This window comes from Prinia subflava, chromosome Z (assembly GCF_021018805.1).
Source record: "Prinia subflava isolate CZ2003 ecotype Zambia chromosome Z, Cam_Psub_1.2, whole genome shotgun sequence".
NCBI classification, from domain to species: Eukaryota; Metazoa; Chordata; class Aves; order Passeriformes; family Cisticolidae; genus Prinia; species Prinia subflava.
The window spans coordinates 41,532,354-42,109,069 of record NC_086283.1 but is presented as its reverse complement, the minus strand read 5'-3'; the positions used below and the strand labels follow the sequence as shown (position 1 = coordinate 42,109,069).

General features: G+C 37.5%; 2 protein-coding genes across 2 annotated transcripts in view; both read right to left on the bottom strand.

Annotated features, from left to right (window-relative positions):
• The window catches only part of EFNA5 (ephrin A5), a 206,367-nt gene extending 29,084 nt beyond the window's left edge, over positions 1–177,283 (bottom strand). The window contains exons 1-2 of the mRNA XM_063421505.1: positions 177,150–177,283; positions 7,700–7,992 (exon numbers count right to left, since the gene is read on the bottom strand). Coding sequence (XP_063277575.1) covers positions 7,700–7,992; positions 177,150–177,274 — 418 coding nt within the window. The 5' untranslated portion in view covers positions 177,275–177,283. The remainder of the gene's footprint in view (positions 1–7,699; positions 7,993–177,149) is intronic.
• A 62,107-nt stretch (positions 177,284–239,390) lies between these two features.
• Positions 239,391–527,744, bottom strand: FBXL17 (F-box and leucine rich repeat protein 17). The gene is made up of 9 exons (XM_063422110.1): positions 526,879–527,744; positions 513,255–513,377; positions 509,787–510,044; positions 508,927–509,058; positions 435,230–435,337; positions 426,651–426,781; positions 339,383–339,459; positions 254,253–254,395; positions 239,391–241,256 (listed from the first exon to the last, which is right to left on the bottom strand). The coding sequence occupies exons 1-9, from the start codon at positions 527,608–527,610 to the stop codon at positions 241,119–241,121; spliced, it is 1,842 nt and encodes a 613-aa protein (XP_063278180.1). The 5' UTR covers positions 527,611–527,744; the 3' UTR covers positions 239,391–241,118.
• Between the last annotated feature and the right edge of the window lie 48,972 nt (positions 527,745–576,716).

The window sequence follows — 576,716 nt, the reverse complement described above, 5'->3', positions numbered from 1 at the left end:
AAAATATTTTATCCAAGGTCTAACCAATCTATCTTTTTAATGCTTGTGATTAGATGAACAGATGATCAGATAACATTCAATACATGCTTTATTTTTCTACAAAGTGAACTGGCCTTTGTCAAGCAGGTTAGATGAGAAAGCAAAAAAGGCAGAGAAAAGAAAACCCTGTTGTTTTCTGTGGTCACTCCTCCACCCTTTCTAATAATCAAAATCAGTACTTCAGTATAAAGTATCACATCACTGATGTTCAATTTTTGAAGCATGTGAATCTAAATGTTCTTTTATAAACTTGCTGTCTGAAAGGTATTAATTCCCTTTAAAAAACTCAGGCAATAGAGACCAGTGCTTCCATGGGTTCTCTCTTCATTTTCTTGTATGGATTTCTCCCAAGTCCCAAATTATTCAAGAGCTTTTAATGTTACCTTTGAGGATTCTAAGAACACAACCAACGTCAAAATCTATTAGACACTAGTGATTATTTCTGCTTTCTTTTAAGCAGGACCACTACTTAATCTTTTTCTGATGCTTTCTAAAAGAAACTGGTCCTTTAATCTACACACTAGGCTAAGCATGAATCCCTTTTAAAGGTCACCTTCCTTGTCTGTCTAATGTTATCACAGAAAATATTTTTTAAGTACACATTTATCAAACCCTTTCAATTGCTTTGATTTAATTCAGAACATCTCAAGTGATTCTAGCAAACCAGCTATCAAAGCAGGAGTTGTAGTAGAGTGGCAGGTCTGATCCCACTGCTGTCAAAGCAGAATCAGTGTTTATGTTGATCGGGTCTCGAATGAAAGGTTAATGGGGAACCTGGCAATAAACAATGTTTATCTAAAAGAGAAGTGCAATTAACATGCTAAAAATGTTTGTGATTCCCTCAGCATCCTTTAATAATGTTCTTTAGTTAACCTTCATTTTTCAGTTTTTGGTGCAAACCAGGATATCCAAAGAGAGAGATACAAAAGCAATCTTCATGTTTTCAAAAACCAGTGAGGAAAAGTAAGCACCAGCAGTACCTGAATTAACTAACACCTGTTGAAGTGAAGAGAGGCTGCATTTTTTCACTTGTTAAAAGACAGATCCCAGCTTCTCTCTCAAAGCAAATTATATGCTATTTAGGTCAACCGTTTGACAACTAGAAACAATTTTTAATAGAAGTTTAGCCTATGAGTAAACAAAGTGACTTCACTGTCCCCAGTATAAGCTAAGTATGGTTTGACAAGATTTACCATCAATCTGCCCTACTCATCCCTCTAAAGCTCACACAGCTCTCTAAAGCTAAACTTTGTCCAAAGTCAAATCTTTGATTTTGAGTCCCATATTTACAGATTCAAGACAGAAAAATATCCAAACTAGGCCTTTCAGAGCATGTAAGTCATCAATATGAGAGGGAAAAAACACCCAAAGAGAGGTTTTGTGAAAATTTTTTTTGTACGACTACTAAGTGAAAAGATGACTGCTCATTAAGAAAGCATATATTCTAAGTGCTAGATGATTTTTTTAAAAAAAGTAATTTCTAGAGTAATACCAATTAAATATTACTGTGCTATCCCAGCTGGGATATGACAACAAAAGCACTGACTGACTTCCTCTAAAAAAGCAAGTATTCTAAGTAATCTAACCAAACTGTTAGCCAAACTGCCTATAGTAAGCTTTGATTGATTCTCATACTCTTTAGGTCGCACACAGAAAGTCCTACTATTTTCTTTAAATTATCTCCTTTTCCAGCAGGAATTTTGTCAGTTAAGTCAGGCTCAAAATCTGAGAGTGTTTGTATGCCCTCAGACAGCACTTCCTACCAACAGACCTACAGCCAGCAGCATAAACTGCTGTGCTGATGACAACAACGGTCCTCATAAAGCAAGATTTCCAGTTTTATAGCAGGATGATTAAAAGAGCAAGAAGTGTAGTTTTTTGGGGGTACTCACATTTACATTTTCTGATAAGACAAAATTACAGTTCACCGTCTTTCTGTTCTTGCTCCCGCTACATCAAACTAAACCTCTAGCAAACATGGAGATCCCTAAATCAAATAACCATCTTACAGCGAGTCGTGCCTATTCATGCAAAACATTGATATCCACTAATATTGCAAAAGCAATGAGATCTATGCAGTTGTTTAATATCATTCTCTTTTGAGCACAAGAAAAACACCTGTTATAGCAACTGCTACAATCAATTACAGTGAAGATTTCTCAGTAGTTTTCTCCTATATAGGATCACAGGCTATTCAACCTTGCCTCTGCAAAGTCACCTTTCTTAATTCTTGCTATACGGAACCCAATCCTAAAACAATAGCCAAGCTGGAATCTGGAAGTTTCCAGGGTCTTAGTCATGTTGTCAGGTCTGTGTTAATTTCCATGAAAAGTGAACACTACACTTCCTATGCTTACTGCTTATTTATAGAGGCATATGTACATTTCTTCCCCGTGAGTTAAGATTTCTAAATTATGCCAATAATTCTTCATTAAAAATAAAAAAATCATAAAGGACCAGCAGCAGCAAGCAGTGGTAGTTTCAAGTCCTGTCCCATCCCCAGCAATTCAGTGGCTAAGACACTTGGAGAGGGCATTTCAGTACAGAGTCTACCACAGACATTTCAGTTGGAAAGTAGTGAACAGGCACAGGGCAAGTCAATGATAACAGTACGATTTATGCTTACATATTGAGATAAAAAGACAGTAACTCTACCAAAAATCAGCCTGATCACAAAACGTGGGATTGCACAGGACAGAAAAATTGATAGAGAATTGTAGCAGAGACTAAAGAAAAATAATAGCACAAACAAACACTCAGCTCTTAACCACACAAAACATAGTAGAAGGGGTAAAGAAGTTTAGCTTCTGTCATCAGGGACTGCTACTGCCTCAGCAAGAGCTCAGTTAGAGACCTTATTAATACAACAAGCTAACTACCTAATTAATAGGCAGAAGTAAGAGGTGTAGGTATTAAAACACTTTTTACATTTTTTTCCTTAAAATCCTTAGAGTCAGAGAAGCCTCCAGATGTGTGCAGAATGATTGCCCAACTATCTGGCAGCTATTAGAGAAAAATGACAGCAAGATTCAAACAGTTCCACAGTCTTTGGAATGTGGTGAGAACAACTTCCAGAAACAGAGGTGGAACCAGATAACAGAAGACACAATTTTTGTATAAGAAATAATGCAAATCACATGTTTTTGTATAAAAGCAAAAGCTAAGATCATCAGGATTGAGTATCATTTGAATAAAAAAACTCTCAGAATCAGAAATTACAGGAAAAGAAGGAATTAAGTCAGAGAAACAAGGGTAATGGGGAACAAACACAAACACAAAAAATTAGCAAGGGAATGGGTAACAGCAGGTTCCTTGGGAATATATTCTATGAGAAAAATGAGAATAGGATGGCTATATGTTATTAGAAGCATATGTACAACTGAAACAACAACTTCTTTTTGAAACTGCTTCTTAATTTAGCCATAAACACATGAACTATTTAAAATATTATTTATAACCATAATGAAAATAAAATCATAACAGCACACTATCCTGATATGGTCACAAGTAATACAATTTCACCAAAGCTTTCTCAATTGGCAATCAGAAGCTTCATGCAAATAAATGGTGGTAACAAAGGCATGGTGAGAGTAACACATTAAAGGTGAGACAAAAAACAGCATAAGCATTTTGAAATAAATTTAGAAAGACACACACGAGAGATAAAACTAGAAAGAAACAGCAGCAAAAAAAAAAAGTTATACAAATAAATCACAGGTTTTTAACTTTTTGAAAGAATTTTTAAAAGATGAAAAGGGCTCTTTTGCCAAGAAGAATGGAGAAAAGCCCCCACAAGCAATGTCTAGATATATAAAAAGTAAAGCCTGCTTACTGATAGCAAAAATCATCAGAATCTTGTGGAGAACAGAAGAGAAGCAAGAGAACTTTGAAAAAGAGCAAACCTACTTTGTCATTTGAGGAAAAAGTAATATATAGGCATATATAAATTAAAATTCAGAGTGATCAAATGACTAAATAAACAATATACATAAAATCTTGGAGGATATGATAAAAATACCATAGAGATTTTATCTGTAGATAAGGACAAATTATTGAGTTCTTCTCTGAAATAACTGGACTGATGACTCAGGAAAAAGCATGTATCACACCCTAATATTAGTATAACTTTCAAAACTACACTGGTGCTTTCAAGAAAAGAACAGCTTTTAAGTTCTATCTTAAATCAACAAAACAGCTTGGTTTGGTAACTGAGGTCAGGATTCTGCAGAAATCCGTACCAGCCTGCTTCTAGACACATCTTCCATCTTTTTATTTCAGTAGCCCTGATACATACTTGCCAAATTGTCAATTTTACTTAACAAATGAATAAATTATCTGCAATTAAGTTAAAACAATTGAAATAATATGATCATCTTGAAATATATAATTATGTAACATTATACATTTTAGGATTTTTTCCCTTCCTAGCTTTTGAGTTCATCTCACCTTGCACAGCACCTCACATTAACCTGAACACCAAAACTTATGTTCCCTTCCAAAGGACATTAAAATCACTGTCATGACACTACTTTGTTTCTGCTTTCTCTATATTTTATTTGTCTCTATGTCAGTAGTAATACTATTTTGTTTGTTTTCAGGCTGGCATACTTTAATCTGAGATGAACACCTGATAAGAACTAAGTACAAATTGAGACTTCAGGTCATGATCTATTATTTGCTTTCCCCAGCCCCACACTGTGCACACCCTAACTAAATAAAACTTAATTTCTCTGTAAATATTTAATAACCTTTTCTTCTTTCAAAAGCAAACTCAATCAGTACTTTTGATTGCATGACTGTAATGTTAAATTCACTTGCTCAATGTAAATTTGATATAAAATTGATAAGATTTTCCCCTTGTGTTATCCTAGAAAGAACATGCAAAGAATGGAGATCTAAGTTCATCTGAGCAATATCTGAAGGCAATGGCATATCAAAGAATGGTGGTATTTTCCAAATGAACAGTTGAGACAAAGAAAAAGTGATTGTTCACAAATTATTTCATTTTCTGAAAATAACAGTTGCAAGAGAAGCAGCCACATCCTTAAAAGGTAAACTGTGAAGATTTTTGACAAAGCACCAGACAGTAATTAAGCTAACCAGCCACTTAATATCTCTGTCTTTTCAGAGGTCTAGACTACACAGCATATTTTGTAACCCTTTAATAGAACATGCCAGACTGATCCTATATAGTCAGTTTTCCCTCTCTTCTGCAGAGAGGGCAAAGGTTTCAGATCTGCTGAGAATAGGAAACTTTCATGGCAAAGCAGTAATTTCTTTAACATGCAGATGCAGAAAGTAACAGAAGTGGTCTCCACAGCCTGAACTAGCACCTGCTTAAATTTTGATGAGGAAACAAGGAACAACATTTCACCATCTTCTTTCTTCAACACAGACTAAGAGAAAAACATTCCAGAATGAGCAACTGTGCCCTGGGAAGGTCTGCATATTTCTGTTAACTTATTGTACAGTGCTTCTCCAAAATTTCTGCAACATCAATGCCCTTGTTAATGCCCTCAGCAAAGCAAAGGATGAAGAAAAAAATACTTAAACTACAGAAAAAAAAGGAAAAATGCTTTTGTGTCACTAAAACATGACTAAAAATTCAATTTCAACTAAGATTAGCTTAAACTAATACTTTACATATCTTTGCTATTTTTTTGCTATTTTACCTTTCATTTTAAAAAATTATTCCATATGAATGCACTTGAATATTATAAAGCTCTTCAAATTTTGACGTTCTTCAGAACAATTATTTTGAAGGGAGCCCTTGACAGCTAAATGAATGTTATAGAATTTTAAATGAAAGTTATATGATTTTTAGTGACATACTGAATTTGAGCACAAATGAGGAAAATCAGGCATAAGCAACCTGGATGTATTTAAATTACAGTATCTTGCTTGAGAGTTCAACAGATTTTTTATGTTCTAACAATGAAGCTATTAGACAGCCCAAGCTGAGATTTCTCTTTTTTTCCCCCTTCACTTTCATCTTTGGTTTTCATCTTTATTAAACATTTATCTTTTTTTCTTTTAAAAAATTTAGAAAACCATTTTTTTTCAGGCTTGCAGCTACTTATGCCATCCCAGTGCTACATTTTACTGTATCTTCTGATGATAGACTGTATTCTTTAACTTAAATTCCTGCTTATTTGACTGCTGATACTCTAGAACTGAATTAAAAAAAATAAACTAACAAAACAAAACAAAACTCCACAAAAAATTTGCACAGTTCCAAGGGAGCCTGATAGCAGAATTTTGAATTATACAGAACTCTTGCTGAAGTGACACAAACAGGACTAGGCCTACACAACACAGATTTGTTGATCCCTGAACATTATCTACTTAACTACGATATCTTTATACTATTTCTCTTATCGAACCTCAGTTTTAAATAACGTTAATTTTAAATATTATTTTAGTATTATTTTTGTTATTGTGTTTCAGCACAAGAACAAGGCACAGTTTTTCTGATGAAAAAGCACTACTCACTAAAGGTTTTTGCTTCATGGAAGAAAAATAAATTAATGGAAAACTATCCACTAAGACTGTTATTTCCCTGTAGATTATGGAAGGGAAAACAAAAATCTCAATGTTGAAGAAATGAGGCTGAAAACAGGGATCATATGTACTCAGTTTCTCTGGTGAAATGAGGTGGAATGACTGTTTCACAGTAGAAAGGCCAGCTACACATATGAAAGCAGTATTTATTGGGATCTGCAGTCTATCTCAAGCTTTCAACTCAACGAAAAACCAGAAAAAAAATAAAGCTGGAGCAATCAAAATTTGTTAGGAGTTAAAGCTACAGGTACAAAATGAGTTGATGGAATAAGATCTTTGTTGGGAGTATTAAACACATGAGATAGTTGAAATGATATGACATGCACCATGGAGTCAGGGAATCAGTTTGTTTAACCCACTGAGTTTTAACCTCCTGGTGTTTTCACTTCCTTAGACCCACGTGATGTCTCCTGCATCTTGTCTGGGTGCCTGGAGCAGACCTCCTCACCTGCTTGCCTCCTGCTCCCAGAGCACTCCCATTGCTATGCTCACCCATGCTATGCTCACAGAAACAGCTCACCCATGAAAATGCTGTGGGGGAAAGGAAGGTAAAAGAAAAAAGCCACTTGGCTAAATACTAGGATTATTTAGCCTGAGAAATTACAGCTTTAAATACCACTGGGCAACTGACATCAGAAGCATATTATCACTTAAGAACTACACAGACTTCACTTTCCTTGGATGACAAATACTACAGAGGCAAGTGTATTTCATCTAAACAAGTAAGAAAATTGAGGTATTCCACATATGAAGGATTAATTATTTTTCCTCGTATTTGGGGACAATATCTATCCTCCTCTTCTTGCCCCACCTCAGAGTGCTGAAATAAATGTAATGGTGCATTTTGCTTTAAAAGTCAGCTGTAGTTTGGTGAACAAGCTGGCATGTCATTTCATGTGAGAGAAGAAGATATGATTTAATGTCATTTTCACTAGCTAGATTCCCAGCTAATGTATCTGGGGATAGTTTAAGCCTGTGTTCACTGTGTTCACAACAGCAACAACTGTTTGCCCCTCTGTATTTTCACAGAGTATAGGTTAAATACTAGCTGTGCTTCTTATACCTGCTGTGCAACAATGGTAAATCCCTCTATACTCACAGATGTAGAAATACTCCCGGCCTGGCCTGAACTCAAATCCCAGTGAGAAGGGCGTAAAGAGCTGGAACTTTTCCGAGAACTTCAATGGTCCATTTGGGGAATGCGGCCGGTTACACTCCCACCTCTTGAACCCTTTGGAGGTGTGATCACAGGAGCTGTAGCCATCAAAGTTCACCATGTACAGAACATAGCGTTCGGTCTTATCTTCTGGCACTGAGTCTTCATAGTGAGGGCAGAACACATCCAGGTAGTCATTGATGCAGACATCGATGTGGTAGTCACCTCGCTGGAATCTGAAATCACAGGAAGAGTTCAAACGTAAGCACAGTTGTCTCAGGATGACCTTGTTGTAGGGTGACATTCTCATATGAAAGGGCATCACTAATGGCACTTCATTTCACTCCAGCATATTCACTCTCAAAAATGACTCTTATAACTCACCACAGCTATCAGAGACTTATTATGCAGAAATATGATCATACAACCTTTTGGATAAAGGTTTTGCTCCATTCTTTTCAAAAATAAATCTGTTTCTGTCACCCACCCAGTTATAGCCTATCTTTCCCTATGGTTTATTCAATAATAAACAAAGAAAGCATCTGTCTTATTTGGTTGGGTTTTTTTTTTCCTGAAGAAAGAAACAAGAAGCAAAAGAGACACCAAAACTGTATCAGCCTTACCAAATCAGTGTCTGTAGAAACATCTGCATATACATGCAAATAAATGACCCAAACATATCATTTTCTCTGAATCACGCAGTAATCACCCCTGTGTTGAAAGCTGATTTGACTGTGAGTACTTACAGTTACTACAAGAATACAAACAGGTTACTCTTTCGTCATAATAAGCAACAGTTTGTCAAGATGCAAAAAAGGTCTATATTGCTTTTTAAAGAGATTTGAGAAGCAGTGCTTCCTTTGCCAACAGTACACATTAAAGATGTTGCTCTTTTCAGATAAAAGGATTTGAGATACAAATTATCAGCACTCAGCCTAATGTAACAGATCTGAATGAGTGCCAGCTGAGAAATGCAGTGCAAGGCACCGGCCGAGATGCATTTTATTATTGCTGTTATTATTACTGACGACTCCTTAGAGATGTGGGATTCTTATTTGTTGGGGGTGGGATGGATTTCCTTGTTTCTCCTCTGCATGTTTCTCTAACATTACTTTTCTAATGCCTGTCATAGTGTCTGGAAGAAACTGGGGACAAATTCACTGCCTTCATGGGAGTTTACACCATGATAGATTTAATGATTCCATAAACCAGGCCTGTGCGTTCATTAAACTCCCTGGGGCAGCCAAAGAAACCAACCACTGACCTACTCCACTTCAGGCTGACTGGGCTACTTGTAGCTTCTCTCTTTCACAGCTGCAGTTGTCAAGTGTACCACAGAGCAATAAAAAGGCCATGACAGATTTAACTATAATACTTCTTTTTAGCTGAGGGGCATATTTTAAACACCTGATGGGCTTGAAATCTGCCATCTGGATCCTTCTATCTAATTTCAGAGGAAAAGCAATGATTTGCTGGCCCTCCAAGGATAAATTCAGAGCAAACTACACCTTTTCATATCCCTACAATAATTTAACTTCAATAAAATAGCTCTTTAAAGGGGAAAAACTGAATACCCATCAAAGCATGATAGATCTGTATAATTTCAGCCAGTGCACAGCCTCACAGTTCTACTCGGTAACATGGAAAAGCCTTTTTGAACCACAGTTCTTCCAGGAGAATTTACATCTATCAAAGTTGTTGGTCAAGATACATATTATTGTACTCTAGTGCCTTCAAAATCTGTCACCTATCTGTAAGATAATGTCTTAACACATTTGCAAAAATGTATTGTTTTCAAACTGGCATCTGTTCTCTGAATCAGTTAACAGTATGCTTTTCTTGCAGGTAATGAAAAAGAGTATAAGATGCAAACAGAAAAAATGCATTCAGGCAAAAATATCTCTATTTATTTTTTCAATTACAGTTTTAGTAAGTAAAAATTGATACACACTTATATATAAGTGTGTTTGTATGTGGACAGCTTTGGTGTTTTTTTAACCATATAGGTGATAAACAATTCCGTTTTCTCAAGGGATTCTCAAGGTTACGTCTTTTATCAGCCTGTGCATTCACCATGATTCCCAATACAGTTCTGTGACACAAACTATATGCTTCCAGAATTATACTTATGTAATACATTCAAGATCAGACTGACCCTCTCTACCAGACTTTTACAACACAAATAACCTTATGTGAACTGCTTTTCTACATTGTTTTAAAAGTCAGTGGAGAGCAATAGGAACTTCTGATGATTCTGATTCATCCAGCCTTTTTAGTACTTTGTAATGAGATGGATCACACTTCTAGAAGCAGCTGATTCTCTCTTTTAACCAAAAGGAGAGTCTAGAGAGTCACTTTCCAGACAGTGTCTGTCCTGTAAATAGCTGGATTTAAAGGGAAGAATTCAACTGCACAGCCCATGATAATGGAGATGGTAAGTACAAAGAGACAGAGAGCTAAATGTGTGATCACACCTCAATTCCAATTTAGCAATGAAATCAAACTTGTAATCTGCACCAGTGAGATGGTGCAGAAGAAGAAAAATTAAACCTCATATGACTCCCTTTTGGCAACATTTCCCTCTGTATTCTTATCAAATAAATAAAACTACAACGTAACCATCCTCTTTGATCTCTGGTATTTTAGTAGATTCCTTCTTATTTCTTCTTTCGTAAATGTTGAAACAGTTGTCTTGATTCATTCCAGCACACCCCAGACTCTGAAGTGCTGCCTGCAAAGCAGGTCTGAGTATGAAGCACACAACCAAGACCTTTTTATCCCATTGTCTTTTCCTCCCTGTCCCCCTGTTTTCTCAACAGTTTCACTCATCAGTCATCTGCCATAGGTAGGAAGTGTTTACAGTTATGAGTCTAAAAAGTGAAGGAGATTGTGCATATTTTAAGTGATCTAAACTGGCCTTTAGCCAATATTGCTGGCACAGGAATTTCCCTCCAGGGAAAATATGTACCAATGTATTTTACCATGCAGCTCTGAGTGAAGTCTCTTTACTCCAGGTTATTAACCAACTATGAATCAGAGAGCAGGTATTTATTTCCTGTCTTGCAATATCCTAAAGAAGTCATCGGGTATGTTAAATAGATGCAGAACTAATTTTGTTCCCAAAAGAGACTACAACATCTCCAATGTTTCTATTAGAACGAACTGAGACCGTTCCTATTTCTCCAGTTACAAGCAGCATGTTGTATTTACCTCCTCAAAGAGGAAAGGTAAAATCTTCTCATCAGAACAGAAAAGGAAGGGATGGCCACAAGTAACACAAAAATTTATCAGCTCAGTCCTCAAAGCTATTAAAGGAAACACTTCACAAACACACTTCCAAGAATTTAAAACCACATTTGAGTGGAAAACACTTAACACAAGCTGAAAACCTCATACTTAATTATGTCAGATATTAGAGTGAAACAAAAGTTCCATTTCAAATTAAATTACATCAACATTTAGCCATCAACATACAGTGAGGAGTGAAACATATAAGGGAAGATGGACTCCATTAACAGACATATTTGCAGATACAACAGGGATAGCAGATGTCCTGTCCCTTTTACCAGTCCCATTCCAAACAGAAAACTTGCTGCTATGTTACTGCTATAGTTTCTCTTTTTCCAGTTAGGTCTTCATCCTGTTTTGGCATGTCCTCACCCAGACTCCTTTTGGAACTATGTGGTTAACAGGATCTTTAATCTAGAAAGAAGCCATCTCTATCTAGATTTTGCATAACAGAACATGGTGTTGTGGTAGAAACAAACAAAAAGGCTTCTCCAAAATCTGACAGAGTTTACACACCTTTTTGCAAGTAATGTCACTTGCCTCCATGCACTCTAGCTTACACACAGCAAAACACTGCTATTCTTCAAACATAATTAACCTTTGGTTTTTGTCTGGTAGCATTCAAAGAGTGTTTTGAGAAGTTGCATACTACAAAGCCAGGTATTAGGCAGTAGTATTACAAAAGCCATTTTGAAGACAGAGACAGAGACAGATAGTTAAGTAGTTTCCACACATAAATATTTCCATAACCAACGAACTACACAAAACTTAAACACTACTTGCTACACAAAACTTGAACACTGCTTCCAGAAAAGCCAGTCAGAGGAATATCTCTGTGCTAAAGTGCCACTGTGAAATATCCAGGTACTCAAGACGCAGACAGAGAACTTCATGGCTATTTTAACCACAGAAAAACAAGACTAGCAAAACATTTTGTAAATAATGTATTCTGTTTATCCATTAACAAAGGGAAAGTACATGGTCTGTGTGCATGCTTTCCTTCATAATTTTAAGTTCCGATGCCTAAGTGACTCATCTTGACAATAATTTTGCTGGTCACTGAAAAAAGTACAATTTATTTAAACTGATATTTATAACACAATAGCAATTTTTGTTTGGTTTCTCTCTATCTTTCTTTCTTGGAATAAACACTAAAAAATCCAGTTTAAGAACAGCACAAATAACACTAATTGTCCATTTAGATAGATAAAAAATTTCAATAGCTTCTGCTTGTTACTTCCCCTACAAATCCTGTTAGTTATATTCTATTGCCCTTCCTAAAATCAATGCATCGGATGCTCTATTTCAAGATAAGCGTACTGGAAAATTTGCCTTTTAGTGTGTCAACCTTTCTTTATTTGGAATCTGTTCTGTCAAATGCATGAAGCAAGGCTTCACCCTGAACCAGAAAAGACTCCAAAGAACTGTTCTGACAACAGATTATGAAATTCTGGTCTTCAGTCAGGTATTGGAAACGATCAGATGCAAATGACCCCTATTCTGCTGCCTGAAGCCTGCACAGCCTGTTAACACCAACGTGCAGAGGACACTGCCACTGCCAAATGCCTCACCCCATCACTTTTTTCTCAAATGATTTTTCTGAAATGTAAAAAAACATCAACAAAATTCACCCAACTGATTTATTCTTGGGATAAATACAAACTACAGTTACTCTCAATTCTTCAGACCAGCTTGTTCTGTTTCCTAAGGGAAAAAGGCTTCTGTGAGCAGCACATGCATATCCCTACGAATGCTGGTCACTCAACTCCTCCTTTTTTACTTTCATGGAGGCTAAGCCACTTTTTAATTAAATTTAATAGAGACAGTGAGGTTTTGGAGAAAAGTCCATTCCTATAAATACCATGGAAAAAGCAGGCCAGGTGAGAAGATTCCATAGGTATCCAAACAAAGGCTGGATCTCCAGTAGGTTAAATGTTATTAGACAACAGAAACATCTCTTACAAATGATCTAGGAACAGGAAAAGCTTGAACTGGAAAAATATAGAAATAGATTGAAAAATTTTTGTCAACTGGTTATGAAAGTATTTACTTAAGTTATTATTAATAGAGATACAGATATTAGTAGTTATTTGCACACACAATACACAAACTCCAAACATTTTCTGGAAACTGTTAGCATCATTTGAAAGGACAACATTATAGTTGCTCTCAGGATGTCATGATGTAGTTATTCACCATTCCATGGCACTGAGCTTGCCCATAGCTTTTGTCTGTGTTTAGAAGGCAAGGGGAGTGCATTAGTACTATTCCAAGCTCTACCCACATGCTGTGACTGGAACATAGTGCCTTGTTATTTTTTTACACACTTCATGCCCCCTCATTTCAACCAACTTAACAGCTTTAAGTGTGATAGGGGAAATCTTGTGGTTGTTAATTATCTGAGGGATTGTGGGATTACATGTACCATTTTACTGAAGATAATTTTAAACATGCTATTTCTGTGCTATGGAAAAATAACCTCTTTAATGCTTTTCTGCTCTTTTTACTGGCTTTTGTCACAATGTTTCATAAACTCTGTTCCCATAGCTCTGCTGACATCAACAATGATTCTGATGCACAAACAATGAAGCAATCAAAGAGCTATTTTAATTTTGGCCCTATTCAAACCAAAAGAAAATTCAACATTTTCCAGATGCTAAGAGAAGTGTGTTTGCTAACAGTAGCAAGCTATTGACATTTTAGATCTCTAGCAGGATATTGCTACCCTGAGCAAGCAAACAAAAAAAACCCCTCTAATAAAAAGAAGCAGTCCATGACCTTTCAGTCCTCAGGTTACAGTTTCACAAGTTAGAACAAGTTCAAGACACCATGAAAAAACACCATGTAGGACACAAAATCAAGGCTGTTATTCAATAAAACAGTACTCAAAATTATGCCTAGAAAAGACTGCAAGCTAAATACACAATGCAGAAAGAAACTTATTCTCTTGTCATTAAGTTCTCTATTCAATTAGCATTTATTGGAGTAATTAAATACTGGGAAAGGATGCCAGGCTAATTGTTAGATTATGATAATTACACAGCTTTGCTGTGCTACAGCTGATCAAAATAATACGTGGTCACATGCACTCAGCTAAAGCTTCTCAGCAATCATCAGGCTTCCATGGGAAACTTATTACTATATTAAGGCCCCTTATTACTTGTTCATTATCAATCAGGCATAGGAATTTATTGTTTGTACCCTTCCTTCTACTCTCCCGTCCACTCTGCTGGAACAAGCCTCCCAAAACGTTGCGCCCAGGTCTCTGCCTTCGTCTGGCTCCCTTCCATCTTAATTACACAGCTGAGCAGAATCAGGCTCCTGCACTTGAAAGAGTTCATCAGACTTCAGATTACTGGTTCACAACTGGCTGCAAGCATCTATCACATTTCTTGAAAGAGACAAGTGATCTCCCTGCATTTCACTTCACAGGCATCTGAGGAAATCCACCTTCCCCCTTTAATCTTGCCATGTCCTTGCATCTAGGAGATTTTTCACATTACTTGGGTAGGTCCAAAAGCAAAAATTCAGAAAGGAGGGAGCTGCATTAAGATGGACTTCATGAGAAAAAACTATCACATTTATGTGGCTTGTCTCTGTACTGAATCTCCTGCCTTTATCCCTTCTTACCAGCTGACAGTACAAGAGAGACATTGTTCCTTCCTGACATAAGGCTGGGGTTTTTTCTTGCTAAAGAACTCATCATCAGCTACCATTGTACCTGGCACTTCAGGCTGCCTATTTAGTGGAGAAAAACAAGTGATTTGCTATAGGGACTATAACATGGGAAAAAACATTAAAAAAATCTGTTTGCCCTAGCATTCAGGTTTTTAAAGAAAAGAACTTGTTCAGCACTGAGTAACTCAGAAGAGTCATAGAATGTTCGGCCAGAACTAAAGAAATGTTACCAAAAAATACTAAATTCACAAAAATTATTTTTATTCTGTGCTGACTAAAAAACTAGACCTTTCAAAATGTCAGAAGCACCTAATTCCACATCAGCAATTGATCTGAAATCTTCTTAGATAAGCTAGGCCAAGGTTTACAACACTGGTAAAATAACTGATCAAGCTTCACTTTCTCAAACTTCATTTTTCACTTCCCATTGAAGTTTATGGCTATGCTGCAGGTGACCACTTACAAACGTTTCATTCTCTTAATTTCCAGAACGAAGAAACCTTCTCAAAACCAGTAGGATAAAAGTCTTTAGCCTTCTGGATGGAAAAAATATTAAATTTTCTGTTCTATTTAATAAGGCCTGATTGTTGAAAACTTCCTGAAGTGCCTTAGCTGAAAAATTTTGCTTGCAAAACAAAGAAAGCCTACATCCAGGAGTCTTCTATTAGAATCTTGGCAACAAAAGATTGCAAAACACAGGAGGAAAGGAGTAGGTTTTAATGAGAAAGGGAAATGTCCTATTTAAAATGTAAAAGTTCTTTGCAAGACATATCTTGTGTAAATTTCATTAACCTGAGAGACCTGAAATACCTTTTTTTCTGATTCTATTGGTTAATGAAAATTTCAGTTGCATCATAATGGTTAACAGAGACAATTAATTTAGAGCAGAGAAACATATTTTATTTATTTTCATGATTTAAGAGCTCTTTAAGAAATAAATTCTACAGAAACATGTTTACTCCACTTATGGTTAATAATTTCCCCTTTCCCTCATAACTATGTTTGTTTGTAGAGTTGGGTCCTGTATTGACTTTTTTATAGTTAGCACTGCAGAAAGATATATGTTCAATGATAACACAAACATTAAAAAAGATAAACTAATTGCTCTTCCAAGAGTGGGTATGAGAAAGAGAATTAACAAATCAACATTTATTTTCCACCTATAAATCTGAGTACTCCAGAGATTCTCAAGTACTGCAGCAGCCTCACCCACTTCACATCATTCTGCATCTCCTAATTGAAGAGCTGGACATTCTTCATGCGGTTTATTAAAACTGTTTCCTCAGACTCTGCTTAAGTAAAATTCCTTCAAAGCTGGCACACAAGACTGTCACCTCAACAACAACAGAGCAACAACAGTCACATTGTTGATGATAAGGGTTGTAATGGGGTGCAACTTGTCACAGCACTGTTCTCAATGAGGTCAAACTCTCATTTCCCAGCTGTCCCAACTCTGATAACTTTAAAACCCCTGCCTACGGTCTCTATCTGACTATTTACTTTCCATTGCTCTGGGTGTTTATCTTGCAGAGATGGATGAAGAGAGAAAGGAGGCAAAGGTAAAAGAACAGCTACTGTTCTGTCAAAGGCATCACTCAGATTTACAGGACAAACTTCAGTGTTCAAGTCTAGTAACATTAGCTGAAAGGTACCACATCCAAGAAGAGACTAAAGGCGGGCTGAGATTTGTGTTGGGAGTCACTAACCACACCCTGAATCCAAAATATCTGGCTTGAAGCCAATCTTTGTTAAATTGATGTATGGACACAAGGTCATTACTTGTGGTCACTTCAGTACTACTCGAGTTCACCTGCAACATTTATCCCACTTTATCTGAGGTGGAATGAGCATATCTGGTAATTACTGCTCACATATTTTCAAATGTGGTCATCAATATCCTGTACGCATGACTCTACAATTGTCTGCTTTAGGCATTAACAACATACAAGATATCAGCTTCATCTTTTATTCCATGATTTTGCTTGAAAATACAAAACCTGTCTCAGCCATCTCTTGCCTATACCAGAAAAATGGCAGTTTGCTGGTACATTTGTTTACATACCTTTCTTAAAAAAGCAAACGAGTTTTATCTGAGCTCTGCTGTGCTGACACATACTCTACTATTGGTCACATTTGAGAGAAAACAACATTTTAAGAGTTTACATTCTTAAACAAAATAAAATTAATAAAATAAAACCCTGCCTGGTAGGAATACTACTGAATTCTCTGAAGTGGACTCTAGCAACATGTGCTGACCATGTGTCTAACCCAGAAGACAGAGTCTATCAGGCTTGATGGAATGTGATTCTGTGAGTGGTATTTGCTAACCCTGCCTGAGGCATGTGCTGACATCTGTTAATGGATATGGAGAACAATGCCCTATCTGCAGAAAGGTCTTGCTTCTCACACTCACAAAATGAAAGAGAAGAACATTTGCCCAACAAGCATGTTGACCTGCACACTGAATAATTGAGATAAACGGCAGTCAGCTTCCACAAGGAAGTATATGTACTGCAAATCAGCAGTACAAATTTTCTTTCTCACTAATATATAATAAGCAGAGTGGTGCTTAACTTGTATAAAATGAAATCTCCATCTTTCATACTCCTAAGAGAAAAAAACCTGTCAATTTCCACCAGTCAATATATATTTGAGAAGAAACGCACATTCTGATAAAACTGTTCGTCTGTTCTACATACTTACCCTTGTCGTATCACAGAAATGCTCTTCTCTGACCTTAAGCTATAGCTTTTCTATTATAAATCTTGCAATCAATATTTTAAAATTAATTTTAAAATATTTTGTGATCAAATGAGAATTTGGTGACTTAGACACCCTAATAACTTGCAACTTGTAAAATCTACAATTTAATTTCCCAGTATGCAAGTGTGTAAAATTAAACTAACCCTTGAGATGTTTCACAGTATTTTTATGTTTAATAAACTGTGTATATTTTAACAAGCTCTGTCATAATCCCCATCCTCCAGCTAAAGTGAATGCATCCAGATATAATATAAAATAGCGTGAGCAAAATATAGAGGTGAAAAAAGCCCCTGAAACAGCACAGATCTCCACAAACAGACCAAGAAACATAAGAAATTTCAGTACGAAACCACAGCTTGCTCTTAACATGAATGAACTATACATTCAAATACATTATCAAAAGTAATTTGAACTTACTAACGTAAAACTCAAGTTAGAATAGCTAATGAGTACATAAATTTATTAGCAGACAATTTGCCATCCAGAAAGTGGCTTCAATCAATGAACTTTTTTTTTGCTGTATAATTGTCTTGTGTCTATTTAAGAGACTCATAGGACAAGTATAGTCTTTCCTGACATGGAAATGGCATTTTAGAGGAAGTTCTACAGAGAAATATGGTAATTTAACCTTGTTTCTTTTACCCTTCCATATTAGTCTTTCTCTTGTGCTGGGCAAACTAACAAGGAGCAACTGGAGTTTGAAATTACAGACTGAAGGAGCACTGAGTAGTACAACTATTGTTAATGGTGGGGTTTTTTTTCTTTTCTTTTCTACAATTTCTTCTAAAGACAGCAACATGGACTATAGAATTTTCCATCCAGCTTACTCTGGATACATATTGACTCTGAACAATAGGACTTAAAACAATTTTTCACCTATTTATCTTTGTATATCATATGGACAAGATAGGTCCTGATCTAAATCAGTTTTTCTGTTTACAAATACGATCCAAAAAGGTTTGCACTATACAATGCCACCTGGTCTTTTAAAGCACCCAAGAAATTAAAAATATTTTGATCTGATGTGCAACCATTTTTTTTTTTAACTGAGTAAGACTGACAAACCATGGTATTCAATGCAGACTTCATATTATTCCTCCCATCTCTTTTCAAAGTATGACGCTCCCATAACATGTTCCTATCATGAGTTTTGGAATTCTTACTCCTTCAAGAGTGACAGAAACAGTCTTTCAATATTGCATAACTAAAGACTGAATTGATAAAATGTGCAAAACCTGCTCATTTACTTTTTTATATATGTGTAAGTTACTAACACAGGAGAAAAAAGAAAAAATCCAGTCTCAGATCAATCAGACATTTCAGAGAGGTAAAACTGAAGCTATTCTCTTAATTTCCCTGTTGCATTGTTCTTAAAATGTTTCCAAATTAATCTTAAATGAATTCTAATCTTCAACCTGGAGTGAAATCCTCTCATTTACACCTGAATTATGATCTTGTCTGCCGGAAATATTGTAACTATTTTTCAAAGCACAGACAGGATTAGGATAAAAAGCAGAGAGTATCACATAAAAATTAAACTAAACGTTTCTCTCCTGCACTCCCCTTCTTCATCCTATTTATTATAAGGATACCAGAAAGCAGGTATGAAGAAGGGAGTGCACAGGTATGGCAAAACCCATTCCTGTCTACTGGGAAGTCTTTACATTATTCCTTAGATGTTCAAAATTAATTACTGAGCATACAATTACTGAGCACATTTCTTCCTTTCTTACTCTCAAATACTAGTTCAGCATCAAAGAAACAAAACAAACCCTAAAACTCAAGAATTAACTCTTCATATCTCCATCTGATAGTTGGGGCATGAACACATAATCTGATGCTAAACAGCACCAGATAGAACTTAGACCACTATGGGCAAAATCCCAGTTAGAGCACATCCCACTCCCACTTAAGAGTGTGAAAAGCTACAGAGCAGCTATGTTGGGCCAGAGAAACTCACATCAAGATCAACAGAAGATACCAAGACTATATTAAATAAATCATAATGTCCTTAGCATAGTCTCACAATAGTCTTCTTTTGCATAGTCAGAGGTTTGGGCTCTTCGTGCTTAACCAGAATGATGGAATTTTTTCCATCAGTTGGTCTAGTTATCAGTAAACTACAGTCTGAGAATACTTGACAAGTACAACTTGGTTGTCAAACAGAAAAGTAACTGTTTCTGTGCATTCCTGGGCCTGAGACCTGACAATTTCTACCAGACATTCAAATTGTACCATAATTATAATAGTAAAGAAAGTAATCTATAATCTGTGATGGTGCACTGTTGAAGAACAAGTGATAATCATTGTTCAAATTATTAATATTTGAACATTTTCACCTTTTCTATCTGCAACAGAGGCATGAGTTTTCCTCCTGAACCCCACAGAGAAAATATTCCTTTTGAAGAGATATTTAATCATTAGAGAAAATCCTGTTTTCTGTTATCCCAAACCATCTAGATCACATTTTTAATAAACAGCTTATGCAAAAGAATATCTTAAAATCTCTGTTCAAATGCATCTCACCAGTTCTCCAGGGAGTCTTCCACATAAAAAAAATACCTAGACAACTGAAGTAGTTTTCTACTATCTGCAATATAAGATGCTAAGGATTGACTGAAACTGAATTCAGACGTCAAGATTTGTCCTTTCTTCTAGTACATTCTGACTCAAAACAAAAAAAAATTCAACTGAAAAATCCTGTGCCACATTTCAAAGATATCTTAGATTTTTATAATGTCCAACTTGTCTTGTGCTTTTAAGGATGCACACTTCATAATCCATTTCTTTAGGAACACTCTTCTTTTGTTTAAGATTGTTGAGAGGTTATCTATGCCCAAAGATGAATTGCAAGAATGTTTACTGTGAAGCAAACATAACCAAACTTGGTTTACACCTGCTTTTTCCACCGCATGGCACGACACATGTGTAAGAACCCCAATTCGTTCCCTCTAATAAAAAAACCTTCTAAATTATGCCTTCCACGATCCCAGGAGCCAAAGGCAATTGAAACCTTTGGAGTTCAGCAACCTTGCAAACAACATGCTGAAATGAGGATTATGGATGCTGACAATTGGTCTGAATTTAGGCTTCAGGGTCTGCCAGGGTCTGTGTAAAAGACAGGCGAGCAACTTTCTCATTCTGGCCTGGCAAAATCTTAAGGAAGAAACCAAAACAATCTTTGGAAGTGAAAAACCATCAGCAGGTGGTGTTTTTCCAAGATGTTTACTGGAAAAGGTGTTTACAAAAAGGGTGTAGACTCTAAAGACCAATCATATGAATTCTGCTGAAGTACTCTATAAAGACAATGTAGAAGAATAAAGATTGCTCTCATTTTATCATCATATCGAGAGTTGTGTCGTTATTTCTATGCCATCTGAAAACTATAATGACAGGGTCATTTGCTTTTCCCTTCCTAGATTAAGTGAGGGGAAAAAATCATAATTATTTTGTACATTAGAGATGTCAAATGAAATAAAAATCACTACTTTGAATACATTATAAATAAGTTTTAAATTATTAAGACTCTAACTTAAGTATAATAATTCATCTATCTGCATTAGCTTTTACAGCAAAGAAACAAAGCAGCCTGAACCTTTGAAATCCTTTAAGAAAAGGTTAACTGTTCCTTGAACTACAAAAAGAAATAAGCGAAGAAAAAAATGACTGCCTTTTGGTAAACTACTATATTGTTTTTGATGAGTTGTTGAAACAAGTTGTTTAAATGGGTTTTTTGCAATTTCATTTGAGTCACTTTGCCTTTATTTATAAACTGTTAATGATCAAGTATTCTGAGCTTTTTACCACACTTTCCCCCTTATTCACATCTTGCCATTTTTAACTCTGGCACTTGAATGCCGTTAAATATATGCTAAGAGATCTTTTGTTAGGTTACAGAATGGTCTGAGTAACAACGCATTAAAATTTATTCTTCATTTAAATCATGGCTATGACTGATGGAAAAAATACATCCTGACACAGTAGCTCCAAAGTTCCTAAAAGGTTACAGACATGACTATTAAGGCCCTCTATTCTAATAAGCAGCTCTGTTCAAGACAGCAATTAAGCCAATGCTTTAGAATTAAGCACACACAAAGCCAAAGGATTTAGGTAAATGGTTAAATACTTTCCTGAAATGAGGCCTAACTGTACAGAAGGCACTCAACCAAACAGTGAATCTGCATGGACTAAATGTAAAATTATCCATTATTGTGCGGAAGTCAGAGGAAAACTGCGCCAGCCAAAAAAGAATGTGTGAACACAGCATTTTATGATATGAAACATGATAATGAAGAACTTCATACTGAGAATCATTTATTACCAATAATATTACAGTAATTCCTTTCATTTAATTACTCTGTCTCCGGGAAACTGAACTACAGATATCTTAGTGGTCAATACTTGACTCTTAATCGACAGAGGGAAAGGGTTAAAAAGCTTTTACTTTAATGAGTGGGCACACTTTATAGCACAAAAAAAAAGTTCTTACTGGGATTACCATTTTAAATATGGTTCTTCGGTCCATTAGAAGGTCAAGACATTACCACCACTATCTCAACACTAAGCAAGATAACAAATGACCTGAGACTTTATCAATATCATTGATCTTTACCAGTAATCTGAATGTAGGTGGCAGTACATTATTCCTGTGTGTTCAAACATTAAAGCTTAATTCACTTCAGCAATGTAATATTCTTGCTTTTATATGCTGAGACGATGCCCTTGATTAAATACTCAGGCTGCAAAGGACTGAAAACAGTACTGGCTCCACTGGTTAGTATCAGCTGTGTATGTGTGTGCTGTGTAGAAACACAGTCTGTTCCAAGAAGTGTGCTGGTAACACATAGGGTATGGCATATCCTCTCTCGTTAACGCACTACAAATGAATAGATTTGTGTAAAGGCTACTTGAAACCTGTTCTTTCAAAATCAATTATTTTAAGCTTCTCAACCTGAGACAGAGATCATTTTCCAGTGCAGCACAAAAGAGATGACTTCTTAATATGTTGGGGATGATTAGCTAAACATTGTTTTCTCATTTCTATAGTCTAAAATTTAGATTTTTTTATCTGCTGAAAGTTGTTTTTTAAATTCTTCAAAATTTATAAAACTCCAGAATCTTCATTCTGCTAACACTAAAAAACCAGCCACTGTTTCCAAAATTTTATTACATTGCAGCGATAGCAATTTCACTTAGCTACAAAACAGCCACTTAGTAAGCTGAGGTCTTCCATCAACAAGTACAGAAGAAGAATCATCTTGACATGACTAATTACTTTTAAAAATAGATTAAATATGGTGTAAAACTCCCAGACTGTCTCAAGAATGAATTCTTATTTTCATTAATAATGGAAAAGATCTGCATTCTGAAATAAAAAAATAAATCTCAAATCCTTGTTGTTACTCCATACTATTTTTTATGGTACAGAAATATTAAGAAATTTACATTACTAGTAATAATTTAGACATCAAATAGACCACTTGGGCAGACAAACTCCAGCTAAGCAGAACAGCATCAGCTGTGCGCAGAAATAATACAGGAAAACAAGAATTAATGACTGAAGCAGACTGCAGCTAGAACAAGCATATTGCCATTTACAAACACAAAGGCTCACCCCATGACACCCTCAAGTTGTATATTTGATTACATAGCTGACTGTTTAAATATATGTGTTTATGTATGGAAATAAATGTTACTGATAGAAATACAGAATTAGGTACACATTCACAACACATGCATAGTATACCAAAATAATGTCTACAATTTCATGCTACACGCTAGGAACTAAAATTCTATTTATCATCTAGGCTGGTAAGCTTTCTCTCTTGAACAACAGTTCATACCTTCTGGAATCAGAGAAATATAAATAAGCATGAACACAAACTAGCACTTCAATAGAAGAACAGAGGGTCTTAATGACAACAGGTGGAGCAAAACATGTATTAGTCAAATACTTATTGATAGGATTCAAGAGTGCCTCAAGGCCATCTGATGCTTAGGGCCACAGGAGAAACCAGCAGAGACCTAACCTGTCTAATTGTCTGCCTTGATTGTGATGGTTCTGATTAGAAGAATAATCAGCTCTCAGCAGCCCTTAGGCAAAAATGCCAACTGAGGTCTTTTTTTTTTCCCTGTCTGATGATGGTGCACTGCAGAATGAATGCCAGATCACATCATTAAACCACTCTTCCAAATATTAAAGAGGTTCCTATATGAACAAAACTAATGATAACTGTTGAAATTAGCTTGAATACTCCCCTTCTGTCATGTTGAGACTGTATTCATACAGGCTAAAAAAATGCTGACCTCCAGTTTTTCTTGGATATGGAGAACCAGTCACACTTTATGACTGAAAAAGAAGAGCTGTATTATTTCAGCAGTCCTGGGCCAGCAAAAGGCTATCTAAGGCTTAATTAAATTATTAAGAGTTGGCTGCATATGACACAAAAAATAATTTGAATTCTTTTTTACTGTTCCTTTGTGTAATTTTATCTAAATATGTCCACCCATCATAGAACACCCACTTTCTCTAATTGACTACATCATCTCTACCATTTTTTCAGTACATGATTTACATTCCAAGTCATTGGGAAAACTTAAAGCCAGATATATTCAAAACAGATTTCATACTATGTTTTCTCAATACTGCTCTCTTCTATATTATGGGACTTTTGGTTTCTAACTACAACAATTTTACCCTTCCATTAGTTGCTGCTGTAAAAAAAATGTGAGTATTCATTTGAATGCAAAGTAATATGTATTGACAATTACATTCACAGGCTAGTAATTTTAAGAAGCACATTTTGCCACTATTTTTGCACCCTGGTACATTAGCTGATTTAATAACTTCTAAAACAGTTAAGCATATCACACACAAAGAGCTTAAAAGCAAAGGAACAAAGGCGCTCAAAACAGCTTTTCATAATGATCTAGCTATAACACACACAGATGGAAAGCCTTAAGAGCACCTTTCAGTGCTTCAGTTATGCAAGAAGATCTCAGCTCCTCCATAGAGATGACTGAAAAAGTGGACCAAAAACATGCCTGCAACACAATTATCTACAATGTGATACCAGCCATTTTAAAAGGGAAAGCAAAGTCTGAAACAACTGATCTTTCATGTCCTCTCTTCAAGAATGTCCACATTAATAAAATGAAATACCTCATTGACAACAAGTCATAAATGTCTGAACAGCAAAAAAAATTAAAATCAGCAGTCAGTAAGTACATTTGACACCGGAAGGTAATTACATATATGGGAATCCTGACAGGAGCTATTTCTCCTGTTCCCATTTTGAGCTATCTGTCTTCTGGAAAGTTCACCGAAAGAATGTGTCAAACTGTCTATTAAAAGGACAACCAAAATATGCAATAAACACATCCATATTTTAGCCTCTGACCCTTGAAAGCCAGCACATTTTTTACATTCTTCTAGTCAGGATAAACAAGAATCAGCTAGCTGTGCGTATCTGTGCCCAGACCAGCTCACACAGCTCACAGGTCTGGTCCAGGGGGAGATGTGCAGAGCCCTTACATTTACAGCTGTCAAGTGTGCTGCTGGAAATTATTTAACCAAAGAAGGAACGGGCAAATGTGTGAAAGAGCTTACTGCAGGCCTAGTTTATAGATCCTGGATGTGTCAGGAGACCGTATGTCTTTGCCAAATAGAAGCTTTCTTGAAACGGCAACTGTCCCCAGCTCTCAGAATTTTGTGCAAGCACCAAAAGAGAAAACAGGTTTTCTTCCCAACCCCAACTCCCTCCAGCTGTCTCTCTTCAACATTATAGTTGGGGCTCAAAGTATTCTAGAAACAAAAACTTTTTCAGATGGCTCAGTGTGAGCTGCTCATTTCACCAAGATTTCTAATGAACTGTAAAACCAACATTTTGGTTCTGTTAACAATGGCATCCCAGTTCCCAGGATATATGACAACCCTGACTTACTGAAGCAGAACCTCTGGCCTTGACTCTTCAGTGTGTAGGTTTCACCTGCATAATTTTGTTTTGCTAGCAGGATTTTTAGTCCATGTTTAATGCATATATACACACACGCACCTCCTACACCCTACCTTGGGGTAATGCAATTACTTGGAGTAATATATATGAATACATATATTTATATATATTATTCCAAGTACTCTTCTGAGATGAAATCCAGTAAGCCACGCAACAATATTGTAATTAGAACTAATAGATAATTAAATCAAGTTTTGTTTGCATTTTTTTTCACTTATTAACCCTGTTGATGCCTGCAGGTTTACACTGATGTGATTGATCCAGAAGTCAAGGGACATTGTCTGTGCTCGTATAAAGCCTGGCCACTGCCAGAATCTAAGCCAGCCTGACTGACTCAGATCTTGCTCCTCTGTTTATCACCACGTTTCCAGTCTCCAGAGAGGTACTGGTGGACCTGTTACGCAAAACTGTTTGTAGCCCTCTCTTCAACTCTCCCTCTCCTCTCCAAAAATTGGTTCTCTGGGCTAAACGCTTTTTCCTGCTCCTAAAAGCAGTGTGCACAAAAGAAGGAGTGCACAAGAACACTACAGACAACAGAAAAGCAAGCTGCTCTCAAAACTGCCATATTTCCAGGCAAGGTTTGCCTGAACAAGTAGAGCATGAAGCTGAACTACTTTCAAGGCTTGTAGCACTCAATGTCTGTTTCAGCTGAAAGACACATCCCAGACCTTTCAGTACCCATTAAGACTGCAGAAAATTTAAACATTCTCTTGGTACAAATAGTCAAAGTCCCACTGTAAACAAATGTTCCTATGAGCTTAACCAAACCACTGATGACCCATAAGTAATCTCATACAAGGGTCAGTGCAGAGGAGTTTCCTTACTCACTGACTTACTACATATTCAGGAAACAACTGAGGTTTTTGCACTCTAAATCCCCCTTGTCAGTAAGGCTAAGATTTACATCACCAATAAACGTTCAGCAGGGACAATTTGGATTGAGCTGGCTGGGTTATATCCAGTATCTACAAAACTCTCACATTTTTGTTTACAGCCTGCCCTGATGGATTTTGCAGATCAACATCAAACATATTCATTGACAGTGGAATAACTGTGCTGAGTTCTGCTGATTCACTGTTTGTAGTGAGACACCATGTTCCTAATCTTAGGATAGAGACAATAGTTCTACACTCTTGTCTGTTTTGGTCTAAAGTTCTGACAAATCAAGGCTGTTATTTTCCAACAGATGACATTCTCCAGAGCAAGGCTCTTTTGACTTAAACACAGCTCCCACAGCAGGAAAGGTAAGCAACAGCAGACAGCTTTTAAGGCATCACCCCTTTAACTTCCCAACTGGGAAAGTGAACAGAACCTTTCCCCACACCTACAGATTTCTCAGCAGGATCTTGAATACCCAGAGGATTGCACCTCTCAGCTGCTTAGTACCTGACTAGGTATTATTCTGAGACCCATTAGATGATGAGCACCAAGTGTCATAGTACAATGATGAGATTGCTAGCACGGGCTCCCTGTAGCCCTGTTTTGTCCTGCAAAAAACCCCTAATTTCTGCACAATAGTGGCATAAAGAAGTTCATCAAGGCTTTTTGAGACACCGGAAAAGAAGAATGCATTAATAAATACATGAAGTTAGACCCTTCTTTGATTATGCACCTTATTTCCTTGTCTGTTATGATTGATGACAAAAAGGCAGGTAGGCAGGTAGACAGCTTCCATGAGAGAAGACAAAACACCAAGTGGTAGAGAAGGGACCTGAACAAACACCGTCCAGGGTTGGCCACATAACAAACTTCCAGTGTGCAGCCCTACCTCAGGTTTTCTCTGGTAAAAACAGAAGTATACCACTGCTGTGGGAAAATAACCTCAGATGATTTGAATACTATGAGGACACATAAATATCTAATTAGGAAGGTGAGAAGAGCAGTACAGCCAACTTTCAGATTTTTCTGCTATTCCAACAATTTCAACATTCAGTTTTGTTTTCTGCAATGCAATTTGAACAGCTGCACTGACAGGAGAGTTGCCAGCATCAGGAGTAGTTTCTGCCACCTGAACTTCACCCAAATCTCTTCACGCAGTCATAAGATAAAGAGATTCTCACATAAGACTATTTCCTTGCTGAAGCAGTCACCACAGGCATCAGCTGTAAAGAGCTAGCTGTAGCATGTAGAATGAATAAAGATGTAAGCAATATTGTTGTGCAAGTAATTTCTGGGCTTGAACAAGAGAATCATTTAACTCTTAGAATTTAATTAGTATTTTCTAACATTTAGATTTCCTTTTTATATGTTGAAATAACTGTTTCACCTTTTGCAACTGTTTTCCGTAAAAGCATTCAATGAACTGAACACAACCTTACGGATACCTTCACTCCACCTGAGTTTTAATTATGATTTTCATGCAAAGAAAAATAGCTGAAAAATAGGACTCTGAAACAATTTGATTTTCTTCCTCTCTCAATAAAAAGATGTTTCACGAGCAATCAGAAGTCAAGTCCTTTTGCACAAGGCAGTAGTCCCCTCATGCAAATGGTCAATGAGGGAGAATACAAGAAACAACAAACAAGTGTTTGGCATGCATACTGATGTGTGAACATAATATATAAAAGAAGCATAAGATTATGTTAACAAAGGACTAGAATTTGCTGTCACAGAGATCAGTTTCAGCTGGGCAAGGGCTCAGAGGTCAAAAGGAGTCCAAAGCATCCTCCTCCTCCTCCTCTTTCTCCACACCTGCTTTTGCAATGTTTCACTCCAGAAGTAATTCCTGGGGCTTACCTCTGCCCCAGCTGCCCTCCTGCTTCACGGCTAGGGATCCCTCCAGAGGGCAGCAGCCCTCTCTTCCATGTCTCTCTTCTATTCCTGCCATATCCCCGGCTGTGGTTTTAGCTTAATGTCTGGGATCCAGCCAGCAGAACAGCACTGCTTGGTGGAGAGGATGAAAGACAGGGGAATCCTTGCTGCCTCCTTGCACATTGCATCAGGTCTCAAGGACATGCTTGCCAAATGCATGTCAACAGGCATATGCAGCATCTGGCAGCTCTCCCTAGAAACCTGACTGGAAGAGTTTCTTCCCCCTTTAACCTATTTTATTACTATTACTTTATTTTGTTTTTAATAACTGCATAATGTTTTGTTTAGGTGCTTTACAGCCCTCCTGCCACACTGTAAAGTCTCAAGTGTGCACAGTGATGAAATGCCTCAGGGAGCTAGTTTGCAGTACATGAAGTACATGAAGTAACATCAGCTTTGTAATTTAATTCACAGTGCATTTCGCACATTTAAGAGTTAGAAATAAAATCAAACAAAGTTTCAGAGAGCAAGGTTCATCAAATTGTGAGGAAAAAAAAAAAAAGGGACAGCGAAGTCCATGCCAGAGAAGAAATTCATCAGAGGTGAGTGACAACTGTCAGTGAAGGTATATACTGGAATTTGCCCTCAGTGGATACATGCTGATAGCATCAGCTGCCAGAGGTCAATGAGTGCACCTGTGTACCTTACAAGGCAAGCAAATGGGACAAGGCAGAGAAGAACAGTAACTGCCCTGCATCCAACAGCACTGACATAATTGAAGTCATTCTGACATCCTTTTCTGATTGATTTCATATCCTGATCTTTTAAGTTGCCATCTTAGTTCCAACTTGTGAAAAAATGTTCCATTTAGGAAACAAAGATGGAAATTAAGAATGTGAAACTATCACAGAGCATGCATTCCCCAATTCTTAAACATATATAATATACCAGCAACACCTTCTAGTTTCCTCTCTGTATTCACTAGGCTTGTAACAACACACTGTTACTTCATTCATGCCATAAACTGCATCTCAGCAATACAAGAAATACAATAGAGCCACGGGTCTGGCAAGACTGGCTTGCCAAGTCAATGGCTTTGAACAATTACATCCAATAAGCAATTACAGCTAGGCATGGCCATTTTCTGCCAATCAGTCAGAGACTCTCCTACCCTCATTTAACTTTTTGCCTGTTACAAAGCAAAAGGAGTGATTTATAAAGAACTTGGATTATATCTGCATGCTGACTTAGCACCTGCTTTGTGCATATTGACGAGACAAGGAAAAACCTGAAAGTGGATCAAAGAAGGCCCCCATCACAAAGAAAGAAGTTGTGAACTCCATCCATTTTTTTGCCATGCCTTCTACTGCTGCAAGCTGGCTATTTTTGCTTAAAAGAATATGCAAACTACCCCTAATTGCAAAATGGATACAGCACAAATAGATTTGGTAACATCACACAGACATGTTGTATGAATAATTAGGTTCTTTTGCAGCCTGTCACACAGAAAGCATACCAGCATAACTGATTTCTTGAAAAGTTGACTGAGTAAGATACAATCCAGCAAAGGAAAAATACAAAAGAGAACATCTATGCTTGATATAACATTCCTCTGCATTTTTAATACATTATTTGCCAGGGAAAACAGTAATTGAAGTTACATTGAATCATATTCGTCTTACAATTAACTCTGATCACACCAAATTAAAAATGGGGAGCATCTTGCTCCCCTAATCTTTGTTACCAGCTAAGTCCAAGTACTTCTAAAAAGAGATTGTTGGTACAAAACACTCCAGAAAAAGCAGCATATACACCTGAATATCTTCAGATTTTAAATTTCCAGTTGTCTAGATCCTCCACAGCTATTTTGAAACTCAGACAAGTCAGACAAGTCATTACTCAAAATGAAAATGGTAAGCAATTGTATCATTCTGAACAATACACAGCCTATGCGCAATGGACATCAATTTATTCTCAGTCAAGAATGTAGTCCTTATACATAGTCATGGGTAGTATTTTCCTCTGACTGGCCATTCAAGTTGTTCAGTAGAATTGGGTGACTGCTGTCATCCCTGAATTACCTAGGGTAAGAGGCAAGCAAATACTATGAGTAATAGAAAAGTCTGAGTAACGTACCACTGGATATTTTACTTCAATATATTCACTCGAGTTCATAAAGTCCTGCTAGATATGTATTAGCACAGCTCTGTCAGCCCCACAATTGCTCCAGAGGCACACAGCAGACACTGTATCAGCCTCTCAGGTCTTAGACACATTAGATAAGCTTGAAGGCAGGACAAGTGTCTTTTTTCTAGCTTTTAGCCCTTTGGTAGTTCACGGGTTTTAAGACTGCCTAGCCTTTCTCCCTCTCCACCCCAGAAGAAAATGATCCTTATCAGCCTCCCTGCCCTGCAGCCTGGCACAGATCTCCCACTGCCCTGTGCAGCTCATGGTCTGGCACTAGGTAGCTGATGACTGTGACCCTCCAGCTTCAACACCAGGAGATCTGCTTTCCTCTTCACCTCCTGTACCTCTCAGAGCTTCCCAGAAAGGAGGGAACACCCCAGGTCCACAACAGCTGCTTGTGGCTATGCCTGCCTCTGGGCAGTCCCACACTGACCCCTTGCTCATCATGCAGCTGAAAAGTGTAGTGACAATAGAATCCAGGCTGCCTTCTTAGGCAGCAGACAACAGTGACAATCAATTTGAAGCACAACAGATATTAAACAAGTACAGCAATAAGCTGATTTAATCAAGCTGATTTATAAAAAAAGTCAATTATCTAATACAGGCAATACCTTTAAATAACCATCTAACTTATTCAATAGCTCCTGCAATATTGCATAATGGAAAATTAAACTGATTTCTGATTTTCTCACTAAATATTCAGAGGTTTGAAAAATGCCTAGAAATTGAGACGGAATTTTTTGCTTCAGGCAGCACAAATTTCCTGTGTGTCCTACGTGCCATAACTTCTTGATCAACTATTTCCTGTAATTATTTCCTTTCCAAAACATTCTTTTTTACGTTTGCCTTAATGTACCTTGGGTATATCAGGTGATCAATGAAACCAAGGTAATTGTAGTTCATGCTGAAGTTCTTAACTGCATGCAGTTATTTGACAAGACAAAGAAGCATTTTAGGTTTACATAATAAGCTTTTGGCCGAAGCATCAAGTCTTGCACTGAAGAATGTATCAAATAAACAGAAAACAAAACATCTGCTCCACTGACGAGCTGGTGTTGTACTGTAAACTCAACTGCAAACTTTGTTCCAAGTATGCCACCCACAATGCTTTATAAGAAACAATTTAATACAGAAATCTCTTCCATTAATATCACTGGGAATTCTATCACTATCTTAAACTAGATTTCACAAAACTTCTTGCTTCTCGGCTGCAGATTTAGAAACAAAAGAATTTTTTTAAAAAATCAGCACCCGAGTAGCTTTTCTTTCAGCTGTGATTTTTCTGATGAGCCTCACATGTGCTTTTAAAACCTCTCTTTTTTTTCAGGCTTAGATTAGTCTCTGGTCACCTTACAAAACAGAAAACCTTCTGTTTACAACAGAAAACTTCTGTTTCTACTATGACAGCTTCAAGAAAAGGAAAACAGAAAGCCAATATAACTTAAGAAGTTTATTCAAAACAGCTGAATACTGACACTGTGCCTGAAAAAAACCACGGTATTCTTAAACAAATACAGGGAAGTATTAACATTGAATTGCTTCCCTTAAGGAGTGGTCCCCTATCTGTATGTTTGAGACTTAATGTTGCTTTTAACTGTATGACCTTTCTCTGAACAATCCCAAAAGCCTCTTCCTAGCCAAAAATTTCAGAAATGGATAGAATACCTCTTAAATCACTACATGGCAAGGAAATAGATTAAGCTAAAATATGTTTTCTAAAAAAGCATTCAGAAGTAAAATCACTGGGGCTTAATACTGCAATGGAATTACTAGATCTAGAGAATACTGAGAAAACTCCTGCCAGAACTGATCTACAAGTGATGTAGGTGGATAGGTTTCCCCACACAACAGCTGAATATATGCTTTACATAGTTTTATATAAACTCACAAACCTCTCCCCATCCCATTTTCTCCTTTCTTTTGAGGAAGGGAGAAGGAAGCAACAAGGAGAGAAAAAGGGAGTAAAAGACTCTAATCTAAAGATGCTACAATTGTGCAGAACTCGTGATCTGTTTTAAAGATGTAGTTATTAACCTGTATATCTGGGAATGAAGTGTTTATCTGGCAAACTTCTTCTAAGCACAGCAGTCATTTTCTTATGCAAGATTCACTTTCAGTAAAGCCTCAAAGCAGGAGGGGATTTAATTGTAAAGGGAAGTTACTCAAAGCAATACATAACATTCAAAGAGCACTGAAGAACTTTAAGTATGAAAAGCTTTTAAGATACAGTAGATGCAATTACTCCTGATACAGCATCAGGAGGAAATTTATTACATGCAATTTCACTGAGAGACAAATGAGGCACTCTTGCTCTGAAACAAGTTACTGCAAAGTATTTTGGCCCTGCCCTTGCCAATAAAATGCTGCAGCTTTCCATTCCCTGCCTGGTATGTAATTTCACTTCTTGACTGAGATAATAGAGTGATACAATTCAGGTTTCCACCACACTCAAAACTGGTCTAAATTTGGAAAGGGAAGTTGCTGCAGGTTGCATCTCCTCAACCAAACTGAAACAAACTTCAGCTGAAATAAACTTGTCTCAATATCTCAATTATTACTTCCTTCAACAGAACCTGGGATTAAATAAAATACTCTATATGGCAAGGAGTTGTCTCATACACAAAAGAAATGTACATCAAAGAGATAAACATCTGGAGAACAGTTTACTGCTTCTCATTCCAAGTACTTTTGTTTAAGGGATGAGTGGCATTTCATGGCCACCTGTGTCCCCATAAGTCATGTGTTCTCGTGCTCATTTGTAAAACTCTTTTGTTCCATCTTTGATGCCAGTTAATGAAGTTGTGGGCAAAACTGCACCAAAAGGTTTTTTGCACCTGTGACCGAAACATAACTAACCCATGTTTTTTCTTCAGTGACCATTTTGAAATACATGTTTTTGCTTTTTCCACCAGCTGGTATTTTCACATGACAAGCAGGTGACTACATATATCCTGTCGTAAATGAAGGAATGTTGTTGAATCTGTTGATTTTTAAAAACACAACTACTTTTTTTTCTTGCATTCCTTCTGTTGTTTAGCATGGTCTTACACTGACTTAAGAAGTACTCAGAAATGAAGTGGTACTTCTTTCTATCCTGCTTCCTATTTCCTTGCAAACCTCTTCAGCTTCTTTCTTGTCTTTAAAAAGAGAGAATGAAATGCAACAGATTTAAGATTCTCTTACAGTAGCTATTTTGAAAACAAAATTGAAAACAAAAACTTAGGCAAAGAAAATTAATTGATATATTCTTTCTGCAAACATGCTTTAAAATGTGTTGGCCAAGCCCAGACTGTTCTCATGCCATAGTAACTACAGAGAGAATTCAGACGTCTCCAGCTGAACACATATGAGGCAGATAATCAAAATACTTATTACAATTTGCTCCTAAGTAAATTCATCATAGGTTCAGAAAAAATTCACTGAATGCTTAATCATGTAGAGCTCCCATCAATTTTTATGTCTGTTTTTCTAAGGGGACTTCCACTTAACGAAATTATGTTGTCCAAACACATCAGCCTCACTGCGTGGGGACAGAAAAGAATGTAGAGAAAAACCAGAGCAAGGTCATGGCAAAACAGTCCTCCCAGATTCCAGGGAAGGGAATGCATAGCCATGCTCTTTACACTCCCTACCTCCTACATGGTGTGCAGGACAAAGTGGCACAGACCATATAATGTATCTTGTGGCTACAATAACAGTTGTAAAACTGCAACTGAAGCCCAGACAGAGAAGTTGAAAGATGAATGAAGGAGCACCCACATGTATCGGCATACATGCTATAGTAGGGAATCCAATACTTTCACTGCTGTTTAAGGGTGCGTAGATATCTAGTCAGGGCCTTTGAACAAATCTAAGTATAGCCAAATTAAAACTCAAAATCCCACTTGGATGTGTTGATCCAAATAAGGAAAGCCAAAATGTGTTCGCACTGATAATTCCTTTTGAACGTTTCTTAGCAGGGATTATGTATCCTTTTTGTCCATTAGGATATATTGCACTCACACCCACATACACAGATGCACAAACAGGACATTCTTCTAGGACTTGCTGTGATAATCACCTGAGCAATTGTGAAGCAAGCACAAATTACAGTTTGCACGGATATTGGAAGAGAATGTTTCAGCAGATGCAACAGTACAGCACAAATCATAGTAAATCAGGAAAAAAAAAATGAATGCTTGTTTTACAGGTACAGATTTTTTTCCAGACAGCAGAGTAGACAAGCACTTACTAAAGCTGGAAAAATGTATGGTGCTCATTACTTAAATTCTCATTTTATCTTTCACATGGTTAGCATCTACTTCTCAGCTTTTCATATCTATATTCTGTAAAAAATAGGTTTCCTAGGTTGTTGGTATGGGATTATTTGAGTTGCCTGGCTTTTAGATGAGAAGGATGTGTTTCACTATTTCTCTTCTCGTCTCTGCAGAATTGCAGTTGTATTTGCCTTGAAACAGAAAACTAATATGCATGTCAGGTGCACAGCTAGCATAAATTAGAAGGAACAAATATATATATATACATAAAATCTGTCTTGAATGATATTTAAAGGAACATTAAAACACAGATGCTTATTTATTTAAGTAGGAGAACTCTTGAAAATGCTTCTTCCCAAAGCCTGAAAGTTGAAAACAAAAATCAGTTAATCACCGAATAAAATGGGATTATAGCAAAGATTTAAATAGGCAAGATATATATGAAAAAAAAATTAAAACAATCTTCCTTAGGTAGAGAAGGAAAAAGCTGCTTTTAATGACAGTATTTTTAGCATATACTTCATGAACTTTTAAGAAAATGAGGGGAGATGTTTTTGAGAAAACAGACTAATGGTTGTATTACAAGGAGAACAGAAGGAAATGAATTCTATAGTTTCTTACTTGTCAGTAAATTACTTTGTAGGATTTCAGCTCACGCTAGAAGCGATCCTTTCACAGACATTCCAGAATCATAATCACGCCAATCAACATTATTTAGAGTAGTGGGCTCACGTTCCAAAGGTGTTTTTGAAATATTCCAGTATTCAACTATCACACTCCTACTTTTAAAGGAGTTCCCTGGGGTCCTACAAAAAAAGCCCTCCTCCACCTCCTCCTTCCTTTTGCACACATAGGTATTTTGTTTTTTGGAATCAACATTGAATCAGCAGTTCTGACAGATCCAAGAACTGAAGTAATATGTTAAAAGCCAAAATTAACCATTTGTACTCCAACAAAACAAAACACAGATGTGGTGTGCTTTAGGGATTTAGTGAAAATGGACCTAAAGGATATCATTGAAATAAAAGTAAATACTAGTATGCACTGTATTACAGAACATTGGCTCTAGACAACTAGTGGACAAAACCTTTCTTGTATATGATGTTAATATCTTCACAATACAATGTCCATTAATTTCCAGCTGACAATGGAACAAAGTGAATAGAAGCAAGGAAGACAAGGATGGTTCTCCCCTCTCCGTTTTTCCTTTTTCTTTCTTCTGCCTTGTCCTGGAAAGCTCTGCTCCGTTTGCAGTTTCCCCATCTCAGACAGTTATGGGAGAACCTCCTAGTGAAGGAAATAAGAACCTGCACAATAGAATGGCACTCTTTTCAAGGAACCTCTTGAACTAACAGGGTAAGGCAACTTGAAGCAGAAGGAAAGAGCTTTTCCAGTCAAGAAATCCCCTCTGTCCTTCTTTCCAGTTACCTTTCCAGCCTCCCTAAGGCCCTTTGTCAGACTGGACAGAAAGACTCAAATTTTATTTTTGATAAATTTTCTTGTGAAATAGCCAATAGAAGAGGGAAACACCAATGAGTTGTCACACATTTGTACTTGCTACTAGTTTGGCACAAAACTTCCACCTTAGCTGGTCCAAACAACAGCAATGCACTGTCCACAGACTGGCACAAAAGCATAGGGAATATGCTGCTCCACTGTCTATTCACAAACACTTCTTTAACACTTAGGTAGTGTTAAACGTGTGTTGCTTTGCTGTTCCCCTACTTAGACTTAGAGACATTTTCTTCTTTTGCTCAGTCTCACCAGACACAATGGCACTTGAACCATCTTCATGGTGGTTGCTAAGGTTGATGAGATGGTCTTACTGCTTTTAACTGTTTTAATGACAGAAGATACTAATCCTTCAGTCCTTCCAATGCAAGAATTTGATTGCCTTGATAAAGTGAAGAGATCATTGTTGTGACTACTCTTTCGTTCTACAATATATCTGAATGCATAAATGTTGGTGCTTAGTGGATAGTCTAAAACAGACTACGGGTTGTTTATTTTCATAAAGAGCTTGAGTTTGGTATAAAGGACCAAGGTGCAATCAAGGAATCTGGAATAGGAACACTGCAGATCACAACTGTCAGCTTGACCTTTCCCTTGTGTAATTTTTCTATCCTTACTAATATGTCTTCAAGCACAAGAGAGAATGCACAAATGAGACAAAGCCACATCCCTTCTCTTCCAGTGAACACCATTACATATTTCCATACAATGAACAATTTTGTCTGTGCATTTTAGCCTCTAAAACAAGTTTGACTAACCACAATACAGTAGAAACAAATTTCAACAAGAAAAAGAAGTATATATCTAAATTATACCTTCCCAGCAAAAGATGTTATATGTAGTTTTTCCCTTTTACAGTGATTCCAAATGCTATTTCAATGTAAGACCATTCTCTAGTGATGAAATATGAAGAGATGATGATTTCCTCAAATTAGGAGGACATTAACAATTAAGTGTTAATGTGAATATTGTTACATTAAGGCAATTATAACTGTATTCCATGAAGAGCAATAGGAAATAATTACTCTTATTCTCAAGTGATAGATCTCAGAGAATGAGATTCCCAATCTTTAATTCATTAGATGGGCAGTTCTCATCTCAAGTGTAAGAAAGAATCAACCTTTCTTTATTGGAAACGTATGTCCTATCTTTCATTACTGAAGTGTGCATGCACCTTCACTTCTGTTTGATAATCTCCAACAGCAAGCTGAAGATATTTTCAGGATATCCAGCCATCTCCAAGTGCAATATCCTTCTAATCAATACTGTTCACATCTTCCAGATTCCTTTAAATGCAAAGTTCACCCAGAATCAAGGAGCAGCCATGCTCATATAGCACAGGAGATTTCCCATGTGTATGCAAATATTACCCAATTGATGGTTGTCTGACCCAGTCTGAGAAAAAACCTTAAGTGAGAAGAGGTGCATAACATAGCACATTCATCACTTAAAATCAGCTGTACAAAGAAGTTGGCCAATATTAACTTGCATGCTAATGCTTGATGGTCAATGATCTTTTCAATCTAGATCTTCCAAGAAACAAAGAATGTCACAGTCCTTTCCATGGGATAATGAAGCTTTGATAAATTACGGGGGGGAGAAAATTGCAGAAAATCTTATAATCCTATTTCTGACTTTAAACAGCAAAAAAGCAAGCCTAAGTGCATTGTTGGTGCCAAGCAAAACAATACAGAAAAAGAACGAAATTGGGCATAATGGCATGATCAATGCCTCTAACCACCAAACAGATACTGAAACCTTTTCATCCTCATAAGCTTGCACTCTTTGCTGAATTTTATACGCTATCACTCTACACTCTCCATATTAAACACAGAGGTACTGGTTGGCTGTAATAATTAGCAAAGCTTGCCAAGAAGATGTTAGTACAAGAAATGCATCAGGTGACACACCACTGCCTCCAAGGACCCTGGGACCTGTCAACCTCTGTAACTATATCCTCCTGGCCTGTCACAGTAGAGTTAATTAGAAACATCTGTAGTATAGAGATCAAGCAGAGACAGTGGAGGCAGCTTATTTGCACAAGAAAGGTACAACTCATGTGGGAGGTAAAGAACGTGGAATCACAAACAGATACAGATCAGTTACACGAAACTGATCGGTTATCTGAGATATATGCACTTCTGAAATTAAACTACCCAAGTAATGCAAATGCAAGACTGATGAAAAGCCTTAACTGCAACACTGGCAAACTGACTTACTGGAATCTTTACACTGAAGTCTCCATCGACATGCAAAGCACCATTTATCTATTCAGCCATTATGTGTCTGCTCCAGATGTTCCTATGAAAAATGAACTACATTACCTTCACCTTATATTTTTGCTAAGGACATTATGAAAAGCTAAAAATGGCAGTTTGCTTAATTAGAGTTCATGCCGCATTTTACGGTAAGCAAGTTCCTTTAACCATGATTCTCGCCTTCTCCCAAAATGAGATGTACTTTGGAAAAATTCTGTTAAAGGTGAAACTATAATTTTATAGTTTTCCCATTGCCCATGCACAGATCTTTCTGTTTATCATAATGTACCACAATTTGGGTCTGTATGAATAGATATTATACAGCAAACAGATTTCAAGAAATTCAAGTGGTAAAAAAACCCTTATGGCTGGAAAAGAACATGGCAGAGTTGTGCACGTGCACAAATACCTCTCAGAGAACTCTGCATTCCCGTAACTCCATCCTCCTACTTCCCCATTAGAAATCAAGAGCTTTTGATAAATTAATACAGCATCACTGCAGATGTTTAGGCTGATCCCTCCTCAACTAGAGTTTTTTTGCATGCCTGAGCACATCAAAACATGTCAGAGAAAACAAAGTGAAAAACAAAAAAATCATCAATTTTGTTTAATCTGTAGGACACATAATTCAAGAAAAAGCCGGGGGAGAATCCTCAATATCTATATAAGGATCTGCAAAAGCAAACCACATGATCAAAATATAAATCTGTAAACAATTTTTGGCAGGCATCTCCTGAAGCAATTGTGCTCTCCTTACTTTTTATTCAATATTGTGATGAGCCTTGGGCCCCCAGCAGACTGTCCCTAAGCAAACATTTGTAGTTGTTCATGCTATTGTAGCTCCAGAATGCCTCACCCTCACAAACTGCCTGCCACAGTGCAAGTGATGGCACATGGAAAAACCTCCCTATAAACCAAAGCTCCACACTTAGGGCATCGGGCAGATCTCAGGGGCAGCCTAATGAAGTCAGCACTGGACACCCTCTGCTGCACCAGGGCTGGCAGAAATGTGTGACAACCAGCACTGCACAGCAACATGTCAAATCCTCAAAGCTACATTTGTTGAAGGTGATTTGTTAGAAATACTGATTTCCGAGAAATTTGGTGGAAAGATGATAGACCCTGAAGTTCCAGAGAAATGTTTTGTTGCTGACTGTAGACCTCCTCACTCCCTCGTGTCCAGCAGTCCCACTTCAGAGTCTTTTGTTTCAAAGCTAAGTTCCAGGTCTTCTTAAATCCATTTGTACTTTTTTTCTTTCGATCCCAATTTCTTGTGTTCAACTACTGAGAAATTCAGAAGGTTTGTATTACCACATTCCCAAGGAACTATTTATAGTAACAGTACTTAAAAGGCTAACTCTCTGATTCTGACATGTATATGCTTTAAAAAGGGAGCTATTTTTCTTGTTTGCTTTGTTTTTAGTAATAGAAAGGCTCTCTACATTTAAGAGTAATATACAGAGCTGCATGAAATAACAGCTGGAAGCAGCCTGGTCAGTGCTTGGTAAAGCTGGGGAGCAAAGAACTCAGAACTGCAAAGGTTTACCTGCTTCAGTTACTGACAAGTCCAAGTGTGAGTGTTATTCAGCTCTGTAGCACAGCCTGCAGCAACACAAAACTGCAGAGTGGTTGAACAGGATGCAAAGATTATAACTTCCAGTGTGTCATTTTCATCCAAAAAATGGCATCAGCAGTTTCCTATGGGTAAAATCTCACTAGTTTATTTACTCTTGGGAGTCTGTGGGCCTAAAATCTCTGTCAGGAAGTTAGCTAAAAAGGACCTTAGTATTCAGACATTTATTTTATATTCTATTACAGGCCAGGTACATCATGGAAAGAATCCAACAGCATGTGCTGAAATATCATAAAGCTTTCTTTTTTCAGATCATTTTTTCTGATCTGAAATGTCTGTATCATATAACACTGCAGACAGACTTAAACCAGCAAGGATATCACTGTGTGACTTAATCTAAGGGTATCTAAACAAGACTGTTGCTGATACATAGGCTACTGTAAGCAAAGATATGGAAAAGAAGCAACAGATTTTTAAGGGGTTTGCTGTTTTGTGCTTTTGTTTGTGTTTGTAGTTTTCTGGAGGAAGGGCTAGGAAGGTTCCTTTTGTCAAAAAACATGTTCTCTATGGAAGGAAAATCTCTTTTCTCTCATACGACCTTAGACTGCTGCATGCTTCGACTTCTTTCAAAACATGTGTCTGTGGAATTATCACTGAAAAAAAAAGAGCTACCATTTATGTGTCTCTTCTTTAACAGTGATTAGAAAATAGGCATATATAACATTTTCAAAACATGCAATATAGGATGCCTTCCTGACCAAAAGAGGAAATTTTGACCAAAATTAAAATTTTGTCATGTGTTCAATTACACACATTTCTAATTGAAAAAAAAAAAAAATCTAGATATAGCCATGGTGCCTAAACATTTCCAAATCCATTCTCTTGATGTCAAGTTATGGCTTTGTCCACATAGTGCAGACTGAGATCCCTGTGGCTTCCTAACTCAGTTTAACAAGCCATCAATTAAAGGCGGCTATTTAGAGGAAGCAAAAGTGATTGGTTGCAGAGGGATTTCTGGACATTTTAACTGATACCCACTGAAAATACATGAGAAGGACTTCAAACGCAGAAAAAACTGACTGCCAAAAGCCTGACAGTTATATAATGCCATGACAGAAATACTACACATTATGTCATATCTAATAATCTACTTGCACCACATTACACAGCTGGTTTTGTTACACTGCAGTGCCAAATATAGTCTCTCCCTCCTTTCTTCTTCCTCACTTCAAATTACCAAAGAACAAAATTAAACTAGCAGTTTTGTGGACACTACCTCTATGCAGAACACAATTTTTACCCTAAACTGGAGTTACAAAGATTAAGTAAGTAATATTCTTGAGAGGGAACTAAATTTTTAGTTGCTTTTCCAAAGCCATTAATAAAGGCCCCCCAGAGGTTTACCCAGAATAATTAGCAGCAACAAACACTGGTATGGTTTCAGTGTGCATGCCAGCCTTGGAGATTAACCAAAAAGGTTTTGTAAATTTCAGAACATATCTACACAGATGAATGGAAAACAATAAAAAGTATTATGATCATGATTATTATTAATAATAATAATAATAATAATAATAATGACTATATAATGGATGAAGCCAGAACCATCAAGCAGTTTAAAATTTCTGAGGATCCCACAACAAATACATTTTGTGGAAAGAATCATGGAAGTCAGATAGCAAGAAAAAATATATAGCACAAAAATTGCAAACTTTTAGACAGCTTGTAAAACAGTGGTAATGCAAGAGGGAAGTGGTAAACACACTAACAAGGGTTCATCAGTCTTAATAAATAGGACAGGGTCACATGGGTTTACTTCTAGAACCCATAAAGGTCCCTGAGTATCTAATTATATCTGAAAAAAAGCCTGAGGTTTTATTCCCTTCTATTCCTCAGTAGATTAGCTCATTCTTTACCAGATACCATTTTAAACTGAAATATATTCCTTTTAAGAAGCTACGGTTTGTTTCTTATTGACATGATAGAATACTATGTACCATATGTTCTTCCAAGGGAGTATTACTAAGCAATATTAAACACTTTATCCTAAGGAAGGAACACAAAATGTGTTTCTTAGAAGTACACAACAAAATCATTCATGGCATTGGGCCTTATAGTAGCTCCAGATTTTGAAGAAAATGTCAGATTAAGACCAAGAGCTTTCACTCCTGTATTCCTTCTTTATTACCAACTATATATACATCTTTTCTATCACGTTTCCAGGGATAAGATGGGGTTATATTGTCACCTTTACAGGGAAGCAATTATGCTCCTCACTAGGCAGATATTTAGTTCATTGAGTCTAACATAAAACTGATAAGTGTTTCTTTTTCATGTTTTTGTAAACAATGATTTGATAACATTTCTCAGGTTGGCAACTTCAGAAATCATAGGTAACAAAAGGTATCTTTGTGACCAACAAAAACAAATAATGTATAATGCATCTGTAACTGCAGGGTATATACGTAAGGATATGCAATGTAGTGGGTAATAAAAATAGCACTTTGTTCTGACTGTGGTGCTAATTAGAATCTGATTTGGCTATTTAAAAGCCATAATTGAGTAGAACCCATGCTATCAAGATTCCCAGGCTTGTTTTACTTTTTGGGAACTAATGTACTGACCCAAACAGCTGAAAAATAAAGGAGCGAGTAGGAATAAGAGGTCTGAAACATAAACCTGCCCCTGCCCTCTGCTGCTTTGCCAAGATGTGAATTGTATTCAAGTGACATGCTTCTTTGCTGCAGATGCCACTGCAGAACTTGCTAGGTACCTGCCAAACAGGACATTACCAGGGAGCTTTAGAAAGTAGGACATGACACAGTAATTGATTTAGAGAGTATCTCCCTCCTCCCTTCCTTTCCCTGGTTCCTTTTTCTTCCCTTCCAAACCCATCAAAATGTTTTTCTAACAAACCCCTGTTCCATTGAAGCATATTTAAGAAATTCAAACTCAAGCACATCATGCAATTGCCACCTACGACATAACATTTGTAAGAAGATTTTTACTCATGGAAAACATTACCAAAAAAAAAAAAAAAAAAAAAAAAAAAAAAAAAAAAAAGCTAGTTAGACAAGACTTCTTTTCATAAGTAACAATGTAAACATGAACAGCTTCCAAATTCTGCACCGGTTACAATAGAGTGTCACAAGTGCTCCATGGAACACAAAAATCATTACAAAACCCACAGGAAAAAGTCATCTCCTCCTCTCTTCATCTTCAGATGATGAAGCCTCATCTAAATGATGTATCCACTACATCCTTATTATGTTATCTCTGCTATATATTCAATGCCCCCCAGTTATTACTTAAAAGCCCTTGGGCTATTGTCTAAATTGAAATGGTCACTGTCCTCCATATTTCAGTACTATTAAAAATACAACATAGAATCGCAATGGGATTTCTCCCTCCTCATTTTCTCTAAGCAAAACTATTCTTATACTTGTGCAGGCACCCCCAAGAATTACTCTCTGACATTTGCATCTGATAGGACAGTTTATGTAGAGTTCCATATGGTCATATTCCAGACAATCCTACATTCCTCAAAAAAGAGGAATCTATATTGCTGTATTTCTGTAGGGTGGCAAACTCCTGGGTAGTGTGCTCGGTATCAAGAAGTATCTTCTTACAAACATGACAGTAATGGACATCTCTGAATAGGTGTTTAGGTATGGTGCACAACAAAAAAGGTTTAACAAACTAAATATGAAATCTTGTGTTACACTGATCAAATTATAATGATAAATAATCACATTTATTAAAACTACAACCTTCCTAGTATAAAGCCACTTCAGCACATAGACAAATGTGTGTTCTAAAGTGTATCTGGAACACTTGCATGATCTGGCCTGTTATCCCACTCATGTGTAAACTGACAAAGAGAGAAATGTAGAGCTGCTGAAACACTTTCCATGCCTAACACCTGTCACTGCTATTCCCCTGTCCAGCCAACTTCCCACCAGGCACAGAATCACAGCCCATGCAGTGTTCCTGTTTGCCTGCCTCGCCCCAGTCACCCTGATACTGGCTGAACTAATTAGCAACTTGTTAGCTTGCTTGTGAATAGGTTAGCACAGAACTGAGCACAGGGCAACAACAGAAATCCCTCTGGGTCTTCTCACGACATCATTTCGGCAGTGGGGCCTAGGATAGCAGTAAATGAAGCTGGTATTTATACACGGCATTAGAAGGGGGCCCTCCCATATCAGGCTTAAGATGACAAAATGTCAGCTTCAATCATCTGACAGGCTTTGGTCTCTCTCTGTAACCTCTTCCTTTTTGGCTGCTATAATATACACATATGACACGAACAGAAAAATAAATTGAAAAGAGCACTGAGGCAGGGTGTATTTCACGCACTGGTGCCAGCGTTTCATATCTCATGAACCTCGGGAAAACAATTCATTGAACTAATTAGTTTACAGTATTTAAGCAGCTTGTTTCCCATCCTTAATCTTCTTTATGTAATACTGTGAACAAAGCCATATTATCTTCTGGCTTTTTTTCTTATATAGTTTAACAAATATGATCTTTTTTTCCCCTAGAGATTACATTATTTAGACCTTAAACTACATTACCCTCCTTTACTTACTTTTGTTTTTGGACAGAACAACAGCACCTATTGTTTTTCATAAACCTTCAAGATTATGCTATCTATATATTTGTTGGGTTTTTTTTTAATCTTATCCAGTTCTAACTTTATGTTATTTAACTTCTAATTTTTATCTACTCCTCAGAAAACAGCTGTGTTTCCCTTCCTGTGAAAATCAGATGACTGCTCTTCTCCCACACAGGTCCAAGTAATCATAGTGTCCATAACTTACAATCTTTGTACACTTTGTTTTAAAAGGTACTGGATAATAATTAATTAAAAATAAACTAAGCAAACTTTCAAATCTGAAACAGGTCCATCTTTTACTTTCATCAACAGTGATTCATTTGAATTAGAAGAAAACATACAATTAAATAAATAACCCCTATTCATTAGCCTGGAAGCATGTCTGTGTCCTAGTCCTTAAAAGTGTCTTTGCTGACGTCCAGTACTGTGTGTTTGAAGCCAAATTAGAACACAGTAGTGTGGACTATCACTCTCCCTATTTCCCTCTGGGGCTCAAAAAACGTGAGCAAGTCCTTTGGAATGTCTGACCCAGTAGGGAAACATTATGAAACATACAGGAGGACAGGACACCACTGTCCCCAACTGGTGATTCTTCTTTTTGTCATTATCAGCAAAAAAAAGCCAGATGCTGTTTTGAACTGTATCTGCATCAAGCCTGTGATGCTAACTTCAACCAATACTGAAGCTGGGTTAAGTAAATCCATACCAAAAGTTTAGATTTCACTAGACAGCTAGTTATATTTTCATGTACGTTCAAGTCAAAGAACATGCTAAAATGTTTTAATGGACAGCTTGGGACAGCAGCTTTTTAAATTACTTCTACCAAGGACATGGGAGGATTGGCTTTTATGTCCAACATATATAGACAGGATTTGATTTTTTGCAACAAACAGTCATACCCACTGTCTTTTTAAAATATGAAAAGGGAGGCTGGGTACATGCCTTTTATCCAGTAGTTTAAAGGCATGTTCTACTACATAGTAACAAACACATTACTGGAATAATTTCTCTGGTATTATTTCTGGTTTTATACTGTAGTAGTTTCATGTTCGCCAATTTTGACCTTTCTTGGTCAACACATAAAATTTGTGATAATTTTTGTGTTTGTTCTTTTGTGGGCTATGACTAGGAGAAAATTAAAAGCACAACAGGCCTAAACTTTAAAAGTTACAAAGCTAGTTTATTTACACACACCAGAGAATGAAGAAAAAAAAGGAAAAAAAATTGAAATTAAAAAGAGAAAATGGAACCCTTCAAAACCCTTCTCCCTTCCCCACAAACTGTTCACTTTCCCACAACCAACATGGAGAGACAAAACTATGATTTTCAGTCAGTTTCACCATTTAAACATGATCTTTTATCACTTTGGGAGAGGAGTCTCTCTTGATGTCTCATGAATCCCACTGACAACTTAAAACAGTTTTCTTGTGGGTTTTAACTGCCACAAAAAACCAGCTGCCCAGTAAAAAACCTTGCTTCCGTGACCCCTCCCATCAGCAGTTTCCCAAGCTGCTTATAGGTCATGGGTCTAGACTTTTGCATATTAGCGTGTCATCTTTTAAAGATGGACAACTCCAAGGAACAAAGGATCCTTCATTTCAGAGAAGAGAGGTATCTTCTCACTTCTTCACTAGCACAAAGGACTCATCTCTATCTCTGTTCAAGCATCTCATAAGAATAGTATCACTCAGTCCTTAACACACACCTTTGTTCAAAATCCACACACAAATTTGAACATCTCCCTAAATGTGTATCTTTCCCATGATTTGAAGGGATTATGGTAGTCCAGTTTCCATGGTTTACATTCAGAGAAGTCTAGTCAGAAATGTCTTCCTCAATCCCATCTTCCAATAATTTTTATCAGTTCTTTTGCTGACTCTGTATCATGCTGTCTCTCTACATGTTCCTTCCTCTCTCTCTTAGGGAAACTGTTGGAATTCTGAAAGCTTCATCTTGCCCAAGTCCTCTCTGCCTTCGCTGCAGCTTATGGTGTCAGAATTCAAAGCCAAGCAGAGCTCCTAGCAGCCGGGCAGTCAGGAATCATAAATGCTTATAAATGCCTCCTGCCCACCCCTCATGGTCTCATGGGGTAGGGCCCAGCCTGGGCTTGGGGCTGCTCCCAAGGGAAAGGGACCTGACAGCTGGACTCCCCCGCTAGCTGTGGCTCCTGGCTCGGCTGGCTCTGGGGCTGCCGGGAGCCGATGGAGCCTAGCTCCAAGGCCCAGCTCGATGTTACCTGTTCAACTGGCTGCAAGAGAAAGGGAGTTCCTCAGGATCTCCCGATACTTAATGCTGTAGGTCCACGCAGACGTATCTGTCCGTAATGGGTTCTTTTCTGGAACTTCCTGAAAACTTGCTTCCTGGTCAAAACCACCACATATACAAAGGCATTTAAAATGCACAAGCAATTCTGGAAACAAGAAACAGATACTTCAGCCATAAGGCAAGGGAGAAAATATATTCTTCCATACTTTTAAGCTTTTATCTCTAAGCAATATGTCAGATACTTGTGTGTTTATTTGATAAGTGCCTAAGCCTTTTCTTTGATATTGCTCTCTCACAAGGAGGTGTCATTTGTGAGTGATCAAATCCTCTCCTTGGACATTTATTCCATGCAAATGGCTGAAGTCCACGTGGTCAGCATTGTTTTCCTTTCTGGTTTTCACTTATTTTAGATCTGCTGTCCTCCCATGGTTATCCACAATCAAGTTGATTCATGATATCTTTAGCTGTCAGATTCCCAGCAACTCTTAATTAGAACAGAGAGGTGACATTGCTGCAGCTTCATGAGCACGTGAACACCATTGAGAGCTCTGTTCTGTCGTGCTCAAGGAACTTCTCCCTCAAGGTCAATGCCTGTGATTCCTGTGGGAGCTGGCAGCTTAACTGAAGATACCTGAAATCTCCCAGCTTCTCGGGGATTTAGTAGGGACTGCAGACCTTTCATTATTTCTGAATGCCTGAATGTTACAGGAGCAAACTTTCTAAATTAATGAAAAGCATGAAAAATACAAATGTTGCATTAACTTCCATTAACCTTCAATTTTGACCCTAAATTACTGGATTAAAACTTCATGGGTTGAAGTTTTGCTTTAAAAGTTCCCCTTTAAGAACCTGTGCAATTCCAAAACCGTCTAATGTTAACTATATGCAGACTTTTCCAATCAATACATACTGGGAGTAATGAAAGATGAAAAACTGCAAAGTTGCATTAAACACAGAAATCTTTAACCCTTTATTTACAGGAAGAGTTTGCTTCTTAATTTCTAGCCGATCTATTGTTATTCATAATTACTCATATTCATATCCATCAGGTATCCCAATATCCTCTAGAAAGTTTTAAGTGTTAGCTCAAGGACAGAAAAGAGTATTTTTCCCAGAAAAAAGTCTTTGTGACTCATGGAAGCTGATGAAACAGGCAAAATTTTGATGTTTGCAATACTACTTAAGAGAATTAACTGCATCAGCTAACACTGGAAAAAAACAGTTTGACATTTTTTTCTGGTCAGCAGGAAAACAATCTGTAGCAAAAAAGTCAATAAGGTCATCTTCACAGATGAGTCTTTAGGTTGTTTTTTCTGATCTTCTGCACCTATTATCATGATTCACAAAAGTCTGAGGCATAATATCAAACATACTCAAGAAGGAAATATTCTTATACAGCATTTCATGCTTTCTCATCTTCATCCCATCACATTGTTGATGAATTAAGAGTAAATAGCTACATGATTTACCATCGCTAGAAAACATCTATGCATACAGAAGAGTTCTTCCCCCTTTTCAGCTCAAGCCTAGAAGAGACTTCCTATTAAATGGCGCTGTGACAGAAGTCTACCAAACACTGTTCCTACTAAATACAACCCCTCAACCTATCTACTTGGTGATCAACCAAAAATACCATTTATTTAACTTATGGCTCACTCCATGGTTTTGTGGGGTTTTGGTTGGGGGTTTTGTTTGCTTTTTTAAAATTACTATCCAAAGTCTGGCTCGATTCTTTCTGTGTGATATCTCACTACCTTTCCTTGAAGTTGAAGGGGTTTTTCTCTTTAAATTCTTTTGCTCTGAGTTTTTGGTGTTGTTGGGGTTTTGTTTTGGTTTGTTTCTTTTTTGTTGTTGTTGGGGTTTGTTATGTCTTGGATTTGGGGTTTTTTGTTTGGTTTGTTTTGTTTTTTGGGGTTCTTTTTTGGTTTTTGGTTGGTTGGGTTTTTTGGTTTGGTTTGGTTTGGGTTTTTTGGTAGTTTTCATCAGCTGACATCTTGCTCTGACTGCACCTGCTCTCCTAGTTTCAATCAGAGTGAATGCACTGTACTTGGAACTCCCCCAGGCCAGCAATAGCCACTGCTAACACCTCTTCACGTGACTGACAGTGGTCTGCTTCAAGACTTATTCCAGTAAAACTGTAATTACTAAAAGACCTGCAAATACAGATTAACCCCAGAAATTGTATTCCGAAGTGAGTTGTTAGTATAAGAGATGTATCCAGCCACAGCTGTTGTATCTACTCTGATCCAACAACAAGTTAGAAAATGCAACATAAATTGAATGATGTGGAGCACACTTTACTGACAGAAAGGATTTCAGCCTGGATTACACTTGGAAAAAAAGCACAAGTTTTTCCCCTAAGAAATCCTTTATGCAGCTCTGCATTACAGATGTTGTGCTATAGCTTCTTTCCCAAAGGAATTCACACTTTCTTTTCACACTCATACACATACACATCTCTCTGCCTGAAAGGGCAAACACTACAAGCTCTGCTTGCCCTTCACTAGAGGAGATCTTCCTGCCAGCACTGCAGGACTCTTCCTGAGTGTTCTGCTGCCAATTTCAGCTCTGAATGGTTTCCTACATTACTCAAGTCCTATGCACACATCAGTAAATCCCTGGTCACTAGTGGCAAGGGCAACTGAATGGAGCTTCTCAGGTGTATTATTAAAAAAAAAAAAAAGAAACCAACAGAGATATAAAAAACATAATTGAGAAATAATTGAGAAAGACTGCAAGGAACTGTTACTTGTCCTCTCCTGATGCAGCTTTATCACAGAGCAACACCACTGGGGTTTGCACTCTGTGTTTGTGAGGATCAGATTGTTAATTACTAATCAGGCTGGTTCACAACTATTAGTCAAAGGTTCTTGTTGAACACCAATAAAAATCTCACACTCATAATTATCTTTAGCTTATTATAGTTTTACCAACAAGAAAAAATAGATGCTATGTACCTTTCCCAAAGGATTATGGAATCAAAAAGTGTTGCAAGATGTACTAAAAAAAATCTTACTTAATTTGAACACACAAAATTCCCACCTACTGCTGTTCTTTACCTATCTGTACAGCTTCATTTCAGCTTTGCACTTTGTATCCAAAAATTATTTGTTTTTTACAATAATTATACAGTAAGTTTTGCTTCTCAAAGCTATATTTTATCTTTAGAAACATTATGAAATCCACCAATAATACACTACCTTCACTTTTCCATAAAGTCCCTCTATTGAAAACCATTATCACAGAGAAAAAGACCAGGACTTACTCACACATGAACAGCTCCTCTTCAAAACTGAGAGCCCAAAAGATAACAAATTAAATCAAAGTTGTGGCTGTGAATTCTGTTTCTGGTTGAGCTGATGCTCTGAGTTTTTTCAAACTATTCCAAAAAAATGATGGCTGGTATTTTTCCTACCTTGGTGAAAACTGTCAGGTTATAGTATCAGTGGTGGCTAGTGTAGGATTTATTGCATGAACCTGACTACTTTTACCAGCTCATGTAGTAATTACTGTAGGTAAAAAGAGATTGTAGGTCTCAGGCATAAAGAGATCATAAGCTAAAAACATTGAGACATAAAGAAAGTTTATCTAAAACAAACCCATTAAGCATTTATGTGTCAAACACCTTATGTTTCTTTATATGATTATGAATGAGAATAGTTTTAAAAAATATTTTAAAACTGAAAGAAAGGGAACAAACAATAATTAGGCATTTTCTTTACTTGAAATGCTTGACAGCATAAATGTAGTGAGTCTACTGCAGTACAAATATGACATAATTCCTTTTTGTGGCAATCCACAACCCACAAGAATAACTGTATTTCTACTAGCCCTTACCTGTGGCTTCAGTCAATCATAGCAATGTTCAAAAATAGTATTTTTACCCTAACAACCAATGAAATATAACATAATAATCCAATATATATTTAGATATGTATGCACTTTTAGTGTTTGATTGTAATAACTCTCATTTCATTGTTTAAAAAAAGTAAAACCTATTTTTTGAGTCTAATTAGATTACTGCAACCTGTTTAAAGATAGCAGACACCCTGTGAGTTGCTACTTCCGTGTATAAATATTGGATCAGAAAAAATTCTGGAGTAGTAATTCTGCAAATTTATTTTGTTTTCTATTGACTGTATTAACTATAGAATTTGGTTTCATATTTTCCCCTTCTAGAGAACATTTTAAAAAAAACCCCAAAAAAACCCAAAAAACCCACAAAAAGGACTAGTTATATGAACATGTTGTTTCCCAGTTGCTATAGTTCCTTTTGATTTAATGAAATATTCTAATCTTTCACCTTCTTTACATCACAACACAAATTGAAGTCAGTTTGACTCCAATACTATGTCTCCTGGTATTTCATATGATTGAATCTGAATCGTATCTATTGCACATGATAGACAGCTGAAAAAGAATTTCATCTTTTGAAAATACCAAATAAACATGTACCACTTAGAATAGGTTAGAACATTTACAAGGCAATTTAATTTCCAAGTTACTTCTTGAATTATCTGGACCATCTCACTCCAAGGATATTCTAATGATAGAGAAAAAGTATTTGGCCTAGTATGTGAGTCAGCTCTAAGATAACTATTCAAAAATTACTATTTTGTCTTTTATGCATTTCAAAGTCTTTCAGAGAAAGCCCGAGCAGCATGCTAGCTAAGCAGGTTCTTCTGCCAGAGGCCAGCCCTGTATTTAGAAAGGGAGAGTTGATTCTTATACCACAGCCAACATCAGTAGTTGGAAACAATAGGTTGGATGGAAACTTAGCCATAGAAGCATATGTGTGTTTTTACTGTCAATACACAGGTGACAGCACAAAACCAGTTGTGAAATAAATTTTGAAATCTTACTACCTTTGATCAATGACAGAAAATAATTCAGCTCTTCTCTGGTCCTGCCTGTGTTTTCAAAAGTAAAGGTTGGGACATCAGATGCACTTATGTGGAATGCAATACCAAAGATGTGCTTTTCTTTCTAACTGCAGCTGCACAACTTCTAAAACTTCAGAAGGAGGCAACAAGAAAGACAAAAAAAAAAAAAAAAAAAAAAAAAAAAAAAAAAGGTAAAGAAGCAGCCATCACATCACATCCAAAACAGCAGGTGAAAAGAGCCAGCACTTATGAATCTGTACTCTTTCTAGAATTTAACTATTCCAACAGCTCTGCAAAACAACAAAAAAATCTCAACCCCTCATGAGAGGTACAGTGTTCTCTATGTGGTAAATTAATAAATTACCTAACTACTTGTAATTACATCCTTCCCCACTCTTCATCACAAGTATCCCTGCATTATCACAAGCACCATCTCATCATGTGTAAAAGGAAGATTACATGATCACTATAATCATTATTTTCCAACAACAATGGCAAAAAATGCCAGGTAAGAATGCTTATTTGAAGCCATCAACATGCAGAGAATCATAAATAATCTTTATGTAGTACTGCAATTTCTCCTCAACTACGTAAGCATTGTCATAATTGCAGGTCCAAAACAGGAACCTCTTGGCTTTGCTTAATGATGCTCTCCTGTGCTGTTCTCCCAAGACAAAGCACTGATCTGAGGACAGAGTTGGGGAAAAAATTAAGTTAATACAAATGAGAGCAAGACCAAGGTAGGTACTAAGGTCTCACCATGGGACAGGAAAAACTGGTTAATCTGAAGTAGCTCTTTATTGGGCTGCTAGAAATTAAGACAAGCCCAGTGACAGGAGCAAAGCGTGGACAGGTCCAGAGACTAAGGAACAGACACTTCAGTCTGTATTTGCTCTCACTTGTGACTTTTGTTTAATTAGTACAAACAGATTACTTTGGGGTTTTTTAAAAGATGGTTTACAGTAAAACATTCTTTAGAGTAAGCTGCCATAGGCCAATTAAACTTCTCTTTCTCCTCCATCCCTCTCCTTGAAGATCAACTTTATCTACAGAATACTTATCTTAAGTGAATAACTGATAAGAAAAATTAAAGGGCTCAGCAGCACCATGTGTTAGGCTGGATCCCAGCTCCCACACCTCTTCGTCTCTTAGCTAAATCTCCTGTCTCTCAGCTAAACCAACCCACTCAGAATATCAATCACAGTTGAGGCTGCAAATCACTGCTGGACAAAAGAAATAACAGTAATAAAATTTTAAAAACCAAAAAAAACCCACCAAAAAACCACCAACAAAAAAAACCCCTAAGCCAGCTGCTACACCATATATGCAAGGGCATAATTTTCTTGTAATTCACTGTTTTGTTCCTTCATAGGTTTATCAAAACCTTCTGATACACAGTAGTTCCTCCACAAAACTCAAATTTACTTCGTGCCAACTCAGAGGTAAGTACATAAAGGCAACTTCTTAAAAAAGCATCTCTCTGTGAAGAAAGCCACTGTTATAAAAGGAGTTATTTATCCAGAAAGAACACTACATTCATATCTATCTGAGGATACGAAATCATGCCACTGCAACAGAATAACGAAAGAACTACAGCTATACCACAAGAAATCCCTGTAAAAAGAGCTTCAGAACAGCATTAATATTTTGGGAGTTGTTTTTTTGGTGTGGCTTGTGTTGCCTCCAGGACAACATGAACAGAGAAATTAAATTAATCTGTTTTATTCTATTATTTTTAATCTGTAGTAAGATTGTACATCAGTGAACCAAAACCCAGTAGACATTCTCACAGCTGAGCCAACAAAACGGAAAGTGTGACTTCTCCTCCTGCATAGTCAGCTAAGTTTTCTTGAATGGCCTTAATTTGGTACATATCAGTAAAATTCCTTGCACAAACAAAATCTAGCAATGTCTTTCCCTATATATGTAACACTGATATGCTTTCTGAATAAGATGGGTTTATCTCATGACTACTCAGAATCCTCCACAACACTTCTTCAGTTAAAACTTTGTATCAGGTGTCTAAGAGACTATAAAAAATGCAAAGAGAACCAACTGTTAAACTGATAATATTTGGCAGTACTGATGTGACACATATTTAATTTTACAACAACCATAATCAAGTTTCCGCATTTTCACAGGTACAAACCAGACCTGAAAGCTACTCCATAACCTTTAGTTAAAATTCTCACTGAATTTTTGTGTTCAAGAACTGTGTGTATCTCACCTGTTATAGCTGGATAATGCAATGGTTTGCTCTCACAATTAAGGGATGAATATTATGTGTATTAAGAGAAGTTTTATTGATATATAGTTAAGTTATTGTGGTATGTTCTCCCCACAGCCCTCTTTCCCCTCCCGCTTGTATTGTTGTCCCTGGATGGCCTTGGAAGTCGGGGCATTTGAGGGGAGGGCAGGCTTGTTCCCAGGAGGCACAGCATGGAAACACCTGCCCTCCAGTCCAGTTACAGGAAGGGGATCTCCACCCCTGGGTGACTGACAACACTTGGGGAGGGGGCCAGGGTTAGAAAAGGCAGAGCATCCATTTTGTAGACCAGCACGTGGGTGAGGGTCACAAAGCTCCCAGCGCTGTCATTTTTCCTTATTCAGTCTTTTGCATTTTGTTACGGTTTAATAAACCTTTAAAATTTTAAAAGTGAGCATCGTGTCTCACATCACCCCTCCCAGTTTTTTAAATGAGGGACATATCAGTGGAGAGAGAAGAACCCCCTGGTTCATAAAAAGCTGTGTTTCAGATGATTACATTTGGAGCTTATGAGGAGTGGTCTAGTCTGTACCTGGATCAATACTTGTAAAGTGTCTGTCCTGTATGAAGAATTCTGAAATCAAAGAATTATCTTCCTAATTGCATGGGTAAACTGAGCAGCTGCTTCTATCCTCCTTGAGTCCTGTCTACATAGAAAAATTATTCCCAAATATGACAGGCTATGAATTTGGAGTGCAATAGCTGTTCTAAAACAGCTACTCATGGACACAATTATTGCAGTCTAAGAGCATTCCACATTCAAAAAGGCTTTAAACGACAAGATTATTCATGTCTGAGTGCCCCAGTGAGAAGCCTCAGAGGGGGTTAGCCTTTTGAGACTTTCTGAAGTCCAGGACTACTCATATAGTAATCAATTGTTACAAGGTAAAGTAGCCAATGGAAGACATTTCCAAATATATGCCGAAATGACAGCATGGGAACTAAAATAACATTTCCAGTTTCAGCATCACAGAACAGATTTAGAAACAGTGGCAGTTACAATAGTAATACATTACTTTTCTAATGGCATATTCTTTCTCCCTCTATTCTTCAAGATGCTCTGTTTGGAGGAGAAAAAGCTTTATTTTTTTTCTGCTGGCATATGTGGACTAAGTTACCACTGTGAAAGTCATACATAACAGAACTAATGTTCAGGCTTGCCAGTTGCTCCACAAAAAAACGTAACAGCCATTCTAGTTTTGTAACACATTTTCTCAAGGTTACAACTTCAGCCTGCAGGCTCTTTAGCAGCAGTCTACCTACTGGATCTACATTAAATAAATAACTGTACATTTTATAATTCAGAATATCTGCTGCCCCAACTCAGTATACAGCACTTCCCTAAATCCCATGACAAAAATCACATGCTGTTAGCACTGAAGAATTCTGTTTCTCACTCACCATCTACTATTTACTTATAGGGCCAAGCACAATGTTATTAAGGATCATTCAACAGTAACCAAGGTAATTCATATTAAAAAAAAAAAAGTAATATATATGAAATGAGAAGTTTATATACAGCGAGAAACATAATCCTCTTTGCTTATTGTCTATCAGCACTTGTTGGTTGTACTTTCCTTTTCTGAGGCATTTTCTTCACATGTTTGTATCACCCATGCATTAGGTCTGTTGTGGGGTAAAATTCCTGACATATTTTCACCCTGAAGCAGTGATCATCATCTTTTGAAACTAACAGGCATAGGGAATGGCAAAAAAGACCATAAACCCTTACACTTCAAATAAATGCCTGGCAAAAACTTTAGCTCAGATTTATGCTAAATATAGAGGTATCAATTAATGACTACATCAGGAAAATTAGGGGGTTTTCTGCTTTTAATTAAAGGTTCCATGATGGGGAGTTTATTTCTTCCATACTCACTCTTTCTCTCTCAGTGTAAGCCATTTTTTTGTAATGATTTATTTCAACACTGGAGAAAAGATATGAATGCCCTAAGGGTTCAAGTATTACCAACACAGATGGATCAATCTTCAAGCACAGAATGACACACAGATCGCAAAATAAGTAAACCACAAAAAATACCTGGAGAAAGCTAAATAAACAAAAACAGGTCAGTGAGTCAGTTCTGTGTTGCTCCACTGCCATTCTGGTAAAGATAATTTGCCTGGTGAACTCATCCTGATCAATAGCTCCAAGACAGCTGTGAGTTGGCTCTGTGACAGTCTATTGACTAGAGCATTTTCTCCTTTCTTAATTCAAATGCCATACTTCTGCAACATGACCCAGGCTGCAAGGTCCCATCAGCAGATGTTGACATTATCTCCTCCTGATTGTAACAGCTTATCATAAAGAAGTAGTCTGCTTTTTGAGCTGTTTTTGTTTGGGTTCTTTGGAAAAAAGGCTACATAGGGGAATAGTAGGAAGAAAGAAAGACTATGATTTATAACTTGGTACAGAATCCTTGTTGACTTTTCTATCATGTGTTTCCATTATGGTGAAGAAATCAGGACACCATTAATCTGTATTTTCCAATCTCACCAAATGCCCTTACATTTTATTGTATGCTACCATTTCATTCAACAGACCCTCTTAAAAATGTACAAAAAATGGGTTTGTGCTGCTGTTATCCCCTTATATTTCTAAAGTATCTATCTTTTCTCCTCCATATCATACTGCCAGGTGTAAAAGCTGAACTCAAATATGCTAGACCTTTACTCCTGTTTAAGGTCAATGACACATGCATTGATTGTTTACTGTTTTACACTGTCTTAACAGTTGAGAATTTGGGGGGCAGTTCTGTGCTACATCCATGATCTTTAAAAATGTCAAAGTAAGTGCCATGCTGCACCATGCAACCTTGACACTACTGTGTCAGAAATGAAGACTGAACTGCAGCTCTCTACCACCAAATGAGACCAGAAGAACAAAGTACTACTGAACATCTCTCTCAAACAGCAAGCTGCCATGACCTGGAAAAAAAAAATCCTTTTGATTTGTTAAGAGACATTTCAAGCATGGCCAGGCACACAGATTTATTCAGATGTCTTTATGATTTAGGTTATTGCCTACAGAGACCTTATAGGAAGCTAGCGAGCACCATTTCATAAGGATCATTAGCTAGAACTGACCTCAAATACCACAGTTAAATCTACAAAGAGCTCGACCAGCTCCATTCAAAAATCAGACAATTTTTATGTTGACATCCATGAAAGCAAAGTGGGATTAGTGGGGACATACAAACTGAAGAGTCACATCCTCAAATGCCTTGTTTTGGAGTCAATGAGTACAACCAAAGTCTAACCCCCAAAAGGAGTAAGATTAACTCTTACAGAGATTATTTCTCTATCTGCTTGATGTGCAACCTGATAGCTAAGGCAAATAATCTACCAAATGAGCTTCCAGATTCAGTGTAGTCATTTCTTTTCAAATCCCAGTTTGATCAGTAACATGCTCTATGAACCTCGATGATATGCTCTGTTTTCCTCACCCCATGTGTTGTGTCTCTCCTGCACATTGGCCAGCTCTCACTTGAGTGCTGCACACTAGCCACAGTTTAATCCAGTTTATGGTAGCAAAGAATACTGTTAAACAAATAATTCCTAATATTGTGTCCTACCACAATGCTATGTCCTAAAATTTGTGAGGATAGAGGTTCTGTTTTTTTTTTTTTTTTTTTAAATATTGGCTGTCATAACTATATGTAAGATTTTATTTCATTAAGAAAAATGAAAAAAATGAATTAAAAAAACCCACCAGCTCCAACCAACACATTTAACTCACTTCCTCTGTGGACACTATACACTTAAGCAGTTTCTGCATGGAATTACACCTTGTATAGTGCTGTTGTGTCAGCAATTGTGTTCATTTACTGGACTAAGGCAGTCATCACTGAAGATTAAATCTTGCATTTTTTAAATTCCAGCATTAGAAACAGAACTGTCTTGGCCTAATCAGAAACACCAAGTACTTTCACTTCTTTCTACCTTCAAGAAGAGAAAATACTCAATACTGAGCTACTGACAGGTGATACTGAATACAGATCAGCAAACTTTACTTTGTAGTCACCCATTTTATATTAAATACGCAGTCATCAAATTTTTGTCATAAACCTAAATTGAAAACACATTCATTAATTGTATGACATCAGGAACTTCTGGTAGCAGCATAAGAATTAGTGACTCTCATCACTTACATTTTCATAAAATAAGGATACCTAGCTCTTAAAGTATGCAGTGGGCATGGTACAGAAGGGTTTTGATGGATGTATAATTCCTTCCTTGTCTATTTCTCCTGCCTTTCCTGGTTCACAAAAGCTGAGAGCTAATAGAAGTGACCAGACTACATGGTTCATCTACAGAAACTGTGGATCAAGTGGAGCTGCCACAGCACACACTGCTATCTGTGCAGAACTGGTAAATGCTCCTTCCACCCTTGCTGACTCACAAAGGGATTGAAATGAAGCTGCTAACCCTAATGAGCAGCACACTGCTGGTTGTCTGAAGTGAGCTGTACACCACTTACAATCAAACTGTAAACTAGTCATTTCGCTTCACTGATCTTGTTCGGGCTTCCTAGAGTTTAACAGACAGCCCATTATCTAGTCTATCACACTGCCTGTCCACCTCTCTCCTCCAATTGTTTCAAGACACGGGATGAAGCAAGTTATGCTATCTTAGACAACCTATTTTCCAAATCTCCCTGCTCACAGAAGGCTGCTGCTCACAGTGGTCTGAAGAAACCTCTAAACAAAACCAAAAAAATCCAACAAAACGGGAAACTTAGAGCACCTCAGCAGTGTTATCAAAAACAAGCAGTAACAAATTCTCCAGCATGTCAAGAACATATTTCCTAAACATTATCTCCTAAAATGGTGTATTTCTTCTGGCATTTTAAGTAAATTAACTACCAGGAACCTCAATATTAAAGATTGACTTAACATAACCGTGACACTTTGGGGTTTACTTATTTTGTTATAAAAAGCAGCTGTATCCTCTTATTTGTGATGGGAGACACTTGACAGCTCACTGCTGCAAAGTACACACATGGCCTTGTGCGATTTGCGATTTGCGTAACAGCGCAGAAGAATCAGGCCTTTTATCCTGTTCATATACAAAACTGTGCCTTCAGAACTCTTGTCTCTCTCAGACCCAGAAGAAAGATGTGATGAATGGGCCCCAAGAGAGCACTTCTCCTTGCCTTCGGCTCCAATGGCTTGCAGGCATATGACACTCCATCAATACCGAGAGCTGGCAGCTTGAAAGGCGGGAAGGATGTTCACTGATAGCATGCATCTGCTTAGTAACAGCATTGGTGCTCCACTCCTTTTCCCATTCATTGCCTGCAGGAATGACTCCATTGAGAGACTCACCACCAACAGATGGTACCAGGCTAAGGTGTAATCAACAGCAGCTTGCTAAATTTACCCCAAACAAATAGAATTACAGGCTTTTGTGGAATCTGAAATTATTTGGGAACTTGGGTGGTACAGAGGGTGTTAATGTGAGTACATCCCAAAACGATGATCTCAAGTTGTCAGTGAAAATCAGCTCTGCCCTGAAGTTGCATATTTATACTCATGCTGCTTAGTGCCTCAGTTTATACAATAGAAGCTTATTTTGAGAGAATTTTTAGCTGCATCCTAAGTCATTTACATCCTACAGTCTTTTTTCCCTCTCAGGATATACTCTGCTGAAAATGTTTTAATACAAAATCTACACTTGCAGCACCTTCAACTCCTGAGTATTTAATATGTCGACTTTTTACTCCATTAAGAAAATAAAAACTGCTATTAAAATTGAACAAGTCTTTACCATGCCAGAAAACTATGTCATAACAAAGAACTGGATGTGTACATGCCTTGAAAGCACTGTTACCTCTAAGTTACTTGTTTGGTTGAATGCAACATTTAAGTTTGGAATCATGCCCTCTTACAATCTACTAACAGCAATCCAAGCAGAAGCAAAGGGGGGAAAAAAGGCAACTTTCAAATGCAAGTTTTGTATCAAGATTCAGTATTTTAATTTACAGCTACTGTAGAGAAAACAGGTAATATGTTTTTAAACAAAAATTTATACAATTGGACCAGAGAAAAATCAAATATATTCCACAGACTGGCATAAAATAATACCTAGCTTGCTAGCAGGCTGCACTGTGGATCTAACCCCAGTGAAAGATTTCAAATGGTGAGTGCATGCAAACTAATGGACATTTGTTTGTCAGATTCTTGCTTAGCAAAACTGACTACAATCTTAGTCATCAGTTTGATCACTTTCTTGTCTAGGTGACAAAAAACTCAGCATATGAAAGTTAGGAGTGTCATTGCTGAAGATGACATACCAGTGCTGCTCCAAGGTTAAAAACTACACCTATGAAATGAAGCATTCATTTTATGTTATCCCTCCACCTTCAGATGGCAAAATACAACTGAACAGAGAAATCATAATAAAAGCTCACTTCTTCAAACTATCTTTGAAAAAACTAGGTACTTTTTTTTACTTTGTAAAATTTAGGCCATTTGTAAAATTAATGAAAACAACCCCCTGAGGCTGTAATTCTTCAGCAACACATGTCTTTCAGCACTTGTTTAACTAAAGGGATCCCTATATTTCTGACTCAGGGCAGTGTACTGCTCCTAATTGTACTAAAATAACTGTTTTGGGACTGTGAGATGGATCCTGACACATGTAGTGGTTTGGTTAAAGAAACACCAGGTGGCCCATAGCAGAGTTGGTTTTGACCTTGATCAGCCCCTTGATCCATTTCATAGTATCCAACCTGTCATCACAACAGAGAATGACAAATGCCTAACTACAGGGAGATCTCAGCAGTCAGCCAAGGAAGAAACTAGGACTAAAACCAGAAGATCTGCCAAAATCCTTCTCACCATGGAGCTGTGGTTTAAGGAAGAACTAGGCTGGGTCATACATCACAGCCTTGAAGTTCACATCACCATTTGTGCACCCTCCTGCTTAATCCCTTTTTTAGCACTAAGTGATTGCCATGAAAAGCTCCTTCTCAGTTACCATTTCTGCATGCAAAGCCTTAGGTCAGAGCTTCTGTCTCTATGGACTAGAAACTCCTGCTTAATTACAATCTACTACATGTAGTTGCTATACATGCCTGCACTGCAAATCACTACAAATATGGAATTTCTTTAAAGCAACCTACACAAGTTGTGTGGGGTTTTTTTCAATCTTTGCCAAGATCACAGCTACACTCTTCTTGAGTTTAGTTCTATAACAAATGTTGGTTTTGACCTAAATATTTCCCAATGTCAGAAATATTCTTAAAATCAAATCAGAAGAGGTACCTAGTACCAGACTTATTGTTATCTAGTAAGTTCTTTTTCAAAAACAAGTAGCTGCAGATATTTAAAAGCAGTTGAGATGTAAGTGCTATGATTTCACTGATAAAAAAGGTGTATCAGTTTAAAGTCTGGGAAATACTTACATACTGCAAGAGAAAAGATGAGTTGCATGCCAAATCCCTCACAGATACTGTGGTCCTTCATGAATACCAGAGGCACACCTGATACCTCCTAGTGAGCTAATGAAAAGGAGATGCTTCCAGAAGAAGTTTCCAGATGGGCAACTACTATTGTCCCCCACCCCACAGCCTCACATGTGGCCAAGATGGGTCACTGTGCATGTCCATTACAAAAAACTCGTGGTCCTATACAGTCGCAGCTTTGGGTAACACACCCCTCTGTGTAAAAACAAGAAGTTTTCTACGCATTTCAAAAAATGTATTGAGTTACTATGATGTTACCAGCCAGTGACAAAGACAGCCCTAGTGAATGAAAAGGAAACAGCAAAAAGACACTGTAGGAATGCTACGGTAATGTTTTTCAAAATAGTTCAGATATAATCTAGAATAATAGAAAATAAAGCTGAGAAGTACATCTTTCCTGAAAGACACATTTCAGATTTGCAACTATATTCATTATTGTATAAGATTTTCTACATCTACCATATGTATTTTTTAATTGGCATTAATGTTCTAGTTTTAGAGCAAAATTCATTTTATATGGACAAAACTCGTGAACACCTACATTTGGAGGAGACTCTGCAAGCTTATATCTGTCTGTAGCACCACCATTATCATATACACATAATGGAGCATAGCAAAAAGACCAAGCTCTAAATCTTACCACTTATTTGAAAAAAGGCAATAAAGTAATAACCTCACGACTGCACAGACAAGCCTGAGATGTATTGTGTATAAACTGCAGATCATGTATTAAATCCATCTAGAGAAAGCGTAATTTGTAAATGCAAAACCTAACATCCATCCTCCCAATTACAAAATCGAGATGATAAAGCTATTTCTTAAGTGACTCTTAGGTGGATTTTTCCATAACTTGTGTCATTTTTTGTTTGTTTGTTTCCAGGTCAAAAAAAGGAAATTAAAGTGTGCTTTGTGATATTTATTAAATTTGGCATTGAGTAATTTTCCCTCTTTCAACTTCGTAAATCTATAAGGGTTAGCAAGCATAGGTAACCATTAAAAAAAGTTTTTACTCTTTGACTAAAGCATGTGCCAATATACAGAAGCCAGAAAAATGGCATAAAGTGACTTATTGAAAAGCCTTCCATTTGAAGAAGTAATTAAACAAACTGACTCTTTCTCTGGGAAGTGTGTCTTGGCTTCATAGCCTTGGATAAGGAGACTACTTAACCTGAGACGCTTCACTGAGCATCTGGTAATAGAAAATCTTCCAATCTGAAGTAAAACAATTATCACCAGCCCTGTATTAAGCTCCTAGCAGGTGGGTCTGCCAGCAACACTACAGCCTCTGGCTAGTTCAAAAGGCCATTCCCATGCTAAGGGTGCAGAGGTTCCCCTTTGTCCCTTCTCAAGGCGTTAAGCCCGTTAGATAGCTGGCATTTAGGAAGATAAGGAATTGCCTAATGAGACACCAATCTTCTTTTGTTTCCTTAGCTGTGGGAAGCATTTCCTAGCAATGTCAGTCTCTCCCTATTTGCATTCCCTGACGTCTCACAGGTGACAGGACCCAAAAAAGCCGCAGCAGAATAGAGGCCCTTCTACTCCCCTCTCCCCCTCCAAGGCTGGCCCGCGTTCCCTTTCGTGGCGCAAACCCAAGCAGCTCCGTATCACAACGCGGCGTGCGGAGGGTCTCCGCGGGGCCTGGAGCACACCTCCGCCCGCGGGCGGGGCAGATCTCCCGCTCGGGCCGGCCTGAGGGAGCCGTGCCCGCCGGGGCCGCCCCTCCCGCACAGGGCCCCGCTCCGCCGCAGCGACAGCCCCGCGCTGCCAGCAGCAGGCACAGCCCTCACTTCTCGCTCTTTATTGTCCTGACGTCAATGTAAAATAAAGGTAATTTAGGCCCTTGTTATAAGCAATATAAAAACAGAAGGAGGAAGCTCACAGCAGCAGCCTGACTTCAGGCTTCAGAAGGCCTGTGAGAGCCTGCCAAAACACAATCTTAGCTGAAGGCATTAGCACTTCTGAGACACAACCCTCCCCGCCCCCCAACACCCCCTCCGCCCGTATGCCTAAAAACAAAAACACAGCAAAACCAAAAATGCTCTCCAGCAAAGCCACCGTCTCCATCTCGTGGTGGGTCGTGTGGGGAGGAAGCAGAGCCTACGCACGAGTTTTGGCTGATAACGTGGGAGAGAACAGTAACTACCACCCCAGATCAAACTAAGCATGACAAGATCAGCTTACAGCAAGTCTGTGCAGTCAACTTATAAATCCCTCAGACAGGGATTCTCATAATGAAAATGTGAACACTGTTTGAATAGATGGGCACCTTGACCTGACAGAAGTTTGGCCTCCGTTCCGCTGCCAAGGCAGCCTTGAGACGCAGAGACGAGCCGTCCCTCCCCAGGACGTGTGGGGAGGCAGGAGGGAGCTGATGGATGGTTTTGTGGACAAAGGAGAGAGGGATGAATTATAAATCACAAATTGATCTGTGCAGCCGAATAAAAGCAGGATGTGGCAAGGTACACCTAGGTCAGTGTCACACAGGTGCAGGCTCTGGAATTAGTTTCCTGAACATCTGCAGCAAACATAAAAAACAACTGCCAGTACCAAGGAGGGAGGAAAGAAAAGAACACATCTCACGTTGCATGGATGAAACCAATCGACCTAACAAGAAAAAAAAGAAAACAAGAGGGTTTTTTCTGTCAGTGGATGCTGTGTTCCTGATTTCCTAGTTTATGCTGTTACGTTTTGCCACATCATTAAAGAAAATAATAACAATCCTTCTGATTTCCCTGAAACTGTTTGAAAACATTCCCCTGTTAAGACCTTAACAGTCAGTATTACAGACCTAAACAAAGGAGTACCATTGCACAGGGCTTCTGGCATGTCTCTCTCCAGCCCCCACGCCGCCAAGTGTTTTAGACTAAATACAAACTGGAATCCCCTTCTAGGAATCCCCAAAGATCCATCTTAACAAAATGTCCATGTATGTGATAGGCAAGGAGTAATTTGTGTGGGTTATTTTACCTATGAGAACATCTGGAAGAAGAAGAAAGGGTTACTGTTTTGCCCATAATTATTTCTCCTCCCTCTTTTATCCTTTGCTGTTTCCAGGCTAAGCAGATGGAAGCATATACCAACACTGCAAACTGAATTAATTTACAAAGCTTTAATTTTTCATTTAGCTGTGTGCAAAGCAAAAGCACTGAGGAATGACCATTCACATGTGAAAACCTAAATTAATTTGCCTAAGAACATGAGTGCCTTCAGCACTTAGAGCAATAACACAAATGGTTCTCTTACCTTGACAGGAAGGCAAACACTTTGCTTTAAGAAATGAAACAAAAAGTTACGTATTCTAAAAATTCTTCAAGCCTGTTTATTGAACATGATGTATCCCAAGTGACTGACTGCCTGTTAATGTTGAGAACTTTTTTTTTAAGTACACTGGCTTAAAATTTTTACTTTCTGTTACTTTTCCCCTCATATGGCTGCTCCTGGCTTTTTTAACTATTTGTTTTAAATTTTACAAATTACCTCAGTTAGGAAAATCACAAAATTAACAAATAAGTATTAAAATTATGTATTTAAAAAAATCCATAAAGAGAGTGTTCTGACAAAATGAAAGGAATCTGACAAAAGAGTGTTTTAAAAACACAAATCTGGCTTAGCTGTCCAACAGAGGCTGGTAGAAAAATTTGTATAGAACAAAACAAACTGAAAACAATTGAAGGAAGTACTAGAGATAAAATATCTATGTTGTGGGAGGAGACTGAAAGCAAGAGTTGTTCAAATTACCTAGTGGTTTGGGGAGTTGATATAATTTTCTCCCTCGACATAAAGTCCTGGGCACTGAACAATTTGGAATAGCTCACAGCTGCTCTGAACATTAGTCTTTTTACAGAAAATGTCAGGGAAAGAGCATAAAAAATTAACAAATCCTGCTGCATATATGTCTCGATTGATAAACTCAAAGTAGCAAGGGCTACTGTTATCCTTCAGGCACATCTCCTCCACAAACAATAGCATGCTTTGAAGAGTCCATGTCCTCAGCTTGGTAAGAGTCTCCTCCCTACTGTCAGCCTGACTATAACTTTTAACTACAGCACCCTCAAAGCACACAGCAGGTGCTTCAAACAGCTCCCCTCTTCCTGCAGCAGCTGTAAGCTTGCACACATGCAAAAATATGTGTGGTGGAGGCAGCCACACACTAGCTAATTCGATATTTGCCCAGTTTGACCAGAGAGCACGTTGTCACTCTCACTTTCCTTTCTCAACTCAACTAAAGAGAAAACAAGGCAACACAGATTTCCTCATGCTGTAAGAAATCCAGCACTGCTAAGATACTGCAGTGACAACATGACACCACTACTACTGGTGGAAAAGTATCATACAGAGAAGCCTGCACTTTCCCAAATTGCAGCATGTCTGAGCAGACCAATCCAGGTGGACAAGGATCTCTCCTTTTCTGCAGCCAGAGCTGGCTCAAACATCTTACTGTATCCCAGAGACCAACCAAAGAGGGAAAAGAGGAAGGTCACTTTGGAAACAGAGGCAACATTTCTTCACACAAGCCTTGCCCTGTTGTGCCTCCCACTTCCCTTACAACATCCTGCCTTGCATAAAAGACATTTATTTATTAGCAGTAACAGAGCTGTGGGAAAAGGCTTTTTAAGTTCCAGAGTGGAGTAAGGGGTGAAGGAACACTGGAGACGGTGGGGGACTTCTGTGTCATACATCTTAGTAAATGAAGCCAGGGGACACTTCATGCTGAATTTAAGCCTGGGAAAGACTCATCTACAGCTAGATTGTCTTAAAGGCTTTTTTTTGTGGTTGGTTTTTGTTTGGGTTTTTTTTTTTGGAGAGAAGAGGTCTAGATGGGTGGTTTTATATAATAAAAAATGTAACAAACCAGAATGCAAAAAAAGTATACAATCTGGATAAAGGAATTTTTAATGAGGGCATTGCAAATGACATTTCCCCTCTACTTTAGAATGTTGCAAATAGCAAATTAGCATATCTCAGAGTGGAATTTCTGCTACCAGAGAGATGAAAGGTTAACTGTCTAAAGAGTAAAGAATATGTTTGACATCTATTTAGAAAAGCAAGAGTCTCCTAATAAAAGTAGAGGCCCCACTTGATGCTCCTAATTCTCCTTCAGTGTTTGCATACGCTTTCAAATAATTAGAGAAACTCACTCTAGAAAGCCCAACTGAAAAATAAGTAAAAAAAAAAAAAAACCAAAAAACGGTGCAGACTTCAATGCCTTGTTTGCTGGGCTTGTTAGAGGGCTGTGGAGGTCACAGTGATTGACAAGCCTTTGGTGCCTGTAGAAGAGCTGCTAATGCATACACATCACTGGAGAGGCAAGCTCTTAGTACTGACCATGCCTAATAAGAGGCAGCCAGTAGGTCGAACAATGTAACAGGCAAACCCTCATGAACTTAGGGCGGCTAAAAGACTGCAAATTACATTCTCCATCAATTAGTACCAATTAGAAAGCAGGACTGTAAGATATATCATGCAAATAAAGATCTCCCCCCACTTCCACGGCCCTTTCATAAAGCCAGCTTTGTTGCCAGTTCTTAGCATGCACCTTACTGCTGCACACACATGCCTGGGCTCCCACGTTGGAATTTGCTATTCCCACGTTACCAGAATAGCAATTCTTCTGTTACCAGAGCAATAAAGTTTTTGAGAAAAGCAAAAGGGTACAGAGTCTTGAGTTTCTAAATCCTTCCATAACCTAAGTGCTAAAATTGGGGTTTCATAAGGTGTGACAGAGACAGGAAACCATAGCCTAAAGCTAGACAAGGCTCCTTCCAAGCAGATCCCACCCTGTGCGCAACTGCACACAAACAGGCCCAGTGCATTGCTGGAAGATCAGCAGCTCTCAGTGGCTCCCCATTCAGTCCCACTTGGGCAGTGGGAAGGAGGAGAAACACAACTGGAGAAGCAGATGATTCTCCCTTCTTCTAGCTCTTTCTAAATCATGCCTTGTGGAGTCAGGGTTTCTTCTATGTACAGTTCAAGACACCAAACTGCTTCCCCAGGCATGCTTGTAACAGTGATTTATAATGTGATTCCATGGATTTGACCTCCTGTGTGTATGCCTGTCGACTTCTGCAGTTGTTTTGACTTCCCCTTGCAGTACTGAAGGCATGGTGTAACTCATTACACTACACCTCAAGTTGCATCTAAATTCAGCTAGCATTTTAAAGGCAGCCGTGTCTGTTTAGCAAAGGAAAAACAGCCCTATTCAGTGTTCCAATGTATACCTTCAACAAACAGAACTATTGACGAATAATATTGACTATACTTTTCAAGCCTTACTGAATCTGTACACAGGCTATAGGAATAATAATAATATAATGTGATTAAAGTTTCAAGAACAGTAGGTTGCAAGAAAAAAAGTATCAGTTTTTCCATTTAACGGAAATTACCTTAGGCACCAGACTTGTAATAAAAACAATATTTTGATCTCAACACTTTCACTAACACAACTCTAGAGTATTTTACAAAAGAAGTGGCATCACCATTTACATATAGGGTACCGTTATTGCTCAAGGAGGTCCTGTTTATTTCTTTTTTTCATGCAAGTTTCAAGTGAGAAATTGAGGGAAAAAAACAAACTACTAAAATCACAGGGTCTTGGCACATTTATCTTCCAGAGAACTACCTCATCTTTTTCCCATTCACCAACAGATGGCCTTTTCAGTCCAGAAATGATCTGGGGCTTGGTTCACTATTGGTGACAAGGGGAGCACTGCTGTTTTGTGACTGGACTCTGCAGGGTAAGACTTCATCTATTTAATTTCACCTACTGTTGTGAAAGACTTGTGTGGAGTTAGATGTGATACAGAAACAAGGCAAAGGAAACTTTAACAACAAAGTTCCACTAAAAAAAAAGCATGAGTTTCATATTGTGAGTAAGTTCATGTCCGAGACAGCAAAGTCAGGGGTTTTTTATATATTAATAGAAAAAGATATTGTCAGAAAACTTGATTATTTTTTGGTAAAACACAGGCATTTCTGGAAAAGGATGTAACATGGAAAAAAAAAAGAGAAATAAAATAGGAGTGTACCTCTTAAAAGTGAAATTAAGATCTTAAGTAAGTGCCACAGTTATTTTACAGACTTGCTGAAAATACTTGGGGTTAAAGAAAAACAGTGTCTTGCTTAAACAGAACCACTTGGATATTTTCTTTGAAAGAAAAAAGCAAACAAAAAAAAAGCCATGCCCATGCCTGAGAAGCAGTCTAATATTATAGCAGCTCTGGAACTGAAACCAAATGATACCAGAGTAAGGACTGGTTTGCTCCTTTGAACTCTGAAGTACTGCTCAGCTTGTGTCAGGTGTGATAAATTGAGTGCAACTGTGACAAAGAACAGTGACCCACCCAGTCTCTTCCTATTTCTCATTCATAGCTTGTTTTTTCCTTCTTTGAAAGAAAGAGGTGCCTTCCATTCATTTCCAACATGGTACAGAAGTATTTCAGGAGGCAGAGGGATAGGATGTCACCAGGACAACACAAGTAAGCACAAAAGACAGATACAAAGAACAGACTTCTTCAGTGGCACATTTGTCAGATATTCTATAAACCACAGTGTCACTGTATTACAACAGTAACTGCTCTCTTGGAACATACTCCGGGTTATCCCTCTCTGTATGGGCTAGTTGATATAGCTTGCAAATTCCACAGCTGGCTTGTCACTAACTACTATAAATGGAATAAAACAAGAGATTGTTCTTCAGCTCTTGATATGCACTGTTACAGACAGCTTTCACAGGCACAGACCACATGAGGTATTACCAGCCCTTGATTACTAGGTTCGAGATAATGGCTTAAATCACAAGACCTTTCCTCAAGAAAGTACAAAGGCCTGTTTCCTCTGTGTGCTCCACACCACACTGACTGCTGTGGACCTGCCAGGCGGCACTACCAGGAGCATTGCTTTTTACCATCTGTGCTAAACCAACACTGATTCTGTTACTTTTTAAGAGGTTTAAAGCACTTTTTTTCAACCTAATTTTACCCAATCTAGTTTGACACTGATAAACAATAGGTGATAGGGTTCATGATACTTCTCCTAAAAATTCATTTTTACTCCAGTTCCATTGCATGAGTAATGAACTACAGCAGGTTAGTTATACAAGCAATCATAATCCTTTAAGTTTCTGAGTGAGACTTTGGTTTCCCCTCCTACTAGCTCTCTGGCCTACACTGTAGCACACTTCACACTTCAAAATATTTAACTATATTTAGCTGGTAAGCTGGTTTAAAGGTTGTATTTTATATGGAAAACTTACCTAGACACATTGAGGGAGCACAAAAGAAGAACTGAGATAAAAAAGAAACCCTTTCCAACATCCTTCCCATGTTGCAGCAACAAATGACAAAGTTTTTTTGAGGCAAAGTCATTAAAAAAAAAAAACCAAAAACTTTCATCAATTTCTGAAAATTGCGTTTTTTAGTAAACTTTTTATTTCCACTATATACTTCTGTTGTTTTCCAAGTCTTGGTTGCTTATTTATATACATGGTGCTCATGTTGGTGCAGTTAATTGGATTTGCCATTCATTTCTGAGTACTTCATTTCTAGGCTGTCCATTAATCCCATCCCTTGTATCTTTACCTACATTTCAAGTCTTTGAGTAGCTTCAAATCACCACAGAAATTTGTCTTTATTTTGAACTACAAAATAACAAGAAAAAAAATCCATTCCACATTTTTTTAGTGTGAACCCAGCCTAACTTCATCATGCAAAAATAATAGATTTAATTGTTTAATTGATTTCTTGAAACCCTTTGCAGCTAGAAATTTCCATGGCACAGTAAAAATGTCACTTTCTAATCTCTGGATAATTTAGAGATAAGGGAGATTTTTTTATTATTATTTATTTCAGTTGTTACAAATCCAATTACAGTAAGCTCATGAGGAACCAGGAAAACCTCTAAAATTACATAAAATTTCTTTAATGTAACTAAAAACTACATGACTTTTCCCATTATTTGAAGCTTTCCCATAGCCACGTTATTCAGTTCTGATAGCAATGTGGCTGGCAGACGGGACAAAAATATTTACAGAATATATGTATACATAAGCATACCTGTTTAAATAAATAAGGGTACGTTAAATTATGCAAACTGAATTAGATATTAATGTCTCTTATTCCTATTGTCTTGCTCTTCTGACATTACCAAATGACTTCTGCCTTGATGTACGAAGTGGTTTTAAATATTGTTTCATCCTATTTCTACGCTTAGTAACATTTTCACATGTATTTTATTGGCTATTTAAAGCAGGTGGATTAGCTGAAATAGAATACAAACAGATCGTCTATGAAGATGACTTACCAGTGCTAATTTGAAAAAGAAAGACTGCAAAGACAGACAATCAGTTACAGAAATTTGCTCAGATCATTTAACAAATGTTGGTCTGAACCTAAAAATAACAGCAATAGACTGCAGCCATCACCATTTTCAAACGGAAAAAATACTCTTAACACAACAGGACATATACACATATAATTCTAGGGAACGTGTCAAATATCTAAATTAAGTTTGTAACAAGCCTAAGCTTGTGCAATGCACTTCTACTGAACATCTTTTTGTAAAACTCGTATCAGTACTTCCTTTTCATAGTTGCTTGGGCCAACTTATGTACCAACATGCTTAATATTACCTTCCATACTGCCATTACCCAAGCACATCTCCTCAGAAGAGTCATCCATTTTTCAAAAACAAGACACTAAATCCAGTTGCCCCCACACAAATCCAATATTGGGTATTTTTTTTCCATTCCACAGTAAGAACAAAAAGTTACCTTTTATATAGAGGAGCAGCAAAGAGAAGAAGCTTGCTATTTAAAATTTTTCTTGGAGTTTGAAATTTAGATTTTTAGAAATGTGTTCATTCTACCCCAACCATATGAGTGACAGTAAAGGCTCATTGCACAGGTCAGTTTGCAGCATGGCTGATTCTGACATGGTAGAGGAAGTGACTTGTATCAGCTGCAGTATTTCTGAGACTACTATGGAAAGTCAAAAAGGCAGTAGCATGAATTTCCCTTTTTCATAAGGGTGAACCTATCAGATGTTTTTATCAGTCACTTAAATTTGCCTGCCCCACAGAGAGCTTTGCAATGAAGAAATCCGCAAGTCCCAAAACGAGATGCAATATAAAAAAACCCCAAGTGCTTACATGTATATGCTTGAATGCAAAACATATGTGATGGATTACATCAATGGAAGCAACATACCCTTGTTTCCAAAGGTAACCAGAAGGAAATCTCAGTAGCACACCTGCAGACCAGGCTTTCTGCAAGGATCGACATTCCAGAAAAGCATGAAAGGAGACCACTGGCCAGGCCACATTTTATTTTCTCAGCAAGGCTCTATCAGTAACAAAGAAGGCAAAGCTTATCATGCTCAGTGCCCATATTCTGTAACTTTGCTGTAATGCTCCAAGGGCTTAAGTGCCCTTATCTGCCAACCCCCTGCTTCATTTCTCCATTGAAATAAATCCTTTGTAATAACAAATGAGAATTTTGCTACTTAGCCTGTATGCAGATGAGGAAGGACAGCGCTGCTTTTACATCTGGCTGGCAAATGACAATCTATACAGGTAGCATGGACTGTTTAGGGATTACAGACAAAATTAACTAAATGTATCTCCCTGCTTCTCCTCTTCCTTGACTAAGTTCTTTAACCCTTATTATAAGACAGTAATTCCAATGCACAGTCATTTAAAGTTACAACTTTCTACATAATTTTGGTGACTATAATTTTATTTTCATTAATTTGATTTTCAAGAACATATGCCTGGACTTAGAGTCAATGGAAACAAGGAATGAGGAGAGTGATTTCAGATTATTTAAATAGTGCCAATGCCTACAGTCCTGCCATAGGCTGTCAAAGGCGTAAGTCATTTACAGAGGTCAGGATACCCAGGAATGCTCTTTAAAATTGGCTCTGTAGGGGAGTACAGATGTTCACTGTAGCTATTAGAAATAAAAGGAAGAGGCAAAAGCTTAATATAGAAAAAGGGATTTCCTGAATATATCTACATATTCCTTAGATGACAATTCATAAATAATTTGGTTTTCAGTGAAGATAGAAATTATAAAGCAACAGAAAATGGGAATATTTTTAAAAATAGTTTTTAAGCTACAGAAATAGCCTGAGATTTCATTTGGCAAGGGCCCGGAGGCCTTGACTACATCTGTGATTTCTATCATGTGAGGCTTGAAGACAAGGAGGACATTCACATGTGTAAAGATAATAAAGACTTAGTTCCAAAGTGCTGAATTGTCCACTTTAAAACAAATTACACAAGTTTCATGTGCAATTTAAAAGCCCTAATGTTGTGCATACCAACAATACAAAATTAGTAATTCACTCTTGCATAGTGTATGCCTGCTCAGAATTAAGTAACTTCAAAAGCACAATAATAAAGAAAAGCACAAACCAACTTCAGAGATAAACATGGGGTCACTTTCCTTTTCTTGAGTATTTATTAAGTACTAATGTAAGTTTTATGCAGAACAACCCAAATTTGTGTTCTGTAATTTCTTTCCATTCCTTTCTTTTCCTACAACATCACTCTGACTTATTATCATATTTATGGGAAATAAAAACATAAGATTTTTAGTTTATTTTCCATGCTTTCTTAGTAGACTTCCTAAGCTGTCCTTCACTGCACTGCCTGGGTACCAACCTTACTCCCTACAGTTCATAAGCACTAAAAATATTTGAAGATTTTTTCTCTTGTCTCAGTTGGAAGAAACTTCACTTTCTATGTCATTTCAGGCTTTTTTATTTTTACTTGCAAGACTGTTGATTAACAGAAGTTGTGATTGCTGAGACAGATGCAAACACCTTATACCTTTGCAGTGAAAAATAGCACAGTTTCTGAAGAAAAACAATGGAGAGAAGAAACAAGGATGAAGGACTTATTTCCAAAGGAAAATGCTGTCCATCTTACATACACTATTATCTCTGAAACCAGGTTTTCACTATATACAAAAAGTAAACACTTTAATTCAGTTTGAAGATGATCTTTTCTGTATTCCCATGCAACATGTAAATAAAATAAATTTAATCCTTAAAACATCATACCATTATTTGTTTGTTAAGGGACTATGTTAAAAAAAAAAGGGGGGGATTCTCAGCTTAACATCAATCGTCTAAACATAAAAGATGCAAACTGGTTCAATAATGGGCCACAGTGTTCAAAAAGAGGCCACATTTCCTTTCAGTCAAAACAGCATATAAAATCTTATGAACACAATTCACAAATTAAAAAAAAAAAAGGCATAAACTAGCAGAGGAATTGTGTTGCTGAAACACCAGAGAGTTCTATACATTTCTTCTTACCTGTAAATCCTAATTAAAAGGATTGACTTTAAGAAGTAATATGACAGCCAAAAACTTTAATCCTGCCAACGTATGGTCTTCTTTCATATGACAAAACTAAAGCTGCCTAATTGTTCCACTAATATTGTTGTTGTGAATAGACCATGCGAATGATGAGTGTTGAAGCTAAGTCAGTCATTGAGTCCCTGCTTCCAGCTCTTCACCAGAGGAAAACTCCTTCAGCCTTCCAGCCTAAACCAGTATGCAGCCGCTCATTCCTCAGTATCACCTCAGTTAGTTCATACACTTAGTAGCATTTCTAAAAACAGAGAGATGCCGGTTGGAGTGTAGCCACACATTGCAGGAATGCCAACACCACAATTAGATGCAATAACCCCATTAACCTCATTCAGGTGCAGTTGGAACAGCATATCTAACCTACCTTCCATATATGCTATCTAGAGTTTAATGCATTAATGTGTTTCTTTCCCTTCATACACTTGTGATTCCTGATAAGAGTTCTGGTCAACCATATCTTATGTTCTCTCTTTTGATATCTGCACTTACAGATACAATTACACTGTTTGAATATGGAGCACATTCCATCTGGAAAAGGTTCAGAGAAATGCACTGGTGATCACTTCCCTCTGTGATCAAATATTATGACTTGATGAAAATGCTCATATGCATAATTATCTAACAGCCAGCACAGCTGAAAAACTTTGAAAAAAATGCAAACATTTTCCCTAGCATACTGATCATTATCAGAAATAAATTACAGGGGCTAGATGACTGTCATAATGCTCATGTCAGAAGTCACAGAATATGCAATTACTATGAAGTTGGCCTTGGCATCAGTATTTTACAGAAATATCCAACAGGTGCCTGTTTCTCTACATCAATTTCTTCATCTTTTAAGAAACATAGAAAACATTCTCTCTAGAATGAAATGGCTGATACTGCAAAAATATTCATAGCCATATCGACCAGAAAAGGACCGTTCCATTCCAGTAAAATTTATGTCTCTAAAATAAACCAAATATCAGATGAAATATCACTAACTCTGCTTCAAGAATTAATTTTGCTACCACTACTCAAATCAGATATTGAGGCATTGCATTTTTGCCTAATGATTTTTTAAATTAAATTGTTTACTTTTTCAGCATTTTCAATTGGTACGGTGATATCAAAGACACATTAGTGTGAATCACCCCAATTACAGTATTCTAATGCATAGATTTAGCAATGTGTGAAAATCTGACTCATTGTCTTCAATCAAACACAGACTATATAGAGAAGGTAAATTAAACCCATAGCCATTAGTTTAAAAGTAGCAGATAATTTTTTATACTAAAGAGTGCATTTCAAAAGGCTATTATATACTCCTAGACTGGAAACACCTCATTAGAATGTGATATTTGGGGCTGTCCTAGAATTTTAGTTTCTAAGAGCTTAGACATGAAAGCAATCAAGCCTGTGCTGCTATATAATAGATTTTCATTGTGAATATTAACAGACTATGAACGGTGACACAAATTGGTAACATGTATTTTAAATCTGAATTCTGATGAAATTTCTCAGTACAGCAAATGTTCTGAAGGATGGAAGGATGTAACTGAGCTGTAAAGCCACTGCATACTGAACTCCCAGCCTCCCAGCAGGGGTGGTGGAAGGACACAGGAATGCTTTTGCTCCACAGTGAATCAAGGAACATTTTCTGGCCCCCTGAAATATCACAAGCATCCTAACATTCCTCAAAGCTGCAAATGTAGTGCTTGGGAATCTCTTTTTCATATTAAAAGGCGAAAGTTCATAGTGTGTGCTGCAAGGACTGGGAAAAAATCTTCAGAATTGACAGGCTTGCCTCTCTAATAGTGACTCTTCTTCTACACAGCAGATCTTATAATTTAGTTCTATCATAACTGAGAGGAATGGGGCAATTCACAACCCAACTTCACCACCACATTGAGATTAATGCTCAGGCAAACCTTTTTCCACAGTCATAGGGGAAAATGTAAACATAGGCTGCCAGAAGCTGAGACCCTCAGAACCTCTGTGCTTTATCCCAGTTTAAAATAAACATCATAAAGTTACAAAATATATGTTAGCAGATATATTTTAAAAAGAATCTCAATGGATTCAACCCACTCTCCCCCACCACTAAAAGCCACAGAAGCAGAAATTTCCACAAGCTCAGTAAGTACTGGCAAAAACAATATTTATTCTGCACTTGGTGCTAGGGCTACAAATGGCAATAACCAGATCTTCTGTTTCTACAAACCTGGAGACATCTAAAATTCTTGGATCCATTTTTGCTCAGTTTGCCATCCTTTACCACACAAATAGCAAGTCTCAAATTCCCTGGATATTTTTCTGTTCTCCTCTAGCTGGCTGTGTTCTCAGAGATTGGAGCTTTTGTCACCTCCCTTTGTGGAATGCTGCTCTCAGCTATAGCATATTAAAGACTTCCCATTGCTTTTATTTCTTCCACAGTGTTGTCCTGTCCTGCATTTGATACAGAAGTTAAACTCTGAAGTTAGCACATGCAACTGGTTGGTCACATACATTGAACTGGAGCTCCCAAAAACAACACTTGTGTCATTAATCACTAAGCATGCCTTGCATGCAACAGATAACATAAACACTTATGAGATTTTCGATGAAATGGCTCATTTCTATCAACAAGAGTATCATCCTTCATAAAAAAGCAAAAATATTGCACCCCAGCAAGTGATCTCTGTTGTCATCAGAACAGTCTAGGCTTCACAGTCACTAGTGCAATTCTCTAAAATATACACAAAAGTTGAGACTGGTGACACCTTCAGAATAATTTCCTGAGTATTTTTTTCCCAATTTTTTCTTATTCCTACTCTATCAAAATTTGACTCCAGAGAACAGCCCGATGTCACAAATAAGCATGGACAGTCTTTTCCATTTAATTTTTTTTTTAATTGCCAAAAATGACAATCGAAATTCCAGATATGGCAAATGGAACATTATTTCTCATGAGAACAGAACTGAAAAGGGAAAGCATGAACAGAATAAAAATACTGGAATCAAAACAGGATTACTTGAAGTATTTATTAACCTGTGAAAGGTGTGTGTTTCCAAGGATCATGATCAGAGCTACTTTATTTTATTTTAGAAAATATTCTTATAAGCAAATAAAAATGGTTGACCTAAATCTGCTTGTATCACCCAGTATAATGTCAAATCATCTCTACAGGGAGACTGCTTTGAAAAAAGGATAACATGAGGACTCTCACAACAAAGTCCTGAATTTTAAATAGATCTTTCCTTGGTATAGGAAGCTACTGATAAACAACAGTAACAAAAAAACAAACAAAAAAAACCCACAACAAACAACAACAATAAAAAACCCAACACCAAACCACAGATAACTGCAGCATTCCATAAATTATAGGACTGTATTGAAGAGCATAGCAAAGCAAAGAATACTGACATGTCATAATTTTCATGCTATATGCTGCATGGAGCAAGTGTGCTCTGCAAGGTAAACAAAAAACTTTTTGATTTTGCACTGCAGTCATCATTAAGTGAATTTATCTGCAGCCTTTTTTAAGTGCACTTGCAGAAGAACACTGCACAAATGCCTCCAAAATGCTTAGCTCTAATAAAACTATAATAATGATTTTATTTTGCAGCTGAGCTAACGTAAGCTGGAATGCAGGCATATAAATCTAAATTGAATTTTTAAATACTTGTTCGTAGGATTCCTTTTGAGATTCACAATGAAAACTCAAGTCTGAATTCCCAATATGGAGATTTTATGCTTTTAATAGTCATAATTTTATTTGCTCTTCTGCCATAAATTTGGGGTTGCCAATATAAATAGGTCCTAATAATAGAAGAAGGATTACATTTAAATTTGTTCATTCTCTTTTTGAAAAATAAAATCTGTAATGTATATAGAAATCAGTAATAGTTCCCATGGTAATACATAAAAAAAGCTTAATATTTGCCACATGTATTATTACTAAAAGAAATACACTTTGTGCATGCTCATAATAGCACCCAAGACAGTATTACAATAATTTAAATTTACAGATATAATACTGACACGTAAAATCCTGGTTTCATACCTGGATTTATTATTTGCATGGTTCTTTATTTTCCAGATTACAATGCTGAGGTCCTTTTTTTTATGGGCAAACTCTTATTAAACTTAGTTATTAGAGTGGCACTGCAGAAGCAGATGCATGTTACCTGGAAAGCTGCATTGCACTCAGCTGAAAAATATACTCCAGTTCAGCTGAAAAAACAGGCCAAAACCACATACACAAATATCTCACTTTTACTACTCGTTTTTCATATTCCACTGAATCCACATGCTAAACTACAAGGAAAGATAGGTTTTACTGGATATCACGTTTTTCATGAGAAAATGCAGTGTAAGTATTGGTGTCTTTAGCACCATTTATCTCTTCATGATAAAATCATTGCAGGGGGTCTAGCGTCAGGACAAATTTAGCCTAAACCTTACTTTCTCCATGTATTTTTACAAGAGGAAGTGTTTAGATTTTACTAGCCGGGTCTGAGTTATCTGGTTAAGGGGTTTGGGATTAGTTGTGTCTCAGGGTAGGGTGCAGAGAGGAATGGAGGGATGTTTGTTTGTTTGTTGTTTGGGATTTTGTTCTAAATGAAGACATTTCAGAATTCAAAAGCTCTGACTCAGTACTGCAGAATACTGCTTACTGCTGTGGGAAAGGGGTGCTTTTTTTGCTGGGATTTATCTGTTCAGTAGTTTATATTTAAGATCATCTGGGTATTTGGATAGTTCCAGTCTCATATTCAGCATTCAATTACTACAACCATCGATAAACTGTCCCACCCAACTGGTGAGGGAAGGAATCAATTAGTGTAATTTCTATTTTACCAGGCAGAAAATTGAGAAACAGAAAAACAAGTGGCTTGTCTAAGCTTATGCACGAAGTCTGTTACTGAGTGCAAAGCAAAATAAATTATTTTCAACATTATTCTAGCCAAAGGACCCACAACACCATCCTTCTGCTCTCTTTTGAGTATAAACTGTTTTAAAAATGAGAGTGTAATATGCACCATGCATATCAAATGTACAAAACTGCATGCTGCAGCAAAAGAGACAGAGAATACAGTCAGCAAAAGAAGAATCACAAGAAGGTTGTCTTTTCAGAATGTGCTTTGACACAATCTCTGGACCTTAAAAGCATATCAGAGGCAAGAACTCCTAGAGTTCTGTGAGGTGTCAAACATCCACACATAACCTAGATTTGTTATGTTAGGATACTGTCTTTATTCACATTGTTTTTATTCTTTTTTAAGTATGTTGCCGCATTTGTATGTGGCAAGTAACAATGGTCAGTGAGGCTCCTCAAACTAAGGGACAGCTAAGAAATATAGGGATGGCAAACAAGCAGTCCTTAGGCATCCTTAGTATACCCTTGTTATGTCGAGTAGGCACAGGGGACATGGGGGTATGAAGTATGCAGACAGATTTGTTTTAGGGGTCCTGGATAAGAAAAAATATTGTAGAAAGGAGCACAAGTAATTTGCTGGTGTTTAGAAGGTAAACTTAAAAACTAAAGTAACAGAATGTGAACACTTACATGGGACAATTACTGGCAAGGACCCCTGTCTGAAACTGAGCAGCCTTGGGATATGTAGCACATTTGACAGGTAAAATCATTCTTGCCATTTGGGTAACAACCTCATTAACAGTCAAAAAACAGTGCTGAAAATTAATGACCTGCATCTGACTGCCCAATCAAAATCTACTCTTCATAACAATATTTACGTTTGAGAATGGATCTAGCAGGTGCCTGTTACTGTAGACTATTTGAGAATAACTAATCTTACCTAGAAAGCATTAAAGCAAAAGGAAGAAAAGATTACATTTTCTGCAACTCCATAATTTGTAACACAGAAGATGGAAGGATTTGACAGAAATGGAAGTGTAAAGTTCATTAAACCTCTTTTAGACTCAGCTCCTCAGTGCAGAACAGAGAAAACCACATATGACGTTCAGCTCTTCATACACTGACGCATACCAGCTAATTTGTAAAAAACGATCCGGAGGTCTTTACAGCACATCATTGATAAGAGTACAGAAAATTGGATGTTCTACATCAAAGTCTATCAAGAAGCATGAGGGAAAAAAACCCAATGAATAACAATTAACAGAAAAAAACACCACAACTTTTTGGCATTATGCTGACGTCAAACTATTTAAACTGAACCTTTAAGTTCAATGATACCATAGAATCATTACCTTAAAGGATGAGGAGATACAGAGATGTATTCTCACATCAGAAGTCTTCAGCTGTCTGCCAGGGAAATCTTTCTCCTGTGAGATCTTCATGAATTGATCTAACTATACTGGAGCATGGACTTATAAAAAATTCCACAAGATAAGGAATGTCAGGACAAAACTATGTTATTCGGCCTTCTGCCTGGACCTTGTGCAGTGCAAAAGGGCCATGGAGGGTGCCATTCCAAAAAATGAGCAGGGAAGGATTTCTGTGACCAACATCAGGAAACATTCATTTGATAGCCAATCTCTGTGTCATTTGTTTATGTACTTCACCAAAGATGACAGTGAAATTCCAGCTGTAAAAACTAGTAGGTGTAGCCACCACCTTCAGACACAAGTTGACTCCTGAACAGTCACTAGACTCTGTCATACTAATTATTCACAACTGCTCGAGGAGGATAAAGCTGTTTGTCAGTCTTCTTAAAGGAAACTGTTAGTTTCTTTAGCTACAAAAGAACTGAAGAGCTATCTATTCTGTTAAACAAACAAGCATGAGGATATTGTTACATGTATGTGAATGTATCTTTTCTTCCAAGAAAAAAAGTGCTACATCCAAGAGAAAGGTGGTTCACAGCAAAAAAGAGAAATTTAGCAAATGAGAGCATCTAGTATCTGAAAGATAGAGCTACTGAGATTTACCTCCAAGTATTAGGGGTGTAGAGTAATGGCAGTTGTATTGGATGGTGTATGGTCTGTAGATGGGGATTCATCTCAAATGAATTCTTTAACAGCTGATTTGACAGAGATGTCCATTACCCAAATAAACAGCACTCTCTATTGATCAATGCTCCACTTTGCAATCCTGTTTGTTATTCTTTTGTCTCTGCCCTCATCTACCCTAGATAAAAAGAAGGAATTAATCAGGCTTTAAAATAGTCAATTCATCTATTAGACAAAATAAGCAATTAAAGCACCTAAGGCACAGAACCTTTGGTGTACCTACCACTCTTCCATACAACATGCAGGCAGAACTGAGACGCAGTCTTGGTATGAAAGAGGAGATAATGAAATGCTACAGTCACCACAAACTCTATTTATGTGAAAGTTCCTTTCATAGCTTCTTTGTGAAATGTTTTTGTTTCTCTCAACACAGTGAGCAAAAAAAGCCAAAACCCCAATAAAGTATAAGTGACTACCTTACCTAATAAACCAGTGAATCACCTTGAGAGATGCAACTGCAATCTAATTAATTTAATTTCATTTATGCAGTTAGACTACAATCATACAGTATTCCAATACACACAGTATGTTTGTTACACAGTTCTCATATGAAAGGTTAGAGTAGGGACGAGAAAAGCAACAATGAAACAGATAATGTTCTCCTTCATAGTACACATAAGCATCCATGTCGTGGAGACAGAAGCTTCTTTTATTTCTTCACCAAGCCCAGTAACAGAAGTAATTAAAAATCTTCCAGACCTGAACTGCATAGTCATTAACAAATAGTCAATAACTTGAACTTCCAGTAGGGCTCAAACTGCACTTTGCCCAGGCTTTTCAACCCATTTCCATTCAGAAAGCCTTCCATACCTAGATTTCCCCTGAGAATTTTTTTATGATGCTAGAAAGACTGATAACCAGAGATGAGTGTTCCCTGGCACCTGAGACACAGACAGGACTATCAAATAACCCTTAATTGCTGGATGACACTGGGTGTCTGAGCTTGAATTCTGATCTCCAAATATTATCTATGCAACTGTCTGCAGAGATAAGACTGATGATAGCAGCAGATAAAACAAATTAAAATGGGGAACGGTGAACATATCAAGACTCTAACTTTTACCATAAAAACAGTTTATGAGAGAAGAAAGCAGAACACAACACACACAAGTGGCAAATGCAATGTGCTCTCTGCTGTACCAAGAACACAGCCTAGGATTTAACCTGCCTCTGCATTGGAAGGAGTCATGCACATGGCATAGCAAGGTTTGAATGAGGGAAAACAGTGCATACTCAGGACTAAACGCAGAAGCTATTAATAATTCTGTAAACTACTGGATTGCAAATGCTGATACCAGTAGCACACATAGGTTAATTTTAAATTTAGGAAGATGTCTGCAGCTTCAGCCACCAGCATGAATATTCCAACACAACTGCAGGGCATGTATTTTTCTTTCTGCCTTTCTGCTTTCCGTTCAGGCCATTTTGCTAGCATCTCTGCCTGGTACTGTTCATATCCTAATCTACTTCAGGATTTATCTCTTATTGTTGCTGCCAAAACCCCCTGATAAGGCTGCAAGCTTTAAATTTTTACACACTCAACAACTAAGAAATACAGCAAAGATGTTGTAAAAGGGACCATGAATAAGAATTTCTTAGTAAGCACATAAAATTTTGTTCATTTGGCAGAAAAAGGCAGATACACAGGAAGAGAGAAAAATGGGAGGGTTGATATAAAATCTAACTAATGGATCCCACAGGGCAAAACTGTAACTGACTGCTGGAAACTAGTGTTAATAAGGAGAATCTGGTTAAATGAATCATGGAGATCAAGAAATAAAAACTCAGCTTTAGCCAAAGAAAGACTGAAACCTACAAACATGCAACACAGTGCTGCTTAGAACATCTCCCCATTCCCACTCAGTTTCTCAAAATTCATTTAGATATTTGTAAGTCACTAGCAAAAGTACTCAGTAAACAGTAAAACAAATACTTTAAAATTCACCTATCCATTATTTTTGTGGTGTTACTAATCTGTGTTTAACTGTGAAAGCTCCATATAAAAGTGGACTACCTACCAGAATGTAAAGTAGAGATACCTGACTCCTATTTTCTGTTCTTTCTGATGATTTCCTTTTTTAAATGCTGCATTTCTTTGATGGTGATTTAACCATTTAATAATGTTACTTAAACCTTGTGAAGTGATTCTCCAAGTGACATCATTGTAGACCATCTTTAACCATGTTGTTTCAATTTCAGAATTAGAAAGCAAGAATATGCACTTTTGCTCCCCTTTCACACACACCCTTGCAAAACCTCAACTGAAATTAAACACTTCCCTCTCCACTTCCCCAAATGTACCTGTTTCCTATAACCAAAATTTCTTTTTGACCAAGCCGACCTAAATAGACATCCGCTACAGCACTCTTACTACATCTCCCTGTTACTCACTTTGTGAGCGTAACTCACCCAGAAAACAGAAACGGAGGCAAAAGAGGGGGAAAAAGGAGCATGTTATAACTGGCCTTAAATTTAAATGAGATGTTTCTAAAAACTGATGACATTGCTTAAAGATACTAGTCATCTCTTCTTACTTATTTTTAGCCTTCAAGAAAGCACTGTGCCTTTTCAATATCAGCATTTTCACTGAGCTCACAGAAGTGGAAACTCAGAATGAGAAATGAAGAAATGTCTAACAAAACTATAATTCTGTTATTCACAAATTTATGTCACATTTTAGCTGCAATTGTACTACATAATATAGTTGACTTAAAATGCTTTCAGGTACTTTTAGGCCATTTCTAAAAAAATCTGCTTTACCCTAAGCACCTCCTTTTGTCTTAATCGAAATAATAGCATTATTCCTGTCTTCAGGAATTCCTGAATCACCATGTTTTGTTTTCTAGTCTGTTTTGATCCTCTGGGATGCTTCATTTGAATCAGTGAAGTAATTTTTGGATCACTATCTCTTTCCTCAAAATATGGCAAGCAGAAAGTCTTAGTGGCCTATTTCTACTACTTACTACTAATTTTTCTTATTTAACCATAGTACTATGGCTGGTACTAAATATGCAGTGAAACTCTGTGAGCCACACAGTATTTCAGATATGTGCACAACCTCTTTTCAGCATTCCGCCATTGCTCAGCAACTTTTTGAGATCAATGGCTCACTCTTCTTTACCTCTTCTGAGAGAATTAAATATTCCCTTCAGAGTGAAATGGGTTTCAGGAATGAAGATAGTTCAGCTGCTAATGCTTCCATATTACTCTGTAATGGGGGGAACACTACTCAGTTTGTCAGTTTTACTCCTCTGTAACAATAATTGCAGGTTTTGCACCTTTAGTGGTCACATTTACTTTGAAGTTTCCTCCCTTCAGGCTTCTCCCCTTTCTGCCCTCTTCTCACTTGTTTTGATATGGCATGCACATTTCCTGCTATTACAATTAATAATGCACACACAGAAACAATAGCCACTGTCACAACACTCACAGCTTCAAAGCCCTCTCCAACTTGCAAGACATAATACACAGAGAGGACGCTAATGAAAAGGCTGAATTTAAAATCCCATTTATCCTGAAAAGGTCGTGCCACATTGAGAAGTCCTTGGGAGACTGCTGGGAGACACTGGGGTCTTTCAGTGTTGTGGTGATCATTTTCTCAGCAAGAGAATTATGCTTTACATGTCTGGACTGTTTAAAGTTGCACACATGCTAATTTAATTTATGTTTTTAAGAGAGCTGAAGACTTTACAGAGAAAATGCAAGGGGCTATAGGCTGCACTGCATGCATAAGGGATTATGCCTGTCTCTCAAGAGCTAATGGCAGAGCTGCAAGATGCAGCAGTGAACATCAGTTCAGTTTCTTGGTATTGTTCTTAATTCAAAATCACTGTCTTGCAAAGAAACTGTGCCATACACAAAAGCTATTTAAAAAAAAAATTCCCCTGGGGTTTATAAATATCTTGAAAAGGGTTGGACCATTTATACCCTAAACAGTCAGACTAACCCACACCAAGTAGAGGCATATTCCTACAGGCAATGGGTGTGCTACTAGTGTTTTGTCATTTGAACATCTCCATGCCGTCAGTGTTCAAAATAACCTTAAAAAAACCCTGGTCTGTTTAGTCAATTAGAGTACACTTACAGCAGGTAGCAGCCACAGCTATTACAAGGAATTTCAGACTAAAAGACTCATCAGCTATCTTAGGAGTGTGCCTAGTTGTTCCACATTACTTTAGGAAGGCTAGGAATTTCTGTGTGCTGAGGCAGATGGTCTCACAGACTGAGATGAAACAACAGAAACAAGGGAATTTCAAAGAACAATATAATTTTAGCCACATTTTATACTACAGATTATTGCCTATGATGAAACACAATTCCTGTGCATGTGGGTATAAGCAGAAGTGCAATCACACACTATCAAGGATCTACTCTGCAATTACAACCCCTGATTTCAGAGGTCTTGTAAACAGATTGCGATAATGGATCTCAAGACACAATAAATCTTTAAAAATATTTACTTGAGAGACTCCAGATCATCTTGAGGCTCTATTTATTTATTATTATTATTATATTGTTAAACTGGAAGAAAGCAGTGTTGTACGTCCCAGCTCAAGACTAAGTCTGAGCACTGTTATTTTAGGCCTACATTACATAAATCTCAGTACAATACTGGGCGTGTGAAGACTGGTGTAAATGATGTTCAGTAAAGATATTAAAGTGCAAGTTAATGTGATTTCAACATATTTCCACTTTTATTAACAATCCTTCTTGTGCTCCCCACATAGACATTTCTGTCAGTATCTTCACAAGTCTATGCCTCAACAACATATTAGTCAGAGGCCCTATACTACAACTCATCAAGAGAAAGGATGAAAGAAGAAACACGGTAAGAGAGTGTACTTTGTATTTCAGTTCTTCGATTTTCTTAATCATTTTCTTCTGAAAGAGTATTTTTGTCTATGTTTTTGTTTTGTGACTGGAAAACCTGTACGAAGCAAAAACAAAGGCTCTCGGGAAGTAAAAAATTCTTGGGCAAAATAATATCATGGTACTGACAAAAAAAACTGAGCATAAAATATTCTTTTTTATAGTTCTATAAGAACATCCTGGGCTTGCTGTGCAGATAATCAGAAGTCTTCATGTCCAAAGGGAGTGGGGGAAAAAAAAAAGGAAGATGCCTTTTACACGACCTGGCCAAGTGAAGTTAAGAAGGGTAAACTCAATGTATATCAAAAGCCTACACCTTGCAGTCAAATAAAAAAGATATATCTTCTCTACTAGTAACAAACAGCCTTCATGTGTCTTTGACTAAGAAAAGAATAATTCAAGCCTATGTTCTCTCAATTACCAGAGAGCATGTTTCAAAACCACTTAACATATTAATGCAGCAAGAATCAGAAATAGTGCAGCAGATTAGAAAATGCATAAGATACCTCAAATTCCAATAATGAAAAGGTATTTTTTGATGTACTTCAAGTAGGTATCATTTCCTTCTAGGAGAGGCAAGATAGCATTCTTTACTGTCAATATTTGGGACTGAAGACTTGAATTCAAACTGTCTTCCCTTCTATCCTCATTCTGTCTCCCTCAATCAGACCCCATCAACAAAAAGGTGAGTGTTTTGAGTTTGTTCATGTAACAAACTTCAATGAAACTCATTCAGAAAATATCAGTTAATCTCATGCATAGATTCCAGACTGACCAAGCATTAAGACAATTAGAAGGGATACCAAAAGGCAAATTCAATTTTTCATTTGTGTTCCCCATGCCAAATTCGAAAGAAGAAAAAAAAAAAAGGAAAAAAAAAAGAAAAAAGAAAACAAGAAAACAAAAAACCAAACAACCAAACAAACAAACAAAAAAAAACCACCACCCTAAAGCAAGCTGGCATCTGGCTGTTTCTTCTCAAGAGAGGTCCAAGATGAAAATAGCTGGGGTTTTTGAAGAGCAGAATCAGCGTGCACTTGCAAAGGTGTCTCTTCAACACAGGTGTTCTCTGTCTCTCACCTCCCTGAGTACAAAACTAACTTGCACATATAAAAATAGAAGACAGGAAAAAAAACCAATCACTCCTAATCTCCAATCTCTTGCAAGCAGCGTCAGCAACTTTATGATTTATTTTAATGTGTCCACATAGCATTATTCTCCACTTTATCTCTGCATCTAAATGATGGTGGGGAGGGGGAAGGAGGAGATTTTAACCAGCTATTTCATGGATTTTATTAGGAAAATAATAAATGGTCTTCAGGTATATTAATTGCTCTGGATTCTGTCTACTTTTTCAAATTTAGGACCAAAGACGTTTGAGCATGGTCTCCTCAAATAATTTTGCAGTAATTCAAACTGCAAAACAACAAGCCAAATAGCATGGGTGATCCATCTACTTCCATAATGGGAGGTCAGCTACTATTCTGCAAATGGGACCATGGTATCTGGGATTATCACTCATTTCTTTATTCATTTTTTCCTCATTATTACTACAATCCTTACACCAGGACTGAACAGTAACATATAGAACTAACTACTGCAACTGAGAAATACATCAGATCTTTCAGCAGAGACATTTACATTGAAAGTAACACTAAAGGCAACATCTACAAAAGTATTCCAGTATTCCAGTATTTCCTGATGTTGGGATCAGATAGGGATCGGAGACTAGAGAAATGAGGGTCCAGCCAACATGGTGCACATGTCCCTGCTTTTCCAGCCATGCATCCACAATTTCCCATCTACAAAACCCAATTTTTCATATCTTTCTTATTTGTCTAACTTCCCACAACTGGAACATTTCCATTGGAAGTTTTATTTAGGAAAAAATCTTGACATAGGACAGTACAGATGGGAAGGCAGAAGGAAGGATAGCAGAATCCATGCCCATTAGAAAATGCTTCACTTTGGAGCCTCGCATGGAGACTCCCAACTCCACCACTACCCTGCTGTCAGAAGACATCAAGGCCCATCAGCAAACCCTGCATAGTGTTACCATGCAAAAGATGGCAACTTACTGCTGTTACCATTTATTCACTTAGCCGAAATAGGAGACAATTATGGAGTGAACTACAAATGCCAGCATTTCCAGTCCCTGACACTTTGATTTGTTATAAAAGAAGATGTGTGTGAACACTTCAGAGGAGTGTTAAAAATATTTGTTGGATTGCAAAGTCAAACTTTCAAAGTCACAAAATGCTGAAGAGTTGCCATTTTACCTTGGTCTCAATCTGCATCTACTACAATACAGTCCATAACAATGGACTATTTGTTCTAGGGGACTCCTGCATCATTAACTCAGAATGGGGAGAGTCTTTTCAAAGAACAATTACAATTTTTTTTTTCAGGAGAAAGCATTTCAATTAATAGATCTGAGGGTTTTTTCCCATTCAAAAAAGTCTTGCAACAAAAAATGTCAGAAGCTTTGCACTGCCTCTTACTCAAGAATTTACTTACAAGAATTACCTTGCAAATATTGACAAACCTTACATTTAACACTTCTGTCAGCTGAAGGGTATTTTTAACTGTACGGTACAAAAATGGAATTGAAGCAGAAAAAGGTTAATGTAGGAGTGACCAACAATTTGGGCCTCCTGATTTGCAATGGTTAGGGGTGTTTAGCACTTTGTCACTCATATTCAAGACATAGTTCCCACTGACTACAATTGCACCTGTGAGAATTTCACTACTTTTGCAGATCAGACCCTGTAATTTCAACTCAAGCCACCCAGCAAATCAGGAACAAGCAGTTAGCAACCATGTGTACAACATCTAGGTTAAGCCATTTGCCTAAAACCACCACCAAAACTTTTGAAAGAGTTGACTTCACTCAGTAAATCATATTCTTCCTATGCTTACTGCATCCTGAGTATTGTTGAAAATTGAGGTTTGGGGATAATGTAGCCTATCACTGAACCAGTTTCTGTCCAAGAGGATGCTTCTGCAACTAATTCTACTTTCTAAAGGAAATTACTAAAATAATAAACCATTCAATAGCAAAATTTCTAACCAAAGCAGCATTTTTACTTTTAAAGAGAAGGAGCCAAGAATCCTTCAGATAACCCCAAGCACTTGGCTATGACCATTAATCTTTGTGAAAAGTCCTTAGATAGTAAAGTGAAGAAGAACAGTAAAAAAGGCGAACAACAGCTAAGATATATAGGCATAGCTAAGACATATGGGAAAGAACACAGAGAGAATTTGGTTAGATGACTAATTTCTCTTTACTAACTAACAAAATGTAAAGACAGTAAGAATTCCTATGAGCATATATATGGTACTTCACAGGTGTAAGCTACTTTTAAAAATTAATGAATTAATCCTCACAACCTCATATTCCCAGCTGATGCAGATAACTATCATAAACTTGCATTTTACAAGAGGAAATTAAGGCACAGAGATGAAAAGCTTCCTTTCCAAAATGTCCATAAATCCTTGGTGTCAGTCTGGAGTGGCCCACTTGAGATATTGAAATAGAAGACATAAGATATGCTGAGGACCCTCAACTCCTGAGAAAGCTAGCACCAATCATAAAGAAGGCATCTGAGAAAAATATCTGAGGTTTGGAAGTGTGGTAAAAACACAAAAACATTAGGAATTTAGAAACATTTTTTGAAAATATTGGTATTAATACACACAAGTTTGAGGCAGAGCTGGGCCTGATAATAATTTAAAATTGAATTTACTATACATTCATTAGGGCAGCTAAGCACTGAAACAACCTCTGAATGAAGCACATGTGCTAGGCAAATAAAACAATGTAAGGAACAGAGAAGGCAGTCCAGGGAGAAATGAAGAGGGCTAAGTCATGGCCAGTCAAGACAGTTCATCAAATGCACACTGAGTCTGGTATTTGTTGAGCTAGAAATGCAAGCAAGGGGGAAAATCTCAATGCTTGTACACAAAAGAAGCCTTTCTACCTCTATAGAGTACAGGAGTAAGGAATAAACAGGTCCTGAATTTAGCATCCACAGCAGCCTCCTGGAATCCCCACTATTAGTCAGACCAGAGATGATCTGCTTCTTCTGCAACCTGTGTGGATATCAAGCCACATCCAGCCCTCTCTACACATTAAAAGATCCACTCCTTAGATATTCTTATGATTACTTGCAGAATTCCAGGTTTTAAAACATGCAAAAGAAGTGTTTGGAAGAGAGAATATACTGGGGGATTTGTGAATTTCAAGAGTAATTTCTTTTAACCTTCTGAGAACTGGACTTCAGATGAAGACAGCACAAATAAACCTTTTTGAAGGAGTCTATTTTCCTATGGACAGACAAAATTCCTAAAAGCCACACCCAGAAAGTGAAAATCTTCTCCTGTTTTTTTTTAATGCTTGTGTAGCATCACACAAGCTTGTCTATGATATGTATCATTGCTAATGAATCCTCTCCAATACATGTGTAAAAAAGGCAGCTGACAGTGCGTAGCAACCTGAATGCCAGGCTTGGAACATATGTTCTTCCCTCTCCTCTAAACCCCTTCTACACCTTCCAGTAAATAAGGAAATAAGAACCATGCATTGAACCTGTCAAGTTTCTTGTTGCATCAAAAACACACCTTCCACAAGCATTACCCATCTGTCAAGGTATCAGGCCTTGGCATGCCAAACAATACATGCCTTTTGTGATCTCAGCTGCTAGCCATGTATACTTACATGTATGCTGTAAATATCTGTATATATCAGCTACAGTATCAAAAGCTTCATCTTTGTGTCTCTTCAGTAGAACATGAAATATAACTGTTATCAAAGAGGTTAAGCAGATCACCTTCCTTTTTGGCATAAAGAAGAAAACCATTATGGAAATAAAAGTTCCATGCAGCAGAAAATATTCAGGCTTGTATTAAGTGAACAATTATGTATGGGATTTCTGGTTTCTAAAGGAAAAACATACAACTTTTTCTAAGCACATTTCTTAATCCAGTCTTCTTGTAGAGCACTGAACACAGTGTGCTCCCTCATCTACCATTTTGACCAGGACATTTCACAACCACCCCTCTTACCCCCTCTCCCCCATCCATTTACAGAGCTTACAAAGAACTAAATTTCTGCTCTTAGCTCTCAATAAAAAAGAATGCCTGCTTTCAAACACTGTCATTTTTTGGAAGAAGGTCAGGTATTTTATCTCAGCAATTCTTACTGAGTGCTGCATCATTCCAAAGGTCGTTGTTAATTACTTAAGGCTGAGGTCAGAAACCTGTGGTTTGAAAGCCACGTCTTCAGGAGCATGTGTTTTACTCTTCAGTCCTCTGGCAGCAGCCCACAATTTTCAACAACCCGCAAGCACAAAAGGAGGCATTTTTGGCAAGAAAGGGCCTTAATAGCTGTGTAATCAACATAGCTCCAGAAGTTCTCTTCTGTATTGGCTAAGAACAAATCAGACTTTTCAAAGTCAATTTTGACAAGTAACGTTATCTCTAGCCTGCCATTAACTTTGCTGAAATATTGATATGTACACAAAACAAGCAATGAAGTAAATCATCACAGCATCAGCTTGATAAAACAGCAAGCTATCCTTCCTAAAGGATTATAATTCTGCATGGTAGGGATTTAGTTTTGTTAAAAAAAAATTACCAGCAATATTAAATGTTCCTTCACTGATGACATTATAGACTGGTTGCAATTCAGTACAGACTCAGTCTTTGTCATCTTTTTATCTTATACTGAATAGTGTTTCTCCAAATAAAAACAAACTTGCCTAAACACAAACACAGACACACAGACACACACACATACACACATACACACACAGGGAACCAGGTTTTTCTTTCCTCCTGTAACTTCCTGGAGGACAGATAATGACAGGAAATTAGTGGGAAATGGAGGGGCCAGAACAGGAGAGAGATATAGTTTGTTGTCTTAGGTTGCAATGCAAGATGTAACCAAAAGTGTAAATTCTATTACCATCTGTTAAAACCAGGTGGGGCAGTGTTCTTTATCTCTTCCACAACCCATCCTCCCTCCAGGGGATATCTTCTGTTAATGGGCCATTGAGTCTCATTGCATGACTGATAAAATTACATCATCCCATTGTGAGATGCTCCACCCAGGGGGAGGAGCCAACCATTCCCACCTGGATATAATCTGGGATTCAGAACATCAGGACAGCCTGTTTCTGCTGGATTCCCGGAGGAAGACCAGACCCATCTACACCACCACTGGACCCTCAGAGGAAAACTGCCTTCTTCTACAGGATGATTGCTTCAAAAAGACCACATCTGTCACCCCAGGAGGACTGCAGCCACCATTTAATTGGACTGCTAACAACATGCTGATCAACAGGGGGTCAAGTTGTATTCTGACTCTGTCAGTGGGGGGTTTTTTTGTACTACTGCATTTTTATTTTAATTTTCCTAGTAAAGAACTGTTATTCCTATCTCCATATCTTTTCCTGAAAGCCCCCTAATTTCACAATTATTATAATTCAAAGGGAGGGGGTTTACATTCTCCATTCCAAGGGAGACTCCTGCCTTCCTTGGCAAACACCTGTCTTTCCAAACCAGGGCGTTTGTAAAAGCTGCCCTCCAACATTGGCAATGCTGTTCAATTCATCCTTGTGATCAATTTGGTTGTCTCTGGAACATCTGCTTACAAGCTGACAAATGATGAATCCCATCTCAGAATCTATAAGCATAAAAACAGCAGTCTGATAAACAGCTAACAGAAGAAATATATGCACCTTTCATAACAAAGACAAATCACTCATTCTCACTAAGAGCTTCCAACAGGAACACTAATTCTGTATTTATTTGCAGAGCATATGTACTGTGTCCAAAGCAGTACATTAAAAAATATCTCCAGCAGCCAATTGGTTTGATTACATTACTCTTCCCCAGTGTAACAACAGCTCTGTAACAATAACAATATTAAAAGAGCCTTTATGAAACAAAAACACTTCAGCAGTAATTTTCTCATTCTTGCTGTGATTATTGTATTGAACACTTTTCTCCAATAAATATCCACAAAACATCAAGGTCACCCAACAAAGGTTTTCATGCACTTTTTCTTAAACACAGCAGTTATTTTAATTAATAACTCCAAGAATATAGTGCAGGATTCTTTTTGGTTTAGACATGGTCACATGATTTTCTTGACACCAGGGACACTAGGTAAATTGCAATACTCTTCCCAAGCCAAAGAATGGTCTTTTTTTAAAGCTAGGATATTGATAAATTGTTATTTGCCATGGCCTAAGCAAGCACAGAACACCATATCTATTCCTCCTTCTGTTCTCTTAGGAATGATAAATGGAAAAATGAAGTTAGAAGAGCTGGAGACCAGCCTGAGCTGAAAAATCTAGCAGATATAAGGAGGATTGCTTTAATCAAACTGTGGAAAAAAGCATTATTCTTCTAGTCCTGTCCTCTGATTGCAAACATAGAGCACAGGAAATATACCGCATTTCTCTGAAAATGATTAATACATTAAAAATTGAACAATCACCCCTCATAATCTGACACACACAAAAAAGGACTCTTTTAGCACAAGCAGTTTAAACTCTGATTTACAAGTTATGACATGCTTGTAAAGTCAACAAAGATGCTGTAGTGGACACAGATTCTTTAGGCTGCAAGTGCAAGGTAATATTTATCTCCCTTAGAGTAGCTGGATGACTTAGATCCCACCATCTATTGCCCATACCATACATTTTCCATACTGTAATATTTACTCAGGGATCATGGATAACAGAAAGTAATTATCAGATATGCAAGTTTTCATGATTTCAACAAGAATGTTTGTAAGATCCAATTAGCTGTTTCCCCCAAGATGGATTTCACAGGCCACTAAGAGTATGTACCCCTCTAATTCTAACATGGATTTGGATAGGCAAAGCTTAGAGGTGAGTTCATCATGCCACTAAGATGGACCTGGAGAATCTCGAGGAGTGGACCCGTGTGAACTGCGTGATAGGTCCCACACATGGGTCACGGCAACCTCTGGTATAAACACAGGCTGGAGGATGAAAAGATTGAGAGCAACCCTACACAGAAGTTCTTGGAGATGCTGGTGGATAGAAAACTGAACATGAGTCAACAATGTGTATCGGAAGCCCAGAAAGTCAACCTGGGCTGCATCACCAGCAGGTGGAAGGAGGTGATTCTGCACCTCTACTCTGCTTTGCTCTGCTCTGCCCTGGTGAGATTTCAGCTATGGTACAGAGTCCTTTGCTGGAACCCTCAGCACAGGAAAGATACAGACCTGATAAAGAAAGTTAAGAGGTGGATCCCAAAAAATCAGAAGGGTAAAGCCCCCCCAGCTGTGAAAAAACGCTGAGAGAATTGTGCTTGTTCAGTCTGGAGAGACCTTATTGCAACCTTTCAATATTTAAAGGGAGTTTATAAGAAAGATGTGCAAACACTTCTTAGTAGAGCCTGTAGTGATAGGACAATGGTTTTAAATTATGAAAAAAAGAAAAAACAAACAAAAAAGCCACCACATTCAGACTAGATATAGGAAGAAATTATTTACGAAGAGGGTGGTGAAACACTGGCAGAGATTGCCCAGAGCAAGGCTGTGGATGCCACATCCCTGGAAACATTCAAGGTCAGGTCAGATGGAGCTCTGACCAACCTGCTCTAGTTGAAATTGTCCCTGATCATTGCAGGGGACTTGGAACAGATGGCTTTGGAACGTTCCTTGCAATCCAAACCTCTCTGTGATACTCTGAGAGCACTCAAGAGAGACCACTGTTCAGCAGACTGGTGGTGCTGTTTAGCAGGCAGGAAGTCTCTGGAGGCAGTGATCTTGACACCTTGAGCCAGTGTCTCTGTTTCACAGAGGGTAAAATCCCGCAAGCACCAGTTTGTTCATGCTGCTGTGGTCAGAAATGCTTTCCAAGGTATGATCTTTCAAACACACACACCTAGCATGGAGGAGCAGAAGATGCAAATTTTGTGTCACCAGTATCAAGAACTATACTTCTTTTTGTGTCTTCAGTGAAGTCTGAAGTGACTATGGCATGAGCCCTGGTATTTCTTGAGACATGTGACTATGGAAAATTCAAACTTCTTAGCTGTTGTAGCAGTTAGAAGTGACACAGAAGTGGTTAGAAGCAACACAAAATTACATCCAGAAGTTATTTAAGCCCAGTGACAAAACATGTAAGGTCCCTCTAGTAAATACAAGAACTAAGTTGGTGGTCTTCATCCATGCAGACAGGTACCAATTCACAGAAGCTACCATTTCTTTTTAAATAATTCTAAGTACTGCTCATAGTTTTCTGTAAAGAAGTCAAGACATGAATAAACTTAACTACCACTTCCCTGATCCAAATAAGCACTTTAAAAGCCAGGCAAGAAAGCTGTTCAGTGAGCTGAAACTTTTGTTCCAGTATTTGGGATAAATGTAGTCTGTGAATATAAAGTAAAATTCAAAAACATCTCTTGCAGCTTCATCTAAACCCATCAACCCACTTCAGAGGTACTTCTAGAAACATGTCAACAGTTGGTTAACTTTTAACAAACTTGGCTGTACACACAATATATGCAGGCATGCAAATAGTAAACCAGTTATTCCTGTTGTGACAGAAGTCACAAATGCAAGTTGGGCATACAATTTTATATAATTCAGTTCCAAAATCCTAACAGAACTGGGGTTTAGATGGCAGAGCAGCTAGATGCATTTTAAAAGAGTGTAGCACACAAGGAAACCATTAAGTTGTTCACTCCGCCTGTATATTTTAGCATTGATTAGTGCCAACCACACAGTTCAGTGCTCTTCCATAGCAACTTGAACATGACTTATTGAAGTTAATTCAAAGTTATTAAAACAGATGTGTATAGTGCTGCGTAGTTACAGAGTTCTCTCTCATTTACAACTACAACTGAAATTTCCACCACTCAGATGATGCTATGCTAAGATGTTATTGTTACTGTGCTTGTCTTCCCTGACATCCTGTCTATTCTTAGTCCTCAAATAAAATAGTTTCAGGGTTATTTTGGTTTTTCCCTTGCACAAGGTTAATGTGGATCCTCCTCCAAGAACTCCCTGCACACTAATAAATTTCTTTAAAAAATTACTGTGAATGGAAAATAGGACTCCTACAGAACAATTCAGTAACAAAACATTTAAGAGTTCCTGGAAGATCATAAGCTGGTTTTGGTTATTTTCTAAAACAGGGAAGTTTATGGTTGATTTTGTTATTTTTGGGGAATTTAAGGAAAAACGACTCCCTTTAGTGAAGAACAACACCAGGACAATGCTGTTCTTTAGGCTTTGGCTTTAAACACAAACAGAAAGAAAAACAGACTTATTTTGCCTTTCTCCTACTTCACTACATTTGTTACCACATTTCACTATGGTGGGATTCTACTCCTGCGATCACTGTGCCACAAAGGCACCTGAAGTCATTACTCACTCTGTTAATCACTAATATGAATGGGGAAGATGGGCCAGAACCTTTTCACATTACAGTCTCATATTGCTCAAGGGGAAATAAATAATCCAAGTGTTAAAAGAGGATGAAATATAAAATGCCCTTTTTATAAACTCAACCTAAAGGTAAAGCTAAACCTTAGCTTTACCTTAAGTTAGGCTTCAAAACCTTAGCTACCCATGCAGACTACATTATCCATAGTCCATTGTACTTCCAGAACCATTGCTACTAACTATTTCCATAATTTTCAAGAGACTATAAAAAAGTATTTAAGTACAATTGCGTCAAATTTAAGAACTATGTTTTTCCCAAGTTTAGCATCATTGCTCACACAAGTCCAAGCAATAAAGTTTGACGGTAAGAAGCCAGTTCAGTTACAAGTACAGAATATGTCTATTTCCTACATGCTGCAGCAATGTAAAGAGTTTCTTCCTCTTTGTCTTCCACATAAACAAGCTAAAGGAAAATGCTGTAATGGTAAAAGCACGGAAGTAAAAATACTTGCACCTCCATTCCATACATTTACAGCCATTTTCTTGCCTCCTTTGTAGCCTAGTAGCTCTGTTTTCACCTGTTTTACTGGGCAGTGTAAAAACCACTGTGCAGTTCAATACCCCCGTTTCAGGTACAAAATTTTCACAGTTGTCCAGGACGTAAGAAATGACATTTCTTTTACTGTAAGGGAGATTAATATATTGCATCAATTTCATTCAGGGAGAATTGAAAATGGATCCACATCTTCCTGAAGGACAAGACCAAGACCCATGCCCACTACCTTTCAGAATAAACACACCAAACTAATCTATAAACCTTCCTCTTAAACCATGCTGCTCACCCATGGAGAGCCTCGAGTTCCTGGCACGCAATACAGCCACCCATTTTCACTACAACTCACAGAAACCCTTATTGTTACCAGTAATGTTTTCCTCTTTTTATTGTGTAGCCAAAAGTTGCTCCTTCAGTACAAATTAATAGCACGCTTGGGATAGGAAGGCCTTTGGGAGACCATTACAGGATTTCAACACCATTTATGTCATCGCCATGTGGTGCCTCCTTCACAAAAGGGTAGGGCAGCAGGTTGTGCCCGTGTGCTTGGATGACTGTAATGCTGCAGATTTTGTTTGTATACCCAGACAGAGGAAACGCTTGCCTTTACTGGCTTTAAAAAAGGTCAGTGTTTGATTTAATAAATACCCTGCCAAGAAAGCAGACTCCATTCTCAAAGGTTTAGCACTAGTACTCACTGGGTGGCTGGGTGTCTCAGAGCATTGCTAACAAGCTACAAAGACTAACATCTGTGGATTTCCCCAGTTTGAAACCAGCCCAATTCAGCCGTTTCCATACTTAGCAGTCTCTGTAAATACATGAGAGATGAGTTTGGCAAGCCTCTTTTACAGCTCTGCATTACAAACTCATCTCAGTGTCCTTTAAATACAGAGGTTAAAAACCCACCTATGGGGAAATGCACATTTTAAATTCAAGTTAATAAATCTGTTTTCCTGTCTCTATTAAACATACTGTAGTTCTGTTGCTTAATATCCAAACCTTTGCCTGTTCAAGCAGTCCTACTGACTTCAGAGAAACCACTCATATGGGTTCAGTCATACATGTGCTAAAACATTTGCATGATTAGGTTAAAGCAACTAAATGTGAAGCAGACTGTCAAAACAATAATTTAAAACTCAAGTGCATAACATTGCATGCAACTGTATATAGAGCTGAAAGGAAAGCCTTGCAATCTCAAAGAAAATTGATCTAATAAATACTACAGCAATAATAATACTAGGAACTACACAAATGCAGTACATTCTAATTTCAGAACATCACAGTAACAACAAATCATACTGGATCAGAGACAGCACCTATGTGTGGTAGGTATATGTTCCTAAGTCCTTTTAATGGAAGGGTTACAGTCTCAATTTTTTTCCAAGCATATTATGGCCCATACTCATGTATTTAAATTATGCACAGATGCTACCCTTTTGTCCCTGCCCTCATGAATCTTGGAAACAAATAACTAATAAATAATGTATTCATTACAGTAGCAGTGTTGTATTCACTCAGATCCATCTAAAAAAGCAACAAAACTCAGAACCAAATATATGTGTTGGTTTAACCTCCATAAATACTCTTTCCAAGTGTTATTTCCTTGGTAATACTTCATATCCCAAGGATGATTTATCCCCCTCTGATAGAAGTAAAAATCAAGATAGACTTTACCAATGAAAAACAATGACATTCTGCATGTGCTCAAACATCGTTGCACCGATGCAGTATTTTAACACTGCTCTCTGTGCCACATCTGCGACATGGCTCCTGGTTATCTGCCCTAACAGTCAGGCTGTCGCCAGCATGCAAGATGTGTGTGCTCCCTCTGTTGGCTACCTTGCTCTTCGGTAGCAAAAAATTCACATAAAAGGGAAAAAAAACCTTACCGGGGAAACACGATTTTAAGTTTTTGGCTAGGACATGAAAAAAACTATCTCGTATGAAATGGAGAATGAATTTAGAAAGAGAGAAAATGCACAAACAACTAGATGGCTGAACTTCACCCAGCATTTGACCAGATCTTACATTTTTCAGGCATAAATATCTGGTCTCAGAGTTTTCTCTATGTATTGAATGGGTGACAAGTATTACTGACACCATCGGGTTTACGCATGCAAAAAACTATTTAGATGTCAAAGTACTGGTATATCAAAGCAAAAAAACGCTATGAAAAATGATGCAGCTGCTTACTTGCTAGCAAATGGCAAAGTTAAACCACAAAAGCAGATTTGGAAAAAAAATGGGGTATCTATGCATATCTGTAGTACGTCATACCAAGAAATCTGAATCAAAGTTTCAAATTTTGTAACAAATACCCTTTTAAAAGGTTTTAAAATAATTCATACTTAATAGAAGTGAATGCCAAACAGATATTTCATTCAGCAACGCAAGAAATTATTCTGGCTTGGTAATTACAAAGACTCATAGTGGTGATATTGGTCATAGTACTGCCTCCACTTTCAAGACATGTAATTAACTTGTATGATGTCAGCAGTTCAGACCTCTTCTACCACGAACACTGTCAAACAAGCACACAAGAAATGCAGGCACATCTCCTGCCGAGACCTTACGGTCAGGAGCTTCTGAACACAGCAGAGCTCTCCGGCAGGGGGAAAATAATAAAACAGGGAAAGACTATAATGTAAACAGGGCTCTCCTGCAAGGCCACAAGTTGTTAAACAAAAATGTATTAGGTAAGGACAAGGCTTAGTGAGTCAGTGACTTATTAGTCAACACAGAGGTGTGTGGCTGGCTAGAATTCCCAAATCAGATTGTCTGCCAGAGAGTCAATTCCATTACGCTGCTCTGATAAAACCTGCAAAGCCTTCAGACAGCTATCCTCCTGCAACGCCTGGCAGGACATGCAGCAAGCAGATCTGTGTGGTCCCAGGAGCAGGGGTCTATTCTCTTTCAGCCTTCGAGCTGGTTTCATTGTGACTTCTTTGTTTCCCTCACCCCCACCAAACTGAAGGCCAGCCTGCAGAGTTGCGGTGGGTTACTAGTTGACATCCTTGACAGAAAAACAAAGGTGCCGCTTAGAATGTTATTGCAACATTGTATTTAAAGAATCAACAGCTTTAAGGCTTCTACATTATATTATCAGGCTCAGTCGTCATTAGATATTGTGATTGCAGTACAAAGTATTGCTTAAAATATAGGGAAACCAAGCTATGGTTTTTGCCTGCTGAGGAACTGGTGTGTACAGAGCATTACTGAGGAGTGGATATGAAATATGAATGTATTTCTGTCTTGACAGGAATGAAGTGAAGACATCTTGGTTTTGTATTGCACAAAAAAATGTTACTAGATCCCAGCTAAGACTAATGGTTAGAAAAGCTTGTCCTCACTCTGTAACCTGCAGAGGTGAAGATCATGCATGCCCTTGACGCTAATCAAGTTAAGGCATTCTCTCAAACTTTTTTTTTTTTTTCCTCCACCAGAAAGAAGGAAATAAAAGCACTCTATTCTGTTTTATCCCTATTATTGCTGCTTACGTGAATACACCTCTGCCTCCATCAGGACTCAGTAAATAATAGCTGCATAATTTTTGCTCTATGGAGGCCAAGCTTGGGTTGCTAGGGTAAAATCCTGAGATCTGTTCAACTCTTTCTTTACATACTAAATGGATGAGCATCCTCTTTAGCAGAACTTTCAGTCCACATTACTCTGGCAGAGGATATAACTGAAGGGCAATAGAAAGCATCTCTGTAACTTCTCTTTTAAAAGTGTTCTGCCTGTGGCACTGAGGAACCTCACAGGACTCTGGGCTGAGAACATGGAGTGGACATGTCTCTCTTGAAGAGATTTTGGGGAATAACAGCAGAAGACAAGGAAAACCCCAAACCCCAAAACTATGGGACTAAAGTAACAAATAGGTTGTAACTGCCACTATTTCTGTAACTGCCACTTCTCAGCTCTGATTTTCATATCTGCATGTTCCTTGAAGAAATATTAGCACAGCATTAAAATTAATGCTTAAGCACTTCAGAGAACAAACACAGAAAGTAAACACAGCCATCTAGGCATCCACTCATGCTATATACCATACGGAGCAGTTTTTAGATACAAAGACAGAAAAAGATCTCAAAGAGTTTGCCAGCTAAGAGAATAGTCCATCAAATATGCAGAAAAATAGCATACAAATAATACATACGACAGTCATTTTGACTCTGGAATTGAAATTATTACTATTCAAATTACATTAGCCAGTGAATAGCTCCCCTCCAACAATTCCTGTATTTTATTAAAGAACTGACATAATACAACAACTTTGCTTGCAAAAGGGAAGAGGATATGAGAAGGTCAAATGTAGCTGTGTGGGGGTTATGCTCCACAGAGTTGTAACGAGAAGCATCAATGTGTTTGTTTACAAAGATTTATGAAACCAAATGTGACTAGGTACTTACAACCATGGCCTAAGGCATATTTTAAAAGAAGAGTAGAAATATTGGCCCAGTGTCACCTGTACTTTTCAGAAAATACATATTCCATGAATTCTTAAGACTCCTTAGTCCAAAACCTAATAGTAATCTGTGGGACTGCTGATTTCTCTGTGACTAAATACAGAGTAACTGTCTCTCAAGGATTTCATCACTATGTACACTGAATTAAACAACTTAAGGAATAGAAAGAACATTTCCTCTCAAAGCAGGGCAAATAAATTATTGAAAATAAGGAGGTTTTTAAAAAAAATTCTTTGCTGAAGAAAGAAGTTTCTGTAGTGATCTCTGCAGTGTAATGAGTGTTATTACTGGGAGAGAATGTCAGTCATATTTTAGCTCAAACACAAACAGCAAAGATAGTTGCCGATACATCTGGAAAGACCATTATCCATTAGAAAAGAAACTTATTTAGATTTTGAACTTCAAAATACAAAAATCCAGAGTGCTTTACACTGAAATGCACATATATATAGCTTACCTCAACATGCATTTTGAAACTGACAGGATAAGTAGACCAGCTTTTGATATAATGTATTCAGATTGGTTCTAGTCACTAACCAATTAACGTGAAGTACTTAGAGATACAAAAAAGAGAAATCTGAAAGGTGTTATATAAAATTTACTTTGAATTCTACAGCTACCTGCCATTAAAGTTCCCTGACCTTAACTTTTAAAAAAAATTTGCTTACATTATGAAACAAATGACAGTACAAATCTGTCTATTCATAAGAAATCTATCGTGTCCTAAGAAATATTTGCATAATGGACAACAGGAGAGAATAGGGTACTCAGCTCACATACTGCATGAGTCCCGATGATACTGGCTAGCCTTTGTATGGCAGCACAGAGAAGTTTTACTGCTGAACAGCATTCCTCTGACTTTGAGAGCATACCTGTGCATATCTGTACTTTCTCAGGACCTAAAAAAGGCAAACACACTTTTGCAAATACTAGAATCATCAGCAGTTAATAAAAAATAATATATACAAATAAATATCACCCTACAAGTGCAAGTCATTGTAAAAGGGCATTTCAGTTTTAACTACGGTTAAAATAAAAATCAGGATCACAGAATAAGTCACACCTGAAGCTATAAAAAATTTGTCATCTGATAACTATCAAGTGATTATACATCTGATACATTTTTTCCTAACCATATTGAAAAAAATAAAGTCAAACAAAAACAAAACAACACAAAAAGCAACAACAACAACAAAAACTAAACAAACTGTCCTGGTTTGGAAAGACAGGTGTCTGCTAAGGAAGGCAGGAGTCTCCCTTGGAATGGAAAATGTAAAGCCCCTCCACCCAAATTATTATAATTTTGAAATTAAGGGGCTCTCAGACAAAGATGTGGGAATAGCAGTTCCTTACTAGGAAAATTAGAATAAAAAATGCAGTAGTACAAAAAACCAAACAAAGAAAACAGTGACAGAGTCAGAATACAACCTGAAACCCTGTTGTTCAGGGTGTTGGTAGCAGTTCAATCAAGTCCTCCTGGAGTGACAGATGTGGTTCTGTTGAAGCAATGATCCTGTAGAAAGGTATAGTTTACTCTGAAAGTCCAGTGGTGGTGTAGATGGGTCCAGTCTTCCTCTGTGAATCCAGTGGTAACAGGGTGCCTTGGTATTCTGACTCTCAGTTTCTATCCAGGTAGGAATGCTTGGCTCCTCCCCCTGGGTGGAGCATCTCACAATGGGATGATGTAATTTTATCAGTCATGCAGTGAGACTCAATGGCCCATTAACAGCAGATATTTCCCTGGAGAGTGGATGGGTCATGGAAGAGATAAAGAAATCTGCCCCACCTGGTTTAACAGCTGGTAATAGAACTCATATTTTGGTTATATCTTGCATTGCAACCTAAGACACAAGCCTTTCAGAACAAGTGAACCAAATTCTTATGTTTAAAGAAAGGGGTTTGAAATAGTAAACATTCTCCTTTGCTGCACTTGAGACCATGCTGGACTATTTCAGTAGCTTTTTATGCTTTTACTACAAAGAACACTTGGTTTATGAAATAGGTTCACAATCCCTTGAACTGGTATAGATCCACACTGCTGCAAACAGATGTTTCTGTTGACACAAAGAAGAGGTAATGAGAAGCGAGAAGATGGGAGAAGAGAAGATAGCCTTTTGCAGTAAGAACAAGGCTTTGCAGATGGAATTGGTATATCAGTTTTCCATAATTTATTAGTCTATCCAGGAAACAGGAATTACAGTTCATCAGTGATCAATATCAGTGCACCATCAGGGTTTCCACGTGGTTTTCTGAATCCTGGTTTCTCAGCAAGTGATAAGGAGACTAGTAAGAGCTTGTGATAATATAAGTGGTCCAAAATAATATATGGATAGAAAACAAGACACAGCTGTCAACAGCCTTAAGGATGAGTGCAATCAAGAACTTGTTCTGGTGACAGTTACCATACTACTAACTACATCTCAGTCAGTGACAAAATCAGCCTTCTCTACTTCAATTCCTGTATTTCTCCCTACAACAGTATTAGATTTGAATTTGGGATAAAAAAATTCTTTACCTACACAGGTGATGGTTCAGGGCATGGTTTCAGATAACTGTCTTTCGGTTAGTTCCGGAGTAACTACAAGGAATGATTCTCTAGCATTTTCAGCATTTCAGAAAATAGTGACGCTCACTGGTTGTACAGTACCATCCACAAGCTAATTGCAGACCAAGATAAAAAACAAAGATATACAGAAAAATATTCTAAATGACATCTGTGAGTAACAAAGCACCAAGTCTCTGCACTTCTTTTATCTACTTCCTCCTTTTTCATGACTTCCAAAAGGGTGCTTCTTGAATATCACATTATGAATATGATAGGGACAGCAAGTAATGTGAGACAGCCATTTGTTTAACAGGGCTAACCCCAAGCCACTAGTGCTTGCACAAGCTGTTAAGCTCTGTCATTATACCAGAGCTTTCCAGAGGCCAAGTGCAGAAGGGTCATCTCTCTGAGAAACTGTATACCCTTTACTTCATGTTTTGCTCTCAGGGGTTAGCTGTAATGTGACCTTCAGAGTGACTTAAGGCTCGAGGTTGGAAAAGTACAGATGCTGCAGCAGATCTGAAGGCAGCAGTGGTGTGAGAGGACTTCCAAGGCAAAGCCATGAAAAAGTCCATGATGCTGCAGGGCAGACGTGTGGCCCCCTCAGCCCCCACCTTACGCTGCAGACTCTGTGTGCTGACTATGCACAGAAAAGGAAAGAAGGAAGAAAAGTACATGTGATGCAAAAACCAAAGATTATGAGGATTTAAGAAAGAAAATAATACAAAGCCTGCAGCTCAAGGACTCAGGCTGCACACTAGAAATTACTCTCCTTTTAGCTAGGATGTTCTGGTGATCAGACAAAACCAGAAAAAAGTATGCACACTTGATGCTTTGTATTTATTATAATCTTTATGTAAATGTCATGGTATCTTTAATTTTCTTTACGAATACAATTTCTGGCTTTCCACAGTGAAGTCTATGTTTGTCAGAAGTACAATTTTTCCATTAGACAAGACTTTTTAGCATCTCAGGGTAAATGTTTAAACAAAAGATTAGGGAAAACATCATTCAATTGCAGTTTTTTGAAGAGGCAAACACCATGCTTTTCACACACCCTTTAAAATGTCTCTCAGCTACCATTTCAGTTTATGTTCACTGTTATCAGAAACTATAAATGCAAAAATCGTGTATGTTCTGGCTGGTTAGTATGTGTCTGCTTTCATGCATGCACCTAAATAGAAACTGCTTCTGCTCCAAAGAATGTGTACTCCAAGGATCCCAAGAAACAAAGAGACTCAAAAGTTCTCCATCTATCATCCCTTTATGTCCAAGAGTCTTGACAAAAATGGAGGAAAAGAACATCAATACCCTTCTCTTCAGACTCAGCATTACAAGCATGGCCCAAAGAAATATAGTAATTATTCTTGCCAGTATTCCCAGCCCAACTTTGTTGTGGGGTGGTTTGGGTTTTCTTTCTCCCTCCTAAATTATAAAAAGAGAATGTTTCAAAATTACATCAGTTTTCAGATAGGAAAAATTATTGAGAAAAAGAAAGACAATACCAGCATAATGTTGACCAATACATGGACAACTTTTAAGGAAATTTTATGCACAAATAGGTATGGAGAAAAAAAGTTAATTATAAATGACACAGTACAATTCCTATTTAAGAATCCTGAGATTTGCAAAAGAAAGATTATCCCAAAGTCTAAGAAAACATTATGCTTGAATGTCCCTTTCTCACACACCAAAGGGTACTGCTATTGTTCCCCAGCAAGGCAGACAGCTGGCACTGCACTCTGAGCGCCAGCACGCCTGTAGCCAGCAACACATTTACGACCCCAGCATCAGTCAGTCAAAGCAGATCATTTCGCAGAAAACCTCCCAGGCTGGTAGCCTTTCCATCCCTCACTCTCCCCACATGGCAGCAGACAGGTCCGGTCAGGCTGCACAATTCCTGGCCTTCAAAAGCCCAACATTTTTCATGTTCATTTGAGAGGTTCTTTCCCTCGGATTCAAAGTGCTTTCACAAACGTGTTAGAGGGTGAGAGCTTTCTATTCTCACGCTAGATGTGATTAATTTGTGGCATTCACGTGGCTAGTTCTGCACAGACAATGGGAATGGACTGGCTCACACCCCATTTACAAGCAATTTACGCCACAGAAGTTCAGACTTAAAGAAAAAATGCTCTGACAGTAGAAAGTTTCCTGCTTGTTATGGATGGTGCTGAGTGAAACATAATCAAGTATTTCTGCAAAAAAGAAAGAAGCTAGCTCTATTACCAACGGCACAATTATTATTAGAACAAACCTGATAGAGATAGAACAACCTTTTTCTCATTCCTGCACAGATGACAACAAAACACATTTAAAAAGCAACTCCTGATTCATAGATTTTGTTTGGCTCATCCAGCAAACACTACACACTAAGAAAGCAGGGACAGGAAACCTGAATAAAAATAGGTTTAACCCAGATATTCAGATATCTCTCTTCCATTTTACACTTACAGTTGGGCAGAAGGGCATAGTAAAATAGCAAGAGAAATATTTTTTGAATCCTTTTCTGTTGGTATATTATTCCAGCTAAAGCCCTCTACAGGGCTAAAGCCCTACGCAGTTCTGTAATCAACCTCAGGGCTTATTTTTGATGGACTAAGATAGTAAGAACTCACAAGCATTTGCAATTTATCTCTGTCAAGGAGTACTTGAGCTTTCTTTACTCCTGTTTACCTTCTGTACAGACAAGTGCTGAAGATCACCTCTCAGCCCTCCCAAAAAAGGTAACTTGTACCATACATCAGAAGGACAGCACAAACTCAAATTCATCCGTAGACATACAGATATGAGAGCACAGTGGGCTGAGATTTTATCTTCTAGATATACACACATTTGCTAGCCTATCAAAACACCTGGAGTACATTATCTAGGGTAAATGCACAGGATGCATAGGGTAAACATGCAGATTCTAACCTGCAGCAAAAAAAAAAGCAGCCCTCAGTGTTATTCATGAATTTCTAACATAAGCTAAGGACATTGCAGATAGCAGTCCCAGACCATGCTGCCTACCATTATTAGACGTATTTAATTGTTTGCTGCCTCTCTGGAAAGGTTTAAGAGAAAATTGAAAGGTACAAAACAAGAAAGCTTAAAATAGGCTTAATGGATGTCTACTTAACCATACACTGGCATGTGTTTAAAACTAAATGGCCCAAATAGCAAAGAAGGAGGTGGTGTATTTCAAAATGCAATATCAGTAAATGGAAGGTCCTCTTAATTTCTATCAATTAACCCAGTACCTTAAAGTCAGCAATTACATACGGAAGCATGCCCTGCAGTGGCCTTGAATATTTTTCATAGCCAATGCATGTAATTAGTCCTGATTAAAATCCTGCATTGCACATAACAGTATCAGCAAACCTCAATGATCTACACTGCTGCTGCCACAGGAAGCCTCAGTCGTCTGATCAGTGCCTTTATCAAAGCACTCTGCCCAAACGAGATTGAGGGCTGATTTGGCACCCACATTGCCTGATTTATTAAGAGAGAAACTGTGCTGCCTTCCATGTAATCATATTAATCCCTTGCATCAACTAATTAAAACACAAGGAAAGATTTTACTTATGTGTAGGCAATTACAACAAGTTCCTGGTTGACATCCAAATGGATTCATGACATTAATTTGTGAACAATAAGGCCTTGTGTATTAGGGAATTTTAACAGGTGAGTTTACATACAGTATGCACATTTTCATTAATTGTGAGCACATTAAAAAGCAATAGGTGTGAGCCTTACCTAAACTAAGGAGTATTCACAAGACTGTTTCTAAGGAAAAACAATTAAAGCAGAATAAATTTCCAAGGATATACATAAAAATTTACAACAAAAGCCTCTGCAAGAACAGTTAATTGTCTGAAGCATGTAATTTCCACTGCTTCGGTATAATGTGCATTTTGCTAACATTAACTTCTTGGATTAGATTTGTAGGTGAAAATGAGCGACTAATGGTAGAACTGGTAGCAGCTGTTGTTAGGGATCACTCCCAGTTAAAGTGGTCTGTGCAAAAAGCTTCATCAAAAGCTGTGCAACCTGCTGTGTGGCTTCTGTTTCTCTGGTTTGCCTCAATCAGAATGGGAAGTGCTCCAGCATGAGGGATGCAAATAATCTGACATGGGGGTAGCACACAAGAACCCACAGGGTCAGTCATTCAAGCCAAGACACTCAGAGATAAAGCAGCACACTGCAGTTACAAGCTTGAAGTGCTCCATCAGTGAATATTTCACTGTGCAGATGGTTTGTTGTCTGGGTATACCACAACACACCTAAAGCAAATAAAAGAGACTTTAAAAAAAAATTATTTAATTTCATTTCTTGTTTATTTATTGTTTTTAGTGTTACTAACATTTGGGGGGGGATGATGCTTAATTACACAACCCACCTTACAAACTGCCAATTAAAACGTAGCAGCAAACTAATGTATGTCAGCACTTTGCTTTCCAAGTAAAATCATACCACAATTGATAATCCACGTTCCCCTCCACACTACAAGAAAAAATGCAGTGGGATTCTCCTGCTGGAATTTCTAGCATGTTTCAAATGCAAGTCAATGATTCTCATACTGACAAGAGAGTGTACATACACCCCTGTGTGTGCAGAAATACACAGCAGAGGTACAAGCTTCCTTTACTCCCAAGAAATGAAAGGCTTGACATATTTTAGCAACTACATAAAATAACTTGGGAGTATTACTGTCTGAAAAGTAATGGTTGTTCCCTAAAGATGATATTTATTATTCATACACAGCAATTTCCCCACCAGCCAGCCAGCAAAATCTCTGTGAGAGCAGTACCACAGAAAACCTAGCTAAGGAAGTGCCTTTTGAACAGACATGGAGTACTAAATACTATAAATAAAGTAGACAATTCCCTGGCTTCAGTCAGGAGCATAGCAGGGTGTTTGGGGAGGGCAAGGAGCAGAGAGGATGCTGGAGTTGAGGTTGGGGCTGGGGAGGAGTGGAGGGATAAGAGGTGAGAAATGTGGAGAAAAAAATCTAAAACTACTTCAGTGCAGACTAATTTAGTGAAATGAGAGAAATCTAAGTGGATTGTGTGAACCCCTCTCTTCGCTGATTTGGTACCCTTCCCACATCTGTCTTTAATTGCCATGGGTACCTTCTGCTGTCTTCCTCAACACTGGCACTTTGCAAAGAAATCCTTAACCTGATCAGCTGTATCTGGATCAACTGTACTACTACAAGATCTTAGCACAAGATAGAAGAAAAGAAAATGGCTCAGTAAAATAACAGACTTTAAGCTGCAATACTGTTCCAGCCCCAGTACTCTGCAAAGTCAGTGCAACCCAAGCTAGCAGCAGCAAGTGGCTGCAGTACTATAGGAGAGCAGAGCCATAGCACTGAGAGAAATACATGTTTCCTTAAATGAAAATTATGAGCAAATGCTGGAATTATGTAGGCAAATATATATGAGGCAAGTCATAAAATAATTTTACATCCTGCTAGACAACTTTGGACCACATTATTTGGAGTTATTGTAATACAAAGAACTCTGAACATAAGAGTTTTGTATCCTACTGTCCCTTCCATCACACTCCTATTCTTTATTCCACCTTCACACTTAATTCAATCCTCCCTTTTCACATTGTTTTGTGACTGGGGTTTGACAAAGGTATTTTGTAGCAACAGTTTTGTGCAGCACCAGAGTGGGGCCCCTTTTATCAATGCCTCTGTACTATCTCAGGGTTTTGACAGAAAATCCTATGTAACACAGGCAGTGAGCTTGTCCGCCAGCACATTCCCACCATCATCAATTGGAAACGCTTTCTTAAGAAAATCTACCAATGTTCCACTTGGCTCTGCCCAGCCCGACAGCAATGCTGGTGCTGGAAACAAGCACCAGGCAACTTACTCTGAGAGCAAATGGGATTTACTTAGTCTGAGAGCTGCCACTGCCAGCCCTGCAAGCTTCCCCTCTCTTAACTACATTACTTCAAATGTGCCATACATACCGGGTAGCCAGGCCAGGGAGAAAGCCTCCCGACTATCCCCTGTGGGGGAACATGTCCCAGGGTAAGGAGGTACTTGGCTGCTCTGGGAACCTCTCCGCTGTGACTGCTCTCCCCCACAGAAAACGTCTCAAAGAGAAAGTGGCATCTACAAGTGAGTGGAGTCATAATGGCTAAAGCAAACAAGAAAACATAACAGCCATGAGTTTGTCTGTGCTTAGTTTATTGTTCTGCCTTAGGAAAGGTATTAATCATGTAGGGAGCAGGAAAGGAAAGAAGAAAGTAGCAGTGAAAGCAACTATGCTGTTCTCTTGCATACACTTACCTTTTGGCACAATATTCTGGATGCAAAGTTCCTGGCAATAAAACATTATGGTTTCCTTCTATTTGGCCATTATTCTCAGCATGCAGCATTAAAGTCTACATTCTGTAATAGCAAGTCTTTGAGGGTTTCACTGGTGAAATGTTCTAGACTATCAAAAGTTTTAAAACAGAGCTTATGGGGGGGGGGTTGGGTTGGTTTGTTTGTTTGTTTTTGTTGTTTTTTGTGGGCTTTGTTTCTTTGTTTGTTTGTTTGTTTTGTTTTTTGGGGGTTTTTTTAGGATGGGAGAAAAGCTATGAAAAAATTCTGAAAAAATAAAAATCAATACATATCAACTTTGGTAGCAGCAGCTGTTGGCAAGTGTACTTTCTTTGAATAAAGTTGTCAATATAGCTAAGAGCTTAAGGGCTATTTTCAAAGCAGTTACCTTCCTGGAATAAAAATTAATGATTATAAACATTCTTTGTTTCTGCCTCATCCCCACACTCTGTCTTCTCCTGTGGTAATGAGCAGAGCCAAGCTATTACTTCTGTGTGTATGTTGTGAGCACAAAGAAGGGGAATGTTATATGATGGCAAAACTACTCCCCCCAGCCTGCCTCCTTATCAAACAAACAAACAAAAAGCAACAGCAAACACCACACTAAATCCTTCTGATGAGGTGATGAGGGAGGAAAAGGAAACCTGAATTTGATCGACTGTGCTTAAGGCTGTGGAGGAGTCATCCACACATAACTACCACACCAGTTCCTGGCACGCATCCAGAAATTTGAAGTGTTAGAATTATATATGGTGGCATGTGTCAGGCTATTTCACTGCACCTAACAGTTGTCTCCAGCTTCATTTCAAACTAATTAGCTGCAAAAGTCACTTGAGAAAATTCTCCCCTTCATGGGGATTTCACATTAAGGGCTCTAAAAGACATCATTCCCTACTACAGAACAGAGGAATGTGGTAAGAAATGCAGCACTAAATTGAGATGATCAGTGTTTATCACAAATCAGTCAACACTATCAAGTACTAATAGGGCAGAATCAAAATTAAGGAAAAAAAAGGAAAAAAAAGAAGAAAGAAATCAATAAATTAGTCTGGCCAATGACAAACCTTGTGGGTTTAACTTGATATGCCATTAATATGAAAAGAATTTGACAGTTTACATAAGGGATGTGACCTGGTGCCAACAACCTCTGGCTTCTACATTTTCCAGATGGCAAGAGATTAGGCTAAAGTCTTTATTCTCATAAGAAGATTTTTTTCCTCCATGGAAAAACTATAAAGGACAATTCTGTTCCAAATTTCTAGTCTCCTTCACAAATGTCTACTCAATTCCATGCCTTAACTAATGTCTATCAAAAGAAGTCTTTGGGTCTGAAGCAGTGAAGAAGAAAAAGAACAAAGAATTAGGAAAAGAAAAGACTAAGGCAAACCTAAATTTAATGCTAGCCTTTAAAAGATATATTGACAAAAGCAGTGGGGGAAGAGTTTGGACTACCATTAACTTAAAGGAAAAGGTTGGCAATTTTCAATTGTGGATGTGAATGCCTACTTGAGTTTGATCTTGATGGACTTAAAACAGGAAAAAAGTTCAGCCTACTTACATATTAAAAAATGCAGTTTTGTTAAATTCACTATGCACCATTTTTTTTCACTTTGATTTATACCACCATTGACAAAGACTTTGAAGGGCATTCCTGTTTAATATGGTAAAGAGCCACAGCACAGGGCATTGTCTCTGCTTTGCAAACATTAATATGAAAAATCATCCCTTGACAAAGCATGACACTATTTTCCATTAATCCTTGAAATACAGCAAAGAGGGAAACTGGAGTCTTTCACTGCCTCTCGTCCAGGGGAAGACATGGATGATTCATCAAAGTGGTCCATAAGGTGAAAATATATTGTGTGAGATGTAACTTTTGCAGACAGAAATTCATAACCAATCAATTAGGTTAAACACTAAAAAAAATAATCAAAACTTATTCTTCAGTGCCCAGTGTATCAAAAAAGTCATCTGTGAGACTTGTTCACTTCTCCCTTCAACCATCAAAATGTATTACCTCATTTTTTGCTTTACTGGCATCACCATAGTAACTCTTCCCCTGCAAGAACAATTCCCCAAAGGCCACCACCCCCTCCAGCACATGCCTTTAAGACCTCGTATCTTTGTGCCTTATAAATTGACTCGGTCTCTGAAGACTCACAGTAAATTCAAGTGCTGAACACACACCAAACCTCAGCCATTAAAGGATCATCTCCAAATCTAAGCTTAACAAGTGCTCTACACAAACCAGATTTTTAAAGTGATCAACATTTTGGCTCAGTCCAAAATGTGGAGAAACAGAGCAGCTATTACCAAGACATTGTTTCCTCAACTAACCCCCTCTTGCCTCCCACCATTAGTAAAGTCATTTTACACATGATCATCTTTCATTTCCAAACATTTTGATTGGTAAAGATAAATTTATAGTACTTTCCACATTACAATTGTGTCATTCAGACTCACAGACTAGAAAAGCCCAGCAATCATATAACTTCAGAATGTTATTTAAGGAAGTGAGCTAAGAAGATTACATCATAGTACCAGGTTTTCCTCAGTGGTCTAGGAGGAAAAAAAGTGGATAATATATTCAGTAAGTCCTTTATAGGCTTCCTCTGAAGACATAAATGATACAGGTTTGTTTGTAAAGTATTTTGAGGAATGGTCAAATACTAGAATAAATATTAGGGCTCAGGGATGTAAAAATATCTGCCATAAAGTGTTCTCTTACAACAAGGGGTTTTTAGCCAAGTTATTTTACCATTTTGCACCAGTTCAGAAATCTTCTGTGATTATCCAATTAGCTAAATGAGGGGTTTGACACACTGCTAAATAATTTCTTTTCAGTCTCACACTTGGGCCGCCTCAGAATACACTGCGGCAGGAGGAGACGGTTAATCCTCCCAAAGACTTTTCCCCACATTCTCACAAGCAGAGAGCTGCTGTGCATCAAGTAACAGGAGTAAATCAAGTTTCAAGAGGATTCAGAAATAAACTTGTTCTTTGCCCATGCTGCTGCTTCAGATGAGAGCCACGCTGCTACTCTCGCTGCACCCATGACACCTCCTCTGCTTCCTCAATGCCGCCTGGTATCACCGTAGTAAGCCAGGGCAGGTTTGTACCCCTTTACTGGTAGCATTTTGTTCTAAACTCAGATTATGGGAACCAAAGATTATCACCAGCCTTGATCATTTGTTCTAAAAACTCATTCCCTGTACCTGTAGGCAGCAGAACCTTTAGTAAGTATATCAAAATACTGTTTTTGTTGCTTTTGAAAAGCAACTGGGAGATCAATCCCTGCAGCTTGATAAGCTTTAGCTAAAAACATAAGTATCATGAAGCTCTTGATATTTCTCAAATTCTCAGAGATGATTATACTCGGTCAACAAACAAGAAGAATTAAGAAGAAGGTTAATTCAGCACAGTAGAGGATGGAAGAAAGCATGAAGATCTAACTGTCTTTAATGTTCAACTTACTTATGTCAGCAGCTTCTTTTTCTGTTTTTAGTAATACATTATCTGCCCAATATTTCTGAATGTCCTTCAAAAAGACAAATTTCTTCAGATTCTTATGAAGACTTGGCTCCCTCTCTATAAATAGTGTGCTTTACTTAAGTTCTTCCCCTTTTCCTTCTCATGTACCCCTCAGCTTCTATATATGCACAGTTTTGGTTTATCTTTAGTTACACTGTACTGTATTTTCACTGTTCTCTAATTCATAACTGTTTATTTCACGTTTTCCAGACATACTCAGCAGAGAACTGCAAAACCAGAAGACAAGGAGTCTGAATTACTGTATGTCTGTTAGGAATTTTATAGGGAGAAAAGTTCTGGTATTTGACTACTATTGAAGGAGTACTAGATTCTAGAGATGAGTGGGACATCTGGAAATTCCTTACATATATTTTGCTCTTCAGCTGCAAAAAGCTAATCTCTTTTAGGATTAAATCAGAAGGTTCTATCTTGACTGTAGATTGGTTGGTAAAAACAAAACAAAACAAGAAACAAACAAACAAACTCCAAAAAAGCAGCAACAAAAAAAACCAAACCACAAACTAAAATTCTACAAAGAACCATGCTAGTACAGTCTAGTCTAGTCTAGTCTAGTACAGTATAACAAACAAACCTGATAACTCAGTTTATCAATGTGACTTCTAGTACTCTCTGTCACGCATGATTCAAACACAAGTCCTATCTAGCCAGCAGTGCACACATTATCAGTAACAACTAACTAAAAATAAGTAATATTAAAAGTAACAAACCTCAGTTTTTCTTTGGTAGCTAGTGGTGCCCCCTTTAATGAAAGCCAGTTTACAAGTATATAAACAAATTTCTGTTGGGTTTTTTTGGAGTGAGGGAGCTGAGGACCAGGCAAAGGCAAACATCTTTACAGTCCTGGTAACAAACTCTAATAGGAATATCATTAAATATATCATTGCAATTTTGTATCCAGCTATCTTAGCTGTGCAGTGTACCTTGCAGATGTAGAATTCTCATCCTTTAATCAAAATGAGACTGAACAGCTACAGGAGCAACAGAAAACCAGAAAGTATATTTGGACACCGTTCTTGATTTGTCTACTTTTTCTCTATGCCAGCAGATGACATTTTCCCCAGATGGCATGCTAAATTGTGCCCACAGATCAAAAAGACCACAGGCCAACCAAACAGGTTTTCACCTTTCCTTGCCAGCAATTCTTTTCAGGTCACAAAACCTAAGCCAAGATCCTCACTTTCAAAGCAGCAAGCAGCATTCTTGTTTCATGCCTCCTTCAAAGTTCATCTGAAGCTGTAATTCATATTTGGTTATTGTTTTCTTGAATAAATGAACTACAAATATATGAACAGTAAGTACACACCTGGAATTCTGGCAAAGGATCTATGTATTTGTACATAGATGCTGTTTACCAGTAGTGTTTTCAGTAAGGGGGAAAAAAGCAAGTCTGTCTCAAGGATAGTGACTCCTACCTATTAAAACCTCAAGAGATAACATTGACAGAACCAGAGCTGCAATTTGTTTAGTAGCATTTGGAAATTAGAGCAGCTCTTCACAACAGTGGGACTTTTCTACTAAAGTAGAAACATTCACCTAACATTCCAGATGGATTGCATCCAAATACACTTGTCCAACAGAACAAGAAAGAATATCATTACAAAATATAAAATGATATCAGCTTGGCCTCTCCCTTCTTGAAAGAAATCTGAGCACAGTCTTTTGCCACATTTTAGAAAGGTAAAGACAATTTTATTTCAAATGGCTGAACACCATAAAAAGCTGTTTTTGTAGATACCTAAAAGGAGACACTAGTTGTTTAAATGTTTAAAGGTGTCCCTCAGTAGCTTCAATCACAGAGCTCACCCTTCCTTTCTGAACAAAGCCATATACCTTGCCAAAAGTTAAATTATATCGTCGATGGAAATCACAGATCTTGTTTACCATCCAAAAGCTGAGAAAAATCTCAGCATGCTGGAATTTAAAATAACCCAAGGGCCTCATTTCGAACTTGATGGCTGTGCCTTTCATTTGGGATTTGGCTGCTGCAGAGGGTGGGAACACCATTTTCAAGTAGAAATTTTAGATACGCCTTTGGTTAGAGAAGCACTTTGTACATATAAACATTCTGGTTTTAAAGCAGAAAAAACATGAACAGCACTACTCCATCCTGTTTAGCAGACATCTGTACTAAATGTTTTGTAAAATTTTAGTCAGTTAAAAGACTATGTTCAAACTTAGAAGAGGCAAACAAATTGATTTTGCACAAGCCTGCACTGGAGTAGAGTGCTTAGTAGCCAGCTAATCCGACGGAAAGTTAAGGTTCGCACTTCAGTGGGTGAGCTGTCTGGCAGAAAGTAACATGCAGCCCTTCTACCTTCAGTGATAACCAAAGCAAAATGTTTTGTTCAAGGTCAGCTCATTTTCAAGCTTTCTCTGTGTTCAAATGGCTCAGCTGCTCCCATGCATATCTTTGAAAGATCCCTGCAGTGAGCTGCAAAAATCCTTCAAATCCTCACCAGACTAAAACTGGGAACTCAGGATGAGGGGGAATTGAAAAGGAGTAACAGCAAACCCCAGGAGGCTAAAGGAGCACCAGCCACACTCTACCTGTTTTAGGAGACATGGTTTCTGGTCTCCTGCTTCACAAGTAAGACTGTATTAAACTACAACCCTGTTGCTGCTTTGTTCAGTAATTTTATGTGATGGCTTGTTTCACTCTTTTCTGCTTATACCAACAGTAACTTGTGAGAAAGGAATGTTCTTTGTTAATAAATCTTTCATTTTTAAATGCTCAGAGATGCATTTAAAGCATATCATTGTCTAGATGGAACATATAAAACATCTTACATGCTCTGGCAAGGCATCCAGCAATATCTAAGTTCTGTCATAAAAATGACAAAATCACAGTTCAGAAGCCGCAAGAAAGTATTTAACACACTCAAAAGTTTCTGATACACACAGCAGCCAAAGCAACGCCTACTACAGAAGGACAGTGAATTTAAAAAGAAAAAAAAAAAAAACCCGAAAAAAAAAACCTTTTAATTGATAGCTGTTTTGATTCTAAAATCGCATTCATAAAAACATAATTTTCTGTATTTAATCTACTTCTACTACTTCTTTCTTCTCTACATTTTGAGTGGTGTAGAGATCTTTAGTTCCAGAAATTCCATTGTCATCAAAATATCAGTATCTGCTACTGATTTGCTTTAAGATGTCTTCATACAGTGTAGTGGTATTTTTGAGTTCAGAACGCACTTTGGTGAGGTAAACATATCCCCACTCCTAAAGAAAATATGTGAATTAATTTCCAAAGACTTTGCATATATTCAGCCAAGCACATTTTAAGTCTAGTCAAACATCTCACAAGAACCCTGGAAGTTTCTCCTCCTGTTGTTTTAATTCCTTACACCTAAGAGAATGATTTTGTAAAATACCAGTATTTAGAGAAATGAGAAAGTAGAGAAGAAACTTACTGTATGTTAAAAAATCAAAAGAAAGGTAAAATGCTTCCAAATCTTAGTCAACATTTTAACTGAATCTCTGCCTCAAGTATTTCCTTTTTTCTTAATCTAACTTGCCAATTGCTAAAAACCAGGCTAGCATATCAAGGAGGAACACAGATTTCTGTCTGCAACATTTTTCCAAACCTTCTTAGAAACCTTCAATATTGTTATTACCAGAATTAAAGATCTGATTCTGTGCCAGACAGAGCCAATACTGCTGCTCTTATTATCCAAGCTAATCTATGCACACCCAAAGTAAAAACAAAACAGAATAAAAAATTGATTCTTTGTGAAAGTATTGACAGCGTTTCTTCCATAGTTATAAACAGATGCTTAATGACTCCTGCCTTGCAAGTTTATGAAATTTGCAAAGCAATTGCAGTAATGCCAGGTGCATAAGTACAGAACAAAATTAGCAACAGAAGAGATCAAGCTGTTGTTACCAATTTTGCATAACACTAGAATAGCTAGAAAAGAACTAGGCTCTTTTGAGCTTCTTTCAAAGACCTCAGTGATATCAAGCAATTTGAAAATAACCCTTTCTGCACAATGTTTTTCTACCTTTACCAACAGTCATGCTCAGGACTTAAATTAGAAAACTTGTTCCCCAGCCCAGTTCAAAGACACTGTTTCCCATTGAATTGGAAATTTTATTGGTATGGTGCATGCACTCAATTCTAAAACAAAAGCAAGCTTAACTGCTTGAGAGATTCTGCTTTGGAAAAGTAAATTCTGTAAAAACATTGCTTCTTTGCTTCCATATTACAACAGAGAATTACACTGTTTGCTGCACTGAAACGTGTTAGAGAAACAAAACAAAAAAAAAGCTCATAAACAGCCATCCAGTGGTTTTAGAAAACAGGGATTTTTTTTAGAAAAGGCAAGTCTGGCTTTTAGGACAAACAGTTTAAGGACAAAAGTTTAATGAACTTACAGTCAGTATGCCTTTTATGGCTTCAAAGAATAAGTGGAGTTCCCAGGTTATATTTACCTTACTATAAGCAAGTAGTTGGGTACTTCCTGAGATGCAGGGTAATTAGTTGATATTTAATATAATCCTGAAATAATTTGGTGGAGAAAAGGAGATGCAGAAAGTATTTATCATGTTCTTTTCACAGCTCTTCATTATTTGGGTAAACATATTCACATCTTTAGAAAATAAAATGGAAACAACAGCTGAACCATAGCTTTTCAGCTTGCCAAGATCTACAGTGTGTGCCAGAGGATTAAAATAAAATAGGGTTAGTAAAATTAGAAGCTGATCCAAAATATTACAGCTGAAATGCACCATTTCTTAGTCTGCATTCATTGTTATAGGACGAGAGAAGTGAAAGAAATTTCTCTGGATGATTTACATTTGCAAAAAGGGTCAAAATGTAAACTGGGGGGACTGAAAGCCACTATTAAAAAGAACTGATCTTTCACAGAAATCTCTGTGAATTATGTGAATGCTGTTGGCTGAACCTGCTTAGAAAACACTGCCAATTAACATGCAGTTCCTCAGCAAAAAGAAGCCTTCTTCCAGAAATGTTTCACCCCAGGACAAGCTCCCTTTTCCATAAAGCCCTGGAGAACTTACGTACTAACAATCACTAGGAAATTGAATCTGGAAACACACTACTTTCAATAGGAAGGATGACATTAATCAGGTAATAAATCAATGTACCACCCCATTTAATATGAAACACATTTATGCCTATCCTATATTACACAGTTAAGGAGCAAGCTGATCCAGTAATATATTCTATGCTTTTCAATGAGCTGCTGCAAGTTGGCACAAACACATCATTACTTCAGAAATTCTACAGAAAGCTCTGCCTCTTGCTAATCTTTTGTTCCTGAAGGCAGAACCCCAGCTATCACTCCCAACATGGAAATCAGAATGAAATTTTTGTGGGTTTCTTTTTGTTCATAATTTCAAATGTGCAAGGCCTATATTGTTTATAAACTTCATTCTCAGATAATTTTAGAAGGCCATTTAAAAAAAATCACATCTGAGAGAGTACAAAGAATAAGTAGACTCTTTGTAAATGCCATGAAATAAGAATTCCAAGACATATTGTACCGTTTACTGTTTTCATAGATAAAGATTATTTGAAGGAGGAGAATATTCAGACTAATCAGAATATTCAGAATAATCACACTGTCTACTTAACAGAATAAAAGTTTTAACCAGCTTCACACATCAAACCTGCAGCAGAAACCCATTCAACCACACATCAAGCTCTGGGCTATCATCATATAGGTGAAAAGGGTAAGATAAAAGTTCGAGATGACATGAGCCACAGGCTGCTCAGTCAGGTTCTCAAGGGTAAATTTGCAATACATACAACTTTTTATCCAACTCACTGCTGCAAGCTGAGTCACAGCTCCTACGACCACACCTAAGAGACAAAAAGTTGCATTTGCAGCCCAAACACAGTATTCCCACAGAAAGGTTACAAGATAGACTCTGAAAAAAAAAAAAAAAAAAAGGTCTCTGCAGAAGCAGAGCTTATATCCTAAGCTTTAAAACTCTCTGATAATCCAACAGGTACAAATCTCTCAAAATATGTTACCACGTAAGGCTTTTTTTCTTTAAGATATACCCTCATAGATGTCCTCAGCCTGGTCATCAACCAACCATGCTTAAAAGACAAACCCCAAGCTGGTCAAAAACAGGACACCAAACAGAGCAGCACCTGGGAAGAGCACCAGGAGCAGAAACCTGTTAATTTGGACTTGCAGTCTTGCAGATATGGAGAGATAACAGCCAGTGCTGTGCTCTGCTCGACTGAACAGGAGGCCAGCTCTCCCTTCACTTTTGTCCTGTTGTGTTGCCCTACCATAAAAGCACAAAAGGCTCATGAGACAGGACAAGATTTTGGAACTAGGGAGAGAGAGAGAGAGGGAAATAATCCCATCCAGATTTTTCTTTTTTTCAGAAGTGACACTCAAGTTCTCCCTATATTCATACTTTCCATATCCTGTTTTCACTACACTGACACTAATCCGCCTTGAAATTGGCTGATTCTGCCCAAGCCATGTTTACACGGAAGCAAGTTTCATCTGGTTGTCCTCATTCAGTGACCAGTTTCTGCTCTGTGCAGGAGAGATTATTAAAAACCTTATATTACAAGCACATGCTTTAAAGTGACTCAGCTTGGAAAGATAACTGTATTATATCAGCCTTCCACACCCTAGGTCACAGAGAGGGAGAGGTAGCAGTAAAAATCTCAAATGGAAATTGCTTTCTAAATATATTATCCTCCATAAAAGCCATTTACCAACTGCTAGTACCCACAAGACAAAGGGAAGAGATAAAAAGTACACGTGACACAGCAGAGTAGGGAGCAGTGTGGAGGACTCATTTGTATTATCACACTGAACATTAACCACAAGAAGGAAAAAAAATAAATGCTCCCTGTTTTGCACAAACATCAATTACATCTAGTAATTTCACTGATCACTCCTGTGAAGCACTAATGCATACAGCATTCTGGCTTTTATGGCACAGGCAGTCTTTCATTGTCTGTCTCTGATTCAGAATTCCCTTTTGTTTGGGAGAGAAGAGGAAAACATTTTATTTTCTCCTATGATAAGTAACATCTGCAGCCTCATATGCGGCCTGAAGATCACACAACCTAAACCTGCTAGCTTATTTCATGGCAGAGAATAAGCATCATAGAATCATTAACATTGGAAAAGACGTCTAAGATTGAATTAAGCTATTAATCCAGCACCATCTCGTCCACCACAAAACCATATCTGCAGGTGGCACATCCACAGCATTTTTGAACTTTTCCAGAGACAGTGATTCCACCATATCCCTCAGCAGCCTGTTCAAACACCTAGACACGCCTTTCAGTGAAGAAATTATCCCTCATATCCAATCTAAATCTCCCTTGGTGCAATTTGAGGCCATTTATTCTCATCTTGTCACTTCTTACTTGTGAGAGGGGTCCAACCCCCTCCTCCCTATAACCTCTTTCGAGGAAGTTGTAAAGAGCAATAAGGTCCCCCCTGATCCTCCTTTTCTCCAGGCTGAACAACCAACCCCAGTTCCCTCAGCCACTCTTTCTCAGACTTCTGCTCCAGACCTTTCCCCAGCTCTATTCCCTTCTCGGGACACACTCCAGCCCCTCAATGTCCTTCCTGAATGGAGGGGCCCAGAGCTGGACACAGCACTCGAGGTGTGGCCTCACCAGTGCCCAGCACAGGGGGAGGTCACTGCCTGCCCCTGCTGCCCCACTGCTGCTGGCACAGCCCAGGTGTCCTTGGCCTTCTTGTTCACCTGGGCACAGCTGCCTCATGTTCAGCCGCTGTTGATCAGCACCCCCAGGTCCTTTTCCTCCAGGCAGCCCCAGCCTGTAGCACTGCAGGGGCTGTTGTGACCCAAGGGAAGGACCCAGCACTTGGCCTTGTTGAAACTCAGACCTCTGGCTTTGGACCATGGGTCCAAGCTGTCCACATCCCACTGCAGAGCCTTCCTGCCCTCCAGCAGATCAACATTCCCACCCAGCTTGCTGTCATTTGCAAACTGACTGAGGGTGCATTCAATCGCCTCATCCAAGATTTTGATAAAAAAATAATATAGGCTTGGCCCCAACACTGGGAGCGCCAGTGGTGACCAGCCACCAGCTGGATGTAACTCCATTCTCCACCACTCTCCGGGCTTGGAAACCAAGGCAGGTTTGTTACCCAGTGAACACTGGACCTGTCCAACCCATGAGCAGCCAGTTTCTCCAGGAGAATGCTGTGAGAAATGGTGTCAAGAGCTTTACTGAAGTGCAGACAGACAACACCATGGCCTTCCCCACATCCACCAAGCTTGTCACACTGTCACAGATGCAAACCAGGTTGGCCAAGCACCATCTGCCTTTCATAAATCTCTGCTGGCTGGGCCTGACTCCCTGGTTGTCCTGCATGTGCCACCTGATGGCACTTAAGATTATCTGCTCCATGGTGAGTTTTATGCAAGCACACTTCAGCGCAACAAAAACACACTTCTCTTCCTAGAGTACAGATAACACCTTCATGCTTCACAAGAACTCCAGTGGTAGGAAGGAGGGGCACTTCTTGCATTAGTTGTGCAAGGAAGTAAATCCTTTGCTGTTGTTTCCTCATTACAATTTTAAACATTCTAAAGTGACCAGCCTTTAAATCCTTGTTTATTCATTACTTCAGCACTGCTACTAATTGCCCTGAAAGCAGGATTTAATTCCAAATGCTAACAGTCACTATTTTGGGGGGTCATCCCCACCACACCTTTTACAGTAAGTAGACCAAAAATTACATTAGTTTTTCCATGCTGCTAATTACCAGTTTTACAGACCTGTGAGTTAAGTCAGGAAGAAAAAGTGTTACTGGTTTGCTTCCCATCCATTCATCTTACACTAAAAAAGGAAAGACACAAGTCACACAAGAGAGCAATATCAATGCCTTCTTGTATTTCACATTTCAAATTAGACCTAAATTGCTGTAATTTTCAATTACAAATAAGAGGTACCTAAAATTAAAAAAACTGTTTCTTTATTAATTCAACAGCTTTTCAGCCTTCTAAGCTATGGAGCTGATATTTCTATGAAAAAAAAAAAAAAAGCTGTAGTTGCTAGAGCAGAATCTTTAATTCAAAAATATAAACAAAGCCATCAGTTGACTACATACACATGCACCGTACTCCTGTCCAGGCAGACTTGCTCAGTTCAGTAAAACGGACAAATCCACATCAGAGTCTCATCAAATTCAAGAATAACAACCACAAACTAAAGATAGAAGACAATCCAAATCCTGAGCATAACTGCAGTTAAGATGATGTTGAGAGGTTGAGGCACTTTCTACTTACTCCACACCCCCCAAAGAGATATTTCTTAAAATTATCAAAATTTCAAGAGGTCATTAAAGACATCAAAAGACAATGGAGATAGGGATGAATGCAGCAACTTGGCAAAAGATCAGCAACAAGTACTTTTGACTAATCTGTAAATGGGAACCAAATATTCTCTATCCACTGAGACCTGATAGATAAAGAAAATGCACTGCTTAGTGTCAAATATCCACGTCCCAGGGCTCTCTTTGCAAGTGTGTATACAATTTATGCTACACCAACAAACCTACTGAGGAGATGCCTCAAGGCTCCTCTACCATAGGCAATGGACTCAAAAAAAAGCCTCTGTTACTAAAAGCTGAAATTAAATGTGGTCTCATTTTTAGCTCCCATAATAAATTGTTACTTTCAGAAATAGATGTCAGCATGTAAATTACACAGTCGTGCACACTTTCTCAGCTACATCAAGAGTTAATTAAATAGCAACACAGCTAAGATTATTCCTCCAGTACCTCAATATTTGAATGAACTGGCACATCAAGTATACAAATCAACTCAGTCTGCACTCCACAACACACACTTCTTACCAGTTTTAAGTAACAGACAGCGATGATGGGCATATTGCTGCCTGCCTCTGTCAAGGCAGCATGCTAGGGAACCAGCTGAGATGTAAGGTAGTGAGGAATAAGTGTACATCATTTTCAACTGCAAAAAGGGTATTAACAGTAATTAACAAGCATTTAACCCACTTTGCTCCAGAGCTCCCTGGCCATTATCAAATAACATGAAGCTAAAACCTCTGAAATAGATCCAAACAAGAACACAGACAGGGATTGAGCACTGTAATTCACCACTGCAGGCAGGCAAAAAATTACCACCTTGATAACAAAGGATTGAGGGTACTGACAGATGTCTCTGGCAAGCCATGCTGGGACAGCTGAATACCAGCTGCCAGCCAGCCCCTCCATTACTCAGCAACCTCTCAGCCATCTTCATACAGAATCTTCAGTGTACTCACTCTCCTCAGCAGCTCAGGCTAATGCACAGACTTGTGAAGGAAGAAGAGGCACATATTACCTTTTAGCACCTAGGTACAAAGCTGGTAACCTCTGGCACAGGGATAAGTGAATACACAATACTGAACAGGCAATAATTTTGAGTGAAGGGGTGAAGCAGGTTGCCTGGGGAAATAAGCTATTAACATCAACCAGAGACGAATTGCAACTCTCAGACCCCCAAATCTCTGATTTGCAGGAATTGCCTGATGCTTATGCCAAAAATCATCTGTCATGCTGCACATTCATTCCAATCAACCTAGAGCGAAGTATATTGCACAGGACTGCAAACTCTGAGGGGAAAAAAAAGCTGGGGCAGAAACAAAGACAACCACCCACTGGATGATGTGGGGAATCACGAGGCAAGACACTCAGCCAGCTCCTTAAAATAGAGTTTCAGACAGTGACCATATTATCTAGTGGAACAAACAGATATTCCAAAAAAGAAAGGGATTATGTCCAGCAAGCAATCTAGAGTTGTTCTTATTTTCTTTCTTCTAGCAAACATACTATCATTTAAAAGAAAACCACTGTAAGCCTAGATCAGAAGAAATGGATGACTGGCAAGCAGATGAAAGTAAGCCTTACCTTCAGACAGTTGCTATGGACTAAGTGAGAACACAGGGGAGAAAAGCAGAGAAAGGTATGTGCGTGTAGCGTGAGAGAGAAGGAAAATTTAACCTTGTGCCAAAGACTGCAATGTGATTATCTTGTAGCTGCAGGTCTTGTACCTGAAGTGACATGCACATAAAATCAGATCCCCAGTGCTCTTTGCCCTTCATGGGAATATAAATCATCACTCAATCCTCATATAGTATTCATCTTGGTCTATTCAGGCTTTCTTTTCAGATTTCTTGAGACAGAAGGCCAAGGCTGCCTGTTCATGCCAAATCCACTCTCAACTAAATACCGCCATATATTCTTAGGCATTTATAATATCAAGCAACAAGATTCTAAGCACTACAGATTTAGAAGAAGCCAGAATATTAAAAAGATTTTAATCCAGAAGCTATGGATATTTGAGCATTTTGTGTTTCAAAGCTCTAGTCTGTATGAGTTTTACTGAAATACAGACATACTTCTCTTGGCAGGATGGTATACTTCTTTCTGTAAGACAACAGAAAAACACTGGCAGGGCTTGCCCCACATGATCAGCTTGCCTATCACTGATGGCAAAACGTACACTGAATAAGGCATAATAGAGGAACTTGGCCTTAAAATTGTTGTTAGAGTTCTCTTATGAAGCTGGGTGATTTTATGAATATGGTAATAACTATAACCTTTAGAACTCAAGACAGGAACAGCAGATGGAACCTAATTAAGAGAGAAAAATTATTAATTCATCTTCATAAGAAATGGGAAAGGCAACAACTCTTTGCAAAGCGAGACATGTAATTTAATAAATGCCGAAGCAACCAAGTAGACCAGGGACTCACTGGGAAACAGCTACACCCCACACTGGGGGCCAAGATCTATTACTTACAGCTTAAGACACTGACTAGCCAAGAAACAAGACTAACAATGAACAGTGGCGGTTTCTTTCACCGTACATGGCTGCTGTGGTCTGACTGTATCCTCAGCTTTAGCTTACACAGAAAACATACGCAGAAAATTGTGTTTCTTTCAAGCTGCTTCAGTTACCTTCACTTCAACTTCATGAAAATCCCTGAAGAACTTGCACTACTCTGTTCTTCTTACAAATGATGCAATGCAGTAGACACATGTCCTTATGTCATCTCATACAGCTCAGGTACAAGACGGAGGAGGAGGCAGGAGAAGGCTTTTTAACGACTTGTGTAGAAGAAGGATTCTTGTTCTTTCTGCTGGAAGAAAGGACTGGGAATGGCACGAAATAGATGAGGGACACAAATACCATCTTAGAAAAATGTAAATAAGAGGGTCAAAGCAAAGATCCCAGCAAATGCTTGGTTCTCTTATTAAGCTCTGTCATGCCAAGAATGAAACTCGTACTACATTTTATTTGTAAAAATGTTAAGATAATTCAAAGTGGAGCACAGGGGTGAGGATAAGTAACAGAGCAAAAGATCTCATTCCCAACTAGGTATCTCACATTCATCTTCTCCAAAATCAGCCTGCATTATCTGTACTTCTTTTATTTTCTCACACTTTAGCACAGAAATTAGTAAATATGTATAGATACAGCTGATTTGTTTCTCTTATTCCCACAGTGCTGAATTCACTTCTAAGGCAACTGAAGAGAAAGTAATGATTCAGCTGAAGTAAAAGCATGTAGAAACAGGTGAGAGATGATAGCCTCTCAAGACCCTTCCTCCATTCCGGGCAACGTTTTTCTAATTGCTATTTCACCAAGCTAGCAGGGGGAGACTAAAAACAGTGAAGCTAAACACATACATACACACACACACACAAAACACACTTACCATGAAACTTGTACTTCTGTTTACTCAGTCCTTATCCAGACCCATTAAGCAGCATTAGCTGGAGATGAAAGGAATGTTTTGAAGGAGCCAGACATGTGTTACTATACCCAGTTGGGCAAATAGTGGTGCCAGAGATACAAATCCCATGAACTGTGCATTGTTGATACTTGTTTCAACACCTACTCCTGTGATAGTAGCATAAATATAAACCACCTCTTCACAGTGGCATAAATATACACAATTGTGTACACACGTTGTGTGTGCATGTGGTGCGTGTGCTGTTTTCTCACTCTGGTACAACATATTTGATTTTTTGTGCCTTCCTATTGCTACAGCTCCCAAGTCCAGCAAAGGACTCCTCCTTCCCAGCCCCCTCATGAATTCTGCCCGCCTCCCTCTCATTTATACTTCCTTTAGCTCATTAGCTTAAGTAGGGAAAATTACATATAGCTCACAACATAGCTTGTTTACTTAGACATAAATGTCCAACAGAAATCAGAGAATCACAGAATATCCTGAGCTGGAAGGGACCCACAAGGATCACTGAGGAAAACTGCCGGCCCTGCACTGAACAATCCCAAGAATCACATCATGTGCCTGGTTTGTTGCTGTACTTTACAAAAATCCCACTTCTTCGACCAAAGCAAATACTGAAACAGTTGCAAAACACTGTGAGGGCAGAGAGAAATTTGGGGTATTTTCACTTAGCCAGATGCCATCCTAACAGAAACACAGCAACTGCTACAAAATATGTTAGCTTTACCAGTCATGCCAAATAGAAAAAACACACAAACAAACAAATTCCTCTTTAAAAGTAGAATAAAATTTTAAAATTGGTACTGTTAACAGTGTACAGCATACAGATAAGACACCTGAACTATAGTTCAATACCTCAGCTGCCCTCACCTCAGAATACACCTGTATTTGCCCCTAATCTCAGCCTCCCACTAGCAACCCTGCAGCAGCCCTCACAGGCACAGATCCCTGTGTTTCTCTGACATTTCACTGGGCAGCCATGCAATTTCATTAAAAAAAAAAAAAAAAAAAAAAAAAAGAGGCACCTTATGCCACCTACAGGCTCTACTGCTTGCTTTCTCTCAAACTCTGTGTTTATTTAAGCTTCCACAGTCTGCTTGTTTTCAGCCCTCTGTGCAGAAATTTTCCCAGAGGTGTCCTGACCCCAAGCTTCCTCTAACCTGCCTTTTCCCTCTCACAAGAGCTGGCAGATCTCAGGGCCCATTTCTGCCATACATTGCTCTCCTCATTTTCAGAAGAACTAACTTTTCCTGGCAAACACTTCCAAGCCTCAGTATGTCAGTTTTCTAGAGCACTACTGTGAGGACTAGAGTTTATTCTACCCTTTAGGAGCCTAAGTCTCCCTTGGATGCCACTTTTCCCTGAAGCTGAGATGAAAACAACAGGACTATTTGCTTGAGAAAGAATTAGGTGTTCAGAGCCAACTGCATTATTCTTTATCAATGCAGAATTACTTCACTATTAGCCATTTCCACATAATAGAAATTGAAGAAAGTAAAAATTAAGACACACAGCTCACTTTCTTCCCATGTATCACTTTCTCTGAGAAATGGGAGAACCTGCATAATGCTGCATTAGGTCCTGAGAGCTCCATTACAAAAATATACCACACATCATTGTAGCAAGAATCATCTCTGTGAAAATCGTTCTTATAGAAACTGCGCAAGAGATGAGGGGGAAAAAATATCACAACATGTCACCAAAGCATAATAACAGGAAGGGTGTCTGTGTAGACGGAGCTCCAAATTTCAGTGGAAGCAGATCTTCAGTAATAGAATGATAGGTTTTTGCACAGCCATAGATAACTGGTGAGATAGGTTTTACTCTAATACATGAAGGCAGAGCCAATACTGACCTGCAGGCAACTAGCCACAAAGCCACTTATTTTGGAGACTTCTATACAAAGTGAATTATTTTGGCATCATTTCATGGTTTGGTTTGGGGTTTGGGGGGTTGTTTCTTTTTGTTTGTTTTTGGGTTTTTGTTTGGGTTTTTGTTGTTGTTGTTGTTGTTTTTGTTTGTGGTTTTTTTTTTTAGGAAATGCCACAGGAATCCTTTAGAGCTTTCCTAAACAGACTAGAGAAGTTTTCAAGTGACATGATAAATTAGTTTGTTGAGTCTTATAGGCAAGATAAATAATTTGTTCTTGGAAGAGAATAACCTAACTGGACAGGCAGGAGAAAGCTACTCTGACATGCTCTATACATCTCTAAGAGAAAAGTGCATTATCTACCCTGCTCCTAGACACTCCTTTACATAAAAGAAGATACATTCAGATACTTTGAAGGGGACCACATCTTAAAAAATCAGCAAACAAATACAGCATTACCATATTTGGCAGTTGCAACATTTGCATACTTCAACCAGTCTCTTTAGAAAGTGTGTTGTGACCTCACGAATTACTAATAAAGCGTTGTGATTTTTCATCTTAAGTCATGCACCCAATGTATTTTTAATCTTTTAAAAATCTTTTTGCGTGAAGAGGTTTGTACACACGTTAAAAAACACTAACGAGTATCCCAAAATTTATCTCCCTAACATACTATGACCACATTGTCTTAAACAGATTTGACTTGGATATACTTTTCTTATCCACACAGACATCTGGTTTCAGTACCATTTTCCTTTCTTACCTTCAAAATAATATGCCCTCTTCTTCCTGTTCAAGACACCTGAAAGCTGATGGTCCATTGACAGCTGTCTGAATTGGTTTATTCTTTGTTAACTGTTTACTTTGGATCAAATGAAAGCAAAAAGGAAATGGAAAACAGCCCCACTGGGAGAAGACTCATGTGGGACAAATTAGGAGCCACCATAAGATTTAAAAGTCTGGGGGAAAAACAGGACTAACTGGAGGCAGCTGTCAGGATGTGGTTTTTCTGTTTATATTCTTCTCCTTCCCTTCCTTAACCTCCTAAATTATGATAAAAAGTATGCATGTGTATGTGTGAATGCACAAGCAAGAGCAAGTGAACACTGATCTCTCCACACAGCAAACATAAGAATATAATGTAATCTGAGAAGAGAGGCAACTCGGTCATAGACATAAACACAACTGGTAGAGCAACTTATTCAAGAAAAGAATTAACTTTTTTCCTTATCCAAGTATCATACCATACTGTAAAGCAGCAATTTCAGAACATCAGTTTTAATTATTAAGTGAGCTACAAACTGGAACCGGAGGTCAAATGCTCCACAATCTTGTGGATATTAACTCTGTTGCTGGATCAAACTTTCCTTGTATTCCATCATCCCCTTTAAAGGCCAAAACAACATCTGTTAAAAAGGCACATCACCATGTACAAAACTGTTGCCTATATAGAAAAAAACCCAACAAACAAACAAAAATCTCCATGGTCCGAGATTTAAATTTAACATACAGTAAGTAAAGCATGTCTGGTCCTAAGAATCCAAAATTTAAAATAAAAAAAGGATTCATGTCCTGGAGGAATTCTTCCCTTTCACATCTTCTCATGACCACCTCCCAACTTATTACAGTAATACTCCACATAATGCACTCAAGGAGAACGAGTTCAACAGCTATTGTTAAGTAATAGATAAATTAGTACTCCTGGGCATAACAGCCCAGGAATCCCTTACCATCATCTTCACCTTCATGTCAAATCAGCTCGGGTCATTTTAGGATGGGATGAAAATCAAAGCCACAGATAATGGAAGAGGAAACAGAAGAAACCAGTGGATGGGACACAGCACAGGCTGATCCAAACCACTGAAAAGCTGACAATCTCCAGTTCCCCCAAGGACAGGTCTGCCTCTTCCCATTTATTATTCACCTCTTCTCTGCCTCTTGTGTCTCCCTCCATGCTTATTCCACCTAAGTAGCCATAACTCAAAAGGCAAATATCTGGACTTCAAACTTCAAGACAAATCAAAATTGCTTAGAAACCAAATTACAGAACAGCTGAACATTCCTCCTAAGAAGGAGTCTATGAGAAAAGTGAACCTTACTCCATAGATCACCAACACATTTAGAAACAGAACAGGATAAAAAGTTTTAAGTGTTAAAAAAAACAAAACAGAAGTTCCTGGTCAAACCAGAGAGATGCAATCAAGACTGATTTTCCTTTAACCATTCAAATGGCTTAACTTTCCCTGCTGGGACAATGAATCAGAGACAGCTTAGTAGCAGGCAGGTGCTTTTCAAACTCCAGCTTTTCTGTGTAATTACGTGCTTTGGTCCTAGTTTGACAGATTATTATTGCAATAAGTACCTCCACAGGTGATGCTAGCAAAAACAATACTGTAACAATATGCCTTTCTGCAGTCTAAAAGTCACACAGAAGTAGGTTCTCAGTTTGCTGTGAGTATGTTCACAGTCATATGCACCAAAAAAGCCCCTTGTCCTCCAGTGTCACTGGAAAAAAGTTCTAAATCCAATATCCACAACATCAAGGTACTTGGGACCCCAGTCAGAGGCTGCTCTACCCTGTCTGTTACTGTTTGTGATTAAATATCTCACCTCTTTAGAAAGAAATAATTGTGTCTTTCAGTTCAGTTCTTAAAAAGAGAATATTAATTTAAAAATCCTTGAAGACAAAAATTAAGAAAAAGGAAGGTTAGAATGATTTTTTAATTTAATGGTTTGCTTTTATGTTCTTTGTAATAAACACCAGAAAATATACCCATAGTTAAAGACTGCATTTTTTCACCTGACTTCTGATTTCTTCAGAAAGTTACCTCACTCTCAATCTCACTGTAACACCCTTAATGACTTTAGGCAGGAAAGGTATTTTTCCTTGCTAAGAACACACATAACAAAATAGACTGGTTTTTCCAGAAAATTACATATCCTTCTAGCAGTAGCGACCATTCTTGTTGTTATTATTTTTACGATGCAGGAGTAATTCTAAAACATCTAAATCTGGTTTTCGTATGACCACTCTAAGGTGACACCTAATAACCTCTGGGAAGAGACAGCAGCACTTGTCTACATACTCATACTGGAAAACATCATGCACTCTCAGTCTATTTTGGTACTATATACCATTCATATAATACTAGTATTACGTGAACCCATGCACCATCACACAGTATAATATTCAACAAAGCTCTCTGCCACAAATCTAATTAAGAATTGACTGAGTCCAGAAAAACAGGATGAAAGCTAAGCCACTGAGCTACCCCTATCACCCTCTAGGCAAAAAAAGTCCAACCCAAACACATAAAAGAAAGGAAGAAAACCCAACAAACCCTCACACAGCAAAAACAAAACAATAAAAACCCCATAGTTGTCATAGCATTGTTGGCACTTGTATTTATTCTCCCAGCTGTTCACAGGAGCAGAGGCTGTAGAGGCTGAAACTTGAAAATATTTTGTCTTGTGACAAAGCAAATTTAAATACTTCTAGATAGCTATGCCCATTAGTTGTTGTAACATTAAAACACCAATTATTCCTTGTACACATGAGATTAGTCAGAAAGAAAGAAGTATTACTTAGTGCCAGTTAAGGTGCAACAGGTGAGAAAACCAAGTATTTTTTATGTGTCTTTGAATGGCCTTTAATTGGCAGTATCTTAGAGCAGGTTTGACCTCCTAATATTTCTTGAACTGCTTTTGCTCCTGAAAATGACCAAAGCAGAGTGAGAGGGCTGTGAATTTCCCCAGTGCTTACTCCTGTATTCTTTCACTGCTTTGAAGGCAAGAGAGAAATGTAGGAACTGGGAATAGACAGGAATAAGACAAAAATCCATAAACACATAAGTTCAAAAACAGCACAGGAGAGAGCAGATAATGCAGACATTAGGACTGTCTTTCTTCATTGAACAAAATACCAGCATGTGGATGGCAAAGATGGCACATCTTTTTGTAAGTCGCATCTACGGTACGGGGTTAGTGGATCAGACACTTAAAATTTAACTGCTAACACTCTGGTTTTTATTACCTAAGTGTCATTCAGTAAATCTGTCCAGCTGGTCACCAAAAGCTAATCTGGCAAGAGTCCAAGTCTTAAGACTCAAAAATTACTGGCTCCATGCAGACTCTGTTGAAGCACATTTGCTCCCCCCAAGAACAGAATTCTCCTGTCAAGGAATATTTTCGTGCAGGCCTGGGTGCTGCACAGCATCAGGCTCTCCTCCCCGAGCATGCTCCTCCTGACACGTGATGCCCTTCAGTCCCAAGCTCTGAAATGTGACTCTCAACACCACTCTTTCCCATACAGACTCCCAACATGGTGCTGATGCTTAAATTCACATCTACATACTTAAACCAGAACACATTATTTAAAATCCATTTCTTTCCATAGTGATTTTTTGAGTCAACACATGGATACTGTATGGGAGAGAGCAGCACATCAATCCCTACACCAGACAAAAACTGTAAGGATGCATGTACTGGCTGCTTAGTATGAGTGGGAAGAAAAGGGGTGGGGGGAAAGAAGAGCTAACCCTGCTTGTAAGTGAAATAAAGCTGCAATGTTTTTCTTTACTGCCATGCTGTGGAAAATACAGTACAGCATCCCAGCCAGGCTTCTTTTTCCACAGCGTGGCAGTAAAGAGAAGCAGCACAACTGCAACCCACCTTGGGATGCAGAACAAATGGAGAAGGGCAAGGAAAGGATTACTTTTACTACTACCCAAACACCAAAGACACAATTTAAAAAAGAAACTGATCTTATCATTTACTGGAAAGAAGAGATTAGGCATGCTAAATAAAAGCAAGAATCCTCATCTTCTTCCAAAGGGTGCAGCTCTTCCTCCTTACTGTTCGTCTGTTTCTGATTTTGGCTCTGACCAAAATATTCATTCCACTGAAATGCAAACTTCAGACCTATGCTCAATAGCATCTGGCACAAATTACTGCAAAAACAAGTATATTTCTTTGTTTGGTGTTAATCTAAACCAGTTATTAAAACAGTTTTAGCTGAAATCCTTGCTTCTTCACAGCAAATATTCAAGTACACGGTACACACATTACAGGCAGGCCAGCCTCTTTGGTAGTTTCTGTGGGCTCAGCCCTGTGACAGCAACTCATCGTGTTCAGTGTGGCACCCACTGGTCTGAGTCCTGCTGTCCGCCTCTTGGGATGCCAGCAGCCCTGCTCACACTGTTTTCAGGACTGGGACAGGGCTCCAAGTCTTCATGCAAAAAACAATTGTTTTTAAACACTCAGGATTTATCACTGAAAGTACTTACTTAATTCACACAATTTCTATTACTAAAGCTCTCTTATAGATTAAAGAAATAACTATTGTAACAATTAAAATTAATTGCCTTTTGTGCCAATGAGGACTGCCCTACTTCCCCCTTCCTGGGGCTCTGACTCCTTTGATCTGTCCATCTCAGTTACAAACATGAGCTGCAGGAGTGGCAGGTTCAAGTAGGAATGAAGAAAATAATTCCTGAGTGGAAAGCAACTGAAACTGGCAAGCAGCCAAGATGCTAGCCTGACCAGTTAAGAAAAAAATAACAGTGATAACAAATAACAATTTTTGTAGTTACCACTCCATACAATGCCAAAGAAAAGGGTGGCTGGGAGATTCAGTTTGAGATTCTTGCTGAATCACTGGCAAAATGGCTTTCTGTCAGCATACAGTCATACACAGTAACAAGAAAAATCACAAGAAACATTCTTTGTAAAGAATAATGCAGGGGCATTTAAAAAATAATAAAAAATAAAGAATAATAAAAGGAGAGGTTATTTACTCCTTTGGCACACTACTTTCTATACAATAAAATATTTTCATATCAATCTAGTCTGTATACTACTTTTCCTTTTTTTCCACTCTAGCTAATTAAAAAAAAAGATGATCAAGTTGAACAACTCAGAAGATTACAGTAAAAAATACAATTTATTTTGACAAAAGACAAAAAAAGTTAAAAAAAAAAAAGAGAATCATTTTCAGTAAGGTCAATGAGAGTAAAGCACACCTAACACCCCAAATGTTGGCAACATCTAAGAAAACAACAAAATCTGTTCAAAACATAGGCTTCAGTTATACCCTCTCTTTTATTTCCAGGCTTAAATAGATTGATAAAGTATGAAACACCACACCAAACTGTAATATTTTTATAAAAGGAAACAACCTGCTTTGACAATTTTCATTTGGAGAAAAAAAGTGATAGCGATTTCTGCCAACTGTGCTGACTTACAGAGGGTTTTTTTTTGTTTCATTGCAATACTGTAGATTCTTCTGTTTCTGAACATACAAAGAAAATATAATGCAGAGAAAAATTCTACCGAGCATAATAATCTTAGGAAGTATGACACACTTTTTCTTTCAGGTTCAGAGGTTACAATACCCATTTCAGACAGACTAGTAAACACTGCATCATTGGTATTTCCATATTTTCCAATAGATCAGGCTTTGAAGACCTAAGCATTGCAGCAAATATGTGAACTGGCTTCACTGTTCAAAGAGTCTTTGTAATGAAGTCATACTAGCAAATCTAGAAAGCAAAACAACCCCGGCAGGGCGGAATTGGGGCGCGCAGTCTCCACTGCGCTCCCCCAAGAATTGCATGCCACACATGGCACAAGGAGCATGCACCAGGCAGTCAGGGGCTGCACACCAAGCCTACAACCCATTACCCACCCTGTCTCCAAACATTTCCATACCCACAGAGGCGTGAAAGAGGGGCAGTGACAGGCACGAAACACCAAAACCTTGCACGAAACACTTTGCAGAAGCTCCTAGCGGTATTCATTGGAAATTAACTCCTTACTGACTCATGTGATGTTCATACAAAGCCAAAAAGAAGGGAGAAGAAGAGGGGACTGTCAAAAGAGCCAAAAATCAGACCACTGTGGAATGAAAACACTGGAATTGAACTTCACAGAATAAAGGTGTAGGGAAAAAAATAACCTCTTCTTCAGTTATCCACTGAAATTACTTTCACTTGATGGCTCACTCATTCCAAGGCATGCCTTTGTTCAGGACACCACACCGCTACCACAAAATAAGAAGAAGCAAAACATCTGCTCAGTCAAGAAGTGCTTTTCTCAGTCCTCTGCACAAAGTGTTCTGTCTGTATTTTGGCTACAAGGAGAAGTAGAAGAAAATCAAAATAAAGAATATTAAACGGAGTGTGGTTTCAGCTCGTCTATGTTCTCTCTCTGATATGCTGCCACATAAGCAGTGAAATTAATGGTCATGTCTTAGAAATAATTTGTATATTTACAAATTACATTTATTTAAAGCCAGTGCTATTGCATTATTGGGAAAAAAAAGGGTTTTGCCTATTTTTTTAAAAAGAATATATACATATGCACATACATCTGAAGAGATGCAAACACATGCGCTCGTATAGACATATACACATCTCTACTTATATATACAATGTAGAGTATATACAAAACTTGACTAATCATGAAGTCAGAAAATAAGCTAGATAGAGGTTTATTTTAAAAACTAAAGAAAGTACATAATCTAATTAAAAACTCATGCAAATATTCTTTTACATATTCATGATTTTAGATTATTTAAATGTTACTAAGCTATTTTGTGTGCATTTTTGTTCTGCTCACCTTCACGTTGCCTTTTTCATTTGATATTTACTGAGATTTAAGTGTCACATGGTAAATAAAAGATAACAAACTCAAATTACAGTAGAACTAAAAAATTTGGGACAAAAAGCCACTGACGGAAAACTAGATGGTGTATAAAAGTAATGATTAAAATAAAATTTAAAAATTTTCTGCCACCACATAAGATAAAAACTGCCAACTGTACAGCAAAGCACAATGCTGTGCAGAACCTAAGTGACTGGGGCACCTTATGTGGAACTGAAATTCCTGATGTTTATGCTCATCATGGTATTAATAAAACAGGGTAACTGCCAAAGGAAAGGAGCTCCTAACAAAGTTTCTGTTTACTATCCTGTAAAATGTACACTGTGCTGCCAGAATCCTGTTAGAGAAAAAGCTGCTGAAGAAATGAACCTTCAAGCACACATCAGACAAAAGACAATGAGGAACCAAACAATCACCCAGATTAAACCACTAAAAAGATGCCTATTCCTTGTTCACAAGCTACAAAACAAGCCTCATTTTCTTCACCAAGTCATAAAAGAACATAAAACTGGTAAAGAAAATTTCCATGATGCCTAAGACTATATAACCCTAACAATTTTCTCCGCAGTATAAAAAATTAAATAGTAATAATGGAAAACCTTGGGAAATGTGGATATTTTATTAGTTTTATTAACTCAACAATATAACTTGAATTATCTCAGTTTGCTTATTTGCTAGTTACTCATTTCAAAGTGCCTCTCAGTGCTAATGAAAATAAAATCTCAAGTGCTTTATAAAAGAAATGGGGTTGGCTGAAACGACTAGAGATCTGTATTTTATTTATGTTAAGATGTTTTCTCTTCATTTAGTAACTAAATTGTTAATTTAAGAAGCAGTAGTTACATTTTAATATCTCCTATATCAGCAGTGTCATTGAAAAAATCAAAGCCAAACAAACAAAAAACCCCAAGTATTCAAGTAAATATTATTGGGCTGATTACTTTTTATTTATAGATATTTAATAATACCAGGAAGCTAGAAAAGGATATATTTAATTTTTCTGTCCCATTTCTTAGTTCTTTAACTGTATGGTATACTGTGAGTATGCTTAATCTCTTTTTTCCTTATCCATTTATTTGTTTTCCTGCCGGTTTGTGCTCCCAGCCTGAACTAAATTAAAAAACTATTTTCAACTGATTCAGAGCTATTTAAACTTACTGCTCCTTCAAGGGTGTTTTTACTTGAAGCACTTCAGGAGTTAAATTGCTAAGTTAAAATCAAAGTAATGACCCCAAGCAGAGATAAATGAGTTGCGGTGTAAATTCATATAAATAAAATTGGACAGAGAGGCATTTCCTGCTGAAAGATAGTGTCTCGATTTAATCTTGTACTGGCACAAAGCATGCCTCATGGTTCTAAACAGCCTATCACTTGCATCAAGACTATCACAAAGTGAATGGATACCAAACAAACCCAATCAGAACTTTGCCCTCACAGCTGTTAAAGCCTCCAATTTCCTAATATTTCCAGACCACTTGAGTGACTGGATCACAAAACATAGGGATAATTAAACTGACACAAAACAACTGCTCTGTTTAAATTCCAGGGGCAGTTTTTCTAACCTTCTGATCCCAGGGGAACCTACAGCCACTCAAACACCTGTCTATGGTCACATCCTTCAAAAAGTACTCTTCCCAGTATATGAGACTATCTTTCACATGCAGTAACATGGATCACGTTTTACTCTCATTTATGACAACCAGAAAATGAAAATCTTACATTTGCTTTACAAAATTGTACAACAGATTATTTTCTTACAGGTAGATGATGCTCCACCAGCATCATCTATCTGTAAGAAACTGAATGTTCTAACTGAGTCAAAACATTTGATATTTCTTGTGAAATGTCTGAAGGACAGAGAAAAAACCCCAACTCTAATACATGTACAAAGAGAATATACAAGTAATATTACTTTTCCCTTAATTAAAAAAAAAAAAAGGCCAAAATCAAACAAACCCAGCACCATTTCTCTTCCACACATTTTTTTTCTGAAAATAAAAATATTTACATTTGGACTATTCCACTGTCATAATCTCTAATTCCTTTCAAGTTAGGAACAAATAGAAAACACCTCCTTGGGAGTTTCTGTCATTATGAAAAAAAGACTAGTCCTCTAAAACCTTCTCATCTGAGAAATGTTCTGGCAAGACTATATTGTGTATCTTCCAAACACTGGTAACATTTGCACGTGGTCCTGTTATATTCTAAAAATCAGTTCTTTCACTTATAGGTGGTTTTCTGAAACTCTGAAATGACTTGGCAATCCCTGGAAGGATTTCAAATGGTCACTTGATTTTCCTCTCATGGGACATTCGCAATATTAACCGCACTTAGCATAACACCATCAGGGCCCAGTTTCATTATTTCTCTGTGTGATTCTGGGCTTCCATTTTCATCCTCAGAGTTCAATCACAGTTATTCACACACTGCTCCTGCCAAAGGACAGAACAGTTCTTACCTTTCCTACCTTTTTTTCCCCCTCCTTTTAAGCTATATATTCAGATGAATGTCAAGTGCTAACTGAGAACACATTCCATGATGATCCCTATTTTCAGTTAAAATGCGTATTTAGTTTTGGATTTAACTCCCTGCCTTTTCAGTCAGAGTTATTTAGGTGGATTCAATCAAGCATGTGATTAGAAATAATAACTCACAAGCAATGAATTCAGAAAGATTAGATCTTTGGCAAACTGTGCAAGTGTGGCAAACTGCTACCTCTACTCTCCCACTTCTAAAGAAGATACTAAAACCTTCCCCTCAACAGACCCAATTTTTGGACCCTAAACACTGCACTGTGACTTAAAATTCCCAATTCCATAAGGCAATTAATACGTGTGTGACTTCTTTTTACTGGATACCTCCTATTAAACAGTATTATTGAAGTAGCCATGGCCAGAAACAAAAAATGTGAGGAGACTTTCAGATATTTTTTTAAAGGTGAAACTACCCACAAGGCAGAAAATTTTTGGTTTTAAGGTAAAAATCTACCAGTAATGACGCAAAATAAAATAAATATGTATTAATGGCATTAATGATATCTTAGATATCTCCAGTCACCCTCTTTCAGAATGGACTGTTCATGGTAAAATGCAATTGCCAAAAATGGCAGAGCAGAACTTCAGAAAATTGCATCTCCAAGAAGGAAAAAATGCAGTTAATTTTTCTCCTTAGGTTCTCTCCCTACAAAACAGAAGGTCAAAAATTGGTCTTTCTTTCCACTTAAACAAATGAAAAGCTGAATTCCAGTGTCTAGTCAGCAAGATATTCTGGTATTACTCTGCTTGGTTTGTATCAACAGCCTCCAAAGAATTGTCAGCTGTTAGAAAAATCTACGACATTTGGATCAGCCTTAACAGGTCGCTGGTTTCCCCCATTTCCCTTACCAACTATTTCCCACTCTTTCACCAATACCAGAACACAAACGTGGATTTAAAAATCATTATTTGGCAGCAGTGCTCAAGAACTGTGAACAGCCATGCTTCGATGTCAGTTTTTACAGCTGAGATTCCTGCCTGAGAGAAGTTCAAGTGACTTGCAATAGTTTACTCAGCTATTCATCAGGACATCTGGAGGTGCTCACAGTTCAAAGGTGTTATTAACCTACCAGCAATCCTAATATAATGACCCACAAATACTTTTAAATATTGTCCTTTCTGTGGTTTCCTCAGGTGCATGTGAAGTGTCCTTTTCAGTTTCTAAAGAACACTTGCCATACAGCCCTGCTCCCCCTGCTATTCTGCGTCAGCAATAGCCATGCCTATTGTCCCAGGCTGACAGTCCAAGGAAGCAAATCTCAGACTTTGAAACACTGAAATCCGTCTGAAATACATCTCACACCTCAGTGTCAAAACTTAAGGTGAACACTGGATACAAGGATAGATTCGCCTTCACCCAGTAAAAAAAAAACAAAACAACACTTAAAAGGAAAAACTGCACCATTTTACTGTATTTCCCTTAAAAAGTGAAAATAAAATGCCACACAACTGCTCCGAAAAATTACAATTATCTTTTCAGAACTGTCCTTTAAATCAGAAATGGCACTGAAAAAACTCTAGATCAACTCAAAGTGGATGGATCATTATTGGAATACCTTTCCAATCAGGATTTTTATAGTAAATTGCATTACTTTTTCTTCCCTTAGGTTCTCCCCCTTTCTTGTGCAAAAAATAATAAGGAAGTCTATATTCTTGGTTAGCATATAATCTGTAAGGGCCTTAAAAATGTTTCTGAGGACAAGAGTCAGAAAATTCTTGAATATAATTATGAATATGTGTAAAGGTAACTAGTGTACTTTAATAATTCAATTTCTGTTCAAAGACTCCACTAAAAATTCTGTCACATACTCTATGTTCAGTGAAACATTTACCTCCCATACGATTTCTTTATAGGAGCTTTCCATCTGTTTGCAATTTTTACTGTCTTCACAGGAGGTATAGATAGGATCATAAGCATAAATTTAACTTATATCTAGAAATAGCACCACAATTTTAATATTCAGTCAATAAAAAAAAATGTTAACAGTTTTTCAGCTCTCACTTTTTATGAAATATAACATTTTCCCACAAATTCCTACTGTCCTACAAAAGGGATAGAAATATTTTTAAAAGTCCTCAACGGCACACTAGGCTGTTTTCAAAAGCACTTAACCACAGCAGTTTTCCCCCTCCTCAAAATCTCAGTCATTAAAAACTACAGAGCTATCACTTCTTTTTATAGAAAAATAATAAGCAACATTTTTTTAAAATGAACTTATTTAAAATATATGTAGGAAAGCAATTTATTACTCCACAAGTGGGCTGTTCATATACAGCACCATCAGTACCATATTTAGTTCTAATCTATTACCCTCAGCTTTTACATTTATTAAAGCAAGTGCAATAAAAGACTATTTTTAGGGGATGAAGGGAGGACAACATGACATGTTCAAGATAAAAAGTAATCTAAACAGCCAGATTTCTTTATCTAAACCTCAACTGAAATCCAAGAATATAAGAAGAACAATTCATCCTAGAGCTTGACAACTATTTTATACAAATTTGGAAAATAATCAGAAGAAAGGAAATGGAATTATTTCGTCTGCCCAAGCTGTCCCTTTTAGAGATTAAAAAAAATTGTTTCAGAAAGATTCGAACTGCTTTTGCTCCTCAGTTATATATATAAAGTAAATGACAATTTGGACCCCCAGAACCCATATGCATGTGAACATATTCCTTTCTCATTTAAAAAAGGATCAGTAAAGGCAAAGAATAATGGCTACTTGATTACACAAATTATTTTCATAGACTTTAATTAATCTTGCTTAGTTATGTTCTTATTTTAGAATAAATATTCAGTAATATTTGAGAATAAAGTATTATCTGACTTCCTTCTGTAAGTGAAGAGGTATTTTTATCTGATTTAATTACCATGTCATATTTTAATTCCCATATTCCCATTTGTTGTCTGTAAATTATTAAATATACACATACCTTTATGTTCAAGTCTTAAGAGAAATACAAAGAGAAAAAGAAATCACTGAAACACTATAAACAGTTAATCTTAATGCAGAAGTAAGAATCATCACGGATGGAGGTCGTATCTTGTCACACCATTTGTGTGCCTCCTGTTTGGGGACAGGTAGAGAAAGATTGATATTGAGTAAATCACGTGAAATGTATGTCAATGTACTCCTTTTACTAATCTTTATCAGTAATTTACAACTGTATGACATTTTTAAATTTAACGGCTCATCAAAGCATTTGAGTGGAGTCAGTCGTGAGTATTCATTAAGCAAAATTTTTCATAAAAAACTAAGCCTGCAACCAGCTACTGCTACAACAACTTATATTTGCAATCCTGCATTATTACTTTCAAAGACATTTTAAAAAATCTGTTGGCAGCTACAAAAAATACTTGGTTCCTGCTATATACAATTCTGGAAGAAAAATCTTATGTGTCCCTGAAGGATGCACTAATTCTTCCTTCTCCAGTGGAAAAAGATAAGCTAAATACAGAAATACACCACCTCTCTTTATCTGCAGCATAGTATTCCCTGCATGTTTTTCTCCCCAGCTATTTATGTTCTTTCCACAAGCACAAGTCATAAATAAGGCCACTAAGAATTCAGGTAAATGCCATGAAACTATCCGGACCATCCAGATACGAAATTCCCTAGAAACAGTCTACACAATTTAATAAACATGTCCACCTAAAGATATCTCTGTCTCCACAAAATCAAGCACAGAACTATATTGCGGGCCTGCAAAAAAGAAAAATAAAACTACCAAGAAAGTAAAAGAGAAAAACTACCTGTGAAGGTAACTATTCAAATGCACATCTTAGACACGAGTTTCGGAGTTACCTACTATAATTTTTAAAGCAGCCAAGAAGGCAACTGTCAGCTTTTTAAATTCAGCCTTTCACTAGAAATAACTGTCTCAAATTTATTACCCTTTTTTTTTTTTTTAATCTAGAAGGCACAAGAAGAAATTAAAAAGAAAAAAAAAAATAGTAACTTTTGCTATGAGGATGTCTTGAGATTTACACCTGAAAAGTGGATTGCACCAAACAGCATGGGAGATTGTGTATGAAAAATTCATAACAGAGATCTAAAACAACAAAACAACCCTAAGGATTAAAATTAAAAAGTATGTTTAGATTTACTTAATGAGACCAAAGTGGGTTTTTTTGAAGCCTCTACCTCCTGCACAGTGAACTGACTACCTGCAGGAATGGCATGGCAATTTCGGCTTAATTTCTTTTTTGAGTGCCAGCTTGGCCCTTGCTCTGCAGTGATAGCGTGCAGAGGGCAAGCCCTATGCTCACGAAAGGATTTGATGCTTCAGTGAGTCCCAGCAGCCGAAATGGCAGTCAGAAGGTGGAGACTCCATCTTAGAAGTAAAACCCTTGGTCCCTCCTGACTCACTGTGATAGATGAGTGGTTTGGACACCCTGCACAGATCCCTCTGGGCACAGCACTGTAAGGTCTTGTGGTTTATGTATGCTATGTGTTACTGTCTTGTGTCTTATCGCTCCAGATAGATGGAAGTGAGTTGAGCTGGAGGCCACAGAGACCATCATGGCTACAGCACATTCCCTGCACTAGACACCTCTGGAAGTCCCTTCCCAAGGGGACTGTCCTGAGATCCAGTGGGCAACTCTCACACTTTTGACAGACAGCTCATTAGCCATGTCCCAGGCTGTACTCCAACAAGCCACTCCAAAGCACACCTCTCTCACCAAACCAAAAATGACATATTTCAAAACATACCCCACTATTAACTCCACTTGTAAATACTGGCTACTATTCACCAAGCAGTAAACACGGTCCGTGTCCTGCCACTTAGACACACAAGTGGTGTGCGGCCAGATGGGATCCAGAAGGGTCCCTGGAAGCCATCACTGAGCCACTTCGCATCTTTTATCAGCAATCCTGGCAGGTAGGTCCCAGTTACCTGAGGCTAGCAAGTACAGCATCCATCAAAGAGGGACAGGATCCAGGGACCTGTGAGACTGTCAGTCTAATGTTGGTGCTGGGAAAGGTCACGGAGAAGATGGTCCACAGAGTCATCATGCAGCACAGACAGTGCAACCAGGGGATCAGGCCCAGCCAGCACAGATTTAGGAAAGATAGGTATTGCTCAGCTAAGCTGGCCTCCCTCTACAAAAAGGCGACCTGCTCAGTGGATGAAGACAGCTGTCAATGCTGCCTGGCTAAGCTTTACTGAAGCCTTTGACACCATTTCCCCCAGTATTCTGTTGGAGAAACTGGCTGTTCATGGCTTGGAAGGTGCAGTGTCACTGGGTGAAAAACTGGCTGGATGTCCACGCCCAGAGTGTGGTGGGGAATGGAGTTACATCCATTTGGTGGCTGGTCACCACTGGGGTTCTCCAGAACCCAGTGTTGAGGCCTGTTTTATATCTTTATGTCTTTGTCTATCCGCTATCTGGACAAGGGCATCAAGTATGCCCACAGTCAAACGGCACCAAATTGGACTGGACTGTACCTCTGCCCGAAGGTAAGAAGGTGCTCAGAGGGTTCTGAACAGGCTGGATCCATGGGCCAAGGAAAACAAAATGAGTTTCAACAAGGCCAAGTGCTGGGTCCTGCCCTTGGGTCACAACAGCCCCTGCAGTGCTACAGGCTGGGGCTGCCTGGAGGAAAAGGACCTGGGGGTGCTGATCAACAGCGGCTGAACATGAGGCAGCTGTGCCCAGGTGAACAAGAAGGCCAAGGACACCTGGGCTGTGCCAGCAGCAGTGGGGCAGCAGGGGCAGGCAGTGACCTCCCCCTGTGCTCACCTCGAGTGACCCATCTCAAGTGCCGTGTCCAGTTCTGGGCCCTTCAGTTCAGGAAGGACACTGAGGGGCTGGAGTTCATCCAGAGAAGGGAATAGAGCTGGGGAAGGGTCTGGAGCACAAGTCAGATAGGAAGCAGCTGAGGGAGCTTGTAGGAAAGCACCCCCCACATCTGAGTGGGCTGTTCTGTATAAGGAAAGAGGTTTCAGTTTACCTCTAGACATATTAGGAACTTTAGCTAGAACTTTCCTTGCTACTCTCAGGACAATTGGCTCAGGGCCAAGACAGAAGCACCTGTTGGACTTTCTAGATGCTCCTCAAAAGCTGTCCCTGTTACTATTGGCAGTATGCCAATTAAGCCCTCTTCAGTCATTAAGTAGATAAGTGAAAGAACAAAGGTACTCGAGGCATTTTCGGGACATTGTAACAGGGATATGGACTTTTGTTCCTTATACTGTGCTTGGCATTGGTACTTGTTTTTGTATTATTTTCATTCTTTTATTAAAACCTTTTTGCTTTCTCAAGACACACTCAATCATGCCATCTCGCTATTATTGAGCCATTTCTCCACAAGGCTGGACCATCAGAAATACTGGGTAGCCCCCAAAAGGGGCTGGGTTAGTTCAGCCTGGAGAAAAGGAGGCTTGGGGTGACTTTATTGCTCTCCACAACTGCCTGGAAGGAGGGTGTAGTGAGAAGGGGGTTAGGCTCTTCTCTCTCACAAGAAGTGACAGGATGATAGTAAATGATCTCAAGTTGCACCAGGGGAGGTTTAGGTTAGGTATTAAGAAAAATTTCTTCAATCAAAGGGTTGTCAAGCATTGGAACAGGCTGCCCAGTGAACTGACTGAGTCACCATTCCTGGAGGAATTGAAAAGACATGTAGATTCTATAACTCTATAATTAACAGTTTAATTTTGGATCAGTAAGTTATGTAGTTCTACAAGACAGATTCTTTATAACTTAATGCTAATTAACAATTACAGTGAAATATAAGAGGATCGGAGCCTTCTTCAGACTAACAAGGAACGTAAGTGGACCAATTTGATAATACAGAGGACATTTTTTTTTCTGGAGAAGTAGAAAGGAGACTCTTTAATTTCCCATGCATACATATTTATAGCTACTAAATATATAGCTATCTTAAAAACATACATTAGATATGTACAAATTTATTTTTAAAATAATATATAGATATGGTACAAAAAGTTTCTTAGAAATACAAAGTAACTCAAAAACAAGAAAATAAACCTTGAAGCCCTGTAAACAATATATTAAGAGACCCACACATATTAGTAGCATTCACAGGAAGATATTTCACAGATTGATATATCACATTTTAAAAACTTGTAACTGACTATCCAGCTTCTCAAATTGCAACTACTTACATTTGCTGATTCACTGACCAGCAAAAGTAACTGCACTATGAGTTAACAAAACAGACTACATATCTGGATTTTAAAGTGTTGGCACATGAGAACGTTCCTGGTACAGTCTTTAATACTGAGATTGTCACTATTGCTATTACACTCCTTCATCTGGGGTATGAATTTCTGCCACTGCTAAATCCTTAACTAAAGCCTTAACTAGAGGACCAAAACACAGGAAGATGTTTTGAATAACATTAAAGAATGGAAGCTAAGGAAAACTAGATCTCGATTCATACCACAAAGTCTTTTCTTCCAAAAAGTCTTTTGTTCCTTCATTTTCAAAGCCAAAGGTAGGTTGGAGTGTTGATTTAGAGACTAATATTCATATATTTGCAGTATAGAAAGAATATTTAAAAACTGAGTTTGTACAAACACATAATAATTTATCTATCCAGAAAGCGAAACATATAAACGGTATGTAATGATCTGAAAGCACTACTTTTATTCTGAGACACAAAAATAATTGCCAGTGGGAAGATAACTTCAATAAAATAAAATTCTTCAAAATATTTCCTAACTGAAAAAATATACATCTTACTATTGTGTCTTTACTGCTCTTGTTCAAAACAGTGTGAAGTAAAAACACTGTTTGAGGAGTTTTCTTCCTCGGTGTCTAATTATTTTTTGCTCTGCTTTTGCGTCCTTAATGTTATGGCACAAGAGTTTGCTACAGTCATTATTTTCAACAGGACACATGTTCCCTTCATTAAAGCATATTAGGGTATTTTATAGCACCATCATCAGAGAAGCTGCAAGGATTTGCATTGCTTCATTAAATGTTATGAGGCAGTGTTTCCTATATGAAATATAATTTTGTACATTTTTTGCTGTTTTTATTAAACAATCCTTAAAGCATTTCCTTTTTTTTCCGCCTTTCTATTTCTTGCTGTTTGTTTGTTTGTTTGGGCTTTTCTGGCAGAATTAATATAAGAAATATTAACGAGACAAGGTTATTAAAGCTTAGGGATGAATATATTTGAGATCTCTGCACAATTCTTAACAGCAAGTGGGGATGAAACATTTCTTTTCTCTACTTAGAAATAATATGAATTATTAGAGCCCTTATCACCTGAAGAATTGCCATAGAGTGACAACATTTCATTACATTACATCGCATTACATTAATGTACCAGCATTAGCACTACCCCTGTGTATCAGGGTAATACATGCTGAGGTTAAATAGTCGTCATTTTAAGCATGCACACAAGAAAGTATAAAATTCTACATAGCATAATAATACATAATCCATTCATGTGCATCCAGACACTGTGTTTATACCAGGGGCTCCAACTACTAGAAGTGCACCAACTTCTGTCAAAATATAAGCAAGGTGCACAAAAGTGTCATTATTCCAGACATGCATCCCCTGTCACAATATGTCCATTTCAGCTACACCAGTAGTGTTTACACAGGCTGCAGCCCTTGTTTTCACAAGATGGAAAGTCCTGCTCATTAGCACTATTCATTGCCATTACACAAGAGGTCTACTTGCAACTGTACCACATGGCTCAGCACTGCTGACCTCAAAGACAAACTGTTACAAAAAAAACCCAAACAGATACAGATAAATCAGTGTACCTAGACATCAATAATATAAACCAAAGCAACTTGCAACTAACATAGCAGCTAACTTTTTACTGCAACCATCTTGCTTCTTTCTGTAGTGGAATATTCTTTTTTATATCCTAATGATAATGACCAAGAAATGCTGAGGGATTTGGTGATTAAGACATTAATCTAAATGAATCAGCAACAGAACTCATGGTCTTCTGAAATAATCTGAACTTTTACAGATGTTATTAGATACAGACCAAAACCCAAACCAGCAATCATTATTGTTTAATATGCAGGTTATTTTTTAATAATCATTCTTCCTCTGTCACATCATGGTGCATTATTATACACTACATACATGTACTATGTTGAAGGATGAGAAAAATGGAAGTACTGACTTAATATTGAAAAAGCCCAACAAAGGGAGGGGAGGACAGAGAAGAACCTTTAAAATGAGTTCATATTTGTAAATCACATACATTCTTTTAGAAGTATTTCTGTATTTATTTTAAAAAAGAGATATTAAGTTGCTTTATAAATTAGCTGAAGTCTTTGGATATTATTTAATTGATTTCTTCAAATACTTGGGTGTATCCTGTAATGTACTGGCATCCACTATAGTCTTAGTATTACTAAAGTCATTACAAAACAGGGCAGTCTTTGGATCATTTTTGTCTGTGAGAGATTCCTGTGTATGCTTAAGTGGTCAGAATTTCCACAGATCTGCAGCCTTTATAAAATATACCTGGCTGTGGAACTGTCTGTTCTAGAATAAACTAGTACTAATCTGAACCAGAATGACTAGGGCAATACAGCCCTTTTGTGATCCACTGATACCTGGCCTCACACCACCCAAAATCACGCGGGATTCACAGTAAAGTCCTCCTTTTGGGGCATACAGAATTGTAATTCCTCTGAAAGACGTACAGACGTGATTTGTGACAAACTGCAAGAGCGTCATAGCCCTTGCTGTGTGATCACACAGTTCGACAAAGAAATCCTTTCCCCCTCAAATGCCAGCTCAAGCTCCTGATGTATTGCCTGGTCCAAGCCTGGTCCAAGCCTGTTCCCCTGCCTTCTCCAGGTGGCTGTGCAGGCGGCTCGGGCCAGGCAGCTGAGCCAGCTGGAGCTGCCTCGCTCAACTTTCGCATCACATTACTTCTGCTTTTCTAACTTTTCCACTACTGAGCACCATCAATTATGCACTAGAATAACAGAGCCTTGGCTCAGCAATGTAACATAAAGGCCGATTATGAGTGTAAATAATTTAAACACCTGCGTGCCATGTTTCTTTTAGCAATGATATGTGGCTGGTGGATGCGATGCATTCATAGGGAAGGCTGACTTTTAATGTACTGACAACATCATTCACATGATGGGGAGGGCCGTTTGCAGTGCTGCTGTTGGTCTAACAATAGAGCTAAAAAACAGAGGTTTTTAGCTAGGAAGAGAAACACTGAGAGTCACACATATGAGATGCAAGTTTCAAAGTCTACAGTCCAGAAAAACTGGCTAACTCTGTAGACCCCTTCCCTCTAACCCATTCACAGGAAAAGCAAAAAATGGGTTTTCAGATGGAGAATGCAATCTTAATGTTATAAAAGGATGCTATCAAACAGCTTTGGGCTACTTAAGAGAGAAAGAGAAACCTCCCTTTTTAAGTAACAGCAAGTTAGAAAAATCGTGTTTCTACTATAAACTATAAAAAGTTCATTTCCTCTGGTAGGCTATTCCGTGCACTGGTGGTGCCACCTGGACAACTGATACCAAATTTCAAAAATTCTGTTCCTGAGAGTTTAATTTTACTCCTAGTATGCAACTCAGAGTGATCTCACAGCAGCCAATACTTTCTTCAAAACGCATAAATAAAGGTCGAGAGGGACCACCTCAGATAAAAATGGCTAAGGAACAAGTTTGCAATATCTGGATTTAAGCATATTCCAAGTTTTCTATAATATCCTTAGCATGATTCAGCATTTCTGTCACCAGCCTTCAGAGTAATAAGATGTGGGACAGCTCTAACATATGCTATTTTAAAATAACCAAGGAACTGTTAAAAAAACCCCTGCAGTTGAGAGACATAGTTTTAGATTACTTTTTTTTTTTTTCTTTTTTTCTTTTCTTTGAAAATCTACTAGTACAATTTGACATTGTAATGGAAGATACATGAAATATTTCAGCTTGAAAAATATAGTTCACACTCCAGTTAAATAAGTTTCGAACCAACAGCACATATCTAATAACAGTTCATGGTTTTATATCAGAGTTGCAGACCATGCTACACAGAAAAGCTCCAAAAAAAAGGGGTAGGGATAGCCAAGGGGATAAAATTAAGAAATATGAGACTATTACATGTATAACTAAAATGCACAATCTCTTAAACTGTGGTTTGAAAGCTGCATTGGGATTTGACCACGACAATTGAAAGAAAGGGGTGAAGGGGGGCAGAGGGTGTTGTTGCTTAAAACAGCAAACTTTAATAGCATCCATATGATTTAGCAAATCAATGTAGCCAAAGTCAATAAATAATCATGCAGCTATTTTCTGAAACAATTTCATTACTTGCTTTGAGCTAACGACTGGTAATTCAGGAAAAGTGTTTTCATATTTCCTCCTATTGGATGCATCTTTGCTAAGTTCCTTTCAAATAAAGAGGTGGATTTGCACCTTTATTGTTGTATGAATATTTCAAAGCAAGTTCTTTGGAAGGTTACTGGGTTCTTGCTGCATATTTTTTTCCAGTATTGATCGATGGCAAATAGCCCTGTTTAACTCCTTTTGCACCACCTTCTCTAAGAGCCAGCACACTCATTTGTAACACACAAGAAAGGCTCACCAGACTGCAAAAGAACCGCTGAGTTCCTCTGCGGTGAATACTATATGCATGAAATTGTTGTTGTCTCACTGCCAGACAACTTGAAAATCTCCTTCATCAAAAAATGTGCAAGCAGTATCAAGTATAATGTCTATTTATTTACTGTTTACCCAGGAGTTTTATTTTACGCTGACTGGTTTGCAGCACACAATCTTCACAGAGCAGTTCTTTGCAGCCAGGCATTTTATGTGCCATAATGAGGGGCATTTTACAGAAACAGTAATTATCATGGATTTTAGGGCTTAGGTAGCTGACAGCCTCATAGTGGGAGACTTCCCTACACTTAAAACAAAGTTTCTCATTAAATAATATAGATACATTTCAGTTTGGTTTCCACACAGGCAGGCTGACAGATAAGGCCAAACTTGTAAAACCAGCCATCCATGGGATGGAAAGTCTCAGCAGTGAGCTGAGGTAATTTTAATAAAGGATTGCCATGGACAACATCCCTCTATAAGACAATTACCAGTTGTGTCGTATTATAGAGTATTAAGAACATTACTCAACACTTCAGAAATCCATCTCTGGCCACCTCTCTACATACATAATGACAGCATGCTGTTACATAACTTTTATGTATTTACAAAAACTGAGAAATAAAGATGCATGACACCCTTGACCCCTTGTACTTTAACCCCAGTACCCCAAAGTATTTTACTTTCCCAAGTAGGCTCTAGCATTTATCCATGTCTTTCCCAGCTGTAATTAATCTGTTCTATTGATGAAAACAAGAGCAGTACATCCACACCCTGTCATTTGCAGGAGCACGTCTTGCAGGTTCCACTGTTTCAGGAATGTTAGACTGGGAGAGTTTATTACAATTAGTGATGTTTATTGTGTTTATGAAGTAGTTTAAGAAGCCACAGTCAACAGAAGGATTAACAAGGACATTTTGATCCAGAGACATTTAGAAAAATATTTAAAGCAGCCATTCAAAACCATGTGGGTGGAGAGTCCCTGTGTGTGTGAGAGAAATACAGCCATGTACAAATCTCCTAAATTCAGGGACATTTAGATACCTCTAGCTCACTGAACTAAGTGAGATACCTCTAACTCACTGCTTCCCACTTCTGTGTGCATGCGAAAGTTTGCCTGCCCTGCTCATCTGTGAGATCGCAAACAGCCTTTAATATTTCATTCTGCCCAAAGCACAGAGCGTGCTCAAATTCAATACAAGGAAATGCTTTATCTCTTCCTTCACAGACTAATAATCCGACAAAACCAGAAGCACCAGGGAGTCATGGCAAGTTGTGAGGAAATGACGTGCAGACACTTCTGAACAATTTTATTCCTGTTTACTGTTTGAGACACTTGGAGTGAATAAACACCAATTAAGTGCATTTTGTTCACTGATGTGTAAAACCAGACCCAATATCAAGAACTCAACTGGTTATCAGAGTATTTTACTTGGAGTAGTTCTTTGAAGCGTTTTCCCCCCTACCTTTTTATGTGGCATTAAGAATTTCTTCCCTCATTTTTTACACGAGAAAAATGGGAAAAAATGCTAATTTAACAAATCCACACCAACAAACAGGAAACTATACCTATAAAATGCCTTTTAAAAGATTCCTATTAACTGCTGAATTTCACTGATTTTTAGGAATGCCTTAATTTTTCACATACTGCAACTAATACTATCAGCTCATTTCCTAATGACATCCAAAAAAAATATTGTCCATTTACAGTGTATCAGATTGTGTTGCAGTACAGCACTTTGAACAGCATGGTCTGGATGCGTTTACAGAGACATTTAGAAAGCAACAACCTTCACCCTTAACAGAAACCTAAAAACACAAACATCATTACGGACATGAGACAGAAGTCTAAAATTTTACATGTTCTGAAGAGAAATTATAAGAATTATTTAGAACTTCCTTAGTTGAAGGAAATATGTGTTAATAAAAAAATTTACATTTAAATGTTAAACTATTGCTTCCACTAGGAGGACATTCAAAATCATGGGTTAAGTATGTAAATAGTACCTACAAAATATGGGAATTGCCTATCAACAAATTTTTTGCTGGTTTTACTTTACCCAGCTAAACCAAAATAATTAGCAGTATTTTCACAATTATTTCTGCAGCTATTCAGGAATACAAAACACGCAGAAAGACAGTAAATGCTGACAAATAAAAAGAAAACTATTTTCTTTATACACCTGCCTTTATAATACCAGGATCTAGGAATTACTTCACAGTATATATTATTAACTAGAAAAATGCAAAGATTCTAATTAAGGGTTACATGTTTTTTAAAACAAAACCTGGAGAGAATCCATTCAGGGTCTAGGAGCCATTAGCAAAGTGCTCATGACATTTAGAAAAGCATTATAATGCTGTTCTGTGACTCCATCAGACCTGGCAGCAGTAGACACTGTCAGGTAAATTACTGCACATACATTGTCTACTGACACTAAAATAAAGAAAATGTGAAAAGGCAAAAATCCGACACATCATGCTGGAAGACAGAGAAAAGAGAGCAAAAGTATTCCAGTATATGTGCTTTTTATATGTTTCAAATAAGCTTTATTCTACGGTATCTGTTTTTCAGGTCCTATCTGGGAATGTATCTCTAGCAGGCTTTGCTATTAACTAAGAATCCTGATAGAAGACAGTGGGTGAGAAATTAACCTCTTAATGGCATTAAAAATTAGACCTATCCTAGAATTAGGGGTGTGGGGGGGAAGAGATGAAAAAAAAAATCTGGCAAAACCTTGAAGGTTGACAAGTAATCCAGATGTTGAACACCCTACATGCTGAGCATGATCTGAAGAACATGATCATATATCTTGTATAGGCACTATCACACAGAACCTTAAATGTCTATTTTGATCAATATTTGGATGTTGCAGCAATGCTCAGAAGAGATGAGATGCACGTGACACTTAAGAGAGACCAGAAATCCTCCTGAAAATACACCACTCCTGACATAAATCACACATAGCAGAAACTTCAAATATTTTGAACATCTCCAAAATTTTCGATTTATCAAAAATGGTAATTACACTAGGAGTCCATTAAGCAACTATAACATTACATTCACACACAGGAACACAGTACAATTATTGCAAATAATTCTGCATATCATTTCAGCCTGATTAATCGAAATAGTTTTAGCCTGATTCAGCATGACATTTAGTCCAGTCTTCTACTCATTCAATATTATGGCAACTGGTGAATCACACTGATGTCCTTGAACAGCACAATTTATACTATCTGTATGGTTGCACCTGCATCTATGATCAAAATAAGAGCTAGATGTTCCAGCATGAAACTACATATCCCACGACCATATGTACTGAAATGGAGCAGTACTTCCACTGGGTCTCTCAGAAGTGTCAGAACTTATACACCGAACTCCTTGAAGTACTGTTTACGCATACACAAGAAATCTTTGGCTGAGTTGTCCAGTCTCATCAATTCAAGCTGAACCTAAGAATCAAGTGTCAATGTTAAATAGACCTTTCTAATTTATAATGCTGTCTCTCACGCAGATTGAATTTGAGGACTGAAAAGATACTATGTAAAAAGTTATTTCTTAAATCGGCACAAATTTTACTCACCTTATCCACTTCCATGATTATCCCAGTTATTTCAATGAGCTGAAATGTCAGCCTGCATTACTATATCTGTTACAAATGACTTCTCAACTGCAGAGGTATCCCTCAACACAACTACTCTACTTGAGAAATCTTGAATATTGAGAGGAAGGAGGAAGAGTTCAGAGGCGTAAAAACAAACAGGAGGACCTGACTCTGTGCCCTAGGCATCGCTACACTTTCTAAGTAAGAAATTATCATTCTGCTTTAATTTCATGTAACTCTTTGAAACTAACAATTTATGAAGCTGAGTTGTTTGTATATACATTATCAGCAAAATTTTACTGCCAATTCATATCTATTATTTTTCTGAGATACCAGTCAAATACTGCTTTCAAAGTCTGATTTGCAGTTTCAGCCATTCTACAAATTAACTTGCTACAGCTTACTGGGATATGGGAGAAGAATCCTCAAGATCAATAACTACAGAATTAGTCGCATTCATCCAAACTATTCAGCCATAAGACAGTCGAGCTATATGCTTTTTATTTAAGACAATTTCTCTCTTTTATTGCATGCTACATTTTATTTTCTTATTAAATGTGATCTAAATGAATGAAGTATTCATTGAGTCAAAAGCAAATGGGCAGCAATTGAGCTCTGTATCACAAATATTAATCTTAATGTGAAGAGGCACAAATTGGTTTTTCTGACATCAGGGGGTCCAAAGATTAAAAAATTAATGTCTGTTCATCCAGACAGGGAACAGTTGTTCACCTAATAAGCCACATTTTCCACTTTTTGCACAGGACTGCAAGACCAAAAGATATGGCTGTACTGAAATTAGCTTTGCAAGTTCTGAAATCACTAAGGAGCTGTCCTTGCAAAAAAACAACGTCAAACATTCTCTCCTAAGCCATGCCCTTCCTGTATTTCAGTGGCTAAAATTTTATCCAAAGAAAAAGTCTTTTCAGTAATCCACCAATTAATTTCTATGTGCTTCATCTAGAAGCCATACCATACTGTAGGTAAAAGCAAACCTAAATGACCAATTCCTTTCAGTTAAATATTTGCCTTCTGTTAACCAGCTTTATTTTTCAGTCCCACACATCCACAGCTACCAACTAGTTCTGCCTGCAACTTTTGTCCTCTGCTTCCAATACTAAAATAAGAAGAGCTCTTGTTCTAGTCCTCTCCAGGTTATTTCTTCTTATGAAGGCAGCTAAGAAATAGCCTCATAATCAGGGGTATTGTATTTTTAAATTACAGAGAGCAGCTGCCTTACAGTGAATAGGGATATGTAACCTCAAATTGCAGTTCTTAAGAGGTCACAGTTTAAATCCAGTTATGTGTAAGAGGATGAGCAAACTTAGCTTTGATTAGCTGCAAAGTGATAGAACCTCCTTATTCACTTCCTTTTCTCCTTCTCCCCACCTCTCAACTTAGCCAAGAGAGAAAAGAAAGGGGGGGGGTGGGGGGACGGGGGGGGGGGAGGGAGACGGGGTGGGGAGCAGGAGGAAAAAAAGGGGGGGGGAAGAAAGGCCCACATGCTCTCTTTGCTCCACTGATCTGTTGTTCGGGGAAGGCTATCTGCCCATACACAGCCCCTTGGCCATCTGGGCCATGAAGAGCCCTCAATCCCAGCCCTGAATGGTAATTGTCTCAGAGAGCACCCTCACAGGCATTTCAGGCAGTGGGGCTTATTAAAATCCTGAAGGGCAGTAATCCCTGAATGCCACTAAAAAGATCTCCAGCTGCTGCCATTTATGAAGTGGGCTTGACAACAGAGAGAAAAGGAGAGGGAGCTGGGGGGAGGGAGAGAGGGAGGGAGGGGAAGGAAAAAAGAATTTAGAAGAGGCAAGCTATCCAAATAGGGCTCCCATCAGAAGAGTCACATCTTATCAAGCTTAGGCTTTCTTGCCTCAGTTCCCCAAGGTATCTCCATCTAAACCTACATTATGTCTTCCTTTTACTTGCTTCTGGCAGGGTTTGGGGGGAACACATCAAGAATGTACGCTTACAGAAGATCTAAAATGAGGTAGGAAAAAGAAGGAAGGCAGGCAGGCAGGTGAGGGAGCCAGAAGCAGAACTGTGGTCTGCCTTTTCCCAGCTGGTATGAAGAAAATGCCTAGATGTGAAAGCATTCAAAAATGGTTTTCTCGTATGTGTGTATCTCTCCCTCAGTAATTCTGAAAAGGTCTTTTCATCTCATTAGGTTAAGCTGATTAATAAAAATTCAGCAGTTTGCCCATTGCTTCTTCAGAAGTGGTGAAGCAAGTTGAAAGATGCTGGCGGAAGGTTTTTGTGTTTCAGACAATAAGTGGGGTGACTTCTTAAATCCTTCACTGTCATCCTCCATTAGAGATAAATAGATACCTTGGCTCAAATTCTTCAAACAAACACTACGTTGCTACACTTCTTTATTTTCTATTAACCTTCAGGAAAAGCTTTAACCCTTCCAAAGAGCAAGGATTTTTGTGTATGTGTTTTACAATTCACCAAGTAAGTGAAAGCTTTCTCTCATTTCAGCAATTATTTAGACAAGCTGTTGAAAAGGCATTCTTGAACACCTATGTCAAATACAGAGGCTGTGGGAAATGAAGAGAATGAGCTAGCCAAGTGCCATATTTTAGTGAGAAAATGCACTCAAAACTGAAGGTGAATGTGCAATTTGCATATCTTCAAAAACTGCTATAATTTAAATAGGGTTTTAAAAAATATTCTAGCGGCCAGAATTTTAAAATTCTGCATTAATAAAGTTGAAAGACTATGCATTAATGTAATTCATAATCTAAAGCCCCAGAGATAGAATGATACATCTGTTCACTAGCAGAAATTTATAAATTTTGCATTTTGAGGCATTATATTTGTAAAATCCATTTCTGAAAAGTATTTTTTCCAAGCATGTCAGAGGTTGACTGCTCAAATAAAAGATCAGGTTGAAAAATCAAACCATTTCTGCTTCCTGATTATTCATCACAGACCCCATTATAAAATTTAAACTATTTATTGCACAAGAATCAAAACATCTTAACAAATACATAGAAAATCACCCTTCAGAATTTCATGTTTTAAGACACTGCAATGCCACCATACTTTAGAGAGGTACCTGATCAGACAGGCACTTAAATGGCATGTTCAAAGTATTTAAACAGATACTGGACCAGAATTTCATGACATATTCTAAAAAATGAGACCAAGTAGACTAAATCTCATGCATAAGTGTACACATATATGCGTTTGCATCAATTTTTTTATTCTCCATTGAGGCAGAGTGATAGACCAGATATCATGGAACTTATCTACTGAAACTTGTACAGATCATTGCCAATTTTGATATTCTGTGAGGCAGAGTATCTGCAGCTTTTAGAGAGACTCCTCGTGTCAAATCAGCAAGTATCCTCTCTAGCACTTGCTTTTTAAGTATTATTTAGGCTTGTACCTAACATGCACAGAGATAAAGCAACAATTTTCATGTTCTGTTTACACAAATTACATAGAACTATATACTATTGAACTTTTAGTTCAGGTAAGAGATTACAAATTGCAATGGAGACCTACAGGACCCTGTTAGGTTCATACTTTATTATGCCCTTTTGGTAGAACTATTTTAATGCTTGACAAAAGGTTAAGTAATTATGCAAAAGAAAACACCCATGCTTGTTGTGGACTCCAGAAAAGCAAATTTTAAAGCTTCAAAAAGAACTTTCATTGATGCATCCTAAATTTTTCTGGCTGTAAAATCCAAATTAAAATATTAAAACCGTTACATTAAATGAGAAACAGGGTAGTAAGGGACACACAAAAATGTGAAGAATAAGGAAAAATAAAAAGAAAATTACTTATACATAACAACTTGGCAATAACTTTTATTTTATTATTATTTATTTTATATTATTGATTTAATAGCTTTTATTTAATTGATTTAATTAACAGAAATATGAAATATACATTCAGGATGTGTATCGATATCGCCAGTGTGGGCAAAGGAGCAATTTTAATTCCCTTCCCAAGAATAAGTTAAACGCATTACAATGAGAGTATACGCCTGTATATTGTCCAGAATTTGTGTCCTGAAATATAGCAGTGAAACTCAGTACTGGACTGTCAAGAAATAAAATTTTTTGCTCACTCTGAAGCTGTAACACAGGGGCAAAGACAGAGTAACTGTGTTCAGTTAAGAGGTTGTGTACATCCCCGACTCATCTGCGCAAAGCAAGGAACTGGCTGGGCACAAATCCTGTGCTCTGGGAGAACAGCATTTTACCATTTTTTGTGATTTCAGTGAATTCATTGAAAAGCCAAACTGCCATAGCAAACAAGCTACATCAATCAAAAAAAACGGGAAACTGTTTACGGTGAAGGTGACCTGCAAACTGGCACCTGCACAGATTATGAGCAGATTTCTTCCTTTGTTCTTAACAAAGATCTTTCTTGGTGCAAAAGATGTGAACTATTAGCAGAGCAGGAGGCAATGTAACTCATCCATTGCTTCAGTCCTCGTGGAGACGGAGACACTTTAAACAGGTCTTTGTACAAATTTCTGCTCTTTGCAAACTCCTACTGTAAAATAAAATACTCCTGAGAAGATTTTTGGAGAAATGGCACTCGCAGCCCTTACAGCATTTTAACTGAGACCCCTTCAAGAAAACCCTGATAGAATTAGATTTTTTAAATAATTAAATAAAAAGACTGCAATAAATTCATTCATTTTTGTAGTAACATATGTCCTTTATAAAATTTTGTTGTAACAAAACAGTTAAAGTAAAAGTAGAACCTCTAAGAGAAACAGTGGGCTTGACTGGTATATGAAAGAGAGTATTTTTGCATTTAAACCGTACAGTTATTGCAGTTATTTGAAACTCAGGTAAATGTTTACAGAATAATAGAATCAAAAATTTATGAAGAAAAACAAACGCAACTCAGTGTGCAATAGTAAATACCAATAGCTGTCTAGTTTTCTAAACTGACTTCTGCTAGGACGGGAAAACGGCTGGTTAGAAGTGTAGTGTGAAAAATAAAAGTTGCATTACGGAGCCGTGAGGCAAATACAGCATCACAGAAACAAAAAAAAAAAAAAAAAAGACTTGTAAGCTTTCTAGAAAAGTCACAGCTACAGTTGAAATTTCAGCTAGAGTAGTGAAGGAACACCATTTTGATTTTTTTTTTTAGCATGAGACTGAAAAAACATCACATGAGAACATTTGATTGGTCATTCTATTTTAGTACATGCCAGACAATTCACAAATTAATGTTACTGAGAATAGTAAATCTGGCAAGTACAAAGAAACCATATGTAGTTTTCAAAGTTTAACAAAAAAAACTTCCAAAACGCAGGCATTTTGCACTCTGTCATATACACAAAATTTAAGGTTAAAACAAAGATCTTACGGCTTATGGAACAGAGAATTGTTCTGATTGCTGAAGAAGAAGCAACTCAGAATTTTCCTGTCTGTAAAGTATCAATTATAGTGTAAAATTGTTGTGGTAGTTGAGGAAGAGAGGCATAAACCCAAATAGGAACAGTATTTTTAAAAAACACAAAAGGAAAGAAAAGCAGCCCAGACAAGGGCCTTACTTGTTTCCTTATACAGGCTGTATTGGAAGTCACTTTGCACTTGAGACATACACAAAAAATTCTTTTTAATGATGTTTAACTTTTTCAAGTTGGTGTTTGTGATGCAGTGTTTTTTATTAAAATCAGTTTTCCAGCTGTTGCTTTAAAATCTAAGGCAGAGCAAAACCTAAGAAATGGTTAAAACTGAAAAAGAAGATGCAAATTCGTTAAGTGTTTAAATACTCATTCAAAAGAACTCAGATTTACTGCAGAAAAAAAGAATCATAAACCTTCCTCTTTTATATATAACTACAAATGCCTTCAACCATGCATTTCTGCCTTTGAAGCAGATAAAGGATCTTGAACAGGATCTGACTATTGGTACATAATATTTACATAGGGTATTGCTTTTTAATAGGGGGAAAAAGGAGAAAAATGTTGATGGTGGGGTAACGATACAATACTTCAAGCAAACTGATTTTATACCTCCAAGCATTCTAGACACCAAATAAGACAATCTCTAATAAAGTTCTGGTAAACTAAAATTTCAGTAACATTGTTCCACAGCAGTTTACAATAATGTGTCACCTACCTATCAAAAGTCTTCTCACTTTGAAATAGTACTACTCTCTATCAACTTGAAAAATTATGCTTTTGCTAGCATTATAGCACTGAACTTCAAGTTGCTCCCCAACAGCATTTTTATATCTTAGGTAGTTCCGATTCTTGTCTCAACTTCTTCTGACCCACCCATGGAGCCTGAGTTTCTTCCTGTTACAGTGCTGCTAAAGGACGCAAGAAAAACACAGTGCAGACTCTGTTATTAGCACACTGTCAAGCACTTCTCCTTCTTAGATAAAGGACTAATGCAGTAACAAGGCAATCCTATTCCCATCTGAGGTGAAGTAAACAGAATTTTCTTTTATACGGATCCTTTCATATTCAAAATATCCCAATATGCTTTACAATAATGAGATAGATACACTGTCATTTCCGTAGTCTGAAACACAGAGGGCAAGGCTTTGTCTTGCAAGGTGGAATAAAAGGAGGTCATGGGTCCTTTGAAGTTTCCTTACATCATCTAGACTGAAAGACGGGATGGAACGGAGAACATAACTGAGACAAAATAGAAAGGGAGGAAGGCAGGTGACCAATATGAAATGTGTGAGACATCTCTTTCATCACATTTAAGGAGCACCGATCCAGAAGCAAAAATTAATCAGCAGGGAAAGATTTTTTTTTTAAGACTGGCAGCAGGTACAATGCTAATCCTATTTTTTCTTTGAAGACTTTTCTTGGGCAGGAAGGGAGGGAGGGAGTTAGGAAGCCTGGCGAGATGAATTCCACTTTCATCACAGTGAGTCAGGGATCCATATGCATACAGAGATTCAGTTCAGGTGAATGTAATGTAGTAGGCTGCACTACCCGCCCACTCAACATAAGTACTTATTTAATAATGAAGTGAAATATCCTGGCAAACAAGAATTTCAAAGGAACGTAGGAAAAAATGATTCCAAGGAAAACAGAAAGGGGACAGGAAAGTACAAACAGACCAGACAGATCCCCACTGCATCTTAAAGAAAGGTCCATCACCCACCTGGCAGTGGCTGGCAGAAGCTTCTCCAATGAGGATGGACTGGCCAAGGAAAGCACAACAATCTGCAGCCTGTGTTTATTGCCAAGCTGTGTTTCCAAATAAATTAATAATAAGTGGTAGCCTAATTATACTACATCCTCTGCATTTTGCCTTTTTTCTCTACAGCCGAGCAACGGCTTTGCGGAACAGAACAGCAGTGGTTAAACTCTCCCAAATACTTCATCCATCACTGCTTTGGTTAGAGTCTCAAACTGTGAGGCAGCAAGATCTGCCAAATAATCCACCTTTATTGCTTACTTGTTCACAAATGATTGCAGAATCTTTGGGAGGAGCCATCCCTTAAAGGAAAAAGTTTGTACCTCTTCTCCACATCCCACCTAAATGATATTAAAGCTATGTTCATCTAGCACCTCACAAGAAAGAGGATGGTTTTGGACACTCCACCTCTTCAAAGCTTTATGCAAGCCACATAAAGTCTTTGCCCCTTTTCTGCTGGAAGCTTCCCCTCCCTCAGCATTGAGCAGTTATGTCTTCAGCTGGGTTCACTGTTTAATTTCCCCCACTGCCTTTCTTCTTCTAACACTTGCATACTTTAGCCTTGGCTATGAAGTACTGACTAAGAAGGAACAATAGGTGTCTTTCAAGTCTTCAGAGTGAGCTTCGAGCAAGGCTCTGCTCAGGGATCCAATCAATATTTACTGCAGTTTCAAGCCACAGTTTCATGGCTCCTTCCAGGCAGAACACACTTGCTGGGAATCCCCAGTCCTTCCCTGGCTTTATTCTAACAAGGTGAAGTTAAAGGGATAAAGAGATTACAAACAAAAGTATTTTTTCTTGGAAATACTTGTGGTCACAGAACAAAAAGGAAAAAAGGAGAAGGGAAGGGGGACAAGAAAGATAAAAGAACACACTACAACAACTTATGTTTGAAGAGTCATCAGCCACTTATAATTAGGAAAGTAGTTCTTCCCCTAAAGCTGATTAGCAAACTTTGAAAATCACACATCAGGTAGTACTACATGCAAATCCATTTAAAGTGATGCAAATAAATGAAGTTTGCATTGAAAGCCCACTCAGTAGCAATCTAAAACACTCATTCTCTTTGCAACGCCTAGGCATGACCTCAAACCACAACATGACTGTAGATTATAGCAGTGCATCCTTTTCCACAGATACTGATCCTGAAGTTGAAAATTTGTATATAAGAAACACGTTTTCAGCTTATCAAATTAATGGAAACAAAGACAGAAAAAAAAAAAAAAACCTTAAGAACTGTCTTTTATCACTTTAAGGATGAAAGTTACATGCAAGATGCAAGCATTTGTATCCAAAAAAAAAACCTCGGATGCTTCATAAGTACTGATAGCACAATTAAATATTTTTAAATAAACATTTTTTTAATTAACATTTCTAAACTAAAGGATTATTTTTCTTTTTGTATTGCATTCACACTTCTGTAGAAGTATTCACCTGTTTCTACAAGCTTGCAGAAAAAAACCAACAAAGTCAAAAGACGTGCCATGGCGGAAAACTGAGGTTGCAATTTAGATCATCTCCCTTCCTCATTAGTATCTCCTCTTACTCCCCCCCAATAACAATCCACATGGTACAGAAAAAAACTACTCCCAAAAATCACATTTCTGGCAGTAAAATACAACTGGACTGACAATCATAATTTACCTGTTCAAACTGAAAGGCAGCTATATGATTTTTTTGTTTGGAGTGGTTGGAGTCCTGTCTCAACATGCTCTCTCATGTTAGATTCCACTGAAAGTTTTTAGTCGAGAATCTGACAAGCTACTGTTAAAGCAGGAAAAATTACAGCTTTAGCTTCAGATGTGTCAGGATCTTTTGAAAAAAAAAACATTTTATGTCAGCCCTGTGGTTAAAGGGCATCAACAGCAGAACAGATGCATCTTTCCACCTTGCATGTTCAATTTTCAAATGCATGAAGTTTTGATTGTTCAAGCTGCTTCATTGGAGAATGTTGCATTATCGTCATGGCATTTGTTTGATTTTAAAACCTTGCCAATATTTCCAGTCCTCTCACTTAAGGAAATACAGGAAAGCTTATAAGCATAAAAGTATAAAAACACAGTATAACTAAAGGAAATCACAAATACTCCTACAACAGATGTAGGAGTCCTGAGTATATAAGAAATCTTTCCTAATGAAATGGAGTTCAAAGTAATAAACTTATGAGGCTTCCAAGTCTCAAATAAACAGGGGCATTTTTATACTATGTTCAATTTGTAACAAATATCTCTTACCCATCTTTAAAATTACCTTCTACTAACCTCATATACAGGGTGAAAATTTTAATCAATATATGGATAAATAAGTTTTACAAAACAAATATGTAACCAAAATTGTAGTTTTAATGAGGAGTAAACATTCTGTAAACAACAACCAAAATAAGAGGTAATTTCAATGGGCTGTGCAGAAGTGGTAAATGAAAACACAGGGTAAAAATTTTTAGAGACATTTAATCATGTTCTATTTTACAAAACATCTTAGGATTACTAGTAATGTTTTTGAAATTTAGAGAGGAATAAAAAAAAGAGAATGAGGCATAGTGAAATACTGTCAATTGAACAGTGAATATTTACTTCACTCCCTTCTACTACTGCAACTTAAAAAAATAAAAGAACATTCAGTAAACTGAATGGGAATTTCATGCAAATATAGCACAGCATCTGCTCCGAGTATGTTACCATGCCGTTACTTTTACTCTACACTCCTTAGATAAATATGGCAGACTACTGCTTACGGTTCATTCCCAATCACTTATTCAGGGAACACTGCAGAACAAAAGATTAGTTATCCCATTTTATCATAAATCAGGATATGCTGTATTAAGGAGATAGTTTCTCAACTGGCAAGTAGTATTTATGCAAACAATGTTCTTTCCTCTGATACATCATTTAAATAAAAGCATTACTGCGCTGATGCCAACTACAGTATCTGGGAGTGCAGGAAACATTCTTCCTAAAACTAAATTATCGTGAGAAATCCTAAAATTATCATGAGACATTAGTATGTCTCTTCCTTCTTAAAGATGGGAGTGTTTCTCAGACCAAAACCAGTAACCAATCTACCCCCAGCAGGAATCACGGGCATACTAGTGTCTAGAACATTTAACTGAAAACCACAGAACCTTTTCACCTGGGCACATCACGTACTTTTAGGACCTAAGACACTACCAAGACTCATTTTGTCCCTGACATATCCATTATGTGGTGGAAAGCAGAAAACGTTTTGTCATAAGCATAGGACTGAATCTGAAAGAAAACTGTTAATTCAGGAAGACTGGATTAAACCAACCTGATACTAAGCCTAATCTAAAAATGATGTCTTGCATGCATCCACTACACTAGCATTATGAAGTAAATAAGCATGCAAACAGAAAGAAGAAGCAATCATTCCTCTGTCATCCATTAAAAAAACAAGTACAGAAATCCTAATTGGGCACTGCAATGATCTGATTCACTCAGATTACAAAGGCAAAATTGCTTTCATCAGTAACAATACATTACCTCCACACTCCACACCTAAAATTAAGTGCTTAGGAAAGTCTTCCAAATGCTTTGCTCTGAAGAAGGCCATTATATGAGCACTAAATCAAGACAGCTAGTATGGAAAATGGAAAACGGGATTTCTTTTAACAGTAAGCTATAAAATGTAGTTCAGTCAGAGAAAGGATCTGAGAAATAACAATAAAGTAATGCTGTAAATCACTAAAAAATCTTTTTTTAAAAATCTAACCATCGTGTTTTGGAGCAGAAGCACTGAATATGGAGATTCTCCTCATAAACTGTTTTTTGCAAGTAAGTTTTATATAATTGAGATACAGAGAAAGGGTTTGCTTGGAATTTGAATGCAGTGAATAGCCATGATATAATGAGATGCAAGTATGATCTACCTCTGTAATTAATTTTCCTTCTTCACCCACACTGTCACTTGTTATGATAATGTGAATCTTAACCTTAATGAGAAATTTCAAACCACCTTGATTAAAGATACTGCAAATAACAACGTTCTTTTTATTTTGGTTTTATTTCAATGAAGAATCTCTTTTACACTCTCAAAACCCTCAACCCTTCTGCTAATGAATTTCCCATCTACAATGGAAATTTTTAGAGACTGATTTATATGTCATGTTTTTAAGTGTATTAGTGTAAGTGTATTACACAGTATGCATATTACAAAATGATCGTGGTCTGCAGCAACTGTTCTTACTACTTTTTTTTTTGTTTTAAAGGTAGTTTCTCTGAAGACTTTTAATATGGAAGTTCCTCAATAAAATTGTGTATTGTGCACTCCTTTACAACATTTGTGAAGTAACACAAAAAGTTCACATTCACATGACACTTTTGAAATGCAATTTAAAAATCAACACATAGAATTTTCAAAGATTTCCAGAAACTTCAGAGGCAACTCCCTACAAATATGTGCCCATAGTATTAAATTGGGCCCAATGTCTTAAAATGGGATCTACCAACACAGAGACAACAAAACACCAAAAAATACATGAATGATGGATACAGTTTAACAACCTGTAAAATCCTAAAAATTAAAATTGGATTTTTTACAAGACTTTATTTTACAAAGTTTATTTCATCAATACATATCTTCTCAAATTTAACAAAGGCCATATTTCTTTCAAGATGTATCTTCTTGTTATGCTCTGTCTCACAGCTACTAGACAAGAGCAAGTCCTCTGGAAACCAAGAAAAATGTAATATTTGATACTCCATGAAATGAAAATGCGTAAGAATAATTGCCCTCTCAGCAATCCCAAATGACAGGAACATACCACACAACAGGAATAACTGCTCATCATTTTGGTAAACAGGTAATAAATTACAGGGTTTATATATTAAAGATTTTATATTTAAAGAAGAAGTAGCATTCACCAGGGAGTTCTCTTATTCTAGGAAGGCTATTATTCGAATTTCTAGAAAATAAAGACTTCTTTCCTGAATCCAGTGCTTTAGTTATTTCCGAGAGAAAATCATGCCATCCTATTTGGGCATTCACAAGATCCACTCGGTTTTTAAGGAGTATCTCATCAAGAAGACAACCATACATTGCATATACTGCTTTGGAAAACACAAAACACAAGTATCCCAATGGTGTACTACTATATCTGACTTATTTTACCTTCATGATCTAAATTTTTTTTGTCACATACCAAACCGTACTACACTAAATAGGGTAAACCTCAGAGTTTCACTAGAGTCTATCTTCTAATCACATGTAGTAAGGCAATTCTCACTTTTGAAATGGCTGACAGCAAAACTCTGCTTATTCAACCAGGTTTGCTTTTACCCTCTTCCGTTCCCAAAGGTGGAGATCCCAACTCTGCAAAGACTGCTCAAAAAATTTTAGCCTAAAACTTATATTAACTCCAACAGATAAAGACCCACAAGGTTCTACAGTCCCATGCTGCTGTGTTCCCTCACTAGATCCGATTCACACAGATTGTGCAGCCTCACAAAAATTGACAAGCCTAACTACTGAAACTCATATTCAGAACTACACCATAAAATCATCCATACAAGACCTAAATCAACTCCCATCCAAAGCAGTTCAAGAATTTTTTTGTGTTAACAAGTCAGATAAGAACACCTCCAAAAATACTGCAATAAAAATCCAACAATAGCTAGTGTATTTAAAAAAAAAATCACACCTTGCAGTGTCTGTCAAGACAGAGTGCAAAAAAAAAGACTTCCACTCCTCATTACTATCCATCAGCTTCTACTGACTTCTTCTACTTTAAAAAATGAGGGTACATATTTAAACAATTTTCCTTAATCAATTTTAATGAACCATTTTTTGGAAGGTATTTAAGAAACTACATGTGCAGAAAAGCTGAAATAAAATCTAGGACAGTTAGGCACCAAGTCGTCTTAAAAATCCCATATGGCTGCTGTCTACAACTCTTGGTACCTAAATATATTCCAAATTCTGATTTTGAGGATATATTCTTTTTAAATCAGTGGCCTAAAAAATGCTTAAATAAATTGCTCATTTTACACGCTAGAAAAAAAAGTAGTACATATTTTAGTACATTAGTACATAGGCACAACTTCACTCTTTTGAAGTCTTTAAGAACAGTGTTTAAGATAACTCACATTGCAATTATACATTTATGCTTACATATGGAAATATGTGTGCAAGGATAAATGGAACAAGTGCACATTTCGCTCAAGTCACTATTGCAGTACACCAAAATCTTAGCCCGATTTCACTTAAGATATGTTCTAGCACATGCTATCAGCTAGAAACAGAAAAAAACATGAACATCCAAACTAGCAGCTTTCATTCAGTTTTGGGGTTTTTTTCTAATCCAGGTTACTATGAAAGGCACAAGCAAAAGCATACAAAAGATGATTCCCACCCATTTAATAAATACAGACAAATACTGGCCTTGATCACAGTAATTTCACTGGAAAACTCGGTTCACCAGAAAGTGCACAAGACAGAGCGAGAAAAAGGCAAATGTGGCTCAAAAGCAAAGGAAAAAGTGTATGCAACTTAGGCATAAGTGAAGGGACAAATATAACCCTAGAATTAGAATCTTTGGAATAAAGAATAATAATCTTCCAAGTAAATATGACTTCAATAGCACCAAATTTCCCCAATTGGGCATTGTATATATATAATTTTATATATATATATAATTATTAGGCACATACTTCCCATGTTCTTTGCCCCAAAAGCAGAGCTGACAATGGTGACAGCAGAGTGTGTAATTAGTTTTTATTGTTCCCCTGACAGCCATAGCTCTGCAAGGACCCCTTGCCTTTTCCATTGTAAATGTTATGGAAAAATACACTAATGACAGGCATTTAATTATGGGCACAGCGACCATGATGGGAGCTATGCCAAAAGTGATTGGCAGCTTTGGATACCAGATATTCATAGCAATGGTTCTTTTTCTGTCATACCTTGTAATCCAGATTAGTGAAGATAAAAGTTTTTTAAAACATCTTTTCTAAGGCCTTGGTTGTTGTCTAGAGATATTAATTACCACAAACAGACAGAAACTGACAGGAAAAAAATCGACAAAATCTTTAATTTTTTTTATTAATAGCATGAAGTTTCTTGAAAGAAGTCTATGCACTGACAATGCCATCAACATAAAAGAATTCCCCACTGGCTCCAGCACATAGCTGACTCTTTTTTTTTTTTATTATACATAGTTACAAACAAAGAGATGCTATGCCCTCTTAACATATCTTTATTCAGTATTTACAATAAACTGTTCCACATTCAGCTGTAGTTGCTGAGGTGCTTTTTCGCCTGATTAATTAGCAATTGGGAGACACGCTTTTTGGCAGCTTTTCTATCCCTATTATTTCTTTTGGTTTGGCATAAAAACTGCCTTTTGGGAGCACCAGTATTTGTACTGTACCCCACTTAGTGATGGATCACTAATTTTTAATAAACTAAGTCCCAGGAGAACTCCAAAATTATGTAAAAGTGTATTGGAGCAATAACTGTAAACAAATAATAAATAAATAAGCACATGGGCCAGGGGTAAGAGCTGTTGCAGTACATAAAATATCAGGTCTTTTCCAGACTATACATGGAAAGCCTATCCAAGAGACCACACGTAATCTTCAGACATTGGTCTGAATTAGCTTTTAACTGCTTGATCCAAATCTCTGCCTTTACCTTTAAAAAGCTACTAGCTAATGTGGATGCACAATTTCCTTGAAGAATGCTGTATCTGAATGTTCCCTCACTGTTTCTCATCCCTCCCCCATGACCAGATGAATGAAATTACTCTGTGAAGCAGATTTCTGTGAAGAATGACCACACAATTCTGGACCAAAAGTTCTAAGTCTATGTAGCAGTCACAAATCCCTGGCTAAGCCGAACAAAGCAACATTATTCCAAAGTGGTAAGTTTGAGAATATAAAAGTGAAGCTGTCTGGCTGTAAAGTGGTAACTTACAAATAGCTGCAGAATCACTGTTGGCTGTCCATCCCCCATCCAGCTGGCTCTCATATCAGTGACTTCAAAAATGCAGTTTGCCATTATGGTGGCTTAAGGCACTTTGTGTGCCAGTGCAATGACCATGCTGTGTGTGTATGTCAGAAGGTCAATACTTTCAAATTCCAGAGTCTCTCTTTATTTCCTTCTTTTCTGGAAACAATAGGAAAGAGAGCAGGATTGATAGCTCCTACTTTGTTAACTTCTGCTCACCAAATGCCCTGCCTGTAAGAATACATAACTATTTTTTGAAAAATACGATTAGACATCAAATAAAGTGGGACGGGTTGCGTGGGGGAGAACCACAACCATCAAACAGAAACCCAATGCAGCTGTTTTTTCTGGTCATTAACAGCATTAATTGGTAAATTTTCTTGCAACAACTTTTAACAACTGCAGGAGACCCAACATCATTAAAACTCCTAGAAGTCCTTACCTAGTGCTGATGAATTAATATTGAAGACTGACAACTGTGCTACAAAGATCATCATCAAAATTAGCAGTAAGTAAAATAAAATACTTTGGGTTTTTGTCTCCTCACAAAAAAAAAATCTGTATTTTATTTATACACCACACAAAACCAACAAACTATTAGACATTAAGAGATTTGCAGGGGGGATGGTGTTTAGTTTTGATTAAAAAAGTTAGAATGTTTTCAGCTCCAGTTTTATAGATGCAGGCTGAGAAAAACACACAAATTTATTTACAAATTTGAAACAAATTCAAAGTAAAAATTTAAACGAAAAATCCTATGTACAGTAATAGCATTATAATAACAATACATTTCTTAGCAAGTCCTGTGAAACAAGATCATGTGATTTGAATGTCTGTAAAGAGAAGGATTTCTCCTGAACTGTAACATGAATATGAAAATACAACTTTGAAGTCCACAAAACAAAAAAGGTAGTGCTTTATTGCTACCCACCAGGGAACTGCTGCAGTGCTCAACTACTACTGATGAACAACTCACACCATGTGAACACTCATACCTGCTACTGCCAGCATCCACCCCCAAGCAAGAAAAACGAAGTCATTTCAGGGTGGAAATATTATATTATTTTAATGAATAAAGAAGGTCAATGCTCCACAGCAAACATTAATTATGGCACAAAATATATTCTGTCAAAACATGCTCCTTTTAAATGTCAAATTTTATCTTTCAGAGTGAAACAAATACATTTTAGCAGAGGGTGACCAGCATCAAAGTAAATGTATCTCACACTTTTTTTCTGCCTCGCCAGATGATTCATAAACAAATAATTTCTTCTCTACACTCTGCACCCTTTCATGACTGTAATCAAAACCTGAAGATGGTGCCTATCAAGTAAGATGATTCTCCAAAAGTCTGATGAAATAAAGTTACTCAGTGATAAACATAAAACAAGATTTTTTTACTGCAGATACTACTGTTGAACATTTTAATATGCTGACTTAATGACAGAAAAGAAAATTAACACGAAAAATAACTTATTTACAGATTTTGTGAGTCTAAGGTCCTTTTTCCATGCAATATGTCAGCATGGATAGGAAAATTCTTCCTAGAATTTTCTAGGAAGAATGAAGAACTAGATTACAATGCAAGTAACAATAAGAATTTTCAAGTAAATTTCAAGTAAAAATTGCAGAACCTGAAGAATTTGCTTTAACTACTATTAGCAGTTCAAGCAGATCTTGCTAATTAACAGGATGCTTGTGCATCTTCTTGTTAGCTGGTTTTTCTTTTTACAGCATTTTTACTGGTCATGCATTTAAACAGAAAAATGGCCATAAAGCACTTTGCATACCAGTTAACAGAATATGGACACCAAACGATGTCTCTACATTTTGCAGCAGTCTAAAATAAACTCATTTTCTTCATAAAACTAGGATCTATTTTTTTTATTAAACTATCAATAGCAGAATATGAAGGATGTTTCCCCAGATTAAATATATCTATATTGGGGTGCATTTTTCTTTTACTTTATTTTTCTGCCATTCTATGGTGGAGAAATATAATCTCAATTCTCACAGAACAGTGGGGGTTTTCCTACACACATATTTTCACACACTTCATTTTAACACAAACTGTTTTTTAAAATGTATAGGCATGGGAATTTGCACTTTTGCAATGAAACAATCTAGACTCACTTTCTTCAAAAAGAGGATTTCAGATATCTATCGGATACATGTTTGCACACTGTAAAAGAATATGCATAATTTTAAACGAGCTCAACCATAATCTGACTTGGAGAGACTACAATGAAAAGGGAGAGTGCAAAAATGCAAGGAAGACTCCCAATGCGTGAACGATTCTATTCGTCCATTCAGCTGTGCTGAAGTACCTTACAGTATGGCTTTCTCATAACAACTGTAATACCATCAGAATGCAATTTCAATAACTTGTCTGTTTATTTCAAACCAAACATTTTCATTTCATTATGCTGGTGTGCTGCTGACTGACTAAATTTTAAGCACAAGTGCAACAAAAACTTAAACAAAACAGGGCCTTGTATTGTCAACAGTGAATTAGACCATTCAGAAACATTGGAATGTTAGATTAATCATGAGACTAAAGATATTTTTTAAAAACAATACTCAGAACTGGGTAGCAGAGTCAAGAGTACTTAGTGGAAGAAAATCTCAGATCTAAAATACTTCTAACTGCATTGAAAAAAAATTGAAAACCAATAATGCAAAGCAGTGGAGGCATATCTCAAAGGCATGGACCAACTGATTTCACTAGGAAAGATTGTGTCTTTGTTAGCATCTTCTCTCAGCTGTTCCCAATGACCAAATTTCTTTATGTGTTTTCTTGGTAGTCTAGTATTTCAACAATGCTGCAGTCCTCCACCCAGCAACAGACCAGTGTTGGAAGAAGAAGTCACAAGGCACTCAAGCTAAGAGAGTTCTCAAAGCACATTCATGTAATTCTTCCCTGTTTCATTTTACATTGGTGTGCCCAAGTGCTCGCTTATCTACCTGCCCCCCTGATGACCCAAGAATTAACAGCGTGTGAAGAAACAGCAAACTGGGAAGATGGCCAAGAACTAAAACACAGAATCTACAAATAATTCTCTTATTACTGCTTTGAACTTTAACACAAAATACATTAGCTGGAAGATTAGACCTGGAAATTTGATGGAAATTCCATTCATTTTCTAAACACTAAAATTAAAAAAATTCATTTTGAGATTTTTTTCCCTCACACAATATTCATGATACACTGTACACCACGTCACCACCTAATGACACACTTCAATGCATACGTACACAGATATGTGTATATACATACAAACATTGAAATGCATACATATTCTCATTACATGTGCCATACACATTACACATGCCTGTGCATATGAATGCAACGACCATGACTCCTGAAGGATTAATTGCATTTATTCATTTTTTCAGCCCAGCATGGAGCTGGTATATTGCTGGGATCATAGCAACAGGGGAGATAAAGGAAGACTCATCTTTATCTATCCCTCTTAAAATGCATATAGGGCTAGAAGAAAGAATGCAACAAAATGTCCTGACTATGTGCACTTGGAAAAGATTTAATAGGAAGCATTTAATGAAGATCAGGTACCACTTTAACAAGGTGCCCTTCATACGAAAGTGGAGGCCAGTGAAACTATTGTTCTTTGTGCAGTTTTTCCATAGAAGGTTTCAAACTGTTTCAAACACCCACTTTTAAAATAAACACCAACGTTCTTTTGGAGACACAAGGTGTTAATGAAACTATTAAAAGCAGAGAAAGTAGGTGTAAAGAATTGATGGCTCTACTACTTATCTTTTAATTACAAGGAACCAGTCAGAGATTTCTTCAGCTCTCAGAGCAAGCTGCTGGATTAAAATGCTCTCAAAATGCAAGCTATGCTGTTTTGAAATAGGTTTATATACATAACATACATATATTATATATACAAGGATGTGTATGTATACCCCAAGTACTTAGGCTGCTATGCTTCCCTTTACATATGAAACTTTTATGTAATACCAACATCAAAGTGAACACCTTGACTTTACCCTTCTTCACCCACAACTTCTTAGTTTTCTTAACATGTGGAACAGCTTTCTTCCTGTTCCAGCCATTTCTGCATGACTTTCCTCAACTCTGTACATAGGCAGAGCTACATCTATATGGAAAAAAAAAAAAAAAAAAAAAAAAGACAAAGCAAACAAAAAAACAGCCACATGACTTCAGCACACACAAACAACATGCTATGGTGAAATCCACAAACACATAACAGATGGCAGAACACTCAGACATCCATCTAGCCCACGAGTGTGCTCCAGGAAGTGCCAGGTGTGCGTGAGCTGCCACGTCCAGAGCTTCTCAAAACTAAATCTGTGAATTTGGCTGGCCCAGGGAGGCACTTAAGCACACATCTATCCACCCACACAACTGCAGCAGAACTTAGGTGTGTAAGGATTGAGCTCAAAGATGTTAAATGCTTTTCTTAAACAGTGCCTAAATACTTAGCTACAAAATCCACCTGGGCTGAGAAATCCAGGCTGTGAAATTCTGGTCTATGCATAGAATTTCCAGAAGTATCCATTCACTTTTCTGTTTGTTGCCCCAAAATATCTATGTTAAAAAAAAAAAAACAAAAAAAAAAAAAAACAAAAAAAAAAAAACCTCTAGCAACACTGACCAAATTGTGGTATCCAGTTTAATTATGGGAAATCACCAGTTGAAGTTGAAATTACTTTTCAGTACCTAAATTCTCTAATTTCCATCTGATTTCTTGATTTTATCCACATAAATACACAAAAAGAAAACAAATCAGCATCCTAGGTCTTTATAATAATTCTTCTATGGATATGGTATATCATTTTCATGTATAAAATGCAGCCACTCCCATTATACTACTAATTTTTAAAAAAAATTGCTTTTGTGAGACTAGAAGCTACAGCCTCTATGTATGACCAGAAACTAGATTTGCAATTCAAGCATTTTTAGCCACCCTGAAACTAACTAATTTATGAAGCTACATAACCTGACACTGAAACAACTTACAGGGAAACATCTAAATAGAAACCACAATCTTAAAGCATAATCCTTGCAAGCAGAAAAACATAGCAATAATTACAACAAGTAGTTCAGCTTGAACAGTGACAAGATTAAAAACAGTAGCAGGCATGAAGCAGGTAGACTGCTTCAAAATTTGGCCCTGGTACACAATATTCAGTCTGAATTATAATTAAAAGAACACTACCAATCAAGATTAAATTAATATGCTGCATTCCATAACTGTGCACTGTATTCAGAATAATATTCCCTGATGATAATAGTTTGCAGTCCCATGTAAGAAGAGATATATGCAAGCAGTGTTGAAAGACTAATGGACTTTAAGGTAACAGTTACAATTTATGTACACTTAATTCTAGGCCTACATAAATAAACAAATAAAAGAAATCACATTTTTGAGCTTACTTGAGGATTCATTTCCAATCAAAAAAAAAAATTACTAAAAAAAGTTATTTTATTTATACTTCAAAATTTTAATATCTAAGCATATTCTCACCTGGAATTGGACTAAAGCATTTATGTGAGGTGTATGCTGATAATTAAATATGGGAGAAAAGTAAGGTACAGCAATACCTTAAACATTTCCAAGAAGTGACTCTGACTCTGTAAAAATACACAACTCTGCTACTGACAATAATGACCATACACTTTCTAACTGTTCTAGCAGAACTTTGGCAACTAACCAAGCAATGTAATATGAATTTTGCTATTAGACACTCATGATTTTTTATTTACCTAACACTGTTCACACCGGGAGCACTTATCAACTGGGCCACTCAACTTGTTAATGTGTCTTTCAATGAGAATGAAATCTTCACGTATTTCAGTAAGTTGCTGGAGACTAATACTAACAAAAAGTAAACCATCAAATCTGAAGGAAGGATATTCATTATAAAATTCTTCAAAGTTTAAACGAAACCTTAATTTAGAGTGCCTTTATCATTACGATGATCAATATTTCATTTTTTAAAGAATAAATTAGTTCTATGGCAGTTTGTCATTCTGAATAAATACAATAAAGAAGTAAGCTAAATCACAATGGTAGTATTTGTATTTATAGAATGACAATATATTTTGTCCTCTAATTTCAAACAGTTACCACCAAGTAAACATCTCTGCTTACTTCCACATGCATTCATCTGAGTCTGACTCCAGATGAAAATGAATCACTGCAAAGTTATTCCTGCAACATTGTTAAGTGCTCTAAAAATTTTGATAGCCAAAGACGATTTTGTCTTCAGCTCAGGTTCTGACAAAACGAATTCGAAAGAGAAGTGCTTTCTTTTCTTTGGGTCTCCTCCACCTACCAAAACAGGTGTTAGCCTGTTTTTCTGTAATGCTCGTGTTACTTGGAAAGCACACACGAACTGGCATGCTGTATAAAACAAAGGAGAGTTGCATCTGTACCCTGCTCTTTCTCATATTTTTAACTCACAAATACACATGACATGTCCAAATAGATATATCCATTGTGAGAGAGCAATATTTTAAGAGAAGAAATGTTTGTTTGTAAAACACAAGGTTTAGAAACATCTTAAAATTAACTGTTCCTCTACTGTTTGGAAGAATAACAAAACTAAGTTTTATGTGCAGTCTGCTAATGTTTGATGTTGGATTAATAAGAGATTCCATTAATAGAAGTAATAGATGATTTAATTTGCTCGAATCCTTGTAAGTTTAATTCAGTGTATAATGCCTGCCGACTAAGTAAGCATTGTTTGTACCTTCAACTGTCTTAACCTACATACAGCTAAGATCATCACACATAAGTCAACAGAAGTGAAAAATTTTGACTGTAAGGCTATTTTCAAAGTATTTTAACTGTTATGCCAGCAATATGTGCATTTAGTCAGACCTGTTTCTTTCAATGATTCTCCTTTTGCCCAGTGGGATTTGAGAATGTTACTTCCTTTTTTTTTTTTTTTCCTAGCAGTTACATTTAATTTTGCATAACAGAAATAAAGCTTCTGCTTTTTAAGGGCAAGCAATTTTGGGGGATGTATGCTCTTTGATGGGTGATGTGAGATGTAATTTTTCATTTTATTTAATCTGAGCAGGTTTTTTTTCAAGTAACACATGTAGAAAGAGCAAAATGTAAAGAGGGACATTTCATATCATAGATGCTCATCATAACTAACCATGATAATTTGTTTCTTTGTCTCAAGTTTTTTACGCAACTATTTCTTGCTGAGGTGTTGAGACCAGGAGCACAGTATTAAAGTGCTGGACAAAGTAGCTAACCCCTGGGCATTTGAAAATTCTGCCAGTTAACTTCTGTATCACCTATTTTAAACCTGCTCTGGAATACCAAGCAGTGGAGTTTTCTGCAGGCAACAGAGAGATGTATTAAAAAACATGACCTGTGACAAAAATCAATGTGCTAATCTCAAGACAAACAACAGTATCAGAAGCATAAAAAAGAGATAACCTAAGATAAAACGCCCCCAAATTTACTTAGACTAGACTGACAGGTTTGGAAAAAAAAAAAAAAAAAAAAAAAAAAAAACCAACAACAAAAAACACACCGAAGGGGGAAAAAAAAAAGATAAGCCTGACACGGGCACTCTGTCAAAGGCAAAAAATATTTAATACCCAGGTGACTTTTTACGTAAACACATGGATACCATTTGGAGGAGGACTGAAATTTTCTGATGATAAACATGAGGGAAAACTCCAGAAAACAAAAAAATTAAATGAAACCTCTCTTTCCAGTGCTAAACTGCACTCAGAGCCTGCTGCTAGGAACCCTCCGGCGCCAGGGGACCGGGTCGACTGCGCCAGCACCACTCGCCTCGACTGCGGGGATCCCGGCGATGCGCCGTCCTGCGTCCGGAGGCACCGGCAGACCCCGGCCCGGGACGGCGTACCTACCTCGCTTCCTCACCTCCAGCCCGCCCGGCAGAGGCCCCGCCGGGCGGGCAGCGCAGGGCAAGGCCGGGTAAAGCCGCCCCTGAACACCACCTCACCCGGGGTGCCGCGGAGGTCCCGCCGAGGGCGCACAGCCCTGCCCGGGGCCGACTCCCCGCTACCGGCGGGCACCAGGCCCGCCGAGGGAATCCTTCGGGGCACCACCGGGGGGCCGCTACCTATGCCCCTGATCCCTCCCGAGCTCCCAGAGCGGGGCTGGGAGCAACAAGGACTGCCCCGCGGCGAGAGGCGCCCATGCCCCCCGCCGGGAGCGCATCCATCCGGCTCCTGCAGGCCGGCGGCGGCCGATCCCAGCGAACTCTCGGAGGGAAGGCATAGAGGACAGGAGAAAATCACCCCCGCCACCCGCCCCAGCATCGCTGCCTGCAGCCCTGAACCTCCTTAAAAGAAAAGTTTTCCTCCCTATCTTGCAGCCGGTCTCTCGACGCGAGTCTCCGGCGCCGGAGCGCCGCTGCCCGCCCGCGCCCCCCGCCCGGAGCGCGCCCGCGGCCGCCCCGCGTACCTGGGGTTGGAGCTGTTCCAGTAGACGGCGTAGCGGTCGGCCACCGCCTTGGCGCCGGGCTCCTGCCCGCGCACGCACACCCACAGCGCCGCGGCCGCCAGCAGCAGCATCTCCACGTGCGGCATCGCGCCCGGCCGGCGGCGCGGCGAGGCGGGATGCGGGAAAAATAAAGAGAAGGAGGGGGTGGGGGGAAATTTAAAAGGAAAGGAAAAAAAAGGAGCGGGGAAGAAGGCAGGCGGAACGGAGCCGGGGCGCGGGATGAATTGTGGGGTGAATGAATAAAAAGCGAAGAGCGGAGGCGGTGGGCTCCGCGGCGTGCCGCGCCGCCGAGAGCGGAGGCCGCCCGGCTCTGCAGGCGGGCAGCAGGCGGGGAGGGCGATCCGCGCCCCTCAGGCAGCGTCACCCCGGCAAGGGCTGGTGGGGGCCGAGAGGGGTGGCGGCGGCGAGCGGCGGGCGGTGCTCATTCACCGGGAGTCCCGCACGGAGAGCACGGCACGGCATACACCGGCCCGCCGGCGCGGCGGGCGGGCGAGAGCAGCGCTGCCTGCGCGCCCTGCGAGCGGCCCCGGCGGCGCTGGCGGCCGGAGAGCGCCGGGATGGAAGGAGCGAACGAGCGGGAGACGGGGGAGAGGAGCGGGGAGGAGGAGGGGAAGGAGATCTTTCGCCTGGAAGCCCACGGGGGGTCCTGGCAATATATTAAAGGCCGCCGGCTGGGAGCGGGAGGAGAAGTACCCGCAGATCTCAAAGTACAAAGTTTGTGCCTTCCTTTCTGGCCCTCCGCTCACCGCAAATGAACAACAAACAAAAACAGGAAAAAAGACGGGGGTCTGGGAGGGAGGGGAAGAGGGGGGAAGAAGCAAAAGCCCTGAGGAGTTTGCTTGCTGCGCTGATGGAGTTGAGAAGCCTGTTCTGCAGCACGGAGTGTCTTGAAAGAGACTTTGTGGAGTGGTTTTCTTGTCCTTCCTGTTCTTCCTGGGCGGTGGATGCACCAAGGAATGAGCAACAGCAAAGGGGAAAAAAAAAAAAAAAAAAAAAAAAAAAAAAAAAAAAAAAAGGGGACGAGGGGGGCAGGAAAAAATGAACGCCCAATCCAAGAAATATAGCGGCGTGGAAACCAAGGAGATGAAAGTAAAAATAATTGTTTTATGAGAGGGCGTGGAGGAAAGCAAAATCTCGGAGAAGTGCAAAATCAAGCCTGCAAACTCCTCGGATGATGCTGGTCTTGGCTGGCCTCTCCTCCTTGGGGAATGGAGCGATACGGCGAGGTGCGGAAATCTCCTGATTCAGCCTCCCGGAGCCTCTTTGAGATAAAGCAGGGTCCAGTCCCGTGAATATCAACTTCTGCGGAAGGACAAAACAGTTTGAAGGAGCAGGGAGGAGGTGATAGCAAAATAATCCACCTCTCAAATGACTACATAAGGAGATCGAAAAAAACCCCAACCACCCCAGATCTTCTCGGTCTTGCCCAACAGCTGCTCCCCTTTTCCCTCTGAAGCAGCAGCAATAGCAGCAAGAAAAAATATAACACGCCAGCAGGCAAATAAATAAACTTGAATGCAGCGGCAGGCAGGGAGGGATCGTAAAGAGCGACGAGGATTGGAGAGGCAAAAGTCAGTTTTGAAAAAAAAAAAAAAAAGCTTTATGGGAGGAAAAAAAATCTTCAAACAGTCACGCCCCCTTTTGCAATGACCGGTCCCTTCACTGCGTGTAAATCCGACATCAGCAACCTGGAAAAGCTAGGAGCCTGGCGTACTGAGCTGTCTCTGTGCATGCGTGTGTGCGCCGGGCAGCCGCAGAGATGTGTGCGCGCTATGGCGAGGTACGCACGCACACACACACACACACACACGCACACACACAGAGCACGCATACATACATGCACACGCGGGACTCCGATCTGGCGCCGCTGTGCGTGAAAGATGAAGACGAGGAGGAGGTGCAGGCAACCAGCTCGAAGCACGGCCGCTGCTGCTTGATCATGTGGGATTTTTTCATGCAGTTTACTTTGGAAGGGGGGGATTTGCCGGCGCAGCCAGTCAGGACACAGCCTGCTGTTTGCTTACAGCTTCTCCTTCGCTTTTTTTTTTTTTTTTTTTTTTTTTTTTTTTTTTTTTTTTTTTTTTTTTACACCTCAACCTGATTGGCTTGCAACACGAGAAGGGAGGCGTCGTCCAGGGCTTCTCTTCCTCCATGCCAAAAAAATACCCAACCCCACCTTCTGGAAACCTGACTAATTGAATTACTAAGAACTCGGAGTGGTTCCTGTGCAGCCTTTCTGCTAAAGGTAACCATTTCGACGCCGGATACTGCGACAGGCATCGCGCGGGAGCCGCGTGCGGACGAGTTTCCGCCTGCCACGAAAAACAGTGTGCCGAGAAATTCCGTCGAAACAGCAAACTCCTTCCCCGCATTCCCCCCGCGCTGGGGCTCCGCACGCGCGCCTCGGGCGACAGCGCCGAGCCGCGGGACCCGGCGGGGCGCGGGCGGACCTTCCACAGCCGCGGAGGGGGCCCCGCTCCGCCACTCGCCGCCGCGGACACGCCGACATCGGCGGCGGGGCGCGGTGGGCGCGGGGCCGGCGTTCGGGCACCGAGTGCCCGCGGGTGCGCGGAGGGGGCGGCGCGGGCAGGTGAGCGGCTCCCGCGGGCGGGCCGGGCCCGGGGCCTCCCCCCGCCGCTCCCGCCCGCCCGAGTTGCCGGGGAGACGGCGGCCAGGACCGCGTCCCCCCCGTCCCGTCCCGCCCCGTCCCGGGCCCGTGCGGCCGCTCCCGCCGCAGGCGCGGCTCGTTCGGAAGCGCCCCGACGCCCCCCAGCGGCGCGGCGCGGCGGCCGCGTCCTGCGCGGGGCTCGGCTCTGCCGCGCCGCTCGCCGAGCTGCTGCTCGCTCCCCTGCGGTTTCCTGAGCGTGCAGCACGACGCTGCGGGTTAATCTTCACCCCTCGCATCATCCAGACTGCCCGCTACTCCTGCTCTTCGCCCTCCGCTCGGGAGTTACTGAAGCGACGGAGCATGGGCTGAAGTTAAAAAGCAGCAATCAAGCCCCTTGGGTTGGTTTTTTAAATTTTTGGGGGGTATGTTTTGAGTTTGAGGGGGGTTTGCTCGTTTGTTTGTTTTGTTTTTAGTGACGTATTTTACGGTTTTCAAAGCTTTACTATTAAAAGCTTAAAAACTTGTCTCCCCGTGGTCTTCTTCCAGCCGTGTTTACACTGTGTCGACATCTGCAGATTAGTGTTAGTAGCGTACAAAGTACATCAGCCAAGTAAATGACCTAAGTATAACAGGCACCATAAACCCAAACTATCTACATTTCCTTTTTCATTGTAAGAAGCCCAGCAGTTCCGATTTTTTGCCATCTTTGAACAAAGTTCTTTTAATAGCCATAGGGACATCTGATATTTTCTTAGTCTTTTTTCTTCACCACAGACAGACATGTGGAAATCACTGCGATTGTAGGAAGCAGAATAAATAACACTTTCTTTTCCCCCAAAGAATCTCCTCAGTCAAATTCGTAAGAAAAGCTCAATATTTTTTCATGTTTGTTCTCCATGTGAGAAGTATCACAGGGAAAGGGCAAGGGGTCAGTTTGTACAACTAAAAATACATTTTATAAGCAGAGTCAGAGCTTAATCTAGTATATAAATTGTTCTTCCAGGACTGCAGTGATTGGGTTTGGGGATTTTTTTTGGTGGGTTTTTGTTTGGTTGGTTATTGTTGTTTTTTTAACACATACAAAGCTGTGAAAAGAGGGCAAGCTGTTAATAACTGAAAAAATAATTTAAAAAAAAATACTAACAATAGCAGGTGTGTCCTTTCTCCCTGCTTTACTCAGCAGGCAAGTTGTAGGTGGCTGTATCCTAGTAGTTAATAAGCAATACAGAGACATAAATTATTTGGACTGAAGACGTAAATTAATTCCACGACTAAAACAAAATACCAGTTTAATAAAGAGAAAGTGAGAATATTTTTTACATCACAACCAGCTCGCAGAACTGATCAAAAGTGCAGTACCCAGAAACTTGCCAGCTTCAAGCTCATTCTCCATTTTCATGATTACATGATTACACAGTAATTGATAGCACAGCTGTAAAATGCTTCTGTGTACCAATGGCCCCTGGCATTCGCGTTCATTAGGCAGAGAGGTAAAGAGTGTTAACAAGTGATCCAGCACCGGTGAAACTGTTCTGAGTACAGTGTTTACAAGAACTAGTGAGTGTGCACAGTGGGTGTTTGGAACTGCCTCTGACAAGCTGCCCCTGGACCTTCAGCACAAAGGAACCTTTACCATCCTCTGTGGAGTCTGTACTTCCCCGGTGGCTGCACAGAATTCCTGAGGGTTGATGTGCTGTGCTGCAGTCACTACCTTAATTGATCACATAGCTCAAAATAATTAACCTAAGCACAGCCTAAGACTTCGTCTGAGGGAAAAGAGATGTATCTGAATATTTTCTTTCTTTGCTGATTGCCATGAACTGTGCTTGTTGTTTGTATCACTGCCCAGCAATTCTTGATATCTTGAACGGATACAAATGATTTATAGTGTTACAATGCAGGTAGAGTTGTTAAAATATAATTTAAGTATTTGTCTTTGCCATTCAAGGATACTTTGTCACTCATAAAACAGAAAATAGCAAATATATCTCTGCATCGTTCCTATAGCCTGTATGTATGATTTTTATCTTCTATAAAGGTAAGCAGTGCTTCAGAAGTAAAACTAACTGGTGGGACCCCATCCACCTTTTTTCTGACAATAACTCCAGTGACTTTAAAGATTTTCAACAGGCAAATATCATAGGCTTTTTCCTTTTGTCAAAACCCAAAGAACTAAGGAAAGTCCATTCCGGAAAAATTGATGCATACGGCAAATTAGTGAAATATATAAAAGCTGCATCTTAAAACTTTTTTTTTTCTAAATTTTGTGGAAAGGTGCATTATTAAATCATATGTTAACATTTCAGTAAAGTTTTATTAAACATAGCCCGGGGAATATATATATATGTATTTCTATGGTTGGTCTGTATTTAAATCATCTGCAATATTTTGTTAAAAGGCTGGACAAAATTTCAGCATATTTGTTTATCAGCGGTAACCCTGGAGCTGTATTTTTCAGGACCTGAAAGCATAATGCTTTCTTATCTTTTTAATCACTCTCTGACTGCATAAAAAATTATTTAGAAGCAATCTCAGCTTCAAGTTTTCAAATTGATAACTGAACAGAATGGTTAATCATCACAAATTCTCTCATGTTTTACAGTAATCCCTGATACTGTAAGTTGTCAAAGAATAATTCTGAACAAAATCTTAGACTGATTTTCATATGAGAGGAATAGGTACCATAGGCACAAACAATACTGTTAGAGAGAATTACTGAATACTTTATAGAGAAATGTGTTTCTGATTTGATTGCGAATATTCTCAACAGGACAAAAGCTTTCTTTCTCAGTGATTTCTCTAACTTAATGATATTTTTTCCTCTCAGACACATTTACCTGAGAGACTGTGTATGTACTCCCTATTTCTTTTGTCCTTCTTTTGTTTCCTCATAGGAAGAAGAAACAATCTTATGAAAAGAACGTAAGGAAATGGCTTCAGACAAACCTGAACCAGTATTTACTTGTGTGTGAGAGTATTTTCAGCTTGCTAGAACAGAGGAATTAAATAAGGATTCTTGATATTCTTTTTATTAAACTGTCTAGTGACTCCCTTGCTTCCCTAACCCTCATTTTCCAGTCCACCAACCAGAGATAGATTATATGTTTACTCTACTGTGGTGTACAGAGGCTCAATAACTTTATGGGTTTTGGATGTTCAAAGAAGTAAGTTCAAGACTCTTGTATTTAAAAAAAAAAAAAAGGTAGCACAAAATACAGTAATTGAATTTTAAACAACTTTTAGAGGGACAGGAGATATTTTCAGGCATGGAATCATGCATGTTCCTTTTTGCATATAGTTCTTAAAAATTTGCTTTTGTTTTTAATGAAAATCATCTAGTTATCAACTTTGCTTTCATTTCAGTTTGGATTTGAGCTCAAATCCTGTGTGTCTGGCTGAGCAGTCAAAAGATCTTTGGATCACAATTTGGACAAGATCTCTTCAGCACATAACTATTTGAATGTTAGTCTGGAAATTTACAAAGTTTAGTACATTGAGAAAACTTTGAGAAGGAACCAAAATATTTCCTAGCTTCATACAGCTATTTCATGATTTTTTTTTCCCTCCCAAAGCTTTCAAGGGAAAGAATAACAAGGCACAAAATTTTCAAAGACATAAATGGAAGCAGGTTATTTATCTATCCCTAGACATAGAAGTGTTGAAGTTAAATGTAATGTCTCCTCCATATATGTAGGTAATAACTAAGATATAATGTGTTGCCATTCGAGTTTGTTTGTCTTCATAAATACTTTTGTTCATGTTTGCTAAATATCTAATTATGAGGATTTTGTTTGTTGACACAGTTTAAAGAGCTCAAAATTTATGCCTTTGTGAAGTTAAAGTATTTTTAATACTATCAGTTTGAAAGGCCAAATAAAAGCATTTCTTTCTACCCACTCAAGACCCTGTGCAGGGTTTCTGGCTTTACAAAATGTAAAGCTCATTGCACCGATTTGTCATTAATATTGACTCAATAACTGAAATAGTTCATCAATAAAGTCAAAGCAAGAGAATCCATGGCCCTAGGACAAATATAGAGCTTTCCTTTTCCCATCCACTTCAATTCCTAAAGACATTAATTTAAAGATCTTTTTAAAGACTTTTGAAAGCAATTGCTCTATCTTAATTTATTACAGACCAGGATGATCTTGCAAAACTTCCAATTTTGATATTGTTGCTGTAGAAACAAGTATTTAAAGCTTGTAGGTGCAAGAAAGATTAAGCATTGTACGGTAAAAATAAAATATAATATGAAAAAAATTAAAAACAGAGAGAGTGGACATTATTAATGTAGTTATTGCAAAGATTGCTGTTAACTCCTGCAAAAAGCTCTGTACTGAGCAGATAGGCTATAAGGGTTATACAGATTATGTTACATGAGCAGGCTCTCATTTCAGCATCCATGCATCTCCTATGATGACAGGGCAGGACTTAAACCAGCTAAGGTAAATATTAATCTCGTTTGACCTTGTGATACTCCTAAATTATATTTTGTGTTGCTTGCTGTTCAAATGCACATGCTGAGACTGCATTTTTCCAGCCACCTCATGATGAAAGTTAGCTTTTCAGGATTCTTTCTCTGCACTGAGTAATTGCAGGTGGTGGTCTAGAACTTCAGTGTTTGTTTAGAAACTCTCTTTTCAAGCAATCTTCAAAAGGCAGAAAGGGATTTTAAAAATAACAGAGAAAACCCCCAAAACTTTAGAAGACTGAAAGAGGTGCACATTAATGTAAAACCAAACTCTGACTTCACAATAATATGACCAGAATCAGGTGTTTGCAGGTATATGTGGTTCTTGGGTTTGTGGATATACATCGACTAGTGGAGAAATCATTGATCTTGCTTATGGGCATGTTGTCCTTTGTTTGTTGTTGGTTTAAGCCTTATTGCACGGAATAGACAGCTAGGGTATCTTTTTGTCTGTGTACAGATAACTGAAGAAAAACAAGTTAGAAAATCAAGGCACAGGTTATCACCTGGAAACATGATGGAAATTCTGTACTTAATTGCCATAAAACCCTATGTAGTAAACATGAGAATTAATTTTTATTATTAATAGTACACTTTACAAGAATAAAAAATTCCCATGATACTCTTCAATAATTTTCAGAATTTAATCAACTTTCAGGATGATTTTCAATTTAAATTTGTGCAACTGCAACCATTCATTGCTGTTCCTTTTACATTTGAATCATAAGCTGTAAAATCGTAAACAGTTCCTATTGTTACAAAACCCTGTGCTTGCTTGAGCATATCTTTCAGTACATAGCACAGCCTTAGACTTTGACACTGTTCCCTCATCACACAGCACCACCCATTCACTAACATTACTCACCTTAGTGAAAATGAATCAACATTAAAAAACCCCAAGCAACAGAGCTGCAGAGTAGGTTACTACAGATCATGCCACAGTTCTGTGCTGAGTTAGCACTAGAATCTATCACTGCCCTGATATGTTGCGCAAGTAAGAGTTTTATAGTCTAAAGACAGCTCTAAGGAGCTTGCATGCAGAGGTAGCTGAATGCCTGGGACAGTCTCTCCATTCAGGAAACTTCCTTCACTAAGGCAGGTTCAGCACGTGTCCCACATTGGAGAGCTCTCTGCAGAGGAGATGCTTTCCTGATCAAGGGAGCAGACCTGATAGGGTGCTGGGTGCTGTGGGTGGCACATGGCCTGTGAAGGTGGTGGTCTCCAAGATGTCTGTCAGCAGGCACAAAAATTTACCACCCTTGTTTGGTGCAGATTCTTGCCCAACAGTGTTTGCTTTGTACAACAACAGTTCCACTGGTACAGCAACCATGGAACAAGGTCCTTTGTGCTGGGGAGAAAATCTAATCTGGTTAAAAGAGTAAACAGAAACAAGACAGATATGTATTATTGCAGTTAATTAGCAAGCAAATTCTGGAAAAGTCTGTGTGCAACTATGCACTTGGGAAGGTTTTACTGTAGGTGGGGTGGAAGACTTGCAGTGTTTTTAACTATACTGTTTGGACTTCAACATTGCTTTTAATTAATAAGCCTATTCTTACAGTCATGTAACTAAGTTTCCTCTAGAAACTACATTTCTGAACAGTTTGCAGAGTAGATTTTGAAGAGTGAGGCCTAAATATTTTTGAAATGTCACGTCACATTCATGCCTGGGTACCTGTTATTTGTAGTCCTGTACTTGTGTGAATTCCAACAGGAAATAGAAAGAGAAGGGCTATCAAAGACATTTATGAGCACAACAAACAACTTTCAAGACAGAGTCATGAGAGAAAGGACATTTTCTTAGCCTCTTTATTCCTAAATCAGAGAGGTCCACTAATATAGCACATTTGTTGTAGATTTTATGTGCAACCTTTTCCACTGCATGATATACCAAGTTTGGCTGACTCTTGAATTCCAGATTAGGCTCAACCAAACAAGAACAGAGTAGAATTAGCTACCTTGTGTGATCTATGCCAACAAACAGACATCAGCTTGACAAATGCCAGTCTGATAATCATCATGGAAATCCAGATGCAGGGTTAAAATTTTTTAGAACTGTTTAACAAGACTTTGGTTGTAGTCTCACTGTCAATGAAGGTGCTCTGGAGACAGTGGAGAATGGATTTATGAAAACATTGCAACAGATTGAATCTCATTGTCTGCTTTGTGCCAGTTCTAAGTGAATATTATTGTCCTTACCATCAGCTGTGCCATAGCCTTCTAGAGAACTGTACTGTCAGAGCAGAAAATATGAGAATTTTATTTTCTCAGACCATAATATCAAAAACTTAGATGAGAGAAAGTAGTCTTTTGGCACTCATGATCTCTCTTCCTTCCTTATTATTTTTTTTACAAGTTTCATCTCAGATGAGCTTTTCACAGACTTTTCTGCCTAATGAAAAGTATTCATTAAAATATTACTCTTTTAAATTGAACTTACAGGAGACTTGTACAGTTAAGAAATTAATTTCACAACTTTTTGGCAATCATTTGCTTTTACTGTCCTTCATTTTGGACCTTGGCCATAGGCACTCCAATGACATGCATCTTACCTTTGACAAAGGTGTTCTCAAAACTAATTTTTTCAACCTTCCATTTCAAAGGGAAGAAAACAGGAGATAGTAGAATCCAGCTAACAGATAACTGCAAAAAAGTTCTGAATTGTGGGGCTATCTTACAAGTGTTGAATAAAAATGCCACAATCAAGAATTGAAGGACTAGTGATAAATGCTCAAACGGGTAGAAATAAGATATTGGAAAGAATTCATAAGCAGACTTCTAAATCAGGAGGGATTGTTAATACCTTATAAACCCACTGTGTAGTCTTAGATTATTTAGCATTTCAGCATAAACAAAAGAAAACAAACAGTAATTGTCTTATAGTTCTGAAACCCTTTTTTCAACAGGCATATGGTAGAAACAGAGTGGAAAATCACATCATCTAAAGGCTGCCAATGAAATCAAGAGATCCGCTATCAATTAAAACAGTAAAAAGTTTTTCATTTTGAGTGGCAATTGATGTTTTCTGCTGTGCAAATGTTGCTGCATCTTCCCTGAGCCAAGAAATAGGAGTAATGATTAATTTTGTGTAACTATTAAACTTTACTTCAGAGGGGAAAAAAGGGAAGAGGGGAAAAGCCCTGGAGCAAATCAGAATGTGGCACTCAGAGGTCTGCAGTCAATTGCCAGAGTGAGATTTTTTTATTACTAAGTTACCTAGGAGTTGATAGGTTTGATCCTCTTTTGACATGTAATAGAATATCATAACTTTGTCAGAAGGAATTTGCCGTATGATATTACTGCCACATGTTCCCATTTAGCAGAACCTCGAGATTAAATTCTGAGTTTGTCTACATGACCTAGTTAGCTGCAGAGTGGATGTTCTTTGTTCAGTCAGAATGTACCACAGTGGTTGCAACTGCTGTATCACAGCACTCAGTAAAACATCCTGCTCCTGCAAGGTGCTGAGTGAGACTGTCCCACAGGGAGCATATCCATTTCTCCTTATCTTCGGTGCCGTAAAGGATGTTTAGAATTTTACAGGAATTAATCCAGCAGGATTAGACCTAGAGTGGCTAAATCTTCCATGTGTTTAAGTAAAAGAAAACTAGTGTGTTGTCATAAAACATGTTTGTGCCCAGAATCCTTGCAAATTGTCATGAAGAGTGACTTACAAGCCACTTACAAGAAAAGCTGTAGCAAGACACTTAACACAATCTTGCCAAAATCATGCAGATCTGACAGCACGGATTCTTTTGCATGATTTGTACCTGCAAGATCATGATCCACTGCATAGGTTTTAAGACTTAAGGGATTCTTATATCTGTAGTGTAAACTTACATACGTGATAGACACTAAATCAAGATTAATAAAATACATTATAAACTTTTGCTAGTAATGCAAAAGCTTACATGAAGAATCAAGGAATATTCAACTGAGTTGAAGTTTTACCTGCAAACTTATCCTTGCCAACAAAAATACTGTAGATGAAGAAAGTGTAGTACCTGCTATTTAGTGTGACTGGCAAAGCAGCAAAAAATATCATTATAGCTCAATAAATAGCACAGTAGTAAAAACCTGATGTGACTGTTTACATTGTCAGACTAAATATGGACCACTAAAGCTTTTTTGCAACAAAGTGCTTTATCTAGCTAGCTATCATTTATCATCTATCTATTTATTGTCTATTTACCTCTGTAAAAGAGCACCTTTTTTTTTTTTTTTTTTTTTTTTTTTTTTTTTTTTTTTTTTGGTGCTGAAAATCTTGAAAGGTTATAATAATGGTTTAAAATAAGTAACTCTCAATGTTTCTTTTGTGGTCATCAATTCCACTTCTCTAAAGAACCTCATAAACACAATGGGCCCAATGCCAAAACAAAAATTAAGTGCTCGTATGATACCCAAGGGAAGACATACTTTCAGTATGAAGTATTCTCACAAGGAGCCTTATAAACCCTACATGAAAGTGAACAATCTAGAGTTTATGGCATTAATGTTTGTTGCTTTGACAGCACTTTTTATCAAAATAACTATAATTTTCAAAGAAAGACTACTTAATTTTGACTATATTGCTTTTTTTGTTGGAAAGGAGCTATAAATAATAGCTCCTTTATAAAGTTTTGGGGGTAGTTTGCAGTTGATCTAGTTTGTTCCCCAGCAGTCAGTTAATCCCTCCAAAGTATCATCTATTCATCAATTCATTATTTTCTTTAAGCATCAATGGAATATATTACAGCTATATGGAAGCATTTAAAAAGAAAAGAGGTTGGAAAAGAACAGTACCCTGCATGTCAGGCCTTTAGAGAACTGAAAAAAACCAGATGCTTTGTTGTATTGTTTTCCAAAAATGCTTCTACCGTCCTTTCCCCTTTCCCTCATCTACTGTATTTATCTTTTTTTCTTACACTCATTTAAGAAACTGCATTTAAAAAGCAAGTCAGGTTACATTTGTCAGGTATAGCTGCACTCATATTACTCTGATATTCTCTAGCTGCTCTTTGCTTTTGTTACTTTTTGTTGATTTATAAGAGCTGGCTGTAATTTGGTAGCATGCATTTTAAAAGAAGTGGCAGTTTAACATCAAAAGACACAGAAGCAGTAAAGGTCTCAGACTTGCACAAAGTTTCCACACACACAATATACTATTGTTTGTACTGCATATGCATAACAATTGTTTGAAAGTATTCAGCCTTGCTTGCCAATAACTTCTCAGTCATGTGTATGGGCCTAGACCTTTTACATTTTAAGTTTTTTATTTGTTCTGCTTAGGAAGATAGAGGAAAAATTCATCATGGACTTCTGTGAGATCTGGATTTCACTCGTAGTGAGTAAGAAACACAACAACACCAAACAGAATATTTGTAATATGCAACGCTGTGGCATTAAATCTCAGAATATTGTGCCAGATCTCCGAGCATAATTTTACTGCTGGTTGTAAACAAGGGAAAAAGTTGAGGCCGTTTTTAGATACTCAGCACCTCAGTTTGTTATGCAAAGAGAGGTAGAGAAGAGTTTTGTCTTCTTTTTTACTGGAAGGCCTGAGGCATTTGAGTTCAGTGCTTCTTTAGAAGCATCTGCTTCGCATTTGTAGATGAGACTTTTCTGTTGGTTCCTGAATTTTTGGTCAGCTGTGTATTGAAGATCACCAGTAGCTCAGGTAGTTGTCCACAAATACAGCTCCATGACATTGCAGTTCTGAAAGCTATGGTTCCTTTTTGTATGCTTTCCTCAGCTGTTCTCGAATAGTCAATAAGACTTGCCTGACAGCATCATTGTTTTTGTAGGAGCCACCCTATGAAGAAAAACTAGAACTGTGGAATAATACCTTTTCTATCAGTACCCAAAATACTTTTCATTAGGAACTGCAGTGGGATTAAGACTGAAGTCTGGAAGAATTTTACTGCAGCTTACAGTGAAACAGAAGTTTGCTAAGTTAATGTAGCATAATCCAGGCCAGGATTTATGGACGCCCTGCATGCTGATACCAGGCAGCACCAAGCTGTATTTAATCAGATAGGGAGTGGAAACTCAAGCATGCTGTCTGTGGTGAGTAGTTTCAATGAACAGTGCCTTTTTACATCTTTATAAGTATCTTCCACCTTTATTTTAGACAAAGAAAAAGCACTGCACCCCCAACTTTATTAATATCATTAGTTAGTGTTGGTTTCATTAAATAAACTGTATCCTCTCGCTGCTATTTTTTTCAGTAACCTCCCAACTTCACTGATCAGCACTCCAATCCTTCACCTCCTCTGTTCAGATCTCTTTCTTTGCTGTTGCAAATACTTAGTTAACATCACCTGACTGCTAAGAAGTTAAAAGATCAACTTTTCTATCAAATTCGAAGTTCAGCTGCTCTATCCAGCATAAAACACAGTTGTTATAGTTATGAGTTCTCTCAACCTAGATTTTCCAGCAGTCCATTCCTGATATTTGTGTGTTCCACAACCTTTGACAAATCACTTAACTTTAGAGATTCACAGCTTAGATATCTGAAAAGCAGATCTACTAATATTTGCCCACTTTTCTGAAGTGTGGAGGGGATTAATTAATCAATGTTTGTAAAGCACTTAAAAGCCCTTGGATGACAGGTGCTAAATTAAAAAATATATATTTTGGCTCAGAATTTTAAATGCTAGAATTATTGTTATTATGGTTCATCTGATCTTAAATGTTGTAGTCCCTGTAAATTCACTTCATTTGATTCTGATTGCTGAAGCATCTTTCTCCTCAAATAATGCCCAGTCTTGAATTTAAAGAATATTTGAGGGATGGACAATCTGATATCGCTGGACAGCTGTAACCTGGTGATACTGTAAACCTAGTTTTTAAACAACTGGATCAAATTTGCCAAGCTACAGCTTTTATTCCTTTTTGGTTCTTCTAACCTTTGTCTGCTATGTATAAGTGCTCTGTTATACTGTGTCTTTTCTTTCAGTTGATGTTTATGTTTCCCTCTGACTGAAAAATCTGGCAACTGAGAGACTCTGGGAACTCAATAATAATCTGCTTTTCAGTGTTCCATTAATGCCTATAGTTCTTCACAGAATAACTTTATCATTTTCAGTATTTTTCTGTCGTAGATAATAAAACTGGATGCAAACGACTCAGCAAGCCACAAGGTGCTCTTGCTTCTCACAGATAAGTATTTCTCTACCTACACTTCTGAGCATTGTTAGCTATAGCTATGAGTAAATGTGAATCAAATAAATAAAGAGGCTTGTAAGCACTTGATTTTTCACCCTAAAGTGAAAAACAGTGGCTTTCAACACAGTATTTAACCTATAAGCCAAAATGACCAATTTTCTTTATTCCCTTGCTTGTACATTAAATAGAAGTACTATGAATAAACCTTTTGCTACATTTTAATCCATTCAAGCATCATATATAGGAATATCAGATTCTGTGTTCACAGGAATAACATGTAAAAATCTATGTGTTCCCCTGTCACAGGAATGCACATAAAGTTGTGAGTCTATCGTTATAAGTCAGAAACCTTTCTATGTGCCATATGTTTGTAGTTTCACATGCTTTAGAATTCCTGTGATCCCCAGGCAATAACAGCATCTTTCATGAATTTCTTTCACAGGATTTTTTTTTTTTAATCCCAATATTTTTTGCTTTGTTTCTTTCTTGCACAGAATCACAGAACATGCTGAGTTGGAAGGGACCTGTCAGGATCATGGAGTCCAACTCCTGGGACTGCACAGGACAGCCCAAGTCACACCATGTGCCAGAGCATTGTCCAAAGGCCTCTTGAGCTCTGTCAGGCTGGTGCTGTGACCACTGCCCTGGGGAGCCTGTTCAAGTGCCCAACCACCCTCTAGGTGAAGAAAATTTTCCTGATATCCAACCCAAACCTCCCCTGACACAACTTCAGGCCAGTCTTGTCACTGGGCACCACAGTGTCTGCCCCTCCTCTTCCCCAAATAGGGGTGCAATGAGGTCTCCGCTCAGTTTCATTTTCTCTTGCAAACTGTCTAGCACAATATTTAAAAACATTGTTTCCTTGCTTGCTTCCTCTGGGACCTCAGATTTTATTATTACCTCAACAATGGGTAAACTTTATTTTTATTAATTTTTTAAAAAATTCTGCAGTACTTAGTAAACTGTAGCCTGATTTTTTCCCATCTAAAAATATGTGGATTTCCCATTTAATAAAATAAAGTATATTCTTTCCTTTGTCCTGTTTTTAAGATACGGATAAAGACATGCGTGACAAGAAAACCAAAGACTCTGACTACAAGTAGAAAGAAGCAATATCATAAGCATGTACGGCACATATAAATTACATGTAGAAAACAGAAATGGACAGACTTTCTGTGGTTATCAGCCTCAGTGATCTTGCCAGTGAAGCTTCAACTGCCAAGAGATGAATCTTCACTTTATCTTCAGAAGCTATGCCATAATGTTGCAGATCTAAACATGAAGATGTTTATTCTGACTTTTAAACTATATTTGCTCACACTTTAATCTTAGGCCATCCTTGCTAAGTGTATCCATAAACAACTGCTCTTCCCTCATGGGAGTTATAATCTTGCAATGCAGGTGTTTGAAATTAACTCGAAGACATTTCAAATGAAAATGATCAAAACTAGTTTTGCTGTTGTCCTACTAGTTACTACTAGTGTCCTGGATGTTAGTGTCCAGTACTCTCAGAACAGGTTCACTCAGAAATTCCACATGTGGACAATTTTCATGTTTTAATACCAAATTTACTTACCCAAAGATATTTGATATTACAAGGGATTTTGATTCAGCAGAGAAATACAGCAGTATTGTGTAGAAAATGCAGCACAAGGACAATAAAGCAATTGCAGTACACAGTTGAATAAAAACAGAAATCTGATTCCCGTTCCAGGTGTGTCTATGCTTATCATCACTGGAAGGTCATACCTGTTATTTGAAGTTTGTTTCGTAGGTTCCTCAGTTTTTATATCCCTGTGTTGGGCTGAGTCACTTGTACATTTCTCCTGTGATGCTCTAGCTGTCTTTGAATGACACCCACACCTTTTTGATTAACTTTTGGAGGAACATTTACACAACTCGTTGATCCATTCAACTTTCAGAGCCATTGATTAAACCAAAAACCAACCTCATGCCCCCTTTGTGTTGGGGTAGTTCTGCTTTCTTTACAACAGCTGTGGTGTTGTGCTCTCTCCTGAGCCTCAGGAACACATCTTTGCCCATCTCCTCTGGGTCTTCCTCTATTGCAGGGGTTCATTGACCAGTTATAGTTGATGTGACCTGACCCTTAGTGATTTTGCAGTTATTTCTACAGACAGAGGAAAAAAATTATGTTAAGATAGATGTGCTGTAGCTAATGCACCGGTGAGGTCATCAGGAAGGAAAGTAGCAGGGATGGCACTGGCTGTCATACACATATCACACCATTCTGAAGAAGCAGGTAGCATGATAAAAAATCAGTTGAGATCTATACATTACACTAAGTACTTCTAGCAGAGGAATCAGAGTGCATTTGCCATCCAGGATGCTTTTTATGCTTCTCCTTTCCTGACACCTTTTTTTCCAAGTGTCTCTGACAACACTATCATGACAGGACACTGGACACGTGAAGCTCTTTGTCCAGCCTGGTGCAGCTGTTCTTACGTAATTAATGTAACAGGAACTTCACCAGGGTCACCAACTAGCATCAGTCAAACTTTATAATTGCTTTAATCCAAAAATCTTTTGAAATAAAAACATTCCTTAAATGGATAATGACCATTTTCTTAGATTACCTTAGACAGAAGAGATGAACAAACCAAGACTGATATACTTAAAACACAGCTGAGGTTTATTTTAATTCCTTTCAAGCAAAGATCTCAAAGTAAATGCTGATCTAAGACCACAGCATTTCCTCTGGGGAGTATGTTTGACTCTGAATTATTCTAATAGCTTTACAAATGCATAAATAGGCTAAATGAATTATTTCATTGAACTCTGACAGAATACTGTTATTACATTTGACTTGGAGACCTGAATAGACCACATACATGCAGTGCCTGAGTGAACCAGTGGCACAGAAACACAGCTTGGAACAGTTGCTATCACAGCAAGGTTATAAACTTGTTACCATCAGGTACATCAATATATGTATTTATGTGGTCTACATTTAAGTGAATAAATGCTAAAAATCTGTGTTCTTCAACACAGAATTTCTGCAATTTCTGTTGGATATGCAATCTATTGTCCCCAGGGAATATATATATATAAAGTAAACATTAGCCAGTAGACATTACTGGCTTTCTGAGACAGGTCCCTAATCAGAAAATGTATTACAGGAATTGGTAAACACCAATTACTTCCACTAAATTTTGTAAGATACCATTATTTTTAATGGTAGCCTAAAAGTTTTGTATATGTTTTGTTCATTTTAGCTATTTTTGTCAAACTATGTGCTCTTGGGAAACCTCTTACTAGAAATACGAGTTCTACATTATGAGTGACAGTTCTAGATTAACAGGTCAGCAGTTGTAAAAAGGTTGTTGGCAACTCCTCTGACAGATTGTTTTGAATTTTAAGAGCTTCCATGTACATCTGGCAGAAGGACTGGGCGCCACAAAAGATAAAACTTTCTAATAAATCTTCAGGAGACTGAAAAATCAAGTGGAACAGTTGAGTTAGTGGAATGAAGTGGAATAAGCCCGATCTTCATGGCACATTGCCACAGTGTTCCCAAATGGCCCTAAAATGAAACAAGGAGACAATGTGTGTTTATCATGGAGTTATATGCACAGCCAGAGAAAAGAATTAAAGGAAAAGATGAAATCAAATCAAAAGGGCTACATCCATATCACATCATCACTGGCTGCTAAGGGTTTAGCAGGATATTGGGTATGACAACTAGCTTTGAGAACAAGCAAACCACTTTTTTTTTTCCTGTAGATCTGTTGCCTCACTGCCTGCTGTGGCAGCTAGGTAATGGAGATTACTTCATGCCCAAGTGGGAATGAATAAGCTACTGTGTACAGGTCTGTTGGGAAGAAAAATATTTTGGCTATGTTCATCTCAGAACACAGTATTTTTGCAGAGATTTGAAAGCAGAGTCACTAGGTTGCAGGGAACAGGGCGATCGAGTAAATAAGAGAACAATAAATAGTTTGGATAACATTAAAAATAGTATTAAACTGAGTTATTTTTTAGTCCTTTAGAAAGCTCACATTTTACTGTTTCTTTTCCACCTGTGTCCAACCCATGGCAATCTCTGCTGCTTTGGGGTTAAATATAAAACACAGTATTTTTCTGGGGATAGATGTTGGTGCTGAGACCAAGATCATTTAGTGTTCTTCAGCTGGCAGCCTCTCACATTGTGAAGTTCCCACTTCACAAATGACATGACAATGCTCTGCCACAGAACAGTGAAAAACAAATCCCTACACTTCTGTTTCAGGACAGGTTAGACAGATATGACACTCCAAGTGTAAAGCACTAATGGGTTCCTTTGTCCCTGCAGCAGTGTCACACTAGGTCGGGAACTAGGCCTGGACAGTGAAAAATGGAAGAGCTTGAGAACAGAGGCTTGGCTAAAAGAGTGATGAAAACCAATTCAGCTGTAATCTGGCAGCTGTAAATTTAACTGTGATGGCAGAATATCTATAATTAGGAACAGGATAGGGAGGCAGACAGCACCAAAATAGCAAAAGAGCTAGCAAGATTTTGGTGGAGTTTTCTGACTATGATGGATTATTCTAAAACTGAAAGAAAATAATGAAGACAGGCCAATTATTTTTATAGTGTTTGATCAGGTACCAAAACTAGGTCAAGACAAAAATAACTCAGAGTTTTATCTCATTAAAAAAAAAAAAATTACAACAACTAGTTAGGCTAGCAAAGGTACTTTCCAAACCAGAAGATGGTAGCATTAAGTCAATATGGTGTACTTATAACTTTCAGATGAAACTGCTTGGTGATCAGTAAGTGCTCTTGTTGTGTGTGTGAAAGAAAAATCTGGCATGAACTTGCAAAAGTGCTCAGCAATAGGTATTAACAATTCTAATAATATAAAGTAAACTAAAACAAAGGAAAGAAGCCTTGGGATTTATCTGAGATTTTCCCATTAAGAGATGTGGCAGTATACACTTTGCTTAAGCCATCTGCACAAGTGAGGAACTCAGTCCAGTGCTCCAGGCACTGCTATATTAAATATTGATAGGAATTCACTGTATAGTAGATTTTTCCTTCTAAGGAACTGCTAAATAGTTAATGAGGTGTTAGGCAGCTGAGTCCATCCTGAATGGGTAATTCTTTCAGTAACAACAGTTTGTTTGCCCCTTGAGGGTTCATTTTTTCACTACCTCATACAACAAAATATAATTTGACTTAGGCTTATTATTTTGTAACCTAAACAGATATATATGAAATGATTACGGTATTCTATATTATCTAAACACCTTTGGAAATCTTTCCCTGCTCATAAATAAACAATGAACAAGTAGCTACTCAGCATCTGTCTGATGAATTACAGTGTTTGAAGCATCATAGTCAATGAGATCTAGTCAATAACAGACAGCAGCAAAAAAGATGCCGGCCTACAAGGCAGAAAAATGAGTCTTTCTGTTACTTTAGTAATTTCTTCCTAGCCACAGTGAATAAATATACCACTGCACATTCTAAACCTATGCTACTACCGTGTCAAGAGGCTCAGTGCACTGAGCCAGTTGTTTGCCAGCTGTGTGTTCATCAGCTGTCAGCTCACTGCTCCTTTGTTAAAAAATTAGAAAGGAGGGCGAAAAAACCCTGCTTTCTTTCCTGAGGATTTTGTGTTTAAAGATGGAGCCAACTGGAACTGAGATCCCTTAATGTATCTACAGAGGAATACAAAGGTAGGAAATATTTCCTCTACAGCAAATTACTCATATTCTTCAGTGAGGCAATGAAAGAAGAAAGTGATTCTATGGATAGTCAGGAACATCCACGTTCGGGAAATCGTATGTTGTTTCTTTTCTGAAACTGACCTCAGGTGAATTTTGCCTTGTAGCTTGCACTAGAATAGAGAGGGAAATGTTCACGGGCAATAGTCACCAGCTCAAATCAAATCCACGTAAGACTTCAGCCATGGAACATCAGCTGTTCTATTGCAGACACAAAGGTCTTGCTCCGGGTAGACAAGATAAAGACAAGTGCATGGAGACCACTGACAACCTGTGCAGGCTTTCTAACTCACCTGTTACAGGCATGCTCAGCTTTTCACTCTATCTGTACAGTAGCTGTTCCTGCTCAGTTCAGTGGATAAACATGGGTCATTGTGTTGTTGCTCTAATCTTTTTTAAAATCCAGTAAGCATTTTGTAAGTTCTTTAGGAGAAAACACAGTAAGGAGTTATAAGATTTTGTAGTTGTATGGAGGAGTGTTAGGACACAAAAATGTAGCAGGTTTTGTGTAAGTTATTTAAACATTTGCTAAAATGGGTAGGCACAATCAGTTCAGTGCAGAAAACAAAAAACACTGCTGACAATGCAACACAAGGTATGAGAGACTACCTTTTAGCAGATAAAGCAAATGTTTTTATAGTTGTGCCACTTTCACTCCATATTACCTTAAACAATCATAAAACCTGATCTACGCCATTGCACAAAAACTGCTTGGTATTTCTGCTATTAAAGGACATTCCTGAACATAGTGCAAAAGCCAGGCAGATTTTGCAATATGCCTTAGAGAGACATGAAGAGAAGGATTGTCAGAACATAAACATTTCATAAAGTATCAAATCAGTGTTACAGTAAACAAGAAAATCTGAGCATTGACAGACATCACTCAAGTTAGTGAGGGGAGAAACTGTTGGGCTTGCATTTTTACACTTTACAAGTTGTACTGTTTTCCCAACAAAATATGCCTGAATATTAAGGGAAATAATTTATCTGAGTACAATATACTATACCTCAAATATAGCCCTCTAGTCAGTTTGTCCCAAAGGATTACTACCACAGAATAAGACGGGATGCTGACTATTTAAACACAAGTGCAGAAAATACAAGAATGCATATTTCAAGCCTAACAGGCCTTCTCTCCCAGGGCAACTTATCTGAATGGAGAAAATTTGTGGGTTTTCCTAGCAGTCCACAGGAGTCTGGGTTGTCTGGGTTGTCACTATAGCTACTGATCATTCTGGCAGCACCCTTTTACCAAAAGATGCTGCTCTTTATCTCTTCCATCTATATAGTTCCATCTATATCTATGGATAGAAAAAAAAAATGCCATTTTCTGTCACTGCAGACACTCTCATCTGCTCTGCAGTTTTTCTCCTACTGTGGCCTTTGTCATATTTAATACAGGAGTACATTTGGCTTCTCATTCACACTTTTTTTTTTCCCTCACAGAGTCATGATTCTACAGAGAGCAACCTGATTACCTAGGAAACAGAGCACAACCCAGTAGGTTGCAAGCAGCTGCCCACAGTAAGACAGAGTGCATATAGCAGACAGGACCCTTGCATTGCCCTTTTAGGCTCTACTTTGAGTTATGATGGAAGGAACATAAGATGAAATTAACCCTACTGCATCAGACCAAACCATCTAGGACAGTGTCTTGTCTGTGTCAGGGAAGAAAAGTAGATGATAGGGGAAATTACATATAAACAGAGTGTAAGTCTGTAAGGCACAATTCCCATGTTGGTGCTCTGTTGTAGCAGTGTGTTTTAAATTAATTGGCTTGATCTGTGAGTCAGTGTTTTCTATAACACCCCTCATTCCTGTTATGTGAATGGTTTGTCCCTCGAATTGTACCCTCCCTCGAATTGTCCACCGTGTCTCACCCCACTCCCTTTTCCAGATCGTTCCCTATCAGTCTTCCCCAGGATCCAGCCCCTGGCTAAACCCCGCCCGGGAATTCTCCTCAAACCTCGATGTCCCATTGGTCCGTGTGACCTGCCCTGCTCCCCTCATCCTCCCCACTGCTCCCTGAGACCCATCAGTTCGTGTTGATCTCTTCCCATCCCTCTCCCTGACTGATTGTATCCGAGTTTTCACCCCCCGACCCTCCCCTATATTTAACCTGGTGCAAGCAGCTTGCTTTGCCGTTTCTGGCTCGTTCCTTCCAGAGTTTTTGCCTGGAGTAAACCTTTGGGTTATGCAAGCAGAAGAGCCTCCTCCTCCCCGTTCTTCCCCCCGAGCTGCGCCTGTTCCCGTCTGTGTGCCAGGCTCGTCCACAAGCCGCTGCTCCCATCGCCTGCTTGGGGGTCGTGTGCCCTGCTGATATCAGTGTCAGGGTGACAGAGCTCATCCATGGACATTGGCACAGTGTCACTCTGTGAGGCACCATGGAAAGTGACAGAAGCTGAAGCTTTCTTCTCAACTCAACGCAGAGGAATTGGTGCCAGAGGGAGGTGAGATTTGTGTACTTTTTTCAGAGTTCCCAATAAAAAGAAATAATTTATCTGAGTAACGCTGATGGAAATAAGGTGAGGAAGCTTCTGTGTTTACAGCTTCATGCAGTTCAGAGAGGAACATCAATAGCCTGTCAATAGCAGTTAAACCAGTCTGCAAGTTGCATCAGTGATGGCAACAGTTCTTAAAGAAACTCCTTCAAGGATCTGTGTGCTTGCATAAATGTACATGTTTCACCAAGTCTTCACCAGCCTTGCAATAGGTGCTCACCCTGGAATACAGGCCAACAACAGTTTAGTGAGGCAAACTGTCATGAAGACTAGCAGACCCTGAAAGCAGTGACATTTAGAGGTGATGTGGCTAAAAAGTGTATATTCTGAACAATTTGTCTAAGAAGGATGAATGCTTGTAGAGGTTGTCCTTTACAATGTGCTTAGTGTTTTGGGCTGAAGTGAATAAGGTAATAATTATAAAACAGTTCTTAGAGAGTCTTGTCTGAGACAGTGTAGTCTGGAGCAAACCTCACCCATCCAAGAAGATGTGCATAAACTGCAGGGCAACAGAGAAGCAATTATGAAGAGAATCCTGTTGTTACAGATTCATACTGGAATGAACCATTGTCAGCAGGACAGATAGCAAAAAGTGTAAAGGAGAGAAAAGAGGGATTCTGTTACATTTAGGAGAGGAATGACTTTGGCAAGCAAGTGTGCAAATAGGAGTGATGGAGCTGTAACTACAGTGAGTCCCATGGAGTATATGCTCAAGTACAGCAAATCACACAGCTCAGATAAAACCCATCCAAGGGTTCCAAAGAAAATCAGCCTTTGGAAACAATAGAAACAGCAACCAGGTAGCAGAATATAATGAATGTGGGGACACAGAGTAAAAGAGGAAGCAATTGCTTTGCATTCAGTGTACTCTATTTGCAGAATTCATTGTCAGAGTGGAGTCACAGAGAGACACCCAGAAACAAAGTAGGGCTGGTTCATGCTGCACCTGATGATAACTCTGTGGTTATCCAAATGATAGGCAGTCTGCTCTGAAGTTTTGGTGAAAAAAGGCTTAAGAGGGAGGGAAAGCAGCTTAGAAAAAGTGTCCTATGCCTCAGCCACCTGTATGTCTACATCATAAAGTTTGCCTTTTCTGTGGGATCAAGACAGGTCATTATCCAGAGACAATGACTATTTCAAAGGTCAAAATTGCTAAAAATGGATTGTTTCTCTTTACTACATTTCTCTACTAGGTTTCTGATGTTTAATCATCTTCTTGATTAGTTTTCTCACAACTAGTGTATTTCTGTGACAGAATCTGCCGACCAGTGAATCAAGATTTTGCTCAGAGGCAAAGGCATTCTGAGACCAGCCTGTGGTGCTTCTACATTGGTGTGTGTAGCAACAGAGTCAGGAGAAGAAGAAGAGTCAGGAGGGATTGCAAGGTCATGTCTGGTTTAGGACAACTGTGTGAGCACAGTCACAGAGACTGAGTGGCACAGCATGTGCACCAGGAGCACAGGCTTCTTTAGGGAGACAAGAAGAGTAGGGAGGATTGCATCCTATATAAAGAAGCTTCATGATGGGACAGCACTGAGATGAAATCTTTTGGTGGTCTTTGGATCCAGACTGATGAACCCTGGAGAAGTAACAGTGAAAACAGGTCAGAAAAAACATATCATATGCCTTCAGCCACCTATAGTGATTGAGTAAAATACAAGATTTTTTTTTCTAAAGTATTTAGAGAAAAGGCCAAAGGTCAGATGGAACTAAATCTAGGCCTAGACTTAGAGATTAATGTAACATTTGTAAGTGTGTCTGTAGGAGAAAGCAGCAGCCTGTTGCTGAATGAGAAATAAAAAGTAATAAAAAGTAGCTTGGTATCTAAATGGAAGCTAGGAGGAAATGGAGGTGAGTCCCATATGCTTCAATAATTTAATCAGTTACTTGAATGCTAAGAAAGTGATTTGTAAATGATAGTAAATATTTTGGGAAGAGATTATTAATCTGGAAGCTGAAACTTGTTTCCTAACATGAAATATGAAGATTAGTGAACAGTTCAAGAAGTCTAAATTCTGTACATGGGCTTAAGGGGTGAATTCATGCACAAAGGTAGGCTGAGACTGACTGGCAACCCTGATGTCAATGCCCGGGAGTGGCAGTGAATGTCAAGCAGAAAACGAGCCAGCATTGCAGACACACACAAATGAGGGAAAGTGCACACTGTCTATTTGGAGGAGCCTGGCCAGCAGAGGTCAAGGAGTGGAACTAGATACACTTTTCTGACCCTTGTGAGGCTGAACCTAAAATAATATAGCTAGTTTTGGATTCCAGATCGAGAGGGTAAGGGAAACAGTATCAACCCGGAGCTACCTAGAGAGGTAGGATCTTAGAGCACGTGACCTTCAAAGAAGTAGAGACAGTTTGGCTTGTTCAGCATAATGCAGAGGCCATCTGATAGCAGTTTACAGCTTCTGGAAGGAATTGATGATTTCCTGGTCCAAACTCTTCTCTTTACAAGAGAATAACCTCAGAAGGAAGAATGAACCCTTACTGTGGCTGGGACGTTCAGATCAAATGTTTGGAAAAGTTCCTAGAAAAGATGGTAAGTACAGCACAGGAGTAGTGAGAGATTGTGCGGCTTGGCTAGGGAAAGAAATGCCATACCTGATCTACAGCTGGTGATGAATTTGCTTCAGGAGAGAGGCTGAACTAGATGTCTTCTAGAGGAAAATTCCAGGAAACGCTCTCTGAATCAATGGCTACCTCATGGTGAAGTATAATTTTCTTCTCACATTGTATGTTGTTTGATTTCCACTGCAGCAAATGGATGAGTTTAGATGAAGCTCAAATGCTACTCTGAGTGTTCTTTTAAATCTCCTGTGCCTTGAAGGAAAGACTAGCAAGCGAATTATGCTTCTGTACCTTGACAGAAGACCTATAGCTCAGGTTAAAACCTGTTTTCATCTTGTTTTGTCCTGTATTCCCTTTGCCTGTAAAAAGTATATTTTGCTTTGCAGTGTCACTTCTTATGAGAGGATAGTCTTGAGTTAGTAGCAGCAGCAAAGGTCAGGAGATTAGGAAGAAAAGCTAATTGCATGCTATAAACAACTCAAATATTCTCCATTCTGCACCAGGGCTTTTATCAGCTCTTGTTTTATCAGAAATCAATCCATCCCTTCACAGTTTACTTGTTCATAGGATAAAAAATTAGACCTTGCAGTAGTAAATATGGAAACTATAGCTATAATTCATCGTCCTTTTATCTCTGATAAGCTTGTATCATTCACAATAAAAAAAATCATGTATCTCTCATTTTACCAGTGAATGTGACATTTATTTCTGTAAACCATATATACAGATAAACCTACAAAACTGAGTCCACAGACATACCTGAGAATAATTTCTCTGAGCAGTTATACTGAAAATACTTCATTGTCATTTTTATCTTGCCTAGCTTCATCTAGCCTCACAACCAAACTTTAATTGGCTGGAAGCACTTTTCTTTTCAGATATTATAATGTAACAATATTTGGGCCTCAGTTCTCTCTGTCTGAAAATCTTTATTGTCTTTTGTGTTCAGTATATGATTTCCTTGAACTTCGACAGGAAAACCAGGCTTAGCTAGGACACAAATTTTTCAGATTTTTAACATCAGTCTTCAGGGTTTATTCATAGTCATCTAAGCTTAAAGCTTAGAAGAGTGTGTATGATTAAGACACACACACACACACACCCCCCCAAAAAAAAAAAAAAAAAAAAAGAAAAGAGACCCATCCTTCACATTCCACATAAGGACTTTTCAGAAGGCTGTGGTTTACCCAGCGTTCTAGGACATTTCTAGTGCTCCAGAAATGTGGTGATAAGATCAGACTCATGCTCTAGGACACTTAAAAGAAAAGAAAAAGATAGAGCAACTAGAATAGAGGAGGACAGAGAAAGGAACAACAATCCAAAGAGATCTCTCTGGGGCTAAACTTTGCTTGATGCAGTGGTGAGAGATAATGCCTGGCTCCACAAATGGTGCTTCCATAGCTGACCCATGAGTTGTCCAGACTTTCATTTCCCGGGCACAGGCTCTCATGGGCTCACAAGCAAACCTCCGCTGCTTGCCATGGCAAGCACCTTTTCAGCTATCTCATCTGTGCCTCTCTCTGGCCCCAGTTTGGTGCAAGTCCTGCTGCTTCCAGGCCAGAGGGATGTACCAGTAGCAAGGAAGTGCTGTCTCCAAGTGGTCCTGTTGCTAAGTGTAAAGAGGAAAGAGAGGGAGAAGGGATCTGTGTCTGAAAACCTGATATGCCTGTTACTACTCTTTTCTCACCTATCTCTGGCTGTCAATTTCTTTTAACTTCTTTCTGTCTTATTTGGTGTCTGCTGTTGGCTTTTTCTTTCTTTCTTTCTACTTTTCTTTCTGTCTCAATATTCTTTTTTTTCTATTCAGAGGTTATTAAAATTTAGTCTTTTCTCTCAGAGTGTAGCCCTCCTTGCCCTGTCATGAAATGAAATAATATTGAACAGAAAGGCATTACTTGGAGCCCTGACAGGAACTAAAGACAGCAGTTTTAACAAGAACATGCATAAACATCTCCAGACTTGTTGTACTGCCAATGTGAGCTTCCTTATTCATGTTAAAATATTGACAATTTTCATGGTAGGATACATATTGCTTTGTAACTTTTATGTATGAAATATTTTGCAGCACTATGCATGCCTCTCAAAGACAGAATCACATCCAGTCTTCTCACAACCCTTGCTATCTAACCACCTACTTCTCCTTGCAGAGAATGTATCTCAATAAATTCCTTAAACTGTATTAAACATATATTATTTATGCACAGTTGCAAGGGATCAGAAAAGAAGTCCTAATTTTGCAGTGTGTTGCTGGTGATTTGATCAGTGTGCATTTGCAAATCAGTGAAGCACACACAATATTTCCCTTCTGCCTCCTGCTTTTTCTTCATGTCTGTTGACCACATGGATAATGCTGGAGCTGCTAATTCTCTGCTTGCAGTGCTTAATGCTCTTGCCAGAGCACTCATTACTAGAAAGACACTGAGGATCAAACCTAGACCAAGAGTAATCCAGCATAGCACGGCTTAAGTCAACAAGAGTTGTGTCTCCCTGTGCCAGGGCTGTATTTTTTGCTAAAATCATCTCCAGCATCAAGATGCCTTGCCATGTTTATTTTGTTCACCACGTTCAGTATAATCAGGAAAGAATAAGAGACAAAAGGTTTACACTGTTGTTTTAATGTCTGCCAGTGAGAAGATTGGAGATTCACAGCATCTGAAGCCAGTCAGGCTGTCAAAGTGCTCTTCAGCTGCACTCCATCTTCGCATTGCATCCAACTGCACATTTCAGGGGATCTTTCAATATGCTCTTCTAGGCAGTGCTAGCAAACTTAGCAATATGCACTCTTACCTTACTTGCTGACTTGCTTAAAAAAAGAAAAATAAATTTCTCATATGGCTATAGTGTGGATTTTCCCCACACCATTAAATAAAATGCTACTCTAGTTTATTGGCATTTTCTAGGACAAAACATTGCTTAAGCTACACTTACTGAATTGTGTGGGACACTGTGCTAGTACAAACCATATTTTTTCCCCAATGTATATAACATTTCTGCTTCTGTGCCAGCAACTCATCTAAGGTAGAAAATCAGCTGCCTCTCCATCTCTCACCAGAATAAACCAAAAGTAATTCTTCTGAAGTCAATGGAGTTAAACCAGAGGAGAAAATCATGTTCTGTCTGATCAGCTCTGTAAAAGAAAACAAGATACAACCCTCATTACAAACGACCAAGTTAGAGAAACTTATTTCTTACTATGGTTTTTAATAAGTGATAGAGTATAACAGATAATATCAGTAACATTTCATGAGTAACTAAGAGAAAATATTGCATGTGATGTGTACTTTTTGCAACAACAGCCATGAGAAATAAATTCTTTGAAACAATAGTATTCCTTTGTTAATATATTATGCACACACCTGTGCATTCACATAGGTTAACGGGAGGACAGAAGGAGCCTTAGTGCAAATATGATAGCCAGAGCAGAGCAAACACAAAGGATAGTTATGCTGAAAGACAGACAGAAAGGTTTAATGTTAGCCATTGGAGCTACTGGAACTGATACTTTGAGCTAGGGTTTCTTAACATTAAGGCTTCCTTCTCTGTCTTCCTGAAAAGCCTATTACATAAGTCTGGTTATTGGGTTAGACTCATTTAAAATCCAGGCTTGTGTCACCTATTAAGCTAACAGATGTAGATCCATAGATGGATGAATTACTACTAGCTTCAAAATGCTTGGCATGTGTAAGGGGATTGAGGTGTTGTATGATGCTTGGGATTTTTTATTTTCCTCTTGCTTTATCCACATGAGAAATACTTTGCTAGGCACTAACTTGCTTGACCTTTTTGTCTCAGTCAGAAATTTTCTATTAAAAGTAAAAAATGATCCTAACAGAGAGATACCAAACATCCATTGTTTACTCTCTGGGGTCCTTCGACCAATTTGAATGTCAACATCGGAGGAAGCAATTTTTTTCTGTGTGTTTCAGCCTGATCTCCTACAGTTGTATAAATAGGACTAGCAAACAGTTTTAAATTACTGAATGGTAAAATAAACATGTGTACAGTTTTTATAACACTTACAGAGAGGAATATGATTCTATAGTCTAAAAAAAAATTAAAAAACATTATAGGGGCTATAGAATGGCATTCCTGTCGCACAATACATATTATTAAATAAAATAAATAAAAAAATAAAAAAAAAATAAAAAAAAAAGGTATCCCTCTCTGAATTCTGGCTTCAACAGGTTGGAGTCACAACTATCCTAGAGGTTATTAATATAGTCTGGGTGAAAGAAATACTTTTGGTCCTGTGCAACCCTGTTTGAGATATAAATCATGTCTATCTATGCAGACCAAGTTACATGTATGCATGTTCACAAGAACATCTATACACATACTGAGACCTGCACATGCTGTAATATAGTATGGTGTTTGACAGGCCACATTGAAAGGTAACACAGAATTCTTTGCTCTTAAAATGTTTATTGAATTGTAATGATTAGTTTCTAGGGTTTGGGCACTTACCTCTGTCCAAAATAAAATCTCCAACACAGTTTTTTCTCATTTTTGGGAAAAAACCCCAAAAGATCCAACCAAAAAAACTCAGTCTCCTCTGAACAATTTTACTGGTATTTAGAAATACCCAAGTAAACATCTTCAGTGACCCCAGAGAAATAAGTCCAGTGAGACTGTGTTACATAATGTATCAACATAAAACTCATTTGCTCATTTGTTATTTGTTTGGAGTCTAAGAAATTACCAGATAGTTCAGCTTTGTATTTTGTTTAGGATAAAATTTACCTGAAATCACTCTGACAGAGCTCTTATAATTACCTATTTTGTGTTAATTTGCAGACATTTTTATCAATGTTGCCAGCTTCAGGGAAACCACGTGACAACATGAGGTCTTGTCATTGCTCTAAAATGTTAAATCCTGTAAAACTAACTAAATATTGACAATGAGCTAATACTAAACATAAATATGCTAAAATATTGACATTCACTGCATTAAAGATCGCCCTAAGTGAAGAACAGAGCAACATTGCTGTTCTATGAAGACAGTGGTAGTACAGAATAAAAAGGTATTTTCACTGTTCCAAGTGCAGTTTTAACTTCATCCCCTGTGAAGGGCCAGATTTTACCTTCAGACAAATAGAACCTGTCAAGGAATTTTCTAAGTAGGTGTACCAAGATTCCCAGGCTCCAGCCTCTCTAGCAAATGTAAAACAGTTGCACCAGAAAATGAGGTGAAAGGGGAATCTTTAACCGGGTGCCCTGGATTTATTAATCTTAATAGTTAATAATTCTTTTCTTGAAACAAGGAAACAAACAGGCCCAGCCTTCTTCAAGCTTAAACAGATGCTGTATAACATGAAAACATGAATACTGCTACCTGATGGAAAAAATTTGTTTAGAAATTCTGTTTCAAACTGTGGCTTGTGACAAAACAACTCCGTTTTTCTCCTTTGCTTTCGATTTTCAGAAATGAAAATGAAAAGTCATCTGCTGTGCATTAAATATTAATTTCTAGATAGTGCTTCCTGTTTAACTGTTTGCCAAGTTTTAAAAACAGAAAAATTATTCACATTCTGCATTTCCTTCAAGATTTTGGAGCCTTCCTCAGCAGCAGAGTACCATAAAGAACTCTGTGACAAAAAGTAAGAGACACCAAGGAAGGCCAAATCTCAGGAGCTTTATAAGAGGAAGATAGAGAAGATGGTGTGTGATCTTGGGATAGCCTGGATTTGCTATGCCATCTCCTCTGTATCCTTTATTTTCTAAAGACAGTAACTCTTCGTTGATAGAATTGTACCAGACCCAGGGAACTGTTCCAGCTCTGGATCCCCACACAGCAGGAGAGCATGGGGCTCATCACAAAGTTCTCACTATGGAGAAGGCTTTCAAGCCTGTCAGTGAATTCCCTGCCAAGACTTCTGCTAAAACAGCTGATTTTTTGGGAACTCTGACCAAAACCCTTTCAAAATATTATTCCCAATTTCACTGACAGCATTTCACAGTGAATTACACACTGTCTGCAGGGATTTCATTTTTGGAGGCTTTAGCTCATGTCCTTTTTTGACCAATTAAGCTTGGCAATTTCTTTTTAAAATGATCTTTTCTTCTTTTCTAACAATCCCTCCACCTACTGTCCTTGGAAGTTCTCAGAATAGTCGGGGAAAAAAAAAAGAATAAAGCCCCCAGTAAAGGAACACAAGGCACATCTGTGTCAGAAAACTCTTGTTAGTGATTTTGGAACCACTTTTGTCACTGAAATTTAAAGCAAGAATAACAAAACCCTATTATAAAAGAGGACTGAAACATTGTTTCTCTCTTTTACCGCTTTGTGTTATCATGTCACTCTGATTCAACTAAAGCTGCACAGAGGGAGGAAACCACGGTCTCAATCTCTCTGATTTTTGTAGCAGGCCTAATTTTAGAATCTGTTGTGTCAAGTTTTTCTAAACCTGTCAGTTTAATTTGGCAGATGCGGGTTAATGGAGACCTACTGAAAGCAGGGTGAAAGTCTATCCAAGTAGACGAGCATAATTCATGACTTTCACAATGCAGCAGTAAGGTAATAGATAAATGTCTCTTCCTTGAAGTTGTAGCAGGAAGCTATAGACAAAGGTACCTTTATAGGAAAAAAAAAAGGCACTAAAAAGGTAAAAACGTTAATGGCCACGGAAAGAGAAAAAAATGCTGCTATGTTAGCTGGCCCCTTATCTTCAAATTCTGAAGTGGCAGCTGCTAAAAGATCAAGACAGGTAGGGCAGCAGAAAGGCAGAGGCTTAGGCACAAAAAGCTTTAAATGGAAGCAGAGCACTACAGGCACCATGATACAAATCAGCAGCAGTGGAAGAGGCCTTTCAAGAAAATAATTTAATATTTGTTAAATAATTTGTGAGAATTATTACAATATTACTTAGCTCACTTCAGCCCCAGACCACCAGTGAGTTAAGAGTCCGGAAAATGCTGTCCTGACTGGACACTGGTCCATTTAGGTAACTTAATACATACATCTAATGTAGAGAGCTGAGGGATATTCAACTTTGTAATTACATTATATTACATTAATTCCACAGTGATTTTTGTTCTGGTAAAAAAACTGATGGGCAAAAGTTCACAGCAACAGACCCCAGGACAGCAAACCCTACAATTTTTATGTTCTATTGGGATAGCTGAAATCCCATTTGTCTCTCTGCAATCTCAGGGAGAACCTTAGGGCTTCATGCAGGTCCTCTGAATTACTCATTAGAGACCATCAGAGGGTCCTAGTACTTCACATTGCCTCTCACAAGGAACCAGACAGAATTTAGAGGCTTGGAAGAGACCTGCTTTCCAAGAGCTGTCCTTTTAAGATCAGGCACAAAAACCAGTACAGCCATTATCTGAAAGGATATTTGTGCAGGCAGATAAAAAAACCCAAACAGACATAGTCTTCTAACTTCCTTAGAAAACAGAAAGAAAACAGAAAGAAAACAGAAGGAAACGAGATGTGCTTCACTTTTTGATAGTTCACTCTGTAAGCTCACCTGGAAAAGAAAAAGCATCAAGAACTACAAAGGAGTTTCCTCGTATACACACAAGGCTTGTCAGAAGCAACCACAACACACTCCAGAGCAAGTAATCACAGCTATGATGTGTATCTGACAACAAACCAGGGAAGGAGGGAAGGGAAGAACCTCCCTCCTATATAAGAATCATGCCAAATTGCACTATTATGTACTGTAAAAGTCAGGCCCTTTAATTTTTGTGAGAGTGAAGGAAAAAATCTTTATACTTACATGTATAAGCTGCAAGCCAGCAGGGAAGCAAGGCTGACTAGTACAACACCCATCTGGAGGCTTGGATCATTAAGCCCTTATCCATGTTGCTTTTGTGCAGCTTTCATTTGTCACAAAAGGACATCTGAGTTACGAATGTTGTTCCTCACAGGTCCTAAACTGGGGACTTCTAGAGTGCTGTGACAAAAAGTCCCTGAAGCCTAAAACCACAGGAGAGAAGTGAAATACAGGCTTACCAATCCTAGTGCTTTTGGCAGTCAACTGGCCTCCACCCATATTAAGTAGTTCTCCATCTGGCTTCCCCATAACCGGGGAAAATCCAGAACTACTGGACAAACCCTGGGGCAAGGTGACTGCATGCAATGTGGTAACAAGTAATATGTGTGAAACAGTTTGGTCATATCTATAACTGTTGTACCATTATTCATCTGCTTGTCATGAAAGACTTTGTTTACACTTCAGAGGATTCTGAACAACTTTAGATTTTCAGTGCCCTAGGTATGAAGTGACCCTGCCATGCACAGAATCAGCATCTGCTCAGCGTGAGATGCTCCTAGCATATCGAGTGACAAAACCAATCAGTGAAAGCAACTGGGCTCACTAATGGATGTTACATGCTAATGAATAATATTTAGGCAATATTGTTGCTATGTAAGTCACTTTCATCCTGTGTTGGGCTCAAAACTCTTTGGAATACCTCGAGTTGACAGTTTGAATCATAGAATTATAAGGAAAAAGGCTGGAGGGTCCTCAGGAGGTCATCTTTCCGCCCCCCATGCCCTAAAGCTGAAACCCCAGGGATGCTAAGCATTCAGGAGTGATTATGTCCGATTCTATGAGAAGTTTGCCTTTCAGACATGCTAAAGGGCAGAGGGCAGCAAGAACAACTCTGATCCGTTGTACCCTGCTTGAGACATTCACTGTTGTGGGTTAAGGGTCAGGGTCTATCCAGATTATTTTCCATTGTTGCCTAAAAAGGAAAGGCCTCTCTCAATACCGAGAAATCGCTTTAAAGCCTTGGTTTAACAGCATAGGATTTGCTATGCTGGATCATGACACAAGTTCCACTGCAAGTGGTTTCCTCCTAATTCGACAACCCACAGTGGAGCCTTCAGAAGGAGTTCCAATGCATCAGTGTGCAAAGAGGGGAGACACCTCAAGCACAATGAACATACCAGAGGGTGTCTTCTAGCTCATGGAGCTTCTATACTATGGTTACTGCTGTTCTAGTTTGCAAACCTATGAATATTGCAACCTGTCATAAATTTATAAAGATCTTTCAAATATCCAGAGTAGTTAACCCTGCCAGTGAACTCCGTGGACTGGCTGTTCCCCAAGAGAATAATGATTTCTATGCTTGTGTTGAGTGTACTTGTACCTCCTGGTAATCTCTCATGCTGTGGGGCAAGGGTAAAAAAAAAAAGCTTTCAATTTTTCCATAACTTCCCTAAATCCCCAGCAATTATTTGAAAAACTTCACATTTTTCATTGGTGTGTTTCCTCATGACAGTTAAACCATCTTTTTCTATGCAGTTTCCTCTCTTGTCTTACCATCTCTCCAATAGGCTTTTTTTGTCTGTCTCAGATTTTATGTACCTCTTGATATTGCTCTCTTCTGTACTAGGTTTTACAAGCATCTGTGGGCCAGATGCAACAGAGCTCTAACCAGTTCCATAAGCACTGGTGTCAGTTCTGGAGTCAGAGCTGTGCATTTCCTCCAAAAACTCCCAGCTTCCAAAGCTGGAGTTAAAGCAAGAGAGAGAAAAAAAAAAAAAAAAAAAAAAAAAAAAAAAAAAAAAAAAAAAAAAAGTGATCCCAAGCCATGAAAACTGTCAATAGCTACACTTGCTCTTTAAAAATTAATTGGAATAGCACATGAGCTTGTTTAAAGCCTTGAAATTAGTGTAACTCTTCAGGGTCCTTAAGCAGAGTTCGAATGATCTCCCAGCCACCTTACACAAGCTCTAGTTCCAAAAGATGATTAATCCCTCTGAGAATACCTAAAGCAAGATACATCCTCCACAGCCGGGCAAAGGTGGAAAAGTGACCTTTTCTGCACGTTGATGTAGTCTTAATAACACTAGTTTCCATCTCTTCCAGTGCCATAAGTGGTTGTTAGAGTGCTAGCAGTGATATCTCAGACATGGCTGCATAGCAAGCGTCTTCCCAGTTCAAGGCCCATCACCAGAACTCACGGGTCAGGGTTACCTTGATGAGGTTACGTGACCAGATCCTTAGGAGGTACATCCACAGCAGAGACTGGGGCACATATCAACAGTCAGTCTTTCAGAACCTTAGCCCAGGCATTTCTTGGGTTAAATCTTATTTTGCAAGCTTAAATTCAAAGCAGGAGAAGAATTAGGCACCTAGGAATTTGGTCTAGTACTCCGAGAAAGATTTGCTTAAGTGAAAGAGGAAATGATGAGGAAGGTTTCAGGAATCCATTATTTATATCCATAAATAGACCCAGAGGTCTATTTCAAAGTCTCCTAGCATGGTCCACACATTCTGATAAAGTATGGGCAAAGCCATGTGAATTTGACACTCTGAATTAAATTCTTTTAGCTTACTTGATGAAAGCCATATTTATCGAAGATGTGAAATTGCTCCTTGATAAATTTACGGCACATTAACCTGTGTTTGCAATTTTTACTGAAAAAAAAACCTGCTGAATTAAACCTAATTCTTTTGCTATTTCTGGGGTATATGCTAACTAAAATAATAGTTCATTTTATTACCTAATTAATTTTCTTTAGAAACATTCATTGCTCAATACGTATCTTCTTTTTTTTTTAACAACATTACAACATTAACAAATTAATTTTTATTACTCTTTCATAAATGACATCGTGTCGTGGAAGAAAAATCATTCTATTGTTATTTTCTGAGCACTCAGAGCCACAGTATCCAGTATTGATGGTTTCAATATATAAGTCATCTCTATGGTCAGTTAATGGAAAGACTATTCTTAATGGAGGACCTGATCCAGCTCCATAAACAACAAAAACATTAAATAATTGCTGTCAGATGCCTACAAGCTAGACTATTTTTTCTCAAGTCTGGCAAATTTTGGCAGTGAAAAAACCAACACAAAACAAAAACCAGCAAGTAAACGGGAAATGAACCAAAACCATAACCTAAACCAATTCCTATCCAGAAAGCGGTAAAATACCTGAAAGACAATACCACTGCAATCAAAATAATTCTCCAGAATTTCAAAAGCTGCGATCAGTGAAAATGCATACAGTTACCTTCATAACAAGTGTAGGAAGTGTAAGTTAGTGTTGCTGACATGCAATTCATGCAGAGAGAGCTCTCAGGATTTATATGGCAAGTCAGAGGAAATTCTGGTGAAGAAGTCAAGACATAGGAAATGCTGTGGGGAAAAATCAATATGTTTTGCTGGGTAGTGGCTCTTCTAAAACAACAGAACTGTATTTAATTCTTGTTAATACTGTGTTATTGAAAGTTTAGGGCTCTCTTCCCTCCATGCTCATATTCTATAAAACTCATGCCTTTTTCTCCTGCATTTCTCTGTGTTGTCACCCTACTCAAAACATGAATTGCAGATTTTCTCAGTTTTTGTACTTCACTCTCATTAATTATCTGATCTGTGGAGGCAAAGTACACTTATATTTTAATAACAAGCTTTCAATTTATCAACAGACTCATTTTGTTCTTTCCTTCACCTCCTCCATACTAAGGATGTTTTCATGATAACAATTAATAGAAGCAAGAATTTTTATGATACTGCCTAGGATCAAATTTTCAGCTTTTAAAATTCAGACTATATATATACAAATCATATTACCTCTGGGAAAGCTTTTATTAATCTCAACATCAGAGCTGTTTCAACAAATCTTCCATAATAATGAAAAGACATCTTATCACATTTTGCTTTCAGTAAATTTACTATTCTTTGATAAGGTTGCAAACGACTGAGAAGTAATTGATCTGTAATTAGTGTGGCAACTGCACAAGATAGACTGCACTGGGATTTCATCATTTTTCTGTCCAGTGCTGTGCATCCTGCTCTGTAATATTAAATTATTTAGCTTCTCTCTTCAAATACAAATGGTTTCATGCATCCTCCATTATTTTAGAAGCTCTCCAAAGATGAGAATAACATTTTAATTTCTGATTATCTGTCACCAGCAGAATTATTGCCAAAGGGATCGTTTTTCACACATGCCTTGCAATCTCCTTACTTAGAAAGCCATTGTCTGCCCATGCCTGTGAATGGATGCAACGAAAGCCCATTTGATCTGCACCCAATTATCCCTATTTGTCACTTGGCTGCACTAAGCTTCTGATATATATGATTGCCTAGCTGAATCCTTCAAGAGATGTGGCAACTAAAAGGCACAAGCTTAGCACACTGTGGCTGTGGTGGAGCACCACTGCCATCATCTACATCAGTTTCCATTTACTCAGGGTCTGTCTGCCACCTATTCCAAGAATATGCTGCAGCTCATCACAGAAGTCCACAGGGAAATGAATGGCCTTCTGACACAGTTTTTTATAGTGGGACTTTTGTGTAGGAGCATATGAAGCCTGATTTTTTCAGTGCTGTGTTTCTTCTTAACTTTGAAGACTGGGGAGAAGAAGGTAACGTGGGTGTTCATTGACCTGGGAAAAGAAGTGGCCATGGTTTAATTTATGTAATTGAAGACATAATTTCTTCAATAGATCAGGAAGAGAGAAATGGCATTACCCTTTTGTCGCTCAGCTTCATTTTATTTTCATTAATAGTTACATTCATCAGTTCACCAAGAAGTCAAAGGGAGAGCCTGTCCTTTGAACTCAGAAGTGTCCGGACAGTTACATATTAGTTCATATCCAGACTCTGAATCTTTATTAATTTCTGCAGTATAACTGACACAGGAAAATGAGCAGAACAGAATACCAAGTGAATGTGCTTCAGTGTCGCTGTATATAATGACATGATAAAGTTTTAGATATTAGTTTCTATTCCATTTTTTATAAATTCTAACTTTTTCTCCACAGCTGTATAACCAAAATGAGGCTTTTGATGAGCTAATGTGACTGATACGGTGTGTTACTATTGTAAAACATAACAATTAGCACAGACGCTTCAAATATTCCTCTCAGTATATATTTTCCACCAGCTAATTCCTTTTGTGTAACTATCTTAGCTTTGTCATGCCCTTTAAAACATCTCACAGTGTCATCCATAGCAACAAAAATGCCTTGTAATTGTTGCATATATTGTTGGCATATTGACATCAACAGTCCTGGCCCAGCATAGTGGGTTGGTAACAATTTTTTTTCATTTTATGCATGCTTTACTTTTCATTTTTGGGCATTTAGTGCTTCAGATATCACTTGTTGTAACACCCCCCTTGTGAGTCACGTCTTTCCATACTGCAGCTGAAGAGTGGCTAGCCATTGTGGGCAGGGTTTATTCCTGCCTTTCTCTGACAGCATATGTTTTGATGATTTGCAGGTTTCTCCACAGCCTGTTTTCTAGTAAAAATTACACATGTGCTGAGAAATAGACATCTTCCCAAGTGCCTCATGAGCTCTCTGTCAAGCAGAGATTTGCAGATGGTGCTCAGCCTGGTGCCAGGTTTTCCATGACTGGAAGCGGCTAAGTAGGCCTTGAGAACAAAATGTCTGCAAACTGCTCCTAATCTCTGCAGTACTGGAGTGTGTTTTCAGCAGCTGTCATTGGACCCCTGAATTTGTGGCAGGAACTTTGACAAGAATGTATTCCTGACATATGTTAAATTAAGGAAAGTCCTAAACACTAAAATATATTCATTTACGTATTTTACTTACTCAAATATTTAACATTTTCCCTGCCCATAATACCTACAAATCTCCCTCACTCTGATCCTAATCTTCTTTTTTAATCTCTTAGCTAAGCAGGAATTACAGATGGCAAATTCATGCATTAGTTTGCTCAGTTGAACTGCACTATAAAGTAAGAAGCAAGAACTCAAGCTGTGGCAGCCAGAGGTTTTGTACTTCCCAAAGATTTACCGTTTTATGAGTTACAGATACTGTGGTACAGCCCAGAGGACAGAGCTCACACAATTTTTCGTTCACCTGGACTTTCTGTGAAATGGGATGGTGAAATGGAAGGTTGAAACTGGAGGGTGAGCTTTTTGAGCAGGTCTCCCTACACAGAAGAACGCTGGCAGCCCCTCAGAGTTAGTGAGATTTAAGTCGAAATTAACTTGAAATATATTAGTGAGAAAGAAAAAAAAGGAAATTAAAAGAAGCTCTAATGACATACGCGGTAAAGCTCTTTGTAGATCCAAGATGCTTAGAATGTGGAATTAGAGGCAGGAGGAAGAAAAGCACTAAGGCCTGACCAGTGTAAGCTGTTTTACCCTTTGCCATCCCTTGTAGGTTTAGTCAAGCTCAGTCACACCTCAGTTCTGGTTGCATAAAGTACCCTGCCCTCATTTGACTTCTCCTGGGCTCTACTGCTCAGACTCATCATGGAAATAAAATGGAAGCTGAATCTTATTATGACAGACTAATGGAGAACTGGCAAAGAGCCTCTGAGCACTCAACAAAATGGCAAAGGGATGTGCTCTGTGGGCAAGCACTGGAAGTCTGATCAGAGGCCACGGAGGTGTGAGCAGGCACCCCTCATGTCCACCCACTCCGGTTGCCTTGTGTGGGCACAGCTGAGGACCTGCCTCCTCTGCCTGGTGCTTGGGGGCTTTTTGCCTGTGAAACCTTCACAGAAGAAATAGTCCATGAGTTTGCCACGTGGTCTCCAGAGCCTGTGTGTAAGCCAGCAAGTACAGGTTAAAGCTGTCAGGCCTGATCTCAGACCTGTTCCAAGGGGTAGTTGTTGGCATCTATTAAAAGAAAAAAAAAAAAAAAAAAAAGAAGTCCTTTGTGTATTTTTTCAGAACTAAAATAAGAAAAATAGGTGTATAAATATAAAAAGATTAGCAGTCGGCTCAGGACATTGGTAGTGACAACTGGGTAACTGATTTAAATCCAGTCTGCTCAAATGCACCAAATTAACTACCAAGCAACTGACTGATGGACTGTGACACAGGTTTAGTGCCCCTGGTCTGGAACAAAAGGGACAAGTGTTCCCAAAATCCCCTTGCTGACGCTGCAGGGTGGCAGGAAGGAGGCTCCTGGGGAGGCTGTAAATGATTTGCACAGCAGGACGAGCAGGACACTGAGTCTCTGTGCAGGCCAAGCAGGAGGGGATCCTGTGGGGCTGGGGGAGAAGGGAGAACCGCCAATGCAAAGCCACAGAAAGGGACACCTTGGGCTACCCTCCATCCTCGAGTACGAACAAACTTGATGAAAGACTGAAAGCAAAGTTACACATAAATTGTTTCCATAAAGTGAACGGAACTGGGATGAATTCACACAGCAGTTGCATAGTGGAATGGAAAACCATGAAAACTCTACACATGCACGCATACATGGAGCCTGCCAAAACAAAATATGATCAAAGCAAAAAGAAGCAAACATATGGACAAATTCTTAGCAAAAGAAAAGCGTAGCCAAGTTCACTGACCTTTATTTTAATTTTCTTTAGTTCTCAGCTTTATAAGGAGTGCAGGAAATGGAATGCACTAATCCCAGCTGATACAATCTTCAAGAAAGGTGTAAAATCTCCCCAAACTAGAGAAAATTGAATGCAGCCTGTTTAATCTGCTCTCCCCCAGTGTCCTTCCAAATAAAGCTCTCCTGATGTTCTCTCAGGGGCTACCAAATAAGTCAACAAGGAACTTGCAGTGTGGCAGAGATCTTGTTTTTTAAAATATATTAATACATCTTATGGAAAGATCATTTCAAGGAGATGAGAATTTATTTGAAACACTGGGGAATTTTCATATGGCAATGAAGAGCTCCAAGGTTTTTTGTTTCCATTATTTTTTTGGTGTTGTTTTGGTGGGTGGTTTTGAATTTTTTTTTTCCTTATTTTTATTTATTTTATTTTAATTTATTAGCTGTTTCTCCATTTCCAATGTCTCTTTTATTATCACATCATTTGATAGCACCCAGCAGAACAATAAGGAAATATTGCTAGGGAGTGCACTGGCTGGGGATTTAAACCGACTTCTGGAGGTCTATATTTGGAGTTCATCTTGTAATGTTTTCAATCTGCTGCTACATAAACACGAACTTTGAGGGTGGAATCTGAAATTTTCGCATGATTTTTACTCTTTTGCATCACAAAGTATAAATTTAAAGCAGTGAGGTTCCTTGTGAAATAGTAAACTTTACACCTATTTTACAAACAAACAGATAGTAGTACCAAAATAGATGAAATCCAAGCCAAGGACATAATGACAATGTATCACATCCAGCTTCAGGCAGTACAATAAGAGTGTAAACTCTGGCATTTCCTGGTGGAAGGTGTAACATAATTCCCTTCTTACAGACCCTGGTGGGAGTTTTACTGCTGCCTGTGTGGGGCCAGGATTTCATTCATGGTTCATGAGGAGCAGGGCTGCCAAACTGGCCTTTAACTCAGGCTGACAGCAGAGCAGTGCCATACCTGTGCCACCTGCAGGGATGAGGGTACGGTGCTTTAAACACAGTCTCCCAACGAACACTGACTTATTTAACCTTTATTTTACCAAACATTCCTGAAGACAAGCCTGGTGGGATTCACACACTTTAGACTGTCTGAATCTTGAGTTTGTGTCTTAAACTGCAGTGTAATTTCTTAATTGATTACTCTCTGATTTAACTACTGTGTGACTGCCTATAGAAATTTTTGTCTAAATAAATTTTTCAAACAACAAAAAATTTCAAGGACTTAGGATTTGGCACTTTTTTAGAGTATACAGTAAGCTTTTCTTTGATTTTTGCCTGGAGGTAATACGGTTTATTGTCTTATAATATGGGTGATGAACTATTAATCAGCATACTAGTACACACATATAGAGGCTGTGGTTTAAACTGACCACTGAACTTCTGATCAGCCACTACAGTGGAACCACAGAAATAGAAGCATGATTGAAAATCTAGGTATTAGGGACTAGAATAAGAGGGTTTATAGGAAGGATCAAGGTTTTTCGACTAAATCTTCCTTTCATGCTAAAACTTTATTTTAAAGAGATGGATGTACTTTGGTTTATAAGTGCCATAACTGTTTTTACCCAGGAACTTTAGAAAAATTTGGAAACAGAAACATAATTTTTGTATTATTTAAAAAAATGCAAACTTTGATTTTAAATGTATGTTTTTCCCTTTGCTGCTCTGAGTAAAATAAAATTAAAATAAAACAAAATGTTTTTATTTTTCTTTTCATTTCTTTTCATCTTCTCATTCTTTTATGCTTACCCAGTTTTCAAATATTCTGCAGTGTTTTCAAGTTGCAGAGGAAAAATACAGCATCCTCTCCATTCTTTTGTCACTCTGTAACCTTTACTAAGCATGAAAATGTATGGAATATTGAAAGATGGAGGAAAGTAAAAATGGAAATATTAAAAACTAGCCTGCCTAGACATAGGCAAAAAATTAAAAAAGCAGAAATAAAGAAAAAACCAACCAACCAAAAACATCTGAAGCTATTCTATTTAAAAAAAAAGTCCAAAAATCAAGTTTCATAGAAAAAGTTTGATTTTTAGCATTAGGTAGGAGAACTCTGTCACACATTCTTTTCCCTTTGTAAGCTGCAATTGTCAAGGCGAGAAATCATCTCCAACTTATATAAAGCAGCATGCTGAGAGGGTATGATGACATTATAATGCTGCACACCGTATCCGTGCCAGACATTCTGGAGCTGCTTTTTTGCTATTTCTGTCACAGTCCTCCCTCTATCCTGCCTTTCACTCAGTACGTTGGTGCAAAATTTTGTGAGGCAATATTTAAGGACAGCAAAATTATTTCTCATTGCCTCTGACCCACATTATACAAACAAAAAATTAAAACCAAAACAAAATTGTTTTGGAAGTTAGCTAAATAAATTTAAACAATATGCAGTTTCTCAAAGAAGAAAATGGCAAAGAATATTAGTTCAGAGAAAAGCACATGCATATTTCAAGGTCCTGCTTTAGTAGATAAGTCCATTAGCAAATTCAGAAAGGCTCATAAACCTTACAATATCTCTCTGTTAAAAAATGGAAGAAATAAAAACTGAATATATTGTTAGAAAAGAGCTGTTATAAAAGCTGTTCTTTCTTGTGTATTATCAGGTACATCAGGATGAATTTGTAATGGTTTTCATTTTGCATACATTCCCCTTCACCCACAAGCATAGACATCCAGTGGCCACGTTTACATGAGAAAATGAGCAACTATGCAATTAATGTTGTATGACCTAGGCTCAGAAATACAGAAACTGTTAAAAAGTCTATTGTCTCTAAAAAGTATGCCTTTTGAAAACATGACAAAAAACCTTCTGTGTTCTCACGTCCACAGGAAAAAATTCCCTTTTTTCAGTCATTAAGATAAATGCAGGAAACCTTACCATTAAAGAAATCACAGCCTTCTCTCCTGGGTTTAAAGAGAGAGGATGCAACAAAAGCATCATGTAAATTGCATTGTCAGGACTGACACACACAGCTACATGCACTTGCTACAGTTACTTAAAAGTAAAGAAGGAAAAGCAAGGTTGAATTAATACCCTAGGGCTTATTTAATAATGTAATAATTTTCCTGGCTAAAACAGAGTTCTAGAAATGTCTCCCAGAGCTAGTAAAGCTGTACTCTTCATCTGTGTTTGTCTTCCTGGAGATACCCTAAATAGGCTGTTTTCCCCTTAATTCCTTTTTCCTCATTCCTTTGGGTGATACAGGAAAACACATTTAGTCACCTTTAGCCTGAAAACACATGGAAGAGAAACCAAGAGTCCTCTCGTTTTAGCAGCCTCTCATTCCGGCATCCACCACAGCCCCGCTCTGGGTGTAGTGCTAGGGATCTATCAGTCCATCTGCTTTTACCTCCCTCCAGCGTTGGATGTAAAGGTCACTGTCCCTCTGCTGCACTCTCAGCTTACCAAGCTGCAGAAGAGATCACCCCTAAGTGCCCGTGTGTTGCTTACAAACCTTTCAACTCTGAGTGGTGCATCGTGCACCTCTTGCTGAAGAACACCTGCGACTGGTTCTGAAAGGGGAGCATCCTGCCATTTCACAGTTCACCCAACAGAGTTTCTTCACCCCATCTGAGGTGCTCTTCTCCCTGCTGTTTCCTCTGTTCATCCATGTGTGAATACAGTGAGACATGACTTTCTCACATTTATGCTATCAAATTTACTGTTTTATGATAGCTCATTAATGAGTTTTACAGCTAAGATGTTTGTTCAACCTCTCCTTCCATGCTGCTAAAACTCTGCTGTTTTAATAGCTGGGAGCCCATAAGATCAGATCTCTGCTCAAGAATATTTATGTGTGGTAAGAGTATTCAATTTGCCAACAAATGAGGTTACAGTGCCTTGTAAGTCATTCATTTTGATGTTTATTTCCTCTGGAATTGCTCTCAGGGGTAGATCTTCCTTCCTGTCAAATGGCTCCACATTCACTTCTCACCAGCTTCTCTTCTGTATCCCTGAATGTTTCCTGGACTGAGAGAATGCATATTCCCTGATTTGCTTGATTGCAACCTGTGACAAAGCAGGGCGCAGTCTATGGCTTTAATCAGATGCTATGGGAGGGAAGGGAAAGAATTTTGGGAGAAAAAGATTGACAGAGAGGGGTTTTTTCATTTTTTTCCCCATTCTTTCACCTTTTCATGTATTTTTTCTGTGGGTGCAGGTTAAGCAGAAGGTCCTAGAGTAATTCTGATCGTTTAGTTCAAAGGGCGTGACTGTGAAGGACTGTGCTGTGCTGGCAGGAGATGCTGCCTTTCTTTCACCTCATCTGCTCTAAGCAGGCCATTTCTCCTTAGAAGAAAGCTTATATGAATGCCTGCATAAAGACTGCAGCCTCCACTGACAGGACAAATAAAATCCCTCCAAGCTTAGCACTGAGGCAAACTCAATCGACTGAGCAAGGTTTGTGTGTCACATAGTGGCCGCCTAACATAGCTCTGATTAACACACTTATATGTTGGGACCAAGTCCTGAGTACAGGCTGATTCTTTGGGGAAAAAATGTAAAAGAAAAAGAAAGTAAATGAGGACAACAGACCTCTTGCAATGCAAGTGTTGCTGTATAAGCTCCAAGTCCCAGTTTCAGTGACTTTGTGCTGCTCCCTTTTTATTTTATTTTTTCTTTCTGTGGGGCTTTTTGCCACTAATGAAAACAGAAATTGCGACGCATGCATGTCTTGATATCTTAATAGGTTTTCTATTCTACTGGGGCACCTTAGCATCTTGAAAGTTTTAAGTTGATATACAGTGTAACAGTAAAAAATTAATTATTATTAAGGGTTAACCAAGGACCTGAGTGGTAGAAACCAATTCAGTTGTGTATAATTAGAGAGTAGCTACCTTGTAATACTGAAGCTGTAAATAGCCCCAGCAGGGGCCCTGACAGAAGGCTGAGGTGTTTACAAGGCACAAGAGATGCTGCCTCAAGTACATAACTCCTGTTGCCATAACTATTGCTGATATAATGGATGTGTTCATTAAAATCAGACGATTATTTGTTTATCCATCTTTCTCTATTTCAGGCCCCTCCTCACAGGAGGCATGGGCAGCTTCCTTTCAGTACAAATCTATAGTACACACCTTTTTTTTCGCCCAGTCAGAGGAATATTAAAGGATTGCTTTATTGATTGCTAACCAGAAGTCTGCTTCCCACTGGGAAAACTAACTTCTCCAAACTGCTTGCAAACAGCCCTGCAGAATCCAGAAGGAAGGAAATGAGTATACATCCATTTTTAGGCCCCCGCTGGGCCTTGGGAGTGGCACTTATTAAGTCTTTGTCTGCAAGGCACGCGCTGCTCTCCCCGGCAGAGCTATCACCCAGCCTCCTCCTTATGTGCTCAGCTGGGCTGCTGGAAAACTCATCCTGGGCCAGTCTTCCGTGAGAAAGAAGGTGAGCATGCTACCTGAGGAGGAAGGAGAGGAACTGTCACACCTGAACGCAACATCAATTACCCACACCCCTGCTCTGGTTGCAGGAAAGGGGTGAAGGAGTCTGGAAACGGAGACATGTTGGGCCTGAGTGAATGAGTGAGGTAAGAAAGGTGCTTTAGTTTTTGTCTTTACTGCTCACTGTCCAAACTTACTTGCATCGGTAAGAAATTAAACTCATTTTCCCTAGGTGGCACCTGGTTTATTTCTGACAGTGACTGGTGGCTGACTGATCTCCCTGTCATTGTCTCCATCCATAACACTTTTCCTTCCTCCTAGGTACCCACATCCTCTGGGGGAGGAGCAGTGGGCTCTTGGTAGCCCTGTGAGGCTGGTGCATCAGAGCCCCATGGGCACCTGACCCCAGTGTGTGGTTCCAGAGCTCCTGCCTTGTCACTACACACACAGAGTTCCTTCTCCATGTGCTACTGACATTCCAGCATGTGACCATGTGCAGCAACATGAGGAAAGACACCAGGAATACAACAGTAGCAGTACCAGGCAACTAATAATAACCAAGCATATAGCATCTCTCCATGGGCTCTTTATGGCTTGCTTCCAAATGGTGAGGCCACAAGTGGCTGGGGAAGGCTGCCAACAAGATGACATCTTCACAGGCCATGCTAAAGGCTTCATCACAGCTCTGTGCCTGTAGGAATGAGCAAGGGACTGATTTTCACAGACTGGTATTTCTGGATGGGCTTTAACCTACTTTTTGTCTGCATTAATACTATCTGAGGTGTGAGATCATGACTCATGTTTAATACACAGTGTGCATTTTTCTCCAAAAGATGCTGCTCCGGGTGTCCTCAGGCTGGTGTAATCACTAGCATGCCAGAATGAATCACTTGTGAATTTTGGAGCAAATGCGAAGAAACAGCCTGGGTTTCAGAAAGTGGAGATCCAGTGCTGGGCTGCTGAGAGCAAGCATGCTGGCATGCATCCTGCAAGCACACTACGGGTGGTGAGTGAGCTCTGCAGTGGTCACTTTGGAATGAACTGTCCTACTTGGAAAGAGTAAATGCCCCACAAACATCCGCGAAACCTATCAACTAAACTGCATGCTCTCAGAGTTTCCATACTGCATCTGAGTAAAAATTAATTCATTAAGAGGAGGCAGCTTTACCCATAGGGTATAAAAACAATGTTTTTCTCCTAGCATCATCATCTAGAGCCTAAATATTTCTTTTACCACTGCTGTTATCCTCACCTATTGTATCTCAGTATTTCAGACATCAGTCATTCATCTTGTCTTTGGTGTGCAACTTTATCCCATCAGACCTTTCCACATATTCATTTTAATCAAATTTTATCATATGCTGAATTTTTGTCACATCAATATTAAAGCTCAGAATTAGAAAAAGTGTACACAATTTTTAAAAAAATTTTTGTTTGCGGTCTGCTACCCTTAGTCCAGTGAAACTTCTGTGCCCTGGATTCCTGATCACTGTGAGGGCAGACCAGGATGGAGCAAATGCAGTGCGTTGACACAAACAGCTTGGTGAGCAGCTTGCAGAATAAGCAGCAGGTGTGTTGTTGGAGGCTGCCAAAGTCTGGCAAGGTAAAAAGAAAACCTCAGTGCAGCATGGACCAGCTTGGGATCTCTAAAGGTCAGTCTCAGCATCCAAAACTCTTTTGGTTCTCATAGGTTTGGGGTCAGGGGGATATTTTTAGTTATTTTTATAAGGGTTTTTTTCACCTGTCATTTTTTGCCCTTGCAGGTGAGATTTCAGCAGAGGCTCAAAACCTCTGCTGAGACTTTTTTGTCTGTGCTCTCCACTGTCACCAGTGCCTGATTACAGAGGATTTTTCGAAGCCAAGGTTTGCAAACTTGATCACAGCTAAAAGTTTTGCCAAATGTTTCCCCTATCCACATGTTCTAAAATTACAATTGGTAGAAAGCTCTTTAGATTTTTCTGAGGCTCATCAGGGGAAAGAAACTCTGTAGAGGTTTGAGCACTAAGATGCTCAGAAAACATTTCAAAGCAAGCTAATACTTTGTTCTTAAACACTATGGAAATGCTATTGCAAATCAGCTCCTGGCCAAGTGGTAAGCACGTGTGCTTGATTTGAAGTATTGATTTCATAATTAAGCAGTATCCACAGTATTGATAGATGTCCCTGAATCAGGGCCCTAAAGTATGCAGTGGCTCTTCCAATTAGCTACTTCGGTCATTTCACCATGACCTCTTAATTTTATATGATTGGAACTTTACTAGTTTATGAAAGAATATAAAAGCATTCAATAAGAAAGCAGGAAACAGTGAATCAATTCACTCCATTCTCATCAGGGGTTTGATTCTGGGATATGCTGAGCATTGACAGGGCTTAGAGAAGTCAACACAGATGCCATTGTACAGCTTTAGATAACTTGTCATTAAAGCAAACTGTAAGCTTTTCTGGTTATCCACATTTTCATATGCCAACTAAAGTCTTAAAGCAAAAAAATATAGCAGTACTGTCATTTAAAGGGGTCTTAAGAGACTGGAACATTTGGTATTCAGGAATGACTGCAGAGGACAGACACACTCTAAGTACTAGCCAACTCTCTTGCAATATTATTTAAAATATGACAGCACCAAGACACACATTCTGAAGAAATGCATAGCTGAGTACATTTGTATTAGGAAGTATGGAATTGTAGCGGGCATAGCTCCTGCTGATTTTCAAAGAGGTTGTAGTTCTGTCATTGATCAGAAAATTGTCAGTTTCAGCATCCCATTCCATCCCAAAGCTGAAAAAGCTCATTGTATCATGTTTATATTCATACAAATACAGCAACCAGAAAACAAGAATCACAAAGTAGTTTATAAATAATCCTGCAATTCCACCCCTGTAAAATGATACAAATGCAATTTAAAGGTTACCTTTATGGTATTGATACAGTACTGTTACCTATAAATAAACAAACTTTTAGAGATTAGGAAGTGTGAGATTAGGAAGTATAGTGACCTGCATGTAACAGTGTGGGAAAGCAATTAGCTCAAGGTCACTTGCAGATCAGAATGGCTTAGGAGGATAGTTTGATCCTGAGCTGCTGACCAGGACAATGAGATTTATATATCCTTGTTTGTAGATACTATGATATTTGTTTAACACGTCTGCCTGGATAGTATTTGCACTGAACAAGCAGGGAAGAAAGGATGAAAGACCCAAATGTCAGCTATTTTATGTTTGTGTGTACAACAAAAGAGAGAGTTTACAAATGTCACCAACTTGTTTTTATGTTTCACTTCTTCAAAATGTCTTGCAAAAAAAAGAAATAAAAAAATTGGATGTTACAAGAAATTAATCCATATGGGTATCTAACTACTGCTGAAATAATGGAAAAAATTTAAGATGTCTAAAATAACTAATTGTGAGATATGTCTACTAAACTAATTTTGCAGTGAACTTACAAGATTTTTAAACACTTCTGCCAGGTTTGAGATGCTTAAATATCCAAAACACTGTAATTTTCTCTTTCAGGGATATATATATATATATATATGGAGTACACACACAAAAAACTCTACTTCTTACAATCCAGACCTGGACCTGGTCAGAGTGTCTTCTTACTGCCATTGCATGTCACAGGCAAAGGGGCTTTTTTCCAGGTAGGCTGGAGAGGGCAGGTGGATTGGGGAACCCAAACTCCTGGGGGGACTGGCAGAGCTGCTGCTGCTGTGCTGAGCCGTATCCTTCTGCCAGCCTGGATGCAGTGGAAGCTGTGCCTCATTTACATGGTGAAGTCTCAGCTTTCAGGAAGTGTTTACACAGAAGCTGATAACAGCTGAAAAAACCTGGCTTTATATTTTAGATCTCATTTGACTGTCTCGTGTCATCTCACTAAACCACCTCTGTGACAGATGACGATTTCTGGCAGTGTTTTTTGAGGTATCTACACCATGACCTAAAGTCTGTAAATAATTGTTTACATGCCTTTCTACTAACACAGTCTGCTGTTGTGTGTTTAAGCTGCAACAAGGCAAAAAGGAAGTGCTTGCTCAGGAGTCTCTCCAGAGAGTTTGCCAAAAAACTAGATAGGCTGAGCCAACCTGTGCAAACCAAACTGAACTGTCATGAACAGTTTGGCACAAAAAAGTCTTCCCTGATTCACCATGATTGAGTAACTAAGATACAATACGGAAATGAAGGAATTTTTCTTAGTTTTTATTTGGGGGATTAGCTATCAGCTGTAATGAGGAATACAAAATGGAAATGCAGAATTAACAATTAATAAAAACCTGTATTAGATATCCCTTTCTTTCTGTAATGTGTGATATACACTGCAGGGTTTTAAGCTTAACTCTTTGAACACGCTTCTCTGTGGTAAGTCAGTGCCTTGAGGACATCTAGGGCTGTCCAGATTGCTGTGTCTCCCAGTAAAAGCACTCTTGGATCCTTACTAGCCACAAAGTTCAACAAGGAAGGAGGGAAAGCAGAAGGAAGGGCAGAAACACTCAACACCCTGCTCTTTTCCAGTCCCTCTCTTCCTCAACATGACCCTGGCTCCTGAGCCTCTGGCCTGGCCTCTATATTTCCAGCCTCCGTGAACTGACCCCGAGGGCATCTGCCTATCCTCCCCCCATGCCCCTAACAAGCTGTGGTCAGGTCTGCACCGCCCCTTCCACAGTCTGAGGTGAAGAATCAGCCTGATGTGGCTCCAGCTGTGAGGCTCCCAGGGGCTTTCCTGGGTTACCCACCCCTTTCCTTGCCCCGTGAACAACCAGTGCGGCTGCAGGCACGCCTGGCCCATCAAGGACTGTTGTCTCCCATGCCAGCTGTGTAGGGCTGGGCTGGCACCCAGTGCTTCCTCCTGGATTAGAAGTGTCCCATGGACCACCAGTTCAGCAGTTCCAATTGCTTTTCTGTCCAGTCACACTAGCAGCAAAAATCATCACTACAAGGTCTGTTTTGTTGTTTTGTTTTTTTTTTAGCTTCATATTTTTTACAGAGATTTCAAAATAGTGGCAAATATTTCACAGCAGTGATAAATTGCTTATTACTAAATGATTTGGTAACTTCCACATTGTCTTTGATCACTTAATTAGGTCGAGTGTATCATATTTTGGAGAAAAAGTAATGGAATTTACTTGCATCTGTATTAAAACTTGGATGTAGTACAATACTCCAAAAGAAGGGATGATTAATCTTTCCATGTTTTTGGCAAGACGATGTAGCTAGCACCAGGGAAATTCAGAACTGGGCTCATTGTTTTGTATTTGTCTTCAATGCTGATTTTTGTGACAAATTCTTACAAAGACTATGAGAGTAATTATGGTTTTAATGATTGACTACAGCCAGTTTTCACAAGTGGGAAGGACTACCCGAGGTGGAGGCAAGAGAACATGGAGTTTGGGGTGTCCTATGATTTCACCCTCATACCACTGATATAAATGGCAGTCTTCTTTCATCAAGAGGTCATTAGGTTAACCAAGTGGTTAAGTTCCTAGTAGCTTAATTTGTGTCAAGGGGACTACATGTTTGTACAACCCATCTGAGAACACCATCAGGTCCCACAGGCTTTCAGACAAATTTTGCACTTACTTAACTTGGTGTGGAGTAAGAGTAGATTCTTGTCATTAGTGCAATTAATTCAAATATATATCATTATAATCTTCAGCAGCATTAACCTATTCAGAAGCATGCTCTCTATTTTGTGCACATAACTTCCCTTGACATTAACAGGAGGGGACAATAGACATGGAAATGTAAAGAGAGGTTAATACTCTTCCCTGTGACTTTCCCAGAGACATCATATTTTCTCAAGCTGACCTCTCATTATGCTGAAAACAGCAAAGAAAAAACCCCACGGTTTCTGTTGCTTTTTTTGTTCACTTCAGAGACTACAGACATCTACCCTAAGTACATTCTGTTAATAATTATTTTGAATGAATTCTAAAAATCCACATCATTCCCAAAGAGGGGGAAAACACAAAAGAAACCCCAGTTGGTGAGGAAGGACAATGTGCAACATTATAAGCAGTGCTGGAGCTGCCTGTCGTGATTGCCACTCAGAGATAAAAATCATTCCTCACACTTTGAGACAAAAGTAAATGGCAGTTTGCAATGTTAAGAACCCCTGTGGAAATAAGATGAAATGAGACGAGGCTTCCAGACCTGTGAGAAAAATCAATCTGATGGAAAATTGACAAACTTGTTTAACGTGTCGGCACAAGATCCGAGAGTTGACCCGTAGAGACCTCCACTTAGGCATACCGTGAAGTTACTGTCAGTTCTCTTAATCTGTTCAATTACACAACAGGATCTCAAAGGGGACTTTTTACCAAACATCACTTTAAATTAACTTTTCTCCTTTGTGTTTTAAACTTGCAGTCCTTCCCCGCCTCTTTGCAGCAACATGGGTAAATTATTAAAAGCCCACTTTCTTGTCAGTGTAAATGCTACAGAAAGATCAGTTTAAAATTTTGATTGGAAATAGAGAAGGTTTGTGAGGTTAAAAAAGAGAAAAATGCTCATCATGTTACATTTCACCAGATTAATTGCCATGATAATTTCTCTGAAGCAAAGGTCTATTGTTTTTATGGTTTGGGGGATGAAGAAATGGTAGCAAAAAACAGCACACCATAATTCTTGTTCTACTAGGAACATGAAGCTGTGCCACTTTTTACAGCCATGGGCCACAAAGTGAAACAGAGAAGTGTTCAAAATGGAAGATATACTACTGTACTGAACAGACCCTAAATGTAACTTTTTTCCTTGAGGAAGTGGAGTGGGAATAGAGTAGGAAGGGAAGATGCTAAATAATGCAAGGGATGAAAGAAATTTAACTTTGAAGATAGGTACAGCAGAATTTAAGAGGGAGAGATGGAACTGCAGATGGCCAAAGCAGAGAATTTGGGATTTTCTGTCTTCATTATTTTATTAAATGCACCATTGAAATAAAAGATTAATTTTCCCCCAGATCTCTTATATTTGAAGTCTGAAGTGAAGGACTCTGAAACTGAGCCGAAAGAGCAGCAGGAATGTGGCCTATCAATTAAACTCAGGTGCCAAGACTCATTGAGACTGATGGGTGTTACAGGACAAATGCCCAGAAATTTTATTTAATAGGTTCCTTTTCCCTAAATGCATTCTGTAACCAGCAAGCTCTTAAAGAACATCACAATAGCCACAGTAGCCTGTCTGGTATTGATCTGGAGTAGCTGTGGATCATGTCATGTATCCTGCTGCTGAGGTGTCTTGTTCTTGTTTATTTCAGTGGAATGAGGCTCTGTGTCAGGTTCTTTACTGGTTTTCCATTTTATTGTTTGATTTTTCTATTGAACAGATTGAAGGTGGGAGACCAATATTAAATTTATATAGTAAGGAATGAAGAATGATATACTAAGATCAATGATAGTGAATTTTTGGGGGGAAGAGGGGAAGCGCACATGGAGAAGAAATTGCATCAAGGAAGAGAGCAGAAGCAAACAGCTTATTTTTTTCATTCAGAAGGGATAAAGTGATTTTCTACCATTCTTGTTAGAACATGCTGGGGAGAGAAGACTTACTTCTGTAACACTTAAAATACAAAAGGCATCAAATTCTAATGGTCTTTTGTTAGTTTTGTTGGAAGTATTAATATTGTAGTGTCAACAGCTCTTGATAAAACAAAATGCAACCAATTGCTTGAATAGATAGCACTTTAAAAAGTTCTGTCTTGATTAATACTGTGTTCTTCGTTTGAAAATTTAAGGTAAAGGTTAACTGTAATTTATATTAAATACCTACTTTATAACTATGTCTTCATTGCTATCAGAGATAGCTCTATTTTAGCAGTGCAATAATTTCTAAATGTTTTCTTTTGTATAAGCCACCGTTAAGGCTCATTGGAAACTTGTTAAAAAGTACTATTAACTCTTTTCTCACTTTCTGGTTTACCTGAGAAAGACCTTGTTGCTCTTTTCACCACTCAGAACTTTATACAAGCTATGCTATTCACGGGCTTTTAAAACTTCAGCCTCCTCAGTCTGCAGAAATTGGTGTAATTCAGGTTAGACTCAATAGTAGACAACCTGTGTTTGTGGAGTTTTAGGTAGGTCCTCAACTCAGACTATCTAAATTAAAAGGGCAGACTCTGACCTAGGGAGTATAGAGGTCAGTTTTAAGACTATAATGGGGGCCAAGGGGACACAAATCCATATCTCCATTTTGAAGGGTCGTTGAATGGTTAGCCCTCAGCAGCTCCTTCAGGCCTGACCCCCAGTCCAGGAGCAGAGGTGGCACATAATGACTAGTGATTCCAGATGCTAGCTCCTGTATGTTGCCTGCTTGGAGACTACAATAGATAACATGATTTTGAAAGGTGCCCAAGACGCAGCTACAGGAACTTTTATTTAAAAGAATAAAATCAAAGTTTGCTCAAAATTAGAAGGGTAGCAGTTCTACTACTTTATATAAGCTTTTGGTGGATCTTAATGCTTTGTGACTTCAGCTACAAAGGAGATTCAGTATTACTGAGTATTAGCCATACTATTGATGCTAGTACAAGTGTTAATGCTGAGTACTTAGTACTTAACACTAAGTATCTTCTAAGCAAAGGGTCAAGAATAAGGTGTAACTAATATGACAAATCTCATTAACACGTAAGAACATAGTGACTACACATGAATATAATGACAGTGAAGTGGCCTCCATACTATGTTTTAGCTAACTGATATAACAATGCTAGTGCATTTTTGTATCAATGTATCATTTAGTATCAATGGTTTTAGAAGCAAGTTTAACTGAGTCTTGAAGACTGTGGTTGAAAAAAAAAATACTTGAGGAGTGACTCCAGGCAGGTCAACACATTAAAAAACAATTCTTGAAATGTAGCTGCCAGCAAGTTAGGCTGGTAGTTTTGCAGGCATCCTAAGAGGAAGCAAAATGTACAAATCACTTGTTTCTCATTTATTTCACTTGTGCTTTCTCTTGGGGGAAAAGACTTTTTCCTTTATTAGACAGCATCAAACAAGGGGAGGGAAGGACAGATGTATATGCAGCAGTAAGTCCTTATTTTTGCTTTTATTGATGCAAGCTTGACTTACAAGAGAGAAGTTTCTGTGGCCTTTATCGTAACAGTATATGTTAGAATTTCAATAAGCCCCAAGGACTTACTGATAAAAATGCATTTTGAAATTCTTACCCTTTCTCTTATACCCGTGCTTCTTGTCTGTTGTATCCTGATGATGTAAAAAGTCACTATCTGTATGGAGGGTGGGATTTTTTGTTTGTCTGTTTGTTTGTTGGATTGTTTATTTGTTTGTTCCCCATTCATCTGTTTCTTTTTCTCACACGTTCACACTATGGCAATAAAATTTTATCCTCTCCTAGGCATAAAGGGCAATTTCCCAGACTAGAAACAAAGAGATGTGCTGACCTTACAGAAAATTTCTCTTCCTTTATTGTTGCCACTGCCACTTCCCAAACCTATTCTGTCCTGTTGGCAAAGATCCTACATACACCCTACCCAAGGCATCTTTGGTTCTACCAAGTACCAGATCTTATCCTTAGGCCATGATACACTGGACTGTAGAACAACTAAGAAAGTTCGATAGCTTTGATGAGTTTTGCGTCATTCTGTTTGCTTTTTCTTTTTTTTCTTTTTTTTTTTTTTCTGTGTCTCTGTGTGTTTTAAAATGGATTCGGACGTGTGGATTCTCTCCAGTTTTCTAGAATATCAGCAAAACTTCATTGAAAAAATGATGAGGACAGACACAAACATACAAAGGTGGGAAAAATAAGTTTCTGAGGGCTGGTAATAATTTCAGTATTTAACAGCTGTCTGCATTTGCTCAACCCTACCTCTGTTAAGGAGATTTCCACCCATGGAAGATTTATTCAACATACGTATTTTTCAGGGGCAATTTTTTACAGGCAAATTTCTTGAGCTTAATTTACTGCACATCCTTGCTGGAAGAGTTCTCAATCCTTTGCAAATGCAAAGTCACAGAGAGCTGCCTGGATATATATGATTTTATGTGCCTTGCAGATAACTCAGAGATGCAATTGCAAAATCTAGCTCTCACAGACAGTTGGGAATTTGTGACAGTCCCTGATGGACTTTGCATCCATAAACAAATGACTGGATTACACTGATCCATAAATGCATTTTTCTCCTATCCCTGGCTAATGGAGTACAAGTAGTCTTCCTGCTGATAACTCTTTCTGAAGCCACACACAAGAGAATATAAAGGATGTGGTACATATTCAAACAGAAGGGTCAACAGGTGATTTGCTCTTTATGCTAGCAAAAGGACTTCAATATCTGTAGTGTTGCAGAACTAAATGCAGAATATTCCTTCATTTAAGTTCTGTGTTCAGAAATTTTGCTAAAAAGTAGTGATTCATTCAAACTCTAAAGGTCTGAATGAGTCTGGTCTACAGCAGGAAAGCTCAACTCCTGAACAAGCTGTGGGGATAAAGCTGCAGGTTTGTTTGTCAGCAGTTTCTTGCTCTGCGAGAATCCAGGAACACTCATGGTGATGCCTCCTCCGCACTGTACCCTGTCAACCTGGCTCAGAACCTTTGGTGCTTTGTCCCATACCACAGGTCCCCTTTCTTGACTGCCTGGCAGCCAGGGAGAGAGGCAGGAGGGACCTGTGCGTCAAGGGTGCAGCTGGGTGAGGGGCTTTCCCTGGCCTCTGCTCCACTGCAGGGCTGGAGAGCACTGCTGCCCGGAACCGAGTGAGTGAGACCCCCTGCAGCAGCAAGGGGCTCCGGGGCACAGTGCTGGGCAGGAGCAGGGCGGGCAGCTGAGACCCATGACCCTGAGAAGCACCTTCTGATAGATAATCATGCCCTGCAAACAACAGATGAGCCATGGGGCTGTGTCTGTGTGAGTAGATTGAACTTGCCCGGGACAGCTCTCTAGTGCTGAGGCTGATGGACACAGGACGACTCATGCCTGTGCCACTCCAACCTTCCTGCTCTCAGGAAGCCACAGCTGCAACCAGGGAATCTAAGGAGATGGATATTGGGCATCATTAGCACTCAGCTCTTTTAGAGCCACAAGTCACAGGCCAGGGGCATTCCAGTGACAGCCAGAGTGACCTGAGAATCCAGCAGTGCTCCTGGCACAGCTGGATTGCTACCAGGAGAAGTGCAGCCACAGAAACTAATGCCATGTCCTGGAAAATACAGTGCCTAGTCAGGGCAATTTCCAATGAATAAACCCTTCCATTGTTACTGTTGAGAAGATCATGAAGACATTTGGGCTTTGGACTTCTTTTCAAAGTTCTGCAGGGTCATTAAAACATGAGCTTGCTTTAGCTACAACCTTTTTGGTTGCCAATAAAGATTTCCAGGTTTACTTGCTCCTTAATCAGGAAGCAAACCCCTGCTTTGTTTCTCTTCAGGAAAATTATTTTCTATTTTTCTATTTTCTAGCTTTCTCATTGACCTCAATATCTGAACATCTTTGAAAGACTCAAGCAAGGTGATTAACATTCACTATATTTGTTTCTCATTTGACTCCAAGGAAAGAAGGATGTGAAGCATTTTACTTTGTGTATAAATACTACTGCCTATCTTAGAGAAAAAAAAACACCTATCCCTTATGGCAGAGTTTAGTTTATACTTCTTCAGAGACCATGACTCACATAACACAACCTGGAGAGGTGACCAGAGATTAAAACATCACAAAGACAACCTTTTAGTCCTTCAAAAGTAGGAACTGAAATGTTGACCTGGGTTCAAGGAGAAGCCAAAGCAAGGCACCTGGGAGAAGTTAACTGTGTGCACTGGGAGTTAGTGCTGCTGAGAATACTCTTGCAGCTTTCTCTAAAAGTTGGTATTTTGAAAACACCAAAGGCTGTAGCAGTTTGCAATAGGGTACATGATGAAAGCATGAGATTATGAAATTTTCAGTCCAGAAGTATTTATAACTTTACAGCAGCTGGAAATTCCCAATAATCCTCATTTGTGAAATTTTTAATTTTAAGATTTCTAATGTTCATTTAAACACAAACATTTTCATCAGCTATATATAGAACGACCTGTCCAAATACAGAAGAGAAAGAGTTCAGCTTGCTGTGTTTGTTGATTTTTGCCCCCAAATAAATCTGAAACACAACTCTTTAATAAAACTTTATAAAGCTGAAACACTTGGATTTACCTTATATAATCCTGACAGTCTTTACAAAAAAAACATGCCCAAACATAGTAAAGAATTTTTGCCTCAGTTTCTTTTTAACAGATGTGAAGATGCAGCTGTTATACAGACCTCTATTTCCATGCTACCTTACTCTAGCTTGTAAAAGTATCTCCAATTAAGCAACCACAGCTACAACGCTGTGTGTGATTCAGCCAATTTATTTATGTTAATCTGAGCCTAATGCAGACAAAGATCGAGAGGAACATCTGAGCTTTTTCACAGTTCTTCAGCAACTCATGTAATGTACCATTGTAGATTGCATGTGTGGAAAATACATGCAAGGAGTCTTGCACAGAGAGGCTTTTTTGTAAAACAAGACTTGGAAATATAAGACCCCATAAAATGAGTCACAAAATTTGACCGTGTACCTATCCTGTTTAGATTGGCAAAGCACAGTTATTATCACAAAGAGTTATTTGGTTTTTCACTGGTGCCAATCTATGGTATATTGCACATGCTCAAGCTTGGAGCATCGCCCAGGGTGTCTGGTTTAAAAAAACAGCTTCAAAACTCTACTTCTAAGTGTATCAGAACTTGAAATAAAAATCTCAGTCACATATATACTGCCAATACCGCAGGTCACTCAGGGGGAAAGCTGTAAGAAAAAAAATTACAGAAGGCAAGTTAACTTTGCTTTAAATATTTTATTGTGATGATTTTATTGTGATCTTAAATGGATCTGCTTTAAAGTGACTGTTAATATGGGGTTTCATAAATAAGCAGCATAAAGCCTCACCTGCTTTAAAATACAAATCTGAATGTTTACAAGGTCAAGTGTCATCATATTCTTTTCATGCATGCTCTTACCATTGTTTTGCAATGAATTATTTTGTTAGGAACCATTTCTTTGCCAAGAGGGTGGTCAAACACTGCAACAGGCTTCCTGAGCAGATGATCAATACCCCCAGACTGTCAGTGTTCAAGAGGCATTTGGACACTACACTTTGTTGCTCAGCACTGTCAGATAGTTGGACTAGTTGGTCACTACAGGTGCCTTCCAACAGAAATAGTCTATCCTATCCTATCCTATCCTATCCTATCCTATCCTATCCTATCCTATCCTATCCTATCCTATCCTATCCTATCCTATCCTATCCTATCCTATCCTATCCTATCCTATCCTATCCTATCCTATCCTATCCTATCCTATCCTATCCTATCCTATCCTATCCTATCCTATCCTATCCTATCCTATCCTATCCTATCCTATCCTATCCTATCCTATCCTATCCTATCCTATCCTATCCTATCCTATCCTATCCTATCCTATCCTATCCTATCCTATCCTATCCTATCCTATCCTATCCTATCCTATCCTATCCTATCCTATCCTATCCTATCCTATCCTATCCTATATCCTATCCTATCCCTGCTGTTTCTCTTGATTTTGCTCCTGTCAGCACCACAGTTTATGAAGCAGCACTGTCTTGGGTTGCAATGCAAGATGTAACCAAAAGCGTGTATTCTATTCCCAATCTGTTGAAATCAGTTGAAGAGGTGTTTTTTCTTTATCTCACAACTCCAGGGGGGAGGGGACAGGTGTCTTTCTGGTAATGGGCCAGCTGTTAAACCAGGTGGGGCAGAGTTCTTTATCTCTTCCATGACCCATCCTCCCTCCAGGGGATATCTGCTGTTAATGGGCCATTGAGTCTCACTGTATGACTGATAAAATTACATCATCCCACTGGGAGATGCTCCATCCAGAGCGAGGAGCCAAGCATTCCTACCTGGATAGAAACTGAGATTCAGAACACCAAGGAAGCCTGTTTTTCCACTGGATTTCCCAGAGAAAGACTGGACCCATCTCACCACCACTGCACCCTTCTACAGGATCATCTCTACTCCAGCAGAATAACATCTATTACTCTAGGAACATTTATCTACACTGCTCCCAACATCATGACCAACAGGATATCAGGTTGTATTCTGACTCTGTCAGGGTTTCTAGGATTTTTTGTTTGCTTGCTTGTTTGTTTGTTTGGGGTTTTTTTGTACTACTACGTTTGTATTTTTAATATTCCTAGTAAAGAACTGTTATTCCTATTCCCACATCTTTGCCTGACAGCAGCTGATTGCAAAATTACAATAATTTGAAGGGAGGGGGTTTACATTCTCCATTCCAAAGGAAGCCCCAGCTTTCTCTGACAGATACCTGTCTTTCCAAACCAAGACAATCACCAAGGCCATATTTGTCTTGATAATCTGGATGGACATGGAGCTCATGAGGAACCCAGCTGAGAGCCTGAAAAAATTAACTGTTTGGTAATTATTCTTAGTAGGGCTATTTTCTCATTTAAAAGGGATTACGGCTCGTTTTCACAGAATCAAACAATATCTTGAGTTGCACCAGGCCTTAAAGATCACTTGGTTACAATCCCTCTAACACTGGCAGAGACCAGAACTCCATCTGACCATCAGTGCCCCCTTGATGGGGCAGCCACAGCTTCTCTGGCCAACATGTTCTAGTGCTTCACCATCGTCAGAGTGAAGAATTTCTTCTTCCTATCTAATCTAAATCTACTCTTCTTCAGTTTGAAACTATTTCCCTTGACCTGTCACTACACGATCTTGTAAAAATTTCTCATTCTCCATCTTTTTTGTAGGCTCCCTTCAGGTACTGGAAGGCCAGAGCTACCTCATCTTGAAGTTTTCTCTTTCTCTGGTTGAGCAACATTGATTCTCTCAGCCTTTCCTCAAAGGAGAAGTGCTCCATCCCTCTCATCATCCTGGTGGCCTCCTCTGGACTTGCTCCAACAGTTTCATGTCTGTCCTTTGCTGGTTAATGTCAGAGCCTGAAATGTTAAAGGTAATGACTCAATCAGCCACTGGTAAAAGCAGCAGGTCACTTGCTGGGGGCAGATTTGCACCCCAACCAAAGGGAGAAAGAGAGTTTTTGCGTGTGTGGTGGCAAAATCTCTGATTTGTCCAAGAACAGCCAAGGTGCAGAGTGGGGGAGCCAGTGGAGGATGACCACAACAAACCAATCTTTGGCAGCAAGCAGGGTTTCGAGCCAGGTAACAGCGAAGGCTGATAAGAAGCAGATCACGAGAGGTGGGACAAACTTTTTGACACGTCCATGATACCCCTTGCACAACTGGCTCAGGTATAAAACTCTCGCCTGGGACATTCACAGGTAAGCCTGAAGATACTCATCCCATCTGATGGGGCATAACTGGCTCAACTACACAGTTTCAGTATTTTTAAGAGAAATACGCTTTGTCCTTGTTCAAAGATTACTAGAACATACCTAGTACTACACAGAGCACTTGCTAAGAATGGAGGTATGCCATCTTGGATTTGGCATTTCACTAAATTTCCCACTAATCTTTGTACGTAGGCAAAGGGAATTTGAACCTGCATGAGAAAATTACATCATCAGTAGCCATTCCCCCTGGTGAGGCAAATTGCACGAGAACACTGCCCTCCACATGGCCTTTAGGCGGTGAGAGATGGGTGGAATGATCATCAGGTGAACTATCTGAGTTTGTTTTAACCCTTAATTACACCTGGATGTAAAGAGTGAATGACTGAAAATAAACATTATCTGTCTTTCTCCTAAAATCACCCACCCCTTAATTAAGAAAACACTTAAAAGTTTGTCTTAGTATTTCCTGCAGGCTGAACAAGCCCTTCCTGGAACTGCTTCTGATAAGACAAGTGCTGAGCCACAGGTTACCCTATCTTAACAGCAGGTTTCCACAAATAATTAGAAGGGAAAAAGGACATTTTTTTCTAGTAAAGTAGGCCTTTTGGACCTAGGGAATCTAGAAGCTGCCTATGAGTTTTTGAGTTCACTCTAAGTTTTGTATATGAGAAAACAGGGGTAATTTCTTTTAGAAGAGCCAGTAGCTTTTCTTCCATCAGAATGACATTTCCCCTGCATGGCATGTCAAATACTAAAGAGCATGCAGTATAATGTATTCCTCTAAAACTACTAGGAAATTAAGAAACTACCTGTGTCAACACTGCAATTAGAAAAATGTATTTCCACTAGTTCTTATACCACATAAAATTAAAATTAATTAGTGACGGTGAGATCTCTAGATTAGTATGTTCATAAAACTGAGAGATGAATAGTCAGTAAAAGACAAAACTACTGGAAGTGGTTTAAATGACAGAAGTGAAAAGAGATGACCAACCAGACCCACATTTAAATAATCTGTAGAGTTACAATACATTTTAGATTGAAAAAGATCTCTGGATGTCATGTAGTTAAACTCTATCAGTCACAGTAGGGCCAGTTTACTAAGTATCATGTCCAGGTGAGTTCTATCTGTTCAACAATGGAGATTCCAGACTCTCTGTTGGTACAGTCTAAGTACAGTTAGCTGCACAATAAACAGAAAGCATCACATCTTTATTATTTTATTACAATTTATTGGAAGATCAAAGGTCTCACAAAAAAATAGAAACTTACAAATTGTGTGAATAGTTTTAATGCACTCATGAAGAGACATTAAAAGAAAATTGACTAAGATTCTGTACTATATCTGTAATATAATTCACTAGCTTTATTCTTAAAATATTGTTGCCATTTAGGAGTAAATAAACAGCATAGCATTACACATGTTCACAAGTATTTACCACTTATTTTAAACAAAATCTTTATGATATATTTTTTCCAGAGAAATTAGTTCATCCCCATTTTGGAAAGTCTAATAAGAAAACACTCAACATCCTCACTGGAAGTAACATGAGCTGATGTTTCTGTTGTAAAAAATTATGCTATGGAAATCAACAAATAGATTTACAGAGTTATACAGCCATACTAAACAAGCTTCTATGTTATGCTGCATTAGGCCTTCTGGATTAGCAAAACATTTTGACAATAATGGCAACTTTTCAGCTGAAGCTTAAGTATTTTATAGTTTGGATTAAAATGCTGTAACCTTTGAAAAACAAATATCCAGTGTTACACACCTGACAACATTCTTGACCAAATTGTAATACTCTAAAGGTTAAGACAACTCCAAATTGAAGCTGCAATGTCTGTATTTTCACAATTCTCTGCTCAAATTTAACTCCTTAGAATGCAATGTGTGAGAGAGGGTGAGACAGGCTGTGTGGTACTTGGTTGCTGATTGGGGTTAAACTGTAACAGTCCTACAATGAAAATAAATCATTTTATGTGTTTAATTTGAGTATTTCCTTGCACACATTCTAGTAAGAACCATCTGATCCTACAAAATTATACTCATGATGGGACTCATGTTTAGGTGGCCCTCTCAAGGTAAGCACTGTTTGCATTGTAAAATCCATTCTGAAATAAAACCACACAGGGAATGAGAGGGATCCTGTCACTGACTGACATTCACCTGAATTTTCTAATTCATGAACAGAACAGTATAGTCAAAGGAGACAAGTTCATTTACAATCGAGAGTAAATTTTTTCAGCCAAATATATATAAAATAAGCATCACCAACTTAATTCTGATAGTTCGTGTATTCTCTGTCTTCATGAAGCGTAGCTGTTTATTGTTGTTAGGGTAAGCACTGTTACTCATTATTAACATGTCAAGGTGGAAAGATTTTAATACCGCTACAGTTTCTAATATTTAAATGAAAATAAAAGGAAGATGTTGATAAGAAAATGGTAATTCACCGTAGATTTTCTTATTACTCTGTATCTTAAAACCTCTGGCATAGCTTAAGTAAATAAAAAGCATCAAGTTTAATTCCCAGTTTCAACACAGGCCTCTGTTCAACTGCACTGGTGCTAGCACTGAGTTACCATTTACAGACCAAAGAAAACACACATGACCAAGGCAAAGTAAACAGAGGAAAACAAGCTTAACATCTATAACTCAAACTATCCACAGAACTAGTAGGAATCCACTTCAAGAAATTTGCCAAAGGCATTTTTAACTTTTATGCAAACAAAACCACAATGCATTTCTGAAGTTTTGCTTCAGTATTTGTACTTAGTTGTACAGTACGTTAAAGTCAGTGTACAGCTTTTGCCATTTTACTGTAACCTCTGTAAACTCACAACTATATTGCATCATATGAAAGGTTATAAACCCTTCTGCAATCCCCATTTAGATCTACTGAATGCAGCAGAGTGGAACACGTTGGTACAGAAGGTTAGGAGCCAGAAGACATGTTGGGTGTCCAGCCCATTTGATAAGCCCGCTCCAGTGTTCTCTTGCAGTCTTGCAGCACAGTACTGAAGGTTATGTGTGGATATTGCTGCACCAGCTGCTCCACTGTGGCCTCGTTCACCTGCAACAGAAGAACAGAGCCTGTGATATGCAGAAAGTGAATGAAAAAGGTAACATTAGGCAAGCTACAAGAACGGAGAAACTTTGGACCCCTCAGCGGGCTTGTAGGATGGGGCTCCTTGTTATTATAGGTTTTGGTGCATTTACCACAAAATAAATATACAGAATGTAATGTCCATTACAGAACTGAAGAGATCAAAATCAAACCCCATGCTTCTGACTTCATTGTAAAGGAGGAAGTTCTATCATCCTGGTTAGACAAAATGCTGCCCAGAGTAACAGATTTCTAATTTGAAATAGAAGGTATTTACTCAAAGCTGCTCAAGCAGATATACATTTTAAAATGTGAGGTTTTTGGCTTTGGAAAATGAAAATGGATTGCACCTATTAATTAATTTATGGTACAGTTATGGAGACACTTAAAAATGCTGAGTAGTAATTCCACAATTTACTGAAATGAACTTGCACTGTATGGTTGCTATCAACAGGTCTGCAATTAAAAGTAACAGATAGCATGACTAAAGATGGGGAAAAATACTAATTATTCTGTGTTGCAGGTAGATCAATCACTCCTATTTGTCCCTTTTTCGAAAAGGTAAAAGTACTGCATGTCTTCACATACATCACTGGCAAAAGATTTTATTTTATTCTTCTTTTGTGTTCTCTCCAACTGCAGAGTTGGGATCAATAATTAAAACATACAAGATGGTTGGGTCTGGGATGTCCCTTTTAAATTTGAGACTTCAAAGTTAGCACTTTTATTCCTCATAAGACAAGGTAATCAGACAAACCCAGCTAAACCTAACACCTCTACAACTGCAGTGCTGTGAGGGGATTAATTTGTCAATTATTTTAAAGAAGACTGCAGTTCATATCACAGAGGTAAACAGCTTTCTTCAGCCTTTAGACAAATAAGAGATTAACCTAAGAACCATGACTTCTAGTTGGCTCTCTTTGAAATCTTTGCTGAACAGTTGGGCATTTTAAAATGCATTGATATTACAGTTACTGAACAACTGACATCAGCAGCATGTACAACTGATGGCATTGTTTGCTTTTTCTTCCTCAGTGTTCCACATTCAAGGCCAAAAGTAAAAACCCAGACTGAAATGTTTACTACCATTGCGAAGACCTGTCTTGCGAATAATATTTTAAAGCATGGTAACCACAGTATCTAATAATAGTTTTGTCCTTAAAAGATAACAAGGAGAGCTTCCTTCTGAACAGTGATTGCACCCAGTGACAAGGATAAATGAAAGGTTTAATATCCAGTTCCTCTACTTTGATAATAGAAATACTCAATCTTCATTGGAAGTTTCATCTAGCTGAGACTGACTTGGACAGAAAACTGGTTTAACTTCACAGCACAAACTGTACTTCTCTGGCAAATTGCTATGTTACAGTAACATCTTTCAGTGCTGAAAAACAAGAAGTGACTTTTAATAAATCAAAATGAAATCAGAGATAGCACAAGTCCCCCATAACATTTGATATTTACAGCTGAATACATACTTGCAAACTGTAAGCTACAATTCACAGAAATATTGCTTGGAAGGGAAGAACCCCTATAGCAGCAGTAATTTGCTACTTTATGCCTATCCAAAAAATAGTCAAAAGTCTCTTTTCATTACAGTTATGCTGCAGAGACCCATGGCAGAATCTATCACGCTACCAGAAACTTCTCTTAATGGTTAACTCAGCCACAACAAAGAGGCTTAGAACTGACAGCTGCTAATTTTGCTCTTTCTTAAAGGGAAACTTGAAGAAGATGCATTATTTATCTACTAGATAGCTGCAAATATTACGAGTACATAAAAGCTATTATGATTTAGCACTTATCTGTTGGGTATTATTTGTTAGAATAGCATGGATATTATGGCTTTAGAGCCAGTGTCATATGCATAGTCTCTGTTATAAGAAACAAATAAGGTGAATTCATTACTAAGATGATGATCACACAGAGGGAGGTAGTAAAGGCTCTCCATGTCCTGGTGTGTTGGACTCAAGTCAGGCACACAAGGTACAGTCTAGCTAGGTTTAAGCTGTTGTATTTACTACCAGACTAACTTAGGAATGGCCCATGACACCCAGGAAGACACAGATGTTACAATGGTATCTTTTAGTCTTAAAACCTATGAAGAAATCTACAGTACTTTGTACTGTTTGTCCTAGTTTTTTCTGATACAATTATTACTAGATAAAATAATATTTTATAGAAATTGTTGCCAACTGCTGAACAGAATAGGGAATCTTTTGGCATCAAGTGACAAATACAGTCACAAAATAAACATGAATGTGAAGAAGAGAGATAAAACCATTGCAGAAGTGCCACTGACAAAAACAGCTGTTTTATGACCAAAGCCTGAAGAGTAGAAGCTTTTCTCCATTTTTTACTGGAGCATTAAATAAAAATTTTAAAATATTAGTTTGATCCTAGGCAACTACTTGTGTTATAACTTGTTGTTAAACAGCAAAGTAATGACAAATCCTATGGATATATGGGGAACCATAACATTTACAGAAAGAAATTACTCTGAGCTTGAAAAACTGAGTTTACTGTCATGATAAAGGAAAAAAAATATCTTACCAAGCTTCATGATCAATGATCGAATATACATACTTTAAGTTAAATATAAGTGCTTTTAATCCTGAGAATAAAAAGCAGAGTTAAATATCACGCCAAACTAAATTCAATGTAAGATTATACAACAGAAGAACGAAAAAGAATAATTGGCAATGGGACAACCAACCTGGATCCAGAGACAATAAAAAAAGTATTCCCCATCAGAAGATTTTAATACATCTTCTTCACCATGAGAAAAGTCAGGTCAGACACTAAAACTGTGAAAAACTTTTAGTATTTAAAACCCTCTGTACTACTGGACTAAAACTGCACTAGCTGAAAAACAGGAAAAAGCCAAATAAAATTTTATTCTTTGTTAATGAATGTGAAAAGTAATATCTAAGTCAACTTTGTTAGTATCCTTGTCCTCATTTCCCTAGTGGTAGGATTAAGATGAAAAGAAGTCTTATGCCCAGCCATTAGAACACAAGCTTCTGTCTTTTCGTTAAGATCAGCCTGGCTGGTGATAAAACAAAAGTACTGAATGTCATTACCAAAATAAGTTCATTACACAAACAGAGCAATTTTCCCTTCTGAGCTTAAACATTCTTGTTCAATGAATGAAAACTAAAAATTTCCACATCTTAATATGCTGTAAAATGCTGTATTTTTCTTTCACAGAACTTTCATTAATCTTCATCTTTCGAGTTGTCGAAAGAAAGGCTACTGTCTGCAGATAAATGACGTGGATTATCTAATACATAATCACTCATCTGAATTTGAATAGTTCCTCAATTATATTTTAACACATAATGAAAGAATGCAGCCTGTATCATTAAGAATGAAAGTAATAGGTTTGTGCAAATCCTGGTCATCAAAGAAAAAATGAAAATAACAATGAAGACTGGTTGGAAAATTATTTTTTATTTCTGAAATAAAAAAAAAATATCCCAGGTCAAGGAATAGATTGAAAAACGAACCAAAACAAAACAATAAACAAACAAAGGAGAAGACGAGTTAAGAAAATGGCAAGACCAAGTGGTATCATTTCTCTTTAACTTGATTAGATCAGTACCTAGAAGTCATGATTTTGAATAGTTTTTCCTTAAAGACATGTGAACATGTATTGCCTATTTCCCAGAAGAATACTTGACTTTGTGACGAATGTTACCTGGGGTGGGACCTCCTTAACTTCTTCATCTAATGACAGTATGGTTGTGCAGAGAGTATTTAAATATTATCAGTGCTAGAGTACATTTCTCATGTGATAATTAGGAGTTCCTCTTGGAAAGAACAAGAATATCCTTCTAGTCCATGTGGAATGCAACAAAGGGTTTTGTGATTGCCTCTTTGGAGAACTTTCATCGTCACTCTGCTATGTACACACAAAATGTGACTGAAACACTGAGAAAAATGGGAAATCAGTGCTCAACACTCCTACCCTCCTTCAAGTAAAATGATCTGCCCATAACAGAAAGCTTGAAAACCCCCACCAATCTGTAAATATTTTACCAGAATAAAGTAACCAACACTTATGAGCTGTTTTTTTCAGGCTCAGAGTAAACTGAAAGCTACTCACAATAAAATATTCATTCATATTTGGATGTGGCATGCTATATTTACTCATCTAGTCTGATTGCCAGTATTTACTGATTTGGTACACCACTTGTCTGACACAGAACATCTTCAGAAAACTGTTATGCCACCTTCCACAAGTTTTCATGAAAAATTCAAAATGCAAGCAAGAATAGCTATTAGTTAACTTTATTTTTTTTCCTTTTAAATGCACTGTGTCATTTGGTTCTAGTGATAATTTCAGCATTGTTTTTTTTAATTTCTAGATTCTAAAATTAGGCATTTCTAGAGATGTCAAATTATTCCAAAGGGCTAGGATTAATTCAAGTTTTCCTAATCCTGTTAAGGGAAATTAGAGATTACATTTGAAACCATCAGCCAAAATAGGTATTTCTTTTTAATGAGACTGATACCTTAATTCACAGCTCAGGATGAGAAACAGAGGCATAGGGGCTTCTCCTGGTTACTTTTCCTTAGTTTATCCTTTACTTTTCCTTTATCTTTAGTTGATACCATGTCCTGGAAATCTTCTATGGGATTCAATACTCTTTCACTAAATAGCCAAGAATTGTAAGATTTCCTACTGATCTCCAAAACTCCTCCTACAGGTGCATCAGGGTCAGTCTCAGAATTCAGTTCTGACTGTAAAGCTATTAAAATGTGCCAAGAATGTTTGTGTTGTGTTATCTAGAGCAATACTGAAAAGCAAGAGTAGAGCCATCATCTGAACTGCAAGTTTTATGCAGCTCTACACAGTGTATAGTAGTCAGCATTTATCTAAAGAATTTGACTGGTCTCTTTCAATAACAAAACCTAAAAATCTTCACATCTGAATGACTTCAGTTTAATGAACAAATTGCTTGAAAATTGAAAAGAAAAAGTTATCTCCTTTCCAAGTTAATAACTGAAACCAATAAGTTAAGTAAATAAGCTAAAGCTTGCAAAACTGGATTAGTACAAAGGTGCACTACTAGAACTTCATATAAAAACCTGCTTGTGTCCCTCAGACCACCATTCATGGAGGATAGCTGAAATAATTTCTGCATAGAATCTAGCCTAGCCCTTGGAAGGGGCATTGGCCAACCGATTTCTGAGGACAACAGAGGTTAGTATCTAAGTTACACAACGTTATAGATCAGTCATTAATAGAAAATAACAGACTGATTTAAAATACCCTGAGTCAGCAATATCTGCACAGAAAGGCATTAATAATACACAGAACTGCTAGCTTAATCTTAGAAATCTAGTACTTGCAAAGAATTTTAGAGAATTATTAGCAGGTGAGAGGTAACGTTCAGATCGAAAGATTTTGTGAGCTGCCATACAGATAGTTGGGTTAGAAGAACGGCACAAGTGTTATCTTTACATTTCTACACATAAAGAATCACAAAATCAACTTCACACAGAAGAAATGCAAAACGGATTTGTCCCCAAAGGGCTTTCTTATAATATTGCTGACATTTTTACTTATGGAGTGGTATTGCAGCATTAGGGCTACTGAAATTTGTGTGCACTTCTGTCTCAGTACACTTAGAGCAGTATTGCACTACGGCCATATTTGTATGCAATGGTCAAGGAAATTACTTTATAGTCATTGTGTGCATCCGTAACAATGGAAAACATTTTATGTTCCTCATTCTCTAATGTTTTACAGAAAAATCCAATATATAACACCTGGAGATATAGGCAAAACATTTTCACACAGTCTTTTCACTACGTTGTATTTTGCTTCCTCAAGTGAATGTCTTATAAAAACTGTACTTTGATTTCTTTTTCTGCTAATAGTTGAATGAATTATATTCTCAGGTGGCCCAATTATAACTGTTGCCTGTAGCCATAACAAAATTAAAGATTTCTGGAAACGTTTTTTGTGAAGTGCACTTGATCAGCTAAGGCAGACATATTCCACAGTGTTTCAGTGACTGCCCTCATGCCCAGGGGCAGTACCCTTGTTTAGGACTTTAACAAAATAACAGCACTACCAATATTAGGACAATATCCTATAATCCAAATAAAGTCCCTTACAACTTGAGAAAAAAAATTATTTTGACTTAGAGGATGATGTTATTGAAAAAAGAAGAAAAACAATCACGTATGCACCCACATACAAACACTGTATTTGTAGACTCATAAACAATGAAATTGGCAAGTGTAGTCTGATGTTCTATTATTACGACATTTGACAACTTAATTGTGTTAAGCCTTAGCAATTAATTACCCATTTATATTTGTAAAGGGGAAGGAGTAGGTAAACAGAATTATCTGTAATCTTTTCTGCCAGGTGAATTGAAATAAATGGAATACACAAATCTTCTAATATTCCATGGTAGCACTTCTGGAAGGATTTCAGAAAGTGTGGCAAGGTTGCTTGTAGAGTATACAAGAACTTTACAGTTCTTGTTTAAATCTCATCTGAGAAAGGAGTGAAACTCATTGTTGTGGTTGTGTTCTCATGTGAATCCTATTGCCTCAAACTGCCAGTCTACTGCAAACTGGCAACACCTATTTCAGATCTCTGTGAGGATGCACAATTTTCTGCAACATACTATTTTTCATTGAAGTTGTGTAAGTAACAAAGGTTTCATTCTCAGTTCTCTTTGCTTATTGTGAGAGTTTATTTTTCTATTAAATCAGAGAAACCCCTTGAAAGGAGTCCTTCAGTTTGGCTGGTTATTTGGTTTGCTAATTCTGCCCATTTCCTCAGATGAACTTCTAGACTCCACACATGGAGTATTTCCAGGTAAAAATATTACCAGTATTATACACATTTCAAAAACTTTGTTCTTCTAAAAACTGCAGTTAATAAAGACCCAGATGCAGTAAAATGACAGTGGTAATTTATATGGTGATAAATATTCTTTCAGATTACTTTCTGCCTATTGAATTAATAACACTGAATTTTTTCCTTCCTATTTGACTACATTAACAATAATTTGAGCACATTACTGTAATACCTGTCAAAATGATGGCATGTAAAACTAACAAGAAGTCTTTCTCAAAAGTTGCCAGCTGGCAAAAATAACTGGAAGTTCCAGGGAGCAATGCTTCTAAAATAATTTCTTCTCCCCACTTTTGTTTTACTCATAAAAATGCTGACCAGTTCCCATTTCATTCTTCCTTAACAGTTGGCATTATCATGATTTTGAACTGTTGATTAGCACCTGAGGACTATTAGAGAATGATATGGTCAGGTGGGTGCTTTTTAAAAACAAGGAAAATTTCACTAATTCTAGAAAATTCCATCTTCAGCTCAGTGCTATGGAACTGCCGCAGAGTATCAGCTTGGATGATAAAAATCTTTTAGCAAAGAAACAGTTAAACCAGAAGAGCAAAATCTTTAGCTTGTATAAAAATCCTTTTTGTGTGTGTGTGTTTTAGCAGATGCTTTCATTTACACACATAATGGATCTGTTATCCTAGTTAGCTAGGGGGAAAACGCCGAAAGTAGTATTGTTCAGACTTTTTAAAATTGTTGTATTGAAAAGCAAAGTGAAATAAATGCTATTCTTCTTTTGTTGTGGGATAGCTGTGGTTTCCTTTTAATGGGATTCACAGATCTCATGAATCTAAAATCTTCATTATTCAAAGAGAGATCTATCAATTCCAGCTCCTATATTATACATATAAAACTTAAAAAAATACAGCAATTCTTTTTTTAATATGCAGCAATGTACTTGAAAAGATTATAGTAATTTAAGCAAAAAAAAAGGGATACAGAATTTTTCTTAAAGAGAAGGATTGGATATTTTCATTCCTCTTCAAATCACAAAACCATAATTTCAAATCTCAAAATGAACCCCTTGTAATATAAAAGAGGAAATGGTAGCAATTTGGCAGGTTTTCTGATCAGGCTAATGATAGCATTTTCTGAAAGTGGAAGGCAAATTGCTGTGATAATTATATTAAAACAAGATATGGCTCTGTATTATCACTATTCTGCCATTGATTAAGTACAGCTTAGCTCAAAAGTATATCTGAAATTGACAGACGTATCTCTAGAACCTAGGATATATAATAGAGCTAATATTCTTTTTCACTTACCTTCACTTGCAGATTGCTATGTAAATTAAAAGCTTGTGAGTGATGGGTAAAAATGTTTCTCTTAAACAACAGGAGCTGCATTCCTGTTAGGCTAATGATTTGTGATCTTCACTGAATATGTATTTACAAATATTTGTAAAACAAGTTTTGTAGAAGGACAAAGTGAAAAATTATATTAAAACTCCACATATTGTCTAAAAATATTATTCTTACTTAAGATGCAAATGATTTCTTAACTGACCATTTTTATTTTTAGGGATCATCTATCTTTCTTCCTCTCTCTGGTAATATAAAATAGTTTGTCATTTTGTCAGTTGTACTGACCATCAACTTCTGTGCTCTAATATCTCATCAAAACTAGAATAGGAAATATATGCTACAATTTATCTGAGAAAGTAATCTGGAATAAGTATAGGAATATAAGTAAGGAATATAAGCTTTCAGAAGTATTTTCATGAAAAGCAACTATGTCTTTTCTGAGAAATTAATCTCAAAAAATAGAAAGGAAAAAGCAAGGAGAAAAAAAGAAAGAAGAAAGCAAGGAATAAGGGCCAACATGATTTATTAACTAAGTTGTGTATCCTTTCACAGCCAACTTTGTTAGACTCTCTTCATTTCATTCACACATAGTGGTGAATATTGAATTTTGTGGCCTCTGTTTTTCAGTGTCATTTTTCTGCCTATTTTCCCAAGAAATGTCTCCTGCATTTATGTGGGAGCACTGCTGATAACCACCACAAACTGCACCACAGTTATAGGAAAAGGATCTTGAAATATGAAAATTGTGTGTGAGAAAAGCTGCAGGAAGATTATTGTGACACATTGTTCAACCAGTCAAGTTATCACCCAGGAAAAAAACAAACCAAACAACAAAAAAACCCAACAGATTTTTAGTCCCTATTTCCTAGTTGACACCCAGCCATTTTCTCCAAGGGTGAAGATTTTAAGCTGCCACTATTTAAAGCTGTTCCACTTCTTGTGAGAGCACAAGAAGTGCTATAAAGACATCTTTCAGCTGAGTTCTAGCAACAAAAAGAGAACATCATACTTTTCCCCCATTTTTTTAACATCAAATACAAAATATACCAAGATAATTAATTAATTAACTGGAAGAAGTAAATAGGCTTTAGATCAGTTTAGGGGAAGGAATGTACAGTACACTGTGTTCAGAAAGAAAAACTTGAAATGTGCATTTAAATCTGTTATTTTGATGTAGGCATCATTTTATGCCCTTAGGATGCAAGTAAAGCTCATAGAAATTCTGATGTCAATGTTTGTGGGAGGAAAGAAAGCATTCTGTAACTGCCCACACCTATCTCAAGGTACTTAAAGTAATTAAAGGAAAAAATCAATTATCTCTAAAATATCCCTTATCCTAGGCTGTGACAAAAAATACAGACCTACAATTAAAATTTGATTGGAAGAACAGATAGTCATGTTCTCTTTCTGCTGTGGGGAACTAAAGTTAATTTAATATAACCCCTTGCTATGCTTTTCTTGGTGTTCACCGGGGTCACAAACCAAGAGCTGCGGTGCCCCCAAGCAGCACCAACCCACCATGTGTTCCCACACAGTCACATCAAGTCCTAAAACACAACCTTGGGCTGCAGCACCCAGCAGCACAGTATTCCTCTCTGCAGAGGAACAGGGAGTTTCTGGTTCCACCCTGCTCCTAGAGCACTGTGAAGAGGTGATACCAAGCAACAAAGCCTGGCTTGCTGTCCCTGGGAGTGCAGCACGGCACAAACACAGGCAGCAACTGGAATGCAAAACAGAAATGTCTTCTCTTTCATGCCTTTTCAATTATAAACCTCCAAAATGTCCTGCTTAGACCTTAAATAATTACTGATTTTATTTGTCACTGCTTTCAAAAGAAATGGAGACTCAGAATGGCAACATTTTCTTTTCACGGAACACACGACTTGTGGAATCCTGCGTGTCGCCTGGTGCCTGCACAGATGCACATGTACCTACGTACACAAACATTTATTTGGACAGTCAATACCCTGTCCAATGAGAGAGATCAGAAGGGAGAAGGGGCCTAACTGCTTCAAGTACTTATTCATGTTGGTATGCAGACAAGTGGGTAATTCTGTTATCTAGAACATAGGTATTTAAAAACATTTAGAGTCTGGTCTAGATCACTTTCACACTTCAGGAAGTCTGGATGACAGTCTCTCAGATGTATCTCGTCTGATACAGAAAAGTTCCAACTAAAATACATGCTCTCATTATGATGACCTCATGGTAAAGTCAGCAGTTTTTTATGACATTTCTCAAAACAATGTCATCTATTTTAGGGCAAAGACCATATTGCTCCTGTGGTGTGCATGTTAGATGCTAGGAAAAATGATAAAAAGAAAGGTCATGGCAATAGTATTTTGATGAAAAATGAGTAATTTGATTATTTTCATGGTGTGGATCAATAATGCTCTGCATCTACTGAAACACATTGCCTGGAGGCACTTGGATAATCAATGGCATAAAACAGAGACTGCCTTTACCCAGGCTTGCAGCCTCTCTTGATCTTTCTAGGGAGGACCCTTGACGCCTCCAATTTATGTCAAGTGCATATCAAAGAGATTCCAAAGAGCCTGGCTCATAAAGAGTGTTTTAGTGGTACCCATTTGAAGTCTACTTACATGTGTTCCTTATGTAACTGTGTTTAAATACTTCCCTTCCAAATGACAGGGAATTCTTAGAAAGCCATAAAAAGGCTACCTGGTACTAGCATAACAGTCAGTACCTCAAGGTAGTCTGGTTAGAAGGGACAAATCTTCTAACCTTCTCTTCACTGCAAGCTGGCAGTAGTACAAAGACAAGAATTTTGACCAACAGGGAGTGTAAATAAACCCTTCTGCACCACCCAAGAATTCTCTTTAATGATGTGCTGGACACTGACATTTTTAATTTAATAGAGCAGCCACTGGAAAAAATTAGTTCTGCATGATATTGGGGAGAGACAGTTGAGAACACAATTTTGTTCAGTAATTTCTCTGTTCGTTTGAAGTGGAAAAAGGGAGTTGGCATCTTCTAGCTGCCAAAACTCCCTTAAGTCAAGGATACTTACTTCATTGTGTCTGTGGAGCTATTCTTCCCATCAAGGCTTTGCAAACAAGAAAATAATTCCCAGTGGTAGTCCCGCTACTACACTGTTCGCTGTAACATCGTTTATGAATTTCTTAACATCTTTTAGCTATCATACTTTGAATACTTGCAGATGCACACACACACTCGCAGGCACACAGTCAACAGTGCTTTCCTATCTTCCCTGAAGCTCTTAAGTACTATTTATTCTTTTTCCCTTTTAGTAGTTGATTTTCATAACAAAAAAGATGTTGTATACTCCTCTAAAGAACTAGAAAAGCATTTACCAGCACTTAGAGGAATACAGACTGCAGTACATGTCTACAAAAACTACATATAGTTTAACTTATGAGGCAGTAAAGCTTGTTTTCAACATCAGGATTATTGATTTTCTATAGCAGTTGAAGATGCGATAAAATTATTGCACTTATTAGATCGTTGTTGATTGTTCAACATTAGCTAAATTCACAAAATAAATACATGTGCAGAAGTGGTTAGATGATTCTGGGTCAGGTCTAATTCCCAAGGTCAAGTTACCCTTTTAACATTCTCTAAGTACATAATCTTAGCGCAATCCATCAGAGATTCACAAACTCCTTTTGTCTGTTGGCTCTTATAAAACACTAACGTTTAGGAGATTAAGTGGACTCGGCTTTGATAGACAGAGCAATTCTTCCAAAGTGCTCAACCTCCTACCAAACTGAAAACTGCCTAAGGCTGGCTTTGCAAAATGCTATTTCTAACTTTACCACTGACCTGGACATTATTATTCCTTGCCACCTGAAATACTGGGTTTTGTCACTGTCTTCTATAGTACACTGTGAAGGATGCACAGTAATGGTTTGGAGCATGAAGTTTCTTAGACTAAAATCTGTTTTTCCATAGAATGTATCCAGTCAGAAATCCACAAGCCTGAGAGATGCTTATGATGGGGATCATAAGCTGGACATTTTGTTGATGATGGCTGGAAAGGAAACAGTCCCTGCAGGTTATGTGAAGACTTGAGGTCAGAGACTCTGGACCTTCAGTGACTTTTCTTTTAGCTATTTCTGCTGTGTTCCCGGGCCTCTTGATCTCACTTTGAAACTGGAACATGATTTCTGAAGGCTATACACAGGGTGAAGTGGAGATGGACTGCCCTCTCCTCTTTTCTTGTAATGATAAAGTGCTAAAACTTATAGACACTCTTACTATACTCCAAGTATAAAGCTACATAGTAAATAACTAAGTTTTTTTTTCTCGTTTTAGCATTATGGTTTTATTCAAATCTTTGTTCAAAACCATGATATATAATCAGGAGCATAGATATATATAGAAAATCACTGAATCACTCTTGAAGTAACACTGAAGATTTTCTTTTTCCTTTTTTCTAAAAAACAAAGTAGTCTGTCACAGTTGTCAACATGACATACCAAGCAGTTTCAGACAAAAATATTCGAAACTGTCAGAGGGCAGATTTTACAAAAACTTTCATGAGCACCTCAGGCTGCAAGTGTAACCTATGGGTGTATTTTGAAAATCTATGTCAGCAAACAATTATAATGCTCCTTCTAGTCCTCTGGGTGCCTTTTGAGCTGCATATATGAACACAGCATACCAGAAGAGTTGCCACAGCAGTGTATACTGAACATTTTTCTTCAGAAAAACATAAATCCTGCTGCCTCCCTCACACAAACAGAGGAACACTCTCACATTCAGAATCAGGCACCAGCTCAGGCAAAGGCTCCTTACCTGATCACATCTCATCAGTCCCAAGTATCTGAGGGATTTGCTGCGCTGAGCGATCTGGGTAGCTCCGCGGTCCGTGATCTCTTTGCACCATCCAACATCCACCGTCTCTATTGTCATGCTGTACTTCCCAATGGCTATCAGAGCTGCAAAGACAATAAAGGCATGAAATACACAACTCAGCACATGGTGGCCTCAGCTTCACGCACATACTGAACAATGCTGAAATTGAGGTTGTCATGCACTTTGTAAATGACATTATATTTCATAATTCTGAACTTCAAACACAGAGATAAACATTTTCCTATATATTTTTCTATCCATCAGGATAAATAGACCAATTATTAATGAAACTGAAATAAATACAGAATAAAACTAATTCTATCTCACTTTTCAGAGAAAATCACTAACTTGATACTACTAACACTTTTTTTTTCCAGGAAAATAATACTACCAAGACAGCACTGAGATTAACAGAACATTTTGTGAGTCAATAAAACATGGTTTTAGAAAACCCTGCAGGAAATTTCATGTCATATATTTTACAATGATATTCTAAAGTTGCATTTTTTCTCATTGTTCATATTGGTGATATAAGAACAACAGTGTGTCTCACTTCCAAGTTTTCTTCACAAACACTTTTCCAGTAAAAATAAAGAAAGAGTTAAAAAGGTCATAAGAAATTAAAGGAAAAATTTGAACCTTTATTAAAGGAAAAGAAAGAGGATCTAGAAGTACGGAATAGGCTGAGAGAAACCACAAGGGATATGAACCGGCTGAGAAGGTTTTGTCAAGACATAACAATGACATAAAAGATACAAATCACTGGCACCCTGGTCACCATGGACTACAACACTTTTCAGAAATATGGACTCAGGAAGTCAAGCTGGGATTTATTAACAGAAATTTTAGCAGCTAAAAATCTCAGTTTAAGAAAAAAGGCCAAGGCTTCTGGTGTAGAAGTCAGCCACCTGCATATAATCAAGGGGTAGGATGTTCAGTTTTTAACTCAAGTTATAAGGCAGCTGTTGAAAAGGAAGATGAAGGAGGGACTTATTCCAAGTAATGTGTGTATCTTTAAAGAGTTGATTTTTCAACAGCTGTTCTGTTCATGCTACATTCCCAAATGCCAGGGAAAAAAAAAAAGAGGAATTATGAAGAGCTGGTAGCTCTTAATATACAAGATATCAATCTTAGCTAATCAGCATGTACCTGAGATCTAGAAGAGAAGAAAAAGAACCCACCTCACCTTCCAGTGGTTTTGCAAAGAATTGTATTGATAGTGTACAGCAGCAGGGATATTTGGATTATTTAGAAATATCTAGGTAGACATGATTAGAAAAAAAGATGAGCCAAAAGAAACATTCTCAGAAACTTGTGGAAGGGGAAGTAGTGCGTAATTTCTTTCTTGTAGCAGTTTTCCAAGAAGGACAATATTAACTGAATTTTGTTAATGTAATATTGAATGTATGATAAAATCACCTAAGTAGTTTCATTATGGTTTCACTGATATTTGTAGGACAATACCGACTTTCTGGTATCTTTCCAGCACATTACTTGAAAAGAAGTCTTAATTTTGCAATATCTATATCTATATCTATATCTATATCTATATCTATATCTATATCTATATCTATATCTATATCTATATCTATATCTATATCTATATCTATATCTATATATCTATATCTATGTCTATGTCTATGTCTGTATCTATCAGAAAATAACCTTTGTATTTTTTAGACATGGTTTAAAATATCACTAATTATAGTGATAATATATAAAAATATGGATAGTCAGAAACTTTCTGCATACATTTTTCAATAGGAAAAGCTATAGTCATAGATTATTTTATCTCCTCCACACAAAATGCTATAGACTTGAAGCAGTGCAAAAATACTGAAAGACTTCCACTACATTAATATAAAATAACATAAGTTCATTTGAATATTTTGCCACTCTTTGTAAAGTTACAACCATATTTGCTATTCTCAGTGCTTCATGTAAAACTGACAGAAGAAAATCAACATAGTATACTTTCATGGAAGTGCCATTAAAGACTATTAGAACACACTGACAAAATCTGTCCCCAGACTAGCAGACATCTCTCTGGAAAACCAAGTATTTTGACAAGAGTGTACAATGTTATACTGAAATCACGTACCACTACAGTTCATCTATTAAACACAGATGCCATTTGAAAACTCCAGTGAACCATATTTTCTGGAAATCTCCATGTGTGCAACTGCACCCTTACAAGAACACTCTGGATTAAAGACACACTATTCTGTTGCTATCAGCATTTAGCAGTAGGAGATAAAGAAAGGCCATGAGAACTGGTGAAAATGTTACAACACTTTTCCAGAACACTTTCCTCACATGAAAAATGTGGCCCCAAACTGGGGTTTATGCCTCTGTACTCTCGTAAGTTCATCTGATCAGTCTTGCTGCCCACAAAACATAAAATCCAAAACATCCTGTGGCAAGGAATCCTGCCGTTCAGGATTCTCTCCTCTTTCAAAAACCATCTTTTCCTTGCGGGAAATGCTTCCTGGAAATGCCAATGGACTGTATCGACCAGGTCTTCCTTATTATTTCCCGACTTCTTCAATGCACTGAAGCATAACCTCTCTTAACAAAAGCTATGGCAACTCTTCCTGGATACATTGTATTTATTCACACGTTCACTAACTTTTTACATTCCATATAACTAACTCACCTGATACAGATGCCAGATTTATCAGTTAACACTTTTCTGATCCTCCCTGAACCATTTTTTTGAAATACTTCTGCAAGGCAAGCCTGTGGTAGTCAGGCAGGTTTAAGTGAAGGATTACACAGTGCTGCTAGGAGCTTGGCTATTTCATCCTCAAGTTCTTTTACTGAGCACACACACTTCTGCTTGTATGAGCAAAATACTTTAAGCCACAAGCTTCAGCTAAGAAAATGGTTGCATTGCTCAACAGCTTTTCCTTCTCTCTGCACTTGCCCACAATAATCAGAATACACCACTATTCTTCAAAAGCTTGGCAGTAATTTAACAAGGAAACAAGCAAAACCCTTACAAAACTAAGTTTGAATTCTCCGACTTGACAACTTGTAGCACAGTCAGCAGTGAATAGTCAAAACTGTGTTTCAACACTAATGACAGCCAGGCTTAAAAACATGGTCAGCGATCAAAGGGAAGAACCTGACACACTGAAATTCAGTAGAGAAGGACACACAAAAATTCTCTATTTAGTTTGAAGATACTGGCTTTGACAAATGAACCTCTCTTTTTCTTTTAATATTTAACAAGGCATCCAATTCTTTTTTCTCCTTTTTATACTGCCATTTATTTTGGCAAAAGCAAGAAATCATATTTCTTTTTCCAGTGCTAGGTTTGTGGAATGGAAATCAACTGATGTACAGTTCCTACTCTGCAGAAGATAAAGTGTAATGTCTCCAACTGGAATTGGAAAATCACCCCTACAGCCTTGAGCTGTATCAAGTGAAACTGTTTTCTGGTTGTAATGGTACTTGGCTGTAGCTGAGAAGTTGAAAGCACCAGGTTTGTAGCAAAGGGAAACATCTTTTAGATGATCAGCTGGAACAGCTGGGAAAACTAGAAAAATTCCATCCTTAGTGCACTACCACTAAGAGCAAATTGTAATTTAACCTCACTTTATTTTAAACTGATTAAGTTAAACTGACACATGTTAATGCAACTGCTACTACAGACAGAAATGCCTGTCAGAGGAAAGGCCTCTGTTCAGCTGTGCATAATCTGTGAAAGCAGTGGCTGCTATGTGGGTGTTGTCATCAAGTCTAAGGTTGCTACAACAGAAAAAATAACATACGTATCTTTGATATAAGCAACTGAAATTTGGCCTACTCTTAATTTAATTTAAAGTTATTTTTATGTTTGGAAACAAATACCCCAGATTTTGCATAATATTACCAAATACAACTGTTTGGAAATCTGGGGTATTGAACACAATTATGTCCAATTAAAGATATTTTTAATGACATGCCCCTACTACATCACAGAATGCTTCCTTAATCAATAAATGAAAATAAACCTCTGTGAGGCTTAACTGAATAGCTGTTTTCTTCCTGTTATTACCTAAAATGAAAATGCACAAGGCACTGCATTGGGTCAGCCTTCAGTGAGGCCTGGACAAAAACGCTTTTAAAAATTAATTATGATTGATATCATCCTTACACCAGGGCATTATAGACATACATGCATTCATGCAAAAATAATTTTTGCATTTATTTACTTCTTTTTTCATTAATGTCAAAAGCACTTATGTGTGCAAGAATTACAGTTTAAATTTCCAGTGTAGCTAAGGGTTTTACAGAGGACAAATCAATCACTCAACCAAGGATTACCAAGCAATAGTCTTCTCACAGAACTTTCCATTATATTTTTATTTTTAAATGTATGCATTATGTAATAAATACATATAATTAATATTTATCTATGAATACCTATATAAAACAAAATTATACAAAATAACACATTGTATTATCTTTTAATTTATTATATATCCAAAAGCTAATAAGGTGGCCTTGACAGTTATCTACTAACTTCTAGGGAGTCTAATTTATAAAAAAACTTTAGAAGTTTATGAGAGTTAAAACTGCAATAAGCAGATGCAATAAAAATAAAATTGAAATAAAAAGAAATCAATACATTCAGGTGTTAAAAAAATGGTGTAACAGTTGAGCTTAGCGGACTTTGAAATAATCTTCTGCTGTTGGCGTTATGGAGTTACTCTCATTTGCCTGAGTTATTTAAAGTATGAGTGGACAAAGCTTTGGAGAGAGAAGAAAATGTTCTACATGACAGACCAAAAATAGGCAACCTAAAAAGTATTTTCTATCTTTTATTTATATTGTTCTATTGAATTAGAATCAAAAGAGAAAGATGAAAATCATGCAGGTAAATTATAAACATCTGAATAAACAGAGGTTTTACAGTCACCAAAATTAATTTAATATTTCATTTCCAGTGATTTGTGGAAAAGAACTTAAAAATTAGCATGCAATTAGACACAAACACTCGACAACTGTAAAATACTGTTGAATATAAACAATACACTGCCAACTGATTTTAATATATTATAATATCAACAAATGGAAACCTTAACTTATAAAAACACTCCCTACAGTATAGATTAAATATTGCTTATACATAGAAAAGGCTTTTCTTTACAAATGCATGCCCATAAAAACTTAAATTAGGGCAACAGAATATTATTCTCCAGAGCAAATCTTGATGCCATAAGAAAAAACACTCGATAATTTTGCTCATGATACTAACTGTGCATGTTCAGCCCCTGCACTGATGAGGTTGGTGGTTGTCTGCCATGCAAATTACTCAAGTCCTGCAGTTTAGCAAACCTGTTAAGTGCATAGAGGCAGCACATGCCTAATTCCATTTCCATGTGTCAAAAGATGTTTAGATGCTGCAACCATGCACAACAGTTGAAGAAATCACTGCTTGAGTTCTCCACTACCTTGCTCATCCAGCAGAGCAATCATAGCTCACAATTCATATTGCTTATGCCTCAAATGAAAGAGTCACTGTGTGATACAACTTCTTATGCAATTCATTTATTTCTGTTTTGAAATTTTAAGGGTATTTTTATGACTTAAATGAATGTTTGTTCATCATATCCTGATATAAATCATGCACCAAGCACTGTAGTTCATCTTGTAGAAGTAAAGGCTACCATGGATGTATCAGTCCAAACTCCAGTTTGCGCTCGTTTCCTAGTAAAAGCTCTAATTCTGCTCAGGCTTTTGCAAATCCAGCTGACAGGTACTATGACATGGTTTTTAATTCCTTTATAATCACGAACTCTCGTTATAGCTACGCTTCAGTGCCACCAGGAAATAGCAAAGCAAGAGAGATAGAATCTGTACAAAAATGGCCTTCTCCCAGGAAACTCAGCCAATTCCTGTCATGCACTTAAGTACATTCCTGGTTTTCATTGCAGTTCCCTTGAAATTAAAGTAAAAACATAAACAGAGGATATAGAATGATCTTTCCTTTTATGTTGAAAGATGTTACGTAGAGTTTTAGGCTATTCGATAATAATATATGTAATACATAGACGCATATAATTCAAAATATTACAATCACTTATTAACAGTCCGTTCTGGTAAACGAGTTAAGTTTGTCAAGTCCACAGAAAAAATTAAAAATCAGGATATAGAGATGCTGGTTGTGAAAAAAGAAGAATTTTACTTTAGCTCTTAGTCACATGGAATTGTAAGAGGGGGCTAGAGACTGAAGATGTTTTCCCAGAGAGGGAGTTTAACGGTTTAGCCCATTCAATTGTGAGATCAGGCAAGATTAGAGCGTGCCTCTTTGGAGAATGACAGAAAGTAATCCTAAATGATGTGGGAACACACCCTTTTGTACATTTAGCTTTGTCTTTCTCGCCTAAGGAATCTAGCTACTGTATTCTTCTGATTAATAAATAGTGACTTTGAAAAGCCTGCTCGATGGTCTGCAAATACTTGCTGAGACAAAGGATGACATCTCTGACAGAGGTCTGTACTCATTCTGCCAAAGACAGAAAATGTTGAAAACACACATCCTAAGCTCAACAACAACAGAATTATGCATTTTGCCCTTTTAAAGAGGAGTCATAAATTCATCAATTTGAAAGGGTACACATCAAAAAGATTAAAAGGATGAAGGATGAAGCACATCTAAAAAATGCATGACAGCATGTTACTTCTGTCACGCACTAAAGAATTTCACACTGTTTGATGGTAGAACAATAACTACTTAAATCATGATTCAGTGTAACAACTTCTAAGTTTTGATAAGCTTAGCAGCAAGCAGAGTACAATAGACACAATTTTAGTACATAAAATTGAATCAAATTTAGACAAAAGAGCCAAATACATACATAGAAAATAAAAACTGTTTACAAAAATAGAATTTTATGTACACAATCTAGAAGTGGAAGAAAGGGGCTATTGAAAGTTTAGAATTTTGCAAGTCCTGATGTATAACTGTTCCGTACCCAACAACAGGTTAGATATTTGACTGTTCACCTAAACACACAAAAAGTAAAAGGCAATACTTTCACAAAATGCAACAGGCAATACACCCAAATAAACCACAGAGCACGAGGTGTTACACCAGACAGGCTGTTCATGTACTTCAATGATCATGCTGTATTTTTAACTCCCAAAAACAAACCCAATGCCATTTGAAGATATTGATACAGTATTTACTGTTCTCTACTTTAATAGTACAGGTTATTATTAATAAGAATCACATATTTATTTTTCTAACCCAGCCAGTTCATACTCACTCTCCTTACTCAGTCTTCTTCCAATATGGCAAGTGATCACTGGAAAACTGGGTTCGTGCAATAGGATTAGGGTTGTGTAATCTTGTACAGTGGTATGCCTGGGAACTCAGAGCAAAGGCTCGACAGAATAGCACTGAACAGAATGAAAAAAACTACTGTGCTCTTCAAGACATTGTGGATTATGGAAAAAAATTAAGAGAAGACAAAGAAAAAAAATAAAAAAGTGAAACAAGAAACGATTCCTACATATATACACGTAGACAGATCTGTATAGTCTACATAAATATATGAATATTTGATAAGATAGAATATTAACATCTTTGTTAAAACTCTTTATAGCCCTGGAATATCATTCTCTGGTACATTATGTTTCCACTTTAACTATTTTTCTTCTTTTCCTAAATTAATAATAAAAAAGTTTTCATTGAACATAGTAGAATGCCTTCCATGTGCACATCTGTAACATTTTGGCTGTGCAGAGAAATGCTAGAAATGTGAACAAACAAACCAATGCAAACCCTCAATATATCTGATAAAGCATCCCACATCCTCATTTTCAAATTTCTCTGCAAAAAACCTGTATGTTTAATATCAGTTCAACAGCTACTTTCCACATTCTTGAAGACCACAGTTTGAAAGCTATTATTTCAAAGACAGAAGAGTCAAGTGTTCCATAAAGAGTAGGAAGAAACTATTCAACTTCACATAGCAGTAGAAAAGTCAAAATTAGCCTATAATTCCTAAAGAAATGCTTGGGCTTGTACTAGAAAAGCAATCTCAAAAATAGGAGCAACAGTTGATCTTACCTAGTGATGAGACTAAAAGTACTACTAGGGCATTTCCATAGCCTCAAAAAAGGAGTCTGAAAAAAGAACATTCAGACAAAATAATCTGTGTGCACCATCACTGCTCTTTCAACTCCTTCTTACTTTTAAGATACTTTAATTTTGTTTAGAATATCTTCATAAACTAGTTTTGTCCTCTTTCAACAACCACTTGTTATCTATGTAACTAACACCAGTATGACTATTACATTTAGGAAGTTTCACAGAAGACCTAGGGTCAATCAAGCATCACCTCAAATTCTGTGTTCAGTTTAGGGCCCTTCACTGCAAGGACACTGAGGTGCTGGTGAGTGTCCAGAGAAGGCACTGGAGGTGGGGAAGGGTCTGGAGCATAAGCCTAATGGGGAGGAGCTGAGGGAGCTGGGGGTTTTTATCCTGGAGAAAAGGTGGCTCAGGGGAGGCTGTCCGGCTCTCTTCAATTCCCTGAGAGGAGGCTGAAGCCAGGTGGCGATCGTCTTTTCTCCCAAGCGACAAGTAACAGGAAAAAATAGATAAAACAGCCCAAGGTGAGACAGGGAAGTACCATTCCTGGTGGTACTTGAAATATGTGCAGATGTGGCACTCAGAGACTTGGACTAGTGGGGGCTTGGCAGTTATGGTTGGGATAATGGTTGGAGTCAATGATTTTGAAAGTTTTTCCCAACCTAAACAATTGTATGACTCAAAAGATACAGTATATGGATAGCTATAGCTATGGGACAAGATAGTTCTTCCAGGAACAATTTTAAAGAGTTATCATCTAAAGTAATTGGTTTAAGAGTAATACATACAGTTCAAGTATAATGGTAACAGTGTTTCTGTTTCCACTGAAGGGAGAAAATATACTTGAGCAGGAGAGGGTATGAAGCTAGGATACAGCCCGGATGGTATGAGCACAAGCATTGATAGTACTTATTTTACAATCTTAAGCTTGTGCAGACTTCTTATCTAATTATGCCTGAGTACATTTGTGTTTAAGGCAGCCCTGGGAATAGCACTTGCTGTGAAAGGCTTTGCAGTGACCAGCAGAAGTGCAAACCCTGTATTTTGTCAAGGAGAAATGAATCTTCACACAACGAGAAGACTGGGCACCCACAGAAGGCGGCACAAAGAGGGCTAATGCAAGGTCCACATTGCCCTTCCCCATGTTCAGTTATCCCCAGCAGAACCACAAAGATATTTGCCAAAGTAGAGTTAAGCCAGTCTCAAGATGTTAACGCTATGTGATTTTTGAAGTAAAATAAAATAAAGATTGAAACATATGTTTTTGTTAATAATCTGCATGTATTTATTTTGCTTCACTGAAGCCTGGAATTGATAAAAGGCTTTTCTTAAAATTGCTGAGTTAAAGTATATTACTGAAAGTATCATTAGAGATCTAAAAGGTATCCAAAAAAGACAATAAGATTTGATGCAGTGGCTGAAAGAGCACTCTGACTATTTCCTATTGTGGCAGTTGTTGCTTAGGTCTCAGATCACAGCATGAAGCTACATACACCATGTGCTGCACCAAATCTATACAATAAGGGGAGGACAGACTATCAGCCTCAATTCTGCATTTTTCTGTTTTTGTCAGCATGTATCACTCCACAGCTCAACATAAATTAACACAGGATTCTGTGACTGTTAACAATGTTTAATATATTCCTATGCAGTTATATTATTCTGCTTTGGAAAACAGTCAGAGAAAAGTGATGTAACTTGCCATTAATTTCATTATGACTAATGCAACTGAGGTTGTTCATATAAATCAGTACAACTGGATGCTGAGAGTGAGCACAGCTGACAGGGAGAAATGAAGATAATTTAGAAAGGTTCCATGCTGTGAATCATCACAAGTTGGCTTGAAAAATAACAAAGGAACTACATTCAGGGAACTTGTTTTGAAGATCCTCCTTGTTTAATATCTGAAATAAGTTGTGTTTACTCTTCTATGACAGCTAAAGTTGAGTTTTGATGAAAAAAATCACAAATTATCTGTAATTCTTTAAAGAGTAAGGTGTCAAATATTGACACCTACAGTGCATCTCCAAGATATTTGTAGTTGAATGGTTACACAATCTCTCTTAGAATAATAACACTTCCAGCATTAATTAGCTGTCCTGTATAATGAACAGAATGAAGCTTCATAAAATGAGCCAAGTGTATTCACCTAAGGAACTCTTTAAACAATAATTAGCATGATGAAATGCAAACAGAAAATGTTAGTTCCTAAGGGCTTGAAAAATACTTGTTTTATTAAGTATTTCTCCAGCATACTTCACATTTAGGCATCTAATCCATTCCCTTAAAAATAAAGGCCATTTTCTTGGGAACTCTACAGCAAAGCAGTTTAGCACAGTAGAACCTTTTCTCTCTAACCAAGTCTCACTGAATCAGAAAATATAGCAGCGTTTATGCCAAGTAGAGCATGTCTAATTGTTAGTACTACATATTAAGAAAATGCCAAATTTAAAATATAAATATGGTTTCAACAGAGTAAAAATGCACAGCCATGCTAAAGTAACTGCTTATTTAAGTTGCTTAGTGGACTTTAATTTTCTTTTTAGCTCCTTAACATAAACACCTTAACAAACATGGAAGTTTTTTCCCTTTTATGTGGTTATGTAGGAATGCAATTGTTTACCTGATAACTTCATTCAGGACACCTTGTTCAAAAGAAAACTAAAAACTGAAATACAGAAGTAATAATGAAGGTTTTAATGGACTAGATAAAGAATTGGCATGCACACAGATCACATTTGTTTAGAAGATAAAAAAACCTTTCCAATTTTGAATCAGGTGTTTACTTTTCCAAAAAGCAGAATGCTTTAATATCAAAGAGGACACTGCTTGCTTGAAAACTGGGATATAAGCAGTAGACCAAGTATAAGGTCAAGCAAAGCTTATACTGGGAGCTACACTGTTCTATACTAAGGTCTATTTGTGTGTCAGCCATTTGTTTGCATTAGAGTTTGTGCTCACATGGCAGCAACAATTTTTTGATTCACTAAGTATTAAATTTTCTTTATGCTGGTCTAAAAGTAATATTAAATACATATTTGCCATAAATAATAAGCAATGTTTATGAGTATTCTTGTGAGGAAGTAGGCCCCTGCGAAACTGTGGATCTGAATTACTCATGATGGTTCAAATGACACCACATGTGTTAATCCATATACACTTAATGAACTCATGCTTGCAAACTTAGGTGAAAGTCACCTTACTAGTGCTAGTGACAGTCACGTACAGACACGTTTTAAGTCAGAAAACCACTGAAAGTTTCAGGTTATGGTACCTTACTCATCAATAAAGCTTAAAACCTGCATCCTAAAAACAGTCTGTTGAAAAATCTATTTGATCAACACTGGAGTATTTCAGAAAACCCTTTGTTTTGTCACAGAAAAAGTCCTTTCCTTCAGCAGTGGTATCACTCAGATAAATGACTGCCTTTTTTCCTGTTAAAAATAAAGCAAAATTTTGCCTTATTTTCTGTAAAAACAATCTTTCTGGGAATGCTAACGCAGTCTGTTCTATTATCAGGAAAAAAATTAAGCAAATTTTGGCTTAGGGAAAGGATCCAGTCAAACACTATCCAAATGAAGATGGCATACATGGACTCTTGTTAGAGAGTGGCAAACATTTATCTGTAGCACATCTGCAGCAGTTTCAAAGTCTTTTCTTGATGTGTAAGCAGTCATGCAGGCTGAAGAAACAAATTTGCTCCTTTCTGCCGGAAGAATAATTACTTTCAATATTATTTATACTTTTGAGCAGCATGAATTTTAGAATTTTATGAGGAAGAAAACGTGGTGAATCATTTTCTGTTTCACAATCCAGAAGGCTAAGCAGTTGTGTTTGCAGAGTGGTGACCATGAAAGCAAAACTAACTGAACTACTAATAACTGGAATTTCCAGATACATGATCTCAGCAGATAAATTCACTCATATTTGCCTTGTCTTCTGACAGCTTTTACAGGGGCTGCACTGCTCTACATTCCATTATAAATGACTTGGTGTACAGGTGACAGAGTCCCAGTCCTTGTTAAACAATGTGGATCACAAAATTCCAGCTGTACCCATTAATAAAGTCAACGTGGGAAATATGTTCGTGAGTTATTTCCGAACTTGTAACTAATCTCTATGCTGTTGAAACTCCACTATTACTATTTAATTCAATTGTATGCACACCAGACATGACCAGCCATGAACGAGACAAAACCAACAGGTCAGTATGATGACATTTGAACTCAACACTTCCATTTTTCTTCAACAGGAAGAGGAGAAAAAGAAGACAAACTTTTGCCAGGGAAGTATTTTTTCCCCCTCTCCCTGATAGCCACAAGATTCCATGAACATTACTCAGAAATATCAACAGTGCTGCTACAGATACATTTCAACAGTGAACACACCTTTGTGCATGTAGTGTAAAAAAATAATTTTGATCCTTGCAATAGATCAATATCTTTGTTTTCCTTGGCTATGAGCACTGCTTTTATCCTGGATGTCTTTTGTTGTACTATATTGCAGACAATACATCCCCAAAGCTGAAATGGACTTCCACCACATTTTGTTGTTATTGCTTTTTTGTCTCAGTATGTCTGTCTTCAATCATATTGACAGTAATTGTTTATAAGAAAAAAAAAAACCTTAAATTTCTTTTCATTCAAAACTGTACTTGTGTCAGAACTCTGTGCTTACGGCTGTAAACCTCTATACCTTGTACTTAAAACCTTTTTGGTTGTACAAAAAAATAGGATGCTGCATAGAACCTACCCTGTAAAATCCATTATTAGCTGGAACATTAGTCAGGACATATACCACTAGATAACTGAATCTTCTGTTAAGTCTACATGGGGTAGCTCCTCTTCCAACCTTCTGAAGCCTCCCCATTTAAAATATTTTCTGTCAGTTCTGTCTGTTATTTTCCTTCTTTCTTTCAGCCCATTTGTTACTCAAAGTCATGCTCAAAGGAGCATTGTAACTCCTACTCTGTTAAGTAATTATGAAAACTAAATGGCTCCTCCGTAAACGGAACAGTAAAATTCAACATGGACTCAAACCCAAAAGAAGAACGAGCTTATACTATTAACTACTGATTTATTTCTAAGTGACACTAAAATTAGGATAATTAGAAATTATTCATACACCTACGCTTTAGTTTACTTTGGCAAACAAATTATGTCCACAGATTTGTCAAGTTGCAGAATCAGCCAGGAAATGAGTAAAATGCTGTTAGGAAGCTAGTATTTCAGAGCTCAGAGCTGTGTGAAGTGTGGGATTGCATTTAATGGAAATGGTTTGCTCTGGCTCACCCCTGGAAAATGTATGGTTTGTCCCAAGTCTGTACCCTCCCTGCAGTATCCTGTATCTGTAACTCTATTGGCTGGAGAATCTTACTGTGCCCCTTTGAACCTTGGTGTTAAGAATGCTAAGGCAAGGGGTCTCACCCTCTTTTTCCCCTCTTCCTCTTGGAGGCCTCCAGACGCTCCCCTTCCCTCTCCCCCCTTCCCCCTCCCCCCTCCCCTTCCCCTCTCCCTCAGTGAATAAACCCTCATCTCATCAGCACCTCACCGGCATCTGAGTCTCTTTGCCTGCCAGCACGGGAACACCCACGACCCCAAGGACCCGGGGGTCTCCCGGGGGGCACTCCCCGGGAGCCCCCCATAAATTTAAACAACAACAGTGAAGTACTTTCAAGAATTGTAACCTGAACAAAAGCCATAATCCTCTTTCATTGCACTCAACAAAATGGCAATTTGACAAGTTCAGGAAACTGAAGTAACGCAAGCCCTATCATGGAGGGGAAAAAGGAAACAATTATTAGCACACAGAAGAAGTTTCATACATGAACATCATCTATATGTTTCACTAGTGCCGGGAGGCCTCTATGGCTGATAACCTTCATCTACCCACTAACATTTTTTGCCATCAAAATGTTTTAAGCAGAAGAAAGCTGTGGACATTTTACTCCCTTTTTACTGGCTTATTCCTATCCAAGGGATGACAGTCTGGGAGACCTTACAGTTTTTCTACTCTTCTGCTTTCCAGGTTCCACAGATATTCCCAAAACAGCTATAAGAAGGCTGAAATTCCAAGAAATGAAATCCCCAAACTGCAAGACCTCTTCTTCAGTCTTCAAAATGTTAGTGCAAGCTAGGAAGAAGACACTTAACTTTCATTTAACAGTTTCAGTGAAAGAAGCCCAAACTTATGCATCTTCTTGGGTTTTTGAAACTGAGTATTTTTCTAACTGATTGTATTGGAGAATGGCATTATCACGTACTATTAATGTCTTTCATACTCCTTTAATGAAAACCTTTCATTAAGATCTCAAGTTAGGAATTTAGTTTTAAACTGTAATTACAGGTACATCACTAAGACATGGTCCCTTTTTGTCAAAGAAATAATTTTATTTTCCATGAAGACAAGATTGTTTTAAATAATCACTTTCAGGGATGTCTATATAAATAAAAGTAATCTTTTCTCATATTTCCACACAAAAAAGTTAAGAAAACCAAAGATTTTGTTTACTTGGCAGAAATTATACCTAAAGTTTTAAGAATGGTAGATGAATTAGAAGGAGACAAGTCATAACTGTCATAAACAGATGGCCCTTGTAAGGATTGATAAATAGTAGAAGAAGTCTCAAGGTTGCTTTTTCCCTGAGATTTTTCCTTGGGGTTGCTGGCCCACAAGGTAATAAGGGTCGTCCCTGGGTTGCTGTTCCCTGGGAGTTTCCCCTGGGTTGCTGTTCCCAGAGGTAATACGGTTTTCTGTCTTCTCTTTGCCCTGGGTGTTACACACTGAAGCCAGAGGCAGAGACGACAAACTGAGTCCGCCGGTATCCATTTCCAAGGTTGTTTATTTTTCATTATCTCAGTCTTTTTACAGCTCTGCCAGGCCTCCCTGGCAGGGTACCTTATCTTAGTTCTTTCTCAGCTCTGCAAGGCATCTTCAGCAGAGCAGGACACGCGGCAGACTGGGCGGATCAGAGAGCCCCGTACCTTATGTACAGTTCCCTTGACCCAACCACTGTCCGAGACGTATTTTTTATTTACAAAATTTTGCCAATGCCTATTACCTATACTAACATGTCAGTTCTACTCTAAACCAATCTCTAAAACCCAACTCAGCACAAGATGGGGGACGAGAACAAGAACAAGGAAGACAGGGGCCACTCCCCAATTCCTCCATCTTGTCTCTTCAGCCCCATATGCTAAGAATCCTAATTTCTATATTTACATTCTACAACAAACCATCCACTACTTATTTCAAATTCTTAGGATTTGTGATTCTTTCTTCATGTGAGCATTCACTTCCATGGATAGAAGCTTGAATCAGAGTCCTTCTGGGCTCTGTGGGAGGCTGGCTGACCCCCCTGTACAGATCCCAGACCCCCCTGTACAGCCCCCTTATTCTCCAGGGCTGTCAGAGGGATCCTCTGGACTCCAACATCTCCCCCTCCTGTTTGCACCAAAAACACCCTTCTGGCAGCTCCATCCATGGCGCGCCGCATGCACTGAAGCAAACACGGCACATACATCAGAAGAATCACAAGCTTCAATAGGGAATACACACATACTCTCAAAAGTTCCCTCTACCATGATAAAAGGTTAAACACATTGAACATTCCATCCATCCAAGGCTCAGTTCTCATAATAAGTTGGTTCACAGCCTTTTTCCAATTGTCTTATGTTCTCATAATATCTTTTCAAACTTATCTACTCGTGTCACAGCATCAGCAATAAATAATCAATTGCTGTTCTGTTTTCGTCTTACACTGTCAATATCAGTTAACAAATCATTCAGTGTAAGAGAAATGGCATGGGCATACTTGTTCTAACAACAGCCCCTTTGATCCAATAGTATTAAAATCATCCCTGATACCGTCTGCATTGCCGTCACAACTTGGATCATATTGTTCAACAGATCTTTCCTCTCTTGCTCTTTTATCAATGTCATGCTGGGTGTTAACAAAAAACATCTCTTGTTGCTGCATGGACCATCCTTGACATCTGCAGGGAGTACAGACCGAATCCTATCTTCACAAATGAAAAAGATTCATTTCGGGAATAACATTGAAACCTGGTTTGCTAGTTTATCTGACATCTCAGTGTAGTTACACCAAGGTGATGCACTTTTACAAATCATATGATTTGGAGTGACTTCTACGATATTATCTTTTTTGTGTCACTCCAGGAAGGACCAAATCTTTTGCAAAAATTCTCTTCTGCTGAGCCAAAAGTTTTCATTCCCGAGGTTCACAAAGAACCATAGAAAAGAATTTCATTTGAACATCCCATTTGTCCACTAGGTTGAAAATGAACTGTGAAATTGCTGGAGGGATGTTCTCTGGGATCGACTATTTGTTCAATCACCTGCCTACTAACAAACTCATAAAGCATGATGAAGAGAATTTCCCTGATCTTAAGTATATCAAATGAAAGATGTTCAACTCTGATGCATTGGCCAGAGTTTCCCAACCATTCTCCCCTGACTGAATCATGGGCAAAACTATCCCACTGCCCAAGACAATCGGTGAGAACACAAGGCACAGGTATAACACTTAATTGAACTGCTTGTTCAAAGGCCTCACTCTCTGTGGGAATCTCTGAAATGCAACACCACTCAAGTCCCAAGAGAAATCCCAAGTCCCAAAATCTTTTGCATTCCGAACGAAGAAATGTCCGCAGTCTTGACAGCCACGTCTGCGTGCCTGCTTTTCCATTTCTGGACCGACGCCTGATGCTGTTGACTTTGGCAGAGATTCTCATGCCTTGCTGATGCTCACTTTCGGCTCCTGTGAAAACACAAGCACAATCCCTGCCCCAAACCTTAAATTTAAATGATTTTCCAATCCATCCTGTCTCTGGATTTCTGCTCAAGACTAAAGGATTCTCTTCACATTTCTCTTCCCGTTCCACTTGCTGCTTGGTGAAGTAGACTCTACAAAAGAACTTATCAAAAGTTTAAAACGTACTATTTCTTTCCTCAACATTCTGCTTAAATTTACACTCAGCATTCCTCCCCTCTCCTTTTGCATCATGAAGGTTATTTCAATTTTTTGGAGATATAAAACATGACATGAGTACTATAAAGCATAACAAAAGACTTCTATAAAGAAATGCTCAACACAAAGGAAAAATTCGGTATACCAATGAAAATGAAAGTGATTATCAAATCATTTGTGCCATCACCTCAGAGACTGCAAACTGCTGAAACACTTTCCTTCAACGGAGATCCCGATGTTCTTTCCCGGGCAAGACATCAGGTCGCACGTCAAAGTTGATTCAGCTGTTATATTAATAAGATCAAATTGCCAAGTCAAAATAACTTGTATATTATTTTTTGGAGCAGAAATCTCTGGGCTTTGTTGACAAACAGCATCCGTCCAAGTTAAAATCAGAGTTTGGCCAGAACTCAAACTTCAAGTTGGAGTGATGCTCTTTAGCACATTCTCCAAATAAATCCTCTAACAACAATGAGCATCAAATGCCTAAAATACAACAAACTGTTATAACATTTTTACATAAAAGAGACATTTAAAATTTAAGATTAAAAATTGATCAGATCACTCAGGAACTCATCTTTTCTGGAACTTTTCTTGAAAACGGTTGAATACCAATTGGAACAATTACAGGATCAACAGCTGATGGAAAAATCATCAATGATGCTTCAGGTATCTCTCTTCAAGACCTTCTGAAAAACACTTAAAGGTTTAACAAACTGAAATGCAATGTCTCTGCTCACACAAGAGGTACCAAAACAAGCCTAAAATTTCATTTCAAGCGAATGCATAACACAGTTAAAAGAATCAAATGAAACTTCAAAAGGACATGCTAAAATATTGCATAAAACATACAAAATCGATTACAAAAGAGACAAACTATATACTTAAAATGAAGCTTAAGAAAAAATTCTGACTTGCACTTAATAATACAACTACATTTTTCAACAACAGCATTTACAAAATACTTAAATGTTTAAAAAACAAATGGAAAAAATTCAAAATTACAAATGTCTTTTGAAAAATCCTATAAATAAATGACAAAGCATAAAAGCTTAACTGTAATATCAACTTACAAGTACTATCAATTTTTATATATATTTTCATACTATATAATCAATGTATCAATACTTAACATGTTAAACCGCATTTCAAAGCTCTTATACCCTTGTTAATTTAAAATGAAACACAAAAGACTGAAACAATTCACAACCAACAATAAAATCAGGAATCTAACAAATTGTATCTTCTCCTCAAATCTTATTTATCAACGTTCCATCATCATCATTTCAGTTGAAACTGTTTCTTTGTTGAAGAAAAACAAATAACTAAACTTTGCAAATTAAACAAACATGTCTTCTATAAACTGTAAATCACTTTTTAAATCAACCAACACTTGAATTCAACACAAATAAATCTTGATAAAAAATCTACAACTTGCAGTAACCTTATAAAATCCATATATAATAAATCAATAAAATATAAATTAATTACTAATTAAACCTCATGAAACTCAAATACAAACTTAATGTAAACTCATCAGGGCCCAAACCTGAAATAAACTTTAGAATTATATATTTAAAAATATGTAACTTAAACTCAAACCAAACTACACAAGAATTTCAACAACAGTGAAATGTGGAAACATAACTCAAATTAACACACAATGAATAATTCTGGCTAAAAGCTCATTTCCATTTCATTTTCTATTTTTCTTCTTTATGATAGGATGTCCCTTTCTCACATTTTGTCTTTCTCACACAATGACGGATTGCTTCACAACAAAGGGACAAATGATTGTATTTTCTTCTTCTGATCTTTTTTTACAATGTTCACATGCTGTTCTGTTGAATCACTTGTTGAAGTGCTGTGAGAATTCCTTCATCCCGGACTTGGAGGATCCTTTCAAGCTGGTTTCTTCAGATGCCTGCCTGCACTGATGTGCTGTGCTGAGGTGTGTCCACTTCACTGCATGCCTCTACCGTCTCTGCCTTCACTGTCTCTGCCTTCACCATCTCTGCCTGAGACGATCGACCAGGCATTGCATTGATGATGCATCTGCATTCTGCGTTGGCATTTCCAAACGCAAGGAATTGAAGCAGGTGTAGCTTTGCTATTTCATTGTTTACTTGCCTGTTCATTGTCTTGGTGAAACAACCAGGGAATGACATGAAAGACTCTGAAGGTCCTTGCTGGATTATTATATATGTATATATATATATATGTGTACAAATGTTTTCAGGTGTCTCAATCAATGGAACTTACAAAATTGTTTTTTGTGATGTATTTCTGATGTCTGCTGGCACCTGTTGTGACAAATCCCTGGCTTGGATTTTGGCTCTGTCATGTGATATGTCCCCTGCCACCTGCAACATGGTGAGGGTTGCATTCACTCCTTGCTATTTGTTCTTTAGTTCGTCAAGGGCTTTCCTCCATTTAGCATTCCTTCAAAAACTGTTTGAAGTACAGAAATTTCAAACTATTTTCTCGCATCTCTTTCTTTCAGTCTCTGAGCGCCTCGTGATTCAATTGCCCCTATCTCGAGTTTGCATCCTGTAGATCATAAGTAGTTGGTAACACAATACTTTCCATGTCTCACTATATCACAGTTCTTCTCTTTCAATGTTCTCTTCTTGATTTCTTTACAGTCTGTTATAATTCTTTCATTCTGTAAATTTGCAGGAATGTGATTCAGCTGCTGTTACCATGATGCTCTTTCTTCCATTTTGGAGCTTGCTAACATTTCTAACTTTTCTCCTTCTCCTGGATGAGGAGTGGATATTGTGAATCATTTTCCCCCTCCTATATGAGGACTGGGGAATTACTTTCTCTGTACTGCACATTATACCTGTGTAGCACGGTGAAGGGAAATCACGGCTGAACTTGCCGCTGACCCAGCAGGTAGCCTTGATATAAATGTGTAGAAATTGTCTGCAGAGGATTCAGAAAGGGTGTGACTACCTTATGCTGGAAGGGGTAACTGAGGGAAATGCATTGCTAAATTCGGATAAAATTCCAGAGCACAGTCTTTCAACTGAAGAAATAATTGCTTTTTCTTATATAAAAAAAATCTTTTGAAAATAAAGATGATTGTGATTGAGTGGCAAAAGAAGCTTGAGCTACAGTCCAAAAATCATGTGGAGTTTGAACTGACTTGCTGTCACCAACGGTGAATATTTGCTGCTGTTTCTGAGCTAGCATATTTTGAACTTTGTTGTCTTCAGGAGTTAATGGAAGCTTCCTTTGCTACTATTTTTGTTGTTGAAGCTGTGCAATCTGCTTAGAAATTGTTGCAATGCTTCTGTTCCACCATGCATGGTGGTGATGCTGAACCGGCTGGGTTCAGTTTCAGCTTGTCCGGCTGGCCAGGCCGTTCTGACTGAGCTGAGGGATTTGGGCTTGATAAAAAAAAACATTGAGGGGTCCCTGGCACGGCCAATCCGTGCCAATGTTGTGATACAACGGGCATATTTATGAAAAATTCTTTGCCCTGATAACTGCAGCTTTTGCGTGTTGCTGCGTGTTTCTTATAAATCTTAAATGTGATACGTTGCCATCATGCAACATCATCTTCCCCCTCTCCTTTCTGAGGATGGGGACTTACAATTCTTGTGAAGCATGCTTTAAAAAGCTGCACTTTCACAATTTTGTCACTTGCGAAGCACCGGCTGGGTGCTGCCAGCATATTTGCTGTGTAGTTTTAATAATTTCAATGCCTTGGCATTGCTGCATAATTGCTTTTAATTTTGGTTGTGCACCGGGGTTGCTGCGAGAGCTCCCGCTGCCTGAGCACTGCTGCTGTGGGAGGGAATGGGCCGAACGCTGCTTGCAGTTGCTGCAAGGGGGTGGGGCAGGGGGAGGGTGCCTAGAGGGAGATCCCACCCTGGCCCCGCCTTGCCCCTGTCTGCACCGGCATGGGGGCGTGGAACGAAACGCCTCCGGCGTGGCCATGCCCCTCCTCTGCCTGACTTGGCGTGGCAAAGCCCGAAAAGACGCACTCTGTCTGCTCTCTCCCGGGGTCCGCCCCGCCCTGATCTGCGCTGGCGGCCCTTACAAATGCCGCCGGCGCTCGTGCTTCCTGCATCCCCGCAGCTTGTGCTGGAGTGGTGCCCCCAGTCACTGCTCGATTTTCACCGTCCGCGACATCAGCGTGCGCCCTGCCCGCGTTTCCGCATCCCCGCGCTCGGTGACCGCTGCCTGCGATCTCTGTACTTTTTCCCCTTCGTCTCTCCCTGTTCCGCTGTGTGGGGGGGGGAACGGGGGGGGGGCAGTGCTTCGTCCCTCCGTGTTCGATGTTTGGAGGGAGGGAGCTTTGGGGACATGGAGGCGGGGTCTGTGTTGGACTCCCCGCGCCTCCTTCCCGGGGAACGCGGGTCGTGGCTGGGGGGGAGAGGGGACCAGCCGCCTTTTGCTCGCGCGGTGCCATGGGTCTGTTTCCGTCCCTCCACGCGCGCTGCCGCGGCACTGCCCCGTCTCCGCCTCCCTGCTGGGGAGGCAGCAGCCTCTGCCACCTGTCCCGTCTTCCCCCTGCACGGCGGCACCGCCCACCGCCACTTTCGCTCCAGCTCTGAGTTGTGCGAGCAAGCACGGCCACTAAACCTGCCCTGTTTCCAACCCCTCTTCTCGGCTGTTTCCTTCCCAGCGCGGGGCGTCTGCGGGCCGCCCTCCCCCGCGCGTTCTGTTCTCCCCCCGCCCTGGCGGTACGGCTGGCATTCCTTGTGCCCTTTCCCCTCTTTCCCGTGCTGTTTTGCAGTGGGGGATGGGGGAACTGCACCGCACGGCCGCGCGCCGCCCGCCTCAGTGTCCTTCCCGGGGTGCGGGGTAGGGTGCGGAGTGGGGGATGCCCGAGGAGCTGTTAGGGAATGCTTTTGAGCGTCCCCTCCCTTTCTGGGGTTGCGGTCGACATGTGGGCTTACTTGCTCAGAGGGCTGGGAATCTAATTCCCCTTTGCCTCTCTGTTGCCGTGGGAGTTTTAATTCTTCCCCGGAATTTTGTGTAATATCATTTGCAGCAGTGCTCTTGCCAATAATTTGAGAGCTTCTTTATCTCTCCTTATTGCTTTTTGATATAGTTTTTTTGTTCTTTGTTCACCTCTTTCCAAAATTCTGTCTGGAACTTTAGTTCCGATCTGCATTTGGGATCTCGAGGCAAACTGATTATTAGAGAGCTGCTGGCTCTTTGTTAATTAAAGCTGCAAGTTATGCAGCAGTGATGCTTTGCCAAGTTGATAAGATACGTAGCTATTTCTGGAATGCATTCCCCCCGTGTTCTGGGTTTTTGACCGGTCTCACCTAGGTGAAGTCTTTGCTGGCTGTGGAACTTGAACCGGTGTTGTCCCTGCTGTCCTGCAGCTGTAGGGTGACGCTGGCCCTGGGCCCTGGGTCCTCGTCTGTCCGGCTGACGTTCCAAAGTCGGCAACTGCTGAGTCTGTTCTTATCTTCTAAGGGTAGAGTTTTTGTCTTCTTCTGAGGGTCCGTGGCTGTTCGGATAAGTTCGGGCGCCACTTCTCAAGGTTGCTTTTTCCCTGAGATTTTTCCTTGGGGTTGCTGGCCCACAAGGTAATAAGGGTCGTCCCTGGGTTGCTGTTCCCTGGGAGTTTCCCCTGGGTTGCTGTTCCCAGAGGTAATACGGTTTTCTGTCTTCTCTTTGCCCTGGGTGTTACACACTGAAGCCAGAGGCAGAGACGACAAACTGAGTCCGCCGGTATCCATTTCCAAGGTTGTTTATTTTTCATTATCTCAGTCTTTTTACAGCTCTGCCAGGCCTCCCTGGCAGGGTACCTTATCTTAGTTCTTTCTCAGCTCTGCAAGGCATCTTCAGCAGAGCAGGACACGCGGCAGACTGGGCGGATCAGAGAGCCCCGTACCTTATGTACAGTTCCCTTGACCCAACCACTGTCCGAGACGTATTTTTTATTTACAAAATTTTGCCAATGCCTATTACCTATACTAACATGTCAGTTCTACTCTAAACCAATCTCTAAAACCCAACTCAGCACAAGATGGGGGACGAGAACAAGAACAAGGAAGACAGGGGCCACTCCCCAATTCCTCCATCTTGTCTCTTCAGCCCCATATGCTAAGAATCCTAATTTCTATATTTACATTCTACAACAAACCATCCACTACTTATTTCAAATTCTTAGGATTTGTGATTCTTTCTTCATGTGAGCATTCACTTCCATGGATAGAAGCTTGAATCAGAGTCCTTCTGGGCTCTGTGGGAGGCTGGCTGACCCCCCTGTACAGATCCCAGACCCCCCTGTACAGCCCCCTTATTCTCCAGGGCTGTCAGAGGGATCCTCTGGACTCCAACAAAGAAGCAACAGACTGTTGTTCAATTCATCCAGTCATGTTCAAATATGTATCTTGTTGTGTACCAAATTAGATCTCGGATGCAATTTTGGACTTGGTAAATGAGAAACAGAAATCTGAGTTACATAAGGCAAAATTTCCCTTTATCTTTTTAACAGCCATAAGTAACAACACAAAATCTACAGCAAACAGTAGACGCAATATGATTGAGAGTTTCAACAGAAGTACACTGTAAATCTGCTAAAAAATTACTTATAATGTGTTGTGGTTTTTTTCTCCCAAATGCAGCAAAAAATTAACCCAAAGTTCTATTATACCACTCAATTTATGGCTGCATGACTTGGTTAAGAGAGAATAAAAATAGATAAGCTTTTTTGTTATTATAATGCAGTAATTTTCAAATAGTTTTTTGTGGACTGTAGGAACATACAAGACTTCTGAAGGGCTTTATGGAAGACTCAAATGTGGTATACAGTAATCTACACATATTTGTAGAATATCCATACTTCCATTACAAAATTGGTAGAGATCCACAAATCAAGGAAGGTTGAACACCACTAATGTGAGTTGCTACAATGATGTGTGTTTTACACCGAGGTAGGTATATTTAAAAGAAAAGTGAATAGAATCACATTTAAAGCAGCAAACACACAACATTACATATATAAAAAATGTTTAATTTTAAAAAAAGCAGGCATTTCTAAATGCACACATATATAAATGTACAAATGAAATCTGCATGGAAATCTTAAAAATATTAATAATGCATCCAAAGAATCATTTCCTTCCTCACTTGGCTGAAAATTTCCAAAAATTTAAAAGAAAATTACTCCCTGTCACCATGCCTTCCTCAGACACCCACTCCTTCTTCAAAACGATTTAATAGAAAGATAAAAATGTGAACTTTACATTTACAAAGACAGACATTCAATGGTTCATTGGGAGATTAAAGTCCAGGATCCTGAGACACTGAATGAAATCATCAGTCTTTTTGAAAGAGATACTGTAATATCTTTGTCTATTCTGGTTGTTGCAAGTTAGCTGTTGAACTAAAATTAACTTAAAGGCCTAGACATGCCCAGAGAAATTATCTGCAGCAAATTCATACAAGATCTTCCAGTAAAATCAACATCTTGAAGGAAGTCAAAAGCTACCTAGACATTAGAGCATGTTCTGGGGCATATATTGAAAAGTTTTGTGAAAAATCCAGTGGAGCAGCCAGAAGTAATTTATTCAGAATTTTACACCAGATTAAGACATAGCTTCATGTAGGACACGTATAATAAATGCTTAGTTCAATAGATGAGGACATCAGTTAACAGGGTGCATACCAAAGCTGGAAAAAAAATTTGAAGCCTCCTCACCAAATGTAATTATTGCCCGTTTACTTCTATTTAATAATTTCAAAGCTGAAAACAACTGAAAAATTTTCACATACAGAATGTTTCACCTGCAGATATTAAGTACTGTCTGCTACAAAATCAACTGTCTTAGTGCTTCTTCTAAACTAATTGAATTTTCTGAAAATTATCACTTTTATGTAGTCAAACTCAATAGATATGTAGGCAGCCCTCTTCCATATCTCCATTATACCCCTGGATTAGAAAGAAATTTCTATTTTTATCTCAATGAAAAGTGCAAACTTGACTTTGATGACTTTGATCCCATTATAAACCAAAATATAAGCATCTCCCTCACTGACTAAAGGCCATCAATGAAAGACCTTACAGAATGGACTGCATTAGCTCCAGAAGAAGAGTTACCAATGTGTTAACCAATATCAGGACATGTGACCTGTTGTTTCTTCTAAACAGTGGGAGTGAAGAAACTGCAGCTATTTAAGGCTTATGTTAATGGGTTTGCTGCTTAATTTTAGGAAATAATCATGTAGTTAAAAATGTCTTTAATGAGTACTGTTTAACAATATCTTAATAGATGTTCTACACTGCAAGACTTCGGAGATAATTTACAGATTTTATATGCTCAGAATAACTCACTCTGTATCAAGTGAACTGCTCACCACTTCAGACCAGTTACACATACATCCCACTTATCTGAAACAAGCACCTGTCAGGGCAATTAACCTTGCTGAGGTGTATTTGGTGTTCATAGTGTCTAAATGTGTAGCAGACCTCCAAAGCACAATCTCTCAGTGCTAGAAAATTTGGCTGCAGCTTTAAAGCTGTGGAAATAGTTGCACAGATTCAATTCACTAGGAACTGTATGAGTTCCTTGTGTTAGAACAACCAGAAGGGATGTTTTTTTGCAAACAGTAGGAATCTGCAATACTTCAAGCTCGCAGTCGACAGGGCCTGAGCACAGGTTTCACATCATTCACCATTTTTCTCTATTTTTAGTAAGTACTTAGATGATGCTCATCTCCCTAGAATATACAGTCACTGCCAATAGATGCAGAAAGTTCAGATGTAAGGCCAATTTCTCCTCTACAACCATTTGCAAACAGGTTCTACAGGAACAGTAAACTGTATAGACTAATGTATCCATTTTGACCTCTGAAGTACTTCAGCTAGTGAGCTGAATATTTCATCTGAATATTCACTGAGCTGAATATTTCATCTATGTGAGCTACACTCACATAAACTTCACACGTAGCAAAAAAAAGTGCGTTAACAACGAGGTTAGGATATAAAAATGTACAGGTGAAAACAGATTATCACGTCTGTCCTAGCTGTCTGTTATTTAAAATATATTTGTCCATGTACTAGTTAGACCATATACTAGGGAGTAACAAGTCAGTGGAAAAAAACATTTAATATGATTTTATCACCTTTCAACTCAGTAAGATGATGTTTCATGATAAAAACAATTATAAGATTTGTGCATTTTTTTAACACTTTATAAATGCAAAATAAACCTTTTATTTTTTTTTTCCTTTAAATGACACTTCTCTGCCATGTGGGAAATCCTTTAGTTCTGAAGTAATTTAACAGCTCAGATTGAAGCACCAGACGTGACACAGAAGTGAGATGCCGGTCACTGGAGTGATGGTGCCACAAGGACAACTCCCACTGCAGCAACTCATCAGCCAAACAACATGCAGCTAGACTCAGTTTGCATAATATATTATCAAGAAATCGATGCTACAACATATATGTCAATATATATATATATCTCAATATATATCTTGACAACATGTTACCAAGAAATGGTAATGTTCAATAAGCACATAAAGGACCCTTTCAGATAAGATAATTTCACAAATTGCTGTTCCTTTCATGCAACCTTACAGAGATAATAGTGGCCATTTGTGTTTAGTTAAAGGACTGCAGCAGCAAAAATCATGCATATAGTCAAGTGGAACTGACAAGAATTTAGTTTTAATGGTCCCCCAGGATTCGAGAACTTCCAGCAAAATCCTAGTGTGTAAGTATTTTGCATTCGTGTGTAAAGCCATTCTCTTTTAAGCAATATTTTTGGGAGACAGAATTTAGAATTACCCTAGCACTGATATTTTAAATTTAATTTTCCAAAAGAAGATCTATGGATGTAGACAGACAATGGCTTCAGCTGTTAGCAACAAGTGAAGGTTATTCCCAAGGAAGAAGAAATTGTATTCTACACGATAATCTCTAAGAATAGTTACATTCAGCCTTAGAGGCTGATAAGAACAGTTTTAAAGAAAGAGAAGGTTGCTTCAAGTAAAACATGAGAATTTTTTTATAGCTGTTAAATATTTTTGTTCTCAGTCACACCTGTAGTCCATTCCCAGATACAGTGAAAACAGTAACTTAGAATGGCAGCAAAAGAACAGATAATAGACATTATCACTCATCATTCAGGAATATCTAACCTGTCACAATCTGAAGTTTCATTCACTTCAATGGCACTGTGTTGATTTTCATGATCAAGAACCTGGACCATTTTGTGGCTGCACTAAATTACATTAAATACTCTCTTTCTCTAAAGCACTACCTCAGAAGGAAGGTTTCCTGCATTCCTGTGACAGATTGTAGAATATTGCGCGTTACTGAGAAGTAGAATAATATTTGGTGCTTTTTATATGTATATAACCAAAACCCCAACATTTCTTTTCCCCAACAACTACTGTAATTAAAAGGCTGCTTACTCTGTTTTATGTGCATCTGATTGCTACAGAATCCTAAACCAGGAAAATTTGAAAGCTTGGGTAAGTAACTTGTGGAAGACTCTGACAAACAAATAATGGAACTTAAAAAAAATAACCAAACCAAAACCTTCCATAAAACAAATCTGAAATAACTTTAGTTTTCAGGACAGTGCAAAGTCAGACACGGTAACTTTGAAGAAATACTTTAAAGCTTGGCCATGTGTTAAGGTTTAACACTACTCAGAGCCAGTTTCATTGAAGCGATCTCCAAAAGGACAGTGGAAATAATTGCAAAAAGGCTTCTTGGACAAGAAAGACATTACCCTGACACCTCGCAGTAGAACAGATTACATACAGACTCATCCACTTGGACAGCTGGCAAACTGGGTAAATCAAGAATAGGAAGCTGACCAATAGAAAAGCTAATGGAGAATATCTATGAAAAATAGTAGATTATTTAAAACCAATTTGGAATGCGAACTATTACAAGGGCATAATTTGCTTATTTCTCCCTGGAAAGCACTGCTTTTCAAGACCTTCTATACACAAAACTAAAATCCTAATTTTACATTGCATTTTAAAATTAAAAAGCTTTAGTATATCTATAACTGAAGAACAAAAAGGTAAAACATACAATTCATCATTAAATATATTAAGAGGTATTATACTGATTTTTCCCTTAGTAATGTTTGTCTGACTGTAAATGAGATACTTCCACATGCATTTTTTTCAATGTTTGTTTTTCCAATGCAGTTTTTTCTGTAATTCAGAATACTGATGCTTATTGATAAACAATAATTCATAAAGAACTAAAACCTGAATGTAAAATACATGTAGACTAAATCAAAGTAAGCTATTTAAACAAATTGTAAGGGAATGGTTGTCTTTTATATATGGCTTTTATAACAGCCTTCACAAATTAGAAAAATCATGATCTAATTAAATAATATTTTCTTTTTCTTTTATCCTTTTTTGATCTGACTGCTCTAGTTGCAAACTTGGGAGATTATTGTCAAATACTTGCATTATTAATAGATAAATAAGTGTAACAATTGACAATCAATTTCAACAGCTTCTTTTGTCAACTTGTCTCTTTGTTAATTATGTTTTTGGTCTTTCATCCTTCACATTTTATGAATATATGTAGATAGAGACAGAAACAAAGTGAAAGAAAAAGATCAAGTGTAATGTTCAATAAAAATAATAATCAAAAAGACGAAAAATGTAACTTGTGAAATGTCTCTTTAGGCCAGCTGATTGCAGGGTAACTACCAAAAAGCTGACATACACACTTTTATTTATATCTACTCAAAAGCAAGAAAATGTCAAAGAATCATGATGAAGCTGATTTCCCTCTTGTGTATGTGCATAGGTTTTGATTATAGGCTTCTTCCTCAATTGATGAACTACTGTGTGGAGTTCTGAAAATCACTTTATAAAAATAGTGCTGTGTTCAGGGTCAATACCTCTCCAACAGCCAGCTATAAAGTCAGCTATAAAGTTGCCATTGACTTTTTTGGAAAAGAATACGATCAAGTCCTCTTTATTTTGACTAGAAAGATTTTGGAAGTTTGCTTCCAAGAACAATAGAAAAACACATATCTGACTAATTTGTGGTATTTACAGAATTTATTTTTTTTTTTGCTAAGGGGACAAACAGAATGTGATTTTACACAATTTAAAAACTGCCTTTCAACTTGGGAAAGACTATGAACTTAATCTGAATATTTGCTATACTAGTAAATACTGTCTATACCAGCAAATATAGCTATTATCTGAAAATATTAAAAAGAAGAAATAACAAATGTAATTTTGAAGCAGATTTTCTCTATTTTCAAATGGCCAAATCCTCAAGGTTTTGTATACTGCATTTGTTTTGATCCCTTTTCAGAAAGCTCATTGTTTTTCAATGCTAGCTAAAGAGTTTAGACAAGGGTCTTCCTGTAATACATACTGTGCATCTGGAATCAAATATATTGTCCCTAAAGCTGGGAGCCATTGCTGATACTCTTTATACAAAAAATGTATCTCTATTTTTAATGATAAAATAGAAAAAGTCTGAGAACTCAGCAGACTTGAAAGTCTTCATGTGCAAAACTAATCCTGTGACAAATGTCCACTACTCTCCTGTTTCTAGCTTTTTTTTTTTCACTCTATCAATTCCCTTACAGAAGACAGAAGCAAGGGAACCCATATCTAAATTTAATGTTTGCACTAGGGCAGGTGACAGGAGCCTGCAGATCATGTTGCAGTGTCAAAGCATTTGACTACCTGAGAACACTTCCTTGTATGCACTGAAATGAGATTTCAGTGATGGTACGGGTTGTGAAGCGCTGTTCCAAGGTAATCGTGTAATTAGAGCAAAATGTTCTTGATTAAAGGTTGGTAGCATTAGTATCATAGGTAAAATATACCATCTAAAAGCCATTTCAAAAAAGGTGTTTTTATCAGATAAGAAAAAAAGAACAAGCCAAATTAAGTGTAATTCCTGAAACTTAATGAAATCTGTGACAGGGACAGGAATAAAGCATGGATCCCCTGATGTTTTTCCCCTAGTTAATTTAGTCTTCTAACATGTTGCTTTCTGCATATGCAATACATACATAAAATCAAGTTGAATTGACATTAATTTTAGGATATTATTATAAACTGTTAATTGCTTTTAATGTCTTTCTTTAATAATTTCTTCCTCTTTAGAATCAATACCACTCCAAATTTTGCTGCAGAGTGCCAGAAAGGGAAGAGAGGAATCATAAAACACCTTTTTTTAATTCAAAGCTGAGCAGTTGTTCTGCAAGCACTACCACTCTTCCCACGCAACAGCATGAATTACACTTTTTCCACCTAGGTTTTTTTCCCCTGACCTTCTTTGACATTTAAGTGAAGAAAAAAAAGTATTTCAGGGCTGCATGTGTCACTCTCAGAGATCTAAAGTTCCGGTTGCCTGCAGGGGCCATTTAAAAACATTACTGTTGTCCTGGGAAAAGGAGCCTTTGGACATACTCTCATCCATAACAAAAGAGATTCTAAATAATAATCAGTGTGAGAATATATTGTTTCTCTTTGACCAGTGGTGTAGGAAACCTAGTCGTATCATAAAGTCTTGTGAAGACAAGAAACATGTAGAGGCGAATAATGGGAAAATAGGATGCCTATGGTGCATGTTCAAACTCTCAGGAATAGCTTTTACTGAGATTAAAAAGGGAAATGAAACTGAATCCTTCAACAAGCTTTTCATTGAAACTTTGACTAGTTTTGCAGTGAAGTGAGTATACCATAGAAATCCATTCCACTCAGGGCTCAAAAACTTTTTAATGCAGTATTTATGTAAAATAATTTTAGTTTATGATTTGATATGTCAAAGCAGGAAATTGATTTAATTTTCACTAGAGATATCTTTTCTAAACAGTAGAAATAAAATTGAATTTTACCTGTAGGCACTGGCACTGCCTTTAAATAAAAAGCAAATTTTTTCCTCTAGTAAATGTTGATTTTTGAAAATGAATTTAGGTCAAAAGCCTTAAAAAATTGTTTTAGTATTTTTGGTCGGAGGCATTAAAAGAAGTTGACAGTAGCTAGATGGACAGCCCATGCTTTCAGAAAAAGAATACCTTTCCTTTAACACACTTACTGTTGATCTAGAACTATGTCCTACAAGAAGAACAAGGATCAATATTTTCCTAGTTCTTAGATGAGTGCTTTTACATTTTAGTTGCATACTGATTTCTCCAAAAAAATACTTTATTCAGCAAATATCAACAATTACATACTGAACATACAGGATATCTTTAGATATAATTCAAACCTTGGTTTGTAAAACACAGTCTTTTATGGTTTCTATATTCACAGGTCATTTAACAGAGGGAAAAAATACTGTCAAAGAAAAGCAATATCTTCCCCCCAACTCCTTCCTCTCTCTCTCTGTATAGCTTCCCTGAGTTCTGCTACAACAACAGTAAAAAGAAGCCCTACTAAAAATATCGAGCACTCTGAGGACTTAAAAGACTCAAGTTTGTACCTAAGCAAGTTATTTTTCTATTTCATTGTTTGGAAAGAAAGGTATTTGGGGACTGGATGTGAAACATCACTGCTAACTCTTATATGCATCAATTTTGTGTATCTAAAATACTTCACGTCCTGGTAGTTTTTAGCAAAACAATACATTACCAGCAGCTTTAACAGTTCAAAGCACATGCATAGTTAAATGATCAGCCTTCCCTCTAAAAACACAGTAAACAAAAACCAAAATGTTGAAATTACTGATAAGTGCAAGTAGATATAAGACAGGCACATAGTAAGAGTCCTGAGCTGCATGTGAACATCCACATATATACAATGAGTATTAGGTAGAAGCTGATTTAAACAGCTGGGAAGGTATCTGTGACAAACATGCCAGAGAGTGCCAGAATCTCAAACTGTTACTCAAACCTTCACAACAAAGTGCAGAAATCTACATTAGAAGTTAAGAATCAGATGCTAACTGTATGTCTGTGATCAAATTGGATGTGCCCAGGATCTCTGACTCTTCATTTTTTTCTCAATCATGCCGTGAATGTATGTGCAGCTGCAAAATTTCACTGGAACATTTTCAAGGCTATTTCAGCATGGAAGCACCAGAAGAACTCAGAGTGCATATTTCAGCACAAATGCATTACAAGTACCGCAAACTCCTCATCACAAACTTTGATATGAAAACAGAAATCCTGACAAAGTGCATCTGCTGAACACAAAGAGAGATGGATCATTCATGTAATAGCCCAGATTTCAAGCTTTACTGGGCAGAAGCCCAGTACCCAGCATGTACCACAGAGTAACCAGGGGCCCATTAAAAAGAATTATAGAATGGAAACTTCTTTACACTAACAGACAAATAAGAGAAGTCAGTAATTTGGCATTAAGACTGACAGTATGACAGCATTACAGATCTATTTTGAAATCTAAAAAGATAAAGAAATAAACTTGTATCTCAGGAAAGCAATGTACTATTTCTAAGGTGATCAGGAGATTTGTGTTTGTCCTGATAAAAGAAGATTTTAAGTCTTGTTTCTTTTCTGCAGGTGGTAGTTAATGAGATGAGAAAACAAAATGTGAAATTCTAATCCCCTTGCACAAAGTCCCCTAGAAATGACGTCTCCAAAGAGCTGTACTACTCCATAATTACTATTACTTTCCCCTGGGAATCTCTAACAAAGAATCACTGGTCCTTTTTTTTTTTTTTTTGTAACAAAAGATAACAAATTTAAAATTTTACTATGCAATTTTTGAAAAATTTAGTGAGATAAACCATTTTAAATAAACACAGCATGCATATTCCAAAGTATTTTACAAGCTGACATAGAAGTCCTATTACTTTTTTATCGGGGGAATCACAGGTGCCTAGGACCAGCTTTGTTCAGGAATACTGACAAGTATACAGGGGGACGATCAGGAACATATGTAATCATATTACACAAGGCATATCTATTATAAATATTCTTGTTAAAGCCACAATTTACATTTAATTTTTCGGCATGTGAAATGAAAGTAGTCAAGCCTCTGATTTGAAAGATCAAAACTACTTCATTTCCCGGCAAAAAACCCCAAACAAGCTAGATGCTTGTTAATTGAGTCTTAGGGGATAGAACATATGAAAATAAAAATTAATTTCCCTGCTTACTGTATACTGTTTGACTTTTGGATCACAAAATGAAGCTGAGTACCTTTTCCCCAGCTATTACTCAAAGTACTTTCCAACTTCCCCTATCCCCCAAAAAACCAAACCAAACCAAACCAAACCAAACCAAACCAAACCAACCAACCAAAAAAAAAAAAACCAACCCAAAACCAAAAAACAAAACCAAAAACTTAAAACCCAACAACCAAAAAACCCCCAAACGCCCCAAACCAACCAAAAAACCAAATCAGATTTCTATTTCAGCTCTTCTTTATCCAATACAAAGAGTGTGACAATTACAGCACAATTAAAAAATTCTAATTGTTGCAAGGTGTACAGCAACATAGTTAATTGTTACACTTTATTCACGTGTTACATCTCACAAAGGAACAAAATTCACACATGACATCAGCTTTTATTCCTCAGATATCTAAGACTTATTTTTGGACATGGAAGGACATCAGACATTTGGACCCTATATACCAAGTTCTCTAAGAATTCATACTGAACCCGGAATGCAGAAATGTTGAAAAATTTTCAACAATAATTTCTACAACAATTTTCTTTGGATCAGCTTTCAAAATTTATATTTAGGTCAAGTATCAAGGATTTCATATTATATGCATTACATTACTGCTATTAGTAAATCCGCTGATAACATTTGAAGAACAGTGGGGTTTTATTAAATAACTTGAACAAATTCCCTTGGTGAAACCATTCCAGAAGCATATATTTGATTCTGAACCAAGTGGTTAAGCAGCCACTTATTTGTTGTTTTGTGCATCTTATCATGGTTGAAATACCGAGAAGTTACAACTCAGCTGGCAGAGATTCCAGACCTCTCAGTTTCAAAAAGGTGACTAGTTTCCTGTCTCTAAAACAAAACCATACTGAGTAGAACCACCAAGGAATTTTAAACATGATTTAAAGATATCACAAACCTGTCATAAGCTCAACTATGTACTTAAATCTTCAACCAATTTACTTAGAAACAAAACCACGTATTTCAGAAAGTTGGACTTTTTTTTTTTTTGCAAGACCCATGCTGCACACCACAAAATTATTTAACTAAGGTCATGCCTATACAAGGAAAAATGCATTGATTTAACTAAACTGATTGATTTTAAATCCAGTTAAACTGGTGCAAACATCTAATGTAAATGCACTTATCCCAGCTAAGACCTCACTTAAATTAATTTAGCTTACTTCAGCAATTTATCAATGTTAGCTAAACCAATTCTAGCAAAGGTTAAGCAGGTTTAAGTGCCTCTGTATAAGGAGTTTGAACAGATTTAACTATATTGACTTAAAAATATTTTAATTAAAACAGTGTAACGTCTCACCTTTAAACAAGGTTTAAATCCTCAAGGCAAAGAAGCAAAGCAGCAAACTGAAATTTGTCCTGGCTTCCACCTGGGTACTCCTCTGCTGATAAAGGGTACTTAGGCTATGTAACCAGCATGTAGGAGGAAGAACAGTAGAATCAAGACTAATTTCAGATGCCAGAAGATTTTGTGGGACCAGCAGAAAAAGGAGAAAAATTAAAAAAACAAAACAAAACCCGCCAAAATTCCATATCCATAGTGAAGGATTGAGGAATCGTGGTCTGGGTATATAATAAAATATAACAGAAGTACCCTTCTATCATGGCATTTTGAAAAGTTGGATCTCAGAATGAAAACTAACGTATCTGTTTAAGACATTAAAAAAAATACTAGTGTAGTATTCAAAAAAAGGTTTACCCCTTTTATATCAATTCAGTTAGTCTTCCTCGTACGAGTGTGTGGTAGCCTCATCACATCTATTTCTAAGTGAACCTCACAAAAGGGATAAGCAATGGCACAAGGCATTGAGATCAATTTTCTCCTGCCGATCAAAACAGTAATCACTGCACTTCTTTCAAACAAACTTTCATACTGGCTCATCCTCGGTAGTCTTGAGAGGCATGGATCTGCAGAGAGGGGCAGGGCAAGCCCTCCATACCTCCTGGCTGGGCAGCATGTGCAGCCCAGAGGTGAGAGCGTTCCACTCTGTCTAACACACCTGTTCCCCCTCCTTGGCATGTGAGCAGAATCACTGACCATCAGAGCAGCCACAGCCACTCAAGGCATCTGCAGGAATCCACACTCACTTCTGACTATGATTCTTAACTCTGTTAGCTCAACATTTTAAAAGAATCTAGAACTACTAGAATACAGAGAGTAGCTACAGCAGAGAGGCTTTCATTCCCATTAATCCTGATGCAGACACTAATCTAAACTGACTGCAGCTGGCACAGTTGCACGTGACACTTCCACCAGACTACTTTCTGACTTTTCTTTCTGATTCTGCAGATACTCCTCTCATTCCTGAAATTTACTGGCACTCATGATTCACGATTCTGGCTAAAATCCTGTTTAAATATGTTTTTCCCTCTCTGACATCAATCCTACTAGATGAATCAGCTATGACGTTCTGTGTGGGATACATGTCTAAATCCCACCCCTGACACCTGAGATCACCACCATTGCTACTTACTCTGCTGGTCTAATTTTTAGCATTCAAAATTATATTTCTCACCAAGACATATAGCAAACGCACAACTAAGTCAGAGATTGCATAAGCTTAAAATGGACACATTTAGAGACATTTAACAATGTGTTCACAAATTAACTAGATCTTGTATTGACTGTCAACTTTTAGTAGAATGAAAGAAACCTTTTCTTACAGAAAATTCTGAATTGTTGAATTTCAGTGCTTTAAAAAAGATGTCTATGAAAATATGGTAAGGTATGTTGACGATTTACTAGGATACAGAAAAATGTATCTGCAATTTCAATATGTGATTTTAAAGAGGGGCTGGGTATTTTAAGTGGTATTTTATCAAGCAACTCTGACTTAAGCTAACTGTCTCAGCATTCTTTGCTAACTCTGGTAAACTGTTTTCAAATTATCAGGCAACTAAGTGCAAGGTTAAGTTTAATCTCAAATACTACTGATATTACTAAGTTTGAAATAAAGGACTTTATTTGCTCATGATGTCACCAGGTGTTTTTCACAGTTAAATATATGTTATAGACTGTGTGCTAACATAAAGCCATATTCTCTCTTTAAAGACATACTAATAAAATTTAGAATGAAGTTAAGGATGGATTAATCTCATCTGATTTTAGCCATGTAAAGTGAGAAGAGTGTAAGTTGTTTTCTTTACAATTAGCAAAATCCACATGAGTAAAATGTGACACTGGTGATGCATCTAAATCAATATGCAATAAAAAGCTTGCAGGTTTAAACACCTAAGATGGGGTTAAAAGGAGCAAAGGAGAATCATATCTTAAGACTCTTTCATAGAATTATTTTTATGTTGTATCTTACATTATTGTCATTTAGAGAGCATTAATCACTTCAAACTCTAAGTCTGCTTAGCATATTTTTACCCATTTTAGAAAGTAACTTCCTGCTTTATTATAAATATTGCTATATTTCACACTGTCATTCATCTTAATGTATGAACCACTACAGAACAAGCATGGAGAGCACGTTTGGCACGACTAGTATTTTGCTAGCATGCCACAAAAACATAACTGTTTTAATTGGTACACGTAGGTATCGTCTAGAAGGTTGCTGCAGATATACATCTCTGATGAATACCTAACCCATTTACACTGTTTTAGGAAAAAGAAACATGCTACACAATGCATGGCACTTAGGTATTCTGTACTGGGTACAGACTAACACCATCAGACTGGAATATGACACTTTTTATTTGCCTCACCTACAACAATATCTTCAAGCACACCTTGAATCCTATGAATGTTTTTTCCCCAAATGTCCTTATTTTAAAATGACTTCCATTACTGAAAACCTTAAAAAGACTAATAAAAATATCTGATACAGATCTTTGATGAAACTGCTACAAAGTTCTGCTAGCAGACTTGATTTTTGCCACCATCACTAACATCCCTGGTTGCTTATAATAAAAGTAGGCATGAACATGAATAATCTCCAAATCAGCCCAGCTGCCAACTAATCACTGAATTAAGTGTTTATACTGGAGATTATCCATCCTAGGCATGAGTAAGAATGTGTTGTACCTGACCACCAGGTTCTGAACCACCTACTGTCTGTGATGAACCAAATATAACAATAACAATACAGATTTAAGCATTCAGGAACTTTTTAAGTCAAAGGTGGAGAAGACTGCTGGGAAGTATTCACATTCATGGCAGAACAGTGTGCAGCGTCAGAGCAGCCTGGGTTTTTTTCCTAATGGCCCAAGTCCATATAGAGGAAAATCCTTATGCTTCAGATGTCACCAGCAGAAAATAGCAAGAAGACAAGTGCAGTCTGAGTCTGAACTCAGAAGGAAATAAGTAAGGTAGAGAAAAACATTTTGTGAGAGGATTGGTTATTTGCCAGGTATGAAAATGGAAGGGGGAGTAGATAAATGCCTCACTGGATCCCTCTCAGTGAAAGGATATGAGTGGCTTAAGAAACATAGCTTTGGAGAATAACTGAGTCACTGTAGCATGAATCACTTTATTTTAATGAATGTAAACAGATTTGGGTTTTGATGTAGAGTATAGTAAGTACAGTGCTATAGAAATGCAGTAAGTTGGATTAGATATAGCTTATGAATTTATTCAAATACTCTACAGCTATGTTTTACAATTTTATAAGCTATGCCTTTGCAAATAATCAACCTGTCTACCCTGCAGCTTTAAAAATAAACAGAACGAAAAATTGCATTACGAACACTAATAATCAGCAAGTGACTAAGACACATTTTTCTATCTCCTTAGTAGTGATATATTAGTTTAATCTCTACAATACTGGCAGAGCAATCCTTTCCATATGGACACCCATATGCTACATTACTAGTAACATATCTTCTAGGAAATAGCCATATGTTGCACTTTTAAACCTGCATAATTTGAAGACTTGCTTGTATTTTTACTGTTGTTCTCACTGTGCATTTGAAATACCTGTGGGCATTAAGTAGCATGACAATAATTAATGTTATATTGCACTACAGTGTTACATCTGGAAATGCTTCCACAGTGTGCTATTTTCAGCAATGATTTTTAAAAAACAATAAATATTTCTTGACTTTAGTGTTGGCTATGCACACTTTCCCCCTCTATTCCTATGAACAGAGGTGAGTATTTATTAACATAATACCAAGCAAATAAAAGAACATTCAGTCTTGACTTTGGTTCACTGAGGGCAATTCAGTGCCTTGCATCTTGGTGCAGCCACAGCACTGCTCTGGAGTTCTGGGGGACTCTGAACATCCATCTTGCCTGTTGGGCCAGGCTCAAGCCATGAAAAACTGAAAAACTGTATTGCCCAGGACCCTGCTGGATGAGGATTGTCCTCTCCATCCACTCTCTCTCCCCCTCACATCTGTCTGCTTCCAGCACTCAGGAGTGCTGGCCACAAGAGCAGGCTCACATTTTGGTCAGGGAATCCATGCAACCCTCATACACAGACTGGCAAAGGAAACACAGTGAACACAATACAATTGTACTCAACTGAATGATATTGAATAAAATTTGCATGTTATCTTACTCTCTCCTACCACTGATTAGCTCCATCTCTCTCTAGAGACTGAGACACACTGTGGGTATAGAAAAAATATAGTGTGCAGGCTCTTAATGGCAGAGGGCATTAACTTAAAAATTCCTGAGGAAACAGATGTCATGGAGATGAGCTACTTCTGAGCCCCTAACACTCAACCCCTCACCTTGAAACTCAGTTGCAAAGGAACTTCCATACGACTGAAGGAAAAGTATGTCCTTCTGGAAAAGTAAAATAAGCTTATGGTATTTTTCATGCCACATTTTACTTGCCATGTCACAAATTACAACAGGTTACCAAACCCAACATATTAAAAAAATGGCAGACTTCTGTTAAAATCTCTTATTCTTCAGTCTCTAGTAACTTTTGCTAGTCTAAGCATGGTAAGTATCACAGATTCTCAAAAAGAAAATAATTAGGCTGGTATTGACTTTGTAAGATCTTTCTAAACACTTTGATTCATTGGTTTTGAATTAAAAATAAAAATTAAAATTGTCCAGTGAAAGAGTCTAATCAGAAGTTCTTTACTGCCACTTGTAAAAACATTTTCGCAGCACGACTTTTTTTATTGATAAACAATTGTATTTTTGTGCTGTTTCAGTATTGTGCCACTATTTCTTGCTTGAATTGTTCCCACAGAGAACAAAGAAAATCTGTTTATCTGAAGGTTATTTAGTATGCAATTCATAAAATGCTTCATCTCAGTAATCTCAGTTTTTGCAGTTACACGCTTACTTAAAAATACACAATCCTTATAAACTAATTATTATGCATTACTAAAAAATCTCTGTCAAAAAGTGGATTTTAAAAAGTCAGTTAGTTATTTTTCAGTTGATTTATGCTGTTGCTTATGCAAGTAAAACACATCAGGCTACAATACCAATCCTCTTGAACAAAGAGCTATCTAGCTATCAAATAGTATATGCTCTTTCCTTTCTAGTGGTTGCACAAGATGAAAATCATAATAGAAGTCCAGGGTATTAAGGGACAAGGTAACTTTGCTTTGTAACTGATGTCTCCCTCTACGCTTTTACACATGCTCCTCAAAAAGAAATACAAGTTTCCAGTTAAGGTTGTATTTGTAATTAACACATATGTAGAGGTTGTACATCTAAATAACTACACAAACTTCAGCACATATCATTTATATATAATTTATATATTTATATATCATTTATATCATTGCATATATAGGCATCTTTCTACACAATGAAAATAATATACTTCAGTGGGACTACTTACAGCAAGAAATCTGCAAAACTAAACTCTAAATATAGAAATGAAATCTCTATAACCCAATCCTATATCAAACGTGATTTTATTTCTCTTCTTCTGCCCTTGGTTTATGCCAGCAGCAGATGATGAATTTAATTTGAGTTATAGTTCCCACATTCATGTGTGTTTATATACACTAATTCATCACTACACAGAAAAGCCCTAAAGTATACTAACACAATATGTTATGATTTCAGACATCTGCTTTATTTGTTTTCAGAACCAGAAAAGATAAATGATAAAATATTACTACCAATCTCATTTACAGTAACTCATTATTTTACTAAAATAAGATTGAAAAAATATTTTTATCTATAAAATACAGCCATAAAAAATTGTGTACAACTGTATTAACCTCTGATTTTGAATTTATTTATACCCTGAGATCAATTTGGACTCCATGTTGCCTGATATGTAATTGAAATACTTATTTCAGAAATAAAAATATTTAGCTTAGAAAAATTGTGGAATTTACTAGGAGAGAAATTATGGAGTATCCCAGTCAGCAACAGCCCTTTCTGCCATCTGTTTTATATTCTTACAGTCCAACATACAAAACAAATTCAACATATTAACCTGCACTGTTCCTGAATATTTCAATCCTGAATTTATAAAAACATTTTAAGTTTCACTGCTTTTAATTCTGATTATTGTTCTTTCTCCTTAATAGCTGTATAACAATGTAAATGCCGAAACGGGATCCTTGAATACTAGAAGTAAATTGACTTGCAGAGCTGCCTACAGAATTAATTTAGAACAAAAGAACAGATTACAGCATATAAAGATTGCCGTGACACACTAATTTCCATATTTAATCATGTCACTGTAGGAAATTTTCTGTGGTAAATTCCAGGCTTCATCATTTTGTATAGTACACCTACACATATGGTCAGCACAGTCACTTGGGGCAGCAGGACCAACACCAGACCTGCCAAGAACCAGCACTAAGTCTTTGACCTGGTGTCCCAAGAGAACACAGGGTAAACAAAGCTCATTCAGTTCCTGCCTCTGTCAGTGTGCCCACATTTCCCTTCTCCTGACCTCCACAAATCAACAAAACCTGAAAAGCCCCATACTCTATTTCAATATGACTTGTTGTTTGATTCCTCCAAGCAGGAGGCAGAGGAGTCTCAAAGTTGCCAATTTCTCATGAGGTTTTAGAGAACTCTCTTCTGAGGACCCATCAATGCTCACATGGAGGAAACAACTGCAGTGTGACATCAGGGGCTTAATCTGAGCTCAGCACAAAAATGCAAATACGGAGGAAACCATGTTTCATTAGTAGTGCTCCTCTGAAAAATCCATGTACTATAACATAGAAATATTAAACAGAACAGAAAAAACATAATTAATCTGAAAGTTTCTTTTCAGTACCTTTGAAGCAATGCACAAAAGAGTGGTATTCTTTGATGTCTCATAAAATATCAGCCTGCAGAGGATGTATATCCACTTTTAAATAACTTGGTCTTTTTAGCCCAGAGTAAACAATGGCTCTGCAGTAAAGTACACAGAAAAAGGTATTTTCTATCTTAAATTGGTTCCAGTATTCAAGCAAAGTGATTTTTACCCTTCTAATGTTCACATAAGAGCAAAATGAAGAAGAATGGGTTAATTCTTCCTTGTCTTTCCACCTAAATGGTTTCTTGAGCCAGAAGAAAAAGCAGTATATATAAAGAAACATAGCAGATACCATCACTATCTAATGCTCTTCTATGGTCCCATCAACTGTGACACAACTTCCTACCACTCAAAATAGGGCTGCATCTACACATCAAGAGATCCATTTTGCATCTTTTCACATGGGGTGGTACGTAACTCTCTTTGGCATGAAGTAATTGAAGTAATTGAAAGTGTAATAAAAAAATTAAAAATCCCATCATTTTGGGAGATCAGTGTGAACACAAATCTCAATTATCTTCCAGAATATACCATATTTGTACAAAGAAAGACACATAAATATCTTAAATTAATTTGATATTCTTATATGGCTGAAGCTGTTTATTAGTATAAAACTGTACAGGGTTCTAAGATCGTTTAATCATGATTGCCATAAAATTGCCCATCCCTAATTCTGAGATACTGTTAAGTATTTCCTCAATAGAAAAGATCACCATCAAATTGTCCAATTTAAGACTATTTCTTTGTGTCTATATGTTACTTAGATATATATACATACGTACACAGACACATTCATGCACATACACATTTATTTACATATGTATGTATGCCCTTCACCTTATTATGTGCCTATCACATTATGCTAGAAATATAATTTATCCAAGATACTTAGCATTTCCTAGATGTACAAATCCTGTTTGCCAGTTTTGCAGTTAGTCCACTCTCCAGAATTTTTTTGGTGCTGTCCTCAGACACTACATTGGGCCTTTTTCATTAAAAAAATGTTTTTCTCTAAATTTGAGATATTTAACATAGAAGAATTGTGCCAAGGATCTTTTAAAATTTAATAATAATGTATTGTACACACATGTAAATACATACAACACTTGGAAAATTATTAGAATTTTAGTAATGAGGAACTGTAAGCCATATTTAATGCAGCAGTGATTCATGAGTCATAATCTGTGACAATGATCACAGGTACATAAAGGCATGCTGTAATTCCAGATGTCATAAATTCATACAGGGAACGTTTCAATCATAATGATGAGTTTCAAAACTGCTGCCTTTTCTATTTACAGCAAACATACGTATTTGTAGAACTGACTGGCTCTGAGGTGACATTTAAGAGAAAAGGACCTCTGCCTTGTCTCAAGCAGCACACAGATGATACTGTCTTACCCGACAACCTTTGCTTCAAGTCACAGGTCACTGGCATAAAGTAAACTTTACTGCTGGGTCAAGGCATTGTGTTTGAAAAATCTCACTCACTTTTCTCCATCCTGTTTTCCAGGTCCAGAAATGCACCTCTGCTATGGCTGCTATTTTCAATGATGCTGACCAACCACAGCGATAGCACTACGTTCATATGGAAGTAAATGGGTAAGGATTCTGTTACAAGGCATCGCCAAATTACACTATTTGTAATTGTTTACATATTCTAAAATGAAAAATTTTGATTAAAATCAAGATTAAAATTGGCTGAATTATGCAAATGTGCACTTTTCTTATTCTTTGTATTGACAAGATATTCCAGAAAATTACCCAGATGCCGTCACATATTTTTTGTCAATTTATTTTTCTGTCCCAAAAATAATGTACGTCAATTCACGTTTCTGTTTGATTTTGAGATTCACTGATCAATTTTATCTCATTTTGCTTTCAATCTCACACACTATCTTCTCTAGCAAAGAGACTGAGGATATCATCTTTGTATCTTTCCACCTCCCCAGGCATTATATTTCTTTCATGTTCTTTGAGAATCAAAAAAAAAGCCATTATCTTCCCTATACTGATTTTTTTTCCAACAATCTTCTAAGAAAGATTTAACATAAGAAGGATTCCTTGTATCCCTTATGTTTCCATACATTCAGGCACATTCAGATTTAAAAGAGTATCTGAAACATCAATAATTAAAGTTTTATTACAGGGAAGAGTTCTGAAGTTGTTTATGTCTCAGAGAAAAGTTCTGAACTTGTTTATTTCTCTTCAGTATTTCCACAGTCTGGTGAAACTGAACAGATTTTTTTATGAGAAGCAGATAAAATTTTAAGACAGATTGGAACTGGATGGTTTAAATATTTTAAAGCATAAGGATTAGCATATATTATTTTCCATTGTTAAGAAAAAAAAGAAAATAAAGAAAAAATCAGAAAAGGCTCTCTAAACTGAACATGCTGAAGAATCTCAATCAACAGCATGAGTGGCAGAATTCTAAAAAGGGGAAGACAATTTACTTAACACACAGGAATCTTTCAGAACTGATGTAAAAAGTCATCATAATTTATAAATCATATTTTATAAAACAATAAACCAAATAGTTCAACACAAAATCCCTCAAGAACAGCTACTTGGGAAAAACCATTTTCAAACAACTTTAAATATGCACCAGCCTGAAGAAACTGCATGCAACCCACACAACAAAAATGTCAGACTTCTTTTAAAGTCTCTTATCCTCCAGGCTCTAGTAACTTTTGTGAGTTTAAATGCAAGTATCACAGATTCTCAAAATTACCATCAGTGTCATGCCATTGGCATGCTGAGACTGTTGTCTTTCATGCTGACCGCGACCGCCTCATTGGTTCTTTGTATTTTCCAGTTTCATTTTATCTACCTCTGGCCTCCAGTTTTATACATGGAGTGCGAGCTCTGAAGGGTAAGGACCACAGGGACTCTTCTGTTCTGTTTTTAAACAATGCCTATTGTAAGTGGATTCCCCAGTTTGCTGCCAGAGATTTTACAATCACTCACGGTGGTGTGATAAACAGCGCAGCAACACGGCAGATTAAAGACTGCTCCTGTGCAGCTCAGTGTGAATGGACAGCAATATTGTGGTAACAGCGTTACCCCAGGTAGTGAAGGCATCTTACACAGAAAGTAACAAATTCAATAAACCCTTTCATTAAGCAAGAATAAATGCTTTCAGACATTGCAAGTTTGTGTATTCCATTCTTATACTCTGCCAAACACACTCCTATGCAGCCCCGGCATCCAGCTCTCTACAGAGTATGGGAAACAGAAACCTTGTCAGCAGTACCGGTTCTAGAAGGAAAAAAGCACAAAATGCTCTGTCAGACAAGATGAGAGACTGGACAGAGTTTGGTGGTGGGCTCAGATCCAGCCCTTAGGAACCCTACACTGCAGCCAGTATGTGCATGATCTATTGGCCTTAGGTCACTGTATGCACTACAGAACCATGAGCTTCTGCACAGGCAGAACATTGCAGGCTGGGGACGGTGTGGCTGGACAGTGCCCAGGCAGAAAGGGACCCGGGGGTACGGGTCGATAACCGACTGAACAGGAGCCAGCAGTGTGCCCTGGTGGCCAAGAAGGCCAATGGCCTCCTGGCCTGTATCAGGAATGGTGTGGCCAGCAGGAGCAAGGAGGTCATTCTTCCCCTGCACTTGGCACTGTTGAGGCCACACCTCGAGTGCCGTGTCCAGTTCTGGCCCCTCAGTTTAGGAAGGACGCTGGGATGCTTAAGCGCGTCCAGAGGAGGCAATGAGGGTGGTGAGGGGCTGGTAACACAAACCCTGTGAGGAATGACTGAGGGAGCTGGGGTTGTTTAGCCTGGAGAAAAGGAGACTCAGAGGTGACCTCATCACTCTGTACAACTGCCTGAAAGGTGGTTGTGGTCAGGTCAGGGTTGGTCTCTTTCACCAGGCAGCAACTGACAGAATGAGAGGACACAGCCTTAAGCTGTGCCAAGGGAAATATAGTTTGGATATTAGGAAAAATATTTATATGGAAAGAATAATAAAGTACTGGAATTGTCTGCCAGGGGAGGTGGTGAAGTCACCATCCCTGGATGCATCTAAAAAAAGACTGCATGTGGCACTTGGTGCCATGGTCTAGTTGAGATGTTAGGGCATGGGTTGGACTTGATGACCTTGGAGGTATCTTCCAACCTTGTTACTCTGTGTATCTGTGCTACCACAAAAGTTTTATAATATTTCCCAAATTATTTTATAATCACATTATTAAATGGAAAAAGGAAATAAAAATAAAATCAAAGAATCATCTACAATCTTATGAATTAATGAAGCCTGGTTTCCAAAGGATTTTTGTTGTTGCTGATTTTTTAATTGCATTACACTAAGACTTTAGAGAAAAACCTCTAATATGTTATGTATAAAAGAACAAACATAGGAAGGAAAAACCATCAATGAGTATGGAACTCAACCAGAAGAGAAATCCTTTCTGAGGATGAGGTACTCTGACATCCAATACAGCATTCATTTGAACAATTAGAGCATTCACAGTAGCTATTTTTACCTGGATTTTTGAATATCTAATAAAAAATGACATTCAGCATTTTGGACACATTGCTGATTGGGGCAACTACTGGTATTTCTACTTTATACCCAGAAGATTTTTTTAATAAAATTTATTGGAACTTAAAATATCTGAAACTTACCTGAAATTCATTGAAAGCCTAAAAGGAAGTATGTTTGTAGGAGGACTAAAATAGATGGAAAATGTGCAAGCAAACACAGAGTGACATGGAACACTATAAATCTAAACACACAAGGTTTAGGCAAAACTAGCACTTATCTTAGCTTTTTAATTTCATCCTTCAAGCCTCCATGTGATGATGACAGAATGGTAATTAAGCATGAGATCCCAACAAACCCCTGTCACACTGAATGTTCAGAATAGCCTGCTTGCCACTGAATGAGAATCAAATTAACATTTCTTACTAACTTCAAAATGCACTGTTATTTTTGCACACAATATGCTTTTGTGCTCACAACCTAGGGATATGGTGACACAGCTACTGTGTCTTTGTTCTTTGCAAAAATTATGATCTGATGGTATGTCCATAACTACATGAATGAGCTGGACTGAATTTTATTATCATCACAATTTTACACATAGGAACTGAGATGCAGATTAAAACCAGAAATGGCCAGAGGGTTGAAACTATCAAATAATGCTGAAGTGCCTGGCAAAAGAAGTTATTCAGCGTATCTCATGAGAGCATCCTGATTTCACCTATGCACCCTAAATACTGTAAGTCAATACACTGGAACAGAGAAGGGCCTGTCAAATCTTAGATTCCTTGCCCAGCACCACACAGGAAGCTTCTGGTAGAGGCATGCAGCAATTCAGTGCTCTATGGCAGAGCACTTGGCTGTCTTAGCATGACATTATGCCTTTTTTCTACAGTCTCCAATTCATCCACTACATATTTTCCAACTTCCTCAATAAAAGAAGCAGATGTACTACAGACAACAGCCTCACTGCAGCCTTAATGTGTCCCCAGTATACAATTTGTCCTGTTCAAAGGACAGAATGGAAAGCATTATGCAACAGATATTTAAAATCTATCGTGCAATGTACACAAAATAACCAGGCAACTAAACATTCAGAAATTTCCTCACCAGTGCATTGATCTTAATAAGCGTTTGGAATCTTAACGTTAAATAAGCTTTTTTTCAGGTTTTGTGTTGGTAGGGGTTTTTTTTGGGTGTTTGTTTGTTGGGGGTTTTTTTGTGATTTGTAGAACTAAACAATTAAAAAACCCCACAACTATCATCAATGGTTCTCATACAAACATGTAATAACCTGTTTCTCCTTCTTGAGACTAAGCTGATTAAAAATCTCTGAATTCTGTAGGAATATGCTCTAGTGAGCATAAACCCATTCAATTCCACTCCTCTGCTCTTTTCTTGATGTTTCTACTTCACGTTTTTTCCCTGCTTCATTTTCCCTACTTCAATTCCTGATTCTTGTTTCCAAACATTTTCTGTCCTTTTTTCCTTCAAACTTTTCAAACTGTTGCTGACTTCTTTGTAGCTCGAACACCTACCCTTCACTTTGGTTTTATCCTCCTCTGTTTCCATCATCAACTTTCTGCTTTTCCCTTTTTCTTCATTTGTCTGTAGGCCTTCTCCCTTGACTTCCTCTTCAAATGTCTCTGATGATTCCTCTTCATTCCTAACAATCTCCTTCATTTTGGCTTGCCAGGATCTAAAATGCTGGATAGAGGAGTGCATGGTGCACAGGAAGTATTTTCTTTGCTGGCTTCCTCCACTGGACAAATGGTTGGTTGCTTCATAGTTGCCAATACCAACTGACAGTCCTTAAAGGCCTGTGCCCTTTCTCCAGATCGTTTAGATGGAGAACTGTGAAGGGATACACTATACCCACTACAGACCAAGCACTGCCAATCTCTGACTAGCATTCTCTGAATATATGCAAACATATGTTTTTACAATTTAGGCAAATGTGGATAAATTTGTACAAGGAGAGCAATTACACTAATGTGACTCTGATTTCAAACTTCATGTAATTTCAAAGTTGGGACAGCTACTCAATGAAATTATTTTTATTAATGGTTCACGTAGACAAAACAACCTAATTTAACTCTTGAAAACTGCTGAACTGCCTGAAAAAATATTTTTCAGAAGGTTAAACTGAAATATACATTTCCCATGGAGAAATTCCCAAAGATGTGGACAAATTGCAAAGGAATTCAAAACAGGTATCTAATGAAGAATGCTAAACAGTCACAGCTATGGAACATACCATCCCTTACAACTAGAAAATTATTTATAGTATGTTATTGATAGTATTACTTATTGAATAGAAAAAAGGTAGAAATTTATCATATTTTTCTTACCCATTCTTAAGAAAACATTTACTGTCAAGTAATTTATGATTTACGTTTTCATTTGATACAACTGAGGAATGCAATAGTGAAAAGCATTGTCTTGAAGCAAGCCACCAACAGTGCTTCACCTCCTCTAATGAACTTGAAAGCCCTACAAAGTGTTGAAACTGCTAAAAGGAGTAACTGCAGCTGAAAGCTATTAGTGTGCAACGCGACAGCAGCTGGCGTAGGAGATGAATGAGACCATCCTATTGATAAGGTCGCAATCGATCTGAGGCAGACCTTTTTAAATTAGTAAAATGTTGCAGCACTTTAGAGAGTGTCACCAACAGCTCTTCTCCACGAAAAATGCTCCAACTTGTCAGAAAACTGTAATTTATTATTTTAAACAAAAAATTTGCGTAACAGTGATAGAGTAACATCTGTGGCTTTCGTTGAAAGTGAGCTTAATTTTCTGAAGATAATATTCAGTTCTGTACTCTTAAGTTGCCTCTATAACTACTTTTACAAAGATGCTCTTGCAGAGTCATATGAACTGCTTGAAAATTCTAGGATAGTGGTGAGGATAGTGAGCACAGTGAGATCCTGGCACATGTCAGAGAAGCCATGAATGCCTCATCCCTGGCAGTACTCAAATGCAGGTTGGATGGGGCTCTGAACAACCTGGTCAAGTGAAAAGTGTCCCATGGTGAGAGGATGGTCTTCAAGGTCCCTTCCAATCCAAACCATTCGATGACTCTATGATACATTCACATTCAAAATATACTAAATAAATTATTTATATATATGTGTATACACATACATACACACACACATATATATGCATATGTATGTGTGCATATATATGTGTGTGAGTGTGTGTATGTATGTATGTATGTATGTAAAAAAGGTGATAGTCAACTCTAATTTCTTCAGAATAAGAAAAACTGTGTAAGGAATGCTTAGAATGGCCCGGCTTACCAATCACTTCCAGTCTTCTAGCAAATAGGATGGAGAGGTGAAAACTGAAAAGGATCATGACCTCATGAAACTTAAAAAAGTAGATGCTCATCCTCAGGGCCTTTCAAACAAAGGCTGTTCCTACGAGTTGCATAGCACCCTTATCCTCCATTGTATGTCTCTATGCTCAGACCCTGGCAGGATCTGAAGTGTTGAGAGCAATATGGTAATGATGTTCACACAAACACTGTGAAAAACCATTTTTTTCAAATGATCATTTAAGAAAGAGAAAAGAAGAAAGGAGTGCAATACCTCAGTTTTTTAATGCAAATTGACCTAACTTTTTTTCACAGACTTTAGAAAGAATTTTTCCCAAACACTGCAGCTCCTGTTAAGCTGGTGCTTTTCAAGCTTCCTTTAAAAATATGTTTTTGAACACCAAAGAAGCATGAAAATACCAATGACCAAGGTCATACAAGGACACAGTTTCTGACTGAATCCAGGCACTAACAGTGAATAAACTCCAATACATTAGTTGACATAAAAGCCATGGTGCAAAGCATGTATTCTGGAATAACAAAACACTAACTGTTTACATGTGAAAGAGAGAATAAGCATTAAACACAAAATGTATGTCTGCTGTCCCAGCTGTATTTGAACTTCTCTTCTTAATGCTGAGACTTTTCACTTCTGCATCTAAGTTATTTAACAAATAAACTTAACTGGCTAAATCACAGGTCCTTAATTGTTGCCAGTCTCAAATGAGAAATAGCCAACAGCTGAGTCAACATTACGCCTGTTTATAAAAAGAAGAACAATTCAACAATAAATAAAAGCAACACAGGACAAGCTTTTTCTTGAAACCTTATAGTGTAATTACTCTTTTCATGATACTTGATCTTTGTGTAAGTCCTTTAAAAAGGATAAAAATACCCATACAGCATATGGCATGGGTACAGTTCATACTGTCAGATCCAGATATGAATATATTTGGAGCATATTTTGTCTTAAAGCTAAAAGAATTTTAGGTTGCATTAGGAAAAAGCACAAAATATACTGCTACAGTTAGTAATTCTAATTCCTACACAGCTTTCTGTTAATGTAAGGTAACAGCAACTGCAGGCTGATAAAAAAGTAAACAAATGGTAAATTTAGTAACAGTACCATTTATATAGCTACAGTGCATACTCTAAATACTTTGTTAAGTACTTTCAAAAGAGTAAGCAGTGGCATTATTTAAATTTTATGATAAATGCAAAATGTGTAAGTAACACCAAATTTAAAATTCTTGTATAAACAATTGGACTATGTTAGCATTACAGTACAGCATTTACTTCATTATATCACAGTTTGTTAGAAAAAGCTACAGCCTGACTGGTAGCAGGCTGAGGTTAGAATTAGTCTTCCTCTACAGATATGTTATTTCCTTTTTATATTCTTGTGAAGCATGTGATCCTAGTTATTCTTAGATGCAAGATTTACTGGTAAGCAAATTATGTACTTAAGGACCTGAAATTCTCACTTTTCATTAACTAGGTAGCTTTTTGTCCGAGCGCAATAAAAATAAACTATAACTAAAGAACACTTCACATGCAAGTATGTATTCTGTGCACAGTCCTATACAATTAACTCCAGTGATGATTTCTGTTGAGCGTCCTCTCACAGTCAAGAACCAACGAAGCTAGGACCTGCAAGGCGAAGTTAACAATTTCTAAAAGCAATAAACGTTTCTCAAATTCAGACTCAACTCAAAAACTTTAAAGTAAATAGTTTCAAGGGAACTATATGTTCCCTTAAAGTCAAGCAAATATTCAAATGACTAATCAAAAGTATTTTCTATTGCAATGCTGTGAAAGAAAGGAAAGTATCCTGAAATCAGCATGACAGACCTGCTGCTTTAGTTGCCTCTTAAATCACGGGAGCCCAGTGTGGAAGATCGCAATCACAATAAAATGTCAAGTGTACAGCATGAGGACATGTAAAGGATGTTTGCTCCATTGAGTCTTTCAATTTCAAAGAGCTATCAGAATAATAGAAAACCCTGAAGTTTACCATGTAACCAACAGCAATAATATCATAGTTTGAGAGGAAAACTCTGCATTCATATGATAGTATATTAGTGCATGTTTGATATAAATTACATGTTTTAAGTGTTGTAAATTGCACTGCAAAATGCACTGTAGGAACTAGGACACTTGTCACCAAACTTAAATATTCTCCTCTTTATCCACACGTCACAGAATCATGATGTCACAGAACTCACTCTTCTGATTCCATGAATCTTCAGTTCTTTCTGTACAAAGTCTCAACATGCAGATGTTGCAAGCATCCAGTTGGTTTGCACCCAGGTTCCTTCCTGCATCTCCAGGATGCTCCAGACTACTGATTTCCTCACCCTACCTTCCTGTAATCACTTCGCTGCACACACAAAGGGTCCAGGTCTGCTGTGATTAATGAACTGATGAGAAAAACTCATTCTAAGGAAGTACAAAACCCAGTGGACTTATCCAAGGGCTTAGTAGCATACAGGGAGGAAGACAGAACCATTCACAGCACTGTGTCTACAAGGCGGTAGAGTGTGAATGCTCAGAATTCAAGTTTCAGTAACTTGCAGAAGGGCCCTGTGATGAATCCCACCATCACAATGCACAATAGGAGCTTGGTCACCTGGGTGGAGTCTCCTTTATAAAAGACCTTTTCCTCTGTTAGGGAAAATCTCAACAGAACTTTTGTGAGCAATTCATGATGGGACCTCAGAGTTCTTGAAGGATGCATGACGACATCCTTGTAGGGCTTCACTACAATCCTGTGTAGGCAACTCTGCTCTATGCCTCTCTTCCAACAGGATGAAAAGTATCTGCTTCCTCAGGATCTCACTACAGTGACTGGATTACAGCAAGCTGTCTAAGAATTTTGAAGGGGAAGATGTAAGACTCTTAAAAGTGTAGAAAAAATCATATTAGGAAAATAGTGCATCTGCACTTTGCCTCAAGAGATCATAGTCTATGAGTATTTGACATAGTTCAACTACTGACAAATAATAGCTTTTTCTGAAACTGTATGGGTTTTATCATCTGTTCTCACTATCTTGACTTTTTGTGCCTTTATAAATGTGTAGGATGTTAATTAAACTCATAAATAAGGGTAGTGAAAAAATCATTGCAGTAATTTCTACAAATATGGAAACCACAAATTAAATTATTTAAAAAGTTAGGAAAAGACTACAAATTTTACCTAAAAAAACATTAAAAGTAAATTATTCTTTCTAATTAACAGAAGTGTAGAGCACAGCTAAAGCCTCTAAAGACAAGTCTTTCCTCAGGCATCAAAAGCTCTCTTTAAACATTGTGTACTGATGAGCTAAGTAACAAAAAAAGAGGGTTAGCTGTAGCTTTTCTGTTTTCTTGCACTGATATAAAGATGACAGAATATCTAAGTAATTGTTTACCACACAGTGTGGGGTTGATTTGCTCCTTATTTATTCATCCCTGCAAGCCTAGTAACATGACCTGAAAGACCTCAATTTACATAAAAATAAGGCACTACTGCTTTTACACAGGTACTCCCAGTTGCAACTCTGCAGACAAGAGTTTTAAAACTCATAATCTCTTCTTAGGTGGATTTGGTCAGGGATGACTGGCTAATTGGGGGAAACACATGAAAGCACCTCAAAATCCAATTAGCACTTCAGTGCAATTAAACAGCTTTGCTATTCTGTAGGGACATGGCTTTGATCTTGCACTGAAAAGTGTCCTTCCTTAAAGCTGATGTTTTGACTTTTTTCTCAGTAATTAGTGCTAATTGTAAAGCCATTCCTGACATGCTATAAACAGTATTTTGCTGCATTTGACATAATGACCTTAAATCAATGTTCCCTTTTGTCTATATTGTACTGGTTTATTATTGGCCTAGCTACTTTTCTCATTACTAAATGCACAATATGTAAAACCTGTTGGTCAGATGAAACGAATTACCTAGGTTTAAGAGCTTTTATGAATACTTTCACTAGTGATCTTATAACTTATGGTTCCATTGAAATAACAGAGACAATACAGAAAAATAATAAATTACAACTACACTGATCTGCACTTTCAAATTTCTTTTCTTTTTAATTCTGAACTCGAAAAGATGAATTTTGATTTATGTTTTTTTTTTTTTTTCAGTCTGCTATAAGAGGCACACTGAATAATGAACTGAACAGATAATTCTTATTTCAGTTGTCTTGACCACTCTTCCCTCTAAGCTACACTTCTTATGGCTATGAGTTTACTGGCTGCATTATTGACCTTTTAAAAAAAAGAGATATTTGTAACATATGTTTTGATCTCAAATGTAAACTCATTAACACAAATAGATGAACTATTTTATGCACTAGTATTATACTTCATGGAAAAATTGTCCCAGCACTTTTCCTTGTTTCATTTTAGGGAATCTCTCACAGACAGAGAATTAAAAGACAAGAAAACAAAAGCACCCCTTTTTTCATTTTTTAGATCTTGTTATTGCAAAGTAGTATTTTGATGAAGATATTTATTCACACTTTAATTATGCTATAGCTGCAATGTCTATATTAAAATATTTGTAAGAGATAAACACTTCTAATTAGATATGAGACAAACTTTCTGAAAAAATAGAATACCTTTTTGAAAAAACAGTTTCACCCATCCTAAAGCATTTGTGAACATGTCAGTGATTTTCGTTGGCTTTTTGTATGCATGAAGCTGTCAGAAAAGCAACTGGTGGTTTCTATTGTTTCTTCTTCTCCTTGTCTCTCTTAATTATGCAATTCAAGAAATCGCCACAATAGAGAAAGCACAGCTTTGAAGTCCACCTGACTCAGGCCAAGAATTCAAAACAGAACTTCTTACATTCTCAGATCAGAACTTGAACACTACCACACATACCAAATTCAATGTATGATCTTTCTCAGTTCTCCCTAGTAGAATCCAATTCGTACAAAATGTTTACACACAAAGAATGTGTTTAGTTAACTGTGAAAAATAGTGATTAATCTTTAGAAAGGAGTGAGAAATCCAGCTCTGGGATTTAAGGCAGAAGTTTTTTTCTGGTTTTCATACACATACCTAGAGGAACTGATGTATAACAACAGAGCATGTAACAAACTTTTTACTTGTTTTCTTCAACTTCATTAATTAAAAAAATACTACTTTCACCTTTTCTGTGCCAGGAGTTGAAAAAATATCAATTAATTAATAATTAAACTCAGAGCTTGTGTTAAAAGTCAGGAGGATTGGGAACCTCAACAGCAATTCCATTACTCTTCCCAATTTACTACAGTCCTTTGACCTGTTATTCTTGATGTCCTTGAGACAAATTTCTCCCTGCTGTGGTTATCAACTTGTTATGCTACTGAGATTTCAGTTGTGGCAATCCAAATTCGTATCAACAACTAGCTGAGCCCAAAGTAGCTGTTGCTTTGCAATGGCATCAAGTGTCACACTCACACATGCCACTGAACAGAATCAGAGGTAGATAATACTTAAATGTGAGCCAGATAATTTTACTGCTGTTTCCACTAAATAATTCTACACAGATTACAAAACCTATTGCTTTAGTAACGTACTTAAACATACAAACCTCAGGCAGCAGAACCAATATTTTAATGGTCTGTTTTCGGGGTTGAAAAACAATTGTAGGTTCTGCTAGATTTTAAGAAAAATATTTATGTTAGCTCAGATACGTTTTTTCCAATTACAAACTTTGAAAAAGTGACTGAACAGTCAGCAAAACATTTATCCCTAAAAAGAAAAGACAAAGCATTTTATACTGAGGTTACTCACAAAAAAGGCTGATCATATTAAGGCCTAATCCTGTACTTTCTGACGTCAATGGGACTCTTGTCATTGGCCTCCATGGGAAGAGGGCCATTAAAATATAATTTTAATTTTAGTCAGTCTTAATTATACAATGATGGAATGATTCATTCAATTGTTTGATTCATAACATTTCAGCATTTGTAAACATGATTAAAACAGCTTTGAGATACTAATTAAATTTCAGGGGCATCTTTTAAAATAACATTTACCTATTAACTCTAGTAACAAGCATTAGAAATAAACCTAAATGGTACACTTTTAGTTTGGAAGCTAAAGGTGCGTCACTACTAATGACACATACGTTATATCACTGGTTTAAAAAATCAAATGCTTTGATAGAGTAATGATGAGGCTGCCAGCAGTGCACTTCATTCCATTAGCTTCCACTCCCTGTCATGCCCTCGCCTTCTTCATTTTTTAGCACATTGAAGCAAACTTATAAATGGCAGACACTGAGACTATGGCCAAACTATAGCATTTGAAATTCATCGCAAGTATAAAGACAAGAAGCAAGCTTTCTCTTTTCCCAGTGTTATTATCCAGTGTTGGTCTCCACCATTAAGGATGTTTGATGACCAGCAAGCACTTTGCAAAACAAATCTCTCTGAAACACTCATCTCAAGATTAGTTAACTCTACTGACATGCTGACTTGCAAGGTTGGTAACCAGCCACAAACAACATTTTTGCCTGCCAACAACATCAGGAATTAGTCTTCACTATTTTCCAGTCCTCTTACTGGCTATAGTGAAAATGGATGCAAAACAGGTAATGCCATGTAACAAAATAATCTGAAACATTCTCCAATTAGGCAGAACTCTTATTAGATAGATGGTACATAATCTTCATAATCTTTGTATAAATGACTAAAAATAAAATTACTATAAATTGGTATTATGCGATCTAGTGCATTAAATTGAATTGATAATTGGCATTTACTTTGGAGCCTTTACCAAAATCTAAGAAAAAAAAAAAAAAAGGAAAAGGACTTTTTTCCTAGTTGAGTGGCACAGCAAGCAGGTCTAAGAAGTCTCAAACAGATCTTGGTAGCCAAGAGATTCTCAGAGGAAGAGTGAAAACACCAGTGGTATTCAGCAAAAACTGTACAGGGCTCTGCAGTGCACAGGAGGATAAGGTCCCTGCTGGGACCTACATAGGGGATTCCCTAAAGAAGGGGGTTACACCAGCTCAATGCCACTTTTGTCATGAAGCTGGTATTTTGTACTAATGGTACTAACTCATTAGGTTAGAAATAACTGACCAAATACTGTGAAATTCTTAATGCTGTAATATCTACATATCGTAGAAAATTCTGTAGTACTACTGGGATCTTGAAAAATGGTAGAAAAAGCCACATACTGCCCAGAAAATATCATAATATTGAATCGTTATTTAATAAATGAGCAATATGTGAATTATAGAACCAAACACAAGTAATGTGGGTTACAAAGACCTTCAGTAGCCTCTTCTTGTATTGCACCAGGACTTTCCAAAATGTTGTAACACTGCACTTTAAGCCACAAAAGTCAGATTTTTTTAAGCCTCTGAAGTCAGATCTTTCTGAATTGCAAGGTGGGATGCACACTGCAATCCACTAACTTTTGCATATCCCAAAACTGATGATTAGGCAAGCTACAGCCTTGTAAGAAATCTAGAAAGTACTTTAAAGATGATGCTTTTATCTGTGAAAACAATTTTTGATTTTTTGATTAAAAGTCTGGCTGTAATCAGTCACCTATCCTACTTACATGGTCTATGGGTTTAGCATGCAACACTCTCGGGGTGAGCACTCCCTAAACATGGAATGATATATTTTCAGAAATATTTCAAGGTAAAATACAAAAGGCTTTTTACCATCTATTTATTTAAAAAGCATAAGAAAAATCACATAAAAAAAGAGATGTGTTTAAATATCTGCATTTAAATGTGCCTGGGGAGAAGGAGAGGAAGGAGAAAGAAAGAAAGAAAGAAAGAAAGAAAGAAAGAAAGAAAGAAAGAAAGAAAGAAAGAAAGAAAGAAAGAAAGAAAGAAAGAAAGAAAGAAAGAAAGAAAGAAAGAAAGAAAGAAAGAAAGAAAGAAAGAAAGAAAGAAAGAAAGAAAGAAAGAAAGAAAGAAAGAAAGAAAGAAAGAAAGAAAGAAAGAAAGAAAGAAAGAAAGAAAGAAAGAAAGAAAGAAAGAAAGAAAGAAAGAAAGAAAGAAAGAAAGAAAGAAAGAAAGAAAGAAAGAAAGAAAGAAAGAAAGAAAGAAAGAAAGAAAGAAAGAAAGAAAGAAAGAAAGAAAGAAAGAAAGAAAGAAAGAAAGAAAGAAAGAAAGAAAGAAAGAAAGAAAGAAAGAAAGAAAGAAAGAGAAAAAGAAAAAAAGAAAAAGAAAGAGAAAAAGAAAAAGAAAAAGAAAAAGAAAAAGAAAAAGAAAAAGAAAAAGAAAAAGAAAAAGAAAAAGAAAAAGAAAAAGAAAAAGAAAAAGAAAAAGAAAAAGAAAAAGAAAAAGAAAAAGAAAAAGAAAGAAAATTAATTCCTCAACAAACACAAAAGTACATATTCTGCCAGAATGAAAAAGGAAGGTACTGTACCCTAAGCATCTATAACTATGTTGTAATGTTCTGGCATGTAGAGCACCACATTTAACAGCCCAGACATGTTTCACAAATACACATCTACTTTTTAATTAACAACTTCCTCATGAAAAGCCTCTCCATATATATAAAAAAATATGCACTGCGCCACTCTTGAATAGCTAAGAAATGTCACGCACCACTTTATTAACATTTACAAAAGCAAAATATGATGGAATCATGTGGGAATAAAGAAACTATCCCCTATCCTCATATTGCACATTCCTTCCTGTACTTACTGAAAAGCAATGGAAAATATTTTAGAAAGTAAATAAGAGTTTAAGATCTGTTTTGCCATGTTTTAAGTCCTACTCTTTGGTATTCATTCATCTTTTAGTACCTATGGCAATGAGAGGGCAGTGAACTGTGAATGCTGCCCTAGCTAGAGATTAAAGAATTTCAGTGTGTTTGGACTGTTAGTGTGATCCATGTTTTGATAAGCACTTTTATGCATTCCATGCATTCACAGCAGTTTTACTTAACCAACAGCACCAAAAATGAAATGCTGCTTTTGTACATTTAAATTGCATTCCTAATTTCTAGGCAAATGGTGCATAATACAAATAACAGGTATAAAAACTTAGAAAATATGTCATATTCTAACTTAAACCATTAAAAAGCCCCATATTTTTGCTAAGTCATATACCTGTTTAAATGAATTTCTGGTGATAGAGGATACAACCCTGTTTAACAAAGGGAATGTTACCAGTTACACAAATAGGCTTGTCCCATATCTTTAACTCCCTTGTAGAATTTCTACATACTTACCTGGCTGCTAAGCTGTGAACAGGTGAATCTCTACACAGGAGGAATAAAATCCTTGTCCTCATGAAGGCCTTCGAATGCAAACACATTGATGCTTCTTGTCACACTTCCTAATCCCAGAACCACATGGTAATACCTGATCCTCAGAACTCTCACTCCACGTCCCTCCAAAACTAGGATGGTGACAAATTTATGCTGCTCTATCTCCAGGTCCTAGTTCTGAACAGGGACTTGGTGGAGGTAACAAAAACTGCACCAATATAACGACAAATGTCTGCTGTTGTCCAACTATAGGTTACAAAGGAACATATTATTTGAAGTTTCTCTTTCAGGTTCAAAATAGTGTTAATAAGACTTCAGGGCATGATACCAGGCACATTTATTTTCCAATGATATGTGACAGAAATAATATTACAGGAGACTACATTTTCATCTGCTGCATTTGCTTCAAAACAAAAGAAGCTTGACAAACTAGTCCATTAAAAATTTGTGAAGAATGTAAATAAAATATAAAACAAAGTAACAGTTTCATCTTTTGATGGCTGGCTACAGAGCACATATGCAATACACACAAATTTACCTACACACTTATTTAATCTATTTGGTTAAGTAATTCTCAATGCCTTTAATACCTGAATTTATGCAAGACACTAACATTTATGGGAACAAGAAAGCAGTGACATGTTAAATGCACAAATTTTGCTTCAATTCAAAACAATTGCAGAGTCATTGCTCAGTCATGCTGTGGTGTGATACATGCTCTACTGCATGTTTGTCAAGCTACACTAAAAAAGCACTATATGATGACAACATTATGTTTTATGCCATTTGGTGTCCACTTGAGAGACAATGATACATGGATCTCACAGTGGAGGTATCACTAGCTAAACAGCAGCCTTTTTCTTTATGTTTTTATCTTTGTATGTTGGATTTTACAAAGCCCCTTTGGTTCATATTTAAGCAGCACAAATATTGTATGTTCTAATGAAGTGATAAATGTTTTAACAGAAGCCCAAAGTTCAGAGAAATATTCGCTGTATGCCATATGTATTTCTACAACCAGAAGGTCTTTTGAAATCACTAGGTTCACCCATCTCAGTTTATTTCAAATAGTTAGGCAACTGATGGCCCCTGCAGACAACACTCCTGTTAAGCTGGTCTTAATTACCATGTGTACTGATGATAATGTCATTCAGAAATAGACCACAATCCATCTTCCTATCATATTTAATGGATTTCTAGAAAACAGTCTAAACGTACAGAAGAGGTGATGAATTATACTAATGCCTTGCACAGCATTTCCAGGTAAAGTTCTGTAATATTTTCATTATAAAATGTCTTCACTTTCTACCTGTATCAGGCATAAATTATTCGATGTATAATTTGTGAACGTTAGCTTTTAAATAATAAACACCTAGAACATAATGAGATAGAGTAACAAGCAGTATTAATGTGAGAAGGAAGAATTTTAAAACTCCTCAAAAGAACTGCTAGCTCCTGACCTAATCCTTAAGCTGTCAGGCACAAATCCTTACAGGAACATATATTTTTCAAGAAGCACCTCCATCTTGATCTGACATTATTTAGATTCACTAAACATCTTTCCATCTTCCTTGCATAACAATTTTCTCCCTGTTTTTGATGTAAGAAGATTAATGCACTCCAATACAGGACTGAAGCTAAGTTGAGGTTCATCACCTAAAGCCGGATTCTGCTTTGTTTAGAAACTGAGTATCATCAGATATGCTAAAGAATCTGCAGTTTTTAACATTGTGGGATATACACATCCCTTGAAATAGCTGGGGCCATACCTATTTACCTCAGTTGTAAGCATATGCAAGGGAAAGAGAAATAAAATTTACAAAAAATTCCCATAAATTGTAACATTAAATTTTAGTGAGAAAGAAGAGGAAAACAAACTGAAACAATCCAAACAAAAGGCCCACTGCTACAGTCTACTATCACAGACTTTGCCTTAGGACAGTTAAGAATTTGTCTTGAATTCTTAAAAAGAATTTATATATCATGGGATTAAGTCACCTGAGGATTCGCTATTTGAAACTCAAATCTTGGTTAATTACTACACAATTAAAAGGTCACGTTAACACTTCCGGCTCAGCTGGCCTAGTTAGCACATGTCGCCTGTGAAACAAGTTACACATGCAACAGTTAGAATCATATGAAAATACTGCATCTTCACTAAAGCCAGAGTTAATTTTTACATAACAAGATGCTGGAAAAAAAGTACTGATACTAGGCTAACATGCTAAAAACCCAAAGTAACATGTCTCCTTCAGTTTAGGTTCATATCCATTCCAGACTGCTCTGTTACAGAAATAGTCCCAACCAAAACAGATATGTGGTAAGCACTGGTAAATTAATCTTAAATATTCAGTGTGATATATAAGATTACACAACTGCTGTTTGGCTGTTTGGTTTTTTTTTTGTGAGACAATAAATGACAGTATTTAACAGATAGAGGGTTTAAACCAGGACATGAAAACTTCTCTCTCACTATACCATCCTTCCTCCTTCATCCTAGAAAGATAATCAACCATGGAAGTAGAACAAATTAACTTTATTATGGAACCAGAACAAATTAACATGAAGAATATTATAACTCACTGTGTCATTACAGCAGAGGTACAAACCTATTCCTTCTCAAGCAGTTTTGCAAATGTCAGGTTTCTTGTTAACCACATGGACAATTTTAAATCAAAAGTGTCAAAAAGGAAATGACTAAAAAATAAACCATTGCACCCCAGTTTCACATGAAACTAGGTCTATCCATGTGAAACAGGTTTATCAAAAATTCTTGTGACAGCATAAAGATGACTGATAAACTTCAGTGACCAAACTAATTGAAAAAAGATGCTTCAGTCTTGTGATCAGATTTCTGGTTTTGAAAGATTGCTACACACCTCTGTAGCTGATCTGTAAGGGTGTTTAGGGATGATGAGCCATTTGCTTTTGGCATCAGGCTCTAATGGCACATTGCCAGCTGTCTCAAGAGAAAACTAAAAATCCAGTACATGAGGTACAGACGGTGTAGCTATTCTTGGGTTACCTTGGAGAACAGTCTGACTGCTCTGAAGTCATGTCATTCCTTGATAAGTTTCAGACAGTCCTAGCAAACATCACAGTTAGATCTCTGGAGCTTTTTTCCTTTTCACATTACCAATAACACACTGATGTGGTAAACAGCACTATTTAATGTGTTGTCTTTTATTGACATACCATCAACTTTTTCAGGTTTATAGATAATGAATTGGTATTATACATCATTTTTTCACTTCAAAAAGTAGACTATTAAAGTGAAAATTTATTTCTACAGCTTCTAAAGTATTATTAAAAAATCAACACTTTATGTGCACATCCCTCCTATTTCCATAAAAGAAAACCCCAGCAAAGTGAACTGCATTGAGGATAAGCATGGATAGCCTGTATAATTAAAACCTGTTGGTATCACTGACAATAATATTCGCATACATGCGAAGTTAAGGGTAAAGCTGGTCAAATGTATACACAATGTATACACATGTATACAAATGTATACACAAATGCAAATCTACTACGTGCAAGATCTCCTAGAATCGGAATAGATAGGATGCTCCCTGCAGAACCCCTAGACATGCTTTTACAGTAACTTCTGTAAGCACCTACTTGTACAGTTAAGTACAGTTAACTTGTGCATTGTATGTGTTTCCTCATAAGCTGCTTATTTAAGTATTTCTCTTGCTTTCTAGTCCTTTCAGGATATTCTCCTAATCTTTCCCCACAGCAAGAAACCAATACAAGTACTATTCAGAACAATGATTTTGATACATTCCAATACACCCTACAGGAGAAAATAAAAACTATCTCTCAAATGGAGGAATATAGCAACTTAAATAGATGATCTGCATGGGACACAATCAGAATAAAAGGAAATGATCAGTGGGATGGGTTGGCTGTCAAGGTTAAAGATGATACATAGAGACAAAAAAGAGAATTTTAGCTTGCATAAGGATGCATGGGTAGAAGTATGTATGTGTGCATGTGCATTAGGACATTCAAGGACATAGCTGTAAAAAAAGACTTTAGGATGCTACAGAAAGCAAGCCATGGGGTGACTGCATGCAGTGTGCATGCTTGAATGGGTAGGAGGGGACAGGATTACATAGTCCATATATATTTTTATTCCAACAATACTGTTGGACTTTATATGTAAGGGATGATTTTACCTTGACATCTTTGCAAAGCTGTATTCCAGTTATGACTGCCACAATACCTATATATATAAATTATTAACAGCACATTTACAGAGAATATTTGGTAAGATTTGCATTGAAAACTCTATCACTTGTGGAAATTATCCTTCAATATAAAAAAATCCCAAACTGTCACACATCAAGAATTCAATGTAATAGAAACTAATACAAAACTAATGTGTGCTCTACTGAGTTCAAGACACCTAAGCACAGACATCTATGTTTTTATCTTTTCATATTAACTCCATTTCCTTGTACCTCTGATTACATCATTATTTGAAAACATACATGTCATTGCTCTACTCCACATACCGTATTTCTTTTTTTTCTGACCCAATAAGTAAACACTTCTGTTACCTGGCCCAGCCTAGTGTTTGGGCTGCATTTTATAATAACAACATTTATACTGTGAAGAAAAAGAGACAGATCATCTAGAGCTTTGAACATAACTTTTCCAGGTATGCATACTTTAGGGCTATTAACAAACACCACCAAGAAATAAAGAAGCACCACATGTAACTAGTAATATTCTTGCATGTAGCAAATGCAAACATTAATTTCAGATAGTAGTTAAATTGCATTTAAACCTATCTCTTTTCATAGCAGCCGCTACTTCACTCCTTTCCTGAACCCTGTCTGCAGCAAACAAAAACAGGACTGTTAATGCTGGTTTGTGAACACAGTGCATGAAGACATTTAGCTTTAATGTTTTTTTTCAACTGCTAAAAAATCCTAGAAACAGCTTGTTTTCTTCAATGCCAAATAAATTGCTACCTCAGTATAGATCATTTATTTGTGGGAAAAATGTTTCCTGCAATACTAGAAATTGGTCTTTTTGGTTGCTAGTTCAACAAACACTTTTCTACTTCTCTAAATCATAAGGTAGAAATCTGCCGAAGAATCACTGCATGTCTGGAAAACTGTTCCATTCATTGAAGTTATCTAATCACAATTACTAGACTGCTTATTTGATAAAATCATCACCCCATTTTTCTATTTAATGCATCTGTATTCCCTGGATATGAGATATTAAAGTGATGAAATCAAAACACTGCTGACCAGTTAAGTCACAATACCATTTTAAAGTTTTGCTTAGGGTTTACCCTAGCATATGCTGTGAAAGCTGATTGAAAAAAACAAAAAAAACACCATTAATGATAAAATAATGCTTAAAAATTTCTTTTAGTCAATTGAAATTAAACATACCTAATTATGTATATCTTTTTGTATCCTCTCCTGCAGTTTTCATGTAAAACAGAAATATAAACCAGAAGCATTCCTTTAAAAACCACTAAGATTCCAACCTACAGAAGGCTCATTATGTGCTACAACTAAGAGATGATATTAAAATGTTTCATTACATACAAATAAGGTCAGACTGTTTCTTTGCACGTGGTCTATGATATAGTATTGATACAGAAGGTTTGGGATAACTCTACAATTCTGCTGGTTTGCCTACACAGGAAAGCTTTAGAAAATAATTGAGGATATGAATTTAGTAATTGTATTTCGTATTTCTTTAAACCCTTGAGTAGACAATTATCCTGCATCTCCAAGTACACATAACCAGTCTTGTACCACACACAGAGAACATAAAGCATTTAAAGCTCCTTGAATAACTATTGGAAAGTACCAGTAACACCAGAGGACATTATGTAATCTACAAGATATATAAATAACCCCAAACACCAAACTTTTATCCTCTTTCCTTCTTTCTGCCAGAAAGAAATAGAATAAAATGGAAAGTCACAGCAGTCAATTTTGGAATCTGTTTTTCCTAGAAGGTAACTTGAATGAAAAGACAATTCAAAAACAGAGAATTAAGGTAGGTCATAGAAAGACAGAATGCCTTGGGTTGGAAGGGGCCCTAAATATTAAATCATTCAAGCCCTGTTCCTATGGACAGGAACACCTTCCACTAGACCAGATATCTCACAACCCCATTAGACCCAGCCTTGAAGATTTCCAAGGATGAGGAAGCAATAACTTCTCTGGCCAACCTGTGCCAGGGCCTCACCACTATTCCAGTAAAGAATTTCTTCCTAATTTCTTCCTAATGTAGTCTTAAACCCACTCTTGTTAAGTTTAAAACCATTACTCCTTATTCTATCACTAATGCCCTTCCAGAACTCCCTCTGTTGCTCTCCTGTAGCTTCCCTTAAGGTAATGAAAGGCTTCTATAAGGCTGAATAATCCCAGCACTCTCAGGCTGTCTCCATAAGAGAGGTGTTCAGACTGAACATCTTCACGGCTTCTTCTGGACTTGCTCCCCATCCTTCTCAGTTTGGGTGTCCCAGAGCTGGAGGCAGCTCTGCAGGTGGGTCACACCACAGTGGGGCAGAAGGACAGAATCCCCTCCTTACCCTGCAGCCCACAGGGCTTTGGATGGAGCCCAATAGGTTTGTGAGCCCAGCTGCCTATTCACGTTGAGCTCCTCATCCACCAACACCCCAAGTCCTTCTTCCCAGAGATGCTGTTGTTCCATTCTCTGTCCAGCCTGTGTTTCTGTTGTACTTGGAATTGCCCCGACCCAGGTGCAGGACCTTGCCCTGTGGGATTTCATGAGATCCACACAGGCCCCTCTCAGGCCTGTCAAGGTCCCTCTGGGTGACATCCCCTCCCTGCAGCGTGTGCATCACACCACACAGCTTGGTATCATCATCCAATTTGCTGAGGTGCTCTGATCCCACTGCCCACATCACTGACAAAGGTGTTTAGCAGGGCCAGTCCCAAATGCAACTTCTGATGACCACCAGGTTTCCACCTGGACATTGAGACATTGACAACAACCCTTTAAATGCAACCATTCAGACAATTCCTTATTCCCCAAGTGGTCCATGCATCAAATCTAGATGTTGCAGCACAATTTATTTTTTTCAATCATGTAATATATTCTATACCTCCTCCTCCTCCCTTCCCTTCTCCATAATTCTTTAAATACCTCTTTCTTTTTCAAACTTTTGTTTCAGTTTCTGCTCTTATTTCTCCACAGGACTTGACATACATCACACACTTATGACATGCTCTGGTAATAAAGCCAAAAATCACTCTCAACAGACACAGCAAACTGAATTTTATCTTTCATAAACTCCTTTACTAGACAATTATTCTGCATTTCAAAACATGCATAATTTGTCCTTCCTACCAGAGGCAATAAATGAGCAATCTAGGAAATGGCATTACCGATACAAAAAGAGGCTGCGCAGGAATCAAACATGCAGCAATAGTAGGCAGAAATAACAATGTGACTAAAAAATACTCAGTGCAAGAATAAAAGACTAGAAACAGAAAAATGTTTTACTTTACAGAGACAACCATGAAATCATGGCAGGCAGGCTTGGATTTTTATTCCAAGGCAGAGGGACTTCAAAACTGTACTACCACTGCAATATAGAAGAAGATATAAAGATCTGAAAAAGATTAATTTTCAGGTTCTTCAAATCCCATCACTTAAAGCAATCCTTTCAAGTGTAAATATCACAAGAACTCATTTCATCACTGATTTTGTTACAAGTTTGAAGGAAGCTAAAGAGTTGCAAAAAAAGAGGTTTCTTGGACTGATAATTAATGCAGAACTTTTCATGAGATATCAGATGTCAGTTTTCAAGACAACAGTGAAACACTTAGGCAGCATGAATGACTGGCTTTGTGCTTGCAAAGTGAAGCCAGTGTCTGCAACTATGAAAATAGAGTTTTTCATGTACAAAATACCATGGTTTTTCTCATGAAAACCATCTGCTTCTTTTTATCATATGTCCTAATGCTTACTCATTTTGCTGGCTGAGAGGGATTTGATAAGCTTCAAATGATTTTAGTCATCTATGATATCCAAACCCAAAACTTCAGGAAGCCAATTTCTACAAAGCAGAAAAAATAAATCCCTCTCTCTCCTGCTCCTATTTTTCAGTCCTTTCCTGGTGACTTCTCTCTGACTAATGCATTTGCAAAGCTTCTTACATTAGGCTGTGTCCATTTTTCTTTCTGAAGTGGTGACTCTGCAGGTTGGCTTGCCTAATTTGGGATCTAAAGTAGACATGCATTTTGTGCATAATTTTCCCTGTTTATTTGGTGCCAGACAGTTTGAGGCTAACCTCTGCCTAGAGGAGGGAAAAGATGTCTCCTGGACCTTGATAGCCAGGGAATTATTTCTCAGGATCCTTTCAATGCAGAGTTTTTCCTAATATTTTACATCTTCCTATAACAAGTTTTCCTTTGTTCATGAATCAAATTAGAAAGGAGACTTATATTCTCTATTTTAAGTATTAAAATGACAGATGAGTTTGTGAGCTTTCTGGATCACCTAATTTTTATATACATTTTTTATTTTTAATCTTTGTTTCTCCTTTAAAATGTCACTTTTGACTACTTATACTATATAAGAACAATCCATACTGTTAAAATTACATAAAATAGCTTCAAGTATACTATGCTTCCACAAATGCAGTTATTTTTCCCACCTAATTTAGTTTTATGTAATTTTAGCCTATGTTTTCTTCAAAGAACAATGAATTGGTGGCAAAGATTCTAGACAGAGCAACAAATATTTTGTCAATCAATATTGATCTCTTGGTACTCAAATGCTATTTGGATAGGCAGAAGTGTCTTAAAATGTCTGTTAGCTAATTCTACCTTTAAATTGAGAGCCACAGAAGAAGCTCACAAAAACAGTTTTTAAATACTGCATGACATATACAATATTTCTGAAATCTGCCTAAAAGTTGGATGCCCAAGAGTTTGTATACAACCCATAAGTACTCCATCTAATTTTAATCACATTACTGATTTTGTAGTCAGTAAATTCACATGTAAATATTTAAGACAGAACTCCTTGCCTGTTATTCTTTTGCTGTTTGCAAACAAAAGCAAACCCCAACTTCAGATGCATTCTGTCCTCAAAACCACAGCTGAAATATTTTTCTTGTTCTTGCTCTGAGAATTAAGATGGAAAACAGGCACTTGGAAAAGGTAAATACGAATACCAAACACTGAAAGTTAAATTAAACATGTACTTGGAGTTGGAAAGAACAACCTAGTTTTTAAGTTTCTTTTCCATCGTAAAGAAGTCACTTTTGAATAGGTATTTGTTTTTCTTCAGAATAAATTAAAACTGAGAGCACAGGGCATATCTGAAGAACAAAAGGATTAAATCTACAAAAGCTAAGGCAATTTCCTGCAAATACGCAGGTAACAATGGTAAACTACAGACACTGTAATGTGGAAACAACAGCAACAAAACCAATGAAGAGAAGCAGAAATTCTCACTCTTATATGTACTTGCTAAGCAAGAATGTGTGGTAAAGCTGGTGTTTGTGATGCTACTGTAAACAGAAAATAGAAATGGATGTTTTATTAAAGCTCCCAATCTCAGAATATAAAGACACTAGAAATTCTTCATATCTGGGCACACGAAATTACCTATTAAGATTACAGAATCATTTAGGTTGGAAAGTCGAAACATTACCCATCAGTGTCTGGTCCACCACTAACCCATGTCCCTGTGTGCCACTTCTGCATGTCTTTCAAATACTACTACTGCCCTGGGCAACCTGTTCCAGTGCTTGACAACACTTCTGGTGGAGACATTCTTCCTAGGATGAAATCTCAACCTCCTGTGGCTCAATTTGACACTGTTTCGTGCTGTCCTGTCACTTCTTACCAGGGAGAAGAACCTCACCTGACTACAAGATTTTCTATTTTACAGAGCCTTAACTCTAAAGGGCCCACACTCTTTCTCCGGGCTGAACACCCCCAGCTCTCTCAGCTGCTCCTCATCAGACTCGTGCTCCAGACCTTTCTCCAGCTCTGTTCCCTTTTCTATTCATGCTCCAGCCCCTCAATGTCCTTCCTGAATTGAGGGGCCCAGAGCTGGACACAGCACTTGAGGTGTGGCCTCACCAGTGCCCAGCACAGGGGGAGGTCACTGCCTGCCTCTGCTGCCCCACTGCTGCTGGCACAGCCCAGGTGTCCTTGGCCTTCTTGGCCACCTGGGCACAGCTGCCTCATGTTCAGCTGCTGTTGACCAGCACCCCCAGGTTTTCCACAGCACAGCTCTCCAGCCACTTTTTCCCAGCCTGTAACACTGCAGGGGTTGTTGTGACCCTTAAGGGAGGTTCTGACACTTGACCATGTTGAACCTCAGACCACTGGCGTTGGACCATGGATCCAGCCTGTCCAGATCCCTCTGCACAGCCCTTCTACCCTCCCACATATCAATAATCTGACTCAGAGGGCATTTGACCTCCTTGTCCAGATCACTGACAAAGAAATTAAGAAGGATTGGCCACAATACTGAGCAAATGTAAAGGGCAAGCATCGCTAAAGACAGTGTGAGTGCAAATGGTTGACTTTACAATAGCCATGAAGAATGAAAAATATCAATGAAAAGTGCCTGACTTTGTGTACATTTCTGACTCCAATATCCTACCACTTTGTGACATTTTGCATTCTGGCATTATTTGCAAGAGGTTCTTAACACAGGGCTTCTTAACATAGATCTGACTCTAAAACCTTTCTCTTAACTGACTAGAAACACTGATCACCTAAAGTATGCAATGAAAAGCAAAGCTTTGGAATATATGATACATTGTCACCAATTGATGCCAGTTTCTAGTACTCAGACTCCATGTGGAAAAGAAAAAAATTTGTAATAATAGAGATAAGGTTTGTTTAAACATTTAAACTTTGGGGCAAGAGCATGTATTTACAAAAGCACTCTCATACCACATTACTGGTGGGAACAAGGAAGCTGAATGGGTTGGGAATGAACATTCCTGCACAGGGAACAAGAAAGGTAAAGGTACATGCCTACTGTGTTTATTCCTTTCCCGCAGCAAAAGGGTGGCCTGGGCAACCTCTAACCCCTCTGAAGACCCTTTCCCAGCTTAGAGCATTATAGTCCTTCCAGTCTAAAATCCATACCTGCTATTTCTCCTTTCCTGAGATAAAATTATCTATGCTTTCATCCATGAGTACTTTCTATCCCAGGGATCCCCTGTTCTGCAATTTTTTCGAGTGCCTGGACTCAGAGTTCCCCATCTACCCATGTCATAGCCTCATTTTTCTTGCTGAAACTACATTCTATCCCATGTGGGCCACTCAAACTGTGGGAGTGATCAAACCCCTGGATCCCTCTTCTCCTTTATTCCCAAAGGCCACCGCCACCTATTATTAGGTGAGCCTGCTGTCTTGCTTTGGCTCTCTGAGAAAAAGTGGTTTGCCTATTGACTTTGGAAGAGATTAAAAATACCTGCATTGCATTTATGAAAGCATTAGGAAAATGAAAAGAGGCCAGGTGTAGGTAAGAAAGCATCTACAGTAGCATTCCTCATACAAAGTGACTTATTTCAGAAATCCAAAATTTGCAACAGCCAGAGTTAACACTTGTATTTTTCTTTTTTACCTCCAAGCATTCTGGAATGTAACATTGAAGGCTGTTGTGTCCAAAACAGATCAAGGTTGCCTTGAGATTATCAAGAGAGTTGAAAGGTACTATAAACTCTGTATTCAACACTGCAGAATCTGAAAATGTTTTACATAATCAATTAAAACTTCGAAAAGAAGAGAGAAAACATTTCCTGAGTTCCTAAACTGATCAAGGTTCCAGCTGACAGCAAAAAATCCAAGGATTTTTTTCCCTAAACCATGCTGCACATGCTATTGCTGTGACTGATTGGTTTTATTTTGAGTTCTTTTCCTTTTATTCCCATACATCTAAAGCTGCTTTTATTCCCTATGTGATATCATCAGATCTTCAAGATTTAAAGTCTATGTCAGGAAAAAAAAACAACACACCAAACCCAACAAGGCTTTCCATCTTTCACAATCTGATGTGCACCAACTCTCACTCAACAAAAGACCTGTCAGTAGCTCCATTATCAAGTACAGTAATAAGCTTAACTTCTGTGTGCAGTTCTAAGCTACTTCCCACAGGAACTACACAAATGCTTCTTTGTTAAATCCTGATTCAAGATTATGGAGTTTTTATCTTCAAACTGCAAGGTGCTTCAAAATCTCTAGTACTGGAATCTTTGGTAATCAGATGAGTGACAATACACAAAGTTGCACCTGTGATGATTAGAGAATCATAAGTATCTTACATGAGGAATAGAACAGAGAGTTTGGATAGGTAATTTCACTCACCTAAAGGAAGAGCTTTGTGTGCACACGCTAAAAAAGTATTATACAGTTTCTGTATTTTATCTGAAACAATCTTTCCACAAGATCCATATAATTAAGATGTCTCCATGAACTGGGGAACTTGGTTCTCATGTGACAGGTTGTATATTTAGACCCCACAGCTTTCGGATTGACCTTTAATTTTTATTTATTTATTACACTACTACATTTTGGGTAGGTATCTCAGTGAGGAGATTCAGGCACTTTGTAAATTTGAAAAACATTTTGTGCCTGTGCATTTCATATATATGTGCTGAATATTGTTTACAATTCAAGCCTTGTTATTTCTTTGCTTGGCCCTAGCAACAATATTTACAATTGCATGAACAGAGGTAAATATAAGAGGGTACACCTAATTTATACAGCCCATTTCCTTTTCATTAGAGACCTCCTTCTTCCTAAAATCAAATTAAATGGTATTATACATTCATAGAAAGTAATCAAATTGTACTTTATTTTACTAGAAAGACTACTTTGTTGACTTTTTTATTTTGATTAAAAAATAACAGGAATGCATGTAAAATTTACCAGTACTATATCTGACTTATGAAATGCTCAGCTGCATTAGAAGTCAAATATGTAAAAGAATCATTTAAGCTGCAATCTAATATTTTTCTTTTCCCTTAAAGACACCCTTGTAAGATGTGTGCTATGTCTGTACTCTAAAGGCAATTTTTCAATTATGACTACATAAGAAATAGACCTAATCCCAGGTGTTTATTCTGCATGCATGTTTGCACCTGCATGTACAGGCCATGATAACCAAACATATATGCAAACACATGGCTGGTGGCAAATCCCTCTACATAAGATCACGAAAAGGTATTGTGTGTATATATATATATATATATATATATACACAAAGCCACTATATCTTCAGTCTCTTTTACCAAACCTGGGCAAAACCTCATCGGTCATAAATCATAGTTTATAAGAAAATATGGATTGCAGAGGGAATAGTGACCTCAATGAATTAGGTTCCTTTCAGTTTGTAGTTTCTATGAGTTTTAAAGTGTAGTTGTATATTTATTGATTAAAGGACAAAATAGATTTCTTCTTTCCTTCTTTTTTCTTAGCAGTTACATTTGATTAGAATGGTTTCTTAATCTTCCTCTTTTAATTAAATGACAAGAACACAGCATGGTAGAGAAAACAGGTTCTGTTCACACAGAATTGTTGAACTACGTCTAGCAAAAATAAGAACTGATATACCGTTAAACTACAAAAGAGAAAAAAAGAGATCATCTAGGCCGTCAAAGTGAAATTAGTGGGTGGTTTTTTTTTTTTTTCAGTGACATAGACAAGAATCACTTCAGAGATTTACAGGTAAAAAATGGATACTTTAAAATTTTGATTAAGTAGGTACTGTTTCACAGCTGCCAAAAGTATCCCCTAAATACAGTGGGTCTTTTTAATTGAAATTCCATATTAACATGTTTTTCCACTTTCTTGGCATATACAGGAACAGTCCCAGGTATGCACAGAAAGAACAAACTCCTCCATGAGTCAATACACTACATGGCCTCAACAAACTACTCATGGGCTCCAGTGTCACCAAACCCAACAAAAAACACACCCATCACCGTAATTTTTACCAATGAATGCGATTTAACTAAAATGCACAATTTTGAAAGTGTTATTATGAAATTTTGAATATGTTATTGAGATCATTTTTCCTGAAAAATGTAGCTTCAAATGCCTTTTCATTTATAGTGTCACCATTCTGCCTGGCCTATCCAAAATCCTGAAGTATACCATGTTTCCAGTCAGCAGTTCCATGTTCCTCTGTCGGAGTCTCTAAAAACTAGGTACGGCAGGGCCACTTTAGGGCATCATTAGTTATAATCACAACTCCTCAAGGATCTGAAAATAGCTTCCAATCACTTAGCACACTTCTGTCCCTCTTTAACATCTATCAAGAAAAACTGCTACACCAAGTCACGAAGTTTTATGGCGGTGGAAGAAATAAAAAAGAGCCAAGTACAGACTAACCATAAGGTTATAGTCTACTGATGTTTTTGACTTCACTGGTAAAAGCGGTACAAACCGCTACTTTTAGGGAAATAGTAAAAATTCAGATGAAAAGTTAGAGGAGCACAGGACACGTACAATACATATAATTTAGGATTTGCTGCATCAGACCAACCGGTTATAGTTAATTATGCTATATGTCCTTTTACCAGGCAGCCACAGTTAAAAGTTATGGTGTCCTTGATTTCACTTTTCATAACAAAGATGGCAGCAGCAAAACTGGCAGGTTAGGATGTTGGAGCACTTATTGCTGCTCAAATATTAATGAGTGTTCTTCACTGTGCCTGATTTCAAAACGAAAAAGAAAGCTAAAGAAATTGTGTTTTACCAACATGAAAACATAGCAGTATCCAAATAGCCAGACAGAGGTTTTACCTTTTTTTTTTCTCAATATCCCCCCACTGGTTTAAAACAAAGCAATAGGCAATATAATACTGTCACTTATTTTTAATGACATTTCAATGTTAACTGCAAAAAGAAAACAAATAAAATTAATTCACAAGGCATTTGTTTTTTTTCCTCTAAATAATAAGTTAAAATGTAACAGTGAAACAAACGCTTGTGGCCTAAGGAAAAACTCAGTGTGATAAATATGCAGCATAAAAAGCTCCTATTAGGAGGAGCCATTGGTTGACTAACCAAGAAATAGACAGTTTTTCTTAATTGTTAACACTTGTTAATAATATATATATATTTTCAGTTTCAGGATCATTTCACATGCAAAAATAACACACTTTCCTTCTTCCCACAAATACAATACTGTGGTAAGATCTGACTTGTATTGGTGGTAATGAAAAGGAGAGAGTCAAAGCTGACTCACAGCTCACCAAAAGATGTAAGAAGATCAATGACCACAGTGTAACATGTGAAATTTAGGTTGGGCATCAGAGGGAAAGTCAACGGTCTTTAGCAGTTTAAATGAAGCACTGATAAAATGTCCATAGACATATGGTGGATCCTCTGTCCCTCGAGGTTTTTAAGAAATATCCCAGCAGAGCCACAGAGAGTCAGAGTGGACCTGATCAAGGCTGGTGACACCCCTACCCTGAGTGCCTGGCTGGACTGAGTGACTCAACAATGGTTGCTTTCAATCAAAATTTCTATGATTTATTGATTATGCCAAATTAATAATACGGCTAATGCTCTAATGCAAGACCCAGACCTTTGAGAAACCCTTACAAACAATAAACAATGATGATTTCATACTTGACATTTTTTGTTTACTGGTTGCTCACTGAACTTCAGGACAATAATTTTTTCAGTTAAATTGAGAAAATACTTCTGTTTAAGATTAATTAATTCATATACTCGTAAAATAAGACACATTAATTAATTGGCTATTTGAGAGAACACATATTTTTACACATAAATTTGACACTAGACAATCATTAGTGATGTAGACCTACAGATTTAATCAAGGAACATCCTTGATTTCATACTTGAAGCAGTGAGAGATGCTTTTACTATATCTTCAAATTCAAATTATTTACACAAAATGCAACCTATAATTTCAGTTTCAAAACATATAATTTCAGCTTTCAAAATTTGGTAGTATAAAAAATTTCTTTTCCATTTCATTTTTATTGTAATATCCATATACAGCAGCAGAGCAGCAGTACCATGTTCCTAGAGCTCCCAAGTTCCCAAAAGATCATTGAGTTGCATCATATATATCATAAATTCTATTAAAAAGAGTTTAAAAAACCCCAACAAAACACTGACCTGAATACCTCCCCCTGCCAAAAAAAAAAAAAAAAAAGAAAAGAAAAAGAAGAAGAAGAAGAAGTAGTATTAATGTTTAAACTGTAAAGTTTTGTAAGTTTGTACTCCGGATCATTATGCCTAGATAAGAACATTCAAACATATCCATATTTGTACTATTTTTAGAAATATCTAAACAGGTTGACATAACGAAATATATTTCACTTACCTATTACAAAATATGTAAAAATAAATAGAATATCCCAAACCACACTTTTTTTTTAGAATTTCAAATATATTAGAATTATTTTCTTACACTATCCAAGAATTCTCTTCAACCATATTTACTTGTTTCTCTTTGTGCTAACAATCTTGTGTGTTACATTTTTTGGACATACTTTCCTACTCTTCTGTATTAGGCATCTTGTAATTAGAAGGAATGCGGCTCAGTATGTATAGCTAAAATTAAGGGATGATGGCAGCAAGCCAAAGAGAACTGCAAATAAAGCAATCTTGCTGTCTGAGTGTTCTAGAAAGATACTTGACATTTCAAAAACTAAAATGATCCCACTTGACTTATGAGAAACTAAAATAGATAATTTAAAAGCTACTTTGAGACTAATTTTTTACAGAAAACTCTTCAAATATTTGAAGTTGACCAAAACAAAATTTTTATTTCGATTTATTAATTTTTGAAAGCACAGTGATTACTTATTTAGAAAGTGAATCCCATTTCCTCCATTGGTAAAAGAACAGTTTCTACACTCTGTTCTCTGCTGTGAAGAGTTTACAGTTTACGAAGACAGCATGAACGTCTGTGTATAATCCACTACAGATGTAAAAATCAAATGCTTTTTTCACAATGAAGTTAACCCAGAATCACTACTGCAGGAATGCAGAGGGGAAGTACCACTCATTATATTTCACTAAATAAATTAAAATATTTTTGGATGCATCCTCTGTTCTTAGACAAGTTGATAAAAACCTATGTTATTAAATTTTTTTATTATGTATTTCCCGTTGAGTTGTAATTCATGTTTCAAACTAATATGAAATCCAGTCCCTACTACTTGATATTTAAGTATTTGGCAAATCTAATACATACACATAAGAGATCTATTAATGCATATTCATAGTGAGACCTCAGTAATAAGTCAAAAGGCATATAAGTAGTAAAGTTAGAATTCGTTTTCATGTTCTCCTTCCAATTGTTAAAAACATTAAAGCATTGAACTGTTTTAATTAAACATTTTTTAATTAAAAAAATAAAGCTCTAAACCAGTATTTATCATATTGCTGGGGTATTAGCAATTTAGTTTCCTTTTTATTCTAGTCAGCTACATCAATATCTTAGTAACTTTTTTTTATCCATTTAAAGAAAAAACTCATTTGTAGGTATTCATTCCCTGAGCACAATCCTACTGCAGAAGACTACAGAAATCATTACAAGAATATTAAAACTTAGGCATTCAAAAATAACTACCTACTGTTCTCTCTACAAAGCAGTAGACAAATTCAGAATCTTTATTTGATTTTTTTAAGGCAGGCAGATAGATTACAGTCAAAATTAGATTTTTCTTGAGTAATTTGAGTATTTACTGGAATTCAACAACAAACCAAGAGAATGTACAAAACAGAATATGGAAAGGAAATTCTTCCATCAAAAAAATGAATGTTTTTTAAGATTTAACTTAGTTTGAGCAATTATGATGAAACAACTGCATTACTTGCTAAGTTTAAACATCAGTTTTTATGTTTAAGAACTGAATGAGCTTCTGCTTTTTGGATACCAGCTAAAGAAAACAATCACTTTCATTTAGGCAACAGTGTAGAAACACACTAACTTTAAAATCTAATCTGTAAAATATGTTTTATAGTGCCGTAAAAAGGGGGATCATAAAACTGGCTCCTAGAATTTAGGAGAAATAAATTGCAACTGCAAACTATCAGTCACTTTAAAATACGGTGCAACTCCTTACTTGTACAATTACATACATCAACAAGACTTCTGTCTCATAACCCATTAAATGGAAAAGGACTAGGTAAATTCTTTTTTTCCCCTTTTTATTAGTTCTGTTTCTCTCACTAGGAGAAAAATACAGATACTGCTTTAAAATTTAGAATTACAAGAAGGAATGTTAAATAATCCCCTCTGAGACTAATACTAGGTGTATTTTTAAATGATTTTAAATGTAGGATTTTTTAAAGTATATTGCTAATAGCTACTCAACAAATAATGTGGTGTAGGGGCAAATTTTAAACAAATTCAGAAGTACAATGAACTAAATATAAAACTGCATTATAGCAACAGTGTACTAATGTGAGTTGTAATTGATGTTTATCTGAAAATATCAAATGCTTTAAATATTTAAATTAAGTTATTCGACCCAAGCCAGAAATAAATTCATGCTAAATAAAGTTTCACAATTGTTTTTCTTAAGTAAGTATATCTCTGACTGCAAATCAAATGTTCTGTTAGAACTGATATTCTTCCTTGCACTGTGACATAACAGATACCATTTGAAATGGAAGTATAAAATGAAAATACATTTGTAGTCTTAGGAGGGGTGAAATCAAAATTTTAAAAAACCCAAACCAATGACTGTAATGTTCATAGTATGGTCATAATGGCACAATTCCCATGTAATATCTTTTTTGCAGCTTAAATCAGTCTTGAGCTCTAAAGACAAGTGTTTAGATATATTACATATGCTGTGTGGTAGCTCACCGGAGAGGCACCCAGCACACTGATTTTAATACAGGGTTTAACATAGGCACTGGAGAAATAAAGCTATATATTACTGTTTTAGGTCACACAGAAAAAGAAAATACAACTAACACAAGAGAACAGGATCCAGATGAGATAAGTGGAAGTTTGGTATTATACTGAAGTCTCCTAACAGAGTAAATAAAGCAAGAACATGAAAATGTATTTTTGGCAATATATGCAGAGGTTGTGGCCATTTCAATTTTTGTTGTATCAGAAATATGTGTCTTGGAACTCAGAAATGAGGTGCATTTTTCCTGAAGATTAACTTAAGCACTTCTCTCTAGTGGTGAAACAGCACAAAATTAAACTTTCTATTATGACTGATAAATTGCTGCCAAATTTCTCACCAAAGAATTGAAATAACAACGCAAAGCACTATGTTTCCCACAGAAAAGCTTAACTTAAAATAACAGTACCTGTGGATCTCTCTGCAAGACAAATCAATCCTGAGTACAATACATGTCTGTTTTCCACATTCAGAACAAGAAACTGGGAACAAACTGTGTACAAATCATAGGCTTCTGCTCTGTTCAACTTGATGATTCAAAAGTGCATCTACATTCATAGCTTCCTCCAGTTGGCGATTATATTACCTTATTTTAAGGGCACAGGTTAAGGGGGACAATCCACCTTCCAGTATGACAAAAAATAGTTTGAAAGTTTGTCTCATCTCATTGCTCATACAGAAAATCCTTTATTATGTACCACAGGATGAAGGATTTGCAACTGTCTGTTATTTGAGAAATATGCTATTGCAGTAATTTATCTCACAGTATGGATCTTGAAGATGCACAGTGGTATCTCAAATCAACTTCTAATGAAAACTGCATGCCATTTTTGTGACATTGGGAATACTGGTAAAATTTGCACAGAAAAAAATTTGGGGTTTTGATAGTTATGAATTATATATGGTGCTGACAAGATTGTTCAAGAGCTCTTTTCTGCTTTGGGGATTACTTTTGATAAAGTTTTAATTTGACTTTTCCTTATTAATTATTTTCACAGACAGGTGACTAAAGTTTTCTATTCACTCCTGAACATTCCTAAAAGTTCCTGACAGAACTGAAAAAATATGTTTCTGATAGGGTTCCATTTCAAAAATACATCAATACACAGCTATCTTTCCTGACATTAACAAGTTTCTTGGTTTCAATGTCAACCGGATCCCTTATGGAAACAAAATTAGGTATCAATACCTGCAAGACTCTATATGAGCAACTACTCCATACTAAAACAATAATAATAAATATAAAACCAAGCAAGTTTTAAAATGTCCTTACAAAAGCTCTACACTGTTATTTTTCCTCCTAGGTGAAGAGAAATTTTCAGACGTTTTGAAATATTTGAAAATACTCCATCTTCTCCCTGCACACTCCAACATCAACAGTATTGCCATTAAAATGAAGAGGTAGTAAGTTATAATAGGTACTGTTGGTTTGTTAAACTACATAAAACTCTGAAATTCACCTCTATTGTTAGAATAAGCTTTCATTGGTCCTCACAATGACCACGGTTTCAATGGAAACATTTGCTTCCAAATTCAGAAAGAGTGAACATTTTAATGCCCTTTACTAGCTGCTAGATTTTAGGAAACGAAGTATCGTTAATACATACAACAGGGTACAGACTGCTTGCCACCTATTTACTCTTGAGATAATTTAATTTTTACAGTCCACTTAGGTTACAGTTGTGATCTATGCACAGAAAACAAATACTAAAACCAAGCAAACAACCTCAAAATTTGGCACTGCTGATTTACTTCAGCTGTCTTCCTTCAGTGAATTCAGGTTTCTGAATAAGTAACAGAACAAAAACTAGCAAGAAAATGATTTTGTTAAAAGAAGAGGAAAAAGTTTCTAAGATAGCAATATATACGTATATCTATATAATAGTTAGATACTACTGTGTACTATAATATATTACCACACTTTATAAAATCACAACCATACATACTCAACACCACTAAAGGCAGCAGAGGTCCTCGTCCTTAAAAGATTATCTGTACATTTACCTACAAGCTTAAACATGGTTGTCAGTGTGATCACTGCTTGCTATCATTGCATCATTAAAAGAGTGCAAAAGAGAAAGGATAGGAAAACCTAATAGGGGAAAGATTCCAGACAAGAAGAGAAACTTGGAATTCAATACAGCAACAATTCAAAATAATTTTGAAAGATAAAATGAAAGTTGTATTTATTTAAATTACATGAATCGAGGAAGAGATTGCAAACCAGTAATGGGTAAGGATGAAATATTTTAAACTCAGAAATGTATTTACCACCTGTTCTATTCTGTTTATCCATAAATGCTGCTCTTATCCCCCGCGAAAGGTATTTGCTTTCTGAGTTATATTGTACAGAAGACACGGTGTTTTAAAAAGCTAATATTAAGAAGCAAAGTTTTAGTGAGATCAAGCCTTAGAGAGATTTGCTAATCCAAGTGAGAAGCAGACACTAAATATTCTTTTTTGCAAAATACCCACAGAATGCTTATTCTTTATGATTTGCATGGCAAATGCTAAATATTGGAGAGAAAACACAAGAAAGAAAACACAAGTTGTCGCAGTAGGACAACTTGATCCCTTGATAATTAAAATATTCTATTTTAAAATAGAAAGCATATGTATCTTAAATATTTAAACATTAGAATTTAATAGCATATCGGGAAACAATTTTAACATTGTTAGTGGTATCTCACTTCTGAGAAAGGAATCCATAATCCAGTTATGAAAAATAAGCACAGGTTACATTTATGTTTTTTCTTGTGACAATTGGACTTGATTCAGTATAAATGCTATCTTATTCCTCCAGACTTCTACTTGTAACAGTTATGCCCTATCTATAACATTTTAATATAAAAACTATATAATTCTATTATAGTTTGCTGAAACTCAGTTTTTTTGCTTCAGCAAACACCCTCAGCAGAAGAAAAGCCTTTTAAAAAACCCCCATGTGTCCTCAGAGACACTAAATCCATCATTAAATGTTGAAAACAGGCAATATGAACAAGGAATAGTACCCATTTCAGAAAAGTAAAAGGATACATATCTAGAGAGCTCTTTTTCAATACTCAGAATCCTAACATTTTCAGGGAAAGACCACAGTTCAGCTCCTTGTGCCAAGCATTTCTTCTGAAAAGCTTTGTGCAATTACTTTACAGCTAGAAATAGAGACTTTTTAAGTTACGCAAAATCCAGAACTACTAGGTAACAGAAATTCTACAAGAAAACTGTGAAGACAACTGTCATCTTCTGCAGGTTACTTGACAGGCAACATTGTGAGATAAATTTATTCCCTGCACTCTGCTAACTGCACTCCTAGTAATGTCTATTTGGGCACTTTGTTTTTTTCAGAAAGGTCTTTGGTAATTTTGCAAGGCACAGCTGTACAAAGTGCTGGATTGAACATGTCCTTTCAAACATTTTTCAAAGGTGACTTCTTTAGGAGTTTATTTTTTTGGGTTGTGGTGTTCGGATTTGCTTTTTCCCCTGCCCTGTGCTCTGTTAGTGGAAGCTTACAATTTCAAGCTTGTCTTGAAATTATTTTCTGCACCCATAGAAGAAATACTGGTCTGACTGCTTTTCTAAAGTGGAAGTAAGGCATTAGACTTTTTTCTCTTACTGTTGCAAAGAATGTGGTTGTAAAGTAATTCTCAGTAAGTATACACTTAACATTACTGTAAGATCAGATCCTTAAAACACCTACTCCTGTTTCACAGGCTGGTTTAGAATCTTTTTATCTTTGAATAAAAATAATAACTATTGATTCACTTAAATTCCCAGCACTAAGGATATCAATAAAACCCAGAACTAGGGCATAAAATTGGGGAGACAGTTACACAATTCTCTGTGTTCTTGCTGCCCTAGCTCACCGCTCTGCACCTTCACATCAACCTAATTCCTTTGACACACAGTCTCCCCACAGCTGAGAAAGTCCCGCTTCCTTACCAGTTCTTATGAAAAGCTTAAATACAAAACAAACTATGCTTAAATAAAGTTGAGGTTGTGACACAAATAAAAAAAAGGCAAGAAATTCAAGACAATACTGACAATCCATGCTTAATTCATGATTGCCTAAAAAAAAAGCATGAAACTCCACAAGGAACTAATGTTTAGCTTTAACTTCACTCTGTGCTCTTGCATAAACAGGTGTGTATCTCAAAGATTATACTAATTCAATCTGTTCTGTCTGTTCAGATGCATTGCAGTGATTATTTAGCATTTAACAAAGTCTTGCATGTAAAGAAACTTGTAAACTAATTGTCAACATCCTAGCATGTTACATTCTAACAGACATTATGAATTAAAAATGCATCTTGAGAAAATTATGCCAGACATAAAAAAGGATATAATAACATAATTTCTTTGAGAAGTAAACAAAACATACCTTTTGTAGTCAAAAATACAAAATTATTTATTTTGTAATATAACATGAAATAAAAAATGCTTTTTTTTCTCATCAGTTAATAGCTCTCAGTATGTATAAATACTTCAATTGCTGTACGCTACAAAGAATATTTTTCTGGTCAGAAAAATGTCAGAGAAAGGAATGCAGCCAATGGCTACATTATTAGAGTGTAGGGAGTTTTATTTAATCTTTTAGGTTTCCATATAAAATGTAGTATTTTACTGCACTTTAAAAATACTAATTACATAAAAAACACGAATGCCTGGTAGCTTTGTATACTATCTATCCTATGCAAAAAAATTAGAAAAATAAAAGTAGGAAATTAATAAAATTACAAAGATTGCACTTTACCACCTTGTCTAGAGGATATGAAATTACCTCACACATACATATCTTATTGAGTTAATTGAAGGAGAAAAATAATAGTTTTTTGCTGTAATTATTTTCTTTATTTACTGAAGTTATTCTTGATAAATTATAGTGTCAAATGATTAAAAATTTTGCTGGAAATCAGTAATATTACCTTTTTCCCCAGTTGAGTTACTAAGCAATTATGATCTTGTCCCAGACATCAAAATTCTGCTAACTTCTGTAGCATAAAAAAACCTGCCACTGAACAGTTTCAGAGAGGGCTTTCAAAATCTTGCATCTGTACAAACCTGGTGTCAAGATTTCGTTTGTTAAAGCAAGGACAACTCTGTGTTTCACTCTCAGGATTATCAAAAATAGAGCACAGTTGCACAGGACTCTGTGCTCCCACCCAGTCACAGCCTCACAGAGTCTCACACACTCCTTGGTGGAGTCTGAACAACCGCACGTGTGAAGTTGTTAAGTCTTTGTAAGACCAGGGGACACCACCTTAAAGGAACCTAAAAGGCTCCCCGAAGTCAGGCAGGTGCTCCTCAGCTGATTTCCTCTACTGAGGACAAGAGGGGTTCAAAAGCCTGTGAGAAACAGCAGCTGCTCTTCTCCTCTTGAAAAGAGAGACAGATTCTTTGATAATAGGTTCGGCTCTGCAAGGGGCTTACTTTTTAACTTACCAGCAACAAAGCAAACGTGAGAAAGTCTTCAACTGAATTGCCAGAAAATAAATGAGAAAAGAGTGATGCCTGGCTCCACACTGCAACACTCTTGTTAACCTAATTAACATTCACTTGCTATCACATTTTTAATCTAAGGCAAAATCTTGAATTCCTTAGAAACCATAAATTATGCTTATAAATCCTACTTTGTTACAGTTTGCTTTGTATTTTCAGCTCAGATATTAAAAGTAGATTTTATTTGTCAGGTTGGCATGCTGAGACATGCTGAAGATTATAATGCTATTCAATTAGTCAATAACGTATCAAAAATCAGTATATCAGATGTTTTACTAGATCCTTAATAGCAGAAGTAATTCAAATTTTAAGTGAACAGTAAAATGTAGCAGCAACACTATAAACAGAAAATATTCTTGAGGTCCCAGTAACTGAGTGCAATGATGCTAACTGACTGCACATCACAACACAATAGTGACAGATGGGCCTTAGTATATAGAAGTGAAGATGAGGTTGGATAGAGCTAATCAGCCAAATGCTACATTTATTCTCCACTCATTCATTCTCTGAAACACGCTTCCTGCCTTCCATCTAGTGTTGCACACTTCCTTTTTTCTCTCTTTACTCTTTCATAAGCTAGATTTTCTCTTTTCTCTATCTTAGGTTTCTTTGCTTCAGTTTTTCAGTTGTTTCCCTACTTCTGGGAAAAATCACTTTTTCCTCTGACTAACTGCAGTGAATGAAGGCTGAAATCAGTTTGAGAGATTATTGATCCTCAAGACATGGATTCCATTATGCCCATGGTAACTCTTTCCACATGGGTTGTTAAGAGTCAGAAGGGACAAGAGTAGGGCCTGCAGTTCTGCAGTACACAGACAGAAGGGACAAGTCTACCTTCTGACCCTGTCCTGAACCTCTTGCCCTTCAGCAGTGACAAGAAGCACCTTCATTATTATCACCTTATGTTCTACAGACTACTTCCCTCCCTGAATTTCCACAAGACATTTCACAAATTCAGAAATTCATCTTGGACAAGTGGTGTTGAGCTGAGAAAACCAATTTTCAACTCTGACAACATCTGTTCTGCCCATGGAAGTACAAACAACAGCAGACCAGATGAAAGAACAGTAAAGGTCCGTGTTCCCTTTCCTCTGCCATGCTCCAAGCTCTGCAGCTGCAACAGCTGCATGGTGGCCCCACGTTCCAATACTCTGGACATAAGGTGAGCAGAACTCTGCAGAACAACATACCCTTGAATACAAACCCCAGTGAAGTGCAGAATTTGAAAAAGACAGCAAAAGAATGAGTTTGTGAGCACTGGAATGGTAATTTATCACTTTGACGTAGTAATTCTTTATTAAGATCAAGGGAGTATAAAGTTAAAAAAATAGTATGAGAAAATAATCTGCAAGTCTGAAATTAACTTCTCAAATACACAATTTGTAAATCCTACTGAAATTTAGACATGTAAGTGGGAGAGAGACATTTGAGAAACTTATGACAAAAATAAGTGTCTTATTTAAGGTCAGGATCTTATTCAAAAAAACCAAAGCAGCCTTTCCAAACAAGCACTAGAAGTTTTCCTATTCTAAATAAAAAATCTGTCTTTCTATGCGGCCTATCAGGGAGGACATTTAATTCCTAAGATGCTCCCCTCTATTTTACCATAACAGCACTTTTAAAGGATCATCAACCTCATTCAAATTTTATGGCCTACAACAGGTGATCAATCCACATTCTTGCTTGCTTAGTTATGCTTTTACAGCATCCAGAAACACAAATATAATTTCTGATTTTGTCTCGAATGTTCTCCTGGTGTCCAGGACTATTCACAGAATCACAGAATAATGAGGTTGGAAGAGACCTCTAAGATCATCAAGTCCAACCTATGCCTTAACACCTCAACTAGACTATGGCACTAAGTGCCATGTTCAGTCTTTTTGTAAACACATCCAGAGATGGTGACTCCACCACCTCCCTGGGAAGACAATTCCAGTGCTTTATTACTCTTTCAGTGAAAATTTTTTTCCTAATATCTAACCTGTACCTTCCCTGACATAGCTTGAGACTGTGTCCCCTTGTTCTGTCAGTTGCTGCCCGGTGGAAGAGACCCTACCCAGTCTGCCCAGTAATTGCCAATTTTATAAGGATACTTTGAAGCAAATATATACACTGAATTGCACGCTTCCAACCACAGGTATTTTTAAGCAAGTCAAACCATTTAAATAAATTTCCTATTTTTATGGATGAAGGTTTTAAAAATTTTTATCTCTACATTTCCAACACTTTTGATAACAGTCCCTGTGAGCTCCGGTTCAGTCTCCACAAAAAAATAAAGATACAAGTATATTACATACCATAGTCTGTGATCTTACAGGATACTAAATACAGTTCTTTCAGGTTCCGTCCTTCTCTGGCAATCACCTCCACACATCTGGAAGACACAGTAAAATTACTGTTATAAGACAGTAAATCACTTTTAAATATCAAGAGTACAACCCACAGGTAAAAGGTACTGTATCCCAGTTTCTTCATTTTGCAAATGGCTCCATACATTTCCCTGAAAATGAATGTGGCTACATATCTACACTACAGAATAACATTATTTTAAATTGAATTCCTTTATATGGATGTTCCCTTAAGTCTGTGAATATGTGAGTTGCTTGAAATGTATACAGACAAGCACTTTGGAAAATTACAGAAATGTGAATTTCCATTTCTTTATTACTTTGGAAAGTTTCTGTTGCAAATTTTAAGCTTTGACAGCTTTCTTCTAGGGAAGAACTATAAATGCACTGTAATGAGGATAAAATATAAGAAAATGTAATTTTAAATTCATGTTTGTATTTCTTCAGTGATTACAGCATGAGTCAGCATTCATCAGGTCATGAAATGTTACACGATCATGGTGTTCCAACACATTGCTCGAGAACAGATGAGAAAACAGCTCATTCATTTTCCTTATCATAACTGTGATGAATATGAAATGAAACATTGAGGTTTTTATGTTATTCTTGCTGTTAGATTTTTGTAAGCAAGAAAATGAATATGAATGAATAAATGAAATTAAATGGGAGCTTATTATGTACTTGTGACCAAGCCTATATTACAATGCTATGTTTCCAACTGCATTGTTTATAACCTATTACTCAAAAACCACAGAATCATGAAATACATTTTCAATCCTATTAATGTAGATCAGTCATTCATTAGATCAGCTAGCATGACTATTGTGCTATTTTCTACATAGATACATGTTTTAAAGTGTATTTTATTGGATAAATTGTAAGAATTTCTTCTGATCCAATATATTTGACTTTAATTTTCAGGTCAATTCCCCAATCACCTACTCTGCCACTTAAATCAACCCTTGAACGGAACACAAAATTAAATTACTTGACAATTTCTAGAAAATAAGTTTTGCTGAATTTTTCATGCTTTTGAAAGATACACCTAAATCCTCAGTGACCTTTTTCTTCCACTTACCACCTCCAATGGGTTATCTCCTAATCTGATTTAACTGTTCATGCTGGCAATTTTGGATTTTAAAAGCACCCTCCTAATTCTTACAGCTTACAATAAAGCAATAACTGGACAATAGCCCATTATACTATTTGTCCTCTCCCTGCTTCCCTCTTCTAAAATATACAATGAAAATTCACTACTATTAATAAACAGCACACCTCTGACAGAGTACTTTAATCACAGTTCCTTTAACACTGTTATAAATATTTAACCCTGGAAAACTGTGAGAGCCTGATATTTAGAATTTTTTTGCAATTCTTATCATTAGATAAAGGTTACCTTACCTCAAATACACAAAGAAAATAAATAAATATTTACATCAGGACTACTTTTTTTAATATAAGGTAACCTCAGAACTACATATTTTCCTAGAATAAGGTATGATTGAGAGCACTAAACACACTATATATACATGGAAAATTTCTTCTGTTCCTGTCAGACATGATTTTGAAGCACATATTCATCTTTGTTTGCTGGCTTATTCAGATAACTAAACCATGAAAAAATATTTTTATTATTTATTCCAGAAAAATATTTCCTAATAATGAGATTTTGTTGCTATTATTGGTATTATGAATAAAAAGAAAAACATTATTGTTGCCATGAGGTTTTTTCCTAGTTTGCTGAGCGTTCATATTAAAGGAGAAATGTGCAGTTTCTTGTGCTCATTAATATAAACACAGGACCATGTCTTGTAAACACTGCCCTTGTTATGAATTCCTTCTCAAGGAGAAGGGGAGGTTGAATGACAGCCTCCTTGGCCAGTCTGGTGGGGAGGTGGGAATTCCATCCTCCAATCCACAGGCCTCATAGGAAAGGTATAAGAGTGGGTTTGTGTAAATAAAGGTGTCTTCCTGCCCTGCATGCCCGATGAACCAAGATCTGTCTCAGAGTCTCATTTCTGGTCGGGCCCCGCGGTGATACATTATCATGTATTTTTTAGTACGGTTTTCATCAGGTCTTTCACAAACAAGACATAATTGAAGAGTCAATGGACGCTGAGATTAAAAGAAGCTTTTGCTATCATATAGATCATTTAGTAGAGCAGTCATATTTGGAAACACTTCTAACCTTGGATAAGATTTCCAAACCTAAAAAATTATTTTGTATACTGTATGTAATGGCTTTAAAGGTTTTTGAGTTATTTTTGCTAATTTTTACTCACTGAGAGACACCTATCTAACAAAAATGAAGTACAGCAATCAGTGTCTAAAAATACCACCACAAGGCAGTCAAGATGACATAAAAGACTAACTAATTTTCTCTATAACTTCAGTTGCACGCCTTTTCTATCAGTCAGGGTCAAAGTTGTATTACCTGCATAAATGCAAAAGCACTTGACTGCGTGGCCCTTATAAATGTATCCTTTAATCCTTCCAAGTAGTGACAGCTCTAAGGGTTAAAGTTTTTTAAAGTGGCTTGAGTGGCTCTAGTCCTGTTCTCAGTGTCATCTTGGAGTCTAAATGAAATAGTCTTCACTTTCTCCTACTGGGAAAAGAAAACCTTCACAGTCTTCAGCTACATTCATTAAATAGGGAAGAAAAAAACCCCAAAATATAAAAAGGTTAAAAAAAAGGTTATTTGACTGCCTCATTTCTTTGTGTTTTTTGAAAATAGGAAAACCATGTAACATTTAAAAGAATGAGGTAATGGCACATCTAGTTTGGAGAAAAAAAATATAGATAGCTAGAATATTGAATTGAATTTATGTGCTTTCTATACCTTGCATAAGTCAATCTACTTCCAGTTTTAATTTCTATTACCCTTTCTATAGATCATCCTCATGTAAATCAACCTGCAGAGACAGAAGAAACACTTTATATGGCCTCACTTGCCTCTGCTCTACAGATGATCACACAATACAGAATTGCTTGTAACAACTGACTTCTTTACAACATAAGGAAAAATAAGAGTAGTTGTGTATTTACCTGTGCTTTTACCTTTTAATCTTTGTTAAACATGACAGCAAAGAAAAAGGTTAAAAGAAAAAAATCAAATTAACCTTTTCTAGAAAGCAAGGATCATCTTAATTTTGTTGCAATAATCCATCAAAATGATGTCAGATTATTGTCATATCTATCTTTAGAAATATTTATATTTATGATGTTGCTGAATTAGACAACAAAGAATCATAACCTAAAAAAGAAACAACACAGCATTATACTGATAAATAAATGAAGAAAAGGTATTATTTAAAGCTGTGGCAAATTTCAGAAGTGAGCACACCAGGACACTGACCCCCATAAAACTTGGGACTAATCCCTCTCTGTCAGGGACCTAACATGGTGGCAACAGCTCTGTGCCAAGGCTGAACTTAGATCTCTTGACCCAATGTTATTGAGCAGGCTTTTATCAGTTGTACTAAATATACTAAAAAGAAACAATCATCGAGAAAGAAAAGAGATTTTTCACACTCAAAATAACTTATTACCAAAAACAAACCAAAGAATAAAGAAATAAAACTATAGTTAGAGCTTTTCTAGAATACACGTCTGGATCAGAGCCGGCCAAAGTTAAAATTTTTTCACTTCCTACTTTGCAAATAAGTATCATTTAGAACTATGTAACACATTAAAATATCAAAATAGAGTATACAAAAAATTTTAGGAAGACATTTATTAAACCTAAAAATATTATGCAATAAATATTTATACCAAGCTTTCCTTAGATTTACTCAATATTTTATGAATATTGTTCTCTGATAGACTGTTAGGCAATTCAGTTTTATTGCATTTGATTCTAAAAGTAAGAAATTATTACCACATTCCTGTGAAATTTACAGTGCAATCAAGAGCACGATAAAGGCAAAAAGCACAAACTGATTTGACACAGACCAGCCAAAGAATATTATGATAACAAGAATATAACTAAAAATGCACCACCACACTGTTAATTCAAAATAGAGTTACAAGACCACAGAAGTCTGTAAGATAACTGGAAATATAAGATAACTGAGCATTGTGATGTTGAACATATCCACACTGAAAGCATCCCAAAATTAATGACATTCAGAGACTAACAAACCCAAGATTGCCTCTTACAGTTACAATTTCTTAAGAAGTCTTTCTAATTCGAAAACTAAAAAAATCTCCAGGTAAAAACAACATAGCTATAATGTTGCTCAACTTTCAGCAACTGCTATTAGGAGAAAACTCTCTATCAGATGGGTTACAGAAACTACAGAAATTTATCCACTAACATGTACTTGTGAATACTGCTCTTCCCACCTGGTCTGTAGACACGAAAGATCACTTAGGTCTACAAGAGTTACTGGTATAAAGCTTCTCTGTCGACATGTCTCAAGTCACAAAACTGCACAAAACTGCATCACTGTGTTTCAGATAGTCTACTGGCACCTTCAAATTTAGGTCCACATTCTTGACAACTTCACACATATAAATACATGCAATGATTTCTCAGAATCAAGGTTTATGACTTCACAAAACTTAAGAGCTTAAAAATAATAATAAAAATTTAACAAACTAGAAAAAGTAAGTCATCTGAAACATTGTAATTTTTATTCTCTTAGCCAATTGATCTCTACATTCTTTGACCTGAATGAAAGCTTAAGGTAAATAAAGAAAACTGCAAGCTTCTACAAGCAAGCAAAGACAACAGATCCTTCAGTCATGCAAAATAATTATATTTAGATATATACATATATATCTGTATGTGTGTGTGTATGTATTCTTTATTTTTGTGTACGTGTATACAAACACAGAGCTATTATATTTCTGATCTAAACCTGGTAACATTGGAAAATTGTATTTGTGGCAACTGAAAGGAACTAATGAGAAAATATGAGCGGAGTATTTGTGGTGTAAGTGGTCCTGGGAGACTTTGTTACAGTCTGAGACTCCAGCCCTGAGCAGAGCTAATTGGAGTCGCCATCTACAGTTATGAGTGCACAATTTGAGGGAGTGAGTGAGCTTCACCCACCACAGAGGCATAAAACCCCCAAACCATTAATATACCACCTTGGTAAGGTTCAAAATGAACATCAGACTACTTGCAAGTCTTCTCCGGTATTTGAGTGTATCTGTCTTTAAGCAGGTAAGTGAACACCTCGCTATCCTTCAGATCATAACCAACAGCACTACTGGGAAGCAAGAGGGAGATTGGAGAGAATAAGAACACTAAAAATGCCATGGAAACCATAACCTCTCATGAAGAAATATATAGTGCTCCTCAAAAATTACCATTTCAAATGTTAAATTCAGGCAGAAAAAAATTAGCTGCACATGAAATAACACTCAGAGCCACTGGTTTTGATGACTTACATATTCCAATGGCAGGCAGTAATGCAATATAATAACCAAATCTCTCCTGCAACAAAACCAAACCTCTGACCACAGAAGCAAATATAGTGTTAAGAAACCGATGTAATCTGAGGTCCACTGTGCTAGGGAAGAATAATTTAAAGGCTAAAACAGTGAAAAGACCAACATTTTACTGATAGATCTATAAACCCTTGCATAATCTCATAAAAATAAATGATGAAATTAATACCCTGATGGATACATATTCTTGGTTAAGGATTAATTTTCATTGATCATTTTACTGGCATTACGAACAATATAACTCCTCCAATGTATTTGCTTTCTAATAATTTATAAGAAGTATGATTTTTACTTGTTTTTCAGTTACCCTTGCACACAATTGTTACTGCCGGTTTTGAATCACATTCAAAATGTATGTTTTAATGTAATTTTTAATTTGAAGACCAAGAACTTCATCTAAAAGAAGCAATATTAACCACAGAGACACCAAAACAGGATAAGAGTTGTAATCAAAAGCACAAGAAGAATCTGAAAAGCGCTTTTTGTGTGGAGCCAATATCCAAAGTGTCACTAGTTATACAAGTTAACAGCAATTATCTTAGAGCAGTCATTAAGTTGTGATTAGCAGTGAGGTATTCTTTAGAAAAATCAATGCAATTTAAAATTAGGTTTGCCAAACAGTTTTGCCACTTACAGCACAGGAAAACAGTAGGATTTTTTTTCATGCTGGTACCTATAAATAACCAAGTCCCACAGTGTCTGCTTGTGCTCTGAGCTAGTCAGGTACATGCTAGCTCTAATCAGAGAGCTACACAGATAAATGAATCAGCTCTTTGCTTAAGCTATTATGCCCTATCTTTCAGCAATAAATATCTATTTTCAAATATTTATTAGTATTCTTATCTAAAATTAAATGCCTCCTGTTACCCCAACTGAACGTAAATCCAGCAAGCAATTAAACCAAGAAAGGAGAAATTTAGAAAACAGTTTAATTCCACTATCTGATTTTTACATTTAGTAGTATTCCATGTGGCCTACCGTTCCCTTCTGGCTTGGAGGAACTAGATACCATAATGGATTTAACAGAAATAAACAACTAGAAAAAATAATCTTACCCTGAACCCCTCAGAAATCTGATTTGCCACAGATAATCATGCTTAAGCATGGAAAAAAATTAAACGGTATCTCTTACTTTTTTAAGAACTCTCAAATATTTTGGAATTCAGATTTAAATAAAAAGGTCTATCTGATACTGCACTTCAAATATAGCTTCCTACGTCTATTGTGGCAACCTGTCCACTGTTGTAAGGAAAAATAAAAAAGTGTTCACTACTAGCAGGCCCATGCATACTCCTTAGCAAACATTGTTCTTTGTACTGTATTATAAAAATAGATAATAGCTCCCTCCCTGAACTGTTTTAGTGGCGCTTGCCCACTTAAATACTGGGAAAGTATTTGCATTCCCTATATGATTCTGTTGAATTACTCTGCTACAGTGATCAATGGTTCAGAGTCCTAATGGCCACCAGTGAGAAGTGATGTCTTTCAGGGGTCCATATTGGGATCAGTGCTATTTTGTATCTTCATTAATGACACAGATGAAAGGATCAAGTGCCCCCTTCACAAATCTGCAGCTGAGTGGTGCAGTTGACACTCCGGAGGGATGGGATGCCATCCAGAGGGCCCTGGACAAGCTCGAGCAGTGGCCCATGGCAATCTCACCAGGTTTAACAAGGCCAAGTGCTGGTTCTGCACCTGGGTCAGGGCAGCCCCCAGTGCCAGCCCAGGCTGGGGATGAACAGACCCAGAGCAGCCCTGCCCAGAGGGACTTGGGGGTGCTGGGGGTGAGATCTGGACAGGAGCCAGCCATGGGCACTGCCAGCCCAGAAAGCCAAGGGTGTCCTGGGCTGCACCCAAAGCCCCGTGGGCAGCAGGGCAGGGAGGGGATTCTGCCCCTCTGCCCCGCTCTGCTCAGACCCCACCTGCAGAGCTGCCTCCAGCCCTGGGGTCCCAGCACAGGAAAGATGTGGAGCTGTTGGAGAGAGTGCAGAGGAGGGAAACCAAGGGGATCAGAGGGATGGAGACCCTCTCAAATGAGGAAAGGCTCAAAGAATTATGATTGCTCAGCCTGAAGAAGAGAAGCTTTAGGGTGACCTAACTGCAGCTTTCCAGTACTTGAAGGAACCTCCCAAGAAAGATGGAAAGGCACTATTTACAAGGGCATAAGAGAGAGTTATGACAAGGGGGCATGGCATTAAACTGAGAAAATAGGTTTAGTTTAGATATTAGGAAGAAATTCTTTACTATGGGAATGGTGAGGCATTGGAAGAGGTTGGCCAGAAGACCTGTGGATACCCGTTCCCCAGAAGTGTTAAGGGCAAAATTGGATGGAGCTCTGAGAAAACTGGTCTAGTGAAAAGTGTATCTGTCCATGGCAGACACATTGGAATGAAATGATCTTCAAGGTCCTTGCCAACCCAAGCCATTCTATGATTTTATGATTAGTGTACTGGAGTAGAAAAATTGCTTACATAGATATTACTTCCTTACACAGTGAAGGTCAGGGTGGCTTTTCCTAAGACAAGTGTAAAGGAAACTGTCATAACATTATCTGTTAAAAGCAAAAATGTGCAGATTTAGAAAATAATTACTGCCCAGTAGCTAAAGACAAGACTGGGAGTTTGCAGATTGTAGGTTCTATTTCTATACAAATAAGCAAATCCTTGGGAATTCAAACAAGATCCTTGAGGTCCTACTGTCACAGCAGTGTACAGAGAGGGTAGGTGAATCATTTCAAATCATTTAGGAATGATGTTGCACGTGGAATGAAGTTTAGAGTCAGAGGACCACATTCTCTGCAAATGCAGAGAAGTGCGAAGGAGAAGAAACAGTCTAAAGAAGAAAACCTTGAAGTACTGCTGTAATTCTCCCTCCCAGTACAAATCACACAAGGGCACACACGAGCTCAGTTGTACCATTTCATGCATGGGGAGACTGAGCTTTGAGCAGAAGTGGTTTCATTTTTCCTCAGGCTTTAGAGATTATATTTACATGCTTTCGGCCTCAAGGTGTTCCCTGGAGTTACAGTGGCCTCAGTTTTGATAGATTTTCTTTTTTTGTAAGTAGTCTTGTGCTATTTCATTAAGACTTAGTAAACAGTATTTTTTTCCTTCAAAAAAACTTTCCAGGTTTTATAGCAAAAGTAAGAAATGGCAACTGTACTGCAATGCTCTAGCTTTCTAGCTTCAAATACATTCTTTGAAGTGTCCTTTTAGAATGCTTGGATAAACTTTAAAATAGTTCCATAAAAATGAAAAAAATTTGTTATGTGACAGTCATGGGTTGGAGACAGACTCATGACACAGTACACCTTGAGAGTCCTCAGCAAACAGCATGATTTACACTGAGTTTGAATTTCCTGGGCTTGCAAAGCTGATTGGTTGGGAATCTCTGCACTGCCCAGATCTCTGGCCAGTGATGTGTCCCCATCCAGAGCTTAGATGGGATTGGCTGAGGTCTTTGTCCCCCTAGGGACTGCTAGAACAAGCCAGGTCAGCCAAATTGGATCTGTTATGATCAGATTCATCTTGTCCAGCTGAAGACCAGCTGTACATTGCTACACAACTCCACCTAATATTTTGAAAATACAATACTGTGTTTATAAAGCTCTGTACTTCTTGATCTCAGTCAGGGGAGCACACATATGAGAGAGCATTTCACCACATTCACTGCTTTATTTTCATACCACAGGGGCTGACATACACTTCACTGTGCTTTGCACATAGGCAGCTGATCTTACCTATTGAGATCTACCCTTTCAAACCCCTTTGTATCTCTGACTTTTTTTCTAATTATAAAAAGAACCCCTAACCTCTACCAGCTATTCATTAGTGTAAAAGCTTTAAAGACTGTCTTTTCCTGAAATGACACTGCAGATAATGGTCAATGGGTCATGAGGACTGAGAATGGATTTCACCAATAGTCTCTCCTGTTAACTTTAAGAAAAAAGCAAAACCCCTGACTCAGTTTCTCCTTTCCAAAATGGAAACACATTCCATAAAACTATTTTTTTACTGAGTTGTAAACAGATGACTTAAATATTGCAAAGACTCAGTTCTGTGAAAACATCAAGTCCCTATAAAAGTCTGATAAATAGTCTCAATCCTATTAATGGGAACAGTATTGCTAAGAGTTATGATCTAAATTTAGATGAGATGAACAAAGTTTACACGAGTAGCTTCTTCCATTAGACAGTAGAAGAAGAGAAGTTTTTTACAGGAGATCAGGAAGCTCTCTGCAAAATAGTTTTATCATCACATTGATATTTCTTCTCTACTGCTGAAGGACATTCAAGTTTGTACTGAATTTCTGCTTATATAAAGCAATGATAGAGCAGAAGAAGAGCCAAGATAATCAAAGAGGAAGAAAATAAAATCCAGTACTCATCATAATTCATGTATCTTTGGAATTGATTTGGGGTCCATTCTCTTTATACTTTAAGAATTAGAGCAAGTCGGTAGATCTGTTACATTCATTTAATTCTGCTGAAGTTAGCAAAACTGATGAAAGACAAAATCAAGCTCAATGCATTTTTTGACAAATGCTATAAAGAAGAGAGCTTACAGAATGTGAGCAATAAGTGAGTTCTGCAGTTCTCAGATCTCACCCAAAGGGTAGCATCAAAGCAAAGCTTGTACGAGAAATTTGGAGTACTTCATACATAATACCTTACTGGAAATATTTTAGCATACAAATTTTAGCACAGGAAAAAATCTCCATGCCTGCTAAAGTTATAAAACTGGATTTGCCATGAAGTATTGTCTAAATCTTGATAAGAATGCCAAAGTTCTTAGAACTTTGTTTTAACTTGGAAAGAATGTACTGAGATAGCAATGTCTTTAAAATGAACAAACAAATAAAGCGTAAGACCAAAAAACCAACAAACTTAAAGGCAAATTTCAGAAGCTCTTAATGAAATGATGTGTGGCTGTATGGGTAGCACTTCTGTTACTAGTCCATTGGAAAAAGCCACAGAAAAGAAGGTTGATGATGCTTTATATAATTTGTATGAAGCAAAATTGCCTCCTTTTAATTCAGAGAATATACTAGCAAATATATTTATTAGAAGCTAGAAGAGCATAATATCTTTCTCTGTATCATGATCTTAACAGATTGTCAATTGTGGTCTCTAAATGAAGATTTTAATACCACCTAATAATGCACAAATTTCACCTAATGTTATTCAATTCTGGAAATACTTAACAGGGTAACTTTTCATGCAATCTTACTGGAAAATAATCTGTCTAGAAGGAATATCAGGATATACTGTGTCCTTTCAAACTGAAGTGAGAAAACTTGGCAGTTTGCAACAGCTGGAAATTTCATAATTGAGCAATATAAACTGTCTTGGGTTGCAATATGTAACCAAAAGAGTGTATCTGTTGGAAGTAGCTGGGGAGGTGTTTTTCTTTATCTCTTATATAACGCGTTCCTCATAACTCCAGGGGGGAGGGGGTCAGTACCTTCTGCTAATGGGCCAGCTGTTAAACCAGGTGGGGCAGAGTTCTTTATCTCTTCCATGACCCATCCTCCCTCCAGGGGATATCTGCTGTTAATGGGCCATTGAGTCTCACTGCATGACTGATAAAATTACATCATCCCACTGGGAGATGCTCCATCCAGAGCGAGGAGCCAAGCATTCCTACCTGGATACAATCTGGGATTCAGAACACAAAGAGAGCCTGTTTCTGCTGGATTCCCAGGGGAACACTGGACCCATGCCGTCACCACTGTACCCTTTTACAGGATCATCTCTACTCCAGCAGAACTACATCTGTCACTACAGGAAAATTTATATTGGACTGCTCCCAACACCTTGACCAATAGGGTGTCAGGTTGCATTCTGATTCTGTCAGTGTTTCTAGGGTTTTTTTCTGTTCACTTGTACTACTACATTTGTACTTTTTAATATTTCTAGTAAAGAACTTTTATTCCTATTGCCACATCTTTGCCTGAAAGCCCCCTTAATTGCAAAATTATAATAATTTGAAGGGAGGGGGTTTACATTCTCCATTCCAAGAGAAGCTCCAGCTTTTCCTGCCAGACACCTGTCTTTCCAAACCAAGACATAAACACATTCAGAAATAAGTGAAGAAAGTTTTTTCATTCTGTCCCATCTCAGGGCCCCCCAAGTCTTGTTGATATGGTTCTGATTTTGATAGGAATTCAGAGGGCTAGTAATTACTCTTGTATCATAGCACAGCTTTTAGTATTGTAAAAGAAACATGACTTATTGTTACCTGCCTACACTTAGATCTTGTGTTGTATCACTGGCTACCCCAAACACTATCAAGTTGTTAAAGAGTAATAAATTGTCACCCAAACAATAGAAACAAAACACACTTAAGAACAAGTAGAAGGATTTTGACTGAAATTTTATGATTTTGATATTTTTTTCTTCCTAATTTTTCAGAACTTTTTAAACAAACTTTTATTATTGTACTAATGGTACAATATCATCTTCTAGCTGAGTGCTCAGTTCATTGATGTGAATATCTTAAAGCTTGACAGCCTAAGTTTAGATGTCTTCCTAGCAAGCCTCAACTACTTTTGCGCTAAAACAGAACAGAAATAGTGATGTGATTCCTTCATGGCATCTCAGCTATGACAGTGACTATTATGTTCCGCTGAAGGACAACCACAAATAGCATCAAATGATTTCTTAAACTGAGCCAGCTACATCCACAAAAGTGTAACTGTCTAAACTATGAGAAATTATGCAGTTAATTAAATCTTAAAACCTAAGGAAATTTCCATGTGTTATATTTTTGTCCCTCTAAAGAGTTCAGGCAAGAATTCCATGATGTATTCATAAATCATTATACATAAATATCATTTCATAGATTTTTCTAGCAGACCATTATTAATAAAATACATATAAAAATCTATGAAATCACCTAATTGCAGATCTATCTTTCCCTACTTTCCCATAGTAATATTATATTGCATTAAAGTACTAAACTTTACTGATAGTTAAAGCTTCCCAAAGAAAATACTGTTATCCTATTAATCTTAGCTCTAAAATTTGGCAGTCACTTAAACCAGGTCAAATGGAGTTGGAATTGTCAGCCCCTCCGTACAAAATGTCATTTCTGTATAAAAGTAATTCATGCACATTTTCCCACTCACCAGGGAAGTTAGGGGAAAAGCAAAGTAACCAGTGTGTGTGCTTGGCAGAAACAGTGGGGAGGAGGAATATTTTTCACTTGTGCAACTTTGAGAAATCACAGAAGAAACAGTGTACTAATACATAAGTTTGCATTGCACTTTTTTTTCCAGGTAAGCAGAGGAGACAGCAGATCATGCTGGTGGTCAGCTGGAGAAAACACGTCCACTGTCCAACACAATGTTTCAGGCTTTAAGAACTCAAAACTATGCCAAGTTGTTCTGACATCCACTGTGTTCAGAATTTCTCTTGCTACCACCATATTTACTGGGATGGCAGCAAATTAGGAAAAAAAAGAAGAAAACTCTGAAGCCCATTCAGAATTTTAGTAATAAAATCTGTATTTAGAGGACACCTTGTTTTCTTTACTACCCACTGTATGCTAGATGTTCACAGGCTTTACTGACAACAATGATTTAAAAAAATTATGTTCTCACTCTCTTAATTCTAATTAAATGACTAGTTTTCAAATTTCACACAGAAGCTCCAAGTATTTCCTGTGTTATTGGCAGAACATATACAGGAGTTTGCAACTCATTGCTAGACACAGTTCCTGTAACATTTTGACTCAAATTTTCACCTAGATAAAAGTCTTCTTTATATTCTTACTGACTTGTCTGTACCTAAGACACTCACAGTGTCTAGTGTGAGTTTCTATTTGTCTTTGGTTCCCAACATACACAGGAGGACTGAAAATTTGTTTTCTAATTGCAAGATTGGAATTCCATTAGGAGTTGAATAGTCAGCCAAAGTGTTTTCCAAAGAGCAAGCAATGCATTCACATTGGATTGAAAGGTTTTTCCTGTTGCTCCCATTTCATTTTTTGTCAAGTACTTTTAGCAGAAGTACTTAGGATGATTCTGGCTGAGGAAGAATGACCTCTCCCATGGAAAAGAAAATACAACATTTCTCCACAAATCATAAATGCAAAATTATTTGCCATGGCAAGTTGTTTCATAACTCCACGTAAATCTATAGATAAAAATCTGTAACTGTAATTCCACATACAGATTCTCTAAGTAATGGCCTCAAACACTACCAGACCTTTGAAGTAGCTTACTGACAGGATTAATCACCTCCACTACTAGTTCCTTCAAAGCGTTGACAAAATCTTAAAATATTTCCTGTACCAGCTAGCATCTTAATGTGCTTATGGAGATGTGTTTTACTTAACATTCACCTTGGACATAGCAGGAAACATATAAGAAGTGATATTGCAGGCTAAATTTTTTGCTCGAGGCCATAAATTGAATGAATTAAAATTCGTTAACTGCCTGAAGATATGTATCAGTTTCCTCTAAAACAAACACCTACCAAATTGTGCCCCAAAAGGCAGAACAAGACTCTTCATATTTCCATTCTAGCCAGTTGCTACGTAATGTCATGAAGTTTTCAGTTACAGTACTTCATCAGTATGTGGAATACTAAAGCCTTTTCTGATGTTAGCTACTTCAAGTTTAATACTGGATTTAGAAGAGTTCACTTACTACTTCCTCCTGCTATCTGGATGAAGTATTCATGTAACTAAACTTCTGTTTGGTATCTCTAGTGCTTTTTTCTTAGAATATGAGACAGTAGTTCAGCTTACTTCTGTCATAGTAAGACCAAGAGAACTATCAGTAAGCAGAGCTCATGCACCTCAAATTCTCCATTGGCTTTAATGTGATTCCCATTTCCTGTTTGACTTGTTTGTGTGGCTCTGGCTGAATTACTCATTGCATCCTATGCACCTCAAGATATGATTTTGTTCATCATGATGAAACAAGGTCTGAGCATCTTCAAACTAAGTTCATGCTCACTAATCAACTGAATAAAATCTACCTTCTCTATGATGAAGTTTGGGATAGCAGTGAGACTAAATCAGTGCAAAATAATGTTTCTATGTTAGGTGGATCAGTAAGTGGAAGTAGCAGATCATAGAAAACCAACATGACATCCTTTCCTGTGATTACATCAATCAATTAACACACATCACCAGTCAATAATTCCTCAGTTCAGCAGGAGCCCAGTGTGGTCAGACAAGATTGAGACCATAATAGGTACAAAACCAGAGAACATATTTCCATACCTTTAATTTTTATTTCAGCCACTACTAAACTCATTTTTACCTACACTTTGTGAAGAAGTTTTTGAAGTATTTGTTTCTTATAAATATAGTGCTTACATATTTGAATCTCAAAATCCAAGATTTTCTGAACCTTCCAAAATTGCCAATATTGCAAAATGTGACTGACTTTTTCCTAATGAAATTCTCCTGTTGTATTTTTCTTGGCTCCCAATTACATTTTGCATTGTAAATTATGAATCTTGGCTAAAAAAGATTCTCTTCCACTGTATACTACAGTTACAAGCCCACTGTCTCAGCAAGGTACAAGAAAGAAAAGATTTTGCAATTGAGTATTTAGATTTAATTTGAATGATCTCTAGATGAGGGTTAATGCATTTATTTAAAGATTTAGGTATTTCCGGTAACATCAGAGAGTCAGCTATGATCACTGCAGCACCAAAACCTCTGAACTGTAGAATTGTGAACAAATAATAAGCAGACATCAATTTAGACAAAAATGATATTATGTCACAGTTTGCTGTCTTTATTATCTTCTTTAATGCTAAGTTTTTCAGATAAAGGTTTCTGTATGTACTGTAAATACTTCAAAGTAGAAATATTAGAACTTCAGAAATGTATTTAAAAATATTTTTATGCATTAATATTTCTAAATAACAACATAGATGGAAACATATCCAAGATAGCCAGTATCTGCATATATTTATACTTATGTTAATGTATCTTTTTGGTACAAGAATATAAAAAAAGTAAAAGAATGTGTACAGATATATTTTATAGAGGAAAAGGTTTTACAAGATCTAATTCCACCCCTTACTATCATCCGCAAAGTACTGCCACCTTGTGTACATAAATGAGATATTCGTGAGCCAGTCCATAAAACAATGCTACTTTTCTCTTAAGAAGAACTCCCACAACTGTGAATACAGTATTTTGTTCCATGTCAGGGATAGACATGGTTGCAGTCACACTCTGACTACAGCACAAAGAGATGCAAGTGACATAAAAAGTTGACAAGAAATTTTTTTTAGACTACTCCTCAATATTAATCAGAAGTAATCAATATCAAACATATATGCCTTTCAGCCATCCTGACTCAGACATTCTACAGGATATTACAATGATTAGAGGCAGTGTGAATTTTCTATACACAGCTCACCTTGATTTCAAGTTCAGATAATTAGCTATTATCAATTAGTTGTCAGTTTTTAAAAAAGATAGCCCCTCTAGTAAAGTGAATTTTAATTAATTTTATTTTGGATATAAACTAAAGTTGCTAATTGATAAATTACAAGAACAACATTTCAGTGAAATGGATGCAACGCAAAAGGCATCTTAAAATAATCCATAAATCTTTGTTATTGTAATATAATGTGTAATAATCCACAATCTTTAGCATGAATCAAGAAACTGAGGTCTTGCTAAGCACTTGCAAGTGAGACAGATGAAACACTTTTCAGTTGAATCCAGCTTGAAAAATCTTTCTGTCCTTTAAGAACTCTGTTCGTGTGGGAATCAAGAAACAGCCGTAATCCTTGACTACCAATTGGCATCAGTTATAATAACTGCCACCAACTCCCAACAGATTATTCTGAGCCACTCTCACTCCCTTTCAGTATAAGAAATTACAAAAACACTGTATGTCCTTGCGAAAAATAGAACAGTGATCACACTAAGCTCAGATCTTGGTTTCTCTTCTGTTTCTCAAATGGACACACAAAAAAAAAAAATTCCCTTTTGCCCTTAGCTAGTTTCTTTTTATTAGTGGTAACCTGGTGATTTCTAAAATGTCTCTGCTTTTCAGCATGGGTTGTCTTTGTGAGAAATGCTTGGACAAAGCTGGATAACTTTGCCTTCACTGCCACCCTCTGGGCTCCTTACTTCAAAAATAAGACTGAGTTGTGGCATAGGAATATCAGGATGGTTTGACATACACTGTCTTGCACATACTTATTAAATATAGTACTGCCTACCTACACATCACTGTTCTCCTCCAAAAAGATCTCTGTCAAATGGCTTTATAGGTCTGTTGGTTACATTGCAGCAAACTTAAAACCAGAGCAGTTAGAATTATTTTAAGCCTAGAAATAAAGATAAGCCTACAACAAAATAACTATATTATTACAAAATAATTATATAATTTTTATGTGTACAAGTGATCAATGACTGCAGATGAAAACATGTCCTAGCACTAAGAGCTTACCTTTTACATTCTTATTTCAGTTACAGCTGAAAACCTCACTGAAAATCCAACATCCACAGGTTCCATTTTTATTTTACCCAGTTACACAGTTCTATGACCACAGGTTCCCACACTAAATATATGTTTGTGATACTGTTTGTGAAAACATCTGAGAGGCTTAATTGGTTTTTTGTTTGGTTGGTTTTGGGTTTGGGGTGTTTTTCACACAAAAACAAAGAGTCAGGGTTTAAAAGGAGTCCTGGGCTGCAGCACAGGAAAAGTTCTTGAGATAAAACTCACTGTCTGCGTCCATTTCCTCTAGTTTTCTTAGATAATCATGTGTGCTGTAGCATATCCCCTGACAACAAGGAAGGCAATTAAATTGTTACAGTGGTGGGTGTAGCCTGAGATGATTCGGAAGGGTTGGCAGGTGGGAGCTCCAGCTAATTGAAGAGCTAGAATGGGAACCTGCTTATTCTCTTTTTGCTTTTTTGACCATTTTTCTTCCCCTCCAGGGTCCACTATGTCAACATACACTCTAAATAATTTTCAGTTGTCCAGACTAATTTTGTTTAAAATGTGAGATGACAAGGTAAGAGCTTGAAAGTTACTAAGGGTGAAAATAGTGATGTTTGTCAAACACAGTGGAAAAAAAATGCAGGTTATATTTACAGAGTTTTTCATTTCCTACACAATTTGGAAAATTTCTTTAATCGGGTAGGTTTATTAGAAAAATTCATAATGTAAGAATTTATATCTAAAACTATCAACAAACGGAAAAGCTCGGCAGATGGGTAATGTAAAGAATTAAAGTTTTTATCCAGAAATTCTCCAAGTCTTGAAGTCATGGAGGAAAAAACAATGCTTTGCAGACATCCAAGAACTTTTAAAGTATGTTTTTCCTCTTAGCATACCAAAATAGATTATTAGAAGAACAACAAATATGAATATACTTCCTGGTTTATATACAACATGGTTCTAAACTTTGTTTATGTCTCATACGAAATGATTTAGTAAACCCACAAAACCCGACTCAAATAACTCTTCATAAGCCTCTCAACCCAACAAGTTCAAGGAACACCAAAGTGGCCACTAATCTTTACAAGCACTCAAATTGGAGTCAAAGGCATATAAACACTCTTAATAAGCTGTTCCTAAGGATTCTCAAATACTTCAGCAGTGGTCTTTGAAGACAATCACAATAACACAATTAACAATTTATTAACATAGTTTGTAATCCCCTACAAACACAAAGTCAAATATTGGCATCCAAAAGGAAAAAAAAAAGAATGAAAACAAATAATTTGTTTTACTCCTTCATAAGAAAGAAAATAGGAGGAGAGATATAATCCACGAAAAGCTTCCAAATCTGCAGACCCAGGTAAATAAAACAGTGTAATGCATTAATCAAGTGAGAAGAGGAGAGGAGAGGAGATTCGAGGAGAGGAGAGGAGAGGAGATTCGAGGAGAGGAGAGGAGAGGAGAGGAGAGGAGAGGAGATTCGAGGAGATTCGAGGAGATTCGAGGAGAGGAGATTCGAGGAGAGGAGAGGAGATTCGAGGAGAGGAGAGGAGAGGAGATTCGAGGAGAGGAGAGGAGAGGAGATTCGAGGAGATTCGAGGAGATTCGAGGAGAGGAGAGGAGATTCGAGGAGATTCGAGGAGATTCGAGGAGATTCGAGGAGAGGAGAGGAGAGGAGAGGAGAGGAGAGGAGAGGAGAGGAGAGGAGAGGAGAGGAGAGGAGAGGAGAGGAGAGGAGAGGAGAGGAGAGGAGAGGAGAGGAGAGGAGAGGAGAGGAGAGGAGAGGAGAGGAGAGGAGAGGAGAGGAGAGGAGAGGAGAGGAGAGGAGAGGAGAGGAGAGGAGAGGAGAGGAGAGGAGAGGAGAGGAGAGGAGAGGAGAGGAGGAGGAGAAGAGAAGAGAAGAGAAGAGAAGAGAAGAGAAGAGAAGAGAAGAGAAGAGAAGAGAAGAGAAGAGAAGAGAAGAGAAGAGAAGAGAAGAGAAGAGAAGAGAAGAGAAGAGAAGAGAAGAGAAGAGAAGAGAAGAGAAGAGAAGAGAAGAGAAGAGAAGAGAAGAGAAGAGAAGAGAAGAGAAGAGAAGAGAAGAGAAGAGAAGAGAAGAGAAGAGAAGAGAAGAGAAGAGAAGAGAAGAGAAGAGAAGAGAAGAGAAGAGAAGAGAAGAAGAAAAAGGAAAAAAAAAAGAAAAAAAAAAGACATCAGGGAAAAGTGTATTTCCTAATAGAAAAATAAATGAGCTAGATAAAGTTTTACATAGGAAAACACTTGAAGAAAATAATGTTTAAAATAATGCCTCTGGAAACAGTACTATTAAAAATCAAAGATACAACCAAGTCTTTTAAGCTATTTGCTGAATCTACCAGTCAGCAACCAGATGGTTACACTGGATCTCATGACTGCTGGAAAAATGCAAATGCATGAAAGTATTGTCAATGCAGATTTTCCCCTGTAATTATGTATTACATACATGTATTTCCCAAACATACTGTGAGGCTTTACAAAATATTTCAGGGTTAGTTTAAAGACCTTATACAGGGAAAAAAATAGCTGCTCACGATTCTCTCATCTTATTATACTAAGCATAAATACGAATTTTTAAAATGTAACACCATAAAGCGACCCAAACCCACTATATGTAATTCCAGTGAGGAAAAAAAAAAATCTACCTTTAGAAAATAATGAAAATGTATTTACAGTTCTCATAAAGAAATGGTTACAAGTTAGATACCTTGAAAATAGAAAAAAAACCCAAGACTTTTTAATGTTGAATGAAGTTCTTAATATAGTAACAGCTCATATTTGTGGAGCACAGTTTGAGCTGAGTGTTAACCCTAACATCTCTGTTTGTACATGTGACTAGATTTGCAAATAGATACATAGCTTCTCAAGCATCTCTGCAAATAAAGGCCAGATAAATATGTATGACAATGTAGGGTCATTAAATACTGAATTTTTAATTGAAAATCTAAGTTGCTACACAGTCAAACGGAAGAATTTGTCAAACGTAACAAGAGGCCAAAAAAACCCTGAATGTGCACTAATGAGATGCAGAATTCAGTTTATCTGAAGAATTTTACATGAAGTTGCCTTCCTTTGGTATTTATCTACAAGTGAGGAGCAGGCAGACAGACTTTACATTTCAGTTTGAAACCTGGAAAATGGCAGAAAACTGTTGCATAACAGCACTCTGAGTGGGTTTTTACTATCCTTCAGTTCAAAAGACTTCCTCCTAGTCCTCCAGAAAGATGCCTCAACACTTCCTCAAGCCTTTCATGCTGACTCTCACATTTCTGAAAACTGTAGCAGTGTTCAGCATTCAGGAAAGAGTTGAAATTCTAAATCTTAAAACATCCAACAGGAATGCAGGACACAGAAGAAAATCAGTTCAGCTTTCCAGAATAGGTGGCAAGCTCAAAATTAATGATAGAGGCCATTATCTGAAGCATATCAAAGGGCTTCAAGCCATGAATTAAAGGTTGTCTGCTCTATACAGATAAACCTTACATGGAAGGATGAGCATCCTTTAAAATCCTCAGGAAAAGTCAGTAAAAATCAAGATTCCAAATGAACCTCAGCACATTGTGTATCATACGTTTAGACATGTGTCATAGCCAATAACAGTTTACTGTAGAAATAAATACAGCAAAGATTTGCCTTCTACATATGGCTTTTTTTTAAAAAAAATCACAGCCTCTTAACATTAGTTCCTATATTTCATATAGGAAAAATACACAGTCTTTGCTCTTTCTGCAACAAAAACATCAATGCAATTCCTTTTAAGTGTATTGAAAGCAGATGCTTCAGCTGTCTGTTTTTTATAACTAAGATAAAGTATGTTGCCTTATGTATAAAAATAGGAATATTTTTAACAGTGTGGTTATTTGCCAGTTGAACTAAATAGAAAACCTCTTGATAGCAGCAGTTTAAGAAAAAGAAAATTAAAGATAATTCAGCTTGCCAAATAGGGGAACACTCTTGAGCCATTTTTCATGAATTTTTGATATAATAAAAATATCTTTATATTTAACATACAATGGCTATTGTCAGAAGTCAGGAATGCTCTTTTCCAGTGGAAAGAATTAATAAAACCCCTCATACAAGTACCTTCTCAAACTCTATTTGAGAATGGGACTGGCTTTCATTAGAGGAAGCCATATAAAAGAAATATAAAAGAAATCAAGGACTCCAATCAAATTGGTAAAATCTATTATTCAAAGGAACCCTTTTGCTTGAAGCTGGTATTGAAAATATCTCGCTTTCAGTTTCATGATAAACATAGAAACATCATAATGTTCAAACAGTTCAGGGTACATGGAAAAGCATTACCTGAAAAAAGTGGGGTATCCATCCAAAGTAAACAGAAATGTTTACTTCTCTTTTCTATTAGAGCTGTTGAAGACTTATGGTTATATTGAGCTTTGTGTTCCAAATAAGATATTTTACTTTGGTCAGAACACTCCTAGAAAACTAAAAATTACTTCTGACATCTTCTCAAAAATATCTGCAGCAGTATTTTGTCATGGATTTTGAGCAGGGAATAGATTCTTCCTTTCATCCATCTATTAGGCAAGAGTTTTGGTTCTAACCATCTAAATTCTTTTTCAACATCACAGAAAGAACGGACACAACCCTCACTTTTATTCCCGCATTCAATTCTTGTGCTGTATTGCATACTCTGACACCAAGATCCTTTGATATATGATTTGGGGCACATGTTCTATGCATAGCTTCATCTCTACTGTCTTTTTTTTTTTTAAGTAGCTTTTTTTAGTTTGATTCCATGCATTTTTTACTTTTTATTACCAAAAAGGACAACAATGCCTCCAGCCACAGCCAGCTCAGAAAGTGTAAGGGTAGAAGTTATCCATATAGAAACCCAGGGTACAGCAACCCACAACATACCAAGACAGGTACTACATATCCAGGTATTACATGTACCAGCACCAATTGTCATTGGTAGCATACAAAATAATAACATCTACACAGGAATATGAGACAAAACTGAAGGCCACTGAAGGGCTAAAGGGTCCCCAGCCTACAAATATCTTGAATGCCATCCTTTTACTTTTTTAACTATTTGGCCACACCAGTGGGTTAAAAACATTCAAAAAACCAGTGGCTCCTTTCAGCTTTTGATCAGCACACTACTGAACCTGCTGTATTCTTTTCTTCTCACCCTATCACCTGGCTGTTTGCCCTTTCTTAAACAAGCTCTGGAAGAAACTATTCAGTTATATGATTCTATGATATAAAGTGGGTTAGAGTAGAAAGATGAGGAAGATAACTGCTGACAAGTCTTCCTGACAGACATATAAAAAAAAGAATTCCACAAGTTGACCTCCAGGACCTCATGGATTTACTCTGTTGCTGGTTCAGATTCATGATGAATGATAGAGAAGTTTCTTCTGCCCAGGAAAAACAAGTATACAGTTCATCCAGCTTCATACTGGGCTGAGCAAACTATTTGTCTATACTCTAATTAGCTGGAACCTAAAAAACAAGTGTCTCTTTCTATAAAGGAATATGGAAAACCATCCACTAACAATTCAGACAAAAACCATCAAATGTTCAGATCCTATGTGAGGAGGAGAAACTATTTTCTTCTTTCATGAGTGTTGGACAGCCTACAGAAATTCTTAACACTGCAGTCAAAAACCTCGGGTCTGTCAACCACCTTTACTTAAAGTCTGAGGAATAAAGCTTGTCAGGAGACTAGTAGGACTGCTTATGAAGAAATTTTGAACACATTTAAACCATAGCTGCAATTATCCAAGCCAAAAATTATAAAAGAAAAGCTTCTAAATATCAGACAGTGAAAAGTATATTAACATCTTAACAGATAATTGCGAGAAAAAGAAGGCATCAGAATAAAACAATCACTGTCCAGTTACAACATCCTTTCTGCAAAATACAGCATATTCACTGCCAAAGAAGCAGAGAAACAATCAATCTACAGATCCTTACCCTTTAGCAACTCCTCTAAAGGTCTGTTATACAAGTGAGTCTTTGGATTTGAACACTACCTCAACTCTTTACACCAAAGTTCCTTGTGTTCCTTGAAGACCATAGGTGTCATCTGTAAATCTATTCCTTTGAAAAACATAACATGCATAATTTTAAAATATTGAGGGTTAGCAATTGAAGTATTTTGAACATGATGTTAAAAAACAAGCCATGTAAGGCAGAAAGAGCCTCCCTTAGTTTAACACACTGAAATGTTCCTTGGTACCAATTTAAAGTTAAAACCTGCCTCTGGAGGAGGGGTTATTACTGAGGTTCTTGCTAATGACAGATCCCTTGGGGTGGAGTAGAGTGAAAGGACACTGAACAGTGCTGTGTTTTCAATTTAGCACAAGAATCATGCTGATAACATGTTGTTAGTTGCTGCTCAACTGTGCTTACCACAAGTCAAACTCTGCCAGTGTGGAGGTGCACATGGAGCTGTTTGGGAGCATGACCAGAGCTGACCCAAATTGGCCAACAAGATATTCACAGCACAGAATGTCATGCCCAGTATACAAATCAGGGGGAATTGACCAGGAACGGCCCAGCACTGCTGGGGGACAGGCTGGGGGTCACTCAGTGAGTGGTGAACAACGTCATTGTGTGTCGCTTCTTTCTCCTGGGTTTTATTTCTCTCATTTTGTTGTCTCTCTTTTCATTACAACAGGAATAACAGAATAGCAGGAACAGTAGTGCTGTAGAACACCACCACCACATCCACTACTACTACAACTACAACAACAACAACAACTACTACTACTACTACTACTACTACTACTACTAGTAGTGCTGCTGCTGCTATTTTATTTCAGTTATTAAACTGTTCTTATTTCAGACCCAGGTTTTGCCTTCTTTCTGATTCTCCTCACCATCCCACAGTGGGAGTAGGTGGCAATGTAAGCTGCATGGTACTTAGTTGCTGACTGGAGTTAAGGCATGACTATTTTCTACTTTTATGTGGTAAATTGGGCATTTTTTTGATACATGATTACTACTTAAAATGCACCCCAAAGCACTTAAAGTGAGATAAAGCTCACAAACCAAAAATCTTCTCTTTGCAGAAGTCGTCCAGATGAGCCTGTCAAATGTACCATGCAAATGCTTACTGAAAAATACCCCAACCTGTCAGGGTTCATTCACTGAGTTCATTCACTGAGTTCATTCACAGGGTTCATTCACCTTCATTCACTGAGTTAACCAAACCAGTGATGCTTCTCTGATATTTCAAGAACTGCTACAAGCACTGCGCATGGAAGTCCTCTCCAGGTGAAGGTGACATGCCAAACAGATGCTTGAGCATAACATCTTGGTTGATTTGGAGGACTATTACTCTGGGCATATTTGGATGACCTGCATGTTACTGAGAGAGACATTCCTTCACTTAGACAAATCAGCATCTCTGGGAGATGACTGTCTGCAGCACGGCTCCAGTGTAACTGGGTATTTTCCCCAGAAGTAATTGTGCCATACAAGTCCCTCTTTGTCACAGTACACAGGGGTATGAGCTACTGAAATTCATATTTAGAAAGCATTGGCTATTTGGCAAATCTGGACAGGTTTTTAGCTCTGGAACTTGTGATTCATTTCCCTTTATTGTCAAGGGTGCAGTTAACTACAAATACCTTTTTAAAATTAATGCATCTGTGAAAGCTGCTGCAGCTGATTCAATAGCATGTAAACTCAACCCCTCAGAACATACAGACATTTTGTAATACAGTCTACAGAAACCAATGCAAAAATAATTTCTAGTAGGACATATTACACAAATGGTCACATTTAAAGTAAACAGCAGACATGCATGTGCTTTCACTAATTTCTGTAATCTGAGAAATGCTGCCTTTTCCCATTTATATCTCAATAAGCTTTACCATCAATAAATCAAATAGCTGCACAGGAAACTGGGAAACAAAATTCTGAAGGAAAGTAGCAGTTCTGTTCAACTTACTTGGCTGTTAAAATTTGTAACCTTGAAGCATGAAGAGAAAGGGCAACCAGGTGTAAATGTGACATATTCTCATTTCTGGTTAAGGGACAATGCACTCACTTTCTGACCCAGAGAGAGGACATGTTACGAAGGGCCAATCTTGCCATAAAGACTGTACTGGTTAATACAGATTATACAGTTAATACTGGCTTACCCATTAATCATCAGGAAAATAATGTACAATTATAACTTTGTTCTAGCTGTTAGTCACTTACAGAACAGGTATAGTGTTTATTAAGTCATTACAGAACACATTAAAAGAAAATAATATTGAAGTGTCACCAAACTAGAAAAATCTAAGAAATAATACCAGAATATAGACTCTCATAAATGAAAAAGAGTTTATATAAACTAAAGCATCACTGGAATTTCAGGCACATGTGTTTGTACAACAGACATCAAAATGAAAAATTTTAATACATTCCAGTTCTCTGATCTCAGAAAGTAAAAAGTTACTTAGACCCCTGCCTTGCAACACATGGCTACAAAAATCTGGCACAATAGCAGAAAACCTGCAATCCCACTATTGCAGTATCTGTATGTCATACGCTGCTGGCATAGCAGCATTCAGAAACTGCCCCACTGAATATTGGTCTGAGTTACTCGAGGAAAGGCCACAAAAACTGCTAAAGAGCATTTCAGGAAGAAAAAGAAACATACTAGAAATTTTCAGGTATCACTTTCTCTCATTATGTGTAAGGTTTTATCCCACGTCAGAAGATGACTCAAATTTTAAAATGTTTTTTAAAATTTCCAGATACTTCAGTATCAATTAAAGAAGAATTGAGTTGAAAGATCAATAGAAACAGGGTACACAACTCTTGTGGTCCAAGTGATTACCTGAGACAGATACCCTGTTCATCAGTGGAAAGAAAAAAACAACAAAACACATGTTGTATAATATGAAAACCTGAATCTCTCTTTTTGGTGAATAAAATAGTGGCTAAAAACAACTACTTCATGACAAAAGATTACATTTCTTGAACTTCCTGCACTGCTTGAAAAATAGAAATCATAATTCCATATATCCACCATAATTTTTTCCATGTTAAGTGGCTTGTTAATAATGACTTGATTATCAAGCAATTAATATAAAAATTCATTTTTCAATCACTGAAAGCCCATGAAAATTAAATGGTATAATCAGTGTTATTTACAGTCACATGTAGAAAGCCCAATAAATTGTTTATTGGTTTGATTAAATCTTTAAAGTGTGGACATAAAAGAATGCATAAAGGTTAAAAAAACCTACTACTTGCTGTACTCTCTCTCTTATATTGTCATGATTGTAAACATATCTTGAAAGAAGGACAAGATAAATATAAATCCTAGAAACATATGGTTATATGACAGAAAAAATGTAAATTAGAATAAATTAGAGTTAACCCTATATAAATGTATGAGATAAGCACCTTCAATTAACAGTAAAACTATTTTAATAATCTGACTATATTTTTGATGTGTCTGTTACACCAGATTCACTGAAAACACATGAAAGTACAGTATTTTTTAGATTATGCAATAAATGATAAAGCTCTGTTCTAGCAGACATTAGTTCTAGGGCCACTTCATTGGGTAGGGGCTGGAAGTTTTCTTTGAGTTATTTAATGAGATATTATAAGCAAATCCACATGACAGGATGGCTTAATTTGTTTTTTATAATAAAGCTTCTTTTAAAGACCTGGATACTACAACTGTTTGATTCTTGAATACTAATTGAAGTGATTTATTAGCATTACTATCTGAAAACATTTTTCATTCATAAATTTGATTCCTGTGTCAATAATACTTTAAAGCATTTAATTATACGGGAATAAAGAAAATTAAACCAAGAAAGAATAAATTATGATGATGAATTAAAAAATATTGGCTACCGAAACACCAAATATGAAGAAAAAATTAAGAATAAGCATGTAAAAAAAGGTTGCAATATTTCTTTTACATAAATGACACTTCATTTTTTGTTCTTCAAAACCCCGTGATTTCTCCAAGATAGAGTAAGCAGAGGACAGCTCTAGTCAGAACCTAGTCAAAGGCACTGCAAACAAACAAGCAATCAAAACAGAAAAATTAAGAAGTTTTTCTGTTTTCCATGCTGACAACTCTATAAATACAGTGTAAATAATTTAAAAAAACCCAACAAACAAAAATTAAAACCACCACCCAAATCCTTTTTTTAAAATGAAATATTGTATTTGTTCAGTGTTATAGACGAGTGAGAGATTACAGCTGTTCCATTTATCAGGTTGGCAACCACTGGTTTCATAAGTAAATTAGTCTGAAGTGATCAATGATGGCAGAAACATACCTGAATAATAAATATTAAATCCTGATTTGCCTTGTGCTTGCTTCCACATTCTGTTTGTCATTTGCAGAGACCCAGTCTCTGTAGTTAACGCTCACTTGTGCCTGCATTTCATTCAAACCACAATAAAATCATTCATACAGAAATCACCACAGTCCATGTTTGTTTATTCATGAAATGCTTAATAGTGAAAAGCATGCATTACAAGACAGAGTAATGCACAGGAAGTTTTTCAGGGATCTTGAGTACTTTCTTATTAATGTCCAAAACAAGATTTAGAGAGACAAAAGCATATCCAAGTTGTTCCCTGTCCTCCCACTGACATGATTTGCAGATGAACCCAGAATCTCCTGTCAATAGTCCAGAAAGAAAACACACACCACCCTATTAATTTCATCAATCTACCTGACCTCTAACAATCCTAGATACCCACAGTAGTAACATTAAAGCATCCCTTCCATACCTATTCCAGTGTTTAAATTAACAATTACCAAAAACATTTATGGGCAGCAATACACAGCAAGAAGGGCCTCCCAAAGCCTTTTCAATGCTGCAAATCAGAAAAAAAGGAACAGAACACAAGGCAATAACTTGCCACAGTGCCAATGTGAACTGATATGACATGAAGCATCCATAATAAAGAAAAACTTTTATAACAAGAAGTAAATTTGACTTTCCTCAACAACATACTGAAGGAACATGCTATTTCTTGGTGTGTTTTTCTCCAAGAAACTCCCTGTGTCCTCATAATTAAGGACCAGAGATCAACTACACAGCTCATTTTGCAAGTTCCATCATTAAAATGTTAACCATTAACTAATTTGTATTTCGTATCTCTTCAGAAGACTACTTTTTCTTTTGTGTATTTCCTTCCTACACTATAAGCAACACAGAGAATGCAGTACTTCTAATGGTAAAAACTAATGGAAGAGTCAGTCAATTAGTGAAAATTTTGCTTAAAAGATGGTTTTGTCCCCTTCATATTTGCAGAAAACATATTTTCTAAGAAATCTAAATAATTTTAGGTTCATACATAGAGACTCTGTGTAGGGAAAACAATCTTGACAGATTATGCAAATTTCTATTACTTGTTCCTCAATTGGGGATGAACAATTCTATCAATTGTATTTTTCACACTGGGGAAGAGGAGATTTTGTTTAAATGTTAACATGTATTTAAAGAGATGTGTAGATATACAGTCACATTTAAGCACGCACTTCCAATTATTTTGTTAGTTTTACTTAAAATACTATATGGACCTTTGCATTAGAAATAAAGCTATTTTAAATTGTCTATGAACATGTGAGATAAATCATGAACAAAAATCACTACAAAATATTAAGCACGGTAAAAAAGATTAGTGCTGAAAAGGAAGTGCTGTTTTGAGGATTTTAACCAAATCTAATGCTCATCTGAACACAGCTACCCACACACTCCCAGTAAATAAAAAAGCTCTTGAGCTTTATCCTAATCATTTTCTAAGAAAACATAGGCAATAAGAATGCAACTGAATGTATACTGGGCTCTGTGAATACTTTGGTATTCTTCCCAACTCCCAAAATAAAAATAAAGTCCAGGTTCCCCCTGCAGAGCACAGTGAAGCGCTGTACAGATGTAGGCAAGGCTCCTCAGGAGGACAATCAGCCACTCGGCTGGGCTGCAGGAATGCAGGATATCCCTCGTTTACCTGGAGCACTGCTCTGTGTCATATAAATATAGACTTCTCCAGCATCTAGTTACAAATTGCCATGCTTTGATAGCTGGCACCCGAAGAGAAATATCAGGTGAGGAACTAAAAGTACAGATGCAACCAACAGTGTTTGAATCCTGGCTTCCTGATTGCTAATTTGATTTTGATAAGGCTGAACTGGTGTTATCTGATGAGAAAGTATACAATGTTACCTGTTCTGCTGATATCTTGGGCATGATGACTTCGCCTCAGTAGAGCTCTCAGTTCTTATCAGAATTGAACAATCAAATTGTTTCTTCAATTTTTCCATCACAACCCAGCTCTGGCCTCAACCTTTTTACTTAAATGCAATAATTTAAAAACAGGAGTGGTTTTTCACCTGTTTTTGCTTCTCCTGGTAATTTATTTGTAAGGAGAGTTATTTGCATTTCATACTGCAAATACTAAAAAACCAGCAGAATTTCTTTTAGCTTTCTTCCACTTTCTCACAACCCAGGTGCAAAAAATCACTGCTGTACTGCTGAGGGCATAGCAAAAGGAGGATAAAAAGAGCAGAGGGGAGAGAAAGGGAAAGCAAATACAAGGGTGAAGGCAGAAGAGAGAGATGAAAGTGAGAGTGAGGAAAGGAGTCTGATAGAAAAATGGAAACAGGAAGGTTGACAGCTAGAGTAGCAGCATATATTTAATAGATTTAATGCACTATTAACAATTACATGACTCAAGATTTCTGATTACAAGCTTTTTAGACACTTGTCCTGCTCCACAACACTGGTTTTCCAAGATTTACTTTAAAACATTCCTGTGCACACAACTGACAGGGGAACTTGTATTAGTCACATTCTTCTCCTTTTTGGTTACTAAGATAACCTATGTATGGCATAAAACTTTAAATATTCTTTTCCCACTTTTCATAACACACAGCATGCTCAGAAGTACTTAAGAGTTTACTGGCAAGCTTTTAATAATTAAATATAATTTATTACTTATGAAACTATAATATAAAACCAAATTGCATCTTCAACATATTTTCTTTCTAAATATATACAAATTTGGACTCCTCTTCAAACTAAAGCAGAGAAAATGAACAGGGATTGTTGTTCCCACCTTAGTAAAGATAAAAGCAAACAGAACAAAGACTAGTGAAATATTTCAACTTATTAAGGACTATCCAAGAGCCAACGGCATGATACAAGTGAATCTCATCCAGCACTGTATTACTAAAACTAAGATGTGAAAGGCACAATTGAGGTGCTTCATATTGTCTTCTGCTTGCAGCTTGGGAGACCAATTTCCACAACAGAAAAAAATCAGCTCTAGATAAGACTTTAGCAATTAAATGTCAGGTTGAAGGTATTTGGCTTAGTTGATTCTGAGTTAAAGGCTAAGATGAAAACATGTAATAAATTCCCTATGTGTCAAATGAAGCTATTAAAAAAAAAATTTAAAAAAAGGATTTGTAATAAAGACTGCTTTCCTTGTGTTCCCCCACCTTTCAGTCAGAACAACACAATGCTAAAACAAGTTTCCTAGGAATCAACATGGTATAAAAGGTTAGACATAATTTTGTATTGGTGTCCTAGTACACTCAACTGCCTCAAACAGAGAACAATTTTATAACAAATTATTGGTCTTCCAGGTTTACATTTTCATGATCCTATAATTTTCATAGATTTCTGATTTCTAATTTTTTGTAATTTAACTTTAAGAAACTTAGTAATTGCTTTCTGCATTCCTTTCCTTCTTATGCAAAATGATGCCTGAGAGTGAAAGTACTTTTATAAACTTTACTGAAATGCAACATACTTATTTTTAAATGCATTTAACATCTGAAAAACCTTACCTTTCCTAAATTCACAAAAGGGTTCAAAACTGTGCATATTGCTCTCCTTTGCAAACTAAGGGAATATTAAAAGTCAGTGTAATTGTTTTTGAAGAAACAAACATTCTTTTAATTAAATTAAATTCTCAGAAGATGTCAAATAAACTGAAACAATACATTGATGCTAAAAAGTTAAAGCTTTCTATTTTTAAATAGTATTTGGAAATCAGTTAATGGACAAAACCAAAGTAACTGTGCACCAAACTGCAAATGTTTTACTGGTTTAGTCAGAGTCTTTCTTTTGCCACCTGACAGATACACATTAAACAACACACATAGATCCATCAATACCATGGTATCTGAGTCACAGATCAGGACTGTGCTAGTAAACCAAAATCAATTCCTAATTAACATAAAAGATCTGTTATACACAATGGTTTAAATTGATCATAACTTGCAAAGAACACTGCTTGGAGGAAGAACTAATAACTAATGCACACATATCCACCTTCTTATCTGCTACTGCCTGCATCCAATTTAGCATTTTTGGTTTCCAGTTTGGTTCAAATGAAGTGCTCTCACAGGCTCTTGTTTCCACATCCTAAAAAAATCTTTCAGGCCACTTTGTGCTCAGGCATTTTTTTCTCTAACGGTTTTTGAACACCTCTTGGCTTAGGGATTTCAGTGTTCAAATTTGAGATGCCTTCTCTTTCTTCTAGTTTTATTTCTGGTGGTTCAAATTTCTTATTATTTGTTATTACTTTCTCTGTTGGTGGGTAACTGCTGATGATTCTGACTTCCTTCTGCACCCTTTTTCATTCTCCTATGCTAGTCTGTTTTGCAAAATAGAAGTCTGAATCTACCCAGCATTACTCAAGGGAGATAGCAATACTATATGCTGCATAATTTCTTCATTACTTAAGGTCAGATGTTTCAGTTCTGCATTGTCTCCTCCCTGTCTCTATCCACAGAAACTACGAAGTACCACCTTCTGTCAAACTATATTGCCCTTCCAAACAAGCCTCCTCCTTATAATTATTGTCTTTGTCTTTTAAGGATATCATGAGGATATCAACAGCATGGATGTTGAATAGCTCTGAAAACTAACATCCCTTTTTTTTCACCAGCAGCACTGGGTACTATGCCCGCTTTGTATCTCTTTCCTTCAGCTCCCATCAGACTTTCCTGTACTTCTTGTATGTATGTGATGACAATTCTGTACCTGTATGCCAAGCTGCCGGTCTCTTTTGTTTTCACTCAGTGAACCAAAAACTCTTGTCCTGAATTCTTTTGTTGTGACCTGTCTTACATGACTGAAGGAAGCCTTTGGTACCTGGCCCTCCTCCTTCTGGATATGGTACCAGTGCCCCTTCCCATCTTCTCCAGCACAGTGTCACAGGGGAAATGAAAGAAGTCAAACAGCTGTCCCTGCAGTTATTGTAAGGGTAAGGAAACCAAAAGTGGCCTTTGATTACACATTCCCCAACAGGAAGCACCTTCCTCTTGCTGCTGCAAGGCACCTAAGTGAGGATGGCAGAGGGAAGGCAGGGGCAATGTGAAAAAGTGCTCTCCTCAGGTGTGTTTTCCAGGTATGTTTCATAGTGAGTTAGTGTACTTTCTGCATTTGTGGGATTAAGACAAAGTTCTTAGAGGGTAGAAGAATGTTGTGCCTTTTTTTTTTCGGTCTGGTCTTGTACAGCTTTGAGTAAATTGCCACCACTTAAATATTTAATATCAACCATCATAGCAACAACCAACAGTGATAAGTGCACTCTGTGGATACTGAATCTCTTCATAGGGTCCCCTAGAAGTCATTAGGTGTCCTCCTCCATAAATATTTAATAAAGATTTGATTTCCAGGCACTTCAACTCTCTACAATGTTCTCTTGAAAAGCCTGCAAAAGCACACAATTGCTAAATGAAGACCAAAGAGGGAGGGATATTACTTCTGCACTTTACAAAGTTTGAGCACTTTATGTCAAATCATACACTGTGTTATTATAGCTCTGTCTTGAGTAATGGTTTTAATTTTATATTTCATCAACAGAGACTGACCAATGTGTTGCTAGTAGAGGGTTAGAAGTGACTTATCTGGTTAATATTTTAGACAGAGGTAACCATTCTGCAAGCTTACATGGTAAGAAGGTAAGTGGATACACCTGATGTATAAGTAAGAGAAGGAACCATGAGGTGGTCTTTAACCAATATTATTTTTAACATTAACTCTTGGTATGGGGATGAAAAGTCAAGCCTAGGGAAATCAGAGTAAAAATCAGCATTTTACTGTTTTACAGAAACATATTCAGCATCAAATGTAACTCCAACTCATGTGCATATCTGAAAAACATGCACAATCTTTGGGGTGACTTTGCCTTCAAACAGAGAAGATAGTGTTACTCTATTTTTCTTTTTTACTTATATATCAGTGTGATACTACTAGGCATGGTGGTGTGGGAAGTTCCAGGCATACCTCAAGCATCATAAATTTAATAACCATAGAAATAAATTACTTTCGTATTTATTTTCCTCTTAATCTGCACTGTGTATGAATGTTTAAAAGTTTGAAGACAATGTCTCTGAAAGGGTTTCTGAACACAAAATAAATGAAACTGCTTAGTTAATATCACATTAGGATTTCCATAATTGTATTATGTTTATTACTGTTTAGCTGTGGTACTCAGTAACAATAAACTCAGCCATTTTTCTCTCTATCCCCCCATTCACTATAGCTTTCAGAAGTGGGTTTTTTTTTTAATTGTCTGTTTCTTGCCAGTTCTGTTCCATGAACGCCACAAGTCATTAAGAGCTGCAGTGTGCATTTCCTTCAAGGCAAGGGTTTACCCTTTGAAGCTTTAAAGAGGGATAAAAGGAAGACACTGACTTGGGTGGGTTTCTCACAGGCAGAAGCTGTTAGGGCAAACTTATTACAAAGTGGAGGAAGAGAGGGCAGGGAGACTGCCAAAAAGTTTTGGAGCCCTGGTAAAGGGGAGTCTGGTACACCTAGGGGTGACTAGAGGACCAATATCCCAGCCAATGCTGAAAGCTCCATGGGATCCCTCTGTTCCTCACTAACAACTTCACTGAAGTCGATGCTCTTCATTACAAGCTCAATATAAATTCTTACAGCCTAGCTGAAACACGTCCTTCCTTCTCACAAGCACATACATATTGTTACACTAGACAACACTGAAATTACCCAGTACATTGAAGCTGAGTCACTCTGTACCTTGATGTTCTTCTGTACATTTTATCCTATCAAATTCATCATTTAAATTTTATGCTCCATATGCCAAATACCTGGCCTCTGCATGCTCTTTAAGGTTAATAATAAAGATAAAAGCAGTATAAAATAACAGTATGAAAAGACTGTATCTGCCTTGAAGGTAAGCCAACATGTTTATGGAAAAGAAAAGAATAATGACACACTTCCATCTCCAGACAAAATACACTATCCTTGTTGAGTGCAGTGTAGAAATGTGACCTGCCACAAGTGTACCAGTTCACCCCCAATAGCCTCTCCCTTGCACTGTGACCACGAGCATGGCAGTGCAGTGTCACTGTGACAACCACCCCGTGGCACACTGTCCCCTTGCTGTGCCACAAGCACCTCAGGAAGGTCCTAGGGTGTGCACCACGACTGCTGCAGGATGGAGGTCTGTTCTGCACCCACAGCAGCATGAGCCTTGTCCACACAGGCTGTCTGTACAGCTCTGTAACATTCTCTCCTGCCCCACCAGTGATCCTGCTAAGCTGTATACCTGGGAAATGATTCCTCTGGCAGGGATGCTCTCATTAACAGACAAAAGGTTCCCTCAGAAAGCAAGTTGGTAGAAATATGATGAAGTACTGGCAGTCTACTAACCATTGTTTCAATTTTCTGCTTTTACACAAATACACAAGAATATACAGTGTTTAAATGTACAGACACACTTTTAATCCTTCACAGTGTCTTTGAACCATAAAACAGCTGCAATCTTCCATTAAATGAAGTTTAACAATCAAGTCTCAGTAATCTCTAATTCCTAATTTCACCAGGTTTAACAAGAGGGAGCTTGCATTATCTTAAATAACAGCGCAGAAAAATACTATGCTATAACTGAGTTATTGTTTGAAACCCATGCATAACTTAGTTAGAAACCACTTACTGTACCATTGTTCAGCCACATTGACTGGTTTGTTGAACGGATCAGTTTTACTGTGTGACTGAGATGCACATAATAGTTTTATTTGATTTATAATTTAATTCCATGCTTTAATACATGTAAAACATCCTGAGGACATCCTTTTCATAAGATTAAGGGCCTCAAAATTCAAGTAGAATGACACCAACTTATTACAATCCTGTATTATCTAATGGCAGAAACCTTTCAATAACTAACAATTTCCACTTAGGGAACAACTCATTGCTATCTGGGTGTATAAGAAACAGAAACTCTTGTAAATAAGCACATTTTTCAAAAAGTGCTATTGTAAGATTGAGGTGGAATATTCTTATATATAGGTATTAAAAGTAATAGCCAACATCATTTTACTTCTCACAGTAATTAAATACAGATTATCTAGTATGAGAATTTTAGTTTTGCCATTTTCATAGAACCCCAGTAAAAGAATCACTGAGTGCAATATCCTAGGCTGAAAAATGCATAGAATGTTTGCTATGAATCAACTGTAGGGAAAAAACCAACTATCTACAATCTCTCAACTGAAAAAAATAGTTCTTTTATTATTTAGGAGGTAAGTACTATATTTATTTCTACATGAATAAGAAGATGCATTAATACATGCTGTGTTAAAGATGCATAATGTCTTTCTAAGGTAAATGTAAATTTATGACACTTTACTAATGCTGGAATCAAAGGCGCTTTTTAGCTGTATTTTCACAATATTAGGGGTATCTTGCACAGTTATTTATTAATTATTTCATATAGATTCAACTAGTAAGATAAACCCTATCAAAAAATATTTGCTACCTTGAATAAAATGCCACATTCTTAGTTATTCAAGGTTCTCCATCACACCAAGTCAGGCTACTTATGGCTGATTTTAGAGAACATAGAATCACTTAGGCTGGAAAACATCCTTCAAGATCAAGGCCAACCACTAACCCAACACTGCCAAGTTCACTACTAATCCATGCCCCAAGTGCATGTCTTTTAAATCCCTCCAGAGATGGTGACTTCACCACTGCTCTGTGTAGCCTGTTCCAACGTCCAACGAAACATTCCCATGAAGAACTTTTACCTGACATCCAATCCAAGCCTGCTCTACATCAAGTTGAGACATTTTCCCCTTGTTTGCAACTTGTTAGCTGGGAGAAGAGCCTCACTCCCACCTGGCTACACCTCCCTCTCAGGCAATTGTAGAGATGATAAGGTCACCCCTGAGCCTCCCTTCCTTCAGGCTGGTCCCCCCAGCTCCCTCAGCTGCTCCTCATCAGACTTGTGCTCCAGACCCTTCCTCACCTCCACTGCCCTTCCCTGGACATGTTCCAGTCCCTCACTGTCTTCTTGTGGTGAGTGGTCCAGAACTAGACATACAACTTCAGGTGGTGCCTCACCAGTGCCCAGCACAGACAGCAGTGATTAGGATTTTCTATGTAGTAATTTATGGTATTATCTTATGCTGTAGCTCAAGTGGGTTTTAAAGGGTGTAAGTTATGGTAGTAACTGTAAACTATGAATAAATGCTATTTTTGTCCTGAACATAACTTTCTGACTTATGAGATAGAAAAGTAATAAACACCTAACTTTATGGAAAAATAAAAATGCAAATGAACAAACCACAAAATAGGTAACATGAGCACTGTTCAGTTGGAACGATCTGAAGTGTTGAATCAAGACTGAACCAGGACTTCACATTTCATGGGAAAAACCTGCTGAAGACCAACATCATGAATCAGGCTTTTTATGAGAAGCGTGATTTGTATTAGCTGACCTGACACTTCAGTCATCTGCAGAAGAAAACAGGCAATTCCCAAAGAGTTTGTAATGTGCTTGCACATATTTTTGATGAAGCAGGTAATTGGAACTGAGGCTTTTTAAGATGCATTTCAAGTAGGGGGCTGAGAATAGAAAGTTGAAGTCAACTAATGAAAGTGATCTTGAAATAAGAGTTCAAACCAAAGTCACTCTTAATTTGCTAGATTCCAAGTTTTGAACATAGTAGTCTCCTTTCTCTTTTCTTCCTTATTATTTTCCAGTCAATAAGAAAGCAAAATTCTGGTGAAACAAAATTTAACAGAATGAGGAAGAATAGCAATAAAAAGCTGCTGGACACAAAGTAAAACTCTTCATGATCCTAAATTCAGAAGTGATTTAAAAGAAAAGGATACCGTATCAAATATGTAAGCATATTTTGACATATGCATATGCATATGCATATATGCATAGCATAACATATGTAAGCATGTCTTGAGAGAGACAAAATCAGAAAGGACCAAGCACAGACCAAAACAAAACCGGCAAGGGGCAAAGAACAACACAAATTATGCTAAAAGTATGCTCAGTAGTTACAGGAAAACCTGATAAAATTGCTGTGTCATTCTACGGATAAGGAAATCTGTCAAAATGTGATCCTGAAACACCAGAATTAAATGCCCTTTTTACTTCAAACTTCACTTATTGGTTAATGGTTAACTCAATTACAGTTAACTCAAAAACAGTTACAAAGGACTGACCTGAATGATGGACTAAAATCTCTTTAAATCAAAAAGAAACATTGCTCCTTATCAGTGGTGAAATGGTGTTCAGTTGCAGGAAGAAATATCCAGATAATTTTAATATAAGCTTTCCACTGGTGAGAAAATAAGACACTGAAGTAGATTGTCTACAAATAAGATAATTTCTACAGGAAGGTATTTTTAAAGAACCAGATACAATGGAATACTTTCAACTAGAGATGAACTTCAAGCCTCCTTTTTGTGGCTTTGTGGCAATCTACATGCAAGTGGCTCTGAAAACATCTGGAGAGTAACCACTGCCATAATCTGGAAGATGTCACAGGGTATAGAACATTATGCTGCTTCTGAATAGGTTTCAGCAGTTTAACCTCCATCACTTGACATTTGTACACTTTCATAACCACTGTTGTTTGCTGGGAAAATCATAGAACATGTAGAGGCATCTCCATGATTGTGGTTTTGTGTTTTTTCAACGTGTCGCTTTTGATTTTTTAAAATACCCACATTACACTTGCATATGGTCAAGGAAGGAGAAGAGGAATGGTAAAAGAATTCAACAAAATGTGAGAAAAATGTGAGGCAGACAAGAGGCAAATAATATACTAAGTTATAAAATAACAGAAAAAATACTTTAAGCAGTTTTCTCTTTTCCACAACAGAAATTCAGATGGCAGTATTATTTCTTTTATGTACTTTTATGTCTTTAATGTACATTTTTGAATGAGCATCTATATTATTATTATCTAGGATTATTTTAGAGCTATTCCACATCCCAAGTTTAAAATGACAGGTAGGCAAGGTTCTCATGAAGTGTTAACAAACCAGAAGAATGCCTCACCGCATCAAAGGCAGAGACACAAGTAAGTACAGCTCATCTAAGTGACTCCCATTGTTCATTACACCTGACCTCTTTAGCAAGGAACTCATCATAGGAGTTCCTTCCAACCCCATGGTCTGAATTTGAGTTTAGAATAATTCTCCAAATCAGGTGCCAAAAAGCCAGTCTCACACAATGGTTACTACTCCAAAAACTATTTTCACTTTTTTTCACTCCCTGATAAGCAGCTATCTGGTGCAAAATACCCAGTACTTCCACTAACTTCACGCTTATTTTTGCCTGCTCATAAACTGCAGCTGCAGGTCCTAAGCTCCCACAGCCCAGAGGCCTCAGCTGCTCTCTTCTGATTGACTACTGTAGCTATTTGAGTTTGTCCCTCAGATTTCTTCATCAGTTCAATCTAAAAATAGCTGCAGGAAGAAAACGCTGGCTGTTCTCAATAGATTCTGAGGAAGCAACACAATAAGGTACATCAGCGGTGTTGTGCAGAGTGCATTAGGATATGTTGCACTTTTTTAAATCCCGAAGTACAACTGTAGTGGGCTGAAGAAGACCAGCTTAGTGCTTTGATGCTAAAGTATGAAAAACTACCTGAAGAGCTGTGGCAGTGATACACCTCTTTCTACAAAATCTTGTAAGATTATGAAGACAAGGGTAGGACCAGGTGATTCCCATAGACACCTGTGACACAGACTTTTCATGATTCTGCACTAAATTCAGAATTTACCTTATCATTTCCAGCTTCACTTTAACTGTCTGCCTTGTTTATCAATGTCTTATGTAAAACAACCATTCAGAAAAGTTTAAAATATGTGAAAGAAGAAAGTGCTACAAATGTTGTTTCTGTATTTTGAAGTGTAAAATAAGGAACTGACCAATTACCTTTTTTTTGCCATTTGTGTTTTTCAGTTGTGTTAGGATTGAGTAAGGTCACTAGATAAGCAAGTGAATAGCTGAAAGACTATGAGCTATTGTATACTATGAGTATAATGTAAAAAAACTGCAAAAGCTAGGAGTTTTGAATGCTCAGAGGAGCACCCAGAAGTGATCTGTAAATAAAAAACCCACAGATTTTCCAAGGACCAATCTTAAACAAGGGATTTCTCATCAGCTGAGTTATTACTTGACTGTTTCAATGGTTGTAGTCCCAATCTCTTCAAAGCTTGGCTTAATTCTTTGGCAAACTAGTTGCTGTTTGAACCTGCGATATTCGTGCCTCAAGTTGCTAGAGGGGAAATGACAAAGATTTCAGCATAATACCAGAGCAACAAAACATCCAATTTCCAGAAAATTTTATGATTCTGCTATTCCTCTGTTAGGATTGCACATAGTTACTTTTGTTAGGTAGGGTTGAGAGGAAATATCTTTCAGCTAGTTATTGGCATTTCAGATTGACAGAAACTTCTGTAGTGTACTTAGTAGGAGTAACTTACAGAAAATATAAAACTACCACCATAAACATTTGGTGACAGCATTTAATAGCTAATTCATTAACTGGAACTACAGAATCAACTCATTATTGCATAAATGTAGAAATTCAACTTGTTATAGCATTAAAGTTTGAGAATTATTAAATATGTGATACTCACTGTGTTACACAATGAGTGATACCTAGTTTATCATGGCTGTAGACATGGGTCCAATATACACTACAACTACTCAGAAGTGACTTAGGAAAACTCAGGAAAGACAAATTAACTTTGCTCAAGAAACAGTGCCGTTCCTATAGAGTTGCCCTTTTTGGTCTTATTCCCCAAGAGTAACATCCAGGTAAAATCTAAAGCCAAGATACTGATACTGAACTCAAGATTCAACAGTTTATTTTTCATACACATAATAGGATATATATGCCTCACTGTAAGCAAGCACTTCATGTGTGCTGCACCACTGAGAACGCCAGGAAATGTATTGGTTTTGAAAATCTGTAGTAAATTCTGTCTAAAAAAACTTGAAAGGATAGGCTAGTTATCCTACTAGTAAAAAGCCAAATCAATTTCATTAGAGAGATCATTACTAGCACACAAAGAAAGCTTCAAAATTACTTCAGACACACTGTGTGCTGGTTTTGACTATGATGATTTTCTTGATAGTAAGTATCAGAGTGGTATGTTTTCCATTTGTCCTGCAAACAGGAGAAGCAAAAAAGGCCTTGACTATTGCTGAGGCCACTCCTCAGCAATAACTAAAATACCCATCCCTGTAGTATCAACATTATCTTCAGCATGAATTCCAATCACTGAATGTTATAGAAATCATAGGTCCATAACAGCTGCTGTGAAAACAATTAACTCTATCCCAGCCCAAACCAACCTAGTGGCATGTACATATCAAGTTAATAAAGAAGAAGCAGTTTGAAATCAATGAGCATGGTTCAGGGAAGTATTAAATACAACAGCCTATGATCTTGCTATACAGCAGTTTTAAACAGGTTTCTTTTAAATTAGGAAAAGTTTTTAACCAGGAAAGTTTTGCTTTGAAAGAACAAATGACAAGCTAGAATCAAAAAACAGCATCCTGCAGCTCCTTAATAAGGGTTGCATTTACTTTGCATCTCTACACACTTGTTGTTTAAGGCTAAGATACGTGACAGGGATGATTAGCTTAACTTAAAAATGTATTTGCTATTAAAAAAATTAGAAGTTATTACAATAAAATATCTGTCAAGAGGAAGTAAAGACATGCATATCTGGGATAATGAAAATGAAAAATATATCTTGTATCTGACATACAGTGCTATATTAAAAATAGAGAAAGAAGTCTCCTGCAACAAGTCCAGTGTAATCTGAGATGTAAGACATAGAGGTTTTTCCTGGAAATCAGTTAACAGTCTGGGAAAACACAGTTATAAAAGAAGAGTTCAGTTGTTCTTAATATGAAGTGACTTTTAACTGTGAGTGCTGCTGCTAAGTTCACTACTGACCTCATGATGAGTGATGCTTATGAGGGAGTACTACAGTTCCTTAAGAATAACAATAAAAAGGAAACTCTCCAAGAACTTTCCGGGAGTTAAAACCTTTCATTAGCTACCTGAGGATACCTAGAGGGTAGCTATTGGATTACCTGAAGTAACTTACCTCACCTTGTTTTAATTTCCTCACTTGTATCTAGAATATATACTTTACAGTACTATAGCTGTGAGACACTATATTTAATTCTAATTTACGTCAGCAATCTTGGCTTCTAAGCAGATTATAGACTATCCATTTAAAGTAAGTTTTAGCACAAGCTTTTATTTAAGAATCTGAGCTCAAGATACCTGAGCATTTATTTTTTGTCACAGAAAAGATTATTTGTTCCACATGTTGGAAAAAAAATGGAATTATAATGGATTTCTAAAAGCAATTGATACTAAGAGCAATACTTGATCTTTTTTGCTACACATTTTTCCATTAAGTGGGAAACAGAAAAAAAATTAATCTGTAAGTTAGCACCTGAAGTTCTGACCTTTAAATTCAGTCTATATGCTAATCCCTTCCTAGTTAAGAATTGGTTCCCCAAATCATCAATATGGAACACTAAGCATAATCCTGCTTTGAGATTCAAAGAAGTAACTTGGCAAACATGAAAGTTTTAGAACTATTTTTTGTTAAAAAATATTTGAAAACTCTGTATTTTAAAGAGTTTCAGCTTGCCACAGAATTATCTTTCATATTCCTATACAGTAGCTTTCTTCAGTGTTATCAATAAAATAAAACTAACACTGACCTTCCTCCTAGAAGGTTAAACTTCTAGCTTCTGTTTGAAACACGAGAGTGCCTTTTCTCAGAAGAAATGCTACATATACGTGCCGCCAGCAATGAGAAAGAATACACTATTGCTGCGACCCTTCACCAGTCAGAGGATCTTGGCAACAGCAGTAGTGCTTATATACGGTGTCTGCATGAAAAACTGTTTTCAAAGGTAACCTTGCCAAGGGCTATGTTCCATCTTGGCAAAAGGAAGCAAACTTTACTTTTCTACCAATCAGTTCTCTCTGCATGAGAAACAGGTGTTACGATAGGAAATGGGACTTGGAGCAGAAACAAAATACAGCTCTCTAAAAATAAGTTTGCTTTGGAAAAAATCAGAGATAATAAGCCTGCAGGGCTTACATGTTTTTGCAAAATGCAAATCATGAAAACTGGTTAAGGGATTAAGTGCTCTTTTTCAAAAATGACCATGGAGATTATAATCATTAATTAAAATCATGTAAATAATATTCTGAAAGAACTCTTTCTTTTTATCTCATAGGTTTTGAAAAGCCTAATGGTAAAAGATTTTGTCTCAAAAGAGCTACTCTAATTTAAAAAAAGTTAGCATAATTAATAAATGTGTCTAGGCTTGCAATCTCACCACAATTTTTCAACAGAGAAATAAGATTGTATTTTTATGTACCATTATAGCAGGCATACACAATGGATTATATTTTTACATGTTCCTTTATATATATTCAATCAATTGAATAAGTACTGGTATTTAAACCTTCTTGATTTTTGGTCACTCATTACTGCTACTCCTTAAACCACGGCATGTTGATGGTATTTCTTCTGCTCACTTTGTAAGACTTCTGTCATTCATCTGTACTGATATGTACAGTACACAAAACAGACAGGTGTAGTAAAAATAATTATAAAAAATATTTATCTATACAGTATACAGATTCTCTCTATACAGTATACAGATTGTCTCTATACTCCACAATTTCTCTACAGGAATACAGTGATGAAATATTGCCTTCCCTACTCTAGCTTTTTTTCAAAACTTCAAATTATTCTGGAAAGGAAGAGAGAGCTCTTCTGTATCCCATAATGAGGCTCAGCTGAGATATGCTATCTTTATCATGAAAAGAAGATGGGAATCCCTTGCTCTGTCTTGAAATCAAAGATGCTTCTAGGAGTCCCTGACTATGTTTCTCTATGCATAAACATGGATGATTTAATCTTTGTGCAGAAAATACGATAAAGCAGAATTTAAGAGCATATTTAATGATCTAAAATAAATTGCGCTGACATTTGAAGAAAACAATGTTTCTTAAAAAGAAAGCCTGAAAATTAAATTCAATTAAGAACTACGTTCCAGTTCTTTAAGCGTATTGACAAACGTAGTCTTTTAAAATTTGATTTTTTTTTTTCTTCCCAGAAGAGTAGTTGTTACCTTGCAGCATTTCACAGGAATAAGAATGGTAACACACGGTTACAAACCCACACAGCACTACAAATAGGGGCCCAGTGGCTGGAAAGCTGCCTGGTGGAAAGGCACCTGGGGGTGCTGGTCAACAGCAGCTGAACATGAGCCAGCTGTGTCCAGGCAGCCAAGAAGCACAAGGGTATCCTGTGGCCAGCAGGGGCTGGGCAGTGACCGTGCCTCTGCCCAGGCACTGGCAAGGCCACATCTTGCATCCTGTGTCCAGTTCTGAGCCCCTCAATTCAGGAAGAACATTGAGGAGCTGGAGTGTGTCCAGAGAAGGGAACAGAGATGGGGAAGCAGCTGAGGGAGCTGGGCACATTCAGCCTGGAGAAAAGGAGGCTCAGGGGGGATCTTATAATCTCTACAGTTCTATGACACGAGAGTGTACCAGGTAGTGGTTGCGCTCTGTTGCCAAACAGGATAGGAACAAGTGACAGGATGAGAGACAAGTCACAGGACAAGAGGAAATGGCCCTAAGTTGCATCAGGTGAGGTTAAGATTGAGTATTAGGGAAAATTTCTTCATGGGAAATGTTGGTCAGGCATTGGGAGAGGCTGCACAGGGGAGTGGTGGAGTCACCATTCACAGAGGTATTCAAAAGACATACAGACGTGGCACTTGTGGATATGGTTTAGTGAAGGACTTCACAGTTGGATTCAATGATCTCTAAGGTATTTTCCAAGCTAATGATTCTATGATTCTAACACTATTTAAAAATGTAAATCAAAATAAAAAATAAGTATAGACAGCTAACAACCACCTTTAACTACAACTAAAACCACAAACAGCTGAATTTTCCCACTTGTCACTTTACAGTTGTTTTTGACTTATACTTTAAAGAAATATGATCTAAATAATTCAAGTGCAAAAGGCTTCGTTGCTTCTTAGAATTGCTGCCCTGTTCTAAAACAAAGTAAAAAAGCATGCCAGTTGTTCTTCTGACACAGTAAAAAAGATGCAAATAGAACACCCTAATATTAGGTGGCAAAAAGTATTTCCTTGGAGTTCGAACACAAAATGCATCTTGCAACTTACCTAAAGCCACAGACACAATTTGCACCGCTAAATAATCTAAAATAAATACCAGTACATGCTACCCCTATTAATAAATCCAGCGAAACTCTAAAAACTTTTAATTTCTTGGAGAATTATTTTCACAGCTTTTTACAAGTGCTGTACCCTTGCTCCATTTTGATTAGTAAGAGACTATACAGAGAGATATGAAACCCAAAAGGACAAACACACTGTAATAATTTTCAGCAAGCTTTCAATTCTTACATTCTGAGGAGGTCTCAATTTTGAACATTACAGGGCATAGAGAAGTCACACTGAAGAAGAGCAGCTAACATGGAAAAACCAATCCACCCTCTTATATTTCGTTTTATTGTAGATGTAATTGAAATGCTCTGTGAGCTAACCCAGTTGAATTGTTTGCTGTAATTTAAATAAACATGAAATCAGAATCACTGGGCAACACACAATACTCCTAAAATTAGCATTTCCATTTGTGCTCAATAACAAAGAACAGATTATTAGATAAAGTGGAATGCACAAAAGACTCAGTATGCTAGCATTACTTTTAAACAATCATACAGGCAGCCCATTTACCAGAAATGGTGAGTAAAATAAAAGAAATGCTTCATGGACTTGTAAGCAATTTACAGTATTGTACTGCCAATCTGTAACTATTCACTAGCAGATATGTACCCTGCATAAACAAGTCAAAAGTACCTCTAGAAATATTTAAGCAAAAAATGAATTATATACTCATTGATGATAGTTTGAATATTCTACAAAATATTTGAAATTAAAAACTTGGTAGATGGTTAGGAAAAATGAGTAAAATGCAGTGGTACCAGTAACAACTCTAAAGTGATTTTATGAAAAGAAAAAATTCACATAAAGGATTCTTCTTCATTCCTAGTTGAAGATGTCAGGCACACATTTTTCCATGGCAGACATGGATTGCCACTACGGAGACTACTTTTTTTTTTAATTACAATGGAACCAACTATCTTTTTTGAACTCCACAATACTGTAAGCTACAAGTTTAAACTCTGCTAATGCTATTTATAAATTTATTATTCCAAAACACTGTAAAAAAATCCACTCTCTTTCAGAGAAACAAGTTTTACTTTTCAAAATAAAAAGAAAACCCCTACAGAACTGTTTAAATTTTTTTGTTCATAAATAAGTAAATAACATAATATTTAAAGCCTATAAAAATGTCACTTTGTGTGACCAAGACGAATGTTGTCAGTTTAAATTCCCCTCCCCCCTGGAATATTTATTGCACTGATCCAACCTTACTAATTTTGCTTGATTGCAATTAAATAAATATGTCAGAACAATTTTTGGTAGGTTACAATTTCCTCACAGTTCTTTACCTTCACAGAACTTTAGTGACTGTTCTCTCCTATTTTTACTTCATCTGTTATAAAACACCAGCACCATAACTGAGCCTCAAGCTTATTCACTGAAATGAAAAGAAACTCATGGCAAGAATTCAGAAAATTTGAGATTTGAAAGGTGAGCTTTAAAAGACAGTTGTGAGATGTGATATTCTCTAAATATTACCAGCGTTTTTCAGTATGTAAAAAACCCCTACAAACACTATTTCTTAATTTGTCTGGATAATCATTCAACTGTAAGCATTTACATCACAAGAATTGCAAGGCAATTATAGTTTTGCTCAAAGCAAGAAAGTCCAGCAACATTTCCTATGCAACTGAGAAATACTTGAGGCATGCACCAATACAAATGTTTCTGTATGACTTCTGTGCCTCAACCACTTATTTAGTAATGCTCTGGAGAGTATAAATCATGTACATTTTTTAAATGTGTATTTATCTCATGAAGAAGTATTACTGTTTTGTGTAAGATGAGTTCCTAAACATTCAAATTCCTCCCCTCCATGATGTCAGCCCAGAGTTCAACAGTTATGCATAGTAATGATTTATGTTTCTTTAGATAAGTTCAGTATCTTTTCTATGATCTAGGCAGGTCTGCAGAAAGACTGACACTTTCCACAAAGAATTCTATGACTGTAGAACCACTGAAGACAACAGTGAGTCACATTTGAAATGCACAGTAAAAGGACTGTATTAATTACCTGACTGTTTTTCTCAATTATCTCTTAAACAGTTCAGTTATTAGTTCAGGGGATAACAGAAGCAGTGCAGAAAATATTCAGGAAAAATTCTAGAAATGGAAGTCAGATCAATTCTCACAACCTTAGACAATCACTTCTCTTTCATATACTTCTGCACTCATACAGCAGAATTTTGTTAGATGGCAAGTTCTTCAAATTTATTCTGAGGTACATTAGAAGTCTGACTGCAAATTCGGAGCTATTCAGAATACAAATGTACTGCAGATTACTTTTTAAAATTGCAAATTTGTTTTTACTACAGAATTCAAACCACTATAATACCAACTCCATAAATTTCTGTATTAGATTCTGTAGCAAATGTAGATAATATTGTTAAATGTAGTATTGTTCTGATTTACAAGGTAACTTATGAACTACATAAAGTTAATTTTCTCTTGAACTTCAGATTCATCTAGCAGAAATTGGAGAAATAATCACTGAATTTGAAAATAAAATAACTTTTAACTTGCCCTACAGTAGAGAAAGGGCCATGGAAAATGAAAATCCAAATAGTATCTGGACAAATTGAAAGGAAACATACAAGTACATAAACATTAAAAAGTATAGAGTTTTGTGGGATCTAAACAAGATTGACAGTTTCCTTATTTTTTCTTTCAGAAACATATTCCTGGCAACTTCTCAGCTCAGCCTCAAAGTACACAACAGATTATTTCTGGGTTACTTCCTGCAGAAATGGGATAATAAAGATCCCACACAGTGCTCTGAACAGCAATGAGACTAACCTGTAAGTTTTGAAATTACTGTTATCAGACAGGAACTAGAAATTAACCTAGGAGAAGTGCCACTGGTAAACTAGAAATTATTTGAATCTGCTTACAGCTCTGTTAAAAATTTGAGCATATCCTACCAATTATCTGGAATGTCCAAACATTCCATTTTCCACCAAAATTCTTAATTTTAGTCTAAACCTAAGTCTAAACTTTTGCAGCATCAAACAAATGTAATTCAGGTGAGGTTTGAAGTTATCCTTAGTAAAAGCAGCTCATCAGATGACTAGAACATTTAGATTTGATTGTGTTCAAGTGTAAGACTTGAAAAATAAGAAGTAAGGCAAATTTGAGGAAGCTGAGTGGCTTCTATAAGTTTGGGATATCTAAACCTCCATAATTCATCTCCATTCAAAGCCACAGACCTTCAGCATCTAATTTCTGGAAAGGCCTCTGAAATGTAACTTCAGGTATTCTGTCCTACAGATTGGATTCTGGACATCTCTAAACCACAAATGGGAAAGAGCATTCAATCCTTGAAACTCCAGATCACAAACGTATGTACTATTTTACAATATTTTATGTATAGGATCTGCTGATGACAACATCTCAACTGAATTCTTCATTTCTTATTCTCCCTTGAAAAAAGGCATGACAGTAAGCCAAGGATAAAAGAATTCCACAATTATTCAATGGTATGACTGTAAAAGCGGATTGTCTAGTTCAGCTTTCAGAAGGGAAAGCTTCATTAAATTTACATCACTTACGTGTTAATTTATGTTTAAATTTGGGCTATATGGAAATGCACTATGAAACAAAAAAAGTATGCATAATTAATCCAATGTTTAAAACACGCACTAAGTTGTACAGAACTTGGAAAATACTAATTTCATAAACAAAATTCATTCATTAGAGGATAACGATAAGCACATGTGAATAGATAAAGGCAGAAATTCAGATATATTATGGGCTTCTTAACTTTTAATTATTCAGCTTTCAGCTAATTAATAATACTTCCATTTGTATATTTAACCAATTTTTATACTGGATCCAATTATAGAAAAAAAAATCAGAACTCACAGTAAAAAAAAGACACTGGAAATTCCTATTCACTTACTCTTCCTTATGACTTTGCTTAATTTTGTAGATTTTCAGGATACTTGTGGAGAAAAGGGCACTGAGATTATTGTTCTGTATCACATTTGAAGATGCCAAAAAAATCTCCAAATCCATTATTTACAAGAAAGCAACATTTTAGTTTTCTTTACTCAGAACTTGTAGTGAGTAAACACAGCCCACATGAACCATAAAATTGGTATAACTGAATCTCACAAATCTACCAGAAAATGGAGAAGAGAACAGAATATGGCACACCTTATTCAGTATTTGAATATGTGTAATGAGACTACTGTTAGGTTTCCTGGATGCATCTCTATGTCCTGAGAGGAACAAGTGTCATTTAATTAATTTGCTGGCAAAATAAATGTTTGTACAACTGACATGATTTGTACCTTATTGTTTGATTTATAGGCTATCACCTTCTCCCTTAAGATTAGCTTCTGAATCTGAAAATGAAGTTTGAAATATTTTAAGTTTTTTACATTCCTTCTCACATCACAGTCCCTGGCCGGCACTCAGCGCTCTGTTAGGCACAGAGGAGCTAAGGGCTTGTGATTACAAGGCAGCTTATTGATGGCTCAACAGCATTTTCACAGTATACTGCCTTCCACCCTCACTCCCAAAATCATATGCACAAGTAACACAGGCAGAAGAGGGACAAAGAAGCTGAGACTGATAGAACAAAAATCACCAACATAGTTTTCTTGCATTTTAAAATGAAGCACAACTTTTACGTTTACAATTACAAAAGGCAGAATCAAGACTCCAGCAACAGGTTTAATTGCACAAAAGATACTGGTTCAATTCTTCAAAACGTGCTGCCAACTAAAGCGTCAAAATTGGAGAAAACACAGAAATTGGACATGTCAAAGACTGACATGATTTCTCCCTTAAAAATGAAAATAAAAAATTGAAACTTTGGCTGACACTTTAATAATTCTAAAATTATTCTAATCCAACTGTTTATTCGAACAGAGCTTCTTCTTCTAGTGCATACAGAATCAGGTGAAAACTTACACATTAGCATTATTTTTCCAGCTTTGACAACAAAAGCAACCTCAAACAATCACTGATCTGATTTTTTTCCATTTTCAACAGAACCATTTGAGCACCAAACACTGTTTAAAATACAGTAGCATTTCTTACAGAATTACTTGTTTTGCACTAGAAAGAAGAGAGAATTTATACATATGAACAAATATGTACAAAAGTGTCTCCCAGATGAAAAAAAGCCCAAAAAACTTAAGGGACTAAAACCTAATTAAAGAATAGCTTCGTTTTCAACTAGTTAAAGTGAAAAATAGAAGTCATTATGTCCTTCATTGTTGATTTGATCCTATAGAATTTTAAAAATAATTTCAATTACTTGTCTTAAGCAATTAACACACATCAATGAAAATAAAAAGATGAAAATTTTGAGCTAATGTGGTGGTATCATAATGCCTTCCACAAGAAATTATAGCATTAAGTTAGAACAAAATCATCTTATTATTCAATTTCTTTCTCAGAACATTGTATCACCTTTAGAACTATATCTAAAATGCATATATTTGAGCATTAAAAATTCTGAAGTCTTTACTTGTTCATAGATTTGACTAAAAAGTATTCCAAAGTTTGCTCAAATCTATACTAACATGTTGGACTTACTCTTAAAACAGACATTGTTCTGAACCTCTATTTAAAAATTTTTTTAAAGACAGGAACTGTTCATTGAAAGGAAAAAATAATCTACCTGCAGATACTTCAAAATGCAGTTTCAATTCAGACTTAATTATATTTTTTTAATACATCATATATTTCCCAATAAACAGCCTTGGCAAGGATATACTGAGCTTACCTAAGAAAAGCTATGTATTTTTATTATATGAAGAATCAAAAAATCCCATACTTTATTGTAGTGATACAAAACAACGACCCTTAATTTGGGCCAGTGTTACACAAATATTTAAGATGTATTATTATTATAGAGTATCTTACTTTAATCACCCATGCCTATTAGCTAATGCTTCAACCATAGCTGTTTTCTGCTTTTTCATGAAGAATCTGCATGCAGTAGTAAATACAACAATTTCCATAAGCTAATGACAAATGTGAAGACCAGTTAATTGATTTTCTGATCATTCCCACTGTAGTAAATACTAAATGATAAATCTAACTGAAGAGCCAGCACTTCATGATGTAAATACAAATTTATTAATTTTTTGCCTATCCTACGTAGCTCTTAGAAACTGTTCAATTGCCTATCCCTTATTGTGCCCTTTAAATATTTTGTGGGATTTCAACTTTTAAAATCTGCTTATTTTAAAGACACTTTTTATTTGTTACTGAAAAACAAGTGAGTTATTTTATTGCATTAAGCTCCATATGATTAATTTGATTTTAAAATTATCAAAAAAGTATGAAAATTTATGAAAATTAAATGTTAATCATAGTTTCTCATAACTGAATTTCACTCTTGAAGGACACATATGTTTGACTGATGAAAATTAGGCAAGAAAATAATTTTATGTTGTAAAACGAAATAAAGCTGGTAGATCCAAAACTTTAACACATGTTTAAGTATGATAAAAACATTTTAAAATTATTCTTATATATATGGTTTTGTAAAAGATAAGAAATTTTAAAAAGTAATACTAAAGAATGGCCAGTACACAACTGTAAAAGAACTACAAACTAGAAGGCCTGGATGTGCTGTGATTTTGACTGAGCTCAGTAAGTCTGAAAGCACTGGTAAGTTGCTGAACATTGCTCATACAGGCACAGCCATTCACGTGAAAAAAAAAAGCTTGTGGGAAGAGTACAAGGAGCTTAAAATTAGATCAGAAGATACTAGCTAGGAAATGGCTGAAATTGCAAAAAAAGCAATCAAGAAATATAGACACTAATCAAAAAAGCATGGGTCAAATACTTAAGAAAGCAAAAATAGGAATACCAAGCATTGTAAATTTACAAAAATATGGCCCTACATTGATCTGTGGTTTGTTAGGGGGTGAAATCAGGCAAGCAGAATGTTTAAGTTCATCCTTTTTCAGCAAAATACTGAATTAAGTACTTGACTTTAAGTTATTGCATTTACATTGAGGCTTGCTTGTTCTGTTGATCGGGAAATATTTTACTGAACTGAATTTAAACTCCTTAAATATGACGTGGCAGTGCACTACAGGAGACCAGGAATCTCACTACTGGAACTTTGAAAATTGATCATAAATACATAAATAAGGTTATTAATTTTTACATCTCATTTCCAGTGTAGTGTAAAAAAACAACTTAAGAACTCACATCTAGCACAGAAAATGGAGGCAACTATAACTCCTGTAAATTAAAAATCATCTTCATCATTAAACTTAGTAGAAAATGTTGAAGAAAACAAAATATATTTTGGGCACTTACTTTTCAGTACTAGCTCAGTACTAGAAAAATCAGTGCTTTAACTCCACCTAACTTCTAGAATACTAAAGCTGTCATTGCGAAGCTCAACCACACCTATCAACCCATTATGCTTTACTCCTGCAAAGCATTCTCTATAAAGCATTAACTACATAAAATATTAATTCAGTGTGTTCTGTCATTCCATACTTTAGTTCTTTGATCCAGTTCTATTCTTTCTACTAGTTTGAAACACCTAACACCTTAGCTGATACAGGGCACTTTGCCCAAACTATAGCTTTAAAGCAAATACAAATGACATCTAGAACTCTAAACTTAAAGTAGTCTCAAGTAAAATATTATTTGCTACTCTAAAATGTGGGGACATTCAAAGAAGGAGAGATTTAGAGAATAAAAAAATTCGTTCACTAAATGATCATTTAGTGATATGATAGTGTGGTCTCACTTGACGAAAGAAGTTTACTTATTCTCTCCTCCTATAAAAAAAGAGACTCTGTTTCTGGTTTTGAATGTGAAAGTTTATTTTTTTCTACATCTTCATTAATATCAAAGTTCCTTATCTATATCATTTCAGCCCAATGTGAGAAAAGTACTTATAGGAATAGGACAAATGTACAGATCCAAGTCTTCCTATTTGTGTGACAGTATGAGGTTTGTATTAAATAATGTGGGTTCTGTGGGTACCCACTAAGTCCTTTCTACCTTGTATTATTTTCTTTCAGTTGTCCTAGACTTTATAAATGCACTTTTAGTGGATTAACATTCTATTCTGGATACTTTAATCCTGCCAGGATGTCATATTGATTCTCTTTGAAATGGGATACATGTGACAACATGTAAATAAAGGAAAAATACGAAAAATCCAATACCAATAGACTCCATTCTCTGCATTTCACAGCACAGGGCTCAGCTAAACTTATCTTAGAATTCCTTATGATTTCTTTGCCACTGAAGGGAGCATTTGAAAAAAGAGTATCACTCTGATGTACCTAAAAGACACTGAGCTTATAGGCACAGAAGTTCCTATGCAACTCAGGTACCACGGTATTATGCAGGGAATCACAAGGTTTGTATATACATACAAATCTACTTATGGTCTTGCACACATGCATACAAATCATTCAAGTGTCTGAGAAAATTTTTGTAGAATGGGCAAACTATTCTGGTCATTAATAACCATAGGTTTTTTCCTCTTTTCACACCATGCCAAACCTTTACATGCTTCCTGACAATGGACTAAAGGATTGGCTTTTGTTATGAAACCTAAATGCTTTAATAAGAAGAGGCATCAATTGCTCCCTACACACATTTGCTATATATTATTTTGCTTAAGCAGATCATTTACTGAAAACAATTGTGAGGCAATGTAAGAGTTTATGGTTTGTTAGCAGAACTGTAAGATCTTTATGTGGTAAACATCAATGCACTCAGTGGGCAAGGAATTATTGCATGTTGTCTCTTTTCCCAAAACACCTTTGGAATTCAGTAAGTAAAACAGCATACATAAATCTAGATTATGTTAAAACTATATTAACAAAACAACTGAAAGTGTATTTTCTGTCCTAAAAAGTTTTTCTGTAACATCTTGGCTAAATAACTGGCTTGGTATGAAAATATACTGCAAAAAAGGTTTAGGAGGTGTAAACATTCAGGCACTAATCTCTATCATTCTCCAAGGAAAGTATCTTTCCTAGTCTCATCTACTCCACGCAAGTGTGGCGCACTAAAGACTATAAAATTCTAAATCCATCTGCATGTATCAACTATACTCTACTTAACTCCCTGAACAGTATTTAAAAGACAAAGAAATGAAAACAATATTCCACTTGCTGACAAGAGAAAATCTAGACAATGCAGCTTTAGAAAGATCATCATTTTTAAAAACTATAAATACTCATTTCTCACCGGTGTAGCTCACTCAAGAACGCGTTCCAGAGGTCTATTATACTGGTTGATATCTTGGAGGAGAAAAGCCAAAACAATAAAACAAAAAAAGCCCAAATCCTCTTATTCATTGAACTGTTTGTATGGAATGGAGAAGCACATAAACAACAATAAGAGAATAACTAGCCCAAACCATCCAACCTAAATTCCCACACATGCCTCTAGAAAAAAAATCAACTCCTGTGAAGGAAGGGGTTAAAAAAAACAACTTCAAAGAGTTTCTCAGTACATGAATAGGATTCAAGCTTTCAAAAATAAAACAGTATTACCCTTCATGCCCACTTTCTGCAAAATGGTTACATATTCCTGAAAGTTGTTGACCTGGGAGGCAGAAGATTTTGTTTAGCTACGGAGAAAAATAGCAAAGTCTTCAAAGGAAGGTTTTCTGATACCATTATACATTTCAACCAAGCTCCCACACAACTTCCTATGATCTATAAAAAAATTGGAGATACCTGAGAACATAAAATAGGAGTCTCACACTAAACAAAGATGTTTCATATACACAAACATTTACATAAAATTTCAATAAAGCTATCTCTGGAAATTCAACACTTTACACAGCAGACAAAAGTGCTGGCTCCCAGGATTCTTCCTGAAAGTGGAGGAATCTTTTTTTTTTCCTCTTGCAAAGAAATGGAATAAAGTATGGTTGCTTAAATCCTCTGATAAGTGTTTAACGTTCTTTATGGAGCAGAGGAAAAACAGCAATTCTGTGTAGATCTTTTCTACAAGAGAAATAGGAATAAAAGCTTCTGGAAAACTCAGACACAAAAAGAAAACATATGGAAAGTAGAGACAGGAACAGGTAATGTGGGAAGAATACTGAAGCACTGTTCAATCATACAGGGATGAGGTTAGGAAAGTCAAAGCCAAAATGGAGCTGAGTCCAGTTGAGGATGTCAAAGACAATTGAAAGGATTTCTCTAAGTACAGAGAACAAAAGAAAGGATAGAAAATATCTGGGCCTTCTGCTGAACGAAGCAGGGGGCATAGAACATGAAAAAGGCTTAAGTACTGAATGCTGCCTTCTCCTTAGTTTCCATGAGCAGGCCTCAGCAACCCCAGCTCTGAGAGACCAGGAGAAAAGTCTGGAGCCAAGAAGATGTACCTGTGGTGGAAGCTACTTAAGAGTACTTAAGCAAACTAAACACAAATAAATACAGGGGTGTCGTGTCGACAGGATGCACTTGAGTGCTCAGGGAGATGGCAAACAGCACCAAAAAGCCGTCTCAGTAAGTTCTGAATGATCACAGCAACTGTGAGAAGTGCCTGAGAACTAAGGAAAAGCGAATGTCACTATCTTAGAGGGCAGGAAAGGTGATCAGGGAACTGCAGGCTAGTCAGCCTCACCTTTTTTCATGAGAAGGCAATGCATCAGCTAATTCTGGAAACTGTCAGCAGGCGTAGGGAGGACAACAAGATCATCAAGAATAGTTAGCATAGATTCATCAGAGGCAAGTCATGCTTGACCAACTTTATCACTGTCTATGATGAAATGACTGGCTTGGTAGATGATGAAAAAGCAGCAGATATTGTCTACCCTTGGCTTCTTCAAGGCTTTCAACACTGCTTTCTGTAAGCTCCTCATAGAGAGGCTGGTGAAGCACAGGCTGGAGGAACGGACAGTGGAATGGACTGAAAAGCGGCAGAAACACCATGTCGAGGGAGTGATGGTAATTAGCATAGTCTACTAGCAGTGTACTCCATGGGCCAATACTGGGTCCTGTTTTATATCTTCACTAATGCTCTAGATGATGGCACCCCAGAGAGAAAAGATCAGCACGTCCCTCTCCACTTCCACTCCCCAGGAAGCTGCAGAGAGCTCCTCAGCTTCCCAGACTCCCCAGCTGCACCTCACAGGAGAGCCCTTCCACCAGCTCTACTCCCCTCCTCAGGGATCATCCCAGTGCCTTCATATCCTTCTTACACTGTGTGGCCCAGAACTGCTCTCAGTGCTCCAGATGAGAGCTCAACAACACTGAGTACAGCAGGATAATTCCCTCTGTTGAGTGGCTGAAGAAAATTAAGAGGCAAAGATGCACATGAGCCTCTGAATTTTATTCAGCCATCATTCTAAATTTATCCAACAATCTTTGCTTTTCTTATTTGCTGCTTTTCATAGTATCAGACACAGAAAGAAGACCCAATGAGAAACTATATATTAGAAACTGCAGTCATAAACAAACATGTTCGTTTTCTGCTTTGAATGCACTATTTCACTACAGATGATCAAGTAATAACAGAATCAAAGTCAGATTATGGAGTGAAGAGTAATAACGGGATTGTTTTGCCAAACACGGCATCTGTTTACAATGCTTCTGTGCTGAAAATGTATTTAAAGCATGCATAGAGTTCCAGTTGATCATTCTGCAATATCCAGATTAGAGGACTTCCAAAGTGTCCTTTAAATTCATGTAGGCTTCTGTGAAGACAGCTGGACCTAATGTTTTGCAGTATATTGAAACAGTAAAAATAGAAATAAATATGCCTCAGCAAAAACTGCTGTTACTCTCAATCATTTTTTGTGGTAACACGTAGCAGAAAATTTCCAGGCAGGTTTGCTGATATACAGTTCAAAAATGCTGGACATTTGCAGTCAAACTAACTCTGTCACTGCTTTATTATAAAACCAGAAGCACTGGAAAACAAATGGAGAATTGAAAGGGTTAACACCCCACTGATTTTAGTTTGTCACCTTATCATAACTTGCTCTGAAGCAAAAGAAAAAAAAAGGGAAAAAAATGAAAAATCTTCTGGTGGTTGACACCTTACTCATAAAATTTCAAATGCAATAAAAGTCTAAAAAACACAGCTGAAAGTCTTAAGTTCCTCAGCACCATTTTATTCCAATGCAGCTTTAAAATTTAATGAGATGTTGATCTCTTACATCACTTGTTAAAAGAAGCAACAAGGAGACACTTCAGTACACAGCTGATGACGATTCCAGCAACAGGCTTCAGAATATGAAGTCACACATTCAGAAAAAACATTTTTCAATTATATATTATTTAAGGGAAAAAACATACCAAGATTATTTTACACAAAATGCACAATCAAATCATTGCATCAGAGCAATGCTATCACAATAATAACATCCTTGCTTAATTAATATGATTTTAAAGAAAAACATTCCTATTTGATGACTTACAAGATGTGAGCAATTAATCTGAAGAGTTTTCCTGGATTGATTACCTCTTTATAATAAACTAAAAGCTATATTGAAAGAATACACTTACTGATAAAATGAAATATGAAGGCAGGTCTTATTTTCCATTACATGACATCTGTCACATGTGATGTTTGCTGTGTGACAAATATTTTAGCTGTGATTTGCAGCCAGTTAGAATCCACTTAGACACTGATTCTCTAGAATCCATGTGAAATTTATCAGTTTTCAGTGGAATGCCACAGAGATGTTGCCATCTGGTGCTGGGGAAAACATGAGCTGGAAGAATTTTAAGAGCTGGTAGCAAAACTTATCATGCATTACAAGACTGCCTGCCAACCACACACATTTTGTTTACCATTATATGCAACCTGAGGCACAACCCACTTTCTGAACAAAACCAGACTGGGATATCATCACAGAGGCTGATAAATTTTGGAATAAGTATGGCTTTGTCAAAGAGTAGGAAAAAAATATTCAGAATATTTGATTTCCTTTGGTGAAGGAAATTACCTATTCCAGGGAGTGCTTTTAGTCACCTGTGCCAAAAGAAAGACTGCATCCATTGAGTTGCTACTCCTTCCTTTAATGACTCTCCCCAGTTTTAACCAATATTTCTTTTGAGTAGCTGTTAGGGGTTAGGTTTTCTTTCCTTTTCTTTCATTTTTCTTTGTGGATTTTTTTCCCATTGAGTCACTAAACTGCCTTAATGGCTAGGTGCTTGAGGGGCAGGAGGTGGCCAGGCCTCAAAAAAAGAAAGGTGTTTAGTGGCACTTCTCTAGTTTTTAAGAGTTTCTCTCAGAGGGACAGAAATACCGTGAAAAGAGAGAGGCAAGCAAAAGACAGGGGCTAGGACAGGCACTCGCTCTCAGCTTTTGGAGGAAGACAGTCAAGTGCTGCTTGGGGAAAGGAATTTCACTACCACTGCTATAACCCAGCTGGGAGCTGCCTTTCTTCTGCTGCACCCCCGCCCTGCTGGGATGTCCCACAGTTCCAGCTATCGCCGCGGAGTTTCTGATACATCTCATCCACCACCCTGGGATTTCTGCTCATCCCTGTCGTTCCGGTTTGCTGCTTCCAAGAGTTCTGCTAAAGCACTGGGATCAACAAGCCCAGGGATTTGTGAAGTGAAGCCTCTCTTCCACTCCCCTCCCCACCCCCGCCCCATCTGAAACTATGCCGCCACTTCCGCAGCTCCCCGTGCCTGCCCACAGCGCCCCCTTCAGGCGCGGGGGAATCACCGCACCCGCCCTGCCCGCCGGGCGCCACCAGCGCCCCTGCCGGCCGTGAGCGGAACTGCACCCAACGGGAAAGCGCCCACAGTCAATAAGGCTGTCACAAAGCTCCTGGTTCTGCTCGTTGTGAATGCCATAGTTACTGTTGTTTGTTTACCTTGTTATACATACCAGTAAAAAACTATTATTCCTATTCTCATATCTTTTTACCTAAAAGCCCCTTAATTTCAAAATTATAATAATTCATTGAAAAAGTTTACATTCTCCAGTCCAAAGGAGGCCCCTGCCTTCCCTGACAAACACCTGTCTTTCAAACCAATACAGTAGTCCATTTTTTACTAGCAGAGAAGACAGTAACTTCTGTCTTGTGTTGTAATTTAGCATATACTCAAAAAGATGACTAAAATAGAATCTTTAGTAACAATTTAGTCAACCTGCAGAACTTCAGCCTCTACCATTCTTCTTGTTTTTCAAGATTATTCAAGCAAAGAGACAAACTTAGGCTGAAAAAGTCAGAATCACTGAAAAAACAGCCATTTTCTTTCAAAACTAGCAATAATGCTACCTCAGTGTGAGAAACTGGCATTCAGACCTGAAAACGAAGAAGTTAAATGGGTTTCCAAGTAACACACAGGCTTCATTCTTTCTGGAAACAAGACATCAAAGAACGGTTCTCCATTGTGGTACTGGTAATGTAAATAAGCATTACACAAAGCTTAGGCCATGACTATTCTGGCAAGAACATTACTCAAGAGAGTGAAAAAAATCAGGTACCAAAGCATATGGATGATAATTTTTTCACATAACTTAGCTGAAGTCACAAACAAATGGACCAACACAGAGTCATAAATATATCCTAAAACACCAGTCAGTATTGTGTAGATTAATACAATTTTCATTTGTACTGGCACTAAAAATCAGTATTTTTAACCATATTACACAATTCCTTTTTCCAAATGTCTCAGCAGAGATTTGTTTGAAGAATTAGGTCAAATTCACAAGCGCACTAATGTAACCCAAACAGAAACATGACCATGTCACACACTCACTATGCACTGACCAAGTCAGCTCCACTGGGACAGCTATCACTGGTAAGAAGATCTGTGACATCAAGATATTCAGATGAGTTTTTCCAAAAAGCAATAAATAGAAAATCTACAGTGATACAGGTGATTGAGTGGAACAATAAAAATAGATAAAGCAAAGAGGAGAGAGATGTACTATTTTTTAATTGCAGAAGTTACAGAATGTAGTTTGAAGAAAAGTGTCATTGAGAACATCAGACAAGAGAAGAATTCTTATTGTGAAAAACGGCAGTAAGTGTCAAAGTGCAGTAAGAAGTTGGAAAAGTATACAAACAAAAACCTGATTTCAGTATATGAATGTTGATCAAACTAGAGAAGATTATTTAAATTACTACTCAACAAAATCTCTTCATCTCAAAACATTAACCAGCAATGAAATATCCAAAGAGCAGAAACTTCTGAGGTTAACATAGCAGCACAGAACTTTATAGGCCATCTCCACGCACCTAATTTAAAGAACCCAAGCAGAAAACACTACGGTGTTGTGAGGCGACAGAGAAAGAATGTATGAGCAGCAGCAGGACAAGCATAAAAAAAGGCATCATGACATGAGATGCCTAAGGTCAATTAAAAATGCAGAAAGGATGACAGGAAAGCTCATAGCCTGCAGCTAATACAAGGGCAACATGCGTCAAAATCATAGCTTTGGGAAGGTACAGACACCAAACGATTTCCCAAGCGAGTGTAAAAATATTTGGTGCAATGCACTATATACCGACAAAGAAATACCTCTCTCTTGTTACCAAAGAAACTGTGAATGGAGAGGCACCTCAGGGTGTAATTTTTGTTTGTTGGTTGGTTTTGGTTTTTTGGGGTTTTTTGTTTGGTTGGTTGGTTGGTTGTTTTTGGTTTTTTTGTTGGGGGGTGTGGGGGTGGGGGTGTGTGTGGGGGTGTGTGTGTGTTGCACATATTTCTGGAACGACATCATTCAGGACAAACATCACATAAAAATGATGAAACATATGATAGCTCTGCAAAACACTTCTAGCTGTGCTTGAGCTATTTATAAGATGCACTGATGGGTCTTATTTTGACTCCTACCAATGCTGACCTCCACTGTGGAAGCAGCACATTAACAGTAGAAGAAAAACTTACCAAGACATATGAATTTCGATTATAAAAAGCATGAAGAGAAGACAGAGTAAACTACAAAATCTACTTAATCTAGACTAAGTGCATTAATGTTAGAGGGACTAATGCAAGGCAATTATTAGACCCTTATAATGCCTTCCGGAGGCAGCAGATGAATATGCTTAACCTGGTGACATCAGTAAATAACCTCTTTTGTTCCTATCCTTTTTCTCCTTATGCCTGTGCCTCAAGGGATTTACAATTTAATTATGCAGCTTGGCCTGCTGGTCTTCTATGTCTCTCATCTATTCTTTCTTATCACCTTCCAGTGGTAATGTACAGATAGCAGGGAAGAGAGGAGAAAATTCAGCTTAAGAGTTGATATGCAGAAAATTCTCTATTTTCAAACACAGAATTTTGAACCAGATTTTAACAAACCCTGTCTAATCATAAAGCAAGGTAAGCTAAACCATAACTTTTTCCATGGAAATCATAAAGACAGCAGCAGAGATGCAGACACAGAATAGGATACATTAGGTGTAGCAGTGCTACTAGCACCACTCCAACTAGAACACCAGGATACTAGCACTGGACAGAGTCACTTTGTCTGGCTTTCTAGAAAAACCTCAGAACAGATTCATTCAGTACTCACTGAACTCATGAATAATTGCCAGTTTGCCACATGGATGCCAAGCCAGGTTGTCACCAGGGCCCAGCTTGCCTCCCTTACTCCTTCAAAAGAGGTCAGAGAAGAACAGATTTCATTAATCTGAGCTCCCCCTGCTGCTGCCTGTCTGTACAAAGCCTGTCTGCTGGGTTGCCTGCAGTTCTGGCACTACTCAGGCCAGCACAGCTGGTCTGCAGCTGGCAGATCCAGAAAGCAGATCAGAACAGAGCACATGAACTTGGCACCACTGGCCTATATTTGCTTATCATTTTAAAATCACTGAATAAAAAGTTCAGGTTTCTCTGGGTACAAGTAAAGTCCTGCTGGCAGTTCCTCTAGGTTTTTCCAGGTTTTGGAGGTAGCTATGAGGGACTGAAATGTTGAAACACACAATGAATGTGCACAGATTTCAGGCCAAATATATCTAATTACGCATCTAGCAGGTGTCCATTTTTTGTGCACAGACTTTTCCCCAGCAAATACTTCCTCACTGATAAAAATGCGTGTGTGGGTGAATCTTTTGCAGCACTAACTTTTCATCCTTAATTGTACAAGTTAATCTGAGCCAAAAAAGTCAGCAACTCAGCACTGTAAGCACAGACGGAAGTTCAGAATGCCTCTAGACAGACTCTTCTCCTTTGGCACATCCCCTTTCCCTGTCTGAATACAAAATAGGATTAATGTTATTGTACTAAAAATTTCTTGGAAAGGTAAAGGGGTGTTATTCTAAACTAAGAAATGTAAAATAACACTGCGTACGAAGAAATAAAAGGGAAGAAACAATGTGCTCCAAATCCTTTAAGTATCTGTATCTATGAAATGTCCTAGAGGGTCTTGAAAACCTACTTAAGATCTCTAAATGCTCTGCCATCAGACTCTTCTCCAAGTATTTTCCACCTTGTAGTCAAAAATAGTCTTAACAAAGTTCTAAGCAGTAGTACTTAGAAAACTTGTTATTTTATGTCACTGGATATGTTCTCAGGAAGATTTTTACAAAACAAACATTGATCTAGCCTAGAATCAAATTGTGTTGTGGCTGTACGATCCTTATACAGCACATTTAACATCACCCTCTCATGGTAAGATAATAGAATATCTAGAATTTTAATAATCACAAATATTTCTATTTATTTTTGTATTTCTTGACAATTGTATTTTTCTTTTAAGCTGTATCACAGATTCATGGGCAAAGTTGCAAGTTACACTGTAATTGTAACTACTTTGCAGTCAATGCTTCCTTCCCTCTCTTTTCTGGGAATTTTCCCTCACACTTTATCAGAGCAGCAGGAGAGTTTTAAGAGGTTTTTAATGAGGTAAATCTGTATTTATTTCCAGAATTACAGGCAAGTTGTGTTTTAAACTTCCAAATGCTCCGTATCTTTTTTCAAAGTCTATTTAAAAACCATCAAGAGATAATATTGGTCCACAAAATACTGGACGAGTATTTCTTAAAATGTCTATTTGTTACCATCTGCTGACTCCTTTCGCCTCTACATTTAATAGGTAATTTAAACTTACTGCCTTTTTTGAAATTTGAAAAAAAAAACCAAAACCCAAACCAAAGAAAAGCTATACATCAGCAGGATTTTTTTTGGTTTGCTGTGTTTAACAGAATTAAAAATGAGACTGTATGATGGCTGAATGAAGCATACACAGACAGACTATATTAGTACACAGTACTCTGCAGAGAAAATGCAATATTAAACAAAGAATTAATACTTTTTGTTCCTTCAAGGAACACTAAGATCACAGCAGAACGTAAATTTTTTTCTATTTGGAGGGTTCTCTGAAATTATTTATGTGTCACATATTTCTAGGCCACTTTTTCCCATACAGCAACTTAAAAACTTTTTGTCTTTTTTATACTGAGAAACAACAGTAAAACTTCCAACGTGTGTTTCCAAGTAAGTTACTAAATTTCATCAGGTTTCATAAAAGGTCCAGCTCACATGAGCAGATACACCTCAGCAGGTATATGTTCCACTACTGGGAAGGCTGGAGGCTACTATGAAGCTTCTGGCCAAAGGCCAGTCCAGCAGTGCCCCAGCTGCCCTGCAAGGCCCTGAAAAACCCCACACTCTAGAGGTGTCACAGCTCCAAGAAGCAGCTAGTGAAGAAAGCATACCAACAGCAGCATGGCTTAACTGCATTCATGAAAGTCAGGTGTCCATAATCATTTGAGCTATGATTTTATTGTGACTACACACATTTTAAGGTGATAACTGGCATATTGCACTAGCTCCAGTCATTTTTCAACCAGTGAAAATATTTATTTTTATTACGAAATAAAAACCATTATTTGCACAGTAAATATCTGCTCTTTGTATAACAATGCTAAGATAACATTTCAATGTTTTAATTAAATCAAAACGCATACACATTGTATAAAATTACTTTTTAAAAAAAGGGTTTGAAAAGTAATACAAAGAAAATTACTTCTGAAGAATATCTTCTCCTTTCCAATGCCATTTGGCACTGAGATTTACAGAGATAAGCCAGTGGAGAACCACTGCTAACAAAACAGAAGTTTTCATGTTATTATAGGCTTGATAAATTAGGACATGAATGAACTGGGAAAACAGAAATAACATAATTCAGATCTTATGAGAACTGAGAAAAAGTGTGGTCACAAGATTTAGGCCCTGAAAAAGCACATATGTCTGTATCTTGTAGAACCAACATGCATCTGACTTCTTCTGTCTCCACAGATAAAAATTCAATATGCTTAACTGGGTTTTAATGGGCTTACAAGCAATATAACTTTAACCACTATAAATGTTAGTACAGATGTTCTAGAACCACTTGCTTGTCACTGTAAAGAAGTTCTGTCCTGGAAGAAAGCTTTGTGAAGTGCTTATACAACATCAGTGATCCTCTTCCTTAAATCAGTTCAGCAATGAAATAGACGTTGATTTTTACATACTTCTCACTATTGTGAGAAGCATTTTCATTCAAATCCATTTTCTCAAAGATGAAAAAAAAGAGATTATAACTCCTTCTTCCACTCTACCAATTTAAGAGTCAGTTCAACAAAGTATTTCAGCATATGCTCAAATTAATCACTTGAATATATCCAAATGAGACTAGCAAGATTTCAGCAACCAAAAAAAGCAAAGGATTACTCATGTACTTCTTTTAAAGCAATTTTCTGACTTGCAGTCACAAGCAAGCAGAAAAAACAAGATTGTTACTTCAGATGAGGGAGCTTAAGCTTCTATCAGGCAGAGCAGTATTAGAATCTCTAATTGAATATATGTCCCTATTATAACAATCTTCCAGCAACCATAGAGCTCTTGGCTCATCACCTTTTCATTAAACAAGTGACCCCCACTGTTCTTACTTTTTGACACTCCCTACAATGATTATCCATGGTGTTACCTAATGAAAGTATAAACGTCTCATGTGCCGCATCTCCAGACAGTAACAATAATGAGCAGTACAGGAGTATCTTGCTAAAGGTTGTTTGGAAAGTGAATTTATAGTAACAGGACCAATTTATTCTCCTGGCACTAAAAGCCCTAAACACAATGAAACTTTGGAATACTTTCTCTCTGTGGTAGACCAAAGGTTTCTCTTAGCAATACATGGCACACTATTTTTAGTAGACACACAGCAGGAGGCAGCTTCTTGTCTTCCTTGTCAAAGAACTATCAGATTCTCTTTCTACTCAGACCTGATTCATCACTTTCACTTTTGGGGCTCAGGATAAATCTCTCCTCAGCTTTTGTGCTCAAAAGACTTTTTTTTGATTTTGACTATGCAGAGGGCATGAACAGATGACGGCTGTTAGCACTGTAATAATAAGCTAGTTGAGGGGCGTAATACCATGTCACCAGCCTTTAGCCACCTAAAGCAAAGCAAGATTGCCAAATACTCCATGAGTACTGGAACAATGAACCTTTTCTCTTCTGTACCAGTTTGTACATGATCAGCTTACAGATTCCAGTGATTAAAGCACCAAGTGATTGCTATGGAATGACAGATAACAACTACAGGACAGCAACTTACCGAATATCTAGTTCCTTCTTGTTTTCACAATCTCATTCTAATAATCTAATAACTACATTTGGGTATTACAACACATACATTTGCATCGAGGATACATATTCACAGAAAAGTAACAGTTTAAATGTTGTGTAGTTCTCCACTTACATGTATACCATGTTTCGTTCTGGGGCTTGGTTGTTACTGATCTTTTTTTAATTATTATGCAGCTCCATTTACATTCAAATACTAACTAAAATTTATTGGAAAACCCAAACCAAGCTCAGGTAAATGTAGCCCTAAACAATTTATACATATATATATATAAATTTCCAAATACAGAATAAACAATGCATAAACAGAAAATAAGTACTATAAAAATACAGGCAAAGAAGACATCACACTTGCCATATCAATACCAACTCCTATTCCAGAGTTCCAAAGACAGCATTAGTTACTTTTAATACTACCTGGATGAGAGGTGGATATCATCTGCTTGTACTTCATCAAGGCTTTTGGCACTGTGTCCCATGATCATGTGTCCCTATTCTCACAAGCAAACTCAGGAAGTGCAGGCTGGACTAGCGGACAGTGAGGTGGACTGAGAACTGGCTGAACAGCAGTTCTCAAAGGGTCATGATCAGTGGCACAGGGTCTCACTGGAGACCTGTCATTAGGGGTGTCTCGCAGAATTCAGTACTGGGCCCGGTATTGTTTAACTTGGATGAAAGGATAGAGTGCACACCTCAGCCCATTCGCTCATGACACAAAGCTGGGAGGGGTGGCTGATACCTCAGAGAGCTGTGCAGCCTGCAGAGGCACCTCCACACGTTGGAGAGATGGGAAGAGAGGAATCATCTAAAATTCATAAAAGGCAAATGCAGGGTCCTGCACTTGACGAAGAACAACCCTAGGCATCAGGACAGATACACTAACCTGCTGGAATGCAGCTCTGAGGAGGACTCGGGAATGGACAAGATGTCCACGAGCCAGCAGTGCCCTTGGGGCCAAGAAGCAATCCTGGGGTGCATTAGGAAGAGCCAGCAGGTCAAGGGAGGGGGTCCTGCACCTCTACTAAGTCCTGGTAGTCATTTGGAGTGCTGTGTCCAGTTCTGGGCTCCCCAGGTCAACAGACAAGATGCTCCTGAAGCAGGTCCAGCAGAGGCTTCAAAGATGATAAAGGGACTGGAGCATCTCGTGAGAAAAGGCTAAGGGAGCTGGGCCTGTTCAGCATCAAGAAGAAACAGCTGAGAGGGGACCTCATCCATGTCTGTCAGTGTCTGCAGGGAAGGGTCAGAGTGTGAACCAGGCTCCACTCGAAAATACCAAGCAATAGCGCAAGAGGCAATGGGCAGAAATTGATGCACAGGAAGGGAAGCTCCACCTGAACGTAAGAACTTTACTGTGTGAGTGACTGAGAATTGCAGACCTCCAGAGAGGTTGTGGCATCTCCCTCACCACATACATTCTGTCTGATACCTACAGGCTGTCTGAACAATCCTGCACAACATGCTCTAGGATAACTCTGCTTGGGCATGGAGGCTTGACTGGATCCAGTGGTACCTTTCTGCCTTAACCCATTCCGATTCTGTAATAAAGGTGAAGGATATACAACCAACCCTGGAAGCTTTTTCTGGAAACTTTTTTATCACTAAGTGTCAGTTAGAGGAAGAGTGCAAAAGTATTCTTTATCTGTAATAATCAATATCCATGACCAGAGAATAAGAAACATTAAATGTTTAAATAAATTCTGTAAATTACATCTGCAAGCATAAGCATCAATGTTCTTCATAATTCCTGTTTTTTTAAAGAAAGGTGAGGGTGAGATCTATTAAAATTAAATGCTTAAGTTCCAACTTTTTCCAAAACACAAATAAAGATACTGGTCTATTACTATCAGCCTTTTCTTGTAAAAAGAAAAAATTACTGGTGCTACGCCCATCCTACCCGAATAGTCATATCAAATGTTGCAAACTGAAAGTAAGTGTTTCCGAGTATTTCTTGAAGCAGTATGTGTAATTTAGTTTCTCATCAGTTCTAGCGTTATTCGAATGCCTTAAAAGTATTCCAATGAGCATTATATACTTTTTATTTCAGAAAAGACGTGTATCTGTAAATCCTACTAGAAACGCTTATACCTTGTCAGTTTCATGCTGAATATTTTCTCTTCAAATTTGCTTTCACAAATTACTTAGGCTACTTGACTTTCTTCCTGAATCTCTCATTTCCCGTAAGAAAACCTTAAATTTTAATAAGTGAAACACAAGGCTCAAATGAAAAGATTGCATAAGACATTGCTTGCATAAAACATGAAGCAGAATCATGATTATACCCAGTGAAAATGAAGAATCTCACATGTAAGTTGTTAAAGCCATGGGACACCACAAGTTATTCAAGGTGGCTCTTCAATAAAACATGAAGTGCTTATGCCATTTTGCCTAGCTCAACTTGTAATCTCTTAAAAGCTCTTTAGGTTAATTACATCTAAATACCATTTTTTTCCCTGAGAAATTACAGAAGTGATACACAATATGTAAAGAAAAGAAGATGGCCTGTTTAATGCCCTACTAATATCCTAAGGCTTCAACAATAAGTACACAGAAGTACTATGAAGCAGAATTAATGAGGCTAATCACTGCCTGAAGCATACATTATAGGATACTTTCTTTAAAGGGTACTGTTGGTTATGTAATACCCACTGCAGCCATTGATTCACTCATACGAAAAAAAGAAGTTGGTATATGAAGATAGATAAAATAATTTACAGGTATTCTTCCCTGCATTTTGGCTGGCATGTGACTGTCCCAGGAAGTTGCAGGGGCAGTAGAAACTGATCTGGATTTACTAACAAAAATTAAGAAAACTGTTTTGTACAGTAACATACTAATTAAATACTACAAATATGCATATAGTAACTATGGGAAAACTGTGAATAGTTTTCAGAAATAGCAGGAAAATGAAATTAGCTACTCTACACATCTGAACAAGTCTGTGCTAACAAATTCTTGAGCTCTGTGGCACAGTACCAACTCTCAGTCTGTGGACATTCTTCTCCTTGAGCAGACAGTACTACTACTACTTTTTGAACTAGCGGCTACTCAGCTTATCTCGGTATAGAGAGGTTAGCAGTGATAAAGTCATGCAGCTACTAAAATCCTGATATAAATGGCAGGCAATTCTAAAGCTTGCAATGCAAAGATCTGATAAAAGAATTTCTGTTTCTCAGGATTTTCAAACAGCAGCACAGTTCCTAAGAATGAAATAACTGCACTAAATAAATTTGAAATTTAATAACTGTCTAACACAGTCACATAATTTATCAGTCATGGTCAGTTGATTTACAAAATGTTTTATATGGTCCCCCCATAACATCCTTCTCTCTAAATCAGAGAAAAATTAATTTGATGAGTGGACTGTTTGGTGCATGAGGAATTGGCTGGACAGTTGTATTCAGAGGGCAACAGTCAATGGCTCAGAGTCCTAGTGGGCATCAGTGACAAGCGGTGTCAAGAAGAGAAGGCTCCAGGGAGACCTTTCTCTGCCCTTTCAGTACTTACAGGGTGCTTACAAAAGAGATGTGGACGAACTTTTCAGCAGGACTTCTTATGATAAAACAAGGAGTTTTAAAGAAAGACAGGATTAATTTAGAGATAAAGAAGTTTTCTTACAAAAAAAGCACTGGTGAAGCACTGGCATAGGTTTCCCAGAGAGCCGGCAGATGCCCCATCCCTCAAAACATTTGAGATCTGGTTAGACAGAACTCTGAGCAATCTGATCTGGTTGAAGATCTCTGCTCATGGCATGGAGGTTAGACTAGAAGTCCTTTAAAGGTCTTCCAACTCAAACCATTCTATGATCTTCATCTGCACTCATCTGCAAGGGGAAGGACAGGCTGTGGACCAGCTGGGTGGGAAAAAGTTCTGCAGAAAAGGACTTGGAATCCTTTTCCTTGGATACCTGAAGGGATCTTGGAAAGCAGCAAAATGCACATGAGTCAACAGTGCACTTGGGGACTAAAGAAGGTCAACATTATCCATCCACAATGGTGTGAGGCTGGAGCACAGGCTCTGCTGAGAGGTAGAGGGGCATTTTCAGTCTGGAAAAGTGGTTTGGGGGCACATAAAGCAGCTTTCCTTTACTTCCAAGGTCATCAAGACAAAGTGAGGTTCCAGCAGTGATGCATGCCTGGAGGATGAGGAAAAAAATGTATACTCTGACACAAGAGTTTCAAATTGGATGTGTGCTTCAGATTTCTTCCCCATAAGGACTGCCAAGGAGTGGCACAGAGAGGTTGTGCACACCTCATCCTTGGAGACTTTGATATATAACTGTCCTGATCTGGGCTCACAGCTGATCCTGCTGTGAGCAGGGGAGTGGAGTAGAGACCCTCTGAGGTCCAGGTTGAATGATCCTATTCTAATGATACCGTTTGCAGCAAGCCAGTGGTTTCTGGAAAAGTTAAAACACATCATTTACAATCTTTGGGGGGGTGGGAGGGCAGGGGGAAGCAAGCAGGACTCACTTTTTTTTGTAATTCATTCTAAGACATACTATTTAAAACGTATTTCATTTCAGATGTAAATCTCTATTTTCAAATGCAAGTTATTTCATTCTTATTTACATATTTTAAAATGTCACCAGCTGTTATATTAAAACGCTTCTACACTTTTTTGCAAGTCAATTGTCTTTGATTTTTTTTAGTTGTAAGACCATATTCCTTACTTAAAAAGTATTAATACAGATGCTGTCTTTCACATTGTGATATTATCATTTTTAAGGGCTTACGCAAAGATTAAGTAAGTTTCTCTACCCCAGGCATTCTCAGCAAATGTTATTTTGCCATGTTTAGATAGTGTGAGTTCATTTTGCTCTTCATAATCCCTAAATCTGTTTGAGAATCATTATTCTCAAAGGTGTAACTCTTTTCCCATTGTGCAGGTATATTCTGCATTTTATGTTACTAAATATACAATTTTATATATGGCTATACTGAAATGCGTTTTCCCCAGCATGATCTAAGTTCACTAAAATAGTCTAGATTGCTTGGCAGCAAGTCTATCTTCACCGTTATTTACTACCTCCATCCTTCTTGTATCACCCAAAGATTTCAACAGCTGTAATTTTATATGCATCTAGAAAATATGCACACAAATAACAAATGATTGCTGATCTTTCCCCAATCTCTTTCAATATATGACACCAGCCTACGTTGAAATTAAGAAACCAAAATTCATGGAAAAAGTAAGAGTAAGATTCTAAAGTGAAAGAAAGATGATGTTAACTTCATTCTCAGGGATATAAAATTTGGATTTACAAATATGAGTTAGACTAGTCTTCTTATTAATAAATAAACATCTTAGCCACTCTTTTGCTGCTTGAGAAAGAAATTAATGTGACAAGACTACCCAGGAAGAAGAAACTTCCCAAGAAATCAAGCAGTATGTCCCTTGAAGCAGTATAGTAGAGCTACAAATCTCAGCTTCTGTTAAGTATAGAGTTCCCAGTGTTACATCAGCAAGTAACACATTCTGACCTCTTTCTCAAAGTATTTAACAGATTCTTATTCCTTTTCCTGAGAAGCACAGCAAATATAAAAAATGAATACACTAAATCTCAAATCCATAAAATACTATCTTTATAAATAAATGATACCACACTCCATTTAGTCTTTTTTCATTATACTAAAAGAATCCTGCAGAGTTACAAATTATGCAAGTCTGATGCATGGTTGCAGATGCTTAAATTTTAAGACATATTCAAATTATAAGATACTGAAATATATCTTAAATTCAATTCCCAATTTATACAACAGTTTCTCTTCACTTTTTCTGTGCTTTGTAGTAAATATTTGAGACATCTTAATTAGTAGTCCTTAAAAAGATAGCTTCTTATTATTATTTTGTAAAGGAATAAATAGGAACCTTGAGAAGTTAAAAAAACAAGACTGTAATACAAAGACTATAATAGCACTAAACTTGGATACTTTATTTGCAGTGCCACACAGTTTTACAAATATTTCAGCATTTCTGAATTTTCTTTTTTTAACCAATCTATTATGCAAATAAATAGATAATGCTTCATTTTTTAAAGTATAAAACTAATTATGCTTGCAATAGAGGATTGCTAAAAATAAAATAGAGGATATGCTAAAAATAAAATCTTCTTCATGTACTTGCCATCCAGTGTGAAACAAATTAAAATGTAAAGATTCAAGTACTCTTTCATAACTTCAGATCATATGTTATTTAATAAAGAATATTTAGCAAAATGTGTGGGCCGAACTTGAACTACTGGATATCATGCGCAACACTGTTTCAGACTGTGAATTTCAGTGTCTCAATCCATCAGTCCCTCCTTGAAAGTCCAGTATCCTGCTCTGTATATCAAGCGCTCAAGACAAGCACGGCAGGCATCCAGGTTCTCCTCCTCCACCAAACTCAGAAACATACTTCCATAATGGAAAATTATTTTTGAAGGTCAATCAAAGCCTCCAAACAGCAAATATCCTACATAATCTGACCTATCAAAGGTTATGAAATGACAATCAGTCCAATGGCTTCCATCTTGTCCCTTGTTTCCAACACAACAGAGAAGTGCAAAGGTCACTGTGGCTTCAAGCCTAGACAAAACTCTTCTCCCTGCACGTCTCCCTCCACTTTTCCAGAGTTTTCTGCTCAATATACAAGGTTTATCTGCCTGAATGTTTGACTCTGTAATCAGATGATAACACAGACACAGGATGAACGGGATAAACAACTGTAGTTTCACTTGCAAAGTAAATTAATACAAACATAAATATCTAGATATAGACTGTAGGCCCACATACTATCAGTTTATTCTTTATTTTGAAAAATACAGAGATGAGATGAGATTGAGATGAGATGATGATGAGACTTTCACTCCACTCTTTCCCATTCACAATACCTGCACTCTTGAGGCATAGCTCATACTAATAGGAACTCTATTAGATCTCACCAGTTTGGTGTTTTGTTTTTTTAAATCAGAACAAAGACATAAACACAACTAAGAAAATATGATATCTAGAGGTACATAGAGTTTGGAAACAGAGATGATCATGGTCTAGCTACCACTGATTTGTGCTTTCAAGTTTTCCACATGACCGCATAGAAAGAAAGTGATCAAAAAAACCTGCACTGCTTGGCAAAAATGTTGTTTCAAAATAAAACGAATTATGGAATGCTGAAGTAAGTTTGAAGCCTGCTTTAATCAAATATACCAAGGTCAGGTTGTTGAAGAATACATGAAGAGCTTTGGTTTAGGGCAAATTTAGGGAGGACACCCCTAAATGTCACTCTAGGACAAGCATGTTAGGACTTGCAGTCAGTGTTCTTTTGAATTATGCCAATCTACACGTGGATAAAAAAAAATAGCGGACTGTTCTTTTGGGACCAGCTACAAGCAGCTGTTTATGCCTCTGTCTCTTTTACTTTCCTACACCCTTTTTCTAAATATGGTGTCTTGGTATTTGCTGTTTTGCATTTTAGATATTTTTGATACCTCCACAGGTATAAATATCTCTTTGAGTACCTCCAGCACATTGATAGAGAGTGCACCCCAAAAGCAATTAGTCTTTCAACAGTACATTTCCTATGTTCACATTTCCTCTGTTCCTATTGTATGTTAACAAAATAACTCTTTATGCTAAAGGTATAATTGAGAGGTTAGGTCAGTTTCTAAATTGCTTTTTTTTAAATTAATATTGATTCAATGTCCCAATTTGACATACACAGCTCTATGAAGTGGTGGCAACACACAGTGAGAACCTTTTTTTAGAGGAGTAATGAAAGACTCAAGTTTTCTCTTAGGGTATTTCCAGATATGAGTACTAACAAAAATATATCCTTGTTTTGATGATTATTTGAATAAGAACAAAATCGGAACATAAAATTTTACCGTACCCTGACAGTCCTTGAAGCATTTTTTGAATAAAAACAATTCCTTAGTGCAAAGCACATCTTCAGGACCTACAGAAACTTAATAACACTTAATAGAGCTGTCAGGACTGTACTTACACGGAATTATTCTTATAACTGACCTGTGTTTTATGTGTGTATCTTGATGAGGACCAAGAGTAAAGGAGAAAGAGCAGGGAAAGAAAAGAAAGTAGAAAAAAAGAGAGTCACATTTAAGATACCACTGTACTATTTTGTATATGTACTATACCACTAAATTGAGCATATTTCAATATTTGACATTACTACATTTTTTAAAGTTGATGCCAACAATAAGGCAGCTTTTGTAGCTCAAGATCTTTTTCTGTCACTCATCATCCTTTCACTATGTGAAAATAGAAGGGTCAAATTGCACTCTGGCATATCCGCTTTTATTCATTAAAGCAGGCAGGTTTTACTGCACACAAATCTTGGGAAACATGAGACAATGAAAGAACATGCAATTAACAGAGAGTACTTAATGTTATCTCTACTCAGCAGCACCAAGTGCCTGTAATAGAGCAAGTCCGCTGTAATTCCATGAAAGATAAGATTTATATATCCTAGCACTTGTGTTATACACTGATGAACAGCATAAAATTGACATAATGGTTCTTCAGGGCTACAAAACGTGTTTTCTTTTGCAGTTTAATTGACAATGACTAGATTGATCTTTTCTCTATAATTGTAACTACAGTAGACCAATTAGACAAATCATCACCTCTATCATTTCCCACGCATAATATGCAGAAGCAGAAGTATCAGACTGTTAATCAGCTTTTCATGCTGATGTTACAGCAGATCAGTATTTTATACTTGCATACATGAGTGAAAGCTGAAGTGAAAAAATTTGTTCAAATCATATACTTCAATGACTGAAAAGTGACAACTATAGAAATGAAATATTAGAAAGATCTTAAATCCTCTGATCTCCCAAATACTGAATAAATGAACATTTATGTCCTTCACTATATTACCATAATATTTTTTTGATGACAATTCACACTTTCACTTAAATTTCAGCTCACTTAGAGCCCCTGCATTTTAAGTAGAAGTAAACAAGATACTTTTATATAGACATTGCAAACCCCCTGTGCATATGAAAAATACTCAACAATTCATAATATTTGGATTTTACATCAGAAAATTCAGTATTAGAGCTGTCTCTTTGTTTTTCATTCTCTCTTCCTCTTCTCTGCAGGTATTTACTGTTCACCTCCAAAGATGAGGTAACAAAACCACAAAACTCTTCATGCTATGCTATTATCCAAAATACCTGTGATTGTTAATGGGAGATTGCGGAGTATGTTGTTTTAGTATAGGGATTTCTTCACAAGATAGAAAAGCACAGCTACCAGCAATGTTGAAAAACATTGAAATTAATCTCTTATAGAATGTGTGTTACTAGGACTTGAACCTTGTTTTAAAAAGCAATGTTACCATTAACTTGAGAAAATTGTATTAGTTTTTAAAGACTAAGTTCATAATATTGACTTTATAATATATCATTAAGTTTCATCTCATATTTCTAGACTAAGTCTGGACACTGTATATTTATCAGTAAAACTTGTATGTTGAAACATAAATCCTTGATGAAAGATGTTGTAAAAAAATTCACTTTAATGTTCCTGAACAAACTCGGCATAATATGCATGAACATGTACCTTTATATATACAGACATTACCCAGTAATCAAAATTTCAATGCAAAAAATATTTTGAAATTTCAGGAAAAATTAAAGCACTCCATTGAATGATGAAACCTTTATAGAGAAAACTGTAAAGCATCACCTCACTGTATGTATTTGTTGTAAGAATTTGTTTTCTGAAAGTGGAGGGATTTTGTGCAACTTTTGTTTCTAGACATTTACAAACATACCACTATTGAATGTTGTTTTCTAACTCGAACATAGCTGGGTTACCTGTGTAAACTATACCACCAGTGAATTTTAAAATACTGTAAGCTGAGAGCCAATGCTCAGCTGAAGTACCTAAAAATTATTTCTTTTTCCTGTAGCCCTTTTAACATGCATTTGTTTAGCATCACAGGTAAGGAGACACATGAGTAAGCTATAACTAGAAAATCTAATTTTTACTTGCATTTCAGTTCTCTCCTTTCGAATTATGAAAGCTAAATACAAAACCAAAGCAAACCCAAAGCAACAGAATTTTTCTTGGAAGTTTATACAGGTTTAAAATAAAATGGATTTTTGTGGCTTTATGCTGAATTGAGGGTTGAATATAACCTGAAATTTCTGAGCTACTCTTGCTATTATATAAAATGAAGAGCATCCATTACAGTCAGCTCCAAGCTACAACAATTATTAGCAGTTCTGTTGCTACTGTCATCAACAAGAGACCAGAAGCAGGCAACAAAGCAGACCAAATGGAGACCAGTGAGTACAACTAAGCTACACAGAATGTATTTGCCTTTTTCTCTGGCTGCCCCAGGAGACTCTACTATTATTTAAAATTCCTGACACAGTCCCCCAGGCCAGAAGACAATTAATGGATGAAAGCTTGAGCATGCACTTTTTATTTTTGCCCTGCTGAAATGCTAAAGGACAGCACAAATTTTCTAAGCTAAATTCTGCTGGCTAGTAATTATTACGTCTGAAAGTAGAAATGGGACTTCAGTTTACAATACAGATTAGAAAACCCCTTTATTCAAGCAAGTGTAGCAAGTGAATATATATTTTATACATGCATCAAATATATCACATCTGTGAGGAAAAGCAGTCTCTCAACACAGCCAACGTATATCATAATTTAAAGGACCACTTGAAAATAAATCAAAACCGCTACATACAGAAATGTAAAAAAAAGAAACCTCTGGAAACTATCAGCCAAAATAAATATATAGATTGGAAGAAATAGAGCTATACATGGTAAGATCTTCTGCTTTAAGTAATTTATTCACAGTAGGCGAGTATTTTCAGTCGCTGAAAAGTATGAATAAATATTTGTATGGCCATTGTTAGTAATATTTTGTACACTTTTCAGCCTAACACGCAAATTGTTATGCTTTGTTGGTAAAAAGCTCCCAAGAGCAGAATGCAAAGCAACTTATGCAATAGAAAGGTATCTTCTATTTTACTTCATGAGTAAAATTTACCTGAATCGATTCACTAAGGACATAAATATTTCAAGAGTTCTCAGTGACAGTAATCAGACCCATAAAAAAATTATGCTTGTTAGATCCTAAGTCGATTAATTTACAAACATGTTGAAAATATGTTGGCATGAATGTTTTACCAAACACAGAATTAATTGAGGACTATAAAAAGGCGTGTTCTCCCCTGTTAGTGCAAATCAAATGTATCTCCTGAATTTACTCTTCCAATCCAGTATGGCTGGATTTTTTCCCTTTTATATCAGCTCATGCTTGATTTTACAGATTGAAATAAATTGTGCAACTTCAGTAGCATTGAAAAGGATTTTCAAGAAGCATAGAAACATGAATTGGCAGAAGTGAAGAACTTCTAAAAAAGTTAAGCTAATATCAATATGTATCTGAAAACAATCAGAGGAGAGCAGAATAATTTGTAGATAATCCACTATACACACATGAGTTTGAAATTCAGTTTTATAAATTAATTTCCATTGTTCAACAGCAGATGAAGAACAAAAATTAGCCTTTGTGTTCTGTTCTATTCTGCACTGGCCAGAGTCCACAACCAGTTGATAATATTTCTGGCAGCCAGGCTTTTTAGGTGCTGCATCCAGCCTCAGGTTTTGAAACAAAGAGTTTAATATCACTAATTCTTGGTAAAGTCTGACTGAAATGTACTGCGGTTCTAGCAAAAAAATACTACTGATATGTTACTTCCAAGCAACAAATTATAATAAACCAGACTTAGAAACTTGCATAGATGTCACTCTTAAGACTTCCCTAAACAGAAAACATTCATTCATTCAACATCTTTAGCAGACCTACTCGTATGCAGACATTTGCTATCACCCATCCAGAGAATATATTATACATGTATGTCTATGTTTGCATACAAAAAATGAAATAAAAAGGCAAAAGCATAAACTTCAAGACACACTATTTTTGAAAGAAAAGTAACAAAATATAAAAGAAATCAAAATGATTTCAAAACTAACTGCACTGATCTCAAATAACAAGTGTAAGGTGTACTTTAACACACAATTTTTTTATGTGTGAAACCAAATGTATCATATATGGCTTGTTATTCTGCTGACTTCTATTAAATGTTCATTTAGAAGTACATTAGTTAATTTTACCAGAATGGAATTAAAGTATTAATCATTAATGACTTGTCATTTCTATTTCTTTTTTCTAAAAGTGAACAGAAGGCCAATCCTTTTATTTTACTATTCACAGACTTTAAAAAGCTTTCCAAGAAGGCTAATATTTCATTGCAGCTTGCCTTCCCGCTGTCTGTAGGAAACTTAAGGAAGAAGTCAGGAAAACACTGCTGGCAGTGTTTTGCCTCCAGACAATCCTTTTTATTAGGAGTACTTTTTATTTACTAGAGATCCATATCCTTCATTGAAAAACCTGTACTAATGACAAGCTGGCAGGTGTTGGTAAATCTGGTTAGCTACAGCATATCAAGAGGTAACAGGATTTTTTTTCAAAGTAGCAGAAGTACTACTGTATAGAACTAAGCAGATCCAAGAAAGCAAAGGTGCCTCTCTCCCTGTGTGAAACTAAGCAGCTAAGCACAGATGGAATGTTCATCAGAAAAAATGATCATGAAAGACAATAACCACCTATAAAAATGTTCTAAGGTAATTGAGAGAAAACATGAAAATTTGAAATACAAAGCACTAAGTGCAAATAAACTAAACTAATTTTATTTTCCCTATCCTTTGGAAACAAGATAGAAAGTCCTATTGACTCTGTCTCGTGCTTTTGGAGATGTTGCAAGGATGGGGGATGACAACCAATACAGAAAACCACCACTGTCTTTGGAAACAAAGTTTTTGATACTGTGCTGCAAGGGAGCAGACTACAAATCTCAATCTGGAGTGACTGGAACTTGCCAAATACGTTCCAATGCACAGTATTTGGAATTGCTCTTAACTCTCCGACTACCACAGACTCATAACCATCTGCTAAATGCCACAGGCTAGATAAATTAAACTTTATCAGACAAATTCTGAAGAGGAAGGAAAATTAAAACAAGAAATAAAACTGAGTAGGAGGAGATAATTGGTACCTTCAATTGGTAAATGAAAGACATGGAAAGAATGAAGGCAAAACATCAATTTTTGCCACCTTTCACTAAAAGCAGCAACATCAATGATGCTGATACCAATATATCTCACATTCCTTATGGGCCTTCTCTAGGACTTCCTTGACCAATACATTTTCCAGAATTAGGAGAAAGTGGTCTGTCATGACAAACTTTGAAAAATCAGAAGCAAGCAATGAAGATGGCTGCTATGGTAAACCTCATTGCATCCATGTCCATCTATTTTAACAACCAAAACACAAACTAACAGAAAAGGCTAGTATGAGAGTTACAGAATGGGTAAATTTGGCAGAGGCCTGGAAGGCACCTAGAATCCCTGTCTCTGAGGAAGACTCCACAGCCTCTCTGGGCAACCTGTGCCAGTGGTCAGTCACCATCACAGTGAAAAAATGTTTTCTGATATTCAGAGAGAACCTCCTGTGTTTCAGTGTTGGCCATCACCTCTCACTACTGGGCACTACTGGAAAGAGCCTGTCTTTGTTCTCTTTGCTCCCTAGTTTCATGTGTTTATGTACACTGAACCTTCTGTTCTCCAAGCTGAACGGCCCCAGTTCTCTCAGCCTGCCCTCACAGGACAGTTGCTCAAGTGGTCCTTTGCAAAACTCTATCCAGCATGTCATTGTCTTGTACTGAGGAGCAAGAAATGGACATAGCACTCCCAGTGTGCCAGAACAACAGAAATTCTAGAAATTATAAATGAGATATAAATGTTTTTGACAGTGAAAAATTTGGGCTATATTTAATGAGTGGGAAGGATTTTTCCTGTCTTTTCTGTCTGTATAGAACTGTGAGCCTGGGAATACTCTGCCCCTCTGAAAGTTAGCTGGACAAGCTGGCTGAGTCCTAGCTCCCTTCAGGCACATTGAGGTGAGTATTTACCAGTTTCTTTTCTACTCCATGAGACTAAAAACTAGATGCATGGACTAAATAAAGTCTCAGACCTCTTCACCATGGTTCTGAAAAACAATAAATCATGATCACAAGGTATGAACAGATGTCAATTAGATTTCAAGCAGAGAGACACAGTTTTAGCCTTTTAAAGCTTTTATTCTTTGTGTTGCTCACTTGTTTTTTCCCTGACTATACCCTGTAGGCATCACCATGATCACCAGTTACTGCTTATTTTCTTCATTACAATATTACTGCACTTTCAGAACTACTGAGTTATTCATTCTCTGAGCAGACAAGTTATTCTGTCTGCTCAACTTCCACTTCATCGTCATCTTGCTCTTCAAGCTGATTAGAACTTCTCAAAGGTACATTAAATTCCTGTATCCTTTAGAAGTCAGTACCTCTTGGTTAATCTTGAATTCTAAATACAAAATACCCCTACATTTAACATCACAGGAAAGTCAGACTATACCGGCCTTCTTTGGTTTTAACAAAAGAAAAGCAGGGAACACTGAGTAACCTGATCAGGATTGAAGATAATTTGTATGCAGCATCTGACACATTTCCTGTTTATATGACTGCATGATCCCACCATAAGATGAGTTTATGCTCACCCACACAAATACAAAGACAAAAAACACCAAATAATTGTAATTTTTTTTTCATTTTGAGCTTAGAACCCATGCAGCAAGAAATAGTCTAAAGTGGATTTAGAACATGGTTATGTTGCTTCCAAAAGGTATTTATACTTGATACACTGACAGGTTCTAAACAATACGGTCAGTGCAGTAAATCATTGGGACACCCATTCCTTTTTCTCTCATCTTTTCAAGTACTGTGTCGATTCTGACTGCATGGTGAATTATAGCTTGCAACCTCACAATATAACAGTAACTGCAATAAAGACTACGTCTTCTTTTCTGAACCTTGGTAGGTTGGCTTTTCTTCTATTTTTCCGTACTGCTTTAAATTATAATACTGGAAGTATTTGTACAGAAATTATATGTATACACAAAACCTCTCAGTTTTCATGATGCACTGAGGAATCCAATTTGTAACACACTGTCCATGCCTTCAGGGAGCACTGCACTTTCTTAATTTCTGTAAGGAATGTCATACAGAAAATCATCAAGCCACATTTTGTGTCAAGTCTGCCATTTTTAATTATTAGCAACTAAGTTACGAAATTTCTCCTTTGGTTTAACAAGTGCATACCTACCTCACAGAATTGTTTTTAATGCCACAACTCATAAAATTTTTTAGGCTGATGCTAGTCCCTTGCACTAAATTATCAACTAATCACAGGAGATATTTATCATCTCAGGTTTTTTACATGAGAATTGTCAGACTTAATCACCCTTTTCATATTTTCACTATTTACAGACTTCATTTATCATACATTTCAGCAGTATGACAACAGTAGACTATTTTCCCCATTTTTCAAGTTAAGACAGATAAAAGCACAGCAAATTATGACAGGAGCTTGAAAGTTTTACTCTCTGTGATTACATCCATTTCCAAAAATGGTCCCTAAAAACCTCTTTATTTTAATGCCAGTTTTATCTCCATTATAGAGATAAGTAGAATCAGCAAACCTAAATAAACAGAAAGTTACACATAATTATATAAACTGCATTCTGATTTTTATCATTGGTTAAACTCTGCAGATAGTAGGAGAGAGATCCGTTCCCATCAAATATTTGTAAAAATTAATTTCTTTGACAACAATGCAGAAGAAACAGTTCCTAGAAGCCATTACAATGTGGATTCCAGGCACATTAACAGAAGTTGAAAGGATGACTAACACTGGTAAGGTTAGTGATTTCTGGGGTAACTGCTGAGATGTGTGTGGAATCATACCCCACATTCTTTTTCCATTGCACTGACAAGTAAGAAAACATTTAAAACAAAGATACCCAGAACAACACAAATATACAGCCATTGCTTGATTCTGGAGGAAGTTCATCCTGCACTCATGGGCATGAAAGGTGCCATTCTCACACAGTATTGCACAACAAGTGCAAAAACTAAATTATGTAAGATACCATTTCACTGAAATAAGGTATGAGAGACAACTCCCCAGCCTACCAAAGGAAACACTGCAGCATAAATGCTATCTCAGTGTTCACAGAATCACAGAAACTGAGCTTTGGGGGATCCATGCTTGGAGCAGCCTGTTCTTTCTGAACTGTACTCCATGGAAAAAACCCACACTGGAGCAGTCCTTGAAGAACTGCAGGCCATGGGTAGGACATACACTGGGCAGTTTGTGCAGGAGAGTATAGAAGTGTGGGATTGAGTGGTAAGGATACTTTAAATACCTGCCAGGTGAGCACCCAGCCACCTCTCAGCCCACCTTCTCAGCAGGACTGGGGAAGAAAATAATATGAAAAAGGCCTGTAGGTCAATATAAGGACTAGGAGATCACTTGCCACCTATGCAAAACAGACTTGGTTTGGAGAAACTGATCTAGTTGCTAATTAGACAGAGCAGGTTAATGAGAAATAAGAACAAATTTAAAAACACCCCAGCTGCCATTTTTTGCTGGGCAAAGTTTACTCCCAACTCCCTTGTCTCTTCTCCCAGAGAGTAATGGGGAATGTGGGTTGCAGTCAGTTCACAATACTTTTCTCTATTGCTCCTTTCTTCTCATGGTCTTCCCCTGCTCCTGTGTGGGTGTCTCATTTAACTTTATCACACTACTCTGGACTAATCATAAAGAGGGGTTTTTTCATTTTTTAAAATAATAGTTAAAAAAAATAAATACAAGACTCAGAATTTAAAGTCAATAAAGAAAATTGCCATGCTTAGGTATATTCTTTGCTTTGTTCTGAATTTTTAAAAAAACTTGACAGTCTCAAATCATTTCACAAAACATCTCCAGGGTGAAGCAAATTTTCTTCTAAATTTAATTAAAAAGTATGACATTCAAAAGAGTAAGTAATTGTAAAAGTAAAATTGATTTGCCTTAGATTCCTTCAGTTTTTATTGAGTTCAAAATTTTTAATGTAGCTGACTAAACATCTGACAAATCTGCAGAGAACTCCGAGGAGATCATCTTCCAGATAACCCTGAACAGATGAAATTAAATTAGAATTAAGAATTTCTAATATTCACCTCAAATGATTCATGACAAATATTGTAAAAAAGTACAGTTATTTTCTGGAAGACTTTACTATATCCACAGGTCCAGATTATACAAAATTACAGGAATAAGTATTAATGCTCTTGAAGTACATTGCAACTTCAGTCACATCTAAGGTGACGAATACTAAGATGCTGTATTAGTATTGTAGTCATTACAGTTAAAATGGACATTTTTGATTAGAAAAAACATAGGCAAGATGAAAGCCTGGAGTTTTTTGTCTTTAGAAGTAATTTCATTAAAATTATAAACAACAAATATGCAGAGACTTTTAATTTCAGGAGGAGAAAACTTTCTCTCCTATTTTTCCAGAAAACAGTTCACTAATTAGTGCAATAAGTGTTCACTAATCTTGCATTTTATTAAAAATACACTGTAAGAACTGAGCTACTATTGTGATACTCATGTCTGCTAATGAAATGATGGGGCATTCACATATACCAGGAGTTCTAGGACTAAACATAGGGAGCTAATCTCCTGCTGAGACAATCTTCAGCACTTTATCCTCTACTCACAATGCAACCAGGTCTCATCAGATGCTCCCAATGCTGATTACATGGGTTTACATAAACTCATGGTAGGCAGTCAACATAAAATTTTAAACACTTCTCTAATGTATGGCAGACCACATTAACAACTTGATCTACTAAGTAAGAGCGTGGAAACCCCAGTATGCTCTGTGCCAATAACTATGATACCCAGGCCTGAGAAATTGCCAGTGCAATAGTGACCCAGTCAAATAAAGCAGATGGAGACTCTCTGAAGGTGAATTCTCCTTTCTCCTGACTCGCAGGCTGTATAAACAGTGTGATTTTCATGCTTATGGTTTGTTTCCCTGTTTCCATTGATCTTGTTTTGTATATTGACTTCCTGACTACTCTCCACTTCCTATGGAAATGTCCATATTTTCAAGTTCCTTTGTCTTGGACTCCAACTATAATCCTTACCAACAAATCTTAATCATTACAGTACAGGTAGACTGTCTCATTACACTGCCTACTCTGGTTTATCCATCATGGATTTTCATAGAAACACAAAAGAAGAAAGAGCAGTTTTCTCAGAAATGGAATAATGAGACTACATCCAGGTTTTCCACCTCTGCTAACAAGTCAAGGAGATGCACATTAATGCCTCTCTTCCCCCCATCACTAATCAGGAGTCCAATAATGGTAAGCGGTACGAGCACAAGGTCAATAAGCAGAATCCTCACTGTTTTACTGTGTCATGGAGATATTGCAGATCATCCTCCAAGTCACAACCATAACTTGCTTTCAACCATGTTCAGATGCTCTGCAAATCTTCACACCTGCTATCAAAGTCACCTACAATGTGTGTAAGAAATGACATGAAAAAATACAGCTCTCTTGAGATATTAATACAAGAACATGTGGTACCACCCACAGAGGTGGTGGAACCAAAGTTGTTAAATGGTAGGGAAAATATTGTCCTTTGACTACAAAACCAATTACAAATAATTTTGTATTGCAGGTGGATTCTTATCCTGAGGGACTGGCAGTGCCATGGCACAAAAAAGTCTCACTGCACATGTAAATAAAGTTCCTTGCCTTATCTGCATTATTCCCTTCTTTCTAAGAAGGAACATACAGTAGGGGCAAACTGCAGACAGGCAAACATCCTCTATAAAAATATTACACAAATATAAGGAAATATTTTAGTAAGAGGATGACTGAAGCAAGTAGAAACACTCTTAAGATTTCACAGTCACTGCATAGCTTTTAAATGTCTGTCCCTGGGTGAATTATGCAACACAGATGTTGAAGTGAATTGCAACTCTCAGTCCATAGTGATGAGATTCATAAAAAAAGCTAAGACTGCTAAAAAAGTTAGACTGATCATTATGGATATAATAAATAGCAGATGTTCCTCAAACTATTAAAAAACCCACATACACCTGAAAACTTAGCAAGCACATCATACTACATTTCCTGAATCCTCCATAAGATTTATTTCTAGATGTTCTATTTTTACTTCATCAATTGAAATTCAAAAGAACAAGGGCAGTGACCATAAAAATAACTTCAAGGTGATAAGGTTACTGAAAGCAAGCTTCAGAGTATATTATTCACCTCACTATGTAAAAAGAACTCAATCCTTTCAAATTGCAGAGACTTGATATACTCTACTCATGATGCATATGAAAAGAATTTGCAAACTTGATTTTGTTCGTATTTGAAAGAAGTAGGATTGTTTCTATAACAAACTTAACCACTCTGAAAAATAGCATATGACCACTTTTAAGTGAGCTGTAACACCTGGAGAAAAATCATTAGATTACTTCATTAGGTGTTTTATGATCTTGCTTAACTCACAACTTCTTGAAACTTTTTTACAAGTCATCAGAAGAGACCTCTTTTTCCTTCATTTTAAAACTAATGTCTAGAATATCTCAACTGAACATATTTTTTGCCTTAGATAAAAGCGATTTTTTTACTTCACCACATAAGCTTTTTAGATGCATATGTCCAAAACAAAAAAGAGCTGTAATCAAAACACAGAAATAATGGTCCTCCTCAATTTTTGCACATGCAGAAGAATCATAGCACCAAAAATCTTAGCAATTGACTGCCAAGTAGAGCTCTTACATTATGAAAATTTCAGTTATTTAAGAAGAAATATAATTATCACAGGATTAACTCTAGCACCATCACACAAGCAAGAAAGGTCTGTGTGTGTTCAGGAGTTATACTCTTGTTTATGAAAAGAATTTTAACAGATTTCTAGAAATAATCATGAAATCTAAAATAAAGTTTTAAAACTAGCGATTTATTTCTGCCAAGCAATAATCAACTGCCTTTAATAGCTGCTTAGCTCTTGTAAGTTATACTGGTATTTCAAAAAGTTTCTAGTTTTAACACTCAGTATTATGCACAAAGAAATGGAGCAAAACAGTTTTTCAAGGCTTTAAAGAAGCCTCAGCCCTCAGTACTCTAAAGTGAGCAAAACACCATCCTATTAAGTTTGAAAAGATCTGGAATACAAGTCCTATGCAGTTGGATCTCACAAGTAAACCTGCTTGATAATGGGGTGGGCAGTGGGGGGGAGGTGGAACTAATCTTTATTTTAAAACAAGGAATGAGGAAAAACATTGGACTGCTCCTATCTCATTTGCACTGGAAAGGTATCAAGACACAGAATCTCCTCTGGCATCCCCTCTGACTAGGAGCCACCCAACGGCACCAAATAAAAAACAGAAAAATAAAAAAAGGTTAAGCTTAAATGATTAATAAAGTAATTTACTTAATTTTAAGTAATTTGCATTTTAACCCAAGCACCTGAACAGTCCTGTGAGCTTCTGAAGCCTCACTCATATTCTCAAAGTTTGTAAGCTCAAAATACTCTGCTTAATTGGTGTTTACTTCAAATAAGGTCCTGTAGTTGTATCATGTTCCTTTTACATAATTTTTCATTATTCTCAATTGAGCTTTTAGGATTTCAGACTAGTATTCAGTTCAGACCAGTATTTGGCGTTTCATTCCACTTTTAAAACAGGAAAAATCTGAATTGTCAAATAACTGCTTATGAATAAGATTTACAGACATTAATGATTTTCAAAATTCTCCTTTTTTTAACTATAAGAGAATTCAAATTGACAAACTTTAATTGTTATAGTAAGTACTAACAAATATGACCAGAATAAAAACATGAAATGGAAAACCTTAAGAAACAAAAATAACTAAAAGTTACATACAGAAGCAGATTATTTGTCATTGCTGGAAACGGCTTCCTTTTCTTGCTAAGATTCACAGTTGGTATAATTCATACTCAGTGTGAAGTTTTAGAGTAATATGTATAGAATTAAACTATATACTTATTATTAAAGTAATTCTAATAAAGGATTTTCAAGAACAGTTTGTCAGCAGTTCATATCAAACTTAGCAGGTTGCTATACTTGAAACGTTCAAGCAGATGGATATACGTTTCTAAGTAATTTAATTAAAACCTGAAAACTGCCTGTTTTTTTAATTTGCACTTTTATTCTTACTATTTTTTCTAGCTTATCCTAGAATTTTCCAGTAATCTCATTCTGCATGTCAAAATAAGGCCTTACAGACAGAAGGCTCTGAGGCAACTAAATGTTTTCAAAACCAATGAGGTTGCATAAAGGACTGACTTAAACCAACTAATCCAAAAAATGGTCTTAAGGGCTAAAAGGAGTTATGGCAAAGTTCCTGGTACTTCCTACTGAACATATTGCGAAGTTATTGCTTTTAGAGCACTACTACTTTCACCAAAGTCTGAGCTCATCTACACATCAGTACACCCTTAATGTCTTCTGAAAATCTTGAAAGCACACCTTATTAAAAAAGCCAAAAAGTAATCATGGGAAAGAAGTACAATTGCTAGAACACATTAATCTGGTTTATATGAAACTGTTTTAGAACCTCTCTCTGTGTTTCTTTCCTTTTTTTTAAAGCACCACTTATAATGAAATAGTCTGGTAGAAGCAATTAAAAATATTCTTTCCTGTGTACCCTCAGGCACTGACTTTGCTCATTTTTTTAATTTTAAAAGAAAATGTTAATTTTTAGAATTCTCACTATTTTTTTATTTTTCATCTGATCTGTGATATAACTATATATAATCTTTGTCCACATACTTAATGTTGAAATAAATTAGTTGATCAGAAGATTGGAATACAGAGGATAGGAGGTATTCTGGTCAAAAGGAAAGGACTAGGTAATAACTCAGCTATTCTTTCATTCTCATTCAGGAGAACATAGTGAAACATATTTAATTGTTTGTGTGCCTATAAGTTTATCTAAATCCTGAACACACTGAAGGAGTCAGTTCAATTGCAATTGAACATTTCAATCACACTTTATGCAGAACACATTCTCCTGAAATCTGTATGAAACAAATTAGTGCTACCATCCGGTCATAACTTTTCTCCATTGCAGAAATAGGCAAACACTCCACAAAATAGGTGTCTGGATGATTTTTCCAAAACAAGCAAGAACAAGCACTCAGCAAACACTGCTTTAATCAATATCCTCCAACCCCCAAGCCATGAGGATTATTCTAACACAACTAGTTAAATTTGCATTACGCTGCTTTTGGATGCTCTAATGAAGTTACCTGTCATTAATGATCCAGTTCAGACACAGATTGAGAGAATTAAGGTTTTTGCATCTCTTTACTATTTCCATCACGGTTTCATTGTCCAGTTCTGTGATATGACGTAGATCCAAGCTTGAAAGATTTCTTAGCTATTGAGAAAAACACGAGAGAAATAAATAATTTGAAATTCATTCGCATACATAACTGTTGAAAAAACTGGTAATTTTTTTGCAAATTGCACAGTATGTGCAAGCTAGTCATGAAAGAAATGATCACTATATCTTTTACAAAAAGCAAATATACCAGAGATATTCACAGAATTCAGCTTGAGCAAAGTTGTGATTCAGGCACCCAGTTACTACAAAAAATGCAGACACTCTCACTCAAGGTGCCATACAACCTACAATAAGGCCCTAGGCCTTCCTTCCTCCTCTTAAAAATATGGAGTATGAGATACCAAGGTAAAATATAAACTCATTTAGCCATAAGAAAAATAAGGCATGGAAGGAAAGTGATGCATTTAAGCATGTTTGTACTTAAGATTCAAATGAATGCAATTAATGACTCCAGAGTATATGGCTTTCAAAGTAAACAAATAATGCAAACTCCCTGGAAAATATAGTATTTATACTGTAGTCTCACAGCACAGTTATCAATACCAGATTGGATATTCTGAACAACAAAACATCCAGTCACAGAGCAATATAATTAAGAGTTATGCACTGATTAAACTAATTTATTACTAGTGTCAATCATTCTTATGTCCTTCAAAAGCAAACCCTTTTACAAGTTTTGTGAGTAATGGATGCAAAAAACCCCCAACTTTTTACAGACTTCTCCAGCATCCATTTAGTCATAATAACCTCCAAGTACTGTTTGCTTTTCAAGCTGTCTGAAATAATCTCTGTTATACTCTGGAAAAATAATTGCATTAGGCAATATTGACACTTTAATTAAATTTACCTTCCCTGTAAGAGAGAAAAAATTATCCTCATCACCGGCTTAAGTCACTAAGGATTTGATTAGGTAAAGGCATACAACTGAGATCACATAATTGGTCCACTTCAATAGTTAATTATTAAGTCAATGTATTTAGGGAAGGAGATCGGGGGAGAGGTGGCAGCATGGGGTGAGAAGAAAAGAAGAAAAGTAAAAAAGAAGAGGACTTCAAATGTAGGTAGCCTTCTAAAAAAATGGAGTTTTGCTCTTTAAGTTTTTAACAGTCTCCAAACAAAAGCTGAAGATAAACTACAAACTGTTCCCAAAAATTCTGCAAAGCAAGCATAAAATCAAGAACCCTGACCTCTGAGGAACACCTGGAGAGTATGTCTACAGAATGTAGGACAATAATATTTCTATTATTATGATACTACCACAGCTATCACTATGGAGGTATTTGCTGTATTCCCACTGAAATTCTGATAAACTTCTATGGGTATTAGGGAGCAGAGCATATAGTCATTGATACTGTGTTGGTAAAATAGACACCTCTTACAAGCTCTGCCTACTCTCATTTCATACATACTGCTCTGGCATGAAGTTTGAAAGCCTTACCTTCTATGTGTCTAAAAAAAGCTCATAACCAATCTCTCATTTTTTCCTGCATAAATTACAAAAAGGGGAACTTAGAGCAACTGTAAATATCCTCACCTTAATATACAGCTATTTATATTAGATATTTCAGCCTTTAAACTATGCTGGCAATAATGTGGCCTTATGCCTATGACATACAACGTACACCTGCTGGACAATTGAACAATGAGTATGTTCTATGACATTAAACAACTAAGGAGACTTAAAAGACAGATAGAAAATCTTCCCAATTAAGAAAACCCCAAGCTTTCTTTCTCAACAACATTCCTCTTATGAGCACTTGATAATACTGGTGACTCTTTTGCCATTATTATTACTTCTGGACTAAAAACTATGAATTTACACTAAAGTTTCAATGCATGGAGAAAGGTCAGTGCTCCTTTAAGAAGTGCCTAAAAAATGTGGCTTCAGATTACATAAGAAGTAACAACAGTGTATTATCTACCTCAATGATGCAATGATGAATGCAGCAGAAAGCATTTGTGGTTTCCCACTGAAAAAATCTTTGGCATTGCATAGGTGGAGTCAAAACCTACACTGAATTCCTAGTATTCCTGTCACCAAACTAATAGTATTTTCAGGGTAGATTTTGTCCTGTACCATCACAGAAGAATGACCATTCCCTCCTTGCTTCTTTCCTTCATACTAGTAATAGTCGATCATCGTATTCAATATACAATAACTCAACAACAACTTGCCTTTTTTACTGACACTTTCCTTCATTTTACACACCAGACCTACTTGGTAGGTTAACAGGCACAACATACTCAGTGAAGAAAACCTTTGTGTTTTAGAAGTTTGAAGAGACTGCTTCAGACTGACATGTACTCAAGTATAATTTGGTCTCTACAACCTTGAAATTGCCATTACAGAAGTGTCAATGGCTTTCAAATTTGAAGAACTAAATGCTCACTCCATTTTGAGAAAATTTTGGATCAATCTGAACATGAAAGTGAAAAGAATACCTCTCTGCCTACTTAAGTCAGAGGTATCAACATCTCATTACTGGCAAAAGAATAGTAATAAATGTGTATGTGATAATTTTTCATTTAAAAAAATATACCTTAATGATAAATTTCCTTTTTTTTATATCTTAACTGAGAAGTAATTTTAGGGGAAAATGCTACACCAATACAATCATTACTATGAAAAAACTGAAAGAGAAAAATATGTAAGTCTTACATATTAAAACTAACCCTTGCAGCTAAAAGTAGTATGATGTTAAAATGAAAAATCAAACTTCTCCCAAGTAGACAATCAAAAACCAGATACTTAGACTATATACTGCATTCACGAATTCTGAGATTAAAATAGTGTACCTTTAAATAGCATTTTTTCAACAGAAAGAGGGTATTCTGTGACTTGAATACTGCTTCTTACAGAACCAGGATGCATAATGTTTTTCCTTTTGTGTTTTGGTATTTTTTTAACCAAAACGAATTTTGTTCATGCAGCAATACCATGTTACTGAGCAATTTCAGGGCCCTTCTTCTGCAGATATCCAAGCTTTTCTTGAACTCTTAATTTTATAGCTTTGCAAATAAGCATGCATGAGCAGATTTTAAACTTTGAACTCGACTACGTCAGTCAAAACATTTCAATGATAAAAGGAGTATTTAATGTGACAAAACACACAACGCAAATAAGTAGGCAGAGGGCTTAAAATATGAAACAGAAAATAACAGAATTTTTAAAAAGCAGCAACACTGAAATTAATTTTGTGCGGTACCTATAAACACATTCTTGCTGAAATTAATGATTATTACTCATTACTTTGGGATCTCAAATATTTTAAAATACGCTAAAATCTTTAGGGGTTTTAAATACTTTTGTTGGTTGGTTTAAATGAAATTTTATGCCAACTGATACATTTGAAGATTCAGAGATTATCATACTGTCTGTGTGCCTGAATGTCATCCAATTAATATGATTTCTATCTTGACTACTAAAACTTGGAATATTAATATATCTGCAGTGCTTTAGGTGATAGAAAAGTACTACTGCCATTGGGATCACATGTAATTTATGTGTGGGTACATCAACTCCTGCTAATATTTAGATGTTATTGTATTGAAATTGCTAATATAATGGCTACACAATTTTTTTCCCACTGCACACACCTCCACAATTCCTGTAGAGATACACTGCCCTAAAAAGCATAGAAGAGAACAGAACCATAGAATCATTTAGGCTGGAAAACAACTTTAAATCTGAGTCCAACTGAAACCTAGAACTGCCAAGTACACCACTAAACAATTCATGTAAGATTAATCCTCTTCAGTATGACAGCCAAATTATTTCTGAAGGAAAGTGCTTATAAGGACTTAATGAGCTTTAAACTCACATCTTTTGCTAATTAAGCTTCATTTTCTTGACACACTCTGTGTATACATGTCTTCAGGGAATAAACTGACTCTGACTTAGGTCTCCCAAAGCAAATGTATGATCGCAGGAAATGAAAACTAGCGACATGAAAAAAAAAGTAAACCCCATTCATTTTACTGCAATGTCAACAGAATCTATGAACTATTTTTTTAAAGTCACACGCATTAATTTTTACTGAAAAGCTGCCACAACTGAGCTACACAACTGAGATATACTGTGATCCTAAAACAGTAATCATACTAGCCCTAAAGAACTGGAAAATGATTGAATAGTTACAAAGGAGACTATTTTCCCATAGACTGATTAAATGTTTTGCATATTAATAAATTTTAATTTCAGTTCTTAGGTACTGTGAAAGATCAAGGTCCCACTGCTTAAGTAACAAACACACAATCAAAAACTGTGTTGTAAACACAAAGATTTAATTACATCTAGAGGAGGGACTTGCACACACATATAAACTGTACATATAGTATCTGTGTTACAAGACTCATTTCCAGTTTATAAACTCCAAAAGTTGCTGTAGAATTACATTTTTGCTGATTCATAGTTTATATCCTCATGTTATTTACTGTCAAGTGCTTCTAATGAATTTTTTGGGAGGGTAGAGGGGAAGTGGAAGTTTCATAGATCCAACTCTTCCAACTATGCAGTCTTCTCTGCAATGTCTTTTTTACTTCATTGAAAGAAATAGCAGTTGAGTATAACCACCAAATTCTTCAAAATAGCAACAAGAATCTCTTGAGGGACACAGGTAACTTCATTGAACAAAATCATCAGGTTCTGTTTGACAGGATGCAAAAATGTTCACTTACAGCACCAGATCAGTTAAAGTTTCAAACCAACATTCATTAAGAATGTCCCAGAATCACTGGCTTCAAAAACCCTCACTAACGTTTTTTTTCCTGTGATTGGAAGACTAATATTTAAAAGGACATATTGCAAAAGGCAAACAGGTTGAAATAAATCATATTCCACCCCATGAAATCCAGTTCATTATACAAATTGATTAAAATACTGTTTTCTCTCTACCTAGCCAAAGAACAGTAAACATGCTCTTAGTCAGGAAGCTTAATTATTTTAAGATCAGAAGGTATGCGAAGTATTACCATAAAAAGAGCATAAAGCAGAACACTTTGTGTCAAAACAAATCATTTACTAGAAAGAAACCATACATTACCCCAGTTGAGAAAGGGTCTTGCAAAATCAGTCCTGTCATGTGTAGGTTATCATTATGTAGCTATCACACTGATGATGTCTACACTGAATGAGCCCTAAGAATCTGCTCCATAAATATGAATTTTGATTGACTTCATACTGACCACCAGCTCAGGTACAGGTATCATTAAGTTGGATTGGACATGGATAACTATTATGAGATGAAGAAAAAGTGAAGATCACATTATTCCAAAAATAGTTCTTATATGAACTTTCTTTAGGCACTGGTGATTAGCAGAATAAGTTTGTTTGGGTTTTTTTTTTATGTCAAGGTTCTGTACAAAAATTTGTACATAATTAGATGTCTGTAACACACTTTACCATTCTGTAAGAAGTGCATGGTGTAGAAGCACAGAGTTATACTGCTACAAACCAATTACCCTTGCATATATATCAGAAACCAAAGGAAGAAGCCAAGGAAGTGGCTTGGTAATAAAATTATGTCTAGATGTCAAGATTTGCTGATGCCAGCTGTTGAAGTTCTATTAGACGTGCAACAATTAAACTGCTGAGAAGCAATTACCACAACAGGGGAAGAAAATGCCACTGCTCTTGAGATCAAAGATGTAACATTAAAAAATCACTACCTCACTAGAAAAAATATAGTTTCTTATTCCCACCTAGTTAATGAACAAAGATTACCCTTCTGGTTGTTCTGTCTTCAACCCAATCACCTAATGCGCACAGACACTTTTCACATTTGTGTTATCTTCACGCTTACAGGAGAAGCAAAGTAAAAAATAACCAGGGATAAACTCTTGAGAGACATGGATGTGTGGAAGGGAGAAAGAGTGCAAACAAGAAAAAAACTGTACATGGAAAGCTAATTAAAATAAGTTATAACAATATATAAAACAAGAAAACAGGAAGTGGAGACGTGGTGAAAACAGAATATAAACTACAACACTACACATGTGCTTCCCTTCTCCACAGAACAACGTTGAATAGTTGTTGGACTGAATACTGATGTCAAGGGTGAGGTCATTCACTTCTTTTGTGACAATGTTTCACACATAAAAACTCCAAAAGAAAATGAAACATTCAGGCCATCAGAACAAACAACTGGTTTCAACAAAGAGTCTGTGAATTGCATACAAACACACTCCTTTTTTTTTGCTTCTTCCCATGTATGTACATGAAGTGCCTCTCATCTTACCCAATAATAATTATTTACTTTATCTGTGTTTTTTTCAGTTTGTAATAACTTCAAGGAAAAAAGGCACCAGTGTGATGACATGGTCGTGCTCAAAAAGCAAATCTTTTTGGACTGCCATTCTGTTCAGTAGAAAAACAGTGAAAATAGATCATGAATGTTTCATCTTTTTCTTAAGTATACAACACTTTCTCTTCTATACCTCACAATTAGCTATTAAAAAAACCTCTGCGATGCAGCAGCACTGTAATTTAGAATTTTTCAAGTGCCAGTACTTTTAAAGAGAGCTAACATTACTAGGGGGAAAATACAGTAATAATAAACCACTCAATTTTTATACATCCATCAGCCCCAAAGCAATTTCACAACCAAGGCCACTGCTGTTATCTCCAGTTTGCACACAGGAAACAGGACAGAAGGCAACTAGCTCTGCATAGCCTGGAGGGACACACTCTCAGGTCACAAAGAGCAAAGAGCAGATTCCACATTCTCTAGGAACATCAGGCTGTAATTACTACTAAACACACTTATGAAACACCAGTTAAGTAGCCAACACAAAACCAACCACAGAAGTGCACCATGGTTAGAACAAAAAATTATGCCATCAACAAATAAATTCTGGGCAAGACAGATGCAGCAGATAGTTACTACTTGCTACAGGTCTTTCTAAAATGCCTATCCCTATTTTGCTCATAAACCCCCTTTAAGTATTGAAAGGTTGCAGTAAGGTCTCCCTTGAGCCTTCTTCTGGGTTAAGTAATCCCTAACTTTCAGTGTTACCACATCACTGTCTTTGCAGTATTCACAGCCTACAGAATTTGTACAGATACAGCTTGAGGGAAGGAAACTGAAATACTTAAATCTCAAGTCCCAACATGCACCAATTACTTACAAAGTAATTACATACTGATTCTAAGCAACCTCTTAGATATTTTCTGAAGGACTATGCTCAACAGGGTTGCTCCAATGTAAACATGGTTTCTAGTAACTTATTATTATTAAACACATGAAAGTCAGAAACACATATTCATAAATTTCAAGATCTTGACTCTTCCTCAATCTAATAAATGTGATTATAAAGTAATTTTGTTGAAGGATAAGACATCTAGTATCTATTAAATACTCAGTAAATCTAGGTCAGAATAATGCAGTAACCAAAACACGTAGCTGAAAAGCGATCTTTGCAGAAATTTCCCACAATGGCCTGGACTACATACTTGTCTACGTCAAATTTTTAAATTGTGCACCTCCTATATTTATGTTGTGTATATAAACATAACCTATAATTATACATATGTAGTTTTCATAGGATATGAAAATAATTGTATCTTTTTTTATCCAACAGATAGGCACACATTTTACATCACTTCAATACACTTTTCTTTTGAAACTGCATCCTTTGAGGTCCTATAACTTTACCATACAAATTAATTTCCCTGGCTTATTTCTTTTTGCATATGTTCCAAAATGTTTTCAATTCTTCTGTAGCTTCAGCTAAGCAGCACTAAAATGATGAAAGTAATTTACAGCTATGCTGGATGGTTCTGTATAACAATAGATCTTCACAGCTGCATCAAAAAAACCCTTTGCTTTCATCAGGCACACTCCATTTTCATTAAATATGCTCTCTACTTCCTACCTCAAGATCTCTTTAACCGTTTTCATGTTTGCATGATCCCTGGATTTACTTTCAGTTACAGATTTTAATTAGATGGTGTTTGTCCACCTCATCCAAGTCATCCATTTTATTGAACACTTTAATTACTTTCTGCAGATTCACTCAAGGTAGTTTTCCCACACATCACTCCTCTCATGCAAAACAAAAGCGAAAGAAAACAAAATTTATCTGTCACACTATCTATGTAAAATAAGAAGATGAATACAGTTAAAATGTATGTACACAGGTGGTACACTGTTGCAAACAGAGGTCTGTCTATATCTCTTGCAATTAGAATTCTGTATTTTAAAATGGAATTTTGTTTGTGATGGAATCAGCTGCAATTACACATTTTAAAGAGTTTTGACCCGAACATCACTGTTACTTGTGAGAAAATGTATAATCCCATAATCTCATATTTTGTACAGTATTTTTATACAGTGAAATCTAAATAATGCAAAGTTCACTCAGTCATGTTTCTGTCCATGTCAGTGCTATAAATCACACATGTAATCTTATCCTGGCTGATACCTATGACATGGCAATACACTAATACACTAATGACTAGCAGAAAGTAGTTATGATACTTACATTGGTAAGGTGAATGACTCCTTTTGAAGTAACAGAGCAGCCCATGAAACCAACATACTGCAGCTCAGGGCAATGTTCAGCAAAAGCTTTCACCGACTGATCTGTCACCTATAGAAAAGATAAACAGGTAACAGCTGAATAGGTGATATAGGCCCATACTTAACACAGCTCAATAAATTTCTACATAACATTGGCAAGCAGCTCATTTAAACTGTTAGTATTATTATTACCACTACTGTTATTTATTTCAAGAATTTGGGAGAAAACATTAGGTATGCACAGTTTGCATAGATATGTATGGATATATATACATGAAAAGCAGGAAGAAAAAATATTTTTGGCAGAAGGCAGAGAAAAAAAACACAAGGCAAGACATGATAGCCACAAATTCAGATCTTATTGTCATTCTGTTTATATGCAAGTAACCCAAAAGACAGCTGCATCCACTGTTTCCATAAATTATAAGCCAAAATTAAAATACTAACAAATTTGTTACTGGAGACGGAAATTTTATCTAGTATATTACTGAGATTCATTTATACAACTATTCTTCATCTTTAAGTTTGAATAGTAAAATTTAGTAACCATAAAACACAATCCATGGTATAAATGCATTAGTTTGTAAGTAGACTAAAGTAAACTTCCTTTAAACAAGTACAGTTTGGTTTTGTTGGTTGGTTGTTGTTTGGGTTTTTTTGGGTTTTTTTGTCTGTAAAGCATATATTCCCAGTGCAAATAGCTGTAATGAAAAACCATATACAGACTGTGGAACAAAGCCTGTATTTTCCAGTTACACTGCTCAGGAACGTCTCCGTGTGTCTGGAATCCTATCTCCTGAATGCTGAGAACATTCAGATTTTTTGTGGATGTCTCCCTCTTACCACAGAACCAAAAAAGCAAAACAAGTTCAGAAATATCTAGCACACAGCTGAGCCTCAGGTGTATTCATATAGGAACACTATTCCTGCTGTGCTGTGAATCACCATCACCCAGGGTTTCAGCTTGCCCAACATGTCACATTCCTGCACCCTGGCAGGATATGGCGACCTTGGTGAGGACTCTGGCACAACAACCTTTGAAAAGATAACCCAGAGATACAGGTTGATAGGCCCACTACCTCATAAAAGCTGCGTTGCTTTGGGGTTACTTAAAATTGTTACAGACATACTGCAGTTTTCTCAAAGCAACAATTTCTCAGCGAGCAGAGATTTTTATTGCTGCACATCTGCCAAATAAAAGGCAACCCTTCTAGTATTGTGTATTTGGAACCCGATTAAACTGAAAACCGTCCAAAAGGAAAGCAAAAAGGGTCAGCTGAACAGATTCAATCACAAATTGGGTAGTGATCATGGGGTTGAACAAATGCAAACCACTGTAGTAAGAAATTTCTTTTCTGATATGATCTGACACAGCCTTATATTTTTTTTTTTCTCCTCTCAGCTAAGGACAGCCACACCAACTATTACTTTTTTTGAGATACTGATTACCAAAAACCTTTGACAGATACTATCACAAGTCAAAGGCCTAGACATTTGCAGTATTTATGATACTACCATCACCAAACCAGGGCTGAAAAGAAGATGTTTATCTCCTATAGAAAATAAATTTAAACCTCTGATAGAGCTAATGATCTTAGAGAAGGACTCTATTACAGTATTAGTCTACCCTCCCTACAGAAGATTCAAGTGTAATTCTCTGTTGCAGACAGGTTTGCCTCACCTGGCAAGAAAATGTAGTAATGAAAAATCAATAGTACAAAATGCCTAATATCACAAAATCATTACAGAGTTTAAAACTTCAGTCTAAAAATATTTTCTTACTTATAGCTAACATTTAGGTGAAGACTTTGAAAAACAACATTTTGAATGCAAATAATAAAATTACTATGTCTTAGAATATCTTCTTTCCAGATGATAGTATTTTCTGTAATCTAAACAAAACCTGTGGAAAAAATAGTTTTAATAAAAATTAATAACAGTAGATTATGACAATTTATATTAAATAGTTTACAGATTAGCAGTGAACCTTTTCATTGTTTGTTAGAAACACGGCATCTATTTAATCAGAAAAAGATTCTTCATTAACTCTATATGCCAGGCATGCCTCATGATTTTCCAGTCAAAAGGAGTGTGACATAACCTGATTATGCTTTACAATTACTGTGACAGTTTAGACATATATTTTGCTACTGCAAATAACAATTTGTTCTTGACTTATAAATAAAAAAGCAGTTTTTCTGTCTTTTGCTGTCAGACAACAAATCTCCACTATCTGCAGAAGATGACTTCAACTTTTACTGCGAAACACTGCAAAAATTGTCTCAATCAACACTGTATTTTCCTCTCAGCAGTCTTTGTTATACCAACATCTAGGAAATCATTACTTCTTTTTCAGACCCTATGTCATTTATAGCAATTGATTTTTTAATAACATGCTTCCCATTCAGACAGCCTGTAATGAAGACCACTTGATATTCTGTTTACTTTTAATATGACTCCACTTCCCTATGATTGTATTAGCTGGGAAGGAATATATACATACACACACACTTGCGATTTCACTAAAAGGGCTTCTCCTAAGATGAAGGTAAGAGACTATGCATGGAAATACCAGATCAAAATACCTGTAATCTAAACATCTGCTAAAAAAAAGATTAAAAAGTAAAATTTATATTACATCTTTTTGTTCTTTTTTTCAAGGTTTGGGGAAAACAAGAACATGTAGTAATTTGGAATTTATTTAAAACTTATGTGTTTTAAATGATACAAAGTTTGTATGCAGAAGTTTGGTTTGGATTTCTTTTTTTCATTAGACCTATTTGTATTAAGGAGAAAAAAAATGGTAAAGTTCAGCCTTATCTGAAAGGGTGATCAGACACTGGGATGGGCTGCCCAGGGAGGTGGTGGAGAACTCCATACCTGAAAGTGCTTAAGGTGGGAATGGCACTCAGTGCTGATTGACAACATGTTTGGTCAAAGCTTGGACTCAGTGACCCCAGTTTTTTCAACCTAACTCATTCTGTGATTCAGTGATACAGATGCAACAAAATAAAAATTCAACTATGCTTCTATAACTGGAAACATCTATTAGGCTTAATTAGGCTTCCTGCTTCTTCATCATCTGCAGTGTCCACCAATGGTTTCTGAACAGACTTGTATTTAGCTCCAACATGCAGCCTGGGTCACTATTTCTATCAGAAGCTGGTGCCAGAAATAACAACCTGTTTTACTGTATGAATGTGTTTTTTACACTTGTAGGAGATGCAAGTGAATGAAATTAGCAAAATGAAAGCAATGAAATAAAAGCATGGAAAATTAGCAGTGATATGTATGCAATGATTATGCACCTTAACGCTGCCTCTTTGTTATGCAATGTGTAGCTGTATGTTAAATCTTCACTACTCAAGACACAGAACAGGACATAAAAGGTGTATTACAAATATGGCTTCTGTGAACTAATGAATTTTTGAACTGACATTCTGATGCATTATACAAACAGATTAGACTAGCATAATCTAAAACTAGGTTACCATAAAAAATATACTGCAGTTTTACAGAAATGACCCTTGTCAACAAAGACAGAAATTCATACACAATTCTCTTATAGATCACAGTACTGTTCTTCCAAGAATCTTTAGTAATTGGATTGTCTAGTCGACCTTCATTGACTTTCATTCATCCTGTCTTGCTTCATGTTAGTCTTGCTTTGAAAAAGTAATATAGGATGATGAGGATAGATTTATAAGTTATGCACTAAAGCATTGTGAATGGGAAATACACTGGTCTGGAACTAATGGCACAGATTTTGCTCCTATCAAAAAGATCTATGATAAGTGAGATATGATTTAATCATTTTCTTTTTATATATTGCAGCCTGTTAAATACGAATTCTAGTTCTGCATTTTTTTAAGAAATTCAATATTTTGCCTACTCTAAATTAGATTTTTTAGGTATTAGTTTATTTTACATTCTATTCAATAAATGAAAGCGCAAAAAGGAAAAAGCAGAGATGAAAATGCAAAAAGAAAGACTAAGGTACAGCACTAAAAGCCACTCAAATGCCAACTAAAAAGCCTCACAGTTAATGAACACCTTCAGAAGCTCAAACAGAAGTAACTGAAAAAAGAGATAGGAATATAAAAAGCAAATGGCACAGAACAAATACCATGTTCTCTTATTTGAACAGGTGCACTGCACTGTCTGTAAGTAGATCTTAATATCCATTTTCCCCCATGCAATATACATAAATAAAAGTTGCTAAAATATGTGAAATATTCCTCAGAAGAATAAACTCTGCTAGAGCAAAAGTTGCTGCCATGTAAACAGAGATTCAGCTAAGTATGAAGTAATGAAGCTAAGTATTCACTACAAAAGGCAATACTAATGGTAGAAGAAACCTTTTTTCCCCAATTCCTTATTCCATAAATGTTTTCTCCATCTTGGTCAGATGCCATCTTAAGCAAACTTTATTTGGGCACCAAAGGAAGATGGAAAGGGTCAGGGAGGGTTACTAAAATTCAGTTTTATGTTTCAAAATAGATTAAGTTTGCAAAAAGCTCATCTGCCAATTCAGCCCCAGAACTTTCTTGCCTTATTTATGCATTATTATCTGCTACAGACTGAGGCCCACATACCACCCACTCCAAAACCTGCCCTGCATGAAGTACGCAGCTACACCCTCCGATACAGCGTTTAAGGTATCACCTATGCAATGTGCATTTCCCTGGTCTGTCTCCCCTGAAATTCTTGTGTGCCATAACCTACCATGATGTACAGTTAGACTAAACTCTGGTATAGTTTTGTTTTAACTCCCTTTCTACTAAGAGTTCTAGAATACAATAATTTCAAAAGATGCAGGCAAATTACAGAGCAAAAGCATTTACCAAGGACTAATTCAAATCACAGGTGAATTCAACCAAAGTCACAAGTATGCAATACATACAAAGAAGAAACCAAAAGCAAAAAGATTGCCGATATACAAAAAATATCTGTATACTGTAAACCAAGGCAGTTGGGCTGCCATTGTTTTATCAGTAGGAAAGATATTAAGTACCGTTATATGAACATCTAAGAAAAAACCCAAAATCACAAATCACACTAAGAAAGTAGTTTTGAGAGAGGATAGTTTACTACACGTTTGTGCTCACATAGGTACTTTCTACTTACCTTAAAATTTGCCTTACTATCACTGTATTAAAACTATCAGATGATGGCTCTTTCCCGTAAAGGGAAAGATGACCTTTACTAACACTTTCAAAACTACTTTTTAGGATCAAAAAGGGTCAAAAGGAGGGTCAAAAGAAACATCAAAATATTACAGTAGAATACTATTAAATTTTACACAGTTAAACTAAAGCATATACTTTAAAATATTTAAGATTATACAAACTTTCCTAGTTCTGTGAGTAGGAAATTACAAATTAATTTTGTTATAATTTAATCACTTTTAAATTCCAGTACAAATTCAATTTAATTTTTAAATTACTTTCCATAATACTCAAAGTATTTACTTACAGATTTAGTCTTAAGGTTCCACCAAACAAACCAGGGCACTCGTTAGCATCTGTTACTAACAATACTTTAATAATATAATTTCTTAGGAATACATTATACTATTAGATTGACCATAAATATAAATCCACCTCATTTTAAATTAATGGTTATTCAGCACAAACTTAGTTTACAAGCATGCAAAAATAAAGACTGCTCTGCCATATACAAATAAAGGGCTCTTTTGCCATACCTTCCTCAGAAAATAAGACAGAAATGGTGGAAAATGATGCTCAAGCTTCAAAGATTTATTTAAAACTTAAACTGGAAAGCACTTTTCCTGTTGAACAGGACTGATACACTGCCTGCTTTCCACAAGCATCAACTTAAATTATATTTGTCATAAAAGCTGTGACAAAGTAATTATTATTGGCAAACATGCATTTAATTCATGACCCCATATTGCAATTACAGAACACTGACAAAAATAAGGCACGGATAATCTGTCATCACGCTCAAGTTCTCAGGACACCCAAATTTCATTAGTGAACAGCAGAAGGCAAGGCTCATCTGAACTAAATGCCAGAATATATTTCTTCACCTTCAGTAAATGCAACCACTTGCTTAATCAAAACAGAAATTCAACAACTTCCAGCTTTAACTTCCAGTAGTACTACCAATTTCTATGAGCACACAAAAGAGAAATATAATTCTTTCTATTCCTTCATCTTTGAAGGAAACTAACTTAAAAGGAAATTATGCCTATTTTTTTATATATACTTTTAAAGATTCAGGTAAATCTTCAATCTTCTCACAATCTCGGTTTATAACTGAGTGGTTCCTTATTGTTAGAAAAAAAGATATTTTTACAGAACAAATGTGCAGTCTTCCTTCAAATAAAACACTGCTGCTTACTAATGGCTGCTGTAGGATATGGGGGTATAATTGTTATAGTTATTAAAGCTTACAGAAAGCTCTGTAGGAGAGCACAGCTGCAGCCTGGACAGTTGGAGGTCGGCTGAGGGGTGAGACAGCCACACATGGACAGCAGGCTACAGCGGGGCCAGCCAGTGAATGCCCTTCTTTTGGCAAGTCTTGGTTATGCCTGCTGGAAGCTGAAGGCATAAAAGGGGAGTGTTTTCTACAATAAAGTGACTTCCTTCGCATGCACAAGGGGGTCCACGTGTCTTTGTTCCCCATTGCTACAGGCTGCAAAACATGTTCCATTATCAACTGAACAGGATGAATTAACCCATCAGCATAAGTGACTTTTTACAAACAAGTTAAAAATAAAAATTCTTTGTATTTTAAGATCCACTTAAGTTTTAGATGTCCTGTGCACCCCTGCTACCTCAGACCTATATATATATGAGAATATATACTCACTCTGAGGCATTTTGTAACAATTCACTACCACAGCCTCACATTTGAGGGGAGAGGAAGAGCGAAGAGGATTGAATTTCTATCCATGCCCTCATCCTTATGCATCACTCCAGGAGTTAGTATCACTATGATACTAACCCATGATACAAGAGGAAAAGATTGACTACAGTGTAAGGACGGAAGAGTTGCGAGGAGCATTTTACATTATGTTTACCAGCTGGCCTCATCACCTACATTATGATAACATCAACTAATTTATACCTTAAGTATGAAAACATCCCCAAAACTTTGCAGTATACTCAATTGAATACTCAGAGGAATCATAATTTTATAAGTTACCTTTTTGGAATGCATGTGGATTTACAGAGTTTCTCCCTGATTTTTTAGAGAATTGAACAACTGGCCATAAAGACCTGTATTCCTGTTTTATCTTGGTAATAATGGAAGACTTACAAGGATACAAATCCTTCCTGATTACTCCAACATGATTTTTAGATACAGAACTCTAAGTACCTCTGTTAAAAACCACACAAACTATTCCTTCAGTTTCTGTAGCACAGAGTATCACTTTTAAGTCTTATTTTCATTTTGTAACTGATGACATAAGGCATCAAAGGATGACTTGTTCTTCTTTTTTGGTCTATTTTATCCCACAAATTATTTACTACTAAACAGAACAACACCCTTGGAACACATTTAGTTTGAAATATTAAATAACTGTAGACAACTATTACCTTCAAGTCAATTTAAATATGTGGGTTAGAAAACAAATTTAAATTTTCAATATAAATTATTTCTGATTCCCATCATCTTACAATTTCATTAAGTACCATTTACACACATTTCTATTAAAGATTATCAGCACACCTAAATTATTTGTTGAAAAATGCAAATAAAAAAGTAAAAACAATTCTTCATCTTATAAAATACTGCCCTCCTACCAAATGAGAAAATTTATTATCAAAATGTGTTTACTCTTGACTTGGAAAACACTGCTTCCAAAACTAAACATCTTTCACCAAACAGCACGTACACGTAACCTGATAGCCTACAAAAATGTTAGGAAAATTAAAATTTAAAAAAAATAAAATAAAATAAAAAAGAAAGTACCACTGCATTATAAATTTTGTAACAAGACTCATGCACCAGGAATATTTTATATTAACAAATGCTTATAGGAAAACTGAATGTTTCCCAGCAAGTTTTTTAAGCAGAAGAATGCATGATAATTTCTAAAATGAAAAAATAATATTCCCCTTTGCTATTCACAACACTCAATCAAAAAGACTAATGTGTCCACACTTAGTGTGAATACTAAGACTTAGTGTCCACACACTAAGAAATACATATCAAGCATTTTAATTTAGTGTCATTCTAAATAGAAAGGAAGAAAAAATTTACATGTAACCACAAGATAAGTCCATGGTTCAGTGGACTCTAGCAACTCAGTATTTCCTCTCTGTAAGAAGAATGTTAATAAAACCCCCAGCCTTGCCAGTTTGAGGTCTTTGCCTCTGCCCTTGCTGAGAGGTTTGTTTTGTGTTTTTGTTAATAAAATCGATCCTCAGAGTGGCAAGCGGAGCCTGTCCTGTTTTTATACCCTGATTCACCTGGTGAGCGCTGAGGACACTCAGGAGCCCAGGAAGGAAGGTACTGCAGCCCCCATTGCTCCTGGTCCTTGGACCATCCCAGGAGTATGCACTGTGACATACCACCTAAAATCTTTTTAAAAGAAATAAGCTTCTCTTTTCACTTCCTCTGTGCAATATGATCTTATACATTCCCATTAAATTCATTTACTCTGGCAATTGTATCTATTTACAACTTCAAGTCTTTTAAAGGGGCTGGAAGTTAACAGATACAGTACACATTCTTGTAACAAGTGTTCTATGCTCACACAGTTTCCCTTCTAAAATGCCCTCACAAGAGCATGGTTAACATTCACAAATAGTTGAGGTCTTGGTCATGAAAACAACTAAATACTATTATGTCTGCATCCTTTTGGTTTACTCTAAAAACACTGTCCTTTTCACAAATAAAAACATACTTCATTTGCCTCATTACTCTGATTATCTTTTGAAGGCCTCCTAGACACTTAAACCCTTAATTTCCCTGGTCAAGGAGCTGAAAAATCCATGTTCCTTTCATTAAAAACACCATCACCTACGTAGCACAAATTTGTTTTATTGTCACATCCCTCTCATAGGCAAGACTAATCTATAATCTAAATCATAGTATTTTTATTTCATGTGAAAATTTTAAACACCAGTGTAGACAACACTCTCACTGCTATTGTACAATATCAACTCAAAACCAGTTGTTTCTGACAGTCTCCCACATTAAAGCTTTTGTACATTAGAAAGAAACAGAACAGTATGAAGTATTGTAACTCTCTCTTTACTCAAAATTATTATATGCATCCCTGTGTATGCTACTGGGATAAATATTTTTCACATTCTTCACCAGGTCCTCAGTGAAACAAAGTACTAAAAAAGTGATAAAAACAGTGAAGCAAGCCAAAACACTAATAAAAGAGTGATGATCTATAAACAGATCCTGTTGCCCTGTTTTTGAAGACTTTTCTAAGCCTTCTGAATTGTCCTTCATATTGGAGTCAGAATTTTTACTTCATCACACTTTCTACTATAAACAATGGCCATGTTTTTCTAACTGTCCTTCATTGTTTACATATTTTTAGGTAGGAGGAGAAAGTTGATTGACAGTTGGCTTGACTAATGTGGTTTGAGAGGTGGAATTCCATCCTCCAATCCACAGGCCCCATAGGAAATGTATAATTGAGCTTTGTAAATAAACTTGTCCCTTTTCCTGCTTTGCTCATCAGCGTGTCCTCATGCGATTCTTTCATGTCAACTGCGACAAGATCCCTTCATCTACCCAACATAATCAAATTCCTAGCATACAATTCATTCAACAATACAAGTTTGTGACTACATAACATTAATATATATATGACAGTGGTAACAGAGAGACTGTAACCTGAGGATAACACACACAGAGACAGCAAATACCTGGTACTTATTTAGGCCTACAAAACCACCATAATTTTTAGAGTAAAAACAGGTTTGATCCCTTGGCGTCAAATGTTTATTTTAGGAGTTAGCAAATATGACTGAAAAAGTTATCATAAAATGGTTTTGAATTACTGAGATTACTTATGACTCCTCTGCCATAAACAGGGACACCCTGCCCTGGACCAGGTTGCAAAGGGTCACTTCCTGAACACTTCCAGGGATAGAAGACACACAACTTCTCTGACCAGATCTTGCCACTGATTCATCACTCTCACAGTAAAGAATTTCTTCCTATATCTGATCTAAATCCACTCTCATGTTTGAGTCCATTGCCTTTTGCCCAGTCACACTACGCTCTTACGAACAGTCTCTCTCCATCTTTCTTTTGAGCTCTGTTCAATACCAAGTGGCCACAGTTGGGTCACCTCAAAGCCTTCTCTTTGCTAGGCCAAACAATCCCCATTCTCTCAGCCTGTCCCCATAGGAGAGCTGCTCCATCCCTCTGATCACCTTCGTGTCCCTCCTCTGGACTCTCTCCAACAGTTCCATGTCCTTTCTGTGCTGGGACCTGTCCTTGGGTGACTTTATGATGCTTGTATCCCCAGCTGTCTGTTCTGTTTGTGTTGGCTATTGTGTTCTGTGCCTTTAAGACTGGTTCTGAGAGCGAAGCAGGGAGAAAGTACTCAGTTTGTTTTCAGAAATAGGATTCCCCCTCCACATTCTGCTCCTGGACTGTGTTTGTCTGAAGCACAGACTGACAGTGGGATAGAGATCTCCTGTGCTTTTGTCAGTTTAGCTAGCTGAGGCAGAGAAGTTCCCTGGACTCTTTTTTTGCTTTTTCTTGGGACTGTTTAACCCTGCTCTGGACTGAAAACCCAGAAGAGCATCAGGATCTCACACCTGCGGCCCACCGGGGCCCGGGACAGCATTTTCCAGCACTGGAGGGACTGATAAGAGACTGAGAGAGCCAAGCTACACCCACGGCAAGGACATCCTCAATTTGCCATCTCTCTTCAGAATGGTGAGAGGTTTTATTGTTTCATATTATTCATTTTTTATGCTTGTGGGCACTTTGTTTGATAAATAAATTGCTTTTTCCACTCTTTTCCAAGGAAGTTCTTTCCCAAACCACTTGGGGGAGGGGCCGTTTGGGTTTGCTTTTCCAGAGGAACCCCATTCAGAGGTTTCCTCCCAAATGTGTCCCAAACCAGCACAAATACATTTTATTGGTGCCCAACATGCAGCATGAGAAAGTGGAAAAAATTTTTCCATGCTGATTGCATTTTGGTTGTACTTTGTGTAGGGATAAAGCAGTCAGTAGCCATGTTGCTCCTTGAATTCATAATGTCTCTTGGGGTAAAGTCCTTCCTGTGGTTTTGTTCCCTAGGCTTTTTTGAGATTTTAATATCTTTGAGGTCCCTAGGTTTGTTTTCTTATCCAGAAATAGCTCCAGTGTTGTCCCTAACACATAGCTTTTACAGCAGAGATGCACGAATTAGGATAGCTATTTTGTTGGGCTCAGAGATTATGATTTATAGAAAGTTTATAAAGGTACTGGAGTTTGTGTCAAGTATGTTTGGTTTATGGTTTCTTCATCCTCCCCTGTGTCCTTGTTCTAGAAGCATGTTTGGGGATTTATTAGTAATTGCGCCCAGTTTGTTAGAGGAGGAGTGAGAGATGAAGCTTTTCAGCCTTGTCCCTCTTCTCTTTTGAATCTGCTACATCACTTTTGGAGAATGTTCAGTTTCTCCTGAATGCTAAAGAGACCACTTTTCTGGTATTTAATCTGGTAAGCTTCCTCTATACAGTCTGCAGCTTCATTAGAATGAGGGCTGAGATTTCCAGAGGAGTTCATGAGAGCCCTGAGCCAGAAGTAGATCTAGGTATGAAAAATCCTGAGTGGTGTGGAGAATGGGAGGATACGGGCCAAACTCTGAAGGAATTTTTGGACCCTATAGCCTGGGACTTTCCACGTGAACAAATTCAGAACCTACAGCTGAGGTGGAGAGATACTTGAAAGAGAACTGCCAGGATGACTCTAAGGAGCAAAAGCTCATTGCAATAAGCTGGGCTCTGGCATATGCTTATTGCATGCTGCTAAATACTGTAGGGCAGCAAATAGAGGCAGGGGGGCAGGGAGATAAGTCAGCAGCTACCCCAGTCCCTCAGACTGCAGCCAGCAGCACAGCTACTCAGGTTATAGCTAAACCAGATAGGGAGCCTGAGCCAACAGCTAGACCAGACAGTGAGCCTAAGTCAGCAGCTAAAACAGACAGTGAGCCTAAGGCACTAGCAGTCACTACGGCAAAGAAGCACACTCGCAAAACCGATCAGCTAGTGGATGATGATCCAGATGAAGGACCCTCAATGCCTCCCGACACAAAATCAGAACCTGTTGAGTCTACTGAGTCCTTTAACCTGAAGGACCTTTGTGGCCTAAGAAAGGATTACACTTGACGACCTGGAGAATCTGTAGTTAGTTGGTTAGTCCATCTTTGGGATGCTGCAGGTAAGGCTACAATTCTGGATGGCACTGAAGTGAGGCATTTGGCATCCTTGTCACATGAGCCAGTTATCAAATGATGAAGGAGGCTCACCCTTGCAGTCTGGGAACGGGTCCTGGGAAGTATGGCACAAAGATATCTGTGTGCAGATGACCTTTATATGCAGCAAACTCAGTAAAAGACCATAGAACAAGAGATTTAACGCTTGAGAGTAATGGCAGTGCCAAAGACTGTCTTCTCAGATGACCTAAACATTAAGAAACCAGACTTGGTACCATGTACACCCGTGATGTGACAAAAACTTATACAGCTTGGGCCACAAGAATACTCTTGTGCTTTGGCAGTAATGAAGTGGCATGACATGGGGGAGACCGTGCATGATTATGGCTCTGAGCATATGCAGGAAGAAGCTCCGAGCATATGCAGATGCTGTGCATGGTCCAACACATGCAAGAATCGCAGCTGTGGAAACGTCTGCAGAAATTAGGAGACAAGACAGAGGAGAATCATACGAAACTCAGAGAGGAGATTAGAGGGATGAAAGAGGGCTTTCTCCAAGTCTCTGTATTACAGATCAGAGGTTTTGATACCAAACGTAGATGTCCCCCAGATAGAGAGAGAGAAGGGGCATTCCACAAGCTGAGCTGTGGTCCTTCCTGTATGGTTGTGGAGAAAACATAAGGAGATGGGATGGAAAATGTCCTGCTGATCTGGTGCGACATGTGCTTGAATTGGAGGAAGGCAAGACTCAGAGAAGTTCTACCAAAAAGGAAGCAGCTCCAGTTACCTAGGGAAAGAAAGATAACCAGGCCTAGAGGGGCCCTGCCTCTAGCTAGATAGAAGCTAAGGAAAACTGTGATTTTTGGATGGTGTGGATTCATTGGCCTGGCACATTAGAACCACAAAAATGTAAGGCCTTGGTTGACACTGGTGTGCAATGCACATTAATCCCATTGAGACACGTAGGGGCAGAATCTGTCTCTATCGCTAGCGTGACAGGGGGATCACAGATTTTACTTTGGTGGTAGCTGATGAGAGCCTGACTGGAAATGAGTTGAAGAAACACGCTATTGTGACTGGCTCAGAAGCCCCATGCATTTTGGGCATACTCCGAAACAGGTGTTACCCAAGTGATACCCAAGACCCAAGTCTTGACCCAAGACCCAAAGTGACAAGTGGATTTTCAAGATAGCAGTTGTAGAGACAGAGGGTTAAGCAATTGAACACCTTGCCTGGACTATCAGAGAATCCATCTGCAGTAGGACTTAAGAAGGAGGAAGTGCAACGAGTGCCAATTGACACTTCCACAGTGCATCGCTGACAGTACAGAACAACTTGAGATGCTGTGATTCCCATCCACAAGATGATCCATGAGCTGGAGAGCCAAGGGGTGGTCGGCAAAACCCACTCACCCTTCAACAGCCCCATTTGCCTGTGTGCAAGTCTGACAGAGAATGGAGACTGACTGTGGACTATCGTGGCTTGAATGAAGTGACTCCACCGCTGAGCGCCGCTGTGCCAGACATGCTGGAACTCCAGTACGAGCTGGAGTCCAAGGCAGCAAAGTGGTACGCCACAATCGACATCACTAATGCGTTTTTCTCCATTCCTCTGGCTGCAGAATTCAGGCCTCAGTTTGCTTTCACCTGGAGGGGCGTGCAGTACACCTGGAACCGACTGCCCCAGGGGTGGAAGCACAGTCCGAACATCTGCCATGGACTGATCCAGGCTGCACTGGAAAAGGGTGAGGCTCCAGAACACCTACAGTACATTGATGACATCATTGTGTGGGGGAACACAGCAAGGGAAGTATTCGAGAAAGGAGAGAAGATCATCCAGATTCTCCTGGAAGCTGGTTTTGCCATCAAAAAGAGCAAAGTCAAGGGACCTGCCCGAAAGATCCAGTTCCTGGGAGTAAAGTGGGAAGATGGGCGGCGTCAGATTCCCACAGATGTCATCAACAAGGTCACAGCAATGTCTCCACCAATGAACAAGAAGGAAACACAGATCAAAAGCCTTTGCCCAGATCAAGCAGGAGATCGCTCATGCAGTAGGCCAGGGCTGGAGGCAGCTCTGCAGGTGGGGTCTGAGCAGAGCAGGGCAGAGGGGCAGAATCCCCTCCCTGCCCTGCTGCCCACAGGGCTTTGGGTGCAGCCCAGGACACCCTTGGCTTTCTGGGCTGGCAGTGCCCATGGCTGGCTCCTGTCCAGCTCTCACCCCCAGCACCCCCAAGTCCCTCTGGGCAGGGCTGCTCTGGGTCTGTTCATCCCCAGCCTGGGCTGGCACTGGGGGCTGCCCTGACCCAGGTGCAGAACCAGCACTTGGCTTTGTTAAACCTGGTGAGATTGCCACGGGCCACTGCTCGAGCTTGTCCAGGGCCCTCTGGATGGCATCCCATCCCTCCGGAGTGTCAACTGCACCACTCAGCTTGGTGTCACCTGTAAACTTGCTGAGGGTGCACTCAACCCCTTCATCTGGGTCATGGATGATGATATTAACACTGGTCCTGGTACTCTGTCCCCTGGGAGACACATCTTGTAACAGATGCCCATTAGGACTCAGAGCCAATTATCACTACCCTCGGGATGTGACATCCAACCAACTCCTTACCCATCTAACAGGGCACTCATCAAATACATGTCTCTCCAATTTACAGAGGATGTTGTTAGGGAACTGTGTCAAAGGCTTTACAGAAGTCCAGATAAATGACATCTGTAACCCCTCCCCTGTCCAATGGTGTGGTCACTTCAACACAAAAGGCCAACAGGTTAGTTGTTTTAAAATAATGTGAACATTTTATCTTATAAAGTTAAGACACTTAGAACATTTAATAGAACTAGAGAGTTACACAATTTTGTTAAAATATCTTCTTCCAAGTTTCATGGATACCATGTAATTGTAAGAGTGAGGAAACTCTTGTAGAAGTTGAAAATATAGGGAAATATATACACACAGTTCATGTAAGGTGATATATACACAGTACATTCCCACAGTGAAAGTAGGTTCGCAACTGCATCTGTTTTCAACCAAGTAATTGTTTTATTTTTCAGGTTTCATACTAGCCACACACCATGGAAATACAGGATGACATCATGAAGCAGATATAATCAGCTGCAATATTTACCTAAGCTTGCCATCAGCAATTATCTAGACTGCTACTGCAGAAACTGAAAGTTGGCAAAAACACTGAAATGATTTCTTACAATCCAGCCTCTAGATATCTCCATCCTGTGGCAGTCCACAATTTCCAGATTCATCTCCTCCTCCTCTTTCACATGTATACAAGGACAAGATATGCCCAAATTTTCCAGTATAGGACACAGGTACAAAATCTTGCCTGCCCAATGCATCAATACAAATTCCATAGAGGAAATTGCTCAGTTCTGATTATGTGGACTTTACTTGAATCATATGGTCACCATTTGTTGCAAATTATAAGATAAATACACATATTAAGGTGGGGGAAGGAAAAAGTCTTAAATTGCTTATGCTCTTCAAACTGAAGTGTAGGATTAAGAAGCTTTTTAATCACCAAAAGGTCTCTCATGCCACACAGGAAACAGGAGAAGAAATAAAATAAGATAATTTCCTGCATATCATAATAAATACAAGTTAACATGAGGACAGAAGAATTACGACTACAACTGCATAGGTCTAAGAAAATTATATCATAAAGTTTCTCATACTTCAATAACTTCACTACATAAGAAGAAAAGGGAGAAGATAATTTATTAAAAAATACCACATTAATCAAAATAATATGTAAAAATCAGCATTTTACAGCTAAGCTCACAAAAAAACCCACATCATTTAACAGACATTACCATTCACAGGGATACCACAAGAGCTTTTAAAAATAATTATATGTTGCTCAAATACCTTTACATATTGGTCTTCCTGGGTAGCATGTTTTATAGCACATGAGCCATTATTTTTAAAACAAATGAGAAAACAAAACACAGAATGTCACTCAAATTTCAGATACAAATATTGTTACTCGCTGAAATTATTTCAATCTGTCTCTTAGGGAGGCTAGCAAATTTAGAAAATTTAACCAGCCCTGAAGTTTGCCTTTTGATATTGTAAGCTGTTCAAACAAAACTACATTTTCCCTATGAAAAGTCTTTCTAAAAAGAAAAAAGTGTAGGAAAAAAACCCCGTTTCTTACAATACAGGTTAATGTTTCTTACAATAATGGTTTATTACTAGCTAACAGACAAGCTGTTAGGTATTAAGTACCCATGTTTATTCATCCTGTTGCAAGTACTAGAATTCTTCAAGTTTCATTAATGAAAATATGTAATATGCCATACCGTTCTGCTATAGAAAACAGATAAATTCGGAGTTCAAATCCTAACTGAAGGAGACTTTTTTAAAAACACTTTTCAAAAGAATCACAATTTCAGATGCTCTTGGGAAGTGTAATCAGTGTACAACAGTGAAAATGAGAAATATTGCACAAAAGTGGAAATGGTTTTGGTTTGATTTATGTATCATTTCACAAAACAGAGATCACACTAAACAGAAATACTTGATTATAAGAAACAATATGAAGAGGTCTTCATAATTTTTTTACTTAGTGAACTACATTCATTAACAGTAATTTAATTCAAAATAAATAATAAATTTAAAATAAATAAAATATTTCTTTATAAAATATATAATATATAAAGTACATTATATAATCTATATAATAAAATATTCATTGTATTTATTTAATTTTAAATTATATTTATTATATTTATTTAAATATAATAATTTTTATATTATCTATTATGTTATAATATATATACTTATTTAAATATAATAAATTAATATTAAATTAATGCTACATAATAAATACATTAATATTTATTTAAAATTATTTAAAAAATAAAATTCAAAATAAATAATTCTGTTACATTAGTCTGATCAAGTGAGGCATCGCCATATTCTATCAGTCCAATGCAGAATCAGGTTTAAGGCATGAATTAGTTATAAACCTGAAATGCATCAGACACAATGAAAAGATGGACAGAATGTGATCTAATACAGTTCTCTGGTTTACACTTGTATGAAATACAATTGCTGCCATGCGTTCTGATCTAGTCAGCACTGCGGCTAGAGGACATTCAGGCTACTCAGCACAGGCACTGTTGGAACCGGCTGGACATCAAGATTCTCTTCACAGCCGCTTTAGAGTCTTGCCCTTTCTTTTACAAATTGGTACAGAGTTCTACATGAAATTTTATGGTAGGAAGTAAATGTTTATGTTACATCCTATGAGAATTATTACATGAATGGGACTGGCCTACAATGAAAAGTTGCAGGAAAATTAGTCATTAAAATGGTAATCTTCCACATTCACTACTGTGATTGACTACTTCATTACAATCACAGTTTGATATCTGCAGGAATGGTAGGAGCAACCTCCAAACACAGCAACAATAAAGAAAAAAACCCATAAAGCTGCTAAAATAGAAATTTAATACGGATGTACACAAAGACTCAGATCCAAAACACATTTTGGTTAAAAAAATAATTCACAGATAGATATACACATCCTTGCATATACTTCAGCAGAAATTTAATTTATAGATTTTTAGCAAACAACCATCACTAGCCCAGAAAAAAGCAAACCAATGGAATTTCTGCACAGTCCTTGTAAACCTTTCTTTGTTTAGCTGCAAATGATAAACTAGTAAGTCTAGTGACAAAAATTTAAACCATTAAGATAGAAATTAAGGTATAATTTTTTTTTTTAAATTCCTGGACTAAAAAGCACCAACAAAAACCCCCAAACTAAACAAAAAACACACAACTTTTGCTTTGTCCTAATGACAATAGCAAGGAAGATCAATTACCTGCAGAAGGCATTAAAGAAATAAACAGTGTTTATAGCTGGCAACAGATGATCTACTCAAATTATTCACAACAGACATTTCCACGAGTTGCTTTTTTTCAACAGACCTTTCAGCAAGTAGATTCTCAGATCTTTTTGTTGTGCTTTCTTTGATCTCATAATATTTAAAGCAATCTTGATTTTTTCTTTTCCGAATGGGCAGCCAATGAAGTTCTTGGTGTTATTTGGTAAGAAAATCATAGATACATTAGTATACCTGGTTGGCATAATTTACATTGCTAGTTTTGATCTATTAGAGTTAAGTCTGAAGAGGCTGCCTGGATGCAGATGGCTAAAAGAAACTGAGAATATGCAGCAATGAGAACAAATAAAGTACAGTCAGGGAGGCACTTAAACGTATTAACGATATCTATTTGCCTTTTTGTCATCTGGATTAAATAATTTTACAATTCCAAGGCCAAAGAGTAAAATAGAAAGACAAATCATCTCATAAGGGGCTTCACTGACACAGAAGAAAACAAAGGAGTGAGAATCTACAGCTTCAACATGTGCACAGAGATACAGAAACTAGAAATGCAGCACGCTGCATTTCTCTGCCATCATGTCTTGCTCTCTCAGAACTGTCTCTGCCATCATCAAGGCATAGCCTGAAACAGGCCTAGGAAATCAATGCTGAAACATTACCAATGGTATTAAAGGAAACTAGGTGATGATGATATGAATGTGAACATGAGTTAGATGTGATATTTTTTATCCTTACATGTTGTCCAAAGGCATACCTGTTCAGATTATATCACTCTATCAGAGCATACACGCGTTTCAGAACAGCACCTTGCTAATGAGAAATCCAAATAGGACTGCTGTGTTAGTTATGACTGGAAGCAGGCTACGATCCTGATTAATCCCAGTGCAGAACCCAGTGGCTGCCAGGCTTGTGTGAAACCCTGTGTCCTGTGTGATAATGGCAGGACCAGCACAAGAGGCTGCCAAAATTCAGCAATTTAGATTTAAGAAAAGAAAAATGAACACCTGCGTGCTCTTCCCAGAGCTCAGCACATATTCAGAAAGCTAAGATCACAACTGCTGCAAATCTCTAGGTCACCATAGAAAAGGAAAGGAAATAAAAACAAACCAACCCAAAAAGTAAGAAGCAAGAAAGTGGATAAAGAGAAAAAAAATGAAACATCTTTAATTTTGCTTAAATATGTCACTGTGTTTTAGTTTAAAATCACAGCAGGCAGCTAAACATCACACAGCCACCCACTGAATCCTTCACGCTGTGGGACAGGGGACAGAATCAGAATGGTTAAAGTGAGAAACTTGTGACGTAAGTAAAGGAAGTTTAGATTTAAAAAAAATAGTAAAATCAAAATCAAGAAAAACAAATTTCGCAAAGAAACCCAAACCAGTTCTCACAACTTAATCAGCAAGTCCCCAAACACTGCTGGTCTGGCCAACCACCTTTACCCATCTGAGTTTTCTTGCTGGGCATGACACCATATGGCCTGAAATTGCCCTTTGGTCAGCTGGGTCACCCATCCCAGCTGTGTCCCCTCCCAACTCCTTGTGCACCCTCAGCCTTCTCACTGGTGGGGGAGAAGCAGAAAAGGGCTTGGAGCAGTCAAAGACATTCCTGTGTTACCAACACTGTCTGCAGCACAAAACCAAACACGGCACCCTGCCAGGTACCATGAATTTCACTCTAACCCAGACAAAATTAGTACACAGTATTATCACAAACCCTCATTTTAAGAAATTCATAGGTTTAAAAAAGCAAAAAAATCAACTAAGCAAACCCCAAGACCACCCTAAAACCACCACACTTTTAAACAAATAAACCAAACTGTGAATAGACACATAAAACCCCAGACATATTAAGTAAATGTTTTTTGAGTAGAGGTTGTTCACAAGATTTTTAAAAAAGAATTTTTTTTCCTGATCATTTTAATTTTTCCCAATGGAACACCCTTCACATCACCCTTTTAAGATGGTAAAATATGACAATTACAAGCAAGGAAGATATTTTTTTATGCCAGAGCTGTAAAACAAGCTATGTAAATCAAAAAGGGAAGATGAGTCATTACTTTACTGAAAAACACACAAACAATTGCCTGCCTCCTAAACCTTCTGACGAATTCCTTCACAAATCAGCTGCAATTCTGTGAAAACAGCAAACTATACATATCCAATGCTCTGCATAATCAATGCATCTTCAACATTTCCAGCTTCTGGCAAAGCAATCAATTTGGTCAGCTCTCAAATTATTGTCAATAGTGCCCAAGTACACTGTTTAATGACTTCCAGTTGTACTGCATCAGCAATTTTTATATTTGTTGGGGGATAGGGGAGAGAGAGACAGAGACTGCAAGAATGAAGTTCTCCCTACATGCAAGTATAAACAGAAGAAAAATTATTATTCCTATTCCTAAAGTAGTATCTGGAAATGTGTTAGAAACATATTTTTGTTTCTTGTTGTTCTCCATCTTCAACTTACTCTCTGATTCTCATAACCTCTACAAAATGGGTAGAATATATAAATAAGGCCTCAGGCTTCATTAGGCAGCTTCTTTCTTCAAAAACAAACAGAATGACCAGCTGGACAATGATAATATTCACCTCCTACGTGCTCCTTTATCCTTAGACCCTTAGCTGTCTTTGTCTCATTACCTTGAAATGAGACTTGCTCATTTCAATCACTGAGTATTTAGCTCTCATTAACACAATCCCTCTTCTCCTGACCTCCTTAGTATAAATTATTCCAACAATTAACAGAATACATTTTAAGGAAAGAAAAAGGACACAGAGGCAAATGAAAAACCTGAAGTACATGTTTATCTAAAGTAGGCCATGGTCTACTTAGCATCTGTATTTTTTAAAACTTTTTGGAGGGGTTTTCATGGATGAAGAAGATACAGTATCAACTATTTATGTGACTAATGCTTATCATGGAATATCAACAAAAATTATTAAACTGAGGAAGACTGAAATCAATATGGAAATTTAAGGGCAAAAAAGTAAAAACAGCTATGATGTAGATAGCAAAGAACTAGACTGAAAGGAGAATAGTTGAGCTGAGTGGACTTACCAGTTACAAACAGATTTTGTACAACAGTCTTGAAACAGGTATTACAGAGTTTTATCAAGAAGGACGTGCAATCTCCAAAAAGGAGAACACAATGAACTTTAGTGGTGAAGCTGGGAGTATAATCAACACAGAAGATCATAACCACCCTGTATGTATAGGAGAGTCTTCTTTAAGACTCTCTACAGTCTTCTAGAAGAGAGGAGGGAACACAATTCAGCAATGCATTCAGTAAAAATATGTAAAAGCTCTTAGCAATTCTGTTCACTCATCTTTGCACCAGACAAATATAGAAAAGAGGCATCAAAATCATGAAATTGAAGCGAATGAGAGCACAGTGTTTATCAAAGATCTGATCTCTCACATGAGATACACTAGGTGGTGACAAAAGGAAAAGCTATTACTTAAGCATAAGTATAACTAAAATCTTGTGTGGAAAGACTTGTAACAAAGATTTGAAATTCAAATAAGTTTTCAAATTTCACAGCATTTCAACTCCCTAGTATTAAAAGCATAAGTAATCTATTTATTGGATAAAAACAGACATAAGCAGCTGTAAATCACGAGATTAGCTATGGAACCAAGTTGTGAGACTTCTTGACACAGCGAGTCTCTCCTCCAGATGTTTCCATATATTCCTTACACTAGTTAGAATAATTAGTTAAGTCTCACAGACTTTAAGAATATAAAGGTTTAATGAAAAAAACATAATTGTAGTCATGGCTGCAGCAAATTTGCTTACTTTTCTTAATGACTTTACTTCACTCTTCTCAAATTACTTGAACTGTCAAATATTTCTCTAGATCACAATTACAAACCCAATGAGAAAGTAGACCATCTCAAACATAAAAGCAGAAGTACATTTGCCTAGGTTGTTGTACGGGTATAAAATCTCTAAAGGTCTTACAGCATTTTAGTATCTAAGCAGAGTGGTTTATTTACAAAGCATGTATCTGAAGGTGAGAGAGTTCTAAGAGCGGTCTTACAATACGATCAGTTATAAACATAAACAAGCAAAGTCCAAATAAAACAATAACCAAAGCATAGAAATCTTAACACACAAAACTCTTAATGAAACAGCAAACAAAGCATAGAATTCCTAACAAGCAAAACTCTAGTAAGACTATAAGCAAGCATAAATCTGACATTACAGCCTCTAGGTAAATCAGCCTCCCATCTGACCCCAAGCAGGATTTTCCAACCGTGGGGTCACAATAACAGAAAGGGAACACAAGATCACAGATCCCAGACAGGGGTCCCGGCCGTGGGGATCACAGTGGCAATGGAGGGGTCCCCAACTCGGCAGAGTTCCCGAACGCAGGGCCGCAGGGACAAGGAGGGGTCCTGGGGGTCCCAAACCCACACAGTCCCCAGTTGCAAAGACAGGAAGGAGGTCCCGGGGTCCCGGACCCTCTCAGACTCCCCAGCAGCCCCGAACAGAGTCCCGGGGCAAACGCCACAGGGGGAAAGGGAAGGGACGGGATCGCAGGGGCAAGGAGGGGTCCCGGGGTCCTGCACCCTCGCAGGGGGAAGGGACGGGACCCCAGGGCCCTGATGCCAGGCTACAATAGATTTAGAATCCCATTCGGCTCCCTGGCAGGGCTCCTTCCTCAGGCTGCAGGAGGTGGAGGTTGGATCGATAGATCAGATTGATCAATCAATCAATCCCTCCTCCGACCGACTAACCCAGAGGCTTTTTATCCCAAATTACAAAATGCATATTCATATTTTTTATCTACACACTAACAAATCTAGGTACAATTCTAAAGTTCGTAAAACTACGAAAATCAGCGTCAAAACCTACACACATAGCATATCTATTAACGTAAAACTCTGTCTTACTAGCATAAGGTTCTACCTTGTTGTACATAAAACTCATACTAAAAATTATAAACAGTACCCTACTCTATTTTTGTTATGTCTATACTTTATCACTAGGCCTAAAGTTCTGTCCTTGTACACTGACAACTAGGACTTAGAGCATGTAAAACTTAAAGCTAAGGGTTAGATTTCTACTTTATGTATCTAAAGCTTTTATACATTCTAATTTTTCTAAAAGTTTTAATTCTATCTCTGTACTTTTCACTCTCTGTGGAGGATCCATGGAAACATGGACTCCAACATACATTCAACAAACAAACCAAAACTAAATCACACAAAAACTCTACAAAATCAACTGCATCCACCAGGCATGGACTCTTATCCAGCAGTCAGAGTGACTATATGCATATGGCATATATGCTATTTTATTCAAAAATAAAAATGGATACTTGGGGAAATACCAAATTTGGTATCTCCCCAAAATATATACAACATGAAAAGCTTATTGGGTAATGGTTTGCAAAGGAGTGCAATAAGAAAAAGCTGCTTTTTGAAGGAGAAAACCTTCCATATCCTTGCATCTGAAAAATTTTTGTTAGGAAAATCAGAATTCCATCTATATTAATAAACTTCTTGTGCTTTCAACTGAAGTTCTTTATTTCATGAGATCTTGTCTAAGGGATACAGTTTTCTACCAACTGTTATGAACTATGGTAGTAATTTTCTTGTAAGAAACAGATTCAGTAAGTGCCCTGTCCAAACACACTTAACCCAAGGCCTGTGGAATGTGCTTTAGTGGGGTAAAGTCATTTAGCAGGGATGGAAATACAGGAAACAATACTTAACAGCAACTGTCACAAAAAAGGTTATTTCCCACAAAGTTTTAACTGTTAGCCTGAAAATGTGCCCTACACAAACAGGAAAAGGTCTCATTTTGCAGCTTTTTTTATTTCCTGCCTCACTGCATCACTGCACTGCAAGAACCCTAGGGAACTGGACATGCAGTTTATTCAAACCACTCTTGTTGCTGTAAGAATATGAAAACGATATCCCATCTTCATTATGAAATGACCTTGATAGTCTGTATAACATTTGTCAGACTAATAAAATTTGTAAAGATACTTGCTGATATGATGGATTGCATTCTTCACTGCTCCAGTTACCTCAAACTAAATTGCCTGTCATTATAATGATGGGTTCTCTAAGTGCAGTTTCTTAATTTGTTCCTCAGTCTTTCAACAGTGATTTCACAATAGACTTAAAGTGTTTGTAGATCAATAATGTACAAGAATAAAACACTGCATTTTGACAAAAATTATTTCTAATCTTTCTGCTTATCGTGTGCCATGACAGAGCACTAGTAGAGAATATAATTCTAAGTAACACAAAAATAACTTCAAACCTAGTTCACAAGCATCCAGCACCATGAACAGACAGAAAATCCTACAGCTTCTGAGAAGGATCCAGTGCTGGTGATTCATGGTTCATCCAATAGATGAAAAAGAAAGTGAAAAAATTAATCATAAAGCTGTAACCAATACATATATTCTCCACATACCTATCACAAACAGTCTGTCCTGCTGAGCTATTCAAGTGTGCCTGATCTGTGCTTCCCTCACAATGAGTTCAGGCAGAATGCATGACACAATGATAACCAAAGGAGCCAGAAAATATTCAGAGCATTTACTCTTTTAGCTCACAGGCATGATAAAAATGTCAGTATTACTTTCGGTCTCTGAAAACAGCACATCTTAATTCATATGGGAACAGATAATCGGGCTGCACTGAAATTTTACTTCAGGTAGAGTACTCAGAAAGCAACTACATCTCTCTACATGGGACAGCAAATCTTCTGCGTAGGATCAGGAAGCTTTCTCATTCACAGCCAGGTTCCTGAATGTCACAGATCCAAAGGACCTAAAAGGAGCTCTCCTTACACAAAGTTGAGAGAACTACCAGGAAATTTCTCTGCAGATCAACTTTCTTTATTGAAAAATGAGCCCAAAAGAAGGCAGCCTCCAACAGGAACTGAAATTTGAAGCTGTTCAGGCATGGGAATTACTGGTTTGCACCTGCTACAGACACTGCTTCAGGCAAATACAATGCTGCTACACAGACTCTGGCTAGCTGTCAGACATGTATCCAGCCACTCTCCCATATCCTCTCCTCACAAGACAGGGGGAACACTGCACAGATAAGCTCATGGGTCAAGTTAAGGAGACCACCCACAAGAATTGCCACAGGATAAACGGACTCAACTCTTCCATCTCCTCTCCCTTCTGAGGGAAGCAGATGAATGGGGAATGGAAGCTGAAATTAGTCCATAACAGTTCCTTTATGCTACTACTCCATCCTCACACTCTTCTCCACCCAGTGTGACATCCCTCCTACTGGATACAGTCCTCGATGAACTTCTCCAACATGGCTCCATTCCACCAAATGAGTGTGGATGCTGATAGCCAGATCAGAGAGAGAGATTTTCAAGTATCAGGCAGCAGCAGAGTCTGTGGGAAAGCAAGTCACATAACTTTCACACAGTGGCCTGAGACACTGTGAGAGGGAATTAAAACAATCTTTGCACCTTGCTGTTTACTTGCAAGATGTTTATGAAGGGTGTTGCTCCTGAGTGGCCAGTGATGGTGAAGTGTTGGTTTGAGGACCAATCATGTCTTGCTCTCTCAGAACTGTCTATAAAAGGATGATGTACAATAAACGAGGGGCTCCTGCCTTCTGAAGAAGACCTGAGGCATGCTGTTATTAGCTGCCCCTAATACAGTAGCGACAAATGAGGTCCTTCAGGAAAAGACTGCTCCATGCCACAGTTCCTGCGGGGAAACCTGTGGGCTCCCCTCCACAGGCTGCAGTTTGAGGAGCTTGCCCTGGCATGTGCTCTCCAGGGCTGCAGCATCCTGCTGGGAATCTCCACAGAGTGCCATGTGAGCTCCATAGTGGTCTTCAACATGGTGTGCGGGGGAATCTGTGCTCCAGCATGTGAAGCACCCCCTTGCCCCCTCCTTTACTCAGAGTCGGTAGTGCTATTTCTCACACTTTGTTCTCACTCCCCCCTCACATTCTGCTGTGCAGTACTTTTATGCTTTCCAAAGAATACACTTTATCAGAGGTGCCACCCCATTGCCAGCATCTCACCACAGGCACACACTACACCAACAAATGAACAAATTTTAAAAAACCCAAACCCTAAAAAGAATCCAAATCCCTGATTGGGATTTTAGGTAGGAGAAAGATAAAGATTATTATGTAATGGATCTGAAAATGGCAACTAGATGTAGACTTCCCAATAGTGACTACTTCTACGTTATTGCTTCTTGTTATCTTGGGGTCCAGGAACAAACCATGGGTTTTAGGTTCAAACCCATGCCCTAGCACAGACTTTTGGTTTGTAATACAAGAGTATTTCATAGAAGTCAAAATTGTAGGCTCATTCTGCTAAAATCATATTACACAGCTTTGACATTCACTAGCCAAACCTCACGGTTTTTAAAGTACAGAATTATTCCATTTCACAGACACAGACTTAAGAGCTTCAGATTACATACCAGATCCAAAGCAATGTCATGAAAAACTGCAAAACTCTTCAATTCCACTCCTTTGTTTTTACCAGCACTATTCTAGCTTTCAGTACCTCTCAGTTCAAATCACAGTATTCTATAGATTAATATTTTTAACTATAATTTCACATACTTCAATTAGGCTCCTCTAAAGGTTACTTCAGAAGCTAAGCTACACAAGAAAACTGAGTTGCCCATAAAACTATGAACAAACCCAGTATTAAAAAGGTAGTAAAAATCTTATAAGATAGTAATAATTTTTCACTTGCTTTTCAATCTTATCTCGCTCTCTCCTTTAGCACTTCCAAATACATGTGTTAGACGAAACTACCAATACCATTGAAAAGCTTTGTATAAACTTATACACAAAACCTCAGGTTAAGAACTTCTTTTGTGCTGCCACATAACAACATCTTGACTTAAAAAATATAATATATACACTACAGTGTAAACTACATCATATATATATATGCACATATATACACATCATATATACATATATATATAGGCACATTAGTCAGGGCATATACACATTTTCAGAAAAGCCAGCATGTGGCATGACAGATGTTTAAATCTGTATTAATTTTCCAAAGCAAGTTCATCAAAGGATCCCACTTTTCTATGGAGATCCATACATCTCTAACAATTTAAAGAGACCTGCTGGATTTATGCATTCTCTGCAGAATGGTGCTACAAATGCCAACAGCAGATGCAAGGTAAACCACAGGCAAAAACAAAAATCAAACAATTCAGCAAAAAATTCTAAGTAATATGGTTATTTTAAGTAACTGAGTGGCAACACATTTGCTGTAAGGACATCTACTGCAGGTTTGCTCGACATTTTTGAAGATAAGTCACTTACCTTTTGTACATTTTGTCCTTGTGTTGCTTCGTAGAATGTAGAGAAATGTAGAGTCCCTCTATATTTACAACTTTCAAGTGCTTACAGATAACTGGTATTGCTAAAAATGTTAAGCTCAAAGGTACAAGTAATTACAAAATTAGGACTTCACTGAAATTATCTAAACAAGATAAATATTGTTCTGTGCCTGCTAAACTGTGTTCCCAGATTGGTCAGAAGACTGAAAATAATGTTCTGATTACTGGGATTCATCAACATCAGTGATAATTTTTGCTCTTGTAACTTGATTTCATTATACACACCTGAATAAATGCCTTTGTCAAAGCCAGAAGAATCTTTCAATTCTGAAAGACATACTGTTGTAAACAAATAAATCTTATCTACTTTCACTGTTGCAGATACAAAGAGAAAGAACACAGACCTGTCTTCTTACTTGCAAAACTTACACAAAAAGACATGATACAGCCCCAGGGAAGGACTGAACTACTTTCCCCTCATCATTAACAACAGCAAAGAACTAGGAATAAGAACAAGTTTTTCTTCTGAAAAAAAAAAAAAAAAAAAAAGCACAATTTCTTCCTCCTCGTCTTAAAATCAGATGTAAGAGTTTATATAATAAACTAATAATAAATATATATAATATATAATACAATATATTGTAATATATTATTGTTATTATATTATAATATAGTATTATATTATTATATTACATTATATATAATAAATATATAACAAATATTATATATTATATATATTATTTATATATATATTATATATATAAAATAAATTCAAAATAATATTCACTAGTATGTAATTTTCCTGGGCAACACAAGAGCACATCACAGGTACATGAGGAGCTGCTGGATTCAGATAAACCCAGTTTAGAGATTCAGGTGCTAATTGCTTCTTGTAAACAAAATGGGTTTTAGCCCAAAATATATGTTGATCTTTTGCACTAACTTTCACGCCTATTCCTGTTTTGAACACTTCTCCCATGTGAAAAATACAAAAAATGAGAAAGAAAGAATCATTTTTCATTGGTTTGTTCCAGATGGGGGTGCAGGGTTGGTTTTAGGCTGTTCTTTTTTGGTGTGGTGTTTCTTTCTGCCTCTCCACCTGCATTTGTTCCATACAGGAGGTTTATAAGAAAGATGAGGAGGGACTTTTTGCCAGAGCCCAGCAGCACAAACAGTAATGATTTTAAACTGTGAGAGGGTAGGCTGAGACTAGCTGTAAGGAGGATATTTTGGCAATAAGGCTGGTGAAACACTGGAACCCTGAGAGGTGCCCCATCCCTGGAAACATTCAGAGTGAGGCTGGATGGGGCTATGACCAACCTGCTCCAGTGGAAAATGTCCCTGGCCTGTGGCAGGGAGGTTGGTTTAGACCACATTGAAAGGTCCCTTCTAACTCAAATCATTCCATGAGTCTATGATTTTCTCACAACAGAAGTGCCTGAACTGCTGTTGCTATACCTGTTGCCAAGTATTTTCCTAAGGCAAAAAAAAAAAAAAAAAAAAAAAAAAAAAAAAAAAAAAAAAAATTAATAATGTGAGAAGCTGACTAATTATGAAAACACACCAAGCCCAAATGTTCTTAATAATTTCAGTGTATATTTGAAGTCAGTATATATCTGGGCAAATAAAACACCTGTATTTTTACTATTCCATAATAAAAAAAAAAAATCTACTATTCTACTCCTGGGTATAATTGAAATGAAATATCATCATGTACATTGTCCTATGTATGCATCGCTACATTTTGTTTAAAACAGCTAAAATAAAAAGACTTTCAAAAATTAGGGCTAAAAATCTGACACACAGAAGTTGAAGGCATTAAACAGTAACAAATATTTTTTAGTCACAGCTTCTAAGTAATGCCTCCAGTCAAACTTACTTCACTGTTCAACTACTATATAAAAATACACAAAATAATTTTATTAACTAAAATTTAATAAAGTTGACTAAATTATTTTCCAGTATGCCTTGAAATGATCTCTAAATATAAAAGGAAGGAAACATTAGAAAGTACGAAATATAACCTTAAATACACAACAGCATATTAAAGAGCACTATCACTAACAACAAAATTATTCCACACAGGATTCACTATAATCACTACTACAATACAAAAGCACAAAAATTACTTTCTTGTTTACACAGCAGTAATGCAATGCTCTTCCTCTTTAGATAAATATGACAATGAAACAACAACTTTAATTGCATACAAAGTAAAAAGATAATTTTCTGGCATCTTCAATTAAATAAATTCCAACTATTAAGGCCTCCATACAATACCTAACATGGGTGATAGTAAGAAAAATATTGCTTTCTAAAACAACATTACTTGAAAGTTACATAGAATTGTTTCTTTTTTTCTTCACATTTTAAACTTAAAATCCTCTACCACTAGCTTACTATGCCTTAAGGTAGTTTTTGGTCATTCAGAAATATTATCTCTTATCTTACTAATGCTTAGTCTCCTAAGCACTTTTTAATGGTTGGGGAAAAAAAAATTTGGAATTCCAAATAGACTTCATCAATCAAAACTATTTTTTCTGTTTGTTAATTCTTTCAAAATAATTCTACCTTTAAACACTTTTTCCAAACGGATCTTACTCAAGTAAGAATTCTACTCCTATTTTTTCAGCTACTTTGTCCAATGCATTTACATGGCTTACAACCCTGTAATTCCCTGCATCATGCACAGAGACATTAAACCAGAAAAACAAAGCATGCAAAATGCCTTATGTTGCATTTGTTTTACGATGCTGATTCCTTTGTTTGATGGAAACCTCATCTTGTAACAGATGCGTTTTTGCCTCCAATGATTTATCTTATTGACTTGTTTAACCTCGATAACCTTTTCCCACATTTTTACATCTCTTTAATGGTGTTTCCTCTTCTTCCTTAAGTATGTTTCACTGACTGCTATGTGGGTTTTTCTTGCTGTACATTTTCTGTTCTTTTCAATAAGTTGTTTTGTTTTACTTCGTTTCTGAAGTTGTGCACACTAACAGGTGTGTGTGAGTGTTCTGCAGCTAATTTTGGGATTTTTGTCCTTCAATTTTTATTTTGATTTGCAACACATAGTAGCCCCATTTACGGACAGGTACTCATATTGAAATCTTTTCACTCAGCAGTACAACTGGTTAAATCTCCTATATACTCCATAATCAGTTCTTGCATATCACTTACAGTCTGTATATCTCACCTTAGTGGTAGCTCAGTGTGAAATCCTTTCCCATGACTACTGTAATTCAAGGGCATATTTCCTGCTCTCCTAACTCCTTCAGTATGTTCTGCAGCTAGTGACCATAATAGTTTTCCTACAACATGAAAATTGTTTTTCTTCTGGCTCCCACTTTAAAATATAATTTCCTTAGTGTAAAGAATAAAATCTAACTTCAAATCATTAATGCACCACATAAAAAACCCAACTAATGTTGAAATTTAAAAAAACACACCATTTTTTCCCTTGTATTTTTTACTGCAACAAAACGGGATTCAATGAAAGCTAGCATACACATAATCTAAAAGCCTTTCTTAACAAAATTATGTAACAGAAGTTCAATTAGCAAACTACTTGAAACATTCACCCAGTACTACTAGGTTTAGAAACTGCAATCTAAACCAGATGGTCTTGGATTTCATATCAACAGATGCAAAATAAATATATAATAAATGTAAAATGTTTCTAAAACATAAAACAAATACTCAATAAACATAAGTAAATACATTATTCTGAAATATATCTCCTTTAAGCACCTTTCCTACTTTTCTGTCCTTATTATTCTATCCCACATCTTCCTTAAAAACTAGTTTCTGATGAAAAATACCCATTTTTATTAATACTATCAAATTTTTCAAACTAAAAATGTTACTTACAAGATCCATGTTTGCTGTATCAATAGTCTAAGATAACCATACAACAAAAACCGTACACTACCTATTTATTAGATGTTGATATAGATTAAGACTTTGATGCAGTTCTAAAACGTCAGCAGCAGGGGGGAAAAAAAGCGCTACAAATTTCATTGTCACTTTACAGAAAAATACATATTTTAATGCTGGTTTTTGGTTTGTTTTTTTTTAACACAACCAAATGTCAGCTACGTCAGCTTGGACTTATTCCACATTGCACCACAGGTATGTTGAGATATTTTTGGAGCACCCAAAGACACTGTACTGCCTTATTTCTCTTTAAAAGTGAAAATCCACACATCTCTAACACAGATGCCACAGCTATCCAAGAAAGGGAAATGCTTTTAAATTCATGGTCAGGATATTATATTTCCTGGTACCCTCGAGTTTAATAAAGACAAATGATGTTTCAAAAATAATACTTATATCTGACAATATTCATTATTAGAAACATTAAATAAACAAAACCAGGTATTCTGAACATAAACAGAAGGTACAGGGGGTGTAGGCTGTTTGTTGTTTTCTCACTTTTTGTTTCATACAATGACAAAGAAATGCAGCCTGCTTCATCTCTTGCTGACAGTATACCTAAATACAATCAGACACAATCTGGAAGCCAGTTAGGTTAATGGAACCAAAACCAGCAGACAGAGAGACTCCATGCCCATAAACACCCTACTGGCTTTTAGCCCAGAAAATTGGAAAATTCAGTCACATGACCCAAAACAAAAGAGAAAGCCTAGCAAAAGATAACTAAGGTAAAATTAGGGGTGGAAGCTTACTGTAAAATATCAACATTTATAAAGATTTTTTAAGACCTCAATGAGCATCTTTCACACATTGATAATTGGAAATAAGCACATTTAGTAAAGTACATGGTCAAGAACTCAAGCTGTATCCTTATTCTTCTAACAATCTTAAGATTTGAAATAGCCAAATTAAATTTCTCTTCACATCAGGTTTAAATATACAGTGCAGAAATGACACTTGTGGTTTTCTGGAGTGCACCGTTAAGAAAAACGCAAAAAATACTTGCAAGACACTGATAAGTGTTGCATGTTTGTTCAATCCCTTGTTTTTCTCCTAACATGAACTATAATCTATGATTGTTATGGCATCTTATCCCAAACAGAGCAAATTATAAATATGCAAACTGAAACTCGTAGCTTTCTAAATTCAGACTGCTTGAATTCTACCAAAAAAAGGAGACATTTACTTCAGAGAAACATTTTTCTCCAAATCCAAATGTATATCTTATTCAAGACAGATAAAAAATTGTAGCCACTGAGTCTTTTATAGCAACTTAAGAATGAAGAAATTTTTCTTGTTGACACCTTTCAATATCTTGTTGACCTAATTTCAATAACTTAAAACAACTTCCAAGCTTCATATTTTTACCACACTGTTTTATTTATTCCCTATAGAACAAAAATCTTATATTTGCAGTTATGAACTGCAACTGACTGAAGTACTGAATGTTGAGCAGGTGCTCCTCCTTAAAAAATAGAGAACAAAGAAAACGAGGGGAGATATACACTGTACAGTCACACGTGAAGACCTCAATTCCTCCCATACTTTTCAAAATGTTATAGAAATAATAAATAATATCAGATAGTTAAGCTCAACTTCATAATGACAGTATCATCTCCAAGGAAAACTAGAACAATTAAGCATTGAGAAAAGATTTAATTCATTAGTCTGACTGAGATTCTAAAATTAACTGAAGACATTTAATCTTTTTTTCCTGGAATAACTTAAAATCTAAGTTAAAAAAATCTAAAATCTGGTTCAACTCTTCAGAAGGAAGAAAATTTGAATTACCAAATAGGTCAAAATTATATTTCTTCCTGTTGAAAGAAAATACCCAGTGTCTTCAAGCTTCACAGAAAAGGGACTTTCACAAGTCCACTAATAATGAACTGGCTTTCTGAGAATTAAACACATTTGTTTCTGCCATGGAATTAGTCTTGTTTATATTTCATGCAATCCTTAGTTACCTTAGTCACAGAATGGGAAAAATGATAGGACAATGCTAAAAGGCAGAACAGTAGGTATAATTCTGAACATGTTGGTTCCTACAGGTACACAATCTCAGACTCTGAAGTCATAGTGAAAACAAAAGGCTAAAGTCACATTTGTAGGTAGGCTGGTGGCAAAATTTCTTTTTACCCATCGGAGGGGTGGTATAAATAAATAGCAGTTGACTGAGTACCAGTCTAAGAAAAGAGGAAACCTGGTCTACGTTGACCTAAAATGCTAGACCATTTCTCAAGCAAAGGCTACCTTCTGCTCCTCAAAAATGTACTGAATATTTTCTGCAGTAAGTCCAACCTCAGCCGTGCATCCTGTAAGTATTCAATTCAGCAACTGTACATTTTGTAATTTTACAAAGATGTGGTGCTGACTTTGGCTGCTACCAGATGTCCACACAGCCACTCTATTTCCTCCTCCTCAATAGGACAGAGAAAGAAAATGAGGTGGAAAAGCTTGTGGGTCAAGGTAAAGACAGCTGAAGAATAATCAAAAACTCACCATGAAAGCAAAGTAAAAAGGGGAGTTCATTTTAGTAACTCTTGTTCTCAGGTAATATCCAGAAATATTTTCGACCCACAGTCTGTGTAGAAGTTGCTTGGGAAGACAAATTCTGTAATTACAAATCTCCCTGCAGTCTCCCTCTTACCCTCATCTTTATCACTGAGCATGTGGTATGGAAAAATCCTTTTGGGTCAGTTTTGCCATCTGTCCCAACTCTCTCCTTTCCCAACCTCTAATCCACACTCAGTTTACAGATCTCTGGGACGGGGTTGGACATAAAGCCTTGACCCTGCATAAGCACTTCTCCAATAGCAGCCAAACCGGTGTGTTACCAACACTGTTCAGCCATAAATGCAAAGCACAGTCGGATACTGAATGCAATGAAGAGAGTTACCTTGGAGGCCTGTACCTAATGCTCCCGGGGCATCAGTACCGGGTCCAGTCATCAATAACATGGATGAAGGGACTGAGTGTACTCCCCACAAGTCTGATGATGATACAAAGCTGCGAGGAGTGGCTGATGCCTCAGAGAGTTATACTGCTGTTCAGTGAAACCTAGCTGAAGAGTTGGGCAAAGAGCAACCCAGTGAAGCTCAGCTAAGGCAAGCACAAACTCCTCCACCAAGGGAGGAAAAACCCCAGGCACCGCTACAGGTGAGGGGCTGACCAGCTGGAAAGCAGTTCTGAGAAGTACCTGGGGGTCATAATGGACAACAAGCTGACCATGAGTGCCCTGGGGCCAAGAAGGGAACCTGGGGTGCTTTAGGAAGAGCACTGCCAGCAGGACAAGAGAGGGGATTCTGCTCATCTACTCACCCCTGGTGAGGCACATCTGGAGTGCTGTGTCCAGTTCTGGGCTCTCCAGTTCAAGAAAGACAAGTAGCTACTGAAGAAGGTCCAGCAGAGGTTACAAAACAATGAGGGGACTGGAGAAAAGAATATCTTAACAGCACCTACCAAGAGAATGAGGTCAGACACTTCACTTGTGCTCCAGACAAGATCAAGGGGAACAGGCACAAACTGAAACTTAGTGAGTACAATATAAATAGGAGGAAAATATTCTTTACTTTCAGGGTGGCAGAGCATTCAAACTAGCTGCTCAGAGAGGCTAGGGAGTCCTTTTTTCTGCAAATATTGAAAACCCACCTGGATGAGATCCTGTGCAACCTGTTCTAGGTGAACCTACTTTAAGAAGAAGGCTGACTATTTTTTTCCAGAGGTCCCTTCCAAACTCAACCATTCTCTAACTCCATATGAAAATGCTACTGACATTTCATTTTCCATGCTTTTCTTTAAACCTTAAAATTTAACTCAAGTTTCTACTACAATATGAAAATATTCAGCAATCCTAAGACATGAAATGTTATTTAGCATTGATAGTTCGTAAGAAAAGATGGCTGCTATGTTTTTTCTAGTCTTGAAATAAAAATTTAGATCCTCCATATCTATTACTCTTTTATTACTTAAACTTCTGCAGTATTTGTAATGATTCATTTCAGGGGTTTCCCTGGTATTTATCTCCTTAGCAGAGGTTAAGGCAATAAATGGTACAATTGATCTGGAACCTTTGACAGCTTGTCACTCAACTGTCACAGTTTTCTGATTTGTGTCAAAATTTGTTTGCTTGAACCTTGACAGATGACAAGAGGGTTTGAAGAGTTATGCCTATGACAAAATGAAGCTCTAATAGGGAAAATACATACTTTTGAATCATTACAGCAAATATCTGTAAGTGTGCTAATACTGAACATTATACCTGTTGCCATAGGTAACTCAAAGCACACAGTTCAGTAACACTTGTCACACGTTTTTATCTCATCAAGTATAATCACCAACTTACCATCATCATAATCATAACTTCAGCTATAGCTCTTGACAAAGAAATACCCTGCATTTCTGGAAGATCCTATCAAAATCCGAGTTTTTCTCCTGGACTGGGTCATTCCCTCACATCCTTACATGTATGAATTTAAGAGCAATTTTCTATCTAACCACAAACATCAAATACATTTAAGCTGATGTGGAACCTCACTACCAAAAACAGTTGGGAAAAACAACTCAAGAACTGTAATTAAGGTATCCATATATGCACTCTCTGAAGTCAACTCCCTTTATGACATTTTCTAAAGAGAAAACAGTTCTTTCTTAGTATAGTTCTGCTTATAAAACTTAATGTTGAAAGTGGAAAAAATAACTGAAATAGTGACAACCCATTTCTGGGACACGTATTTCTGCCTTTAGAAAATTAAGGGCTTTTTTCCTCAAGAATTAGAACAGGAAGATTATAGAGTAACACACCCCAAATAATTTGTTTCTAATACTCTGAGACACACAAGTATTTCAAATTTTTGAAATGTTTACACCAGAAATAGAATTTATCTCAATTATTTATCTGATAGTCTATTTTTTGATGCAATCCTAATCCTAAATGCAGACAAGAAGATAAGGGCATTCAATCCATTGGTTTAGACTATTATTTTCCTAAAAAAACCAAATTCATGTACATTTGCCACAAAATAATATAATTTATCATTCTGGTAGTAAGTTAGATCATATTGCTACATGTCCATTAAACATTCAGTTAAAACCTGCTACAACAGTGAACCAAGATTTAATCTGTTTCCCCCTAAACTGACACAAAAATAAACCAGTTTCTTTTTCCCTACAGGAGCAACTATCACCTTTTCGCGAAGCATTCGATCCCACAAAGTGCTCCTGGCATGAATATGAAACAGAAACCGAATGAAACCCTCAATTCCTTCCTGGACTTATTTGTGAACCACAGAATCCCAGTGTATTAACAACATACATCTGTTGGCTCTTGGTGCTTTTACGAGAAAACATTTCCTTATTTTATTGAAGATCATCTGAAAAAAAGACTTCTGAGTATTAAAAAGCTGGGACACATTTATCTTTTTCTGGTTTTCATTATCCTCCCTTTAGCATACTAAATCATTAAAATCACAAATAGAAAAGAACACCACTCCTTAAGACAGAATAGGTTGGAAAATTTAAAATGTTTACCCCCATCCCTCAGCAGCAGACTCTTCATCCTTTCTTTTCCAAATTGTTAGGGAAGTGAAGCTGAAAATTTTCTCCTGATTGTTCCCCATCCTGGGTCATCCTGACTGCTGGATCTTGAGCCTTTACTCTCTCCCCACTTCCTCCTTAGTTCAACACTAGTATTTTTAAATGAGTCAGTTACTATTTGTGAAGCATCAACAACTGTGAGTGAACAGGAGAATAAAACATTCTGCCTTCAGAAAAGCATATGAACAGGGGAGCAAATAGTAAAACACTACCATTGGTCATAACTTGAAAACTAAGTGAAAAGAGTCTAAATACTGTCTAACTTTCCACTAATATAAGCAATGTCTGTAAAATGAAAATTAATTAATAAAATGAAGTTCCAAAATAAAAAATGGAAATTACTACCTTTTCATTCAAATCCTTTATCAGTCAATAAGGCTAAGAAAGCTTACATGCACAATGTTCAATCAGGTTTCCCTGATTTTTGACCAGTCAACTTTGCCACTTGAGAAAGGATAGCCTATAAACACATCATACATTTGAATTATGGCATCATTTCAAGCATTACTGCAAAGGTGGAAGTAATTCTACCTTGCTGTTGCAACTATGTTGCAGACCAGTAAAAAAAAACAGTATCACCTACCACTCTTACCTCACAGAAGAATAACAGCTTGGTTTATCAGGTGCACAACTTCTCTACACTGTTTTAAAGATCTCCATAGCCATGCCTGCCTGCTCTTTCCAGGAGTATGATAAAGTGAAATATGAAAGGATTCTTCATTCATCCTGCCAAATAATCACTGACAGAGAACTGAAGTTTTCTCTCTCAATATTATACATAATTACATTGTAATTTTTTTGAAGCACAGGTTAAGAATGTAAATGCACATGGTATTTTAAAAAGCAAGGCCTGTTAAAGAATTTTTTTCCTATCTGCTCCATATGTTTACTGTGATAGACTGGTAAGTTTTACACTTTCTCTCCTCTCTGCTTTAAATACATCCTTGTTGTATCCAGCATGTTTAATTAAAAACATGTGTGCCGCTAAAAGCAAATTTTACCATGACAGCTTCTGCCACAGAGCAGAAGCCACACACATGGTAAAGACTTGCAATACACAAAGAAACTACCCAACTTTTATTTTAAGCAAAACAACAAAAGAGATATATTGACGCAAAAAAAAAAAAAATTTAGAAACATCATTAGAAATGCTCTTTAGGAAATATTTCTTAATTCTAAGATTTTTCACTGTGAATGTTCATTTAACATAGTACTTTCTTTTCTCTTTCATCCTCCAAGTCTTACTATGGCAGCTAACCTTTTGAACAATAAGCTGTCAGCCTTCAGTCTTGCTTGACAACCATGAGTTCAAGGCCACCAGAATTTTAGCACTAGAGCATAAATCTTTTCACTAATTTCTTGCAGATGACTTACAAGAACAAATATATAATGTTAATTATACAACCAATGTTTTCATGGGCACGATTCCAAGTCTCTGCCATGATTCTGTTGCAGTTACAGTTAGTTCTATGCTTACAAGAATGGGAATCATGCATGCAATCCCCTGATTGTAAAAGACATAAGCAGAGGTAAATTAACCCCTAGAATAGAAATGTGTTTATAATAGTCTTAAAAAGATCACAGTAATTACAGATATTCTCCACCAAATATTGGAAGAATATACTTTGAGAAGACAAAAGAAGATTTAATACTTGTGGGCCTGAGGATCTGGGACATCAGAAAATGTCTGGGTTTCATGAAGCTTTTCATTGTTTAATACTGAGACACTTCAAGAGGATTAACTACTACATATTTATAGAATACTTTAGAAATGCATAGAATTATTTCAGAGCTAGGTATTATAATTCAAAGCTTTCTGGCCAGTAAGATATTGTCATTTTAAAAAAAATTAGATGCATTATTAAAAAGATTTTCAAAATTACTGGACTTCAGTTCCTGGAAGAAAGATCTTAATTATTTTTTCATTCCTAGAAAGATTTTTTAAAATTATGTTTTTCTTACATAAAACAGTATATTTAAAGACATACACTTTGTAGACTTTGGCCTAATCAGAATAAGCTAAACTTGATAAAAATAATTTTTTTAACCACCTGTCAAAGCACATCAGGGAAACAACACCAAATGAATCTCGGTTGACCAAAGCAACCGAGATTTACCCACAAAATGACAGTTTTATCTATATACAAATTAAAAGAGTAATGAACAGTGTAATAGTTTCCTTTAAGATTAGAATATCAACCATTAGAGTAGATTAAGAATTCCTGTATCTATCCCATCAACATAAAAATAATTGCCTCCCATTACAATTTTATAATCACGAACAGTCCTCATCCAGAGAGGTGAGCTTAACAATTTCCTTAAACTCTCGTAGAAGCACCTACTCACATCATTTGCCTTTGACTGTTCTTTTGTCAGATACTTAAAAATACAGTAAAATAATCAAATACATTCTAATTTTCAATTCCAGCAGGCTGCAATTCAGGCTTCTATTTTTCCACATTCAAAAACTGTATATTTAAGAGCACCTGAGTCCCCTATCATTTCTTCTCATATCAATGTCCTTACAAAGCAGACTGCCAGCGAAAAATACCACAAATTTTCCAGCACCCATCCTTTCTAAAGTTCAGCTGGTTTGCTTAAGTTACCTCCACTCATTCCTATATTCCAAATGAAAACCTTGGAAGAAAAGAGTGGCTCAGTCAGAAAAATAACTGGGGAAGGTGGAAGGGAGTGGGCAGGGAGGGAGAGAATAGGAGGAGGTGTCTAATAGTGTTGTAACCTTCATTATTAGCATGATCTGTCCACAGATAAACTACCACTGTCCACATCTCAGGGACTTCTAAAGACTTTCCCAAATGGCTTCCTTATTAAAGAATACCTCTCACTTCATTGTAAATTATACTTGTTACACAAGCACTTTTGTGTTTTGCGGGGTTTTTTGTTGTCTGTTTCTTGAATTTGCGATTACTACAAAAGATTATTCTTCATTTTCTGGCACCTGCACATATACAAAGATAGCTCAAAGGGTCAACCATTTCCTCTGTCAGAAGTGTCATTCCTCCCACCATGAAGCAGTACAGTAAATTAGCTACATAACAAACTTATGTATAAGAAACCAGATACTGCCCCCATAAAAAGCTTCCTTTACTGAAAACAATATCATCAACTACCAGTCAATTATACAAAGGGAGAGGAACTTTCAGAGTTCCTAATCTGTTTAGTTATTTCATGCTCTTTACAATCATATTTTTTTAGCAAACAAATTCTTCCATATATGGCAGTATCATTGAACATTCTATAAAATGTTTACATTCTCCCATCTTAGTGATCCATTGAAAACATCAATATCTTTTGCTTACTAGGCTTAAAATTACACAAGAAATTTCACATCCATTTGCCTTTATTTTAAACAGCCCTCCCCTGAACTGCCAGATTAACTATTCAGACACAATTCCATTATAAAAATACAATCAGAACACGAACTGGCAATCATATTCTTACAACTTCCAAGTACTTTCTTCCATTCTATTTATCCCTAATCGTATCTTTGAATATTTCTTAATATAATTACGTACATATAAGTAAAAATTAATATTTGAAAGCATATAAAATTCTTAGTCTAGTTTCTTATTCTGGCTAATAATTATTTAATCACTGATAGGTAAAGTTCTTATCCCTTACACATAAAGTCTGGAAGAAATAAAAATCATGCTATGGTTTTCAAAATTATTTCCTATTTTTAGAACATAACTCAACTTATCAAGCATTACTGACCCATTGTAATTTATCCATCTTCACCAGTGAGAAAAAGTGCTGCTACACAACAGATGAATGGATATTCCAAGTATCTGCCTCACTGGAATGAGTAACAGGCTGGCCTAGCAAGAGTACAACAGCAAGATAGCAGCCACACACTGCAGCAGGTTCCCTTGAGTGGATGTGGAATCTCCATCCTTGCAATACCCAAAACTCACCTGAAAAATCTGCCTTGACCAGGAGACTGGACTATATAACCTCTGGAGGTCAAAGGACTGGGTAACTTCTGGAAGTCTACCCTAATCTGTATCATTTTATGACAGTTCTAGGACTTGTATGAGCAGGTTCTTTTCCCTTACTGTTACTTACTGACAAATATTTTAGTATATACTTTAACAGCTGTTCTGACTCTCAGCTAAATGAATATATTCAAGGCTAAACCATGAACAATTCACACAATATCTTCCATAAGGTATAAGTCTCAGTTTCACAGAATACTCCTCTCTTCAAACAGTTTACTAGGTAGCTCTCAGCAAATGTTGAGTCAATGGGGAAATCAATGCACAAAAGAGTTAGATGATTTGCACAAGACTTCAAGAAAAGCTCGTCTAATTTGAAAAAATTCAGTATTATATAATCTAGAAAAGCTTATCACAGAGAAAGAACAGACCCATCCTCTGTCTCAACATTCTGCAGGATTTTAGCCAGGTTTTACTGGCAATGTAAAAAGAAAAAATCACTTCAACTTCCAAGTCAAATATATTTATTGACCACTTCTCTTCAGTATTAAACTTGTCTCAGGCACATGACTGCCTGATATAAATTGCAAAATACTATTTTGATACATTAGGTAGTATTTGAAAATGTAAATGACTCTTTAAGATACTTTTATGTCTTTCAAATGATACATACAAAAAGCAGCAAGAAATGCAAAAGAAAATGCAAAAAAAATATTTCAACCTCTTAGCATACAAGCTGGTGTGCAACAAGCATTCTTAATTAATGAGCACAAAATGAGCTATATTTTTCCAGCAAAGTGCTCATTTTCTTTTTATCAAGAGCCACATGTATTCACAAATCAACGGAAAACAATAAGCTCATTTCAAGGTCAACATGATGCATGCTTAAATTTTGTTAGTTGTAGACATAATATTACTATCAAAAGCTGACAAAGTCATACATCATTATGTACACTCTGACAAGTTCTCTGATATCAGTTCAGAATGACAGATAGATTAATCACATTCTAGTTTGACAAATTGCATTGAAAAATGTGACTCATAACTACAAAATTCAAGAGCTCAGCCATCTACATCAGATAATGAAGATTCACAGACCTCTTTTCATCAGTGTCATTTGATTAGTCCCTCTTCAAAAAGGAGCCTTTTTCTTGTGATGAGGTGCCTTCTTTTACGTACTTTTTTCTTTTTCTCCAGATTTATTATTACCCATATACTGAGATAAAAACAGTGAACAGCAAGGTGGCAATATGTTTTGTTTTGTCTGAGATACAAACAGAGCAAATGAAGCTACCCTCTTACTGCAGTACATGGATCAAGCACTTTAACACTGGTCCTGAACAAAATTTTTAAAAAGGACTTGCTCAAACAGAACATCCAGTATTCAAAAACAGGCTATGAAATAATCGTGTAAAGATACATTTAATTTACTACAGCCTGACCTGTAGTATCCATTAGTTCATTTTACCTACATTGAGTCACTTTTATCTAAACGAAAGTAAACATATTTCAAATAACCTTCACAAAACAGTGAACCTAAACGGAGATGCTACATACACTACAGAACAAAAGAGAAAGGAAGACCTAAAAAAAAGCTACTTAAATATTCACAGCAGCAAGATGGTCTGTCCTATCACAGGAAAAAACACTTTCGTATTACATAAACAAGAAAGAGAAATGGTGCAAATAACAGTCTTCCATTGCTAATGATCTCAAGATATACGAAACCACGGATGGTATTATGACACTATTTCTCTCATTAAGACACCTTAACCATTCTTCTCAACAATTATGTTGCTAACTAATGAGCATACTAAATATTTTGCAGCTATAAAAATTCTACATTATATACTTTAGCACAAACAGCTGACTTCTAATACAAAGCTATCAAGCTTCAAAACCTCAAACTGTTTGCTTATTACCCCTAAAGATTATTTTTGTAAAATAGGAGACAGAAAATATTCTAATATTCTTTCTACTAGTACCTGATATTATATATATTAATTTTTAATGCTTCATAAATACTACCATATAAATTAATATATTATTAAAGAATAAACTTTACACAAGTAAATACTGTGACAACAATGTATGCTGACAGTGAGTAGAAAACCACCTCTAAAATTCCAGAGTACAACAATGACACTGTTTTACAGAGCCATAGCACTGTAATAACAGGCTAACTATTATTAGTTTTATTTTAAAGGATTTTATTTATTATGTATTAAATTTCAATTTCAAAGAACAACCATATCATGGCTAATCACAAACAAATGTCAGGAACAAAATCAAATTTATTAACGTCTTCTATTACTTTTCAGAAAAAATGGGAACAATTTTAAAAGGAAAATAACATTTAACATTAACTGAATAATAGTAACACTGGCTAACTAGCTGCACTTCTGACTCAAAGGTTTTTTTTATTATATAAAATATACTCTTTCCACTAATGTAAAAATATTTTCTCTGTTACACATGCAATTTACAGTGAATAAGAGTTCACTGAGAAAGAGTGTGGTATACTATGTCTTCAGTTTAGAAGGAAATACAGATGCTCACCACAATCCTGTTTCCAGTTACTAAATTGTACACATACACTACCAGATGACTTGCACTTATTCCTGAAGTTTTCCTTTACAATAATTTATTAGAAAGTAAATCTCATGTCCTTGCATTAATTTACAAATTCTGTATTTCTCAGGATTTGCCGCATGTAAAAGCTTACAATGAAGGTAATGCCACATCCCCCTTGTGCGCACGCCTCTGTTGAACTCACAGTTGATGGAGACTCAGGAATGCATTCAAAATACTACATGCAAAGGGGCTTTTCTCATCTTCAAAAAACACTACATAAACTTAGAAATTAACTTAATCTGTGCCTGGAAATGTTGAATAGTTTCCGTTTAACAGACATACATTAATTTCTACATTTAATTATACATCTGACTATATAAAACAATAATTTTGTGTTATGCAAAATCACTGGCACATTTACACTTCTTATAAAACAAAAAAATCTTAGATGCAGTAGTTAAATGCACACATATAGAAAATACTAGGAAGCAGAAGGGTATTTGCACCTTTTTTTTTTAGATTTTACTGCAAGTATTGTAGCTAGATTGTTAATTACACATTTTTATTTTTTATGGGACAGTTAGTATAATGGTATGATTTTGGTAATTTTTTATACAAACTGAAAAGCAGAACAAACACTATGCTGAACAGATGTTGCTACACAAATTAGTATTTTGAATACCAGTCAGAGCTCAGTGGTATTAAAAACACATGGATTATGACGTTGCAATTTCCATCTTACCACCTTCACAAAAGGCAGCACTAAGTACAATGAGCAAAAAGAAGCCTTTCACTAATACTGATCTCCAATATTGCAACAGGAAAAAAAAAGGCAAGTCAAGTTTTTCACAATAATCATACTTTCAGATAGGACTTGCATAATCTGCAAGTTCTTTTTGCTCATGGGGAAGCTCAGTAAATGCAGTAACATTAATGTAACTAAAAGAAATAACTAAAAGAAAAACTAAAAAAATGTGAAAAGGAAAAATTGAACACCAAGTAGAATATGTTTTGTGTAGGTATGTTCAAATAAAATTAATCATAAAATAACTTTTTTAAATTTTACAAACAAGCATTTTAATAAACTTATCATAGCCTTGAGAGTCCCTCCGTACACACACGAAAATAGAACAGTATTTTCTTGAATGATAAATAAAAATAATTTTCTAGTTAAAGATGAAAATTAAGATCAGCATTGCTCTAATGAATGCTTGATCCTAAAAGGCTACATGAAAGAGGTCTAATAAAAATATTAGTTTTTCATACAGCTAAATACAGTCTCAAAACAAAGTTCAAAACACAGAAAGCAAACAGGGAAAGTGGACTCAGGATATCTCTCTCCAGTATTTTTCTAATTTTTTTTTAGCATTTTTAACAGTTTTTAGTATTCTTGTTAACATTTTTAGCATTCGACTTCAAACTAATATTTCTGAGCTAGTAAATACAGAAAAGATAGTAACGTACATCCCTTTCAAAGGATTTAATTTACTTGTTCTTTACTTTGTAGACATTTATGGTGTGACTTAACAACAAAAAGCAAGTATTTCTTAGTTGTAGTGAGTTATTTATGTTCATTAGACTTACTAGAATTGCAAAAGAAGAGCTGAAGCCTTGTTTGATACATCCATAATGGTTTAAGTGTAGATTACAGTTTGAGAAGAGGAAAAATATATGGAATGCACACACAGGGCTAATGTATGTCCCAGGGAAATGGACAAGAAAAAAAATCTTAACAGCTAATGATTATATATGATATTACAATTATATATAATATTACATCTTAACAGTATATGATTACATATTTCTATTACATTCATGTTTAATAATAAAATTCAAGAACAATAATGAGAGTAAACTCCAGGGATAAGGATCAAATCATTATAAGTGAACGATATGCCAAGTGAGATCTTACTAGCATGTTCAAGAAAAAGCATTGTCTGTCACAAAACAGTATTAGGAAGAGAGGCATGACCACCACATCATCATTTTCTTAGATTTTGTTCATTTTTGATAAACAGTTCAGTAGATATCCTAAAAATATGAAGCACCATGATAACTCAGTAATATGAAAACAAATGTACAGTAAATTATACATGACTGTAATGTAAGAATCTGTTCCAACCCTCTCCTGATAAATTATAGCTGAGAAACAGACATGGTTTGGTCATACTTTCACTGTGAAGTTATACAAAAGCCTTTCTGACAGTACAAAAGTGACCAGTACTAATTTGTAATTAAACGTATTCATAAGGAGATGAACTAATCATTTGTTCGGTAGCAGAACTTGGTACACTGGAATTAACTGGAGAGCTGCACAACTAATACTCTGTCACTATATTTTACTGTAAACTTTCTTAACTAATTCCTAAAATATATCACTTAAAGAGTAAAATCAGATTAGATGGTTGAGAAAAACAAAGTACTAGATTTCACTAAATCTGATGAGCAAATCACCTTTTAAAAACTCATCTACCAAATCTCACACATCTCCCACCCACAATCACTTTCTTTTTTGGAACTCTACTAGTTGCAGCAGGATTTTTTTTCTATCCCTTACATTACTATAACTCACACTCAAAATAAATTTTAAAATATTGATTTTCCCATTTCCAACCATATTCATATTGCAACTTGGTGTTTTGCCTTCTCAATCACTCACTAACAAATTTTATGTTTTAGTCATGTAAGATTAACCAGCAGATGACTGGTGATCAAGCCTGGTATAGACAAGCAGTGGATGAGAACAAGCCACATCAGTTATCTACACTAGCTCTTTTCTGTTTTATTAAATCATCAAAGATTTCTAGTTAAGCTTAAAAATTCAGAATGATAGGTCTCTGTATTGTCAAACTATGTGCAGACTGTATCCATGATGTACTACATTTGAAAGCATAATGCATGGCACTTTTTTATTTAATACCTACTGCCTTTCACCATTTTAGAATTCAGACAAATACTTGTACTTTAAATTATTCCACATTTATTATAGTTTCACGCAGTAAACCTACTTCATATTGCAGCCAATATGACAGGACAGTCTTAAATATTGAAGACAAAACATACCATGTTCAAATTAGCCAGTGCAGACAGCACATGGGTAACCTGGTATTTACCATGCCCAAACAAAATCAGAGACTTCAAATACTTTTGCATTAAAAAAAAAAATCTGAGCTATTTCTGATACTTAATATTTAAGCTAATTTATAGCATCTCAAGAATAAAAGTTAATTAAATGAGTTCAATACTCAAATTTGCAATATTTGGCAAATTTCTGACTTGACTTGTTAGAATCAGAACTTAATATATTACAAAATCCAGGCAAACCAAAAAGAATTTAAGATAACAGCATCATTAACCATAAAAAGATCTTTTTGTGTGAAAAATAATCTAATGTAAAAAAACAAAGCACTCTTTCCCTTCAGAATAGTAAACAAAGACTTAAACATAATATAAAAACAAGTAATTTAGAGCACATGCTAGCACATCAAGTGCAGGATTTCTTTCAATTCATTTTCAGACCTACTGCTCTCTATTTTAATTTCCCTCTTTTTTTTCATAAATAATTTTTTGTGATACTTATTATCCATTTTCAAAGTTAAAGGGATCTCTAAATTATGATTATTTGACTACCTCAAAGATATAGCTTACATAAGTACAAAAGCAGGTCAAAACAAATATTTGACGAAACTTTTCAAAAAGGAACACTGCAAGCCACCCAGCAAAATTATTACAGGAGAATCAACAACCTCATCACCTTGACATGGAATACCATTAAATGCCCCTCAAATTTCACCATGCTGATAGCTGTTTTATCATTACAAAGCACATTACTACTGTAAAATAAAATATTGAGAAGCAAATGCTACTGCATTTTGTGTAGCAACAAAAAGAGTTCCTTCAATACAGATAGAACTTCCTAGCGCTCAGTATTTGCTACCATTTCATTTCTCCACCATCCCTTCCTCCCCTATGATTTCCCTTCTCTCTTTTTCTTATTCCTACCTTTTGTTTTTCCTTGTCTTCTTCCCCTCTCTTACTATGCACGTCTATTTTGTCATCTGCTCTCATTTGTTACTTTCTTCCAGCTGGCAGCATGTGAACCCTGGGGCTGAGGTCCCATTTAGCCATGTCTGAGAATGTCAGGCCATTCTGGCTATGAAAGCCAGCTACCACCTGGGAGGGGACAGAGGGGGGCTGTAAGTCCACCAGAAAAGCCTGCCCAATGAAAGTCAGCCTCCCAGCCTATAATTATAACCCCTCACACACACAGACACTGGGGCCTTGGAAAATGTCCAAGCTTTTCTTTTCCCCACCCCTCCCCTCTTGTTCATTCTCAGCACTGTGGCAAACAGATAGAAAACTGAAGTGGTAGTCAACACTTTGGTATATCTCAAAGGTCTTATCTTAATGCCTGAATGACACCCTCTTGCTAACAGATGCCCCTCCAACTGTGAAAGAGTACTCAAAAATGTGGAGCTGTTTTTTCCACTGAAGTAGAGAATGCTCAAGCAGGCTTATTAAGATACACTGCAGTGCAGTTTCTAAAGTCAGTTTGCAGCCCTTTTCTGCAGTTGCAAATGCTGTCCTTATGCTGGAAATACAATCACTGGTGTAACTCCTTGTTAACAAAACACAAAGTTTATAAGCCCTTTAAAATTTACTGAAATTATGTTAAACAGTCATTTTAACTGAATCCTTGAAAATGTGTAGAGGCTACACATATTGCTAATGCTGTCATCAAGGGAAATATACAGATATATTCATCTCCCTGTTACAGACACCAGTAACACACCCTACGTAATTCGTGTGAAACAGAGGTATGCTGACATTAGTCAGTTCATAAACAGCAGACACATCAAAGGGGTATGTCTGTAGATCAAAAGGATCCTCATCTTTTTATCTGCAGTATTTCTGTAGTGTCAAACTCCAACGTTATTTTTGTCACATTTAAAATGTCATGGAATATTTAACAATAGCTTGGAATATTTAACAATAAGCTCTGCCCTCCATTACAGGACCAGACTCTGTGCAAATGTATTGCAGCAACAATAAAGAAAGCACACAGTGCCACCTCAGTGGTTTTATGGAGAGAAAAAATCCAACTAACCAAAGAAAACAAACACACACACACACAAAAAAGCTCTAACAAAAACAAACAAAAAACATACCAAAACAAACAAAATCAAAACATCCACCAGAGAGCTCCAATACACAAAACACTAAAATCAGTAGGATGTGACACAGGTTTTGTGTTGGAGCCTTTGTTGAATTATGTCCTCAAATACACCAAAATACACAATGAGCTGTTATTATTCATTCTGGAACTGAGCTTTACCAAACAGTGTCACAATGTCCTGTGACACAAATCTATCTTGTCTATAAAGTTAACTGTATCAGTGTTACAGAAATCATATTGAAGTAAGCACCTAAAGTATCCAACACACATCATGTCGTAGCTTCAGCATTAGCTAAGCAATAGCTGGCACAGGACATGCTTCGGTTTTTGCTAGAAGGAAGAAAACCGAAATTGGAAACATTTATCATTTTATATATAAGAAGGAGCCTTATGAATAAAAGCAAACCTGGTGGGCACAGCAGAACATCTCTTAAGTCATCCAAAGTAATGAATTAGCCCAAATTAATACCTCAAATTACTCTCTCAAACTGTGATACATTTATCAGATACCTCAAAAGAGTTAAAGACACTGTATCATGAACCTACAGTGGAAGCACTCCATACTCTTTTCAAAAGACTACAAAATTAAACAACTGTCAGTATGCAAACTAATTCTGAACTCATTTAGTAAGTAAAACAATATATCCTTATATTACTAATGGATGAGTCCATAAATACCAATGCAAAACATTGAAATGACATTATGGCAAGTTTTGTTCCATGTAGTGAACTGGAGTAGAAAATTACCATTTTGAATTAAGTTTCTATTGTCTTTCTACCACAGCAATGCTTTCATAAAGTAAATTCTATAACAAGCCTTATACCAAATTAAGAGACAACTAGTGTCTTTAAAAAAATCTCTAATGTATTAATAGTAATTATTATGACCATTAGATGGCTCTGACTCAGAACTTCACCCATTTCCTCTTCCCTCAAGCAGCATCAGCTAAAACACATTCAATTTGATCTTTCCCTCTCCAATTACAACTGTAAATATAAGAAACCATTGATTTTGAAATTTGATGGTCATGGAAGTTTCTGTGTTAATTTATTTTCAATGAACAGAAATATTTGACTTAGATCTTTCTAGCGATTTATTAACTAAAAAGGATGAGTGAATGACTTTGTTATTCTTTCTGAGGTCTAATGTTTTGATAGGCCTGTACTTATGTCATAAAAATATTCATCTACTCTTTATCACAGCACTGTCCGGTTTGGAAGAGACCTCTTGAAATCATCCAGTCTAAACCCCTTGCCATGGCAGGGCCACCTGAAGCAGGTGACAAAGGAACGTGGTCAGGTGGGTTTGGAATGTCTCCAGAAGAGGAGACTCCACGCTGTCCCTTGACAGCTGTGTCATGCTCAGTGTAAAGAAATTCTTCCACATGTTGAGGTGGGAATTCTTGTGCTTAATTTAGTGCCATTGCTTCTCACCCTGTCACTGGGCACCCCTGGAAAGAGTCTGGCACCATCCTCCTGGGCATTCACCTGTGGGATACTGATATGTTTACATCACCTAGTTATATTTTTCTGAGCTTTTCACATACCTAAATTTCTCTAATGCTAACTTCCCAGAGATCCTCAGAAGATTTCAGTGTTCCTACTAAAAGTTGTTCAGAAGTTTTATTTTAACACTACAAAGAATTATTTAGCTTTGTGGTGGGGGAAAAAAAAATTGCACAGTAAACAAAGCTAACCCAACACAGAAGGTTGGTTTACCTATAAAATCTGGGCCATTTTTGGTGTCTCTTTGTCATTGTCATCGTTGTATGGTTGTAGGTAAGCTAGAACTAAAAAAATTACGAAGTAGCTGTAGTAGAGTCTACACTGATGCAAAGAAATAATTGAAGTAAAAAAAGCTAAATAGCCCATCTCCTACAGACAGCTCTTGCACTACTTTTATTCAAATAGTTGCAAATCCAGACATGGTATAGAACAAATGTAGGAAGACATTTTTATTTTGGATAGGGTTTTACTTTTTGCCAATTGGAACATTAAGCTTTCAGAAGATAAACACATCACCTGAAGCTACATGTTAAATGATAAATCTGTTAGAGAACAAAAATCATAGGTGAAATGTAACAGAGTCTTAAATTTTTAGGTCAAAGTGATTACTAGGATGACTTGGCACTGCAGCTGAAACTTTATTATACTTTACTGCTCACAGGAACATTAAAAGTGCCATTTTACTTAATAATAAAAACAACAGAAATAACAAAGAAAAGAACTCCCAAATGCATAACAAACTCATTCCCATTTAGCTAGATTGCAGCAGGATGAAAACAATATATGACTTTCTCTCTGAATACAAAAACATATTCTGAAATTTTTTTGTGTGGATTTGTAGCTACTTTTCTTCATCTCAGAGATGAAAAGAACAAACTGAACTAAATATGATTTTTCTCTAAAAGATATTTGAATACTAGTTACTCATTGCAATTATTGTGTATTATTTTGATTTTAAACCACATAGTCACTTGAAAGGGAAGACTCTAAGATCAATTAATGCAAGTGTAAAGCTTGAGAAGCTGCACAAAAGCTAAAGTCAAGAAGAAAAGGCCTGCCATAAAAGTACAGAATGAGCTCAGAACATCAGGCTGGGTTTTTCCACAGTAACAGTACAAATATTACAGAGTTGCACAGGACATTTCAATTTTGCTTAGTCAATATTGAACTGTGTAAAACTTTTGGAGCTGATAATAAAACTGCTGGAGTATTTTTTTAATTATGGGGGAGGGTTTAATTTATTTTAAGTTATCGAGGAAGATTATGCAGCTTTTTATTCTCTATCTAGCAATATACACACAGTAATACTTTTAGATTTAACAAAACCCACAAAACATACTCATTAAGACAAAAGTACCCTATATTCTACTTTATTTAGGCTCCACCTGCACAGCTGCATCCAGCTCTGAGGTCCCAGCACAGGAAGGACATGAACGTCTTGGAGTAAATCCGGAGGAGGGATCTGAGGGATGATCAGAGGGATGGAGCACCTCTGCTACAAGGGAAGGCTTAAGAGAATCGGAATTGTTCATCTTAGAAAACAAAGGGCTTTTGGGTGACTTCTACCTGAAGCGTAGCCCACAAGAAAGCTGCAGAGAGACTATTTACAAGAATATGGGATAGCTTCAAAGAAAGAGTAGGTTTTGATCAGATATTAGGAAGAGATTCTATACTGTGAGGCTGGTGAGGCCCTGGCACAAGTTTCCCAGAGCAGTTGTGGATGCCCCAGCCCTGGAAGTGTTCAAGGCTTGGTTGGATGAGACTTGGAGCAACCTGGCCTGGTAGAAGGTGTCTCTGTCTATGGCCAGGAATTTGAAACAGATGATTCATAAGCTCCCTTCCCACAGAAACCATTCTATGATTCTATGGAGAAAAGAAAAAGAAAAGGAGGAGAAGGAGAAGAGGGGAAGGGAGGGGAGAGTTGGGAATCTTTTTTAAAATATAAAGAAAACATAGATCATACTTAGAAAAAAGTACAATATAATTGTTAAAACTACAAAACAATTTCTAATATAGTTGATTTGACTACAATTTTTTTCAGTATACACTCTACAAGATGTATGCAAATATTCCTCATTTTGAGTGCAGAAAAATAAATTTATAATTAAAATGTGACAAGTATGCCTCCTAATAAAATAAATTTTTATTAGTACATAGCTGTATAAAGAAAGTCATCCATAACAAAATGAATTGTAATACATACCTAACAGAATAAAATAGGTGCAGACATGACGAAATTATCTTAAGTACAAGAAAGTTTGCATAATAAAATATATTAGTTTACAGAATTATGTCATGGAACCCCATGAAAAAACATCACCACTAGAAAATTACTTACATTTTGCAGGTGTGCATATATATGGGTAAGTATTTCAGAAGTGGAAGACTCTCTGTGGAACACCAAGTATGACTTACTATCAGACTTGAAATGTTTACAGATAATCCCTTATTGTTACTTTACAGCTAGACTTTATATTATGAGTTATAGTAAAAGTCTCCACAAAAAAAAATAGTATCTACTTATAGATTATGTGGCCACATCTCTGTTTAAAGAAATACAATATTATTATTTCAAATATTAATAATATTAATAATATTAGAGTATTAGATAATATAATACAAATTAGTATTCGAATAGTATTAGTATTATCTAATATAAATTTCAAATTTTATCCTCAGTCATCAAAATGAAACACCATTGAAGAATTAATCAGTGAGACCAGGCTAGAAATAGAAAATCCAAGCCCTGAACATTTTACTTCCGACAGGGGTCTTTTGGAGATTTTTTTCAGCTGTGAAGTCCATGCCAGCCTTACATAGCAAAGCACCTTCAATTGCCCTGAAAAAACGGAAATAAAACTCTTCCCTCTCCCCTTCAGTTTCCATCCTTGCTCATTCACCATAGATCAAAGGGAATCAGCACAACCTGACATGCAAGGCCTATTCCCCTCGGTGATCCGGCAGGTGCTGAGGCCAGACAGAAAGCCTCTTTTCCGCAGCCCCTTACCTTGTTTGATCGCTGGTTACTTTTGATCTGACACTGCCCTCACACTAGTAATGACTTCCCCCTCGCAGAACCCACCTCGCATCTGTCACACGGAATAAAGGGTATCACACTGCACCCTGACAAGGCCTATGGCCATGAGATGTGCTGCCAGCGAGAGGCTCCCCAGCTCCCACCATTTCCAATTCAGCTCCCTTTGTTCTGCTGGGTACTGGGGCCAGGGCACCAGTGACAACAGAAAGGATTATACACCAGCTGTGAAGCTGAGCCTTCATGAATTTATATCTTTTCATCTCAGCTTCACCGTATCCCTAAATGCAGTGAACTTCATGGTGGTTACTACGAAATACACAACCAACAAATGCGATGGAAAGTTTGTTTAAATCCTCTTTCCCTGTAAAAGAAAAACCAGCAAATTTCCTCTAGTTAAACTGAGAGGCACATTTTTTCCCCCCAAGTATTTTTATTACAGTTTTCTAACTGATGTTGGAGGAAGTCACGAAAGGCCAGGTGGTTCATACCACTGCAAGGGCAAAGGTGAGAGAAGCATTTTTATTTTACTGACAAAAAGTGTTTGAGAGTTAAAGGAGCAAGTTCTTTATATCCACATTTTCCTTCCACATTTTAACAGCAAGTAAAGAAAAGCAGAGTAGGACTTTAAGTCAGATCGTGTTACTTGGGGAATATACAAAAGAAAAAAGTATACAGGTTTTTACATACTGTAAAATACTATTACATTATCTACAATAGTATAAATTTTGGTTTAGCTTTGTAATTAGATATGCTATTGTTGTTCATATTTCAGTGTATTATATATTTGAAAGACACACCATCTTTTTGAGTCTAGAAGTCCAGTTAAAGAATTGAAACTCAGATCACAAAGGACACAGTCACACTTTTTTTTATTCCTCTATAAGCACAGATTTGCATGGCACGGGTCAGAGCCTAATATTAAAGATTACACATTTAATACCCTAAATAAGAAGTTCCTGACTTCCAGAGTGTGGTGCATGATCAATTTTCAAAATTAATAGGAACTGAGCATATTAAAAGCATATTGAAATAATCATAATTGTAATTTTTGAAGATATAAGTGTGAGTACAGGAACTCAATTATGTGAACTGCACAACTTCCAAAACTGAAGTCAGATATTCTAAAGAGTTGTAGATCCAATTAACACTTACACAATTCAGAAATCAGTGGCCCCAGTCACTATTAGATTTTAACTAAGTTCTGTTGAAAATTCAACTCATTTTTCCAATTATTGTCTCTCAAAAGTAACACTCAAACTCTAGAAGGTAGCTGGCCTCTTTTGAGGCCTGCTGAACTTCTCAATGGCAGGATAATTATGGAGAGCCATAGAGCATCATAACTTCATGACATTCCCATATGCATCCTGGAATAAAGCTGAAGTGAAGAAACAGAATACACAGAAAATGTGTCTCATATTCAGCCCTTTTCCATCAAGAAACTCCAGGTCACTCTACTAGCATCAGAAAGATTTTACTCAAGTCCATCCTTGCAAGGTCACACAAAACAGTAACAGTTACAGGAAGTCACAACAATAGATGGATTTGTCAGAATTTGTGCAAGGACCTAACGGGGAACCTTAAGGCACAACGTCTCTTTAAGAATCACTGCACTATATCTAAAGAAGCTGGCTACCTTAGGACAAACAATGATTTTCATAGTTTTTAATAAAACTGGTTTCTTGACAAAATTCAGCTTTTTCCAATAAAACAGTCACATTTTATCTGACAATTTAGTCTTATATGTCAGTGTCTATCCCTACATCAACTTTGTTCCAAATGGGTTTTTATTTAACCTACAAGTGGGTTATTAGATAAATATAATAGGTAAAAAAATAGATCTTCACAACAAAATAATACAGGGAGAACAAGTATACAAAATTGTGAGAATTAAACTGGAACAGGTCTCTCTCTGATTTGAACTGAAATACAAAGCTACAGGATTTAGAAGAAAATTATAAGGATGACAAAAACATTGGAAACACCTGAGGAAAAGAAGACAAAAAGTATCTTAAATATTTCTTGGCTTATCTGAATAAAATAAAACAAAATGCACATGATTCAAACTGATGAAATATCTTTGCATATGGCAGCCTACATGAAGCTTTAAATATAGCTTAAATAAAAACACACAACCCAATGCCCCCCACATACCTGCACGAAGGTACGGCTGACTGTGCAGGTCACATCCTACTGAGTAACCGCTATGTCAGAGCAGAGCAGATCTTACTGCCAACTCGGGGTGAAACCCCTATCCCAGGGACTGCTGTTGGAAATTTCTCTTTCCTGTTGATGGAAGTCTTAACATCCATTCTGATGCAAAACAACAACCTTTTGAAACCTTGTTTATTTTTACTGGGTGAGGACCCCAGTGTCAATGGTATCAGACAGATAAAACTAAACAAACTGACCTTGAACAAATCAGTGTCAGCAAGTGAAAACTGAAAATAAACTGTGAAAGTACACAAGGCAAAGACAAAAGTGCTCAACAGAAGGAATGCTCGAGGGGAAAAAAATCACTTCAGTCAACTTAAAAGGATTGCAATAACACTGAATAACAACAAGGTGAAAATTATGGGGTTGCATCATAATTGTAATCTACCACCAGAATTTGAAGAGGAATTACGGTCTGCAAAGACAGAAGCCCTTTGCCTTCTTCAAACAGTTTGCAAGTGAGAATAAAAAAAAAGTCTAAAATCTTTGTAATACAAATAATAACTTTCAGTAAACATTTTCAATACCATTTGCCCTATATAGAAAAAAATGAGTTAGCTACTAAATGACATGCTATTTGTGTAACAGCTAGATTAGACTCAATAACAAGGATAAGACCCTTGCAAAACGATTAGATTTCAGAGGAGAAATGGTAAAGAAAAGACATGGCTGTACAAAAATACAGTTTTATGAGGAATCAAAAAATAACATCTTTGATATAATACTTTTTATTTTTAATTAAGGTCAGCATTTAATGCTGCTCCTGTTAAACCAAAATTCTCAATCAACAGAAGAGTCCGATTTTTTCATTTATCTGAAGCTTTGGAATTCTGTTTTTCTTTGCTTGACTGGAGAGCAGGGACAGTTTTCAAAAAGATAAGAGACTTTAAAACCATTCCACAGACCAACTTCAATTACTGCAACAAATAAATAGTTCCCTTGAAATATACAATAATTAAGTAGAGGAAAATTGCACCTTTCCTGCCCTCACTTCACACCATTCCCTGAAGCAGTTCACAGTGGTCAGAAAAAACACATTCTTGTAACAGGAATAGAATATTAAGGTTGAATTATCAGCCTCCATCCGTCAGAACTCCTCACACATTGCAAATGAGTTGTGCAACTCACAAATAATGACATGTACTGTGCCATTAAAAAAAATGACATAGGAGAGTTCTTCACCTTACACAGATGCATAAAATTTACCCCAACTAACTTTAAATATAAATATTTTATAAATTGATACTTATTTATATAACAGTAAGTTAGTGTTTATGAAGAAAACAAACACAAAATGCATATGGCATACCAAAATTCCTTTAATTGCAACAGTAATTCAAGAGCCATACAAAGAGCAGCTACGAGATAGTGAGTAATTTAAAATTCTCCGTCTGTGTAATTCAACTCTAAATAGCAGAAGTACTGATTTAGGCTCATAAATTCACACAGAAATAGTTTCAAAACTGACTGATAAAACCAAACTGACGTTTGGGTTAGCTGATAAAAATCACAGTGTTAATGAAATAGACTGGATTTCATCAAGGCACCAGAATATGTATGAATTCAGTGATCAGTTCACAAATTTATAAATGGTGGACCATCACTGAGTAGACCAACTGTCTACCAGTCATTTCTTAGTCTTTACTCTGCTAAAAACATTTGTCTTTTTTAAATTCATTTTTTTTATCACTGAAATACATTGGTAAATGCTTATAATGGTAGCATAGAATAAAACATGAAAATATCTGTGAGAATTTAGACCTGCAATCTATATGGCTGAAGTCTACCTATGGCAAAAGCATTCCAGCTCAGGAGTGAAATAATTTTTCACATTATGCTGTACAGCTGTATGGTATTTCACTGCTAAAGGTGAATCCAAAACCATTTTTCGTAATTCCTATCTGCAGACTCAATGTCTTAAGATGTGATTTCCCCCTCCTCCTTTTATTTTGAGGAACCTATACACCAGGGAACATGTTCAAGAAATAATTTTCCCAAGTTAGTCTGATGCTCATAATCTATTCCTATTATTCTACACTCATCTATTACTTCAGTAATCTTTTATTTTAAAGACAAGATCATATGGAGCACATATTAGCAATCCCTATGATACAAACTGCTTACATTCACTCTCAGAAATAATAACACCAATGATTTAAACGTGTCCCAGAAACAGGAAAGAAAAAAATGCAAACAAACATGAGTTTAGGGAAAATTTGTCTGCCAATCCCCACTCTTCTCCAGCAGAAAAAAAACCAGAATGGGCTGTAAGACTGCATGTATTCAGAGAGCAGCATCACTTACAACTGATCTATCCTTTGATTAGGCCAAGCTTCAGCTGTAGGGGAGAACCATGGAACAAGCAGGAGAAGCTTACAGCACCTGTTATAAAGCCTCTTCTCAGTATCACAGAACATATGACTTCTGGGAAAGCAAGTTTGTTTAATCATTTTGCAGATTTTAGCAGCAAGACTTTTCCAGAATTCTCACTTTCTTTAGTCCCCAAACCATATTCTCCAAATGATCATAAAAAACCCTAAACCTCAAGAGCTATCAAGCAAAAAACTCCACCCAAACCCCATCACCAAGAAACTTAATTTTTATTTTTCCAAGACAAAAACTAGGCATATTAGCTAAAGCTGCCAAAAAAATATCAGTGACATCCACTGATTTTTAGTACAGGGATGGAAAGCCTCTTAGACAAGACTGAAGAGAGTCAAGAGCTACATGTTTTCATTATTTTCCCACGTTTCCCTCATAAAACCACCAAGGAACAAAGCATAGATGAGCAAAAGTAAACCAAGACAAAACAAGAGAAAACCACCATTGTTTTTATTTGATCCTACACGCAGAGCAGACCATAGCATGTAGTGAAGAAGTACCAGGTAGCCCTTCCAAACCTTTTCATACCCTGAACAGAAAATGTTCATCCTGTGGCAAGTCACGTCACACTGCTCTCTACATACATCTAAGTAATCTATCTCAAAATGAATTACCTTTAGCATAGACATATATATGCAGAAAATAATAATGCTTCTCTTCAAACCTGGGCTTGAACATAGGCAAGTTATATTTTTCAAAGGATAATAAAACAGCAAAAACACATCTGTCATACTGCTGTGCTTTCCCCTGTTAACTAGTGCAGAAAACTCCTGAATTTTACAGATTCATAATGAGATATTCATAGAGATTTCTTATTTTTTTTGTGAAAAATGAAAACTTCTCTAAACGAAAGACTGATGCACACACACATGCTCCCTAGCTAGAAGGAGAATTTCTGTCTAAAGTAAAAAGCAAGGGAAAGCCACATGCAACTGCAAATGTGAAGAAAATGGAAATTGTAATGCTACATTTATGCAGGCAGTACAAACTGCAGTGATAGCAATATGAAATTAATTGGTAGTTCTTCAATAATACTTGTTTTCAGAATCAACAGCTGTTTTTACAAAAATGTTGCATTTGGAGTGTCCAACAGTAATTACTCCTTACATTCAGGAGCCTATCTTTTCTGCAAAACAAGAAAAGAACTCAGAAAAAAACAGGAAAACCATCATCATGTGTCTTCTGAATACAACTACAAACAGGTTTATGAATAAAAACAGTAATAATTCCACCTACTATGTTAAGCAAAGAAAATAATTTGCAGTGTTACCTGAAAAAATAAAACTAATCGAACTCTACTTTTAAGATAGCCAGATATGTCAGGAACAAATATGCCTGGAGAATTAAATAGATGAAAGAGGGGTGCAATCTGCAATGATGGAGACAAACTACTGCCTGTCCTAGTGAACACAGCCCTAGCACACCAATTCAGGCATGGCAGATTTGATACATAATGAATGACATCTTTAACAGAATTACCAGATTAAAAGAACAATTTATTGAGGCACACATTCATAAGCCAAGGTATCTAAATACTTGATCTGCCTGTTGTCTTTTATTACGCATTGAAGTTTGTCTTCTTTCAAAGCAGCATTTCCTAAAAAGGCCAGACACAGAAAGACATGAAGCATGTTTAATTCAAGAAGAATGTATTAAGGTTTTTTTTTAACTGCTGGACAAAAATATTACATTTTTACATGCAAATATTATTTGCAAATATAAGCCAACAGTATTATAGAATGAAATATTTCAATTATTTTTCTTCAAATAGCATGCTAAAAATGGTGGAGCATTTATATACATATTGCACTACAAAATTTCTGCACAGCTAGTAGCATCTAAATGCAAATCAACTGCAGAGAGATACTCTTCAGATCAAAAGTGCTTACAGCACAAAAACCACTAAGTTTTCAACTTGGTGTTTTTAATGTACATTCAGTGTCTTTAATCACCTTCTGCCACCTTGTTCATCTTTAAATTTAAAATCAATTGCTAAATGGCAAGTTGACATTATTGAGCAGACACAATAATACCTACACATTACAAATGATTGAATCAGTGTCACATGATACCACATTTTTATGCGTTGCTAAGTACATAGCTTAAAATTTACAAAAATAGTCTAAATAGGCATCTGGATATATTTCTTAATTAAAATATACTTGAAATTTTCCTTACAAATACTTGTAGTTTGAGAGCAGGAGCTTAAAATATTTGTTTCAATATTCTGCTTGTGCCTACTTTAATGCATAAACTGCACTATCATCATTCTTCATAAGATTAGAGGAAATACTAGCTAAGCCAAAGTTAGCAATAAAAATAAAGAACTTAGCATGGCAGCTTTTTGCATTACCTCACCCGTTTTATTTTGGGAAGGTGTCAGTTCACATATATTAGATCTCTTTCTACAGTCCAAGAATCACTACTGCCATGTAAAAGCAGAAGCCAATTAACTAAACCAATATCTCACCATGAAAATCCAGGATATCCCATTTCTGTAGTACTTTTCAGTCCCAGGATAGAGAGTTTTATAGGAGAGGAAGACAACGATCTACCTGAATTCATGTTGCAATGCAGCCCAGCTGTCACCGGCCTGAAAGCAGCAACAGTTGCCAGAATATCTGAAATGGCTGGAATACGCTCAGAGAAGTTTGGAATTTCCAGATAACTTCACCCACCACCGAATGAGGCATATAGAGGAGGCAGGGAATGGCCTTCACAGGACACGACAGTCCTACCAAATATAATCACAAGAACTTTGTTGCCTTACAAAAAATTACTTCCTCCAAAGGATGACTGTCCTCCCAATTTTCCATTTGTACAATAGAATTAGTAAGAAAGAAGTGCCATTCAAATTTAAAATTCACTGTCCGTATAGCTTTTCTCTCAGCAAAAAAAAAATACCATCAACCACTTATCTCTACAGACACTGCAGTTTTACATCATTTCACGGAGGACTAGTATCACAATCGAAAAAACAAAAGGTCAGCTGTAGCAATCCTTCTATAATAGTTTATTTGCAACATCTTTCCCAAGCGAGACTAAAAACGAAAAGCAAAAAAGCACAGAACATCAACAAGCTGTACATACAGCAAACACCCACACTATTTCTATCTCATTAAAAGCACTCCAAAACTTCCTGAAACTTTGTTGCAAATACTTCAAAACCTGGAGAAATTGTAGTCTATGAGCAACAGGACCAGTACCGTGTTTTCCAGACAGTAGAGTGCTAAGAGACATTTTTAAAAAACCCAGGACATGAGGTCAAGAATGAGCTCTGTAGGAAGAATAAATTTTCTGAGATATGAGATGTACTAAAACTGAAGGAAAACAGTACAAGATAGAGTTCTTCTGAAACCTATAAAGTACAAATTTTTGAAGTCTTCACCATTAAAGTATTTTCAGAAATGCCTAAAATCACAGAAATTATCGACTACTACTGCATTCTAGAAATTCCCATATTTTTGAAATAACAGATATATTTAAACAGCCTTATGTAGTAGCTGAAATCGTCCACTTTCAAGATGGTGGGGGTTAGATTTCTTCCTTTTTTACTTATAGAATTTTTCCCATAAGTTGCTAGGAAACTAACTACTGGGTACTTATGGGTGCTTAAGAAAAAAGTTGCCAAGGTGAGGAGAGGAGTGTAGCACCTGGCTATATTACTTTTGTCTCTGGGTGTTTCTCTCGGAGGGGGAAGACACCGCAGGATTTGGGGGCAGGTAAAGGACGGGGCTGGGGCTGCTGCGCTCTCGCTCTCGGCACTGGAGGAGCTCGGCCAGGCTGTGGCTCACTGCGGGGACAATTCAGTGTCACCACCGGAGCCCAGTCCTAGGGACCCAGCCCCACCCGCTCGTGTGCCCGGGAATCCTGAGCAGTGCCGAGCTCGCCTTTCCCTGCCCGCTGCAGCCGGGCCGCCGCTGTCCCAGCCCCGCCGCTCCTGCGGGCCCGCCCCGGCCTTTGCTGCGCTGCAGCCCCGCACCTCCTGCCCTGCAGGGACAGCCCGCAGCTCCAGCTGCCACCGCGGGGCCTCTGGGGCATCCCAGACACCACCCGGGATCTCTGCTCATCCCTGCCCTTCCAGCTCGGTGCTCCCGAGTCCTGCGGGGCACGGGGATCAGAGTGCCCCGGGGATTTGTGGAGCAAAGCCTCTCCTCCATCCCTTCCCGTCTGGGCCGAGAAGGCCGTCACGAGGTTCCTGGTTCTGTTTAGTTGTTAATGCCGTGGTTGTTGTTGTTTGTTTGCCTTGTTATACATACAAGTAAAGAACTGCTGTTCTCTATCCCCATACCTTTGCCTGAGAGCCCCTTAATTTCAAAATTATAACGATTTGGGGGGAAGCTTCTGCCTTCCCTAGTGGACACCTGTCGCCTTTCACACCACGACACAAGAACACAATCACACATCTCTCACTCATGTTATACAATATAGGTATTCTCTACATAGTTGAGTAATCCCCCGTATTTTCAAGAAGCTGCACAAGATTAACGGCAAACACTCCCCCTCCCACCGAAACAATCCAGTAACTTCAGTGAAACTCACAACTTCCATTTTCACATATTTTACACAGCAAATCAAAAAAAGTATTTAAAAACTTGAAGACTTTAGCTTTGAAACTATAAAGAAAACTATAAAACTGTTTTTATAAAAGCATCTTTAAAAAAATTTCAAGTCTCCAAATACAAACAGACTGCAAAACACAGTAAAAGAGAATTGTGTAGATGAAGAGAGTTGCAAAGCTGACATTCTGTGCAAAGCAAACACCCTTTTTGTCTCACCTACACCTTGTTGCAAAGCCTGACAGCAGTGAACTGTACAGCTGTACCTCTAGCTGTACCTCATAAAACCATGGACAACATCAGCAGGGTAACATCTCCAGACACACAGGCCTACAAACAAATCCTCTGTGTTAATGAGGGAGACCACGGCAGAGGCACAGCTATGCCTCCAATAGCATACACTCCTATACGTGATCATCACTGCAAAAACGCAGCCCTTGGAAGCAGTCCCAGGAAGCATTTTGGAAAACTTTCGTTGGCAATGCACACTCACCCACTATGAAATTGGCCCATTGACCCATTTAGTAAATCCAGGGGTTTTTTTCTGAGAGTGAGGAAAATAAAAATATTTTCTGAAAACCTTAGCCTTGGAGATTTTTGGTTTATTTTTCTCAGTGTTTAAGAAGAAAAATACTTTAAAATAAAAATTGTACCAAGTACATATTTGATATTTTTCTGATTCTGTAATCTAGATTTTTTTTCCTAATTTACATTTTGATGTTTCAGATAGAAAATACTCCTAAAGCATACTTGTAATTTTACCAAGGTGGTAGGAGAGGGAACACCAGCACAATCCTATCCATTGCCATGGTTTAACCCAGGCAGCAGCTCACTACCCACAGTGGGATGAGGATCAGTAGGGTAACAGTGAGAAAATATAGATACATATATGTATATAGATGTATGTATGTATGCGTAAATCTCATAAAAACTTGAAAGGTTTAAAAATAATTTTTCCATTTTAGCAAACTGTAATTTAATTGCATAATGTCAGAATAATATACCATTCCCAGAGAGATATACACAAAAAAATCCCCAAAACCCCTAAACAAACCACATTTGGATGCAATGGAACAAGAAGACAAACAGAAGACAATCGCAAGTTGGTGTCTGAGGATCACCCCAGCAAGACAATTTTTAGGAAAAGCCTCAGATACAACAGAGCTTTCAATAGTTAGTATTGAAAAATATTAATTAAAAAATACAAACTATACAAAACAAGAAAAAGGAGGAACACTAAGCTAAGGACTCTTAATACTGGGGGAAAGCTACACGTAGCTCTGAAAAGGAGAATAGGATGTCTAAAATTAGCTACAATAACTACAAAGTACTCATGTCTAAAGTTCAGACAAACACTGTTTTATAAATATTATCATTCTGGATTAAAAAAACAATGACTGTTGAAAGGCCATAGCAAATTCTAAAATAAATAACACTGTAATTCCTAGGATGAAAATGCATAAAGTGCGTATGGATGATAAATTTGCAGTTTAAATGGAAATCCAAGTACAAATGCAAAAATTTACCCACCGAGGGGACTGATGTTTCAGTTTAAAGCTCCTAAGAATTTAACCATGACTCAAAAAACACAGTATTTAGGATGGTTTCAGTAGTTCTCAGTGCCTATTCAATTTGCCCTGTAACATTGTCTATCAACAGTATAGCATTTTGGAGAACACAACTACCCGGAAGAGCACCTCCAGATACCCACAGAGAACATACATGTATTTTAGTGCCCCAGGTACCCATCACTAGAAAGATGAGAAGAGGGAATGTAGACATTTGTAGACTTGAACTTGTACCCTTAATGATCTGATCTCTCATACTGAAAACTGTATCTTATGTAAGTTACAGTGAAGTTCTTTGGGAAACAAAAGTGTTTTCCCACAGCTTCAGAAATTTGACAACTTCATTCTTCTAGCTTCAGAAAGATAAAAAAGTTCAACTGGAATTTCCTGGAAAGAAATGGTATAAAAAAAGATGCCTGTCTGTCATTCATTACTTTTACATAATCTTGTCCTGTCGTACACTAATAAAAACTTATTTGGATTATATTTGATTGATGAAAATTACCACTATTTTAAAATATTGACACTGACAGTTTTAAGGGATTTGCTTCACAGCATCATACTTATGATCTCTTTCAGTAAGCATCCCAGCTCCCTGGGAAAAATATTATCAGTTTTGATTTATTGCTATCTTAGTGAATGGCTGAAGACTCTTACAAAGTACAACATGAGCCAAGACACCGACTTAACAGATGAACAACCTACAAGTGATTCACCTGGAGTTTGCCAAGTGCCCTCTTTGACACAAGATACCAGGAAATTAAAAGACAAACAAAAATCCCAGCTGGAAACAAACTACAGAAATTTCAGCTCCATTTAGGTAACTTTAATATCTAGCAGCATATATTTTAGTGAAAGGGTTTTTCACTCTAGTTATCATGGAATTTGACTTGTGACTAAAGTACTGTAATACCAATGTTCCCAAAGGACAACTAAATATAGTTATTTCAAACAACTGAAAAGGCTCCATATCCAACTACCAATTCCTGGTCATCAAGTTTCTAATTAAAAGCTCAAGTACCTTATTCAACAACAAGAGCAGCCAAAAACCACACAAAACAAACAAAAAAGCAGAAGTGACTACATTCTAATTCAAAATTTAAAATTCACAACTTGCTGAAATTTGCTTGTATATTGCATTTCGGATTTTTTCATTACCTCCATCCATTTGGTTTTTCAATACCACAATCTTCAACACTGAGAACATTATTTGTTACAGTCCTTCCTAAGTTTGATTTTGATGTACAACACTAACATGCCAGCCATTAATGCACAGGCATAGAAAGATGTGACTTAAATGTATAAATAAATGTATTTAACCTTTACTAAAATGATATGCGAAATACATCATCTGCAGGTATCAAATGAATAATCACCTTATATAATGCAGACCAAAAAGAAAAAGTTCTGTATCAGTCACTTTTCTACTCTTTCATTCCATCACTCACTTCTTTGTCATTGCATTAATCTACAGTATAGGTACTACACATTTTTATACATAGAATTTTTATTATAAGTGGTCATAAATCACAGCCCAAATAAATGCATTAAGTATAAGACCTAATTTTATATCAATATCAAAACTGAAAGTTTTTTAAACAGTACAGTAGGTATAGCCATTAATCAACCACATGTAACCTGACTAGAGTCAAAAAGTATAATGAACATAGCAATAAAGATTACAAACTCCAGCTTTTGGTTGCTTTTACACACATGTACATACACACCGTGTACATGTCAAGTAAATTCACAACATCAAAATGCAGTACCTGTCTAAAAAGAAAAAAAACAGAAAAGCAGAAAGTGGTGAAACCATACAGCTGATCTTATTGAGACACTTAAGAATTACTGTGACAGCAATCCTGGCAGCTGAAGGGAACACAGGATCTGTGCAACCAGCACAATATTCAGAAATTATCTGCCGTGCATTGGCAATTCCCCACAGCACCGGCCGGGAGCTCGGCACCACTACAAAGTCAATGTCGCCACCTAAGGGTGACAACACTGCACTGTATTTACTGACAGTATTTACAGAAAGTTACACTGAAAATAAGAGTTTGCCTCCTGCACTGTGGTGCTAATGCCTTTACAGCAGATACATGTAGCTCATTTATGCACATGCACACAAGCTTTGCTTTCTTCCCTTCCTATTAATAACAAACTTGGCATAAACGTTTCACTGCAGGAACAGTATTACAGAAACTACCTACATCACAATGCAACAGATCTAAACAAAAAATGACCAAAAATTTGAACTCTGAGAAATAAAGTTCTGTAAGTTTCTAAGAAATTGACTGAATCATTTTACGTTGTTAAAAAAGTTAATAAAATAAATGTTCAGAAGAGCTTGTCAAAAGACAAACTTTTCCATAACATTTTTACTACCAGACAGATGTCTCATGTACTTCTTACAAAAGCATGACTTCCCATACCTCATCTTAGTATCAGTATAGCTGTTAAGCGCATTTTTGAAGTGTGGAACCTTACTTTTACAGTACAATAGGTGGTTCTGGTTTGTACATAAAGTGTTTGAGAAACTGAAACACAAAAGGGACTTCATCATTTTGAAGTGCATACTGCCATCATGCCACCTGCACAAAGTTTTTGTTTTAGGAACCTCTAATTTAGTACTTGACAGAAGATGAAACATAATTATCCGAAGTTATGACATATAGCGTTCACAAGAGAGAAATCCATCTCAGTGTGTACAGAATCGCTTACTGTGGGGGTGGTGAGGCACTGGAACAGGTTATCCCAACATGTTGTGCACTGCCCCATCCCAGGAAGGGGCCAGGATGCACGGGGCTTTGAGCCACCTGGCCAACTGGTGTAGTGGTAGTGGGGCTGGGACCAGACCTCAGGTCCCCTCCAACCCAAACCATACCATGACTCCATGATCATCCTGAATATGTATATAATACACTTTTAGCAAGCAACTAGTTATTAAGAGATGCTAGTTAACAAGTCATAAACAAGTCCTAAGTAGGACAAGCTACATGAAATTACAAAGCTGTGCAATTCAGCATGTTGCTTTTTTAGCACCAGTAGCTGGATTTGCTACTTAGGCCAGAAGCTGTGAACTTAGACCTAGATATGCTTTCAGCCAGAATAATTAATTTGCTTAGTCATCTTCCTAGGAACTGGTACAATGCTGTGTTTTAGCTTTAGTATTAAAAGAATATTGATAACATAGTGACATTTTGGTTGTTGCTAGGCAATGTTTATTATATTAAGACTAGTGTTTTTTTAGCTTTCCATGCTCAACCAGTGAGTAGGTGAACCAGAAAAAAAGCAGAAAATATGAAGGCTACAGTTGTCAGCAGAAGCTGTAACTCAGCAAGACAAGAAATCAAGCGCCTGTGTGGTAGACATGGAGACCAGTAAAATGACAGAAGACCACAAACCAAAAACCACCATTAGATCAAGGCATGAGAAGAGCGTGTAAGAGGTGGGGGCATAAGTCATAAGTATAATTGCTTGGGGTTTTCTCCATTCTGGGTCCCTCTTTGAAGGCATTCAGCCTTCTCTGACGTGATGCTGTACCTCTTCTAAACCTGTTATTTATATAAATCCAGTGTCTGAGATTCTGCTGTGGGAAACCTACGTCATGCCCGAAGAAGGAGGAGGTGGTGCCTGTATCTGCAAAGAAAACCAGCAACAGGGTCCTTTGGAACATGGGGTTTAATTGCAAAAGTAGTAATTGAAGGGGGACGTCTGAACAACTACAGTTCTTTTCAAAATCTCAAATAATGAAATAAAGTAAGTCAAAAATTTTGGGAAAGTATGCCTGAAGAAACATGGGAAAATAATTCTTCTGAAATTTCTCCAAGCAGAAGAACAGTTTTAAGAACTGTATGTAAAAAGTGAAATAGCAAATGTAGTATATTGTGGGGGATGGGAAAAGGACAGGGAAATGACATTCTTCTAGAATATTTTTCCCAAAAATTTCTTTTACTTGTTAGCATTGAAAGAAAGTCATTTCCATGCATTCTAAACATTTGACACTGTGCAGTTTATATGCCTTATAATACTTTCTTCCTGAAACAATTTGCCTGGGCTAAACTCAAAGCAAAATACTCTCTCCCCTCTATATTTGTGACACAAGGTACAATGGTTAAATAGGTGTTTTGTAGATGACAAGTACAAAGCAGGAAGGGAAATGCTTCCCGAAGTAAAATAGAAGTGGGGAGAAGAGTATCATTGAAAGACAAAAAAAATTATCAGCTTATACAATGCTGATTATTCAAAAAATGAGAATTAAGTTTATTTTTTCCTATGCATTTTATCCTAAATTGATTCCAGTCAATGCTTTAAAAACATATGTTAACTTTTTAATTGTGTGATAAAACTGTAATATTCTGTTTAGTTTATCGTATTATTTTTTACTGAAACTGAAGTATATTATTCTCACATCTTAAGCACTGTAGTTTCTATTAACATAGCATCACAGTTAACTTGAATTTCAACTCTTATCTGCTGCAAACTGCAAAAGTAAGCAGAAAACTTACAGAATACTCATCTTAAAAAACTGTTAAGTAGCCACCTGTAAAATATGTACTTAAAAAGTGTTATCACATATCAAGCATATTGCCAAAACTTGGTTATCTAGAAATTGAAGAATCAAGAGTTTAACAAAGAAATAGAAACATGGTGTGAAAAACAAAGTTCACTCTTCAGAATTTTTAAAAATTTAATTAGAGGATAAAAAGGGACAATGTCCAGCGCTGTGGTTTTTCTGGCTATAGGCCAAGAAACACAACACACCATTAGTTTTAAAACAACATTCTCTATATACTATTACATTACTGGGGTACATACATATTAATGAGGTTTTTTGTTTTGTTTTTATGTTACAGGAACTGTTTTGCTTGGTTTTAGCTTCTGACTTGCCTGCATGGCATCTTGTAGATTAGTTTCAATAATCAATATATTTTATTTCTTCTTGTGGTTTCATCCTGTTGTTTCACACTCCCTGATAACAAAGACTCAATAAATTCTTCTCTAGTTGTTTTTGGTGTTCCAGTTCCGGTCACTTATCTAATCACTTGGAGAGATCAGTACACAAATGTGAGAAAAGATGTAATTGTTTTTGCACCATTCTCTGAGTTAAAGGCATTTTTAACATTCCATATTTTCCTATGGCCCACGATATATTCAGCACAACATTATTTATATAAGCTATATATTGCATACATAAACTGATAAGATTATTTTATACTAACAAGCAGTTAAAAGAACTTATAAATTGTATCATATCAAAATACTTGTGATTAATAACAATATGCAAAGGCTAATACATAAATGCAAAAGCCAATATTATATTGTCATTTATAACACACAGTTAAAGTCTAACTGTCTTAATGAACATATTTGGGAATGATTAAACAAATGATTTGCCTTTAAGGGTCCACTTCACAACTTATTTTATTGGAAAGGAAGAAGTGCTTCCATAGGAGCTACTGTAGTAGCCCTTCCACTCCTGAATGAGCTTGCAAAAGAGAAAAGAGAGCAAGGGAACAAACCATAGAGGTAGGAATACTGTCATCCTCTTACAGTATCTAAAACTCCACCTCGCTTTATCTTTGAAAGTTCTCTCATTATCCTTATCTAATTCACCACCAAAAAAACACAGACATTGGGTAGAATTGCAAGGAATTATAATTTTATTTTATTTAATAATATTATAATTTTTGCCATTAAGTTACCCAGTTAAGGAAAAGCAATTACAAAGAAAATAGTGTGTTAAATCAAATTAGTTAAGTGGAGAAGGGTTTTTTCCAGCTCTGAGCGAGCTCCCAAATCTAGATCTACTCTACCTGAAATAAGGAAAAAAACCAGACAGCTTGTGCAAAAGCTACTGGAGATAACCCTTCCATTTAGGTGCTCTGTAGTCATTGAATTCTGCATCTCACAAAAGCTTTAAAACCTTTTAAGACTCCACCCTTCTGTGCAAGGTTGCAATAAAAGCAATTCAGGTTAAGTACCCCCCACTCTATGTCTCAGTGAGAGTACTACACATTAGTGTGGAGCAGTTCTCACTTTGCACCTAAGCTATGTGTGGGGTGGAAAGATTAGCAAATTGGTACAAAGAGCAATTGGCACAAAGATCCATCCATCTTCCACCAGCTTCATTCACACTGAATACTCATATGATGCAAACACAGAAGTTATAGCATACCATACCAGTCACAACCATAAAATAAGAAGTCCAACTAAATTCAGCCATGAAATTAAGAAATTTTCTAGTTTTGTCTGGACAGGGCTATAATCTGTTCTTCCGTTTACACTGAAATTCTGTGAGATTATTCAATTGCATCAGACTGTTTGGGGGCAGGTCAGGAGAGAGAACATAATGGCACAGTTAACAAGTCCTGCAGTTATATTTTTTTTTTCTAACTAGGTTCCAAATTTGCCCAGTAAACTCCAGAAAAGAGGCTCAGCCATGTAATTTTTCTTTCATTCAAAGGACAGAGGAAAAATAAACACATCTCTTCTTTGAAGAGATACAAATCCTAAACAGTTATGCAAATAACAACAACCTTCTGTTGTTGAGTTAGCCATGCAATGTTAACTTTTTCCTCTTACATCCTTTGTCCCATTTATTAATTGCAGCTTTTGCTTATTACCATGACATAATCAGCACTTCAAAGACAGGAAAAGGTCTATTTTTCTGTGAAATGTCTAGCATATTCAGCAATCAGAACATAAATTCTCCTTTCCCTGTTTCTGCTCAGTAGTCTGATAACAGAGTTACTTAGCAACAGATGAAGCAACTGAACTGTGTTGTCTGATCCATACACATTTCACTGCAAAGCAACACTCACAAAAGCATTATTTAGCTGATGGTTGCTCTACCTAGATGTATTTTTGAAGTGTAAAATCCATTAGTGTGAGACAAGCCTATATGAAAATTTAACCATCATGCACTATCTGTAATGCACTACACATTTTGAAATTAACAGAAATTGCCTGTAAGACTTACATACATGATTTTGAGGACCTCTGAGAAAGGAATAAACAAGAAAATACAAAATACAAGACTATTTACATGGATGCTACACTAGCTGCCTAAAAGGGGAGGATAGGATTCCTCTTTCTAGCATGAAAGGTATGAACTTTAAATACACAGATCAAGCCCTCAGACACCAAGGACACATTTCTTGCCACAGAATATTTTGATTTCCAAGAATGAATACTTAATAATTTTGAAAACACACACACATAAACACATATTTCTCCAAACCACCTACTTCACCAGGAAAGCAGGAAGTAGTATGTGCCACACCAAATAAATGCTAAGGACATTTTTTAGAAGGCAGAAAAGTAGCCCACTGAATTTGACAAACCATTTTCCAACCATAAATAACTTTTAAGGTAATTCCACAACTAAACAATGCCGGGTTTTTTTGGTTTTTTTCGGTTTGTTTTTTTTTTTTTTTTGGGGGGGGGGGTTGGGGTTTGTTTTGTTTTTTGTCTGTTTTTTGTTGTTATTGTTTTGTTTTGGGGGGGTTGTTTTTAGCTTTTTGGGTTTTTTGGTGGGGTTTTTTGTGTTGGCTTTTTTGGGTTTGTGTTTTGGTTTTTGGGGGGTTTTTTGGTTTATTTTTTTTAATGTAAAAGTTTCTATTTTACAATTGCATGAGAACTTCTTAAAAATTGTCTTGGTTCATCACACAAAACTACATTGCCGGCAAGACTTGAAAGTCTCTGGCCCCTAGCAAGGGGAAAGCACAGCAGCTTCTTCAACTTTATCATCTAGTGACATTGTTCAAGTGTTATTTTATTCTAAGCATTAAACACCCTGGAGTTCACAACATCTTCAAAACTTATTTCATGTGTATATATGAAGATTTATGGAGCTGAATTTAATTTTACAGAACTATACCAAGTTTGCCCCAAGACCTTTTCTTCCCCCTGAAAAATTAAAGATGGGCAGGAATTTAGGTACAATTAGATACTAAAAAAAGAAAGTACATTCATGAAAAACTAGGCAAAAATCAGTTTTGGCAAGTCACTAGACAAATTACCAGACGGGACAAAATTTAGAGAAATTTCCTATTAATTTGACAGCAAATATTTTTGTCTTATTTGTAATTAAAAATCAGTGTTATGTTTTCAACGATGAAGGCAACCAAGTAGAGTGCAAGTTAAGAGCACATGTCATGACTACCATACAAAGAATTAAGATACTTCCTATGTTCCATTTCAACCAGGAACTTTGATGACATTTCAGATATTAAAACCACAAAGTCTTTAAGTGCTAATAACTGCAATAACAACTTCTTAGGTTACATTTCACACTATAAAGAGAATAAAAACTTCAATGATGAGAACTCTAAGATGCACCTTCAAGAAAAGCTAACACCTTCGCTCCACATTTTTGAATGATCAAGCACTTATGCCGATATTTAATCATACTGCATTCTTAATTACAATTAAGGAATCTTTCATATACAATTATGCATCTTGAAGGTTTTCCTCTTTATTTCAAAGACAAATAATTAACTCACCTTTCTCTTTCCAGAGAACGAAGGAAAGAAGATCTTTTTCCTTCCAGACTTCTCAGACAATTTCTTTTTCTTTGTCATTTTTGAAGTTTTTTATGTATTAAGTATTAGAAGGACTAGCTTTGACAGTATCCAAGACTGTGTTTCAGTACAGGAAGAGGCATGTGCCCTTTTTCTTCATTTAAACTACACAGAAATCACAGTTTAGGTCTCTATCTCCTACTTTTCAACTTTCTACAGTTCTGATAAAGCCAATTTCTTTGTTGATTTGAGAAGGGTTTATACACAAAAAAACCCAGTCTCGAGCATTAGCACCTCTTCGTCTTTTTGAAGCCAGATATCAAATGATTCCTGAATACAAGGTATGCTGTTTTCTTACAAATACAATTTATTTGTTCCAGTTCAGCACTTTTGAAACTAAGGCTATAACCATGATATTAGCTGACAGTTAAAAATTCACCTGCAAGCAGGTTTTACTACTTCCTTGCAAGAAACAAATTTTAAAAATTAAATAAAATTTTTTAAAAACCCTTAAGTCAGTGTTCTGCTACACCATTTACAAGCCACTCTTTCTACATCAGAAACTATAATTTCAGAGACTGCTTAGAATTAGGACACAAGACTGTTTTATTACTCCTCATCAACTTCTTTCTACTAGCACAGGCACACTACTCTATCCTAGTGAGAAAGTGATATATTTAAATAAAATATTGTGAGTGTATCACTTGTAATCAAGAACCCAAGCTCCAAAAATCTCTTAGCTGTTTTCGCTTTTTACTGAACTTGTAGAAACAAAGTAAGCATTCCATATGAACTAAGTATTTTCCTACACAAACCACATATCTCCCAATTACTCCTGAAATACCATGTTAAAAACAAGGAGTTAATACATTTAGCTTAACTTGTACTTTGTATCACCGTAGAATTCTGAGCCATCTCTATAGAATTGCAATTTTCACAGCCAGAAACATTTTGAAGCAATTCACTTGCAAAAAGCCATTCTAAAGAAAATTTTTAAAAGATAAAGAGGAAGAGAAAGTTTTGACAACCAAAATGCCTTGGGAAGAAAAAAAAATCACGATATGTACTTACTAATTTGTTTTCTTGCATATATATTCTTTGCAGCTTCAGACAGCCTTTAGCTATAATGATCATTCCTTCATCTGAGATCTTGTAACATTGCCCAAAATGTATGTCTTTCAATTCCCTGCATTTTGAACCGAGCTGCAATTGATGAAATCAAAGGGGAAAAAAAAAAAACCAACAAAATTTTACTGAAATGAAGAGATGGGAGAAAAGATTTTTTTCTGCTTCTCCACGCTCCATTAAAAATTATCTTTCTTTTCAGGCTTTGAAACACTATATGCAAACAAGAAAGATTCTAATTACATACGTGACAAAATTAAGTTGCTAACCATAGTCAACAAAATGGAACTAAGAGCAGCACATAAGAACTAAATGTATACATACATATATGTATGTACAGGTAGCTAAGAATGCCTTTATGCTCCACAGCTTATTTGATCTACCCTAACTCATAAATGCTCCTGTAACACTCTCAGAGAGTTGATGAAATTCCTGCACATCTCACAAATAAAGATCTTAGTCACCCCTCAGCATCCATGAAGCAAAAATGAGTTACTTAAACACAGGTTTTGAATAGCAACCAAGCTCAGGAAAATTGAATCCAACAGAAGTGAAGTACAGAATGTCAAACTGCAGATTTAACTACAAAAGCAATCATTCAATCCCTGGGTATTAAAAAGAAAAAAGAAAGTATGTGCTGTTCTAGAGAACAGCATTTACTGCACCAAAAAAAAGTCTCCATACACCAACTTTTAAAACAAGATTTTTTGAGATTTTAATTAAATCCTAAGAAAGGGTAACTACTTCTACTTGCTAAGCTGAAATATGCCAAGTTTACAGAAGGGATTTGTGGAATGGATTGTTACCTGCTTCAGGCCTTCATCAGTGAGTCTATCTTGATTGCCTACATGCACTTTCTGAAGAAGAGGACACTGAGAGGCAACTGCAATAATAGAGGTGTCAGAAAGCTGTTTACACCTGTAGGCAGTATACCTTAGGAGACCAGGACATTTAATTGCTAATATGCATACTCCTGTATCAGATACATTGCGACAATCAGAAATATTGATTTCAGTAATGTTCTGGCTTCTTGATGCTATTTTTTCCAATAGCTCATCAGTGACCTGCAAAGAAAAAACAAATACCCACATATAACTTTTTCCATAAAGATCTTTAACAGCATTAGGACAAAAATGACTGTCAGTAAGATGCATTTCCATGAGCTATAGGAAAAATGAAACAAGACCTCCTTTACATATACTGTCTATGGCTGAGTATTTTACTGTAATTGGTTTGTTTTGGAGGGGGAAGGGGCTGATGGTTTGGAGAGGATATGGACAATAGGGTGAAAGCCAGTTCTGACAGACTATGTAGCTACATGGTTTCATGATAAAGCTTACCAAGGGAGAGGCAACTGCTAGACAAGTACAGAAAATACGGGCAGCTGCAGGAATTTATGTCACCACAAAAAGAATCCCAAACGGCTGCCCAGCTTGACAGAAGTTCTCAAGTACCAGACTGAGCTCCAGAGCTAGGAGGGTAACCACAGACCTACATCTCTTTTTAGCCATGAATAGACTATCTCTATAGTCCAGGTATTAGAAAAATAAATTACTTGTTGGTAGAATTGTCTTATTAGGGTTTAGGGCTTGATGTGTTTCAATGACCTCAGCTCCTAGGGGAGGTTAACCAAGCTTGGGGAGAGTAACATACTACTGACAGTGGACACAAAGAATGCAGAATTCACAGACCACAATGACATTTGACAGAACCCCTTAGATAAGGAAGAAACTAAGAAAGCCAACTCAGCAACCAATCAACTTCAACTGAGTAAAAGGTGATTCTGGCAAGGGGAGATGGCAAACACCACAGACCACCAACCAAACCAGAAAGACCAGAAAGACTGGGTATGTGGACTAATTGGCAAAAGAAGTGCAGGAATCACTGCATTTAATTAATTTAACCAACAGGAGGTAGATACTAACTAATACTAATTATACTAACTAATAACAGAATACTATGTAACTTGTAGCCAACAAACATGCATTTGTTTACTGCAATATGTTTGATTTCATATTGATACTCATTTCTGCCCTATGGACGTTGTTTTAGCCTTCATTCTATTATTTTTGTTACTTAATTACTTTTGTTGTATGGAAGGGCAGTGTTTCAATTCCCTAAACCTTTTCTTTTTTCATTTTAATGTATTAGCAGGTATGCTCAAGCAAATCAAAGGGAGGACTGTTGAGGAAGAACACACTCAGTACACATAGCTTGGAGTGTAGCTGCAGTGGAGATCAGACTGAGCTCCAGGTGGCACAGCCAGAGGCAAAAGGCCACAGGTGAACTGATGTCAACTCTTTGCACAACAAAGAGACCTCTGGCACAGCCAGGTGAGGGACACTTGGAAATACAGCAGGAGCCAAGAGCCCCCAGATACATCCATGCACATACAGTGAGGGTATAAAAGCACAGAGGTCCCTTTGTTGGGGTCCTTCCTCCAGCCTGAGCTGTTATTCTATTGTCACACAATGATTACATTATTTTAAAGACCCAGAGGTCTGAGACTCTGCTGCAGGAAACCTGAAATACAGGCAGTAAGGAAAGTTGTCTGACTGTGTGGGATGTGCAGTGAGCCGAGCAGGGCATCCATCACCCCCCTGGGGCAGCCACCAGGAGGGACTTTGGTCCCAAGCAGGTGGTGCCAGTGTGGCTGACAGAGCGGCCCCTGGATGCTCAGACAGCAAAATTTCCTTAACACATTTGTAAAAAAAATTCCATCCATTTTGTATCTATAAACATTGCAGTTAGCCAGAAATTACAACAATCTTAAAAGAAGACAATCCTACAAAGGACCATTCAGAAATACTTACCCATCACTTGACATAGATGAGATTTGGCTTTAACCAAAGAGGGTAAGAAAGCAACACAAACCCCTTTCGATTTTTGTCTTATACAGCTGAGGAATAGTCTTTTCTGCATTTAATATGCTTTTCATTTGTAGCAAGTAAGATCTTTTTTCTTGCTCTTTCATTAGGCAGGTGTTAAGACGGAAAAGAACTGTGCTGATTTTGCCTGGGTTAGAAGTAATTTTTTTTCACAGTGACTAATAGGAGACTATATTTAAGATTTGTTTTGTTTTTCATATTGTTGCACAGGGATTGCACAGAGCCAAGGCTTCTTCTACTTTTCACCTGGCCAAGCTGGCAAAGAGGCAGAGAGGGAACACAGCCAGGACAGGTGACCCCCCCAACTGACCAAAGGGATATTCCAGACCATGCGGCATCACGCTCAGTGTATAAAGTGAGGGGAAGAATGAGGAATGGGGTTTGTCATTTCCAGTGATGGGGTTTGTCATCTCAAGTCACTGTTCTGCATGATGGGGCCCTGCTCTACTGGGGATGCCCGAGCACCTGCCAGCTGATAAGAAGCAGTGAATTAATTCTTTGTCTTGCTTGTTTGTGTGTGTGTGTGTGCAACTATTAAACTGTCATTAAACTCTTAAGTTTTGTAGCTTTTATCCTTCCACTTCTCTCCCCAGCCCTACTAATGGGGGAGTGAGGAAGGGGCTGCCTGGGGTTAAACCACAACAAACAACAAACTGTAAAGAAAAAAAAAATCCTTCTTCAAATGCAACTGTCTAGTGTTTATTTCTCTGTACCCTCTATTTTCATGAAACTCCTAAGATACTATTTATAAACTTCTGCAAGTCACTATTCAACAAGAAACCCAAGGGCAGTGGCCTAACAATACTAGCTCTATCCCTAAGGTTTTCCCTGGAGGGAAGATACCCTGTACAATTCAAGGCTAGGCTCCTAGAGATCTCCCTAAATTAAACGCACAAATATTTCATTTTAGGATCAGCTAAAGGCCTAAAAAACCCCAAACCAAACACAGTCTCTTTTCTAATGAGTAGAAGCCATACCAGCTGAAGAACAAAATAAAGACAATTTGTTAAAACAAACAGAGCAAGCACCATGTATGTGACCATTCTTCCAACTACGGCATCCTCAGAAATGCTCATATTTGTCTTTGAATTAATAAGAGGTCTGATAGTTCTAGACTACCTGATACAGAGTTGAGACAGGTAACCCACAACCCATTTTAAACAGCATTTGTGCTCTCACTGTTTAACAACTGATCTCAGACAAAATACACTATATTTAAAGGAATCAATCTAAGGGTCCACGCATTTTCAGCTAATAGAAAAATCTGTGAAACTACAGATATGACCATATTATGTGTTTCTTCTGTTTATCCCTGGTCAAAAGTACAAGTTTCAAGAACAAATTCTGAGTCATGAAAATAATTATTCCACAATGATGTTTTCATACCTGCTGACGACTACTGAGATCCAGTTGCTTCCAAAACTGAAAATCTAAACAGAGGTCACGCCAATATTTACAGACTAATGACACTGAAAGGCAACGCTCATTCAGAGATAAGTTGGAAAATATCTGTAAAGAAAGCAAAAAAAAATTTGTCAGATGTAATCATATTTTAGAGACAGAAATATTTTATTATCAATACATCTTGTAAAAGACAGAAAAGTATTAGCATGCATTATAACACACAGATCTACCACGTGCCCCCCACTTGACTAGTCAGAGACAATAATAAAAGAACCTACATCCCACAAGCTGACAGCATTAATAAGTCATATTAGCATAACCAACAATGGAATATATCCTAAGTACTCATTTTGTAGACTAAGTTTCAAAAGTGCTTCTGAGATGGCACGTCTAAGAATTACAAATTATCTCAGTGTTACTTGCAAGGCATTTAAAAACTGCTTTCATTTTCATCCTGAAATGGACGGGAAACCTTTCTTTTTATTTTCTAACCGAACTGGTAAGAAGAGTCATAAAGGCACATCAGGTCATGTGGGAAGGGGGCATGGGATGGTAGAGTAGATTAGCACAGTAAATCAGTGTCATAGAAGAGAACTGAAGCACAAAATTAGCCTTTTATACCCCAAGGTTTTGAGCATTATGGCAGCTGCCAAAAAAATAAACTGTAACTTTATAGCAAGATTTCTATTCAATTTTTCTATAATTTCTATAGCATGTATTACATTCATCCCTTTCTGAAAAGTACTGTTGTTTATTAATAAATATAAAAAGAGGATCTGTCAAGAGTTCACATGAAGGTACGCTATCAGCACAAATGAACTTAAATCTACATGTGATCCTACAATGAGAAAAGGCAGTAGTGGCATTATACCTACATAGGAGTACATACTGCAAAACATGAAGAGGTCCTTCCACTAATCTGAGGACATCAAGTACTTAATACAAGTACTATTGCCAAGGCAACTTTCTCAAGAAAATATGAACATACATGAAAGTGTCTATAGGAAAGCACTGAAATCTAGAAAATATGAAAACATTCAAGGAAACTACTAGGACTGTTAAGCCAAGGGGGAGGGATGGCAAAGGCAAAAACACACACATACATACAAAAAAAAAAAAAAAAAAAGAAAAAATAAGTAATTAAGCATTGAACTACAATGGTAACTTACAGAACTTTGGTCATTGGGTGGTCTTTGGAACAGACAAGACAACAAACTATTGATGATAACAATCACAAATATGCCACTTGTTCTAGGGGATGGCTTATCTCAGCAGTTTTAAGTATGTATATCCCTACAAGACCCCTTGATGAAGCAGAGCTCTAACAAGAGAGGAGGGGGTCAAATTCATGACGCTCTGTACATCCTTGCAAGATTTATCACTCTCCTCTTTTACTAGCTATTAGAAACTGGCAACCTCTTACACAAGACTCCTCAGTGTTGAAAGGTTGTGCGTGAACCCCATTTCCACACAGGCCTTTGCCTGGCCATTACCAGAGTCAGTGTCTGTTTCTCATCAGACAGCCAGTTAAACACAGCAGACAAAGTGCAAACAAAACAATCACTGACTGCTTTCTTCCTGCAGTTCTTGCTGGTACTGGTGAAGTCTTGTGCAGAACCAGGACGTGGCTGGTTCTGCACAAGCACTTAAAAATCAGCACTTAAAAAATACCATCACCCTTGGTCAAGCAGAAATAAAAGCACTGAATAGTAAGTGGTAATTTGGCATCTGATATTTCCTGCAAAAGTGTAATTCTAAACATTAGAAAAAGTGACAGTCTGATGACACTTGGTAATTCTAAGTAAGAGCAGTAGGAAACTTAAAATTCCTGCTGCCAGCATGAAACAGAAGACTGAATCTTTTAACAGTTATAAAATCTTAGAAGAGAACAAAGCAACACAATCCACAATATGTTTAGACAGACATTTGACTGACTCCAATTAATATTAACAAAGGATATCAAGATTGGCATTATAAAATACTTCAACTAATCTTTACTCAAGTGGGAATTGTGGAAATACCACCTTGGAGTAACAAAACCTTGCAGTTCTGAAGAATAGTAAACACGGCACAGTAACCACTATTGCTAATACAGCTGCCACTGTTAAAATGAAAGCCCATAAATAAGTTTTGTATTTTATTTTGTTTACCCTGGGTTGGCATGGCTAGGTTTTGAGGGTAGGGGGGCTACAAAGGCAGCTTCTCTAAGAAGCTGCTAGACCCTTCCTTCACATCTTACAGAGCCAGTGTCAGCCAGCACCCAAGATGGACCCACTCTGGCTGAGACTAAGACAGTCAGTGATGGCAGCAGCACCTCTGGGATAACATAAGAAGAAAAAAAACCAGCAGAAGCAAGTTGCAACCAGAGATGGAGTGAGAATATGTGATGAAGAAGGAGCAGCAGAAACAAGGTATGATGAAATGAGTGTAACCCCTATTCTGGTCCTCCTGAACAGCTGGGGGGAAGGAGGTAGAGAATTGTGAATGCAGTTAGGCCAAGGAAGGATACAAGGATACAAGAATTATGAAAGATGTAGGTTTTACTTCTCATTATCCTACTCTGATTTGGTTGGTAATAAATTCAACCAATTTCCCTAAGTTCCGTCTGTTTTGCCCATGACAGTAATCACTGAGTGATCTCTCCTGTCCTTAGTTCGTGACCCTCCCCTCATGTTTTCACTCACCAGTCAAGGAGGGGAGTGCCAGGGCTTTGGAAGGGAACCTGGTGTCCAGCCAAGATCAACTCACCATGCTACCATCCCAACAAAAGCTGAAAGCCCTCACAAATCACAGACCTACTGCTCACCTGCTTCTCCTACATGAGGCAATTATTGCAACAACAAAACAAAAAAGAAACAAGTTTGATTAAGTACTTGACACAAACAGTACTGCTGCATAGAAAATATTCTGGAAAATGTCCAAAAGCATTTGTAGTTCATGTTTTAGTCCATGCTGTACTCAAGTCTAGAAGCAGAGACAATTAAGGAGCACAGATGCTGCAAACCAACTTCTTAGAAAACAGGAAGTGAGGCCATCAGGACAAGAGAGACCAAGTCATTGCAGAAGTCCCAGTATGCACAGGAGAAGCCACATTAGTTACACAAGCTGTACGTGTTCAAAAACAAGGCCTTGCCAGTTTTCTTATCTGTAGTAGCTCTAAAAGTTCCAGCTATAAAAGGATGCTGAATAAAGCCATGTAAAACAACAGGTTCACTTCAGAACTTAAAATTGTTAAAAGATGACATATTGAATTACACAAAATGGAATTTAGTAGCAAGGACTATTCATATTCCAGGTGGTGGCATATCACCCTTACATTAAGGGATTAGATGAGCTACTGATTAAAATACTATACTAGTACATAAAACACTTTGACTCACTTTGATGATTTCACCACCCTTTAATCCAGTATTATTCTCTAGATATACGCTGATATTGTGGCAGCTTACTTGTCCTGACTTAAAATTTCCACCTCCCAAGGATGTATAAATACAGCTGAAGGCTAAAACCATTCCCACAAGCCTGTTCATTTAACTCCTGCTTATGACAGATAACTTGGATGGCAATGGTTCTACTTGTTAGCACATTTAATTCCTGGAAATTGTAATCAAACATGTACACTTTGATATCCACCATTCAATATGTTCTCCCTCAACTCTTTCTAATCCCTCTTCCAAACACCAGAATATACTTTAGCACTGTAAAGGGGGGGGGAAGTTTAATGCTTTTTTCTAGAATCCTTTTACATTATTTTTCCTGTTGGCAAAAGGCAGGGGTAGAGGAAGCAGAGCTCTAGAAAAGGAGCTCACTCTCATCTCACCCTCTTTCAGCTCAAATTCCTAATGCAGATGTCAGTTCCTCCTGCTTCACCCTTTCACGTGATCATTAAGATTACTGGGTTTCTCTTTCCCTTCAATGGCTGCAAGAGACTCTCTGAGCCTTCAGGCTACACCCCATTTAAGGATACCTGATCTTCGCCACTGACCTTAACATACCTTCCAGACACAGTAAATTCTTTAACAATAAGCTCTTGCTTTGAAATAAAACTGTTCACACAGACTCGTTAAAGACCAGAAATGCCTTCCTTGCCTCAGTCTTAAAAAGGAAGACTGATTGCTCTCCAGGTACCCAGTCCACCTAACTGAAAGACAGGGAGCAGAATGAAGTCCCCCCATAACCTAACGAAGAATGGCGAGTGACCTGCTACACCACTTAAAACCCACAACAGTCTACAGGGCAAAATGGGATCCACGGGTCCTAAGGGAGCTGGTGGAACTGCTCACCAAGCCACTTTCCATTATTTACAGGCAGTCCTGGATGCTAACAGGGGCCTTTCCAGTTGACTGAATGCTGCCACATGTGATGTTCATCTACACAAAAGGCTCAGAGGAGGATCCAGGAAACTATAGGCCTGGCAGTCAGACCTTGGTCCTGGATAAGGGTATGGAGCAGATCATCTAGAGTGCTGTGACATGGCACATACAGGACAACCAGGAGTCAGGCCCAGGCAGCATGGCTTTGTGAAAGGTAGGTCCTGCTTGACCAACTTGGTCTCTTCCCATGACCAGGCAACCTTCGTGGTGGAGTAAGGGAAAGGCTGTGAATTTTGTCTGCCTGGAATTTAGTAAAGTCTTTGACACCATTTGCTTTGACAAAGTACACTCCTGGAGAAACTGTCTGCTCATGGCTTGCACAGGTGTACTCCAGAAACTGCGGGAGCAGGACCAGGGCAATGATCATTCCCCTGTGCTGGCCACTGGTGAAGCCGCACCTCAATCCTGTGGACAGTTTTGAGTTCCTCACTACAAAAAAAACCCTGAGGTGCTGGTGTGTGTCCAGAGAACACTGGAGATGAGGAAGGGTCTGGAGCACAAGTCTGATGGGGAGCAAGAAAAGGGTTTTCAGCCTGGAGAAAAGGAGGCTCAGGTGGAACCTTATTGCTCTCTAAAACCAACTGTGAGGAGAGTGTAGCCAGGGGGTTCAGGGTCTTCTCCCAGGCAAAAACTGACAGGACAACAAGAAATGGCCGCAAGCTGAGGCAGGGGAGGTGTTGCCCTGAGATCTCCTAGTTTGCTGAGCATACTAAAGTAGAAGTGTGCAGCTTCTCACGCTCCTTAATGTAAACACAAGATCATGTTTTGTAAATACCGCCCTTGTTATGAATTCCTTCTCCAAGAGAAGGGGAGGTTGAATGACAGCCTCCTTGACCAACGTGGGTAAGAGGTGGGGATGCCCACTCTCTAATCCATGGTCACCTTGCTAGAAGTGTTTAATAGGAAGAATAAACAAAGGGTGGCTCTCCTGCCCTGCTGCTCTGATGAACCCAGACCTCTGTCTCCAAGTGTGTCCTTATCTGCTAGGCTCGCAGTGATAGGGAGGTTTAGTTTAGACATTAGGAAAAATTTCTTCACTGAAAGGGTTATCCAGCACTAGAACAGGCTGCCCAAGGCAGCAGTGGAGTCACCATCCCTGACCATATTCAAAAGGTATGTAGATGTGGCACTTAGCAGCATGGATTATTGGTAGAGTTGGCAGTACCAGGTTAATGGCTGGATTTAATGATTTTAGAGATGTTTTCCAGCCTAAGTGGAGCTACAAAGGCAGCTTCTCCAAGAAGCTGCTAGAACCTGGCAGAAAGAAAATACAAAAATGTAATGCCCACAACAGCAAAAGTCAACTAACATATATAGGAAGTTTTCAGTCAAATTACATTTAATCTGCTTCACTCAATTCAAACAGTCTAATTTTATGTTGATAGATACACCCATACAAATCCCTTACAAGAGAGAAGCCACACTATTTTACCTATAAACAAAAAAACACAGCTAATTCCACAGTACCCCACGTGAGTCAATCCACCATTCTGAATCAGGTGATGTGCAACTGATTTTAAACCAAGTCCTTGCACAACACAATTCAGACCACCAAAAAATAGCTCCTGACCAAGTTTTGGTGTTTTCTACAACTTTTTAGAATATTTTGTAAGACACTGGATGAGAAAGAAAGAAGGTAAATGCTCATTAATATTAGTGCAGGGTCCAGTCAGAAAAGCTAAAGTTATTCTGTGCAATTCTCTTCTTTACCACCAAGTTCTTGTAAAATAGGCTAAGACATTACATCCCTAACCGTTTCCCACTGTTTCTATATTAAATGTATTCTAAATAGTTCAGCATGTGTGTTTAAAAAAGACTATTTTGAACATCTGTGAAAAATGTTAGTATTTCAGCATGAAGAGAGGAGAAAAATATCAGCAAAAGAAAAAGACACCACAAAGCATCCTATAAATACCTTTCTTTAAAAGAATAAAGATCAATCTTAAAAAAACAGAAAACCAAACTAAATTTGTTTAGTGTGTCTTTAAATATTAGGTAATTTTGGCCTTAAATCAAGTTCCTCAAAATGAACCAAGTGAAGAAAAAAACTGCACTTTTAATCAAAGGGAATAGTGAAAAGTCAACCATATCCATTAAAGTTACTATGAAAGGAAGTTTGGTAGTAGAAAATTGTTTATGTGGTTGTTAACACAATATCCTCAGCATTAAGTTTTCTAAAAAGTAATTTGCATCACAAAAATCAAATATAAACATAAACATAATTCAATAAATAATTTTAACTTATTAAAAGACAAACTTAGTTTAAAAAAACTTAAAAACCATAATCAAGGAGTTAGAATTATTGATTGCAAATACTAAAGAAGCCTTTGCCTCAGGAAGGGATGCAAGAGAATTCAGTTGATTGCTAATACCAGTCTTTAAAAGATATTGCTAACTTTAAGAACAAGGTACATGTCCTATGGACATGAACAAAATAAAGGCCCCACAGCAGAAGAGACTGTAAAAGATGAATCGATGTACCCCCTATTTCTGTTCACCATTTTAATTTGAAAAAAGTAGTTTCATTTCTGTGAATGAATCTCTCCTTTATCAATAAAAGTCTTTTGTACTCAAAAACGGCTGTCTACAAAATTATTTTCATTATACTGCATCAGGTAGACCTGCTTTAAACCAAAAAGCTTATGCAATTAACAACAAAAGAACAATAAAATGTACACTCAAACATTTCATGGTGCCTAAGTAACTTCAGACATTCATTCTTGGAAAACTGCTCACTTGTTTAATCAATTTTTTTAACATCTAACTAAAACTTCACTAATAAAAATATTTCCCAAGTACCATTTGACAAAAAGAACATGCTTAGTACATGACATTTTACTGTGAACAGTAAAACACAGTATTTGCTCATTGCAGGCATAGACCAGTTAAGCTGCCATTGAATTTATGGTTATTAAAGGCCGCTTCATTCTATTTCAGAAAACTCAAGAATCATACGTAAGATAAAAGGAAGGAACTATCTGCTTTGTTTTCAAGATATTTCTTCACCCACACATAACTTGAAAAGAACAAGGCAAATGTGAATGATTCTGAGTTTATGAAAGAGATGTGAGCATTAAGCTCAGCCACCTCTGAAAGGAGCCTCAGTACACCCATGAAGGAAATCAAGTTAAAACTGTTCTTGAGATTAAGAAAAATGTGCCAGCCAGGAAAAGTGATGGTGTGATTTCACATCACAGCCAAGATTCTTTTGGCAAGTTGCTATTCATAGCAAACATTTACCAGTCCCCTACTTCCCAGTCACTTGAATTTTAGCACTGGATTTAGTACTTAGACAAAGTCTTTTCAGGCAGCTGATCCTAAGGAAAAATTCTGCAGCATTAGATTGGTGTCAGATTAGCCAGATGAATTTACTCGCCCTGCAATTGCATGATCACTCTACAAAGCACAAAACCAGTGGCAGGAACACACAGCCAGAAGTTACAAAAGGAAACAGACACTGCCCTTACCAGCCACTTACTCACAGATTGCCTTAGCTGCAAGGCAGAACACAATAATAGCTTCTGTCTGTAAGAAATTACTGTGCTCTTAATGGAAGGGAAGAGTCCTGACCAATAAACAGAGTAGTTTTACCTGCAGGAGCTTACAATGTTACCACTCTCAGAAACCCATCTGCCCTCACTAAAAGACACCATGTAGTGCTTCTGAGTCACCATGCCAGTTTAGAAGCAAAGACATTAAAACAAAGCAAAATCTGTCAAAGGTCAAACATGGGTCAGGCAACCTGAAAAAATGAAACAAATGAACAGGGAATGAAAGCAGATGTTACATTTAATTTACTTTACATTCCAACACTTCACAATTTGTAATCTGTTTGTTTTCTCCATGCAATAATATGCAGTATTGGAGATGCAGAACAAGCCAAGCCAACATCTACACAACCTTATGGAAACTTTTACTGGCCATGAGTGTTAAGGCATCTATCCCTGTCAAAAAAAGCAGAAATTTCATTCCAATTTCTTCCCCATCACATAGCTCATTCTCTGATGAACCTACATGCTTGAATGAAAGCTACCTTTTCAAACACACCTCTGCAGAGCAAAACAATTGTTTTTGTAATTCTGCAATAAATCATAAAATTCATAACATCTTTGAGAAATTTATCATTGAAATAATGAGCATATACTGTCATCTCTTTAGTCTACTGGCACACCTTCCCTTCACAATTTTGCCCCTCAACTGCATTCCAGAAGCTCAGCAACACCACAGTGAACCTCAGACTGGTTCATTTCCCCACTAGAATCACACGGTGACAGTAAACTTCATGGGAAAAACAAAAAAAAAAATCAAGAAGCCAAAAAACCAAAACAAATATATAACAAATCATACTGCTGTGTTGAGCATTGCTAAAGAAAAAGGAGTTGAGGTGAACTAATTGTGAAATTAAAGGACATTTTACCTCCTAGCATTAGCCACAAAGGTTCAAAACCCATTTCATGTCTCTTAATGCTACATTTAAAAGACAGACTCAACACAAGCTTTAGACAGGATAATATGATGGGAACACCAGCATATATAGGAAAAAAACCCTAGTATTACAAAAGTGACTCAATGAACTTGTAGATAAAGTCCAATCCAAATAACATATTATAATGCCTCTGTCTCCTGACTAGCCAAAAAGAACTAAAAAAAAAAAAAAAAAAAAAAAAAAAAAAAAAAAAAAAAAAAAAAAAAAAATTATAGTGCAACTATAAAATGCAAAACTGACAGGGTTTGTGCTACAGGCACATGTTCATGCTTTATAAATTAAGATCAGCAAACTGAGAAAGAGGACCCCAAAAGAAGACATCATCTATTTTAGACTCTTTTGTTTTGAAGCAAGTGCAAGCACACCCCAAACATTCCTGATAAGGGCATTCCCCTTGCTGTTAAAAAAACATGAATAAATAGAAATCACAACTTGTCACATAACCTAAGAGATAGGAAACCACTGTTCCCAAGACCTGGAAAGATACAAATACAGTGTAAGAACACCTAAGTATCTCACCCAAATTAAGCTTATTCTTTCCTTCAATTCAACAAGGGACAGGAATACTTTCTACCAATTTTCTCTTAACTGAAGAGAATAGCAGTCTTCTTTCGGCACAACTGTCACTCAGTTTGTCCAGAATCTTCCAACTACTGTATGTAATAGGATATGTTTTTCATGACCTCTGGATCTCCTCCGATCCCTCTCACATTTGGGTGAGAATTTTCTAAGGAGATTCTAGTGCCCACAGCCTAATGCAGTACCCTAGCAGAGGCTTTAAAAGCACCAAGCACAGGAGAGAATTTCCCTTGTGTGTTTTACACCCAGAACTCCTGTTAATACACTTCAAAAGGAAATCTGAAGTGTTTGAATTGGCATTCTCTTGTAAGATTGTGACTCTTACAGATGTAAGATCTCATGTAAGATCATGGTCTGCAGACTTTTTTACATCTTTACATCTTTTTGATTAAACAGCAGCACTGCAAAGAGGTAACAGGTACAACAGGAAGATTTATTCTTCTGTTTTATTTTCCAGGAATAAGTAGCAGTGACACTTCAATAGGCACAAATGTGCCTATAATAGGCACAATTGAGCCACAAATAGAGCTCAAAGTTTTCAGAACTCAGTCATATGCAACAGATTTTATAATTTTCTGTAGTGCACGCTCAGAAAACAGCTCCCTTTTCTTTTTAATTCACACCTCTAGGACACACTCAAGTTATCTATAGCTGACTGATCTATAATTCCTTAATTCCCCTTGAGTTTTAAAGAGAATGGCTTTAAATTACCCCTTAGTCAAAGGTAATCACCCTCCTCTACCAAGACTAAAGATGACATTCTGCCCACTATATAACACTGTTTTTTCATACACGTGTCAGCAGCAAAATGAAAAGCAAAATGCAAAACCCTGACTGTGGAAACACCCTTCTTTAATCACTTCATATTGATCGGGATACCTCTTCACCAGCCAGGGAAACAGGATCAACTGGCGCACTGCACCATTGTCCTGAGCTGACTTTCTGATGCTCGTATCCCCAATTGCCTGTTCTGTTTGTGCTGTATATTGAGTTCTACACCTTTAAGATTGGTTCTGAGCGCGAAGGGAGGAAAGAAGAAGGGTGCAGTTTGTTTGGAGAAACTGCGCTTGCTCCTCCACATTCTGCTCCTGGACTGTGTTTGTCTGAAGCACAGACTGACAGCGGGACAGAGATCTCCTGTGCTTTTGTCAGTTTAGCTAGCTGAGGCAGAGAAGTTCCCTGGACTCTTTTTTTGCTTTTTCTTGGGACTGTTTAACCCTGCTCTGGACTGAAAACCCAGAAGAGCATCAGGATCTCACACCTGCGGCCCACCGGGGCCCGGGACAGCATTTTCCAGCACTGGAGGGACTGATAAGAGACTGAGAGAGCCAAGCTACACCCACGGCAAGGACATCCTCAATTTGCCATCTCTCTTCAGAATGGTGAGAGGTTTTATTGTTTCATATTATTCATTTTTTATGCTTGTGGGCACTTTGTTAAATAAACAGTTTTTTCCACTTTTGTCTAAGGAGATTTCTTTCTGGACCAATTGGGGGAGGGGCCATTTGGGTTTGCTTCCCAGAGGGACCTCATTGAGAGGTTTCCTCCCAAATTTGCCCTAAACCAGGGCAACCATGAACCTCCCAATCCAGCAGGGCCCATCTAATGAGCTGCAGACAAAACCTTCCAACCATCTCAAACCCTTGGCTTAAAGAAGACTGAACCACAGTCTCCTTTAGTAAACAAGCTAAACAGCATCTAAGCAGACAAAGTGTCAAGTTCTTATTAAATACATATCTCCTTGGGCTTTAGGCCACCTACAGACACTCCTGCACCAGCACCACTGCATCAGAAGGTCACAGATATGGGAATCAAGAAAAAAATCATCAGGATCTGCCTCCCAACACTTCCCAGGATGAAATCTATTGTCCTTGTATTAAGGTTTGTGTCTCCTACATCTACGGTAAAAAGTTCAGTAAAGATTTTGGGTACATTTGTCTTCTACCCTCTCATTAAAAAATGACAGCACTGGAGAAAGGATTCTATTTAGAATATTCTATCTATATCAAAATCCATCATAAGAAGGTGAATATAAATCCATTTGACAGGACACCTAGTTAAAGTTAAAAGTTCCATAGAGTAGTTTATTTTGGAAGCAACCAAAAAACCCAAAACAACGGAACAGTTAGGAAACAAAGATATAGATAAAGACACACATTTCTTATAAGTATATAAAATCTAAAAAAAAAAAAACCAAAACAAAACAAAAAAAAACCCCAACTCCTTAGTACAGCTATGGACTGAAGGGCAAATTTAGGGGGCTGTAGGTTGGCTCCTACCATGGTGCTGGAAATAATGGCCTATTTTTTCAAAGACATGGCAGGAGGAACTGGACTATAGGGCAACTGTAGAGACAGAATCACTGGAGAAGGTAGATGTCTGTTCTGATTTCAGCTAGGATAGAATTATTCTCAGCTTCTGGTACTGTGCTTTGTAGCTGGTACAAAACAAATGTATTGTCACCTGTATCTCTCTCTCTCTTGCTCTCCTTTTTATACAAACATGGCTAGTAGCATATTTTATTTTTCTTCAGTTATTAAACTATTCTTATCACAGGCCACAAGGTACACGTTTTTTCCCTGAATCCTCCACCCAACCAGTTTGTGTATGTGGTGTGTGAGTGGCTGCCTGGTACCTAATTGCCAGCTGGGGTTAAAACAAAACCCTTGTTTATAAAAAAAACCAGTAATGAACCATAAAACCCCCTACAACCTTGAAAACACAGGTAAGAATGAAATACTGGGTCTATATAAAATAGAGATTAAATAACATTTACACTAATCCACAGTTAAGACATGACATCTTTCACTATTAAATTTATGGCAGAGGTATAGATAGATATTTTTGAAAAAGTGAAACTGAGTTCCAAAAATAACCACAGAAAAGTAGTCATACCATTGATCAAAAAGTATTTCAGCTACACAAATCAAATGAGTCCAGTTTCAAAACCTAAAACCAAATATCAAAGAAAAAGCTTATCTTCCAATAACAGTGGCAAACAGATGGACTACATTCTAGAAGAACTACAAGACAAAGTTTCAATTTTGTAATCACAGATGAGATTAACTCAGATGATAGCTCATGAGTTCTTATTTGTCTACAATTAATTTGCATACTGCATCTATGAAACTGACATATTACTAACACAGGAGTATTTAAAAAAAACCAAAACCAACAACAACAAAAAAAACCACTCAAACCGACTAAACCTCCCACAGAATTAGTGTTATGTGCAAGACAGGTAAGTAGATTGTTACTGTCTAACAACAAAAAAGTACTTTCTACACTGGATGTACAAGTAGCAAAATGTGAATACCAGAGTCGTGTATCTCACTCCTCCATTACTATGTTCTGTCATCTGACCTCAGAGAAACTACTGCAATCCTGAAAACTTATCTCCCAAAATTTAAAGGCACACTCACATCAGACTATGGAAAACATCGCTGGCTCAGCCCCAGCTACACTCCTCTTTTTCGCTAAAGGAAGTCAGCACAGTGGTCAAGAGAGTAGCTTAAAAATGGAAACTAGTTCCAAAGGAGAACAGTATTAAAGGAACGGAAAGACAGCAAAAAGGACATGAGAGGTGAGTTCCTTGGATATACAGCATAAGAGGTTATGAAAGCATGTAATTCAAGAAGGCTGCAAACACTCTGGAACTACTAAGGCCAAAATTGACCCACAGTACACAACAATACAGACTGTTTAATACTCAACGCTGAAAACTTGTCTATGTAGTTCCAACACCCACAGAAGCACTAAATACAGTGGCAGGGCCCCCTTAGCGAGTACTATACCAGTGATGCAAGTAAAACTCGACTTTTGTGCAGAGCACCTTACGAAGTTAACGGGTACAGTCCAAACATTTACGAGACAGGTTCTGGACCTGATTTGTGTGTCTGCACCTCCAGCTAATGGCTCCCAACGCCCTTTCCAAAGACAAACAGCTGGGGTCGGGGAACGGGACACAAACAGAAGCGAACAACACGCCCCGACCCCTATGTGTCTCCCCAAAGGCAGGCGCTGAGGCAGTTCCGGACCGGCCTGGCCTGCTCCGGCTCCCGCCTGCACCGAGTCCGCCCGGCGACACCGGCGCCCCGGGGGCTGGCACAGCCCCTTGCCAAATCCTCAGGGAGAGGGCTGGCCCGTCCATCCCCGCATCCCGACCCACCTTGAGGAGGATGGAAGGTGGCAGCTGATTGATATCCGGGGTGGGCGGCGGCGGCAGCTCCCGGCAGCTGTCGCCGGGGTGCTCCAGGGGCTCCTCGCAGCCCGCCTCGCCGCCCCGCTCCTTCTCCTCCTCCGGGCCCTGCTCCTTCTCGTCGTGGGGCGCGGGAGGCGGCGGCGAGGCGGGCTGTCCCCCGCCGCTCTGCCTGGCGATGCCCCCGCCGCTCTCCCCCGCGGCGCCAGGCAGGGCGAACAGCTGCGGCTCCGCCGGGCACTGGCAGGCGCCAGGCTCGGGCTCGGCGGCGGCGCAGCGCGGCTGCTTGCAGGGCGGGCAGGCGGGCAGCCCGGCCCCCTTGCGCTTGCACACCATCTCGGAGGAGATCTCGCCAGGCGGCCCCAGGAGGCCTCGAACCGGCGAGGGCAGCAGGCCGGAGAAGAAGAGGCGCTGGCAGCGGCCCGGGGGTTCCCAGGCGGCGGGCGCCAGGCGCAGGAGGCGGCGGGCGACGCGCTGCTCGGCGGCGGTCAGCGACACGTAGGGCGGCGGCGGCGGCAGCAGCGGGTCCCCGGCGGGCAGCGGCTGCTCCGGGGCGGGCGAGCTGGCGCCGTGCACGATGAAGCAGAGCATGCAGGGCCCGCGCAGGAAGCAGCTCCGGCTGCGCGGCGGCGGCACCTTCCCCCGCGGGCGGCGGCGGTCCTGGCTCAGGCTCCTTGCCTCCTTCGAGAGCAGGTGGCCCATATAGGAGGGGAAGCGGCGGCAGCGGAAGGGCGGGTGTCACCTGCGGGAGGCGGCGCCGGGAGCTGACATGCCGCCGGCGGGCCGGGGCAAGAGGCGGCGGCGGGGCTGGTTCCGGGACGCCGGTTCCGGGACGCCGGGAGGGAGGGAGAAGCTTCCGCTACCGCCAGGCTGTCCTCCCCCGAGGAGTGGGGGCGGCGCTCCGCGGGCCGGCGCGGCTGCCGTTAGCGGCCGCGCTGGGCCGGGCAGGCCCCGCCGCGGGTGCCGCGGGTGCCGCGGGTGGGTGCCCGCCCGCCCGCCCGCGGTGTGTCACATCGGTGTACTCGCCGTGTGTCACATCGGTGTACTCGCCGTGTGCCACATCGGTGTACTCGCCGTGTGCCACATCGGTGTACTCGCCGTGTGCCACATCGGTGTACTCGCCGTGTGCCACATCGGTGTACTCGCCGTGTGCCACATCGGTGTACTCGCCGTGTGCCACATCGGTGTACTCGCCGTGTAAACGCGAGACTGCAGACTGCATACGGCACGTACGCCTGTGATATGTACCTGCATGCATTGTCACAGAATCATTAGGGGTTGGAAGGCACCTCTGGAGATCATCTCGATCTACCCTCCTGCTAAGGCGGGATCACCTGGAGCAGGTAACACAGGCACTTGTCCAGGTGGGTTTGGAATTTCCTCAGAGAGGGAGACGCCACGGTTTACCTGTTCTAGTGCTCTGCCACCCTCAGTGTGCCGTTCTTGTTGAGGTAGAACTTAACTGTGTTTTAGTTTATGGCCACTGCCTCTTGTCCTGTCATTGGGCAGCACTGAAAAAAGTCTGACACCATCCTGTTGGCACCGGCCTTGAAGATTTTATACACGTTACTGAGAACCCCTTTCACAGTTCTCTCTAAACTAAACGGGCCCAGCTTCTGCAGTCTCTCCTTACAAGAGTAATGCTCCAAACCCATGATCATCTTTGTGGTATCTGCTGGACCCCCTCCCTTAACCCTCTGCCTTATATATATACACATAAGATGTAAATACATGCATTTTTTGAGTAACTGAAATAAATTTTTTTTGTAGGCAAATGTGAGAAGACCCCTACCCATTGTTCTCAGATTATGTGCAGGACAGTGGCTGAGGTTTTGCAGTGGCAAAGCAACACAAGCTTAGAGACCACCAAGAGTGGTCCTCCAAGTTTTCCTCTGTCAACATCATCTTCCCACCAACACTTTCAAGCAAATACTTCTTTTCTGCAGTTTTAATTTATTGTACCTCCAGAAACGTGGCTCATTTCTGACCTCGGACACCCTACACCCTCCTGCAGACACTCACCTCTAACTGCAGTGTGTTGAACCTTGATGCAGATGCCCTGGTGTGTAAATCCTTGCTGGAGGCTGCACTGCTTTAATTAAGACTCTGCTTAGTGCGTAGCAAAAGCATTTTGTTTCAGCATTCAGTTCTAAACAGTTGACTTAGCTATATAGGCTTAGATATGTAGTTCGAATATATGTGCAATTTTGTCTTTAGTAAAAGTGTTTGAGGAAGGAGAAGGCAAGTTATAGCTAGAGTGTATATGACTCAGTACTAATATTAAATAAGAAAGGGCAGGAGAAGAAATGCATTGTGTAGCACATGTTTTGGCCGTTTGCCCAGGGATGAGTTATGTTAGGATTAAAATACCCATGCTGCTATTATTTTTGTTTGTTAGCTCTATTATTAGTCTTCAGCAGCTCTGTAAAAATGTTTCCTATGAGAAAAGTACTAAATACACCTCTGGATAAAAGCAGAGCAATAGTACATTTTGTTTGGATTTATACTTTAATGAGCTTCATCAATAAAAACTGCAGCAATTTTTTACAAAAACATTGGCAAGCCCTTTTTCTGCTCTGTTGGGAGAATGGGTTGAAAAACAAAAGACAGCTGGAAGTAACTCGTGATGAGACTATGAATGGCAGGCCAGTCATCCTCTTACATGGACTGAGTTTAACACTGCCTGCTCAGCACTTGTTCAGCCCAGGTGTTGCTTCAAGGCTCCTTCAGTTAGCAAGGTAGTGGACATAAATTCACTCTTTGTGCCTTAGCCATTGGTTTGTGGTTGTGCCAACTGCCTGCCAGTGGTGGCTCACACAGTCCCTCCTCCCACAGACTGCAAAATCTTATTTCAGTAAGGAAAAACAGAAACTGCATTAAAAGAAAATGAAAATCCAAGTCAAATCTTCAAATCAATCAGAACAGAATAAACACTGGCTGCCTTCAATTTCTCCAGTGTGTGTCCTTCCCATACAGGCTGCCGTACTTCAAGAACTGCTCCACTTAGAGCCCTTCCATGGGTCCAGAGATAGTGCCAGGAACCTGCTCAAGAACAGCATTCTGATGGGTTTACACGAGCCTTTGGACATCCACCTGCTCTAGCATGAGATCCTCCATGGGCTGCCAGTGGTTCTGTGCTCCACAGTGGGTTCCTCCACAGACCCGGACTCAGGTTCACATTGGAGTTCCAGACTGTCCAGTACAGCAGCACAGGAGTACAGATTGCCCTGGGCATCCTCCAGCCCAGGTGCTTTGCCATGGCTGTCACCAAAGTGTTCCCAGGCACAACATGCTGAGGTGACCAGCAGTGCAGCCAGCAGCAAAATCAGTGCAGCCACTAACGAGCACTGGGTTCCAACAGACAGACAGGAAAGCGAGCCCCACGTCAGACACAGTAGCCTGCCAATTAATAGATAAACAGCAGTAACAGCTGCAAATTCAATGTAGCACATTCCAATAAAATCTGCCATTATTCCAATCTTTCATGCACTGCACTGGGTGCCAAAACAACTGACATGGTATAACCCCAGCTATTCTTTTTTCCTTTTTAATCACTTGTTTTTCTTGAGTTTTATTTCTTCTCTCCTTGTTTTGTTTTCATTTTTCTCTTTCCCTTGCAATTCATTATTACTTCCATTATTACTGTTTCTAACTTATTAAACTGCTGTTAGTTACCTCAGCTCATGCGTTTGTTTTTCATTTTTACACTTTCCAGTCCCACTAAGGTGGGAGAGTGAGAGGAACTGAGCAGCTGTGTTTTTCTTAGTTGCTAGCTAAGGTTAAACCACAACAACTGTGTTTGTTACATTTGCCATGATTATTTTTCCTTTAAGTAGATTACACCATCACAGAATCCATTACTTTGGGAAAGACCTCTGAGATCATCAAATACAATGTTTTACCAAACAGCACCACATCAACTAGACAATGGCACTAAGTGCTACATCCAGCTGTTTCTTAAACAGCACCAGGAGCAGTGACTCCACCACCTCCCTGGACAGTTCATTCCAAGGTGTGATTACCCTTTCTCTGAAGGAATTCTTCCTAATGACCAGTATAAATCTCCCCTGAAGCAGCTTAAGACTACTCTCTTATCCTGTAACTGGTTCTGTGGGAGAAAAGTCCCCACCTGGCTATAGCCTCAGGTCAGGGAGTCGCAGGGAGGATAAGGAACCCCTGAGCCTCCTTTTTTCCAGGCTAAATGCACCCAGATTATTCACCTGCTTCTCATCAGGCTTGTGCTCCAGACATTTTCTCAGCTTTTTTTTTTTTTCACTTTTCTGGACATGCTCCCGTCCCTCAATGTCCTTCCTGAATTGAGGGGCCCAGAGCTGGACACAGCACTCGAGGTGTGGCCTCACCAGTGCCCAGCACAGGGGGAGGTCACTGCCTGCCCCTGCTGCCCCACTGCTGCTGGCACAGCCCAGGTGTCCTTGGCCTTCTTGGCCACCTGGGCACAGCTGCCTCATGTTCAGCTGTTGTCTGCCAGAACCCCTAGGTGCTGTTCCAACAGACAGCTCTCCAGCCACTCTGCCCCAGCCTATAGCAATGCAGGGAGGGCTTGTGGTCTTGGTGAACCTCAGACCATTGGCCTTGACCCATTAATTCAGTTTTCCAGATCCCTCTGCAGAGACTTCCTGCCTTGTAGCAGGCCAACATGCCCACCCAAACTGGTAATGTCCATGAATTTGCTAATCGTAGACTCAATCCCCTCATCCAGATCATCAATGAAAATATTAAACAGAACTGGGCCCAACACTGATCCTGGGGGGACACCACCAGTGACCAGAGGCCAGCTGGATCCAGCACCATTCACCACCATCCAAACACCAGGCCATCCAAACAGTTTTTTAACTCAGCCAGGAGTGCACCTGCCCAAGCTGTGGAGTGCCAGCTTTTCTGGGGAGATGGTATCAAAGGCTTTGCTGAAGTCCAGGCAGACACACTCACAGCCTTTCTCTCCTCCACCTGGGTCGCTTGATTATAAAAGGAGATTTTTATGACACTGGTATCTCAGAATTACTTTGTATAACTGGGCCACCATTAGCAGACATAATGAGTATCAGATGTTACAGTATTTCTGAAATTGCTGCATGTATAAAATTTTTGTCACTGTAGTAGGCAAGTTCCAAGACAATTATACTGTCAGAATGCCATGGGGATCAGGGCAGCAGGCAGGGCAGGACAGGGCTTTCCCAGCTGTGACCAGAGACAAACTTTACCACATCCCAGTTGGTTTCAAATGTCTTTATTACCTAAACCTACATATTTATGTCTAGCTGTTTCAACCAAGTAGATCTTCGAAATTGCCCAAAGATTTGCAATATCTGTAGGCAGAAGGAGAAATTCTTTCTATTGTTTTCAGTTTTCCGTGTAAGGCTGAAACATACTTCTCCCAAAACACCACCCGCTTCAATTTCTGAACTGTTCAATCCGGTCTAATCAATATCTCATTCTAAAACAGAATAATGTAAGTACCATAACAAAGCTGTGGGTGGGGTTTTTTTTTTAAATAATTTAGGCATAACTTTTTAGATACAAACATAGAGGGAGAGTTTAGCTGATTTTTCATGATAGTAGATTGTTTTTTTCTAATAGCCTGCAAGAGTTAAACAAATTTAAAATTACTATTAATAATTTAAATGAGATTTAAATGAATGATGAGAAATAAAGGGAAGCAGAGAGTGCTTCTGGTCTATGCAAGGGTTTTAACACTGAGTGTCACTGTTGCTTCATGGAAGGCAAGCACAATAACCATCTGTTGTAGAGTAAAAGCAAAATGAAGTATTACATGACCAAATATCAGCTATGAAATCTTCACTACATAATGTCAGAAGGCAGATGTAACTAACTGTTCATTTCTTCATTAGCACTACTTATATTTCATATAAGAATATGAATATTTCAAATTAGAAGTCATAAAACCAGTAATGTGAGACGCCTGAAAGCTGCTACAACTTAGTCTTGGAATTAAGCAGTAAAATCCCCTCAATTTATGATAGTAAGGGTTTACTACACACATAGCAACAGATTATGACATTTTTCATTGTTATCTCTGTGCATATTTAAATAGATCACAAAGCCTGGTGACTCGAGGTAAGTATGGTATTTACGTTTGAGTTGCAAGGGAACACAAGAAATTTTTTAAGTTACCATGTTGTATCTAGTCCTGATGCCCCTTAAGTGCATGTTCATCTGTATTTCAGGACTGACCTTTAGAAAACTGGGTCTATAATCTTTGGCCATATTGCCAGTGTTGAGAGATGGTAGTTTTTTAAATAAGCAAGTTTAAAGTGGAATTGGTTTCATTGAGTTATGAAGTTATAACAGTGTGATTTAGTATGTTTATTCACTTTGCATGGCTTTGCTTGCTTAACATCAGTAGCTTTGAAGTGGTGTGTTAGGAATGTCCCTATGAAATAGATAGGAAAGAAGTGGCAAAATTTCCATCTTGGGTTTAGGAACAGATTAGAAGTTCTTTTGTAAAATCCTAGTAGTTTCACTATTGTGCTAGTTTTAGCTGGAATATACTTAAGTTTCTTCACAGTAGTTTGTAAGAGGCTGTGTTTTGGTTGGTAATTGAAACAGTACATGAATATTTTGTTTATTGCTGAGAAGGTCATGCAGAGTTTTTCTGCATCTCTCTCCATCCTACAGTGAACAAGGAATTGGGAGGGGACTCAGGATAACCCAGACCATATGATGTCACATTCAGCAGTGAAGTGGGGTGAAGATGAGGGAGATGGAGGGACATTCAGAGGGATGGTGTTTTTCCTCCCAAGTCACTGTTATGTGATGGAGCCCTGCTTTCCTGGGAATGGCTGAACACCTGCCTGCCCATAGGAAGGGAATGAATTCCTTGTTTTGCTTTGCTTGCACCTATTAAACTGTATTTATCTGTACCCAGGAGTTATCTCAATGTTACCCATCCGATTCTCTCCCTCATCCCACAGGGAACAGTGAAGTCCCTGTGGGATGGGGGAGAGAATCGGATGGGTAATGCTGTGTGGGGCTGTGTGGGGTTCAGCTGCCGGCTAGGGTTGCACCGTGACGATGCCCTTGGTGTAAATGAGTATGAACAGAGGTTCCTCAGTTCTCCATTCCTGAAGACCTACAATTTGTATCAAGCTCAAAAGTGGCACCAGTATGGAACAGTAATGTATTGTTGGTGGAGAGTAGATCTCCTCATCTAAAAGACTAGATTAGGTTAACCCACTCCCAGGATTATTCTCGCTTTTGCTCAGGCAGGGTACTGGAAATGAAAAAAGTACCCTTCCTCCCAGCTGATTTTGCTACAAAGAAGGATATGTGTTGCTGGCAACAATAAAGAGAGTGTCCAGTGTGCTGCACTGGATGAGCAGTGACAAGGAACTGCAGGCATAAGAGTGAGGAAAAAGGGAAGAGAGGAAAGATAAAAAAGGAGAAAGCATCCTTCCCCCTCTGCTTTCAGATATGCATTTGGAACATAGTAAGAGCAGGGTTCCAACAAAGACAGGCCCTCTAACAGTAAGCCCAGAGATAAAACAATTTGAGGGGACTAATCCCTTATGGTTCTTACTCTGAAAACACAATAGAGACTCCTAGACTGTGCAGTATGGGAGATTTGTATTTTTGAAGACTAGGTGGAAAAGTTGGCAAGATTTCTGAAGTCATTATATATTTGATGAATTACATCATAAAATTTCTAAAGATACTGTTCTTCTGGGAAAAAACTCATTCTTTGGAGGGTGGGAGGAATAATTTAAAAGATAAATTCCCCAACACAAAGGCTGCATATGAAAATACAGAATTTTGCAGCACAGAGATGAGGTGAGACATTCCCCGAAAGCAGAGAGCTCACACCTAGTAACAGATTACAGTTTTAGACACAGCACAAGCAAAAAGTGAAACATGATATCTGTAAGGACATAATCTAGAATCTGAGTTAGTCAAATTCTGATTTAATATCCTTTTCCTTTGTAGGATATTAAGGAATGTAAAAAGTCTATCTAATTTTAACAGACTTGCATACTTATTTGAAAATGGAAGTCAGGATCTGGCTGTTCTTGATTTGTTTTTTGTTGGCTGGTGTTCTGTTGTGTTTGCACTAAATATAGTATTTATGTATTATCAAATGCCATATCCTGCCAGTACAGTAAGATAGCAACAGCAGTTCCCATTATGATTTTTTTCAATAAAAGTACCTAATTTTGTACTGTAATAAGAAATTCTCTAAAATATGTCTCAGTGTTTGTCACGGTTTAATCCCACCAGCAGCCCAGCCCCATGGAGACAGTGCCTCACTACCCCACCAACAGGATCAGGGAGAAAATCGGAGGGGTCAGAGTTACAAAATTCTTGGGATGATATGCAGAAAGCTTAATAGGAAAAGAAAAATCCAAGCACCCAAGCAAAGTGACCCAAGGAATGAATTCTCCGCTTCCCGTGGGTGTGCAGGTGTTCAGCCATTTCCAGCAGAGCAGTGCCCCATCACACTAATGGTGACTTGGGAGGACAAACACCATCAGTGCAAACATCTCCCCCTTCCTTCCTCCTCCCCCCACTGTATACACTGACTGTGATGCCATATGGTCTGGAATATCCCCTTGGTCAGTTTGGGGTCACCTGTCCTGGCTTTGTCCCCTCCCAACCTCCCGTGCACCACCAGCCTCCTCACCAGCACGGCAGTGTGAAAAGCAGGGAGGGCCTTGGCTCTGTGCAATCCCTGCTCAGCAGTAACAAAAACATCTTTGTATTACCAACTCTGTATTCAGCACAAATCCTAAACACAGCCCCATACAGACCACTGTGAAGAAAGTTAACTCTGTTTTGGCCAAAATCATCAGTGTTTAAATGAAAGGCTTGGTTACCTATTGATACCTTGGAAGTCATAGTCTTCATTGCAACCATTGTATTGTCTGAATCTTCATGTGATTCTCATGGAATCACATGAATGGAGGCTGTGATTCTCATGAATGAATCTCAATTTCAGAGCACTTCAAGACGAAAAGGAAGGTTAATGTCACTACGATGAATATTTGGGTAGAATATACTGTGAATTATCTGTTTGCAGGGGTAGTTTGCCTTTTCTTATTTGTTCTCCAGATATAATAATCTGATACTCAAATGTCACCTTAAAGTTCTACATTGCTAGAAGGAAAAAGCCATAAATACTACACATAATTTCAATCCATCAAAGTGCAATAGTTTACACTCTGCTTCCACAATGACCTGCCTGTGTGTTGGTAACACACAGTATGCATACTTGGAATTGCTTAGCAGTCATGGTCTCTTGTATGGCTGTAATCGTAACTGCCTATCTCTCATTACAACAAGGAAAATAGTTGAACGGTTTTATTAATGTTTTGCCCAAAAATAACATTTAGGTCAATTTAGGTAGAGTAACCTTATTCCCAAATGTAAAAGTCAAAATTTGGAGATCCCCTTCATTATCTCATATAAGGTGTCAATCTGAAAGATTTTCAAAGTAACCAGGTTTTTGTTTGTTTGAGGTGATGACCTCCTCAGTAACTAATAAACCCTCAAACTTGTAAACGTGAAGTATGGTCTGCCTGAAGATGGCAGTATTTGACCTGGAAGAATAAATCCTGGAGAGAAATGCACCTTGGATCCTGTTTTATTATTCTTCATGCCATGGTACCTAAGCGACAGGCTGTCAATAATTAAAGGGAGGGTAGGAGAAGAGAGAGCACATGTTTCACAGTCTTCTGACCTGCCATAATTTTTCCTTCTCTCTCAGCATAAAGGTTCTCTAGTGAGTGTGCAGTAATAATCTATTTTTAGGCATTACAACACTTGCATTCAAGCCTCCAGAAATGCCAGCCTAGGAAATTCGTAACTTCTTTTTTTGTTGTTGTTCTTTTTAATAAATTGCCAATTAAGATTTGCCCTTCCATGTAGTGAAATATCAGAAGAAATATCAGAATTTCTACCATGAAGATAAAAATATCAGCACTATGATGTTTCCATTTCACATTTTTTGTGTTTGAGCATGCATTGCATTTACATTGAGCATCCATTGAACTTACAGTACTAAAAAACATTTTGTATCCAGGTATTTCAAGGTTAGCTGTGAATCACTATATTTAAGTTAAAATTTTATGCAGCTACAAAAAGGCTGCAACCTTAGAAGAAAAAGAAGGAAATAACTTACTAATTATTCTCTCTAGATTTCTTTCAGTAATTCACAGAATAATTACAGTTGCCTTGAAGTAAATTTCTTCTTTACAGGAGCATTATGTGAAAAATCATATATAAATAAACAAACCAGCACAAATCAAAATAGAAGTTACCTTAAACAGAAACTTGGGCTAGTCTTATTTTCAATGTATTTATGGGAATCAGTCTCTATTATGCATGTGTGGTTTTTTTCACTATTCCAATTAATTTAAAAGGGTTACAGGAGTGTAAGAACCTTTTTTTGTTGCCTTGGTTAAAGACTGCACAATACTCGTGAGGTAATACAACTCATAAGTAGACATAATAACTACAATGCTGCTGGCTGCTAACAGACTTGAGAAATTAGTTTCTGGTATTATGGTAACCTTTTAACCATTTATGATAGTTGCTTCCAAAGGAGAATTGTGATTCTCAAACTGGGGTTTGAGTCTTGCAAGATCAGAAGAATGGTAACTAGTGGGGTTCCACAGGGCTCCATCTTAAGCCTTGTGTTCTTCAACATCTTCATAAATGACTTGGACAAAGGATTTGAAGGTACACCAAGTCTACAGATGATACAGAATGGGGAAGAACTGTTGACTCCCTCAAGGGTGGTGAGGCCCTGCAGAGAGATCTTAACAAATTGGAGAGATGGGCAATCACCAACTTGGTGCAGTTTAACAAGGACAAGTACTGGATTCTGTACCTGGGATAGGGCAACCCTGGATGTACAGATAGATGTACAGATGTACACCCCTGGATGTACAGATTCACAGATAGCCTGGGAATGAGAGGCTGCACAGCAGCACTGTAGAAAGGGACCTGGGTGTCCTGGTCAATGGCAAGTGAAATCTGAGTCAGCAGTGCCCTGGCGGCCAGGAGGGCAACCCTGTCCTGGGGGCATCAGGCACAGCATCACCAGCTGGGAAAGGGAGGGAATTGTCCTGCTGTGCTCTGGGATGGGGTGACCTCTCCTTGAGTGCTGAGGGTAGTTTTTGATGTTGCAATGTGCAAAAGTTATGAAGCTATTAGAAAGTGTCCAAAGGAGGGTCATGAAGGTGATGGTCTAGAGGGGGAGGCATAGGAGGAGCAGCTGAGGTCACTTGCTCTGTTCATCCTGGAGGAGACTGGGAGGAGACCTCATTGGGGCCTTCAAGGGGTAGAGTAGGGGCAGACACTGATCTCTTCCCTCCAAGGTAACCAGTGACAGGACCCAAGAGAATGGCCTGAACTTGTGCCAGGGGAAATTTACAATAGACAAAAGAAAAAGGTTTTTCACCCAGAGGGTGTTTGGGCACTGGAACAGTAGTTTAGAAGTTATTAATGTAATTGAAAAGCATTAGAAAAGATGGGAGGAATTTTTTAAAACTGCGAAGTGTTTCACGGGATGGCTTCCAAGCAGGATTCATACATGTACTTTAAAGAAAAACAAACAAACCAACCACGCCACACCCTTTGCTGTTTCTGCCATATAGTTCTAAGGAAGAGAAGCAGGAAAATTACATTGCAGGAAAATTAGACTGAAGGCAGGCACAGACAGAGAATACAATCTGTCTAGGTCTAGGATGTCAAAATAGAGAAGTAGATGCTAAAACCTTCTGAGAACATCACCTCCCAACACAAGATTCTCTGGGGGGGAGTGTTATAAAAATAAGTGGGAGAAGTTAGAGGATTCTGTCTTGATAACCCCCAAGATAGCAAATAAATAGTCCATGCTAACTTTCTATGAAGATGGATGTGTGAATAATCACTTAAAAAAAGTAAGAAATCTTTATGATAAATTTATAAATTAATAATATCATTTGTGTAATTGTGTCTTCCTTTCATGTCTGAACTATTCTTCAACACTGTCCTGTCCATAAATGTTTGTTTCAAGCAGCCAAACAACAGAATGGTTGAAAATAGATGTCTTACATTTACATATTACACTGCCTAGTTAGAGTCTATCTATTAGGCTGATGGCATAAACTTAAAACTTTGGCAGATGCATGTATATATATTAAATAGAATCAAAAATTCTATTTGAAAAGGTAGTTTTTGTAGCAACATTTTTTAAGCAGTGCTGACTCCCTTCAGTCTTTGTCTTTGAAGGGAAGCTGGGGCCTTTGCCAGAATTTGTGCAAACTACTGCTGGCAGAAACCTACAGGCAAACTTGCTCTTTATCTGGAAGTAGCAGCTGCAGCACTAACATTTCAGAGAAACAGTATCTCTCAGTAACCTCTCAAGGTTTCATCACCTTACTCCCATAAGAGGAATTCTGTTAAACATCAGTACTCCTGCAAAATGAATATCCCTAAAATTAAAGAAATATCTAACAGGCAAATATAAAAAGCCAGGGAAGACAAGAGGCACCTTTGCAAGTTCTATTAATGCTATTGTTAGGATAGTTTCTGCATTTTGCACATGTTAGTAAGAGAGGACATAATGCTAAAGAGTTGGCCTATACTGAATGAAATGTACATATCTTTCCCATCTGTATGCCAGGGAAATGCATGTCATATGTATCATGAGATCAGGTAGCCTAACTAGGAAAAAGGGTTGTATTTCTCTTTGCATTCCATGGTATCCTGTGGCTGAGGGATGATAGAGAACAAAATCAGTTGAATTTAAAAGTGCATACAGCAAGGTTTGTATATTTCATGTGCACCTTTTAAGTTTTCCTACCAGCGTGTTTCCAAGAGAGGTAGAGATTGTTTGAAGAGGTCAAGGCTCTGCCTTAGCATGGTACTGTCCCAGTTGCTGTTGCAATGCTGCACTCAGATTGTTGAGCTTTGGATAGACATTCCCAACTCATCAGGTTTTATCCATGAACAAGGTCCAGCGTAGCTCTGTGGGACTTCAGGTTTTAAGGTCAAGTCCTGAATTATGTACTGCAACAATTCTCCTGCACTAGAAGTTTAAATGAGGGACCTTGCCACAAAAGTGCCTCGAGTGTGTAGGGACCAACAGAGACAGCTGTGGACAACTGTTGCCCCCTGTGCTCCGTGAGGGACTTGCAGCACTGGCTGCTGATTCATTTTCCAAAACATTTATCTAACAATATCTGGCATGTGGGCACAGAGTGAAAAGAGCCTGTGATGCAGCCTGCTGGCATTAGTGTTTGGCTGTCTGTGCCTGGTAAATGGGATCCCAGGCTGGGAGAAAGCCTGTAATGCTGCTTTCAAGGAATTGAACAGGGCCATAGGCCTCTCTCCCACCCGTGCATCAACGCGTGGTAAAAGATGTGCTCTTTTTGCTGCTTAGGCTCAACTTCTCTGTCAGGGATGTACTGTGCAGTTTGCCTACTCATCTTTAAATATACAAGGGAGAATCTGGGGAGGACAAAAAACAGATTGTGAGGCTTCATATAGACTAAAGGAACAATGAGATAGAAGTACGTGAGTATTTGAACAAGTATTAAACCAGGAAATTTTTAGCTTTTTTGGTGTAGATTTCTTCATAAGTGTCCTGGGTTGAGAAATGTAACAAAAAATGTGTATTCTACTTTCATCTGTTGAAGTTGGTTGGGAGATATTGTTCCTTATCTCTTGTAAATCTAGGGGTGGAAAGAGGGGAGATGCCCTCTGTTGATAGGACAACTGATAACACCAGATAAGGCAGTGCCTTCTTATCTCTTCCTCCACCCATCCTCCTCCGAGGGACATCACCTGTGAATGGGCCATTTAAGGCCTCTCACATGACTGATAACATCACCTCATTCCATTGTGACATGCTCCACCCAGTGGGAGGAGCCAAAGCCTTTCCACCAGGATAAAACCTGCAATCCCAAACACCAAGAGAGCCTGTTTCCACTGGATTCCCAGAGGATGACTGGACCCTTTTCTTGAGGATCATCTCTACTCCAATGGAGCCACATCTGTCACTCTGGGAGGACTTATCTTGGACTGCTTCCAACACCCTGACCAACAGGGTGTCAGGTTTGCATTCTGACTCTGTCAGTGGTCCTTTGTACTATTGCATTTATTTTACTTTATTTTTATCTTTCTTGTTGTTTGTTCTCTCTCTATTAAATTGTATTTCTGACTTGGAGTCTCACTGGTTTTGCTTTCAAACCAGCAAAATAAGAAAAAGAAAAATCCACAAAACAATTGTCTGAAAATGTTATATAGAAAATGTGATTCTTGCTTTAACTGCTCAGGGTGTTGAGGTGCCTTGAAAAGTTCTTTAGGTGCTTCAGAGAATTCTTGAAAACTGGTACCCATTTTAGATTTTGATCCCTTGGGAATTTAGCCTTGAGTCTAACTCACGTTTTGAAAGTGTGTCTTGGGCATATAAACCCAGACCATCAAAGTACCAAAGGAAAGAAGAAAATCTGTTCTTTCACCATCCATATAAGTGAAAATGTACTCTTTTGCCCATCTGAACTCTGATAGGCAGTGTCTGCTTTCTTCTAAATGTACATTTAATACTCCTGTTGTGATCCATAAAGTACAATACATTCCTCTTCTACCTGTCTGTGTTGCAGGAAACTGTCCAGCCTACCGGCAAATATCATTCAGAGGATTCAGAAAAGAGGGTTCCATTTTGTAAAACAAGCAAAAACCAGCATGGCATGGCAGTGGTAGCTGTAGGAAGTGTCATGCTATTATAGGAAATCAGTAGCAAAATTACTTCATGTCAGTTTTTGCAAGAACTAGAGCATATGCTACCTAAGTTTGCAGAATGACACCTTCTGAAATTTAGTATTTATTCATCTTGTCAGAAACATACACGCTGCCTTGTTGCAAAGTGGGATTATTTAGAAGTAATTGTACAAATTACTTGTCACATACAATATTCCTTTACTGCTTGAGAAGCACTCTCTCAGCTGCAGTTAATTTAGACAGTAGTACCTAATATTCATTAATTAAAAATCTGTATTCCCTGTAGATTTTTCTGTGTTTTATTCTCCACTTTGTACCTCAATGTAAATTTGAGTTGTTTATGATTATGTTTCCTGGTAAATCTTCCAAATGAAGTTCTTTACTCATGTAAATGCTTTGGTTATAATATATGCATTCAAAATTAGCTAAGTCACTTTCAGTGTAATTAACATATAATTAAAATGGCCTGTAGTGCCTTATGCTCTTCCAGAATATGTTGTGATCTGACAAGTCTTTGAAAAGGAAGCATATTTTTTAAAACATCTAAGGTGCCTTAGATGTATCATGACTATTTCTGTGCAGATGCTGGCAGTAGATATTGGAAATTACCTCTGTGAAATCAAGTTGCATCAGTTGCGCAAAGTGTAGTTATGTTGAATGAGGTACAGATGATGGAGGACTGGTAGGAACAGCTTGGTGAAGCTGTGGTTTCAAAAAGAAGAGAACCATAACCTAAAGATAAAAAGAAAGGTGCACTTGGCCTGTGTAGTTTTACTGTTTTTCTGCATTGCCTTCTGAGTGTTTAGATACTTACTGATTTAGGATTGGCAATAACTAAGTGGGCTACATAGGGCAGTACAAGCTGAAGTGTAATTATTAGGGAAGCTCTACTCCCATGGGAACCTCTACTGGAAAAAAGCCAATTAGTCCTACCTGCAACTCTTCAAGTCCTCAGGTGTAGTAATAGGTTATGCACAAAGTAATCCTGCGTTTCTTTCTTAAGGCATGTGCATTTCACATTCAAAGCACTGTTTTTCTAAGAGGAATAGCATTTCAAGTTAAAAAAACCAGCAACTTTTTCTTTAAAGTTTTTTTTAATATAATTAAAATCAGAGGCTGCAGATTAAAGCTTTGATCTAAATGCAAGTGAAATACTTCACTTTCTTCTTTCACATTTGAGCTGGTGCACCACTTAAAGGTACACCACTGCAGGAACACAGTAAGCCATGAAACTTGGATTTCTTGTCAACGAAAGCATTTTAATGTTTCTTCACAAATCAGACATGCCCATTTGTTGTTTGCTTATCATTTGACTTGCCTGTTCATAAGATAATCACTTTTCCTATTTAACTGTAAAGAATTTTCATACACATCAATGGGGCATTTTTGTAACAAATAGATGAACTGGAAAAGGGATTCCTCAGTAATGGTTACCTGATACTTATCTTTCGGGAGTTAATTGAAAAGGTAAGCCTCCCCTTTCTCTTCCTTGTAGGCCACAGTTCTCAAACAGCTTTGCTTAAGGAAAAGCTTTGATGTTGGCACTGGCACTCGCAACCACAAGTAAGAGAAGGACAGAGAGCTTTTCTGCTTCCCTGGCCATTTGGAAATCTTAGCCAGCACTGGAACAGCAATGGCTTCAAAAGTCAGGGAAGAAGAGAAAAGGCTAGTGTGAGCCCTTGCTGAGTTTACTGAGTGAGCTATACATACCAAGTGTGACTCTTACAGGACAAGGTGACTTCTAAAGATTAATGAACTCAGATTCATGTTACCATGAAGAGAGAAAAAACCCTGTTATCTTCATGCACAGAAGGGGAATATGAGGCACAGATGGGATAAGACAGCCTGTAGTTGCATAGGAAAGCTGTGGTAGAATAAGAAATAGGATGCAAAATTTGCCAGTCATTTCCCACAATCTACTTACTTACCTCGTTTCCCCCATAATGGGGGCTGGAAGTGAATTTAGTTCCACATCTCAATACTCATAGAACCTCATGTGGGGGAATAGAGGTGAAATGTTCAGGACTGTCATGCTTCCCTTAATAGCACAGTCTCTGAGACAAATCATAAAATGCTGGAGTGTCTTAAAATGTCTGAGATGATTTGACTTCATTAGGATTAAATGTTCTGAAGACTTCATGATGCAATGTGTGAAATAATTTGGAGATGAAAAGAGAACAGCTTCCAGCTTGAAGAGATTTATTTTGAGACTTCAGACAATTTTATATTGCTTTTTGACACACAACTTGTGTGTCAGCATGAAAGGCTTCAGACTATAAAAAAATCAAGTCTTAATTAGTATGTAGATGGAAAATTATAAACTCATCCTCCTTCCTCATCTGCACTATATTTGATTTGACAGCATTTTAAAGTCATTACTGAATTTTATTTTTCTTTTTACAGTGTTGTATCAGTATTTCCCAGCTTTTGATTCACAAGCAATGTATTACTCACAAGCTCTGAAAAAAGCCTTTGTGAACAAATGTATCATCTGCCCTTGCAGCTCACACTGACTGGAACTGCAGTTAGTGTGTTGCCATTATCATGTTACTTGCTTAACAGTTTGCCAAGGATCAAGCAAAAGTTGAAGGCAACTTATTCATAAAACTGTTTGAAAAATTACCTCTAGTCAGACTTACAGACAGTAATTGTGGAGTTTGACTTTGGCTGGCTGCCAGATGACCACCCAGCTGCTCTCTTACTTCCCTCCTCAACTGAACAGTAGAGAAAGTAAGATGTCAAAGCTCAAGAGACATGATTAAAGACAAGGACATTATTTATCAGTCACCATCACAGGCAAAAAACTGACTGCAGCAGTGCCTGGGTGTGAACATCCAGTGCAATAATGGACTGCTTGGTGGAGAAACTTTTTGTTTCTCTGTTAGAAGTTAGAGGCTGCTCTGTACAATGTGAGGAAATAATGCATGAAACTGTCATAAGTCCCCATTTAGAACAGAGTAGAACAGAACAAAATAGAATAGTGTATTTTTGTTGGAAGACATGTACATCCAATCCAGTTTTCTGACCACCTCAGGGCTCACCAGAAGTTAAAGTGTGTTATGAAGGGCATTGTGCAAATACTTGTTTGGCACTGCCAGATTTGGGGCATTGACCACTTCTCTGAAAAGCCTGTTTCAGGGCCTGACCACTGTCTCAGTAAAGAACTGCATCCTAATGTCAAGTCCGAACCTCGTCTAGTGCAGCTTTGAGCCATTTCCAGGCATCCTGTTACTGAATCCTAGGAAGCAGAGATCAGCACCTTCCTCTCCACTTCCCCTCCACAGGAAGCTGCAGAGACCAGTGAGGTCACCCCTCAGTCTTCTTTTCTCCAAACTGGACAAACTAGTCTCCTCAGCTGTTCCTCACTGGACAGGCCTTACAGCCCTTCCACCAGCTCTGTTTCCATCTCTGGGTGCATCCAAGAATCTTCACATCCTTCCTAAATTTTGGGGCCAGAACTGCACACTGTGCAATCACCTCTGTTGGCTGCTGGGCTATGCTACGTCTGATACACCCCAGGATGGGGTTTCCCTCCTGCTGACTGAGGTGGAGCCTGCTGTCCACCAGCACCCCCAGACCTCTTTCTGCAGAGCTGCTGTCCAGCCATTCCTCTCCCAGTTCAGGCTTGTGCCTAGTGCTGCTCTTTCCCAGATACAGAATCTGGGACAGACACTTGTTAAATTGCACAGCAGAGATAATTAGCCAATGTTCAATCTATCTAGGTACTTCTACAAAGCCTTTAGTCCCTCAAGAGAGTCAATAGCATTTCCAAGCAAATGTGCTTGTGGTGCATCCAGCCTCTGCATTCACATAATTGATAAATGTATGGAATAGTACTGTCCCTACTACTGAGCCCTAAGGAACACTGCTGGTGACTGGTCTTCAGTCAGATGCTGCCCATTTGCTACAACACTTGAGGCCTGCCTTTCAGCCAGTTCTTCACCCAGCTCACCACGTAACAGCTCATCTCACAGTTGGATCACTTCTGGAGGAGTGAGATGCTGTGATTAGCACAATAAAGTCCTTTATGCAGCAAAAGGTATCATATGACTGTATGTATCCTTTAATGAATATTTCTTCAGTGTCTTTAGTACTCATATCCTTCAAGACACAAGGGACAATTTACAAATCAAGAAAGTTTCAGCTGAGTACGTTACTGTTTTGAAGTCCTCACAGCTTCTTGCTCTGGTGGCAAGATCTTCAAGTGATTTGTGCAGCTGCTGATTCATTCAGAGTCTGCTGTATCTTGACAGCTGTGCATGTTCACAAAGAAGAAGGTACCTCTTTACTCTGCCTGAGGTTGTTCTGTGTCTGAAGGGAAAAGATGAGACTCTCCCTGTGGGTCTCTGCAGCGTGGACTGGCACAGAAGATGGTGAGTGGCTGCAGGGCAAGGCCAGGTAGAGAGAGGTGACAGAGGGCAGATTGAAACTCTCACTTCCTGTAAGGATTTGGAGAGTCCTGGAAGTCCATGGCAAGTCAGGAGGCCAATAAATTTTTTTATCTCAGTATGAGCCTAAATGAGATTAATGCCTTGCCAGGGCAGTGAACAAGGCAAGGAGGTATTCCTGTATGAAACCTTTAACTATAGTCTGTCTGCATTTCTTCTGTGTTTTCTAAAAACTTTGCCCTATCCTAGTTCGTGCTTAAATCAAATACAATCTTAAACGTTCAAAACAACTTTGTTGCACCGGTGGGACCACTCCAAAATTCTCATCAAACCATTTTCATTGTACTTGTATAGGTTATAAGTTTGCTACTTCTGTCGTCTTGCTGATGTCACAGTGCTTTCAAAAAAGGCAATCATGTTCTTTGCATAACATGTATTTATTATTTGTAGTCTATTTCCTGACTATTTTGTAAAACATTTTGAAGGGACTCATTACTGGGATAGGGACATCATTGGTGAACATACCAGCTGAACATAACTGAATAGGATGATGTCATTTTATTTATAGCTTCACAGATGATAGAAATGAACACTATAGACCAGGGGTTAACACCAAAATATTTTCTGCTACATTCAGTAACTCACAGAGGGTTCAGGTAGGGACCTACAGACCAGGAAAAAAACCCCAACCGACCACCCTTCTACCACATTAAGCTTTCTCCTTGTATTACAGCTTTTAAAAAGCTCAGTCTCTCTCTTGAAAGCAAACAAAAGGTGGAAAGAGAGCAGGAACCCAAAAGCTGAATCCCACTCCAAATCCCATTGACCACAGGTGCTTGTAGGTCTATTGCAGTGCATAGAGCACAGCATTTTTCCCCCCAACTCTTCTGAGATGTCATTACTGTATTGTTTACAATGCTTTTGTCCTTGCTGATGTGAACCATCAGTGATGCTTGGGTCTGCTACCCTCTTTTCCTCCTATTTTTTGATGTTGGGGCCACAGTGACTCCAGGAGGACATCACAGAGGATACTGGAGGACCAAAAGGGAAGTGCTAAATGTGACTCAAACCTTGCAATTGCAGATGGTTTCTAGGCAAGATGTGCTTGCGTGGGCCTACCCAGCAAGATCTGCGTCCTGCTAGGAGAGGAAGGTCCAAAATACTGCTTTGTAAAAATTTCCTTTATGAGTTTGGAAAAATCATCTAGAACGCAATCTGGGACTTGGTTTCCTCTCCATACAAAAGTTTGATGCAACCACCAGAAATACAAGTATGTCACATGGGATGCAAACATTCAGTCAGGGAAGTGATTTCAACTGAACAATTTGACATAGTTTACTTACTATTTCCCATCAGAGCTTTATAGAGATTTGGCTCCTAATGTGGTTTTTTTGACAGAAGTACCAGGTTTTTCTTGAAGTGAAATTATTTTGTACAGATTTGTTTGCTTGTTGGCCTCTTCCTTTGCATTCTTCTATCATGTGCTCCTGCCTCTCAAGGTTACCCATCTTGTGATTAGGAACAATTATGTATTTAACTGCGTTTTATATTCTTAAGGAATATTACTGTTGTGGTTACCCAAATTAAAAATAAAAAATAAAAAATAATGTTTTCTTTTCCTAAAGGATATGGGATGGATTCATCTGTCCACAATACCATTCTTCACAGCTATCCTTTCTTTACAGCTACTCTTCAAGAGTGTTCCAAATAGAAGGCAGAAATTCATATATTTTCTAGCCTGCCATTTGCAGTTTCTCTGTCTGCATTTCAAATATCTGTTATCAAAGCAACACTCTCATTGACATAGCCATGCTGCTGCAGGCACATGATGCATGTATAGCACAATAGTTGACCCGACAGTGTTGTTTTGGGGGGGTCCTTCCATTGTGCTGAGAAATTCAGAGATAAGTCATCAAAATGTTCCAAGATTACAGGAAAATCTTCAGCTCTTTGACACCCGGTCCCAACGTTGTGGGTGTAATATCCCATGGCACCTGCGGGGGGATACTGTAGCCTGTGCAGCCAGTGCTAAAGGTCAAGGGCACATTTGTGCCCCATTGTGTCGGAGGTGCTAGGTACCCAATAAAAACGTGTTTTCTACCACTGGCAGGCAGCGCTCAGCGAGTTACACTGATATTTCCTCCAGTTAAGGTATCAAAGTCAAACATTCACACAATTAAACGACAAGGATCTCTGTTATTATTTGAAAATAGGACTTAAAGAAACCTATATTGTTTCCTTATTTGCAGTGGGCATTGATTTGCATGTAATTTTCCACATGTAACCTGTGCTTGCATTTTACGTGTACATACACTGACATTTTGTTTCCATACCTCGTTGAAAAGCCCATTGACCATGAAAAATGCTTTATCACCACATCTGCCTTAAATGAGTGTTAATGTCTCTTTAAAGAATTCTTTAAAGAATAATGGATTTTGGTATTGAGTAAATATCTTTCAAGAGAATTTCTAGATATCATTAGGACTGTTGTGGCTTAACCCCAGCCAGCAATGAAGTGGGATGGGAAGAGAGAACTGGGAGGGTAAAAGTGAGACAAAACATGGGTTGAGATACAGATAGTCTAATAGGGAGAGCAAAAGCTGTACACACGAGCAGAGCAAAACAAAGAATTCATTCACCCCTTCCCATGGCTGGGCAAATGTTCAGCCATGCCCAAGAGAGCAGGGCTGCATGGCAGCAGTGACTTGAGAAGGCAAACATTGCCATTCCGAACATTCTCGCCTTCCTTCCTCTTGTCCAACTTTACATGCAAAGCATGAGGTGACATGGCCTGGAATATCCCTTTGGTCAGCTGGGGTCACCTGTCCCATCTGTGTCCCCTCCCAACTCCTTGTGCACCCTCAGCCTTCTCACTGGTGGGGGAGAAGCAGAAAAGGGCTTGGAGCAGTGCATGCCCTGGCCAGCAGTAACAAAAGTATCCCCAAATTATCAACACTGTTTCCAGCAGAAACCCAAAATTCAGGCCCACACTAGCAACTCTGAGGAAGATTAACTCTATGCCAGCTTAAATTAGCATAGTATTTTTAACTTTTTACTTTTTAGTTTAAAAGTGTTTCAAATCATTAGAATAATAGTTGCTTTGAGTTTAGTTGTCTTTTTAGAAGATTCAAACTTGGGGTTTTCTTGCTGGCACTGCACTTTTTATATAAGGAATATATAAAAATGAATTATGATCATTTCCCCTACAGGCAACCACTAATTTTTAGCTTCAGCTCTGCATTTCTGCATATATCTGATAGGTGTTACCACACAGGAGACTTTGATGTTTAAATGGAAAAAGCATTCATATGATTAGAAACTCTCAGACACCTTTGTTAATGTCTGCATAGGAATACTTAGGAAGAACCAGAGGTTTAAATGGTCAGCTTTGAACTATAAGAGAGATCATATACTTGTGTCTGGGTTTGAATCCTGACCTTGCTGAACTGAATAAAAAAATCGTAATTAATTTAGAAGTGTATTTATTTTCTGGGAGTTTGTTATTTGAAATCTAACAGATTCATCGTAAACAAATACTGCTTATCATTTTAGAGAGACAACAATTTGCACTTGTAAACTTAAACATAAATACAGATTCTATACTTAGTTAAAATTCAATGAGAGCAACTGCTTCAGATATGGTGAGCTCAAGGTTAAAGCCATATTGCATTGTATGAGACATTTGGATGAGCCATTTACTGTTGGGAAAGTGTGAGAGAACATAAAAATACAAGTTCCAGGTTATAATAATATTGAGCTTTATTCCCTGGTGATAACCATACTCGAGGTTATAATACAAATCTGAGTGAGTTTGCATATTGAGTAAGACCATCTTTAAGTGATGATGAGTAAAAAAAATATATATCAGTGGAAGAATTTATGCAATTTGAATTGCAGGACCGAGATACATTTCTTCTCTGAGTCAATCCCTTGTATAGAAATTTATTGTTATAGCTTTTACCTTAGATGAATACAACCTATGGCATTATGTAACCCAGTAACCTCAAGTTTTCCAAAAGAAAGCAATACAACTATTGATCTATGAGGACAAAGCATTTTCTCCTTAGTCCTCCTTTCAGAAAGGGAAGGATAGCATTTTATATGAATAGAAAAGGAACTTCTACTGTTCACACAGTCATTACCCTTCCGAAAGAACACCAGCCCCATACTTGTATTCAAGCAACTGCAATGCCATTTTACACTTCACTTACTGTGGAAGATTATTAGGGAAAGGTGAGTAAGTACTGCTGCATAACCAGCATAATACAAAATAGCTGTCGCCCAAGTGTGCAGAGCTCCATGGGTGTGAAATGGCTGAAGCAATACAAGAGTGACTTACTAAGTTTAAACATGGAAGAGATAACCTAAATGTTGTGTGGTGTCATTTCTCTCAGAGGTCATATGCATGCTGATATCCTGAAGTGGAAGTGCAGCTCCACAAGAGCAGAAGGCAGAGGAACTCATCAAGAGCTGCCAGCAGCAACAGGTGCTGCTGCTACACCGCAGTGAAACCTGCCTAAAATGCTCAACAGCGAAGGAATCACAATACCCTTTACAGTCATTGTGTGTGAGGGTAGTATGTGCACTTCACAAAGATTACAAAGTCTTTGTTAACACATTTTTATTGATGCCTAAAGTATTGTACAGTTGATATGACAGGTGTACTCCAGCTACCTTTACAGACCTGAACAAAGCAATTGACACAGTAACTGATTCAAGCATTCCCTCTGCCTTAACTTGTTAGTACTTTAAGAAATATTTCTATAATATTCATGCTATGCCACAAATTTTTAAATTAAATCCAATTACACAAACCTATCTCCTTTGTTAAGGGGTCTCTCTCTCCATCATTCAGTTGACAGTAGATACTACTAGCTTTTCTTCATTTACTTCAACTTCAGTACTTTTTTGTTTTGTTACCACTGTTTTGTTTCTTTTCCAGAAATGAAAAAATCCTGTCTTGTCCTATTCACTCTGCTCTGCACTTAATAAACAGCAGGTTGTATACCAACCTCTGTTTCTCCACAGCAATAAATCTATTGGTTAATGGCTCCAAGTGGTGGGACTGCTGGGCTGCTGTAATCTGTTGGGCACTGTTTGCTGCATGCTGACTTTTCAGCATCAGTGCTCCTTTGCATTAGACTGAAGCATCAAGTATCAAACAATTTAGATTCTGCTCACTTCCTATCCCCTAAGAGGTGTTCCCTTGGAGAGGTGAAAGAATTGATTTTTCTCTGTCCAGTAGTTTTCATCTTATACTTGGGCTGCTTAAGCACCATTCCATACCTACGTTTCCATTGAAACAAGAATTGTTCAAAATTAAAGAGTTTTTGCTTTTTCTGATAGTGCTTTGATTTGAAGTTTATTTTATTTTCATTGAATATTCCAGCAATAGATCTTAAAGCAAGACAGTACAAATTCAATTAAAGGACCATTTGAGAAACTTACTTGAGTTCAGGTATGTGAAGAATACCCAGAATTTCTCATTAAGCTATGATGAGCTCTAGTAAGAATGACCTTGAATACACTACTTTTTAAATATCAGAATGATATTACAAAGTTGGTTCAGTTAGGCTGAGTTAGGCTATGTATGTAGAGTTATATAGAGGGGAGAAACAAGAAAATTCTGAGCAGGGACCCTTTTCTGCTCTTGGACATGACAAGACGGTTGTATCTTCATCAAAGAAGGAGGCTCTAGCCCTCTTCAGTAGTGTGAAAGTATTTCAGTGGTGTGAAATAATTTTAGTGCATTTCATTTTCTTTCCGTTTCACAACTGACACAATTATTTTCACAAAATTTATTTTCTTTTTTTTTTTCCAAATTTAAGCTCACAGTAAACCAAAATATTTTCTCTCACTGTGCTTTGCTTCAATTTTCAGTTAAATCTCTTCCAAACTTTGTTTTGAAGTTATTTCTGCATGCAACTCTCCCAAGGAGAAAGGGAGCAAACTAGCATATCTTTCTCATTTCTTAAACTCAAAATGAAAAATTATTCAACAATAACAGCTAAGCAGAAACAAGTTCCCATTCTCTACTTCAGTCTTTGTTTAGACCCTAGTTTTTGTCTAGAGCTGCTTTGATAGGTGTTCATACCTTTTCTTTTCTTTTTTTTCCCCCTAAATTTAAATAGGATAAAAAGAGAAGTAGAGAAGGATCATGGGTTTGAGGTAGTGGAAAGTACCAGGATTTGAGTTATTTGAATTATATGAAGTCTCAAGTGTAGAATATTACTTTAAAATATTTTAATCCCAGAGTACTGAATCAAAAATCACACTCTGGAGATTTGTCCTACACAGCCTTGTTTCTAGCATAGTTTGTATTGATTTTTCTGTGGAGAAAATATATAGATTATGGGAAAAATAATAATCATAACAAGGTAACTAGTATTTAACCTTTAGCTAGCACATACATGAGGACAAGATGTGAAAAGTAAGACTACGTATAAAGAGAAAAATTTGTATTTGCTGTTGACTTTTTCTCATTGGCAAAGTTAATTATTGTCCAATTAACATCATCCTCTAAATAGTTACTAAATACATGAATTACACTTGTTTCCATATCATGTCCTTGTATCAGTATATTAATTTCTATGCATTTGTCTAACACGAAAAAAATGTACTCCCTTTTTTCTATACTGCTAATAAAGGTGTAGTTTCTTTCTGTTTCCATGAATTCCCTATAGTGCATAGTTAAATGAGTTTTGTTCAGATAGACTTCTCTTTCTGCATGTCAGAAGAGACATATAAACTTAGTGTGGTGTTCTCTGCTTGACAAATATCTGCTAGCCTTTTTCCTTGGATACTTTCAGTCAGAAAGAGAGAAACTTGTTTCAAATATTTAGCAAATCTCAATAAGCCTTTCAGTTGTCCCTTTATTCTGTCAGCAGTTCTTTAGACATCCGTTGTTCAGATAATTTCATCATATCCAATCCTCAACTATTTTACACAAGAACACTATAACATCACTTTTATAAGTAAGCACAAACCCTTGCTGTTCCTAATGAGAAACTGTTTCAGAATAATTCAGTAGTTTATAGTTTATAACCCAGATATACCTTTGAGCATCTTAGAACCACTGGTTATTCTGTTAGCATTATCTACAGGACTTTCCCCTTGCTTATTCTAATAGTCTTCTCCTTCAACTTCTCAGTTTTCTGTCTTAAATCACTGCATTGGCTCTTATAATATACCAACTAATCTTAATTCTGCGCATTTAGGGCTTGATTCTAATATTGACCTAAGTGTGCTATTTTGGAAAAACAAACAAACAAACAAACAAATTCTAATATATATTTGTATTAATAAGAAGGAAATGGCAGAATCAAATCTGGTAAGAAAAATAAGTGATAGTTTATTAGGGAGAATTATTATTTTGAACAGTCTGTGATTCTTCTTACACAAAGAACTGTGGTAAACAAAAAAAAATCTGCAGAGAAAATCTATACTCCTTCATAAAACCAGAATTTGGAAGGAAGGCAGTTAGATAAAAAGGCAGGATGAACTGTATAATAAAAGCAGTTGCTTTCAATCTTAATTCTTCTCTCTCAGTGTTCTCATCAAAACTAAATGTTTCAACTTTTCAACCATCGCTTTATTTTCATGCAAATAATTTCTTACCCTTAAATTCTAGAGAGCTGGAACAGAGAATGCATGACTATACAAATAAACAAAAGGCTTTAAAATTGTGCTTGGAGTCAGTCAGAGTGGGGAGATTATAGTGATCAGTTTAGCGAGATGCACATTTTCCTTTTAGCCAGGGAAATAATATCACCGTCATTATGCAAATCAGTGACTTAGAGCCACTCAGAGCACAGACGGGATGGTGTGAGAAGTGCTTGCACTGATATGAAGAAGCAAACAGCTCAGCATTTTAAACTGAAGTGACAGTGGAATGATGGTTATTTTCAAACTTTATCTGTCATACAGTATTTAAAATGCACAGGTGTCCCAAGAAGGTTGCATAAGCAGAATACACAAGAAAAGAAAAAATGCAGAAAACCAGGATCCTCCCGCAAAACTACCTGACAGCTAACATGTTACAGCCTTTGTGTACAACCAAGGCAATAGTCTAGTATAAGCACACAAGGTCTTGCAATATGTTTCCATTCACAGCTGTGTTAGTTTCCCTTCATTATGTTACATGTGGAATAAGAAAACTGTGATGAATAAAGTTACAGTTATTGTTTGGTAATGAGTGGTGGGATTGTGGTTGTTTGTTGGAGTTTTTTTTAAGACACACTGTCTTTTTGAGTTGACTTTCTTAAAGGTGAAAAGAGAAAGCTGAACACACACACACACACAAATTTGAATTTAGCAGTCCCCATGTTTAGCAGCCTGGCTGGCACAACAATTCCTGGGCATGTTGACTGGTTTCCCTTATCTACTGAAGCACTCTCCTCTATGCAAGCAATAAAAAGGGATCTCAAACCAGATTGTGTCTCTTTCCCCAAGAGCAAGGTAAGAGGAGAAGTATGTGGGAAATGACTGGGGATGCAAGGAGATCCCTTGCAGACAGAAACTCTGCTGAAACTATGAAGTACTATTTGTACTCTTGTTTCACCTTCACCAGAGGACTAGTGGCTATGTTTTCTGTAGTCACTAGGGGTTCCCATGTCTCTCAGCCCACCTTCATCACACTGGAGATCTCCTTTTATATTCATACGTTGGGGTTTATGTGTTCAATAATTGATCCCAGAAGATAAAGCAGATATTGGAGCTTTGTTTTCTTGCTTTCCACTTTTTCTTCCTGTTTTTAGCAACCTCTTTTGTCAGTCAGTCCTTCATAGAAGCTAGCTTTGCACACAGGGAGCTCTTAAATGCACCCCAGTGGGAAGCAGCTGAAGGCAGCAAGGCATGACTGCACACTGCTTATCTGCAATGGAAGGAAGGTAATTTCTGTGCTCTTAGATCAGACCTAACCACCAGTTTTCTTTCTCACTCCTTCTGGTTATGATCCAGGGGGTGGGGGTTGGTTCGAGGTTACTTTTAATGTGGAAATTTTTGGAGGGTGGAGGCAAATGCCTCCTGTAGATGTAAGACTTGCGTTCAAATTTCAAAGGTGGAGCACAAACACACAACAGAACAAAAGGGAGCTCCACCAATCTGCCAAATTGAAGAAAGCTGAAGTCAAACAGGTAATAACCAAGACATTTTAAATACAAGACCCATTTATCTCATTAGGAATTGCAATTCTAACTCAGCCAGTCAGAGCAATATGTCCCATTAAAAGTTTTGTGGGTATTTTTTCCCCTACTGATTTGCATGGTCTTATGGAAGGCAGAACAGATACCCATCTGCTGATAAAATGTAAAATGTAAGAGCTCCTTTCTCAAAATATCATTGCCACTTTTAAAAGTTGTTTCAGTTTAACTCATTCTCTCAGGAATTGGTTCTCTCAGAAAGGAAACAAAAAGGGCAGGTATTCATATTTTTTAAGTATTGAAAGTGATTTGTGAGTGATAGTTCCTACTCACATGTGTCTTGAGATATTTACAAATTCTTTGAAAACAATCACAAAAGATCTAGTACTATTCTCATATGTTAATCTCTTTAAAATTTGATACTGTATATAGAGCAAGAAAAAATACCAGAGATAAAAATGAAAATATGAAATTTAGAGCAAAAATCTGTTCAACTTTTTGTAATCAACATGATTTGTATCACCAGCAATCACCAGACTTCTAAGCATTTCAGGGTACTAAGGAAGACTGGGGGCTCATTGCATTAATCTCATCCATGAAGGTGGAGAAAGTATTTTAGGTGACAGAGGGTAACCTATGAAAATGTAGGCAATAGATTAAAGATAAACTGGTGCAGTGTAGCTTGACAGTAGAAAGGCCTGCAGACAGAATATTCTAGAACTGAGGAATGCATAGGTAGGATCTCTTTGCCATAGAAGTAAGATGGAATTGTTTCAAAATCCCAAACCAAATACAGCAGATGTATTTTCACATTCATTTGTGCACTCAGCTAATCTACAATCCACTTCCATTTGTCTTGCAGAGAGCACCAAGAAGTTTCCAGAAAGTTAACAGAAAAGATTCCAAAAAACCCTCTTGGCAAATACTGGCACCGTGTGCTTCCTATTCTGTACTCACCCCACCAAGTTCTGTTTTCCTAAAGTTTTGGTGCCCTGTCAGAAGTGTCAAGGATCACTTACAGCAGCCGCTGTAATTGTCTTTAGTGTTTAATTCAAAGGCATGCTACTGAAGATGCATGGTGCATTATCACAAACTGCCGTGGGTGCCAGATATCACCTGCTGTCTGAAACCACAGGGTATTCCCCTGGTGGCTCCAGAAGTCTCAGGCATGATCAGTCCTTGTCGTTACATCGCAGAACAAACTTAGGTGTTCAGAGTGGCTTACTGCCCCTTTTGTGTCATTCACGCTTAGTGCAATTATACTGCAGGATTTTCTAAGTGGAAAACTCAGTGAATGTCAGGGTTTAGGACTGAAAAGTAATTCAGATTTCAAAGACTTTTAATTTTTTTTTTTCCCGAGGAGCGAGGAGGCAAGAGAATGTGTGTAAATAAACTCGTGAAATGAACCAAATTCTGTAAAACTTGGCAAGGAATTGCTATTTTTAGCAAGGTTTTGAACACATGTTAAACCACAATACTCTGCTTTGAGGAGATAGTGCGTTTGTAATAACTAACTCCTACCACTTTTTCTCTTAAGAATGATACTTGAATATTGTAGCCCAACTGAAGTTTGATAACAATAAGACTTACATAAGTATCAGTACACCAAACCAGGGGAACATGATAAACATGCACACAGGACCCTGAGGGCACTGTCAGTCTAGTCCCAAACCACTGAAACCTCCTGGAACCAAAAGTAGGCAGATATCTCAGAAACAGTATTTTCCTGTTCTTTTATTGCTAAGCCAGACCAAACTGGCACCATTCAGAGCCAACTCTAATATTTTTCATTACTGGCAGTAGATGTAGTAGAATAGTTGGAAGAAAACCCATAATCTCTTTTAAAGGCAGTAGAGAGTTCTCTCAAACTAAATCTGTATCCTTATCCATTACACTGAGGCTTGAAGGTAGCAGTGGGTCCTCTCCACATTCTGGAAGACTCTGAAGAGTTATGCACATTTCCCAAAAAGTCATGCATAATTCCATAGGTTATTTAGATGCAGGCTTTCCTCCTCATGCACATCTTCAACCACTGGACCATCCACTTCTGCAGTGGTTACTTTGGGGAAGTTACAGAAGGTAATGGGAATGCTGGAGTCCTTTAAGATGGAGAAAAATGCTGTTAAAATACAACTAGGAGTTGGGGGGGTTTTGAGATAGGTGGTGGGTTGTCAGGGGAAGTAACCAAGACTTTATGGTCTTTATAGGAACCTTTACTGAAAGGGTGAGTTTGCATTAAACTCGAGCCTCCCGAAACAAATGTATTTGAATATGAGCAAGATGTAGTCATCAATAATAAAAGACAAACGTGGGAACTATATATATGCCTCCCTGTTCATTGAGTTCTTGGATTTGAGTCAAAAAATCTGATTTTAATGAAAAAATCAATTTTCTTGCATATGGAAATGTAAATTTGACCACAAGTAATTAAAATATTGAAATTAATAGTCTCTATTTTCTGATGCACACATGCAAGATCAATATGTGACAACTAATATATGCCATGCCAGACAGATGTTCATAGAGGGCATTTTAATTTCTAATCTTTAATTTTACCTCTCATCTGGTTTTATTAAGCTACCTGGAAAATGTTAATTAATGTTTTTGCATAAGATCCAGATCTAAATTTGATGATCAAAAAATTATATCAACTAAATAGACCATTCAGATTAAAATGACTGTGCATGATCTTTTCCCTTTACCACATTCATATGAATTTTTCCAGACATGTGCACGAGGAGAAAGCTCTACACTAGGAAAAAACAAATACCTACAAATGAGCCTCACTCTTAAAATTGAAGAGCAGAAAAGTAATTTCATGTATAAGGCTCTTCCCAACCCATTAGATTGACAATACAGACAAAAATTAAAATTCCCTTCTGGCATATACTTGATTTTTAAATGTATTATGTAATTTTTGAATTGTACTCTCTACTGCCATCTGTTTCTAAATGTAACTATTCATTATTATCTAGTCAGTTTTTAGAGCAATTGGCATGAATTCTAGAAAAACTAGTACTACTCATTGCTCTTTAACTAAGTGGAATAGCACTTGAAGTCTATTCCTTCCTGACATTTCAGGTTTATCAGGAAGTTAATTAGACACATTTCCATCATTGCTTTAGGGCACAGCACAACAGGCCAGTTTTTATCTATTGCAAACTTGGAAACCTTAGGAGACACCAGTTTAAGACCTATGGCAGGTTTAAATTGTCTTTTCTCCTGCACACCTAGAAAATGTAGTGAAATTCGGTTCCTCAGCATAAACTAATTGGACAAAATTGTGTCAGTGATATTCTGCTTATGGCCAAAATGGAGACAATGTTCATCTCTTTTATGTGATGACTTTTAGTCTCAGTAAAATTTGTAACATCCAGATGTCTGTATCCAGCAAGCCTTAGAGAGCTGTGCAGTGTTGTGTTTCAGCTCAGTCATTGCCAGCCTTTTACTGCATTTATACTTGGACAAACACAAAGGCAAGAACTAGGATCAATTTATGAAACTATTTTGCCCTGGTAATTCCTCCTAGGACATGGAAAACCAATCTTGTATCACAAAAAGCTGAAAAAAAATACATGAAGAAGAATTTCAGTAACTTGTCTATGAAATTATAACCTTGCTTGGCAATAATAGGAGGTGCAGAGGCACCAGTGAAAAGCACATTTGTATATTATCTCTTTTGTACAGTACAATCCTAAATTGTCTCTTGATCCTATGACAACACTTTTTTGATGTGATAGGGATACAAAATGATGTTTTTCTTGATACATCCCAGGTATCCAGTTAGCATCTCACATGCTATGCTGAATGTGAGTAAATCCAACTGGCATGCCACTACTTTAATTTCTGTTTTCTGTTTCTTCCTTTTGTTCATTTTTGTGGACACTCCTTTCCTTCAGTGACAAGTTGCACATAACTGATATTTTGAGGTTTGGAGTAGAGATGATGCCTTAAAGAACTTAGAAATAAAACAACAGTCTTTCGAGATAATATTGGTACAGGAGGTAATATAAGAGCTGGTCTTTATTGGAGGCTTCCAGGGGCAGATGTGGAAAATGCCCACAAAATCCACCCCACAGGAGGTGAAAACAGTTTTTATAAATTTAGCAAATTAGCATATTTGACAAAAATCACCAATTAGGAGCTCAAGTGAGGACCCAATTCTGCCCCAGGCCAAACCCCTTCTAAGTCCTCCCCCTCAGATGGAAACTGAACTTGTTGATGAAAGTGTGTCTTGAAGACCTGGTTTTTGACCTTGGTTTCTAAGGAGAATCAAGATAATAAAGGGGCTTTGGAATATATTTTGTCTTTCTGCCAATCAGAGCAGGGAGAAGTACTGAGAAAACTAGCTGTGAATGCAGTAATAGGCTACAGAGACATGAATATATGTGTAAAGAATAAGGAGAATATATAAAAGAAAAAAAAGGCAAAAATCAACAGGCATCAGAGGTATTGTATATAAGACCTTTGTGGAAAAACTCTTCTGTGCAATATCATTCTGTCAAGAAAATGGAAGAAGAATCTCTGATATTAAAACTGATCTCACCTCTTTAACTATTAATATTTCATTTGTTCATGTTTCATTGCATTAATATCCCAACAGATATTGCAGAAATTAGGTTAGAAAGACTCCAGTTGTCATCATGGGGCAGAGACAGTGCTGAACAGTAGTAAAAATTTAGTTATTTTTGTAGGAGAAATTAGATAGCTTTTCTTTTGAATAAAGCGTTCTTTTAAAGTCTTCTACCAAAGCAAGTACAGAGTCCAATCTTGTTTAATTTTAGAGAACCAGATCTGGAGATAAAATATATCCTAAGTTGTTTTGGTGATTTGTTTTATTTTGTTTCCTTTTTTTTTTTTTTTTTTCCCTCAGACTACATCATTAATATACACACCTCCATTTCAAGTGGGGATATTTGTTAGGAATTTAATTGGAAAAACAGGCTAGCACACAAGAATTCAAAGCAGTATTTCCTATGTGCCATAGATAGGATAAGATATGGACCATGCGCTAGAGGAATGCAACAAAACTCAGTTTAGAAGAGCTACAGAGGGGAAGAATCAATTGAGTTAGGAGGGCATCCACTCCTATCACTACTTGGATGCTTAGGGGACAAGACATGGTTCCCTGCTCAACATTTACTGCAAGAACAAAGCTTTGTGGTTCCCATGGCAGGGCACTGAACAAGTCCAACGGTGAGGGCTACTGGCAGCACAAAAACCTGGATTTGGGCACTGGTGTTTCATGAACCAGAGCATTTGCTGTGGTTGAGATTGACACGTTCCCAAGTAAGACAACAGGCCATGAATGACACAGGGCAGGTTAGGCTCTCTCCATCCTGAACCTCTTTCACCCACCAGCTACTGAAAGTTTTAAAGGCAAAACTTTGGTGCAACGTGAAATCCAGTTGCCCCAGGACGAAGACATTTCTTCCCTGGGCTGTTTTTCACTCAAAAAGTGCTCACAGGTGAAGCTGCTGTGCCCTTCAGGTTTTCTCAAGAGGAAAAGGAACTGCCCTGTGTTCATGTTGGTCTCCTTGGAGAAGATACAGAAGGTTTTCAAAAGATCAGTGGGAGTTTTCCTTCTCTCAGGTCCCTGCGTTCCTAAAAGGTACCCACTTGTCCAGATGATTGTTTCTCATCAGTCTCTGTTCTCCAAAACATCCCAATTATTTTGTATTCTTAAAAATACATATTGTTTTAAATACTACAATAAGGCTAAACAATTACATTTTTTGAGAATGCATCACTTCAAGTCCTTCTTAAAGAGCATATGTTTATTCTGCTTAAGGGGTTTATCATTTCCGTTTGCGTCAAAAAAACCAAAAGCAGAGTACCCATTTAAAAACCTTTATTTAAAAAAATCAAGACCTGCATAATTTTCAACACATAGAAAAATGTAATATTAATGACTAGGTTAAATTTCTTTATTGATTAGCAGTTATAGCTTTGAAAACAGAAACAGAGAAAACAAAAAAATTTACAAAATAATGTTTTCAAAATAAGAAAGTAAATACCCCCCCCCAGGCCTGTAACTTCATTGAGTTTCTTGTTTCTTCTTCTAATTTTTATAAGATCAGCAACTTGTAATATACATATATATAATTTTTTTTGGTTGTGGTATTTTTGGGTATTGGGGGATTTTTTGTAACTCAGGAATGCTGCTCTGAACAATGTTATCTGTTTTTCAATGTATAAGCGAGTTACAAAACAGCTGAAGTTGTTCAAATAGAGTTGTGCAATTCTACTCCTGAATCAAATTGTGACAAATGACTTTCAAGTCTTCATCTTGTCTCAAAAGAAATACTAGAGCACAATCCATATTTTTAAGATTATTTTGAACTTCAATAATAGTACAACCTTGATCTTCTGCATGATTCAAAATTCTGTTTTGAAAGTAGATTAATTCTAAACCAAGTGGGTTTTATTTTTATTCTTTCGTAGAATTTACTTAATTGTCTTTGAAAATACTAATTTTTAAATCTTATAATGCCTTAATTGGGTTACTAACACCATACTGGCACAAGGCTATAAGGCTGTTTTTCTGCATTGAATCCCCTTTAAAAACAAAAACAAAAACAAAAACAAAAACAAAAACAAACCCCCCCCCCCCCAAAAAACACCCACACACACACAAAAAAAAAAAAAAAACAAAAAAAAAACAAAAAAAAAAAAACCACCAAACTATTTTTTTCTTTTTTTGGGGGGTTGGGTGGAGGAGGGTTTAAAATCTCCTTTTGTGTTGTGTTTTTTAGCTCTTTCACAGGCTCTACCTACAGTTTTACTGTAAAAAAATGACAGTAAAGGAATAATTAATTTTTTGGCATAAGAAGTGAATTACCTACACTATTGCTTTAAATCTGTATCTTAATTTTATTGTGTATATTAATTTGGAATATTTATGTTATATGGATTACATTAAGCAAAAAAAAAAGACGTAGCTATAATTATTTAGAAATGAAATCACGTGCTGTAGTCTTGGTCGGCCCATGGTTTTGTGTCAGTAACAAACCTGTCAGTGTATCCTTCTGAATATATATACAAAGTGACTGGATGAGTTTAAAAACATCTGAGATCCAAAGAATTTGACTTTCTTTGGGGTGGGACGAATGCATGTGCAAACTACTTAATTTGAGAAAAAAAAAAGTTTAAAATACAGAAAGGAAGATTTTTTTTCCATGAGAACATAACTGCAATTATTTTTGTGTTCCTTACAGTTTAAGAACTGGTCCCTAGCAATTAACAGAGATATTGTTTTCTTACACAGATATGCTGAAAGTGTTTTTGTTTATGTCCCATGCCATTATTTCTCTCCAAATTGTCTGTTCTTCCTGGTATGACAAATATGTGGAAGGGGCTGACAGCTGGCCTGTGAGCCTGAGGTGTAAGTTAGCTGAAGAAGAAGCTGATAAGATCCATCCACCCTTGAAAACAATTTCTGCCAAGGCCGCTGACATAAAGACCAAGAAGAAGGAGGAAATAAGCAGAAGACATCTGCAGCTGGAAAAGTATTTTTGGAAATGTTTTGTGAATGCTAGCTGGAAACAGTGGTAGAAACTGCTCTGCACCAATGAACCCCATGTTGATTCATTGTAACTAATGAATAACTATAAACCATGTTGAGAAATGTATAAAAGGCAGAGCACTGCCATAATAAAGAGAAGCCTTCTGAAGTTTTACTGTGTGCCTCTTTGTGTCGTGGCCACCCAACAGTGACACAAATAGACGAGAGAAAAAGTGTACTTCATCCAAGGTGATATGATGGATCATATTGTCCTAAATGTTCCCAGATAACATTCCAGCATCACAGGAATATCACTTTCTCTCATTCCTCTGTGATGAGGGGAACAAGGTTGGAACTGATGCTTAACAATTAGATTTTTGAGGCATCACAACATGTTTTCCAGCTTAACCTTGGCTGACAATATTCAAGACAATATAACAGATATTGCAAATTTGAATTCCTTCGTTTTGTCCTTTTTTTTGGAATAAAGTCTAATATTAATTATTAGTCCATTTCAAATTAAGCTATATGATACAGTTTACTTTAATACAAAGCTTTAAAAAATTCTGTGAAGATTTAGATTTTGGAAGTTGCTTCCTCTTGCACAGAAATTAGGTATACTTTGTTATTTTCTCATATAAGAAATGTATGTATGAAAATGGAATTATTTGTCACGTTCTTCAGCAATTTGTTACTCTATGACCCAGATTTAAAACACTTGCATTACGAAGCTGGGATAAAGAGATCTGAAGACTTATCTTCTCTGAGGACCCTATTTTCTTTGTAGGATATTGAAATTTGGTCTTCTACTTCCAATTTTACCTGTACCCTTTTTTTTCTTTTTAATTAATAATAGATGTTTGCCAGTGTTGATAACTTCTTTGTACTTTCCTTTTTTCCCCTCTTCCCCCAAGTTTTGATTTGTTTTGTTGCCTATTCCCTCAGAAATTACTGAGCACTCTTCAATCAAAGTGGGGAGTTGTCACTATGAGATTTCTTGGTTTTCTGAGCCTTTCTATTAAAGAAGAAGTTCTTACTTCTCATGCTTTGTTCACGTAAACAAGAGGTGGTTTTTTGTAAATACTGCCATTGTTTTTGCATTCTTCTCCAGGAGAGGAGAGGGTTGAATGGCAGTCCTGTTATCAATGTGGTTGAGAGATGGGAATTCCACCCTCCAATCCGTGGTCACCTTTCTAAAAGTATATAATAGGATGAAGGAAACAAATGAGGGTCTTTCTTCCCTTCTCTGTCTTCCTCTCAAGTTCCGTCTCCATGTGGTCATTTCAGTGTGGCAAACAGCGACATCGAGTTTTCTGGGAAGAGGTTTAATCATGTCTTCTTCTGAACAGATTTTATGGAAGAGATCCTTTTTCTAAGACAGGCAGCCCAAGTTGCAAAGCTGCTTCCCTGAAGTATCTGTGTTATACAAGAATGGTGTGAGGAGTCTGGACATCCCTGATTTTTCCTGATCCATCTGTATTCTTTTAGTCATGGCACAGTAAACAAGTTGCTCATTTTCAAAGACAACAAAACTTTTGTTTTATCATGGGTTTTTTGGTAACTTTAATCAATGTTGTCTCCCTTCTGGCACTAAACTTTTCCATAGTACTGACATCATGTTAGGGGAAAAAAAAAACAAAACCAAAAAACCAAAAACCAAACAACAACAACAAACCACAAACATACCACAGTGTTTAGTACATTCTGTTATTCAGTACTTGAAATTCTACTTCCATTTGTCAGCATCAATACATTAGGGATAGGTTTCAGGCATGAGTATCTATGAGAAACCTGTATTTCCAATTCCTTAGTGCAGGTTGTTCTCACTTTTTCAGTGAGTCATGCAGGATCCTCTGCTGCCAGTAAATAACTGGTCAATTGCTCTTTATTTTCGTCTTCCAACAGGATCACCGTGATGAGAAGGTGCCTCTGGGTACAAATCTTCAAACTCAATGCTGTGCCTGTTGCAAACCTGATAGTCCACACAGCCAGAAGAAACTACTCAAATAGGAGGGTAAAGAAAAGAGATTGTAATCACCATTTCTTGGTTTAGAAATGTCATGCCAGTCGCATTTCAGTCATCGTGTGGTATTAATACAAATCAGCATATATTAGCAGCCAGACATGTTCACAACTGTTCTAACAGCTCAGTGCCTCCAAGCTAGATTGATTTCATCCCTTAGACACCCATTAACACTTCTCCTTCCCATTTAGATAATAGAACACAGTTGTTCAGGGGTGTTTATGAAATGACATTAATTTGATTGATAAGTGACCTTGACTGAATGAGACTATGTGCTTGCTGGAATTTAAATGATCACCTTCCTTTTCAATAACCTTGTCAGAGTTACAGACCTCCAAATCCTCAAAGAATTTAAGCAATCACAATCAGTAAATACTGATTTTTTTTTTCCCCCTGACAAGTGTGTTTGGGAGGATCAAGCTTTAAATTAGGTTTTACATATTAACATTCTAATTGTAGAAGGTGCTGAAATAATCTCAGAACAATCATCTGCTTTTAAAAATAAATCAGTGTTTAATTATTTGGGTTTTGTACCTTAATCCATTTTGAGCAACTCACCGGCTCTAGTAGGCCATTTTTACTAAGATGAAATGAAATACTGAAGCTTCATATATTGTTAATATTATAGTGAGATAATCTAGCCATGATTAATTAAGAATATTGGAAACCTCTTATACAATGCAAGAAAAAAATCAGTTCAGTATAGGAAGCCTTTCTAGAGCTGCATTATGAGAGTTTTTCAATAATAGATTAAACAGACTAAATAATTAAAATGTCATTTGATTGAAATCAGACCATTCTCCTTGTATTTCAGCATTACATCCTGTAACAGGCAAGACTGCCTTTTCAGCTCCTGATATGGAGTCAGTCCTTCCTTTTATGTACATAAATTAAAAAAAAAATCATCAGAATTTAAAAGCAAATGACAGACACTGATTAGAATATTTATCTTAAGAATGTAAATAAAAATCTAAGGCTAAGGTTTTCAGGGACGCCTGAAAGTAGTTAAAATCAAAATATTAGGGGAAAACTACTGAATCTCAACTTTCTTTATTCCAGGGAAGATTCTTGGGATGTGAAGATGCAGCCACCACGAGTATTCACCCCAAATGCAATCCCCTGGGGAATGCACTTGAAGGCTTGAGCCCTGCTCATTCTCATTGTGCAACTGCTGTTTCTCCTGCTGTTATCCTGAAAGATAGAAGGACACCTCTGAGCAGCATCACCTCTGTCATAGCAGCCCCACCTGCAGCATTTTCTCAAATTTCTGAGGCACTTAGGTGCCCTTGATATGAGGATGGATATGAGCAGTCTGTGGGCCAGGTGTGTTTCACCAACCATGAGCTGGGCAGTCAATTAGGTACTCTCTTGTGATGAACCATTTTATAGCCCCTTTGCAGCCTTTTCTGCCGAAGCTGATTAACATATATTTTTAAAAAATATTATAACAATGAAATGCTAAGTGAAATAGGAGTTTTCAGGTGGCAAGAGCTCTGAAGTGCAGAGGTTTCATGTATAGCTGGAAAGCCTCAGCAGCGGGAAACCCATCCCAGCATATTCCACAGAACTGGAACATTCTAATCCAGGCTGGAGGCTACAAAGAGATTGAACATCAATTGCCTGATTCTGAGCAGGCACTTGGATAGATGTCTTCCCCTTTGCAAGACATCACACCCAACAGACAAACTTTTTTTGTCTAAACTTTTTAAATGCAAAGGTTAATTTAGAAATATTTTCCTCAAGTTTTCCAGTAGCTGATAGAAGTTATTTCCATTGTATGAAACAGTTGCCTGTACTCAATCTCATTTAAGTGAGAGACAAATGGAAGCAAAAACATGCAGGAGTCGGTTCAAAGTTATTTGCATAGGTTAATGTAAGGGTGGGGGGGTTTTGTAGCATATTTTCTCTATCCCACTATTATACCTCTTTCAGTAATTTTCTCTCTGCTGCTAGAAGTGAAAAAATCAATCAACTATGATTCTCAAGGTGTGGTGATCACACTCCTGGCTCTACACACAAAATCCAGTTATTCCTTACACTAATCAAGGGTTCACATGATTCACAGTTCAGCAGCCTCTGTAAGAAGTACACTTCTGTTCTCTTCCTAGTAAGAAGTGCTCTGTAACCTACTTCCCAATGGCTAAACCAGTGGAAGTGATAATCTGCCTCCAGGGACAGGCTGAGCCTGGCCTGCTCTGGGGCACCCATCCCTGGCTGCAGCACCAGTGTCACAGGGTTTTCAGTGTCGGGGTTTGCATCCCCCAGGTGAGGGGAGAGATGCCAGTGTTGTTAAGGGGGGCTGGGAGGAAGAAGCCAAATGCATTTGATGTTCATGGTATGAAGCTTGACAGCCTCAGCTAAAGCTGAAGACTTACATTAAGACCAGAATGTAACACTAAAGAAACGGTTAAGAGAATAAAATTGACATAACGTGAGATAATGAACATGGCATAAACATTCTCATTCAGTTGTTCCAATGTTCAGGAAAATAAGAGTTATTACAGAAAAGAAAAAATGCCATGCTACTTTTGAATAAAACAAATGGAGTTGCAGAAGGGCATCAACACTCTTTGTCCTAATTAGAAGAGCTGGCAATACACGAGGCTGTTCTCTAGTTTCTTGGGTGAAAAGAGTTGAAAGGATGTGAATGTAATGCAAAATAAACATCACAGTCAATATCACAACAATTATTATAATAATGCTTTTACTTGTAGTGCATCATTGTATGTCACAATTATTTTGAACTGGCATGGTACAGAAGATGTTTTCATTGAGTTTAAACAAGGTCTTTTTGGGCTCACAGATTTTTTATTAAGTCTTAAAAAAATGATCTTACATCATGGTATTTGTTCTTTCACCTTGATTGCTACAGGAATTGGCTTCTTTAAAGAATTTTCAGGAAAGAGATACGGAAAAATAAATTATAACTCGACATGCAGGAATAGAATATTATGAACCAGTTTGTTCACATGTATTATTGCCATGTATTATTCTCAGTGATCATAAAGCCTTCAGGCTGATTTTCAGCTGCCAGATGCAAAGTCACATTTAATTTTGCTATAGGAATTTTTAAAAGGGTGAAAGTTATTTGTCTAACCTGTGTTTATGAGCTCTTTTAGTTATTGAATGATACTTGAGTACCTATTGGATCACAATGATTGCCTATCCAGGCTGTGAATGTTCAAGATGCCTTGCTTGTTTCTGCTGTGAACAATTCAGATTGGTTGCCCAGTTGAAAGAACTGATGTCTGTATCTAATCCAACAACAGATGGCATCATTTTTATACTTTTGCCAGCACTGATGTATCATATCACAGCAGATCTATGAGCAGAGATTTTAAATTGAAGGTATTGTGAGAGAAGACTGCTGGTGTCTTGAAAAATTAATCATTTTATTATCCTGAATGATGTCTGAGAGGAGGAAAGAAAAAAAAAAGCCAGTAGATTCTATAAACTCAATTTGATCATCAGAGCCAGAGGTATGCTTGAAATTCCACAGGCTGCACATATTTCGCTGAAACGCCTTCTCCCTGAAAATAAAGGTCTGCATTCAGCAATGGTTTGATTCTATTTTTGCCTCAGCTTTTCCTCCTTTTTTAACTATACCCCAGCCAGAGCTAGCACACTGACTCAGCCCTGCTTCTGCATGATAAAATTCTCCTACATCCTCTCCTTGCTGTGGCCAGCACAACTGCTTGTAGGGACATCCTGTGGATAAAAGCTTGGGACTAATCTGACAAAAAAAACTTGGCAAAATAGAAGTTTCAGCATTCAGATTAGTGTCTGTACATGCTGTCCTCCTTTCCCAGGTAGTTCTGTTAACACAACAGATGGCTTCACACTGCAGGGAGACAAAGAAATGAGCAGCATGAAAACAGACAGCTTATAGTAAGACACTCATATTTAATCTACCACTGAGTAATAAACCAGGATTTTAACTTGCACTTAGTTTTCTGTAGTGCTGATTAATTCCTAGAATATCTTTGAAGGAAAAAAAAGATATTGCCCTCAGTTCATTTGCACATGAATTTATTCTTGTGCCAGCTTCTTGTGCAACGAATTTTCAAAGAGGCTGTAATATACAGAAGACTTAAGACACTTTTATGGAGTTCTTCTCTCTTTTTTTTATTGTGTTTCATGTATAATCAATGTTTTTATTTTCTGTGTAGATATAAAGGTCACACCAGCGGTCTGCTCAGTCAGCCTGAAGGTCCACTAGCTCAGGATCTTGTCTACAATGGTAGCAGACAGACAGTGGGAAGTACAAACATAGAGTAACATCGTTTGAAAGTGAACACACGCTGAAGTACAGTACTGGCTTTACTTTGACAAACTCATTAAACTCTGCTGGATATTCCAAAGTGTTTCCACTGTTTTATCAGAGAAAAAAAAGAAAGTTATTTACCAAGAGACCAATTGTCCTAGACCTGTGCTGTGGCACTTTTCTCCAGGGGGATAGTAAGAACTTGTGGGAACCAAGCTAGTTGGGGTGGATAATAGCTTAGCTCAGGTAACTTATGCAGAAACCATAAACTTGAGCCCATGGGAGGCGGGATACTCAAAATGTGGAAATTAAGATGCTGATGGCATCATTCCAAAATAGGTCAGGCCTCTGGTTCTGGTTCTCCGTTGTTTTGGGACCTTTGGCGTACATTATCAAGCCCCTATCCCCTGTTTGGAGTTGGACCCTGCCCCCGGGTAATCTTACAGACTGTTAAGTCAGCCATGGCCCCGGGTCTTTGGGTGCTGCCCCTTGGACCATGCGGTCTCTGCCTTTGTTATTTTACCATCATTAAAGTTTTACTTTGGGCACTCCATGGTTCCTGTCCGTGTATTGTTACCACGCTCTGCCCGGCCGGACCGGGCCTGGAACCACACTGCCAGCTGTGGAAAGAACTTTCCTTCCAACTTCAGGCTGACTGAGCTGCGACTGGGATAAAAAAAAAAAAAGAAGTACGAGGGGTAAAGTGGTGGGTGGTAGAAGCTTTTCATGACCTGGAAGGAAGCTTGTTTGCCTGTGCTGATTGAGACTAAACAGCTGGACTTGTCAAAGGTCAAAGACAAGAGAGTATGGTTGGTATGGACTACTTGACCAAGTAGTACTGGAGGCAACAAGATCACTGGTTGAATAACCACATTTGGAAATTAACACATTCCAAAGCAGCAATATATTATGAATGATCGCCTAGACCACACAAGTTTACAAAGAATCAGATTAGTGAGCAGATTGAAAGGATTGACTGGAAGAAAAAGCCACTCTTGAATTTTCCTTGAATTTATCACTCTGATGAAAATGATGAATTCAAGGACTATTGCATTCACAAGTAAACTCCTTTTTAGAGTTTCCATGGTCTGCAAGGACTCAGTAGGAAGAGACAGATGTTGAATAAAACTCTGTGGTATTGTGGATTTATAGTTTTTTTTTCTTGAAGTCCTAGTGTGTTGACAGTGTAACCTTTCTGGGCATATATGATGCATAGGAAGATCATGTTACTCATGATATACTCAACATCTAATTTGACAGAAGAACATACTCTCTGAGAAGCCTTTAAATTTCTATGTATATGATTCCAAAACAAATTAATCAAAGACCCAAAATTTTCTGGGCCCTTCCCTCCATTTCATTCTTCAAGAAAAATTGCACAATAAATTTAAGCAACCTCAGGTAGCCACCATCTTTTGTATTTGGCTCTCTCTCTTTTCTGAGACCCAGCCCAAAAATATTGTTTAATCCCTTACAGCTAACTTTTCTCAGTCCATTTTAGGAATTCCCTGATCCCTCTGTCTTGAGTCCAAGAAATGAATAAATGTAGTGTAAAGAGGCAAATCCATGCTGTTTGTTATGCCTGTGTTCTCAGTTTTGTGGCTTGGTATTAGAGAAGTTCTGTTCATAAATTTCTTGTGCAAACATCTCAACATCTTCATTTGCTCTTCATCAGTTCAAAAGCAGCCTCTACAGGTAGTGCCTCTGTGCCCCTGCTCTGATGTTTCTTCAATGCATTAATTGAAGGGATTGAATCCTTGGATTAGAACAAGCAATTAAAGACTCTTCCTGTAACTTAGAGTATATGTCAAAAAGTAGAAAACTGTTATTTTTCTGATAAGCATACTTTCCTAAAATAAAAAATTACTGAAAAGTAATTCTTCTTTGTTATATCTATGCTGTATTTCATCTCTACTTTAGACAAAAGAGCAGGTCTGTCACTAAACTTATTGATCCCTCAGTTGAAACAATCAAGCAATGTATCAGTTGTCTTTAATTTTAATATTAAAGACCTTTGTTGACTGTGGGAAATGCACTACAAAGAAGTTTCTCTCGTGTGTGATAAACTGAGCATTCCTGAGACAGAAAACAGACAAGGAACTCTGAAACACATGATCAAACAGCTGTGGCCATCTATGATTCTATCAACTTGCAGCTACCTCCACCAAAATTCTGTTAGAAGTCACTTATATAAGGCAAAGTCAACACACTCCACAGTCAGTTGTACACAGATCAGGACTATAATACAGCTCACCTTTGTCAGCCACATTTTGAGTTAAAGGTTTGGCTCACAGAGCAATTGAAGCTCAGAAACTTCCTTCTGTTTTCCAGCTCAGCTACTGGGCATAACCTCCAGAACAAGATCAAGTTAGACAGCTGGGAAAAGAATGTTTTGAAGCACTGCAATAAGGTTTGCTAGAGCTCATCTGTCAAAGATCTTGAGGAAAGTAGACCACCTAGGCACAATGATTCATAACAGTTAATAACTCAGCTTTTTAGGGAAGGTTTCCTCTCTGTAGACCTATGCTAGAGCAAGCCTTTAAGAAGCTAGAGACTTCAAGTTTCCTAGACTAGTGGAAATTTGCTTTTAGATCTCTTAGAATAATCCATGGAAAATTTCATGGTATTAGAAAGAACATTTCCCCAGCTGGTTAAAACCAGCCTCCTTTCTCAGCTGTTCTTAATACCATCGAACAGAAAGTTATACTTAGATCTTGACAATGCTTAAATGATAAAATTGCTTCTGTCTATTTTTGTTGTTTATAAGTAAAAATACAGATATATGTGGAATCAAATGTTTTTAGAAAGAGAAGGAACATGCAACTGCTTGCAAACTACTTTATAAACATGTAAGACTGTGAACATACTCAGTGGCTATTCTGTCCTTAAACTTGTTGCTAGCTTCGTCTTTCCTTCATTTGAATACAGTATGCTAATTTCCCTGAAATTAAGTTATTCTTTGTTCTTATTAACAGATACAAGGGGATAAGCGATGACATAATCCTCCAAGCAGGTACAAAGGACATAGCAATGCTTTTGTGCTTAAAGTTTGTGCCTGTTTTTAGGTTGTGACTATGTCTGGTGTGCAAATAGTTGGATCAAGCACCCACCAGCCCCTCAAGGTTTGTGACATGGATACAGAGAGAGCTGTGGTAGTGGCGAGGGAGCTTGTCAGCACTGAAAAAGCTGAACTTTATGAGGAGAAGGCACAGAAATCAATGTTTGGTACCCAATGCATGCTGGTGTCAGCAATTGACACCATTATTGACCTTACATTTCTCTTATATTAGACTGCAGGTCACCTGACATTTGGAAGGTTACAGTTTTGGGCATAAGTGGCTTAGTACAGCAACCACTAAGATTTAGAAACCCATTTGTGAAGTCTCACATGTATCTTGTGAAACTGAGTTCTGTTTTCACACACAGGTAATCAGATATAATAAGCAGTCAAACAGTTCTAAACTCTCACTTCATCACAAATAAACTTGTCACACTACAAAATAATGAACAACATGGAGTGCTCTCCCCTCACCCTGAATCTAGTTCAAGAATTTATTTTTTAGGATTTTCTAAGTTTTCAAAGATATTGTAGTATTAGTGGAAAAGATCCATGAGTTTCATGTCATTCAGACTGGTAATTCATATGTTTTTTCCACCCTACATGTTATATATTGTTTGTCATTAGCTGCTCACCCAGTACTTCAGTGACATTTAGTGATATATGGCACTTATATAAAAGATACGGCTCTGTGCTTTACCTGTTAGAAAATAATCTATATGCATTCAAGATAACTTTGCCTCCAGGCTGTAAATAATTTGAAGTATACCTGACATATAGACCACATCCTATTTCTTTCTGGACAATCAGCATTTTGTAAATAGATTGTGACACCATCTTTTCATCTCATACATGAATCATTCTAATATGTTTCATTAACAGAGGTGTGATTATAGATTTAGGAACATACTATACATAGATCCTTCTCAAATTGGGAGCTAGTGCGTATTTTTATCTTTATATAACTAGTCAGAAAAAAACAGAAGAGGTGTTTAAAATTCTTTAGCATAATTTTGGCAATCTGATTTTAGTGTGAGATAATTTTTTTAAAAGAGACTCAGAGACTCAGGTTCTCATCTGTGAATATTTGAAAGCTCCACTCACAGTAAACAAACAGTCATAAATTCACATGCAATACTTTCCATCATTTGTTTCTCTTTGACAAAGCTTATCAAAAGAGTGACAAACCTGAGTATCAATGTCTTAGAGATTCAATAATGCACTGAATAGTATTATTCTTTTTAACAGTCTATCTTGTTTGCTTCAACAACAGATCCAAAGGAAGTGTGAGGCAGCCAGATGGTCAGAACACAGCATGTTAAAGGGAAAAGAAAATCAGTGTGAGGACATTACATAACAGAACAAAGTATTCTCTCTTCATTGAGAAGATTTTTTTTTCTGAAGGCTACAAAACTGCCAGACTGGCCATATTGCTTTAGAAATGTCACTGTTTGCAGTAAATGTGAAATGTAGCCAGTTTCAATCAGTCAATATTAGCCTATCAGTCACTCCAGATTCATCCTCTGTGCACTCAGAGAGAATGCATCAATCTGCAAACCTTTTTCCCCTGTACTGAAATGTCCTAGTATTTCCTCTGTGAATTCCTATAAAAGTACCCCTTTCCTGAGCTTTATAGACATATCACAGCAATTTCCCTGCACATACAGCTGAACCATTTAATATTGTCTGGTTTAACCAGGCCCATCCATCTACCATAAGATATGACTGCTGACTTCACTTACTATGTTTTACCTCTAAATTACCTGCCAGTAATGTTCACATTTAGAATTGAAAAAGTTTTCTAAAGTCTTGAACTATATCCAAGGTGAGGGGGGGGAAAGCATTCTATATCAGATATTATACTGTAGTACCCGGTAGCAGGCACTAGTGTCTGCTCCAAGAAATAGACAAGAAAAATGGCCATCATAAAGAAAAACTATAACAGTACTACATTATGTACCTTACTGGATTATAAAATAATTTTAAGTTATAAAAAGTAAACAGAAAATACAATGTCTTTTATTCCTCATCATAGCATAAAATGGGTGAGCTTGGGAGGGATCTTCAGAGGTCACCTGATCCAACTCACCCTGCTCAAGCAGGGCCACCTAGAGCTGTTTATCCAGGACCATATCCAGATGGATTTTGTATACCTCCAAGGAGGGAGAATCCACCACATCCCTCAGGAATCTGTACCAGTGCTCAGTCACTCTCACAGTCTGAGCCCTTTGCCTTTGCTCCTGTCACTGGGCACCACTGGAAAGAACCTGTCTCTGTCCTCTTTACTCTCTCCCTGCAGATAAGATCCCCCTAATCCTTCTTGCCCAGCATGAACAGTCCCAGCTTTCTCAACCTTTCCTCCAGAAGAGAAGATCCAGGCCAACATATCTGAGACCCTTCATGAGACTCTCCCAGTACGTCCATGTCTGTCTTGCACTGGGGAGCCAGCACTGCACACAGCACTCCAGGTGCAGCTTACCCAGTGCTGAGTAGAGAGGATCATCTCCCTCAGCCTGCTGGCAGTGCTCCAAAGGTGTCCACAATGCAGGATACCATTGGACTTCTTTGCTGCAAGGGCACATAGCTGGTGCATAACCAACACTTGGTGCCCACTGGGACCCCCAGGTCACCTTCTCCCTGTCATCATGACTGACCAAAGATCATTGAGAGTGGCCTTGCAGTGACATCAGTGGGCCCAGCAATCATGGGTCCATCTCACCACAGCCCGTGGACTGATGGAGGTCCATTTTGCTCTAAGTATTCATTGAGCAAATCCAAGGAATAGGATCTTCTTTATTTTATTTGCTCCTTCCCTTCCGACTGGCCTTGCTAGTGAAGACAGTGACAAGAAAGGCACTCAGTATCTCAGTCCTTACAACACAGCTGCCCATTACAATTACTTCTTCCTGGGCATCCTGCACGGTCTGGGGCCAGGTGGCCTGAACGCTTCACTTGATGGAACATCTCCTTTTGGAAAGGCTCCTTTTGGCTCCTCGTCCACTTTCAAGGTGGAGCCTGTGCTGTGGCTGTAAGCCCAAGGTGGGGCAGGAGCCTGGCTGCTGAAGTCAGGATCATGATCTCCTAACCCTCAGAGACCATCCCCACCCAGTGGTGGCAGGAACCTTCTGGTTTCTCAAAGATCCGTGGGTTTTCTGCAGTGATCGTGGACCCCATTCCTAGAAAATCCAGAAGCTTCCAAAGCAGAATCTACAGACTGCTGTGCAAACTGATGCCCCTTTTTGCTATGCTTTCAGGACAGCCAAGTAAAAATTGAGGTACCTGCTTCAGCTACTGGAGAGAAAAGGCACAAACTCAGAAGTCAGTTCTTTCTACTTTACTGGTGCAGTGAAATTTCCTTCTTTCCCCTTAGTTTGAAATTAAACTGTATAGGATTTTTAATGGGAATTCTACTGTTTCTAATAGTTTGATGGACATTTTTAATCTGTGTTTTTAATGACAATTTAAAAAGTTGTCACTAACATTTAGAAATCAGATATCTTTAAAAAATCTAACAAAACCAGAGATTTTTATTCTGGTTCAAATATTGAAACATAGAAAAGAACAAATTATTAATGAATGTTGTTAAGAGAGCATCTCTGCAGTTTCTTCAGACTTACATTTGTTTTCAAACTTTTTTTCCTACAGCTTCTGGCATTCCTGAAGCTAAGCATGGAGGCTTACCAAGGAACTGATTTCAGTGGAAAGTCACAGGGGAAAAAAGATACATTTCCTGGGTGATTTATTCCTTAATACTCTTCGCTTTGTCTCTTAGTATACTAGTATTTGGATAAGGAAGGATTTGAGTATATTAGCTCCAGAACAAAAAGTATCTATTATAAAACGGACAATCAGATGCAGAGTCTTTTTAAAAACCATATTTCAGGATATTTGCACATTGTTTGCCCTATCTTAGTCTCATCATCACTGAGCGGGTACAGTCTGACATTTTATCAATATGTTGTAGAGTGCCACAGTATCTGACCATGGGATTCTTGGAATGCTCAGTCAAGCCAGATCTTGTTCAGGTGAAGGTGATACAGGAGAGCTCACTGGAGGACATAATCAAGTAGCTCCATAGAAAAAATTGTTATGAACAGCCCAGTGTTTATAAAGAAAATCTAACCCAGAAAATGGATAGAGCCTTCTGTTCAGGATGAGAAATTCCACCGTGAATAATTTTATTCCCATTTTATAACTGAATGGTCCACAGGTTGCATGGCAAGAGTGCCTTCCAGCGTCCCTACTTCTTGTTTTATAGATGTCAGAGCCCATTCTACCAAAGCTTCAGTGCTCTATATTACCAGCTCAAATCAGCACACCTGCTCTATCTGGAACTAGCAGAGGCTGAGCACATAAACTTTGCAGGAATTGTTCATAGTGTGATGCTGTGCTCTAGAAATAAGCAGTTTAATTCTTCACCAGCTTCAAAGCTTAAGAGTTCACTTTAGTATCGTGCCCCGGTCTAGAGATAAAAATAAATAAGATGCCGTCCAGATCCTTGCAGCTACACAATGATGTAAAGACTGTAAGAAATCTAGTAAGGTGCCCTCTAACTCAGAAGTCAGATGAAGTGGCAGCTGAAGGATGCACATGCTCAGCAAAAGGGTGCAGATTTTTTCCATATCCTCAGCTTTCCCTGCTGTCATCTTAGTATTACTATCCAGACTGAACTTTAATCAATTTGCTCTC

What these genes read in the sequence shown, in the direction of transcription:
- FBXL17 (XM_063422110.1), bottom strand. Translation starts at nt 527,610, where the DNA reads ATGGGCCACCTGCTCTCGAAGGAGGCAAGGAGCCTGAGCCAGGACCGC. An exon ending in ATCTCAGTAGTCGTCAGCAG is followed by an intron (nt 510,045 to 513,254) that starts GTATGAAAACAT and finishes TTTTCTTTGCAG; the next exon opens with GTCACTGATGAGCTATTGGA. An exon ending in CTGATGAAGGCCTGAAGCAG is followed by an intron (nt 509,059 to 509,786) that starts GTAACAATCCAT and finishes CATCAATTGCAG; the next exon opens with CTCGGTTCAAAATGCAGGGA.